Source organism: Alligator mississippiensis, chromosome 7, assembly GCF_030867095.1.
Source record: "Alligator mississippiensis isolate rAllMis1 chromosome 7, rAllMis1, whole genome shotgun sequence".
NCBI classification, from domain to species: domain Eukaryota; kingdom Metazoa; phylum Chordata; order Crocodylia; family Alligatoridae; genus Alligator; species Alligator mississippiensis.
The window spans coordinates 87,930,190-88,481,868 of record NC_081830.1 but is presented as its reverse complement, the minus strand read 5'-3'; the positions used below and the strand labels follow the sequence as shown (position 1 = coordinate 88,481,868).

Below are 551,679 nucleotides of genomic sequence, written 5' to 3'. Positions count from 1 at the left end.
GCTTGATTAGATGAACTCTTGGTCTTCTGAGAGCAACACGCTCCCTGCAATGGTATTCTCATGCTGCAAAACCACCAGGCCTACCCTTTAGCGTGTTGCACAACTAATGTGAACATTACACTGTGACTAGTCTGTGACTAACGGGGACATGACTAACCTTCATGCGGGTTGTGCACACAAAAGAGGCTGCTGGGCTCCCCTGACGCTGGGTCTCCACCCTGCTTCTCTCCCTGTATCTCCCCATGTGTTGCTTCAGGGTCTGCCCCATGTTCTCCCTCGAGGTGTTGGAAGCCAAGTTCCCTTCTGTTCCCACTGCTTGTGCACGTTTCATGGCCAGTGGCTAGGTCTGAGACCCTTGCACCAGGTGCAAAACCTGGACATACACAGTAGACTGCAGGAAGGTTATTACCTGACAGGCCTAGGGGCAAAAATCCTGACCTCACATTTTCAACCCATTTCCCCTTGTCATTATTTCCCAACAAATTAATTGGTTCAGACTTTGTCCTTCCAGTTGTCTGGGATTTCCCCCCCGCTCCTCCCCTCCCCGCTCCCCCCCATTTGCTTTGCAAAGGTGATTTCTTATCATTAATAAGTAACTAAGAAAAAAGAGGCGGTTAGCTTTGTGCATCTGACGTCAGGCAGCTGGCAGGACAGGGGCACCTCATGGACCAACTCATTCAAAGAGGTTTGAGCTTTCATAGGCAACAGCCTGTTTCATCAAATGCTACAAACGGACTTGCAGAATCCAGGGCTACTGAACAGAAAGGAGTAAAGCCATTTAAATACAAAGGATAGATAATGGGGGAGGAAAGGAGGGAGCCCTGCTGAGAGAGGCAAAGGAGGGTTGCAGGAATCAAAGAGGACGAACAAGGCAGTGAACTCCGCGAGGCACACAGCACCTATCAGAGGAACCGAGATGGCAAAGGGATTGTGATCCAAATTGCTGGCTGCATCTCAGTTGGATGCAAACAGATACCTGTTTGCAGTTGACCCCGGGCCACCCTGGTACCAGAGCAAGCACCATCCTCCTCTTCCTCTTCCTCTGATTAGGCCTGTCACAAGCAGGTGGAAGGATGGACCTGACGTGCAGGCAGCTGACAGCCGTTCCTCCTTGCCAAAAATTATTTTTTCACATACGACGTTTAATTTGTGTCAGTCAACCAGTTGGAAAGAGCGTCGGCATCGCATGAAAAGAAAGGGAATTGCTCACTGCAGAAATGCATTGGCTTCAATTCTCTGACCCAGCTAAAAAGTGCTTGGTGTGAATCAGAAATGACACTTGTATGGGACAAGTGGCCCTAAGCCCTACCCACCCTGGGAGGAGAGAGGTGCTATCGAGATGCTGATATTAATTTGACCTGCGTTAGATGTCGGGTGCTCCGCAAAGGCTATTACAGTTCATGGGAATCAGCTACACACCACCCCATTTCCCTGTGGCCTCTGGTCTAACAGCCACAGAGCAGGTAGCTCTACCCTGCCAACTGCAATAAACCATTCAGCTAACTGTATGCTACCTGAATAGCTCAGCAGGATCCTGACATACTGAGCATCTGAGTCCAGAACCATCCTAAAACATTTGTCCCGGCCTCCTTGTAGCTTCTTCCATCTGAATGCCTCTCCTGTCGCTATCTTCCAAGCAACCGTAATGCCCAGAGCTTCTTACCTGTAGACTGCAACGAGCATTGCCAAGGTGGGCAAGGGTTATTCTCCCTCTTTAACTGATGGGGAAATGTAGCAGGGGCTCAGCTTCTGTTCCCAGATCCCAGCCTATCTACATTCAGAGCTGCTGTCCCTATAGCAGCGTCAGCATAACCGGGCCAGCCACACCGCAGTGCAGACGCAGCATATACCGACAAAGGGGGGTTTCTGCTGGATTACCTGTGCCCCCTCCATGAGTGACATGGGCTAAGCCCTCTTCTATCAGCACAGCTGAGTCCACACTGGATCTCTACATCTTTGTAATCCCACTTCCAGGAAGTGCTGACTACCAGCAGCTCCCTTGGCTTCAGTGGGATGGATGGGTACTTAGTGCTTCTGAAAATCAGACCCATGATCTTACCATGCCTCTTATCCCCTCATCTTTAACTCTGCCAAGCAAGTGTCAAGATCTTAATGAAAAAAAGGAGGAGAGCAACAGAATAAAGACACTGGACTTTGGAAGAGCCCACTTGAAGAAACTCAGGGAAGTCCTGGGCAGAATCACTTGGGAGGCAAAGGTGGGCAAAGGAGTCCAGGAGAGCTGTATTTTGAGACCTGATTAAGGGCACAGAAGTAAGTTATCCCAATGTGACTGAAAGAATAGGAAGTGTAGTAGGAGACTAGCCTGGTTAAACAGTAAACCCTTCAATGAGTTAAAACTCAAAAAAGGAATCCTACAAAACGTGGAAAAACTTTGCCATACTACCATGGAAGAGCACCATGCAGGCATGCTGGGAGAATATCGGGAAGGCCAAGGCACAACTAAAGTTGCAACTAGGAAGGGATGTTAAGAGGCAATTGAAAAAAACAGCATTTCACAAGTATGTCAGGAGTAAGAGGAAGGCAAAACAAAGTATAGTTCCCTGCCTGAATGCAGAAGGTGACCGAGTAATGGAGGATGTGAAGAAGGTGGGTTGTATTTTAAAGACACCTTACTGAGGACACAGGAGCAAACCATCCTGACGTGCGGGAAGACTAGCAAGTAGGGTAGAAGACCAGCTTGGCTTAGCAAGGAACTCTTCAGGGAACTAAAACACAAAAGTGAGCTTATAAGAAATAGAAACTTGGAGAGATGACAAGGAAGGCTTATAAGAGCATTGCTCAGGCATGCAGAGATGAAACCAGGAAGGGCAAAGTAAATTGGAGAGGCAGCTAGCAAGGGGTGTAAGGGTAACAAGAAGGGTTTCTACAAGTATGTCGGTAACAAGAGGAGGATCAGGGAATGTGTGCATCCCTTCCTGAAAAGGGAGGCAGGGGCAGGGGGGCAACCTTGTGACAGAGGAGGCAGAAAAGGCTGAAGTGCTCAAGGCCTTTTTTTACCTCGGTCTTCACCGACAAGGTCAGCTCCCAGACTACTGCACCAGGCAGCACAGTCTGGGGAGGAGGTGAGCAGCCCTCAGTAGTGAAAGAACAGGTCAGGGTCTGTTTAGAAAAGCTGGACGCATACAAGTCGATGGGGCCAGATGGGATGCACCCGGGGGTGCTGAGGGAGTTGGCTGATGACACTGCAGAGCCATTGGCCATCATCTTTGAAAACTCATGGTGATCAGGACAGATCCCAGATGGTTGGAAAAGGGCAACCATAGTGCCCATCTGCAAGAAGGGGAAGGAGGAGGATCCAGGGAACTACAGACCAGTCGGACAAACCTCAGTCCCTGGAAAAATCACGGAGCAGATCCTCAAGGAATCCATTTCTAAACACCTGGAAGAAAAGAAGCGATCAGGAACAGTCAGCATGGATTCACCAGGGGCAAGTCATGCCTGACCAACCTGACTACCGTTCAAAGTGTCATAGTTTCAGTTGGCAGGGTCGGAAGGGACCTGAGCAGATCATCAAGTCCGACCCCCTGCCATGGCAGGAAAAAGTACTGAGGTCAAACAACCCCAGCAAGGTGTTCATCCAGCCTCCTCTTAAAGACCCCCAGGGTAGGAGCCAGCACCACTTTGCTTGGAAGTTGGTTCCAGATCACAGCCGCCCTGACTGAAGTAGCATTATGAGGAGGCGACTGGCTCTGTGGATGAGGGGAGACCAGGGGATGTGATGGACTTTGACATTAGCAAGGCTTTTGATACGGTCTCCCACAGCGATCTCGCAGATGAGCTAAGTACAGGCTGCATGAACAGACTGCAAGGTGGATAGAAAACTGGCTGGAGCATCAGCCTCAGGGAGTAGCAGTCAACGGCTCAACGTCTAGTTGGCATCTGGTATCAAGCGGAGTGCTCCAGGGATCAGTCCTGGGGCCAGTTTTGTTCAGTGTCTTCATCGGTCACCTGGAAGATGGGATGGATGCACCCTCAGCAAGTCTGCAGATGACTCCAAGCTGGGGCAGTAGTAGACATGCTGGAGGGTTGGGCTAGGATTCAGAGTGACCTGGACAAATGGGAGGATTGGGCCAAAAGGAATCTCCGGAGGTTCAACAAGGACAAGTGCAAAGTCCTGCAGCGATCTCCTGCACCGGTGCAGGCTGGGGGCGATGGGCTGGGCAGCAGCTCTGCGAAAAATAACCTGGGGGGGCAGGGAGCAAGAAGCCGAACAGGAGCCAGCAGTGTGCCCTTGGTGCCAAGAAGGCGAACGGTATCCTGGGCTGCATTGGTAGGAGCAAGAGTGTTGCCGGCAGATTGAGGGACGTGATTCTTCCCCTCTATTCAGCACTGGGGAGGACACATCTGGAGTCCTGTGTCCAGCTGTGGGCCCTCATTACAGGAAAGATATGGACAAGTTGGAGAGAGTCCAGCGGAGGGCAGTGGAAATGTTCATGGGGCTGGGGGCAGGGCTGGTGAGGAGAGGCTGAGGGAACTGGGTTTATTCAGTCTGCAGAAGAGGAGACTGAGGCGGGATTTGATAGTAGGGCTGTGCAAAATGGGCCCTATTCGATTCGGATTTGGATTTAGCCTGAATCAGGGACAGTGATTCGATCCATTGATTTGGATCACTTTCTCCAATTCGATTCAGCCAAATCCGAATCTGAAGATTTGATGCTGAGTCGGCAAATCAGTGATTTGGACACGTCTTTTTTCTACATGCCTTGAGGTAGCAGACACGGCTTGTGATCGCTGTGGTGCTGGGGCGCATGGAGCATCCCACAGCAGCACGGGGGGCTCTTCAGCATGCTCGGTGGCAAATGCAGCAGTGAACTGGAAGTACTTGCGTGTCTGCCCAGGAGCATGCTGTTGGGACCCCCGGTGCCCCCTCCAGATTGGTGATTGGCCGCAGGGGGACCCCGAGTGCCCCCCCAGACCCAGGAGGCACCAGTCACTGAGCTGGGGGATGCATGGGGGGCCCCCCTGTGCACTCCTCAGTGGACCCAGAAGTGCTTCTGGTCTACTGCTGCATCTGCTGCCGAGCACGCTGGGGACCGCCCCGCGCTCCTGTGGGACGCTCCATCCGCCTCAGCATCGCCGCGTTCACGAGCCACCTCTCACCTACAGCTATGAAGAAAAAACATTTAAAGCTGCATCTATATCCAAATCACCGAATCTGCCCGAATCTCTCTGAATCGACTTCGAGGGTTCTGATTTGATTTGGAGAGATTAAAGGGTCCTTTGATTCGATTTGGATTTGGAAATTCAGCCATTGAACCGAACCGAAGCTTCACACAGCCCTGTTTGATCGCAGCCTCCAACTCCCTGCCGGGGGGCTGCAAAGAGGACAGAGCTGGGCTGGTCTCAGTGGGGGCAGGTGACAGGACAAGGAGCAATGGGCTCAAGCTGCAGCAAGGGAAGTTGAGGTTAGAGATTAGGAAAAACTCTCTCCCTAGGAGAGTGGTGAAGCACTGGAACAGGCTACCCAGAGAGGTGGTGCAGTCTCCAGCCCTGGAGGTGTTGAAGACCTGGGTAGACAAAGCCTTGGCTGGGATGATGGAGTTGGGGTGGTGCTGCTTTGAGCAGGGGTTGAAGGAGATGTCTGCTGAGGCCCCTTCAGCCATCATTTTCTGTGATTCTATAAGTCTAATTAGCTGCTCATTCACAGGAGCTGGAGGGAGATAACAGGCTATTTAAACAACCCCTACTGGAAGCCCAGAGGGAAGGTAGGAGGGAGGAGGGTATTCAGGGGTCCTGCCCAGGCCAGATGCCATCTCTCCCCGTGATCCCAGAGCTGTGGGAGCCACTGCCCTTCTCTTCTGGTCCCTGCCAACCTTGCTCTTTCCTGACGAATAACCAGAATGATTTAAAGCAGGGATGATGTATTGATTTATAGATATTTACTTTGAATATTTTGATATGTGATTTTATCAAGCTTTTAACTGCATGCTGTCATTACTAAATTGTCTGCTCCCCACACCGCTTATTTTGTGCAATCCTGAAAGTTTAAAATGATAAAAATCGAAACAAATGCTTAAAACTAAACATTGATATTTACCGTCAAAATTATTTAAAAAAAATGAAATTTGAATTCTGCCAAATCTACTTCTGAGGAAAGGCTGAAACAACAGTTATTTAGTCTGGATAAGACTGAGAGAGGGATTTGATGACAGTCTTCAAATCCTTGAAGGTTGGTTAATAAAGAGGGTGGAGATAAGCTATTCTAGGAGACAGGATATGCAGCAATGGCTGAAAATTGCTGCAAAATTAGGCTGGCTTTTAGGAAGAACTTCCTCATTATGATTAAGCATTGGAACAGGCTACCCAGAAGAGATGTGAAATGTCCATGCTCAGACATTTTTAAGAGAAGTTTAGACTGATGGTTCTCAAGCCGGGTGCTGTAGCACCCAGGGTGCCCTGATGTCCTTTTTAATAGGGCTGAGGGGTGCTGCACAATATTAACCCTGTTGGGTGTGCAAACCCAGTGGTTTCAAATAGGAATATTGAAATATTTTGGCCTGCTTTGGTCTTCCTGGTTTCTTTGCAACAGAAGAATTGCTCTAGTATTTTATGTAATGAAACACCTGAGTGAAAGCTAAGGGCTGGCATTTTCTGAGCGATACCTCAAGTTTAGACACTTGGCTGGGATGGCCAAGTCAGGGATGATGCTGCCTTGGGCAGGCTGTTGGGTAGACGTCTAGATGACCGGCTGAGGTCACTTCCAGCCTACGATTCTATGGTTTTGGAGACAAGAGTCGCTTGCATACAGACCAATGGACAAAAGCCCTGTACTTATACAGCTCTTTTTCATTTAAAAGACTGGGACAGTGGCATTTACCCCAGAGCCCAGGGTCAGCACACGTGCCTAGGTTCCCATAACAGCCCCCTTGCCTCTCCATTTAGGGTCAGCCTTGTGCTCAGACTTCTGCATCCAGGTTGTACTCACCCTGTATGATTATGGAGCACGTTTCATGCTATTTTTTCCTTTTTTTTTTTTTTAAGGAAGAACAGACAGCAGATTTCTGACCATCAGTAGCTGTCATCACGTGCCCATCTTGCCTCCGGAAAGCAGATCGGGTGCATGCCCCTTAGACCAGGGAGCTTTGCTGGGCCAGTCCGTTCTAACGGGCACGCTCCCATCTCCCACAATGCATGTGCCGAGGAAGACACGCGTGTCTCTGATTGCAGCAGGTACTCTACCAATATTTTACTCAGTATCTGGTCTATCTCAATATTTTACGCTTCAACGCCTTTTGGGGAGTGAGGCATCTCAAAGGAACAAAAGGATATTAGGCACAGATCTCATTTGTGGTCAGCAAAGTCGCTCAATAATAATGGTCGTTTTAAAGCTTCCCCTTTTTGGGGTGGGTTAGTGGGGGCAGGTGAGACCTAGGTAGAACTCACTTCACACTTAAGCTCATTTTATTTCATTTAGGATTTTTAATGGAAAATATTTAGCATTTTTGGCCAGCGTTAATGGCTGCATGTTTCCAGCCGACAAAGGACACCAGTGGCATCTGGAGAGTTGTGTCTAAAATACCTGCAGATCCCCATCTCATCATATTAGGATTTTGACACTCTGATCCTGTTTTAGGTTGTCATAACAGGTAGGCTGAGATGTTTTTATGTGCACAGCTGGCTCTCAAATGCATTAGCTGACTCACAGGACACAGACTTTGTTCTGTAACATTAAAAAAATCTTGATAAAAGATGCCATCACCTACCCCAATATTGCTCTATGAAGAAATACAGCAATAAAAAACCCCAGTGGAAACCAATTGTCCTTAATAAAAATAAACCAATCATAGTATCAAACATAACCTCTGCGGTCCGTCATCTCTGGCGAGAGCTTTATAATGCAGTTTAAACCACATTTTAAATGGTTGTTAAAATAGAAAATTGCATCCAGATACCTAAATCTCTTTAATCTTCTTTAGTGCAAGTTCACTGATAAATAGTAATTGCATTTTGCTGCATTGGCTACGTTCAGATCTGTGATACCGGATTCAGCAGCAGAGAGTTTAGATGGCTCAGGGGGTTAGCAAAGATGTATGGACCTCCCCCCGCACCTGCCCGGTGTCGCCGTTTCAAATCCAGTTTAGCCTGGCTGTGACACTGGGGAGCCCGAGTCTCACGGTGAAAGGAGAGGGTCCAAAGCTGATGTGCAAGAGGACCATTTGGACAGGGCGTTGAGTGTGGCGCGGATATCAGGACCCCACTCAGCCCACGACCAGGCCAGGAAGCACCTTTCAACCCAAACTGCTCCTAAAGGCAACCTGGTTTGATTGCAAAACCCTGCGTGGATGCTCTTATATCAGTTTAAACATGATTTGTATCACTTTGCTCAGTGCAAATGACAATGTGTCGTGAAGTTGGAGTGCCTCCATGGAGAAGATAGCACTGGGTAAACACAACCTGCTGTCAAGCCTGCTTTAATTAAACCAATTTAACTGATATGCCTGGGCAAAGCCCAGTGCCCTCTTATCTTCTCTTGCTTTCATTTAGATAAGTTATCTCTCACCCTTCCCCACCTGCAAGAGAAAGCAAACTGTTACTTTTCCATGGGTGAGACCTATGATACTCCTACTTTGCAATGTCTCCAGGTCGCTCCCCTAAACTACTGACGTAGGAAAAAGTGCCACCGAATTTAAGGCTTGCTGCTTTCAAGGGCTACGTGCCCTGAGTTCTCACTGGGTCTGGCCTCAGGGAGGGTTTTAATGAGACGCACTAAACAGAGAATGCGATGCGTTGGCGTTCATAAATGCATAATTAGAGCTGCTCAGATTATACAGTGGTACCATCAGGCCCACCTTTGCTCTGTTGGATAAAGCTGTATTGTTAGGCAAAGAAGGAAGTAAAGAAAAATAACCGTTGTCAAAGAATAAAATGTTGCTGCTTTACACAACAAACCTGCAGAGGGAAAATAATCCAGGATGGAGTATTAGGAGACAACATTTATTGTCTCTATGAGCCATTGAGAGACAAGTTGCTCAATTTACAAAGGGGGGGGAGGAAGAAGAGGTGGTTTATCTAACGGTGAGCTTTTCAAGACCACGCTGGAATTTCAGTCAAGCTGCTTTTTTTCGGACTTGCCATCAATAATCATTTTGGTAGGGACTTAGCAATTATTCCAAATATACATATGCCACAACAGAAGTTAGCTCCCTCCAATAGCTGCCATGGCTCGTACAGAGCTAATGGGAGTGAAGACGAGATGATTATATTTGTCATTAAAGCAAGCAGATGGACTCCAAATATGCAAAGATAGACCCGACTGTTGGGCACACTCACTTCTGTAACTGCAAGTGTCCTTTAAAAGAAAAGCAGTGTATTTTTCCTCCATCAAAATGTTCATGAGGCCAGACTGTACTCCAGCGTATGCAACACAGGGTACAGGGCTCGATTCTACCCTTGTACTATTTTTACTCTGGCATAATGCCAGGGCATGCAGAAGAGTCACTCCTGCTTTATGCTGATGTAACTGAGAAGGTTCATGCCCTTTCTGGAAGGCAAAGGTGAGGTTAGCACTGGAGCGGTGTCAGAGTTTCAGCAAGCCTGGGTTTGCCAGCCAGTTTTGTGACCCCTTCGCTCTGAATCTCACATTCAGCAAGGGAAGTCGAGGTTGGATATTAGGAGAAACTTTCTCACGAGGAGGGTGGTGAAGCACTGAACAGGTCACCCAGAGAGGTGGTGCAGTCTCCATCCTTGGGGGTCTTGAAGCCCCGGGTAGACCAAGCCTTGGCTGGGATGATGTAGTTGGGGCTGGTCCTGCTTGGAGCAGGGGGTGGGACTAGATGTGACCTCCTGAGGTCCCTGCCAGCCCTTGGTTTCTATGATTCACCTGTGTGAACATGGGTGAGTTCTTCTGAAGTTGCTTCAAGCTGCTCTGTTGCGCCTGTCCACAGCTCTGCTTCTGTCCAAGCATCTGTCCCCTCACTTCCCTGGGCCCTAATCTGCACAACTCCTTGCGACTCTCTGCCATTTCCACCCCTCCCCAGACTTCAAAAAGTACCTTTTGGCCCTTGGCCCCATTCCTTCCCCTCCGAGGAATCCTCCATACACCTTCCTAGGTCTTTGCACGGAGGGTCTCTTCTCTTGTCTGCAGCTTCTTGGACAAGGCTGCTAGATCAGGGCCTGTGGCTCCAGCTGTTGCAGGCGCTTCCTGCAGTCACTTCTCAAATTGCCCAGGCTCCTGACAACTTTTTAAGAAAAAAAAAAGGACATTTGGCTAATTCTGAGTTAATCACTACCCGGGAACAGAACTGTAGCAGCCATTCAAAGTCCTTGCTGTCAAGCCCACTGACACTTCAGGTCTGCAGGAAAGCCACCGGAGAGGCAACTGGGATGAGCTGAAGGAAGCAACTCCATGGAAGAGTATAGGCAGGGAGTGGAGGAGGGAAGAGGGCTGGAGAGTTTGCCGCTTTACACAGTCTGGCCACGACTGCAGACCAGGCTCATCTTAGGGGCTGGGGAAGTGGGAAATTTGTGCAATGCATTGATGTTTGGACTTTGTTCCACAAGCCCTAGAGCGAGTCCGTGCAGAATGAACTGAAACGGGCACAACTTGCCTCATCCCCCAATTCAGAGTTGAATGAAAGGCCATGGGGATGTTTGCATTGTGCTGAAGTATGTTTGCCCAAGATTGTCAGAGGGAGCGCTGAGATATGCAGGGATACAAGGTGTGTGCCTCAAAACTTGGGGAATGTACATTCTGGGGAACAATATTTCAATGGCTTCAGGAGGCATAGTGATATGCCCATGTCTGGAAAATGTTTTATTTCATGGGTAGCATTATTCACATCAAGTGGCTTTTGAGTCTGCAACTGTAGTTTGCTTAAAACAAATTAATTCCTCCACTCAATGGAATTTGAGGTGGAAGCGAAAGCAATTTATTCAGGACAACTGCACAGATTAAATGACAGATTCAAATGGGACTGATGGAAGCTAATAATGAAGACTTCTCCCAATACTTTTTGCAAATATAACCCCCAAAGGTACAAGGGTAAACCTCCAAATGGATAAAAGTGCAAAACTTGTGATCCAAGCCCAGATTTCACAAATAGGAAAGATGGCTCTACTCACTCAATAAGCCGTTCAACCACCTCTAGAGGATAGTCTCCAGTAAGTGAAAACTTAATGGCTTAATTCACAGAGATAATGAGCACCTGTAACTCAGCGATGTTCATTGAGCAGAGGATGATCAAACATCTTTGGGGGGAAAAAAGCAACGACACATCCATCCAACCCAGGTACACAGCCCAGGACCAATGCTCTACATTATCCAGAGCCAGGCACCTTGCAATGATTTGAGAGAATCAGCACCTTCTTTGGTTCGAAGTGAAGTTGTGCTGGTTCCTGCTAATCAAAATGCAAACTCTCCACAGGCGGGGGTGGGAGGAAAGCATGCAATCAGACGAGATGATCTGATTAATGTAACTAAACATGACTTTAAAATGCCATTGGCACTGTTGTTTGACACTCCTTTGAACACTGCTTTAGAGCTCTCTCCCTCCACACGCTATTGTCGGGGAGACGTGCACGCAGGACAGCAGCCCAGAGAAGCTGAATTAGTCCGTGGGGAGCTGGCAGTCATCCCTAGAGGGAGCAGCTATTAAAAGAGAAGATTTCATATTGGTGAGGGACAGGGTGAACAGTAGGGAGCAGAGGCATTACTGGACTTCAGTCATACACATCCAACCCCTGGGGCATGCAGTATTTAGGGGTAGGGATGCAAATAGGCAGAGCTAATGCAGGTGAGAGCAGTAATGTATTAGCACAAGGCTCTCTCAGAGAAGTCCGTGACGATGGAAGATAAGGATAGGTGGCTAGTGGGCTGGTTAGTGGCATGCTTCAAAATGGCAATGTTTCTCTTTCTACTGAATTTCCATCTGCTCTCCCCAGTGAGGCATTTCTACTGATATCCACTGCCACCCTGCTTACAGGCCCACAATAAATATTTGCACTAGACTCGCAGGGTTTGCAGGGACCTCAGGGGCCATCTAGCTGAACCCCCAGGTCAGAGGCAGGATCCATGGGTCCTTAGCCATCCCACATTAGACTCTATGTGATAAAGTCCTATTGAGAAGAATGACTTTTTTAGACAATATTTTATATATAAAAATAATTCATTCATTATTCCCAAAGGCTAATGCAGAATGGCCTAAGAGCTATATTTTCTAAGAATGGTGACAGCTGACCTTTCTTTCTGTGCACACAGGGAAATTCACTGACACCACTGTGGTTTCCAAAGCAGACTAATAATATAGTGATATAGTCCATTTTGTTTCAGAAGAGAGTGGCCACATGTGGAGTTATCTGGCACAGATATAGCAGAATAATCATATGGCTAGAGCAAAGTTAACCAGTAACTCCTTGAACTCAAGAGAAAGCACTATATACGTCCACATTCAGATCCATATCTTCCCAACCCAACTGAAAGCAGGCGTGCTTCAGAAACGTATGGAGAAGTACCTGTACCGCATGCTGGCATTTAACACAGTCTGACCCTGGCAGAGAGAATGAGAAGTAGAAGAGAAGAGATCATCTTTCCTTTGACAGTTAAAACCAGGAAAGACATAAGAGACTCACCTGGAAGACACAAAGTACATCAGTCCTGGGAACAGTACTGCTAACTCCAAGGATGGGAAAAAATATTAAAGGCTCAAAAAAAAAAAAAAAAAAAAGACACTTAGCTTAACACTCATTAAATTTCTTCACCTTGGTTTCAGGTTTCTAAGCCAGTAGGTAACAGTTACATCTGTCTTTAAGCTTTTCTCCACAACCACAAAGGGTAGAGAGTTTTGGGTTCTTTTTTTACTTTAAAAAAAAAAGCAAATATTATCCAAGATCCTCATATGTTCATCTAAGTAATGGAGCTGGGCTCACACAGCTTAGCAGCTAGATGTGATAAATCATGTGAGTTGAGGGGAGGAGGAGGCTCAAGGAATTACAGCCCAGTCAGCCTGACCTCAAAACCTGGAAAGATCACGGTGCAGATCCTCAAAGAGTCTATCGTGAAGCACCCAGAGGAGAGCAAGGTGATCAGGAAGAGCCAGCACAGATTCACCAAGGGCAAGTCAAGAGCGCAGGAACAAACCATCCCGATGCACAGGAAGACTAGCAACTATGGCAGAAGACCAGCTTGGCTTAGCAGGGAACCCTTCAGTAAACTAAATCACAGTAAGGAAGCTTATAAGAAGTGGAAACTTGGACAAATAACTAGGGAAAAATATAAGAGCATTGCTTGGGCACACAGGGATGAAGTCAGGAAGGCCAAAGTGGAGTTGGGGTTGCGGCTAGCAAGGGATATGAAAGAGAACAAGAAGGGTTTCTACAAGTAAGTTGGTAGCAAGAGGAGGATCAGGGAAAGTGTGGGTTCCTTACTGAATGGGGGAGGCAACCTGGTGAGAGCATGTAGAAAAGGCTGAAGTGCTCAAGGCCTTTCTTGCCTCCATGTTCACCGACAAGGTCAGCTCCCGGACTACTTCACCGGGAAGCACAGTCTGGGGAGGAGGTGAGCAGCCCTCAGTAGTGAAAGAACAGGTCAGGGTCTGTTTAGAAAAGCTGGACGCATACAAGTCGATGGGGCCAGATGGGATGCACCCGGGGGTGCTGAGGGAGTTGGCTGATGAGATTGCAGAGCCATTGGCCATCATCTTTGAAAACTTGTGGTGATCAGGACAGATCCCAGATGGTTGGAAAAGGGCAAACATAGTGCCCATCTGCAAGAAAGGGGAGGAGGAGGATCCAGGGAACTACAGACCAGTCGGACAAACCTCAGTCCCTGGAAAAATCATGGAGCAGATCCTCAAGGAATCCATTTCTAAACACCTGGAGGAGAAGAAGCGATCAGGAACAGTCAGCATGGATTCACCAGGGGCAAGTCATGCCTGACCAACCTGACTGCCTTTATGACGAGGCGACTGGCTCTGTGGACAAGGGGAGACCGGTGGATGTGATGGACTTTGACTTTAGCAAGGCTTTTGATACGGTCTCCCACAGCGATCTCGCAGGCGAGCTAAGGAAGTACGGGATGAATGCATGGACTGTAAGGTGGATATAAAACTGGATGGAGCATCAGGCTCAGGGAGTAGCAGTCAATGGCTTGATGTCTAGTAGGCAGCCGGTATCAAATGGAGCGCTCCAGGGATCAGTCCTGGGGCTGGTTTTGTTCAATGTCTTCATCAATGACCTGGGAGATGGGATGGATGCACCCACAGCAAGTCTGTGGATGACATCAAGCTGGGGGGAGTAGTAGACATGCTGGAGGGTACAGCTAGGATTCAGATAGACCTGGACAAATTGGAGAATTGGGCCAAAAGGAATCTAATGAGCTTCGACAAGGACAAGTGCAAAGTCCTGCACTTAGGAGGGAGCAATGCCATGCACTAGTGCAGCCTGGGGGTGACTGGCTAAGCAGTAGGCCTGAGCGAGCAGGCAGCTATTCGATCCAGCTTCGGATCTGGCTGCTTCGGATGCCAGGGATCCGATCTGGAGCTCTGGACCAGGTTTCCTCCTCGATCTGGCCAAAGTGGCTCCGAAGCTTTGGAGCCGCCTCAGAGATCCAGCCCTAGGGTATAACGGGGAATCAATGAAATATCTATAACTTTGTTGTTTTTTCGTCTGAATCGGATGAAACATGCAGGGATGGTAGCCTCTTCTGAGAGCATGAAGGCTGCCGAGTTTCAAGAAGATCAGTGCAGGGGTTTGGGGGAACTGTACCCCAAATTCCTGATAGCAAAACTCATGTCACGTGCATGTGTTAAACCACAGGGGGGTGAAAACTGCCGGGATGGTGTCCCCTGGTGAGGCCACAAAGTCTGCCAAGTTTCAAGGAGATAAGTGTAGGGGTTTGGGGGAACTGCCCCTCAAGCTGCGGACAAGCAAAACTGGTGCCATGGGTGACCCTGTGTGCGCTAAGGCGCAGCGGGGTGACAGCTGTAGGGATGGTGGCCCCTGCTGCGGCCACGATGCCTGCCAGCTGTGGAGGAGATCGGTGCAGGGGGGTTCTGGGCCCTGCACCTCTGGCTTCTGACAGGCAAAACTCGTGACATGGGTGCTTGTGGGACTGTGTCTGTCTTGGGGCACTGGAGGGGCAGGGACTACTGCAGGTCTGGCTGCTAAGCTACTGTGTTACCAGTTACCAATCAGTCATGATTCGCTCAGGGACCAGCTCATACACAGGACCTAGCTACTACACAACAACTAAACGAGCAAGGATTAACACCTAGAAAACCACAGACTAAGGAGAGGAAATAAACAGTACAGTCAGCTGCCCCAAGACAGACACAGGCAGTCCCACAAGCACCCAAGTCACGAGGTTTTGCCTGTCAGCAGCGAGGGGTGCAGGGTCCCAGACTCCCCCTGCACTGATCTCCTCCACAGCTGGCAGGCTTCATGGCTGCACCCCTGCAGCTTTCACCCCGCTGTGCCTTAACACACACAGGGTCATCTATGTCCTGAGTTTTGCTTGTTCGCAGCTCGAGGTGCAGTTCCCCCCAAACCCCTGCACCGATGTTCTTGAAACATGGCAGGCTTCGTGGCCTCAGTAAGAGCTACCAGCCCTGCAGTTTTCACCCCCTGTGGTGTAACACACAGCCGTGACATGAGTTTGGCTTTCAGGAATGTGGGGTACAGTCCCCCCAAACCTCTGCAGCGATTTTGAAACTCGGCAGGCTTCATGCTCTCAGCAGAGGCTACCACCGCTGCATGTTTCATCCAAGTCAGACAAAAAAACCCAACAAAGTTATAGATATTTCATTGATTCCCCGTTATACTCTATGGCTGGATCTCCCAAGCGTCTCCAAAGCGCTTCAGAAGCTCTGAACCACTTTGGAAAGCCTAATGAAGCCAGCACTTCGATCTGGACATGCTGCTTTGGATGCTGAAGTGTCCAAAGCTTCTCTGGATCCGAAGCATGGTCTGAAGCCTCGCACAGCCCTACTAAGCAGCAGCTCTTCAAAAAAGGACCTGGGGGTGACAGTGGACAGTAAACTGAACAGGAGCCAACAGGGTGCCCTTATTGTGAAGAAAGCCAACAGCATCCTGGGCTGCATTGGTAGGAGCATTGCCAGCCCATCGAGGCAGTGATTCTTCCCCTCTATTCAGCACTGGGGAGGCCACATCTGGAGTCCTTTGTCCAGTTTTGCCCCCCCCCCCCCCCCCCCCACTACAGAAGGGATGTGGGCACATTGAAGAGTGTCAGGCAGAGGGTGACAAAAATGGTTTGGGGGCTGCGGGGCATGACCCGTAAGGAAAGACTGGGGAAACTGGTCTTGTTTAGTGCAGAGAAAAGGAGACTGAGAGGAGACTTAATAGCAGCCTTCACCTCCCTGCAGGAGGGCTGCAAAGAGGATGGAGCTGGACTGGTCTCAGTGGGGGCAGATGACAGAAGGAGCAATGGGCTCAAGCTGCAGCAAGGGAAGTTGAGGTTGGATATTAGGAAAAACTTCCTCACTAGGAGGGTGGTGAAGCACTGGAGCAGGACTGCACCCAGAGAGGTGGTGCAGTCTCCATACTTGGAGGTTTTGAAGACCCAGGTAGACAAAGCCTCGGCTGGGATGATGGAGTTGGGGCTGGTCCTGCTTGGAGCAGGGGGTTGGGCTGGATGTGACTCCTGAGGTCCCCTCAACCCTCATTTTCCGTGATTCTAAGTCATGGCTGACCAACCCGATTGCCTTCTATCACTGGCTGACAGGCTGTGGAAGCAGGCGTGGGGGGGAAGGGAGAAGTGGATGTGGTAAGCCTTGCTAAAGTCAAGGTATTTGAAACCATCTCCCACAGCATCCTCATTCAGAAACTAAGGAAACAGAGACTAGACAAAACTGTTGTAAGGAGGCTACAGAACAGGTTGGATCATCATGCTCAACAAGTAGGCATCAATGGCTCCATGTCTAGCTGGTAGGAGGTATCAGGTGAGGTTCCCCAGGGACGAACATACAGGAAACATTTGTTAAAACTCTTCCCATCTTTAAGCAACAAAACCTAAGGATACCTACACATGTCCTCTGGGGGCATTTTAATTAGAGTGGCTCTTGGGAACCTCTCTAATTAGAAAGCCCACAACATCTCATGCATTCACTTCAAATGGTGGTGGGGGCACTTTACCTAAAGCTCGTCGAGTTGATCAGTCAAGTCTGCTCCGAGGCGTTCCCATCAGAACGCATTAGAGCACGTGTAAAAGTACCTCAAGTGCCCATTTAGGGTGTGTGCCTCATATTGCAGGTGCCAAATAAAGCGCTTGTCATCAGTAATTAAGCTTCAAGCTGAGCAGGTGGTAATGGCCTCACTCCACTCACTGTAATAGGGCTAGCTGAGGATCTGCCCATTGTGGATGGTTAAGTTTTATCCTATGGGTGGACAAGCCAGGAGACCTGTGCTTAGATGCTACGACAGCTGATTTCTGTTCCTGTCTCTGCCACTGACCTGCTCTGTGACCACAGTTATCTCACTTCCTCTTGAAGTTGCCTTCTTACTTTTATCAAGCGCTCCAAGATAAAATGTGTCCAAAGTCCAATTTGCAAAACCAAGAAGTTATGGGGGGTTGAGGTCAGCTTCAACTCAACCTACTAAACATGAGGTGATTTCCCAATGTGAGCCAAACAAAACCTAGAGAAATTAGGAGCGTTGCCCTTTACTGCAGCTCAGCGCAAGACCCGGTATAACAGCTGACCTCTCCAGTATACGTGTCTACCCTCCAGAAGCTTCAGTCCCGATTCAGAGAGAGACTTCATCACATGGCCCCATTGCTCTCAGGGACGCTCCTCGTATCCTTCCACACGGGCACGCCTGAGCATCTTGCTGAATCACTGGCCTACAATTTGGGATTTTTTCCTTAACATTTGGCAAACAGTCTCCCCGCCTCGCTCTCCCATGAATGTTTGCAAGCACTTAAACTGTAGCCCGTTCCAAAGATGGCTTTGTCTCCATAACAGACTGAGTCAAAATGCTCCAAGTCAAGAGCCTGATGATCCAATCTGTTGGCAGGAGCTGACGTAACGCTGCAGTTTCAAGGTCTGTTTCCTCCAAACTCTGCTCCTGACAACGTTGCCTCCACCATGCCCCGAGGCCGAGGGACGCAAGGCTTCCGGGTCATTAAAACACAATCAAAACACATCTAAGTCATTGCCATGGGATATTGTGGAGGCTGGTAGCTTGAGCCAATTCAAAGAAGGGGTTGGACAAATTCCTGGAGGAAAGATGGTATTGAGCATTGTAGGCAAGGGGGCAAGCCTCTGCACCAGACCTTCCTAAATCTCTGAATGCTGCAAGCTGCAGTGGGAGAGCAGCACATGGTGGGAAACTCCTGCCAGACCCGGCTAACCCTGCCCCTCAGCACCCACTCTGTGTCAGGCCATTGGGATAGGTAGACCTACGGTCTGACACTGCAAAAACCAGTTCTTGTATCATTAAAGACCTGTTGAGGCCTTGCAGAGGGCTTGGCAAAGAGAGGATTCTTCCTTTTTGAGATAATGCTTCTTTGACATGTTTTCTGTCTTCCCCTGTCACCTGGTCCTTCTTCCGAGGATGATCTAGTTGGGTAGCTGAATTGTGCCCACGCCCAAGACGTTTTCCAGTTGCAGAGAGGCAAAGTCCTCGTCCCGCTGCATGCAGCCTAAGCAGCAATCAAACACACCTGACCACAGTAAAACTATTTATTGGAAACCCACAACTTTGTCTCTTCAGAGTTTATTTATGTCGCTGGCTAACAAGGACTCCCAATTATTTAGGAAGATTTAACAAGCCGCTACAGTTCAAGGGATTGGCTGCGAAAGGGACGTAGGGGGCAATGGCAGAGTCAGCTGGCCATGTGCACGACGGGCCACAAAGCAACGGAAGTGGGTAACCTCGCACATTGAAAAAAGTAGGACTACCCAGCCAATAAGGGGGAATGATTTTGCAATACGGTGTCATTGTTTAGCACAGTGTTTTTCAACTTGTGGTCTGCGGACCCATGGGGGTCCACGGACTGTGTCTAAAGCTGCAGTGGGCAATTATTTAGGGCCACATAGGGAGTTTCGATGAGTTGTGGAGGGCCGGGGCAGCACTCCCCCACCCCTCTGCTGCAACAACTCACCCAAACTCCCCATGTGGGATGGGGGCCTGCGGGCAGGTGAGGATCAGTGTTCAGGAGCAAGACAGGCAGGCAAGGCATGGGGCTGGGGCATGTGGGATGTGTGGGGCATCCCCACCGGGATGCTGTGCACGCTGGCCCAGGACGGGGCTGGTGGGGCGCGGGCTGGAGCATGGCGTGGACTACCCTGTACAGGGCTCGGCCCCTTGCGGAGCACTGCAGGGCAGCCCCGGGCCGCATCCAGTCAATTGGCAGATGCCACTCATGGACTGGATCCAATCAGTAGGCAGGTCGGATCTAGCCCGCAGGCCATATTTTGCCCACCCCTGGTTTAAGGAGTGTGCAAAAGATGACTATGATCAAAAGTACGTGAATACCCACATGCATCATTCAAAGGGGTCCATACCTCATTACATTTTTTTTTTTTTTTTAGGGATTTGCAAATGAAAAATGGTGAAAACCACTGGTCTAGTACCTACCCTTTAAGAAGAGATTAAAAACTGGAGAGGGGTCAAAGATGAGCCATGAGAAGAGTTAAAAGGATAGGAAAATGTTCTGGGAAAACAAGCAAGCCGCGTGTGATCATATAACTGGGTGGAGTTGCAGATACTCCAAGTTGGGCGGAGGTGCAGATACTCTGGAGGGTAGGCTAGGATGTGGAATGACCTCTGTAAACTGGAGAAATGGTCCACAATCAGCCAGGTGAGATTCAACAAGGACAAGGGCAAAGTCCTGTGCTGGGATGGAATAACTGCTTGCACAAGTACAGGCCGGGGAACAACTGGCGGGTCTGCCGCTCTGCGGAGAAGGACATGGGGGACCTGCGGACAATAAGCTGAATATGAGCCAGCATGAGCACAAAAAAACCCCAAACCAAGAGCATCTTAGGTTGTAGTAACAGGAGTGTCACTTGCAAATCAAAGGACGTGATTCTTCTGCTCTTTTTATCACTGCCGAGGTCTCCTCTGGAGTCCAGTGCATAGTTTGGGGTCTAGTGCAGAGCAACAAAAATTATTAGGGGTCTGGGAGACAAGTTTTATGAGAAAAGGCTGAAAAAACTAGGATTGTTTAGTATGGAGAAGAGAAGACCGAGGGGGGGCATCTGATAACAGTCTTCAAATGCCTGGAGAGCGAATCCAGAGAGGATGGAGCTGGGATTTTGTTTGGCGGTCGGGGACACGGTTAGGAGCAGTGGCCTCAAGCTGCAGCAGGGGAAATGCAGGTTGGAGATGAGGAGGGACTGGATGATGATGAGGGTGGGCGAGCAGCAGAACAGGGCGTCTGGACAAACCATGAAATCTCCATCCTCGTAGGTTTTCAAGAGCAGGTTGGACAGACTGGCCTGATACGGTTTAGTCAGGGACAATCCTGCCTTGAGCAGGAGGCTGGACGAGGCGACCTCACCCGGTCCCTTCCAGCCCTGTTTTCCTAATCAGACTGTATTATGCGCCCAGGCACACAAGGGACCCCAGTTAAGCCCAGTCAATCTTAATACTGGCATTGCCCACGTTCAAATGCTGGCTTTAGAAACTCACCTTCTTGCCCCAGTGTTTTTTCCCTTCTTCCTCCTATTTTTTGCCTCAGTGTAATCCCCTGACTTCCTGCTGAGCCAGTTCTTGTCCCTTTGGTATTTGCACTACGTAATCTTCCCCCTCCTCCCTGTCTGGGCCTAATAGTGGAAAAAAAGCACTGAAAGCAGAGAAGCTGGCTCTCTGCTCTTGGTCCTGACCCCCAAACACAGGCAGTGATTTCAGGGAAAAATCCGGCTTCCCTCTGAGGATGTTCAGGAGCCTCCTTCCATGCTGACCAGTACACTGCAAAGCCCTAGGAAGTCTCTACTGGGCAGAAGCAAACTTTGATTTTGCAAGGGCAGAACGGCCAAATTGGAGCCGCTGTTCACAGAGCTGGCAGAGACCCCCCGTCCAGAAGGCAAGTCTCCGCTCTCAGATGGGGACATGCAAGCATGAAGTAGCCAGCCAACAACATTGTGCTTCTTGCTGTCATTTTCAGAAGAGGCTAAACAGGATTTTTTCCAGAGGAAACTCAGCCAGAGGCAGCCAGTCCACACAGAACTTTTATCCTTAGTTTGGCCAGTTGAAAGAAACGGAGAATAGGGCTTTGGGGTAAGTATTCAGAAAGCTTACTAACAGATCAGGGACCAGCTCAGCCTTCACGAGCCAGAGTCACGAGTCACGCTGGTGTCTGCATTTATAGTTGTCCAACCCAAGACCCTTCGCAAGGTGTCCAAGGGAGAGGAGTGTCTGCCCCGTGAAACACAAGCTCTTTCTGATGCTGTAAGGTGGGCACACAGGCACCAGCGACTGTTGAAAAGATGGGCACACAAAGACCAGCTACTTTTGAAAATGTAAGCCTTTATATTTATGCATAAAACCCCCACTGGTTATCCGTGTCGACTGAGACAGGGGAGCTCTTTCAAGCTTAAAAACTGCTAATATGTTTTTTAAAAACTCTCCTCAATGGCTTAAAGTTCTCCTGTTAATCAGAAGATCTGAACCACCTCCTCCCCCCGAACATTTCTGTATCACCCATCCTTGGAGAGGCGCAGAGATAACTGCAAAGCCTTTATTAAACGTTACTGAGTCATGCTGTTTAGTGACCTAGAAGTTCAGTAGGTAACTAGGAAATTAAAAAAATAAATAAAAGGATTCCTCCCCCAGTAGGATGACTCTTTGAGACGCATGACACTGGCCTTTGAGACTGCATGACATGGAGCCTGAGTCAAAGAAAGCAATTTTTCCTTATCACCGGGAACGAAACACGCACTGTGAGCCGGGAACAGGGCTGATGTGAGCACTTCCTACCACACCTGCCCCAGGCGCTCATTGCTGCAATGGCCCTACCTAAAATATGAGGATGCAAAGGCACAGTGATTTCTAAATAAAACCCTTGCGTGCAACGATCATTTTCTGCCCCACATCATTTCTCGGCATTGTCATAAGCAACAGGTGCATGTGACCAAGCTGCCATTTTGCCATTAGTTGCTGAAAAATCCTCATGTTAGGAACTATGCAATAGGGCAGTCAGGGATGCGTCCTCTGACATCCCTAATCCAGCGACGGTGGAAGCCAGGAAGGGTTTGACCGGGGATGGATCACTCCAGACATGCCCCATTCCCATCCTGCCCCTCTAAAACACCTGCTATTGTCATGCTGGAAACAGCCAAGGCTCTCAGCCCTTCACCAGCAGGAAGGGCCCACATAGCTCCTGCCCCATCTCTATCAACACCCTCGCTGCACGCTCCCATAAACACACTTCACTTCACAGAATCATAGAAAATGAGGGCTGGAAGAGACCTCAGGAGGTCACATCTCATCCGACCCCCTGCTCCAAGCAGGACCGTCCCCAACAAAGATATGCTTTGTGCATACCTGAGCAGTTGCACACATACGGGCTATGCAATGCTGGACGTTGCCTTCTCCAGTCCATGAGGGTTACACTGGTCCCAGTCCAGCTCCACCAGCATCCTCACTGCACCCTGCCATGCTTTGTGCAGGTCTGAGCAGCTGCATGCATGGCCTCACTTGTGCCTGGTGCTCATCCACTGCACCCCAAGATAGCCATGAGCATGCCTTGCCATCAGCTCCCCACCTCCTGTCACTGATAGCGCTGGTCATGTACATCAGGCACCGTCAGCTCCACAGCCTCTGTGAGCAGGCAAAACCCTACCCGCTTGGTGGCATGGAGCTCCCCAGCTCCTTATGTAGCTCAAAGGAGGCCTCCCACCATCAAAGGGCCCTTCCCCTCCTCTGTTACAGCCCTCAGGCCTCTCGTCGTAGCATGAAGTTGGGGAGCCCTGTCAGGGGACCAGATCCTGTCCTGCTTCCCAGGCAGCTGGGACGTAGATGCCATCAGCTCACAGGTTTTGCCCGGCATGGGTGACCCCTTTCTGCAGCAGCTGAACCTATTCATGCCATGGAGACCACCCCCCGGGCAGGCTTTATAGGCAGCCTAATTCAGCTTGCTCTGACCTACTAAGAGGAGCTGGATCCCGAGCTGTCCATACTAGATCACATCTGAGCTTGCCCAGTTGGCCAAGTCTAGTTGTCCATGGATTTTTTTCTTTTTTTAACCTAAATGGAGGCATATCAGGAATCTGAGAACCTTAGCAGAATTTTAGCTGCTGAACAAGGTAGAATAGGATCACATTTAGTATCCTATTTAGATGACTAAAATGTGCATAAATGCCAATTAGAGGGGAAACAGATTTTTGCTCTTTCGTTTACCGTTTTTTCATCTAGTTGTTAAGTTCACGGAAAGCCAGTGCTAATGCTACAGGGGAAAACGCTTGCCTTTTACTCATTAAAATACTGGTTTAAATGATTTGGTTTGGAAATGCATAGACAAAACCATATGGGCAGATCATATGGCCAAATTCAGCATGTCTAAGGTTGGACCCTCCACTCACTGAAACACCCCAAATCACCAGCCCTTTCAGAAGAAGTTGGCTACAGTTATGGCCTTAACACGATGGAGACGAGAGTACACAAAGCATTTGGAAACACGTCTGGATGAAATGTGCTACATAAAAGCTCAGATGATGGACTATCCAAGAGAGCCTCCAAATACCCAACAGGCCTTTAACTCAAAGGAGAGATAAGTTCCTCTCTCAGATTGCTTGTTCCTCCATTCGCAACAGGAGATTGACAGAAACCTCCATGACGATGGACTGTATTGAACAAGGAAATGCAGTCACAGAATAACCGGGGTGTATTTATAGCATTTCAGTTATTATAGTCACTGCTGCATGAGATTACAGCACTGAGATAAAGGTTTTATAGTCCAGATAGTGCCATCAGGACCCTTGTTCCCACCCCTACAGAATAACAGAGTTTTTATGGGTACCGGTTACTGTGTTTTAACAGCTATATAGTATTTTATATATATATATATATGATATATATATAGTGTGTGTGTGTGTGTGTGTACATATGTATGTTTTAGTGGGTGAAAAGCAGAAGGAATGTCTTGCCATTGGGTAGCAGAGCAGGAGGCTGGAGATCCAGGTGTAAGTTGTAAGTCCTGGATCCAGGTTAGGGTCCTTTATCTCTCTCTGCCTTGTCCCCTCTTTTGTAACACGAGGATAATACTCTTTCCTTTCGCTGCCCTCCTCTGTTGAATTTGCAAGCTCTTTAGGGCATCAGCAATCTCTCACCCTGCATTTGTAGCACACTGAGGAACCTGATCACAGCAGGGACCTCAGCAATCCTCCTCGTACACAGAGGTTGCGACTGCTTTGCCCTGATGAAGCTAGCGAGTCTGGATGGTGCAGGCCTGCTAGAACATGTTACACCTCCCGTGATTGTACTGGCTGCAAGATCTCCTGCAAGTGCATTCAAATGCTGTTTCTAATCGTCCCTCACACAGTGTTTGGTACGATACAACAGAGATTGCCTCTCTCTCTGCTCACCAGCCCTGCAGACGTCAGCTAGGGCATTGCTGCTAGATCCCAACATCAGGGACCAGAGCAGTTATCAACAGGGGATCCTGCTTGCACTTGGTTCCTGCACAAGTCCAACCGTGATCTTTGGGGAAGGGTGCGTGGACTACCTTGGGAATCCGATTTCTACCCAAGGGTGGGGATGAGGGTCCCTTTTTGTCACCTCCGCGTGCTTTGTGATTCATATGATGAGAGGCATGGGAGGATTTTGTTAACCAAATAAACACCTTGGTCCCTTTGGCCCACTGCCCATCAATAAACAGAATGGCTATGAGAAGGAAGTGACCTGTCTAAAAATTCATGGGGCCTTTCTCTGATAGCACCATTTCCTCCTCTTCTCTTCAAGGCTGGCCGGAGAAGTTACAAACCCCTCATGCTCTCCAACTGCACAGCTGAATTTCAATCCCAGAAAAGCAGCTCCAGCCCTGAGCAAAGAGCCCAAAAGACAGCTGCAGGAAATCCTCCGTGCTGCAGGGTGGGGTGAAATCCTAATTACAGAGTGAGGTGGGCCCGCAGCGGTATTTTTATTCTAACAACATGCTCCGATTTCACCTCAGCTGGCCTTTTTGTGTAACAGGCTTCTCTTACAGTCCTTCTGCGAATAAAAGACAACTCAGATAAACAGCACCGCTCTGATTCGACCTCCGTTTCGACGGAGCAGTGTCTCGTTTCCAGTTTCGTTTGGTTTGGTTTCGAAAGCACTGTTGCATTTTTTTTCGTGGAAACTGTTTTGCTGTTTTGACGTTTTGCCTGTAGTTTATCTTCCATGGGGAAGCATAAAATGCAGCAGGCAGGAAGAGCGGTGGCTCACCTGCACCCCCGGGAGGGCTGCAGGAGCTGTGCTAGAGTCCTCCTGGGGGTGCGGGCCCCTGATCCGTCTGCTGGATGAGAGACCAGAGCTCGGCACAGCCCGCACCAGCTCCGGGAAGATGGGTATTGCCACTGGCCCCAGGCGGCACCACCTGCCTCCTGTCACCTGGCAGGCAGACTGGGGGCACGCGCCCCCAGGAGGACTCTGGCACAGCCCTTTTGGGGGTGTGGCCAAGCCCCCGATCTGCTTGCCAGCAGACAGGAGGCGGGTGCTGCCAGCTGGGACCAGCGCTGAAGCCAGTAAGCCTGGCTTTGAAACTCGAAACATTTCGAAAGTTTTGACACGTTTCGAGTTCCCTTGTTTCGTTTCGAAGCTGTTTTGAAAGCTTTTGTTTCATTTCGATGTTACTGTTTCAAGCTCAAAATGCATTGAAACAACGTCGAAACAAAACGCCGGGCGAAATTCCGCACAGCCCTATCAGATATCTACTCGCGTATAGCAAGCCTTCCAGCAGCCCCGCAACCAGAGATCTGCACACACATGCACACGGTTTGCTGATACTGAGTCCCCCATTGAGATTGCCCCCCTCATCTGATACGCAACCAAAAGACCGAGCCTTTCATCCTACTGGCGTGTCTCCTTTGAGAGAGATGACGCACGTTAAACAAATCAAGGGAAATGCCCGAGTGCACGCAGCTGAAACAAACCCATTTTCCCCACATAAAAGGGCTGCCCCCCCAGGCATGCAGATCTCAGAAGTCCTGCACTGCAGCAGCTTATTCGACTACCACTGCACACATTTATTCCAGGGAGCGTTTCCCAGCTGTCTGCTAGAATAATTTTCTTCTTCTAAAAGGAAGGGCTGCAATTAGGAAGGTGTCAGCTGTGTAAACCTTCTGTGTGGGATGCAAAGGTTTATGCGAGGAACCTTTGATCATTTCTGATTCTTTGAGGCATTAGAGCATTTAAAGCCATGGGCCCACATCCGCCAAGTTAATAAGTCCCTTTTGTAGTGAAGGAATGGCAAAACCAAGGTCTTTGAACTGCTGCTGCAATGCATGCACGCGATTCCCACCTGTCTCCACCCAGATTGTTAGTGCTGCAGTGCACACCCATGTACATTATGGTCTATGGGTCAGAGAGATGGAGGGAAAAAAAAAAAAAAAAAAAAAAGGTGAAAGGCTTTCCCAACATACCAGCAAGGACTGAACTAGAAAAACTTTCACCCTGGGTTGCCCCAGAGAGTTGAGAGCTAAAGGAGTGTAGTCAAGACTCTTGGGTGCCCTCTGTGAAATGAACTGGTGATCTCAGCCCATTCTTACTAAAGAGATCTTTTAAATATATATTTTAAATAAATAAATATAAATATATATTTTAAATATATTTAAAATATTTTGCTTTTTTTGCTTTTTTTTTTTTTTGTGTTCCAGGTCAAATTAGCCAGGTCATCGCTGAATCCTTTTGATGGAGCAAAACTCAGTCGTGCAAACACCATATGTGACACTGCAGCCGGCAAGTATCCCCCACCCTGGGGTTTCCGATACTTCTGAGTCCATCAGAAGCATCCTACATGCAGGCCCAACCACAAAGGCTTGGGGTTTGGTTGCCTCTGAGTCCGCAGGAGCAAGCTAGGGAGGAGTCCCCTGTTTCCATAAAGTTGCGTGTAGCCAAGATCCTCCTGCTGGAAGCCGGCCGGCGGGAAGCTCATTACAAGACTCGCGTAGGGTGTCCTGCCTGCAGTGCATTTGGACAGGGGTGCACTCTCCACTACACAATGCTATTTAAATGCATTTTCCCTCAGGTGCCAGACCGGTGCAGCGAGACTACACTTGATCTTAGCCCTGGAAGTGATATTTATAGCATGAAAACCACCATGACCCGGACGGATTTAGAAGGGTCAGTAGAGGGGCCCGGGACACCCGAATCACATCTGGTCAGGGTAATCCCCACCTCAGTGGAGTTGAGCAGACGTGGGGGAACCGCGCTTGCTGGACAATTTATCAGAAACATGTCGACCTCCTTCCTGTTGGCCGATTTCCCATGCCCAGGAGCATGCTTATCCCCACCGACCGCCTGCCCCGCAGTGCAGGTCGGCAACTTCTCCTTCAGGTTTTAGTTTTGACTCAAGGTGGCCCCTCCTCGCCGGCTTTGGTGCTCTTATGCCTGTCACCAGAGCCGGTTTTCCTGCACCGCGGAGCTTTACTGCTCGAGGAAACGTGTCAGACTTCAGGACGGCAAGAACAAGAGCTGATATTGAGGGCCTCCACCAGGAGGTGGCAGTGCTCAATTTGGGAAACCTGTGCGGGGCGAGGATGGGCTGGGCGGCAATTGCAGCAGGCAGCACCCACACCTTGAACGCACCCGCTGAGATAGGCAATAAGGAAAAGCTCCCATCTCCCAGAGCCACAGCCCTTCTCCCTGGCCTTCGTGATGCATGCAAGCAAGGCTTCTTCAAAAACATCACTCCCCCTTGCTCCGTCTTCACTTCCTTCCCAGCTCGTCTCTGTTAACACGCTGGGGCAACGATGCTCTTGGTCTTCCAGGTAGGGTGGCCAACTCTCCTAGGTTGGCCGGGAGCCTCCCGGAATCGGCATCCATCTCCCAGGCAATAAAACGATGGCTTGATGTTGTAAACGGGTCGAACAGGACAGTTAAGGACATTGCTTCATGTTGGGAGGAAAACAAAAAAAATCTCCCAGAATAGCTTCAGTCAGAGTTGGCAACCCGACTTCCAGGGTGTATTTTCCCCTGTCCGTTTCCGGTGTAACGTTTGCTTCTTTGTGTTTCTATGCTTGCGAGGTGCTCAAAATGTAGTAGCTACCTTTTCTGCTGGTATCCGGCCTGGTCTTTGACATATTTCCCAGAAAAACTTATCGGCGTGGACACCGCTTGGACTGCTTGACAGAAGTCGTGGTGAGGAGCCTGGGCAATGACCGGGTTGCACCTGTCAGGACTATTCTCCTTTACCTCCACCGCTGAGGCAACTAGGGGCAAAACTTTCTATAGTCCTTCTTATAGGATTACTTCTTAATCCTGTGTACCACTCTGTATAACGATGGAGGTACCGGTATAGAGGGGCACAGAGCAGCAGTAACAACCTTGGCTGAAGCTGGTAAAGATCCCTTTTCAGCCCGGGAGGTGATCCGTCTATGAATATGAAAGTAGTGCCTGTGTGTGGGCATTGCTGGGCACTTATGCCATCGCTGTTTGTGCTGGGGTGTCTGTCCGGAGGCCAGGCAGAGGAATTGCATCTCCTCCCTGCCCTGCATCTAATTTTGCCTGATAAGCAAAGAAACCAAGACGTGCAAAACCAAAGCAGCAATGGAAAGAGAAGTCTGGAGGCTTCCCGAACTGACTGGCAGAGGAGAGCAGACGTCTCGTACTCGATACCAACAGACCCAAGAACTCCTAACTGATGGGCCTGAAGTCCTGACCATACCCCTCGGTCCCAAGGGATCCTCCTGATCTTTTCCACACCATGGGGAAGCAGAGAGATGGGGAAAAAGCCTTCGGGGTGCCTAGTCCCCTGCCTGCCAGTGCAGGATTATTCCCCGTGGTGCATCTTTCAGAGAGATTTAAGAGGCAAAATCGAGTTTCAGATCAGACATTGGTCAACCTAGATTCGTCATTGTTGGAATCAGAGTTTATGGTTCATACTAATAAAAAGAGGCCATTCACAGATTTCAGATTTTGAAACCCATCTACTATCCAGACTCAGGGGTGCTCCAGCCGTGGGTCTGTGCTAGAATTAGCTGGTATTTTGGCAATACATATCTGAAAGAATAAAAAAAAAGAGAGTGAGAAATTGTCCTTTCATTGCAGCCCAGCCAAAAGGGCGTCTGCTCAAAACCAGCAGTCCCAAGGGATACACCCCGGGATAAGAATGATATTCAAGGGCACGGAAGAGAACGAGCCAGGAGCGATTCGACACACCATCGTGCCACAATAGCCACGAGAGAGCGAGAGTATCGGGCTCTGCCATGAAAGCAGCGGCGTGCCAAATCAGCCTCCCGCGCAGGCTGCCAGGAGATGGAAAGGAGGATTACAGGCCCAGTTCCCGAAGCAGGGTCTTGGCAGCTGCCTAGCCTCCTTGGCCCTTAAGTACGAGATGTGGGACTGGGAATAGTTTTGCTCCTAGCTGTTTGCACAGCAGCTCATCCCCGTGTCCTTGAAAGCCTTTCCGGTATCACGGACTCGGGGCCTCGTGCCTGCATGAGCTGGTTCCCATTGATGAGCCTAGCAGGAGGACCTGCTGCTTGCGTGCAACTCCAGAGACCCTGTGAAGCTCCTGCTGGTACCCGCAGTTTGTATTTCTTCTCTGACCAAGGCTAGGCTGCTTGGGCTGCACGGATGAGCACGCTTTTAGGGCTTCTCTTGGGCCTTCTGGTAATTCCTTGTCCCACAAACAGCCTTTCGTACGGTGCTCTGCCACTTTTGCACCAAGAGGCGTCAGACCAAACCGATGCTGAGCATACAAACACTCCTGAGCCAAGGGGTTTCTTTACCATCAGCACCCAAATTCAGGTCCAAGTTTTACAAAGGGTCCTTATTCTTATCAATCAAAATGCTCTTTCCAGCACTACGGAGTTAAATCCCAGACTCCACAGCTGACTTTGACACCTTTATCCAATCCCACACAGCTGGCACCGAGACACTGGCGCCAAGTGCCACGGGTGGATCTGCCTGATCTGTATTTTTTTCCAGTGAAAAATGGTTTTGTGGCCAACAGGAAAATGTTCAGTTGGGGCAAAAATCACTAGTTCTGCATAAAAATCCTAAATAAAAAGCCTCAAAGAGCGACTGAATGACGTGCAGTTTTTGCAGCAGGAAAAAAGCAGGGTTTGTTTTCAATGGGAAAAAAGTGAAAAACATTCACAGGAAGTCTTGAAAAACCCTGAACATTTCTAAAATTTCCGGTGGAGAAGAAAACGTGCCTTTTTGGCCCAGTTTCAGGCCATGGTAAAGAATGGCAGGACAAGCTGCTTTCTTTCCGTTCTGGGCGCAGAGCGGTGCTACCCCGAGCGGATCTGACTCGGGCCACTTCTCTGCAGAGCTTCGGCCTGGGACTTTCCCCATCGCTTCCTGCTGCTGCACACGCCGTATCCTCCCCGCAGACAGGAACTGGCCTTCATCCATAAGCTCCAAAAGTGTCACCTTTGCCTGGAGAGATGGCTCTTACCAGCTCATTGATTGCCTTCCGACCTGGAGAATCATCCCATCCTCCGAGGCACTTACGAATGAGCCAGAGTTAATTGCCATAAGACACAATAATGCGCTGTGTTGTGCATTTCTTAAATTGGAAAAAATAAAGTGTTGCCAGGCATCTTCCTCAGCTCCTCTGACAAACCAGAGAGGAAGCTGCTGTCTCCTGCAACCTGATCGGGCCAAGAATTGTCTCCATTTCGGGTACAAGAACAAGCTGCATCGTGCCCTGAAATGCAGTTCTCCTTTCCAGAGAAGAGCACTGATGCTTGTGCCATTTCCTCGGTACCTAAAAGTAACCCTGGAAGCTAGCCCATCTCCTCGGTGGTCAGTGCACGCTTTTAGGACAGGAGTCTGTGCTGGGCGTAGCTGTTGCAAGCACTGGAGGACGACTCGCTCCGAGCTCTGCTGAGAACGGTTTCAATATTTAATCTGGCAGCAAGCTGAGCTTTGCAGAGTGGTTTTCGTCCTACTCGATGCAGAAAGCAGGCTCCCAATGAATTCTTTGGCGTCAATTGAACTGAACAAAAGGCAATGGACACAGTTTGGCAGGGGAAGGCTTTGGCAGTGTCCTGCCTCCTGCTTTCCAAGCTCCTGGCCACGTTACATGGAGTGGGGCTGGATCACGGCTTGCCAGCCACATCCTCGCCGGTGCGCGCTGCGCAGAGCCACACAATGAGCATGTCAGACGAGCTCAGAAGTGATGCTTTATTCAGACTTAAAATCCAGGACAAATTCAATTCTGACCTAAGCAGGCACAAGCCCCGTAGCATTTGCCAAGCCGGCCGTGATACGACTCCGGGCCCTGTATATTCCTGCCATGAGCTGCGCTAGAAGGGCGTACCCACGTGCCACAGAAAAAAAGCACTCTGTCAACTCAGATTTCATTCAATGCATGTCTCCGGTGTTTGTAGCAGTGAAGAAACACTCTGGAGCACAAGCCAAATGTAAATAGCCCATGCACGATCATCATCCTGTGCCCGCAGACAGCCTGCAAGGCTAGCAGAGCGCTCAGCGCTGTCTCAGGTTGCACCGCAGAGTCAGCACCGCTGGCCCAGGTACTCGTGGGCTTTATTCCACCGCTGCTCATTTTAGCCCAAACATCCAGCCAACTTACTTATCTAGTCCTACCAATCTGCTTTCCGCAGCAATCCAAGCTGCCGACCCTCCCTGGCCCGTCTCTACCATCTCCATTTTCACTCCTGACAACTTGTACAGTGCAGCTCTGAGTTATCAGCAAAAGAAATCGGTAGCTCCTCAACAGCTAAATGTGTGGAGGCAGAATAAAGTGAAACCAGGTGTAATATCACTACAGACAGCACAGAGACCACTCTGCCCATTGCTTATGTTCATCACTCATTTTGCAGAAACCTCTGCCTTTCAACCTACTTCGACTGGCCTGCCGTCATGGAAGGACACAGAAACCAGAGAATGACTTAGCTGGTCTAATAAAAGATATCACATCTACCCAAAGAACCGTGTCTGCCTGTGTCCTTTGTCCAACACATCCAACAACCCTGAAACCAGAGAGCAGCACCCAGCTTCAGGAGCTGTGTCTCAGTTGCTGCAGTGTGTGTGGGTCCCTAGAACGAGAACTGCCCCTGTTTTGGAGGCATGCTCCTCCAAAATCGTTTCCTTTACATAAATGCTGAGCAAGTCTCAAAAGCTGAGCATGGTTCCTATATAGCCTCCCCAGCACTTGAATGCATCTCCACACCTGAAGCAAAGTGTGTGCAAGAAAAACCTCAGAAAGATGAGATTTTGGTCAGAGCTCAGAGAGCAGCCCAGCCGGAGAACAGGGAGCAAGCAGGTCTGTAAGGGACCCTCGTTAACCTGGCAAAAGCTGTTAATGATCCCAGTGGAGCCTGCACACAAGAAGCACCTGTGCTATGGGTAGGACAGAAAGCCACCATGGAGGATATGCTGAAGGTCCCCTTCAGCACGCTGTCAGCTAGCGGGTCACCTCGACCAGGACTGAACTCTACCTTGGAGCCCTCTTCCTCTCAAGGTAACATCGATCAACAGAGTTAGGGTCAGCAAGGAATTGTTCCCAGGGCTTGGACTCATGCAGTGGTTGGTTGGGTTTTCACCTTTATTTGTAGTGTGGGGCACAATCCTTTTCCTAGGATCTTCTGAGCTTATGTCAACCAACTCTTTCCCTGTTCTTGCAGTGCCCTCATCTCCCCGGACTTACCCTGGGGCATGTAACAGGGCGTTCTTGCCATTTTGGGTAGAATTTGAGCATGAAGGAGCAATCTGGGGGATTCACTGGGAATACAATTGCCTGCAAATGCACGTGACTGGGCTCAACGGCCCAGGAGTCCCCTTCCAGCCCCGTGTTTCTATAACAATGCGACCCAACTGGGAGTCTGGGCAGACATATACACAGCAATAAAGTTGTCAGCGGACAGCAGATGTCTTAAGAGACGCCAGTAATAAATGAAGTGGTGGGCTCTGCGCGGGGAACATCTGCAGAGCTGCTTGGCCCAAGACTTGAAGCATGCTGTAAAGGAGGGGAGCTTTGGGGCTATTGCAAGAGGCTGCACTGCCAAGCCCCAAGCGCGAGTTGTGTTTGTAAGTGCATCGCACACAAACCCTGGCAGAACCACACCAATCTCAAGCCGCGTTGCACAAGCCCCAAGTGCTGCTTACCCGGGCACAATCTATGGGACTGCCCATGTGAGCAAACCTCTACACACCTCCAAGTGCCCACATTTCCACAGCAATGGCTGTGGATCGTTAGCTCTGCAGTGGCTTGGGCCATTGCAACGCTGCAATTTTTTTCCCCCTCCTAAGGGCAGAAAAACATGCAAACAATAGTTTGTGGAAATTACTGACATTTCAGAGACAAAAAAAAAAAAAATAAGTCACTGGAGTGTACGCCTGAGATTGTGTACGTTCATGCGTGATCCCTGACATTTGGGATTTCAGCAAGAACATTGTTAAAAAGGACTTTATTATTCAAAATAACTGTTCCCTAAATAAGCTAGGCAGGAGAAGGGGTGGGTGGGAAGGTTTCCTGAATGCAGGGAATTTCAGCCAATAAGTAGCGCGTGATGAAAAGAGTGTGAATGGACCCCAGCCAGGTTTTGATTGTGCCAGTTCAGAGCAGCACAAAGGAATCAGTGACCTGCTGGATTTAAATGGTCAGCTTTAGAGGCTTGATTCTGCCTTTTATGTTAAAACCAGTCAATGCTCCTTTTACGCCATTTTTATAAGCCTCTTGCCTGAATAAGGCTCACAGAGACAGATCAGGAGCCAAGCATCCAGCTTGCATCAGCAGACAACACCACTGACATCAATAGAGCTCTGCCCACTTCTGCCAGCGCTGGATTTGGCCCCCAATCCACAGAGCTGAAAGGCAGGATGCCTATTTGGTTAGGCAGCTTTCAAAGATGTACTCTTGCTTATGCCTAGACATCTCTCCGACTCATCCTGCCGCTATAGCGAGCTGCTGCATTGGGAGACGGAGACCAAGTTGGAAGGCAGAGCAAATGGCCAGCAAAAATAAGTCCCCTGCTGTCTGCATCTCCATCATGCCGTACAGCGCGGAAAGGCACTGGGGTCTGCTCCCTCTTGTCAGACACGGTGTGACCTGGCCAAGTCATACCGGGGAAAAAAAGGAAGGAAAAAAAAAAAATAAAATCAAACTCCTGTATGAAGTGCTCTTATTTTGTTCCCAGGAACAGGCATGGGAAGCCCTTGTACCCCAGCCTTTGCTATCCAGACAGTCATCTCATATAATCCTTGACCAAAACCACTCCTGGGCATAAAACTGATTTGTTTCAAGTCATTCTTGTTAAAAAGGAGGTGCAGGGCTTGGGGAGCTGTTACCTTGACCGCTCCCCACAATATCAGACCAATAAAGTAACATGGTCTAGGCCCATTTACTGCATGCAGGGGGAGTTTTGAATGTGTTTGCCCCTTGGATTAGCTAACATGAAAATTTTTCTGCCTTTCTGGATATGGTCAGCCTAGATGGATCGATTCATGGACTGCTAGGGGCTGGAAGGGACCTCGGAGACTATCGGGTCCAACCCTTAAGTAGAGGGGAATAAGAAACACTACTAGGCTAAGGGACTGAGACAACAAGGATGTCTTTAAAGTGTCAAAATAGGAGGGACAGGCCTCTGCTAGTGGAAGAAGATCACGTCCTGAGACTTGGGCTCAGTTTTCATATTAGAAAATGGAGAGAGTTATATTTCCTGACTTGACAGAGGAAACCAAGTGCATCACGGGCTGGATTCTTCTCCTACCTACACCAGTGTCAGTCCAAAGAAATGCCATTTAAAAAACCAGCGTAATTACTCCACTGGAAAACCCAGAGGGCAATATTGAGAAATGAGAGTTTTGCTATTCTTGGCTCCCAGTTCTGCATTGATTCCTGTAGAATAGCAGGATGACTCTTTCTTTATGACAAGGTCAGCTGTGAGCTCCTGAAAGCTGTTGTAAGGTTTGGCAGGCATTAGCAGTCCTGGCAGATTTAGGATTAAGCCAAAGGATTTAACAAAACCTTCAGTGTCCCAAGATTATTCTAACACTGGACTATATCATTAGAATTCATTTCATACTTTCAGTACCCAAAACTAGCAGGCTATTCGAGCCATCTCTCTTAAGCTCGACTTGTGTTCTAGCTTCCAGCAAAATCCACAAGACAAGCAACGTTGGATCAAAATTAGTTATCAAGTTAAGGGTTGTACCATTGCACACATACACAAGTTAAGATTAAACATGCAAGGACTGTGTGTGCATGTGTGTATTTACAGAAGTAAGAGTCAACTATCAATGAGCCAATTTTTCCCCTCAAGCTTTCCAAAAATAAATCTGAACTGGCTTGGGAACAAAGAAACTCTCAGATTTCAGTCCAAAAGGAATAATTTCTCATGCTTACACATAGAAGAATAAGAGTTATTTTGGAATTTGAAACTAATTTGACTGTTATTGTGTTTGCTATAATAAATGTGTTTGGAGTCAATATAATCATTTACAAGCTTGGCCAGAAGTATGGCTTGCTTTTTTTTTTTTTTTTAAACTATTTTTTTTTTTTCATATTTCATATGTTTATAGACAATGAGGGTGGAAGGGAGCTCAGGAGGTCACATCCAGTCCAACCCCTGCTCCAAGCAGGACCAGCCCCAGCTACATCATCCCAGCCAAGGCTTTGGTTGAGACAAGTCTTAAAAAGCCTCCAAGGATGGAGATCCCACCACCTCTCTGGTTAACCCATTCCAGTGCTTCACCTCCCTGCTCGGGAGAAAGTTTTTCCTAATATCTAACCTCAACGTCCCTTGCTGCAGCTTGAACCCATTGCTCTTTCTGTCATCTGCCCCCACTGAGACCAGCCCAGCTCCATCCTCTTTGCAGCCCCCCTGCAGGGAGGTGAAGGCTGCTATTCGATCCCCCTCGGTCTTCTCTTCTGCAGACTCAATCAGCCCATTTCCCTCAGCCTCCCCTCACCAGTCCTGTCCCCCAGCCCCACAACCATTGTCATTGCTCTCCACTGGACTCTCTCCAATGTGTCCACATCCTTTCTGCAGTGGGGGACCCACAGCTGGACACAGGACTCCAGATGTGGCCTCCCCAGTGCTGAATAGATCTTCTCTTCTCCAGACTAAGCAAGTCCAGCTCCCTCCGCCCTCTTCTGCATCACAAGCAGCATGGTCCAGGGCAAGTGCCCAGGCAGGGCTGGAGTTAGTGACACCTGGCAGCTCTGAGCAGCACCAAGAAGCCACCTCCGGTATATCCGAGTACCGGCTGCCTAGGCTGCGAGGCTTCCCAGTTGATGCCCAGCAGCCCCCTTAGCAGAGTTGCTCACCACAGCATTAGTTATTGTCACAAATAGCAAATCACAGGTTATGGAATATCACTATCTTACAGCACAAATACATTATTTTTGGACGATTTACAGACAGCCCAGCCAACATCACTGCAAATGCATGATAGATGTACTGGTCCAGATCTACACCGAAACGTGATTTACGCTCGTCAGGATAGTGGCAAGAACAGCCTGCAGAGAAGGCTAGAAATATTGTTGAGAGAGTTTCTCCTTCATGCTTCCTTAGGCACAATAATCCCCATCCTGAAGCAAAGTGCGTGTGGTGGTGGGGTTGGGGAGGCACAGATTTTGGTATAGCAGGACCTGGCAAGTGACACTGTGCTTGGTATTTAATGCCTGCAGCACTCAAAGCTTCACCTTGCACCCAGGAGATGCACCGCCTCGTATCACCATCCACTGAATAAACCTCATGGGGCCTGGGGAGGCAGGCGGGCCCTGGAAGGGGATACAGAGGTTTTAAAGCGTGTTGGAGAGGATGCCTGGTGAGTGCTTGGGGGTCTCCCAGAGGCATTTCTTTCAGTGCCGACTGCAAGAGGACTGATGAGTCAGACACAGGCCAAAAACTCAGCTACAGCCATGCTAGAGGAATCAACACCCAGAAGGCCCAACCCTGCACAGCTGTGAACATCCGTCAAGAAGAGGGGCTCTGCTGGAGGCAGGGATAGGGTTGCATTGCCAGCCTGCATGGCTTTGCATAGCACTTCAGGCAAGCCTCCTCCCCACTCCCCCATGCCAAGCCTTCACGATAGTGGGGTCCAGGACCTGGTACACAGGTGGTGGAAACCCCCAGAAAAGGAGTCAGTGGCTTTGTGATGCTGTCGCAGGACACAAGGCGCAGCAAGGGAGCCGAGCTGAGCTGCCCACAAGACTAACAGCGGTAGCTGCCAACACTCCTGAGTGGCATAGGCTGAAAGAGCTGAAGTGTATAAGAAATGAAGCTGTCAGGACCTCAGTCGCCTTGGGGCAGAGCCTGCCACAGCTGGGGCTAATGAGACAGACATCAGCGGGGCAATTTAGACTTGACTGCTGCTGACAGCTCTAGGGAGGCTGGCTGCTCGGAGGGGTCAGCTGCTGAGCACAGGTAGCCAGACATTTAGGGCTGTAGCCCTTCGGCTGCTCAGCATCTGAGCCTGTAGCTGTTGCTCCCAATTTCTCAGCATTGGACTTTTGGCTTATCACTTAGCCCCTGATCCCCAATTTCAGCCCTGGACCCTAGTCCTTGATTCCAGCCAGACCCTGGGGCTGGACCACCTGTGCTCCCACCACTAACAGAGGCACAGAAGGGATGGCAGGCACCAGGATTTTACACTGAGCCCAGACACTTCCGAGCAGCACATCCTTATGATATGGCTCGTCCTCGGCACATGTGAATCCCCAAGCCCTTTTCAGAGCCACTAACACAGCTGCAGGGTTAGTGGGACAGAGCAGCCTTGGGGGAGGTAAAAGAGGTGCGTTTGGGGTAATATTTCAACCCACCTGGGGAGTCAATGCAGTGAAGAGGTCCTTGGAGGCTGTTCCTGTGACAAGAGATGCCAGGGAGGGGGCCACATGGCATGAGAGGGCACCGGGGTGGGTGATCACAAGGAGCCAGAAGACACTTTTGACAGCTGGGGAAAGATAGTTTTGTCAGAAGGAAAAACAAAAACAGCAAGAAGAGCATCCAGTGCTCCCAATGACTTGCTAAGAGGAGCTCAACACAGGGGGACAGCAGGAGCCGAGTCAATAAGTTGCATCGGCTCAGGAGGAGTTGCCCTTTCCCGGGCTGCCCTCTGGCTGGAGCCAGGTAGAGGATTGGTCCCTGCCGTCAGCCGGCTGGGAAAGCGGAGTGAAGACGCTGAGAGCACTTGATGGTTTACCGACAGATTTCCCAGCATGAGCCCTGCTCATTAGTTAATTCTTCATCAGTAAAGATCCACAGACGAGTTAAAAATCCATGTGCATCAAGAGAGAGCCTCCACTCAGCAAGTGCAAGAGCAGCAACATCTGCCATACATGCAGCACAGGCAGACCAGACCAGCTATGCAGGGGCATAGCTTCCCATTGCAACACCCTCCCTTATGTCCTGCAGAGACCCCGCTGTGAGCGAAGGGCATGCAATGAGCTTTCCAGAGCATCCCTGTCAACGGGTGCAAGCATCATGCAGACACTGAGGCCAGTCCCTTCTTCCAGCCACTGACTAGCGCTAGCTGACGCTGCTTAGCAGATGCCAAGCTCCCTTTGCCTTCCAGGGCCTGGAATCCAGACACCTGGACAAGCTGCAACTGAACAAAAAAAGAAGAGGCCTCCTTAAAAAAAAAATGGGGAAAAGGATGGGAGCAAGACATTAAGTCTCCCCAGAAAGGAACCAAAGCAAGTCAAAGCCCCAAGCAAGCCGGCTTCACCCCGAGCAGACCTCCAGCAAAGAAGGAAACCCGGTTGTGGTGCACCCCTCGCAGCCCTGCATCCCACAGGGAACCCAAAGCACTTGGGGCTGAGTGCTGACCCAGGCAGGTGCGCCCCAGCTCTGCACCCCCATTTGCCCCCCAGCCTGGAGCACTCCTGCGGTTACCATCCCCGTCCAGGCTCTCGATCCTGCTCGTCTCTCCAGGGGCCCTCTAAACTAGCTCTATGAAATTGGGCCCCACCGGTCCTAATCATGACCCTCCAGTCTTCCTTGCCTTCAGGGATAAGGATGTGGCTTCCAGCCACCCCATAGCCATGCACAGCAGATGTCACCCAGCCATCCATCCATCCCTACATTTGTTTCAGCCCCTGGGCCCTTGCTCAGATGTTCCCTCCAGCGTACCATTACTCCATTTGGCCCATGCAGCCTGCAGGGTCCAAGACACACACCAGGCTGTCCCAGCCCCATAGGTCCCCAAGCCATGGCAGGCTATTGCATTTGGCCTATAACCACTCAGTTAGGGGCCGCACAGGCTGCTGGGACCCGGACCCAGACCCAGACCCAAGCAAGGCTCTTCCCTGTTAGCTATTCCTCAGGGGTGCCCTTCCCCACTTCTATCAATGGGCTGTCTCTGACCTGGGATTTGCCTCTGGCTGAGGCTTTTACCTCCACCAATATAGGTCTCTTGCCAGCTCCAAACACCTAGAGACTCCTCTCACTGCACAGCTCAAGGACACACTGCATCTCTAGCCCTGGAGGAAGGCTTATATAGCCCCCGACTCCTCCTCCATCCAGTCCCCTGCCCCCCTTGTAATAGGGCCCAGGTGTTCACCATCCAGCCTCAGGCTTATTACCTTGCAGTCGGTGTTTGCTCCTGCAGCTCAGCCTTGTAGCACTAGGTATAGGGACTTCCTATGATCCCCCTTATGGGCTTGATTAAGCTTTCTGCCCTCTCCTGCGGTCATTACCTGAATTAACGGCCTATCTTGCTCTCAGTAATGAGCTAGCCCCCGTTATGCTCCAGGGAAGCCTGTATTTCATTGTAAAGATGTAGCATCCCGTCACAAACCCCAACCTGGTCTCATTCTTTCTTCACAATTTCTAGCTTAGCAGGAACAGGGGGAAAACCCCCTGGCTAGTCAAGCCTTAACTGGTCTTTTCCAGCTTTCCAAAGCAAATCAACCCTGGGAGCCAGGGCTTTTTCCAATTCGGAGAGCTTCTGCATAGTCAAGGTTTGAAGGTGGCTGGACCCAAGGCTCCAGGACCATTACTAGGTTTTCGACTGCTGATACTGAGAAACAGAAAGATGTTTGGGACTTTTATGCAACTAGGACTGCTCGTGGCTTTTGGATGAGTTTTGCTGAAATTGCAGGTCACAGTTAAGCTTCATACTTGGAGGCAAATGTAGGGAGAAGGGGGCAAATCTGCATGCAATAGGATTTGTTAGCAAGTTTGTAGAAGCAAAACCCCTGAGCTTGGCCATTGCTGCTGTCCTGTCCTCCTGTCCTGGGTCTGTGTGCTTGGTGTGGGCCCTTGGTTAGGACTTGCATGTCGAGCCAACTGGCCTTCACCTTCGCAGGGGAGGTTTTTCTTTACCACTCGGATGATGCTCATTTGGTGGGGTCATTGGCGGGGATACGAGCCAGGAAGGCAGCAAGAAAGGGATTCTTGAAACACTGAAGGAACATTTACACATTAATGAGGGGAAATCAACAGCCCTGCTTAAGAGATGGCCATCTCATGTCCACATGTAGATGATGTTTCAGCCCCAGACTCTGCCCTGCTGCTGCTCACTGAGGCTGGATCAAGTTCCCCGTGTCCTGACATTGATTTCCAGGCCAGGAAGCCTGGAAATAATGTGACCACATAGAGAATGAGCATCCCTAATGACCAGGAGGCTGTAGAGAGGGGGAGTTTGATGCATTAGTCTGAAGCCAGGATGAGGGCCAGGTAGATCTGCACCTTATAAGCTAACTTAATCAGAAATATATATATAGCATGAACTATAAGCAGCAGCTGACTTGCAAGCAAAGCTGGTAAATAGGAAGCTGGGAGGGGGGCACTGCCGAGAGAGGTAAGGTGGCAGGAGAGAGAAAAGTGATGTAGGTACCAGTGTTAGCCTGAGGTCAAGTAGAAGGGAGGGTAGATTCGCACCTTAAACTAATCAAAGTTAGCACAAGCTTTCAGGAGCTGAAGCTCACTATTTCAGATGCTGGGAGAGCAGTCAGCCCATTGGAAATGTAAATCTAACCGAGGTCCATGGGGTACGAATCCATAGTCTTGGTCTAGACCACTCTTAACAAAATCCAGTTTGGGAATGATTTCATTTTTAAAGTTAATTTGGAAAGTTTTGTCATCTAAGCTGTTCTGAGGTCCGCGATGGATAGTCCCGGGAGGTTACAGCGCTCTGCCACAGGCTCGTGTGTCTTTCTTTCCACAACCGATGTCACATCGGTGCTTGTTCGCTCTTGCATTCATATATGCCACCATCTGCTTACACAGCTGTCCAACGCGGGCAGCAGAGGGGCACTGCAAGCGCACGACGGCATGTAGGATCTGGGTAGAGGAGCCGCAGGTCACAAGACACAAAAGATGGGTAATGCTGTCCCTTGATAGGGGATATCCAGGGGTTTGAATGTAGGGGCACCCACACTTTGCAGCGCTGAGTGTCTTGTCAATGAATGCAGCACCCCAGCTGCCAAGCTTCGCTTGTGTATCATCTTATGTGGCTCTTAACACCCAGAATTAAACCAGCACAGCCATGTCCCTAGCTGGTCTTCCACCACCCTTGGGAGGGGGTGCAAGTTTCCCACTGACCACAGACATACGAAGGGCAAGCAGCAAACCCTGAGCCAGTGCCCCTCTCACGTCCCTGTATAATCCGTGAGACAGAGAGGTGTAGAGCCAGCCCCAATTGCCAGCCTGCGTCCCCCCGAGTCTAATTCATCCGTGTCCTGCCGCTGGGTACCGCTGAGCCGGAGCATGTCACTTGGACCAAGAGTTTTTAAAAATAGGTGCCTAAATTTAGGCTCTTAAATCCATATTTAGGCCAAAATTAGACTGTCATGGGAGCTGCTGAATGCTCAGCACTTTGGAAATACTGGTGAGTTATTTAGGTACTAAGTATGGATGCAAGTGCCAGTTTTATTTTACTCTCTTTCAGTTTGACTTTGAAAATGGATTAAGCTAAAATGGAAAGAAAAAAAAAAGGCCACTCATTCTGGAAGAAGAGCATGCATACAAGGCATTAATCCAGCTTTCAATTAGTATTACATCTTGTCCCATGTAGACCAGCCTTTAGTGACTTATTGCCCAGGGGAGACAACTCAGATGAGGGGAATTGTCCATTTATGATCCTTTAGCAGGAGGTTTGGAGCCGGCCGCTATGGCGTACAAGGACACTTGTTACGGCTCCTGCACCGCGTCTGTCAAACGCTGGCTCCGGGGCACTTCGGACCACACGCCAGGTATCCTCCTTCCAGCCTGGTCCTTCGACAAGACCACTCTTCTTACCTAATTACTTTGCTGTAGCGCTGCTCATTTCTGGTGTTGTCTTGTGGAAACTCATGCAAAGCAAACTGGAGTCAGGGCGAAGACTCCTGTTCACATCCGTGGGTCTTGGATTGGGCTGCAGGTGTCCTGGATTATCCCAGCGGGATGGCATATCCCTTAAGGCCTCTAGCTCCAAATGGGAAGGTTTGGGCTGAGAGTCAGGCTCCTAGATCCACATTTTGGTACCTAAAGGGAAAGGAGCCAAGCACCCAGAAATCTCTCTAGGAGTCTGGCCTCTTCTCAGAGGCCCACATGTAAGACTACAGAGTCTAATAGTGTGCAACCCTTGCTGAAAATGCGCTTTTTTCCCAGCAACCAAGCCGTTTGGTGAGAGCTGCGTGCCTTTTCTATCTTCATTTTTATGACACATGGAAAAGCTGCGTTTTATTTATGAGCCTGGGAATAAATATGGTCATTAATGCTCATAATCCCGACATTTTCTTCTGCTCTACAGTAAACATGAAACATGTTATTACAGTCTAAAAAATGGCCAAGGGTATATTGGCCTCCTGAGACCCTGGAAGACTTCCCATGTTTTTCATTCTGCGTCTGTGTGCGTGGGTGCGTATAGGCACATGGACGTGCTTTCTTGTCCAAGTCTGCCCTTCCTGCCTGGCTCTGAGGAGATGAGCCTGGTGCTTGCATCTCTGTGAAATGGGGAGAAGACTACCGTCCCATGGAGGCACTTGCGGGGTAAATCACAAGTGCCCTTGGAGGCGCTGAGATCCAGTGGAGATGGGGTTACATAGCCTTGCTGATGCATTTGCTAAAACCAATGCATCTGGGGACGATGCTGGGTGTCACATCAAAATGATGCGATGATCACAATTTCTAGAGGCTTTTCCAACCCCCCTGGGTTTGAATTTTATTTCCTTAAAACTCCCTTTCTGCAATGCCCACAAGAACATGCCAACAATTAGGCTACTGACTGAGGCCGCTGCCCATTTACTGACTCACTGCTTCCTTGTTTCTGCTGCCACTCTGGGACCACGTCTTGTTCCTTGCCTCGCACACGGAGATTGCTCGCACCCCCTTTCCATGCTGTGTCTGTACAGCACTTTGCACCGGTGGGCTGCGGTCCATGCTAGGTGTTGCAGGAGTCGTGTCCGTGGCTAAGGAATCGGCCACTTGACATCACATGCTGACAAGCGCTTTGATGCAGGTCATCTCCAGCAAGAGCCTCCTTTGCAGCATGTCACGCACGCCGCACCTCCCTGCAAGCCAGGGCAATTTGGACCAGCCGGAGACCCCTGGGAGGAAGCTTGTTGTCAGGTCCTGTGAGCATTATGTCACAGCAGCAAAATGCCTTTCCTTCAGCTCAGTGCTGCCACTGCTGAAATGAGCTACCGCAGAGTTCAGCCAGCCTCACCAAAGCATCGAGACTCGAGCTGACAGCCTCCTCCTCCCCTGCCCGTTCCTCTGTGGCTGTCCTGGGTTGATTTGGACACAGCTGACATCCGTCTGGGAGAGATTTCAGCAAGTTCAAGTGCTGGCGGCAGAGAAGGGAAATTGCATGAGACCCAGAACCCTGCTGGCTCCTGTCCAGCTTCTTGTCCCCTGTCCCCCCAGGTCCTTTTCTGCAGAGCTGCTGCCCAGCCCGTCACCCCCAGCCTGCACCAGTGCAAGGGATTGCTCCCTCCTAAGTGCAAGACTTTGTACTTGTCCTTGTTGAACCTCCTGAGATTTGTTTTGACCCAATCCTCCCATTTGTCCAGGTCACTGAATCCTAGCCTTGCCCTCCACCGTATCTATTACTCCCCCCAGCTTGGAGTCATCTGCAGACTTGCTGAGGGTGCATCCAGCCCATCTTCCAGGTCGTTGATGCAGACATTGAACAAAACCGGCCCCAGGACCGATGCCTGGAGCACTCCACTTGATACCGGCTGCCAACTAGACATTGAGCCATTGATTACTACCCTGTGAGCCCAATGATTTAGCCAGTTTTCTATCCACCTTGCAGTCCGTTCATGCAGCCTGTATTTCCTTAGCTCGCCTGCAAGAGCACTATGGGAGACTGTATCAAAAGCCTTGCTCAAGTCAAGTCCATCACATCCCCTGGTCTCCCCCCATCCACAGAGCCAGTTGCCTCGTCATAAAGGCAGTCAGGTTGGTCAGGCATGACTTGCCCCTGGTGAATCCATGCTGACTGTTCCTGATCGCTTCTTCTCCTCGAGGTGTTTAGAAATGGATTCCTTGAGGATCTGCTCCATGATTTTTCCAGGGACTGAGGTTTGTCCGACTGGTCTGTAGTTCCCTGGATCCTCCTCCTTCCCCTTCGTGCAGATGGGCACTATGTTTGTCCTTTTCCAACCATCTGGGATCTGTCCTGATCACCGTGAGTTTTCAAAGATGATGGCCAATGGCTCTGCAGTGTCATCAGCCAACTCCCTCAGCACCCCCGGGTGCATCCCATCTGGCCCCATCCACTTGTATGCTTCCAGCTTTTCTAAACAGACCCTGACCTGTTCTTTCACTACTGAGGGCTGCTCACCTCCTCCCCAAACTGTGCTGCCTGGTGCAGTAGTCTGGGAGCTGACCTTGTCTGTGTAGACTGAGGTACAAAAAGGCATTGAGCATTTCAGTCTTTTCTGTCACAAGGTTGCCTCCCGCATTCAGGAAGGTAAGAGGGGAGTTGTCTGCAGACCCCACTGTCCCCATGATTAGATGTTCCCCAACTCTTCACCTGATTTCACCCTGCTTGGTTTTTCAGGCTGCAATGATCACGGGGTATCTGAGATGGCTTCCCCTTCCCCGTCTGCATACATGATTTGTAGGCAGGTGGCTGGTTGTCTGCCTGATCTATCAGGCTGCATTTCCCCACTATGCTCATCATGCTGGTAAATGAGCAAGTGCATCCGATCTGCTCTGAAAAGTCCCTGCAAGAATTCAGACCCAAGAAACTGCCCCTGCAAAATCTGAGGTTGCTTTTGCCCTAAGGATGCCAATGCCGGTCCAAATGGCCCAGGCCATGGCGCGGTGTCCTAGCCCCTTGACATTGCAAGTAGAGATGTCTGCCTGAACGAAACAGCCTGTGTTGATTTTACCGCCGGGCCCGCTCGGCGGAGGGACTTGAGCTGAAGAAACTGTTGCCTGAGCGGGTTAGCTCACCCCGCACCTGATTCCCTGGAGCACATGCGGTATGGTGACGCTTCTGATTAAAGCTTTCCCGCTGCAACAGGAATATTTTGTTTAAAAAACAGTCAAAACCACATCAAGCCGAACTGGGGAAGGAAGCAAATCACAACAGAGAACTGCACGAAGTCTTCTGGTAGCCTAGAGCCAAGTTACCGCTGTAGGACTGAAAATCTGTGCGTTGGTCTGGCTGTCTACCTAATTACTGCAGCACTTAGGCAGCTACACGGCATCCTCATGCTGCTGGGGGCAAGTGCATGGAGCTAATCAGGACGAGTTGGAGGGGGATCATATGCCTGCGAGGGAAGAGGAGCCTGGAGGGGAGGCATCTGGCTAAGGACCGTGCTGTGCACACAGACCGCTGAGTTCAATGCAGCAAGAAGCCCTTTCTTCTGTCTTGCTCTGGTTACGTGTGCCGGAGGGGTAAGGAAAGCGCTGGCCAGTCTGTTTGATTTTTGCATCAGTAGGAGTCTAAATGCAAATGCAAACCCAAGCCAGCGAGGGACTTTGGGACCGCTGGAAATTTGGAGCCACTTGCCACACGCTTGGCCTGCACAGGAAGGCGTGTGCGCAGCCGGTGTTATTTCTTTTATGAGATTCTCTTCCCAGGATCCTGTTTCTCGCAGTTTCCAAGCCAGCGCCGCTAGCGCACGCACTGAACTGATGTGACATACTACCACCGTCTCTGAGCTTGATCAAATGCACTTAGTAGGATGGTGATAAAACCCAAGGAGGCTAACGATTGATATTTGGCCTGAAATCCTCAGTGACTTTTGCGGAGAATACAGTTGGGTTGGCCTTGCTGAAAGCATGATTTATTACAACATTATCCATAACATTTTGCAATGGATTCCTGTTTTCTTGATTTATTTGTCCACCCACGGCTGACGGCCCAGCGTGTCTTCCTTCTGCACACTTAATGTTTCCATCCTCGTCTGCTCTGACAGCCCGTTATCCACCAGCCCTGAGCACGATAATCACAGCGAGCTCGCAAGCTGGTGGATTCATCTGAGTTTGAGGTTTCTACTGACAGCCAGGGTCTCTCCTTCATGCTACAGGTACGTTAACTCGGGCTGACTGAAGTTCACCCCCGCGGTGCTGCAACACCGTGCAGGAGGTAGCCGCCGGCACCCCGCCGGGCTCCAGGCTCTGCCGGAGTAAAGTTGTAAAACCTCGCTGAAGTCAGTGTAGGTGTTTGTACCGGTTGATGATCTGGACCAGAGTGCCTTGGTCATGCATCTACATACATAAATAAATAACATCCATAACATACACCTACATACATACATATATGAACGTCGATTAGCACCTTGGGAGCTCCTTTATGCTCTTGCCTGCACCGGTCGAGCATGAAAGATTGCCCGTTATGTCGACATACACGGGGAGCAAGTTTGACATCAATCTACAAGCTGTTGTGGTGTAAAAAATACTCTATTAACTTATAGTTAATTGCTACTGATATTGGAGCATCCATTGTGGATCAGGCCCTTGTGTGTAAGGAAAGAAGAACGAGAGACCGGCAGCTCTGTCGCGCAAGGGCTCAGTGCAAGACAAGGAAGATGGAAACGCCGGCCCAGGGGAGCTCAGAGAGACTGTCATGGCTCGACAGGAATTTTCTGATGGCATGGGTTTTCTATCAGCAAATGCCAGCTTGTAGAAAGGGAAACATTGCACAGAAATGTGTCTATTCCAGTGAGATTTAATCTAGAAAGAAAATGAAAATAAGCATTTCAATAAGCTCCAAACATCCCTTTTTTGTCCTTTGGGGAGTGTTACGGTCAGCTTTTCTGTTCTGAAATGACTTCTGATTTTAATTTTTAACATAAATAATCAGAACAGAAAGAATGTTTTATTGGTATTTCATAAAAACAAGAACATTTTAGATTGACACAAAATGGCTTGTTTCACAGGGCATTTTGATTTCTTTATTTTTTTTTAATTTTCAAGTTTGAAACAGGGGAAAAAATGGGAACTGCGGTATTTCCTATGAAAATGGCACTAGGACTTGTTCAAAGCCAGATGGTATTTGTATACGGATTGATGAAAAACACAGCTTAATGTACAAATGTGCTCATGTAATCATTGTTGCATTCAGTTCATTGATGTTACTTCGTTCTTGTCCTAGCCCTTGATTATGAACTCTTCGCATCAGGGACTTGCCGTGTTTGTACAGCGCTGACGCGATGGATAAACGATGGGTAACAAGACTAATAGATTTGGCAGTTGAGCTGCCACGATACCAGGAGCTGAGGCTGCCCTTGGGTTTCTCTCTCGCGGCTTTGGGGAGATTGTTTCCACGTGTTGAATGTGGTGAAAATGCTTCTCCCCGTTACTCCTCCCCACCAAGCCAGCCCTCCCCTTGGGCTCATGTGCATGCCCTGGCTGTGCCCAGCAGGCAATTCTAGCATGGCCCATCGACCCCGGTGGAAGCTGGAAAATCCCTTCTCGGGGCCCTGGAGGTACTGCAGTGGTTGCATTTGCAGAAACAATTGTGCACAGTGTCAGGACAAGGGGAGTCTGTTTGCAAAGAAGGCAGCTTATTGGTCCCGTGATGTCCCTAAGCGGAGCGGCGGAGGGCTGGGCAAGGTGGTGTTAGCAGCCAGGTTTGTGCAGCCCACGTGCTGGCCTCGTGCCTTCCTGCACCGTCTGCAGTCAGCAGCAGTGCCGCTTTGTTTTTCTCAGCCAGCTACAAGGGTTGCAGGTTGCTCAGTTTGTCCAGATGATGCAGCTCCAGAGAACGGACCCCCTCTGTGGAGAAGACACCGGAGGACAGCGGGATGCCCTACAGCGATGCCCTGCACCCCACAGCGTGCCTGCAGCATGAGAGAGCGGTGCATCCCCTCTCACAGCACAAGCCACCTGAAATCAGTGGACAAGGGCACACCAAGGGACCGGACAACCAACATTTCCCCCTCCTGTGTCCCCAGGAAACACTGCCCCGACCCCAGTGAGCAGGGCAAAACAGGCTCATTAGGGCCAAAGGAGACCTCCATAGGTCATATCATCCAACCCCCTGCCTGAAGCAGCATCAGCCCTATGCAAACCATCCCATCCAATCCATCTTCTACCCTCGTAGCACAACTACACAGCCAGCCCGGACACAACACAACACAACACATCGCACCCGAACCTGCCACAGGGAAAGCAGGGGGATCGTAGCAGCCAATGTCCTGCAGATGCAAAGGGGGTTAAAATATGCTTGAGAGATCCCAGGAAGAGGGCTATGCCCCTTGCTACACAGGATAATATTTAGAGGAAAAACTCACAAAGTAGGTTTTACACCCAGGGTAATCCCAGGGAGTCTGGCCCTTGCTCACACGCTCAGGCCCCACTGGGGTCCTCTTTCCACTGAGTCTCATACGAGCCAGGATAGACCAGGAACGGGCATGCTCGTCCTTAGAGACAGACTTGTGGGAGGCAGGGAGCTGGATACAACCAGCTTTGGAGAGAAGGGGAAAGGTGACGACACTCTGACGCCCACCCCGCCATGGGATCGGCTTCGTGTTTTGGCTAAATTTCAACTGAGCAACTTCCTTCTCCCTGCTTAACTCCCCGCGCATTGCAATTCCTTTGTTAAGTGAAATCCTCTCTCCTGCAGCTGCCGTTTCCGCGCCCGCAGAGGCATCTGCGTTTGGTGTCGGGTGAGGCAGGCCCTGCATACCCATAGCCTCACCCCGAGAGGGGTTTTGCTCCTGCCAGCAAGCCCCTGGTCTCCCGTTGCATTTGCTGGCTCATTTTGCAGGGCATTTTGGAGGCAGTGAATGCTGCAGGAACGCGCATCCCTCAGGTCCTGTTTGGAAATGGAGGAATTGTTCCTGTTCAGCAGCTGAATGCAAGAGGAGATGACTTTCATGAGACTGGAGAGGAGGTGAGAATGCGGCTCAGCCCCTTCCAAGGCTGCTCAACCAGGGACTTGCCCTTGGCCGCAGGGGGCTCTGGGTTGGGCCCTTTATGAGCGCGGGGTGCAATGCATGAATACAGTGCGTCATACCAGCCCTCGTGCTATCACAGGTCTGACTTCATAGCAACACCAGGATCAAATAGGGGGCAAAAACCCAAGTAGAAAACACACTTTTTATGGGTGCTTTGTGCAAACTGTCCCCAAGAAGACATTAGGGTAATCTGTTCTGTGTTTTTGCTACGGTGGGACCAGCGGGAATCCCACGCAGCATCCCAAACAAAGTGTGAACCCAACCCTGACGCTGAGTGCGAAGAAGGGAAGTGCTCGCAGATAGCGCAGTCTGCTTTCCAGATAGTATTCTGCAAGTTCAAATAATTGGATGGAAAATACATATTAAGAAAAAATCTATTATACTCAGTGTACTGGAGTGAGACTGTCACCCTTTTAAACTCTCATTAAAATGCAGCTATTCTTGTTTCAATGAATTAATACATTAGCTCAGAAGAGAGGGAGAACATGTGATTTGCTCTGTACTAGAAATGGGATCTTAGGTGAAAACAACCCTGGCAGCTTCACGGTGGCCTTTCCTCAGAGCAAATCCACGTGCCTTGTGGACGACATTCATCCCCCTTCCACGGGGAAGCCAACCAGGCACCAGTGAATCTCGCTTGACTGGTCACTATGGGCTTTCCTTGGGCGCTGGGCTGTAGCTGATGCCTCCTCAAGTTAGGGCGGTTGTGGTTTAGCTAACAAGGGTTGGTCTAAGGACACAGGCAAATGAGGTTCTTTGGGTAAATCAGATATCTTATGGTTTAACTAAGCTGGTTTAGCTAAGCTGGTTTAGCTAAGGCGCTTAAGCAAGGTCTTGTCTGCCATGGGACTTTGGCGGGCACTCCAAGGCAGGCCACTCAGAGGAGGGCTTGACTCTGCCTCAAGGCGGATTAAAATCTCTGCTTTATAGGTGGGAAACTGAGGCACAGAGAGGCTCTTAAATCAAAGTCAGGTGAGTCACAGAGCAGAACTGAGAACCCTTCACACCAGCCCTTGTGCGTGCTACGGCAGCACTATGTCCTGCATCCTCACGGTCCCACTAATGAGGTATGTTAATTTGATAAAACATTAAAAAGGAGTCTTTAAAATTAATGGGAGCAGAAATAGCAGCTCTCCTGGCGTGTGCTATTCTTCCTTGGAGCATTATGTTGGCATCTTGTCATGGCTCTGCCTGGATTTATGGCCTTGTTCGCTTGTACACTGCTACCATTGATGCTTTGTAGTGAAGATTTAGCTTTGCAAGCCATTTCCCCCCCTGAACTTATTGTGACCTACTTACTTTAAGTTACTGTCACTAAGTGGTGGGGATTAAAAATGGCCGGGACAGTGATGTAACCAACTCCAGGCAGGCCTCAATATGCCGTGGCAAAATGGGTCACCAGTAGCAGGTCTAAGTTAGGGCATTTCCGCGGTGCACAACCAGGTGAAACAAATGACTTGGGAATAAAGATGAAGAGGGCACCGTGGACTGGAGGGAAGGATCAGTCCGACATGGAGTCAGCAGGCAGGGTTTTTTCCCCAGGGCTAATGGCTGCAGTAATTCCTGCAGGAAGCTCTGCCTCTGATGAGCACCCCTCTCACCCCCTAATAACCAGGGGGGACACAGGGGGAACTGGCACGTGCAAGAGAGGGTGTCTCACAGGTAACCCCCTCAGATGGGCATGGTTTCCACAGCGCTGTCCATGAGGGCACCCCCACACCCATGCTGCAGGGCAGGAACACATGCAGCAAACGGCACAGAAGGAGACCAGATCAGGACTCCTGGCTTCTATTCCCAGCTCTGCCACTGCCTTCCTTAACCAAGTCACTTCACCTCTCTGCAAAACCGCAGCACCCAGGGTTTGCAGATTCACAGCAGTTGAGGGCTGGAAGCAACCTCATGAGACCATCGGGTCTAGCCCCCCTGCTCTGGACAGGAAAGACTGGTGGGGTCACATAACCCCAGCAAGGCGTGCGTCCAGGCTCCTTTTGAAGATCTCCAGGGTCGGTGCCTGCACCACCCCGCGGGGAGTCGACTCCAGAGTCTGGTCACATGATGCGTGAAGGGTCATGGGTCTTCAGACGACAAGCCACACACAGAGCAAACCCTTTATTATTTGCCTAGTGGTAAGACCTGAGGCATGAGTGCAGTCTGGGTTGCTTTCCCAGGGAGCTGGGGCGGGGCTTGGCGGGGTCTGGCATCAGAACTGGTTTTGGGAGCGGTACCCGGACAGTAGGCCTGTGCAAAGCAGCTAGGATTCGCTTCGGATTTGGATTCGGCCAATTCGGGGGACAGCGATTTGATTGGGTAATTCGAATCACTGTCCTGATTCAATTGGGCTGAATCTCCGAATCAGCCCAGCCAGTGGCTGCCCCGTCCACCCCACCTACCAGCACTTGTTAAACAAAAGCCACAACTCAGCAGGTGCTGCTGGGTAGGGGGTGATCCCCGCTGCCCCCCCGCTTCCCCCCACTTCCCCACGCTGCATGGGGGGCTGTGCATGAACCCCCTGACCCTCCCCTGCTCCTGTAGCCCCCCCATGGCTGCCCTGCCGACCATGGCTCTGGCCCTTTAAAACAAAAAACACAAAAAACCCCCTAACTCACCAGTCCTGCCTGCAGGGGATGATCCCTGCTGCCCCCCGCTGCCCCGCGCCACGTGGGGGGCTCTGCCATGAGCCCCCAGTGCCCCAGGGCTTTTCTCATTAATTTTTTTCTTAAAGGGCTGGTGCTGTCCCAGGAGGGGCACCCATGGTTGGGCTGGGGGAACGGGGCGGGGTCAGGGGGCTCCTGCAAAGCCCCCCACATGGCATGGGGCAGTGGGGGGCAGCAGGGATCGCCCCCTCCTCTGCCCGACGGCACCCAGTGAGCACTGGGGCTTTTCTTCTAAAGGGCCGGGAGCTGGAGGGGGCAGTCAGAGGGGGGCTGGGGGAGCAGGAAGGGAGGAGGGGGGTTGGTAGGGGTCCCCCCATAGTCCCCTCCCCTAGTCCCCCCTCCCACCCCTATTTACCAGCTCCGAGTCTGTCTCCAGCTCCCACCTGCAGCCCCCAGGGACTGCCTGAATCATCGAAGCTCTCCAAATCTTTTCTGAATCGATTCGGAGAGCTTCGAATCAATTCAGACCTTTTAACTGGTCCTCTGATTAGTTTCGGATTCGGAGATTCGGTCACCAAATTGGGCCAAATCTCCTCCGAATCGAATCACCACCCAAAGCTTTGCACAGCCCAACCGGACAGGCCAGGCTCAGAAAGCAAAGGTGGAGACGGGCTCAGAAGCCAGAAGCCAAAGGTGGAACCAGAGGGAAAAGCAGAGAACCAGAGTCAGGGACTGCGAATGGTCAAACCAGAACCGAAGCCCGTTGGAGCCGGGGTCGAGCCCAGAAAACCAGCAAAGAAACACTTGGAAGGTCAGAAGCAAAGACGTCTGCCTAGACCAAGACAATGTGGACTGGGTCTGGTGGGGAGCAGGAGGATTGCATAAAAAAGGGGGAAGGACTGTCCCTTTGACCTCTCCCTAGTGCTCCACGTTGCATTCCCTGCGAGTCCGCGAGGGTCCTTCAGCAATGTGCAGCTCAAGGACAAACCTGTCCTCGGTTCTCCCCGCACGAGCCAAGTGCAACGTCCTGCAAATACCGTCTCTGCAGCCCAGACAAGGGCTTGTCACACCTGCAGCAGCGATGGTCCTCTGAAGGCCTTCACGGTGCATGCCGGGACAGGACACCTTGAGGGTTTCAATTAGCACTCTGCAGGCCCCCAGCTAAGGTTTGCCCCTGAAAGCTCCTCATTCAATTTAATGCTGAGCCTCCATCTGTTAAGGAAACGGCACCCACCGCTGAGAGCACAGCCTCCGCGATGCTCGCAGCCCCCGTCAGCTCAGGCGACGACCGCGGGAGTGACATGCAGCTTTAGCACAGGGCAGACTTCAGGGGTTTGCTCTAAAAATCACAAACGTGGAGCCCAGTCCTGGGGCTCTTGATCTATCCCGAGTCAAGGCAGACTCCAGGCCAGAGGCAGTGATACTAATTATGTTTAAAGTAAGAGGAGAATTTAAACGGCTTTATGTTTTTTAAAGCAAGAGGAGAATTTAAACTGATCATTTGTTATTCTCCTTGTGAAAAGGTCCTGAAGAACTTAATAGGGGAGGCAGTGAAAGGGTTTCCTAGCAGCCACTACAGAATATAACAGAGAATTAAATCCTTTTACTCTGCTACTTTTTTGTACCATCCTTCTGGTGCTTGACAGCAGGACTGAGTTCTCTACTAAATTCTGTTAGAAAGGTGGAAAGGAGAGGCGAGGAGAGGGGAAAGCCCCTGCTGTTAAATGCAGAGGGCTCTTCCAAAGCAGGTTTTGATTGTGTTGAATTCAAACCCTTGGAGAATGTCCAAGCACAACTGGACACCAACTGGAGAAAGCAAAGTAAAGCCAGTTAGGGCAGACCCAGGGTCCGGGCCTCAGGGGTCTGTGTGCAAGATTGCATGAGCAAGGGGTGCGCAGGAGCCCATCCTCAGAGCTCCCCGCAGGCGGCCAGGATGAGCAGCCATGAGTGACTGAGGCCCCAATCCTGCATGTGGGCAGACCCCTTTGTCCATGCCCACCCCACAGCTCTGGGCAGGGTCTAGGCCTCCTCCATCCCAGCACAGCTCAGCCTGGGGTGCAAATGGGGAGTAGGCCCTCCTCCATGCATCTCTCCACGTGGGCACGGGAAAGGGTCAGACTTGCCCTGGGATTTGGAAAGGGGGCTCCGTACGAGCTTCAGTCTGACCTAGGGCCAGCTCTGTGGGGCAGGGACCCTCTCATTGCAGAGCCCCGGACACACAGGGACAAGGCTGCAACACAGAGAGCTAGGAGCAGTGATGGAGTCCAGCCCAGGCAGGGGGTAGGTCGTTCCCTGTAGGAGCTACTCGAGATGTGGCTCTTTTTGATGCCGGCAGTACTTGCACAGGTTGCCATGCTAGCCGTGGCTTGGTAGATCAGCCTCCCCGTGCAAAGTGCATGCAGCTGCACCCCTGGGAGGAAAACGTGGCCCTCGGACGTGCCACGACGGCTATGCATGCAGCACCGTGTGTAAGAGCAGGAGGCTCTCCAAGGAAGCTGCTTAGACCTGGGCAACTCCTGAGTCGAAAATCCCTGTATCTTCCCCTGGGAATCTCTTGAGTCAACACTTTCCCGACCAGTGTGGGATACAGGGAGTACTCTCTGGGCCTCCCAGTCATTTCCCATTATGATGGGCTCCTGATGCCCTAACGACCTAGGGAACAGCACTTCGGGTGAGGAATGGTTTGCAATGTGACTTCCTCAGCTCCAGAAGTGACTGTGACATGCACACGAGCCCCGAGCCCTGCAGCACATCTGTCTCCAGTGGTGTCTGCTCTGCTTTTCCTTTGGAGCCTGGCACCCCGGGGTGCGACGGGTGCAGAGGCGGCGTGGGGCTTGCAGTACATTGCGGGCTCGCTCCCCTTCCCACTCCCTCGGCAGATGAGCGCTGAGCAAGGACTCTGCAGCGATGCTGCAGGGAGGGCCAGACTCTTCGCTCAGGCCCCTCGACGGGGGACCCCCGTCTCTTCTCTTTTCTGCTTATGTTAATTTATTTTGCTTGCTTGTTCAGTCGGACCCCGTAAGGGAAGGACCTTGCTGACTGCAGCTGGATTCTTTATGGCTGACTCATTACTCTGCCACCTGACAGGGAGACATACCACTACCGTGCCCTCACACTCGAATAGGCTGCCAGGTTTCTCTGTTGCTCTAAAACTGCAGCCAGAACTGGCCCCAGAAGCAGAAAGCACCGGGAGAAAGCAGAACAGCGGGACTCCTGGCAGCCTGTCAGCTGCCGTCCCTTGTCCCACCTTCGCCCAGGTAACACCAGTGCAAGCAAAAACTCGAATTGTTTGCATCAGGGGCCAGGGGCTGACTTCCCAAAACCTTCCTCCCGGGTGATGTCTTTATGGCATCTGCAGCTGCAACCACTGGACACATCTGGCCTCTTGCTCTGCGGGCAGCTCGTGCTTTTTCAGAGATAATTAAAGTGGGGAAAGGTTCTGCTGAGCCTATCCCAGCGCTCTGCCTGCGGAGCCAGGGGCTCGAAATGACTGCCGGCCTTAGATGATAAAAGCTTAGATGAATAAAATGCCGCTCGTTTCCACAGGACTCTTACAAGTTCAGGAAATTCACATATCAGCCAGCTGCAGAAATCACTTCACTTGACAACTAAATGCTTCTCCTTCTGGTGGGCAGCACAGCAAAGTGCACAATACTTTAAGATTGGAGTGGGAAAAAAATGCCCTTATGTCACTGAAATGATTGTATACCTTGAACTGCAGCCGGCATAATGCAACTCTACAGACCTCTGGCGCTAAAGACCATGTGCTAATGACCTGATATTCCTCTGCTTTGCACTTTGTGCCTTCATTTACCCCTCTGCAAAGGGAATGCAAGCTGCTGCCAGATAAGAATTTTTTACCCACCGCGGGGTAGCGATTGGCATTCATTTTGCACAGACATCAGCAATTACACCAGGCGGTGGAGAGCCAGGAGTTATGGGAACAGAATCAAAGGGCCCGCAAGGTCCTGGATCTCAGCCAAAATCCTGGATCTCCCCCCTCCCCCCCCACTGTCTAGGATGCCTCCAAATCCAAACTGAAAACCTGAAACCAAATGATTCCTCCCTTTGCTTTTGGGCTGAGCTGAGCTCGGCACAGAGACAACCCCGAACCCCGGGTTGTGCAAGAATCGTAGCAGGAATTGTTGTGTCAGAGGCCACGTGTGCACAGGAAACTGAATAACCCGAAGGGGTTAGGACCTTGGGAGAGGAACATCCAGGGGCAAAAAGGAAACGCATGCACACCCATGCATGCACACTCATTTCACTGTGCACAAAGTAGCACAGCCCAGCATCGAGACAAACACGCACGTACAACAAAGGCCCCTTCTCCGCACTCCCGCGATGCCGGCGGTCTGTGGTCAGCTCCTGACGACTGCTGTTATTATTACACAGAGCGCTGGTGCCTGAGTCAGGGCTGTGTACCTTGCCGTGCTAGCCGCGGCACACGTTACGTTAGGTCCCTCCGGGTTAGCCACCCCGGGAAATCTTACTGAACGAGCACGAGGACTCCAGGACACAACCTTTTTGCAGACTTTCTGCTCCCAGGCACAGCTCGTGAATGTTTTATTTGCAGCCTGCTATACATGCACCAGGTGATTTTGAATACACCTTTTGTGTCTGTCCACCTCAGAAGCCGTCTTTTGCAGATCTGAACCCACCTCCTGGGCTCCCTCTTCACCCCGAGTCGCAGGTATCTGAAGTAGAGCAGGGACTCATTGTGCCATAGGAGACCAAAAGGATCTTGGTGAAGGAAGGCAAGTGAATGCCTTCAAGCACTCCTGTCCCCTGGGTTGCATTTACGCATGTTTGAAAGCCACAGCAGCCAGACAACCCTTGGATTTTTCATGCTAGAGAAGGGGAAACGGATATAAAAATCAATGGCTTTACAAGCAGGCTGTTTCAGATTAGACAGCTCTTAACAGGACGCGTGCCGGGCAGAGGCGTGCTAGGGACACAATAGGGAGGAGGCAGAGCTCTGAGTCTTTGGGCTTGAAAGCTGTGATCGAGGGACCACGTTTCATCTCAGGGCCCACGAACGCCGTCAGAGCTCCCAAAAGGGCAGCACTTCCCTCCACCCCTCTTCCCACGGCTTCATAACCAGGCTGCAGAAAATGTGCCCGGCAAGGAGCACCCCGACAAGACCGCTCAGCCCCAGAGTCCTTTGTTTTTGTCAAACCGCCCCCCTGCATTGATGCACCGACTGCGGTTATGTCTCATTACACGATAATTCAGAGAAGCCGGGTCCCCTATGAACCTGATGTTGGATTTTATATAACAAATGATGCAAGGATTATTATTTTACAAGGCTCTGGAAAAATAGCAGATAAGTCTGAACCAGGGGAAAAGCTGCCAGCATCTGAGAGCAAGAAGTGTAACCTTTACAGATCTGTGCAAAGTGTGCAGAAAGGCCATTGGGGGTCTGCAGCCTTGAGCAAGGCAGGGGACATGAAGTGACAGACTTGCAAACCCGCACGAGCCCTGTGTGTCTGCCGATGGTTACAGGCCCTGGCCTGGGCAGGAAGCTTGTCTCATGCTGGGTGAGAAGGAGGTAGGATACAAGTGGCCTTGGACCTTTGGTCCTGGATTTGCTAGCGAATGACTCCCAGGAGTTAGGAGTGCTAGCAGCATCCTTCAGGTATGCTCGGGTCTCATCGTCATGATTAACATGAATATCGATAAGTGTTGGCCAACCCCACATAGTACAGAAGGCAGGTGCTGGTCTTGCTGGTCACGTCCCCCTCTTGCCCCACTGCAGTTTATTATACGTGAGCCCAAACCCAAACATCGAGCCAAGCCCCATGCATGACTCGCGGGATGGGACCTGGCATGCAATCTCACCTGTGAATGCATCACTGACACTGAGGATCCACGCCAGAGCCCCCTGGCACCAAAGATACTCAAATCCGGATTTAAAGTTCACAGCTGGAGCATCATGCCGGTCAGAAAATGCATAAAAATGTAATCGAGTTACAGAAAATAACTGGAGCGGTAGAAATATTTCCTTCCTTTATCTGCAGAGGGTCAGACTCAGTTCCCAGTCAAGTGCATGGGACTGTTTGCACTAACTTCAGTTTGACTTGCATAATCCTGGATTACCCTCCCAGCAAAGGAGTAGCAGAAGGGATACTGAGGCAGCGAGGGTCGGTGACTTAGCCAGGGTCATGCAGTGAGTTGGGGCTGGATTTAGACCCAGGAGTCCTGATTCCCAGGACCATGTGACTCCTGACCCCCACGTCTTGGCTGCTCTTTAAAGCTTCTTTTGAAAAAACAGGTCTTTTATGATCCAAAATGACATTTTTTTAGCTTGGGATGTGGGCTAAGCCTCTGTCATTGCTGCACACAATACCTAAAGCAGCGTGCTTTAAGCTTGGCCACCGAGCATGCAAAATCTTTGCTTCAAGTGATTTTAATGAGCACATCTGCACTAACATGGGGTGGCTCCATGCTAAGTGCTGCTGCCACGATGCGAGAGGCCATAACTCTTCACAGGGGAAGCCATCTTTTAAGAGCTAGAGGAGCCGTCATGGTCTGTTGAGAAGACACCACACTCATTTTTAAACCTGTCTAAATATCGTGGCATGTGCTGGGCTCAAATGTCTCCGTGATGATCCTGTGCGTGAGCAAAATGCAGCCATAGCAATTACCCAGATTGGTATTTGCAGAGGCTAATTGAAAAAGATGCTCCTGCGATGAGAGCGGCAGGTGGGGAGGAGGGTACGTGGAGTGTCCCTCGCTGTGCCGCAGGCACGGGCACGTCCCTGAAGGCCTTTGCTGTGGGCTGCAGCATTGCCTTGGATGGCTGTGTGCCTCTGTAAAATGGGGGCGAGGGGCACCCCCCTGCTGCAGAAGGCTGTGGGGGTCTCAGGTAAGATGCTCATCAGTGTGGTTCTTGCAGGGCAGCTATCGCATCCCATGATATACCCAACCCCTGAGCACTGAAAGGTATATTCAAGTGAAGCCAAGGCCATTTCTCTGTCTCTAGCCACCCTGGCCTGCTGTCTCAGGAGCTCTCTTCACACAGGGATTGAGCTGGAAGCACTGGGAGGCACTGGTGGAAACAGTGGGCTTTGCCATTGGCTCTGAAAGCGTCAAGGCTCACGGCCTCTCTGGTCGCTGCCTGGTGTGGGAGCCAGTCCAGGGACCATGTCTGGGTCTTACACCTACGAGCATCATCCGCTGGACTGCTGCGTCCGCACACGATAGCTCTGCACCAGGTCAGGCAATGCAGGGGAGCAGGGAGGTGGAGTCGGTGTAGAGACCGGGAGAGGATCTTGAGTTAGACTCCGGCCTCAGCACCCGGTCAGGGGAGACAACACAGCACTGGGGTGGTGCAGAGCCACCCGAGGAGAGGCACTGGGGGCCAACGGGTAGTCAATAGATCTGGGGGGAGGGCTTATTCCCAGCTCTGCCACCAACCTACTCAGTGACCTTGGTGGACTCACTTTGCCTCTCTGACTCCTACTGCTTTGACACAGCATGCTCTTCGGGGCAGAGGCTCCCCTGCTCTGGTGGTTGTACAGCACCCAGCACAAAGGGCCTCCGATCTCAATTGCTAGACGCTCTTCTACAGCACGGATTGCAACGAGCCATCATTGAATTAGGAACCGGCCGAGGCATTGCAAACCAGCCCTTTCCTTTCCTGGGTACAGGCCGGCTCCCTGCCGTGCCTGGAAGCCACAAATACCTTAATGAGCCAAGGATAGGAAAGGAAGCAATTAGGGCTAGGACCTGGGAGACCGGGTTTCAGGGCTCTGACCTGCCACAGACTTCCCATGTGACCTCGGGCAAATCACTTAGCCGCTCCGTGCCTCAGTCCCCATCTGTGAGTTCCCCGTCTCCTCTGGGATAAACAGGGCAACGCGGTGGGTCCTGCGGTGAGTGGTGCCGGGGCCATGTTCTTTCTTTATGGGGACTGTGGTGATGCTGGGAAGCTGCAAGCACAGGTGAGGTCCCTTTGCGCTAGGTGCTGTACACACATGCCGGTGACAGACAAATGAACTGATCCGAGAGAGTTGAAAGGGAGCAGGGACTTACTAAGCAGCAGTAAATACTTGTGTGCATGGCCTTAAGCAGGGATAAAGGTGGTACCTTGCTCCTCTGTCTGCAGTGGCCTCCAGGTGCTGTTTGGGGTCCCGGGGTCAGATGCAATGGGGCTGAAAGCTGCCTCAGAGGTGGATGGCAGGAGACCCCTGTGTTAGGATGAGCTTGTGGCATTTTTGGGGCACTCTTCTCTTCCCATCAGTGCTGCCTGTGGCAGTCCTCATGCCGGGCCCAGGACCCATCGGCGACAGCACTAATAGCATCTAAAGGGCATGCGTACACGACGCGGGTGTTGATGTAGCCCGCCCGACAATTTTAATGCGGCTTTTTTTTTTGGTGCGGTGCATTTTTGTTTGCATGACATGAGTAGTGTTAGTATAAGGCGCTAAATGGACTTTAAAGCAGCGGGAACTCCCGGGTCGTGCAAACACAAATGCAGTTGCGTCGATGTAAATGGGAAATTTTGTTTCATCTACACACGCCCCAACAAGGTGCAGACAGCTTCTAGCGGGGGATCCCCTGCCGGTATTTGGCATTTCCCTCCATGCCACATCCCACACCCTGGTGCCCTCCTGGCGCCATCGGGCGCAGCGCTGATGAGAACGGCAAGAGTCGCCGTAAAAATAAAGCAACATCTGATTTGGGGACCCTTGGGTGGCCCTCTTGCCAGGTGCTGGGTGTGACTCCAGCCCAGAGGAGGGTCTTGACTGTGAAACGACCTGGTCTTTGCTGCAGAAGTCACTGGTGGGGCCATGCCTCCCTTGCCGGCAGCCCGGAGCAGGGAAGCTCGTGTCGATAGCAGCTCTTCACCACCACGGAGCAGCCCCCCAGGCGGGCGTACGGCACGCTGCGGCACAGGCCCAGCTCCCTCGTGGTGGAGCCTGCAGGGCTAGTCCGGAGGCCACGTGTCTGTGGGCAGCCTGGGAGCAAGACCTGCAGTACCATCAGCCCTCACTGGTCACTTCAGCGTCTGGATCTTCCTTCTGGACCTCGCTCCCTTCATTGCTCGTGAGAGGGAAATCTGGTCCCTGGATCATCTAGTCTGGCATGCTGTGTGTCCCCGGCTGCTTCCTGTATGGAATGGCCCTGTGCCTCAGTTTCCCCACCTGCAAAATGGCAGTATTGATCACCCATCTGCTGTAATTGCTCACCTGCTCACGTGTGAAAAGCCCTGGGAGCACTCTCCGAGCGCCAGGGCCTGCTTGGATGGTGTCGAGCCTCTGCTGTTCATTGTGGCGCTCGCTGCTGGCCCCAAAAGACAGGTTTGACTTTGTGGAAAATGCTGAGGTTTTGTTGCGTTCGGAGGAGAGAGCAAGCGAGGCCAGCTACCGAGTCCTTGGCTGGGGCTCTCGGCACCCATAGGGTCGAGGCCCTGATCCCAAGCAGACGCGTGCACTCGGTGGTCCGGTGGGTGTTTGGCCCGATACCCCTGCCCGCACCTGAGTAACCTTCTCCACGGAAGTTGCTATGAAGAGCTCCCATCTCCACGAGTCAGCCTTTTTGGAGGAAGAAACCGTCGTTCGAGAAATCCCTGGCCAGCTCCTCTTGTGGTCTCGTTCTCATCTGTTTGCTCAGATAATCCCCGCTGCTTGGGCTTCTGTAAGGGCTCAATTAGCAGTGTACGTATTTACAGATCCTGTGTTGCACTGATGTGATACGATAGACTTGCAAATGCACACCGTTTCTAATGTGTACGGGACTGTCACGGCTCAAACCCAGGCTTGTGGGGGGGATCTTAGGGCCACTTGAGAGTTTACAGTGAACACACAGATGGGACTCGGAGAAACTTGCTGTGAAAGCACAGCCCTCGGCGCCGTGGCCGACGCGAGTGCCACCGCCGCGGAGAACTGCACCTTGCAGAGGTTTTTGTCCTGAAGGAGCCGCTCGGGCCCAGGTGGGTGCTATGGATGGGCTCGGGGCTGAATAGTTCAATGCCAAATGGACCCGTGTCAGAGTCCGCATGCTGCCGGACACGCCGTGTTGAGAGAGGAGCCAGGGAGTGCCACAAGTGCCGTTGTTTGGAAAAGTGGAGTACAACTGAGGATTAAATAGTCCCTCGCTCAGTTTTTGCAAGTACTGCGTGTGGCGGGCCAGTAGGGGGCGCTCCTGTGGGGAGCCGCCCACCTCCCTGTGCCGCCCACCTTCCCGGCTCCGAGTGCCTCCCTGGGGTGCCTCCCGTCCGGCCGACCCCTTCCCTGGAGCATCCCCGCTAGCCTGGGGTCCCGCTGCCACCATCCACGGCTCTGGACTCACTTCTAGCTCTGCGCACCTTGGAGAACGCAGCCCTGATCGTCCAATGGGTCCTAGACCCAATACAAGCACTTGGCCACTTCCCCAAGTCAGGGGCTGATTAGGAAAGTCTCCCTTAGTCCACAGACCTAAGGGGCCTCCTCGGCATAATTTAGACCCACCCCTCAATAAGTCTCCCACACCGGTCACAAAGGAGAACTTTATTGGTGACAGGGGTAGGGCGGAAACAGGGTAAAAGGTAGAGCAGTGTCAGAGGAATATCAAAGGAATCCCATAGAGCAAACCAGGGTGGCTGAGGTAGCCGTTTAAACACGCTTCTGAGTTACTGAAACTAAATGTCTAATCGGATCTTTAGTAGCTTACTCACTCTCATCGTCCAGAGGTGGTTGTTGTATCCTCTGGAGGCAGGGCACTCTTGGAGCACGCGGTGATGAGGAGAGAGCCAGGCTCAGATTCACCTGCATGACCGCATGGCTAATGACTGCCTTCTTCCTGGACCGAGCCCTTAAATAACCTCTCTGACCCCAGCAGCCCGGTCCAATCGAAGCTGCCAATACCGGCCACAAGCCGACCAATCTCCCCAGCATCCCTGGCTACCTGGGCCCGCGCAGGGCCGGGCCTTTCCCCCCTGCCCAGGTGACTAGAGCATCCGCCTCCCAGGCACCAGGCTTTTGTCATGTAGACCAGGTGGGAGATCCCTGCCCTGAGGGATTCAACACCGGCCTCTCGGCTGGCACAGACAGGTCTCTGGAGAGGGGCACCCATGGGGGCATTTCTGCCACACTGCATACTACCAGAAAGGAGGATGTTCAGAAGGCAGCTTTATTTCTTGTGACAGCAGTCCATATATTGAATAATGATCGGTCAGCTCAGGCCGAGGAGGCTGACGACCAAACTGTGCTGTGGAAACGCGAGGAGTGCTGTGCACCACGTAAAAATGAAACATCCAGATGACAGGCTTTACAGAGGGCACAAAAAGGAAGGTGGAAATACAGACGAGTCTGCGACCGAGCTGAGGTGGAAGAGTCTGTCTTGACGTTTTTGTGGCCGAGTCCCAGACACGCGGGGCCTGGAAGACCCAGAGTTGGCTCCGGACAAAGCAGTTCAAATTTGCAGAGCAGCAGGTGTCATCCGGCCCAACCTGAAGCGTGCAGAGCTGCAGATATGAGAGAAAACCAAAGGTCTCCAAGAAGAGAGACGGTGCAGAAAGGCTGCGGAGTCAGACTCCGATCTGTATTCCACGTTGTTCACTTCCAAAATGAGACCCAGGGAGTGTGAACGACCATTTTCTGACATTTTGTCCTGCAGAAAACTGAAAACTTGCATGCCTGCATACCTAGAAACTTGGCCGAGGTACTAGGGACTTGCAAATGTGTCAAAAGCTGGACAAGAAGGAGCAAAAACCTGTTTATGGTGTCCGAGGATCTGCTACTACTTCATGAAAATGAGTCTTGTCCTGATGCGAGGTTCGATGGGGCCTAACACTGACACCATGGTCACAAACAGCAGTGGCATCAGAAGCAGCAGGCCTGCAGTTGCATGAGTCGCAGCATGCATCCATCTGGGGTGACGCAGGACCAGGGCTGGAAGGGATCTAGAAGAGAGACCGTCTCAACTTCCAGAGGGAGGAAGGTAAGGGCCACCGAGTTGGCCATTTTGCTCAAGGAGGTCTTAAGCAAAAACCTCAGCAGGCTGAGATGGCCGAGCCTCTGGACAGGGGACGAACGGCAGTAATGGATGTACCACTGCATGGCAAGAGCACCGTGCCGGCGTCTCCATGGATGTCCCTGCGACAGCACCGGGGCTACAGACGCTCACTGAATGCTGTGCGTGAGTAGGCTGTCCACACGTATTGGAGACTCCGCACTATGGAAATACTAATTGCCGCTAGCATTATGTTTGGCTGGCAAAGGGAAAAAAATGTAGGGAACAGACCCCCGGCCCTTCCAGCCCAGTGTCCTGGCTCCGTGGCACAGAGTGGCTACGCAAGGGAAGAGTATATCTGCAGGGCCGATCCAGACCGGTGCACCCCTGCCCTTCTTCCCTCTCCGGCCTTCGGAAGCTGCAGGGGTAAGTGTAAGAAGCTCTTCCACGCGCCAGGTGTAACGTGTTGCTCGCGTTACTGTGCTGAGCAGTGAGACCCCGGGCAATACTGGCACTGCTGCACACTTGTGCGAGGATTTCAGTGGCGCACAAGCTATGTGCAAGAGACAACTCTTCCAGCCAGCCCAGAGCCAGGCTGGGCATGCCTCCCTGCCTCGTGCAAACTCATGGGTGTGCATGCAGCACCCTGCGAAGGCCATCTCATTGCATGTAGGTGTGTCTTTCTGAAGTGACCCAGACACACGGTAGACACATCTTGTAATGAGGCCAACCTCTTTCACGCTCCTTGACTCTGAGGTTGCAATGGGGCTTGTGACAGAGCGAGGAATTATTTCTTGTATCCAGCAGGAAGTGCATAGATGCACGTTCTTCCATACATTTGGGAGACATCATTTATTAGGTGATACAAATGGAAGCATGGGAGTATTTCGTGGTGAGACTAGATAGCTGGGCAGGGTCTGGGAAGTCTCTGCAAAAATGAAGAGGCTGTTCGCAGGAAGATGGAAATGAACTGCTGCCTGCGTCTAGAGGGGATGGGACAGGATGTGATGGGTGGAAATGGTAGAGAGGTCAGTTTAGGGTGGCTGCTAGGAAGAAACCCTGAGAGTGTGTCATCGCTGGAACAGGAACCGAGAGAGGTTCTGGGATCTCCATCAGGGCCACTTTCTGTGGTCTGGAAAGGACCTCTAGTCATCCAGACCAACCGCCTCCTCAAGGCAGGATCCCTATTTTTCTATAATTTGTCATTCAGAAGCAGCAGCCCTGAAGTAGCATGTGCCGGTCACTGCAAAGGGGCACTTTCCAGAACAGGGATGACAGCTATAGAAACAACGAGGACCTGTAAACTAGCAAAGGTTCAAAGCCAAAACACCAAACATGGGTGTTTGAATATTTGGGGACTTTAATTCCTAAACCTAAGCCCACCTCTGACTTTATTTTTAAGTCTGGTTGCAGATGAAGCTGCAGAGTAAAGAGCCTGTTTCTTAGGCCAAGAACAGCTGGTCTGATTTTAAACTGATTCCTAACCTGAATATAACCTCATCTCCCACTCCTCCCACCCACCTCGAGTTTATATTAGGAAAATTAACTCATGCCCCCGTTACTTTCCTGTACTCCCTTCACAGACCTCCAGCTGGTTGTGCCCAGGCTCCACCTGACCTTTACTTTTGGTCATTATTCCAGGAATATAATTCATGCAAGTGTTGTACATCAGCACTACGGTATTTAAAATAAAATATACAGCAATAGGAATGGTCCAGCAACAGGACTGGAAGGGCTCATGGCAGGCTAAACCATCCCTGTCCAACCTGTCATTAGGAACCACTAGTGCTGGAGACTGTCAGCAGCCTGGGCTGTGTCTCTGGGGAATGCCCAGAGGGGAGAAGGACCATCCTGCACCCAGGTACACCCTGCAGCCTTGCACACGGGGCAGGTGATCTTGCACACCGCTGCAAACCTGAGTGAGCGGGGAGCCATGCCAGGCCGGAGGGTGGCTGGGCAGCACGGTTGGAGGAGGTGTGGGGACTGGGCTCTGCATCGCCCTGCTGTCTGTCTGGCCTTGGGCAGGTTTTGAGCGTCTGCGGCTCTTCCTGCCTTGGGTTTTCTCTGTTACGGTGGCAATAGCAGCAGGGCAGCACCTATGGCTGAGCAGTGCTGGGGTGCTGGTTGTAGCCATGCTGGTCCAAGGACATAGGCAGACAAGCTTCTTGAGGTAAATGTGGTATTTTTAATCAGACCAACTAAATAGTTGGAAAACACTGTTCTTTTCAGGGGTTTAGGTTGTAGCCATGTTGGTCTAAGGATATAGGCAGACAAGGTTCCTTATCTTATTAAAAGATATCAAATTCACCCAAGGAACCTTGTCTGCCTGTTCTTTTCAAGCTTTTGGGCACAAACACCCTTCTTCAAGCATAGGGAGAGTCTGCATCCTGAAGAAGGATGTTTGTACCCCAAAGTTTGCAATGAAAAACACCTTTCTCCAAGCTGCAGACTCTCCCCCCGCCTGAGAAAGGGTGTTTACACCCCAAAGCTTGCAAAGGGCAACTTATCAGACCAACTAAATAGCTGCAAAAATTGCTTTTGCAAGCTTTGGGGGGCAAACACCCCTTTCCAGGCAGAGGGGGAGTCTGCATCCTGGAGAAATGTTTGTACCTCAAAGCTTGCAAAGAACAAACACCCTGCTCCGGGCTGTAGATTCATAGATGTAGGGTCTAACACGTGGAGCTGGATGTCGACTCCCCCTCTGCCTGGAAAGCGGTGTTTGCACCCCAAAGCAAAGAACAGTCTATCAGACCAACTAGATAGCTGCAGAAATTGCTCTTTGCAAGCTTTGGGGTGCAAACATCCCTTTCCAGGCAGAGGGAGAGTCTGCATCCTGGAGAAGTGTTTGTACCCCAACGCTTGCAAAGAACAAACACCCTGCTCCAGGCTGTAGACTCCCCTTCTGCCTGGAAAGCGGTGTTTGCACCCCAAAGCTTGCAAAGAACAGTTCAGCAGACCAAAAATTGCTCCTTGCAAGCTTTCGGGCGTCTCGAGGCGGAGGCAGCCCGGCGCAGGGTGCCTGCTCTTTGCCGGCTTCGGGGGGCCAGCACCCTGCGCCGGGCTGCCCTGGCTGGAGCAGGCTGCGCGCACCCGAGGCATGAGGCTTTCCCAGGCTTGCAGCTGGTGTGAGGCATTGCAAGGGCTGAGCCGTGCCCGGGCGGGGAAGGGCAGGGCAGGGCAGGGCGGCTGAGCCCACCTGCGGGAGGCGGCGCTGCGAGCCCGGGCGCCGGCTCCGGAGCAGCCGCTTGTTGATCCGCGCATTGTCGGGAGCGGGGGCGGCTCGGGCTCGGGGGCGCTGCTTTGCTTCGGGTTTTTCTTTTTTTTTTGCATGAAGATGGCGGCTCCCATCGCCGGCAAGGCGGGGGCCGCGGGCCCGGGCAGCAAGCCGCCCTTCCCGGAGCTGGATTTCAGGTCGGGCGCCAGGATGGAGGAGCTGAACAAACTCATCCAGGAATTCAGCAAGCACGACCAGCGCGAGTACGACGACCAGCGGGCCCTGGAGATCCACACGGCCAAGGACTTCATCTTCTCCATGCTGGGTGAGGGCAGGGGGCACCCGCCGAGCCCTGCAGCCGCCTTCTTCCAGTCAGACATTTTGCACGGCAAGGGGGGAGCCTGCACCCTCCCCTGCATGCATGCACCCTGCCCTCCCTCCCTCCCTCCCCTGCATGCATGCATGCATGCACCCTCCCTCCCCTGCACGCCCTGCTCCGGGCACCGTTCCCCTGCCCTCCCCCCGCTGCACGCTCGCACCCTGCCCGGACACCGCCCCGGGCGCGGGGATGCAGAGTCCATGTTTGGACAGGACGTGACTCACTACTTCGGGCTGCAGAGCAAGGGCCCGGAGTGAAAAGTTGCAGGGGGTGTCTGGAGAGCTTGGCTCTTCGTGCAAAAGCCCCCCCTGAAGTTGCTGGCGGTTACGCCAAGGCTTGGGGGCTTGGCGAGAGTTGCACGGCGCGGGGTTGAGGTTCGCAGAGGGATCTTTCTGGCCTGTGCAGGAGGGGACTTGCTTTCCTTGCCTTGAAGACAATGGGAATAATGGCAGAAACTCAGTATTGCAGCTCGCTTCCTATCCCTGCACGCTGGCGGGGTGGGATCCGGGGGCTTTGGCTGTGTGTAGTGCTTGAGCAAATGAGCAGAGCTCGGCGGCGAGCGTGCAAGGTGTGGGGGGCATGTTTCTCATGGACCGGTATTGTCCAAATAGCATCCGAATCCACGTCCATCTCTTCCCGTTGCGGGTTTGTATGTAAAATGCTGCCTGAGATCCGCCGCTAACAAAAGCGATGTTCTCATCTCTGCCACTTCTGGCAGGTGTTGCTTGTGTTCGTCTCTGTTCAAACATTTGCAATGGGGCCTAATTTCCACATCCTTACATTGCAAGGATTTTTGCCATTGGTTGCATGGGAATTTTTTTGCCAGAGGAAAGGCTTCAGATCTGATGTGCGGAGGGGATTTGGAGTTGTGTGGTTCTCTGTATAATTCAGGTAGATGTAAACCCTCCTCCCCTAGATCCAGCTGAGCACTGGAGAGGTGCTCCTAAGCTATAGACAGGCCTTGTGATGGGATCCCACAGGACTGGCACAAAGCTGCTCCCCTCCCCTGGATGGGGGAGAGGGGACTTGGACACCTTGACAGAGGTGGTGACTCGACAGAAGAAGGAGCAATGGGTGCAGGTTGCAGCAAGGGAGGTTGAGGTTGGGTATGAGGAAAAACTCTCGCCAGGAGGGTGGTGAAGCACTGAACAGGTCACCCAGAGAGGTGGTGCAGTCTCCATCCTTGGAGGTGTTTAAGCCCCAGGTAGACAAAGCCTTGGCTGGGATGATGTAGTTGGGGCTGGTCCTGCTTGGACTCGATGTGGCCTCCTGAGCTCCCTTCAACCCTCATTTTGTGGTGTGGCTGTTGCTTCTGATCTCATGACCCTGGCATCTAATCTGCAAATAAACCTGCAGCCATTGAGGAATGTGCAAACCTTGGTGCTTGATGAACTCCTTCCCTGGGCTCCGGAGCGGACCCTCTCCCCAGGGTTAAAGTCCTGGCTCCTGTGCACTAGCTTTCGCCGTGCGCTGCAGAATCCCTGCCTGCTTGTCAAGGGCTCTGCGTGTCTGAGAGCCAGGCCCTGCTTGCTGCCCTGGCCCCTCTTCTCCTCTGGGATGCTAGCTGCAAATGGTAACTGCTCTGCCTGGCACCGAGATGTCTCATCTCTGTGCTTGTGTTTTGGTAGGGACAAGAGATGTCTAATCCATGGGCCTGGTCATTCCTCAGCACTGCCATCCTGTGTGTTGGAGAGCCCCTACTGGCTAACTTTCCTTGTCGAGCTGCACCTGAGGATTATTTGACATTTAGATGCATGGCAGGAAAGGGGGGCGGCCTGGGTAATTGCACTCATTAAGAGAGGGGCAGGAGGGGAGTGGTGGAAAGTCATCTTGCACGCGAGGCTGGATGCGGGAGACCAGGACTTGACTTACCTCTGCTACAGGTTAGCCTTAGGCAGGTCACCTGTTCTCTCTCTGCAATTAGGGTAGGGATAAAAATACTTCCCAGCCTCTCCGTGGTGGCATAAGGATAAGCTCTCTTTGAGGTACTCGGACACACAACAGACTGCATTTAAAACCCAGCTCCAGGGCAGTATTGGGAGCGTGCTTCTCCGGTGCCCCTTTGCTCGGCTCGGCTCGGCTCGGCTCTCTCATGCTAAACCCTCTGCATAATCTCCTCTGATAAATACTCCCTCCCTTGGGTTTGCAGCCTTAAGAACACTGTTTGTAATGCACAGATGTGCTGTGAAATTTTAAAACAGAGGCTGGGCTCTTAGGAATAAGAGCACTGAATATTGAATAGGCCCCCTGAAATCCCCAGTGTGGCTGCCGCCGCGAAACAGCTCCTGGTTTCTTTATTATGTTCCTGACTCTTGGGTTTTACTTCGTGTTGTCTTTGTAACCCGGGCATGTCGGCGAGACTTGGGTGTATCTGTGAAGTGCCAGATTTGTTCCAGAGAGTAGTGATCTTGCCTCGCGCTGCTCGGAGACAGGGCTGGGTGTTCACTGAAGCATCAAGGTGAAGCCATTTTCAAACATCTCTCCTGTCAAGTTGTTTTGCTCGTTGCTTAAATGCACGCGGTGTGTGCCGGGCGAGAGGCAGGTGCCGGGGCCAAGCATTCAGAACCGGGGCAGAGGGGCTGCGAAGCAGGCGCGTGCCTTGCAGCTCCTGTCCAGAGCAAGTGCGCGTGGAGACTCCCCCACTGACCGTCCTTCCAGTTCAGTCCCCAAGTCTGGGCCGGAGAGAGGGCTCGTGGGCATCGGCAGAAGGGTTGCACGGCTTTGTACCCTGGGTCCCAGTGACTGGCAGAGAGACAAAGGCCTTGTCTAGGTGCAGACTTGTTTGCCAGCGTATCTGAACCCCTCCTCCCTGTGGACTGTGCTAGCACCAGAGTCCTGCTGCTGCCTTCACAGCTCGCTGGGAAGAATAAACCGTGCTGGGAAGAGCGCTCTTCAGCCGGTCTAACAGCCTTTGGCATAGTGTTGGGTGTGTGTGGTTTCTCCCTGATGGAGGTTCAGGCCGTCCTCAACTTAGTGTTTCGAGTTGCAACATTTGCACTTACAACATCTATACGTTGACACCCTGCTTCAACGTCCTGATGTCCCCTTCGACTTGACGACGCTTGATCCGACGCCACGCCACGCCAGTGAACAAGTTCACTGTGTCCCCCGTCTCCCTGGAGAACATCTGCCCTGACTTCCTCGGGCACTTTCTTTAAGAAAGCAGACAAAAACCTGCATCCAAGACTCCCGAGAAGGCTCCAGCCAGGAGCCCTTCAAAAAGTCCAGCAAAGTCACCTCAAAGAAGTCCTTCCACATCAATAAGATTGCTGTTTACCATATGAATACATTCATGTAGCTATATGACTCGTCTATAATTGACTGAGTACAAAATTTGGGGTGCAGATCAGGTTCAGCAGCCAATCCCCCAGTGATAACATTGTTTCCTATGGGGAAATCCGTTCCGAGTTACAATGTTTCAGGTTTTCAGGATGCAGTTGTGTCCTAAGTCTGGGGGCTGCCTGCAGCTGTACTTGTGGCTTCAGATTAAGGGTGGAGGGTATCTGAAGTCCCAGATGATGGAGGGCGCTTGCCTGTAGCATCTGGGGGCATCCGAACCTGAAGACATGTGGGCTTGGACCTGCAAGGACAATGCCTGCTAATGGGTTTGGGAGCACCTGAAGTCCCAGGGCGATGGGTCTGGGATGGAGCATGCTGGCCAGTTGTGGTGCCATATGTGGTATTTGCAATGACTGAGTTTCTGCTCAGTTGATATGATTTGGAGCTGATTTGGGTAATTTTGATGTGGAATATGAAATGTGTTTAAAAAACCGATGGAAGTAGCTGTACCTAAGGAACTTCTTGGCGGAGATTCGAACGCAGGCAGTTTGTTGTCACTCTCCGCTCTGACAGCGGTTTGCAGCACGGTGCTGTGTGGAGGAGGGGGACAGCTCGAGAGAGACCTTTCCACTCCTCGAGGTGAGGACTTTTCTTTGAGAGGCCTGTCCTCGGGGAGCCTGCTGCACTTGGAGGTCTGTGTTTAAATCATGCTCCTGCTGATATGCCCTGTGCTGTTGCATGCATAATGCACAGCTGTTGGGAACAACCTCCTCACAAGACCGATCCCTGCCTTCTGCTGAGTCTCTCCTTGCAAGCTGCCAGCTTCCGCGTTGAGGCTCTACCTTCATGGTGTGTGCGGGGGTGGAGAAAGACGGTCGTCTCCGTATGAAATCCTAGCAGGGAGCATGGCGTAGGAAGCTCTTATTTTGGAGGTAGCTGGCTGAGGACAAGCCAGTCCCTCCTTCCTGGAGTATCCCATGCAGGTAACATCTGCAGTCCCTCCTTTCGGCTACCTTGGTGGGGGGTGAGTTTTTGGAGCAGTGAAGATGACCCGAGACGCCTCCTTCTAGCTGCCCCCAGGACGGTGAAGCTGCGCCGGTTCATTTGCTAGGCTGACGTAAAGCATTTAGTTGAATACTGGAGAACGTGCCCTCGGGTCTCTAGACAGGCTGTCGAGGACTTGCCCAACACCAGTTGTTTAAAATCTGTGGAAGCACTTGGCAAGTTTTCACCCAACTCCTTGATGTGCTTAATTATGCAATTATCTTTTTAAGGGCAGTTTTATAATTATGCATCTGCAGGAGGCTGGTAACCAGGAGACATGAAGTGTGTGTGTTCCCCTCTCTTTCCACATGACTTTGCTTTCATACTAGGTGTTCATGCAGTACAAGCAGGAGATGCTGCCAAAAAGACCCTGAATCCTTCTAGCTTGGAAACCAGTTCTTCAGCTTTCTCCTAGGCAGATGATGAGCTTATAGTGGCTCAAAATAAAAGTGGATGGCTGTTCTTTATTTCAGATTCAGAGCAATACCATGTTCCCGAGAAAAGTGGGCAGGCTTTCCTTTGTTTCTTCTTGTGTGCAAAAATGGATCTTTTGGGGAAAGAACTGGTGCGATTGTGAAGATTAATGGGCTGTTCAGGAGGCTGCATTATGTGGCCGGCCCCTCCTGGCTCTGCCGTTCCTCTTGTTAATCACCCTGGAGGAAACTCTCCATTTCAGGCTGGCTTTGGGGAGGTGTCTTGTTTTAATGCAGGTGTGCAGAGTCTCCCGAGGCCTGTGCAAGACCTGCCTGTGCGCAGGGTTTCCCGTCGGGGACCAGTGCTATAGACTTGGCCCATTCAGCCTGCATGGGGCAATGGCCCTATAGGAGCGTGCACCTGTCGTACAGTAGAAAGCAGGGTAGATTTGCACCTTATAGAGTAACTAAAGTAGATATCTAAATCTCGGTTGGACAAGCTTTAGTGTGCAAGTGCTGATGCTATCTATCTATATCTACTTTAGTGAGCCTATAAGGTGCAAATCTTACCTAGTTTGGGTAGGGGAAGCAATGTAGCTGCAATATTGTGGGGCTCACAGCCTGGGCTAACTAGTCCTTCTGAGAAGCTGGCTGCATTAGTGTGATGTGTGTCCCAGGCTAACAGGCTGCTCATCTTCCTGGACCTGCTTGTTTTGGTGCTGGACCTGGCATCGCTGTACACCGTGCTTCTAGCTCTGCTCACGTGTCCCTAGCATCTGTGCTGCTCCTGCATTTCATCTCACAAATATGGTCTCTCCTAACCATGCGTCCTGACAGCAAAAACTTGTCCAGGTGTTTTCCCTCCTGTCCCAGTTACTGCAACACCTTGTTCACTGGACTGGCAAACACGCTCTTTCCCTGCTCATCCAGAACTGTACGTAGCAAGGCTGGGTCCCTAGCACAGGGGTAGGCAGTCTTTCCTGGCTGCAAGCCGGCGTGACCCACACTGGGTCAGTGATGGGTTTTGGGGCAGGGTTGGACTCGAGGCCTCCCTCTTTAAGTTCAAGGCTTCCCTTGGCAAATGCCAGCTCCGAGCTTTCACCCTGTTCATGAAGGGATTGTTGAGCAATTCTGTTGCTGCGGTCTTTGCAGGTCGGAATATTTTTGGCACGGTGGATTCCTATTTGAAGTCTCTGAGTCTGTCTTCTGAATCATGTGTAGGTGTTTGCACATCTAACAGTGCTAATATTGTGCAGCATCCTGCTGAGCTCTTAAAAGGGTTTGCTGGGACTCCAGGGTGTTTTCAAATGACTGATTTAGGGTTTGCACTGGGCATACGTGTGCTCTCTTGGAGAGAGATGGGCGGTGGAGTGGGGTTTGCTCCCATGCATGGAGGAGTGGGAAGCAAACTGCAAGGGAGCTCTGGTAGGAGTCTTATTTAAGGGACCGTTTGGGGTTCAGGTTGGTTCACTGAGGGAAGGGGAGTCGCCTCACTTGTTGCTTGATTTGGGAGATCAGAAATGACTTTTGGGTGTCTACCAAACTGCTGGTCCTGGTCTTACTTTGGGCACCGGGAATGTGATACGACCTAGACACAAGTTCAAGCATCTCTCTGACCCTGTCTGAGTGACTGTGGATTGATGTTCCCTCATCTTGTCTATTTAATTAATTGCTTGAGATTTCTTCCCTGCCCCTCCAGTAAACTCTAACATTTCCCCGCATGCATCTAAAGATTTCAGCCACTCGTGGTATAGCTGAGGTGGCCTTGATGCACAAGTCATAAAGGTGGCATTTGGCTTCTGTTTGCTAATGCAATAGGAGGAGTGCTCGCGAGGTGTCCAAAATCCTTTTTCAGCCGTGGCTGATGCTCCAGCTGACAGGTGCTGCTATGGCTCGCGTGTGCAGTAATGAAGGGAGCGCTAGCCTCCCGCCTGCCACCTCTGCCCCGCTCTTGCATTGCCTTTTAGTGCAGACGACTGTGCGGTATTTGGCCCAACATGCCCTTGCCCTCCTGCCCAACCTTGGTTTTTGGCTCTTGCTGTGCAGGCACCGGGGTCCCTGAACCAGCCATCCTCCTGTCACACCTGTTTCGGTGGCTTTCCTGTTGCAAAGAGACTTTCTTCCCTCTCTCTAATTTACTGTGTTAAGAGCTCAAAAGTCAAACGTACCCCAGATGCTAAGTAAATTACAGTGGTCTTATTAATGCTCTATCTTTCATCTGTCAGCCGGTAGGATTTGGTCTAATTTTAGAGCGTGTAATTAGAACGTGGCTAATGCATTTTGTCACAAGCATGTTGGTGTCGAAAGTACAAATTGTTTGCTGCTGAATGGGGGTGACTAATAGCACTTAAGGTGAGCAACACATGGGGCTGGGATTGGGACTCCCTTTTCCATCCCACCTGTTTCCAGGTGTCTCCCAAAAGGAGCATGGCCGGTGGGGCTTCAGGGTGTCGAGCAACACGGACGGATGTGCACCGTGGCCACGCTTCCTTCAGGTTTGATAGCTGGGAAGGTCTTGGCTTTTGGCTGAGGCTCCTCAGACCTAGCTCTGCAGTTCCTAGCTCTCTTCTGGTTTGTGTGACCCTGGGGAAAGGTGCTCAAGTCTCCTGGGTTTCATTGGGATGCACTTCTGGATGCTTTACTCCATGCTCCTGCTCCGGTTTTCTCTACATAAGAGTTGTCATTGCTTTACCTGTGTTGCCTGCTCAGTTTGAAAGGCCCTTGTAGCAGGAGCTGCTCTTATGTCCATTAATAAAACCAGGGGGTTGGAGGGGGTCACTAAATGCAACACCCAAAGGAACTGAGGATTGAGCTCTGACCTTACCCTTGGGCTGCAGCCCCATATTAACCTGCCTCAGAGGGTTGGTGACTTTGGATGGGATCTCAGGAGTTTTGTGTCCTTAAAATACCGAGCTGGCCCAGCACTGCCTTGCATGTAGCGGCTAGCAGTGTCCGACGTGGCAAAACATTTTGATGCGTGGAGGTAATGTTAGGAATATTTCAGTGGTCCACGGAGATCTGGCTTGGCTTTCCAGGAGCAGGAGGCAGCTGCAGCTGTCTTCTAGTAAGATGGCTCAGTTGGGTTTATGGGGGACAGCAGATACCTTCCTGACCACCAGACTACTTTTTTTTAGGAGGGCCCTAAGCGCCGGAGGAAGGGACCATCACAGCCCATGCAGAGGACGTGACTGCCTTTGAGATCAAATGCAGTTTAGCCTGTGCACGAGATTACAAACTGACCTAGTTATTACACGCCAGCAAATAATCTTGCGTTTCATATGGTAGGCATCCCAAAGCTTCTTACAAACTACAGTTAAATGCAGTCGCCGCTTCATCCAGTGCTGGCGTGGCGTTTGGGAGCTTTTCGGCAGCGCTCTGCCGTTTGGGACAGGAAGAGACGAGAACGTACGGTCTGCGGTTGAAACCACAGATACCTTTGTGGGTAGCCACAAGGACACGGGGAACAATCTATGTCTGCGGTATGACAAAAGCGCAGGCTCCGGTTTGAGATGAAAAGAAGTTGTTAGATGCAGAGCTTTCAAACTCTTTCCTTTTGCCGACCGGGCCTCCCTCCCACGGCCGCAGCGGGGTCTGTAAATGTGAGGTTTCCCCAGAAGTGCCGAGGATGTGCAGAATATTGTTATTTCTGGAAAAAGCTACTGAAAGGTGCCTATCCCTGCACTCCTGTCTCGTGGCCAGAGCGGCTAACCTGTGTGCTTTCTGTTGTGAAATCCCTCCTCTCCACTTCTCCACTCATAGCGCTGCGCCCGTTCGAGCTCTGAGCCTGCCTCCAGGGAAGGATGTTTTTAGTTGGGGGTCAAACTTCAGCGCTCTGCCCAAAGTCCCCGAGGGCAAGCAAGGAAAGATTCATTACTTAACCTTCAAAACAGGGGTTGCTTATCATGAAGAGGAACAATTGTCATGAGCTGATCTGCTTCCCTCCTGCAACCACCTTGTCGTGCTCGGTGGTTTGGGGTGGCCCGGGCGTGCAGTGGACCCTTCTCCAAAATCCTGCACTAACACCTGTTAGTGCACTCTCGAGCCAGTGCACAAAGCTGCTTATAGAGAGATGTCATGACTCTTGGGTGGGTTTCTATGGAGTTAGCTGTAACGTGGTGGTGCAGCAGCAGGAGGGCCGCGCGTGCTGCGGGTTCGTGATGTAATGATTTAATCCTTTGTGACACATCACTGCTGAGTGTCAAAGCTGATCATGCTCATCTCCCTCCCTGGCTCAGTGTGACGGGAACCTGTACGACAGACAGGGTGTTTTGCAGGAGCTTGTAGGCGCTGTGAGACTGCTGCCCATAAACTTTTAATTTTTTTCACACCACCGCTTCATGAATGTGCCCCTGCATCCCATCTGGGCACGCTGAAGGATTTGGAGCAGACCGTGGATGAGAGCTGAGAAGCTGGGCTTACATTGGGGATGCACCTTAATCTCTGGCCTAAGGGCACTTCTGCAATTGCCATTGTTCAGACCTCTCCAGTTCTGCAATTCAGAGGGGCCTGCAACCACCTTTCTTCCCCTCCCGCAATGCTGCTTCCTTTGTGTAGGTCTGGTTGAGACTGTACGCTAGGATGATTGTAGACTTACTTTTTATTTTAGAGCTCCTGCAAAAGCTGAGCAGAGGTTTGCTGTAGGGGCTGTATAGGTAACTGGTGTTTGGTGATAATTGCTGCTATTCAGGACCCCCTTTTTTAATAACTTCTTGATTGCCATGCACAAAGCTCCGTTTGCATTTATGTGGGAAGAGGTAAAGACTGGTATTACAACAGCTCTTTGAAGTCCCCTTTCACCACTAAGCAGTAGTCTGCTACCTCCAGGCTTTCTTTGCCAGCTGCATATAACGCACCGAGTGAAAGGCCAGGTAGGTGTCCTTCAATTTTGCGGGCCAAATCCGAAGATGGTGGGAGTTGCACATCTGATAGACAAAAGGGCAGTCATGCTAAATGACTGCCAGGCTGAAAAGAGCAATAAAAGTGAACGCTAGATATGTCTTTGTACGGGCCGCAGCAATTCTCAACTAAAGGGCTGCTTTTTTTTCCTGCAGAGAGCTCAAACTTAAAGGTATAGGATGCTGAAAGTGAAAAGAATAGGATTTCCCATCATATATCTGCTTGAAAGAGAAGGATTTACTCTGTATGCTCTTAAGGAAACGTGGTTTAAACCTGAAGTTGCATCCCTCGCTCTTCAGGTTCCCTAGTAATCGCTAGATGTGTCCACAGCGTGCGGGGCTGCAAGAAGGGATGGTTCCTGCAAGGTTGCATTGAAACCCTCTCGCATGACGATCTTCGGGATGTTTGAATGCACTCTCCTGTGGCGTCCGCGCCCGACCCCGGCAGCACTCAAAACCTGAAATATCAATAACAAATGGGGAGTCAGGCCAAAAGGTTGAGTAGGTTGGAAATAACCCAGCGGTGCTTTCAGCTCGGCTTCCGACTTCAGGCCGGTGAAACACGAAAACCCTGAAAGCCGTAAGCGCGTTTTTCGAGAACAGTTGTCCTAAACACGGTTGTTTCAGGCTGAGATTGTGCCTTGCAGAGGAGGCTGCTGCGGTCTGAGCTTTGCACAATGAATTAGTGTCTGAGAGACCTCACCAGTGCTCGCACGTCCCCGTGACTTGAAAACAAGCAGCTCTTGCTTGGCATTTGGAGAAGTTTCTCTCTTTCTCTCCCACCCATGAAAATCTGCTGTTCCAGCCCTGCCTCTGCTCCCGTCTGAAGTCCAGCATCAGCGCTGCTGCTAAGACGGGGCGAGCCCTTGCGAAGGGGAGGACATACCTCGAAAGGCTGGAGTGGATGGATGGGGAGAGATGCCAACCTCCCCCGAGACGTCCTTACCCCATTGCCGGGGCGTGGTTGTGTCGAGGAACCAGTACTTCCCAGTTGGGCTATGAAGCCCGCGAGCTCTCGGGCACTGGGAGCTCCAGCCCAGTTGGCCATCCTGGCACGAGCGTCCCAGCGGGAGGGGGCTCCGTCTGAAGGGGAAAAAAATGCAGCTTGTCACTAGTCTTCCTCTTGTTCTTAATCTGCTTTGGTAAATGGCACCATTTCCGCCTTCCGTTAATAATAAATAACGATCCTTAGCATTTATAGAGCTCTTCACCATTTCCAAAGCATTCGCAATCCATTAGCTAATTTATCTAAGATGTAAATGCACCCTGAGCGAGGATGCTCTTCCTGCTCCCCAAGGGAACCTGCTCTTCCAGCTGGGTCGGGGTTTTGCTTTCTCCCTAACGGGAGCAGCGGGCACAAACCTGCTCCACGTGATGACAACGGTGCCTTCCCCCCGACGTCTCCCAGCCGGAGAACGTAGCCCCGTGTTGCTGATGGGTGAAGCAAGGCTCAAACTAAATTCTCTGCCCGAATCTCCGCTGTCACTGGCACCATTTAAGAACAGGATGCAGGATGGAGATGGGCTTTTCTCTGTGGCGGTAGGGGACAGGAATAGGAGCAATGGCCTCAAGATGCAGCAGGGGAAATTTAGGTTGGAGCTTTTCTGACAGTGGGCAAGCATTGGGATAGGCACCTAGGGAAGATGTGGACCCTCCCTCCTTGGAAACTTTCAGAAGTAAGGTAGGAAGAAGTAGGACGTTGGGGACTAGTAGTAGGACTAGACACGACTCCTGGGGTGCCGTCCAGCCCTGCTTCCCTCCGAATCCTCACTCGAGCCCCCGGTGAGAAGTGCTAGGATGCCTGGTCGAGCAACGCAGGGCCGAGGACGTCCTGGGCGAAGCAGTGGCCTGCCTGCCGTCCTCTATTTATACTCCTCCTATATTTCATCTCGGTAGAAATGTGCACCTCCGGCCAGGTTTTTATAAGCTCACCAAGGAACAATGTTTTCACTGGGCTTCAAGGCTTTCTGAATTTATTGGTTTTCATCAGCTCAGCCAGGAAAAGGCAGACAGGGGAGTAGAAAGGCTTTTGCTCTACTGCTGAGTCTGTCCATATGCAATTAGAGATGTATTTAAGACCAAACCTAGAATTTGTATTTTTGTGGTTGCAATCCCTGTTTCGTAGGCTCTCGCCTCCATTAAAATCCATGGGGAGTCTCACAGCTGTCTTTGCTTGGAGCAGGATTAAGCCCACATGATAATCCTGGAGGCCTGTCGTCAGATAAGAGATGCAGATGCGGTTCTGCGGAGTCGGGAGTCTTCGAGGTCTTGGCTCTGGCTATCTGCTGCCTGCTGTCTCCAGCATGCAACGATGCTTGAACTATTAATGTAAAGTGTGTGCGAGAGACCGGGGTGGTGGTGGGGGAGGAGATGCTCATTGATCTTTAGGTTAATTCTCCCCTGACAGCGACGTTCCTTCGGAGATGGGCTGATGCGGATGGGGAGCGATTAACTCTGCTTCCTTGAAAGGATCGTCTCTCGTCAGCAGCTGTCTCCGGAGAGCGATAGCACGCGAGCTGCTTTCCTTTGGACTGGGCTCCTTGTCGGTGCCGTGTACCGACGTGTATTCTTGCAATCCCCCGCTCAGCCCCGAGCTCCTTTCAGTTCACCGAGATCCTTGCAAACCTCTCCCGAAAACACAGCACCACATTTTTGCCAGAAATGGTCCTAGGGACACGTGGAAGGAAAGAAGTAATGGCCTAGTTTTGCATTTCGTATCGTTTGCTCTGCTCGGGGTCATGCATCCATCCTTGACGCGTCGCCGGTGTTTCTCTTGCAGAGGAAGTGAAGTGACCTTGCACCATGCCGAGAGGGGATGGCACGTCTCCTCCAGCCCCGGGATCACTTTGAAGTGGGCCTGTGCCCAAACCCAGGAGGCAAGGGGAGGAGAGAGGGGGCTTTCCCATCCCGATGTCCGGACTTGGGGTGCCAGTCTGTGGATGAGATTAGCACCTGGCGAGCACAAGCCTGCGAGTGCACTCGGGATGGTGCCCCATAGGACCATTAAGGTGGCAGAGAAATAGGTGGTTTTTCTCCCCCCTCATAGCTTCCACACGTGGTGCAGAGGCGAAGACAGCAAAAATTGTTCCCATTAAATATGGGATCAGAGTGGCTCAAAAGGATTGAGCGACTTGAATTGCATGGCTAGGATTTAATTTGCTGTTGTTTTGTAAAATCTTTGTTTTCTCATTCTTTTTGGTTTTTTAAAATAACTCGGATTCTTCCCCAAACGCTGCTTTGTGGGCTGGGTGTGTTCAAGGAAAGCTTCACGGTTTCTAGCGCTTGGTTGTATGTGAATTGAAGAGCTGAGTAGCGGCCTGACTTTTGCAGAATATCAAGACTTGGTGTGGTGTGTGTCGGGGCCAGCTCCTGAACGTTTCCAGGCAATTTTGGGTAGATCTTGCCAGGCTGGATGCGTGCAACAAAACTGCCAGTTGTGGTGCTTTTCTTGCTCGGATAACACTTGTGTACACCCCTCTTCTCCCCCGAAACGGTGGAGGTCTCACGCTCCAAACCTAGAGACTAGTTTTAAATTGGGATTTTATAAATAGAGGTCTCTATGCATGCATGTGTGAGAGTGATAGCTGGATCAAGATTTCCAGCTTTTTCTCTGCCATCACAAAGGCTAGAAATGTATGTGGTGGGTTTTTTAATTTAATTTTAATAAATGTTTCCTCCCCTTTAATGAAAGTCGATAGTTCTCGTGGGTTGCTTGTGTTCCTAGGAGCTGGGGGGTGGTGGAAGATGTGCACACAATGCAGCAGCACGAAGGGACTGAACAAGCAGTGCCTTTGATACTGGTTTGAAATGCAGCCTTGTTGATCCATCTGCGCTCACTCCTCCCTCCTTGGCAGGGTTGGGCCGGTCTTGGAGCGAGCTGCTTGCTCCGTCTCCGAGTCTGGGCCCGCTGGCGCTGCCACAAAGCCTGGAGGCCGGCGCCTGCATGCATCTGCGTGCGTCGACATGCGAAGCCTGGCCTCTGCGTCCCCAAACACGAGCAGATAGCGCTTTCCCCCGCCTTGGCCCTCTCGTGTCAGGGGACCTGCTTTCCCCGGAGGGGTGGGTCTCACCTCTTTGGACCCACAGCTTCCTTTAGAAAATGCCAGCTCTTAGTTTTCGCTCTGTTTTTTGCCTTCAGAAAAAGACAACAACAGAGCAATTCTTTGCTTGCAGAGTACTCGCTCTGCCTGCAACAGGCAGAAAGTTGTAATCCTCTGGACTCCTGTTTGAAATCCCTGGGTTGACCTTGGGGACCGGATCTGCCCACCCATGCCAATGGTGCATGGCCCCCTGGAAAGGATCTCGCTGCACCCTGGTTGAGCACCGCTGCCCTGGGGGGGCCGGTTTGGGCCCTAAGGAACCGGTGCCGCAGCTCCCTTCGCACCTCTCCCGTCCCTGGCATTTCATTAGCTCGAGGAAGCTGTTCAGGTCTGTCTCTGAGGGCCACCCCACATCCCCTCTCCCCATGCCTAACGGGGCAGGCTTCTGGTTGCTGCAGCCCAGCACGTACTGGGGGTTTCCGAGTCATTGCAGAACGAGCCACGTCCTGTGAAGAGGGAAAGCATCTGGGACTCGGCCTCTCCTCGTGGGTCCGTCCTTGTTCCCACCCGGAGCAGCACCGCGGCATGCGGGGGGATTCAGCTGCATTGTGTGTGTGCGGGGGAGATAATCCCCCCGCGTGTGCACGGCACGGCATGGCACGGCTCGTCTGCGCGGCGGTATCCGAGGAATGCAGCCGCAGGCAGGGCGGAGTGGCTGCCTCTCTCCTGATGGAGAGATTAAAAGGCTTCAATGGGGCTGGGCTTGCCACGATAAAGCCCCATTGTAATTGTTTACAGCGTTATTTAATTAACGATTTATTTGGCTGTGCAAGTTCCAGTAAAACAGCAGGAGCCAACATCAAAGCAGGGGAGGCCGGCTTCCCTCGGCCCCGCGCTCTTGTGCCTCCCCTCGCCTGCTCTTCGAGGCATGCAAACTTTCGGGCCTGGGCTTTCTTAAAGACACTTTTTGCCCCAGGTTGGTCGCTGCCGTGGTGGGGAGGGGGTTTTGCTGATTGAAGGCGGTGGTTTTCACCCTTTCTTCATTTGGAGATTGAGTGGAGGTGCGGGTCGGGTATTCACGTGCTTTGGGTTTGATCCTAGCCACCTTGGGCACGGTCTGCAGACCCCCGGGGTCCGTGGGCCACAGGTTGCAAACCACTCTGTAAGGAGCCGGGAGGAGAAGAGAGCAGCAAGTGCCGGTGCCCGCCTCTCCGTTGCCTGCCCCTGTTCCCTTCCTGCGCCGCGCTCCAGTGCTTCTTGCTCTCCCGCCTCTCCCCAGGAGCGGCTCAAGCCTGTTGATGTGGGCAAAATGTGTGTTGACTTTGCAGGGAGGCAGAGCGGGAAGTGCGGTGCTGATGGCTCCAGGCCTCCTGTGCTGGTGTGTCCACGCACCCCTCCTGAAGGGCTCTCCCCAGCTGGGCACCGTGCCCTGCAAATCCAGGGGGTGCAGAGGGGTACGCTGGATTTGGAGCTGTCCGATTTGGACAGATATAGCTAGGGCCTGTCCATTGCTGGCCCCTTTCCCTTGACACTTTCTCTGTGTTCCTCTGAAACGTGCTGACACAGTGGTGCACCAAAAAAAAAAGTGTATCTCAGCACAATGCTCAGGACACGTGAGCGGCATGCTAGTAGATCTGGGAATCCAGAGCCAGGTGGCCGGCGCATGGTTCATGTAAATGCAGACACTCAACACCCCCTCCCCTTCCTTTGCAGACACGGTGTCAGGCTATTAAAAAGCTGTCTAAAGGGCAGAGGCTGCAGCCTCTGTGTCTTGGGATGGAAATGCATGGTTGCATTTAGGATCGTGTCTGTCCTCTGCCTTGTTCTGGGAGCAGGGTGATGCCCCCCCAGCCATGCTCTCTGAGTGCTGTAGACCCTCCTGCAGCTCTGTCCCCCTCCTTCTCCACCCTGAGCTTTGCGGGGGGATGACGGCTGCAAACCCATTTCTTCCCAGGTGACGAGCCACCCCTTGGCCAGGTGCTGGAGTGCAGCGAGCACTGAGAAGCCAGTGTGCCTCCTGCATGGCATGCTGAAACTTTATTCCCAGCCTTTCCATAGTAAAACCACATCTGTCCAGCGGATGTAGCTACAAGATGCCCCTCTTGGTCTCCTAGTGCAGGATAGACTTTTAATGTCGAGCTCGAGATGATTGCACTCTCATTTGAAGGCTTCCTAGAGTTTAGCGTCTGCAGCAGAGCCTCCAGACCAGCGCACGCGTGTCCTCACCCTGGGTCCCATTTGAGGCTGTAACGAGAGAGTGCATTGGTGGTTTTGGGTGCAGTGCTGTGCTGGGGCGGGAAGGAAGTTTTCTGGACCTAATCCCCACCATTATGTCACCTCTGGGTTTGGGCAGGCAAGAGCCCAGCTTTATGCTGGAGTATCTTGCAAGCGCCTCGTTCCGCTTTGCTGCCTGTCTGCTTGAGATCCCGGTGTCTCGTGCATGGGTGTCCAGAACCGGTGGCTATTATTGTACCAGTGTAAATGCCATCCTTTTGTCCAGACCCGGAGTCGCCTTTGTAACCTTGCACCAAATGAGTCACTCATCCTCTCCAGCCTTATGCTACTTCCAGAAAGCTGTTTTATTTTTGTATATGGCTAATAAATATTTAAACATTCGGTATTGGCTCTTTCTGTGTCTCTGACTGCTGCTGTTAAGATCCTAAATTGAGCTTTGTGCTTGGCAGAGCTTCCCCAGCCTAAAAAGTCCTGAGACGCAATGTCTAGGCATAGAGGAGACTCATTAAGGTGCTGTCTTGAGGAGGGCTATAATAGCTCTCCTTGTTGAACTGGGAACTTTTCTGAGGCTGTTGCCTAGTGGCCCCTCTCCATGCAGCAGTGGTGAGCGTGCGTCTGGCACGTCTGTAATTGCTGCCATCGCAGGAGCTCGGTGTCCTGCAGGCATTCACAGATCCAGCCTTGGTGAGCAGGTATCCAGGTATCACAAAACATATTTTGTATGCAAAGATCTGGTGTGTCTAATAAAAGAGAGCACCTCTTCCACCAGCCTTGATGAGCAGGAAGCCTTGGCCTCCCCTGTCTGCAAAGTGGTGCAAGTGGTAGCGATGTTTTGCAAAATGCTGTGCCTTTGGAAGTCACGGTGAGAAGACCCCGCAGACCCCTGATTTCTTCCTGCTCCAAACATCGACCCGTCCTTCCATTTCTGCCAGACTGGGAGAGGGGGGAATGGCTCTTTTCCTCAAGGGCTCCTTTCTCCCTGACCACCCTTTCCTAGCTCAGCCATTCCTGGTTCTTTGTGCAGTTTAATTGAAGGGGCAAGAGGGACGTACTTTGACCTTGCATAATTGCAGGTAAATGCTTGCTTGCAAAATGGCTCTGGCTTCTGAATGAGCCCTGTAGCGTGTGACTCCCGTGTTGCAACTAATTGCACCCTGAGCGTGCAGCCCTCCAGGTGAAAATGCTAATGCCTGGCCTGTGCCCATCATGCAAATAATCCCCCGTGCCTTTGCCCATCTGCTGACTCCTGGGGTAATGGATAGCCTTGCGTGGGGAAGTGTTTGTCCCAGGGTGGAGAGGGGTAGCCCTAGGGTGCCTTCTGCCTGATTTGGGCTAACTCGTTCAGAAATGCATGAGCTTTCATAGGCAACGGCTTTATTTCCTCAGATGCTATGAGTGGACTTGCAGAGAGCAGGTCTGCTAGAGAGAAAGGAATAAAGTCATATAATACAAGGGGTAGAGAAAGGGGGAGGATTTTTTATCCCACTGTCTCTGTGGGTTAACTGCTTGGTTTCTCCTCTCTTGATCTCTTCAACCTACCTTCCTCTCTTGGTTTTCCCTATCCGTTGTATTTTAAATAATGACCCTATTCTTCCTCCCTCAGTTTTCTGCAAATCCATCGGTTTGCACTTGATAGTAGAGGCTGTTGCCTGTAAAAGCTTATGCCTTTGAATGAGTTGGTTTATAAGGTGCCATCTTTCCGGGTCACCACCCGGGCTCCTCCGGGAGAGTTTGGGAGCGGCGTGCGCGGGTGGAAGGGAAGTTGACTGAGCGAGCGTCTCGGTTTTGATGTGCAGCGTGCTCACGGTAGAGCCCGAGCTGGCTCTGCCCCTGTCAAGATATCCTAGAGAAAGTCATCAACTCCGGTCTCGTTTGACCACATTGGCTTTAATTTACAGAGGACCTGACATGATTCCTATAGACACCGACTGGTTGGAGTCCTGTTTAATAGATATATGAATGGGATTTCTCCATTCATTGCCTTCAGTATGTGTTGAAGCCATCCCTTTTTTTATTTTACTTTATTTTTTCCCCTTGGGTTTAGGCCAGGGAAGAGTAGGTGGCAAGCGGAGCGAGAGCCTGTGGCCAGACAGAGTGACTGAGCTGTGGGATTTGAGTCCGCCCGGCAGACGCATGCTTGGCATCCTTCTGGAGGGAAGCGCGGGTATTTTGTTTGCAAAGCCAAGTGTCCCAAGATGACTCTGCCCGTCCCTCAAATGACGTCCTGCTCGGCTGCGGGAACCTGTAACCTGCGTGCAATCCTGTGGACTCTGGAGGGATTTTGCATGCGGCCCAATAGAAGAAGGAAAATAGGGGAAAATAAATTGCAATCTAAAACTTTCTGCTGTCTGAGCCCAGTGCACCGTCAGTAAATAAGTATATTAGAAGTCAGTGGCTTATCCAGATATGCTGAACTTCTCCTGGAAAAGCATAGGCTTTCCTCCAAAGGGATCAGCTGCTGATATCGGATACCATTGAGGGAAAACCGAGATCCAGCAGAAACCTTGGAAATGGGCCCTGCCAGGAAGAGCAGAAGGCTAGCATCTCCTGGCTTTTGCAGCTGGCTGGGGCAGCAACTTGCTTTGGCACAATTGTTAAACTCTGCCTCAAATTTTAGCACTGTCCCAGGTTTAGGATGGCAAGGCGTGGAGTAATAAATGGCTCTGTAGCATTCCCTGTGTTGATGTGATCCCGTCAGCACCTCAGCGGGGCACACCGAATAATGAATTGTGGTTACAGGGGCTCCAGCCTCAGCTGGGACCTCCCTTTGCGCTAGATGCACAGAAACTCTTGGTCAGAGACGGTGCTTGTTCATCCCTGGGCGACTTGCAGCAGGTCCTGGTGGCGATGAAGCTGAGGGTCCTGCTAGCGCCATGTCCTGGTCTTCCAGAGCCGCCCCTCAGCTGCATCCGCAGCAGCAGCGAGCTGCATAATGGTGCAGGACAGGCGCTTGGGATCAACTCTCGAATGGAGAGGAGTGTGGGGAGGCTTCTCGGTTTGACCTGAACACGGTGGGCGTTCTTGCCATTTGCTTTGCTGCGGAGGGGCTGGCAGGGGGGCAGCGTGACGCTAGAGCCACGGGACATCCCTTCCAGCGGGGTAGGTTTCTTAGTGGGAAACATTTATTGGGGTCTCGCATAAGCAAAGGCTGCCTTGCATTGCTTATTTTTGCAATGGCTGAGCAGTGATGGTTGACAGAATTGCCCATCTGGCCATCCCCCTCGTTCAGCAGCCCGGGTGAAGGTAGACCCCACGGCAGGCCTGGGTATGTGCTGCCTGTACTGCTCCCCTCCGTTAAACCGGAGCTGACCTAGCTGAAGGTCAGCTGTTTCATAACCTAATATTACCATTTTTTACCTCCCTCCCAGGGCTTATTATCGTCCTCCGACCTGCAGCTCTGCACCATCTGGTGCACGCACACAAGGGAGGCAGATTAGCGGGAAGCAAAGCAGCTTTGTTCGCTTCCATCACTGGAGGGGATGGAGGAATCTGCGGTGTCTCACAAGACTGATGGGGAGGGCGATGGGGGTGTGGTGAGAGCGAGGGCAAAGAGCCTGGCTGCTGCCTGGTGCCAGGGAGCCTGAAGCAGCGATTCCTAGGAGCCTTGCTGCAGCCGCTCGGTGCCACACGCTGTTCTTGTGACCAGGCTTGTTGCAGCCGGTTGCTCTGATTTCCAAACCCATGGACTCGGTGGGCTGGATCTGACCCGGAGCCAGTGCATTGATGTGGTCAGCGTGCCCTTGCTGCCCCAGCGCAGTTCTGCATTGCGGGCTCGATCCACAGACAGGTTGTCCCACGGGCTGCATGACCCACCTCACCTTAATCTGGCTCATGGACCATGTATCTGCCACCCCTGTCCTAACCTATGTATTGCTGAAAAGCAGGGCTCTCCAGAAGGGTTGCAGTCTGTTTTGGTCACAAGACGCCGGCTGTCCTTGGGCCAAGTTGCCCACATTGGCGCGGGGTAAATGCATTCTGCTCCACCAGTGATGGTTGCATCGCACCTAAGGAAACTTGCCTCCGGCACTTGCATTTGTGCTGCTTGTCCTGGGAGAAGGGAAGTCTCTTGCAAAACCACCAGCTCTGTCCCTGTTGGACATCCACGATCAATCCTGGGCTCTGGTTCCAAAATGGAGATGTTGTATATCCAGACCACGGCTCGCAGAAGGAGAAATAAGTTTCCTTCCCGTAAGAAAGGTGTGCTTTTTGGGAGCCTACCTACCAGGCTTCTGGGCCTAAGTCAAAAGGTACGTCCTCGTAGCCAGATACAGGGTGACAAATGCTGTGTAGGAATCTTCTCCTAAAAAGTGAAAGGTGTGTGGCCATGAATACAAATGATGTTTTTGCCCTTTGGAGCAGAGCTATTATTGCACGTGCTGTAAAACTCCAAGGTGCACGTGCGAGGGAGAAACACGCCTCCACCTGCCTGCCCCGAGCCTCGGTGTCCGCCCATGGTTATGGGCCAGCGCTCGCATGGAGCCGAGGGGCGCGGGCACACAACCCAGCTGCACCGAGCAAAACGAGGCTGGGGTTTCTCCCCCCGTCACCGACTCTTGTGCCTGCGTGCATGCTCTTACAAAGCCAACGTGGGGTAACTTTACCCCTCGCTGAAGGCGTGAGAGAGGATTGAGCTATGCCAAGTGAGTCTTCCTTCGCTGCTGTCTCGGCGTGTGTACGTGGGCAGTGGGTGCAGAGCAGCAGACTTGGACTTCCCCGTCCTATTTACCTTGCTGTAACTCCACCCTGGCTCCGTGCTTGGGGTGTCACCCTGCTCTCCATCTCACGACACCGCCTTTACATCAAACAGCCACTATCTTGACATCAGTCCCCAGCTCCTGGACAGAAGTCCTCGCATGCAAATCCCTACTTTCCTCTTAAAAAGGAAAGTGAGTTTCTAGCCCACTTCTCCTGTCTGTGCAGAGAGCTTTGGGAATGGGACCTGGAAGCGCCCTAAGGACTTTGGGGGCAGAGGAAGGGCTCGACTGGGGGCTGTGGTTGGGGAAGGGCTTGGGCCGGGGGTGGCTGCACTGGAAGAGTTGGTGCACCGCAAGGTGGTCCGTGAATGGCAAAACGTAGTGTGTAGAGAGGGGCCTTTTGCAACATGCATTCGCACCCTGCCCTGCGCGTGGGATACGAGAAATGATAGGTTATCCTCTCTTCCTTCCGAGCAATCTGTGATTTCTAGCCTGGGTTTACACCGAGTAGCTTTTGCCGTCGGCTGAAGTACCTCTTTTCAATCTGAACGTTCACGCTTAATTACAGCCCCCTAAGACGAGGCAGCATGGAAAGCGAAGCTTGTAAATGCATATCTAGGGCATGCGCTTGGATTTAATTACTTGAGCTTGATTGCGTTGCTTAGATTTTTCTATAAAACCCAGCGCGTTGGGTAGGAGTAGCCGCACACGACGCAGGAGACGGAGCAAGTCTGCGTAGCCGCGGTGCTTTCCATGTAATAACGGAGTCGAAGGAAACCTGAGCTATCAATTCGGATCTGGCAGGTCAGGAAACGTGCCTGGGAATCCTCATTCGTACGAGACCGGCATTTACCTCCCACCATTGCATTTGCATTGACGCAGAGCCTTGTGCTGTAATCTTTAGCTGCACCCCCAGACCACCCCCAAAACTGTGTGTTTAGCCTTGGCTGCCGTGTCTCTCCCCTGTGCTAAGGCTTCTTTGTGTTGGAGGCCACGGAGATGCTGCACGCGCCCTGCTCACCTTCACAAGATAGTAGGAATCACCTTTTAATTAGGTGTCCTGTTACTTATGAAAGGCCGTGAACTAAATGAGTCTGTCATTTACTGAACTCTCTCGCCTTCTGTAGCGTTCGGGGTACTGAACCATGCAAACACGGGTTTTTAAAGGGTGGCCTTTTCCCTTTGCTGCGTGACTTGTGATTTAGAGAGCCCAGATTTCCGGTTAAACCCGATGGTGTCAGGCAAAGCAGTGTTTTGCCTCGCCCCACCCCGGGAAAACAGAAATCCTTTCTTAGAGACACTCAATGGGGTGGATACAGCATGCTCTCCACCCCCTATAATTTAGTGTGCATCACTCTTTTGTGCACACTTGTGCTTTGGGAGTGCAGGAGGTGAGTGGCACTCCTGCACGGCAAGGGAACGACAAGCCAGAGGATCAATGGAGCTGCTAAGACGGTGTGCCTTCGCTCCCCCTCCTCCGGGCCCTGGAGAAGTTAGTAGAAGTTAGCATGGCCACCAGGAGATGGGCCGTGGCCCCTTCAGCGCGCTGGCAAAGCTGTCACTGCTGGTCATAGGAAGGGGAAGAGCAACCTTGGTGGCATCCCAAGCCACCTGGAGATGATAAAAGCCACCCAGATGATCTTCTCCCATGCAAAAGGGTAGTTGATCCCAGGGCCTGGTCCTGTGCTGCTCAGTGCCCGGGGGAGTTTCTAACCCCAGCGATGTTCTGAGCTGGGATTTCATAGCAGGGAAAGGTGCTCGCTTGGATTGCATGGTTTTAAATACCATTTAATATTCATCCCATCTGTCTTGTGTTGTCAGTCATTTGAGCAGGTGGTGAGTGGTGTACCGCGCCTCTGCAGCAGCTAAGCTCTCGCCTGGCCCCTTGCTACGTCGGCTAGATGACGTGAGCCAGGTGGGCAGCTGTGCCGCACCACAGCGCACCTGGGCACGGCTCGGAGCCCTGGCCTGAGCTGTGCTTCCCAGTCTGGCCGATCCACATTGTACCTATGACACGAGAAAGATCACTTTTTGTTTTTGCAGTTTCTCCGTAGGTCTAATAAAAGGTATCATTTCTGAACCCAGGGTTTGGATGTTTGCTCACCTGTTATACGAGCACTTCTGCCCAGCTCTAGGAGCTGCATCGCTGTCAAAAGCCACGCAACACTCCTAATAAGATGCATCCCGTCCCAAGTCCCACCTGCAGTTTTCTCCGTGGACATACAGATGCCTGGAGTCTGTGGTGGAGGAATAATGCTGGTGTTGAGGGAGCCGGTGCCTCCGTGTTGGACATGCAGTTTGCTCGTCTGCGTGGCCCCTTGGACGGCAGGGCGGCGAGACGCTGGAACAGGGTCAGCGGCAGGAAGTGCTGCCCAGCGTGATACAAGGTTGATGTGTGTGCAAATGACAGTCTGATCCTCCGAGCTGACTGCTTATATCTCGCCCGCCGGAGACCCTCTCCCTGCATCCAGCGCCAAAAGGGCGAGAGCCGGTCTCCCCCAGGGACTTCCCCTCTTCCTCCCAGGCGGTAAAGTCGCTTCTTCCTTCGCTGTTGTCTTGGTGGCAAATTAGCCTTACTTCAAACTTCCCCACGTCCATTCTGGGTATTTTTTAGCTTTACTGTCTACAGTAGATCCTGGGTCTGCCTTTCTCAACTAGGTTGAAGCATCCCAAACCTTTTCTGTGCGGTGAAGCTTGCTGTCTGCGATCGACTCGAGGAAAGGAGCTGGCTCAGGCAATGCGCCTCTTGGGCTTCCCGAGCTGAAATTTCTGAGCAAAATGCATGTGTGGCTGCAAGTTTGTGCAGTGTTTTTACTTCATCAGTGGCGTGTTTCTGTCTCCACAACCTTGCATTGCAGTGACTGCCAGCTCACGGCCCGTCTCTCCTTCCTTGTGTGATTGCATTGCATGGCTGAAGGTCGTCTTGTGGCATTGCAGCCTCCCTTGATTGTCTTTGAGGTCAGGCAGAAACACTTCCCCCTTTTTGGGTTTTGCTCTCGGGTTATTCTGTTCGTCTGCGTCCGGGCAGAAGGGAGGGCAGGATGGCACCTTTCAGAGCGGCTTGGAGGCATGAACTTTTGTAGGCCGTCGCCTCCCTTGTCCGGTGCTATTCGGAGATTGGGGACCCGCTGCGGTGTTCAGTTCTCAGGATGCCGTTCTGGCTTGAAACCGCTCTTCGGGGGGTCATCCCCCAGTTTCTCCAAGCGGCTCGCTCGTGTCTCTCCTTTCTCCCGCTGTTCAGAAGATCTCTGCCACACGTGAAGCAGGCAGGATTTAATTTGTGGCCAGTGCCTCCTTGCCCATTCCTGAAGAAACAGCAGAGCATTAACGCTCCCGGTTTCTTCCCAAGGCTTGCTTTGCCTCTGCGGAGGTGGCAGTGCAGTTGCACCCTCAAAATGGGATACCCCGCGCCTTTGCCCGGGCTCCAGGCTGTCCCTCGGGCTGGGAGAGGGGTATGTATAGATGGCCCAGCTGTGGCTGGGGAAGATGACACTGGCTACGATGGATTGGGGAAAACCAGAGGGGTGTGATGGCAGCCATCGGGGTGAGCAGGGAGCCCTGAGCGTGCAGCTCGTCTGCACGGGGGATCGGGATGTCTTGTCCAAAAAACCAGTGCACGAGGGAAGGGCTCTCAGTGATGTGATGCGAATCTCTGAAGGAAGATGCGTTCAGGGGAGCTGGTCATGCTAAATATCGAACCCCCAGCTGATCTCCGGTCTCGTAGGATTGGGAAACCTCCTGGGTTTGCAGGAGGTCGGTGGCACATGGCTCGGCCCTGGCGTCCCCCTGCAAGCTCGCTTCTCGCTCGTCCGGACGATTAAACCCATCGTTCCTCTTTACCGCCCAGAGGAAAAGTACCCGCCCGTCAGCTGTTCCTCTTTGCAGCCCACACACACATTCCCACCGCTCGTGTTTCGGGGCTTGCCCTTTTCCTTTCGGGAAGTTCTCCAGTTGTTTGTTGCCTCTAGCAACTGCAGAGGTGGCTTTTGCACGGTACGGGAAACGGCGGCATGTGTTTCCCTTTTTGCAGCCTGAGCTCCAAATGCCGCTGTCTGTGCGGTGCCGCGGGCCGAGCTGCTACCGATTCTGCCTTCTCCTGCAAAACTGCTGGGGGAGGGATGGTTTCCAGCTCAAGCGTGTGGAACAGATGTGGCTTATATCGCCAGATGATTCAGCTAAAACTGGTGCCAAAACCCACTCTGGAAATCTCAGCTGGCTGCCAGGGCGAGCAGACGAGTAACTCGATTAACGGCCCTGGCCTGTGCTGTGCTGTGCTGCTAGCTCGGGTCTGCCTCCCGCCTGCCCTCTGCCGCGTCCTTGCTGCGCTTGTCCCTAGCAAGGGGGTTTGGGGGGCAAACGGCGTGCTAGCTCCGGGTGGGTCCTTGGCAATTCGTCGCTCTGACCTGCTCGGTGGGCTCTTGCGCTGTCTTCGCTTCATAATGATAATAGCGTCATTCCCGATGGCATTGAGTATCTCTGGACTGGGATGGGGGCCTCCACAGGGATCTGGTCTGCTCCTCCGTGCAAATGCAGGGCACGTCGTGCTTGAGCCACCCCAGACGGGTGCCTCTCCACCCTCTGCATTGACGGCCTCTCATGCGGGATAGTCCAGGCTTGTTTCGCTGTCTTGTGGCTCTGACCATTAAGTTGTTCCTGTGATCGGATCTGAATCTAAATCTGCTTTGCTGCAGTTGAACCCCCGGCATCATGCCCTGCCCTGTGTGATTGGGGAGAGCAGCTGCCCTTCCTCTTCACAGCAGGCTTTCAAAGGCTGGAGAGCTGCTCTCTTCCACCTCCCAGTCGCCTCTTCTGCAGGCTCAACATCTCCAGTAATGCCGTGCTGCCGGGGAGGTCTCTGGGCCCTCGGTAGCTCGCGCTAAACCCTCAGCAGCAACAGAACAACTGGGCCAATGCATCTCAGCTGTAAAATATTGCCGCGTCCAACTTGAGGATGCTTTGCACTACAGCACACCTGGGACTGGTGCTTGCTGAGCATCTGCTTAGCAAACACTCTTTGAACCACCGGCGTGGGAGTGATATGTAAAAGTACATTCGTATAAGCCACGTTGACATGGTACACTTGACGTGCCGGGCAGCGGCACCTACAAGCGCCCGGTGCTGGTCTCCCTAAGCCGGAGGTGGCAAGGCATGTCCGTGATGCTGCTGGTCAGTGCAGCCGCCCGGCCCCGAATGCTGTGCAGAGGCGGGGGCTCGGCCGCGGCTCAAGAGGCCGTCTATATGGAGCACGCCGCGTGTTGCCTGGCACGACGGCTTTACGTGTGGACACCTGGCTGCTTACCTCTTCCTTTTCCCAACCCCAGAGCGCTCATCTAGCCATAAGCTTGGAAAGTGCCTGCATCTCGGGGATGAATCGGGGTCTCTCCTCCTGCTGCATTTCCTTCCAGCTTCTGTGCACACGGAGGAAACCCTGTTTTCACAGGCAAAAATTTCATGAGCTCTTTTTTTTCCCTGCTGAATTTGGTAGTCTGCCTGAGAGCAGCTGGAAAAGGCCGTGCTTGCTCCGGGTGCTGCGCCTCTGCAGCCCTTCTGAAAGTCCAGTATCCTAGGTGCAGGTTGGGTTGCCTTTTTTTTAGGACTTTTCCTAATCCGCTCTGGAGCTCAGGGCACAAACAGTCACCTGGTGACTCGCGACGCGGCTTTCTGAACTTTGAGCATTTTAATGTCCTGCAGGTTAAACTTTTACACTTGGGTACAGCCCAAGGGCATGTGTGGCTGCCATTCACACCTGAGGCAGTCACGCCCAATGAACAGCAGCCAGCTGTTTTGTAGCCCGTGTAGAGATAAATATTTAAGCTGGAATTTGGCAGCTGAATGAGAGCGGCTTTGCAGTGCAAAGGGCGCCGGGGCTGGGTTTGGCTCGCCACGTTTTGCATTTTTTTTTTTTGCGTGGCAAAAAAAGCAGCGTTTTGCATAGGGCACGAGATGGGGGAATGACCCCTGCATCAGCTGGTGTGTCCCCTCGGTCCGTCCCCAGGGCTTTGAGTGTCTAGGGGAAACCCTGGGAGCTGCAGGCTGTGGCTGAAGTCTGGGCTGTGTTTCCCTGGGTACAGGCCGGCATAGGAAGGGGGGATTGTGGTCAGCTGTGTCGGGAGCAAGGGTGCCGCAGGTCTCCAGGACAGAGCAGGGTTTCTAAGGGGCACCTGTGGCCAATGGGAAAGGCGTTGCTGCTTCCCGCGGGAAGGGCGTCTCCTACTATGAGCAGAGGAAGCAATCACCGTGGCAGGAGGCCAGAGCTCGGCACGGCGGAGAGGATGGCAGCAGTGCCCAGCTTCCTCTGGGAGTGTCAGCTCTGCTTTCCTTGGAGAGGGAGTAGTCTCTGCCCCTCGCCCCAGCTTCCAGCGACTGCACGGAGCGAGGCCCGAGGTGTGAAGCCGAGCCACTAACCTAGTCTCGCAGGCACGCGGCCCTGCTGTCTGTGCCCTGTCTCTTCCATCTGCCAGCTGCTCCATCTTGCTCTGCAAACTCCCCAGACCACGTGGCTTTCTTCCAAAGAATACAAGGCAGGAGAGCGTGATGCGCTGGGAGGGAGACGGCAGCGTGCCATCTCCTGTGTCAGCAACGGGTGAGCTCCCTGGTTGCTCTTGCTGGGCCTTGTGCTCTTACCCCAGAAGTGCAGGCTGCAAAGCAGACCCGTGCTGCAACCTCCAGTGCCTTGCTTCTCTGCCCCCCGTCTCCTTCCTCTGTAAAATGGGAAGATCCCTGGGGCTGTGCGCTCCTGGTAATGCCTGCGAGTGGCTGGAATTGGTCATGGGTCCTATACGGTTGTAAAGGCTGCTACCCCACCCTATCCCTTGAAATCCTCGGGGAGCTCCTAGCAGTGCTCCTGTGGCCTCTTTTACATAAGGACACAAGAATTGCCATGGACCGGGCCAGCCCGTAGGTCCATCTCGCCCAGGGGCAGAGAGCGGAGGCTGAAAGGGAGAGTGCGTTGGGTCCCACCAGGTGTTTCCCCCTGTTTTCTCACCTGCAGCCTCCAGCATTTAAGGGCTAGGATGTTCTCATTTCCGAGGCTGTATTCCTCACTCCTGTGCTCAGTAGCTACTGGTGCCCTTTTTCCTTCAAAAGGGGCAAAATGCTGCACAGCAGGGCCAAGGCAGCAGCCCACCCCATTAGCACCCCGATCTGTGGCTCTGTGAATGCCAAGTTTAAGTAAAAAGGAAGCAAAACTCATGGCAGAGGGGATGTCTTTTATTAGACCAACTAGATATTTGCAAAAAAAAAAAGTATTTGCAATCTCCTGTGCCTGGTGAAGGGTGCCTATGCCCGAAAGCTTGCAAAGCTTGTAAAAGTTCCCCTAGGTAGAAATGAAAGCCTCTTTTCCAGGCTGCTTTTTTTTAGCCATGCAGCGTAAGGGCAGGAGTCGGTGTTGGGCAAAGAGGCTCTCTACCTATCTAGATGTTTAAATGCATAGAAATCACTTGTGGTATCAGTGATTGTGCTGTGAGGGCAGACGTGGTCGTCGTCTCTCCAAGAGGGCTTCCACCCCGGCTGTTGCACTGTGAGCGACACAGGAGGCTAATAAGTGAGCAAAACTCTCCTCGTCTCCAGCACATCACCCCCGCGCTTTGCCCCCACCCAAGAAAAGAGGCACAATGAAGACATCTGTTCCTTTGAACCCACTAACAGACTTAGGGAGCAGTAAAGCTCGGGGAGGGGAGGCGAGAGGAGCCTGTCACTGCTGTTCGAGTGGCTGTTAATCACCGATTGTCGAGTGCCAAGGCGGCGAGCGTTTATCACCGTGACCCTCTTCGGGGAGATTGACAGAGGCTGGCACGGACATCAGCAAGATTTCGATCCAGGGCATGCAGACTCCCTCCTTTGTGCCCTTGCAAAGGGAGGGTCTGGGCAGAGCAAGCCCACCCAGCCTTGGGGCCAGAGCCAACCTGCTGCCGTCTGTCCGCAGGGGGCTCCTCGGCATGCTGGAAAATGGCTGCGTGCATGTTGAGCTGGACTTGGCAGCAATGAAATGATGCTTGCCCCATGGTGGGAGGCCTGGTTTGCCGCGACTGCCTTGTTTCCTGTCTTTGCAGGAGCTTGGTGCTGCATCTGCTGCAGCGCCGTGGCGCCTGGCCTCCTTCCCTCCCTCCTTCCCCGCTTTTCCCCTGAGCCCCTACATAATCTCATTCTGCTGCTTAGTCGCAGCAGGGGCTCTTCTAATGGGTTTAAGTGCCCCCGCTCCTTCCCCAGCACTTTGGGGGATGTCGTGCTTTATGTTCGGGCAGGACGACTGATGTAAGTCAGAGATCCTGTTGCACACGTACGCGGCTTAAAAGCCCCATTGTTGTGTGGGCAGGTGTGTGCTTGGATATTAGGTTTCCAGCTGGAGGATCCTGCAAACCTCTGTTTGAATGGCTGGGGTTTTGCAAAAGGCTGGGATGATGCGCGGGGCTCCTAGCTCGTGGAGAGAGATTGCTGTGGGAAGCGGGACATCTCCCAAGACATTTCTACAAAGATTTCTAGGAAAACCTTTTGGCTCTGATGATGTCGTAGAGAGGACCTGGCAGCTGAGCTTTAATTACCAATTCAGAAACTCTGCTATCCATCTTTGTTCTTAGTCTCCCACCCTGGGGTAGCTAGATGGGGGGTGGTATCAAATAGGAGTTAAATCTTAAGTACTGGGGATAGTTCAGTCTTAAGCACTGGGATATTTGTGTTGAGTGGGAATACGCTCCACCTTACCCAGGGCAGTGGGGCTGCGGGGAGAACAAGCAGGGCCTTGTGCGACTATTCGGACTAGGAGCTGAGGAGCGATGGTGTTGGATAGGAAGAGCCTGTGGGCAATGCAAGCGGCACAAAGGGGTCTCTGTATCTGGTCACTGCAGAGCTGGGACGTGGCGGGCGCGTGAAGACCAGGAGACAACAGGGGCATCGAGCCACGCAGTCGGGACTTGTGAAAACAAGCGACTTAGGCACTTCGCTCCGACTGGGAAGAGGCTGGGGCTTGCAGCATCTCGACTCCCACCCAGAAGCAGTGAGGGGAAGCGGTTTAAATGCCTTCCCCCCTGTGAGGCATTATGATGCAGAGCAAGGTGAATGAAGCTGCCTAGACCTGGGAGAGGGTGTTGGCTGTGGAAGGTGCTTGTGACCCCCGGCGTGATGCTGAGGTGCAGGGCTGCCCAACTTGGATGAGGCTGGAGGATGAATGCCCTGCAGGTCTTACCTGGGGGGGCACACACCCAGGTTGCACACTGTGGATACTACCCACACCCCTATGCTATGCACACGCACAGGCCTCACCCCCTGTTGCATTGCACATGTGTGCCCCCCCATTGCACTGCACACCAACATGCGTGCCCCCTTGGCATGCCACGTACCCTCACAGGTCCAGGCTCACCTTCAGCTCTTCCTCCCTGCCCTCCCATGCGGTGTTGCACTGCCCTATCCCCCCGGTTCAGTGGCAGGAAGATGTCGGGGAAGCAGAAGGTGGAGGACATCTGTGTCGGAAAGAGAAGGGATGATGGGCAGGAGGAGAGGCCTTGCAGGGAGAAAGGTGACTCCTCTGAGCTCTCTCGGGCGAGGGAAGAGTTAAGCAGGATAAGGATGATGCAGAGCTGCCGTGTGATAGCCGTGATGGGAACAGAGCTGCCCTGCAATTTATAAGCCCTGTCAGTTGACCTGCTTCCTGGGATGCGAGCTGTGGGAAGAGATTTTTTTCGTTTTCTTTTCTTTTTTTGAAGTTTAATAGGAGACAAAGGAGAAGGCAGCAAAAAGCAAACAATGACTTGGGATTTCACGTGTGGGTGTGGGTGTGCGTGTGCATGCTCACACGTGGCTATTGCAGGAGAACTGTTGGCTGGAGGGGGAGGGGGTGCTCAGCTAAGCCCAAACCCTCCCAAACTAGTTATCCAAACTGGTTTGGATAATTGGGGCCTAGGACCAGGAACTGAGCAGAACAAAGGGACTCTCTTGCTCTGTGGAGCATAGCAGAGTAGGTAAATGAGCCTGCGATTGACTCCTGTTGGGGTGGGGGGGGGCTGAAGAAATTAAGCCTGCATTTGGGTGGCTATCTGGGGTCCTGCATTGGGGTGCCAACTGTCCACAGAGAAGAGCAGTTCTGCCCTGCTCTATCCTCTAAGGCACCAGGTGAGAGGGAGGGGCTGGGGCAGCTGGGACAGAGCTGCGGGGCGGGGAGGAAGGAGAGGCGGTTGGTAGGGTCTGTAGACAGGAGGAGTGTGATTGGTTTGGGGTAGCCTGCGGGGAAGTCAGCCTGATGACCAGGGATATGGTCAGGACTCACAGAGTGTGGGGATAAGTAGGGGACAGTTTGGTGTAAAACAGTTGCTGCGGGCAAGTAAGGCTTTATTCTGGGGGGGGGATTCAAGCCAGATTTAGAAAGTTGGTGTTAAACCCTTAATTTTAACCCAACTTTTGGCAGAAGGGCTATATGTACATTATGTAAAATGTATGTCAATTAAAAAAAAAATTGGTTCTCAGTAAAAAAAAAAAAAAAATAACAAAAAAAATCAGGTTGTCAGTAAAAAAAAAAAAATAATAATCTTGGGCTGGCAACCCTGTTGTGCATGTACAAACTCTTGGCAGTTGGACTGGTTTATGTCTGTTTTTAATGAACTAGCACTCAGGGCAAGGTGGTCTGGTCTCTATTTATCACTGGACTCCTTAAGGATAGGCTCGATAGGTCAGAGCTCAGTCCGACCCGTGGGGAAGGATGTGGCCTTCAATTAGCACCCCGAGCAAAGAGTGACCAAACCGCAGACATCTCCCCTCGGGGAGGGGCAGAGACTCGGTGCCGCTGGTCACGTTGCTACGACGAGGCTGCATCGACCTCCCCTGGAAACCCTGTTGGGGGAGATGCCCGTGTTTTACGTGTAGTTGAGGTGAGGCATTGCTGGAAATGGAGCTGGGGCATGACAAGTTTTGGGGAGCAAATGCTGTAGAGAGTCCATTTGTCTGGGCGGCACCGCGGGCACGTGTCCGAGGCGAGCTCAACCAGGTGGTTTTGCTGCTGGCAGCGACATGCATCGTCTTTTCCAAGCCAGCTACTTCATCAGCAACCTGAAGAGCAGCAAATGTTGCTACGTTGCCTAGCTACTGCAAGGTAAAAGCTACCTGTGTCTCGTCAAACCCCGGTGGGAATACTGAGAGATGACTAACACGAGACACTTGACTTAAAAATGAGCCTTTTTGGGGCTTTTTGTTGTTGTTGTTGTTGTTGTTGTTGTTTTTAAGCAGCGAAGGCATCTTCAGCGTCTCCCCGAGTGCTGTTGACTGGCAGCTACGTTATCCCCGAGGGGTGCAGGAATACCGGCAGGGGCTTGTTTGTAGGTTGCTCTTGGATCTTGTGGGTTAACAAGAACTCCAGGAATATAATCTATTTAAAGAGCATTCATCTTTCTATTAAAACCTCCAGGGACTTTGGATGGTTTTTCTTTCTGTTGTCTCCTAGGACTGCTGGGTGGCCAGGATTGCAGGAGAGCGCTAAGATTTGTATGCAGCGTGGCGAGTACAAATTCAGCTGTGCACCAAGGAATTAAAGGATACTAAAAATGAAAGAAAACTCTGCAAATAATTACCGTGCTGCCCTCTTCTTTATGGGGGTAGCCGCCTTGGGCCCAGTATGTCCTGGCTGGAAAAATTGCTTCTAATAACCTGTTGCAGTGTCAGCTGAGTGAAAGCAGTCTTTTCTTGAGCACTGCTTCCCCTTCATCCTGCTTTTCATGCTGACTGTTGGTGGAGAGCCCGGCATTACCAGGAGGGGAGGATCACGGTGCCGCCTGGCCCTTCCTTATCAAAGCAGAGCGCTGCCATTGTGCTCGTTAACACTCAGCACCCTCGAAGGTGTGAGTGTGTGCTGTTCACACCCCGATGTGATGGGGAGAGAGCCTGTCGGTGCCCTTTGCAGATTGTCTGGGGATGGCTTGCTTTCCCTCCTTCCACTCCCTTTGAGTCCTGGTCATCCTCCACCCGTTTGCAGAACTGCCACGAATGGAGGCTGCCACCCTTGGGAGGCTTTGGTGGCACTTCTTGGGGGTAAAGGTTGCCCAAGTGAGCTTGGGGAAACCAGGCCCTGGCATCTCTCTGCAAACCCACAAATTCTCTAATTTGTTCTTTAGGATGGTTTTCAATGCCCTGTTGTGCCTGTAACCGGGCCTGGCAGTGGCCCGTGAGCTGTGGCCAGAGGAGGGAGGGTGCATTTGCTGGCCCTGTCTTATCTCTGGTTCCCTGACAGCTAGGTTGCAATGACATGGATTCGAAAGTCCGGCTTTCACCAGGGCTCAGGCAGGTTTAGGATGGGTGCTGTGTCCCGAAGCACCCAGAGCTGGCTGCTTTTGGAGACGGAGTCACCGGCTCGATGCACCGCTGGTCCTGGCCTGGCGTGGCAGCTCCTACAGCATGTTGGGTGCCGCAGTCGCTCATCTTCCACGAAGAAATTGCTCTTCCCGTCTGTCCTGGGAACAGGTTTCTCTGCCAAAATCCTCACATCAGTTTTAACTTGGCAACACACAAAGCAGACGGACCGAGTTGCCCGCTCGGTGGGCTCTGATGAGCCGGCAGTGCACGCGCGTGGTACGTCTCCAGGCGCGTTCCTCTCCCCCAGCGTGCAGTGGGTGTCTCTGGATCGCTCTTGCTAATATTATTTATGGAAGCCTTCTGCTCAGAGCTGTCACTGCTTGGTGGAGATGCATTTTTCCCCCCTTTCGACTGCCTGGACTTGGATCTAAATATAATCCTGCTTTTTATTCTGAGCTAGGGTGGGAAGGCCACATGCATTATGGGGATCTTGCTCTCTAGCATTAGAAATGGCTTAAAATAACGAGCTCTCAGCCCGGGGGGTGTGCTGTGTGGGAGCAGGAGCCCCTCTCCTGCCGATCGGCTTGCTTTGCTTTCCTCGGGTTGCCGCTGTTAGTTGCTCTGGATGCCAAACTTTTCTCAGATGTGCTGCCTGCCCAATAGCTTTCAGCTCTTGTCACGGATCGCCCGGGCTGAGACCTCTGCAGGGGGATGCCCTGAAATTGGTGCCCTGTCCATGAGTTTGGGAGCTTAGAGGCTCCCTTGTCTGGGCGTTGAGGGAGCTATTCGTAGCTAGGCAGGGGAGGGAGGGAGGAAAACAGACGCTGGCATTGTGAGTGAGAAGCAGGTTTAAAAATAAATGCCATCGCAGCTCATTTGTGCGGCTGGATCAGCTATTTTGAGTTTTCGCACCTGTAAGCATTGCCGGCGTGCTGCTGCGATACCTTCTCTTCCCTCCTTCGCTTGATAAACCCCTCTCTCGGTCTCTTCAGTCCCAGGATACCTTTGCACCTTAAACAGATGGAGCCTTTCAGCAGCCCTCGGGAAGAGGGAGATGGTGCTACCCATGCCATCAGGTGTGGCAGAGCTGCCGCGCTCCCCGTAGTCTGGCACCAGGAGCCCTGCGTGCCGTGCCAGCTGCTTGCTTAGCGTTGGCCGGGAAGGAAAGGCAAGCGCACTGGATGCCAGGCCTGCATCGCCTCGGCCAGAGAGAGAAAGTCGTTGCACAACGGGCTGGGAAATGAGCTGCGTAAAAGGCTTGCGGCAAAACCCGCTCCTTTGCAAAGCTTGCTTGGCGCTGCGTTGTGCCTGTTGCCCTTTTGCTAAGGAGGGATCAATTCGGAGAGTGTGTAACAGCCTTTCCTCACACTGGTGTGAAAATCCTGGTTCGATGCTATAATCCACCAGTTTCTTTGCTCTGATGCTTCAGGTCCATTTGGGACTGGCTCCTTCCTGGGACAGATGGCGGTTCCTCTGCCCATCTCGGCCGAGACTTCAGCCGTGGAGACCTTCCCTGCGGCAGAAGCTAGTCTGCCGGGAGTGGGTTTAAACCTGCAGAAATGTTTGGCCCGGACGGCTTGGCAGCTGTTCGATGGCAATGCCCCTGGCTACTGCAGTCGCGCTCTGGATCTCGCCCAGCGCCTGAGCTCGGTGGTTTCCATAGTCCCGTGTTGCACGGACTCTCAGTCCTAGCAAGCAGTTCTGGCAGACGTGGCGAGCCCTAAGGGAAACAGATCCCTGTTGTCTCTGCTTTTACATGATTTGGGGTTTTTTCCCCCACTGCACACACAGCCCGTCCCCCAGGTGCTCCTTATAGGTGAGGCTTGCTCGCCTTTCCAGCACGAGGTGAGAAAGGGGTGCATTTCCTTAGGGTCCTGCATGTCAGAGCTGAGGTGTTCGGCCTCCGAGACGCGCGGGAGGAAGCGGAAGATGCAGTTTGCAGGTGTTGCACGTTACTACCTGGTTCTGCAGATCAGTCTTTCCTGAAGAGTAAAGATCACAACCGTTTTGTGTGTGTGTTTGTTCTCTTTCAAATTCATCATGTTCACCGTTGCTGCTCTGCTCTCGGAAACCCCGCGCATCGACAGCCTTGATGTACGTGGTGGCAGAAGTGGTGTTGGTGTAAGCGTGCTTCAGCTGGTCTGTGCTGTACAACAGTCCTCCCTACAGCACGGCAGACCCATTGCTGATCCCAGTCTAAAATATATACGATGGCGCCTGCGCATCTGGGTGGATGGGACATTAAGACTACCTGGGACTAGCACACGTGGTACACACACGTATTGCATTTATCACAGCATTAACCAGGTGGCTGTGCTGTATGTTGGTGCTTTGGCATCGCCTTGCATCACTCCTTTTTCAGGGCCTGATCCAGCTCCCATAGCAGTCGACAGACAGAATCCTATTGACTTCAATGAGATTTGGGTCAGTGCCTCTAATCCTATAGAGGAATGCGGCTGTATTCTTGTCTGGATGCTAGCAGGGCTGCATGCTGGAGACTATAATGACTGCTGCGATATTAGCCTGAGTATTTCCCATTCAGGTGTGAAATCATCTTGATGTTTGGAACCGCTTGAGTATTTTTCTAAACCGTTGCTTATCTCTGCGTGGGAGCCTTGTGCTGTAATAGCCTTGGGGTGGCTGAATATCTCATGCCTCGCAACCATCGGCTCCCCTCTAATCCACTGGGCTCCTAGGGTCTTTTTGAAAACAAGGATAAGAAAAGGGGAGGAGGACGTGAAAGAGACTTTAAAAAGAATTTGTAATGAACCCTCGCAGAAAAGAATTGAGCATTATGGGTCTGTTAGTGTGACTTTGGGGATGAAGTGACTGATGTCTTACTTTGAAGCTGTTCTGTCTGCCTCTCTCCTCTTTTTTTAATCTTTCTAGTGTCTCCTGGAAGCTATGAAAAGGTTATCGTGATTCATAGATCTGGAGGTGATTGGTGATGCATTCACAGCATCGTTGCATGTTTTGTCCTAGGATGAGAACTTTTTAAAAGGGCTTCACACGTCAGGGGTTGAATTGCATGTATCCCGCATCTGCTTTCCTTCGCTAGCCTTGCGTTACAGATACCTCCTGAGATCGGGCTTTCTTTGTGCACGCAAGCTTGGCTCTTTGGGAGAACTAAGTGGAGGCCGGCCTCTTTCGCCGCTGCGGCTGTCAGTGGGTTCGCTTCCTGATTTGGCCGCGGTGGTTACCAGCACTAACGGAGTCGGGCTTCCTGATAAAGAAAAGGCTTCCAGTAAAGAAACCGCACAAGAAACTCCCTCTGGGGATTTCTTCCGTTGCCCTTTTAGCAAAGCTTGCTCACTTCTAACTAAATCCAGATTTTTCCAGGAACCGGCACTCGCCTGCACCGCGGTACAGCATCGCCGGAAGAGTCGTTTGGTTTGCATCGTGCAATGGAGACGTTCAGTTTTTAAGTGACTGATGGGTGCAGCCTGAAGTGGGCTTTCCTGCCAGAGAGAAATTCCTTCTAATATTGTGTGGCTTTCTTTTTTTTCTTTAATGTAGTTCAGTCAGCAACTGTTTCTCATTTCCATTTGCACGGCAGAGAGCAAGCCCAATGCCGCCACACAGGCAGCAAAGTAAATGATGTAGCAGTGCACCACTTCCCAATGCATGGAGCAGCTGAGGACGCTGGCTGGAAAGTTGGTGCATCGGAGCTTAGCTAGACCCAGGCTGTTGCTTCACTTGCTGAGTGGAGAGCTTGGCAGCTTTGCAGCAACCATCACCCCACAAGCACCGCTCATCTCTGGCCTGTCTTGCACCAAGCCCCGCCGACTCCCAGCCCTGCTTGGGTTCCTTTCGGTCTGCGACGTGTCTCCCGAAGCGGGATGCTATGGGCATCCAGGAGCAGAGAAGCACGAAACCTCATTGCACCTTCTTTGTTCCTCCTACGTGATGCTGCTCCTTCCTGAGCGGTGCCGGAGACCTCCCCTTCCCTGAAGAGTTTGCTCTGCCAGTGGATGTCAGGAGGTTTTTAGGTCTCCCTCGGAGGCATTGGGTGCTGGCTGCAGCAAACCCGGGGGATGTAGCAATGCTCCTGCAGGGACTTAAAGCTGGACGGTCCTGGCTAGAGGGTCTTGCTCCTCTGCTCAGGGTCACACCGATGCCATAGTGGGGGTCAGGAAGGAATTGGTCAGGTTGGTACGGACTGGGGGGTTTGCCGTCCTCTGTAGTGGTGAGGTGTGATCTTCTCCCTGGGATCTCTTGAGCATATATGAAGAGACTTCAGCTGCTCTGTGCATGCATTGAACAACCTCTTACAGAAGCAAGATGTTGGCTGCCGTGGTCCCCCTGTTTCACTTGTGGCAGGCTGGGGTGTGACGTCTTGTCTTGTGTTGCATCAAGGCTGACGGTAGTTTTACCAAGAGTTTGCATTATGGATTGCATAGGACAGCATGGACAGGGCTGATCCTGCCTCAGGCAGGGGCTTGGACTAGATGACCTCTGGGGGTCCCTTCCAGCCCCACTTCCCTGGGACTTTATGCATGCGGACACAGCCGCTTGCAGCAGAGCGACTGCGACAGCTTGGCAAAGGCTGCAGTGGCGCGCTCCATCCCTGCCAGGGCCAGATGTCTGCCTCTGGCTATCGGGGTGATGCCAGCTCTGGGGAGAAGGAGAGGGATGCTGGTGAGTGACGGTGATGGGCCAGGCTCTGGTACCTTCTGGTGCAAAGCCTGGAGGAGCTGCAGCCCCTGAATTACCCGACTTCTGCAGCCCTGGCAGTGCTCACCGGTCGGGACAGAGGTGGTGCTTTCTCTCTCTGGCAAGAAAGCATCCAAGCCCTCCATGCGGGCAGAGCGGCATCTCCTGCCACCCTTGTCCAGGGCACGTCAGCAGAGCACACGCACCGATTTCCAGAAGCCTTGCCAGCACCGTGCGGTCACCGGGGCTTCTCCCACCCCACAAGGTACCGGGGTGCAAGTGTCATCCCCCCGGCTCTCTTCAAGCTGGAAAACATCTGGGTTTCCATGCTGGTAGGCCCCTGTGAAACACCAGCACGTGTGCCCTGGAAGGATGCACATTTCATTTACCGGACTTCATATAAAACCCAGACTGCTAGGACGCGGGTTCGAATGCAACCCGGGCCGAGTGTGGCTGAAAGCACTCGCTCTCCAGGGCTGCGGCGGGGTTGGCTTGTGCACAACGAGCCCTTCATTGGCGACGTCAGGCGGCGGGGCTGTAACCCCAGATGCCGGTGGAGGTCCCGGCGGGGAGGCCGGGACTGGAGACGCCGGGCGGGAGAGGAGATGGAGGGGTCTTTTGTAATGCCCTTTAATTCTTCCCCCACCTCCACCTCCTTTGGCTTGAGGCCATGCTGTTTTGGGATTTCCCCCTGGCAGACAACCTTGGCAGACGGCTGCAGGCCCAGCTCCAGCTTGTTCTGCTTTATTCCATGTGTGCTTGGGCAGCCAGGCCTGGCTCTGGGTTTCCAGCATCCCTGGCCCCGAGCCCACTCCTAATAACGTCTGTGGGGAGCTGGCTGTCCCTTGTGGGTGGAGGAGGGGGGAGGCAGCAAGATAAAAGCTTGTTAATGCTACTCCTGGCAGAGAGGTTGCCCATTGAGTCAAGAGGGAGGTTTTTGTTGCGGAAGCTCAAGGCCGCAAGTGGAAGGGTCTTAAATCTGCAATTAGCCGAGCCGAGCTGAAAACCCTCGATGCAACTGTTCTTCGTTAGGAATGGCAAGTCTGTCCCGTCGCCAGCGGGGGTTGGCATGGCCCGGCCCGAGTTTCGTTCGGGGGTGCCGACGGCCAGAACAGTCTCCGCGCTTCTCCCAGCAACCTTTTTCCCCCTCTTTTGAAGGGTTTGCATGAGATCTGGTGGAGCTGGAAAGGGGCAGGCCCCAGAGGTCTGCCCTGGCGTTCCCTCCTCGGATTCAGGCTGGGGCTGGGGCCTTTGGGAAAAGGGATGTCTGTCCATCTTCCTCCCTGCTCTGTGGGTTTATTAAAACAGGGGCTTGGGGCTGTTTTAATAGCACAAGGTTGAATAACCCTTCCAGGGTTTTGATGAAACGTGTACCCTAAGAAGCACTTGGAGGCCATTTCTGAAGCTCGTTCTGCAGCACCGGGGTCTCATTTCCCCCCAGCACAGTGCACATTTTTTCCCCTCTGGCTTTGGGGGAGTTACGCAGGCCTGCCGAGGTAGGATCAATCCCTTGGGGGCAAAATCCTGCTCTCCTTTACCCAGTGCAAATTGGGAGCTGGCTTGCGTGAAGTCAGCAGGGTCCCCATATTTGCTTTGGTGCGGTAGGCGGCAGGACCTGGCTCCGGCCGCGGTGAGCTCTGCCCCTGGTCGGTTGTGCCACGTGGGAGACCTAAGGGCCCATTGCTGGGAGAAGAGCAAAAAGCTGCTTGGGCCAAGTCTCTCCCAGGGACCCCCTGTTAAGGAGAAACGGCCGCTGTGGGCGCGCCTGGAAGGGTTGGAGCCCGTGACCCTCTTGGCACCCGAGGCTTCTTGCTACTCCTCTAAAATCCTTAGGAAAAGTGAGTGCTCAGCCCCTCTGAAAGACATGGCTGCTATTCTTGAGAATACACGTGGATTTTAGCTGGTTAATATTGGCTGCTTGGTCTGCAAACTTCACCCTCCAGTCCCAGCTAAGAGGGTAGAAACTTACTGAACCACTTTTTCATGCAATTAAGTGATGGATGTTTTTCCCCCCTGGATTTCTGGCCAGAAACGGCAAATGTATTAGCAAACGCTCACCGATGAGGCTACAGGTGCAAGTCTCAGAACAGGCGGTGTTATATCGAGCTAGAAGTTAAACTCAGGTCTCCTAAACACAGGCTGCTGACTGCCACCAGACCTGCCCCTTTTAAGTGGCCCTGTCTTTGGCTTAACACCTCCTTCGTTTTTGTCTTCCCTGCCATTGATTCATTTAACTGTTCGCAGCATGTGGGATGTGGCTGATATGAAAGCAGCAGCATCAAATAAAGTTGTGCGGCTGTAATTGCCTGTGGATTGTAAAATGGCTCCTATCCTGCTGCGTATACACGTCTCCAACCTGCCAGAATTGCTAGCAAGATATAATTTTGTTCCCTCCCCCCCCCCCTTTTTTTTTTTTTGCACTGAGAAATGTCTCCTGCCTTTGAAATTTCTCTTGAGAGATGGGAGATTAGCTCTGTGCTGTCAGGGGCTGTCATTTTGGGGAGCTGGAAATAGATCAGCTGACTCCAGCTAGTTTTGCTAAATACCTTGCTTTCTCCAGCCTGCTTTGCTCCTACCTGCGCAGGGAGGAGGGTTGCGAACCTGCTGCATGGCCGGCTCCTCTGCTTACCTGTGCTTGCTCTTTCTTCCAGGCACCTGTTGGGCTTCAAACCCTCCGCGCGTGGGTGAACCCCGGCTGCTGTTGCTGCTCGCCGTCTGTGACGGCAGGGAGATGGGGATGGAGAGAGCTCCTGGAAGGATGTGAGGCAAGGGGCATGGTGCGTGGAGCAGATAAGGTGGAGGCAGAGGAAGGGAGCATAGAAAGTGAAGCCCTGAAGGAACTTGCTTTGCACGTTTTGGTAAAGCTCGGGGCGGGGGGCTTTTCTCCTTCTGCTGTGCCTGGCACCCACAAGTCTTCCACCAAACCTAGGGGACGGCAGATCAGTCCCAGCATTGCATGGTCCCGTTGCCAGGTTAAACCTAATCTGTGCCTCGGCGTGTGCCAGACTGTCCGTGGACCCCAGCGAAGGCAGAGTCCTTCTCCCCCAGCATCCAGAAGCTGCTGTGGGGGGGATCGGGAGGAAGAAGAGGAGAGCCCTTTGCTGTGGGGAGCGAGAGACGGCTTGGGGAGCCTCCGCTCTGTGGGAGCGCTTGTGTGCCAGCTCCTTTTTGCATAAGCTGCCTTTGGACTTGGCTCCGTGCTTTCACCTCCCTATTGGCCTAAAAGCCCTATGGGGTGCTGACATGGGGATAATGAGGGCCACTGGCTTGAGTGCTCAGAGGATGCAAAGAGGCTGCCTGGATGTAAGGCAGGCTGCAAGAGCCTTGGAGCATAGTGGAAAGCTGCACCCGAGACCCCGGGGCAGAGCGGAGTCCCGCTCTCAATATGTGTCTGGAGGAAAAGTCAGGCCAGCATGTTTTCTGATGTGATGGGGATCCTCGGGGGCCTTGCAGGACAGAAGAGCCCAGCAGCAGGGAAGGCAGCTCCGCATCCTGGGTGTCACCTGCCCTCCAGCGGCCACATCTGGAATCGTGGGCATTGCTCGTGGCACGAGGATTGTGGCAAGTCTGTTCCCCGAGCAGCATCCTCTTAACTCAGCTCCGTGCCTGGCAGGGGTGGCCTTGCTGCAAGCCTGCCCCACGCCTGGTGACATCCGGGTGTCGTGCAAGCTCGCTGCTTCTGGCACACACCGATGTCTAGAGACTCCCTGAGCATCCGTCCTCAGCTCCCGTTCCCATCACAGAGGCTGCCTGGTCTCTGCCGGCCCTTTCTAGCCCTGACGGTCTCTGGTGGCTCAGTCTAATTTGCCTCCTGCCGAAGCTCAACCAAAGTTGCTTGGTGGCTCAGAGGAGTGACAGCTTGGCCTGGGCGTATCAGCAGGCTGGAGAGCCCGTCCCAGGGCTCAGAAAGCCTTGCAGCACTCAGGAGCAGCAGGATGATGGGGTCGATCTTGGAGGTCCCCGGCTTGAGAGTGCACTGGGCGTGGGAGCAGCTGGGTAGCCAGGTCCTCAGCATTGGCCCGTGGTTCGGGGTCTGTCTGCAGGGTAAAGCAAGGGCATGTGCAAGTTTGCCTCTGCCTGTTTAATTTTGAGGCAGCAGTAGTGGCATCAGCACCAGCTCAAGGTTGCTCTAGGTACCAGGTTACATACTGCTGCCCTTCCGCTTGACTGCGGATGTGCTCAGTCTGCTCGTCCCGGAGGCGTTTTGCCTCCCCGGCCCTGAGCAGTTTGCTGCATCCAGGCGGCTGGCAGAGCAAAGGCTCGGCGGCTATTTGATGTGCATCCACCAGCCACCCCAGCTGGTCCAGATGGCTGGTGTTAGATACCCCGGGGTTGCAGGTACCTGTGGAGGAGCCTTGCCGTAACCTGCCGGTCCGGGCCGTGCTGCCCTCCGGGGAGTTCCTTCCCCTTGAATTTCTGTGAAGTCAGACAGCAAGATGGCAGTGTAATTCCTCTGGTTAAAAAAGCTGTTTGGGCTCCCCAAAGCCTTGGTAAGATGGATTACCTGTTGAATTGTTTTTCATCTGGGATGTCCCAGGTAGCAGAAAGCTTTGTAGGCTGGATTAAAACCTTTACTTTCTGGTTTAGGAAACCATCAGTGATTCTGTCTTTTCTCTTTTTCTTTCTCTTTTTCTTTTTCTTTCTCTTTTTCTTTTTCTTTCTCTTTTTCTTTTTCTTTCTCTTTTTCTTTCTCTTTCTGTTTCTCTTTTTCTTTTTCTTTCTCTTTCTTTTTCTTTCTGTTTCTCTTTTTCTTTCTCTTTCTTTTTCTTTGTTTCTCTTTCTTTTTCTTTCTCTTTCTTTTTCTTTGTTTCTCTTTCTTTTTCTTTCTCTTTCTGTTTCTCTTTCTTTGTTTCTTTTTCTTTTTCTTTTTCTTTCTGTTTCTCTTTCTTTTTCTTTCTCTTTCTTTTTCTTTCTGTTTCTCTTTGACTTTGTCTTTCTGTTTTTCTTTCTGTTTTTCTTTCTCTTTCTCTTTTTCTCTTTCTCTTTTTCCTTTTTTCTTTCCTTTCTTTGCTCTTGAACTGCAAAATCTCCATTCATAGCATAGGGGCAACAGTCTCCAAAATCCTTGCCCTTCTCCTGGCATTTGTCATCTAATCCCGTGCTACCTGTAACACCTCGCAGGGAATCAACAGAGACGTGTTGGGCTCCTTGTTTCGTGTCATGCTGGAAGCAGCCAGTTTGCTTTGGCTGCGTTTCGTTCTGCCCAGAAGGTGCCGATGAACAAGTGAAGTGGTTGCATAGTATTAATGCCAGTTTCTCAGGGTGATTTATCACTGCTTCAGGGATATTTCAGGGTTAGTGTAAAACACTTCAAGATTTCAGCGAAAGCAGATGAATTTGTTTGCCTGTTTCTCAGGTTTTGTGCAGGCCTGGGGTGAGCGGGTGGGGGTGTGTGCGCACGTGCGTATGCGCATGTGTGCTTACAGGCCCTTCTCAGTAAAGCAGTAAAAGTCCTTCAGACTTGGTTTTCCCCTGCAGCTTCCCCTGTAAAGGTGCTGTCCTCTTTCTCGGCGGACCTCTAGGAATGTATTGCTAACGTGGGTTAACGGTGCTGCTCCGGCAGAAGCTTGTTCCGGTTCCTGGATGGGATTAGCGAGGGGCGTTGTCCGTGCCCGCTGGGCATGTATTATGCTATGAAGCGTGCAGTAAAATGGCAAACATGGAAGGGGTGCACAAGGGGTCTAGTAGCGGTGGCAGAAACCTCTCTTTGTGTTACAAATGCCACTTCTTAAACTCCGAGGCTTAGCTGGGATGCGTAAATGGCCGTGCTGTCCCACTCGTACACGCACATGCACACGCCGGGCTCCCTCCGTTGTAGGGACACGGGCTAACCCCATAGGAGAAGGAAGCCCCTTATCTATTCTGGGAGGGTGCAGGGGACCTGGCCTGACCTTCCCTCCTTGGGTGTCCCTTTTCCATGAGGTCGAACTGACTGAAGGCCCCTCATACCTGTCTGAGGTGTGTGGTCTCAGGCTCTTCAAGGACCCGCCGTTTTTAGGTTTCCGGCACGTTGGCCCTTGCTGCGGCAGTGTGAAAGCCCCCCAGGCCCTTTTCCATAACAACCCTGCTCTGGTCCCTTCCCCCTGCCAATCCCACGCACCTGCGGCGTGCTGCCGCCCAAGCTAAGTGAGACCAGGTTTTTTGGGTAAATCTGATATCTTTTATTAAACCAACTCAAACGGTTGGACAAGTGGTAAGCTAAGCGATGCATTTGTGCCATCTGCCGATAGAAGAGGTAATTGCACAGGCAGGAGCTTGCTGCCTCCCTGTGTTTTCAGGACTTCTGGCAGTGCAACCAAAAGCAGAACAAAGCCCTTGTCCGGGGTAGGAGGAAGTGGAAAAAGACCCTGACTCTTTCCCATCCTGACAGCTTGGATTGTAAAGTGGCTGTAGGAGCAGGGATCGGATTTGTGCCGGCCGGTGTTCACAGCACGTGGCACCGCGCGGCGAGGCCAGCACCAAAGCAGAGCAGCGGAGAGGTGGAAGAGCAGAGGGCTGTCGCCAGCTGAAGCCTGGGATCCCCACTCTCTGCGTGCTGTGCCTCGAAGGCCAGCATGCCCAGGGCATCTCCTTGCAAAAGCGGGGACCGTCCCAGACCTTTCAGACCCCCGTGCTGACCCCTGCACCGGTCATCTAGCCTCTCTTCCCCTCTCCCCACCTTATTTCTTTGATCCTGAGTGTCTGGGAGCAGGCAGCTGCTACTAGCCTGTGGCTCAAAGACCCAAGCGTTGTTCAGCCCCCTTGGCTTTGGTGTGTCCCTGTGGGTCTTTTCTCCCATCGGTGGCACTTCCCTGCTGCACGGGTCTGCTGGGAGGGGAGGGCTGCCGGCGGTCCCAGGTGACTAGAAAAGACAGCAGAAAGCAACGTAGGAAACCTCAGAAGAGATGAATAAACCCCACTTTGCATCTGACTTTGGCTGCTGGCAGGGCCAGGGAGTGATGCTGAGCTCGTGGCTTGCTCCTGCAGCGCGAGCGAGCTCCGGGCACACGGGGCCGCCCGTTGCAGACTCTTCTGGGTGGTGGCACGGGGAGCAAGGGGGTACGTGCTGGGTTCGACATGCAGCAGAGACGTGCGCTGATGGGATCTCGCTCCCCGAGTATGGAGGAGGCTGCAGGAGACGAACCGTGTGAGCAGGGAGTAAAAAAGGGATTTCCATGAGCAGACCCCAAATGGTAGGTTCTTTGAGCCTCCAAATTCGTGATGAGAGCTGCTCCTGCAGCCCCAAACCCTACTCGCTTGCACTGTGGAGCGTGCTCGCGGCCGCCCCGTGGCACCCAGCCAAACGGGTTTAACCGCAGGATCATCGAGCAGGCGCAGCCCGTTGTTTGCCAAAGCTGTAATGCAGCTGAGGAGCGGATCAAGTCCTCCAGCCCGTGCACCGAGCTCGAGCGATTTCAAGGGATTATCAAGTCCTGGGGGATGGAGCTAGTTGCAGCCACCCGGGTCTCCCTCGGCTTTGTGGGGGTGGAGGCAGAGGTTTGTTCTGGTCCAAAGCTTTATTGAGCACTTGCTTGCAGCCGCTGGGACGTGCTCCCCATTCGGAACGGGAATGTCCCGGCACTGGGTGTGCAAGCCCGTGCTGCTAGGGAAGAGCTGTGTAGTTGTGGCCTGGCTGCAGCTTGTCTCCATGCTCCAGGCAGCAAGCCGGGGAGAGACGTGTGATGCACCACGGGCCACTGCTGTGCACCGCGGGGTGCTTGGAGGGTGGGTCTAACATCCGTCTTAAAGGGCGCTGAAGTGGAGCGTGCTGACAGGTTGTAGTTGGGAGACGCTGCCTTACTGCAGAGGTCGGGGACTGGGAGATGGTCCCTTGGTTAGGAAGGTGCTAACCAGGCAGAGGCGGACAAAATATCTGCAGACGTAGCACGAACAGCACTTGTTCTTCTCATTCTTGTAAACCTGCATTTATTGAACCCGGTGATCACAACTGGGGAGACCGAGATATCCCAGGTGGGAATTTCCCCCACTGGGGCTTTGCTTCCGGGACAGTGAGAATCTCCTGCAACGATGCGATGGTTGAATCGCTCAGGATTAGGAATGAGCAGGTGCTCTGCAAACCCTCAGGCTTAATGCCTGGGAAGGGCCCTGCCCTATTCCCATGGGCAGTGGCACATCCAGGCCCCCCTCGAGAAAATCTCTGGGCTATTTGGGAGAGTGAGGAGAGGGGAAGAGAAATCCGTGGTGGGCTTCACGGCTGCAAGGCAAGGCAAGCCCCTTTCTCCTGTGCCTGCGGGCTGCATCCTCCTTGATTTGCCTTGCAATGCAGACCTCTTCCATCGTCTTTCTGCCTGGCAGTGCCTTGCTCTGCTGGCGCCTGGGCCCTTCGTGCATGTGCAGGAACAAACCCAGGTGCCTTTCAGAGGCAGAGGCCCCACCTGCAAGAATGGACAAGCTCATATACTTGGAGTTTAAAAAGGCCTTTGATATGGTCTCCCATGATGCTCTTATAAAAAATAAAAAATGGGGGTTGTGGGCTGGCAGAGTCCACCGTCGGGTGGGTTGGGAGCTGGCTAAGGAGTTAAACCCAGAGAGGGTTGATGGACGGGTCTGCATCGTCTTGATGGGAAGTGGCCGGTGGTGTCCCGCAGGGTTCGGTTCTGGGCCCCGTGCTCTTCAACATCTTTATGAAAGATTTAGGTGAGGATGTGGCAAGCACGCTGGCCAAGTTTGCGGACAGTACTAAGTTATGGGGAAAAGTCACGCTAGGGGATAGGACGCAGATCCAAGAGGACCCAGACAAGCTGGAAAGGTGGGCGGAGAGGGACCGGGTGCAGTTCGATACGGATAAATGCAGAGTGCTTCATCTGGGGAGAAGTAAGCGGCAGCATGAATATCGGTTAGGAGGAGATGTCCGGCCAGCACGATGTTTGAAAGGGACCTCGGGGTTATGGCTGATCACAGGATGAACGTGAGCATCCGTGGATACATAGACACCTGCTTCCTGAGCTGTGCACCCAAAATGTACCCCTGCGGGCCTATTTGGAGGGCCCCCACGCCCATCCTAATAGGCATCGAAGAGACGTGTCAGCTGCCCGTTACACCGCCGGCTGGAGGAGGCGGTCGTCTGGGATTTGATTTAACGCTGCAAAGAAAAGGCTTCCCCCAACATTTGCTAGCTGAGGTGAAGGATCGACCAAATCTCACGGGCTGCTTGGTTGTATTTGACGACTTTGGTTCTGTGTTGCGGGGGTGGATAATGCTGGGACCGGGGTTGGCAGGCCTCGCGGCTCTTTCCATGCATTTTTTCCCTTTCCTGCTGGCTCGTGCTCCGTGCGTCGTGTTGCACGTCTTCCAGAAGGTGGCAATGCGCCAGCGCAGCAAGGGATTTGAAAAGCAGGTTCCCAAAATAGCGACCCAAAGTCTGTTGGATCTCCCTTCCAAAAGGCAGGTTTATTTAATGCAGACAAGGGTCCTTGGGTGAATCTGGTATCTTTTATTAGACCGACTAAAACAGCTGGAAAAATTCTTGTTTGCAAGCTTTTGGGTACAAACCCCCTTCTTCAGGCAGAGGAAGTGTCTGCAGTTGTTTTGTGCTCTCTGGATGGGATAGAAACCCGATGCTAGCGTGCAAGAACGCCGGTCGGTGAAAATGCGAATGTGTGGCAGTGAGGGTGGGAGACAGTGGGCGAGAACGGGTTCATTTAATGCATATTTTTTGAATAAAGCTAAAACAGCTTTTTCTGGGGGGTGGGCATAGGGTTCAGAACTGGTGTCTTGGTTGTAAGAAGTCATAGACTCATGGAAAATTCAGGTGGGAAGGGACCTCGGGAGGTCTCAACTAGTCCAACCCCCTGCTCCAAGCTGGACCAGCCCCAACTCCATCATCCCAGCCAGGAAGTTGCATTCAAGGAGGTGTTTTCTAGCGACCTCGCTGGGACCAGCCGTGCTCTATGGTGTTTTTTGGCCAAGGAAGGGGGGAATTTGAGGTGTTTTATTTTGCTGCCAGGCAAACCCGGGTGTCTGAGGAGTGCATCTCCTGCACTGTTCAATCAAAGATCACTCTTGACCTGGACCATGCGGGTCGCTGACCCAGAATTGGCGCTGGTGCTGTCCTGCCTGGGCATTTCCATCGCTGCAATAACATTGCTTTAGAAGAGTCTCCATTATTTCCTGGGTCAATAACTTCTGAGGCTAAAGCGGCAGGAAAGCAAGTGCAAGGCCAGATGTCCCGTGCTGGGCTGTTGGATTTACCTTCTCCCTCAACCTCCCTGTGTTCAGCTTTGGTTTCTGTTCTCCGATCTCGGGTCCTTCTTCCCTACACCGGCATGCATCCCCCCCCAAAGAAAGTGCAACTCCAGTTTGATCCGCGGGTCCATTTCTTTGCTAGGTTTCCAGGGCCAGATTCAGACCTGGGCTCTGCTGATGTAACGCTGGAGTAACTCCAGTGTCTGAGCGGTGATCTCCGCTTCCCAGAATCGGACCTGGGCTAGGAGTCCCTTGCCCCCCCACCTTTTGTCACTAACACGCTCGCGCAGAGTGGCTGCAGCCGCCAAAACTTCTGCGGGGGCACGTGGGACTGGAGGAAACTGGGACACCTTTTAAGATCGTCATTTTTTATTTTTTCAGCATAAGGCACTGTTACAGACCCGGCTGCTTTTTTCAAAGCCAGTCTTTTGTAGCCTCACCACAGCTTAAAGAGCAATGGATGGGGCTCCTGAATGCGGTCCTGCACTTGCCTCTCGGGTTCGACCGTGGCGTGGCCCCCTCTCTCTGCCAGGTCCCCCCTCCCTCACCCCCATTGCTTGGAGCGCTCCTGTTACCGCTGCTTGCAACGTGCGTAGCAGCTACGGGCTCTTCTAAGCCCCCCGCTTGCCCGCTGCAAGGAAACGGGTGTTGCTCGCAGAGGGCTGCAGTCAGCAAGGGAAGTGAAGGCTTGGCTGCTGCCTTTCCTCGTGCAGCGCCTTGCATTATCCCAGGTACCACAGCCCACCCCGAAAGAAGTGCATGGACTTCAGCACTACCGTAAAAGCAGGCGACCGTGACCACGACTGTTTTCCTTTGAAAAATGTTTCCTCCTGGAGCACCGGCAGGTTGGTTACAGGATCCGCTGTTTTCCTAGAGGTTTCTCAAGGAACAGCCAAGCACCTGCTCTCCCTGTGACAGAAGATTTCAGCACCTAACCACGTTTCCTGGCCTGTCTCCCAGCAGCTGAGACCTGACCAAGATGCCGGCGGCTGTGCAAACGGTGCCCAAACTCATGCTGCCCAAGGTGCAGGTAGCAGTTTCCCTCTGAGCGCTTTGCAGCAGAGCAGCCGGAGGGGTCATGCTTTGCAGCAGGAAGACGTGTAAAGGCTTGCTGTTAAAGCTGGGGGAGTGAAAGGCCTGCCCGAAAATTTGGGAGGATTGGGAGAAGGACCCAAGAGTCCTGACTCCATCCCATGCTCCAAATGCTAGCCACGACCCAGATTCGGGGGGCAGTGGATGGAAGAAATCTTTGCAAATGCTCCTGGGGCCTCCCGTTGCCCCAGGGCATCTCCAGTCGCGGGCTGGAGCTGTGCAGCGAGCGGCAGGGCTGCGTCGGAGCCGCAGGAGGGCTGAAAGGCAGGTGCCGGGTGTGTGCCACGGCTGTCTTTAGCCACCGAGGTGATGTGGCCGGGTGCACGGTCTGCAGTCGGATTTGATGGGGAAGCCACGAGGCAAGCAGGGGAAGTGCTGTGATGGGGAGCAATGGCTGGGGACAGCGGCCAGCAGGCCACGTGCTCTGGCTTCCTGCTCCCTTGTGTCTGACTTTTCCTGGGAAGGGTCGGAGGAAAGAAATCCCCTTCCTTCCCGAGCAGCCCCATCAGTGCCCCTGCCCCTCTGGACCTGGACTGTCTTGGGGTCGGGCCTGTCTTCAGCTGCCTTTTGCCTCGCATCCCGGCAAGGCACGAGATGCACGTAGGGTTGGAGTGGGGAGCACGGGACCCCAGGGGTTGCGGGCATCACCTGGGTTGGGCAGGGCCTGGCTTTGCTGCCTCCTTTGCAGACCCCGTGCTTCCGCCCCAGGCAGCAGGTTTGCAGCATGTTCTGCATCGTTCGGGACCCGGCACTTGCGGGTTGCTCTGGAGGTTGCAGGATTTAGCCCAGCATGGCCAGGCTGGGCTTGTTACAACAGCCAGTCTCCCCTTTCCCAGGTCAGGGTTTGCTTTCCTCGGTGCTGTGTAGCGGAGGCAGCCCCAAGCTGGGGGAATGCACGTGTCTGGAAAGACGGTGGTGCTTCCTGCAAGCCGAAGAGAGAACGGTAAAGTCCTGTTTGCTGGCACGCGCAGGATGGCGGCACGAGGACATTTCCGGAGGTACAGGAACGGATCGAGGTCATCTCGGCATTGCTTTTGTTTAATGGACAGGGTATCTTCTGTGCCTCGTGCATCCCAGGCCCAGCTGAGGATGTAGGATGCAGTCCGTTTGGCCAAAGAGGTGCTTCTTTGTGCTGTTAAAGGGACCAGACTTTGGATGGGGGAAAATTGGGTCTGCAGTTAAGCTGAGGGATATTTTTTTGTGGTCTTTTTCAAGCAGAAACCATTTTTTCTCTGTAGAGCGAGTGTGTATGCACACGTGTGCCACACACCCACAGCAACCCCATTGAACTGGCTGTTCAGACTAGGCACCGTAGTCCCAGGTACTTCCACTTGCTGCAGTGAAAGGCTGGCATGCAAAAGCATTAGTGCTCAGAGACTTGGAAGAGAAAAGGATAATTCAGCCCGTGTCAGTGTTGAGCAGCTTGGGGTAGGTAGAAACGTGTCACCTTCACAGAGGCAAGGATTTCTTAAGGTGATATCTTTTATTGGACCCCCGGCGTAGTTGGCATATGGGGTTGGACAAGCTTTGAAATGCAAGACTTCCTTCCTCAGGTTCGACCAAGGTCTGACTTGAGGAAGAAAGTCTTGCATTTGAAAGTTTGTCCCCGGTTTTGTGCACAGGTTTGTGTATCGGGGAGTTGTGAAACCCATTGCCGGCGTAGCACACTCCACATCCTGTTTGCTTCGGACGTGCCTTTGTCCGTTTTCCCACACGGGACAGATTTGCAAATTGGGGGTGGGTGCGAATGCTTAGCAAAGACCGACGGCCAGGCTGGATGTTGTATGGGGCCGGCTCGGCTGTTTCCTCCCAGCAAAAGGATGCCATCGCGGACTGCTCTAGATTGAACCTGGCCGGGCCACGCTGCTCCTGACTTCGAATAAGGACTCTCTCCCTGGCTCCAGGCTCGAACCGCAGATAATTTTGGCCAGCACACGCTCGTGATCAGGTCCCTGAATAGCTGGTCCTCTCCCAGAAGGAAGGGACAAGTGCCTGATGGCTTTGGCTGTCAGGCAGAGATCTTGACAGCCTGCTGGGCCACCTCTCCAAGCTCGCGTCTGCATATTAATGTGCTCCGTCTGCGATCTGCTGATAGATCCAGATTTCTAAGAAGCAAAGACCTGCTGGTAGTTTATTATCCTTTCCTCTTTCAAGTCCTGAGCTCTTGCAGCCTGGCTTAGCGGCGGGGAGCTTTTATCTCCAGAGAAATTGCACGTTGCCCAGAGAGCGCTTTCTCCGGGCCGGCCGTGTTCCCCGCTGCGAGGCTGTCCTTGATGAATGTTTCCAGCTGCAGTGGGTTAGAGGGAAGCGGGTCAGCGCTCTGGTTTGGCTGTGCCAGCCAAAATCCTGCTCCATAGAGCCGGGCTGCGAAATACCGCCTCGCTGTTAGTAACAGCCCGCACGTGGTTGATCCCAAACCTGCATCTAACCGGGGTGGAGCGTGGCTTCGAGGGTGGAGGGAGGCGATGCTGCCAGGTGCAGCAGGGTCTTTCCAAAATGCTTGCTGGCTTTTTTGGCTTCTGTGTCCAGTCCACTCATCTGCTGCCTTCCTAGGCTGTAAGAGAAGACGGGTGTGTAGTTGCTCATACTAGGTGTGTTGTGTGCAGGGGGCATTTGCGCCTGGTATTTTCTAAATGATCTCTTGCTCCCCCCTTCCTGTCCCCGACGCTGTGCGTTTCCTCCGGGCTTTCTGTACGGAGATGAATCCCACTTGCATTTACACAGACCTCCTCATTTCACCCCTGCTAGGCCACGTCCACGGAGCTCAAACTTAATTAACCGTCGACACCAGAAACGTCAAAGTGTTGCCCCTCGGCATGCAGGAGTAACCGTGCAGGAGCCTTGATTTAAACCCATTTAAACAGTGCGCTGTTTGGGATGCAAGATGGGAGGTTTATCTCGCCCGGGTCAGAGCTGTAACAACTCTGCAGGTTTTATGATCACTGCAGGAAAAAATCCTGGGTTTCTTTTGGTTTTTTTTTTAATTTGATATGCATTTTAGAACTTGACAATAGTTTTGTTTTATTTGTGTGTGTGATGGGGGTGTCCTATAGCATGAAAAAGGGTGCTGAAAACTCCTGCACCGGGCTTAAGGACCCTTCAGGAGATGTGCTCTGCATCAGTGGGGCCAACCTTTTTGGCAGGTGGCACAAATTAAGCCCCATGCCCACCCTGAGAGCCACTCTGTCCCCTTCTGCCTGCCCCACCTGTGCTCCCTTCCTGATTTGTTGCTCTGCAGTCTGCTCCCTGCCCCGTGGTCCCTGCCTGATTTGCTGCTCTGCTTTCTGCTCCCTACTAAAAAGCAAAGTAGGGTCTGGGTGTATTGGTAGCAAAGAATCAGGACTCGTGGTAGAGGTTGTGGCAGGGGTGATATCTGTTATTAAATCAACTAGATTTTTGCAAAAAAAAATTGCTTTAATTGCAAGCTTTCAAGCACAAGCACCCTTCTTCAGGCATGCAAGAAAAGATTGTAAAAGTTCTCCTGGGTAGAAATGAAAGTTGATATTCCTGGGAGAGTTGAAGGTAAAATCTCTTGAAGTTCATTTGAGATGCAGATTAGGCTCAGAGAAAAGTTGGAATAGTCTGTTTGCCTCCAAGTTGTTTGGTAGCAAGGGGCACTCTGCGAGGTTTTGAATTGGGCGCATTTTTGGAGTTTCATTTACATGCAAACTAAAATATGTGTGCGTCCACCGCCGGGTTGGTGCATGCAGTAGATGCGACAAACCCCATCGGCTCGTGGGAGAATGGAGAGGAGTGTGTTAATAATATCTTCTTTTTTCATTTCTAATGGGTCGGGCGTATGTGGGTACCGGCGTGATGGATGCCAGGATATCTAGATAGCTGCAACACTGGTTTTGAGGATGGCTTAAGAGGGCTGCATTTATATAACTGGGTGGTGTGCCCACGCCTTTGTTTCCATATTGCTAAGTATATTGCTTGGACCTGACCTGCTGTACTCAAATGCCGCACCCCCAGGTTGAGGTCCATGGGAACAGGGGCTGGCTTTGCACTTGACAAGGAGGCGTCGTGTCTAACATCTCCGTCAAGTGCGGTGATGGGTTCCTGTGCTCGTTTTACGCCCTCTTTGATGCATGCAGTCTTTTAATGCGCATTAAGTGCGATCTCCCCAAATCCCTCCTGCTTTCTGCAATGACTTCTCCTTTCTCTTGCAGGCATGGTGCAGAAACTGGACCAAAAGCTCCCAGTAGCCAATGAGTACCTGTTGCTTTCGGGCGGCGTCCGGGAGGGCGTGGTGGATCTCGACCTCGACGAGTTAAACGTGTACGCTCGTGGCACGGACTACGACATGGACTTCACCCTCCTGGTGCCCGCTCTGAAGCTGCACGACCGAAACCAGCCGGTCACGCTGGACATGCGGCACTCGGCGTTGTGCCACTCGTGGCTCAGCCTTCGGCTCTTTGACGAGGGCACTATAAGCAAGTGGAAAGACTGCTGCACGATCGTGGACCATATCAATGGGGCGACCAATTACTTCTTCTCTCCGACGAAGGTGGCGGACTGGTTCTACGACTCCATCAGCATCGTCCTGTCCGAGATCCAGAAGAAGCCGCAGCGCGGGATGCCGAAGGTAGAGAAGGTGGAGAAGAACGGGACGATCATCTCCATCATCTTGGGAGTGGGCAGCAGCCGGATGCTGTATGACATTGTCCCCGTGGTGTCTTTCAAAGGCTGGCCGGCCGTGGCCCAGAGCTGGCTGATGGAGAACCACTTCTGGGACGGCAAGATTACGGAGGAGGAAGTCATCAGTGGGTTTTACCTTGTGCCTGCATGTTCCTACAAGGGGAAGAAGGACAACGAGTGGAGGCTGTCGTTCGCCAGGAGCGAAGTGCAGCTGAAAAAGTGCATCTCCAGCAGCCTCATGCAAGCCTACCAGGCCTGCAAGGCGATCATCATCAAACTCCTCTCCCGGCCCAAAGCCATCAGTCCGTATCACCTGCGGAGCATGATGCTCTGGGCCTGTGACAGGCTACCTGCCAATTACTTGGCCCAAGAGGATTATGCTGCCCATTTCTTGCTGGGGCTCATCGACGACCTGCAGCATTGCTTGGTCAATAAGATGTGCCCCAATTACTTCATCCCTCAGTGCAACATGCTGGAGCACCTCTCCGAGGAGACGGTGATGCTGCACGCGCGGAAGCTGTCCTCGGTCCGCTCGGATCCCACCGAACACCTCCGAACTGCCATCGAGCACGTCAAGGCGGCCAACCGGCTCACGCTCGAGCTCCAGAGGCGAGGCAGCACCACCAGCATCCCCTCCCCGCAGTCGGACGGCGGGGACTCCAACCAGCCCGACGACCGGTTAGCCAAAAAACTGCAACAGCTAGTGACTGAAAACCCAGGGAAATCCATCTCTGTCTTCATCAACCCAGACGACGTCACGAGGCCTCATTTCAGAATCGACGACAAATTTTTCTGAGCTTTCGCTGGCATTTTCTTTCTTTCTTTTTTTTTTTTTTAAAGACTTTACAATGTGTAGGGATTCTTCCTTTTTTTTTGGTTGGTTGGTTGGTTTTTTGGTGACTGTCTGGCGTTTTTTACATATCCAGCGTAGATTGGATCTGTTGAGAACAGTACAAATAAGTTATAACTCCTGGTTCTGCAGGACGGTGCAGATTTTGAAACAGTATATTACTATTTCATATGCTGCTTTGGTTCTTGCCCCCCCACCCCCTTCCCAGCCCCCTTTGTTCGTGTGTAGTTTCTAATGGAGAATGTGAGCCATAAACGCACATGCCCATGTCTTTTTCTTCCCCCGTCCCACCCCACCGGCTTCCATAATTATGCACAATTATTTTGGGTGGGCAGAGGGGAAATCCCCTTCCTCCACGTAGAAAATCCAGTTGCTCTTTCCAGGAGCTTCCATCACTAAAGAAATGGGGAGAGACCCCAGGTAGGGAAGTGCTACTTGGTATTTTTAGCTGGCCAAACCCACGGGCCTCCGTACTGTGTCTCAGCTCTTCGCTCTCGCGCCGAGGGAGCAAACGAACGTTAACACTGACGATGCAACAAACTTTTTTGGGGGGGTGGGGAGGGGGGAAGGAGGGAATCCATCTTTTCTTGAATGTAATTGTTCATAATCAGACCTTGTACAGTACAGAAGGTTGTTTCTGCTGCTTTTCCATGCGGAATAAGGTTATGGGATGTTAGTTTTAGTGTGTGTAATTATTCAAAGCCTTATTTAAATTCTATTAAAGAACATACCATTATCAATGTTAATTGCACTAATGAAATCTTTGCCATTACCTCACTCCCACTGTTTGTGTTTCTTTCATGAATTCGCATCTGGTATTAGGGCTCGATGTTGGCAGCAGCTGGGCGCCCCCCTCCTTGTCTGCAGGGACCCCTGGGTCCTTGGGCACTCACAGACGTCTCCTGCTTTCATTAATTAGCCCTGTCCTGTCTAAGGACACCAGCCTTTTGCCTTGGTGATGGTCTTGACACATGATGTGTCCCCTCTCACTTGGCTTGCTTGTCACGAGAAAGCAAAATCACTGAACTGGTTTCACAGCCAGTGCCCCGTCTAGTCCTGGAGGGAAGCGCCGGCCCTCCTCTCTCAGGTTTGTTGCCCGACAGTAACCCACGCCTGCTTTAGCTGCACCGGTGTCAGTGGAGACCCTCCTGACTTGGGCAGGGGTCTGCCGGGTCGCACGCAGCCCTGCCTGGTGCAAAGGCAACCTGCAGAGGCAAGACGGTGGTGCAAATGTCCCACGGCTGCAATGCTCTGTCCCTGTGATCGTGCGGGTTACGATGCATGCCCATGACGGCCCGTCTTCGCAAAAAATGCCCTCGTGCCATGGAAGGTGACCCAGGCTTTCCTTCAAAAACCCCAGTTCGTGCTCGCTGGTCCGATCAGAGCAGCTTCTCCAGGGTGAACGTGGTGCTTCATTGCAGGATTCATCGTCAGCTGGTGGAGGGAAGGGGGCCTTGAAAATATTTGACAAAAATGAGATTTTTTTATTTTTTTTTTTTACAAATAACATTGGTGAAAACACGTCCCTCTTTCTGAGCAGCTCTCCTGGTAGAAAGAAGCTTCTTCGTGTAAGGATAGCACTGCCTTGTCAGACTGTTGGTAAGATTTTATTTCTTAAAAGGGTTTTGCTTCTGAAATACCCGTGTTGGAGAAAAGGGACCCCGGGGTCCCCTGGACCTGCAGAGAGTCAGTGCTAAAATGTGCATTTATGGTCGACCAGAGAGGTCTAAAAAGGGCTGTTGGTCAATCCTGAAGCGGCTGCAATTGCAGTTGCACGGAGACCTAGGGGCAAGATCAACCCTCCTTACGGTCGTTGCACTACATTAGTCTCGGTTCAAACACACGGCAATGGCAGGCATGAGAGGGTGCAGCCAGGCAGGGATCTTCTGCAAGGAGCCTCTGGGAAGAAGGAGGGACGTAGAAGTGTCTGCTCCGCAGCTTGGGGCAGGGTCTCCTTGGCACCCCGGAGACCGAATTTCACGTCCCGACTTTAGCCGAGCCGTGCAGGACCTGGAACGCCAGTCCCCCGTCCCCAGCAAACGCCTGTCCAGGCTGTCGCAGGGGCTGCTGGAGGATTTGCACAAGGTTACCCAGTGCTTGCAGGTGCATCCTTGCCTCTGTCCTCTCCTTGCCCTCCACTCGCACACCTGCTTCAAGCACATGGGGCCAGGTTTTCAAGGGCATCTGGATGCTTGTCCAAAGCACCCGCGTAAGTGAGCTGGAGACGCCGTGTTTTGTGATGCGGACGCCGGCTTGCTAGGATTTAAACAGAGACCAGCAACTTCAACAGCCTGCTAAACAGCTGGTGGAGGGTGAGCATCACTTGCAGTTTGCCCTTGGCTTTCCCTGGCCTGCTCTCATGGATGAAAACTTCACCCTTGGAGCATTGCACATGGAAATAACGGCAGGCTACCTGGCTTTGTTCCCTCCACGGGCATTTGCCAGACTGCCTAGCACTTTATGATAGCTAGAGGCCTTTAATCTCTGGGGTAAATGGCCTGGTACATTTGGGGCTGGAGTTAAAAGCGACTTGTTATAAGCCTCGAAAGCATACAGATTCTCCGGGCTCACCCCCTCCTCTCTGCAGCACGCAAGCGGTGCTTAACCCCACGTGCACTCAGCTACATTCAGTGAAATCATCTGTATAACTGGTGTTGTCTGAGCTGTCCCGGCGCTCCAGCTCGCCACACAGCATCCTTTGACGAATGCAGGTGGGGGCACTAAGCCATGGCCTTCGTCCTGGTGAAATCCCACTGAAGCCAGCAGAGGCACGAGCTTTGCCGAGTCTGGGCTGCCTCGAGCAGGCCAACAGCAAGCTTATGCTTGTAATTTCTGCATTAGCATCTGGTGACCTGACCCGAGTGAAGCGAAGCAGCCGGGCTCCACTAAGACGGCAAGTGCGGGAACATTGCAGGGAGAAGGGGCATGCAAGAGTCGTTGGCCAGAGGCTTTTTAAGACTTGCATATTCAGTAGTCGGAATAAATTTAGGGGGGAAAGCATTGCACGAGTCCCTCTTGGTATGCTCACCACTGACTATGTTTTGTCAAGGTGCTTGGTGTTGTGCTTAGGGGACATGTGTTGAAAAGGTCGCCGGGTAGCGGAGCGCACTAGATGTTCAGCTCTTCTTGACGTCATCCCGTGATTAGAAATATTCAGCATGCAGATAACTTGCTTTCAGCCTCCTCCGAGCACGTGGATGTCTTTCTCTTGCCAACCTTGGCTGGGGGTGACCTGATGGACTCGGCTGTGTGATAATGTTACCGTCTCTAACAGCTTCTGCTGGAGCCCTCTGGAAATGGAAATGAGTGTTTGGGGCACGGCTAAACAAGCAAAACTATATATCAGTCTTGAGCAGGCGGCTTGGCCCAGGGCCTTGCTTACACCTTTTGTATTTGGGAAAATTGAGATTTATATATAGCAGGGGAGAACAGCATGTCACCTGAAACCCAGTTTATTGCCTTTTGAATGCATTTAGCAGGAGTGATAAAATACCTTTCCTCCTCACCTATCTCCTCTCCCTCTCCATTTGTCATCTATTATTTTAGGAATGCATTGTGAGGAACTTCTGTATTTCCCGTTCCCATCGTCTGTGGCTCAGCGTTGCACAGCTGCCTCAAACCACTGCAGCTGGGTTGGGGCTCTTTTCGGCTCTTCTCTCTGGCTGACCCGCCTGGTGCGGGAACGCATCCTCAGTCATGCTCGACACCATCCTGGCTGACCGCTGTGGGCCTGGCTGCTGAGGGGTTGCAGCCGCTGTCTGCTGCAGCAGGGCCACATCAGGGCTCTTGCTTCCCATGCCTGGAGGTTTAATTGTTGAAGGACCCATCTGCCTCCCGGGGCTGCTGAGTGCTTGATCCCCTGGTGTGTGCAGAGAGGGCAAGGAGGGCACTGGCCCAATGGCAATAAAAGGGGCTGAGCTGGTGATGCTGCCCCTTCCCTTGCTGCACGTGGGTCTAGGTTTGTGCCTGGGGCAGAGGAGAGGGCAAAGACCATCTCCTGCATGCTCCTAGGTGCTTGGCTCTGCTTGCGGATATTGCAGGGTAGACCTGGGCGCTGGGGCGTGGAGGGGGATTGTGCTGGGGACAGGTGCTCACAGCGTGGCTGGAGTTGGATGTCATATGGCCACGGAGCTGATGGAGAGGTCATTTGAAAGGCGAGGGAGGGGACAGCCTGTGCGCCATGAGGCCGTGCAGAGCCCCCGGTCCCCTCCAGCAGCATCCCTAGTCCAGGGGCAGCGTGTCCTTGAGGGACATCCCACAAAACCACAGCTCCATGGTGCCAAGGAGCTGCAGGTGGCTCTCCATAGTCCTCCAAAAGAGTCCTTCTGGCTCTCCAGGTTTTCTGGATCCAGGCAGCCACGAGGCATGGGCTGAGCCCCAGGCTGGAGGAGTTGGGAGACCCCAAACTGAGCAAGGCAGCTGGAGCCCCCTCTACGGACCCCGTTGTTTTCAGGGTGTCCCAAAGCAGCTGCAGTCAAGGACTCGCTGACTTTCCCATAGCAAAGGCAGTGCCAGGGGCGAAGCTTGCACGTTGGCAGAGTTTGGTTTGCCCAGGTTGCCCTCGCTATTATTCATATCAGCCCGGCCCACTAAGCTCAACCGAGGGCACTTTGGTTATTCTCAGAAAAACAGAAGAAAACCATAGCAGCCAGCCTACAAATGATGGCAGTGAGTGCATTTCTTACCGCTTTCCATGCAGACCACGTAGCACTTCGATGCAAGGAGCACAAATCACGGTGCAGGACTTGGGATTCCCTACTTAAAGCTTGCATGTGAATGGAAAAGCCCTCTGGTTATTCTCCCTTGAGATTGCTAGAGCATCACTGCAGTAGCCCCCTTCCCAGGTAAAAGCCCAGCAACCTTCAGGAGCCCATCTACCAGCTTTCTGTTGTGGGGTGGGAGGCTGGAGATGCCTCCTCTGGGACGTGCACCAGCTCGGATCAGCCTAAGCTCCCAAAGACGCCGGCTCAGCCCTTCATCAGGAATTGCACCTGCGGCAGATGTCGTGGTTGGCAAGTTGTCCACGAGCTGCTCCGGTTTTCCTGGCACTTGCTCGATGGTGCCTACAGATCCCTGTCTGCCAGGGGCTGGTCACGAGCAGTTTCTTTTGAGAGTCCACTGCAAAAAGTGCCGGTCCAGTTGGGCTCTGAAGCAGCGTGGAATTGCCCTTCGCTCCCTCCTGACCGATGGTGACATTCGCTGGGTGGAGGCAGTTGTTGTCCCCCGGCATAACCCCGGTGTGCCTCTCGTCTTCTGGATTCACCATCCTAGATGCTGCTGAATTATGCATGAAGTGATGGGGAACGTGGGATTTGCTTAGTGAAACATCCAGTCTTGGTTACTTGGTGGGAGATAGTCTGAACAAGCGACGCACACGTTACATTTCAAAGCCTAACTCTTTTTCCCTGTTGAGCTACTATTCGATGGCTTGAAGTTGCAGCAAAGTAGGTTTAGGTTGGGTATCAGAAAAACCGTCTCCACGGTTAAAGCAGGGAGGTGGTGGGATAGACGTCAGGACGGGGCAGACTCCCCATCACTGGAGAGGGTCAAGAAGAGGTTGCGCAGCCACTGGTCAGATTGGTATGGACTGGGGGGGTGGGGGGGTGTTGCTTCCCTCTGTAGTGCGGGACGTGGCCTCTATCAGGGATCTCTTGAGCGCATATTAACAACTTGGACGTTGGCTGCCTTGGTTCCCATGCTTTGCTTGTGGGAGGATCAGGTGTGAGGTCTTGTGTTGTGTCAGGGGTTGACGGTAGTTTTGCAAAGAGGTTGGATGACGGATTTGTATAGGATGGTTTGGATAGGGAGGAATCTGCCCCAGGCAGGGAGTTGGACCAGATGTGACCTCTGAAGGTCCCACTTTTCTACAACCGTGCTATTATTTCTATGCGCTACGTGGACTCGCATTACCTTGCTGCAGGCGCTGGGTGATAACTGATAGGCAGAGTGACGTCTCTGCATCCGCTCCGAGCTCAAGGCTTCCTCCTTTCCCCGCTTCCCCTTGAGGGTGAGATCGAAGCGTTGCAAGATCAAAAACCTCATCGAGGCATCTCTCCTCTTTGAAAGGCACTTTTAGAAACCCAATTCCCAGAGATCAAGTTCCTGCAGCCCTTTTTCGGCACACGGCTCAGAAAGATGTGAGCTGCGGCTATCGATAGCCGTGCATTTGCCTGAGAGTATCGCACGTCCTGGCAAAGATAGCACTCTGCTTTGCTCTCTCCAGGAGGCCTTCCTTCTCTTCCCAAAGGGCACAAAACCCTTTTAAATGCGGGGCTGGGGTGCTGTGTTGGGCTCCAGCAGAGACCTTGTGCATCTCTCAGGCCACCTGTGAATGAAGGAGGCTTCAGCAAAGGACCAGGCGAGTGCTCTGCTTTCATTTCCCACCCAGGCTGGCCTATCCTCTCCGCGTGCACCACCAGAGCTTAGCCAGCTTTCACACTCCCCAGCATGCTTTTTCCCCCTTCACAGCATCGCGCAGAGATTTTAGCCTCAGTGTCTTTCCCTGGCCAAAAGCATTGCAAAAAACATCCCTGAGCAACCTTGGGGGAAGGTTTCTAAACCAGCCCGAACAGCAGCCCGAGGTCCCAGGTGGCTGAGTTTGTGGGTATCGTCCAACGTGGGTCTGAGCCTGTGCCCAGAGCCCCTCGAGTCTAGTGCCAGGTCTGCTTCTCCCCACGGACACATCCAGCCCTGGGACGCTCGTGGGTTTTGCATCAGATGGGAACTCACTGAAGGAAACGTTTGACGCCCGTCTCCGATGTCACCAGGCCTGGTAATGCCACTCGATCCAGATTAAATGCTGCCACTGATTATCTCGCTGATAATCCCCATGTGCTAATTTAATCCGGATGGCGATTGCAAGGCGGGGGGCAGAGAGAAACGGCGGAGGCCTGCTCCCAAGAGCATCTGTACAGTGCTGGCAATGTCCTGGGGGATTTCATGAATCCACGTGCCACGTCACAGCACTGCCGTTGCCACAAGGACCACGGCTGGAAAATCCTGGCATTGTTTTCTAAAGGAAATCTCAGGTCTGGGGTGCTCTGAATGGAGGGGGTTGCTTTCATTGCAAGGCTGTGCATGTGAAGGGAGGCCCATGGGCTGCACATCGACCAAAGGGCGCATTCAAACAGCTGAATAAATGATCGCAGTTGGCGGTAGCTTTGCTAAGAGGTTAGACATATAAGATGGTTTGAATGGGGCTGATCCTGCCTCAGGCAGGGATTGGGCTGGATGTGACCTCTGGAGGTCTCTTCCAGCCCCTCTTCTCTGTGAATCTATGATTAAGCGAATGATCCACGGTCCAGCCTCGTTTCTGGCACTTGTTCACAGCATGATCTGGGCCCCAGTCACCTAGAGCACCTATACTGTGATAGCACGCATCGGAGCAGGCTCAATTAATCGAGTCTGCTGCGGCGTGTTAATTAACATGCTCCAAACAGCCTCTGCATCACGTCCGTTCGGTGTCTCCGTGCTTCAATATGGTGTGGGGGTGCTTGAATTAAAGCTAATCGAACACGTGTTAGTTTAAGCACCCCTGCTGTCATTTTGAAGCATGAGATGCTGAATACACATGACCTGGCAGGTGCTTTAATTAAAGCCCCCCTTCCCCTCCACCCAGGAGCACATATATAGATGCCCATAGACTTGAGTTTTCCAAAGTGGCTGCTGTCACAGGGCCATACGTCCCTGGTTTTCCAAGGTGCAACAGACCTGCTGACCGTGGGGGGTCGGTGAGTGCTCGCTGCCCCCGGGAGTCGGACCCCTGGCGTGCAAAACACGGCGCCCTGCAGTCTTGGCTCCTCTGAACATGCTGACTTTGTTGGCTCTCTCTTTCTGCTTCCCTCTTCTCTCTGGAAGACGAGGACCAGCAAAACTTCTGTCTCCCGAGGGCCCAGTGAGAATAGATGCCTATCTGCAAAGCGCTTTGTGATTATTCTTGCAAACTTTAATGAGACCCATGTTTTACTAAACTTTATAGACCGTATCCTCAGTTGCAAGCCTCAGGTTTCCTCTTCATTTGACACTTGGTTTGAACTACTCTCCGTGTCTCCTTGAACCTTTGGACCTTCCTTCTCCGATCCCATTTCCAACCTGTCTATCACCGCAGGATTGACCAGCGTTGTAGCCAGGGTGTTGTTGGGGGTGTAGAGAAGCAAGGTGTATTTGATACTCTTATATAACTGATCCAGTAAGCAATTGGGAGAGAGATTAGACAAGGGTTGTGGTGTAAACTGCCCTTCCTCCGGTCTTGGAAAGAAGCAGAGCCAACCCCAGAATAAGCTGCGTGCCAGGTAGAGCTGCGACTTTTGTTGAACCTCATTAAGAGGGGACGCGGGCAGCACGCCCGGAGAACAAAGACGCTATCAGAAGTAGTGACAGACCAAGAAAAGGACGGTTGTTTTAGGTAAAACCAATTACGTGAAAGAATACGAGGCATCCAAAGAGGCGAGGGCCATTATTACCTGCAGAATACAGAGGGGCTAGCAGATGGAGCCGGTAAGATATAACGAGCAATAAAACTGGCCTGGGTCAAGTCCCTGGTGTCTGCTGTCCGGGAGAGTTGAGCATTTCCCTTCCTCGGCGTGTCAGCCGAAGGCGTTGTGTGGGTTTCCTTGGAGGACACGGGCCGGGAGGCAGCGACGGAGGGGCTGCTCTGTGACGAGCGCTCGCCCGGTACAGAACGGAGTGTGTTTCGGAGCGGGGCCGTTTCCGCAGCGTAAGCGGTGGAGGTGCGCTGGGTGCGCGTCATGCAGCTCACTCGGGCCCCTGCTAATTGCTTCCCACAAATCCTCGTCGCGGGGGGTCTGCTGCTGTGTTATCGATCTGGGGGGGACGTGTTTTTTGCTGTTTAAACTCTAGGAAAAAACCTGATTCATAATTGCAGCCTTCCCACTCCCATTGGCTGTCTCCTGCCCTAGCATTTCCACCTAAACTTGCTTTGGACGTAATCCTGTTCAGACTAACGGGGGGCTGGCAAGCGGGGCTCACCTGCGCTGGTTCGGGAGGATGCCTAGGAGCACCTTTGTCTTTTCCAAGGCAGCGATAACCCCTGCCACGGGTGTGACTGCTTTCAGAGGATGAATGGCAAGTCCTGGCTTTCTGGAGCTCCCCTGCATCCCCCAGCCCTGGCCGGCCACACAAACGGCCTGTGTTGTCTTGCTCCCAGGGCTCGGTGCTTTCTTACCGCTCAGCAGAGTTTTCAGGAACGAGCTAGAAATGTTTCCAGCAAATGCTCTTATTGCAGTGCTGTCTGCCAAGCGGAGCTGCCTCCTCGCTCGTGCTGGCAAGGCCCGGGGCGGTTTCACTTGTGTGCGGAGAGCAGATGCTTTTTTCCAAGTCGCTCTATTTCTCCAACTTCACGGAGCGCCGGGCCCACAATCCCAGCCGCCGCTTGCCTTCCACGTCTTCCTGCTTCCCTCTCCGTGCACGGGGTCCTGCTCCTTTCTGCAAGAGTTTAGTGTGTTTATTCCATTTCTGTGCCACCCTTCCTCAGGGCAGCTTATAAGAAAGAAAGAAAGAAAGAAAATAACTCAAAAACCAGGAAGGAGAAAAAAATTAAAGTCCCTCATTCCTCCTCCCCTGCCTTTCACCCAGGGGTGTCCCCCCTGCCCCGAGCATCCATGGGCAGATCTAGGATTATGAAAAGGGGTGAGCACCTGGGGAGATGCATCATTACGTATAACATGACACATTGTTTTTCTCCAAATAAGAAGAAACTAGAAACATTGCTAACAGGGAGAGGCATGGGGCTGTAGGCTTCAGTCTCAGATTGAAGCAAAAACACATAGCGCATCATTGGCACGAGGTGAAAACAATCTGCAGGGCTGCAAAAGAGGAGCCTCGTGGCCAGGAGCAGCCAACACACAGCAGCAGGGCAGAACAAAGACCATTAAAAAAGGAGAGAGGGTTGCTAACACCTATGGAAAGCAGAGTTTAGCAGGAATTGGGTAGATGACCAAGTGCCAGGAAGTTGGGGAACTCCCTTGGCACTGCCTGAGTAGAAATGCTACTGCTGCAGCCAGGCCTGTTTGGACCATCCCGCCTGCCTCGTTGGAGACTTCCTGGACAGCCCCTTTGATACAGTGCCAGGGCACTGCTGAGGACCAAAGGGCTGCATCTTGTCTGATAACAAGCTTTATTTGTCCATTAAGCTCTGTTCTAGTCAATATTTTCATTGATGTCTCCGAATCAGAGTACACTTATGATGTTTATGGATGGCACCAAGCTGAGTGGTTGCCAGCATTTTGGACGACACGCATTCAAATGATGCTGACAAGTGGGAGAGAGGGTCTGAAACACGCGGGAGGAGATTTGAATAAAGCAAAGCAAGGCCCGAGTGCTACATTTTAGGGAGGAGAAATCAAGTGCAAACGTACAGCGCTGCAGGACACCGGGGAAGGCAACAATTCAGTGTGAAAGGATCTGGGTGTTACAAGGAATTGTAAATTAAACACGAGCCAGTGATGTGATGCTGTTCCCCGAAAATGCCTGTCTCGTCTGGGGGGCATTGCAGGAGGGTCGCATGCAAGAAGCAGCAGGTTGCTATTTCATTTTGCTTAGCACAGCTGAGGTCTCGATGCCATGCTGTGCCCTGTTTGTAAGGAAGATGTAGCCAAGCTAGGGAGAGTCTAGAGAAGAGGAACAATAATGAGCAGAGGTTTGGAAAACCTGGCCTTTGAGGGCTGGTCAAAAGACCGGGGCTTGTTTTTGCAAGAGAAGAGAAGACCGTGCGTGGGGGGGAGATGTGATAACTGTTCTCCTACAAGCAAATGGCAAGGAGATCAATTATTCTCTCTGGCGACTGCGGGAAGGGCATGAAGCAATCGACTTAGTTTGCAGGAAAGATTGGATTACAGAAAAACTTGGTTAGGTCTGTTCCCATGTCTCACCACCCTACGGAGGGAGGCAGAGGCATCCTCTTTCTTGGAGGTGTTCTTAAAACAGGGCAGGCGTCCCTGGGGGGGTCTAGGTATGCTCGACCCTGCCTCAATGCAGCAGGCAGGGGTGGCAGAGCGGCGAAAGCATCTCTCCCTGGGCGCGTGAGTCGGCTCAAGTCAGCGGTTGCCTCCAGCTGTCCCAGCTGTAAATACGTCGTTGAGGGTGTGGAGCCGAACATGGTACCGTGCATCAGTACAGTGGGCTACAGAGCCCAGGAGAGCTGAGCCCTGCCAGCCCCATCAGCCCTTAGGCTCAGACGGACTTTCCTGAGGTCCTTTGCTGCGCTGGTGTTTTGTCCCTTCTTGTCACTGCAGTCCATAGCAGGATGAACTCATTTGCTTTTCAGTTCACTGGCAATACAGCCCTTGTCCTAGCTCTGAGTTTGCCAAACTTGTGAGCCCTTCCCAGTGCAAGGGAGATGCACCCTAATGCAGCCGAGAGCCACGGGACGCACAGCTTGCAAGACGTGCGTGTTCCCCAGGGCAGCGACCTGGGCGCAGAGGCGCCGCTCCAGCAGTCACCTGCTGTTTTTAATGCCTTCTTGGGATAAATCATCAGGAAGAATTGAAGAAACCAGAAAATCACGCAGCAGAGACAAAGTGTGCTCACTCTCTATAACAACATTTTTTTTGCAAAAATCTTGTTGGTTTAATAAAAGATATCATCTCTACTATGAGTCCTGATTGCCACTCTCTTTAATGACTTTTTCTCTCTTCCAGGGGCTGCATTTAAATCATCCAGGGGCTGCGTGAGCCACGGTTCGGGGGAGCCTGTCTTATTGCTTGGAAAGGAAGCAGGCCCCAGGCTTTGGCACGCTGTGACTCGGTAAGTGCTGCAAAGATGCTCTTCTCTGCCTTTATCAGAGACATGAAGGGCTGGAAAGGACCTCGAAAGCTTGAGTCCAACCCTCCTGCTCTGGGCAGGAATAATGTGTCTGTCCAGTCTCCTCTTGAAGACTTCCAGGGTTGGGGACCGCACTGTCTATTCCCTGTTGTGGTAAAGAAGTTCTTCCTTACATCCAACCTGAAACCATGCTCCGACAGTTTATGGCTGTTGCTCCTCGTCCTCCCCTTTGTCATGCCGTGCCAGTCCTTTGCACCCAGGTGAGACCGTGCGTCTCCCCCTTCCTTGCATCTCGCATGGCCAGGAGAGCGGGGCGGCCAAAGCGCCTTGTGGGTGGACGGTGGGTAAAGGGAAACCTGAGCGTGGGTGGCCTGGGAGATGCGGACACCCCGTTGGGCGGTTGCTGTGAAGCAAGCCTCCCCGTTTGCTGCTACTCCATGCATGCCAGCTCCTGGGCATGCAGGCGCCTTCGCTTGGCCCAGAGCACAGGCCAAGCGCTGCCTGTCTTAGGCACGTCCAGCACACGCGTGCAAGGCAGTGCAAAGGCCTCGGTGCCCCTCTGCAGGGCTTTGGGGAGCAGCGAGGGTGCTAGGTGCTGTCTGGAGCCCAGCAGAGGGGCTGGAGCGACCCCCGTGAGGGTAGACATCTTGCAAGGCCTCTCCGCTCTGCGATGTCCTGATGCATTTTGTTCGCGTGGAGCTTGCCAGATAATTTATGCCTGTTGACAATAAAATCAATAGCGCTAAAAGGGTTTATTCATGTATCGAATATGGTAACAAATCGGGCCTGTCTGGGGGCTTCCCGCTTATTGCTGTGCTGCTCGCAGTAGCTGCTTGGTGGCAAGGCTCAAAGCCAGGTTGTCCTGCTCTGAAAGGACGAGCTCCCGACCCTCTGAACTAAAGGAGAGTCTCCATTAGCATTTTGCAGTACGGGGTCTATGGCAGTCTGTTGTCCCGACTCCATCTGAGACAGTCATACCCGCCAGCTCTCACCACATCCCTGCACCCTTCTTCCCACATTAAATCAGTCCTGATCAAAGGACAAGACGATATCATTGCTGAAGCAGGATTGAAAACGCTGCTTGGTGCATTTTGGATGCAGTGTCAGGCCCAGCTGGTGCTGGCTTCGGTGTTTGCGACGCCGCTGCAGGAAGAAACCGAGTCAGGGAAGGGAAATAACTCGGTTGCTCTGCAACCGCAGCTCCTGCCAGATCCCAGTCGTGATTCAGCCCATCTGTAATTCCTCACAGCCTCTCTGGTTTAAGTGCAAAGACGCATCTTGGGGTCCTTTTCTCCAAAGGAAGAGTTGCCTTCTGGTGCAATAAAGCCTACTGCAGCAGAGAGGGCTAGCATGTGTCTGTGTGCGAGTGTCCATGTGCATATGTGTGTGTGTGAGAAAGAGGTATCAGTTGTAGCCGTGTTGGTCTAAGGACATAGGCAGACAAGGTTCACTGGGTAAATCTGATGTCTTTTATTAGACGGACTCAAATAGTCAGAAAAAAGTCTTCTTTGCAAGCCTTCAGGCACAAACACCCTTCATGAGCCTGAAGAAGCATCTGCACAAGCCTCTTTACTATTCAGTCCATCCAGGAAGAGCACAGACTAACTGCAGATGCTTCCTCAGCCTGGCGAAGGGTGTTTGTGCCTGAACGCTTGCAAAGAAGAATTGTTTTCTGACTATCTGAGCCGGTCTAATAAAAGATATCAGATTGACCCAAAGAACTGTCTGAGAGAGAAGGAAAGGGAGAGAGCAGCCAATTTCTTCCTCTGTTGTGTGCTCTTCTGCAGCAAGCGGAGAAGATCAGGCCCTCTGAGCACCGTGTTGCATTAAGAAGCTGTTTGCAATTGTTAACCGCCTGCCTGAAAGTCAAGGCAGAGCATTTCTAGGTGGTTGAAAGAAACTGGACCTGGAGTTAGAGGGACCGGACTCCTTTGCAAATGGCATGGCCAGCAGGCATTGCACTGCACGGCTGCTGAAGGCTTTGAGTCATCTGCCTGTGAGTCAGAGTTCTTCCTGCTTTCTTGCAGGGAGGGAAGATGAGCCCTGGCAATAAGGGGGCAGGGCAAAGTCCAGGCCCAGCAGAAGCACAGGAATTGTGTGGGAGCGGAGAAATGACAGCACATGGAAATGGTTGGGGGCTGGGGGACAGGACTGATGTGGAGAGGCTGAGGGAAATGGGCCGATTCAGTCTGCAGAAGAGAAGACCGAGGGGGATTGAATAGCAGCCGTCACCTCCCTGCAGGGGGGCTGCAAAGAGGATGGAGCTGGGCTGGTCTCAGTGGGGGCAGATGACAGAAGGAGCAATGGGCTCATGTTGCAGCAAGGGAAGTTGAGGTTGGATATTAGGAAAAACTCCCCCTAGGAGGGTGGTGAAGCACTGGAGCAGGTTACCCAGGGAGGTGGTGCAGTCGCCATCCTTGAAGGTGTTTAAGACCTTCGCTGGGATGATGTAGTTGGGGCTGGTCCTGCTTGGAGCAGGGGTTGGACTAGATGTGACCTCCTGAGGTCCCGTCCAACCCTCTTGTCTGTGAATCTATGAGGCTATATGTGGGTGGATGTCCACATGCTGAAGCAACCTTTGCCACTGGCTTGTGTCTTGGTCGTGGGAGAAAACAAGGTAAGCGGTGTTTGGAAGAGGATTGGGTGCAGTTGCACCTGATTAGCATTGACTGCACACCCCTTCCCCATTGCTGCTCTTGGTCGGTACCTCCTATTCTGGCAAACCACGGGTTGCAAACACTTCTGTGGCCCCTGTTGCATGCCAGCGAGAGGAGTGAAGGCAATGACCCCGCTGATAGTCACCAAGTGGGTTCTCGACACCGCCTTGCCATCCCTTTGCGAACGGGGCTGTGAAGAGACTGCAGGGAGAGGACTGCTGCAGAACGAACAGGATTTAAATAACCTGCAGCTGGCAGTACCACCTGTTCCCATCTAATCCCAGGCCAAACAAATATTTCTTCCTGGAATCCCCCCAGTAGGTCTATTTGTTCCTGCATTTATATTTAGCCGGCATGAAACAGGGGCCACAGAAATGTTTGCAATATGCAGCTTGCTAGGCAGGAGGTATGGATCACTGGCAGCAATGGGGAGTTGGTGCTGATGCTCATCTTGTCCTAAACAGGCTTCTTCTGCTTTAGAAAATATTTTCTTCTACCTGTAAGACCCTTGGAGTGAGCACAGGGAGGGAGGGCTGCACACCAGACAGTGAAGACATGGCTCACCGGTGGTGAAGCATGGTGCTCCCCCAGACAGGCACCGAAATGTGGCCCCCAGCACATCTATAGAGTTATTTACCTGCCCAAATTTCAGGCACAGGGGCATAAAGCTGAGGTCTGGTGAGAAGTTTACTGAGGAACCCCACAGTGAAGATGATTAACCGTTTGCTTTGCAAGGCCCAGGCTTGTAGGAGAGGAGGAGGTACCTGGTGAGTGGTCTAGGAAAGAGGGGATGGGGGTCCAAACCCCAGCCTGGCCTCTGAATCACTGGAGCCTTCACCTCTGTGCCTCATTCGAGAGGTGCAGACACAGGGCTCATCTCCCTCCATCAAAGGCTTGAGAGGATGGATGTGTGCAAAGCACTTGGAGGTCATCAGCAGGCAGGTGTGAGGGCAGTGGCTGTTGCAAAGTGCCCATTGCTTCCGGAACAGCTTTGCCCGGCTCTGGCCAGGACAGTGAATGATGACTGCTCAGCTGCAAGGTTGCTCAGTACCTTCGTAAATGCCGAGGCAGCCGGACCTAAAAGGGCGCCTGCGTGATGAGCTGGCAGTGGGCTGTAGTGGGAACACAGCGGACATCAAGCAAGCACTGCAAGAGGTGCCGGGACAGCGCCCCTTGATTGCCCCGGGGCTCGTTGGCTCAGGACAGCTCCAGGACAACAGGCGTCGAATTCAGTGTTTATACCCAATGGGCCGATGTAGGACTTGACCAGAGGTGGGGTGGCACATTGTTATATATAACACAACACACATTTTTTCTCCAGTTAAAGAAAAACTCGAAGCTTCACTAATATCCCAGGGGACTAGTGCTATGTCGTTCAGTTTAAGATGAAAACAAAAAGAAATATGACTGTTGGAACATGCACGAATTCCCTGTGTTCAAAAACTAGGCAAAAACAGTCAAAAGATATTACATCGTTAATCTTATAGTCATTGTCGTTAAATGTATGTCTGTTATCGAGATGCACAAGACAAACATCTAGCTTTCTTGAGCACCTTGACATTGTCTCCAATACTCTACTCTCAGTCATCCCTACACCTGAGCTAAGGTCTTTATCTAGAGCTAAAACCAGTCTGCAGTGCTGTGAAATAGAAGAGAGGCATTACCAGGAAAGGATCCCAACATGCATTGGGATAGTTTGAATAGTGGAGCATCAAGAGCATTAGAAAGAAGAGAGGGTTGCTAACACGTGCAGAGTGGAGAGAGATTAGCAGGAATCAGGAGATGATAATGACTTTCTCGGCACTGCCTGACTACAAATGCCGCTGTCCCTCCCAGGCAGCTGGTTTTAAGGTTCGGGTGGAGCAGGAATCCAAGGGGTGCAACTGCAACTCCCCCCACTCCAGCTGTGACTTGTCTCAGGCTAATCTCCTTCCCTGGCCAGCTTTCACGCTGACCTGAAGCCAGCCCAAAATGAAACCGAGCTCCCGTTGTTCTCCAAATGCTCTGCAGCCCTCTGCCTCCCGTTCCTCAGCCACGCTGACAGCACCACCTTCCCCCGGACAGGCCTCGAACCAGGTAAGTAGGAAGAGCCACCGTGCAACCAGTCTCTGCATGACATGGCTGTGTCTGCTCAGCACCTGGAGCACTTTGTGCGCTGCTCCTTTTCATCTTCCCGTGGCGTTTGTCCTCGGGGACACCTCAGCAGGTGCATTGGAAGTGCTACAGGAAACAAATGTCGGATGCAGAAACAAATGCTCCCAGCCGTACAGCAGCTGTCGTGCGGAGGCTGGAAGGATGCTGTGGAGCCGTCCTCTTCTGTTTTTGTCCGAAGCCAGGGGACTGCAAGGACGAAGGGCAGCTTTCTAAGGATGCAGCATGCACAAGAAGTGCTCTGTGGAAGAGCACGTAGCGATGGCTCTCCCCTTTCTGGATAATGGGGCCTGAGAGCGCCGCGCTGAGGTCCAGTGGGGACATCTGGCTGCTCTAGGCAGATCCTAGACCAACTTCCAGCAAATACTTATTTATTTCTTAATGTATTTATTAGATTTGCATCCTGCCCTGTCTAGAAGGTTCAGAGCAAGAACCCCAAAGTGCAGAGCACTCCCGTTCCTGATCCCAAAATTAACTCGACTTGCTCCCTTCCGGCACATTCATCTTATCCCTGGAGCCTGAGCATAATCCGCTTGCCGGTCTGTGCGAGCGCCTCTTATGAATCGATAGAGAGGGCGTCTCTCTGCGTCTGAATATTGAGCACCAAAACGCTGATCCTTGGAAAGCCCGGCTTGTGTCATGGGTAGTCGGGTCCAAGGAACTCGGCTTCCTCAATCCTGCTGAGTTGCATCGGCGTTTCTGTCCCTGGCTGAACTGCAAGAACAGCACCAAATGGCCCTGACATCAGCAAAGCATCCCCCAGGGTCAGCGTTGGTGCATCTGTGCCCTCCCTCCGCTTGGCCGGTCAAGCTTTCCCTACCCCGCACAGATCCCCGCCTGCCGTATCGCCTCTTTCCTTGCTGAGGAGGCTCCTGGGAGGCATTTAAAACTGCTGTAAGAAGTGCTGTGAGCTGGCCAGCCTAGGACTGTAGGCCCCTGTGCTGAGTTGTGCTATGCACATCGGGCCGGATCCTGCTCCCCCCGTCAGGTGCCAGAGGGTGATCCGATTCTGCCTTGCTCGAGTCGCAGAGAAAGGGTTAATGATCCTGCTTTGTTCACACAGCCTCAGCTTAGCCTTTTGGCTCTTGCAAACAGTAGCCAGCCCAGCTGGGGAACAGGACAGCCCCATGCCCCCCATGACACACACAGGTGGGTGTGCTCCATGTGTGGGCTTGGCTGCACGAAGGCGCAGCGTTGAAATGCACGGCCATGCAAAGGAGGGGCAGACTGGGGGTCATTAACCAGGTCCCTCCCTATCTGGAGTAGCCATGACCTTTAGCTCGTTGTGAGGTTTGGCCCAGCTGGTGCAGATCCAGTCCCAGGGCCCGGCTGGAGGTAATCGGGCAACCAGGCTGACTCGGGTAGAGGCCCTGCCCGTGGTGGCTTATATGCACTCAGACCAGCTGGGCAGAGAGCTGTGGGAGCTGGGCAGTAGACCACCTTGCTGTGCCTCTGGCTTGCTTGAAACCCCTAAACCTGACTCCATGCACTGAACATCTAGCGTGGACCCTCCTGCTTGCTCCTGGTCCGGCCTTGGACCTCTTCCGCTGGCTCACTTCCTTGCCCTGCCCATGCCCTTGTCCATTGGCTATTCTAGACTAGGAATGACACCCGATTTTGATCTTGGTTTCCCCTCCTGCAAACTACCGACCTAACGTGATGCACTCGGACCAGCTGCCTATCACCCGGTCACTGCTTGTGATAGCTTGTGCCACCTGATAGCTCTGGCTAGTATGTGACAGTACGTCTAAGTGGTGCTCTTCGTGGCTGGCAGGCGAGACCCCACGTCTGCGCTCTCAGCACGCGAGCTCCCTTCTCTAGACGGGGTCTGCCAGGTCAGAAGGCAGGTCTGCAGCCGGGGTGGGAGCAGTTTGCTTTGGCTGCTCGGGGTGTCGCAGACACGGCAGACCATGACTGCAGCAGCGACGAGCTAACAGCTGGTATTATGGGAAGCGGAAGTAGATGAATAGGAGACAGTAATAGGCTTTTGAGACCATTTTGTCTCTCCTTCATGAGAGCTCTGTCGTACAGCCTTTGAATGGGCAGCTGGTTTGCTACTGCCACAGGTAACGTGCATCATCAGCCAGCTGACTTTCCTCAGGGCCTGTCTCCTGTGGTGCCCTCTTTAATAGCAAGTTGAATCAACTTTGGTGGGTTTTTTTTAAGCAAAGCAAAAGGGATGAATCAGCTGTCTAATATCCAGCTTCCATCTCTCTTGTCCAGCAGCCCCTGGCTTCTGTTTGTCCAGGTCGAGCTAACTTTGACCACCTCCGAAGAGTCAACCCAGCTCCGTCCTTCTCGTACGTCCTCGCTCTCATTACGCTCTGAGTTCAATCCTGTCCCCAACAAATACAGCCCGTTGCAATCGCAGCAAAACAGTCAGCGTGAAGCTCCTTACCAGACCTTGTTCAGCTACAAAAAGCACCATGCCTCCCATGGGAACCAGGAGCTAATCCTGCGGGATGCTAAGAGCTCCTCTCCAGGAGCCAAGAGCCTTTGGCAAGGGGCTGGGTAGTTGTGAGTGCTGAGCCCCGCACGGGAGACTTGCAGAGCTGTGCAGGATTGTACCCTCTGGGTGAGATCCAACTGCCATTAAAGTCGATAGAACAACTCTCATTGATTTTAATGGGATTTGGATTCAATGCTAAGTGATTACCTAATGCATTTCCTGGTTTTTATTTTTCCAGTCTAGCGAGCATTAGCAATGGCAAGGCAGAGGGTGGACTTCCCACCTGCCTTCTGGGAAACCTCCTGCTAAGGGACCCCATTTATTCTGCTTCAGGGTGGGATTGGGCCTTCCAAAGATGCAGTCTCATGACTCGCTTGTGAGCTTTTCAGTGAATTCAGTACCTTTCACCTTGGTGAAACCCTTCTCAATTTCATGCCCAAACCCTTGTGCAAGCAGGTGATCTGTATAGAAAATGAAGGTTGAAGGGACCTCAGGGGGTCGCATCTAGTCCAAAGCAGGACCAGCCCCAACTACATCATTCCAGCCAAGGCTTTAATAATGACACCAGCCCAAATCCAAGCAGGTCCCATGCCAGCCCTCTTCACCCATATTGAAACATTCCCCCCTTGAAGAGTCAACCCAGCTCCATCCTTCTCATACTTCCCCCTCTCATTATGCTCTGGCTTCAATCCTGACCCTCCCCAGTTGTATTCTTCCCCTTTATGAATATTATCAAATTGATCTTGATGCTTCATGGATAACTGGGTTTTAATAACATTTATGTGCACTTGTTCAAAGGTGTTTGGTGGCTCCTCATAGACATCTCCTCCGGGAACTGCTCTGCTTCGAATGACTGCTTGGACGAGGTGAGTGAGTGGCATTAGCTAGCCACTTGGTATCTGTTTTGACTGCTTGCTTCTTGCTCACGCTTATCTTACTCTCCATCCATTGTTCCCTACTGCCTTAGTGAGAGGGCATGCCTCAAGCATTGCTCTCAGCTGCTGCTTTGGAGGACTGGAGGCCCTTCCCAGCAGTGGTCGCCATTCGCAGTGACACGTGCAGTGTACGTTTTGCATTTCTCCAGCTTTACGAGGCCCGCTCAGTTGGTTGACTGCTGCCGTGAAACCCTCCTGAATTTCATTCCCAAACACTTGTGCAAGCGGAGAATCCTAGGAATTACTGTATAGGAAATGAGGGCTGGAAAGGACCTCAGGAGGTCTCTACTGCTCATCCCCATAAAGAGATGAACTGGCCGTCCTGGGTGCGCTGACTGTGCTCCCAGTGGGAGCTCCCACTTCTGACGCCAGCAGGAGTAGAGTGAGGCTAGCAGCGAATACCTGAGACTCCAGAAACCCAACATCCATCATCCCTGTCAGCCTGAGGGAGCCCAGCTTTGCAGAGATGGCTGCATGCGATCAACTTCTCATCAGGACAAGCTGTCTTTGGGACCAGCCAACTCTTCCAGTTAAGATCTGGGTTTTCCCAGATTCTAGGGGTGGCTCAGCTCAGCCAGTGCACACAAGCCCATGAGCACTGGGTAGAGGTCAGCTGTGCTCTGGATCTACTGTTACGGCAGTAGATTTAACTTCAGTCCTGCGGTGCTGACGCGAGGGCTCCCTTTATACCTCGGTACTGACACGACGCACTGTTACACACTGCATCCTCACCTGTCTGCTCCGGTCCCAGCTCTTGGGGGCACAGCGAGTTGCAGACACTCTTGTGTTGCACCCTGATTCCCACACCTGGTTTCAAGTCTTTCCAACCACAGTGCAGGGAGATGGGTTTCCATCCTGGAGGTAGTGTCTGGGTACAGGGAAGCAGGTGTGAACTTTTGTAGAGGGACCGAGATCTGTTCTTGGTTTGCCCATAAATGTGGGACTGAAGGTGTTTGCAGTCTCTGCTGTTACACTGGGCTAAGGACCCAGCAGCTCGAGAGACAGAGAGATGCTTGTGTGCTGTGGCATAATCCTATCCAGACAGGGACTGTTGCCAGCAACGGGTTGTTTTCTTTGCTGGCAAAACTTATTGGCATGGACAGGACGTGATAGCCACCTTGCATCCCTCTGCGCCTTGCTCAAGGACTTGTCCCACCCAGCCCTCGGCAATGTGACCTATTGCCCAATGTGACATATGTGACCCAATGTGGCTATTACATGACCGAGGGGCCCCTTCCTCACGCTTGGCTTTGCTTGTCTCATGCTCACCTACATGCAGACTTGCATTATTTTTCTACCCTTTTACCCTAGCCTGGACCTTAGCCCTTTGCTAGTGAGCAAGCCAGTTGGCACCTGTGCCCGATTCCACCCTGCTTTCCAAGATCTGAATCTAGTCCCCACTTTTATGATCTGCTACCTGCCAGCTGCACCTCCGTAGCCTGATAACTCCCTGAGCCGGCCTGTTTCTCTGGCAGTCACGGTCTGGATCCTCTTCAGCATTGCCAAGGACTACTTGCAATAAGGCCCTGAGGTCTGGACCACCCTCATGATAACAAGTGTAAGCTCCCTACCTCCAGAGCACATTTGGTCCATCTAGAAACCTTCCAGGAGCACCACGTGCTCTGTGACACGGGCATCTGTGCCAAGTGAAACCACTGTCTCTATTCCTAATTGAACCAACATGTTGCCAACTTAACAGATGGGCAGGAATATAGAGGCTGCATAAAGCACCGGAGCTGTTTGTCGCGGGCAGCAGCTTCCACCAGCCGTATCAAAATGTCTGAGTGTCTTCAGCATGCACGCTCAGCTGGAGGGGATTTGCCACCTGCAGCTCCATCTTCCACGTGGATTTGAGTCGCTGGCTTCTCTGCGGCACGGCGTGGTTGCAGCACTGGTGAGCGAGGGAGCCCCTGTCTTCCCTCGTCCTGGTGAGCAGTGCCCATCAGCGGTTACCCTCGGAGAAGCCAGCATGGGCATGCCCCATCTGCTGCATGACCTTAGCCAAGCTGCTCCCCTCTGTGTGCTTCACTTTCCCCTCCTGCCCTACCCCCTGGTTATGTATTTAGGGTAAATGAGTGGACAAATTAAAATGAAGGAACAACAGGTGAGTACGTGCCATGTGGAGGGACTCTCCATCAGCCTTAGTATATGTGAGAGCTGTCCTGGATGAATGAAACAGGGATAAGATCCCCAATTCAGGTTGCACTTACCCCAGGGTACTTGTGGGCACACAGGCAGTTACCACGCACCCGCTTTTTTGCAGTAAATCCCCACTCCTCGTTTGCTCACTGTCATTTGTCTGTACCCATAGACCATAAAACTTTCTGGGTATGTCCCATGCTTGTGGGCTTTGCTGGTTGCTGCTCGGGGCTGGGAGGGAATCCTGCCCCCTTTTTCTACCATGTGCACCATTTAAAGCCTTTCTCGGAGGCGCTGGGTGCTGCTTACAGTCAAGGCTGGGGATGGGGATGGGGCTGTGCCAATGCTCCTGATGGGATTTAAAGCCGGAGGGTCCTGGCTAGAGGGTCATGCCCCTGCTCAGGATCATACTGATGTCACATTTGGGGTCAGGAAGGCATTTCCACCCCCCCGGGTCAGATTGGTATGGGCTGGGGGCAGTTTACCTTCTTCTGTAGCAGGGGCACAGCCTCTACCTGGGATCTCTCGAGTGTACATTAACAACTTTTTGCAGCAGCAGGACTTTGGCTTACCTGGTGTACCTGTGGCAGGGTGAGGTGTGAGGTCTTGTGTTGTATCAGGGGTGATGGTAGTTTTACTAAGAGGTTAGATGATAGATTTGTCTGGGGTAGCTTGGACAGGGCTGATCCTGCCTCAACTAGCTGTTGCCTCTGGAGGCCCCTTCCAGCCCCATTTCTCTAGGATATCTATGATTTTGGGTATCTGGAGAGCAAGTAACACAATAGGGGTCTCTTTGTAGCTCAGGGACACTACTACAATCTAAATAAATGCTGGGTGAGACGGGTGTCTCTCAGTCCAATTTGCATTTCCTTGCAACGCAATACCACCACCATGACAGGCACCAGGGCGGCCAAGGGCTGGCAAGCCTGTCTCCCATCTCTCACCAAATCCAGGGCTTGGGATATGTAAGTGAGGCTTCATGGCAACGCTTGATCCACCCAGACCCTTGTTTCCTGGGTGGGCCAAGAGGTCTCCCTGTCCAGTGCTGTCAGCCTGGCCCTGCTCACGCGGTCCCAAAAGCCAAGGGGGTGTGTGGGGTGGGTTGGGGAGGCCTATGGCAACTTCCCCAGCAGGGCTGGCTTTGCACGGTGATGGGGGAAGCAGCAGGGCAGATGCTCCATTTCCCTCTCAGCTCTGGGAAGTCATCTGCAGAATTGGCTGGGAAGTAATCCAGTGGGACAGGAGCTCTGCTGAATCTGGGGGAATGCCGCAGTGCCCCATCTTGGGCGGGTTTGGACCACTTTGTGCAGTACGGAGCAACAATTAATGAATGTATCTGCCTTTTTCATTTAGCCTCTTGCTCACTCGGAAAGCCGTGTAAGATATGCATCTGACTTTCACAAGGGGGCTGGAGGAGGAAAGGAGCGACGTGAACAAAACCCAGCCTATTCCAGCACAATATTCGAATGCAAGATGCTCGGCCTCAAACAGCAGAGAACAGCGCCAGGCAGGAACGGCATCACATTATTTTACTCTGATAAGTAGTTTGAAAGGTGACCTGTGAATGGGAAAGCCAGCAGGCTGTGCTCCTCTTCGGCAGTGCAAAGGCGGTCTTTGGGGGTGCATTCTGCAGGGGGGAGTTTTTTGCACGTGTCTTTTACATAACTGATGTAGGTGCTGTCAGTCCGGGGTTGCGAGACGGCCGGGTGATTGACTGAAGACCCCAGAGTAGGAGCATGACATTAGAGATGCCCAGGAAAGGAAACGGGATTAACTGAGACCGAGGAATGAGCGTTGTGTTTTTTATTGACTTCTTGGAGCTCTCTGTTCCCCACAGCTATTTAACTCAGAAGCCATGCTCAGTAATTAAAAATTCAAGTTTCCCTCCCCTTCGATTAAGGGCTGAGAAAACTCCCAGTCCACATGTCTAGTACCTCCAAGGAGGCATTTAGCAGTCCAGAGATAGCAAGGCATAACATGCTTCATATTTATAAGGCAAAAATCCTTTTAGACCATCTTTATACATCTTCCAGAAGCCAGATGAGACATAAGCCCCTAGTTTCCCTATTCAGGTCATCTGACAATAAGCTCTTATAAAACCAAGCAGTGCAGCTGCCTGCTGCAATGGAGCATGCCCACCGCAGCGCATACCCCCACGTCAGCAACTCAGGAGTGGAAACCAAAGTGATCCGAGTGGGTTTTGGGGAGGGTAGGGGACGGCTGGGGAGAATGGGGACATAGGGGCCCTGATGGGAATCTCTGCTATAGTCAGTGCCTCCGGACCTCGTGCTCTGGCTTCTGGCCCTGCTTGGCTCTGTCTCTACAAGCTGGCTTTTGGGACCTCCACTCAGCTTTGATTGCTTGGTCCCATACTCCAGAATCCTGCCTTGGCCTTGGACTCTGCCTCAGCAACTTGGACATGAGTCTCTGCCCCCGTCTGTGTGCTTAGGGCCCGCCAGCTCCTGTCTAGCCCTCCCCTGGTGTCTTACCCACTAGGGAAGACTGCCTACAACTCAGTCCACGCAGCAAGTAGAGCACTGAATGTGCTATGCCAGTCACTTGGATGTGTATGAATGAATTAAAGACTGATAAAAATCTTTATAATATATATGTATGAATATACTTACAAAGTGCCCAGATCCTACTAGGTGTGCATACATTACACCCCAAACCCTGCTGTTACATCCATTGGTCGTGAAGCTTTGCTTGTAGTGAGTATAACTGTCCATTTAGAATAAGTCAAGGGCAAAAGACTGGTGCTCTTGACATCGAATGCATCATCTAAAGACAAAAAAAAAAAGCCTCTTTGGGGTTTTTTAGATGCTGCCTTTGCAGTGCTGCTCTTGTCATCTCTGGATTCTTGCGAATAGTTCGGGATTTCCCATCACCTTCTCCTAGCTCTCAAGGTCCTGCTCCTACACTGACTAATAGATGAGCTTAGCTGTCTGCAGCGAGTTCTCACGTCAAAATGAGCAGATGAGTCATTGGATGTAAATGCTGAGCGCACATGCCGGGCTCTGACCTCCGGACCTCTGGTGTTCACCACAATGATAGGGTGGGAAAGGGCTGAGATTTGTCTCTTAGAAAGAAGAGGGAAAAGAAAATCCAAGGTCAAGATTTGGGTGAAGCATTGTGATGCCTCACTTAAATGCTCAGCCACGTACGTGAATTCACCACCCCAAGCTGGGCGCACAGGCTCTGCTTATGGGAGCGCCTGACTCTACAGCCCAGTGGTCAAGACACTTGTCCGGGGGGAGGAGGAGGGTGTGCTTGAGGAGTAATACTTTGCAAGTGAGGGGTCTTAGATGGCAGCCAGGTAAATCCCCCTTGGGGGTCCAACCCCAAATGCTGATGCATGCAACTATAAAATATTTAGCACTCCATGTCAGTGCCTTTGAAAACACACTGGGAAGCAGGGGGAAGAATATTAAATATGAATTATTAATGAGGCAGAACAGAGAACATTAACGTGCGCCTGGAGATGGAAGTTGCCATCCCATTGTGAACGGTCACATTTTGCAAATGAGCAAGAAGGCAAGCAAGCACGTCTGTACCTCAGAGGTGGTAAACGCGCTGTTCTGGCCTGTGCGTACAAGCCGCTGCCAAAGGGCACGGAGAGGAAGGAGTTATCTCAGCTCCATGAGGATCTGCCTCCACCGTGTTATGCCCCTGCACAGAGCTCCACTGAAATAGCGGAGCTCCACAGGGATGAGGTGTTTAGGGGCAAGGCCTAGATGCAATGAGTTCATTGAAGCCTGGCCTCCAGAAACCACTTCACTTCAAGCTAACAGGCCTTCATTATGTGCTTAGGTGCTTTCCTAAACTGAGCTTTTATTTTGGAAGTGGAGGTTCATGTTTGCTTGTCAGAAGTAATAATATTATGACACCATAACCTATCACTCTCATTTTCTCAGCACATGCATGATACCATTGTCATAGCATCACAAAGCTAAGCATGGGTATTAAAAGGATGTAGGCGAGTGTCACGGCAACTAGCAAAGATGATAAATAACCACTGCTAAAATTAAATATTTTTAAATCTGAAGGATGGAATAGCTTAAATAGATTTCGTAGACATTTGGACTGGAAGGGCCCCGGAGGATCATCGAGTCCAGCCCCCTGCCCCAAGGGCAGGAAGTCAGCAGGGATCATAGGATGCAAGATAAGCATCCAAATGTGTCTTGGAGGTGTTCAAAGTGGGTGCTTGAACTGCCTCTGGCGGCAGTCTATTGCAAACCACGGGGGCTCGGACAGTAAAGAAGTTTTTCCTTATGTCCAGCCCGAATTGGTCACGGTGGAGTTTGTGACCATTCAATCTTGTCATCCCTTGGGGCGCTCTGGTGAACAGATGTTCCCCCGGATCCTGGTGAACACCCTGATAAACTTATAGGTGGCCACCAGATCACCCCTGAGCCTGCGCTTTTCTAGGCTAAAGAGTCCTATGAAAAGCACAGGCTCAGGGGTGGTCTGGTGGCCACCTATAAGTTTATCGAATTAAATCCAAGTGTTTAAAAAAAATGAGGTGCTTTCAGGGCCATTCATATTGATTTTAAATATATCTTGGAACTCTAGGAATGATCCAGGGGCCTGGGGAAAAACGCTGTAGTTGTGCCAGTATTTGGACGTTAACTGGAATTACTTGGAGAACCATGGACCAGTTGAGCCAGATGTTGGTCGTGGGTAAAGCCATGGAGATATTGAAGTGGGATACAAGGAAGAAACCTGCACTGATATTTTCTGGGGAGATGGCCAGTTTGGTGGATAAAGGTAGGTGTCTTGACACAACCCATTTTTACTCAATCCACCCAACCTTCTAATTAAAAATGTCAGGACTATACAAAACCGAACCCAGACCTTACTCCATGGAGTCAACATTGGCGCAGCAAATGGGCTTCAAAAAGGAATTGAAAAGGGGATTGTGGTCAGTGAGGGTGTTTGTGGTGCAAAGCGGTGGGAGATTGTCATGTCTTGATGCAACAGAAGTCCAGATAAAGTCAACAGATGACATCAAAATGATCGGCTGGTCCCTACTGACAAGAGTGGGGCTATGCCAACAGCGTCACTTCAACAGAACGTGAAGTTTAATAGTCAAATGCAAGGTCAGACACCAAGGAAAAGGAACATAGGTTGCAGGTGGGGAATGCAGGACCGTATCCTCGAAAGCAGTGAATTTGGGAGGGGTTGGGGTGGAGGTAGCTAAAGATGGGCTCCCAGTGCAGTGGTGATGTGGCTGAGAGAGTGAATGTGCCCCTTACCCTACAAGCAGGGGATGAAGAGTCAAAATGCAGAGGAAGCTTTATTTCTGCACTGACCCTGACAGCTTGGGGCAGGGACATTTAGGACAGTGATGTTCTTTTCCATCTCCCAGATGTTGGTAGTAGACATACTACTACCTGGCAGGAATGAGACCATGACCCTCACCTCTGTCTGGAGAAGCCTTCTGGTAGTAGAAGCCTCTTCATTTAATCAAGCAGACAAAAGTGGAAGGTGACGTGAGGGTTGGAAGCTAAAACCAGTCAAATTCCAACTAGAAATAAAGAGGCCCTTATTAACCATGACACTAACTAATCCTGGAGCAACTTCCCCGGGAACTGGGTAGATTCTTTGTCATCCACCACCTTTAAATCAAGATTGGATGTCTCTTTCTAAACAGGCAGGATCAACCAAGTAGGAATGGCTGGGTGGCTCTAAATCAATAGGTAGGAATGGCCGGGTGGCCACCAGTGGCCGGTGCTTGGCTTAGATGACAAGGGTCTCTTCTGACCTGAACATCTATGAAAGTTTTGGTCCAGAAACCTATGTAAATCCACATGCAATATGCCACGTGTGTATGGATAATGTGCAAAGCAGCCAGCGCCACTGGGTGTGCCCAGGTTTTGCATATTCATGTGCTTCGGCCCACGCAAGGCCCTGTGCAGCTGAGGGTTTTTGCAAGCAACTACTGCACACATCTTGGCGAGGCTCTCCATGTGGCATGGTTGTGATCAGAGTTTGAATTGCGCTTTGACTCTGTGGGGGGGGTGGGGTCTGCAAAAACAATTAGGCTGCCCATCATGAGGCCCTAATAAAAGCTGAGACCTCCTCAGGTTATGATTTTCAAATCTTACAGAGGGACTCTTGTCTCTTATTGGGGGTGGGGGGGGACTCAGCCACCCCTGAGCTCCCCTCGAATTCGAACCCTGGTTGCAGTTCAGGTCTGAGAATCCAGTGGCGTGGGCACGCGTGGCAGGGCATGCACTCTGCTGCAGGATGGGTCCAGAGGAGGTAAAATGAGGATCCCAGAAGAGGAGGGCATGTTTGCGCCCTCCCTCCAAGACCCCAGAGGCAAGGGCATGCCTGGCAGGGCATGCACTCTGCCCCAGGGCAGACCCAGAGGGGTGGAAAGGAGGTTCCCCAAAGCTGAGGGCATGCTCAGAGCCCTCCCTCCAAGACCCCAGAGGCAAGGGCATGCCTGGCAGGGCATGCACTCTGCCCCAGGGCAGACCCAGAAGGGTGGCAATGAGAATCCCCAAAGCTGAGGGCATGCGCAGAGCCCTCCTTCCCAGACCCCAGAGGCATGGGCATGCCTGGCAGGGCATGCACTCTGCCCCGAGGCAGACGCAGAAGGGGTGGCAATGACGATCCCTATAGCTGATGGCATACTTGGAGCCCTCCCTCTAAGACTCCGGAGGCAAGGGCGTGCATGGCAGGGCATGCCCTCTGCCGTAGGATGGGTCCAGAGGAGGTAAAATGAGGATCCCAGAAGGTGAGGGCATGTTTGCACCCTCCCTCCAAGACCCCAGGGGCAGGGCATGCATGGCAGGGCATGCACTCTGCCCCGGGGCAGACCCAGAGGGGTGGAAAGGAGGTTCCCCAAAGCTGCGGGCATGCTCACAGCCCTCCCTCCAAGACCCCAGAGGCATGGGCATGCTTGGAGGCATGGGCATGGCATGCCCTGTGCCCCAGGGCGGGCGGGGCGCGGGGCGGCCCTGGCTGCACGCCCGCAGCTCCGGTCCGCGCGGGCGGGCGGGGCGCGGGGAATCCAGCCCGGGGCTTGCGCGGAGCTGAGCACCCTGGCAGGGAGCGCTGGTTTGGGGCCGCGCATGCGCCGCGCGCACCCGCCGGTCCAGCGGCAGAGCAGCCGGGCGGGCTGATGTGACACCTGCAGCACCGCGGACAGCGCCGGCCCCCCCCGCGCTCCGCCCAGGTGAGCGGCCCCGCTCCCGGCCCCGCTCTCGGTCCCGGCCCGGCATCCAGCCTGGCATTGCGCAGCGCGGCACTGCGCGGCCCCTCTCACCCTGCTCTGGTGCTCCTTGCAGCTCCCGCTCCGCAGCTCCCGCCGCACGCAGCGCCAGGAGGTCCGGGCGGCCGGTCCGTCGGGGAGAGCCGGCCCAGGCTTGCACCTTCTCCGCCTGCAGCTCTCGCCGGGGCGGCCATGGAGAGCAAAGGTGCGGGGCGCGCGGGCGGGCAGCGGGCGGCTCCGGGCTCTGCTGCAGGCGCGGGGGATGCAGCAGCTCCGGGCGGGGCTGCCGGGGGGAGCCTGCGGCCTCGTTGCACCGCAGAGGGAGCGCGGCGGGGCCGGGGGAGGCCGCGGGGCAGGGCAGGGAGGCAGCCGGCGTGACACAGGGCTGCTGCGTGTGTGTGCGCGCCGCTCCGGGCGTGCGGGGGTGCAGGCGGCCCTGTCTACATGCCTACCTGCATAGACACGGACAGACAGGCGTCCCTGCGTGCAGGCATCCGGACGTGCATGGATGCAAACATATGTGCATGTATAGATACAGGCTTACACGCATCCGGACGTGCCTCCAGACATACGTACATGCATGGATACAAGCATACATGCAAAGATATGCACATACATGCATCCGTACATGCATCTGTACAGACGTACATGCATAGATACATATATGCACACATCCGTAGTGCATCTGTGCATACATACATGCTTAGAGATGTGTACATGCAGCCATACATGCATAGATGCAAACATACATGCATAGATACATGCATACACACATCCGCACATGCGACCATACATGCATAGATACAAACATACATGCATAGGCACATACATACGCACATCTGTACATGCATCTGTACATACATACATGCGAAGATACAAGCATACATACGCACATAGATACATACATACATAGTTATAGACAAACATCTGTGTATGCATGCATACGTCCCTATGTACATGCATCTGTACATACATACATGCATAGGTACAGACAGACAAACATAGATTTGTGCATACACACATCCATACATGCATCCGTACATACATGCATGCCTAGATACACACCAACATACATCTGTACATGCATGCATATGGCATGTATCCATCCATGCATAGATACAAGCATGCATACATCGCTATGTACATACATACACCCATAAGACATCAATACATACATGCCTACATGCATAAGTACGTCCATCTATCCAGCATACCTACTTCCATCCACCCATCCATATGTGCATGCATACACACATACACGCACCCATGCGAATGCACCAGATACCATGTAGATGTATTCACCTGGTACATGAACTCTAAATCTCTGAATATGAATGACCAATGAAATATTGATGGCAAGTGCCTCCATCTAATGAAGAAGCCAGCTTCCATTCCAGTTTAACCCCATCCATCAGCCTTCCTCTTTAATTGCTATACATCAAGGCGAGGGAGCATGTTTATTCTAGGGAAGTGATGCAGACTTGTCTAATGCAATACTACCTGCATTACCTAGAACAGAGAGAGCTATATTTAAACCCCAATTTTATTTTTATGACTAGCTTGTCAGTCACGGCTGTAGTTCCTCTTGTGTGGGAATACCTGATTATATGCTGATTAAGGCAGGCAGCTACTTCAGTCATATGGAGGCAGCATGTTTTATGAAGTGCTGTTGCGTACGGGCAGGGAACAGTAGAATTACCTGGGCTTGAGAGCAGGTAAGTGTATTATTGAAAGAAAAAAATGCAGAGACTTGAGCAGAAAAGAGCAGGAAAGTGACCTCAGGACCTGACCTGCTCCATTATTTTTCAGGATTGATTGACATGTGACACCTATGCCTGTGCTGTCAGTACCTACATTCAATGCCAGAGAGAGTCTGTGTCTTTTAAAAATGGCATATTATGTGCACAGTCATGCACTAGAAAAGCAGACTGGGGGTAAAGTTCTGGTGGGACTAGCGCGAGTGGGGGCGAGAAGGTATCAGTTGCAGAAACAGGCCCTCTTAGGCAATCCCTCGCAGTCAAGGATAATTGTCTTCCATGACTGTCTTATCTGTGGGTCTGAAGATGGCTGACGATAGTACCGACTGCAGAAACAGGCCCACCTTCCTGGTGATGATAGCAGCACCTGACACGGGGTTATTCTAGTGCCACCAGGCCCATTATAACACCGTCATCCCTCGGGCTTGGAGCAGAGAGCCAGCTGAGCAGGGGATGCTTGCTGGCCACGGCTACTTGTGCTTGTCATTTGCAAGACATGCTTTATTGCGGTCAAAGTTCCCAGGGTTGCCGGCTCCCGGAGCAGCGCTGCCTGGGGCAGGGAGCCAGAGCCGGCCAAGGGACCCCATGTTCTCTCTGCAGAAACATGTCAGCAGTTTCTTCGTACTAGAATCCATCACGCCAGGGAAAGAGAGGTTCTCTGGGCTGAATTTTTCCCTGTAGGAAGTAGTGTTCCCTGTAGGAAATAGCAGGGATAGTATTCAGGGGCAACCCAACAGCACCAGCCTGGTAGTGCTGGATGGGGCCCGAGCAGAGATGACCTTAAAGGAGGAAAAAGAAACTTTGATGATGCAGTGAAGGAATTCAAAGGACAGTGAGACCTGGGCAGTCATGGGCCCTGATCCTGCTCTCCCAAGAGGCACAGACAGAGCTCTCCCTAAGGCTCACAAGGCTGACACCGAGGACAGCCTTATTGGGTATGTGTCCGTGATGGGGCACAACTCAAACTTGCTCCTCGGGGTGAATGTGCAGACCACCCAAACCCTCGGGTCTCGCATGTCCTAGTGACGAATCCGCAGTGCACATTCAGCTGCATTGCTCCTAATAGGCGGCATGTTGACACTTGTTTTCTGTAACCAAGCAAGCCTCTGCATCGAATGACCTGTGTGGTCTGATCACAGAATCGCTGCTCGGGAAGCGGCTCTGAAGTCATCTTTTGCCTCTAACTGTCCCTATCTCCACTGGAGGTGGGTGCAAGGAGCCTGTGCAGAAAATCCCCGTAGATTTGCTCTGTAGACCCGAGAGAGAGCAGGAGCTTAAATAACTGAAGTCCTCTATTCATAATAGGCATGGATTAGAGTGGGGTGTGTAGGACAATGGGCTGCCTAGTCCCCAAATCTAGTGACAAGGTGGAAGCGCAGCACAGTCTCAGGATATGGCCTGTGCTTAAAGCTGAAAGGAGCAGATGGTTTTCCATTTCTGTAGGTGACTCAGATCTGTCTGTACCTGAATCTGTTCAGAGCAGCCACTGCCGGGAGTCGGATGCCCCCCGCAGTGGCGGGATACCGATCCTGGGGCAGAGGTCCCCGAGTCCAGCTGTGGTTACATGGGGTGTACTCAGAGGAAGTGAGAGCGGCTGCCCACAGGGATGCTAAAGTAGCAGGGGTAGGCACGGGGGTCCTGTCTGCCTAGCGCTCTCCGTGTCAGCGGGGTAGGGCAGGGACGGGGAGCAGGGCACGGTGCCATTCTGGAGCTGCTTCTCCAGCAATGCCTCTGCACATGTGCCTGGCCTCTGCCTGAGCCTGGAAGTGCCAGCTCCCCCTAAATCTAGTTGTTTGCCTACTTTGCCTATATGAGCTCTGTTTTGCATGTCTTCCAGCTCCGAACCTTTTCACAGCGGTGCAAAAGTTGGAGTGACAGAATATGTGTCTCACAACACACCTTAGCAATGGGATGGGGTCGGGGTGGCGAGCAGGGAAAGGATGATTTTGCAACACTCCAGCAGAGCAGGTGAGGATCGTCCTGTCTTTGCTGCCTGATCCTTGTTCTCTCAATCTCGCCACTACAGCAGTTCCTGTGGGCTGCAGCAGTAAGTGACACCGCTCCGGGCCTCTCCGTAGCAGGGCTTTGCCAAAGCTAACAACAGTTAATGTGGAGGTTAAAGACTCCTTGGTGGCTGGCCAGGTTCTTCCGTCACAGCCAGGAAAGGCAGCCCGCAAGGAGAAGAGAGTTGCATGGTCCCCCCTCCGCCGGACGGTCTGGAGAGAGGCAGGCTGGGCTGGAGTGAGGGCTGTGTGGACATCAGGGACAGGCAGGTTGCTGTTTGCCCTTGACTGAGGGACAGTGGCTCCGTCTTGTTTCTCCAGGGTTGTGTGAGATAGGAAGAAAAATCCTTCCATATAGTAGAGGAGGTGGGGTAAGTTCTCATTCAGTCTGCCATGGCTTGTTAATAATACATAGGGGCTGCACCCCAAATGTGGTTGGGAAGAGCCAGGGCTGGTGTGAAAGGGCAGCCAGGCCCCACCAAAAGGCACCTAGGTGTCCCGGGACACCCCAATATGGCCCTGTCACCATGCCTCTGTGCTCCATGGCCCCGTCCCACCAAGATGTGGGGACAACGGTATGTCCCCATAACCCACAGAGACTGGGACAGCAGCAGGGGATCCCTCTGCTTGGATGAGGAGGGTGGCTGGGCCTCCTGCCCCAAACAGAGTCCTTTGGCTGGGCTGGGGATAGCTGGGACCCCCAGGGTATTGGGCCTCATGAGGGAGGTATAGGAGAGGACACCCTCCAAAGCATCTGTCTCAAGCTATACCCAATATGTTCTGTGTGCACCACACTGGAGTGACACGCTGAGGTTTCCTTTGCACCCGCAGGGCTAGAAGCCCACTTTTGGGGGAGACTCCCTTCCCCTGCGCACGTGGAGACTGGTGCTTTGTGATCACACAGCTTCTTTACCTTAAACTGGCTCCAAAGGCAGCTCTGCGGTGCTCTGCCACCGCAAAGCTGCTCAGAAACTGGCCTCAGAAGCGTCCCTCCAATGCAGGAGGATCTGTGGAGCTGCTGGAGTCCTCTGCAGTGACTGTGGCCAGCATGAGGGGCCTGCCATGGATGCAGGGCTGCATGGAGCCATTTCTTGGCTGCTGCAATAGGGAACTGTTCCCAGGGTCCAGGAGCTGAATGATGGCTTGAAGCCATCTTTGCCCCTTCCCTTCACGTGAGTTGTTCTGAACTCTCCTTGGCCAGGCCCGAGGACCTTGGCCCATCTTGCTTTCTGTACATGAGCAGACGCTTTGCAGACAAACACAGGCTGTGAGACATACCCCAAAGAGCTTGCAGCCTAAAATGAGATGAGGTGCCACAACAGGAGGGAGGTAGAGAAGCTGCACATTGAGGTGGGGGGGGAAGAGTGCTGGGGGTTATGGCGATGTGATTTAAACACATGGCTCTTTGGATTGCTGTGCCTCCTTCTCGGCTGCAATGTCTCATGCACGAGATGTGAGCAAGCCCAGCCGGGCTTCTAGGTCCAGCTGGGAGATGCCTGTGTGCATAGGCCATCAGGCGCTGAGTTGTCCTAATGCATTGTATGTGCATTACAGAACCATTTATTTAGGCACCTTAATGTCCTCGACTTAGAAACCTTTCATGCTCAAGACTGTAAAAATCACAGAGGATTCAGCTGCTCTAAAATGAATCTGGTTTCCCCATTGCAATGGGAGTCAGGTTGGTGGGGTTGTGTGTGGAGGGGTTGGGGGAGGCTGTTGGGGTGAAACAATTAGGCTCTTTGGCTTATGAAGAGAGGCTGAGGGAACTGGACTGACTTAGTTTAGAGAAGAGAATACCGAGGGGGATTGAATGGCAGCCTTCACCTCCCTGCAGGGGGGCTGCAAAGAGGATGGAGCTGGACTGGTCTCAGTGGTGCAGATGACAGAAGGAGCAATGGGCTCAAGCTGCAGCAAAGGAGGTTGAGGTTGGATATTAGGATATTTCTCACTAGGAGGGTAGTAAAGGCCTAGAATAGGCTACCCAGAGAGGTGATGGGCTCTCCATCCTTGGAGGTCTGTAAGACCCAGCTAGACAAAGCCTTGTCTGGGATGATGTAATTGGGGCTGGTCCTGCTTGGAGCAGGGGGGTGGACCAGATGTGACCTCCTGAGGTCCTTTCCAACCCCAGTTTTCTATGATTTTATGTGACACACATGACTGTGCAGCCAGGTGTCTGCCGGCTCTCAAGGGGAGGCCTGCTCTGGCAGACAGGAGCTCCGGGCTCTCTTTTCTTCCATACTACGCATTTGCTGGGTGGTGTGGAGATACACGGCTCAGGCCAACACTTCTAAAATTGGCTGCCTCCAGTTTGGCACTTAAAGCTGTGTTTTGGTATATAAGGAAATGGCCTGGATTGTCCAAGAGACTGAGTGCCTAGAGACAAGAGCCTGGCACTTGTATGAAACAAGCACTTTGTTTATGGGCCTAACTTCAGACCCTGTGTTGGAAGAGCGGGGACCTCGGCTTGTCTCTGACCTCTCTGAAAAACAGGGTGAAGACACTTCCCCTCCTTCACTAGGGCTGCAGCATTACAGTCATTCACCCGTGTTAAGGCTCTGAGGGTCTCAGCTGGGGACGCACCGCGGAGCTGCAAAGCACCGTCACTCCAATTACAGCTCCACATGCTCTTTTCTTGCCCTTATCATTAATGCATTAGAAAGACCTGGTCAAATAGCTGCAAGAAAGTGATAGCAAAAACAAGAACCCGAACCAGCGCACGGTGCCTGGGAGGACTTCACGGTGCGTACAAGGGTGCAGGCTGCTTTGCAGGGGCAGTCAGCTATCTAGGCAGCAGGCCTCAGAGGCACACTGCATTGGGTAGTGCTGATCACTGAATTTGTAATGCCTTTGTCCCTGGGTGCCTCTGATTTATTTATTTTTTAACAATCTGCTTGTAGCTATTAAAATGCAGGGGATACCTGCCGAGCAGAGAGCAACTAGAGCATCCGGTGCTGCTTGCCCCAAGAAGCAAGTGGAGGAGAGGGATGGGTTATTGCAGAAAGCAGTTATGTATATATCTATCTCTATATATATACCAGAGGCTGTGGTATAAGGTAGGAGCCAAGGCCAGAAACCAGAGCTGACCATGTGCTTGGTGCTCATCACGCCAGACCCACCATCTATACAACTCTCATAGCAAAAGGGAAGGGCAAACCCTCATTATAACATCACATTCTCTCCATCTTTAAAAAGGGGCAACAGGGCCCTATTAAAATAATGGGGAAACACAGCTAAATTCCCCAAACTACGCCACACGGGTCGGAAACAAAGGGTTACATTTGGACTCTGCAAAGATGCTGGGGTATTTTAAACCATAAATCTTATATATGACATTATTATTTGTATTATCTCTGCCTAGGAGTCATGAATGTCTTAAGTAACACAATTACGTGCAACTTTAATGTGTAATTGATTCAATTAAGGGTCTAGAAATTTAAAAATGAGATACTCGAAGCTGATCTCTGTGAAAAGGGTGGGGGCTGGAGCAAGATCCCTTGCTTTCTTTTCGTCTGTCTGTCCCTCTCTGCTTCGCCATCCTGTTGTTACACAAAAAATACATTTTTTAATGTGTCATGCAGAGATGTGTGTGAATGCTAGTTACTTAGTGAGAAATGCAGAAACTGTATTTCAGACTGTGCCTTATGGCCTAGCAGTGAGATAACATGATTATTTTTCACAGGCAAAGCTTGGTTTTCATTAGCATGGTAAAAGACATTTCAACAATGAAAAGTATTCCTGATGGACATGATAATTAATGCTTTCACTGATCCGAGAATAAAGATTTTAATGCAGACTGTTATATGCTAGACTGAAATGATGGAAACAGGCATTTACTCTTTTCCTCTCCGCAATAAATGTATTCCTGCTTTGTTTTCGACAGCTCCACTGCCTCAGTTTTTCTAAGCCCTTTCTTTGTATTGCCCTCAGCAGAGTGCACTTATCATACTCATCTGTTGAGCTTTCTCTCCCAGGTCTCTGATCTGGATGAACTTGCTGGTTTGCTATTTATGCAGGTACATATTGAACGCTACAGCTTTTTCTTTGGATCGAATTAAAGTCTCTGTTATACCGTGTCATGATGTTAGCGGAGGGATCCTGCAGTTTCAGGTCATGGCTGTTTGCTGAATGGAGGTGGGAGTCTCGGGAGCAGCCTGCGCTGCCGTGCATGGAGCTGCGCTGGTTCGGGTGCCTGTGGGCATGAGCATTGCAATCAGGGCTCATGGTAGAGGTGTTATCTTTTATTAGACCAACAAGATTTTTGCAAAAAAAAAAAATCTTTAATTGCAAGCTTTTTGGGCACATGTGCGCATGAGTGCGTGTTAGAAAAAGAGGGGGATTTTGCCTTGTGTTTAGTATCTCATCACGGCAATGCTCTTGTGTGTTCCTGTCTAACACTGTCATTCTTCATGTGAAAATTAGTATTTTTGCTCTCTCTCATTCCACTCCTCATCCAAACTTTGATTGAGACGCCTTCTAGTATCCACCAGCCTCTGAGAGCTGACGTGCGTTTAGTCGGATGTTACTTCTCATCGGAGTTGCGAACAGTCAAATAAGTGTTGAATGTGTCATGAGCATAACAGGGATGAGGGAAAGTCTTTCTGCCTCCCAGCCAACAGCAATGTATTATTAATGCAAAAACGCGTGAATTTAGCATGGCCTCTGGAAGAGGTTGGCCAGAGCGAACGTCCCGGGAAAAAGCGGAGCAGTGTTGACCGTTGTTAGTCAGGAGCTCCCTGCCCAGTGGGATATAGCATTTTGTGGCTGAATTTCAAATTCTGTTGACCCCCTGGTTAATCTCTAGGTTGGAGATGATCCAGGCAACCCGCGTACTTGGAAAGGTTTGAAATCTGAACTCTAGCCTGATTTTTGGTAAGTGCCCTTGTTTACACAATCAGCTATGCTAAATCCCTTCCTAGGTATGAATATTCACCAGGCCTGGGGGCTTATGGAGATTAAAATACAGAATTGTATAGCTGGATCTCAGTCGTGGTCTCTACTGAGCGGGGGAAAGGGAAGGCTCTGGTCTCGCAGTTTCTTGGGTTCAATACTTGCATAAACTTCCATCAGCCCAATGTCTTCATCGTTTAGTCATATAGGATCTTGAAACTGTGTTTCAGGAGACAGCTGTCCCTTTTCATGGGAAGAAGACTCTTTTATTGAGTGTATAATATAACTAATCTGCAATTAGGAGTATTTTTCAGCAATACCTTTTAAAGAATAAATGCCAGGCATGGGCCAGAAGTCTTCTACAGGAACAAATGACTCCATTATGAAACTGTCCATTAAAAGAGTAATCTAATTTTTGAGATCTCTCTCTCTCAAAAATAAGATCAGTGTTTATAAATATAAATATACACACATGCGCTTGCACATGCACACACACACACACTTTTTCAGAAGGCTAAAATATGAAGGGTGATTAATACACCTTCATTCTTCTTTTAAGAGCCCTTGCCCAGATTCCTGGGTTGCAAATCAGCCCTATCAATGCTGGCCTTAAAAAAATCCTGAAAATATTTACTTTACAGAAAGTGAATATAATGTAAAAAAGCGAATGACGCCAACCTGCTGCAAGCCAGGAGGGAATGGCAACAATACCAGCAAGTGAGGTGGAGGGAGGCACAATCCAGCAACTTTAAAAGAAAGTTGTAGGTTTAAAAGAAGATTGTTTATTCATCTATAAAGAGAGGTTTACGTTTCTGAATGTGGTGGAAATGAACTTGTGCAGCACAGAATCACAGAAAATTTGGGTGTGAAGGGACCTCAGGAGGTCACATCTAGTCCAGCCCCTGCTCCAAGCAGGACCAGCCCCAACTCCATCATCCCAGCCAAGGCTTTGTCTACCTGGGTCTTCAAAACCTCCAAGGATGGAGAGTCCACCACCTCTCTGGGTAACCTCTTCCAGTGCTTCTCCACCCTCCTAATGAGATAGTTTTCCCTAATTTCTAACCTCACCGTGCTTGCTGCAACTTGAGCCCATTGCTCCTTGTCCTGCCATCTGCCCCCACTGAGACCAGCCCAGCTCCATCCTCTTTGCAGCCCCCCTCCAGGGAGCTCCATAGCTGAGTTGCTGGTAGACTAGTACTTGGTTCCCCACCAAGAGCTGCTTTCTGTAACCCTCTTGGCCCATTCAGAGTGAGAAGGATGAAGGGAATTTTTGCCAGACATTTCCAAGTTATTAAAATTCATCATTGCCTTATTACTCCCTGCTATTGCTATTTGGAGCTTCAACAAGACCCATTAGCGACGGCTCATTCAGTGGCCATGGGAAAATCACTCTTTATTCGTTTTTAAACTTTTATTTTATTCTCATCAGTGTCATGCAATGGGGAGAGTGCACCTTGTCCGTGGTGCTGCTCGAAATGACGGAGATCATTTAGCATTTCTAGGTTAACTTCCCTTTCACTTCCTGGAGTAACCCCATTAAAGTCCAGGTGGTTCCCATGGATTTATCTGGCTACTATGAAAACATATTGTGGGTTTTAGACCCAGTCTCCTATTCTGTCTATCTTAGGATCCTCTGTTGTACCCACCTGTGAGGTAGCTACGCGCTGACATCCAGGATGATGTGGTGGTGGGTGTATGACACATGGTTAGGGGCACAGATTGGCAAAGACCACACTGAAAAAAAAGAAGAAATTTTATGTTTTAATGAAAATTCAAAGCATGACTCTTTTTCTTCCTCTGCTTGTGAGATGCCTTGGCTATGGCTGTACCACAGCGCAGACAGCTCAGCATTGCTGAAGTGAGAGATAAGCCCTGCTCAGCTGCTCTTCCTCTGAGTGGGATGCCCTAATGCCCTGAGGGGTGACCCTGACACTGTCCTCCAGGCTTGGGTTTCTGGTATGCTCAAGAGCACAAGCTTGGCATGTACCAAGCATGCCCAATTGCCTCGTGTCCTGGGTTGATGCAAGTGGGGATGGGTGGGAGAGGCTTATTTTTTGCTGGCAAAACTGGTTTCTCTGCTACTGTGGTGCAGACGTGTCCTTGGTCATCACATGTGGCCACCAGGACCTGAACGCAGGATGGAAAGTTGGATGCCGTGGCAGCACGGAGGCATCCTGGCCTCCCCCCGTCCCATAAGCCGGGTCAAACAACTTGCGAACGAAGCGGTTGCAGGTCAATCGCTGCAGTCTCTCGCGCTGTTGGTTTTTTGTTGATTAAGGTAGCGCCAGGCTTTTCGAACTGCCTGCCAATTTTATTTTATGCGTCTCCCCTCTCCATAGCAGGAGTTTCAGGCTTTCCTTCCCCTAATGATATTTTTAGCGTACCTTTCAAAAATGTGCAACATCCAAAAATAGCTGGTTTATACAGGAGCTGGTGTTGAGTTTTTCTACCTCCTTTGAATTAAAAAAGGTCTCTGGAAATAGCTGAGAATCAAACCAGGCACACTGGAGAGGCACGCATAGACTATTAGAGTGGGGGCAATATAAGCAGTAAGAACTGGGTTAAAATGTTGACCGTAGGGTTGCAGGGAGGGGAATATGGACCTTGATGAAGCTTTCTGCCCTCTGTTAACAGTTGTGTAAGCCCTGCCTTGACATCAGGGGTGGCAAGAAGGATATCAAGAGCATCCTTTTTCCCATGCCGTCTGGTAGGATCCCACCTTTCTGAACAGAACAGGGAACGGGGTATTTATGCCCCGTGGGTCAATGGAGCATTGTGTAAGCAGGGGACTTCCACGGCAAACAGTGGTCCATGGGGACAGGAATTCAGAGTGGCATCATATAGGCATTTTGACCGAGAGAGTCTGATAAATAAATATCACTTCTTTTAGTTTTGGGGTTTTTTTAACTCCAAGATTTTTAAGACCGACGGATCTGCTTCTCATCTCTCTCCATGTGAATCGGAAGCAGCGCTGCTGGAGTGAGTCATGTCGGGGCACCTCCAGTGCATGTGAACTCCTGGGTAGGGCCCTGGCATTCACCATTCCCCTACGGACATCCTGATTGCCTGATAATTATTAACTAAATTACATCACCCCCGTGTCCTTTGATTTTGCTTTACCAGGAAAGGGGAGGGAAGTTGCATTGGCTTCATCTACCAGTGTGTCTGCCAGCCCTACCCATCTCTAGCCCTTTCCCACAAAACCCTGGGTTGGTAGGACTTCCCAGTGGGAAAATGCAAGGTCTACACTGGAAAGCCTTGACAGCATTTAAATACTTGATCCTTTGGTTCTCCCACTGAACTGAAACATCCAGAAAAATGATTTTCACAAGTTGGCTCAAAACAAACGTCATTAAAAAATGTCCAGAGAATTGAAAACTTACATTTTTGGTAGCTTGACCATTCCAGCCTGTGTCCTTTGCCCCCAACTGACATGTTGTACTTCATTTTTAGCTCTATCTATCTATCTATCTATCTATCTATCTATCTATCTATCTATCTATCTATCTATCTATCTATCTATCTAAAGTAACACTGAAGTAAATGTCTAAATGGGGCATCTTTTCACATCAGAAATACTAAACGGTTGATTGAATAAACTGAGTGAAGTGTTTTGACTTCTTGACAACAATTCATCAAACTTGAGAGAAAACTTCAAGGTGACGCTGCCCATCAGAATTAGCATTTTTTACTTTAAAAAAATGTCTAAAAATTGTTGCTGAGGTCTAACCAGCATCGCCTGGTGCCAGGTTGGCATTGCAGGTAATGCAACGTGGAGCTATTGGCCCTTGGAGATGTAATGTGGTCGAGGCAGTTAGCGTTAGGAGTTGATGTGAAGAGCTGCACCGGAGGAACCATTTGCAAAAGCCAACAAGAAGCTCTTTTACCAGTGTCTGCAGGCCGAGGACTATTCTGCCTACCCAGGGTACCATATCCTGGCACCTTACCCACAACTGGCCTGCATTTATCCAAAAATCGCAGTGCCCAAAAGTCACTATCATCCATTGGCTGCTCAGGTTTAGCCTCAGGTTTAAAAGGTGATGGGTCTTGGTAGGACTTGTAGCAGAAGGGTGTCCACCTGGCAAAAATTGCCCTTGTGAGGTCATTATCACCATCCTTGCTGGTGACTGCTGCAGAAAGGTGCCCTTGGAGGGCATGGAGACCACCATCCTCGCTCCTTGGTGTAGTCCCTCGTGACAGGAGTTGGGGTGCTTAGTGTGTGATGCTTAGGGTGATTTGGATGCTTGGAGCACACTTACCAGGACCATGATGTCCCTGGATTGGCAAGAAGGTCTGGCTCTTCTTGAGCGATACAGTGGACTTCCTCTGGCTCCTTAGGAGATGAGTCTGTGGGTTGTCAGCTTCTCAACCTCTCCCCCGGGAGTGGAGGAGGAAAGCTGAGCGTGGTCCCTTGCACAGCAGTGTAGGACCACGTGCACATTAGTGCAAACCACCTCTTTTCAGCCCCTTGTGCCTAATCTCTTCCATACAATTGGAAAAGGGCTAGCATTACAAAAATCCCTGATTAATAGGAGCTAATGCGATAACATCGGTCTCTGCCCCATTACTGGGGAGAATCACAGCTGGCTGCAGTAATCCCTAATGCTATGTGGGCCTTATGTTCAGATGAGCCCAGGGACGGCTCTGTGGTCTCCAGGCCACGCTAGCAGAAAATCAGCTGGTCTAATGAATACCACTGCCAGATGTGCTCGAGCGTAAGTGCGTGCTCTCTTTCTGAGCCATAACTGGATCGGGACAATCTCTGCCGCTTAAAACAGAGCTTTCCTGTACCAGGCCTTGCTTTTGTTTTAGGAAGGCATGGGCACTTTTGCAGTCGTATCTCCTCTGCTTCCGACATCTGAACACACATGCACAGTCCTGCCCCGGGAAGGTTTGAAGCCTTGCTCCCAGAACTGGACTTCATGCTTGTGAAACGCAGGGCGCTGGCTGCCTGAAAACACATCTGCTGCTGCCATCTCTTGTGATATTGTAATGCCAACCACACAGCAAGAAGCAGCCAGGCCCAGAGGAGGGAGTGAGGAGCTCCCAGGGGTAAATCCCACCTGGTGAAATGGGCTTGCTTAGCTGAGTCACTTGAAGCCCCCTGCCAGGGTGAGGAGGGGGAGTCGGCTGCTAGTTCGAAGGGGTTTTGTGGGTGCAAATGGTGCCGCCTGCCTGGGAGAGCTCTTTGCCTGCAGCGGAGCTGTGTCAGTTCACGCCGGCGGAGACATGCTCTGCTGCTGTTCTTCAGCTGCCCGGGATGCTAAAGATTTGCTCAGGAGTCCCTCCTCGGGGCCGGGGGGCACAGAGGCGACCGGCTGCGCCGTTCAGGAATAGATCGTACACTGGGGAGGTAAAGGAGTTATGCTGCTTTGGTGTGGGCCCTCCTCATCCTCGCAGGGGCTTTTCCTTTGCGCTCCCATTAGGAGGGATGTGAACATTTGATTCCACACAGATTCTCACTGCCTTTTTGGTTGTGAATTGGGGGATTTCGTGGACTTTCAGCCCAGACTGGCCGCCCCAGCTTAGGTCAATTCAGCTGGAGACGACTCCTAAGATATGCAAAGCATTTCTAGCAGAGCAGTTTATCTTGCTTTGAAAACAGCATATATTGATGTGTGTGTGCACATTCTCGTGCATGTGCATGTGTGCGTGCATGCATGTGTATTTGTCCTACACACTGGTTGCTGCTCCCGATCGATTCTGCAGTCCTGGCACTGGCTGCCGGTGCAAGAAGAGATGAGGAACGGGGGCAAGTGAATTGGTGCATTCGTGATGGTGGACTTGGTGAGGGGGGTGATCCTGCCATGTCCTAGGCTGGTGCTGGAGGCAGAAACGTGTCTGCCCTGAGAGCTGCAGTGGGCACTTGGACCTTCTCAGATCTGATCTTTTAGCGGTCTCCTGGTGCTCTTAAAAGCTACGAGTCTTCTTACTCCTCATCTTTCTTTACTTCCAGGCTGCTGATCATCCTGCACCCCACTCATTTCCAAGAGCGCGTGTCAGGACTTTTCTCATCCTGGTTCTGCCCTGCCTAGCTCTGTGATGTGGGACAGAAATATCACTCCATGCAGGACGACCTTGAGAGCTCCTTCCCCCAGTATCTGCCAAAACACTGCCTCCCCCTCGCTGCTTCGGACTCTGCTATCCTTTGCCTCCTTTGGTGCTAGATCCTGGGAGCCGTCTCAGTCTCCACGTGTCAAACGTGAAGGCACCAGAGCCCGTGGCAGCAGGCAAACAAGAGGGTTGTCTCAGGCTTGTTGTGGGATCCTAAATGATGCCAGATCATCAGGGATCGCCTGGTGCTTGGGTAGTAGCATGCTCTCAAGGGCAGGGTCTTAGTCTGGGAGTCAGGACACCTGGGCTCTTTTCCTGGCTCCCCTGGAAGACCTGCTCCGTAGCACGGCCAAGTCAGTGCACTGGTCTCTGCCCCTCCTACCCTTCGTCTCTTCGGACCGTAAGCTCCGTGGAGCGAAGGCTATCCGTTACTGCATGTTATTATATAATCCAGTGGGGCACTGATCTTGGTTGGGTCCTGGAGGCATTGCTATTAATTTATTAATAAATAACTAATATGAGTTCTCTGAGTACACTGGAGAGGATCCTTTTGCTGTGTAGACTCAGATCACCTTCTTAATGGAGGACCCAGACCCTAAAGAAAGGTTTTCATTCCAGGAAGAAACTTTCAGCAGACTTAAGAGATCTCTGTTCAGGAGGCAATGAGTTCTTCCTTTGGCCTCTTTGCTAATCCCATGGCATTGCAATGAAAGCAGCACCATTTTTCTCTTGTTTCATCAATCCCAGCGCTAGCTATATAGTGTTGCACTCATTCTTCTGGCCAAAGATCGTGAATCAGTAACTGCCCTGTAATGACTTAACTGGAGAAACCAACAGCTGGAGAAACTAGCCTTGAACAGCGAACGAAGCTGTGTGTGTACTTGAGGCAGTGTTAACCCACATCATTGTCCAATCGACACGTGAACATGAACATTGGATTCATCATATTGTTTTAAATGACAGATTTGCTTGCTCTTCCTTAAGTAAATAAAAAAATAAATCAATCAACAATAAATAATAAGTAAGTAATAATAAGAAATAATAATCAATAAATCAAGAAGAAATCCAAACTTTCCCAAGTAGAAAAATAAATTCAGGTTTAGCTATATTTTCTGTTGGTTGGTAAGCCACTTAAAGGATAAAACATTTTCTGCACTATGCATGTCTGTTTACAGGGCTATAAAAATGGTTATTAATAATTTTATAACACATAAAGGGGCAGATTACTTAAACGATATAGGACAAAGAAATAAGTTTTATAATCTTGTTTCATACAGCCTTCAAGAATTGGTCTCAAACAATTGGGCCATCTCAAAGCTTGGCTTCAATATTTGGTAAATTTTCTCTCCTCGGGGTAAATCTTGTTGCTCACACGATGAGAGGCCTTATTGCAACCCGCGCGTTTGCAGCAATGGACAAAGCAATTGAGAGAGATCGTTACAAAGACCCTTGCTCAGTGTCTAATTGTTCTCATTCCTTCCTGCACGAATCCTTGCTCCAGGAGAGCACTGGGCTCTAGGTGTGTGGGGATGTGTGTGTGGGGGTGTGTGTGCAACACCAACTGATGACTCTTAATACTCTTGTGGAAGAACAGCGATTTGGGGGAAATGCCAACTGCCTTTAGCATTTTTTTCAAAAATAAATCCTCATGAACCTGGCTGGGTAGTTATCCTCAATCATCGCATTGGTGCTATTTTTATCAGTGCTGTGGGCCAAGAGATGGGGTTTTATTCAAATGAATGTCCACACCTGGCAGGAAAGGGACTGACTGCCTGGGTCCTTGAGCCTCATGTCTTAGACTTATACAGTCACAGACAATGAGGGCTGGAAGGACCTCAGGAGGTCACATCTAGTGCAACCCCCTGCTCCAAGCAGGACCAGCCCCAACTCCATCATCCCAGCCAAGGCTTTGTCTACCTGGATCTTCAAAACCTCCAAGGATGGAGACTGCACCACCTCTCTGGGTAACCTGCTCCAGTGCTTCACCACCCTGCTAGGGAGAAAGTTTTCCCTAATATCCAACCTCAACTTCCCTTGCTGCAGCTTGAGCCCATTGCTCCTTGTCTCGTCATCTGCCCCCACTGAGACCAGCCCAGCTCCATCCTCTTTGCAGCCCCCCTGCAGGGAGGTGAAGGCTGCTATTCAATCCCCCTCAGTCTTCTCTTCTGCAGCCTCAATCAGCCCATTTCCCTCAGCCTCTCCTCACCAGTCCTGTCCCCCAGACCCCAACCATTTTCATTGCCCTCCGCTGGACTCTCTCCTGCATGTCTACATCTTTTCTGTAGTGGGGGCTCACAGCTGGACACAGGACTCCAGATGTGGCCTCCCCCATGCTGAATAGAGGGGAAGGATCACTGCCCTCGATCTGCTGGCAGTACTCCTACTGACACTCCTTGTCTTCACTTTCTCCTGGACAAAACCCTGTCACAACAGCAGCCTTTCACTTCTTCCTAGTCTGAATTACTTTACAAGGTGACGAAGGGTTGGCTAGACAACCACTTCCATCTCTGCCTTGAGCTGCGCAGCTTGTGAGCTTGGGGCTGTGACCGATGGATCCTGCCCCATCTTGCAGAACTGCCGTGAACCCGTGTGGAAAGATAGCCACGTCCACACCAGTCACTGGGACCTGTGCAGTGGAGGTGGTGTCCTGTTTGTGGGCAAAAGGCCACAACCAGTGGTTGTGGGCACTGCAGCATCTGGGGGAGGCCAAGGCAGATTAGGGAGCTGCTGGACCTGGGGGCAAGTGGCTGCAGCAGAAGTGAGGAGCAAAGACAACGAGCCGCTCTTCGCTCGCGGCTTCTTCCACTTCTTCCTTTGCCATTATCTCTGTGCCCTGCTGTGACGCACGCAGCTGCCAGGAGTTTTGATGTCGCTGACAGTGGGAACAGCGTGGTCTTAAATCAGCCACTCGTAAGCTCCTGTGTACGTCCGTGGCCTGCGGGGAGGGATAGGTGCACATCGCTCGTCAGAGCTGTTTCTGTCCATGCATTTCATATTGGCAGCAGGACCAACTTCACCTGCACAGAGCAGACCCAGGCCCACGGGAGACAGAGGGCTCGAGCTGTTTGGGACAGGGGAACAGTTTCTGCAAACAATGCAGTATTGAACATTTTGGTTGCTCTCTTCCCCTTCCCTCCTTGCCTTTTCCTTCCTCCTTCTTCACGTGGAAGCAAGAAGGTGGGCAGAAGAAAGGAGCCTGGTTCCCCTTTGCATTTTGTAGGCCTGATCCCTAATCATGACGATAATCAATTAGTAACACTAAGAGAGAGCAAAGCACTGCGCAGAGGAGGCTGGCGCCATTCACCCTGTTTTCTAGATCGGGAAACTGAGGCACAGAATGGGAGTTGCCCAAGAGCACTCCGCAGGTCAGTGCCAGGGTTGGAAATAAATAATGTTTCCCATGATGTACTCTGAGTTGGGGAGTCCCATGATGCACCACACAGAGCTGGTTTTGCAATGCATTGTGGGAAGTGTAGTCCTCTAGGGCATTGCTATGATGTTCTGTGATGCTCAAAACACAGTCTGGTGCTTTCGTGCCGAATGGACTATTTCGGATGTGTCCAGCAGACCAGCATTTTCCAGTTTGGATTGAAATGAGCCAAAACAATTTCCTGCTGGGAAAGCACACTCTTTTTTGTTGTTGTTGCCAAAATCAGCAGGTTTTTTTTCTCCTCCCTCCCGGGAGATTTCCATAGTGTGGAAAATGCATCTTCTGTTGGCCGATGAGTCTAGCAGGAAATGTCTGACCTGCCCGAGCTGTGATGAAGGGGAACGAGGTGGCTCCTTACTGAAGCAACTCCAACTCAGGACCTATTCCTCAGCAAGTGATGGCACCCCCTGAGGAGCCTAAAGTTGGCTTGATCTCTTTTTTTTAGACATGCTCAGCCCTTCCTGCTCCAGCTTGTTTAATGGGAACTGCAGTTATGAAGCAGTTTAACGTTAAGTGTACACATATTTTAGTACTTAAGAATGGGATAGGTGCCTAAGTTCAAGACCTAAGCTCGTGGTCTCAGTCCAGGTCTGTAGCAGAGCGAGGAGTAGAAATGAACCTCCCAGTTGTGGGCTTTGCCCATGAAGCAGGGATCTAGCTGGAAAAAATATATATACCATCTGTCTATTTAAATACCTACCATGGTTGTGGCTCACATCCCTATGGCATTCATGCACCCAGCCTCATGGCATCCCAGCAAAGCTATCAACCTGCCTTTTAATGGCCAGCGTCTACCAAAGTGAAATAGTACTGCCATGGCGAGCAAAGAGCTCTACGCACGTGCAGTTATTTCCTTTATCTTAAACAGCAATGATGATTTTTTTTTTCCTGGCATCAATGAATAATTCCCTGCTAATGGACACATGACCGATTATTACTTTATTTAAACATAACCTTTGCACTTGCAACTGCAGAAGGCTCTGTCCCCCCGGTCTCGTGAAAACAGTGTAACCGGGCACTAAACCAGGGACTTCAAATTGTGGCACCCCTGTGGCTTATTGCTTATATATCAGAAGTCATCATTTGTGTGCATGGGCTTTTTTAAATGAGATCTTGCTGGTGGACTTGCGGTATCAAAGGACTGACAGAAAATGATAGCATGCAGGAAATGATCTTGCAGGAGGAGAAACAAGTGTCAGCTGTAGTTCAGGGAATCGTTCTCTGCACTGCTTTTTGTTGTTGTCTTTCTCATCGATTCCTTACGGAGCAGAGCAATTTCATAGCGCTGCTGCAATGCTCACACCTTCTGTGGTTCGAGCGTGTAAAAGGCCCAACGCTGGTTTTGTTTTTTGCTTTCAATTTAGAAGTGTTTGCTCTCGGTGGAACGGTATCTGATAAGCATTTGATTACTCGCATGAATGACTGATATTTATCAAAAATCTAGCTGTCTCATTGGCGTCTAATCTAAGCCCCGGTAGCTGCTAACAGCAACAAGCCAACAGGAATGCCTTGAGCAACATTTGGGAAAATGGAGATACACAAGATTTTATAGCATGCAATCTGCACTGGGGAGAATCATTTGGTATAAGCTTGTCCTGCCGGCTGGTTAGCTGAAAACACCACCATTAGTTCACAGGCTACCCAGGTGCAAACCCAGACAAGGGCTAAGCTCCACCTGGAAACTAGTGCAGATAAGGGGCCATCCCCGTAAGGTGCTCTTGGCATGAGCAGCACTCATTGGACACTATGCACTGATTTCTAGGAGGTTTTATGGTGTTACCTCCTCTGAAATGAATTTCAGGACTCTCATCTCCAAGTGTGGGACAGGCCCCTTTCTCACCAAGTGCAGATGAAGACCAGCACACTTGGCTTTGCCATGAACTGAGCAGCCCAGATGAAAGAGGAGGTAATACCCAAGGCCCCAGGGTTTCCTCCAGTAACATGCCAGTGGGGAAAGCATCTGGAAAGATCAAGAAGAGACCAAACAGCCAACAGGGGAACCAACTGGTTGACTAGTTCAGTACGTGCCTTTCTGGGCAGACGCACCGAATGAGCAATCCATGGCATTGCAGCTGGATTTCTATTTCCTATTCCTGAATGACCATCAGGACTAAGACACAAACCAGTCTGAGAGAACTGATGGTGAGGGTTGGGGAGATGGGTCCAACAGAGCCAGCAGACTCCTTCTCAGGTGTGCTGTGGGAGAGATACCCAGGGAGGCAGAGCCAGGAGGAGGAAGAAGTCAAGCATCTGCTGGGGAATCCAGGTGAAGTGGGTAACCAGGATGCATAGCGGGGTCTGGGGCAGGTCAGATCAGCTGACGAGGGAATGGTTTTATGGAGGTTTCCTGCCCAGACTCAAGTGACCTGATGGCACAGGCAGGACGGGCAGAGCTAGGGGAGGAAGACATTGCTACAGGATGAGGGGAGAGCTGTACTCCTGTGTGTCTTTATCTTAGTCATGCCAAGCCCCATTCGGCTTGCCCTGTTCAGCTCGCTGCTCTGGGATCCCGCTCTGCTCCTGGGGCACCCTGCAGACATCCATTCCCCTCGTTGCTGTCGGGATCTGCACTGGCCGTGCCAAACCTGTCCTCCTGCAGTGGGTGCAGCGGCTTTATAGCTCGGCCAGGTGGCATGGCCCTGTCCTCCGTTGCAGCCAACAGGGTGCTGCAAAAGTGATGGCTAGTCTAAGAGAAAGCAGGGCCCTTGAGAGGAGAGGCTGAGGGAACTGGGCTTATTTAGTCTGGATAAAAGAAGTCTGAAGGGAGATTGAATAGCAGCCTTCATCTCCCTGCAGGGGGGCTGCAAAGAGGATGGAGCTGGGCTGGTCTCAGTGGGGGCAGATGATAGAAGGAGCAACGGGCTCAAGCTGCAGCAAGGGAAGTTGAGGCTGGATATTAGGAAAAACTTTCTCACTAGGAGGGTGGTGAAGCACTGGAATGGGTTACATAGAGAGGTCATGGGGTCTCCATCCTTGAAGGTTTTGAAGACCCGGGTAGACAAAGCCTTGGCTGGGAGGATGTAGTTGGGGCTGGTCCTGCTTGGAGCAGGGGTTGGACTAGATGTGACCTCCTGAGCTCCCTTCCACCCTCGTTTTCTATGGTTCTGTGAGGAAGCAGCCGTAAAACACTTGGGTTTAAACAAGTGGGAAATGTCAAGACCGGGGGGGTGACGCATAGAGCTGGCTGAGTTTATCATAGCAGGGCTCACAGTTAAGAAGGATGAGAGGATCCAATCAAAGGCACATGGAGCAAAGTGTCTAGCAGAGCCCCCCAAATAGGTCTTTTCCTGGTGCTGTGCTGACTCGGGAGTTGGCCACCAGTTCTCCAGGGTGTGTTCAGCCGGCAGCATTTCCACAAGGACTGCTTGGCCTCTCCAAAAATGCCTGGTGGAAGGGGCCAGAGCCCAGCTTGTGCCGCCCAGGAACCCAGCAGGTGCTCAGGTGACATTCGGGGGTCAGGGGAGATAGAAATACTCACACACCTGGTGGCTTTGCATCACTGTCAGGCTGGCTCCTTAGAGACTTAACCCTTTGTATCATCAGGCCTGCAGCATGGCTCCCCCCAGCTAGCATAGGCGGCTGCTAGTAAGGACGAGGCTGCCCTCCAGTCCCTAACACACTGCAACGCCGGCGCAACACGGGGCTCTCAGGGATGGCTGCTGTATAACGGGACCAACCCCTACGGCTCCCAATGCCATCCCTCACCCTGGCACAGCGGAGAAGCTTGCTCTAAAGTCTGCAGCTCAGGCCCATCTCTATGTCTGTGCCACGTGGGACCTCATCCCTGCAGTGGCTGCCTGGCGCCAGGTTGTTGGCAACCGTCCCCTTTCCTTCCCCCAGGTACCTCTTGCATGTTCTTAGACAATTGGCAAGATGGGCTCTGATCATTATCAACAGCAGCTGCCACGGACCAGGAGCAATCGCTGCACCACTCCGCTTGCAAGCCTTGGGGACTGGCGCTGCCTCCACTACTCTGCTGCGACCGTGTTGGAGAGTCCCAGGGACCAGGGGATTGCAGCACTTCAGACGCACCAGTTCACAGCGGGCCGGAGCAGAGGGGGAAGGGGCTTAGGTGTATTTTTTTTTTTTCAGTAGCAGAAAGCAAAAAATCATACTTTTAATTGATTTGCTAATTGCAGATCAGGGTCAGCTTCTGCCTCTGGGACGGGAATTGGCTGAGCTCAGCCTAATCGCTTATCGGACATGCATCCATGGCATTAACCCCCCCCCAGCAGAATCAGCTGCCCGTAGCTGTGGGCTCAGCAAGTCGGCTGAGGCTTTGGAGAGCAAATTAACCCTGTTCCAGGCTGGGGAAGAGGTGTGATGCTCTCCCGGCTGCGGGGTACCGGCTCTTTGGAGCAGCGGAGGATTGCGGTCCTCAGGGACTGCCACTTGCCAGCACTGAATCTGCACTCTGGGTTGCTTTCCCAGAAGAGTTTGCTTGCCACGACTGGGCTTTGCTATATGGACAGACACGACTTGGTGATCTCAGGACTGTCACAGCCGCAGCCGTGGAGTGAAGGGTTAGGAAAGGATTTGGGCTCTCTGACCCACTACCATGCCACGTATCCGTTCCCTGCCCAAGTCTGGTAACAGAGCAGTTGAAAGGACGGCACTGCTTTAAAAACACCCCACGGTCCTAGGCACGTGGGAGAGCATGGGCTCCTTTTCGTAAAGGTGCCCTGCCTTTTTAGTTCATCACTTGCTAAATCTGAAGGGAACTCTGCTGTTGTTTTGCTTTCCCTGTCGTGTCGGCCTCAGACGCGGCATCAGTGTTTTGTAGCTCTCAGGGAGATGAAAGATCCCAGGGCGGTTCTGCTGTGGCTTAGGGAAGTCTAGAGAGGATGCCTCAACCCTGTTAGAGCTGAGTCCCTAGACCCGAGGCAGCTGGGCTGTGTCACCCATGGCTGGGCTTATATTGGGAGGGCAGGCTCTTGGGCAAGAGCGGGATGGAGGAAGCAAAGGGACACTAAGCAAGGAAGGCTTACAGGGTAGGACGTGCCGTCTTTTTGCCTGCTTTTTGGTGCGTGTGAGTCTCAGCACTTGGCTCCTGATGCTTCTTGGTGATCTGGCTAATGCCAATAGTCCTGGCATCTGATGAAGTGAGCTTTAGCTCATCAAAGCTTGTGCTATCTATCTATCTATCTATCTATCTATCTATCTATCTATCTATCTATCTATCTATCTATCTATCTATCTATCTATCTATCTATCTATCTATCTTTGCTTCCTTTGAGCCTCATACCTGCCAAAAGATACTCCTCATAAATGTGGTATAGAATTAAAGCAAAGGGAAAAGGATGTGAGGAGTAAATGTATAGAAATAAAGATGCATGAATCATCTATCTATCTATCTATCTATCTATCTATCTATCTATCTATCTATCTATCTATCTATCTATCTATCTATCTATCTATGTCAGTCTGGGTCCTTCCATCCATCCATCCATCCATCCATCCATCCATCCATCCATCCATCCAGCTTTGGTAATCTGTACGGTACAAATCTCCCCTGCTGTCTATCTAACCCCAATAAGCAAAGCCACCCTCAGATGGGGATTTTGATGGTTGGTTTCAGATCTCTTTGGCTTGTGATGGGGAAAGCCTCAAGGTCGAAACCCAGCAGGCCTGAAGGGTTCTTGAGGCAAGAGGGAGGAGGTGGGGCTGCCTCACCTTGGCAGCTGTGTGCAGCTGCATGGGTCTCCTTTGCAGGAGCACTGCAGCTGATGAAATGGCATCACGGAGCTAAGCGTGCAGCCCCAGTGCTGCCCCAGAGTGTGTAAAAATGAGATCTCCAGGCTGTTTTCTGTGCTAGCAGCATTGCGGGGGGACGATACTGTGTCAGCTCTCTGCATCTGCAAGGCCTAGCAACGAGCGAATCATTCTAGGATCTGGGGCTTTAAGGAAATCTCCAGCTATCACCGGGTATCAGGGGAGTGTGTGCACTGCTGTTTGTCATAGGACTGCTGTGGTGGTTGCACCCATGCCTGTGGGCATGCCTGGGAGAACTGCACCCTTCATAAAAGGGAGGTGCGTGGTGCAGTGGCTAGTGCACTATTTGAAGTCAGGACGCCTAGGTCCTTCTTATGTTTGCTGCTGATTACGGTGTGTGCCTGGCCCTCACCACATCGGCTCTGTCTGTCTGCAAAGTGGGGGATGTTTAAGCAGGGATGCCACAAGACTTCGTTAAGGGGTGCAAACTATGGCAGGCTGGTGCTGCATTGCTCTGGCCAGTGCCGTCACACGCTGTGTGACGGCACTGTCGTATCCCCACTTGAAAACACGCGCCAAGGTGCCGTGGCTGTCTTCATGCCGCGAGCAAACCAGTTTTAAAAGATCGATAACACTGGACTCCCCCGGGAGCTCACGCAGGGTTTTCCTGCTTGTTTGCTGAGCGCGAGGAGAAGGCAGAGGCGGTCATTAAAATGAAAGTCCGTGAAAGCCAGGGTCGTGGTTAACACGTGAGCAATAGTAACACTGTGGAGATGCCTCACCCGTGGCTCAGTGTAGCTGCCATATGAGCACAGGAGTCCGCTAGTCTGTCCAATAGGCCCAAGGGGTTTGTGAGCCTGGCGTGCACAAATCTGTTCCTGTCTTCCTCCCTTCCAGCCTGATGGAGCAGTTTTACATGCTGCTAACTGCTTTGGGCCAAATCTAGTGGCCTTGACTCCAAACTATTTTGGGTAAGAAGGGGAATTCTGACTAATGTAGGGCAAGGCTTGAACCTGTAACAACACCATGCATTGATGCAGCATCTTTCACCTGCCAAGGGCTCTGGAGTGCTTTGCGAGTGACGGGCCGGACCCCCGCTGCGTAAATGGTAAGTGAGACCCCCAGGATTTGGTTCTGTGTGCATGCAGATACAATGGCAAGTGCTGTAGGTGACTACAAGGCCAGTTTTTCTATCTCTATTTTTCAGAAAATTTCCCATTCCTCATTGGGATGAAACAAAAATGTTTCCAAGTTGTTTTCTGCAAAAAAAATAACTCGGCGAAGGGGAATGTTCAAAGTCTTGCTCTGCCCGACTGTGGTCATGGACTTGATCCTGGTCCTCTCCTATCCCAGGCGAATGGCTGAACCACTGGAGTAGTTGTTCATTGGGATGATGGTTTCAGCCTCTTCTTGGCTTTGCCTAGAAACTCTGTCCTGGGATGAGACAAGTTTACTTACAACAGCGTCGTTAAAACTGTCCCTTCCTGAACAAACTGTCCGCTTGAATGAATCTCCGTATCCTAACAAAAAAGGTTGCAGCAAAGCAATTCCTGCCCGGCTCCGATGCTAACTCAGAGACCCAGCATAGGAAACACTCAGCAGCCACATTCGTGGCAGACTTTCAAATTTCTCCAAAGCTAGTGGCTCCCTTTGTGACAATTATGCTTGGTTGTTAAAAGTATTTCACATCCAATGTGCCCTCAGGGTCCTGAGTGCTTCGGATGGTCTGGATCATGTTGTTTAAAGAGCTCGATGGCACTTGGACGGCAGGAATTCCCGTTTGCTTTTTAGGATGGGTATGCTGGTTATTTCAGATGGCAGTGGGTTGTGGTACATGGCGGGTGTTGTGTTCAATGTAGTGCACATGGGTCGTGGTACATGGACGGTGTTGTGTTCAGTGTCTTGCACGTGGGTCGTGGTACATGGAGGGTGTTGTGTTCAATGTATTGCACGTGGGTCGTAGTACATGGAGGGTGTTGTGTTCAATGTATTGCACATGGGTCGTGGTACATGGAGGGTGTTGTGTTCAATGTATTGCACATGGGTCATGGTACATGGAGGGTGTTGTATTCAATGTATTGCACATGGGTCGTGGTACATGGAGGGTGTTGTGTTCAATGTATTGCACATGGGTCATGGTACATGGCGGGTGTTGTGTTCAATGTAGTTCACATGGGTTGTGGTACATGGAGGGTGTTGTATTCAATGTAGTGCACACGGGTCGTGGTACATGGAAAGTGTTATGTTCAATGTAGTGCACATGGGTCGTGGTACATGGAGGGTGTTGTGTTCAATGTAGTGCACATGGGTCATGGTACATGGACGGTGTTGTGTTCAGTGTCTTGCACATGGGTCGTGGTACATGGTGGGTGTTGTATTCAATGTAGTTCACATGGGTCATGGTACATGGAGGGTGTTGTATTCAATGTATTGCACATGGGTCGTGGTACATGGAGGGTGTTGTGTTCAATGTATTGCACATGGGTCGTGGTACATGGAGGGTGTTGTGTTCAGTGTCTTGCACGTGGGTCGTGGTACATGGAGGGTGTTGTGTTCAATGTATTGCACGTATGTGTCCTTACCACTGCAAATGGGTTGGGGACCTATGGTGTGTCTGCACTACCCTGCACTCGATATTGTGTAGAGAGACCAGAACTAGCTTGTCTATCACGAGCAGTCCAAAAGCTAGTGTACCTTGCTTTCTTGTTTATAACTGGCTCAAGGTATCTCAGCACCATGTTGCAGTGTAGACATACCCAGAATTGCTAATAGCAAACAGCAATGCTTCACAACCATTTAGGTTGCAAAGCGGAGATTATAGCCTCCACTAAGGGTGGATGGAGGGGAGATAAAATTCCCCAAAGTGGGGCTGTCCATAATCCCAGGAGGAAAAAACAAACCTTATATCAGTGCAGTCTTTCTTGGTTGTTTTCCACGACCCCCAGGGCAGAGCAGGCCTACGTATAACTTGACTCACCCAAGTAGGTCCATGTGCTGGAGTATCTGTAGGCTGGGCCCTGACTATTGATCGGAGGTAGCAGAACTTCCAGAATTGGAACTTTATTCCCCAAATCAGTGGGGGGAGTGGGGGAGGGAAGGGACTTTGTCATGAACTGAGCATGTGATTTTTTTTCCAGCTGAGTTCATCCCAGGTCTAAGTGCAGTGATTTCCCTGGAGTTGCACTAAGATGCCAGTGGCCCATTTTGTCTTCACCAGCAATAGACTCTGGTTTGGTATGCTGGCTTGCAGTTTTCCCATGACCTGTTTCTGGTCTGGCTAAGCCAGACTGGTCTCGGGGGAGTAGCTATTTCTGGGCTGACGTGCCCGTGACTGTAGTGCAATGGGCTATTTATATGGAGTTGGAAGCCGAAATGAGCATGAATCCAAAGGTGACAAATCCTCCCGTAGCGGTGGAGGATCACGTTTTGTGACAAGTGCATTTGCAGCAAAGGTACCTTGCAGTGTGAATATCTGTGCATGAACCCCTGAGGAGTGCAAACTCGGCCTGGAGCAGAGGAGTCACGCTCAGCAAACTGGGGAATTGCAAGGGTAGAAGGAAAGTGGAAATGGGAGGGGAGCTGGAGATGTGGGAAGACACCTGGGTCCTTATCTTGGCTTTTTGTCACTGACTGGCTGTGTGACCATAGGTGAGTCCCTTCTGTGCTCCTGTTCTCCATCCTGGCCTGTGCAGGCTGCCAGCTCAGTGGGGCGGGCGCATCCCTTGCTGTCATGTGTAGCACAACAGGGTCTGGATCTCACTTGGTTCTCCCCTTACTGTAGCACTCGTAATAAGTCAGTCTTAGTGATGGCCAACAAAGGAGCTGGAAGGTGAGAGTATGGGGAAAATGTTCTGTCTTTACAAAGGACAGTAACTTGGGTTTTGCAAAGCCAAGACCATCTGTGAGATCAAGAGGCAGCTGGCAGATCTGCGCATACAGGGTGGCAATGCAAAGAGGTGCAAGAGCAGATGGAAGGGCCCTAGGAGCGGGTGCAGACAGGCAAAGTGGCCACCTCCTGTTTTCAAGTTTCCAGTGCTGCTTCTCCAGGGCAAAGCCCACATCCCATCCCTCTTAGCCGAGGTGCATTGCTGGAGCGCAATCATGAGCAGGCTCGCTGCGTCTAACACGCGGCTCTGAGCAGAGCCATGCGCAATGCTTCATGCCCAGAGTAACGCAGCGAGACGGGGAGAGGCCAAAGCTTAGGAACAAAGTGCCTAACTTCCCGCAGGGTTTGGTCCTTGCTCTCATGCTCCCAAAGGGTGCAGTAATCCTTCCAAAGGCCGTGGTGGGCGGTGTGTTCCCTCTCAGTTCCTAATTCGTTTCATGCCAAACCCACGTGCAAGAATCCCCCATGCTACGGGCTCCTATTTATCTGCACAGAGTCACTGGAGTATTCTGTGTGTCCACGTGAGCCGGGGTGATAATTTGCAAAGTCACAACCCAAACAAGTGACAACGAATGCACGGAGCAAGCTGCACGTCCCAGCGTGAGAGCTTTGAAAGCTATGCAGTAGTAAGGAGAGGTGTCTGAAACCTCAGCATTGTAAAAGGAAGCACACGTTCAAGTTTGAGGTTGGCTGCTCTGCTGGAGGATACTGGCTGCTGTTGTGTGTCGAGTCATTGGTGCTAGAAAATAATGGGAAGAATAGGGGGAAAAAATGCAGTGCTAGAGTCCAAAGTCACATCTCCAGGTAGATATTTGTCTGTGGGGGACCCTCCTGTGCATTAGGAGATTGGTGGGGATCCCTCTACTTTTCCTTGTAGCTAGATATCGTCATTGTTGCCACCCTCCTCGGGTGGTATCGATGCGTTGATGTCTCAGGGATTGTGGGAGCAGCCAAAAGTCGCAGCTAGGAGATCCCAACACCAATCTAGTCTTAAAGACTGACCACAGGCTCAGTTCAGTAACCAGGACTCAGCCAATTTTATTGTCTGATGTTTAAGGCAGGGGTTCACCAACTGTGGGAGGTGTGCGAGACATCTCTGGGGGGTACATGGGAGAAATTGTGTAATGGTGGATTTAATTTACATGATACTAATAATTTTCATTTAAAGGGTTCAACTATAACATGTATGCTGCTAGAGGTAGGCAGGCAGCTGGTAAATCTGGAAGGGGTAGGCAATAAGAAAAAGTTTGGAAACCTCTGGTCTAAGGCATGGCCCTAACACACTTGTGATGTGATAGACAAAGTGTTAACATGTGCACGCTCATGACACGGCTCCCTAGTTCTTCCATATCCTCTCTTAGGTGTGGGGACCAGAACGGGGCACCGTATTCAAGGTGTGGATGCACCACGGATTTATAAACGGGTGTACTAATGAGCTCGTCATAGTGCCGGTTATGTCTGAGTTATCTGACACAACACCACATAGGATCCCCTAGGCCAATACAAAGTTCCTGTAATTTCCAATTCTCCTGTTTTACAACGGTCAAACCAAATGCCGTATGGCACCACCCCTGTATCTGGACTATCTTAAGCTGTCCTGCACCAGACCCTGAGCTGTGTGATCCCGATCCAGCCTTATCACCCTGGTACTGGGCTATTCTACACCTTGTACATCCATAACCCCCTCCCATCTCCCAGCAGGAGTGTGCATCTGGCCCACGTGCCAAGGTGCTTCTGTAAGGAGTTCATGCATCAGTTCATGCATCGTGCATCAGGTCATGCATCATGCTTCAGGAGTTCATGCAGGTTTGCTGCTCAGGCCTACACAGGCCAATGCTCTAGCAAAGCCTCTGTGTGAGCAGCATCTATATTGATCCAACGAGACCTACAGATATATGGCTTCTCTTTTGGAATTGCATCTTATGAGACTGAAGTCCTGCCCAGGCAGTGATGTTTCCTATCTTGAATCGTGGCTGGTTTTGAGCAATCCTGCCAGGAATTGGCACAGCAGTCAGGAGAGCCTGATTTTGGTCCAACGTGGGTTTTGGTCCAAATGCAAGGTTCACAAGCACAACAGGCTGAACTAAGTTTGAACCTTGTACTATTGTCACCCAAGGTGCCCTTTCAAGGGACTTGCAGTTGCGATGCCTCAGTTTTGGGGGCTCACCGGGAGATGCTTTACTTTGATTTTCAGAAGTCATCAGCACTGTCTTTCTTAAAACAGGGCCGCTCTCCTGGGGTTTATCTGAGTTCATTTCTCGTGTTCTTCCAAGGCATTCTGCTCTCGTCCCAGCAGAAACCAGTCAGGTGTGTCAAATGGAAACCGCATCCCTGGATCTGGGATTTGTCCCACTTCAGCCCTGAATCGTACTCACCCCAGCTCCAAAAAATCCAGAAGAAAGAACTCAGTTAAACCTTTCTCAGGGGCCTCTTGCCTCTGTCAAAGTCCCTGGTTGGGCACTGGTGCATCTTTAACATCCATCCATGGCTGGCATCTCTCTGACAGCCCTCTCGTTCCCTGCCCTCCTCTCTCAGGAGTCCACTCGCTCTGGTCTGTCTTGGAGATGAAATGCCCGTGGGATCTTTTGAGCATATTTTAACAAACTTTGCAGCAGCAGGATGTTGGCTGCCGTGGCCCCCCTGCTTTACCGGTGGCAGGTTCAGAGGAAGCGTCCGCTTTGTGTCAGGGCTGGCTGTGTAGGTTTGCTAAGAGGCTGGACAATGGTTGTCCCTAGGATGGTTTGCATAGGGCTGATCCTGCCTCCGATGTGACCTCCAGCGGCCCCTTCCAGCCCTGCTTCTCTATGTATCTACAATTTTCCTGCCTGAGACATGTCCTGGAGTAAGTACAAAGGAGGCGAGGATATAAACTTAAATGAACTCGGGGAGTTTCCAGTACTGAATACAGTTGCTGGGTCAGTGGGTATTGGCATACCCTGTTGTGCATGCATGGCGGCTTCCAGCAGCCACATTGCACAGCCCACAGTGAATCCAGGGGCTCTGTATGCCCCACAGATGCATCTCCCCCAGGCCAGCGACCCCTCCGCTGCTCGTGGAAGTCAGCATTTTGGATCAGTACTGGGGTGGACAGGCCCTGGGCAGGGAGTGCTTTGAGGAGCTCCCATTGAAATCAGTGGGAGATGGATTGGGCCCCAAATGTGATGCCCGAGGCATAAACAAACATCCCAAACCTGCTGCTGTCAGCAAGAGCCGTTCATTCACTTCAGCACTGACTGGGGCCTGGAGGTCTCCTCCTAGGACACAGGGACGACAGTCAGCCAGGGTTCCTGCTTCGTGGCCTCTGCACAGAGGCAAGTCGTGTCCTCAGTGCCTAAGCGATGATGACCTTGCCTCCTGGGAGCCTGCAGGCTGGGACACTGCTGGGCCAGCGGCAGAACGTCCTGCCAGACCAAACATAGGTCTCTGTAGGTGCGTCTACACGAGATGCTTTAAGGTACATTAGCCTAAATTTAAGGCACATTAGTATATGCATGCACCCTTAAAGTGCTTTAAAAATGGCAATTTTAGGCAAATGCAGGTATCAAATTTAGTTGTGAATAGTTAAAGTGCATTAATGCACATGTAGATGTCTTAAAGCACATTAATACTGTGTTCATGGACTGACTTGGGACTAACTTTAATTAGTCCCTGCATGTGTAGATGGCTGCTAAACCCACTTAATGTGCATTAAACTAATGCGCATTAAATTTAGATATGCTTAAATACACATGTAGACATGCCCTGTGAGTCTCAGCTAGGGTAGAGGCTTGGGGTGAAGGAGGATGGTGCATGTGTGAGTTTGTGCGTGTGTGTGTGTGTGTGTGTGTGTGTGTGTGTGTGCGCACTTGCATTTGTGGCTTTTGTAGGACAGACCTGAGATGAACTCATGGGCCCTTGAGATGCAGGCAGGCTCTTGGGGAGCTACAGCTTTGCTCTGCTAGCAAGGATGTGGCTCAGAGTGCTTTGCTGCATTGGTGTCCCTGGCCCCTGGGTCTCTGCCCCTGGGCTGCTGGTATGGCTGGGGGACCTGTGCCCGAGATAGGTGGGGAAAGGCCGTGTTGCACCGACAAGGGGACGCGCAATTCTGGAGTTGGCAGCTTATTCCGAGGTAAAGAGAAAATAAAGCTGGGGGGAAGGGGAAGCGAGGAGTGGTGCTAAACAGTTTGACCTTCAGAAGTGACGAGCTGCTGGAGGGACTGGCACAGCATCAGCCTCCCATGGCGGGGAGAGATCACCTGAGGAGACGGCTTGTATTTCATTCAGCAAATTTCCATGAGGATCTGGGGCAGCAGAGATCCCCGCCCCCATCAGCGATGCCATGCAGGGGTGATGGGAGCAGGGCTGGGCTGTGCGGCTTGCAGCAAAGACCTTCCTCTGGGGACGGCTGCTCTGAAAGACCCTGCCCCCACACTGTGTAGGGCTAGCACCCCTATCCCCTTCCTGGGCTTTGGCTTCCTGTATGGCTAAGCTGACAACAAGGCAGCCTCTTCCAGCTCCTTGCTCATGGCTTTCCTTGCAGCAGACTCTTTCTGCCCAGATCACAGTCCATTGATTTTGAGCAGTTAATTCCCCTGCCTCTTGCATCCCGGCTGTGCCTGGCCCAGGGGGTCATCAGGAACTTATCCACAGCTTCCTGCAGAATTGTACCTCGTGCTAAGACAGTGAGGCAACACTGTTGTCATGATCATTAGGTTCAATACATACAGCATGCAATGAAGGCAAAGAACTGTATTTGTGGAGCAGTAGGCAACCTCTGCAGACTCTTTGTCTCCCTCTAACTAACTACCCTAACGGAGGAATCATTTCCCAGCTTCTGCAGTCATCTAAGTAAGGGAGCATTTCTAAAGGATAACTTCCATCACTACAGCTGTTCCTGCCCCCTTTCAGGCTCTGTCAGCATCCCGAGCTAAGTGAGGCAGTGCTGACTGACACTCGTGTGCGTGACGGGAGAGTGGGTCCCTGCATGAAGAAGGCGGCAAGTGATGTGCTGCACCTTACACAGTACAAACGACTTGAGGTGTCCGGGGGAGGACCTAAAACACTTCACCAGCTTCAGCCAGCTCACTGGATTCCCACAAAATAATCATGGACTCTTCACCTCTGCAAAATGAATCCCACGTTTCTGTTGTGACTTGGAGGGGAGTCACGCTGGCAGGAAGAAGCAGCATGCAGGAGCCCAGGAGCTCATCGGAGTATGATCGAGAGGAAGCCCAGCTATTGCTAGGGTGCCCCGGGTGCCCTAGAAGTGGCCAGAAGGACAAATGTGATTCACAAAGGTTTAAAAGAGATATATCGAGCAAAGGTAGAGAGGTGACCTAGCCTGTCTATTTGGCACTGTTTTGACCGCTACCAAAATACCCGGCCTGCTTCTGGGAGCTCTTTAACCTAGCAGACAAAAGGACAAGGAGATCCAGCAGCTGGAACTTGGAGCTAGACAAATTCAGGCGTGAAATCAGGTGTTTGTAACAGAGTATTTGACCCCTGGAACAATAGACTCTCCATTGATAAAGATCTCTTCAAGGGGATTATTTTTTCCCCTTCCAAAATATAGGCTCTGGTTTAAATAGGGATGAATTCAGGGAAATGCTCTGTCTTGCCTTGTGCAGGAGGTCAGACAAAATGATCACAATGGCCTCTTCTAGCCTTATAAGCTATGAATTTACTGCTGTGAAACCCAGACCCTAGTAGCTCTTTTCCACCAAGGGAAATAAATACCAGGTGGCAGCCTCGGTGATGTGTGCGCTATCTAATCTATCTCACTATATTTTTCACTGTAGCCGATAAGCAGCTGCCCATGAATAACTCCTACACTTTTTGGTTTGAAGCTGTACCTCACCAAAGCTTCTCGGATGATGCCTTTAGGATCCCAGCTGGTCAGAAAAGGAGAATACTCTACCTGAACCAACGTGGAATGAAATGAGAACCATCTTTTAAACTTTCACAAACATTTCTTCATTTCCAGTGGAAAAAAATACTGAATACAAATCTTTTGCTTTCCTTGTAATTCTTGCAGTGGTGGAAATCACTCTCTCAGGCTTTTACCTCTTTTTCCTCTTGTCACTGGGTTTGGGAAGAAGTGGTGCAGAAAGAGAAACAGAATATGCAAGAGGGGGAGTTTTCCTCCCTCCAAAAGGAAACCAAAAGGGGGAAAAAATTGAAAAAATGCTAAATGGTTTTGAAATTTTAACTTTCTCATGAAGACTCCTGTTTCCACAAGTGCTCTTTGCTGAACATCGTTTGAGCATCTCAAAGCATCAGCCACACCGAATGGGAAAGCAGAGGCCCCCAGAGCTCGAGCTGGTCGTTTCCCTTATGCTGTAGTACAAATAATAACTGGCACGAGCTGCATTTTGCAAGGGTTTGGCTTTTCTGCAGTTCAGATGGAAGATGCACATGCACCTCCGTAATTGGGCTTTGTGTGAGATTTTGGGATAGGCGCTCTACCTCCCAACCCATTAGCATAGATGCCCACGAGGTAAGGGAGAGCGGGCCCATTTCTACTAGAGAAAAATGCTTTAGGCTGAAGCTTTCGGTCCTCTAGGTCAGGCACAGACACCCGCCCCTACTTGCCTGCAAGCTGCGGAGAGTCCCCGCGGTGCTATCCCAGGCCTAACACACCTCTACGCTTGTGGCACCTGCTTCCTAGGTCGACACAAGACCTGAGCTGGGGACTTTCTCAGGCGGAGTCACAGCGAGTGAAGGCAGAAGGAGCCACCGCAAGCATCGGGTGGGACCTCCCACGTCGCACAGGCCACAGGACTTGCCGGAGCCAGAGTGGAAGACCCTCCAACCTCCCATGGAGGGAGAACCCACTGCTGTCCCCGGTGAGTGGTCCCAGGGGTTAATTACCCACGTGGTTCAATGCTTGCGCTTCATCTCCCACCTGAATTTCAGCTTTCAGTGGCTGGATCTTGTTCTTACTCTGCTTGCCAGACAGAAGGGCACCCTGTCATCATATTTGGTGCTGAGGCTTGTCTTTCAACCCAGTAATCGTTCTGCAGGCTCTTCTCTGGACCCTCTCCAATGTAGCAATATCCCTCTTGAGCTGCGGACACATCCCAGTAATGGTTGCACCGATGCCAAATAAAAGCTCTCTGCTTTAGTAGAGATTCTCCCTGGTTTGCCTCCAAGGATTGCATAACCCCCCTTGGCCCCGTGTCCCCTTGGGAGCTCCTGTTCAGCTGGCTAGTCTCTGCAACTTCCTAAGTCCTTTGCAAACTTGTTCAGGATTTTCTTCCAGGTGCCTGAAAAAAATGTTAAATAGCACAAGGCCAAGAGCGGATCTCTCTAGAAATACACCTGCTCCATAATGACTCCCTCTTTAAAATCTGTGGGTAAATTTTAATCAATTTAATGTATGACACACGGGGGGAGGTTGGTATAATTCTAGCTCCTCAATCAACGTGTAATGTAGAGCCAAGGTAAAGGTTGTGGAGAAGATTATTCCATTAACACTGTTACCTTACCAACCAAAGATATAATCAAAGCAAAACATAAAAAATCAAATTAGATCAGATCTATTCCTCCAGAGCCCACATTGACTGAAAATAGATTGCCTTCCTTTATTTCTATAGTATTAGAGCCCCTTCTCAGCCATTCTGTCATTTTTCAGGGCTCAAGGTCAAACTGACGGTCCAGTAATTACCCAGCTCATCCCATGTACCTGCCTTTAGCATTTGGCGCAACATTAATTATTTTCCAGTCGTCTCCAGCTTCCCCAGTAATTGAAGGCTCATTTAAGACAGATGTTGATGAAGACATCTCCTAGGCCAGATCTTTTAAAACTCTTCAGTGCAAGCCATACAGACCTGCTGATTTAAGCACATCTATCTTCTGTTTAACATCCCTGTTTGTTGCTATTGGAATGGAAAGTCTATCATCATATATTATGTGTACATCGTCTTGTTTTTCCTCAAGGACAGAAGTATTTATTGAACACTGCTGCATCTTCTGCATTGCGATGGATAACTCTGCCATGTCCATCCAATAGGGCTAAGTACAGACAGTCAAAAATCCCGAGGCTGAATCGATTCAATCTTCCCAGGTTAGTTTAAACTGCATAGATTGAACCAATAAGCAAGTGAACAGTCATTCATTCTTGATTCCAGAAATGCAGCCACATCTTCAGTGGCTCAGGCCAAGCGCCGGGGGGCGCTAGAGCATGCCTCCCTGCTCGGCTGGGGCAGACAACTTGAGCCAAGGCTAGCCTGCCCACCCTTTGGGGGGGAGGGTGTTGCAGGGGAGGTGCAAAGCATCCTGGGATGCTGGGGGACTGAGTTAAATGTGAAGGGGCTGTAGGACAGAAGTTCAAGAAGCTGATGTTAGCTCAATCAGTTAAGTCAGATAGTACATCCATCCAGGTTTATCTTAAACCAGTTTGGGCTGTTTTGCAAGCAGTTTATATGCACTGAATTTCTGTTGTGTTACAGATTTACCGGTTTATGGGTAATTTCTGTCCCTAGCCTAAAAGGCCACAGACATTGCTATAGGTCCCCCCACCCCAGATGTCTTTGAACTCTGTTGTACCTAACTTTGCCAGCTCCTGGTTTCTCTTGATGACCTTCCTTTATATGTTTCCTACAATTCTTATCTTTTCTACTTTTGGTTTCCCTTTCTCCATCTGTTTAAGCTTATTTTTAAAAAAAGTACGTCTCTGTGGTGTTCTTTTTATATTTTTACTTTTGTTTCTCCTCCAAGCCAATGTGGCTCTTAAACCAGTGCAGTCATTTCTCTTGATTGTGGAACTGCAGCATTTTACGCAGCACTAAAATGTTCTAAAATCGAAAACATTTTCTCCATTATCGTTCACATTTTTCTGGTGTAAATCCCTTCCCCAAGCAGGTTGAGCTCATCCTCCTTTTCAGCTTTGTGAAACTAGCCCTTTTAAAGCAGCAAGTATATTCATTATGGACTGGGGTTTATGCTGGTGATGTGCAAATAGAATAAAACCTCATTAGTCCTGCTCAAGGACTTGCTAATTTTTAGTCCCTGGCAGCTCTGTGATTCTAAGGGGAACAAACTGGAATGGAGTGGGTGCGTCTACATGTGCATTAATGTGCTTTAGTTTATGCACATTAAATCTAGTTCCTCCATTGTGAGGTGCTAGGGAAACGCACATCAGCCTGGCTTAATGTGCATTAACTAAAAAGCATGATAGATGTGCGAGCGAGGCTGCTCTGATGTGCTGTAAATCCAGTGTGTCAGAGCAGACTCGATTAATTGTGGAAATTAATGCAGTCCAGCAGCTTCCAGCGTCACATGTATCAGCATCCCCTCACTGAAAGAGGGTGGCAGGGCACTTGAAACTAAAGCTTGTTCGATGAGCTTTAGTTCAAAACTCCCTACCACTATTTTTCAGCACAGGGACACTGATGCACGTGACGCTTGGGCATTTTTAATTAGTGTGGCTCGCTAATTAAAGCACCCCCAACCCCTCGACTCCTAGAGCACATTTATAAATGCCTGCAGTTTTAAAGTAATGCTTAATGCGCATTAGCCTATTTAATGTGCATTAACTAAATAGCACTTTTTTCAGTGACACTTTAATGCACATTAAAGTAGGCTAATGCGCATTAAGGCATAGGTATAGATATGCAGTGACAATATGTTTCTGTAATCCCAGGTTAGATTAAACTCACTTTCACAAATCCATTAGATTTCTTTTCTGGCCTACTCCCCTTCCCACCTGCCCCCAGGGCAGAGTTAAGATAATTTATATGCAATAACGACACATCTCGGTATCTTTTCATAGATATATGCATGATCAAATCTGAATTTCCTGGATGTATAATTTGGGGGATGGCAGCTGCAACCTGTCTGTCATGTGTTTTACCCTGCGTTGCTGATATGCGCCTCCTCAATGTTTCCTTCATTTGAAGGAAAGTGGGAATCTGGGCTGGTGTATGAAATAGGACCCTTGTCACCTCTGCCTAGAAGGTGCAGCCAGAAATCTGAATACTTGAAAGCAAGCACAGGTGCAGCTGTGGCCAAGCACATCCTGTCCCTGCATGATATCCCTTGGAAACTCAGCCTTGAATTCCCAGTGGTGGAGAGCACCCACTTTAGACGGAGGCCTATCCTACTAGCAAAGGCACCGCCAGTGCTTTCTTTTTCCTAGCTTCCCTCCCTGCCTCGGTCTTGCCGGCTAGTGAATTTGCTTTATCTGTGCATGCCTTTTAACTCGTAGGAATATTGAAGGCAACTGAGTTAACTGGTCCATCTGCAAGCCTGGGACTAATTAGCCCAAAGGCACTTCTGATTATTGTTTAATTAAAGCAGTGTAGCAATGTCGTTTCTGCGCGCACTGCTATGCAAGGGAAGACGCTTCTCTCCTCCTTCCTTCTGCTAAACAACCAGAGAGCTGTGAGCTTTAAGCTCTGTGCAGCAAACCCAGGACTTCTCAAGATGCCTCATTTATCAGCGCGGATGGTACACCCGCTGCATGACGATGTCTTCTGATTGCTTCTCAGAGAGAGACACGAGCTGCTTGGGAGAACATGCCCCGTGCCTGCAAACATGCCAATCTGCTGCTCCAAGACGCCTCCTCCAGAGCCAGGTGTGACTCTGCTGTGGGGGCAGACGTTATTCTCAGCATCCTGAAAAGGATTTATGATGAAGCAGTCCAATAATAACTAGACTAAATATGTTTCTAAAAGCCTGAATTTCGCCAGGTTCAGGCACGCACGGATGCCAGATACTCTGGAGAGCTCTGCAGGAACTTACCCGAGTCAAGAGTCATCCCTTTGCAGCAGCCCCCATGCACCTTAAAGGCTCCTAAATGAGGCGTTGCAGAAATGCCATTGTCGCTGGTCTGTGTTGGAGAGAGAACAAGGATCATTTGTGGCTGCCAGGGTGAGAGCTGCCTCGCAGAGCCATGCCATGCAGTTTATGCAGTTTGCAATTGGGCATTGCCTATACAGGCTGCACAAAGGAAATGCAGCCACCCTGATATGTGGGTAATGCTACGTACATCCTGATTTTACTTGGGCATAGGGGTGGAGGTAGAAGAGACCTCTCCAGCCTTTTAGCTCGGGAGTGTTGCACTCAGGGTGCTTGCCCAGGATGCAGGAGGCCCCTGTTTTAGACCCTCTGACCCAGGGGGCAGTTGAACCTGTAACCCCTTCTTTTCTAGTGTAGTGCATTAGCCCCCAGGCCACAGGTCAGGCAGGACCCAGTCCCCTTTTCACCCATCCTCTTGAAGCTGATTCTTTGAGGTGGGACGCCGACAAGCCAGAGAGTGTGTGACTCAGGGAGACAGAAGCTGTCCTGGAAGGGAAGGGGTGTCCTGGTTTCTAACCTGCGGGCCAAACACTTTTGCAGTGCTCTTTATCCAGTGCTGGTTAGTGCTGACCCGAGCACTGTGCCGGGACACTGGAGATGCAGGTTTTGGGAGGGGGAGGGGGTCTCCAGCAGGCATGCACACAGGGCCGTCTGGTTGCATCCCAGGACAAAACAGGCACACAAAGGGGGTGTACCACACACGTACCACTAAGATGCATGAAAAAAACTTGCATTTGGCCCTTCATTTCTCTGCTGCGCCTCTGAATCATTGATGGTGCTGATGGGTTTTGATCTGGGATTCTGTTTCAAGTCTCTTGCAGAGTCTGGCTCAAAGAAAAAAATCACATCTGGATCCAAACCTTCACCTGCCCACCACCTAAAGCAGCGTTAAGGTCCAGGGGACTAGCTGTAACCCATCTCTAGCAAGCAGCTGCTGCTGCCCCAGGGGTGGGATGCGCTGAGACCGTGCTCTGTGCATACCGTCAGTGAAGGGCTCTGGGGTCCTTCAGAATAAAAAGCCCTAGAGGAAGCTGAACATACCATCTTTGCCTTACACTTTTCCTGCTGAAGTTTTTATGCTTCTCACATAGTCATTGGAAGTTTTCACCTCGCTATGTGTGGTTTTTCACTTTTAAGTACACCACTGGGGATTTTTTCCCCGCTCTGCAACTTGAAGTTATACTCCTCAGTTTATTTTAAATGCAACAGTTAAAATCTGGTATGTATTCTGATCATGCGCACAGCCGGAGTACCTGCACTGTGAAGAACAATATCCGAACAGCAGCTTTCTGTGGAAAAGTGGCTGGAAATTTCCAGTTTTATTTCTTGTTGTTTCCCACAAAGGTGAACGATTGGATACAAAATTGGTTGGTTTGTCATACTCAGTGGGCATGTCTACATGTGCACCGTTACTGCGCAGTATGGGCACACTTCTACATAGATTCACAGATGCTAGGGTCGGAAGGGACCTCAATAGATCATCGAGTCCGACCCCCTGCATACGCAGGAAAGAGTGCTGGGTCTAGATGACCCCAGCTAGATACTCATCTAACCTCCTCTTGAAGACCCCCAGGGTAGGGGAGAGCACCACCTCCCTTGGGAGCCCGTTCCAGACCTTGGTCACTCGAACTGTGAAGAAGTTCTTCCTAATGTCCAGTCTAAATCTGCTCTCTGCTAGCTTGTGGCCATTGTTTCTTGTAACCCCCGGGGGCGCCTTGGTGAGTAAAGCCTCACCAATTCCCTTCTGTGCCCCCGTGATGAACTTAAAGGCAGCCACAAGGTCGCCTCTCAACCTTCTCTTGCGGAGGCTGAAAAGGTCCAGTTTCTCTAGTCTCTCCTCGTAGGGCTTGGTCTGCAGGCCCTTAACCATACGAGTGGCCCTTCTCTGGACCCTCTCCAGGTTATCCTCATCCTTCTTGAAGTGTGGTACCCAGAATTGCACGCAGTACTCCAACTGCGGTGTGACCAGTGCCCGATAGAGGGGAAGTATCACCTCCCTGGACCTATTCGTCATGCATCTGCTGATGCACGATAAAGTGCCATTGGCTTTTCTGATGGCTTCGTCACACTGCCGACTCATGTTCATCTTGGAGTCCACTAGGACTCCGAGATCCCTTTCCACCTCTGTGCCACCCAGCAGGTCATTCCCTAGGCTGTAGGTGTGCTGGACATTTTTCCTCCCTAGGTGCAGCACTTTGCATTTCTCCTTGTTGAACTGCATCCTGTTGTTTTCTGCCCACTTGTCCAACCTGTCCAGGTCTGCCTGCAGCTGTTCCCTGCCCTCTGGCGTGTCCACTTCATGTACTGCACAGTAACTATGGTGACTTATGCTGATTTGGGTGTAAATTTGCTACCTGCATGATGCAGACAGCAAGTTTATGCCCGAGTAGTTACTGTGCAGTAATGTACATATAGATGCCTTACTGCGCAGTAACCTTGTTTGTGTGGACAGACTCAGGACTAAGTTTAGTCCCAAGTCAGTACACACAGAGCGTTACTGCGGTGTAACGCTTGCACATGTAGATGCTGGTGTAAAAGCTGCTTACTGCGCAGTAATTTACTGTGCAGTAAATGCATGTGTAGACACACCCAGTGAGTGGTCATCAATGGCTCAATGTCTAGTTGAGAGGAGGTATCAAGTGGGGTCCACTGGTGGTCTGTTCTGGATCTGCTTAATATCTTCATTAATGATTTGGATGATGGGATTAAAAGTATGTTTAGCAAATTTGCAGATGGCACCAAATTGAGTGGAATTGCAGATAATCCAGACCATGGGCTAGGATCTGGAATGACCTGGAGAAATTGGAGAAATGGTTAATTGGTGCAATGGTCAACAAAGTCCTGCACTTGGTATGGAATAGCTGCATGCACAAATACGGACTGGGGAACGACTGGCTGGGCTTCAGCACGGCAGAGGAAGTCCTGGAGGTTACAGGGGACCCTAATCTGAATATAAACTCACAGCATGCTCTGGTTACCAAAAAAAGCCAACAGCTTCTTGTGTTGCATTAACAGGAGTGTCATTGCAAATAGAGGGAGGTGATTCTTTCACTCTATTCAGCAGGCGAGGTCTCACCTGGAGTCCCGTGTCCAGTTTTGTGCCCCCACTACAAGTAGGTTGTGGACAGGTAGGAGAGTCCAGCCTGGAGTGACAACAGGGATTTGGGGCCTGGGAGGCAAGACTGATGAGGGAGGGCTGAAAGAACGAGGGCTATTTATTCTGGTGAAGAGAAGATGGCGGGGGGATTTGATAACAGTTTTCAAATACCTGAAGAACAACTGCAGAGAGGATGAAGATGGGCATTTTCCCTGTGGCTGCGGGGGACAGGGCTAGGACTAATGGACTCAAATGGCAGCAGGGGAGATTTAGGCTGGAGTTGAGGAGGAACTTTCTGACTCTTGAGGGTGGTCAAGCACTGGGACAGGCTGCCTAGAGAAGCTGTCCTTGGAAGCTTTGACAGACACCAGGATGGTTTAATCAAGGATGATCCTACTTTGAGCAGGGGTTGGACTAGGTGTGACCTTGTGAGGTCCCTTCCAGCCTGACTCTCTGTAATCCTATGTGGGCACTTACTCTCAGAAAATGCTCCTGCCCCTTTTAAGGGGGTGCATTGTGCATTGCCGAGTTATACAAGCACCAAGTGTAATAGCATATGCAACGTAATGAGGCTGCCCTTAAGGCAGAGGGCTCCATTACCAGATGGGCACCCTTTCCACTCGGGTCCATTGTGTTCCTGCCCATGGCACTGAGCATCGGTGATGAGAGGTGCTCACAGACACCGTTTTTTGCAAGCTACACATGCTGCAGAACGGAGATTAATGTGCACAAAGGGTCCTGGGAAGGCCCAAGTCTTTCCTTTTATTAAAGCGAAAAATGATGTTGCCTGCCTCATCCCTGATTATAATTCTGTTGCCATGGAGCTAAATGCGAGGCCAGGTTCACCCTTAGTGATTTATTGGTAAATATTTTGTAGTAGCATAAATCAGCTCCTTAAGGGACTAGAAGAGGTTTTATCGCCAACTGCTAAGGAGATGAGAACAGGCTTGGGTACGCTACGGCGGAAGTGTGCTCCAGCCATTGGAGCTGGATCAAGAAACCAAGGGAGTTTGGCAAAACCTTCTTAAAAGTATTGGCAAAAATACCCCGTTTTTGGGGGGAGACTTTCTGGGAGGGGAAAGGGAGGGGAGGGGAGGCTGCCTTCTGCTTTCCTTCCCCCTTGTCAGAAAAAAAGGAAGGGAAAACAGAAGATGGAGCAAGTGAAGCTCAGAATTTGATTTTTATGTTTAATTTAAAAATGGAAGCTTTGCAGGAAAGAGAGGAAGAAAATGCCTCCCTGTGTCAGAAAAAAGATGTTTCCTATTGGAAAGGATTTCACATGGAAGCGAAGCCTCTGGCCAAGCCCTGGCTTCAGTAGGAGCCTGGAAAGGGCTGAGCCCAAGGATCTGGTACTAATCGGCCACGTCTGCACAAGACGCTTACTGCGCAGTAACTTGTTACTACTGCACAGTAGCACGCATGGCACGGACCGTGACACGACGCTACTGCACAGTAGTAACGAACCCCTGCACAGTCCTCATTTAGTACTCGGGTATGCAAGTACTATGCAAAGACTGTTTCTCTTTCCCTCCTCTTTCCCACCCTTCAGGCTTGTAGGGAGCCGGGTCTCGTTGGGAGGTGCTCTGCTTGCAGCCTCACCCACGACAGTGGGAGCTCTGGGGCTGTTACTTCCCCTTGACAGACTGGCCTGGAAATGGTGCCGTGGTGTGTTATAGACACAAAGTGAAGTGAGCCAGGGTCTCCCACAACTTAGCCGTGCCCTTCTGTCCACACAGACAGGCCGTAGTGAGGGAAGAGCCTCCACGGGGCTGGTTTTTTGATCCTGTCAATTGCTGTCCTGCTGAAAGACGCGCGAGTGGAATTTGTGCCTAAAACAATTACCTTAATTATTTCTCACTAAGCTGCATTTTGCTTTGCTGATGGCAGTTGGGGGCCGGTGGGACCTAGCAAAAAATACATAGATTATGTGTCTAACAGCATTCGCTCCCACGAGGACAGCCTGAAAAACATTCATAGAATGGAAGAAACAAGATGCTTTTTTTTCCCCAGCTAACCCCGCCTTTATCTAGTTCGTCTCCCCTTTCCATGTCGGAAAATTACAGATTATTTTAATCATTGGAACCGTTTGCCCAGGGCTGGGGCGAGCAACCCATCTCCTGCAGACAAATCCTTTGCGTTTTCTCTCTTCCCGGTCTGACAGCAGCTGCATCCGTTCCAGTGGTGCTACAGTCAAGTGCACCAGCTATTTGGTTGCAGAATATATTGAATATTTGTAGGAGCTCAGAGCTGCTAGTCTCCCCATCAGAGGCAGCCTGCTGCTGAAGGAAAGTCCCTGGCTCAGGTGGCAGACTTCCAGGGGGCTGCAGGCCGTTCTGTGACGTCCGTGTAGTGCAAGCACACCTGAGCTAGCCTTAAATGTTTTAGCTCTGGTCCAGGTAGCCGTCTGGCCATGCTAGCCCAGAGCGGGGCATGGGGCAGGTGCCTGAGATCTTACCCAGCTCCACAGGCAGGGTTTGCTGCATGCCCCAATTTCCATGCTGCCATGGGTGGTTTTCTGCTGGACGTTATTTTAAAGCTGATTCAGGCACGTCCATGCCACCCAGCAGTCGCAGATTCATAGAGAAGTTAATAAATACCAGTGGACCCAGCAGTTGAATGTAGTGGCAGAAGCTCTCCAAACTCATTTAAGTTTATATCCGTCTCTCCCTTTTGCTCACTTCCAGTCCTGCAGGACGTGCCTTAGGCAGGAAAATCAAGTGGGGCTGGAAGGGACCCCCGGCGGTAACATCTAGTCCAGGATCAGTCCTGTCCAAACCGTCCCGGGGGGGATCCCCAAACCATCCCCCCAGCATCCCACCAACCTGCTAGAGGCAGGATCAGCCCTGTCCAAACCATCCCGGGGGGGATCCCCAAACCATCCTCCCAGCATCCACCCAGCCTGCTAGAGGCAGGATCGGCCCTATCCAAACCATCCCAGGGGGGATCCCCAAACCATCCGCCCAGCATCCACCCAGCCTGCTAGAGGCAGGATCAGCCCTGTCCAAACCATCCCAGGGGGGATCCCCGAACCATTCCCCCAGCATCCAACCAACCTGCTAGAGGCAGGATCAGCCCTGTCCAAACCATCCCAGGGGGGATCCCCGAACCATTCCCCCAGCATCCAACCAACCTGCTAGAGGCAGGATCAGCCCTGTCCAAACCATCCCAGGGGGGATCCCCAAACCATCCCCCCAGCATCCAACCAACCTGCTAGAGGCAGGATCAGCCCTGTCCAAACCATCCCAGGGGGGATCCCCGAACCATCCCCCCAGCATGCACCCAACCTGCTAGAGGCAGGATCAGCCCTGTCCAAACCATCCCGGGGGGGAATCCCCAAACCATCCTCCCAGCATCCACCCAGCCTGCTAGAGGCAGGATCGGCCCTATCCAAACCATCCCGGGGGGGGGATCCCCAAACCATCCCCCCAGCATCCAACCAACCTGCTAGAGGCAGGACCAGCCCTGCCCAAACCATCCCAGAGGGGGATCCCCAAACCATCCCCCCAGCATCCAACCAACCTGCTAGAGGCAGGATCAACCCTGTCCAAACCATCCCAGGGGGGATCCCCAAACCATCCCCCCAGCATCCAACCAACCTGCTAGAGGCAGGACCAGCCCTGCCCAAACCATCCCAGACAAATCCATTTTCTAATTTCTTAGCAAAACTATATAGTCAACCCTGAGAAAGCACCAGACGTAATACCCGGCCTTGCTGCAGGTCGAGCGGGGGGAGCACAGTGGCCCATGTCCCGCAGCTGCAAGGGTTGGTAATACATGCTCAAGAGATCCATGGTGATGACTGGGTTTTATCCTTAGGGTTATCCCAGCAGCGTCCGGGTCCTGCCCACCACGGTCCATTCCTCTCGTTGGTTTAGGTCTTCATTCTTCAAGCATGCATAGATGTGCTGAACTCACGAACATGGTCCAGAAACCGGTTTGTTTTGCTGAAGAGGATGGGCTGGACCTGGCAGGGCTTTTGCCTGACTTGACGCTCGTGTTTCGGAAGTGCTCGCGTGCTGCAGAGGACGAGACTCCACGAGGAATCCTAGAGAGACAGACGTGCCCTCGGTCTGTACCGTCCTTAGGAGAATCACCTGAATTTGGCTCTGCATTTGGGAGGGTCTGAATTTAGAGCGTGGAGCATCTCTGAATCATCCCATCCATCTAATTGCTGCTAGGATTTCCTGAAAACCAGGGTTTCCATTCAGGCTGAAGCCAAGTGCCCTTGGGAAAGGACTGAGTATCTTGGGTGGAGTCCTCTCCTTTTATCTCCTACCCATGAGCACGCCACCTGTCCCAGGGCCACTCTCCACCCTGGAGGCTGGTTTCGGGGAAGTGCATCAGTTGTCCTTTGGTTTTGCACGCACACGCAGGGCTGAGGGCACAACTGACAGCAGGGACTCCCCTGCCCACTGGATTACACGCATGGCCAGGAAGTTGAACCTCTAACTGTTGTACGCTTGGGTACCTTTGCACACTTGTCTGGGTGTGCAAAAAAAGGGTCTTCTCAAAATCCGGTGCTTAAGATATGGGCAGCCCCTGTCGCCTAGGGGAGCTCATTAGTAAATCGGGACAGACTGAAAGTCCTTTTTAATAATCTTCCATGCTTTCTGCAGCTGTGACTCCTGGCTAGTGGGCTAGAAAGTGGATCCCAAGGGGTGTTTCCTTTAGTCATCCTATGGGTTTCCCTGCTCCCATCACCACCATCTCTTGAGGGCATTGCTTGACCCTCGTTTCCTTGCCTGTTGAGTGGATTTGCAACCCCAGTGGTTATTGTCTCTGGGATTTGCAGCCTCAGTGGTTATTGTAAGGAAGGACCACTGGCAGCCTCCTTTGAGGTCTGTTTCCTGGGAAGCACTGCTGAAAGGGACTGGGGAGACCTGCTGCAACTCCGACTGTAGCTCTTTCGTATTGCATGCACATCTAATGCAATTACCACTACACCGCTGATGACTAATTACGGTGTATACACAATGCTGGCTAATGAGGTGTTATGATGAAATAAGCTTTCCCTGGGAATATCTCATTTCCCAAACCAAAGGCCTCTTGCCCCAAATAGGCAAACTAAAATGGCATCATTATTGCAAGCATCACCGAGGAATGTCATCTCCTCTGATTTCCTAATGGATGGTGGATAAGATAAGCTGTCTCGGACTGAAGTATGAAGGGTGGAGTTGCTGAGTCTGAGCAGGGGGAGCTCTGGTTTGAAACGACTCTAGTGCAATCGTCCCTGCTCTGCTGCATTACCGTGCAAGAGGCACATGCAGGCTTCAATCCTGCAAACAACCCGAAATGCACCGCGACCCTTTCTTTGCTACCTCCACCCCTGTAGCAACTCCCCCTCTTTGCCCTGTGCCGCCACTCTGATGGGCAAGGGTTCATGGCTGCTCCTTGCAGAAAAGCATCTTCCTGCTTAGCAATCGCGGTATCATGGCTCAAATCCTTGTTAGTGGCGCTGATGCCAGTCTCTAGAGCAGACGCCAGCGGCATGGCATTGGAATGACGCAAATGGTGCCTTTGAAAGCAATGATATAACATGTCTTGTGCTGTCATACATGTATAATTATAGCTAGGTTTGTTGCTAAAAAGCCTGGGGATTCAAGACACGGGGCATGAGGGACCGTCACTGTTTAGGCTGGCTGGCGTGCACCCGCATGTGGCTGCAGCCAGGACTAGACACAGGACCCAGAGGATCTGTGTGAGGCAGCCCGGGGCTGACAGGCTCCCTGGCTGAGCCTTGCTGGGCTGCACTTGGGTGGTAGCCGCTCTTCTTCCAGCTCCATCAGTCTTGCAAACCTGACTAGTTTCTTTGCCCTTTGGTGCCAGACACCTGGATGCTGCATGGGAGTTTTGCGGGCAAGTATGGGGCACACGGTCATCATCAGCAGGGGAGGGAGGCAGAGACCCTGAACACCTGGCACACACTTGGGAAGAGGAGCGAAGCCAGACCAGAAAGGGTGGATTCCTCCCCTTCTGCCGCAGCAGCCAAGAGCAGGCATAGCCGAGCCTCGGACAAGCGTACCGCCCCTTGCGCTGGAAGCATCCATGCCCTCGTGCCGGGCTACGTCCCGGGTGGGTGCCCGGACCCCCTGGCTCAGTGGTAGGCCTGCCTCTGCCCTCCCGCCATCCCTGCCAGCGTGTGGTCTGCAAGCTGCTCTGGGCTTTGCATTCCTGGCTCTGTGCATGGGTATTAGGAGACCCTTGTTGTGCAGACCCATGTTCCCGCATGCCGTGAAAACCCTGCAGAGGACTCCTGCCCTTGTCTCCAGGGCTGTGGAGTGGTGTGGCCCCAGGATGCCAGGCCTGCCTTGTGCTACAGGTCCTTCCCAGGCATCATGAGGAGGAGAGGGCAGGTTTGGAGCCGCTGTGGCTCCCTGGGTGCTGGAGGCTGCTTTAGCCCAAACAGCATTGAGCCGGGACGGGTTCCCCCAGCACCTATCGGTCTCCATCCAGCCATACCGGTCAGCCTGGTGCATTCTGGATTAAATATTTGTGCAGACAGTGGGAGGTGCCTGGGCAAGCTCCGTGCAGTGGTGTTTGAGCCTGAGGGCATATCTCAGGCTGGGCATCCCTCCTGCAGCGAAGCAGGGGCATGGTAGAGTCTGCTCCTGGCCCAGCCCCTGGTGCAGGTAGCAGGTGCCACAAGGAGAGCCTGGGAGGTCTGCTCGACATATATTTATTACACTCTGGGCCTATTTAATACCTCCTCCCACCCCTCCACGCCCCCCGCTGCATTCGGGGACAGGGCATGGATTGAAATTCAGTCCTGCCTGGCTGATCACCGTGTCTGTCCCACGCGCTCGTTCTCGGCGAGGCCAGAGCATGCAGCCTGCAACGCGGGGCCGGGCTGGGTACGTAGACAGCCACTCACTCCTTCGCAGGGTCCAGGAGTCTCTCACCTAAATGCTGAGAGCTAAGAAAAAAGATGCTAATGAGATGAGCCTGGCAGCCTCATTTACCCTTATAAAATTGTTCCAAGCAGATAATTCATTCTCCTGGAAAACACTATAATAGTAATGCAATACACCGAGCAAGGGCCGATCCTCTAATAAGTCTGAGCAGCAGATTGCAGTGTCTATTTACACCGTGTTAGCCCGCCTGTAATTTCTACGAGCGTGTCTGAGGGCGCTTACTGAGAAACTCTTGCTCTTAGCTGCAGGGACTGAACTGATTAATACAGCAAGAAAACCCAATAGTCTGGGAAACAGAAGGGGTGAATCATTGTGGTTTGGATCCGCAGCAATGCAACTTCCTGTGAGTAGGCTCTAACAAGGGGCATTTTCCTCTCGGCACTAAGTGCAGCTGCTTTAGCAATGCTTAGAAACCCAGGGTCCAGCTCTGTCACTGTTATTCCCATCCCGAGCCCTTGCGTTGTTCCTGGGAGGTGCGAAGGGAAACGCTTCTGAGCCCGGGGAGACGAGCTGGGTGCAGCTACGAAGGGAGGCTCCGAACGACCTCCGCCCCAATGCAGCGTAGGGATGAGAGGGGGGTTTCAGGAGCCGGGCGGCCAGCTGATTGGGACCACATAAGCTAAGGGGGGTGATGTGAAGAAGAGGGGCATGGGCACCCAAGGAGCTGACCCAGTCCCTAGGCCAGGAGCATTCACTACAAGCCTCTCCAAGCGGGCACTCAGTGCAAGCTTTAGCAGCTGAAACAGTCTCTCTCCAGCACTGCGTGTCTCATGTCCTTGTGCAAGATACCTCTCCCAGCCACCCAAACTCCCCCGTGCCTCCAATGGCCTCCTGTGCCGGTGCAGTGCTGCCCATCCGTGACCTGCATCCTACCCTCCTGCTGCGGTGTCGTCGGACAGGCCTCTGGCCCGGGGCGTGTTGTGGATACCGCTGTGGTACTAGCCCCTTCTGCTGGAGATCTCCAAGCAGGAGACACACGGCCCCCCTGAGCTTTGCTAGTCTGTTTTATATTTTGAATCTGATGTCTTTGGGGAAAAACCCTGTGTGCCTGGGGGCATCTGACTGCTCATTTTTAACAGCGGGGTTGCAGATACCCCTGCAGAGGGAAGGGCCGCGGCAAGGAAATCTGAGTCTGCAAGGAGTTGCAGATGCATGGATCTTGGCCAGCTGCCCTGCCACGCACATTTGGTGCATCTCGCGGCCTCGTGTTTTACACCCCGTGCACGGCCCAGGCACTCCAGGCCGAGTCAGCGCTGGTGCATTATAACACCGCAATGCTCGTGTCGTGGAGTGAAACCGGAGTCGATGGGGAGCGTGTGGACACGTGCGAGGGCTGCTGGGAGGCTCCTTTCCTCACTGGAAACCTCAGCCTTCGTGTCCGCTTGGGTTGCTTGAATTCTGTACGCAGCGGGCTTCTGTAACCAACTTCCCGCATGTCAAGAGGAGGAAGCCCAAGGCTTGGCTGGATCACGGGTGACAGTATAAGACATACTGCTTATGAGCAAAAACCACGCGCTCGCCCACCGAGGAGCTGAGGCAGGGAAAACGCCGAGTGCTTCCTCAGCGGCCTGCCACTCCTCATGATGAAAGATGATGGAAATGAGCTTCAGCACCTTCCCTGCACCGGAGCGGCCACCTTGCCAGCTTGCATGCAATGCATCCTCCCAACAGGCCCTGATCCTGCTTGAAGCAGCCCAGGATCCCCTGGGCTATTGCTGCACTTCAGCCCATGAGGTGGAGGCTGGTGCTGTTAGCAGTGAAGGGCGAGAGGCTGAGCACCGTGGGCCAGTGCAAGGAGGGCAGCGCGCGTGCAAGGCGGGAGGGGGACGTGCATCCACAGATGGGTTTTGAATATCTTGTGGGAGTGTTTCCATGGAGATCAGGATTCCTGCTCCTCTCCCCTCTCCGTCTGGAGGCTCCCTGCCCTGCTGTTGGCTTTCCCCTTGCATTGCTCCGTTCACCGCCTCACGGGAGGCAGAGGGGCAGAGGCACCCAGCAGCTCCTGCGTGCCATCCCCATGACAGTGCTGAGCCTCCCCTTGCTCAGCTCCCCATGCACGATGAGAGGCAGACGCTTGCCCATGAATTTTAATGAAGCCTGGATTGTTTTCCATCCTCCAGCCTGAATTTCTCCCTTTCACTGGTGCTCCCGAGCCCAGCTGGGTCGTTCATGCTGCATCCCACCACAGCAGAGTGTTAGACGAGCCGAGCTTGCAGGTTTTCTTCGCTGCACATCTGGCCTTTTATTAAACTGCTGCTCACGCTCCGTAATTAGCTGCGCTGACGCTGCTAGTGAGCTCGCCGTGGCGGAGTGGCACGTCTACCTCGGGAGATTACGGCAAGCACAGCAAGGCGATGACTCAGCCGTGCACACACCAGCTCGCGCGGCGCCTGCCAATGCTCCTTCTCCCGGCTGCACGTCCCGAGACTCCAGCGCAGTTGTGATGCTAGAAGCATTTTCATTAATAAAGGGATTTAACTTTAACCCACGGTTGGCTGGATTCTGCACCTTCGCATTGAGTTCCTGCTGTGATTTCAGGGAGCGGGATGGGATTTGGGGGTTGCATCCACTGAATTGGTCCCTTCTGCTATACATGACAGCCCTCTGGGAGCTTTGTCATCAACCTGCTTCGTGGCCTTGGACTGGGCATGCACGACCAGGTCCTGCAGGTTTATTGCCGCAAGCAAGCTTCATGGGTTTGGTCTTTACATAGTGAGTGAGTCAGATGGAGACAGCAATCCCTCGCTGCATGGTGCCTCAGTTTCCCTGTCTGTTATCTTATGAAATAGCTCGCCGGCCGGGGGAGCTGTGAGACAGCGATGCAGCACCTCTCTTGGAAAGGTTTGTGCAAGCACCCAGCCACTTTCCCAAGGGTGCTCTGGTTTGGAAGAGCTGGTTGTAGGAGCCGTGGTCGTGGCAAGGGGCTGCGGGCACAGGGGAGGTCGTGGGTGGATCAAGCAAGAAGCAGACGGGGTGAGAGAGTCGGGGCACTGGATTAGAGCTGCTCAAACATTTTTCAAAGGGCACGGGTACTGAGCCACAGCCAAGCCAGGGCCCATCATGGGAGCATCAGGGTAAAGGGACCAAATCGTCCCTTGCTCCAAGCAGGTTTGTACTTGTGCCCAACCTCACCCTTCACCTCTGGAGCGTGGACTTTGTGGGATCTGAGTTTTCTCTCTCCAGGTTCATGGTTTACACCTGGCTCCAGCCCGAGCTCAGACCCATGCACCTCTGCACTACTCAAAGCAGTACAGGGCCCCACTATCACTGGATGCAATGTTTCACTTGAAAGACATTTTGGGGGAAAAACTGGTTTTCTCGTCACAGCGGGAATTTCCCCAGGGAAGCGTTTCCTTTCCACAAAAATATTCTGATTGAAAAAAAAAAGAAAGGAAGGGAAGAAAAAAAAACAACGAAGCCCATCCCTCCTGCCCCCCATGGCAGACTGGAAATATTGACAAAACCCGATTAAAAAAAAATGGTTTTGATGAAAAGCCTCCAAAAATGATGTTTATGAACACATCATCATCAAAAGGCAAGGGGCTCTTTCTTTTCTTTGTAGGACCAAAGCCTTTTCCCTAAGCAGGGCTAATTTACACATTAGGACACAAGACCCAAGAACTAATTGGAGAGTGACTAACGAGCATAGTCTGTCTGCTGAACACCTGCGAAGGGACAAGTTCATCTCCCTTCATGAAACACTGGCCTTGGGGCACGCTGCCCTGAAACAGCTGAAGAAAAATGGAGCGCACCTAATACACCTGGGGACCGCACCGCCCTTCCCCTGAGACCAGCTGCAAGGCAACGCCAGCTTGGCCCTCAGGTGCTTTGAAGGACTCATGAAAGTCAACCCGGGGCTCCACGCTAGGGCCGTGCTAGTCAGGAAGGGGAAGGGAAATGGCCGTGTGTGTTGGGCACACCTGAGATAACTGGCCCAGGATTTCTAGGTGCTTAGCTCATATCCCACCTCCCAAACCCTTTATCTCCTTGTCACACTATACATGAAGGTGAAATGCTCCAAGACTTTTATATTGGGACACGGTCTTTGCAAAAAAGACTGCATTTGACCAAAGCAGCTACTTCCCACGTGTGACACAATGACACTTGGAACAAACCCCCCTCTGTGTGTCTTTAGCAGGGACAGCAGGTGACGTGTGGCCATCAGTGCAGCATTGCCAGTACGTGCATGGAGAAAGGATGGCCATCTGTCCGGTTTTGGCCACGGCTTTGTGGCTGAGGTGAGCCGCTACATTAGGCAAGATGTTGGCATCCAAGTGCTCACCAATTTGGGGTTTTTTTGGGAGGGGGGGGTTGGTGCCCAACTGAATCCCTCAACCATGAGAGGCCTTAAATGCTAAGCACCCTTGGGGCAGCTGCAGTCCCGGGGGGTTTCAGAGCTCACAGCTCTGCAGTAAGATGCAAGCTGTCTGGAGCTGATGACTGAAAACCTGCACTAATATTTGCTGGTGGGTAAAAATACTAGTCCAGTGGAAACCAGCTCAGAGGCTAATGCTCTAATTAGTGCTGGAGAAGTGGGGGCTTGGGGCCAGGGGCCTTCGCTGTCTGTGCCAGCATATCCCTGATGATGATGATGGGGGGAGATCAGTTATATCAGCTCCCTCTGACCCTGTCTGAGCAGTGCTGTGAATCTCTTGGATGGGAGGAGAGGCCATGTCTGCAGTGAGGTCCAGATGTGCATTTGCACCACACTGGGGCAAGAGACAGCTGTGGAAGCAGAACAAATGCCACGTTTTTTTGCCAGGTTCCTTTGCTTGTCCAGTCTTTCGGCACAACTAAAGCCTTTGCAAAGGGGTGGTGGCTTTCTGCTGGAAAAGCACAAGCAGCGTGCCCTCTGGGCTGCTGTTCTCAGTTGCTTGTTCCCATGTGCATAGGCAAACCTCCTCTGCACCAGGCAGCACTCATTGATCAGCTTACACTAGCAAAGCCTGTGAGCTAAGGCAGTGGAAGCAGGGGGAAAGAGCGGCTATCCTGCGGCCCAGGACTCCCCCACCGAGTCGCTCTCTAGTTCAGCCTGTTCAGAACAGGAGCCTTGTAGGGCCAGGGGACAGGACTGCAGTGGGGCAGGGGCAGCCTCCCCTCCCCAGGAAGGGTTAATGCAGGTTGGTGATCCCAATCAGCCTGACCTGCTGCACCTGGGCCAGGCCAGGCCTGGCTGGAGGCAGTGCAGCTCAGCTGGGGAGAGGCCCGGTCCTTTCTATGTCTGCGAGCTGCCTTCTGGGGGATGTTGTTCGGACTTGGGTGCTGGGCGTCCAGCTGAAGCGGTGCAGGTGGAGTCCGGCAGACAGGTAGGGGGGCTGAGCCCAGCAAGGCCCGAGGCTCCTGTGCTTCATCTGATGTTGGATGTGGACTGTGGGGCTCCCCTGCCCTGTAAGGTGTTGAGCTCTGGGATGGCCTTGGCCATGCACGGAGCTGCAGTCTGCTGGGAAGCTGAGGCAGGGATGTGGGCAAGGAGGAGATGGTGCCTTTTCCCTGTATCAAACCCCTCCCTGGAGCTGAGCTGAAACACTGCATCCCGTGGCAGCACAAAGTGCACCTCTTCCACCCCCCTTGTAACAACAGGTCTCTGGTGCTGTGCAGCAGCCTGGTCCCCAGATCGTCCCGCGTCGGATGCATGTAGGCTCATGGCACTGCTTTGCCTCATCCGTCTGCAAGGGCAGCTCTGGACGGACCGTGCTTGGGGACCACGGGATGTCCTGTGGCAGAGGGGGCTGGGCAAGCTGGGGTCTCATGCACACAGTGATGCCAGCATGGCAAGGAGCTCCCAGAAGCCCGGCTGTGCAGCCAACCTAGTGAGCCCTGCTGAGCTGGGCGTTAACGATGCTGCGGGCAGGTATGAGCGAGTGAGTTTGGTGCAGAGCCCTTCGAAGTCTGTAGCGGAGAAGGGCCGCGGCGGATACTTCAGCTGGTGACCGAGCTGCTTGTCTCCATTGAACTGTAGGGATAGATGTTTGCAGACGGGAACTGGAAGGATGTTGGGGAAATGCATACACTTCCGGGCAGAAGGGGCTGCTGGATTCAGTAGTGAGCTTTCTTTACGCTCCTAAACTATATGCCGGAGGCTATAGTGCTACAAGCAAGCAAGGTGAAGAGTGGGTGCAGACAACGAGGGTTGGGCCTCCAGGAAGACGGGGGGTGCTGCTGTGCTTGCTGATACAGGGAAGGCCAGAGCTTTTTTCTTCTTTCCCCCTCCTAAGTCGCTCATTGTGTCTCTTCTGTGCCTCAGTTTCCCCACTGATGAAAAAGGGATGGCAATTCCTTCACATCCTCTTGCCTGGATGCATGCTGTAACTACTGGTGTTAAACTCTGTGTTGGCTTCACCAGGGATTTGTCAGTCAAAGTTTTTCCAGAAACCTCCCCTCTCCTCAGTTCTGGTAATAGGTGAAGCCCACCCCAGCTCCTACCAGTGTTCAGTCGCACCTGGAGAGGAGTGTCATTGCGTTTGCTAGGACAGCAGGACTTTGCAAGCTTGCAGATGAACTGAAACCTCCCTTGGGATTCCCTTGCAGGCAGGGAGACAAAAAATCCTTCAAACCGCATATTAAACTCCCTATTTTTAACTCGAAGTCAGGCTTGGAGAGGATTGCAAGACAACCTGATTTTTCCCTAAGGATTTGGGTAGAAATACCAGCCTGTCAGTTCAGTGCACTGCTTGGGATAATTAATTACAGCTGTGGACAATTAATCATTCTGAAGAATTTTTGTTACTTGCAAGGGGCAGGGACAAACAGGAGATCGATGCATCCGGCTGACCGGGTGTGCGGCCATTCGGACTTGGCGATACATCAACCAGAATCGTCCCTCCCTGCCGTGAGGCCAGGTGATAACTCGGTGTAGCTCCTGTGTTCTTCAGACCCCATCGAATCACAGGATCATAGAAAATTCAGGTTGGACGAGACCTCAGGAGGTCACATCTAGCCCAACCCCTGCTCCAAGCAGGACCAGCCCCAGCTACATCATCCCAGCAGAGCTTTGTCCACCTGGATCTTCAAAAACACCAAGGATGGAGACTGCACCACCTCCCTGGGTAACCTGTTCCAGTGCTTCACCACCCTCCTAGGGAGAAAGTTTCTCCTAATACCCAATCTCAACTTCCCTTGCTGCAGCTTGAGCCCATTGCTCCTTGTCCTGTCATCTGCCCCCACTGAGACCAGCCCAGCTCCATCCTCTTTGCAGCCCCCCTGCAGGGAGGTGAAGGCTGCTATTCAATCCCCCTCGGTCTTCTCTTCTGCAGACTGAATCAACCCAGTTCCCTCAGCCTCTTCTCATACATCATGTCCCCCAGCCTCACAACCATTTTCATTGCACTCTGCTGGACTCTCTCCAATGTGTCCACATCCTTTCTGTAGTGGGGGCCCACAGCTGGACACAGGACTCCAGATGTGGCCTCCCCAGTGCTGAATAGAGGGGAAGAATCACTGCCCTGGATCTACTGGCAACGCTCCTACCAATGCAGCCCAGGATGCCGGTTGCCTTCTTGGCACAAGGGCACGCTGCTGGCTCCTGTCCAGCTTCTTGTCCCCTGTCCCCCCAGGTCCTTTTCTGCAGAGCTGCTGCCCAGCCAGTCGCCCCCAGCCTGCCCCGGTGCAGGGGATCGCTCCGTCCTAAATGCAAGACTTTCTGCTTCTCCTTGTTGAACCGCATGAGACTGGAGTGGATTGTCATTGGGGTGGAACAGGGGTGAGTCAGGACTCTGAGTCTGACTGTGGCTTTCGGCAGTGCTTGGTGCCTGGTGGTGTCCAGACAGGGGTGGCTGAAAAGAGACTGGTTGCACAAGGGGGATGTTTGGTGCTTTCAGCAATTGGATTCCTTTGCAGGGGGAGTCTCCAGCTGGGCAGCCAACAAACAATATCTTCTACAGCTTCACCCTGGCTTCCACGCCTGGCTTTGCTCTTGACTGTGCAATAAAGAAGTGGCCTGTATAATTCGGTGTTTTCTAGGGGAGGTGGCTGTATTTGTATTAGGCCTGTGCAAAGCACTAGTATTTGTTTCGGATTCAGATTCGGCCAATTTGGGGGACAGTGATTCGATTTGGTGATTTGAATCACTGTCCCGCATCAATTCGGCCGAATCTGATTTGGAGATTCGGGTGCTGCCCCAGCTCCAGGCACTTGGGGGGAGCCCTGACTTGGCGGGTGCTGCCAGGTAGGGGGGTGATCCCTACTGCCCCCCACTGCCCCACGCCACGTTGGGGGCTCTTCCACAAGCTCCTTGAGGCCTCAGCAGGAGCAGAGAGTCCTGGGGGTTTTTTCGATTTTGTTTGTTTGTTTGTTTTGTTTTGTTTTGTTTTTTCTTAAAGGGCCAGAGCCATGGTGGGTGGGGCAGCAGTGGGGGAGCTGGGCGACCGGGTGCAGGATGGGGCCTAGTAAGGGTCCCCCCATGGTCCCCTTCCCCACCCCTACTTACCAGCTCCGAGTCCAGCTCCAGCTCCCTGCTGCAGCTACCAGGGACTGCCCGAATCATTGAAGCTCGCCAAACCTTTTCTGAAGATTTGGAGAGCTTTGAATCGATTTGGACCTTTTTATTGGTCCCCTGATTTGATTTGGATTTGGCGATTCGGCCACCGAATCAGGTCAAGTCTCCGAATTGAATCGCCTCCCAAAGCTTCACACAGTGCTAATTTGTACCCCTTTCACACGTGCAGTAATTAAGTGATCTGCTGTGGCTTCCCTTGCTGGGTTTCCTGCAGGGATCTGTCTGGGCTCCTCTTGACTTGGGGCCTGTTCTCTTTGCGGCCCCCCTCCCCACCTCTGCTTTGAGAAAGGGCCGAGCGGACCATTGGAGATGCGACCGCCCATCTCGTCGGGTCATGCCGAGCTCTCCATCAGGTGACAAGACCGTGTTGGAGAGAAATGTCAGGAGGGCGTTGCAGGCAACCTTGGCCTGCCACTAATTATGCATCTGTTCCTCCTCCTGCTCCCTGCAAGGCACCTTTGCCAACTTGATTAATTCAGACAAATCCCTTGATCCTGAGAGAGGGCAGAGCAGATCCTGAGTCACGCGAATGACATCTGGAGTGTTGTACGCAGGGGTCAGGCGGGAGAGAAGATGGCAAATGCTGAAATACTCCGTGGCTGCAGGACTCGCTGCACCTCACTATGGTGGGGGCTGGCATCCCCATGGGCGCTGCAGAGGGAAGTGAAGGGATGTGCCCAAGGGCATGACACAGCTCGGTGGCAAAGCTGGGAATACAGCTGGACTTAGTGATGGGGCTGGCTTCTGCACATTGATAAATGCCCCTGTGGGGTCTGTTCATGGCTTGACTCTGCTCTTGCTGAGGTCTGTGGTACCTTCCCACTGCACTCACGAAGCCCTAAAGTGAGACCTAGCAAAGTGCTCACTCGGGGCCTGCTGAACACTAATGGCTGAGTGCAAGGGGCTGGACATCAGGCAAGCTCACCTGTTTCAACCCCCTGCTACAGCTGTCCCCAGAGCTGAACTAACCTGAGAGGCTGGTGGGTGCAGATCTGGGCAGGTGTCACATTGATGGGCTGTGCGGAGGAGCCTGGGTGCTGGAGCAACACAACACATGAGCTCCTGGCTTTGCAAGTACGGCTCTTGCATACCTGGTGGTGAAGGTGGGAGTGATGCAGGCGGTTGCCTGAAGCTCTAGAAATCGCTCGCACCTGCAGAGCCCCGTGACTCTCCGCATGCTTCTGCAAGCAGGCATATCTTTCCCTGTTTAATTATCCCACAGCCTCCCTAATACCCATTAAAGACTCCAGAAGACTCCACAAAGCTTCCAGAGTTTTTCAAATTCTGTTTTATGGGGCACCGTCAACTCCTCCAGCTGCTCCAACCATTGGGTTTTACCACTGCTTTTAATGAAACCCTTTCCCTCATCGGGAGAGCCGTGCAGGCTGGTTGCCATTAAATCCAATCAATGCTAATAAGGGGGAAAGAAGTGGGGACAGGCATTGAGGACTATCTCTCTTAACTCCATTGCTATGGTCTGAGGTTAGCCAGATGTAACATGGAGGGCTGGATTCTTCTCACAGTGGTGGGGAAAATCCCAGTGCCCCCCATTGGCTGGGACAGTGCTGATCAAGATTTATCCGGGTGAAAATTTTTTACAGTGGAATTTTCCCATTCTCTCCACATCTGCATTGACCTACTTGTTCTTCGAGTCTTGAGAGCTGAAATATATCCACAGGAGGATGGGAACAAAGCACTAACATGGCCCGTTGTTGTAGCGACTCCAAATCCATGGCATCAATGAACTGTTTGTCATCCTTTAGGTAAAAAAATCTGGGAGGTCTGCCTGCTGCTTCTCCCTTGGAAAGCATCTCCCGTTGCCCAAAAACCTCCAGCAGCAGCTTGGGTGCACTTCAGTCCAGGAGCAGCACTGGTTATGGAGGCAGTGCTCTTCCTTACGGCCCCAGAGATGCTAGGGCAGAGGTGAGACATGTTGGCAGGGGGCATGGCAGTTGCTGATCTGGCACATCTCTGCTATAGGAGAACAGACAAGCTCCTGCACTGCTTGTGCCCTTGCAGGCTAGATCTTTTTGCATCAGGGGCTGCTGAGTTAAATGCCACTTTCCTTTCAAAGAGACAGGAAGCCTTAAGAGGGATGAGCCTGAAGGCCGGCACAGCGGTAGCTCATAATCTAGTGTTCGAGTAGGAGACCTGTGCCAGTGAGAGCCCTTATCTTGGGAGGAGCTGTGCACTTTGGTCTAGGTGCTAATTGCTCCTGAGTTCCACTGGCTCTTCTGGACTAAGCACAGATAGCCAAAAAGCCCGAGGATGAATCGATTCACTCTGCAGGTGAGTCTAAACTGCAGAGATTAAACTGAGAAACAACTGGACAGACATTCACTTTTGATTCAGAAAATGCAGTCGCTTGCCTGCAGTGGCTCAGCCCAGAAGCTGGGGGGGTGCTAGAGCACGTAGCCAGCATGGGCTGTGAATTCACTTCCTCTTTCTGCTGCCCCCGAGGTCTCTGGGATTTGCAGTCCAGTATCACAACAGCAGGACTCTGCAGGGTTGCTCACCATTTCCTCTTCCTGCTTCAAGGTATCTCTGGGATTTGTAGTCCACAGCTGCAGCCAGCACCAAGCTTTTAGCAGGGCAGGGCATCTCCGTACTTGGAGGCAAGAGAAATTTAACCCCCCTCGCTGGCCCCAGGCCTGAGCCGAGGTTTGCCTGGGGGAGGAGTGACGGTCCCTGCCTTCTCCCCCTGCCCCCTTCTTTGCTGGAGCAGATGGCACAGCCCAGGGCTGCAAAGCATTCTGGGATGTTGGGGGACAGTGATTTAACTTGACCCAGGAAGGGATCTGGGACAGACATTTTCATAAACTGGTTTGACCCAAATCAGTTAAATCTGGTAGTACATTCAACCAGGTTTATCTTAAACCAGTTTCAGCCACTGTGAAACTGGTTTATGTGCATTGAACTTCTGTTTCTGATTACTTAAACTGGTTTATGTGTAACTTGTGCCCCAAGCCCTGGAGGTCTGGGTGTCGCGTGCTTTGCAGTGGGCAAGAGGAGTAAGTCGGCAGCGCTCTTGCAGCCCTGTGCTGCAGCATCTCTTGAGCTGTTTCCCCTGGGAGGTCTCTTCAGGTGGTTCAGGCTGGTCCTAAGTCAGTTGTTTTTGCAGCATAGTGACGGCCTCATGCTCTGCAGTGTGAGTTTGTCATACAGGTCACACTCTTGGGCCTGGAATTAACCTCGAGGGTCATTGGGCCAGCACAGATGCAGATCACACTGTTCATACCCCATCCTGGTTCTTCTTTAAAAGCCTCCCGGGACAAAGATTCCTCCGCTTCCCTGAGACCTTGCTCCACAGTCCTGTTAGGAAGCTCTTCTTGGGATCTGATCTAAATCTGCTTTATGGAGGTTTTCAGCCAGCGCGACGCTCAGTCATCTTAGCAACCAGCTGCCTGCATTAGCCGATGCACCCACGGTTTTCCAGACCCAGCCAACTGTAGTGAAATGTGTTAGCAAAGATGATAACAAGAAGCTGCTAAGCATGTGAGGCTTGGGAGTAAAGGATTGCCTTACTTGAAATCTGCTAGGAGAAAGGAGGCAAAAGAGCAGGAGAAAGCAGTGGGCTTTCCACGCTGGGCAGCAGGAAGTGCCTCAGGGCTCCATGCAATTTGCTGCTGCTCAGGGTATTTTGTTAACGACCCAGAAAAGGGAATGAGCAGTCGGGTGCCAGAAACTGCAGGTGTTGCAATGTGGGCAAATCAAGGCTTTAGTAAATTTTAGTACGCGACGGCCAGCAAGATTTCATGCTGCAGGGAGGCGCATGCTGGAGTGATTGAATTAGATCCCCAAATAAGTCCCAGCTCTCCCTGTGCATAACACCTTACATCTTGAGTGGTCTCAATGGGGCTCCTTGGATATTGCTCCCCAGGAGAACAGCAGGAATCAGCCTTGCATCAGCTCTCTGCTCTGGAGCAAAACCCACCCCTGACTCGGTGACGACTTTGCTCCGTGCGCAGCAGTGGTCCACTGGAAAACCCAGGGGAGGTTTTGGGGAAGCAGCTAGCATTGGAAATCTGTTATAGCCATAACCCATGCAAGCGCACACAATGGCAGTATGGTGTTCGTGTCTGGCTGTGCTGTCTCCGCAGAGGGGAACGGGGCAGGAAGGGGCTCGAAGGGTGGTAGGCAAGCGAACAGAGACCTGCAGGGTCCTGGCTAGAGGGTCTTTCTCCTTGGCTCAGGGTCAGGTTGACACCACATTTGGGGTCAGGAAGGGATTTCATGCCATGGTCAGATGGATAGGGACTGGAGGGGAGGTTGCCTTCTCTGTAATTGGGGGCACAGTCTCTGCCTGGGATCTCTTGAGCAAATATTAACAACCTGTGCAGCAGCAGGACGTTGGCCGTTGCAGTTTCCCCTGTATTACTTGTGTTATAACTTTTGCTGCGTTAGTGTTGATGGCAGTTTTACTAAGAGGTTAGCTGATGGATTCGTCTTGGGTGGTTTGCACAGGGCTGATACTGCCTCGGGCAGGGGTTGCACTAGATGCAACCTCTGAAGGTCCCTTCCAGCCCCGCTGCTCTACAAGTCTATGAAATGCTCCTGGGTGAGACAAGACGGGGGGGAAAAGCCAGATTTTCCTTTTTTAAGAGATGCAAACTCTTTGACTTTGGGGCATAACCCAGCCACCAACTGATCAATGACTGGGGAAAACTCCCTCTCTAGGCAGGTTAGTGTCTAGTAAAGGACTTCACGTTGTCTGAAGCAGCTTGAGCTGGCAAGGTTGGAGGCAAGGGCCGAGGCTCCTTGGACACTGATTTGTGTTCAGTATATCTGTTCCTAATGCAAGTTTTCTCTGTCACAAGGAATTGTTAACAGAGAAAGTGATGTCTCTTTAAATGAGTGTATCAGACATAACGCGACTTCCATGCAAATATGCATATAAATCACCATGCCTATGGATTTCCAGTTAATAAGTAAATGAAGCTTTTAAAGCTAGGCAGGATTTATTAACAAATGTCAGATGCAGAAGTGAAATACAAGCGTAGTCTTGAGTGTGCCGCTGACTCTTAAATAAGTTAAAAGTAATGCCGGGTCAGGCACAGTTCTCGGGCGTTATCGTACCAGACGTGATGGGGGAGCCAAGAGCTGGTTGTTCTCCTGTGTTAAGAAACAGTCGTCTAAAATGAAGAGAAGCAGAGGCCCAAAATATCAACTATTAAGTTGCTAACCATTGGCTCCAGGTGATGCGCACGCTGATCATGTTGCCTGTGTATGACTTCCCCCTTTATTTCTCCTGGGAGATCTCTGGCTGTACATTGCTAAAGGTATAAGAGGGATTTCAATTTTTCAGCCCTAACTTGCATGTATTTTGTGGTTCAAACCACCCCACACTGCCCTTAATGAGTTCATTCACTCCTTAACCTCTTACAATCCAATCCTGCTTCTCTTGAAATGATAGGGATATGCTGAAGCTCCCCAGGGAGCTCTGCTGCAAGCAGCATGTTGTGCTGTGCCGGTACTCAACATTTATATATATATATGGAAGTAGCTGAGGTCCTGCAAAGTGGAACTGTGTCTTTAATAGCTTAGAAAAAAGTAAGGTTAAATCTTTTTTTGCCCCATGTGTTAGACTTAAGTTCCAAATCTTGTGAACATTTCTGCATCTGTCTTGATTTAGGCACAGAACAGACCACTTGTAAGGTGAGGGCTGGATCCTCTGGATGCTTTTCTATGCAGCTGGGGCCCAATGGTGCTTCTCAGTCAGCAGGGCTGATGCCTTGACTTCCAAGCTAAGTAATGGGTGGAGGGTTACTGCAATTTAGTCTTTACTTCCCCTGTTCCAGGCTGAGCTATGCTGTTTGGTGGGGAGAGGGGGGAGAGGGCCTGCAGGCGGGTTCATTGCACTTCTGAGCCCACCTGCCTGGAACAGGATGTTGCAGAGATGGGTCCTGTTTGTCCCGTGCTCGTGGTCGTGTAGTGCTGGCAAACCATGAAACGTGTACAGACACATTGCATACGGCTCGTTCGCGAGTCTGACATTGTTCTCCTGGCGATCTTCTCTGAAGTTGGAGGGTTTTGCATTGATCCCTTAATGAGTCCAGTCTAATAGCATCCATCTCATTCTCTCTCAGATGAGCACTCTGACCTAGGTGGGCATTTTGCATGAGTGAGGATTGATGGATTTAACCCCAGTAGGAGAATAGTTTTGGGAAACTTGAGGCAAAGCCATTCAAAGCAAACAAAATATCCTCTTGAATTTCCCCCGAAATCTTAGGGCCCTTAAAATCGAGGTGTTCTGACAGCAAGGAGATGATGTGAAGATAACCAGCCTTGCATCTCTGACCAACTGAGGGTCAGAAAGGATGTGGGGTGCAGATGGGGTGGGTGGGAAAGGTTTTGATCTCTATCCAGTGTAATACTTTGCAGGTGCTATAATGCAGGGCTGGCTGGGACCTCCTGGTCTCTGGGTCCGGCCCCTTGCTGCTGCCAGCGACGGCATTAACGGCATCGTATGGTTGCGCTGGTAATCTGAGCCAGCTGCGGTTTAACGGAGGCAGGCGTTGGTGCCTATTCTGAAGTCTTACCACTCTGATTAGAAACCTTCCTTGCAACTTCCAGCCCACCTTCATTTTTGGCCTGTTTATGCCCATTTGTCCTTGTGCCAGCTCTGTCCTCCCGCATACGCCGCATTTCTCCCTCCCTTTTTCTCTCTCATCCTATATCCAGAAGACAAACGGGCCCTTTCCTAGCCCTTGTTCTGTTGGGCTGTACCCACCGAGTTCTTCTAGTTTTCTCTTGTCAGACCCAGTCTCGATTCCCCTGATGGCTGTGGTAGGGCAGGCGAAGCATTTTTCCTTAAATATAGAAGAATTTTATCTTGACAAGCTTTAAGATCAACAGCGTTTTTGGCACGAGGCTGCAGTCTGCACATTCAGCATTTGGACTTAAATAGATTTTCATTTTTCACACACTTTTTTTTAAAGCAATATACGCGCTAAGCAGGTGCGGCTCAGCAGGGCAGTTCGGAGGCTGCTTTGTGCTGCTGTCGATGATGGATGAAGTTCGGCCTTCACCCCCACTGGCAGCCTCTCCACTATAATATAGGTTGTACGTCATGATCTGGATTAAGGGCCTTTTTTCGGTCATTTCATTCAGCCTTTCAGCCAATAGCTTTTTTTAAAAAACTCGTGTTTAGTTCAGATTTGGCACGGGGAAGGGATGCCTGCATTCAGATCCCCTGAAGGTTTGTGGAAATGTTAACCCAGACCTGACTCTAGTAAATAATCAAAACTATAGATCCTGGGAGCTGTATAGTGTCTCAGTCCCATGGCTCCTCTTCTCCATTTGTGTGTCTCTGATACACAAAACCCAGAGGAAAGCAGCAGCTGATACTTACTGGTCAACACTTCAGAGGGAAAGTTTCCTCCTAACCCCCATCGCCAGTGGTTGGCTTATGCCTTGATTCATGAGTGTTTATATCCATAATAAAGCCTGTCACTTAGTACCAGTAGTTGTACAAGGTCTTTATACAGATCTCTAATTCTTCCTTGATTGCCCACCTGAACTCTTGTCCAAAATAATGCATGGTGGCTATGAGTTGCAAAGGTGAATACGCATCAACTGTGTAAAGAAGAGCAGGAGTTAATTTTTTGGGGGGGAAATGTTTGGATCTAATTCCACATTCAGAATTGCACTAAGTGGCTCACTTAGCTTCTTGCTAAATTCTTATGAATTATTAAAGCAAGCAACAAGTTTAATATGCCTTGGGGTTTTGTAATGAAAGTTGCTTGTTTTCGCCTCCCCCCCCGCCCCAAGAATAGACGAGGGTAGAAATAGCTTAAAATGTTCAATATTTTGGTCAGCTTTAATGTTCTGTAGTTCAGCTCTGCTGTTGAATTTTAATTGAAACTCCAGTTATTGATTGAGTGAAATATTGTAGGTGAGGTGGTGGTTTAAGCAATTTCTAACACTAATCAGAGTCTGTTTGGATGTGAATGAAGCCAAGACGCAGGTGTTTTTGAGGTGACTGACTTCCAAAGTCAGCGTAAGCATGCTGCTAATTAAAGTTTGTGCAGTGCTTTGGAAATGACACTTAACATTCTTGTAGCAATTTACACTGTTATTACAGTCTTAAAAAGTAATCACCTAATTTATGAAACGGTGAGCCCGGTGGCCAGAATTTCAAGTGGGACGGTCACCAGATTGCAGGTCCTGGAGGCTGGCATGTAAGGGGTTTTCTAGGAGGAACCAGCAGTGGCAGGTACTTACCAATGACCCAGAAGAAAACCCAGTACCATCACTGATGCCCCAGAGGTTAGGAGAGCAGGATCTAGTGGAGAGGACAGGTCCCTGATGCAGAGCCACCCAGAATAATTTGGATAGCTGAGCCTTTCAATGCATGTCAAGTCACTGGTACATAGAAAATGAGGGTCAGAAGGGACCTCAGGAGGTCACCTAGCCCAACCCCCTACTCAAAGCAGGACCAGCCCCAACTACATCATCCCAGCCAGGGATTTGTCAAACTGGGTCTTAAAAACCTTACATGCTTTGTGCTTGGGCATGATTGGGGTTCAGTCTTGGGAAGTGGCAGCTCTGGGAAAGACTTGGGAGCTACAATGGAAAGACAGCTGCCCCTCATTTCCCAGTAAGATACTGGGGCTGAAAGAGCTGCTGTCATCCATGGAACTGGTACAGAGGACTCTTGAGGAAGAGGAGAGAAGTCCTTTTTCCTCTGTACTTGCATGGGTGTTACCTCTTCTGCATTAATGCAACCTGTTCTTATGCCCACAATAGAGAAAGGGGGTCAAAGAGCTGGAGAGTATTAATCGGAGAAGAAGCTGGAGAATGACTGAAGGATGGGAAAACATGCCTAAAGTGAGAGAGGAGAGAAGAGAAGGTGCTGAGTTGGTCGGTCTAAGTGCCTGTATGGAGAAGGAAAGGTTGATAATGCAATGCCAGTGGCTTCAAGCTGCAGCAAGGGAAATTTGGGATGGAGATTAGGAGGAACTTTCTGACTAGAAGTGTAGTCAAATTGCCTAGAGAAGGCGTGGAGTCTGCATCCGTGGCAGTTTTCAACAGCAGGTTGGACCAATACTTGGCGGGGACGGTTTAGTCGTAGATGATCCTGCCTTGAGTGAAGGGCTGCATGAGATGACCTTGTGAGGTCCCTTCCAACCCTATTTTGCTATGATCCTATATAAGGGCACAAATATAACCAGATCCAGGGATTGAAGCTAGATAAAACCAAACTAGAGATAAGGTGCAAGGTTTTAACAGTGAAAGTCATTAAGCATTGGAGCAGCTAGCTGTGGCAGTCTCCATCCCTGGGAATATTTCAATTGAGTTTAGATGTTATTTTCCATAAAAGATCTGCTCTAAACCTAATGGGAATGAATTTGAAGATTAACATGGGCCTATGACTTGTGTGAGGCAGGAGGGCACATCAGGTCACGATGGTCAGAAACTTTGTCCTTCCATTTAATGCATCACTTCAGACCGGTCTAATTCAGAGGGCCTATGTCCAGATACTGTCAGAGCAATCCTGGCTCCAGGGTGTCGGACCTCTGTGGTCACCTCCAGGGTGCTCTGTGGACCTCTAGGACATCTGGGTTAGAAAAGGGCTTTCTGTGCACGCCCCTGCTTCATTCAGAGATGGAGGAGAGCAAGCTGCAGGAGCGCTTGTCACCTGCCTCCGCTCCCGTGCATCTCCCTGCACTTGAGGATGCTTCCAAAATCGAGGCTCGTGCTTGACATGAAGTCCAGCATCTCTCGCAGCTGGTGTCGCCGAGCAGAGGCCGGCGGAGCAATAACCTTCCTCTCTTTTCCCTCTTGCTGGGGAGGCTGAAGTGCTACTATGTGTTTACACCTTTTGTGCTGACTTCCTCCTTTCTGAGCCCAGGGACAATAAATCAGCGCTCAGCCTGCTGACTCGCTAGAACTCGCCTCGAGTAAATTACCCCACGAAGACTTTCCATGCACTTTACTTGCACGGGGAACCTGATTAATAACCCTCAGCTGCGAAGTATCTGGGTCCGGGACGTTTTCCTGGGCCGCGGAGCAGTTTTAGGGAGCAGCACGGTTTGGGTAGATGCTTTTCTGCCGCCTGATGAGGAGCCTCCTGGATGCACCCGTACTGACAGCAAAGTGCGGCACATACGTGCCAAATGGAGTATAAAAAGTGTCTTCTCTAGCATGATGGTCATAGCCTCGTGTGACACGAAGCTGAGGAGGCTGCGTTTGCACTTGGTGTTGCACAAAGAAAGCCCCTGCTCCAAGCAATTTGGGCTCTAAATACCCCATCCAAAGGGAAACCCTGCTCGGTGTCCTCAGGTCAGGACCTCCAGAGTTCGAGTGACTTTGCCAAGGTCGGTCCTGGTGTCTGCAGCAGAGCCGGGACAAACCCAGCCCGATGCAGCGCAGGGCCATGGTGCTGTCTTGCCTCCCCCTGTTTCCCAGCCCACAAAAAGGCACTGGGTAACTCCTCCTTGCCCTTACAAAGCTTTCAGTGCCCCAGGAAGGTTCCCGGGGCTTTTACCTCTAATTGATCGGTGATGGCCAACTCACAAGTGACCTGGGCAGGCAGCGTATTCGGCATGCGAGCCAGCACAGCTGGGGAGAAGACAGGAGTCGGGGACTGGTGCTGGATCCAGGCTTTGGCCCCATGGGAGCTGCAGTTGCTGCTGAATTCAGTGTCTCTGTGTCCCCGCGGGGATAGGATTTGGTGGCTCTGGGCAATGGTAGTAGCTGACTCTTGGAGTGACGCTATATCATCCTTTGGACTTGCCAGAAAGCTTGGCCGCTGCTGGTCTAGAGCGACAGCCCCTCCGCTGCATGGTTGAAACCCATCCTGAATCCTTGCTCTCGCCCGTCTGGCTGAGCACAAGCCTAGGTTGTAATTGCTCGTGCAAAGCACAGCCAAAATGAATGGCAAGGGAGTGAGCTGGTGGGGCTCTGCCCCAGCCCCTCTCTGAGCCAGGCTGTGTGAGATGGGCCTTGCTCAGCTGGCTGCCGTGCAGGCGTATGTTAGGGGTGAGTTTTAGCAAATTCCTCTCCCCTTTCTCCTTCGCTGCACTGGCTACGCGCAGACCCTGCCGGCTGCAAGCAGCTGCTGTAACCCCTCCCAAACAGGCAACTTTGAGTGATGTTTGCAAGGACGCAAACCAAATCTTCAGCTGGTGTAAACTAGCAGGGCCCCATTGACTCTGCTGGGGTTCACTGCTTTACTCCAGCCCATAGATCAGTCATTTTGGTTTTGGCATCCCCTTGTGCTTATATTGAGGGCAGTCATCGTGTGTGTGTGGAGGTATGGGGGGGGGGGTCCCCTCCCCTCTCTGAGCACCAAGAGCTCAGAGCACCGTGCACGGCCATCCCGGGACGACCGAGACAATCCGGTGAACGGGGAGAGCCGGCGAGAGCTGTAAAGCCGGAGCCCAGATGTTGCTCTGCCCTTGTCTGCGCGCGGCGGAGATCTCGTTTACACCGTGGGTGATAAACATTTGTAGTCGGGCTGTTTCCCGAGCACGGTGGAACCGAGCGCGTTCACTGCTGCTTTTCCATCAGCAGCTGAAGTCCCTGCAAACGGCGCTGACACGCGGTGCATTAAAGCATCTGTGGTTTGGGCAGGTCTGCCTGTTTGCTCTGTGTGCACGGGAACCTGGTTTATAGGAGCAGGCCTGGGCAAGGGGCTTGAGAGGCGATGAAGGCACATGAGTTATTCGGCGGGATTCCCAGCTTCGCTGGCAGGGCCTGAGTGACTCCTGGGCATCTGTCTCTGCAAGACAGTCCCTGTCCCTAAGAGATCACAGTCTAAACAGGCAGTGGGTGGGAAGGGAGGCAGGACGGTGACTTGCCCAGCTGGATGCTTGGCACTAATGGGGCTTCTAGGCCTTGGTGTCCCTAAGCATCATCCTCTGCAGCCCTGATCAGCAGCTCCCAAAGTGCAGAGACCTCTAGATGCCTTAGACCTCTCCATGTTGGCCAGTCTCTTCTTCATGTGCATGCCTCTCTCTGTTGCTTTGCACTTTTGTTTGCATGCTCAAAATCCATGCAGATCCCCAGTTCCTTAGACGGAGGAGACCAGGCCAGGGGCTCCTGAGGCTGAGACGGGGCGGAGAGGAGGGTCCCACCTGCCTGTTGCTCAGTAGCCTTATGATCTCCCCAGAAAGTGGGAGATCCAGGGTTTAGGCTCTGGTCAACAAGAGGGGCTTTGAACCAGCATCTTGTGTTCCCTCTGGACAGCCCTGATGATCACCACACGATGGGCTTGGCAGCAGGCAGAAGTCCAGGGGCTGGGAAGAAAGGACTGACCGTAGCCTAGCGAGGGAAGGAGGGAGCTCCCGAGCCTAAAGTTGCTTATGCATTTTGCACTGAGTGACCGTCGGCTAAATGCACGAGCAGCACTGGGAGCTGGGCAAGCCCTGGGTCTCCTGGTTGAACCCTTCCAGCAGCTGCTCCTTGGATGGTAATCTCTGAAGGCTTTCCATGAGGATGGGTCTCTGGGCACGTCTGTCTAGGGCATGCCTGAGCACTCAACAGGACACGGGCTGTGATCAGAAAGTCCCCTCGCCCGGCCAGTTACCAGCAACTCAATCCGCCCGACCCCTGTCCCTTGGGTCCCTTCCCCTCTTTGGTGCCTTTTGGATATCCCGAGCCCTCGTCAAACACAGCAGATTCCAGATGGCTCTGACATACGGTCGACGTCTTGGCATGGTTTGTCACTAAATGCTGGTCTCTTTGCAAAGCCATGGCCTTGGGGCCCCCTCGTTGCATCTCCACGTCCCAGGGAGACACCAGCTGCTTTAATCATCATTTTTCTGCTTTGTCAGAGTCGTAGCAGGCGAGTCTCACCTCGGCATCCCTGGCTGGCAGAGCTGGCGTGTGCCTGAGCCACCAAACGCTTGCCGGTCCCTGTCTTTTCTTCTGCCTGTTCCCCTCCTGCTTCCCATCCTTGCAAGTCCTGCTATTCCCTCCTCCTGTCCAGCCTGCAACCAGCTCCCAGTGCTGTGCTGGCAAACTTCGGCCTTGATTTCCTCCTCCTGCTCCTCCATCTCGCTGTGTGGCTGTCAGCTCGGTTTGCCTCTATAGACTTTTATTTTTGGACATTGCATGAGGGGAAAGAAGCATAAATACCGATAGAATAATGAACCCATTCGACCCGGGCTCTGGACTTCACCGGGCTCTCAGCTGGGGAGCAGTAATTAGTTGCAGCAGTTATTTCTCTGCCTTGCTTTTTCACAGGGAAAAAAAGAGCCCCGCTTTCAGCTGATGTCTTAGCTCCTCCATCCTTTGCCCTAGCTCCCTTGAGCTTTGTAAGATGGTGAAATGATGCAAACCCTCTGGGTTTGCATTTCCTCACAAGCTCTGGGCTGGGTGTTTATTACCAGGTGGAAAAGTGGGTGAAGCCAGGAAAACCCCTTCTAGACAGTCTCCTTACCGGGACGGGTGAGCCGTGCATCCTTCCTGCTGTGTTCGTGCCCCAGGGAGCTGTACCTGGAGTTTGCTGCCCTTCCTGAAAGAGCAGGTTTGCTCCTGCTGGGCCCAGCGCTGCCCCATTGCTAGTCCCTGAGCATCTCTGCTGCTGGGGGCAATGGGGCCTTGATGCTTCTGGTACCTCTAATATTGCAGGCATAATTGTGTGTGTGTGCATGTGCCTTCCCCCAAATCCCAGTTCAAAGGAGGTTAGGCAGAGATCTCACTAGTGAGCGCCCTGTTTCTGGGATATGGCTCGGTGCAGGTGGCAGCTGCTGGGCGTGCGGTGTTCAACCATGAATGTTTTGCAGGACCAGACATCTCGCAAGACGTGTTTGCCTGTTGCTGAGTCTTTTAACCCCGGGCTGTAAACTTCAGAGTGTCTAATCACGCCGCGCAGCCTCTGGCTACCAGGCTTTTATCTGAACAGAGCCTCCGAGTCCTTCCCATCATGAGCCTGGACCGCGGCAGGGCAGTGCGGTATCTGAATTCGCCGGGCGCTGGGAGAGTGCGACTCCAAACGCTGCAATCTACTGATAGAAGACCCAGCCTTGTGTACTCATCCGTGTAATCTGCAGCTCAGTTAATTTAGCTTGCGGCAGCCACTAGGAAGACAACTGCTTGTGTAGGGAGTCGGACGAAGACCGGAGGCTGGGGGCTTGCAGAGCGTTTGCAAGCATTTTTTAACTTGCAAAGTTCCTCCGTGGACTTGGAGGAGGGGGCTGGGTGTGCACGGAGGACATGCCAGTCTATTGAGCAAAAGTCTGGGGTAGTACCAATGGTCTTCCAAAGCCCACTGCATTAGTGTGGTTAATGCACAGCAGCCAGTTTCATCCAAGGGCTAGCATCACCCCAGTAACCTCTGACAGCCCAGCCCCAGTGCCCAACTGGACTGAATGGGAGCCGCCTTCGGTGGGAGTCGGGAGTGAGACTGAAGTGCCCACCCACAGAGCACGGTGCTTAAGCTCCCACCGTCCGTGGGCAAAGCAAACCCACCTTCATTTTGATCCCAGCAAACCCACTGGATGACTCTTCCCTCTCCCTTGCCCCCTGAACATGCACTACTTCTTGCATCCGGGCATGTTGCTCTCCTGACGTAATGGCTCATTGGATCACCTTCACCTGATGGAAATGAGGGAGGGGAAGGGGCTATTGCAGGCACAAGCAGATGTGTCCCAGTTGTAAAGGACTAGATCTGATTTGATTTGTCTCTTTTAGAGCATATAAGGTGAGGCCTTTAATTAGAATTAGTTCCCTACTAAGAATGAACTGGCTAGAGAAGTGTCCGGACTGAAACCCAGCTCCAACTACCCCTGAAATCTGGGGCTCTGAAACCCAAATGTTGCACTTTAATGCTTAATTAATTAATCAATCCCCAAGATCTAGGAGCCCCCAGACAGCCCCACCCTGAGAAACTGGGGCAGGATCTGGATTTATGGCACAGAGCATGACATCTTGCTATTGCACCGGTCCAGAGAGGACGGCGGTTAGCATCTGCATTCCCTGTTGCGTCCCGTGCTTGTTGTCTCGGTGCCTCTCTGCTCAGCTTGCTAGCAAGGGGTTAAGTCAGTGCTGACTTAAGTCACTGCACTAGTGGCTCCAGTGGATGTTTCTGTGCCAGGGACTGACTCGAGGCCACTGAATTCATAGAGACCACCAAATAGCTCTTGGGAGTGACTGGCAGTTGTTACCATCCATCTCCTTGCTCCCTCTCTCCTGCGGTAGCTGAAAGTGCATGCAAAACCCACGCTGTGATGCAATGTACAACACGTTCCTGTTGCAAAACACATCCCCCCCTTGTAAATAATTTACAGGCATCGATTCTTGCAAGTGGTTAGGGCATGAGAGATCCTGTTCTTATTATACGTGAATACGCTTCAGCTGGAAGTTGGAAGGTTTCTACCCATCAGGGCAGCCGGTGCTGGAGCAGTGTTGCAGCGGGCGTAGCTGCGGCGAAAGAGCTGAGCAGGTTTAAAAAGGAGCTTTCTACATCTGTAAATGGGATTTTATGGTGCTATTGCCTGTGACACCAGAGGTCTGGATTCAGTGAGCCGGAGGTCTCCCGCGGGGTTTTGTGCTAAGTCAGTTCCCTGCGGGCCCGTTTCACGGTACTTCCCACTATTGGCTCCCTCTCTTTCCCTGCCCAGGGGACTCTTGGATCCGCATCACGTACGCTTGAAATACTCCGTCACTTCCCCAGTCTTCTCCTCCAGCTCGGTGCCTCCTGTCTGCTCGGCATCTTATCTGCCGCTGAAAAGTTAGTCAAGTGCCTACCTTACAAGCCCACGGCGGTGACTTCCCATCGATTCACTGATGCTGTCGGCATCACCAGGTTGGTACTTCTCTCTCAGGCTTGGATGGGCTCCAGTTCTCTAAAAGTGTTACCTTGGAGGATGATTATTGCCATGGTGAATACTGTTTTGAGAGGGTCTTGGACAGCCGCAGAGGAAGAGGCAGAAGCAACCCCTTCCTGTGCCCATAACCGCCCTCCCACTGCTGTGTCTAGCTCTAAAACGGGGTCTGCATCACTGTTTCTTTAAAACCTCGGTGTGCAGAAATCTGCGCTGTTGTGTTTCCCAATGAATGGATTGGCTACGAGCCTGCTGGAAAAGGGGGCAGGGGGCAGGAGGGTCTGGGAAGCACTGGGACGTAACTGGGTGGAAAGGCAATCTGTTCCAGCAAGCTATAAGGACAACCTGGAAGACCTCTTTTTTACTCCGTGATCTCCCTGCTTCCAGCATCTCCCGAACGCGCCGAGCCCTACCAGTAGATTAACGCTTACCGAGGGACTTTGCTGCGGGAGCCGGAATAGCTGCATGCTAAAAAAATTGATAGATTAGCAAATCGAATGCTGCATTTTCTTCCTGAGGCTGTTCCCAATCTTTGTTAAACATACACAAGCCTCTTAGCCCCAAAAAGAAGAATAACGAAGCAGGTGGTTGCAGCTACTGCGTCATTAGGAGGGCACTTCTTTCTCTTCCCCCTTTATGCAACTGAGAAATAATCTGCTTGTTACTCAGGGAGGGGGGAGATGGGAAGTAGGGCTCTTCATGGAGAAAGAGCACGGAGGGTCCGTCACTAGCGGAGGTGGAAAGGTCATTTCCGAGATGAGGTGGCCGTGTGGTTCCTGAAAGCCGAGGGCTTGGTTGGTTTGTTTATATTTATATTTATGTATGTATGTATTGCCTCCTTTTGTAAGGAGCAGCACAGCCATGTGCCGAATGTGCAGACGCAGTGATTTAGTATTGATTATTGCTTCAGCTATCTGAAGGCGATGTCATCACCAGCGTGATGAGCTTGAAGGCCGCCTGGTCTCATAGTAAATGGACGTGCGTCAACAATGTGGGGCATGGCATGAACTTGTCCACGGGGCATTTGTTGTCATTGAGAAGGCCCCGTTGGGTAGGGTTGAGGCACGGGGACCCTGCCCACTTTAAAAACGGTCGAGAAGCGCCCAGTAACAGCATGGGCAGTTAAATCCTGGGCGATTGACTATAGGGTTAGAGATGATTGGGGATTGATTGGTGCTCGTGCTGACCGTTCTTCATGATTTAGTGACTTGGCAGAAAAGCATTTTTGGGTGAAGTATCAAGTCAGGTTGCAAACTCTTATTTTACCTGAAAAAAGAAATCGGAAACATTTTCCCACCTCCCCACTGGCACATTTGAGGCTCTCTGTAAAAAACTGAAAGTCAAAGGTAACTAGGTTTTTTGTTTTTGTTTTTTGGGTTTTTTGTTTTTTTTTTGATGACTGACCCCCCAAAAAAGAGAGCTGCGTTGGTGGTCGGTTTTGTTTGTTCTAAAGCAACAATTCCCCATGGTCAAAATAAGATTAAAAAACGTTTTTTTTTGTAAAGAAAGTGTTTTTGCTAACGCTTATTTTTTTCTGACCAACTTTATTACCCAATTCGGGGGAGCATGACCAGCTGATTTCTCCTGCTTTGGGTTGCATCATCCTGCTGACTCTTCTCTTTTAAGAAGCGGCAGATTGTCCTGCCCATTTCACAGTCTGACATGCATTAAAAAAACCCAAAACCCAAAGCAGACAAATTCAGAGATGCTTAGTACAGACATTTCAGGCCCAAGTGCTAGAGCAGCAGTTGTCAGAGGAGGGAGCGATCCCAAAGAAACCCAGGGACGTCCAGCAGCATCGCTTGGGAACAATGATCCTTTCAAACCAATGGGCACAAATTGGCTGTGCATGAATTCGGAGCGTGCCCGCACGTCTGTCCTTGGCCTAGCAAGGAGGTGCAGGCAGACGAGGTGGCCCCTCAGTCTGGGATTGCAAAGGCGACCTTCTTGGTGCTCTCAGCTCACCTACACCGGCTGCATTGCTGCTTTCCCCTACACTTCATGACTTCTCGTGTGCCGTTCGGGTCCTGGTGCCTTGCAGATATGCTATCAGCACCTTGATTTCATGCCTGGTCTGTAGGGTGGATGAATCCAAACTGCAATACTGGGTGCCGTAGCATCCCGAGTCTCCATGCCAGGCCCATCTCCAGCTGGCGCAGCATCCTGTAGCTCCACACTGGGTACCTTGTTGACTAACAGCTTTGGGCAAGGGTCCCATGTATTGAACAGAGGCTGCAGGAACCTGGCTTTCCAGTCAGTTATTATCCAGGCCGCTCCTACTTTGCTTTTGAGCTCTGACAACCTCAGCAGCATGGTTGCAAATAGTACTGGTAAATGGGAATATTCTTGGTTTATGCATCACTCCTGTTTCTCTTGCCGTCCCATGGAAGAGGACAGTCCTAGACCATCCTCATCCATAACTCCTCTGTTTTGTGTCATCAGCCATTCAGCTTTAATGCATCTCATAACTGCACTGGGTCTACATGAAAAGGGTTTGAGTTTGGATTTGATGCACACAAACTCTCCAAAGCCTGGAAGTGCATCCAAACCACATGCACTCAGCCTGCAAAACTGTCTTGGTGGGGGGATGGATGGAAACTTGAGGCTTTTGGGGCAAATTGCTGCTTCCAGCTGGCTGGAAATGACTTAGCAAGAGCCTTTCCAGAACGGTTCTGCTGTTTGTTTCCAATCCACCATAGAAATGCAGAGAGATGAGTTAAAAATGAAATGAAATGAGGAGGGAACCGAGCAGCTGGAGCTTCCCAAAGTAGCCGCTGTTTGTCTTCAGGTGGAGTTCGGGGAAAGGCTGAGGACGGAAAGGGGAACGCTCTATTTTTACCCACTTCCAAACAGCTTTGTCTGGCACGACGTGCATTGCACACAGATTGACCAGGGACGTGGGCAGTCATGGTGTCAAGTCTCTAAGTGCTTTGTTTGGAGCTGTTCAGCTGAACCATGCTTGCAGATAAGCTGTAATTAAAAGTTCAGCTCTGTGCATTTTGTTTCAGGCCCATTTTTTTTGCAAGCTCATCTTTATGCAGGGCTATCCAACCTCTGCGTGGCCAGGGGTTGCATCCCCTATGAGCACCCTTCTCCCAGTGCTGTGTTGGCAGGAGACTCCCCAGGCCCACATGGGCCACGACAACCCCAGGGGCAGGGGCAGGAAGCAGAAGCTGGAGGAGGGAGTGGGATGTTGATTGACCCTGAGAGGAGTGGGATGGGTGTTAACTCCTTGCAGGCTGTATGCAGCCAGCTGGACAGCCCTGTGTTATTATTGACCATCATTGCCTTGCTGTCTAGCAGCCAGCTTGGGGCCCAGACCCCAGTGTACCAGGCATTGTACAAACTCAGGGCAAAGAAGGCCTGTGTCCCAAGGAGTTTACCATGCAGAGTAAAGCCCAGAGGCCACAGAAGGAGGGAGGCAGGTGAGGTGGGGGAGCTGAAGGAAACGCATGGTCTCCATGTCCCACCAGCCCAACCGTTGTCAACTCTTGGAGGCATCATGATGAAGGGGGGATTTAAAGGAGAACAATGAGGCATCTTAGCAGGCGTCTCATAGAGACCACATCTGCTTTGTGCGGGGTAGCCGTGGGGAGGAAAGTTCTTGCTGGAAAATGTAAATGTGGAAGTTGGTATCTGGGAAGATTAAGGCAGATGCTGTGGTTTCTGTAGCAAATGGGGGGGGAAAAGGTGGGGAAAGTCCTTGGAAGTAAAGCCGAGCAGCTCCTGTTTGCTGCACCCTGGGTGCATCCACACGTGCAGGCATGTGCACTTGCAGCCACTCAAATAGGAGCAGCACAAATTTGAGCCGGGGAGTTTTGCCTCAGTGCACATGCCCAGACATTCAATTTGGTGTGGGACAAGTTGTGCCACTTGGGGCAAAATAATCCTGCCCGGCTCCTCCCAGATCTGCAGCCAAGTCCATGCACCTCAGTGAGACTAGGTAACTAGTTATGTATCATCTGGCAAACTACGTAAGCACGCGCTTGATTTTAAGCATGGGAGCTGCTCCACTGAGAGAGTACTTGCATCTGATTAAGTAACTTGTTAAATCAGGGTGTCTAATGAACATAGTTTCCTTTGTGTGAGGGGTTTCTTAATGCCGTGGCTGTGGGGGATTACCTGCTGGAAATCCACCCATGTACTAGCAGCATCGATGGTAAGTGAAGTATAGTGCTGGTGACAGGTGTCAGGCAGGTGACCAAAGCTCTCTGTCCACAGGACAGGTCTGATGGAGGCAAGAGCAGCATGGGCTTTCTTCCACCTTCCCCACTCCACCCATTGCTTAGCCCTTTCCTTTGCTTTTTCATGCCTGGGTATTTAGCAGAATTTGCAGATTTGTTGGTATCTGACAGTGCCGTGCCACAGGCTCCTGTCAGAGTTCATTTCCCAGAGGCCAACTAGAGAAAGCATGGGTGCATCTACACATGTGCTTCAATATGCATTAGCCTATTTGAACGTGCATTAAAGCATCACAAAAAAAAAAAAAGTGCTCTTTCACAAATGCACATAAAACTAGGCTAATGTGCATTTTTCTCCTAGTGCACAATGGAGGTGTACTAGATTTAATGCAAATTGCTTAAGGCACATGTGAAGATGCACCCTGCACCCTTTGCTGGGTAAGCACAGGCCTTCAGCTTCCAGAGCTGACCTCCATGCACCCTCTTTTCCTAGCTCAGGATCAAACTCGGTCGTATCTGAAATATTTGCATGAAAGAGGAGGGGGGAAAGAGCCCCTCTGTGTGTCCCTGGAAGCATCCTGTCCCGTTGGGGAAGAATTGGGGATGGGTTCTTGAAGGGTGGTTGCGGCGGCGTTGCAGACACTAATCTGTAGCTACAGGCTAAAATATGGAGCATTAAACTTCCCAAGGAGCTGGAGGTGGTGGGAGGTTCAGCTGAGGGATCAGAGATGTCTTGCTATGAGAAAAGCATTGCTCAGAGTATAGAGATCTCACCGGTGATGGCACGCTGGGCTCAAGAGCTGGCTTGTCGACCCAGCATCTGGGAGAGGGCCTGGGAGGGATGAGTGGATGAAGGAGAGCAGGTGTCTGTAATACTTGCACTAGAGCTGTAGGAAAATGGGAAATACTGGTTTCCTTGGGTGCTTTTGTAAAATATACCCTTGTTTTGATCAAAACATCTCGCATAACTTTTCACTTTTTGATGAAAAGTTGCTGTTTCGGTGGAGGGGAACCCCCTTCGGCTGTTTGCTCCTTTCCTTCTCCATCAGTGGATAAAGGGGAGATCTTAACATTTTAGAAGTGCTTATTTCTCACCTGTAAGTTTTGTTGCTGGCACCTTTTGGGGAGGACTGAATGAAGATGATCCCAAAGGAACGGCTTGAGTTTTAGGTTTGGCTCAGGCTGGCCACGACCTTTCCATTTGATAATAGGCAAATTTATTCATACAGTGATAACAGGAAAGAAGTGCTACAAACCATCGAGCAATTCTAGATATCCACCAAATCCTAGGGCTGTCATCAGAGTCAAAGTACAACTGTACAAAGTCAAAGTACAGGCATATATCTATACCTGTGAGTCAATCCCCCAAAATCAAACCTTTTAAATACCATTTCCAAGCCAACAATATTCAACCTCAACTTTCCTTGTTGCAACTTGGGGAGCGGGGAAGGGCTGCGTGCACGTGCTTTAGCACTGAATGGCTGCAGGACTGGGCAGAAAGGGGTGAAGGGCAGATGAAGGGGGCACCAAGGGGAGCCAGGGGATGTTGAGGATCGGATATTGCAGCACAGACTGGAAGTCCCTATCCTAACCCCAACACCCTGGGGGGGGGGTTTGCATTGCTTTCAGAACCTGATACCATGGCATGACCCCTCCTGGCAATCCACTCTCTGCTCCCATGAGAGGCAGGAGACTGGGCTAGATGGAGCTGGGGTCTGGCACAAGCTGGCAATCCATATACTGGACTCGTGCATGTGTGGGGTGCTAACAAAGCCCACAGTGTGTGTGTGTGTGTGTGTGTGTGTGTGTGTGCAATTCACCTCTGCTCGTGTCCTGAAATGATGACTCTTGTCTCTTCAGTTTTGAATCTTGGGGCCTCATAGGGCAAGCTGCAGCCCCTTTTATTGTTATTTACTCATATTTATCTTTATTTTATTTCAATAAAATGGCAACCCTCTCCATATCGATTTTTGCTGTTTTTTCCTGCCTTTGCCAATCCTTTATTTGCTGGCTATTGATCAGCTGTGTTGCCCCCCCACCCCCGTGAACTCAAAGGAGCAAAGAAGTAAAAGGCCCCAATGTTTCATTTTCATCTCTGAGCCATTGTGAGTCCAGTTTTCCTCCTTGATGGGCCGTCCGTCCCTCCACCCACACTAGCTCTGAGCACCTTGAAAGAGCTGCTAAACTAAAGCCCTGTTTTGAGGGGTGAGTGGAAGCTGGTGGGCTAGCCAAGTGACTTTCCCTCCAGGTGTATAGCTGAGGGAGAAGGGGTGCAAATCCTCTTCTGAGCCTGACTGGCTTAAGTGATGTGGGCAAGGCCCCACAGGGAGTCGGTGATGGAGCATCTGGGAGCAGAATCCAGGGCCTCTGTCTGGACTCCCCATCCCAGGCCCTGTCTGTTGTCTGCAAACAAGGAATCGCAGCAGCAGACATGTCAGACCAGGGAAGGGCATGACTTTTGTCATCTGAATGACTTTTCCCAGGGAGGTGAGGTCCTGCTCAGCAGTCTTGATTCTGGCTGGACGTGGTGTTACGCGCATGACCGTGTGCGTAAAGGTTGGGCAGCAAAGCTGGAGCCTTTTCAAGTCCTTCCTTGATCAGCCAGAAAGGTCACTAAGCAGCAACCCAGGAGTTTCCTGGGAGGAGGAAGCGAGGCCTTGGCACGGAGTAGAGCATAGTCATGGACAGCAGGCACGATGGCCCGGGGCTGCGAACGTGTCGTGGAGCTTTCCTCTCTGGATTACCAGCACGAGTGGGACTGCGGGGAGGGAACTGAATCTGACCATTTGGGTCCTTTTCCCAGCAGTGTCGGCATCACCTCTGCACCTGGCACCTGCTGCTGCAGCCTGGTTGTCTGTGCATCCGCTCGCAGCGTCTGGAGTGAACTTCAGCTCACGGAGGCTTGTGTGTGTGTGTGAATGTGTGTGTGTGTGTGTGTGTGTATTCACACATGTGCACACACGTGTGTGTGTGTGTGAATATGTATGTGTGTGTGTGTATGTATGTATATATATAAAGTGTGTGTGTGTGTATAATGTGTGTATAGATATATGTATATAAATTCACACACACATGTACCTGTATATATATTTGTGTGAATATACTTACACACACACATCTGTATATCTATACATATTCATGCACACGTATATTCACAAGCACCTGTATGTGTGTGTGTGTGAATATGTGTGTGTATTCACACATGTGCACACACATATGTTTGTGTGTGTGTGAATATGTATGTATGTGTGTGTATGTATGTATGTATGTATATATATAAAGTGTGTGTGTGTGTGTATAATGTGTGTATAGATATATGTATATAAATTCACACACACATGTACCTGTATATATATTTGTGTGAATATACTTACACACACACATCTGTATATCTATACATATTCATGCACACGTATATTCACAAGCACCTGTATGTGTGTGTGTGTGTGTATTCACACGCATTCAGGCATGCGTGTGCATATATTTATATGCAAACGTACGTGCATATATCTCTATTCGCATGCGCACACACACACATGTATATTCACACGCACATGCACGCTTTGGTTAGTCTACAAGGTGTACATCTACCCTGCCTTTTACTGACTTTAAACTAAGATGGCTTGTAACTACATCCCTCTGCCTGTAACTCCCCAAAGATGTGAGGATTTACCCCATGGCGAGAGAAGGAGAAACACCGATCTGGTGGACTGCAGGTGGGGTGAAACCTGGCCCTAGCACTGAGTGTTGAATGATGACTAAGAGGACTTCGGTGCATTGAGCATGGAGCAGATCTAGCTTGTGATGGCTGTGCTCACAAGTCCAAGGCACTTGCTTTAGGTCTGCTGGAGCATCCCATGTGTCTTAGCCAGGCTTCCCTGGCCTTGTCAGTCTGCAGAGCTGTGCGTCGATCCTGCCATGAGACCTTTGCAAGCAGAGCCCAGGACGCTAATGGGTGTGGGGTGGGCCTGGGGATGCCCCTGTGAGCATCTGGACCTGGACTGAGCCCCCGTGGCTGAGGCAGGCTGCTGGATGAGTGTGGGCTGCTGCTGCAACCCCTCTGTGGCCAAAAACAGGCCATCAGCTTCAGGGGCTTCCCCCAATGCTTAAGGCAGGCTCGCAATGCACCAGAATACACTGATTAATCGGCAGCCCCAAGAGAGGGGCACAATCTGCCTTTGCGTCCAGGCTGCTTGTTACGTTTGCTTTGGGGAGCTGCGTGCATGGTCACCCTTAGGGAGTTACAGCCTACGGGGCAGGCTGTACTTCCCACCAAAGCAAGGTGTGCATGTGACGGGAGTGCTGCTGGTGGTCTTGGTCCCCCTTTCCAGGGGGAGCAATACGGCCTGATCCTCATAGCATAGACTTGTCATGCAGACAGGGAACCCACACCACCCTCAGCTTTTAAAATTAGGTGCCAGCACCTGGTTTGTCGGGAGGCTTTGCTCTGTGGGCCTGGCTAATTGTCTCTCCATCTGTCTCGGAGGATGGGGCCCAACACAGAGCCCTGCTCTGGGGGACCGGGCAGACAAACCGGGTTTTGTGTGCCTGGCCTGTGTCCCAGGTGAGAGGCACATGGGATGGATGACTTCCCATTTCTGTTGAGGTCAAAGCGCTAAAACCAGTTCTCAAAGTGCACTGGACTGGATGCAGCGTAGCACTGGCAGCTGGTTCATCATTTTAATAGCAGCACCAGGATCTCTGCAGGTGAACAAGCAAGATTCGCCTGTGTTTTATTAATGGCTTTTAAATGAACTGTTAGACACGGAAGAGCCGCAGGTATAGAGGCTAGCATGAGTTCTCATACTTGCCTAAGGAAAGGGGATTTTCCACGTTGCAAATGCAGCGGTGTAAACCGTTGGTAGCGACTAGCGTGCAATTGCTGTCAGGTAGCAAAGACATGGGGTTTCATTATTTGCAGGGTATTTCTGGTTCCTGCAGCCTGGTTTGCTGTTTGAAATCCAGGCTCTTTGGGTTGGTGACACGGGTTTATCCATGTTTCCCCTGTCAGCACGTTATACTCGTGTTTCCCGGTCGGGGGAAACACATCTTTTGGATTTCTGGTGCAAGCGGTCACGGCCGGACTGTCCCTGCCTCACCCTAGAGAGCGTGTCTTTAAAACATGGTGTTGCTGCCATAAAACTCTTTACAAGCACAAAAGAGAGATGGACTTGAGTGTAGAGAACTGGTTTAAACACGTGCATGAAAGTGTTTGGGGCATTGTTTTTGCAATCTGTGCCCATCTCTGTCTTTGGGTTAATAGATTAATTCCCTTCGGCCCTTTGTTGGAAATTGCCGTTGCAGCTTCGGCTGCCTCTGCCAGGAAACCCTGTGGGGACTTTGGGGAGACGGTCCTTGCATAATTCAGATGGAGAGCAGCTTGTGACCTCTGCTCTGGCTGACCTTGGCCTGCCGGGAGAGCGGAGTGACCATCCTGGTGTCCTGCTGGTCCTGGTAGCCAGCCAGGCTTCAGCTGTCACACCGCTCCCGTACACGGTCACCACCCCAAAAGGCTGATCTGGGAGTCGGTGACTGCTGGGCACCAAGAAGCACTGGGCATGTCTTCTGCCCCTGCCCCAGCATAAGTGGTGGTGCCCAAGCTGCTGTGATGGTTCAAAAGGATGAGGAGCTTGGGAGGGGGGAACAACAGAGATGGGGGAATCCCTGGATGATCCTTGGCCCTCAGCTGAATGGTGTCAGCATCACAGAGGTTGATGCCTCAATTATATGAGCAGAAAGCCTGGGGGAGTGACACGTGTGTGTGTGTGTGTGTATATGTATATGAATATGTATATATTTGCATTCACACATGCACACGCGCACTTTGGTTAGTCTACAAGGTGTAAATCTACCCACCTTCTACTGACTTGAAGGGTTAAATACAACATTTTGGGGGGTTTTTTTTTGTCTATGCAAGCCTGAAAATCAGCAGGAACTGGAGCCTCAGGGCTGCCACATATATTTTAGGATGGGGCGTGTTGGCAATGCTGGCTTGAGTTTCATGTGAGAAAGGCCGGTCCTCCAGATCCTCACCTAGACACGCATTGCATTTAAACAGGGCTGGCTTTTGCTCCGCTTCACCCTCCTATGACAGTGTTATCAGGCACCGCACCCCAAAGGGGAGCGAAGAGGTGGCCTTGTGCATAAGGGTGATGCTGCCAAAAGCAATGGGTCTTGGTTCTTATGGGCTGTTCTCTGAGCACCAAAGATGTCCCGTAAAATCTTCCTTGCAAGGAAGGAAGGGAATAAAATAAAAACGCTCTCGCAAAGGATGGGCCTGAGAGGTCGCTGGGTATAAAGCCCCCTTGGTCTTTGGCGGAAGAGCCAAGCTGTCATCCTGACGCATGGAAAGAAGAATTCGGCTTTCCCAGGACCTGGAAGGACGTGCGAGATGCGCAGACGGAGGCGGCCGAGAGCTCTCTGCAAATGCTTTGCTACCCTCTGGTGGCTTTGCAAGGATTTGTGCGGCATAATTAACGAGCGCTGAAATTGCTTGCCTTTCTTTTTTCCTCATTAACATGTGCAGAGCAGCTCTGGCTCTGGAGCACGCTGCTGTTTGCTGACCAGCAGCCCCCCCGCGACGTTGTTTCTCTCCGGGGGGATTGATTTGGTTTTGATGTTGAACGACCACTGCAAAGGTGGCTTGGCCGGACGGAAAAACAGAGCCGTATTGATATCACCTCCGTCTCCTGCACATTGCAAGTATTTAGGAAAGACGCTGGCTTGGCAACCGTGAAGAACGACATCCCCTACTTCGCTGAGGGGTGGCAACTATTTTTGGCAGGCAGGCCCCCAATTTTATACACATCCTCCCCAGATGCCATTCTGATCTCCTTCCCCTACCTGCTCTACTGCTCTGCTTTCTGCTCCCTACCCTATTTGCTGCTGTACTGCCTGCCCCTTCCCCGGTTTGCCGTGCAGAGGCTGCCTGCCCCGCTTGGGGCACCCGTGCTGCAGGATGGTCACCCCTGCTGTGCTTGACCCTTGAGGACCTGAGGTTGGTCCCAGTGGAGTCGATAACTGAGCCCCAATGGGTCCAGTTCAGCCTGGTGTGGGACAATGTTAGACTTTCCACCCTTCTGCCGTGCTTCAGTTCTGGCTTGGAGAGATCCCCCCGGGTAAGAGCCTGGTTGAGCCCCTGCTGTCCAGTCAAGACTCCTGTAGTGATCCTACAAGCTATGCAATGCAGCAGGAGATGCTCTTAGGTCTCAGAGCAAAGGTTTTAAAAGCAGGCAGGTGTTAACACGGAGCCCTCCCATGCTTAAAGGCACAGGTGTCAAGCTTGAGAGGAAACTCAAATGATCATCTAGCCCCACGTCCTGCACGTTACTTCCTTGGATTCATTCCTCCCCAAATTGCAGCTTATCGCCTAGGTCAGTAGTTTTCAACATTTCTTATTTGTGGGCCCCTAAAAAAATGTTGAATGGAGATGCGGACCCTTTTGGAAACTTCGAATGGAGGTGCAGCCCCCTTTTGAATTGTATGTGTGGGTATTCACATACTTTTGAGTGATCATCATCATCTTTTGTGGACCCCTTAGACATAGCTTGTGGACCCCCAGACCATAGGTTGAAAACCATGGGTGTAGAGAAAACATACAGGCTTGGCCAGGGGCAGAGCACCTTGGGAAGTCATTGCAATGGTTTGTTGTCCTCGTTCTGTTAAAAGCCCTTTATTTCAAGGCTGAGTTTGCCCGGGCTGAACCTCCAAACGCCAGCTTCAGTTAGAGAGGGGTCTGCTGCACCGAGTCCTTTGTTATCGACCGTCTGTTCCTGTCGAAGGTACTTGGAGACTGTGCTAGAGCCACCCCTCCACTTGCCCTGTGGTAAGCAGTAAGGCCGCACGAGGGAGAGGGCCGGTCTGGAGATCATGCACAGAGAAACGGAGGGTGATGCCAGCCTGGGTTCGGGCACCATTGTTTCCTATTGCATGTTCTTATTTCCGCATATTTTGAAATGTAAGTGTGCTGAAGGGTGGTGCTGGAGCCGCCAATGCACTCAGATGTGAGCTCTGGTTCCTGAGGGCCTCACCAAGCCTGCTAGTTTGGATTTGATCAGAGGAGGCTTGAGATGCAATTGCCTCCCCTCTGTCTTTGCCTCAAACACTGGCTTTTACAGCTAATTGCCTAGCCTTCTGCACCCAGCCAGGTGATTTTTTTGAAATCAAGTGTATGGGGGCTTTCCTGGTTACACAGCATGATCTTATAGTTCAGTCTTAACATGGTTGCATTTCCTAGGAAGGTTTTAATACTCTCCTACCCTCACTTCACAGGCTGGCAGGGGTCTAGGGCAGAGAGAGGCAAGGTTCATTGGGTACATGTGATATCTTTTATTAGTCCAACTAAATAGTTGGAAAAAAGTTCTCTGCAAACTTTCGGGAACAAACACCCTTCTTCAGGCATGGGGAGAAAGGTGTTTGTGCCCAAAAGTTTGCAAAGAACTTTTTTCCAACTATTTAGTTGGACTAATAAAATATATCACACCTACCCAAAGAACCTCACCTGCCAATGTCCCTAGATAGACCAACACGGCTACAACCAACAACCCTGGAGCAGAGGCAAGCACTAGTATTGGTGAAAGTCTTCACGAGCACTAAGAGAGCTCAATAGGATGAAGGGGATTGTCGACAATTGAAATCTCCTCTTTGGTGGAAGAGCAAAGATCTGCTCTGTTCTCGAACCATGCAACTGTGTTTGGGATCTGGATTCTGCTCCTGTCCCTGCCACTGGTGGGGTGCGTGGGGAAAGCCAACAAAGTCACGAGCAAATACATCTTTCCTTGTTCCTTCAGCAGGCTACGATAGCTCTGTAGGTCAACCGAGGACAATGGCACCCATCCCTCGGTCAAGGAGAAAGGTGCGCGCCGGCAGGGAGGAGGGAGCGGCTTGCTAATATTAGCGCCTGGCTGAGGCAGGAGAGCGGTATGGCCATGCAAGTCTGCTCTGGTGCCTTATCAGGAGGCCAGATGCAGTGGACAGTCTTTAGCCACGAGGCTGGAGTCGTGGTCCCTGCACATGGTGCACAAGCCAGGTCCTGTGATGCCTTCTCCTATGCCGCCTTTGTGGGAGCTGATTGGGGAACAAAAACTAGGTTTTGATGGTACTTTACTGCATCTCATCTTCCCTCTGGGAGAGGCGAGCAGTGCTTTGCCTTCATTCTCCAGGCTCAGTTATCTCAGGGGATGTTTTTGCTGGAGTCTGGTAAGATGTGATCTGACACCACTCATTGCAACACAGACCCTATACTGCTGGAAGTGAAAGGAGATCCTCCAGCAGCTGGAGTGGCAGGGCCTTGTGACTTTGGGCGAGCGGGGTTGTATCCAAGGTTGATGTGCTGCAAGAAGCCCTGATAATGCAGTGTACTGACAAGAGTGAACTTCAGGGGAGACTGGATATTCTTTAACACAGGCGTGTGAGGGGCCATTCCTCACCTCTCTAAAAAAAATTGCCTTATTTATAGCCCCCCCCAGGTTAGATGCAATGTAGGACAAAGGAAAAATAGTTAGTTGAAGCATCAGACATGAATAAAAATGAGCAACAGCAGAAGCTCCCAATGAAAACAGACACAAAAAATGTATGTGTTTGGAGGCATGGGGGCAGGAGAATAAAAGGGGCAGATATTTAAGAACCAGCACCTTCCAGTCTGGAAGTGGCACGGGCGGTTGGAGGAGAGCTGTCCCGTCTGGCAGCCTTGCCAGTGAGCTTCAGGTCCTGTACAGCGAGGAAAAAAGAATTACCCTTGAAACTTCAATTCTTGCTTTTCCAGGGCAGTGCATCTCCGCATCTACTCGCGCCGCGGATGACCTGCCCAAATGGGACTTTGGGAATGTAACCTACATCTTTCGACGGCACTGAATGGGTGAACGTGTCTCCGCTTAATGAAAGCGGCAGCCCGAGCTCTTTATTTTTGAATGTATGAAACTAGGTTAAAAGCAGCTGGCAATGGGAGCCCTTCGACGAGGGGCTTGCTTCAACAGCTTTGTAGCGTTCAGGTATCAGACGCTCCCTGCCCCTCTTACAACTCCGCGGGTAGCACCTAGCTAACAAACCCACCCCATTTCCAGTGCAAGGTAGGACAGGGGCTTTTTTCCACTGGATCTCTTTTTTTTTTTTCCTCCCTAGGATTGAAAATATACATAATGCAATACATTTTTAATTGCACTGCAAATACATTTTTAAAAGGCGCTGGAGCGGATCTCTGTATTGATGCCAGGGGAGGACAGAATGGGATGGTACATGCCTTAGAAGAGATTAATACTAATCCAGGCAGACTCTGTGAGGTTACTACACAGGGGATTAATCTTGCCTGTGGTTTTACACACAGATAGTACCATTTATAACCCAGAATCAGGCAGCAGGCTGGACTTTGGTAACTTGTCCTGCAGATGATGCATGGAGAGATCGTTTCCAAGGCCTGATCAATGCTCCAAAGCTTTGCAGCCAGAGCTGCACCCAAAAGCCTCTTGGGTCCTGAGTGCCCACTTGCTAGATGTCTCCTGCCGGTCAGTGTGTTTTCCGGCATGCATGTCTGCATGTGCGCAGACTCACGTTAGTAATCAGTCACTTGGGGTTTTTCTCTTTTTACCCTTTTCTTAGTATCATACAGCACTGCCGCTCTGAGCTGGATTCAGAGAGGCTTTTTTGCTTCCCATGAAGTTGGGTGGAGTTGCAGAAACTCTGGAGGTTAGGTTTAGGATTCAAAATGGCCTGGGTGAACTGGAGAAATGGTCTGCAATCAAGCAGATGAAATATAGCAAAGACATCTGCAAAGTTTTGCGTGCACAAATCGCTGTACGCACAAATACAGACTGGGGAATGACTGCCCAGGCTGCAGAGAGGGACCAGTGGGGTTAAAATAGACTGTGAGCTGACTATAAGCCAACAGCATTGTAAAAAAAGACCAAAAGTCTACTGGGTTGTATTGAAAGGAGCACTGGTTACAAATCACTGATGCATCTACACATGCATTAATGCTCTTTAATTAATGCACATTAAATCTAGTACCTCCATTGTGAGGTGCTAGGAAAATGCATATTAACCTGTTTTAATGCATGTTAACTAAAGCAAATGCTTTTAAGTGATGCTTAATGCACATTAGCCTGTTTTAATGTGCATTAAGTAAAAAGCATGGGTTTTTATGTGTGGGTTTAATGCACATTAAAGTGCACGTATAGATGCGCCCCAAGAGAATGGATTTATTTCCTTTCTAATAGGCATTGGTGAGACCTCAGCTGGACTACTGTGTCTAGTTTTAGGCTCCACATTTTGAGAAGGATGTGAACAGTTTCTCTCTCTCTCTGTCTACTGGCCTCTTTCCAAAAACGATTAGGGCCTCAAAAGCATGACTTTGAGGAAAGGCTGAAAGAGCTAGTGTTATTTAGTCTGGACAAGAGATGACTAAGAGGGGATTTGATCCACCTTCAAAAACCTGAAGGATAATTTATAGAGGATAGAGACGGGGTTTTCTCTGTGATGGGACAAGGAAGGGACTTCTCTCTATAGGGAATGGGCCTCTACTTCTCCAATCCTACGGCCCTAGTGCAGCTCTGCAAAGGGCACAGTCAGCATCTCCCCTGCTCACCGCATCGAAGTCCTGCCCCCAGTCAGCAGCCCCTCAGGAAAAGAGGGAAATGCCTGAAATCACCAAATCCTGCTCATTTTCTCCCTCTCCTCAAGCGACTCCAAGCCCTGGGCTGCATTCAGCCTCATGCTAAAGCACATCCTGCTTTCCACGTCTCCTCCTCATGGCCCAGAGATGGGGGTGGCTGGCAAGGTGATGCCGCGGTCATGTTTGCTAACTGCAAGGCGTTGGGGACAAGCCAGGCCCTTCCATGGAAGCAGGCTGGTGTTCCCACCCCGTCTTGAATGGGCTTTCAAACATGAGGCTGTTGAAGAAAGCTTGTGCCCAGGGTGGTTTCAAGGCAGTGCTGGCATCCGGCAGCTCCTTTGCAGGATCAAGTGCCACTCGGTAGCTGCCCATTTTAGCCATGAGAAAGCAGGAGTTTGCCAGACTGGCCGGGTCTGTCCCTCCTGCACTCTGGCTGTGCTCATGCCTCTGATGTTGCAGTCATTAACAATTAGTGGCAAGTCTCTCTTCAAAGTGATCTATTGGGCTTTTAACTCCGTGACTCCCCTTCAAGTCACTGGAGATGCTCCGCTGCGACCCTGTTCAATTATCTCAAGGGCTGCAGCGTCTGGATTATGCTCCAAGGCATGTAATAAAACCGAGACGGAGGAAACCTTCCCTCTGCCTGACCTTTTAGTGCGAGACTGCAGCACATCTTTCATGGAGGAGCTGATACTGGGCCAGCTCCTCACTGGTATAAATCAGCAGGGCTCCAGTGAAGTTAATGGAGTGCCACCCATTGACATCAGCTCAGCATCGGGCCCATGGAGCGGGCCACAAAACCCCGTATGGCCCAGCTTCTTCCTAGGCTGGATCCTAGTAGCACGGTGGAGTCTAGTTTTTCAAAAAGAATAAATATCTACCAAATCACCAAGCGTTACTCCAGATGTGCTGAGCATGGCATGGCATGGTTTTATCAGTAAAAGTAATCTGGGGACTCTTTTTTACCATCTTTGACTTTCCCTGAGCCTGATGAAGGGCGAATGAGCCCAAAAGCTTGCAGAAAAAATAATATTTTGCAATGTCTCAGTTGGTCTAATAAAAGGTATCATCTCTGAACCAAGAGCTCTAGATTTTTGCACTCCCTCCCATGAGAAAAGTACGGCTTTCAGGAGTGGGCTGGCCAGTGAGTGCTTGTGCACCTCACAGCTCACCTCTTCCTTTATTGGTGCTGTCCGATCAACCTGGCATCTGCTGGAGAAACACCTCTGGGGCCATGAGACTATGGATCTTCATACAGTCTCTGACCTGCCCACCGAGATGTAAGTGTGCAGGTGGCCTTGGAAAGGTTCAGACCTGAGCTGCATGGGTTGGGTCCGTAGAGAGATGGATATTAGGGCTGTGTGAAATGGAAGGTTTCGTTTCGACCAGCGTTTCAACAGAACAGTGTTTCATTTCGATTTTACTGTTTTGAACCTCAAAACAGGTTGAAACAGTGTCAAAACAAAACTGGTGGTGAAATTTTGCACAGCCCTAATGGATATGAGCTGGGCTTGATGCATGGTGAATAATGGTCACTCCTGTGCAACCCCTCACCCGGTGATGCTCTTATTTCATTGCCCTGTAGACCAGTAATAATGAATGCACGTGTTTACAGCTGTGTGCTGTTATGAATGGGTATGTGAGCACTGGAAGGAGCTGGGACGGTTGAGTTGTCCCCTCACCAGCCCCTGTGACTAAATGCCATTTTCCCTGGACTCACCCAGAAATAAAACCATCGGAGGCTATTTCTTGCAGTTCCAAGCAGCCAGCAGCTTGCATGCTTTAGGGATGTCGCCTGACCGGATCCAGGACATGCCGTGCAGAGTACCGGAAGCATGGCTCTCTGCTAGGGCTAATTAGTGTTGATCACAGTACATTATCCCTGGGCAGATTGCAGTGCTAATATGACCATGCTGCTTGCTGTTCCTAAGCTGCCTCACCCAAAGCCATAGGCAACTGGTAGGGGGGGCACGTGCCCCCCCAAAGGGGCCGGTGCCCCTCTGATGGCCAGCACTGATGCTGTTGGTAGGGCATCGCTATCGGCGGCTTCTGCGATGCCCCCCAGATCCAGGAGGCACCAGTCACTCGTGCTCAAAACTAATGCAGGTCTTTGCATGGTCCTGCCTTTTGCCTTGTAGACAGACCCCTGGTGATAGGGACACGGTTTCAGTCAGACCTGGATTTGTTGCAGTGTTACATAACAGAAGAGAGATGCTAAAAGACTGCAGGCATATCAATAAAGAGCCGGAAACCAAATTGCCTTGAGAATATTTATTCTAGATGCAGAACACATGGGTGAAAGGGGGGTGAGGGGAAGAGATTGCTAACAGCGGTAAAACTACAGAGAGACATTAAAGGAGCATGAAATGTAGGCGTATGAAAAGGGAGGAGGACTGGAAGTTGGAAAATGAAAAACAAATAAAGATATTTCAGCTCAAGGCAGTGTAAACACTAGTGCTGCGACACGGCAGGTGGACAGAGCCGGGCGCCGGCCAGTCTCTTATTGATCTGATCCAACACAAACATCCCCAAGAGCAATGGTAAGTGCACCCTGGCATTAAACACCCCTTAGTGGGAATGTTTCTAGGGAAGGAGGCACAAAGTTTCCTGGAATCGCATAAATTGCATCTGGAGAAACCTGCCTCGCTACGGGAACAGGGGGAGGAGGAGGAGAGCAGGAGAATCCCATCCTGGTGCTATTGAAATGGGAGATGAGGGTTGGAAGGGACCTCAGGGGAGGTATCATCTCGTCTCCCCCAGCAGTGCTGAGGCAAGATGTTACCCTGTGGCTTGTTCTCCAGTCGTTTTGTTTTTGTTGCTTGTGCCACTTGGAGACCACCCTGCACGCTCCGGCAGAGCTCCGCTAACGCTGTTCTCCATTGATTTGGTGCTTTTTGCTTGATTTACTCCCATTACCGGGCTCTTTCACTGTGAAGGAGGTTTGTATCAGCCCTGTTTTTCCAACAGGCAGGTTCCTGTTGCACTCGGGGGCCGGGAGTCCTGGGTGCACTTTCTGCGCTCTCGAGGAAACATCATCCTGACTTCTGACCGGCGTGCAAAAACCAGCATGCACCAGAAGCTGTAGCTTCAGACCTGAGCGGGCCCTGGAACGGATCCAGGGGCAATGGGATAAGGACTGCTGGACACTGGGGCAGTGGCCTTCAGGTTCACAGTTACAAAAACCCCAGCACTGAAGGGCTGCATGCGTGTGCTGCTGCCGACCCCCCCGGGAAGGGCCTTTTTTTCTTCCTGCCAACTTGGTCTAGCATGATTTCAGCAGATCTGTCTTCTTCTGCACAAGCAGATGGATGTGCTCATGCATGGTTCTGATGTGAGCTGGGGGTACCCGCATATGCCTAGCGGGTGAAGTGTCCGCTATTCTTGGCATTGCCGTGGACAGCATCTGCCTCCCTGGACCAGGCTGTTTGGGAGCCCTTGATGAAGAGTAAAGCAGAGAGCTGGGTTGCAATGGTTAAATTCATGACCAGTAGCCAGAGAAAGGCAGGCCCTGGGGAAAGCAGAGCAGTGCTTGCAGCATTGCAGCGAGCGGGAGAACACAAGCTCACGTTTCTAGCGGTGGGATTGAAAGAAAAGCATCCGAGCCACGTGCGATCCAAGTGATAGGACAATGAGTGGTCAGGGAAAAGGCCCTGGGGCCAGAAAAGCTCTGAAGGGTGAAAATAAATCAATTTTACACCAAAGAAGTGAAGCCGGTGCTACTATCTGTGGTGTGTGGAGACAATGACGCTGCTCCTAAGCAGGGAGCTTGCTGCCTGCTGGCTCTTGGAGGCAAGGACTTTTTATGATCTCTATTATTGGACCACCTGTATAGTTGGGAGGGCTGTTGAACAAGCTTTTGGGCACTCAGCGCCCTTCCTTGGGTCTCGGCGAGGCAGGCATGGGCTGAACTGAAGAGCAAAGGCTCCATATAAATGCAAACCGTCTGCTGGGCTGGATGGAGGACGGCTGTGACCCGGAGGGAAGAGGTGTTACGAGGAGTGATGACAAGAGATGTGCAGGAGAACAGCCCATCTGGTTTGGGGCAGACAGGGACCATTCAAGGAGGGATGGGGTAGTTATTACCTGTGAAGGGCAGGCACCGCAGCGGCAGTATTTGTTAGGTTGTGAAACCACTGTCCAGATTTTTTTTTTTTACTATCTAGCACAGTTATCAATTTGTATTTCCAGCCCCATTTTCTGGAGCTGTTTCCCTTTGAGCACAAGGGTTGTGAGGTCAGAGAAGCAGCAGTTTTTTTTCTGCGAGAAGTCTGCTTCTGCTGGTATTCGTGCATCTAACCTTTTTAATTTTCGTTCTGGAAGTTCAAGCTGTTGCTTCCCCGGGGTGGTCTGGGAATGAGGAGGCCAAGGGCAGGCCTCCAAGCAGGATGACTCTGCGTCTAAAGATAATGATGGGCTGTAATTGCCGGTGCTTCCTGCCAGCTGTAACTGCTGGTCACTGAATGCCTCGTCCATAACTCACGGCATACGCTGCCTGACTGAGAACGGGGTGGGATTGCAACCCGACTAATGCCGTGCAATCACAACCCGGGTGCGTATTGGTGCAGGCCTTATACAGGGAAGGGAACGTGCTGCATGTGCAGGGCAGGGGCAGTCCTGTGCTTGGAAAGGTTCACACCTGAGCTGCATGGGTTGGGTCCATAGGGAGATGGAGATGAGCTGGGCTCAATGCATGGCTAATAATAGTCACTTCTGCACAACCTCTGACCCGGTGATCCTTTTATTTCATTGCCCTATAGACCAGTAATGATGGATGTGCACGTGTTTACAGCAATGTGCTGTTATGAATGGGTGTGTGAGCACTGGAAGGAGCTGGGACGGTTGAGTTGTCCCCTCACCAGCTGTTGTGACTACCAGCAGTTTTTGCTGGGCTTGGAAAGGTTCAGACCCATGCTGCATGCCCAGGGCAGGGGCCTGACAGTCCTGTGCTTGTGTTTGCAATGCTCCAAAGCACCGTGCAGGCATCTGAGTCGAGCCCCACAGAGGCAGGTGGTTGCTGTAAGCGGGGCATGGGAGGTCTCGGGGAGGGTTTGTTCAACACGGCTGTGCCTGTTCTGCAAAAGGTATCGCTGACTCTTGCAAAATCTGGGGGCTTTCCTCGAAGCCTCAGCTCCTGGGGTGAGGTGATTATGGAAGAATCTCGCTCTGTTGAATAAAAGCCATTGTGCAGACCCTACCCCACCTGCTAAGCACGCAAGCGTGTTTCTAGCCCACCGTGCTCGATTGCCTGGAAAGCTGCTAATAGAAGAGGTATGTGGGGAGAGTCCTCCTCTTGGCTGCTTTGCATGATGCAGTGGTCGGGCCGAGGTGAGGGCACGTTAGACAAGCAGACGCGTTAATGATTCTCCGAGTCTGGACTAGGATCATGCTTGGGTGTCTCCTACAATCTGGCCCTAAGTCTCTGACTAAGGATTGCAGAGAAAAACCCTTGCAGATGTGAATCGCAGACGGCACAAGCAAGGAGAACTCAAATGTGCTATTTCTTCTAAGTCTCATTATTTTGGGGACACGTCGCGTGCTGACTGGCTGCACTTATGCAAGACGAGCCCTTGGCCCGACAAAGAGGAACAGCCAGATGTTTCCTTCCTGGCCTTGGCAAAACCAGTTCTGGATGGAAAGCGGCTCTGCTGGGGAGATCCTGGCTGGTGTGGGTAGAGAAATCTTGCTGTGGGAAACCAGATCCGCGAGCTGGTGCCTGACAGTGTGTGTACATAGCCGGGCTGTGCTGCACTGCGTGCACCGGCTTGGGATGCAGAAGTAGCACGGCCGAACCCAGATCCATCATATCCAGGGGGTGCACAGCCCTTTCCGTTTGCATCAGGTTGCTGAATTAAGGACAGGCTGTGATGTGACTTCACCGGGTGCTGCTTCCCCACTCAGCTGGAGGTTATCTGCCACTGAGAAGTGGCTCCCTTTGAAATTAAAGTCCCAGCAAACAGCTGGAGGGGTCCCCGGCAGCCGTGTCTCATCCCTGGATCTTGCTCAGACCCTTGCCTTTGCCAGTGGGCTGTGCAGTGTATCCAGGCTCTACGGTATTGCCATCGTAGCATCCACGCCATCCCTGGACGAGCATATGCTGCTTCTCGGCACAACTGCACCGTGGTCATACAGCAATGCTGCTGGTCGTGTGCCCACCCACAAGTGGTACTGCTTTGTGCTGGGGATGCCCCCAGATCTATGGGGCAGCCCTAGGGCTTGTCATTGCTGCAGCTTCTGTGTGCATAGTGCTGGCCTGGCCTCACCGGGGACATGTGTGTGCTGCTAACGGGGTGTCTCTGGGGACGTGGCTGTCACTGAGTCATATTGGCCAGGCCCCTTGCGTCAACCCCTGGGGCTGTTGCTGGCATAGCTGCATCGATTAGGGGGGTGGCTCTTTCCTGCACAACTAGCAGACAAATCTCTGCTGCCAATGCTTTGTAGCATAGGCATAGCCTCTTTCTAGTCGGCTGGAAGTGAGCCATCAGTTGTGACACCCAGGCTGGAAAATTAAATGCCAGGGTGCAATAAAGCAGAATGCACCTGCTGAACAGGAGCTCGGAGATCCTGAAAGCACATGTGCACCATGTGCACGAGCACCTGAGCTCGGGAGCAGGTACCAGCTTGGCAGGAGCTGCACCATGCCTGAGTAGCTGCATTAGACTCAGGTGGTTCCCCTGGGCTGTCACAGCTACTCTGCTAGCAGGGCCCAGCCTAGCTATGGTGAATGTGAGTGTATCTACACTTTGCTGCAAGAGAAACCCACCCTAGGAGTCGGTTCAGCAAGGCAGCTTTTCTCAAACTTTGCTCTCTGCTCTTATAGTAATAACAACGGCAGAGTGTCGTGGTCTTGGCTACTAGCTGTGCCTAGAGATAGGGGGGCAGGAGGACTTTCCAGCGGGCTCTGCACTCAGGTGTAACGCCAGATGTTCAAGGCAGTTCAGCAGATGACAACATGCTGAGCTGCTCTGCCTGGGAGTGCTGACCTGGGATGAACGAATCTGGCTCCGCATGGGCTGCACCAGCGATCCCGAATCCTCCAGGAGGATGCAGGCAGGACAATGCGCAGTAGGAAACTTCATACTGCAACAGCAGGTGTGATGCTCCCAAATGCATTCAGCTTTAGATCTGAAGCCAGCTCTGCTTCCTCTTCTGGGAGAAAGTCATTCAGCTTGATGCAGCCTTAAATGTGAGGACAGAGGCTCCCACAGGGTGCAGAAGGACCTGACATATATGTGGCCTTGCAGGCAGAACATGGGTAGGGTGGGGGCAGAGTGCTGGGAATAGAGAAAGGCCCCAGCAAATGCATGCACACACACAGAGAGCAGAGCTTGGATGGGGGGACCAGCAAAGACCCATGGAGCAGGTGGGAATTGAGTTGTTTGAGCTTTCCGGCAAGAGCAGGCCGTGTAGGCAAATGTGTCGCGGGCATTACTCCTGTGTGCCGATGGGAGGTTGCTGTTGTGGCTTGCTGGGAAAAGCCCACTTCAAAACCTCACGGGAAGTGGATTTGAACATGAGTTTTTACAACGTCCATTGTGCAAACAATTGTCCAAATCAAACTCCACCTTCCCAAGTGACCACACCAGGCATGATGGTAGGTGAAGGTGAAACAATCGAGCGCCTATTTCTAATGGACAGTCCTGCCATTTAGGTCAGGACCGGTCAGAAAGTAAGAGTGGCGTCTTGTGAAAAAATGCTGAGGTCCTAAAAATGTGAAACCTCTTCAGTGGCGGAGATGGAGACACGAGCACATAAGAGCTGCTGTGTAGGGGTGAAACCCTCAGTCCCACGTGCCCGGTCTCGTGTCATACGGGGCAGAGAGCACGGCTGAAAGGGAGCGTGACCCGGGTCTGACCAGGGGTTTTTCCACGAGTCCCACACTTGAATGACACATGGTGTGAAGAAAATCTCCACTTCCTTTTGTTAGTTGTAAACTTACTACCTACTAGTTTCATGTTATGACCCCTCGCTCTTGTATTCTTCTTCTTGTCTCTCCATTTAGTGTTGTGTAAACCCTTTTCATGGCCTCCCTCAAACATCTCCTTCCTCAACAGAACAGGCCCGGGCTTTTTAGTCTCTCCTCACCTGCAAGCCCCAACATATCACTAGACGGACTCTACAGTCCTCCACTGGAGCAGTTTCACTTGGTCCAAACAATCAAACAGTCACTGGCCGAAAGAGAGGGGATTTTTTGAGGAGGATGGAGGGTTAGGGTTAGGGAGCGCCAGGGATTGATATAATGGCACAATGATGTTCTCTCTTTTGTTCTCAATTATGTTCTTAATGATGCCCAGCATTTTACTGGCTTTTTGGTCCCTGCTGCACACCGAGCTAGTGTTTTTGGAGAGCTATCTACAAAGACTCTGAGGTCTCTTTCCTGAGTCTTAATAACTGGTTCAGAGCCCAGCCCTGGGTACATATGGGTGATGTTATTTTTCCCCAGGTGCTTTACCTTGCACTTGGTGACAGTAAAGTTCATCTGCCATTTTTTTTGCTCATTCACTCAGCCTGGTGAGATCCTTTTGAATTGCCATGGTTTGACAAACACCGAATCGTAGGAAGCGAGGCCACATCTAGTCCAAACTCTGCTCCAAACAGGCCCAGCCCCAACTGTATCATCCCAGCCAAGGCTTTGTCTACCCAGGCCTTAAACACCTCAAAGGATGGAGATTGCACCACTTCTCTGAGTAACCTGCTCCAGTGCTTCACCGCCCTCCTCGTGAGAGAGTTTTTCCTAATATCCAACCTCAACTTCCCTTGCTGCAGCTTGAGCCCATTGCTCCTTCTGTCGTCTGCCCCCACTGAGACCAGCCCAGCTCCATCCTCTTTGCAGCCCCCCTGCAGGGAGGTGAAGGCTGCTGTCGAATCCCCCTCGGTCTTCTCTTCTGCAGATTCAATTAGCCCATTTCCCTCAGCCTCGCCCCACCAGTCCTGTCCCCCAGCCCCACAACCATTTTCGTTGCCCTCCACTGGACTCTCTCCAATGTGTCCACATCCTTTCTGCAGTGGGGGCCACAGCTGGACACAGGACTCCAGATGTGGCCTCCCCAGCGCTGAATACAGGGGAGAATCACTGCCCTTGATCTGCTGGCACTGCTCTTCCCAACACGTGGTTGGAGAACTCCTGACCTGCTCTGCTGGCCTTTCTCCCCTTCTCTGCCTCGTACTCCTCATTCAGAGCCAGCAGCAGTGGTGCTGTTCGTGCATGGGGTAGTTTCTGGTGGGCTTCAACACCTGCACCAGGTATCACCATGCACACAGCTGTTGGAATAGCCACACACTGGGCGTACTGTGCCAACCCAGCTCGTCTTTCTATGGGCTGCGCCTGCACGATGTCTGGGGGACATTGGCAACCTGCAGGCAGGTTGTTGAGGATCAAGAAAAAAAGCAAGTATTGCTAAGGACCTGGGATATTATTGGACATGAACTCTAGGAAGTAGCAGGAGCATCATTTCTTGCTGTTCCCTGGACCAGCATTTCAGGACTGGTGTTGGATAGACGAAGAGGAAGGACCAGGGTGAGGTCGATGAGAGCTGGGATTGTGCCACGGGGAGCACCAGGCTCAGTGGTGAGCTGCATCACATCTCTCCACCTAAGTTGTTATTTAATACTTCCCCTACATTTGTGTGCTGCAGGCTCCCATCCCGTATGAGCTGATACGGTAGCCCTCGTTGATGCTGTTCAGTGGGAATGTGTTTTACCCCCATCTCCACCATGGAAAATGCTGATTCAAGAAAACTGAAACATTTTTATATGGAAGTGTATTAATGTTTTGCCAGGATGTTGAAAAAAATTGGGAAATTATCAATAATTTTCCATCAGGTCAAAATGGTTTGTTTCAGCTTGCTTTAACATCAAACTTAGCAAGTAAAAAAAAAAAGGGGGATTCTAGCAAGGCAAAGCACTGTCTCTCACCCCACCTCACCCCATTCTCATTGAAAAATTAGGCATCTGTGGTGTTGACACCTACACAGTCAGATGGGTCACCAGTTGGCTGGAGGGCCTCACCCCGAGAGTGGTGGTGGACAGGTCTTGTTTGACCAGGAGGGCTGTGGGCAGTGGGGTCCCCCAGGGCTCGGTCCTCGGCCCTGCACTGTTCAACATCTTCATCAGCGACTTGGACGAGGGGGTGAAAAGCACCTTATTCAGATTCGCAGATGACACTAAGATGTGGGGGGATGTGGGCGCGCTAGAAGGGAGGAATAGGCTGCAATCAGACCTAGACAGGTTACGGGGTGGGCTGATGAGAATAGGATGGGTTCAACACTGACAAGTGCAAGGTGCTGCACCTGGGGAGGAAGAGCCAGCAGCAGACCTACAGGCTGGGGAGCTCCCTTCTCGTCAGTGCAGAGGCAGAAAAGGATCTTGGAGTCATTATTGATGCCACAATGAACATGGGCCGGCAGTGTGGGGACGCGGTCAGGAAGGCCAACCGCACCTTGTCCTGCATCCACAGGTGCGTCTCGAGCAGGTCCAAGGAGGTGATCCTCCCCCTCTATGCGACACTGGTCAGGCCGCAGGTGGAGTACTGCGTCCAGGTCTGGGCGCCGCACTTCAGGAGGGATGTGGCCAGCATGGAGAGGGTCCAGAGGAGGCCACCCGCATGGTCAGGGGCAGCAGGGCAGGCCCTAGAGGAGAGGCTACGGGACCTGAACCTGTTCAGCCTCCACAAGAGAAGGCTGAGAGGGGATCTGGTGGCTGTCTATAAACTGGTCAAGGAAGACCAGCAGGCATTGGGGGAGTCCCTGTTCCCCCGAGCACTACTGGGGGTAACAAGGAATACCGGTCACAAGCTGGCAGAGGGTAGATTCAGACTAGACATCAGGAGGCGCTGCTTCACAGTCAGGGCGGCTAGGACCTGGAACCAACTTCCAAGGGAAGTGGTGCTGGCTCCTACCCTGGGGGTCTTCAAAAGGAGGCTAGATAGACACCTACCCACGGTCGTTTGACCCCAGCATCCTTTCCTGCTCATGGCAGGGGGTCGGACTAGATGATCTGCTCAGGTCGCTTCCAACCCTACCTACTATGAAAGCAACCGGTTTCATCATGGTCAAAATGAAATGTGAAAAAGTGAGATTTTACCCTTTTGGCCTGATCAGGAGATAAGTCAAGCCCAGCAATCTCAACATTTCTGTGGGAAGGATGTTGTGAAGCTCTTTTTGACAAGGTCTTGTGATGTTTCTGGTATGTGCTGCTGCTATTATCAAAATTGCTATTAGTAGTAGTTGTTGTTAGTAGTAGTTGGTGCTACTCGTATTAGTAGTTGTTGTAATAATACTATTTAATTTCCTTTTTAAAATAAGGAACTTTTAGAGAACAAACGTTTCTCTGAACTTGATACAGATGAAAAAATGGAGACTCCTGAAGGGCCACGGGGCCCAGGTCTGGGATAACTATCAGCCCTGACCTTTCAGGGATTTGCTATCTGGGCCATTGGTCCTCTCAAGCCACCAAGTTCCTCTAGCACCCAGTTTTACACCCCGTCTCACTCTTCTGCTTTTGGCGCCCCTTGAGCTAAACCTACGGGGCCAAGTGACAAGCAGTCCTTGGGCAGCTGCCACATCAGGGAAGCTGGGCAGCACAATTAGGCTTGCAAACCTTTTGGAGGGGCAAGCCTGCCCGTGCACTGCTCTGTAAGGTGCATGTACCCTCTCTGCTCTGCAGACCTCCTGGCTCATTAGCACAGAAGCTGGACTGAGCCTACAAATCCTGGGGCTGCAGAGACTTTTCACTGTGGTTTGCATGGGGTGTGAACTTCAGTAGAAATGGACCCTCAAAGCATAGCCCCAGCAGGCAGGGATTCATGCATGCGAGCTTGCACAGATGGGCCCTGGCTGCGCGTGTTTGTGATCTCAGTGCAGAAGTGGAGGCACGTCCCATCTCCGCTGCAGGCAGACCCCTGCAAAAATGCAGGCTGCTGCCATGACGGTGATTGGGATCTCTGGGGGATCCCTGTGCTGGGTGGGATTATCTGACGGTAAGGGAGATCTGAAACAGGATCAGGGAACACCACCAGGGAACTGCCATCATGAAGCCTTCCTCTCCCTCCATTAAACAGATGGTTTGTGCCAGCTCTTAAATAAGGAAACTGAGGCACCAACAGGTTGTGTTTGGCTCAGGTGTATGAGGCAAGTCAGGGCTGACCTTGGGAGACCCCCTAGCCCTTGCTCTAGCAAATAAACCATGCATCCTCACTGCAGCCTTGCAGAAAGAAAGGGACTGGTTCACACTGGCGCCGTGTTTGCCAGGAGAAGGGGTCACGATAGAGGCTGTGGGATGGGCACCAAGCCACCCAAACGAGCGGGCTCGAGAGCTGCACTGGGCGGCAGTGCTGAGCCAACTGGGCGCGTGCTCCAGAAACGTCTCCACAGAGCTGCAAGCTGTTTCCCTGCAAACGTCTCCGAGCAGAGAGCGTCCCGGCCTCTGATGGATTCGCGACCTCAATTAGCAGGGTCACGCTGCACGGGAACATTCCAGCATCTCCGGCCTTTGCAACAGGGACTTCATTATGTCCCTCCGATGCACGCCTCTTTCTGCATCTGCCCCCCTCGGGGCAGCGGCTGCCTGACAACCGGCTCCTGGCAGTGCCTTAGTAGAGGCGTGTCGTCCTCCCGGGGGATCCCCGGAGCCTGGTCTGCCATGGCAACTGCAGGCAGAGCTGCCACCGAGCTCAGGAGGTGCTTGCAAAAGGCACCTGTGTCACTGCTGATCCACCTCGGGCTCTAGAGGACGGAGGGGTACAACATTGCACCATTTGGGGGACCGGCCGAAAAGTCCCATGCAGTGCTCACATAGAGAAGCAGGGCTGGAGGCGAGCTCCGGAGATCGCATCTAGTCCACCCCCCTTCCTGAGGCAGGATCAGCCCTGTGCAAACCAGTCCAGACACATCCATCATCTAAACTCTACTGTCAACCCTGACACAGCGCAGGTATCCCACCCGAGCCTGCCACAGGTAAAGCCAGGGGACCACGGCAGTCAATGTGCCGCCACGGACCCACGGCGCTGTGAGGAGTGCTACGTGCTTCCCCTTCTTTTATGGCATAAAGTGGCTGCAAACATCCCCCAAGGGACACGGAGAGAATTCCCCCAGGAATGGGTGATACTGGGCTGCTTTGGGTGGACTTTTCTCTACCTTTAAACACCCGGTGAAGGTTTGGTCCATCACACATGCCTTGTTCCTAAGGAGGCTGCTATAGTTTAGAGCAGCCCTTGAGGCTACTGACGTTATGCCGGGGGTTGCATTGATCCTGGGAAGGCACAAAGCAAGGAAAGACCCTTTAGTGCTTGGAGCATCCTGGGTTGTGCCTTTAAGAAGTGCATCCCGCAGGAGGGTGGAATAGACTCAAGCTCTCCTCCATGCAGCATCCTCTCTGGCACAGGCATGCAGCTGGAAGGTTTTGCCCGCCCTGCCCTAGAGCATAGGGGCCTGGATGAATATGGGAGCAGGGCCGCTGGTGCCACGGTGAGCAATGCGAGCCAGCCAGCCAGGCACGCGTGGCAGGGGGACTAAGTGCAAGCATGCCTGATTGCAATGCCTGCTAGTGCCTTGGCAGCTCCTGCCACCCTCCCTTTGGCGCGGGGATCTCCACAATGCCTAGCAAATAACACCGCCCATTTAACAGAAGGGAAAACAGAGTCCTGAGGCTAGATGGCTCGCACAGCGACACGTGCCGCGAGTCAAGTGCCGCTGCTGGGAAAGGAGCATGGACACCTCATTTGTCTCCTCAATTTTATCCCAGCTAAGTTGGCTTCTCCTCTCTAGCATTTTTTAAACCCTGTTCTGGGCCTGGCCTTGGTGGCTGAGAAAATGAGCAGGTCCCTCCGTGCTGCCACGAAGCATCAGAGGCTATTTTTAAGCCCTGTTGATAAAGCGAGAATCAAGAAGCGGGACTAAATCGTCCAAGGACAGGATCTACCGCCGTGAAACCGTAACGCCCGTGCCGGTTTCCGAGTGACCTTGTTTTAGTCTGGTGCAGCTCCCTCCACCTGAACTTGCCTTGTGACTTCCAGCACATGGGATTACAGTAATACCGCCTTCGAGAAGAGCGTGAGCTACCTCCTACCAGCCTTTCATCCATTCATCCAAGACATTTGATGCACAAAGCCTTCTGTACACAGCGTATTATGCTCCTCCTTCATGTCTGGAAGTGCAGCGAATAAATACTCATTACCACAAGCATTTTATGTGTCTGAGGATAAACCTATTAAATGATGAAGAGCATGGGACATCCTTTTATTTCTAACTCTGCTTTGAGCTGAGGAGAGACTGAGATTTTTCTAAGCCAGTCTGTTAATCAAGCCATGGAAGTGTCTTCAATTAGGTTCCGGGTCACATCATGGACTTGTCATTTGACTATAGGAAAGCAATTAAGGAATGGGTTCTGCTCACCATGTGCAATATCAGGCTTTTTTCTTTCCATGCTGTCGCTGTCTTCCACTTCGGAGTATGTGCCGCGTGTGCGTGGCGGTGTTACTTTCGAATCAGTGTCCTGTTGGCTTCTGAAAAAGTTTATCGGTCCAGTAGTGTAATGGCCATGACTAATCTTGTGCTATAAGACACTGGCTTGGGAGACCTGTATTCGGTTTCCTTCTCTGCTGCAGATTGTGACCTTGGTTACATCACTCGATCACCTTTGCCTTTGTTTCCTGTCTGTAAAATGGGCCAGATCTGCTTGGATGCCTGGCACGAATGAAGTGGCGAAGACTGGGGGAGCTGTAAGTGTTTAGCATCTTTGGTGTCCCCAGGCCTTTGCTGGTGTCCATATGTGGTCAGGAAGGAATTGACCCCACTATCAGATTGTCGTGGACCACGGGGGTTTTGCTTTCCTGTGCAGTGGGAAACCTTAGTTAGACCTGCTGTGTCCAATTAAGAAGGGGTGTCTTGGTGTTTTGGTCATTGCAGTTTCATGGATAGTTTATTCAAACATTTGTCTAGGGTGATTTAGACCGGGGTGACCCTGCTCCGAGCAGGGCTTGGCTCCCTGAGGTCCCTTCCAGCCCTACTTTGTCTGTGATCCTTGATGATCTCTGGAAATGCCCCCAGTACCCCTCCCTGATGTAAATCCCCCCCCCCCCCCTTGGGGTGAAGCTATAGAGGGTGAATCACAAATATATTGGGGAACAAACTCTATGCCACAAGGCGAGAAACTGTGATAAATACTGGGTGATGGTAGATTAGGCCCTACCTTTGCTACAGGAAGGGAGATCACTTGTTCTGACTGCTCTCCTTGCGTTCCCATTAGACTTTTTCCTCTTTGATTCATTTTTGCTTTCACAACTGATAAACTCCTGTGAATAATACTCCTTGAAGTCCTTCCTTGCCTGGACATTGCTTTCTTTTCCTTATCAGAGCCCAGCCATTTCCATGCTTAATAGAAAGCGAGTCTCTGAGCATCACAAGCCCGCGTGTGTTTTGGTCTCTGCTCCACACTTCAGAAGGGCAATGGGTCTTTAAAAAGGGGGAGACACACCTGACATCAGGTTCTCTTCTTGGTGAACCCCCCTTATCTGTCCTCTGTGTTTCGGTGAATGCAACCTCTGGCTTCAACTCGAGGATGCTTTTCCCCTTCGGTCAGGGCGTTGCGTGAGCAAGCGGCACACGGCTGCATTTTGACAGTGGCTCCAGTGACGTGATTTATTGTGGGAGAGATGTAAACCCATGCACAAACGCACAGGATTTATGCACCCTTTACGTCCCCCTGCAACAGCGTCTCGTCTGGGCGCTGGCCCTCTGTGGAGGGGGCACTTCGTCTTGTTTTGGATGAGAACGAGCAATCTCTCCATCAATATTCCCTTGATGCCTGCGACATGTTGTCTCAAAACTAAGTCCTGTGAGCTTTCCAAAAACTCCCTGTTTTGATTGGGTTTTTGCCCAGCTGGGTTGGGGTTGTTGATGATGACTTTATGGCTGCATTCAAAAGGGGCTGAGCATTTCCCAGACCCACAGCAAAATGTGCTACCCCTCCTCAGGAATTGTCCTTTATCACTTGCTTTTTTCCTGCATTCATTAAGAGCAATCCTATATCTGACTACAGAGAAAGGAGGCATGTGCCCATCAGATATTCTATGGGCATCGTTTAAAATTGCCAAATATAATATTTTGCCTCTTTTTTTACACTGAACTCATTAAAATGTAAACTGGGAACTAAATCCCTCGAAGCCAGTGGAGTTGCACAGATGCAGAACTGGTGTGAGATCAAATTCCCACTCTCTAGTTTTGATTTCAGTCTGATGAGGCAGAATCGGATGAGTATTTTGGAACCGTGTCTCTCAAATATTGCATCTGAATGTCCTGAGGAGGCATGACTGAAATAAACACACAAAATACACGTGTGATTCCTCACTGTTCATCCAGCTTGACTCACAAATGCAGCAGGATCACAATTTACTTCTGAATTCAAATGATAGTTTCCTGATGTCTGCCCTCTCTTGAAACAAAACATATCTTTTGCTTTCCCAGTTAAGAAATTTCAAAAGAAAAAAGCTGTTGACTTTTATATTTTACCTTTTCGCCATTTATTGCAGTTATTATTATTCTATTTTTTATTAGTAGTAGTCATTTAACTTGGCATTCCCATTTGAAGTAACTCCTTCTGTTGTACACCTTGATTGCCATGCCCTTGCAGACAGCCGTGATTCCAGGATTTTGGCTATTTGCTGTCAAAGAAACAAGGGGGAGAGGGGGCTGTTTGTTTGGTTTTGCATTTTATGGGGCCGCCCTTGCTAGATTGTCCCTGAGTATCTGGGCCTCCTCTGTTGCTGCATTTAAGTCTTTCCCAGTCTCCCTTTTGCAGGTTCTTGTGTATAGATAATTTCCAGATTCACATAGAAGTGTTTAAACATCCTCACATCAATATTGGGAACAGGGTCCTCTGGCACCTACGAGACTGCCCTTCTGCTCTAATTGATCATGGGAGCATTCAACAGGGATTCGCCTCCATTACAACGGAGTAGGCTGCTGGCGGAGGGCGGTGAGGGAAGGAAGGGGAACACCTCGACTCTGTAGTTCACTTGTTTCAGCTGCTTAGGTGTGTCTACACATGCATTAATGCACTTTAGTTAGTGCACATTAAATATAGTATTTCTGTTCTGAAGTACTAGGAAAATGCACATTAGCCTGATTTAATACGCATTAATTAAAAAGCACAGTTTTAAAGTGATGCTTAATGTTCATTAGCCTATTTTAATGCATGTTAACTAAAAAGCATGTTTTTAGCGATGCTTTAATGAGCATTAAGATAGGCTAATGCACATTAAAGCACAAGTGTAGACGTGCCTCCTGAGCCCAGAGATTCATTATGCCAGATGTGCTGCCACTGCTCTCGGCAAAAGGTGGCTGCTGTTTAGGTTTGGCAGCCAGGAGTCCTAGCCAGACACAGGGGCTCCGTTGTGCCGGGAGCTGTACATTCATGTGGGAAACACAAGCCCTGCCACAGAAGAGTTAAGACAAGGTGTAACAGAGGGATATAATTTGGGGAAGAGAGGGGAAAGGTAACAAAAACAGGTGTGTTTTCATGCAATACATAGTGGTTTGGGATTATCCTCTTCCCAGCTGTGGTCAGCTGGCAGTGTCTGTCAGGGGTCAGAGACCAGCATTCACAGGGGGATATAAAGGCAGCTGAGACAGTGGCCCTGGGCACCGGGTTGCTGGTTGGAATAGGCCTGATCAAGGAGAAGGAGCAATTCTGCTCCGTCCCTTTGCTGCTCATTCTGGGACCATCGAGGTGTGGAGCGCCCTGGGTGAGCGACACGCCAATCTGATGTGAAAAAGAGCGATCCTCCTGCAGTTTGTCTTCAGCATGGGGCACCACTGATGGTGGTGGGTGCACAAGTTTCCTTGCTAAGAGCTAATCGTTGCGGGCAGTGCTAATTGGCATGGCCAGGTGGGTGAGGCATGACAAAGCGAGGTTAAATTGAATGAAAGAACAAGCCAGTGCTGCCTTTTCTGCAATGTATTAACAACTTGCTTGTAAAACTGAGCCAGTGTTGGACTGAGGTTTAAAAGTGTAGATAAGATATTAGCTTGTCACCAATACAATGGGCAGGATTCACTTTAGCAACACCCCTATGGAGCAGGGGTCTGCTGCTGTCCCCGCTTCATAGGTGGGGTGAGCGAGGAATGAAGAGACCAAGACCCAGATCCACCAAGCCATTTAAGCACCAGATTCCCCATGGATTTCAGCAGGGAGTTGGGTGTCTAACTGGTTTGTGGATCTGGCTCCCAATGACTCGCCCAACATCCAACAACGTGCAGCAAGTCAGGCAGAGCAGGGGTCTGCTCAGGATGGCACGATGGTTATGGCACCACCCATCCTCCTCCCCACTGCCAGGCTACACGTGAGACCTGGTGCCCGTGCATTGCACCGGTGACGTGGGTATCTTAGGGTGAAATTCACCCCTGAGCACAAAGCCTAGGCCCCATTGCATCTCCTAAAAGCTCTCTGTAAGTACTGCCATGCGTGGCTGTCTCTTCTGGCAAGGGTAGTGGAGCTAGAGGAAAGTGGACATGGTGATAGTGGCTGGTTTGAAGGACAAAAATTAGCCTGACCCCCGGCAGAGCTCACAGCAATCCCAGCTCACACCCAGGGCCTCTGCCATGCTCGGACAGTGGTGTAGACGGCACCGGGGGGCTGCATGTGGGTGCTGCAGGCTCCTCTTGCAGTGCTGTCCTTAGGGTTGTTGGGGCCCTGGGCAAAAGAGTCATTTGGTTGCCCCTTAGAGGTTTAATTTTGATGACCTGTAAACAAGTTGGACACGTGTTGCAACATTTTGGGGCTCCAGGAAGTCACCCAGTTGGCCTTCCCCAAAGGCCGCCACTGGCCCCTGCTCCATTCAAGCCTGTCTGCAGTGGGGGTGTCCATCGTCCGCCCTCCCTGGCCCGGGTTTCCAGGCCAGTCTCAAGGTGCCACGCGCCTTCGGGGACTTCTGCAACTCAAAGGCGAGTGTCTCAGCAGGGCATCATCGTTTCATAGGCACCCGGGGGCTGGAAGGGGCCTTACAGATCATTGGGTCACATGGGCACGAAAGACTTGACACCCCCATGAAAGTGGGTGTCCAGACTTTGTGAAGATAGAGATGCTTTTTGGAGAAATCATCCGTGCCCAGGTGGGAAACCCAACCCCCAAAGTGCAGGTGGAGGAAGCGGGTGGCTGCAGGCCCCGAGCTGCTGGAGCATCCCCTGCTCTGGCGGCCGGAGCGGGGCAGGGAGGCGGCTGCACCCCGCAGCCCGGGCGGAGCCGCTTCCTCTGGCTGCTGCCGGCAGGGGGGGCGGGCTGGGACCCGGCGGCGGCGGCTTTGCAGGGCTTGACGTCCTTCCCGGAGCCCGGCCCCCTGGCAGGCGACTCCGGCTCCGGCTCCGGCTCCGGCTCGGTGCAAAGTCCCGCGAAGTGGCGGAGCCGCCGGGCTCCGTGCCCCCGGCCCGGCCCGGAGCAGCTTCCCCCGACGCCGCCGCGGCCCCGGCCGGAGGGCGCCCCCGGGAGCTCCATGAAGATACTGGGGCACCTCCTGCACAAAGGCTCGCATATGCTGCAGTGTCTCTGTGGAAGGCGCCTGAGATCCAGCAAGAGCACAGGTGGGCGCCGCCGCCGCTTCCCCGCCCTGCCCGGGGGTCCCGGGGTGCCCGGGGTGCCGGGGTGCCGGCCCGGGGCGAGCGCAGCTCCGCCGCTGTCCGCGGTGCTGACCCGGGCCGCTGTCCGCGGTGCTGAACGCGGCTCCGTGCGCGGGGAAGGGGCTCCAGCCTCCCCGCCGCGCTGGAAACTTTCCTCTCGTCCTCTCCGAGCCCGTCTTCCCTCTCTCCCTCTCCCTCTCTCCAGCTTCTATTTTAAGAGCCGCTTTTCTGGGGCCTCCCTTCTTTCTCTTAACTCTTTGCTTGAGATTGTGCCCGCCGCTTCCTCCCAGGGCGGAGGGGACAGAGCCCGCTGCTCTCCTTTGCGCTAGGGTTGTGGTGTTTTTTTTAATACGGTGCATTTAAAATGCAAGAGCTCAGCTCCGACGTGCATGCCTGTAACGCTCTCCTATTGAAAGGATGCTCTGATGTTTTCTTGTGGGAGGGGAAGGGTGCTTTCTAGTGCTGGGAGCAAGGACCTGGAAGTTCTCCTTCAAGTTAAACATGTGCCTGAGGGCCTCCCTGAACAGGGGGAGGCAGCCACAACTCTCCACCGGTTCCTTTCCGACTCCGGCATGGGCTTTTCATGTGGTTGCCAGGAGGTCACTTGGCTTCCCTGAACAGGGGTGGCCAGCCTCAGCTCTCCTCCAGTTTCTTTCCAACTCCGGCATGGGCTTTTCATGTCGCTTAAGCTCAGTGTCACAGGTTTCCGCCTGCAAGTTGTGTGCTGCTGGCTGTATTTCACGGGGGTGTGAGACTCAGCCTCTCTCAAACTTTGTAGACATGCAAAGCATTCCTCTGTAAGTGCTAGGGTTTATCCTTGATTCGATTCTCAAAGGTTTGCCCTGACCTCCCCCTGCTCCTTCATCTAGCTCGGTTCTCTTCTGCCATATGAATGTGGACCTAATGCATTGGTAGGGAGCTCTTTGCCCTAATATCTAGGTGCTCACCTTGGACAAGGGACATTTCTCCTTTGGATCCAGGAGGTATCTGCCACTTGTTGGCCTAGTAACAGTGACTTGTTTTCTCAATTGAGTGCTCAGCCCCTGTGGACAGAAGTTATTCACACCTCCCACGTAAAATGCCCAGTTTCCACTGAAACAAGCCCGTGCTTGAGGCATGCTTTGCTGAGGACAGTTTTGAGCTCCTTGTTCGAGCTCTTTCTGGTATCGGACCCACTTGTACATGGTGTGGTCACTTCTGAGTCACCGACAGCACATGGCTGGGACCGGTGCAGGTATCAGGGCAGGGCTGGGCTTTCCCTTCTGGTCCGGAGAAAACTCTCGGAAGTGTTGCAGTCTCCACTGAAGGGATGAAATGCAGCTGGATTGACAAGCATTACATGTCTGGCTAGTCTCATCTGCCTGGTAAATGGTAGTCCCTTCACAGGATCTGCTGACGCAAACCCACTGCCTACCAAAGCTGATGCTGTATCTCTCTGATTTCGTTAGCCTTTTGGTAAATGAAGACAAAGCCTCCTTCCTCTTCAGCGCTGCTCCGGGCCGTTCAGACAGGCAGGGGCAGCCAAGGCTATAACAACCCATTGGTCTAAGAAGGGGGCAAGTGCTGCCTGGTCCTGCTGTGCCGTACCAGGGTTAGAACCGGTGACTGATGACAGCAAGCACTGCTCTTCCCAGCAAATCCTGTTTTCTTTCTGATTGCACCCACACCTCGGATGTGCTCTGTGGACACAGGGTGCTCCACTCCCTTCCCCCTCCTGCCCTGTTAATGTTCTGCATTGTCTACGTGACACGATCTTGGGCCTCCGGGTACCGAGTGCAGGGAATGATCAACTGCAGAAACCCCCTGCATGCCCGCTCCTCCAAACCTGGACACACTATCACCATGCAGCTGAGCAGTGCTCAAGGCTTTGCCTGCATTTTGTTGTTGTAAGGCGCTTCCGTCTCCACGTCCTGTCTCAATCAGTTCCCCATTGCTGTAGAAGGGGGGCTTTCTTCCTGCATTATTTGGAAATGAGTAGCCAAAGTGAGCATCGAGAGGGAGTCAGCCGTGTTGGTCTAAAGTCAGGCAGCAAAGAGTGGATGTGAACCTTATAGACTAAATCATAGACTAGAGAAGTGGGGCTGGAAGGAACCTTAGAGGTTATCTACTCCAACCCCCTGCCTATCCAAAGCATCCCATTGTCCAACCTCTTAGCAAAACTACACAGCCAACCCTGACACAACACAACACAACACAACACATAACACCCAATCCTGCCTCTTGTTGAACCCCTCTCGTGATGCAGAGTCCACCCCTTCCCTGGGCATCTGTTCCCCTGTCTTCCTGTTCTAACAGTGAAGAAGCATTTCCTGACATCCAATCCAAATTACTTTGCTAAAACTCCAGGGCATTGGTCTGTGCCTTCCTTTCTGCAGCAAGAAAGAGAAGGTGCTTTGCCTCTTCTTCATGGCAGCCCATTCAAGTATTGGAAGACTACTATCATGTCCCCTCTTAAGTGCCTTTTCTGCAGGTTGAATATGCCCAGCTCCTTCAGCCTATCTCCTCATATGACTTGCTTTCCAAGCCTTTTATCATTTTGTCCTGCCTCTGTACCCTCTCTAATTTCTCCACACCCTTTTTAAAATGCAGAGCCCAGAACTGCACACAGTATCCAGATGAGGCCTAACCAGTGCTGAGTAGAGAGGCACTACCACCTCCCATGTCTTGCACCTGGTGCAGCCCAAAACCGCATTTGCCTTTAGTGCAGCTGCTTCACACTGCAGACTCATGTTGAGTTTGTGGTCTACCAAGACTCCCAGCTCCTTCTGCACAGTGCCAGTCAGGTATCATTCATTTTATATTTGTGTTTTTGATTATTCCTCCCAAAGTGCAAAACCTTGCATTTGTCAGCACTGAAATCCATCCTGTTAGCTTCAGCCCAGCTTTGCAATCTGTCAAGATCTTTCTGAATTGCACTCCCATCCTCCAGTGTGTTCACAGTCCTTCCCAGTTTTGTGTTGTCTGAAAACTTGCTCAAGAAGCTTTTTATGCCAGCATCCAAATCATTAATAAACACATTGAATAGCACCGGGCTCAGGACAGACCCCTTTGGGACTCGTTTGAAACTTCCTGCCGTTCTGATGTGGACCCATTAATAATTACCCTTTGCTTGTGGCTGCTGAGCCAGCTGCTTATATACCTTATAGTAGCTGTGTCCATCCCACATTTCTACAATTTGTTCATGAAAAGGGTTATGTAGGACCTTGTTGAAAGCCCTGCTGAAATCCCACTATAGCCATAGCATTCCCTTCATCCACCAGAGTAGTTACTTTGTCAAAGAAGGAGATCAAGGAGATATATATAGAGAGAGTTCAATGAATTTGAGTTCACTTCATCGGGTGCTGTGAAAGGACAGCATAGGGCAGCGAATAAAGGAGGGTGAGAGATTTGAATTCAAAAGGTGGGAAAGGAGGAGGATGACAGCGCTGGGAGAAGCAATAAGCAAAGAACCTCTAGGAACAAAGGAGTCTCAAAAACTAACCCAGGTAATGAGATAAGAAGCAGTAGTCCCTGTTGAAACCAAACTGAACACCAGTCTGTGGATGATTTCTTGTTTGCAATTACCCGTTCCAACCGGTTTTAAAAAATGTGCTGCCTGAGAACAACAACCCCGAAGTCAGCAACGCAGCGTCCACGGAGGTTGAGCTGTTCTGACCCAGCTGATGTCAGATGGGTGTTTGTTCATTATGAAGTGTACAGATCGCCCCGTCTGTCTGATGCAGACAGCCCGTGAGTGCTGTAAGCAGGCGATAGTGGCAATGACGGTGGTAGTTGCAGGTGATGAAGCTTAGATGTTGCATTCCTTGTTCGGTTTGGTGATGATATGGGGGGCACAACAGGCATTTGGGTCCATTGCAAGGCCTGGTGCCTCAGGGGGACTGGGAGCTAGTTCATCTGTTGCTTGAGGGACATGGCTTGAGATGGGGGGCACAAGAGCTAGAGCGTGCCCCCTCCCAGAGCTTTCTCCACTGACTTGCAATCCTCCCCGAACCCCTTTCTCCCAATTTCTCCTTGTCTAAACAGGCTCCCACAGCACCCAGGAGAGTGCCAGCCCCTTCAGCCACCCAGGGGGGTTCAGCTCCTGTCCTGCAGATGCAGTGACGTCGTGTCAGGCACCAAGTGATGAAGCAGTGACAAACGGGGAAGCAGGGGCTGCAGTGATAGCAGCGTGGGGCAATAGGGAGGGATTTCAAAGGCACCCAAGTGTCTCCTGCACAAGCGACTTTTATTAGTAATGTGACTTTTATTTTGTGTCATTCGGGCACGTCTGCCAATCCTGTTCTTAGGCCCCAGTTTCAACACAGGCTTAAGTCCCATTGTGTTCAGTCCCTGCCCGGGTAACTTATCCCCACGCCTCCAGGAAACCAACTGTGTTTACCTTAAGCAGATGAGTCAATGAGACTGAAGCATCTACTTAAAGTCAAGCAGGAGGGTTTGATTGAAACGTGGCCTCCGGCTGTAGCTGCCGGTGATGGAAAGTGATGCTACACAACCCCTCAGCACAACTCCCCTTTGCTGCCATGTCTGCAAGAGGCAGAGCTATGGTGGGGCTGCTGCTGAGCTGAGCCCACGGCCCTTCGTGCTGACCCATATTGTTTCACCACCTTATCCTGCCCGGCTGGATCGAAACACTGGCTCCTGACCTGAAGTGTAAGCTTTCTGAAACAGAGGGGTTTCCTTGGCCTGTGTTTCACTGCAGTGGCCTTTGGCTTGTGATGGGGGCTGCTAGGGACAGCAGTCGTGCAAATAATACATGCACACACTTACATAACATCACTCTGCACCTATAAATATACACGGTATGCGCACACAATTTTGGCACACGCCCATATAGGTGTGTGTCCACACACATGCACACACACAATAAATAAATACATACATAATAGTCTGGAATGGGTCATTCCTTCTCACCCACTCCGAGGAGATTTTAGCAGGCAGCGTTCAGCAGGCAGCTCTGTGCTAAAATGACACAACCATTTTTCTAAGAGCCCCAATTGGTAACCTTGACTTAGCAGGTCAAGAGAGGACACAAGCTGATTATTTTGCTCATGGATACATGATTCCTCTCTCTGAATCATCTAGTAATTTAAAGGGAAGACCCCAGGGTGGGTTTTTTTTTCCCCTCTTAATATATAATTTTTTGCTTTCTTTTCCTAGAAGGCAGCTAGAAATCCTGACACTGTCACTTGTCTTTAATGCCTTTCCTCCCTTTGGAAAAATGTTTTGCTCTTGACTGCCACACCAACGTTGTGAAATAAATGGCTAGCCTGCTGCCAGGATCAATCTGAATGCTAAATAATAATGTTAGCAACATACTGCTCCAGGAAGTCGGGAGTTGCAGAGTTGGGATCCGTGTTCATGCTAGCAAGCTTGGAGCTCCTTGGAGCAAACACCCTAGCTCCACAGTGCTAGGCTAAGGGGCTAGTTCTGTCCGTGGGCTCCAGGGCAGCTGAGACCACAAATACTTTTCACCTCCGCTAGCATGCATTTTGTTGGACAGAAGTGCTGTTTGATCTTCATCCCCCTGACCTGACTCTATGCTGACAGTGCGGATCACACCAAGCTGGCGGGTGTAGTAGATACACTGGAGGGCAGGGCTAGGATTCAGAGTGATCTCAACAAATGGGAGGACTGGGCCAAAAGAAATCTCATGAGGTTCAACAAGGACAAGTGCAAAGTCTTGCACTGAGGAGGGAGCGATCCCCTGCACCGGGGCAGGCTGGGGCGGACAGGCTGGGCAGCAGCTCTGCAGAAAAGGACCTGGAGGGGACAGGGTTGTGAAGCCAGACAGGAGCCAGCAGTGTGTCCTTGATGCCAAGAAGGCTACCAGCATCCTGGGCTGCATGGGTAGGAGCGTTGCCAGCAGATCAAGGGCAATGATTCCTCCTCTCTATTCAGCACTGGGGAGGCCACATCTGGAGTCCTGTGTCCAGCTGTGGGCCCCCGCTACAGAAAGGATGCAAACAAGTTGGAGAGAGCCTAGTGGAGGGTAACAAAAAATGGTTCAAGGGCTCAGGGACAGGACTGGTGAGGAGAGGCTGACGGAACTGGGCTGATTTAGTCTGGAGAAGAGAAGACCGAGGGGGATTGAATAGCAGCCTTCACCTCCCTGAAAAGAGGATTCAAAAGAGGATGGAGCTGGACTGTTCTCAATGGGGGCAGATGGCAGAAGGAGCAATGGGCTCAAATTGAAGGAAGGGAAGCTGAGGTTGGATGTTAGGAAAAACTTTCTCATGAGAAGGGTGGTGAAGCACTGCAACAGGTTATCCAGAGAGGTGGTGGGATCTCCATCCATGGAGTTTTTGAAGACCTGGGTAGACAAAGTCGTGGCTGGGATGATGTAGTTGGGGCTGGTCCTGCTTGGAGCAGGGGTTGGACTTGATGTCACCTCCTGTGGTCCCTCCCACCCTCATTCCCTACGATTCTGTAGCACAGGGCCAAATTAAGGCCACATCAGACACAGTAAGATTTATATTCCCCTAAATGGCATAAGTTGAAGCTCTGCTATTTGGAGCACAGGTGGAAAGGGTGTGGGCCTGGTCAACCGACAGGTGGTTAGACCATGACACCAGCACTAACCTGGCCTGGTTTTCCTGCCTTGCTGCTTGGCCCGCTTCTCTCCACAGGACACCTCTGTCACCTGAGCCAGCCCAGTGTACACATGCAAGTCCACGGAGTTGCACATACACAGTCACACTTGTCTGTCCGAAAGCAGGGTTTGCTTGCACAAGCCCTTGCTGCTCAGTCCTTGGTGTGACAATCTGTGCTTGTGCAAATTTGAGAGGTGCTTTGGAAAAGAGTGCCCAGTGCTATGGAAGACGTCAGAGCATATCATGCATGCCTCAGTGTGTGTAAGCTAGGGCAGCTGTAAGTAGGGGTGCAGTCGCCAAACTGCTTCTTGAGGCATTTCTAACTCTGCAAGCATGGGGGGTGGAGTGGAGGTCCAGTGTGTTGTCTCTAGGCCTGCTTCTGGGTCAGTGACTCCCAGTTACCCTAGAGCTGTGAATGCAGCTATACCTCCTTTCCTCTCCTTTGCTAAGGGGCTGCCTTCTTGTCTTGTATGTATTGAACCCTAAGGGCTTGCTACACAGGGAGACTGATGGCACTACTTGCTGCAGAGCTACTCCATGCCTAGATGCTTGTATTGCAGCATCAACATGCTTCCATCATTTTAGAAGTGCATTAAGCTGAACTCGAAAAAGGAACTTTTGCTTTGGGATACAAGCATCTGGATGAGGAGTTACTCTGGAATAGCTATCACCGGTTCAATTCATACCTTTTCATACTGGAGTCACTTCTCCACGTGAACAAGCACCAGAAATACAGCCTGCAAACTCTAACGTACGCCTGGATGTCGTTGTGGAAGACCCACTTTAGCTGAGCTGGAAATCAGACTTGATGCAGAGATCCTTTGCTGAAATTGTCTGGCCCACATTTTTTGCAGCAGATTGTACCAGATGATCCTAATGATTCCTTCTGGCCCTCAGATCTGCTAATCAATGTGTGCAACACATGACTAACAACATGGTGCTGGTAATATTGGGATGTTTCTGGCTGGTTCTCACCAGGGTGTTAGACCAGTGATTTCCAACCTGTGGTCCATAGATCCCTGGGGGTCCACAGACTATGTTTAAGGGGTCCATGGAAGATGACTATGATCAATCAAAAGTATGTAAATACCCACATTTACAACCCAAAGGGCTCCACACCTCCATTCAAAATTTGCAAAGGGGTCCTCAAATGAGAAAAGTTTGAAAACCACGTTGTTAGAGTGTTCTTTGGAAAAAAATAGCAATGCCTGGCTCTCATGTAGCACTTCCTGTCTGTAGACTTATCTCATGGTTTTTACCGAGGAAATAGGTCTCATGATTCCCAAGTGAAGCCAAGGAGAGAGGGAGGGACCACACGGACTTGTTCTGGGGTATAAAGGACACGGCTGCTTGGCAGATGTTGACCAGGAAGTCCCATCTGCAACTGCCCCGAAAATGTTTTCTCCCTTGTGACAATCTTTCATAAGCAAGGCAGGTTTAGGTTAGATACTATGAAAAACTTTCTCACTAGCAGGGTAGTAAAGCACCAGAACAGGTCACCCAGAGAGGTGGTGCAGTCTCCATCCATGGAGGTTTTGAAGACCCAGGGAGACCAAGCCTTGGCTGGGATGATGGAGTTGGGGCTGGTCCTGCTTGGAGCAGGGGTTGGACTAGATGTGACCCCTTGAGAGCCTTTCCAACCCTCATTGTCTGTGATTGTAAGATCTGTGCAGAATATAACAGGTTTGGCTTTCCCTGTTTCAAACTAAAAAAAAAATCACAGATTCATCAGTGTATATTAACAGATCAATAGCTTTAAATAGGTTTGGCAGGAGACCAGTTTTTTTTACATCAGCGCTCTGCAAAGATGTGTTGCCTGTGAGAGGAGTCGAGCACTGGAGCAGGCTGCCTAGAGAAAGTGTGCGATCTCCATCCTTAGAAGTTTTCACGAGCGGGTTGGACAGGTACGTGGCTGGCTGGTTGAGTCCTGCCTGGAGCAGAGGACTGGACTAGATGCCCGTATGAGGCTTCTTCCAGTCCTAGTTCCCTGTGATCTTATGGTTTTTCTGGCATCCCATCCTGATCATGCATTTAAGCCTGACCTTAATCCCTGTTAAAGTGCAGCATATTGCTTATATAAAAATAAAAAGCAAGACATCTTGGTCTTGGAGAACATTGAATCACTATGTCCAAATAATCTGCCTCTAGTTCATTTTGCTGTCTGACCCCTTCCCACCCAAAGCCTTCAAAGTCAAACTTTTCTTTTACGCTGGTCAAGTAGCGCTTTGATTCGAGACATATAAGCAACACAAGCGAGGTGGTAAAGCCGTCGAGATTAGTTCAGCGGGTCCCAGGAAGATGAGACCACTCATCCACAATAGTACCGCGCTTTCCATTGTATGAATAGATGCTCTCTGAAAAGACCTTTAAATAGAGTCTTCCCCTCAGAGGAAAGGAGATGTGTAACGTGTAATAATAAAAATAGCGTCTCTTCCCATCGCCCGAAACGGCGTGGAAGGAGGTAATCGTGTTTTGTGTGGTAAAGCACTTTTCTAAATGGCATGTTTATGCCTTTCTAGTATTGTGGCTGCGATTGGCTGCCGGGCCTATTTGCATGTGTTAAATTGCAGTCCTGGAGATCTGTGAAAACAACCCAGCAAAGCCAAGCTCAGCTGGGAGCGTGGAAGCTGCTGCTAATTTTGCAGTGAGCCACCCACAGGCCCAGCGTGAGTCATTATCATTGTTTTGTTTTCCAGAATGCAGCAGCAAAGGTTTCCAGGATCGAAGCCATGGATTAGCTCTGTGCCTGTGTTTATTTTTATTTCTTTTTCACAGCTTGGCCATTTTGAATAAAAGCAAAGAATGAGGCAAAATCCCTGATTTTTTTTTTTTTTAAAGGGTAAAAATCAATAAATTGTTCATTGCTTTGGGCCCACTTGAATGGACAGTAATCAACCTTTCTTCCTGCTGTAATCCTGTCTCTTGTGCATCAATCAGTAGTAAAAGTGCTCAGTGCTGTTTATGTTGCTTTTCATCGCCGGGCGCTGTGTGGGCACTGGCTAGGCAGTCCCCCAGGGTACTACGAAATATTATTACCCTTTTAAAGACAGAGAGATGAAGTGACATGATCAAGGTCCTTCATCAACTCTGTGTGAGAACCGGGAGTAGTGTCATAGGGCGCTTGTACACGTCACGAGTCATCCACATACATGTTATGAAACGTTATGCAAAATTGCCATTTGCATAATGGCGTAACCATGTACATGTGCTCGGTTTTTTTGTGGCAGATTTTGATTGATCATGGCAACGTAGACCACCTCCAATATGTTTTATTTTGACTGTGGCCAACTGTCCTAGGAAGCTTCCACCTTCTGTGTCTGGGAGTGTCTCAGCTATCAGCTGCACCTTGGATTGGGTCCCAGGCTTTCCCGGGACCAAGGTCTCAGTTCAAACTGAGGTTCCTCATCAACAGGTCTTGCTCCTGCTTCCCCATATATTGAGTCTTCTTCTGCAAAGATGAGCTAGGGAAACATCTTTGAAAGATGATGGCTGTGCTACCATCTTGCTTGTCCTTCGATGAGCAGCAGCGTCTACTTTCCCCAGGCACGGCAAGCCTTCTGCAAGGTGGCACAACCACCTGCAAAGGAGGGAGGTTGCAAAGCTAGGTTTCCAACCCAGGGCCAACCCACGAGGCAAGGCTGACTCCACAGTTCAGTATGCTTACGTCCCACTTGCACAGCTCCTTGCCTGCTGAGTTTATCTGAGCGCATTAAGTGGCATGTGTGTGTGTGCACACGTGCATGTGTGTGTGCATGTGCACGAGAAGTTATGAGAACTTTTGAGGCGGAGCCCACCTGTAGCAAATAGCCAAAGGTGCCCCTTGTTCACCTTACAACTCTCCTTTGCGGGGACACTGAGACCACCGCCTGTTCCGGCAACCAGCATCGCCTCGTGGCTCCCTCGTGCTCCCCGTCAGTCTGTCTGTATCCATCTGTCGTCTCTGGCTGATACTCTAGATTACAAGCCGCTCTCGGCAGGGAACAGTTTTTGTTTGGTGTCTGCACACAACGGGTCCCTGCACTGTTTCTGTCACCGTGCCTGGGAGTTGTGTGAGCGGGTCGTGCATGCACTTCTCAGACCGGGTTAGACAAATGCTTGTCTGGGATTGTTAGATCCTGCCTGGAGCAGGGGGCTGCACAGACGCGATGTTCAGAGGACCCTGCCAGGCCTGCTGTCCTACGATGCTCTGGGCCACCATTGGACTCTAGTCATGGAAATAAAAAGCAACAACCACCGCCGTGTCAGCTCGGTCACACCTGTCATGCATTGCACGGCCTGTTCTATGCCCAGGTACTTCACTTGCTTGTTTCTTGAGGCTAAAAATAGCTTAGAGATCTACATTTAATTGCTTTACTTCGGCTCCCAGTGAAGCTAAGGGACCTAGCAGGTACTATTCAAGGAGGATCCCACGGTGTTTGCCTTTCTGGGTAGCTTTTGCAAATATTTGGTCCATTGTTTAGGCCAACGCAGGCAAATACTTGCCTTGGGCTACAATAAGCTGCAAGTGGCTGCTATGAATAACGGTGACTGTCACGCTGGCGTTTACCTGGCATGTACGGCACACGCTGTTCCTGGAATTTCCCTCTTTGAAACCTACTCAGAAACTCGGCTTGCTTCTCTCTGCGCCTTCGTGCTTTGCATGCTTTGGGTTTGTGATGAAGGGTATTATTTTAATTGAGAAGCAGGTGCCCCATGTACCCTGGGGTCCAGGCCCCTTTCTCCCTGCAGTCCACAGACCCGGCACTGAATAAACTCCCCTCTGTCTTCCTTGAATCTGAGGCAGGTTTCTCACTGAGCTGTGACAGAGGTTACTATGAGTTTGCAGTGCCTACAGGATGTGTGAATGGCTGGGTTGACATGAATTTCCTCGGCCTCTTTTTGTTCTTTCCTTGAGATTGGAGAGGGTGAATTAAGGGACTATAATGACCTCCCGCAGCGCAGCGAGCAAATAAGGAGGACGGTGAAGTGGGAGCCTGCTGATGTGTGGGAAGCCAGATGCTGTGCTTTTGTGAATGAATATTATGCCTGTCTGGGGTAGCTGGCAATGGGTGGTTCTTGCTCGCACCAATGGTTTGTGAGTCCAGCTTCCCACGAACACGCAGTTCATAGCCGTGCGGCGGGATACGCCGTCTGCCGTGACAAGCAATCCCTTCCGTGGAGGTTCAACCAGACGTCGACGTCTGCCAGGGAGAAGGTGTGAATAGGAAACTTGGAGCCTGCTCTCCAGTCTCGTGTGTGTATCCGAGGACAATGTACGGGCCTTGATGTGGTCTCGGCTATAAGCTCCTGAGCTGAACAGGTGTGCGGAAGGGGAAATTCCTGACTGCTGCCCACACAGGGTCAGTACTTTCCATCTTCCTTGTTCTGCCTTCAGAAATGTGATTTAGTCATTCACCTCTCGTCTGTAGAGCAGAGCCTAGCACCTCCATAGCACCTTCCATGTGCAGGCCCCAAAAACAGCGGGGCTATTTCCATCATGTCTGCAGAAAACTGGAAGCACAGAGGAATTCAAAACTCGCGGAAGAGGCGATATCTTGTATTAGACCGAGTAGATACTTGCACACAAATAATTGTACTTGTCTGCAAGTTTGGGACACGCTCCCCCTTCATCGGGCATAGGAGAGAGCAGAGACTGTAGAAGTTCTCCTAGGTAGAAATGAAAATGGAAGCACAAGGAGCACTTTACTGAGGTTTCATACTGGATCAGCAGCAGAGTACAAACACAGCCCATGTCTTTCCACCCCCGCTCCCAGGTCTCTATACCGGCTAGATCCTGATGCCAGGTGCGGGGTGCCTGGTATGCCGGGTGCACCGTGGTGCATCCTGATGCCGGGTGCTGGGAGGTTAACATCGAAGCTAGCGTAGGGCCCAGCACCACTGCAAGGACCAAAGCAGAAGAGTCAGTGGAGAAAGGATGCTGGTAGCACTAAGTGCTGGCTCTGCAGCTTTCCCTGAGCCTCAGTGGACAGAAGCAAGCAAGTCGGTGGGCATTGAAAGAGATCGCAGCAAGGTAGAAAGCTTGAGGGTGAAGCATTGTCCTGGGCCCTGAGACCTGGTCCTGGGGTTTGAGATTGGGCTCGTTCCAGCTTGGCGCAGTGTCATATATCTGAGGCTGTTAAGACACTGGGAGAACTTGAATGATTTCCTCCCCTAACGACCCCAAGTTTTTGGTTGTAGCCATGTTGGTCTAAGGACACAGGCAGGCAAGGCTCTTTGGGTAGATGTGATATCTTTTATTAGGCCAACTGAGTAGTTGGGGAAAAAAACTTGCAAAGAACTTTTTCCAACTACTCGGTTAGTCTAATAAAAGGTATCACATCTTCCCAAAGAGCCTTGCCTGCCTAACAAACCTGAAGCATTTTCTAACACCTTCCTACAAACTGGCTAAGACGCCGGGGGGGGGAGAATGGGCTGGGAATTTGGACGAGAGGGGCTGGAAGAGAGAGTCTGATGAAGCAGGCCCTCTGTTCGAGCCCACAGATGTGTTTGCAAACAGACTGAGGGGGGGTGATAAATCCTTCTCCCTGGGCACGCCGGCTCTGCTTCTCCGCTGCCCTTCCCCCAGCTCATTCGAGCCGCTCTTCCAGGTCTCAGCCAGCAGCCGTCCCGCCAGCCCCTCTGGCTGCAGCGGGGAGCACGGCACATGGATGTGGAGCGGTGAAAGGCAAGGATCTCTGCATTATTTATGGAGGATGTTGCCTGGGAAGGGGCCACTGGGACCGAGCACTAAAGAGGGAAGATGCAGACTTCGCTATCGACTGAGCATGTGTTCATCCGCTAGCAGAAAACTCCCGTTTTCTCTTTTATAACCTGAATTTCTGGGGCCAGCTGAGCTGAGCAGAGATGTCCCTCTCCTTTGTTTGGCTTCGTGCTGTCTCTGAGAACTCGTGGGCGTCTGGCTGTAGACCCAGCTCTCCGCCGTGCATTGGTGGATGAGCCCCGGGGTGCTGCGTGGCGGACGCTGGCATGTACCATATGGTTTAAGTTAATTGCTCAAGAGGCAGTACAGGATCTTGGCACGGGGCAGAGAAATGATCTGAAGCCTCCTCCTTTGGCTTCCCTCTAGTTTAAATGAGCCTGATTACAGTGCAAGGAAGGGAAGTCATCTAGTGATTATGTCTGGGGTTGGCAGTTAGCCCTCCTAGGTTTTATGACTGACTCATTGGGTGTTTTTGGCCAGGTCAATACTGAGATCTCCCCATCTCTGTTCTCCTGTGTAAAGACCCCCCCGGTCTCTTGAGGAGGTGCTGTGATGCTGCTGGACCTGGAAGTCCTGGGCATCCTATAGAAGAACACTTTCCCCTGGCAGAGAGGGAGAAAGTCCCCATTGAAACACCCTGGTTGCCAGGCACGAACTGCAAGAGGGCCATGAAATCATCACAATGCAACATAGAGGGCCATTGCAGTGAAAAAGTATCCCCCACAAGTGCCTCCACACCATCCTGCTTCCAGAACAAGAAGCTTAAGCAACTTCCAAGGGCTGCTGGGGACCTGTGCTGCTCATCGGGCCCACCTGGTGAGAGCAGGCAGGTGCCTGTATCCAGTAGCTCACCAGGAGCGAGGTGTCCGGCACTGTGTCCAGACCCCTGATGAGAGGTCAGTCAATGTGAGACCAGAGCCAGCCTCAAATTTCCCCTTTTGAGTCTGTAGCAAAATCCCTTCCCTGCTCTACCCTCCTTTGGGTGCGATTGGCAAATGCGGTGAATTCACAGGCTGTCTTCTTGTCCATCCCATGCTTTCTGCCCCTGTGGCACCTTCTGTGACCTGGTCCCAAGCTGCTTCAGATAGCCTGATGCTCCCCTTCACCCTCAGGCCTGCTGCAGGTCTGGGAAGGGGAGCCCACAGACCCGAACGGGGAGACAGGAGGATGGGTCTTTATTCCTTGAAAGCTTTCAGGATTCACAAAGTGAGAGCATAGCTCACTCATTGCTCCATTAGCATCCAGTCTAAGGAGGTCCAGCATGATGGGCTCATCCTAGCCACAGGTATGCCGTGCCATTTGCAGTGTTCAGTCAGTCAGTCCCAAGGCTGCACCGACTGTTGGGGCACCATGGAAATAGCAATAACTTTCCTGCATGGAAAGTTCGCCCTGGTCTTTGCAATCCTTGTACAATCAAAAAGTTTTAATCCTGTCCAGTCTTTGATGTTGGTGGTCCAGATTGCCCTAGGTCTTCCTCTTCTTCTTCGCCCTCCAACATTTTGCAGTGTTGGCTACAAGCAAACATAGGATCATAGGAAAGTTGGGTTGGAAGGGACTTTATGAAGTCCCATCCAGTCCAGCCCCCTGCTCAAGGCAGGATCATCTCTAGCTAAACCATCCCAGCCAAGTGTCTGTCCAATCTGCTCTTGAAAATTTCTAGGAATGGAGGGAACAACTTCTCTAAGCAGCCTCTTTTAACGCTTGACCATCCTTATAGTCATAAAATCCCACCTAATCTCCAGCCTTAGTTTCTTCTGCTGTAGCGTGAGTTCATTACTCCTCATCCTGTCCCTACAGCCACAGAGAATAGTCTATCTCCATCCTCCCTCTAATCACTCTTCAGGTATTTGAAGACTGTTATCAAATCCCTCCTCAGTCTTCTGGAGCTGGACTGGTCTCAGTGGGGGCAGACGACAGGACAAGGAGCAATGGGCTCAAGTTGCAGCAAGGGAAGTTGAAGTGGGATATTAGGAAAAAGTTTTTCATGAGGAGGGTGGTGAAGCACTGGGACAGGTTACCCAGAAAGATGGTGAACTTTCCATCCTTGGAGGTTTTAAGACCTAACTAAACCAAGCCTTGGCTGGGATGATGCAGTTGGGGCTGGTCCTGCTTGGAGCAGGGGGTGGACTGGATGTGGCCTCCCAACCTCATTCTCTGTGATTCTCTTCTCTGGGCTAAATAGCCATAGTTGGTCTAATAAACATAGTTTGTCTAATAAAAGATATCCCATCTACCCAAAGACCCTTGCCTGCCTGTGTCCTTAGACCAACACGGCTACAGCCAACCCCCCACAGCTCATTCCTTCCAGTTCTTCCCATTTTTCAGTCCTTTCTAGTTCGCTCAGTCTTCCAGCATGGTATTTTACTGGTATTTCCAAGCAAAGTCCAGCATCATCTACTCTGTGCACCATCCCAACTGGGAAGGGATTGGCTTAATTTGTCTACCCCTCTGCCCTAGTAAGAGCACTGTTTAATGCTCATCTGAATTCACTAAGTTCTGCACAGAAAGGCTTGGGTCAGTGTCCAAGCAGCGTGTCGGCAAGAGCGTAGTGACTGCTTTAGTCAGGGTGACAGCACTGAGAGGTCATGACTACAGATGGGATGAATTTTGCAGGGGGCCATGACGCTGGCAGAAATGCACAGATCTCCGGTTTGGAGGTTTGTCCGGTTTCTTTTCAGTTCTTTCACAATGGGGCTGAATTTGAGGGTTGCAGTTTCAGTGTCAGGTGGGAGACTCTGTGCCGGCTTCACCAGCATTGCTTCCCAAAACACCCCGCACTAGGTCACGCTGCAGCTTCTGGTGCAGGAGGCAGCACTCACAGGAGCAGGCACGGGCACAGGCAGTCTCTGCCTGGCGCTCCTTGGCACAGTCTGGGGGTGTCACAGACGTGTCCTGGGAGAGCTGCACCCCTTGTCTGAGCCTGAGCAAGCCACCCCATCCCTCTGTGCTTCCTCCACCCTGTTCCCAGCAGATATGGCAGTGCCCCTTAGCAAGGCTAACAGGAGACCGGGAGGAGATGTGTGCACTTCAGAGCTCTTTATTTCTTACCCTGAGTCTAGGCATAGAAGTTGATGGAATTGGTTAAGAATGGTAGTTAGTACGATTTAGACAGGGGAGTATTTAAAAACAAGGCTTGACAGCTTTGATTCATGCTTAAAGAGATGTTTTAGGATCCAGATCATATGGCAGGAGTGTCTGGAGAAGAGCCAGCGCATTGCAAACCTCCACTGGCGAAGTGATGAATTTCCTAAAGGGTCCATTCAGAGTTCAGCTCCACAGACAGACCAGGCGGCTGCCTCCAGAAGGGAAACAGACCCCTGGGTTAAGAGCTTCCTGTTAGAAAGCCCTGGGGGATTCGTAAGTGCCGACTCACATCTCCGACGCAGCCCTGGCGAGGCGCTGGGGGATGGAAGGAAAGATGCTTTAGTTCCTCGGTAAGAGCTTTCGTTCAGGGAACGATTCTAACAGTGCAAGAACAGTGCGGTTTATAGGACACCGTGCCTGCAAATTTGTCATTCCTGTGTGAGGATAAAGACACTGATGCAAGCAAACATGAGCAGGGATGTTTGCAGGGACTTTAGACTTTTCAAATTTCAGAGGAAATGGGTTTTTTGGGGGGTGTGGGAGCAGGTGGGAGGCATGGGGGTGTTGTTCAACGCTCCTCTTGCATCACATCCAGCATTCTTCCAGTGCATAGGTGAAACGGCCCCTAGTCTCTATAAGGGTGCGTCTACATGTTCATTAATGCGCATTAAATCTTGTACTTCCATGGTGAGGTGTCTATTTTAATGCACATTAGCAAAAGAGCACTTTTGGGGGTCATATTACACGTACCTGTTTGTTCCGTGATGTGCCGGAGATCTGCCACTTTGGAGCAGACTCAGTTAATCAAGTCTGCTCCACACACGAGATGATGCGAACTGTGTTGCACCGCGTAGAGTTGTATAAGTGACGAAATGCGTGTCAGCGCGCAGAAAGTGGGGCAATGTGCTTTTGAAGTAAACCGCCTTTTCTGTGTTTTAGTTCAAAAAGTGCGCTGCCGCTATTTTATCAGCGCCGACACGCACTTCACTGCTTAGACAACTGCAAGCCATGCGGATATGGGGGCTTTTCAGAGCACCTGGCATTGCAGCACTTGCATGTGTAAAAAATAAAAATGCCTTTGATGATGCTTTAATGCACATTAAAATAGGCTACTGTGCATAGCACGTGTAGACATGCCCTTTAATACTGCATTAAATGGTAAGCAGATTCTTGATAGATTTGCTAAATCAGGATTTATTCAAAGCCAAGGGAATTGCCGTAAGTAAGTTATCTGAATGGAGAGAATGCCATTAATACCTTTAAACAGAGGTTTGCATTTCCATATCAGGTCTTAGTAACGCAAGTAAGGATGTCAAATTATATGGGATCACATGCATAGCCTGATAACTGTCCTTCTGAAGTTATTTAAAACATACCATTGTACCTTTCCGTGGCTATCATGCTGGGTTTATGAAGGTGAAGGAAGCAAAGTGGTGTGGCTTATGTCTGTAGAAGAGTGAAGCTTTCTTTTCGAACTTCTCAGGGAAGTGGCTAGGGAAGGGTGGGAGGATGGGGAAGAGCTGCTCTTCTTTCATGTCCAATATGTTCTACAGTCTTGGTTTTTTTTGGTTTCTGATGACTAAACTGTTCTGTATTTGAAATTAAAAACTGTTGATTGGAACCCATTGCAAGAGCAACACAAACGGGGCTTGATTTTGAAAAATGGATTCATAATTGTTTGCCTAATTTGTGTGTGCAATTACCATGATTGCTGCCGAACGTGGCCATCTGAGAACACAGTTTTGGAAATCTCTCTCGTCTGCTTTATCTTTGTCATTTTGGAGCCTTCTACCCCCGTCGCAGCCAAATGTTGTGAATGCTGTTTTAATGTGGTATTTAAGTCTTTTGATCCCGTAGCCCCAGATTTTCAGGGTGATTTATTCTTCCCTTGCATTTTCCTTGTACCCTGAGCCGGTGCTGTCCGAACATGGCGCTTTTTTTCTGAGCTGCTATTAAAAGAGCCTAGTATTCTCGGTAGGCTTTTGCATGGATCTCATCACCATAGGGCCTGAACTCCTCCTGGGTGTGCATTGCACGCTGTGACTCGCATGTGTCACGTGCTCTTCATACTCTTCTCATCCTCTCCCTAGAGGGAGAATTGTGTGTGTAGAGGAGTGTTTTGTCTCAGGGAGGCTTGGGATTTTCTTTCATTCAAATACACACAGGTATTTCAATAGATAGGTACGGTATGAGCACGTACGCAGAATGATTTCACCTTCTGTGTAGTAGATGGCTTGTAGAATATATTGGTGAAGCTACAGCAAGGCCTGTTTGGTCTGGGTCTGATTTAGAGGTTGTTCTGCTACAGTCTGGAAACAAATGGCACCGTTTGCAGGAGATTCGTGCTGCTAGTGACATTTGCTCTGGCATGGGCCACATCAGCATCTGCTCCGGAAAGCAGGCAGCTCCTGGTTTGGGGCACGGCTTGGCCCACGATGACAGAGCTGGGGAAGCTGTCCTCAGGAGACGGGCGTTAATGACAGGATGGAGGACTTGCTAGCCGATTCCTTAGTGCATGTATTTCTTCTGTAAGAGCCAGTTGAGTGCGTGGGGTGTTGAGAAGTGTCTCCCAGGGGGCTGGGTTAGAGCCAGAGCAGAAAGACACAAGCAAAGGTTTCTCTTTAGCCAGACTGACACCGCGTGTCCTTCTGTCCTTCTACCCCGTGCAGCCCAGACAAGGAGGAACGATGTCTAGGGATGAAAGCGCAGCAAACGCTCCCCAGTCTTGCCACTCCTGGGCTGTCTGCTGGAGAGGAATATACCCATTTCACCTGAGCCAGCGGGTACCCTGCGTCCATCTGTTCCTATAACATCGTACCACTGCCAAGCAGCCCCCTAGGTCAGCCAGACCCACGTGATCCTATTCAGTCTCCTGCATTCATGCACTTTCCTGGCCCATAGAGACAGGAGCACCGGGGGTAGTACTGTCCACACCATATGGGCTTCACTTCGCTTCCCCACCGAGGCTGGAAGCTGCTGGTTTACCAGAGCTTGGTATCCGCCACACGCGCCCGGCGCTGCTCCTGCCCCGGCCAACCCTATCATTAGAGAGGAAAAATAAACCCGGTCTCGCTTGGCACCTGATGAAGCAGTGACTCAGCCGCAGTCAATGGCAAGCTGTCTCGCATTCAGGATCCTTGCCGGCGCGCTGTTTGCATCCTAAGTGGCATCTCATCTGCCTGGGGCGCAGTCGCGGTGGTGGCATCTCCAGAGGCTGCGGTGAACGGTTCGCTCGGCCGTGTCGTTAGCCGACATCATGTCCTCTTGTCTGCATAGCTACCCTCGCAAGCTTGTGACCTGGCCGGGGTTGTGTGCTGGGACTGTAAGGGATGGCACAGAGCCGTCTCTGGCAGACGGTGCAAATCTCCTGCCCCTGATGTTGGCCAGCAAGTGCTCTTGTGCCCTTGCAGTGCCTTGAAGTTGCAGCAAAATTGCTTTTCAATAAAAATCAGGGAAAAAAAACCCGTCTCCACTGTCAGAGCAGGGAGGCAGTGGAGTAGATGTCAGGGACTCTCCATCACTGGAGGGGTTCAAGAAGAGGTTGGACAGCCACTGGTTGGGGTAGATGTAGGTGTAGTGATGCTTGTGTTTGACTATGGGTTTTGCTGGGCTCCTAGGCTTTGCTGGTTGCCCCCTCCATCCCTTTCTGCTCCATGTCAGGGGGGTTTAAGCCTCCCTTAGAGGCACTGGGTGTTGGCTGCAGCCCAGGCTGGGGATGTGGCAATGCTCCTGGTCCTGGCTAGAGGGTCTTGCTCAGGATCAGACCGACATCAGATTTGGGGTCAGGAAGGATTATGGTCAGATGGGGGGGGTTGCCTTCCTCTGCATAGTGGGGTTTTACCTGGGATCTCTTGAGCATATACTGACAACCTTTTATAGAAGCAGGACGTTGGCTGCCGTAGTTCCCCTGCTTTTCCTGTGTTCACGTGTGATGCCTTGGTAAAACTATCATCAAACCTGAGACAACACAAGAGTTCAGATAATGGATTTGTTTGGGCTGGTTTGCACAGGGGGCTACAGGTGAGCTCTGGAGGCCCCGTCCAGCCCCACTTCTCTAGGACTCTTTGATCCTATGATCTGCATAGGGGGCCGGGCAGCCCTGCCTGCACCGTGCTTGCTGTGTGCCTTGGCAGAGATGCTCCTGAGCCTTCCCCATCCCCTGGGAATGAGCAGGGGCCATGCCCCATAGCTGCTCTCAAGCACACTGCATCCAAAGGTCTTGAGCACAAGAGCACCTCTCCAAAGCAGCATCACCACCACGCTCCTGGTGGGAGCAGGGTGGGCAGGACCTGCTGGCAGGCATCCCTGTGGGAGGAGGTTGGGGACATGCTACAGACACCCCCAGCAAGGCCCAGATTGCCCCCACACCCATCTCTGGGTCACACGGTGATGCCAAGCCCCTTGCTTTAATTGATAGGCATCATTTCCACAGTGACAGGGGGCAGCTGTGAGGGCATCAGGGGGGTTACCTGGAAGGAAGGGTTTGCTGTGGTCCATCCAGTGCTGTCTGGATCCTACACCCGGTGCTGGCCTGCTTCATGCTCCAAAGATGCCAATGGAAGCAGCAGAGAGGGAAGAAGGTTTCTTTTTGGGACACATGCTTCAACACAAGTCCATGGGCTCGGTATTGAGTGATGTGGGCACCTATGATTCATGGAAGATCCCAACACAAGTCCCTGGGCTCAGTGTTGAGTGATGTGGGCACCTATGATTCATGGAAGATCCCAACACAAGTCCCTGGGCTCAGTGTTGAGTGATGTGGGCACCTATGATTCATGGAAGATCCCAACACAAGTCCCTGGGCTCAGTGTTGAGTGATGTGGGCACCTATGATTCATGGAAGACCCCAACACAAGTCCCTGGGCTCGATGCTGGGAGATGTGGACACCTATGATTCATGGAAGACCCCAACACAAGTCCCTGGGCTTGGTGCTGGGGGATGTGGACACCTATGATTCGTGGAAGACCCCAACACAAGTCCCTGGGCTCGATGTTGAGTGATGTGGGCACCTATGATTCGTGGAAGACCCCAACACAAGTCCCTGGGCTCGATGTTGAGTGATGTGGGCACCTATGATTCATGGAAGACTCCAACACAAGTCTCTGGGCTTGGTGCTGGGGGATGTGGACACCTATGATTCGTGGAAGACCCCAACACAAGTCCCTGGGCTTGGTGTTGAGTGATGTGGACACCTATGATTCATGGAAGACCCCAACACAAGTCCCTGGGCTCGATGCTGGGGGATGTGGGCACCTATGATTCGTGGAAGACCCCAACACAAGTCCCTGGGCTTGGTGTTGAGTGATGTGGGCACCTATGATTCATGGAAGACCCCAACACAAGTCCCTGGGCTCGATGCTGGGGGATGTGGGCACCTGCGATGCACAGACGGTCAGGATGGAGGGTACCCTGGCCCCAGCCTTGCCTCCTGCAGTGTCACACAGGAAAGCTGGGCTGCCCCAGAGGCATCATCAGGGTCACGTAGCAAGTTCCAGGTGCAGAGAAGGACCACAAAGCTCAGTAGGAGCAAAGGGGACCTGCCTTGCAAGGGGAGACTACAGAAGGCACGGCGTGCTTGGACCGGAGGGGAGGGGATCTGAGCGCTGGCTGTGAGTACGCTGGGAGCAGACGCCAGCGGTAGAGGAAGACAGGACTCTTCAAGATAAAGGGACAGCATTGGCACAAGACCAGTGGGTATAACTGGCCATGAATGACCTGAGAGGAGAGCTTTGAGGGCCAGGAACAGCCTCCCTGCCTGGGAGCAGCACACCTGGCTGGTTTTCAGATGCAGCTCGAGGGATGTGTGAACAGGATGATGGGACGGAGCCCCTTGCTCTCCCAGCGCTAGTGCAAACTGCCGGCGTACGTGACGGGGCGAGGGTAATGGATGCACCAGGGCAGGCAGGAGTCTGGGCTCGGGAGCATCTGTCACCCAAATCCACAGAGCAAGTTGCAAGGCCGGGGAGGCTGGGGCTGGTGGTAACCTCGTTAGGGAGACAGGGCAGAGCGGCCGGGCAGCCCAGGCAATCGGGCACCCGTGTTCCCTCTTCTCCCTGCAGTCTGATGGGGAAGCGTGTCCAGGCCCTGACCCCAGAAGGGAAGGACAGCAGGGATTTAGCAGCTACTGGTGTGCTCCATGCTGGTGGCTGGCCCAGCATGGGTTTTGCTCTTTAATTAATGTTCTTAATCGTGTGATGGGGTCTAATGCAGCTAGAGGAGCCGTCCTGGTGCAGCACAAGAGCACTCAGCCATGGGAACGAGAACAGGGCCAGGAAGTTTCCTTCTGGGACAAGGCAAAAGGCAATGCTTGCACATTAATGTCCCTTCATCCTTCCTGATGCTTGAGTCTCAGAGGGTCCCTCTGAACCCTGTCCTTTGTTATTAAAAGATGGGGAAACTGAGGCATAGGCAGGATAAAGGACCCACACAAGGGTGCACACCAGGTCCACGGTGAGCCAAGAACTTGGGTCTCTTGGCTCCCCTGGTGCAACACCTTAACCCTCCAACCCCGCGCTGCCTGGTCAGGACAGCGCCGAGACAAAAATGATCTCTGACATGGGGAAGATGACCGGTCACTGATGCGGCAGAGCCAGCGAGCCCCCTTCCAGGGACCAGACCTGCTGCCTGCATGCACACAAAGCATTGAGCCTATCCTTGCAAGGAGAGGATCCCCCAAGGCACTGGAGGAGGGCCCGCATGGAGAAGTGCTGGGATGCTTTTTTGGCCTTGCTGTTGCTGAGACAACAGGTCCTATAGAAACAGCACGTGGCTACAGAAAGTGTGAGCAGACGGCCCGCGATGGCTGCAGTAGCCTCTGCCAGAGCCCAGACTGCTGCCTCTTCAGTGCTGCTGGTACCCGGGCTAGTGGGCAGCCGCCATACCCGAGGCTTCGGTGTCGACACCCCCGTGCCCCCAGCATTGAGTGGGCCTTGGACAATTGGCACAGTGGCCCTGGGATTTCCCGGCCGTTGCACTGTTGTTAAAGGGGCTCCTCCACTTCCTCTCCCCTTCCTGCTATGGGGCATCTTTGAGCGAGAGACTGGTTTCAGCTGAGCGCCCAGTGCACTGAGCTTCACCTGCTCCAGGACGCTGGATGTAGCTGAAGCCATCTGAAAGGAAAGGAGGCAGCCAGGATGGCTGGAAACAGGGGCCCACAATGGAGAGGTTTCTTTTCCAAAAGCACGCGGGGGGTCCAACTGCACCTTGGCCCTCAAAACTCATGGAAAGTGCGTGTCCAGATCCCCTGGGCCAGTGGCACTCAACCTCCTGGCCTCCTGGGCTGGAGGGGTGGTTTAGGATGGTCTGTGGGCCACATCCTGGGGGTTGGGTCAGTCCATGGACTGCATCCAGCATGAGGTCAGTGCACCAGGTTGGTCCATGAGTGCAGTCTGGTGCTCAGGCCTGGCCCTGTGGACTGGATCTGGCCATGGAGCAACCCCATGCATCAGCCCAACCCTGCATGCCAAATGGGATGATCCATGGGCCAGATCCTGGGGACAGGGTCAGTCTGTGGTCTGGATCCAGCATGAGGTCAGTGCACCAGGTTGGTCCATGAGTGCAGTCTGGTGCTCAGGCCTGGCCCCGTGGACTGGATCTGGCTGCGGAGCAACCCCATGCACCAGCCCAAACCTGCACACTGGATTCAGCCATGAATCAGCGGCTGAATCCAGCACACCAGATTCAGCAGCTCCATGCACTACCTGGCACAAGCACCCATGTCATCAAGCCCTCACGGTGGCAGGAGATGGGTGGCAGAGTTAATTGCCGTGGCTCTGGCTGTGGCCTTGGGAGCTGAGGCAATTAATGCTGCCACCGCTCCCCTGGCTCCTCATTTCCGACCCTGAGGGCCGGATGATGCAGTCCCGCAGGCCGCATTCAGCCCAGGGGCTGCAGGCTGAGCACCGCTGTCACAGTCCTCCGACGTCAGCACCTGTGCCTGCGCTCTCCAGAGGGCCGAGCACCGGGGAGCCCCACGACAGCCGCTCGGCCCTCGGCAAGCTGGACACTCAAAAGTGACATGCTTCAGCACAGCACTGCCGACAGCCACTGATCTGCCCAGCAGCTTGGCCTATAAATGCTTTGATTTGGGGGTTTGGGGCTCATGCTACATGCTAATGCAAAACAAAAGCGGGTATGAACAAACGTATCTCCGGCAGTCTTCGTGTCACGGCCTGAAATACCCGTCCACGGGTCTTTTACCGTGTGTTTGCATGTTTATCTGAATGGATCTCTTCTCAAACCTGGCGCTCTTTTTGGTGGTGTATTTACATAGCCTGGGTGGCTCACCTAAAACAAATGCCATCTGGTGCGACCAAGGCAAATGCTTTTCTCTGCAAACAGAGATTATCTGCTGCAGAAGTTGGGGAGAGCTAGGAAATGAGATATCTGGGTGCTCTTTGTACAAAGCTCTTTTTGGGAGCACGGCAGCACTGTTGTGTCCCAGGACCTTTCCGTATTCGAGCCAAAGTCAGAGTCCGGCTCGAACAACTAGTGAAGTTACCACCAGCTTGCTGGCAAAGCCTAGGAGCTGAAGTGTGGCTCTGTCCCTGTTGGGTCTGGCCTGAGTGGGAGGACTTAGTGCTGTAAATATTATTGCAAAGATGACCCATGCTCGTGGCCCCTGGGGTTGAGCTTCCAGGAGACGGTCGCTGTCACCTTGCAGAGCTGGCGTTGGGGCACTGGTCTGTCCTCGCCCCCTCTCCCCACCCGAAACCGCCTCTGTTCTTTCACCTCCGTGACTATCCGAGCACGCATCGCCCTGCAAATCACTGCTGTGCATAAGAGGCTTAAAAACTCCCAGGCAGCGGTCTCTGCCGTGCTCTCCCTGGAAGCCACTGCCAGGCTCCTGGTGACACTAATGAGGATGTCCCTGGCATTTATGATGCAGCCGTCAGAGGCTGATGGAGGCAGGAGGAAGCTGATTTCTGCAGGAGCCAGGAAAGGTGCGGGCTTCTCAGCACCGAGAGCATACGCTAGATGAGTCTGCTGCGCTGCCGCGATGCCCAGCTTTGCTTTAAATGGGGATTTGTTGTGCCGGGCACCTCTGCTCCAAAGGGAGCCGAGAGTGCTGGTGGGTTTGACATGCAGCATGTCCGGGCCTGCAAGCCGCAGCCAGCTGCCAGCGTCATTAAGGCAATTGTGCCCGGGGCCTTTTCTTAGCTCTCTTGGTTTTTGCAAGAAGCCATCGCATCCTCCTGATGCCTCCCTGTGGCTGCTGGGCTGCATTGCTGCCGAGGCCCGGCTCCACGCAGCTGCAGATCCGGGCCCAGCCGCCGACGGGTGAGGACAGGCTACCGGGCATCCTGGCCGAGCTCTGATTTCCATCCCACCGCCGTAAATCTGGAGTCAGTCAGATGCAGGGAGTGACTCCCAGCTCATGCCTGTATCCCTGGAAAGAGATTCCTGCTTCCTCTCCTCTCCTCTCGGCATGGACCAGCCCTGTGCAAACCATCACAGATGCAGCCACTGTCCAACCTCGTAGCAAAACTACCGTCAGCCCTAATACAGCACCAGGCATCATACTCGACCCTGCCACAGGGAAAGCAAGAAGTTTGTCAAGAGATTGCAGGCAGAAAGCTGTGACCCTACTACAGAGGAAGGCAAAACCCCTCCAGTCCTGACCAGGGAGTAAAATCTCTTCCTGACCCCACATATGATGTTGGTTTGACCCTGAGCAAAGGGGCAAGACCCTCTAGCCAGGAACCTCCAGCAGGAGCAGGGGATGCAAAGTGCCAGCCCCTTGCCGGCCACGTTGGCAGCTTAAACCCTTTGTATGGAACCGGCCCAGGACCTGCCACGAGCCGTGGGCAGCCCAGGTCTCCTTCAGCCCAAGGAGGAGGCTGCTTTGAAACACCCGTGGAGGCTCTGAGACTGCCGTGCTGGGCCTGGCAATGCCCGTCCGGCCTCCCCTGATGGCTGTGTCTCTGCCGGGCCCCGTGCCCGTGTCCCGGGAGCATCCTTTCCATAGAAAGGGAAGCTGGCATGGTTCTGAGCTGAATGCTCCTGATCGTGTTCGAGGGAAGCGAATGGCATTTCTGAGCAGATCTTCCTGCCTGGTAGGAGGTGAGAGCCCCTTTGAAACACCAGCTCTGCTGCCCGCTGTGCCCGGGGGAAGCCATGCAGGAGGAGGTACGGGCTCATCCCAGCCCCGTGCTCCCCAGCACAGCAGGCTGCCTGCCATGGCTGCCTTTTCATTCATTAAAGATGATCCTGGATGATGGCAATTAATTATTCACTGAGAGCTCTTGTATTTTCAGAAATGACAAGAAGGTGCTTGTGGGACTCTGGGAAACGTAGCTGTCCGTGTCATGGCAGCGAGACAGGTCCTGACAGCACAACGTGCCTCTTTCTCCGAGCTGCCCCAGAGCTGGGGGCGCTGGACCCTTTCCAAAACCCAATGCCTGCTTCCAAAAGGACAGAGACAGGCTTCTGGCATGGGCTTGGAAGCCACAGGCATATAAAGCCTAGCAAAACCTGCCCAGCAAAGTGTAATCATGGGACAGGTAGATGTGTGCATGTGAGCTTAGGGTGTGCACATGGATTTTACTGGCTTTCCTTGGATTTTACTCTGCAGGAAATTCACTCCAGGGTAAGAAGACACATGGCCAGCTCTTGGCAGCCGGCCGTAGGTGCTGTGAGGGCACCTGGACACTAGATGAGAGGAGCACTGGTTTGCATTGAGTAAAAGTTACCCAGGGATGAAGCTGACTCTAGGAGCAGAGCACTGCAGGGTTTCTGGCTGAACGAGGATACTACAGGTTGCAAGCGGGGGTCGTTACCCTGGATTCGAGTGATTTACTCAGCAGCAGGGCTGGGCACTGTGTGTTGCTCCCCTCTTCGTGTGTAGTAAAATCAATGTGCTGTGCAATCAGTATGTCATGTGCTCTCATGTGCTCCCCTTGGGCCCAGCTAGCCCTGGCGATGATAACAGTGAGGCCACAGCAGCGTGGCCTTCAGCATGGGCTGCCAACCAGGTGTTGCATGCAGGGCTCCTGGCAAGCTGTTTGTCCTGTTTGCTGACCTGTGCTAGAGCCCTTTGCAAACCCAGCTAGCGTTGCAGATGCACCCATGTTTTGCCATGTAGATGTACCCTGGGGACCCCAGGGGCATCCTCTGGGAGAGGACTAGCAACTAGGGGATGCATCCAGGGCTCCCAGGGGGCTGGTGCTAACAGACCTCTCCCTGGGGCTAGCTCCTGCCCTTTGGGAGGTGATGGGGAGAAGAGGGGAGGTTGTTTAAGGTTAAAGCAATGCTGCAGTCCAAGCAGAGACAGCAGCCCCTGCAGACATACCCATGACAGCTTCCAGCTAGTTACCTCGGGTGCTGGTAGCGGTGTAGCCACGATGGCAGGGAGCCTCATGCTGTGCTGCCAAACCTGCCTGCAAAGCTGGGCGAGTGCCCTGATGGGTAGCATTAACTCAGATACCCCTCCATGAGCAGTTATTGGGGACAGCGGCTCCTGTTCGCAGAGCTTTGGTCTTTACTGTCATGACTGATGGAGGGACCGGGAAGCTCCACAGGTGGGGAGAGAAGCAGGGAGTCCTTTTGCTAATGCTCTCTTGCTAAACGAACTGATCGGTGGCAGCCACTTCGACGACCCGTTCAGACTGACGCGGCAGAGAGCTCTCTATCATCCGCTCTCTCCAGTGGAAATGCAGCTATTAATTTTGCTTCGGCCACTAACGATCCATCCAAACCTGGTTTTGAGAGAGCGGGGAAGGGGAGAAGTGCCTTGGTGATCTTAGCTGTAGCATTCCCTATCCGGCTTCATCTTAACTGTAGCATTAGCACGCCACTGACCCAGAAACCAGCAGGTTAAATGCTGCTTTTGCTCGAACAAGAGTAAATCCCTGTGGGGAAGCTGAGAGCTGAGCCTCACTTCTCTCTGCACTGGTGGTTTGGAAAGGTGCAGTGGCATTAATTGCACTGGGTCTCATTTGCCTTCTCTTTGACCAGTGCAAGTCCATTGACTTGGCATTGGGTGCAGCTGCAGCCACGGCTGGGGGTCGTGACTGGGCTGTCCCAGTGCTCCTGCTGGGACTTAAAGCCAGAGTTTCCTGACTAGAGGGTCTTGTCCTTCTGCTCATGGACAGACCGATCACCCTGTTTGGGGTCAAGGAGGAATTTCCCCCCCGGTCAGATTAGTATGGGCCATGTTGAACTAGCAAGGAGCTCTGTCGGCTTGTTTGAAGAGACACTCCAGCATCCTTTGCAAGTAATTAGGCTTTTCTATTAGTGTCTTGTGCAGGGTTGTGATACTGGGACATCCGAAGTCTTTCCCCCTTTCCTCTTACACCTGGCAGCCTTTTTCTAAAGCAAAATCTGAATGAAGAACCACACAGCGGAGAGAGAGCATTGGTCCATGGTGGGCTGGTAGCATTTTATTACTGCTCTAATCGATGGCAATGCAAAGCATGTCCCAGGGTAGGAAATGGATAGTAGCACAAACAGGTGAGAGTGGAAATGGAGGGAGGAAAGTATGACCAGATGATCTTGGGGAGAAGGCCCTGGTACATTGGAAATAGCAAGGTCTTCCACTGCATTGGTGCTGTGAGAGGTAATCCCAGTGAGAACAGACCTAGCAGTGACCTGGTCTGATAGACTGGATCTGTGCTGGACTGAGGTGCTGATGTCTTTGGATGTGTCCAAGGGTCAGGGACCAAACCCAGAAGCAGCCACTACCACGGCTGCTATGGGCAGGGGCCTTCTGCAGTGCCCACACCCCTGTGCAAGGAGCTGACCTGTGGGCGAGTCACTGGGGTTCAGAGGCAAGTTGCTGGGTGTGCTTTTCTAATCCTTCCCCCACTTTCTGGGTTTTTTCTGAGCTTTCTGGGTGTGCATCTTTCTGAAAAGCAAAGGTTTCACTGGAAAGGGGTTTTGCAGTGTCGGTCAGGTGCTGCATCCCCAGGTCTTGCTGCAGGGGTGTGGGCTGGGCAGCTAAGTCACCCGACCTGCCTTTCCCAACCAGTCCCCCCAACACAAACCAGTGCAGAGTGCAGGATGTGGGCTCTGTGTGTGAGGCACGAACTGCCATAATGTCATGATTTATAGCCCCAGTTTGAAAGGCAAGGCTCTAGATCACAAACCCAATGGAGATTTCTACTTCCTGCCCTTGGACACTCACAAGTAAATGAAGGCATACAAATAGACATTCAATCTATGTGAAAACCAGGGGCAAATTCCTTGTCTAATTTGCACTCCTGTAGGTGGTTTCATGCAGGTGTGTGAAGAGCAAGGCTGGCTTGGTGGCAGTCTTTTTTGGACGAGCCGTGCAGTTGGGAGAGATGTTAGACAAGCTTCTGGGCACCAAATGCCCCTTCCATGGGCCACGTGTGGCATGATCGACACGGTGACCTGTTGGGATGAGCTTTGTCCTAGTCCAGCCTTGTGCAATCTGGAGCAACCTTAGCGGAGCGACTCTGCATTTCCACGGCGGTAACGGAGAGGGCATCTGCACCCCCCGGCTCCACTTCCCAAGCCGCTGCATTCAGCTCACGCGCCGCAGCGCCTGGTAATCCAGGGTGGATTGTTAATTCGTGGGGTTGCACTGCAGACCTGGTTAAGACGGTGAAGCCTGACCACATGCCCATCACGATGCCCTTCCACTGGGCCAGATCCTGCTGGGTCTGGATCAGGTAGCAGCACCGCCGACGGCCAAACTCCCTTGTCTGCGCTAGGGGTGGGATCAAAGCAGGTTTCCAAGCACTTGTCTGGTGACTCCTGTGACATGTTACTTCTCGGGGGTCTATTGCTTACCGATGGGATTGTGTTGCGAGGTCACGTCGCACTTCTGTTGTTGCTTTTGTCACGGCTCATCGGTTGGAGTCTGTCGCGGTGCCTGTAATGCTGGCCGGGCTGGCTTTGGCCCAGCGCACCGAGGACCTCGGCACGTGTGCGTAGCTAACGGGGCAGGGTGCTGTGCTGCTGGGAGGTGGTGGGGTGCATTATGAGATCGGCCTGTGTGCTGGTCTCCCCTTCCGGCGTTACGCCAGCCGCGCTGTTTGGAGAAGCGGGGGGCATTTTATTTGAGAGCGGCAGGGGCCAACCTTTTAGCCAGGCGTGCCACAAATCAAGCCCCATGCCCTCCCTGAGTGCCGCTCCGATCCCCTTCTCCTGCCTGACCTGCTGCTCAGCTTTCAGCTCCCTGCTCTGTGCTCCCTGCACAATCCTATGCTTTGCTTTCTGCTCCCTGCCTGATCCACCACTCTGCTTTCTGCTCCTTGCCCTGTGCTCCCTGCTCCCTCCCCGGTCTGCTGTGTGCCACACAGAGGCTGCTTGTGGCAGCTGTGCTGTGCTGCAGGTTGGACATCTTTGTCCTAGCAGATACAGTCCACCCTGGACACAGAAGTCTGCTGAATCCTCTGTGCAAGCGCGTGCAGCCTTGCACGGGCATCTCTGGAGACTGGGCGGGGGTAGCTTTCTCACTACCCTGTTGTGGTTACTTGTCCAGAGCTCTTTGCTTGCAACTAGTGAACATGCAGGGGTGGCCGGTCATGCGTGCAAAGCCAACCTCAACCTTCGTGGCTCATGGTTACTCACACCCCGGGCACAGAGAGCTGCTGGGGTGCCCAAAGCAGGTCTGGCAGGGCCTGGCCTCTCCCGTGGATTCCTTCGGGGCTGGCTGTGGTCTCAGGGACATGGACAAGAGTCCTTGTAGCTCTGGCCAAGACTCAGACTGGTCAGAAAGAAACATTTTTCCTAGAAACTGATTTACGGGGGGGGGGGGGGGGGTTTAGTGGAAAATTAAAAGAAAAGGAGGCCAAACCTAAGCATCTGCTGCATTCTGGGGGCACCCAGTGCAATGGAGACAGAAGGAAAGTCCCACGAGTTCCCAAAGAAAAGTTGCTGCTTCACTTTCTTTTTTTTCCCATAAAAATTTCCCCCTAATTGCTCCAAACCAAACCATTTTCATGCGGTTTTACAAGTCTGGTCACATATGCAGCATGACTTTCATGAGACCCCCCCCAGCAGCAAGACCTGCTGTCTGCCGGCAGCACGGTGCCCTCCGGGAATAGTGCTGGTGCATTGCTGTCAGTGAGGTGAGTGTACTCGCCAGCTCTACAGACTTTGCACCCATTTTCCAGTCCTGTGAGTCTCTGCTGCGACCGGCTGCCCTGTCTGGACACAGCCCGGGCCGGCTTGGTGTTGGGATTTCTCCTCGGGGCGTCTGGAGCACGTGCGGGCTGGCGTGCATCTCACAAGGATGGTGCTGTGTTGCAGGGAGCTGATTACACCGTGGCTGGTGTGTGCAGGGCACCGACATACCGATGCATGACATAGACATGCTAGTGCAAGATCCCACCTGCCCTGTGCATGTGACTTTGCAGGGCAGACAGGCTAGTGTGGGGGTCATCATCCACCCCAGTGCTTGCCCTGTTTCCCATGCAGTGAGGAAGGGCCCTTCTTCTCCCTCTACCTGCACGTGTCCTTGCTACGACTCTGCTAGCAGGCAGGGCCAGACTCGTGCCCCCACGTGACTGTGCACCCTACCTCGACACCCTGCCATGAGGCAAAGCCTGGGCCTCTAGGGTAGCTGGCAAGCAAGGAAGTTCCTTAATTGTCCTGCAAGCTAAAGATGCTCCCATGGGCTGGAGCCATGGGCCCTGGGGAAGGTACTGTGGTGGCAGAGGTGCAGCACATGCTTGGAAAGGCCTGTTTGCTTTGGGATGGGCTGGGGAGGGATCCAGTGCAGCCTGACCAGCTCATAGTCCTGCAAACCCTTGCAGGAAGCAAACTCCAGCGGCTTCAAGATCTCACCTGCCCCATGCATGTGAACAGGGACTCAATGGAGGCCACCCTGCAGGGCCGGCCGCTCCCCGTGTGCGGGGGCTGCGGGACCGAGAGGCATTTCTCAGCAGTAACGAGGCGGTGGTGATTAACGAGGTCATCCCTAGCCCGCTGGCCGCACTCCAGGGCCGCCGGCCTCCCAATCCCTGCCTGTGCATTGCAAAGCTGTGCCGGGCTCCCCGGCGCTGCTGCACGCTGTGAAACGGTTCGGTGGCTCTGCCCTGCTGCTGGCTGCATTTCCAGTGGTGGAGAAGGTGACCTTGGTGTGTACGTAGGCTGCGAAGCCCTGAGGATCAGTGGCTGCAAGCTCGAGCCGGAGGCCTTTGCATTGGGTAGTACTGCAGGACTTTTTCACTCGGACTCGTGTGTGGGAATAGAGCCCGGGCGGCTGGTGTTACTGCGGTGAGAGGGCAGAGGTCGGAGGGGCGTGAGAGTGACAGCTCGGTTTTGGGTCTAAAACATCAGGGGAGGGGGAAAACGAAATGTTTTATTCAGCCCGAAGCAAAGCGTTTCATCCCAGCTGAGGAAACCCCAGAGACGTGGGGCTGGATGGGAGCTGCAGAAGTCACATGTAGTCTAACCCCTGCCTGAGGCATCATCAGCCCTGTGCAAACCACCTAAACACATCCATTGTCTGACCTCTTAGCAAAACTACCATCCGCCCTGACACAACTCGGGGCATCACACCTGAACCGGTCCCAGGTAAAGCAGAAGACACACGGCAGCCAACGTCCTGCTGCTGTAAATAGGTTTAAATATATGCTCAAGTGGGTCTGGGCAGGGGCTACAGAGGAAGGCAAACCCCGCAGTCCATGCCAGTCTGAGCAGAGGGGAAAAGTCCTTCCTGACCCCAAATGTGGCATCGGTTTAGAGGGGCAAAGCCCTCTATTTTATGACATAGAAGCAAAGAAAGCAGCCTGCTCTTCCTATTCAAATGAAAAAAAATGTCTTTAAATAATATCCAGACACATTTCTAATCTCTGATTTAGGGGCCGGGGGGCAGATTTGGATGACAAAGTTCTGCAAAATAGTGGCGCGAAGATACGAAGTGCTTCCGTGAGCCCGGAGCTGTGGATTTTGGTGGAAAAAAAAGAACAGCGTCACCCCCAAATGCTGCCCGGCTGTCACTCATGTGATGGGATGCCGGCATTTCTGCCCCCACTGTCGCAAGAAGATTTAAGAGGAGATACTTCCCCGCCTGCTGCTTCGGGAGGGCAAGAGTTTCCCCTGGTCCCTTGGGATCCTGCGCGGGGCACCAGACAGCATTGCTAATGCTCACCTCTGGTTGCCCACACCGCAGCGAGAATACAGCCCTGTCTGGGGGCTGCCAGGATTGCTCGGAGACCCCTGGGGTTGTTTGGAGACCCGTGGGATTTGGTAGCAGACTGATCTCTCCCTGTCTCCGAGCACAGCGCACCGAAGCCCAGCACTGCGCTGCCTTGGCAGGCTGGAGCAAGCCAGGGGCAAGGCACGGTTTGCTCCCCGGGATGCCTGGGCAGATGGCATGAGCAGAGTCTGGGGGCTGAGCGGTGTTGGGAAGGGGCAGCAGCTTGCAGGGAAGCCCAGGCCCTGGGGCAGCGTGGGGCACGGATGCCTCTAGCTGCACCACTGTCTGTGGCAGACAAGATTACATGCATTTTAGGGCAGACAAGATTACATGCAACTTTTCAGGGCAGACAGACCAGCATGGGGGCCATCTTGTACCCCAGTGCTTGCCCCTGTTTCCCTCCACCCTTATTCCCAGCACACAGGCAAGAGACCAGGAGCATGGCATGCGTTCCCTGTAGCAGGCTGCAGGTCCTATCCTGCAATCTGCTGAGAATCCTTCCCATGCATGCAGCCTCCCGAAGCATCGTGTCCAGCACAGCAGGGCCCCGTGGACAGGGCTGGGCCTCAGGAAGGCTCCAGTGCAGGGGACAGAGGACTGCTGCATGGAGCAGGCTTCACATCAGAGCCGGGGAGGGGGTGAGGGCTGTGTTACAGGTCCACCATGAGCTGTCTGCACTCTCCATCAGGCCGGACATCCCAAACCAGAACCAGCTGGAGGGTGTAACCCAGCATATGCTGACTCTGAGGGCAGGTAGGTCTGTTTGCATTCAGTCTGCATCAGACCCTTCCTCAGAAGCGCTGGGTGCTAGATGCAGCCCGGGCTGGGGATAGGGATGGGGCTGTGCCAGTGCTCCTGCTGGGCCTTGAGCCTGGCTAGAGGGTCTTGCCCCACTGCTCGGGGTCAGACCGATGCCGTATCTGGGGTCAGGAAGGGATTTGGTCCCTGGTCAGATAGGTACTGACTGGGAGGGGGTTGCCTTCCTCTGTATCAGGGGCATGGCCTCTGCTTGGGCTCTCTTGAGTGAATATTATCAATCTTTTATAGAAGTGGATGTTGGCTCGCGTGGTCCCCCTGCTTTCCCTGTGGCACATCCAAGTGTGAGGGTCCTGTGTCGTGTCAGGGCTGACAGCAGTTTGACAAAGAGGTCAGATGATGGATTTGCTTGGGATGGTTTGCACAGGGCTGATCCTGCCTAAGGCAGGGGTTGGACTAGATGTGACCTCTGGAGCTCCCTGCCAGCCCAACTTGTCTAGGATCCTATGGGGTTTTTTCCTCTATAAAACCCTTCACACAGCTCAGACTTCACTCTCCCAGGACTACACGTTCAAACTGGCACCGAGCACACCTCGCAGCAAAGCCCACGGCCTACAAATGCAGCAAGACTGCAGCATGAAGCCATGGGCAATGCTGGTGCATCCCTCTCAGGACAGCAGCCGTGTCCTCTCTGCGGTCTGGTGGGCTGCAGTCCTGCCTCACCTGTGGCAGAGCGGTCCCCCAAGCAACCGGGCCACCCATGAGGTAAAGAAGCAGACACAGGAGGCCTGGCAGCAAAACTCCCTCCCCAGAGACTGCTCCAACACCCATGTCTCAGGGACCTGAAGAGAGACCCGCGTCCCTGGAGAAGGGGTGGGCACGAGGACAGTGTCGTGGTGGGGTCGGAGCTGCAGCATGCAGCCCAGACGAGATGCACCAGTCTGCACGCACGGTGTCACACACAAGTGCAAGATGATTCACGCCAGCTGGGTCCATACCCCGAGCTGCTCAGGCACGGGCGCACTGGCAGCACCGGGGCCTGACTCCTCTTCCCTTGTAGCCCAGGCAGCAGGTTAGTTATCAGCATGGTGGGAAGCCGAGGAGCTGAAGCAAGACCCACGCTTCCAGCTCATGCTTTCAGGCGAGACCTGGTGCATTGTGCTGCACGCTGCCCTGAGAAGGGACATAAGCAGAGCCAAGCCTCCGCCATGGCTCCACGCCTCAACGCCCCAGAGCCAGAGCAGGCCGTCCATCTGTGTCACAGCAGCCCAGGAGCTATATAGAGGGGTGGGTTTTGAGCCTCTATGTAGCAGCGAAGCCCCTGAGTGGTTAGTTGTGCTGCTAATTCAGCTTCTGATTTTATCCTTTGGGGGAACCGGGCAGGTGCCGGCCAAAGGACTTGGGAGCTGGGCACGGTGCCTACGACACGGCTCTCGGTCTGTGCGGGGTTGCTTGGAGGGGCACTGGGGGACCCGGGCCCTCACCAGGGCTCCTGGTCCCAGGCCCGCATGCATGGATGCCGTGCGCCTCGCTGCCCGCTGGGTGGCAGCGTTGCACCTCGCTGCGAGAGCATAGGCAGCGCTGCCAGGACCACGGGTCTGATTAGCCACTGTCCCCATCGGCATCAACAGCGACTTTGCTCCAGGAGGGGAAGCCCTTCGTCCCAGCGCTCGCTGCCTGCTCCCAAGCCAAGGTGTGATGCACGCAGGAGGATGCGGCTTCCCCGTAGGGCCGGCTGCCAGGGAGGGTCTGACCCTCCCCTGGGATTTATAGTCACAGGATTGTGGAAAATGAGGGTGGAGGTCACATCGAGACCAGCCCCCTGCTCCAAGCAGGACCGGCCCCAACTACATCATCCCAGACAAGGCTTTGTCTACCTGGGTCTTCAACACCTCCAAGGATGGAGATGTCACCACCGCTCCAGTGCTCCACCACACTCCTGCTAAGTTTTTCCTCATATCCAACCTCAACTTTCCAAGCTGCAATGTGAGCCCATTGCTCCTTCTGCCATCTGCCCCCACTGAGACCAGCCCAGCTCCATCCTCTTTGCAGCCCCCCTGCAGGGAGGTGAAGGCTGCTATTCAATCCCCCTCGGTCTTCTCTTCTGCAGACTCAATCAGCCAGTTCCCTCAGCCTCTCCTCACCAGTCGTGTGCCACAGCCCCACAGCCATTTCCATTGCCCTCCACTGGACTCTCTCCAATGTGTCCACATCCTTTCTGCAGTGGGGGGCACAGCTGGATGCAGGACTCCAGATGTGGCCTCCCCAGTGCTGAACAGAGGGGACAATCACTGCCCTCCATCTGCGGGCAATGCTTCTACAAATGCAGCCCAGGATGCTGGTTGCCTTCCTGGCACCAAGGGCACACATTTAGCTCAGCTGCATCCCATTTCCTGGAGTGGAAGAGATCGGCTTCCCTCGGGCACCCCTATCTCATGCCCCAGGCTGCCTGGGCGCTGTCTTCCCCACCCACCTGCTAGTGCCTGGTTCACATGAAAGGTAACAGCCTACTGCTGCGACTGGCTCCTAAAGGCACACCTGCTGGAGGGCAGGGGGCTTGGGGTCTGGTGCTGAGGTTGCCAGGTCTCCCCTTCTGCCCCCAATGAGACCTTACAGCTCAGATCCTCTCCCGGGCAGGGAAGGGGCCTGAACCCCAACCACCAGCGGTGTCTAGGGCTGCAGCTCTGTTGTCACCCTGCTGAACAGCCTGGCCCAAAAGGCCTTCCCAGATAGATCCTTCTTGAGACCAGTCCCCCCCTCCCAGCTATCTCCGCCATCTTCAGCTGTTCCTTCAGACCTGGGAGCACGGCTCGGGGGGGCTTTGGCAATGTGTTGCAGGCAGCCATGCTGTGCCCGGGGCCCTTGATGTGCAGACCGGGGACCCCCCAGAGCCATCCGCATATCCCACCCCTCTGTGGAGTCCGTCCCAGGAGGAACAAGGAGGCAGGACGTGTGCTCGTGCAAGCGCAGGACCTCTTGGTAATGCAGGAGCCTTTGGGAAGTGCCAGCAGACCCTAGCAGCAGGGAGACCCCGGTTCCCCGGGAGAGGGATGTGTTTTAGAGAGGACATGGGTACGGGTTGAACCTGCTCCTCATGGCTTTCTCTGCCTGCACCTGTGGGTCTGAGGGTCTCCGGCAGATAACCAGACCTGGGTAGCGCGGTGCGGACCCTCACCTCTCAGTTGGAGCCTGGTACACCGCAGCTCAGCAGTGCCTGGAGATTTCCTTGCATGCGGCAATGCAGAATAGCCCATGCCAGGCCTGCCTGCGCCTGAACTAACTCGGACACAGCGGGATTGGAGACCCCATGTCCCTCTACCAGGGGAGGAGGACCACATTTGCCAAACAGCTGCTGCTTAGACAGTTTTAAAAGGTTAAACTGGCTGCTAATGGGTCAGTTTGGGCAGAAGGGAACATTTCAATCGACCTGCTTTTTTGTTCACTGAAAAAACACCCTGAGCGGTTCTTGTGGTGTACTAGCTCCCTTCCCAGGGAGTTTGGTGCTTCCTTAGTGCCTTCCCATGCCCCCTGTTTCAGTTACAGGTGGGTAAACTGAGGCACTGGGAAGACCACAGTGTTCAAAGCTGACCGAAGACTGATTTTTTAGCGCAGCCACGTGCTTTGAAGTGCCTGTGAAGTCAATGGGAGCCGCAGGTGGGGACATCAGATGCCAAGTCCCATGAGCTGAGTGGCCACAGTGAGAAAAGGCTGACCCAAGTGACAAGGCCAAAGTCACTCCAGCCACCTGCAAGAGAGCTTGGGATGGAGCTGGTGAGCTTCCAGATTGGTGGCTCCGTGCAAGCTGATGCTCCCTTAAGTGAGTTTGTGAATTGCACCCGGTAAAGTTGCACCTGGGCATGAAGTCTGGTAACTTGGGATGCTTCGGCAAGCGAGACGAAGAAGCAGAGAGTCGGTGTAAAGGAAGTGCAGGGGCATGGGGGAGACCAGCCGGGTGGCCTGCCCCTTTGCAGACCTGTTCCTGCTAAGTGCTGTCCGCGCAGACCATGCCCGGGTGATAGCAGGATCTGTAGGAGTGGCTGCAAACGGTGGTACGAATCTCAGCGTGTGATTGAGTCGCCCTCTGTCCTTAACTGACCCACAGCTACCAAAACCCACCTGGGTTTCATGCATTCCTCCTTGTACACCACTAAAGGAGGATGCAAAACTGGTGATTTCTTCTTAGGGGCGTTTAATTCCCTACTTAAGGGACTCAAGGAGATGCAACAACTGTGCTATAGGATAGAGCAGTTCCTCTGAAAGTAACAGGGACATTGCTTTAAAAATCAGTCACATGCAAAGTAAATGCCTTCAGGTTAGTACAGGGAGCCAGGGGGGCTGGTGCTGTCTGTTATTGGGTCAGCTGCAGCGTGGGGAGAGCTGTCAGGCAAGTGTCCAGCCACGAAGTGCCCGGCCTCGGGTCTGGGAATGGAGCAGCTGCAGCCTTAGCTAAATGCCAGGTAGAGCAATGGCTTGTTTGGCGATGTAAATGTAATGGCACTGAAAGAGAGGAGCACAGAGGTCCCTGGTTTACAGATTACTTGTAACACCTGAGGTTATTAAGAGGGGACTTTAAAAACACCATGCAGTTATGGGAACCCAGGAATGGGAGAGGCCTCCTGGCTTCTTGCAGGGAGGTTTCACTTCCTTCCCCCACTGCTCCCATCAGATGGTCTGAAGCCCGCTTCCCATCTCCAGCCTCCGCAGTTGCCTGGCCAGCCTGTGCCCATATATTCTGGTGCCAATGGTGGTGCTTGGCATCGCTGCCCTTTTCCTGCCATCATTTATGCCCTGTTTCTATTTGTGCCAGTCTGGGCAATGAAAACGTTTGTGTCACAAGCTGCAGGGACGGGGTCTGAGCCCAACCGGGAATAATAATTTGCCTAAAATTAAAGTTCTCACGTGAATCAGGTGCAATGGGAAGGTGATTCCCCTTTGGCTGTGATCGTGCATGCACGCTGTCTGTGTGAGACTGGATGTCTGGCACAAACTGCCAGTCAAATGGTCAAGCCCAGGATGCGGTGGGCAGGCCTGGATCCATCCTCCTTATCCCCAGGGCTGTGAAGGGAAAGGGAATGGAGTGGATTTTGCTGTCGATCGTATTAGAGTGCAAATAGTGATGCTGGGATGATGTCTGGCCGATTCGAGAATGGCACACCCTTGCAAACGGCTGCTTGGTGCAGGAGATGCCCTTAGCACTGTGCCATGTTGATCCCATCCTCCAGGCATCCTTGGTGAAGGCTCGGCGCGATGGTGAGAGGGCCTCTCGTGGTCTGGGTTGAGACTGAAAGTCGGTGCATAGTTGTAGGACAACCCGAGGTGAGCTCCCGGGACAGCTGGGTCTGCTGGTGACTGTGCTGGAAGATATGCCTCTCCCGACAGATGCTCTTGGTTCTGCTACCGACTTCCTGAGCAGCCCTGGGCAAATCACTGCACCTCCCCATGCTCCTATTTTTAAAGGGGGTGACAGGATAGAGGACTTGAGGCTCAGTGGTCAGCCAGAAGGTGCAATTGCACTCCCTGTGGGCTTCTCTGACAGCTCTATGTTCTCCTCTGATGCCCATAGCCTTGTCCACTTCTGTACCAGGGTATCTTGCATGCAGGCATCCTGCTGTACAGGGAAGGCTCCCAGGGCTGCCAGATGCACCAGCCAGAAGCAGCTGCTGGGCTGGGATGACAGAGAGCCTGCTTAGGCTTGCTAGAAAGCAGACATCCCTCGAGGGATGCTCCATGGGAGCCGGAGACAGAGGCAGCCCTGCAGGGGAGAGGAAGAGGAGCTCCAGGGCCAGCGGCCTGGACCTGCTGGAGCCACTAACAGCAGGCATAGAGCAGCCACCTCGGGGCTGGGACCTCTGGGCCCATGCACGAAGCCCGGGTGACTCGCCTGTTCCCTGGGGCCCTCGGGAGATGCCTACAAAATGTTCACCCCTCCTTAGTGTCCTGTCTTCCTCTGAAGGACACTTTTGCAGGGGTCTGAGGGTGCGGGGACTTGCTGGGGAAATGCTTCTCTCCATCCCGGCCCTGCAGCTCGCCCCCGACGCAACGCCTCGCTCTCCTTTGCTACGGAAAACGTCTCCTCAGAAACCTCCCGATTAATTACTCAAGTGCTCACTTAAGTGGCTTTTCATTTCAATTCCCTCCGGACCCCGGGGATCGTAATCACCAAACACAGCACGTTTGCCGAAGGCGTCGCTGCCGGTGGAAATGAACCCCCTGCCCCATCTCGGTTGCTTGGAAGGAGCCGAGCAAAGAGCTGTGCAACGCGGGAGCGTGCGAGAAGGCTGCGCTTTGGATGGACCAAGGCAGAGGCATGCAATCCTAACGAAGGATGGACGCTCTGGGGGTGAGTTCCCGGCACTCAACAGGGCTCTTGCACCTCTCGTTGGAGGGTGGCAGACCTCGCCGTTACCCCCAGAGGTGGGCAGGGATGTCAGCTGCAGTGACCGGCTGGGCCAGAGATCCCCCGGGAGGGTGCTGAGGCTGTGCCAGGATGCATCTCTTGCAGGAGAGAAGGGGTGGATGTCTGGGGAACCTCTGTTCATGGGAGAAGAGGGCTGTGCAGCCCAATGCAAGGGTCGTCGTTTTGGGAAGGTGGTGGGGAGCATCCTGGGGGCAGGGTCCTGGCTCTTCGGGCATGGACGAGGCACTGGAGGCAGCATGCTTCATTTATTGGTCCTGCTTGATGGCTGCCCCTGAGCTCTGGGGACCAGCACGATACCAAACTCCCAGCGCGGGTCTGCCCTCCATGCAGCACTGTCCGGGCACTGTGGAAACAGGGCTGGAGATACTCACTGACTCCTTCCCCTCAGCAAGAGCGTGGGCAGATGCCAGGAAGCCCCTGGCTTTTTCTCCAGGGGCAGCGCTGCCAAGTGCATGCTGAGGAGGGGAAGGGGGAAGCAGAGAGTGGAGCAGAAGGAGGACAAGTGGCACAAGCACTGCTTCTCCTGGGCACGTTCCCAAAGAGCCGGAGAGCAGCTGCCCTCGCCGAGCCCTGCAGGAGGGAGGATGAGGCTGGCGTGAACATCCAGGAGAGACGGGGACCCCGATGCATGAACCACAAGAGCAACTGTGTTGTCGAGGGGGGAAGAAATGCTGATCAGCTGATTGGAGGATACATGGGGAGAGCCCAAAATGTATCATGCCTCGTGTGAGCTACAGGTAGTCTGGTGGGAAGGCCGCTGGCTTGATGTGCAAACTTGGAGTGATGGAGGACCCCCTCGCTGCAGCGTGCCCCTCCAAAGTGTAAGCGCCCTCGCTGCCAGAGATTTGCACTTGTCTTGTGTCCATGCCACTTGCTGCTCGCTGCCTCTGTCTCGAGCAGAGCCCTCTGCTCTCAGCGCTGCTTCCAGCATCGGTCTGTGATGCCCATGGGGGATGCACCCAGCTCCCACCCTGAGCCCTGGTCCCGAGCACCCCCTTTCCGGCACCCCCGAATCGGAGACCTCCAGGGCCACGGAGATGGAGTCACCTTTTCTTCTCAGTGCACTGAACAACTCCAGAGACGTGAGCTTGAGCCTCGTTCAGAGGGGAATGGCAGACCACAAGTCATGTTGGCAGCTTTCCTGAATCCTTCCCACATTTCAGCCTCCTCTGCAGAGCGTGGACAATACCCCAGGAACGGTCTGGCTAAAGCTGTGTGCAGACATAGCCTCATCCATCTCCTGCTCTTGGGAACGCCGCTTGTACATCCAGAGATTACATTTGCTTTCCCAGCTGCAGCATTGCACTCCTACTGCCCTGACCATCAGCCCTGACCCCTGAGTCGCTGCTTCCTAGAGTCCCATCCCTGCGCAGGGTGTGTGGCCCACCTGCTTCACCCCTCCAGCTTTCAGCTGCATTAAAGCAAAGCCTTCTTTTATGCACTTTGCTTATCAAGCTGTCCCCGTCAATTATTACACTTGCCCAGTGCCCTTTTTGACTCACTGAGCTGTTTGCACTGGTGCTGTTTGCAAACTTGATGCACAGTGACTTTACAGTGTCCTCCAAGTGATTGATAAATCCTCGAATCCTAGAAAAGTGGGGATGAAAGGGACCTCTGGAAGTCGTCCAGTCCAATGCCCTGCCCGAGGCAGGATCTTCTTCATCCAAACCATGCCAAGCAAATCCTTGTCTAACCTATTACTAAAACAACACGCGCAACCCAATGCAGATGTGGAGCTATGGTATCTAGACAGCAGAGAGAGACGAGGCACAACCGGAGGCAGAACTGCTTTCATCTGGGGCGGGGGGCAGAGTCAGTTTCTCCTGAGGAAGGGAAGTTGTGGCAGTGTGAAGGAAGCAGGGGTGGCTTTGCAGACCTACCCATGCCGGCGCCCTTCTCCAGGGCTTCCAGGTTCAGTCCCAAGCCAGCAAGGTGCAGAAACCCCTGCACAAGGAGACGGCAGCTGTGCTAGAGTCAGTAAAGCTCGGCGTGCAGCAGGCCTCGTCTGCGTGTGGGAGCAGGAAGCAGGTTGTTGGAATGAGATGCAATCTGTATGCATTTAACTTCAGCACGAGCCCGTGGGCGGCACTGCCATCCCAGCGCTCCTGTTCGGTAGAGCTCAGCAGCAGCCGCTAAACCAGGTCCTCTTGGGCTGGCTGCACGTCCCCGAATTAAAAGTGATGGAGTGACAGGTCCTCCCCTCCCCTTCCCCAGGGTGCTGCCTGGGGTCAGTAGGGAGCTACCTCTGTCTGAGATACGCGAGGAGCTTGGGGCTGACTGTAGTGCAGGACTGCAGAGGTGCTACGGTTGTGACACGGGTTTGATGCCCTCCTCACACCAGCTCTGGTGAAGATGTGGGTTAGCGCTTTGCTTTTCCCAGCATCTGGCAGGCCAGCCTCTTCCTCAGCAGCTCCTTCCCCCGTTGTTGTATTGGGGGTGGGCTGGGAGCAAAGGGGCAGCAGAAGGGACCTGCTCGTGTCTCTGAGGCCTCTTGGTCCAGGCGCCCAGAGGCAATCTCATTTCCTGGGAGCAGATGTGATGTGGCCGTTCCACATCTGCCCGGGGGTCTTTGGGCTGGGCATGTGCAAGCCCCCAGTGCTGGACAGCAGGGCTTGAAACCACAGGATAGACTCGGAGACCTCCAGGGCTGGTCAGGCCGAACCCCTATTTCCAAGCCACTCATCCAGCTTCGTCTTGGAGATCTCTAGTGAGGGAGATGCCAGCTCCTCTCTGGGCAGCTGATTCCCTTGTCCAGTTATTCTGGCAGTCAGGAAAGTTTTCCTGAGGTTCACAGCTGTTTAAACATGTGCCCTGTCCTTGCCAGCACAGTTGTCCTCTTTTGATAGCAGCCTTGCAAGTATTAGGTGGGTCTTTCCAGGGCTGTAGGGCTGAGGCCTGTCCTGCATGGCATGGTTTGGAAAGGGATGATCCTGCCTCTGGCAGGGGTTGATGATGTCTGGAGGTCCCCTCCAGCCTGTGCTGTGTGTTATGGCAGCTGGGAGATGCATCTGCAAGCAACCCATGGTCACAGGGAGGGGGTTTCACTATGTGTTTGTCCAGAGAGATCTCTTCTTCCTTGCAGAAACCTCAGTCCTGGTAACCTCACCCAGGGTTAGTAGCTTAGCTCCACTGAAACCCATGAGACAACTTGCATAGGCGGCAAGACCCGGGCACTGGGAGCCTATCTCCCAGGCTGGCTCAAGCCCTGCTGAGCTGCATATCAGGCTGTTATTGAAAATGCTGGGGGTGTGCATCAAACACTGCAGCTGCAGAGGTTTGTACCAAGAGCTCCCATTTCCTCCCTGCAGCATCCTCCGAGGTTACCCCTTTTACTGATACGGAAACTGAGCCACAGGTGGGCTGAAGTGTCTCTCCAGCACTTGCCCACCTGGATTGCTGGAGCTGGAAGCAGGATGTGTGCCTCCAGCCTTGAAGACCCAGTGAAAGAAGGAATTAAAAAAGCAGCCATTTGGGCAGATCATTCCTTCTTCGCTGTTTTCCAAGCATGCTTTCCTGCCACGCTTACCACTAAATGACTAGGGCAGCACAAGGGGTGCATTTGAGCATCCTGAGAGTGGCACTGCCGGGCTGCGAGGTGTGGCTTTTTCATCTGCCTCCGGTGTGGAAGGAGAGTCACTGATGGGAAATGAGCTGCTGTTGTCAAGCAGAAACCTCTTTTCTTGGAGGAACCTATGGCTCCCAGCATCCCCTTCCTCGCCTTGTGCTTGCTTGGCCTGTGTGTTGCCATGTTGTCCCCCTGCGGCGCTTTGGGCTGCAACCTGCCCAACCGTTTCCACCCCGTTTGCTCAAGACATGGGTAGATTCACTTCTGCAATGAACCCTCCCTAGGCTAGAGTTGTTTTTAAAGATCCTGGGTAGGGTAATGAATACTCCGGCGATGAGTTGCAAATTTTGTTTTAATTGAATCTTCGAAGCCAAAGTGGGGGGGTGGAAGGGCCCATTAAATAAATTATGTTAATGGGACAATCGGATGATTCAGTCTCTTCTCCCATTATTAAAAAAGGCCTTGTCAGCTCTGAGCTCAGCTGCAAGGGAAAGGGCCAGAACCTGAGCCAGGTTACTTGCTTTCGTGCTGCGCGAGGGCCACTTCTCTCTCTCCGAACAGTAGATTTCTAAGTGGCCATGAGACTTCTTGCTAAACCTCCAAGCACCGACAGAAAACCATGCACTATAAACAAGATTAACCAGCAAACGAAATAGCCAAGATGCTGTAGCCGCCCCCCCGGCCCTTTTTTTTTTAGGTTACCACAGCATGTTTAAAAAAAAAATTTTTAAATCCGCCCACGCAAAGAGGATGGGAATTGCCAAAGCAGCATGCATTTTAATTATGCTAGACATGCAACCGGGGGCTGCCTTACCAAGTTAATAAAACATGGGTACGCGCTCGATTCTGCTTCATAAGCAGACCTGACAGTGCACATCCTTTGGATGCAGTTCACACGCGGTGGAAATTAGATGCTCTTCTTGAAAGGTGGTTAAACATGTCTTGTAAAGCCGATGCTGGAAGAGATTTGTTGCTACTCTGATATAAAACGGTGAGAGAGACTGTTCATAATTATCTGATGGAGATGGAAGTCTGTTTTGTCCTCCCCCCACCCAACAACGACTGAAAAATGATCACAGAGGGCGGCGTTTAATGTTGACGATCTCCTTTTAATTGTTGTGCAGTCATGTTTAGGAAACATGCATCTGTAGCTGTCCCGAGACAGTGCCGCGCGTGTGTGTGAAATTTGGAAAACCACAATATGTCTAATGATCGAATCTGCAGAACGTAGTCCGTGGTTTATGAAGCTTCAGTGCAGAAAACAAAGGGGTTCTTTTGTTAGCAGCCGCACAGGAAATATTGCACTTCACCAAGGGAAGATGGCAGTAACCTTGGCTGTCCTAGATAGATTGCTCTGTTTGGGAAGGTGAGGGAATGCACATCTGGGTCTCTTCTCCACTCTCATGCTAGAAGCAGTACAATTCAGGCAGGGCTGAATCTTTCACTTCAGGAGTGAGGGTGGGAGCATCTCTTTATCCTGTAAATAAATCTCATCTGTTTCTGTGGGCTTTGAAACGCTGCTGTTGGCTGTCCCCTGCAGAGTCCGCTCCTTGCAGAGCCCCCTGGACCTCCGAGCTGCATTACCAATATCAGCAAGGTTCTTTGGGTAAGATGGGCTATCTTGTATTAGACCAACTAAACTGGTTTAATAAAAGATAGCACATCTGCCCAAAGAGCCTTGCTTGCCTATGTTCTTAGGCCAATGTGGCTACAACCAGCAACCCTGCAATATCAGCAAGGGCTTATTTCTTTCCCCAGGGCAGTGGGCATCCAGCTGCTGCTTGCTCACGGTTGCCAGACTGGCCCTTTGCAAGTACCTCTGCATAAGTCACCCTCCTGGGACAGAGAAGGCTTTGAACTACCCCTCCAGCATGGTCTAGAACAATGCACCTGAAGCAAGGCTAGAGTCAGGGAAAGCAGCTGGTAACAACGAGGTTGGAGGCGTTCGTTCTCCATCCACCAAAAGGCTGAGAGGATGGTTCTTTCATGCCAGGGCTAGGATGTGCAGCAACCTGTCCTGCCTGCTGGAAACCTGTCACCTGCCCATGCGACCTACACCCCTGACACATGCAGATCCTTTGCACAACCTCCTTGCCTAGGGACACCTCTTGTGCTGAGAACCAGGCAGCCTCAGAGCCTGGCACTGAGAGGAGGGGAGCATGCACAGCTCTTGCCGACTTCGCTGGGAGTGCAGGAGAGACCCAGGCCTTCTGGCAGCCTCGGCCCCAGCATGAGTAACACCCCGTTCCCAGGAGCTGGCAGGTGCTGATATGACACCTCCGGTTACCAGCTTGAAGTTATCAGGCTGCAAAAGCAGGTAGATGTTGGCAAAAGGGTGCTGGCAAATGGTGGTGGCATTCCCTTCCAAAACAACCCAGGTTTCCAGTAAGTCTGTTAGCCAGGGGGCTTGTCCCTGGAGGAGGATTGTGCATAGGTACTGAGCTGCCGCGTGCAGGTTATAAGCACCCAAGCAAGCATGCACCAGTACAGGTGCAAACAGAAACCCAGGGGCTAAACCAGCACTGCCGTGTGCTAGCAGAGGTTTGCAGACTGCAGGCCTGGGGCATCTGTGTGCAGACATGAGAAATCTTCACGGGCAAACACCCACGGGTGTTTGCGGAGGCAGCTTTGCGTGTGCGTTCGCAGTTCAGATGGTGACGCTGTGACTGCAAAGCGCTCCTTGGGTCCTCGCCTATGCCTCAATGCTATTGGATGTCAGGTGAAATAATCCAGCAGAGACCATTCATACAGGGAAGCGTTTTGTTTAAGAAACCTGGTATTGATTGCAAGAGGGAAGTCTGATTTAAAACCAAAAAAAATTGGCTGTCGTTAAAAACCAAACAGCAGCCAAAGGTTCCTGCCTCCCAAATGGCATGGCCGGTCCTCCCACTCCTGCTCTACACAGTCCTTGTTTTACCCCCGCGTGGCGTGGGCGGTCTCCGACGGGGGCAAGGATTTACAGTGGAGAAATAATGCCAGATCTGAGCTGTGCTTTTCCTTGCCGAGTGCTCATCTTGCCCATAGCAGGTGGGGTCGATGGGTTTCTCACCTACGACATGGTAGCCTGGGTGCTCAGCGAAGGCGGCGTCTTGGGGGGGAACAGGGCACAGCTCCTTTTACCAGGCAGCAGCGGGAACTATTTGGTGGAAATCGGCAGTTCCCAGATGGTGCTGCCAGCTTGTTTAAAAATGCTCCCTGCTACTAGGATGTGTATCAGGAGGTGGAAAGCATCTCTTCAGTGCATGCTTAACTCTTTGGGGGCTGCACTGGGCTGCAGGTGGGAAGGCCTGGCAATGGTCTTTCTCGGTGGCCGTAGGGGACAGGGCCAGGAGCAACGGCCTCCAGCTGCAGCAGAGGAAATTTAGGTTGGAGGTGAGGGAGTCCCTGGCCCTGAGGGTGGGCAGGCACTGGAGCAGGCTGTGGGACCTTCATCCTTGGAAGGTTTCAAGAGCAGGTTGGACAGACATGTGGATGGGGCGGTTTAGTCAGGGATGATCTGCCTCAAGCATGGGGCTGGACTCGGTGTGACCTTGTAGGGTCCCTTCCAGCCCAATTTTCCTGTGATCCTATAAAACCTGCCCATGTCACCTCCACCCTCCTGCTCCCGGCTGTGAACTGCGAAGGCTGCTTCTCCCCTGACTCAGTTTACCTTCCCTGAGAGCACCTCTGTGCAGACCCAGGTCCAGCCACATCCTGCTGCCAGCCCTGCACCGTGCCTCCCCCAGTCCCCGGCCACTTTCCCTTACCTGTGCACACACAACAGGCTTCTCAGTTGTCACCCGAAGGGAGAATCTGGATAACCCCGCCTGTTATCCCTATGGCAACGACAGCAATTGCTCACCTGGAAGCAGTCGGGTATTTCTGGATCTGAAGTTTCTTTCCGTGTGAATTAGTAGCCGGAGGGAAGAGGGAGAGAGAGTACTAATTTACAGATTACAGTGCTTTGCAGAGGGGCCCGGCAGGAGGAACGGGGGATTATCCAGGGAGGGCCTGTGCTTGTCTCCTAACACCTCCCTGATCTCCTCACACCTCCTGGCACCCTTCAAGAGAGCCAGCGGCACCCCAGCGTACCCTGGCACCCTGTCTGAGAGTCACCGATCCAGGCACGGATGCTGGCATCTTCACCTGTGCTGCAACAGCGACGGGGCCTGCAGCTCCCGCTGACCTATGGCCATTCAGCCTGTCTGCCCCATCTGGCCCCGTGTCTAGGTCACTGACTCTCAACCAGGGTGCCAGGGCCTTGAGATCCTTTCGAGGGTGCCATGCAGCATCAGCACGGCTAGGTGTGCACGTGTGATTCACCGGATAAACCCAGAGGGGCACAAACATGCTGCCCTGCTCTGGGCATGCTGCAAAAATCGCTCTCTTGCATGTCTATAGTCAAAAAAACCAAGCGACAGCAAAGAGCTGGCGTTTCCCCAAGAGTGTTTCGGGTCAAAGAGGTTGAGCACCTCTGGTCTACGGGGTTAGGGGGTAATGACCTCTTCTCCCGACTGTCCCAGCAACCCAGGTGCTGGGTCTTGGCCACATGCAAAGCCTTGCCGGACTCGGGTGGTTGTGTGGTCATCCTAGCAGGGTGGGGTGGAAACCAAGAGGAGCTCCATGCCCTTTGAGAGAGCGGTTGAACCCAGCAGCCGGTGTGAAGCACAGGTAGATAGATGCTGGGCAGGTACAAGGCAGCTCTCCTCCTGCTGCAGCTGCAGGGAGCCAGGTCCCTAGGGAGCAACCCCTCTTCTCCGTGCCCCACACAGGGCAGGGCTGCCCCAGCCCCGCTGCCCCGGGCAGGCACTGCGAGGCCCCGATCCCGGGGCTGGCGCCGCAGCCGGCTCTGCCTGCGGGAGCCCTCGCTCATCCGCACCGCAGGCACGTAGGATTGCGTAGAGCGGAGCCGGGCTGCAGCCCCCGGCGCCCCGCGGCCATGGGGCCCCGAGCCCGGGCCGGGGCCGCGGAGGGGCGGGAGGAGGCGGCGCCGGCCGGCCCAGAGCCCCCCCGCCGCGGGGCCAGGCGCTGCCGGCCGCGCTCCGCCGCCGCCTCCCTCCGCTTCTCCATTTCCTCCCCCCTGGATTTTTTTTCCCTATCCATGCATTGAGCTCCAGCGGCGGCGGCACCTGCCCAAGGGCTCCGGAGCCGGGTGCATCCTCCACCGGGCCGGGGGGGCTCCCCCCGGGGCAGGGGCATCCTCACCGGGGTAGGTGCATCCTTCCCGGGGCAGGGGCAACCTCTCCCGAGGCAGGTGCATCCTTCCTGGTGCAGGGGCAGCACCCCCTGGGGTAGGTGCATCCTCGCCGGGGCAGGTGCATCCTTCCTGGTGCGGAGGTAGCCCCCCCCCGGGGTAGGTGCATCCTCGCTGGGGTAGGTGCATCCTTCCCGGGGTAGGTGCATCCTTCCTGGTGCAGGGGCAGCCCCCCCTGGGGTAGGTGCATCCTCGCCGGGGTAGGTGCATCCTTCCCGGGGCAGGTGCATCCTTCCTGGTGCAGGGGCAGCCCCCCCTGGGGTAGGTGCATCCTCGCTGGGGTAGGTGCATCTTTCCTGGTGCAGGGGCAGCCCCCCCTGGGGTAGGTGCATCCTCGCCGGGGTAGGTGCATCCTTCCCGGGGTAGGTGCATCCTTCCTGGTGCGGAGGTAGCCCCCCCTGGGGTAGGTGCATCCTCGCCGGGGCAGGGGCAACCTCTCCGGGCGCAGGTGCATCCTTCCTGGTGCAGGAGCAGCCCCCCCCGGGGCAGGTGCATCCTTCCCGGGGCAGGGGCAACCTCTGCCGGGGCAGGTGCATCCTTCCCGGGGCAGGGGCCTCCCTCCCGCGGGGACTCCAGAGCGGGGCGGCCGGGGATGGTGGTTTCTCTCTTCCTCCTGAGTCATTCCGGAGCCGGCTCCCGCAGGCAGCCAGAAGCCGCCGCCGCCGCCGCCCGTCCCGGCGCGCGGGCGCTGCACGGACCCGGCGCTCTGCAGCGGGGCGCGGCTGCGGGCCGCCGGGCCGGGCCGGGCCGGGCCGGGCCCATGGGTGGCCGCGGCGGCCGGGCGGGGAGCATGCGGAGCCCGGGCAGCCTCCCGCGGAGCGCCTGAGCCCCGGGAAGCCGGCTCGGGGCCGGGCCAGGGCGCGGATGAGAGGCCATGGCCGCGGCTATCGCCAGCTCGCTGATCCGGCAGAAGCGGCAGGCGAGGGAGTCCAACAGCGAGCGGGTGTCCGCCTCCAAGCGCCGCACCAGCCCCAGCAAGGACGGGCGCTCCCTGTGCGAGAGGCATGTGCTGGGCGTCTTCAGCAAGGTGCGCTTCTGCAGCGGCAGGAAGCGGCCCGTCCGCAGGAGACCAGGTCAGTGCCCCCTGCGCCCCCACCCCGGCCCTGGCCCCCTCTAGGGGCAGGGGTAGGTGCATCCTCCCCCGTGCAGGGGCAACCCCTCCCGGGGTAGGTGCATCCTCCCCCGTGCAGGGCAACCTGTGCTGGGGCAGGTGCGTCTACCCTGGCAACCCCTCCCGGGTTGCATCCTCCTTGGTGCAGGGGCAACCCCTCTCGGGGCAGGTGTATCTACTCTGGGAACCCCTTCTGGAGTAGATGCATCCTCCCCGGTGCAGGGGCAATTCCTGGGGTAGGGGCATTCAACCGCTCCTGGGGCAGGTGCTTCCACCCCGGTAACCGCTCACGGGGTAGGGGCATCCTCCTTGGTGTGGAAGCTACCCCACCTCGGGCAGGTGTACCTCTCCCGGGGTAGGTGCATCCTTCTTGGTGCAGGGACAACTCCTCCAGGGGTAGGAGCATCTGTCCCTCTGCTGAGCATCCTCTCCCAGGGTAGGGGCATGTGCCTTTCTGCTGGGGTAACCTCTCCCAGGGTAAGTGCATCCACCCCAGTGCAGGAGCAACTCCTCCCGGGGCAGGTGTATCTACTGCAGTAACCACTTCCAGGGTAGGTCCGTCCTCCCCGGTGCAGGGGCAACACCCCTCAGGGTAGGTGCATCCTAGTCGGTGCAGGGGCAGCCCTCCCTAGTCTGGTTCTGGAGCCTCCGTTCTGCCCCTTGTGATGAGAGCTGTCCGGTGCCCCAGGTGGGCAAGACTTGAGCCTCCCAACCTGAAGCTGGCCCTGCGGTGACCGGGCGCTTGTGCCTGGCCGCCACCTCCCCATGGAGAGCTGAGACGGGCAGCAGAGGTGCTCTGCACCCCAGTGCGCCAGTTGTGACGGTCTCGATGCCACCCTCACTCCAGGACGGGGTGAAGATGTGGGTTAGGGAGCTGGCTGGGGTGAAGATGTGGGTTAACTCTTGACTTTTCCCCGGTGCCCTGGAGCTACCAGGGTTTGTCATATTGCTCTGCCTCAACCTTTAGTCTATAGCTGCTGTGCCGCTGTCAAAAAAAGGTGGTGAGATTGGGACCAGAGGCCCGTGAGGGTTTTAGGGAACCTCAGCAATTGAATCCATTTGTTATCCCTGTGGCATCTTGTATTTTCCCACCTTACTCTTGAGACTTCCCGGCTCTGATTTCTTCTGTAGTGACAAGGAAATCGATAAAGAAGGGGAGGGATTGGGTAAAATCGAGGCCACTGGATAACTAGGTCCCCCCAGAGTTGCAGTGGGGATTTCATTTGCTTGGAAACCTCGCGGGTGGCAACTGCACAAACACAGCCCATCCTGCTCAGCTCCCAGCGGCTCCTCTCCTTGGTGGGGCCTCAGTTTCCTCGCGCCTGCTCTCAGTTCTTTTGTGGCCTGGAAGCAAACGTGACCCCCTTGAAAAGTCCCCAGGCATGCTTTCTGCAGCAGAGCTCCCCAGCTTTGGTACAGGGCTCTGCTCCCTCTACTCTCACTGACGGTTATGGGACTCAGGAGCTTGCTGGATGGGGCCCTGAAAGCTTTCTTTATGGCTGTGCAATTCTCCCTCTTTCCCTCTCCCTCCGGAGACTGCTGTGAACCACCAGGCTCTTGCAAAAAGAATAAAAAAGCAATGGTTTTTAGTGGAAGAACTTGTCTAGTGCTGCGAAGCATAGCTAGGCACTTTGCTCCCACCTCTTAGACACACCTACCTGCATTGTGTTTGGAGAGAGTGAGTTTTCAGTAGTTCACCCGATCAGCTGTTAGTCTTCTTGTCTGTTTAATGCCCCACACAACCGGAGATCTTCCCTGTTGACTCTCCTTTTTCTTTTTCCCTTCCTCCCCCAGCTAAAGGCAGAGTGAATTCTGCAGTGAGGTATGAGAGCTAGCTGAGAGATTCAGACCGGAGTTGTTATTGGCCTGATGTGTACACGGAGGAATTCAATCTGTCCTCAGATCAGGACTGGGAAGAAACGGGGAGAAGCCTGCTGAGGGAGAAAGCCATTCCCTGGTATTGTTGTCCAGAAAGAAACAAATAATTAATCTGTTGAGTGGCTGTCAGCTGCCATGATTCACATACCATGGGGCTGATGCTATCTTTAGCTGGCAAAATGCTTCGGTGCTGGCCGTGCACAGATAGGGCCTTGCAAACTGAGCTCTTTTGCTGACTTTGGGGAAAATAAAGTTGCTCAGAGAGAGGTGAGGAGAGTGTGGCCTGAACTATTTGTAGAGCCATGAAAGGCAGCGGTGGGAGAGCAACCGCTGGTGCAGGCACATCCCCTTCTCCCCCGTGATGGGACTGCAAGTGGTGGGGGTGGTTGTTCTCCACAATTGTTTGTGGTTGTGCCAAGAAACCCCAGGGCCCCGTTGTGCAAAGCGTGGCTCTGATCTGAATGATTTTGCCCTGTCTCTTTTGTATCCCAAAAACGGCTGCCGTGGGTAAAAATGTAGCCCAACGTCTGGGTCCAACAGTTGCAGGATGTGGATGCTCTGGAGGAAGAGGCTAAGCAGCAGTGCACATGTTGGGGCTGGTGCTGCTTGGAGCAGGGGGTTGGATTAGATGGGATCTCCTGAGGTCCCTTCACCCTTCATGGTCTCTGATTTTATGTCCCTGTCGCTCCTGCTTAGAGCCTGAGGTCTCCTCCCAACTCGTGTCTGATAGCCCCTGGTGTGCTGGTCATCCTTCGGGCTATAAGATCCTGCACTGAGCCTGGTTTCGGGGGAAGAGCCCTTGCTCCTGGCATGGTTTGACCAGTGCAGCCATGCGAGTGGGAGTTAGATACGCTACCGTTGTGCCGGGGACGGGGGTGGGTCTCCTTTGTTAATGCATTGCTTGCTTTTGGCAGGTGATGGGATGTGAGTTGGAAACCTTGCCCTGTTTCCTGCACTTCACATGGTCACATCCAAACTGACACCTCACCTCCAGAAGTGCATCCTTCACCTGAGAGGCCAGGGAGCAGGCAGGCAGGAAGCCTAGGGCTTTCCCTAGCCTCTCAAGATGGTCCCTTCTGATACAGGCTGAGGCCCCGTAGAGCAGAGCATGGCGAAGCTTACCCATCTGCATGCTGCTCGGTCCGGGAGTAGATGATGCTGAAACAAATTATTCACTGCAGAGTTTCTCTTGTGCATAGGCAAAGATATGCAAATGAATTAACATAAACTGGTTTGAAGGGAAGCATAGATTGTGCAGTGACCCACAAACCCCACAATTGCATTTAGTCATGGGTAGGTGGGCCCTGCAGCTCACAAGGTGCTAAAGGGGCCCGCAAAAATGTTCATTTGCACGGAGGGCTAAACATCCCTTGCACCGAGCAGGGAATCACAACTACTTTCTCAGCCGTGACCTTGTTTTGCTGCTGTAGGGAGCAGCCATCTAGGACTGAGTGTGTTAACAGTGCTTTTTATTAGTGCAGCTTTCAGGATGAGAGGGAGATTGTTCTCCCCATTTCACAGACAGGGAAACTGAGGCACAGAGCATATAAGAGAGACAGTCAAGGCTATAGAGAGCCTGGCTTTCCTGCACGTCGTTCCAGTGCAATGTTTGCAGGGTCAGGCTGTTACTAGTAAAGTGCTAATATAGCAATAGTGACTTCAAGAAGGGTTTCGATATGATCTTCAAAGTGTAGAAAAAGCAACGCTGGTGGCTCCTGTGTATTGGTTTTGGTGTGAGCAATAACTCCAAATATTTTTTCCTTCCTTTAAGTTCAAAGAAGGGAAATGGTTTTAACACATCACTAGCTATAAATAAATGACAGTAAAAATATCCCTGTGTGTGCGCGCGTGTGTGTGTGTGTAAATAAGGCCAGATTTTGCACTGCTTTGAACTGTGGGTTGTAATTCACAGCCCACGCAAAGCAGGCGTGTAATGCTCCATTGACGTGAGTGGGGAATTTGGTCTAGTAGCACCGGACGCTCCCTTTGCCTCGGATGCAAATGGTAATACAAGGCCCCGGGCCTGTAGAATAGCATTCGGCATAGTCAAAATAGTCCCAAAGGAGAGAAACGAAGGGAGTGTGCACGCTTTCCATGGCTGACCACAGAAAAACGAGCATTTCTTTCACCGGCCTTTCCAGTGGGCAAGACAAACTGTCCAGTGCTTTTATTACTTATCACGTGTAGGTTGAAGACATGCCGTACAGGAGCACAGGGTGTGATGCTTTGCATTATACACTGCTAAATATTTGGAGACACGAGCTGAATCCTAGTGCCTGGAGTGAATACAGCCCATTTGTATGAGCCCCTCGCCACATGCTGTCAGGTTCGTTAAGCGCTCTCTTTTCGTGCTCCATCTTTTTGCAGCTCCTTACGCTCTCTTACTCTGGGGTTTCAGTTCACAGACAGCACAGCTGCAAACAGTCCAAACCAGGTGCATGTGTATTTGTATCTACGATAGCACATTTTTATATAGATTCATATAAAAACATGCATATAACATTATAAACTTAAATACTATACACAATACTATCTTTTATGTACCTAGAATAGGTCTATAATAGTATGCATGTATAAATCCTACATGTGTGTGCAGAGTACATGCAAGGAAGAGTGATCTGTATAATCTTACCGCTGAGCTGTTGTATGGGAGGGTTTTGTAGCATAGGTGCAGGAGAGAGGCCCTTTTTATGACAAGCTGAAGGGCTGAATATACAGGAGTGTCTCTAGCAGCCTTTTCTAGATATCTGCTACATTGACAAATGCTTAGACAAGTTAATCCTGTGCCCTTTGCACGTAGAGCACCTGGTCACTCACATCCCGTCCTTGCCTTTTCCCTACTTCAAGCCCGCGCAGAGTCGTGATCTAACTCCCTGGACCCCGTGGCCATGATCCCACCCGCTGTCTCCATGTTCGTGGTCCATCTCAGAGCAGTGGTGGTGGGTGGCTGTGGGTATTTTAGAGTTTGCTTTGTCTTTGTGGGTATTTTAGGGTTTGCTATGTCTTTGTGTAGGCTCCTCCTGGCTCTTGTGCAGTGGAATAAGTGAGCTCGAGTGTGTTTGGAGCAGGAAAAACCCAAGCCCCCTTGGAAGTCCATGTAAATTTTGTCTGAGTTGAAGCTGTCACATGCATCCATGATGTCTCAAGATGGCCATTGACTTCAATGGGATTAGGATTGGGCTTTATCCATATTCCTGCTAATCTCTCTGAGGTCTCATTTCCATAGATGCTAGTCAAGAGCTTGCAACACCGAGCGCTTTGCTCGCTCTGTCCTTGTTGATTGCTTTCATCTCAAAGAGAGAAAACGAATTCTGCTCTTGCGGTTGAATGCATCTTTTGCCATCGCTGAACAAGCGAACATTTTCTCCGTAACTGCTTTCAAGACCCGAGTTGACAGAGCCTTGACTGGGATGATGTAGTTGGGGCTGGTCCTGCTTGGAGCAGGGATGTGGACTAGATGTGACCTCCCAAAGTCCCTTCCCACCCTCGTTTTCTATGAGTCTGTGATTCTCAGGTTTCTTCCCATGCGCCTTGTTGACAGGGAGGAAAACATGCTGCTAAAAAAGCCAACTGCATATTTTCCCTTTAAGATGCTCTTTATTTTGAAAACTAAAGGATTGGAAATATTATAATATATCTGTGCATAGGTATCTATGTACTTATAGAAGTGGCAATAGCAGGGGTTTTTTTTTCCTGGGAAGGGAAGACATCTAGTTCATCAAGAGATGTATTTGAAGCATTTGGTCATATACATAATGGGTTACAAACCTGGGCTCGGTCCTGGAGTCCTTCCTTTGTTTTCAGTGCAGGAATTGCCCACTGAAGTTGATGGCAGTTGTCATCCCGGAGTAAGATCCTCAGGTTTTGGGAAGGCTGTAAGCCCGTGCATGCAGCATGCATTGAGCTACATAGGAGCTTAAGAGAGAGACGATGCCTCTCCTTTTCCTCTTTCTGTTCATAGCCAATTTGGGAAATAAATCTGAGTGCTGCATGATTCAGCCCCTTCAAAGGCTTTGTCTCTCTTCAAAACACTTGGTTGAGCTTTCCCAGCCACTGCATGGGGTGGTTTAATCGAATCGGTCGTGTTCTCTCAATTTTTGTGGAATAAAACATCTTGGAATAGCTATAACTCTCTGTCTAACCTATGGAAGTCAGTTGCCATAGTATCTAGGTGCTGGCAGCATCGCCTGGGTGTGTAGGTGTCTGCATACCTCCCAGGATACTGCCGAGGGTAGCCCATCCACACTCGCTCTGCTTCATATCAGATGCTGCAGAGAGGCTGCAAGGCCGGGATGAGTGCCTTGAAATGCTGAGCTTCTTCCTCACAAACCTACCCCTCACCTCCACATCTCTCTCATCTCCTCCATGGTGCTCACTGTCTCGCTGAAGCTGTTGGGAGAGCACCAGGCTCTGCATCTCCCCTCCCACCGTGCCCATCTCCTCGCGCTGGAAGTCTTCCAGGCTTGGCTAGTGTCAGCCACCGGCTCTGTGCTCTGGAGAGGATGGGTAGCAAGTACCCAGCGTGGGTCCAAGCCCACTGCGATTGCTCCAACTGGTGCAAAACGCAACAGCTGATCTGCTGAGCAGCAATGGTTACTGCAAATGCATCACCCCAGCTGGCTGCTCTGCACAAGCCTCGGACGTACATGCTCGATGCCCAGAGCTCTCCAGGGATCCTGGGAAGTGTCCTCGCCATCCAGGACCTCCCCGGACAGCTCTGTTCATGGGGCATTGGAGCTGCCAGCCAGCTGGAGGAGATGCCCGAGGAGAGCTGTGCACATGCTTGGAGGTTTAGGGCTCAGGACCTGAGATGAAAAATCAGGGTACACCACCTTCGCAGTCCTTCTTTAGTTTCAAGTTGAAACAAGTCCATTCATTTGGTCTTTTCAACCCAACATAAGCCCCAAATCAATCCATTTCGGACTGACCCACTTGTTTCTACTGGCCCCAAACAAACAGCTCCTTTTGCTTTTCATTATTATAGGGTTTTTTTCCTTGTTTACTACTGGTACGTTTGAAATGAAGATGTTTTGTTTCATTTTTTTTTAGATTTTTTTTTTCTTTCTGTTTTTCTTGCTGAAGCCATTTGCTGAATTCAGCAGGAGTCTGTGGGTAGTTTCAGTCGACTCACAACTACTGTTTGGTGACTACACCGTTTCAGAAATATCATCCAGTGCTGCTCAGGTGGTGAGGAAGACCACAGTGACTGGGTCTAGACTCCTAGGTTTTTACTTCTGCCAGAGCCAAGTAACAACCACATGCAAAAACCAGTTCTTAGAGACTTAATTTTCCCCACAGACACCCATGTATCCCTAAACAACATTCCTAGACACCAAAAACAAGACTGTTGTTATTTCCTGGAAGCTAGGAAAAAAGAGCAGAAGATTTACAGTCATTTTTTTTTTTTTATGTGGGCAGGTGATGAGGTTATCAAGTATTTATATGAACTCCCAGCGATTCAGCTGAGGCTTTACAAAGCATGGAGTAAAGAAAGGTGAGGTGACAGCAGGACTGGCTCTCTGGATCGTGTCTCTGGGTGGAGAGATGGACAGGGAGGAGGATGGAAGAAATGGGTTTGCAGGACTTTGGTGCTCAGCATTTCTCTGGTGGGGTCAAGGGGAGCCTGGTTGGAGCTGGAGTGGTGGGAAAGAGGTAGCTTTCTCAGGCCAGGGCAGGATGACCAGTAAGAGATGACCACAGCTCAGCAGGGCCTTAGGGAGCCTGGTCATATGTCTGGGAGTAGCTTTGATGTCCTGTTGGAGAAGCTTCCAGCCCTAAACTGTGAATCTGCATGGGACTTTAAGGTGTTATGGGCACTGGCATGCTCAGGGGTGGGAGATGCTGATGGCTTTACAGGCTGCCGATCCATAGAAAATTCGGGTTGGAAGGGACATCGGGAGTTCGTCTAGTCCAACCCCCTGCTCAAAGCTTAATCCAGTGTCCCTGCTTCCCTGCCTTGCTCCTAAAACCCCGTGCCAGATGTGCTTCTCAGCAGCTGTAAAGGGCAAAGGGGTGGGAAGAAGGGGAAATGGAAAGGGGCCTTGAGGTGAGAGCAAAGGGAAGCACACAGCATCCACGGAGCGAGCGCAGAGGTGGCTTAAATCAGGGCAAGTTTATCATAGTGCTTAGCAACAGATCATCAGGTCCGACCCCCAAAGTGGCATTTGACACCCTGCATTGGCCCAGCTGGGAATCCGCGGAGAATTTGGCCTCTGTTTGCAGGCAGTTTGCAGCTCAGACTGGGGCTGCACATCTGCGGGGCTGCGGGGTCCCGGGGCGGGACAGCAATCATGGAAATTGCAAGTCAGCCAGCACCTTCCTGCTGGTCTCTTTAAACGGCCCGGTATGGTGCTGTCCTCCCGTCCATGCTAATCGGGCTCTCAGCCCCCGTGCTGCAGTGTAATCATCTCTGTGTCAGCGTGCGGCAGGACGTGGATGAGGCCAGCTCAGCAGCATTGTTGCTGCACGCTTGTCCTTCCAAGATGCGTCGGCTACAGGTGATGGAGACGGGGCATGCAGGCTGCCGGCCGGAGCCCGGACTTGGCTGGAGTGGTCGTGTAAGCGGTGACCATGTGCTGCTGTGGTCAGATGGGTGCTGGGCGACCTTGTAAAGCGTGCTGTGCATCTCTCCGAGGCCATGTCTGGTCTCCTTTTTTAGGCCCAAGTGGTTAGATGTTGCGGTAGCAAACGTGTTATAAATGCTGTTGCTTCAGGGTGGTCTGCACCTTCTTAGACTTCATTGAATTGGAGACGTGTAGCGTGAGCTTTCAGAAGCAGCGGCCGTGAAGGGACTGCCGGGAGCAGAGCTGCTAAGCAGAAACACAATATACAGGGTGGGTGACTGCTTGCGAAAGCTGATGCTGTGATTTCATCCGTCAAGGTGCAGATCATCCCTGCCTTCTTGCAGGCTTCAGGCTTACCCCGCTAACCCCCTCTCATCCTCGGGCTCCCAACAGCGCTGGCTTGGGGGGAGACTGAGCCACGTCCACGTTCGCTGCAGCGGGGCAGCTGTGTTCCCACCTGCTCCCCAGGGCTGCCGGGCGGTCGTCAGCGCTCAGCAACACGGCCTCTGTTTGCAACGGCCGGACGAGGGAGCTGCCCATGACCCGTTGCATTATCTTGGTAAAGCCTTGAAAGCTGCCGACAGCCCAGTCCAATGCCATTAGCACCATGCTGCAGTGGTGGGCTGGTGCTGGCCGCGGGGAGTGCTCATGCCAGGGACGCAGGCCTTCGGGTCACCTGTTCACGGCCCGGGCCCATCTGCTCCCACGTGGCTCTGTCCTGCGAGGGGGAGGCCAGGGAGAACGGAGAGGCGCTTTGCAGTTTTGCCCACTCTGATCCCAAGCCCTGGAAAGCTGCTTTTACATATGTCAGTGCACGTATTTCTTCCTGAGAGCTGTCGGTCTGTCTGCCAGGTCTCGGTGGCACATGCCTTTCCCTGCACCTGCTTTCCTTGCAGCCAGAGCGCAAGAAAGCAGCGGGCTGATAAGGAAAGCCCACTGCCACGGCCTGGCTGGATGTGCCATGTCCACGCTTAGCTCCTCGCCCTGTGCTGCAGAAGCCTGGATGGCACTTCCCTGCCTCCGAGGTCCTTGAACTAACATGACAATGTTGTGGAAGGGCCCTACGGGTCAGAGCCGCTTGCATCTGTTCATGGGATGCTCACACCCGGGGCGTTACATGGGTGCTAGCCTTGGATGGCTGCATGTAAGATTGACACAGGGGTTCGCTGCTCTTGGAGATCTTACTGGGTTGGTGAGCATGTGCTGCAAGAAAGGCTGCAGGAGGAGCTCCTGCAGCCTGTCCTGAGGGTTAAAATAGCTCTTTCACCCGGTTCCCAATCAGCGGTGGTCAGCAAAGGGCCTGTGGCATCCGGTGGTGGTCAGTAAAGGGCCTGTGGCATCCGGTGGTGGTCAGCAAAGGGCCTGTGGCATCCGGTGGTGGTCAGTAAAGGGCCTGTGACAGCTGGTGATGGTCAGTAAAGGGCCTGTGACAGCTGGTGATGGTCAGTAAAGGGCCTGTGGCATCCGGTGGTGGTCAGTAAAGGGCCTGTGGCATCTGGTGGTGGTCGGCAAAGGGCCTGTGGCATCCGGTGGTGGTCAGTAAAGGGCCTGTGGCATCCGGTGGTGGTCAGTAAAGGGCCTGTGGCATCTGGTGGTGGTCGGCAAAGGGCCTGTGGCATCCGGTGGTGGTCAGTAAAGGGCCTGTGGCATCCGGTGGTGGTCAGCAAAGGGCCTGTGGCATCCGGTGGTGGTCAGTAAAGGGCCTGTGGCATCCGGTGGTGGTCAGCAAAGGGCCTGTGGCATCCGGTGGTGGTCAGTAAAGGGCCTGTGACAGCTGGTGATGGTCAGTAAAGGGCCTGTGGCATCCGGTGGTGGTCAGCAAAGGGCCTGTGGCATCCTTTGCACAGGCCTGGCAATAATTATCGTAGTGCTGCCTGCATTTTAGGGGCCAAGTCATTCTCTGCTTGCTGTTTTGGGAAGCCCAAAACATCTCTGTTGGGCACGGCATGCCCCGCTGGACCTGGGTGCTGTTATCCAGCAGGTGCCTGGGTCCCTTCCAGGCCCCCGTGGCTCTCAGCACAGCTGCGGTGCTTCACCCAAAAGGACGGTGCTTCTCTGTGGCTGATGAACGATACCGAAAGATGCACGATAAGCACATGCTCACCGTTCCCGGGCCCCGATGGAAAGCCGGCGCTTCCAGGGGCAAAGAGTGGCCATGGTTATTAGAAGGGGGGGGGGGGGGGGTGGAGAACAATAAACCACGAGGCAGCCTCCTGGCAGAGGGAGACTTAAAATATTTAAGCACCTTGGCTAGCAATGAGGGAGGAAAAGAGCCAGGTCCCAGAGTTAATAGAAGCTGCTCACGTAATTTATATTTATCTAGAGCAGCGTGCATTCGACGTCCTCCCTGTCGCCTGGTGCACAGATCACTGCTTGGCTTCGCAGGTCCCTTCTCTAGTACCGGGGCTGCCATGAAAGTGCATTTCCATCAGGTCCCGAAGCAGAGCCGCCTGCCAGAGGTCAAGCGGTACGGGAAGATGGGGAGGGAAACCTGGCTACAAAGAGCCTGGCCATTTTTTTCTTCCCCCAGAAACCTGAAAAGGTGAAAAATTAGCAGAGGCGACAGAAGCGCTCGTCTTCGAGGGGACGACTGGGCTGAGCGGAGCCCTCCGACTCGTGACAGCTCCGTCCTGTCCAGCTCTGTGCAAGGCCGTTGAAATCCTGTCTTGCAATTTGGGGTGACTTTGTTTCCCTGTTGAGCCACATAGCAAGGACACCGGTCCGCTAGGTCCCTGCCACGCAGAGAGGTTTGCACGGGTCCCCATCCTTTTATCGGCACAGGACCTGTTGCGGGATCAGGGCCGCGGTATATCACGTTTTAATTGCTGATCTTCAGACACTCTCCTGTTGCCTGTTAACTGATGCCTTATCCTTGCCGGGCGGAGAGGAGGGGAAGGGCTAGCAGACCATTGCACTATAATTACTGGGGCCCTGAGAGCTTTTTTTTTAATTGGGATGTTGTTCTTCTGCTTTGCTGATGAATCTGCAGTCATAGCTGCCAGAAGTGTGACTTTGCTTTGGTTTTCCTCAATTTCCTTCCATCCTAAATCCACCTTCTGCATTTCCACTGTCTTACGAAGGCAGCAATCTAGGCATGTCCAGTCTTTCCAAATACTGCTCTTCTTGCTTTTAAATTAACTTGCTAAACACAATGATTGATTTTATTAGTGTTGTTACGCGGTGCAAATGGGTCTGCATTATAGGAAGACTGCCAAAATATGGTACAAGCACTTCTTTGATCCCAGGCTGTATAGAATTAGCCTCTCTGTAGCCCAGGTACCAAAGGGCACCCACCTTTGTTGAGAGGCTCACGTTTTGCGGGGGTCCGGATTGTTTTTTAGGTCTGTCGGTCCTGCTTGGAATAGCCATCCTAGTAAGCGAGCTGGATCCTCGCAGGTCTAGATGTGGGGCAGCGTTATGGAAGGTGGGGGTCAAAGTCCCATGTGTCTGCCTCTGCCCCCAGTTTGCCTTGTTGGGGGGATGGACCTCTGGGAAGTCGGGACCTAGCCGGGCATCGGGGTGGTTCAACAGGGAACAAGAATCCACCCGAAATGATGTCTTGGATAGACCTGGGCAGCATGTGGCTTTCTCTCCATGCAAACATCTTCAGCATATTGAACATTTATTCCTCCACTCACCAATGCAGGAATAAAAGTTAAAATCTCAACATTTTTCAGGAACTAAAATGACAAAATATTTTGGTTTGGGTCAGTTGAAAAAAACATAGTCACTCCTGCTTTGACCTGTATTTATTGATTTGTTTTTACTGGACTTTCTTAAATGTTTAAATACCTGCTGTTTGAGGATGGGAACCCCCTTCTTTTTTGGTTTAACCGCGTTGGCGTGCAGTTTGCTGACAGGTGCTAAGTTTCATTTTCAAGTTTCTTTTTTGTTGGGGGAAAAAACCCCAAACCCTTCCAAGCTACTCTGAAAGGTTTGGATTGAGATGAATGGGCTTTGTCTGATAGGAAAGTGTTTGGTTGAAAAAAAATCTCTCCTGGCTCTGACCAGGGCTTATCGGTGCCTCCGAGTCTCCACTTGTGAAACGGGGTAATGCTCTTTGCCCGTCTTTTTAGAAGTGCCCCCAGGGCTTCACATGATAAATGTTGCAGGCATCCTTCAGAACAAAACTCTTACAGGTGCAGGACCTGAGTCTGGCCCAGTGTTTCCATGCACCGCACTAGGTTTGTGGGCACAAGTGGCAAGCAGTGACCAGGAGACTTGACAGATGCTCCTGGCGCCCGGTGCCCCATTTATCACGAGCCTCAGGAATGATTGAAGGCCTCCCACACTCTCAGATGGCTCCGCTTAGCTCTCCTGCATCGTGTTTCCCCCCTGCTTCCTCTTTTAATGCTTCAGTGTGTCTGGGAGCACGCGGCCCCGTGGAAGGAGGCAGTCGCCGGTCCAGCGGAGCTAGCTGGGCTTGGTTTGCAGGCTTTCCCCATTGCGCCCGCAGTATTTCAGACAGATGGATGGATGAGGGAAGGGGAAGGGGAGAGATTTAGTGTCTGGGAGCAGCACAAATCACAGTTCAGGGCCAGAGCTCCCGTTCTGCTCACTTTGGGGTTATTTGTGGTGGCGGTGTCTCCTTTAAAGGTGGTGTTAGAGCTGGCATGAGCATCTCCCCTAAAGCTTGGGCTTCAGGGAGGTGAAGTCACTAATGGACTCGCTGGTGGAAACCCCACACTTGATACTTCAGGACAAAGTGGGATTTAGGGTTTTCTCCCTCCCTCCCTTGCAGAGATGCATGAGACCGGTCCCCCCGGTCAGCTCTGGGTGGCTGGTCAGCGGCTGGAGAGGTAGGGAGAAGGAGAAACGGAGCCCTAACACCATGCACTAGCCAGCAAGAGAAGCAAGAGCAAAAAACATCACTGTCAGAGCAAGAGGGGGCCTGAGAGCAAGGCTGGGGCTGTCTTGAATCATGGGGTGCCTGTACATGCCACGGGGTTTAATCCAAATGCAATAGCTCCCATGGCTGCTCTATGCACTGCCAGGGATGCTCGAGGGACTCCCCGACAGCAAGGGCAAGAGGTCCGCTCCAGGCAGGGAGCCCCCGGGTTTCGTCGCATCCCACCGCTCTCATTAGCCGCTTGCTAATGCTGAGCCAGGTCCTGCTGTGATTTCATGTCATGCATAATGGCAGTGCCAGGCGCCACCCTGTTGTTAGGGATTTGCGGTGCGAGATGGTAAATACAGGTGTACGGCCAGGGCCTTCTCCACCAGAGTCATTTTCCTTTTAGAATAAATTGGCAGGTGTTGCAGTAATCACCGCAAGATGAAGCCGGCTGGGCCTGCATCTCTGCCTTGCAGAGTTCAGCCGCCTGATGCCTCCCGCCGCGCTTCTCCGGTGGCCTTGTGCTAGCAGCACTCGGTCGCTCTGTTTGTACCCACGGGCTGGTCTAGGGTTTTGAAAAAGCGGGTGCAGATGCTGAGCTGCATCATCACATGGGAAGCAAGACAGATTTTACTCTAGCTAAAAATAAACTAGAAGCTTTATTAATGCGCTAGGGGCTGTATGGAAGCAAAAACAAATAGGACTGCATTGCAATGAGTTAAAAACAGTCTGCAGGGCTGTGAAATAGGAGCTTCATGACCATGAGCAGCCCGCAGCAGGTCACAACAGCGGTGAGCTTGATTGGTGGAACATCAGGACCATTAAAAAGGAGAGTGAAGAGTTTAGCAGGAATTGGCTAGATGACAATGAGCCAGGAAGTCAAGTGACTCCCTCATTGCTACCTGCCTGGCAATGCTGCTGTCACTGCTGGGCAGTTGGTTTGAAACTTTGGGTGGAGCAGGAATCAAAGAGAGGTGCAAGTGCACCCCCCCGGATCCACCCTGGCTTGTACCTATCGCTCTGTCCCACATGCAGACCATGTGCAGGTGTGGACATGGATGCCCCCCCAGCCTGCGTTCAGGTATCTGCTTGCCATGTCCTCCCCACACCCTTGCACTATGGGTGCTGGGTACCTATATGAGCATGAGGACCCGCTAAAGGCACCAGTCTCATCAGGCGTTGCAGTGCAAGTGGCCGGAGGGTGCACCCCTGCAAGGTGGTGGGTGGGTGCAGGAGGTCTGCGCTGCAAACCTGTGCCCATCTCATTGCTCCTTCCCCATGCTGGCCCATTCCAGAGCACTTTGGCTACTGGAACATGCTGGGACTTTATCCACCTGCCTTCCCTACCAGTGAGGGGTAGGAGCCCCCTTTTCCTCCAGACAAACCCATGGGGTCAGCAATCCTCTGCAGTCCCGTCAGTCCTCTGCTAGGGTCTGGGGGATCTTCCCCTTCACCCACTTCATTGCAAGCAGGGAGCACATGGCAGCATCCCCCATCCGAGCAGGTGGGAGGATGGGTTTCACATCCCATCCTCCCACCTGCGGAGGCACAGGTGTGGGGTTCAGCATCAGCCCTCAGCCCTACTTGCTGCTCATCAGGACTAGGTGTTCCCAGCAGTGCAAATACCACTGCTTTGCTTGGGGTGACCAGTAGCGCAGCCCAGTAGGTCGGGGGGCTGGGACCAAATCACCCCTTGCTCCTTCGGAGGTGCACATTTGGGCAGGTGAAGCGCACCGGAGAACCTCGCAGTTCCCGGGCAAAGCGAGAGCCCTTGTCCTGCCTCTGCATTTCCTCCTCTGTCTCTGTGCCTGTCACCGTATGAATCTGCATGGAGCCACGCTGATGGATTTTCCTGCTGAGCTAATATAACCCTTCGTTAATGCTGTTGTTTTAAACCGGCACTTCCCTCGCCCTTCCCTGTCTGCGTGCGTTTAGCTGCTACGTCGCTAAGCCAGCATTGTGGGCGCCTCATTTTTTTAGAAATTGCGGTTTCTGCCGTGGCCCTCGAACGTGGAGTTAATTTAAGTAAATTAGGAGCCGTTTACGCTCCGGCTCGAAGGGTGGTTTCAGCACGTTGCGGAGCCCAGAGCCGGCTGGGTGACTCATAAATCAACTCCCCGTCATGACAGTTGCAGCCTAAACAGAAGAAAATAGGAATAATGAAATGTGGACGCTCCGGACTCAAACATGTAATTGCCATAAGTTAATGTTGAGCAAACATTTTGGCTGCGCGGGGCACACCAGGCGTGGCGGCATTTGCGGGCCCAGCCTCAGCACTCGGAGGGCGGTCGGGGCTGTGCTCTCCCCTCGGCTTGGCCATGTTCCTTGCAGGCTGCAGGAAAGATTATTTCATGTTCGGCGCATGGCAGCACAGTATTTCAAGTTCGGCGCCTCGGGTCCAACCGGGCAGTGGCTCTGAGTGAGTTGTCTGGGAGAAGGGGAAGAGCAAAGAGATGAGGGGAAAAGTGAAGTTTCCTATGAGAGCCCTGCACAGTGTGCATCTCCTCGCTCACCTGGGCGTGAGATGGCTGCCTGCCCTCGTGTAGAAGCTCATGATGGTCGTGCATGGAGAAGCAAAGACAGAGAGGCTTCCCAGGTTGGGACACAACCCATACAAAGCCCCTCGTGCCAGCCAGGGACTGCTTTACCCACCCTTGGATCGCCGATAGCTTGGGGGCAGGAGTTAGCCAAGGTAGCAGGCTGACCCATAGGCGTGGTTTAGGTGTAGGCATCTCCTGTGCATTGTCACGGCCCCTTGGATTCAATGGTTCAAGTCCCAGGAAAGGTCCTTATCCTTTCCAGATGGAAATGCAGAGGTACCTGGAGGGGTTCAGATACATACAGGGCCCCTAAGTAATCCAGAGCCTTGCTCCCCTTGCTCCCAGGTCAGGGTGTTAACCCGTGTCAAATGCAAATCTCCGAATTTGGGGCTCTTGGCAGGCTGTTCCCTGGGACAGATTCGCACCCGGAGCTCCATGTTAACACCTGGTGTTGCAGAAAACACCCATCAAGGTGCATTTTGTGCTTGGGAGGACTGGGATGAGCAGTGATGGGCAGTGAAGTGATGTTCCTCATGCCAGGATTTATTCTACTGCACGTGGGCACATTTGCACCTGAGCTGCAATTTTGGGGACAACTGTAGGTTGGGATTCGCCGTCAGCTTATGGGTTTTGCTATAGGGTGATGTGGCTGAAAACGCTCCTTTCCAATGGATGTTGCTGTCTTTGCACTGCTGTCGTGTGCAGCCCCTCACTCCTAACTGAGTAAAGGAGCTCAATGAAGGATCCAGTGGCATTGTTCAGAAAAGGGGTTTCTTCCCTGGGAGGAATTTGCTTTCTCTCCCCTGCTGTGCTGTGTGCCGGTACATGGTCTCCTTTCCCCAGGTGGCTGCCTCCCGGTTGGGATATGTGTACGCGAGCCCATTCCCCTGGCTTCCTTGGGACTCTGCCCTTTACAAGCAGGGTGAGATGCTAGCAAGTGCCTCTGGGTCCATCATGTTGTTGGCAAAGCCTGTTGGGATGAAAGGCATGACACGGATGCAGTCCCCAATAACAGGATCCCTGGCAGCTCCTGATGCATGGGCTGGCTCGTGGCCTGAGGGCAGGGCGGTGAGCTGGATAATGTGAGCAAGGCCTGGGAGTGGCAGAGGGGATATAGGCCGGAGTATGGCTGGGGGAGCTGGAGACACCAGGCAGGGGCAGCACCTACCTGGGCGTGGAGGCAGGAGCAATGGACAGCGCACACAGCAGGGGCAGTGGCTGGCCCCAGAGGGCGCTGCCGGTGTCAGTGGGGTCTGGTGAATTGGGTGTGGGGTTGGTCTTCAGGCTCCGTTGTTAGCTCTGCCACTGACTTGCTGTGGGGGTCTTGGTCAAGTCACTTGACGTATCTGCAATCCTGTTTTCCATTCCCACCCTTTGTCTCTTGCTTCGAAACAGTGAGCTGGCTGGAGCGGGAGCTGCCTCTCGCCGCGGGTGTGTGCAGCACCCAGCGCAGCAGAGCCCCAATCTGGGCGGGTGGCACTGAAACACAAACTGCACATAGTGCTAACAGTGCCTCTGTCAGCTGGATCGGGCCTCATGCATTAGGTCTACCCTCTGAAATGCCTCTGTCATCCAGGATTATTGCTTTGCTATTGCCCCTTGCAGTCTCCAGGCTCCCAGTCCCTCGACAGCCCGGCCCTCCCACCTCGCAGTGGTGCATCGGCCCAGCTGTGCTGCGATCCGGGCCTCTTTGTGGCCTTCTTCCTTGCCACCCTCTGATTTGACTCCGGTTCTGCATTTCTCAACCCCGAATCAATACAGGGAAATGAGGGAAGAGAAATGTCTGTAAATACCTTCCCTTTGAAGCACTGGGATGTTTGTTGTGGAGTGTGTTGTGTCCGTATCCGTCGCATTTCAGGGTTACAGAGAAAACGGGTCCAAAAGCAAATAGGGGGAAATAAAAGCTTTCCATAAGAGGATGGGTCGTTGCTTCAAAGCAAGGGTGCTCTCACTTTAAGAAGAGGGAGCACTGCAAACCCTCTCCAGGGTATAAAATAGGAGGGTTAAGCCAGCCAAATCAGTCTGTGTTTGAGCCCTGCCGGAGGGACTGTCTGCAGTCAGGGAGTGCTTCTGGTATGGTTTGCACTTGGCTTTTTTCCCCCCTCTTCCTTCAGCATTTATTTCTTTTACTGATCTGAGCCTGGGGTTGTCTGCTTGAAGGAGCTGGACACACACAGGAGTGTTAACGTTGACGGCCAATAGCGCCCTTTTTATTATGCCATTGTCAGCGGAGCAAGGGTTACTCGCTGGCAGGGATGCTTTGGAGCCTTGCTTTGTGCCCTGCTCGTTTCAGTGCCTTGTCTGGCGTGTCAGTGGCCTCTTCCTCTGATTTATCTTGGCGGTCCCCCCACTGCCACCACCTTAGCTGATCAGAAGGTCTGTTGTCTTGTGATGGATTTTCCACAAGCTAATCGAGTCTGTCCTGGAAAAGGAAGGGGCATGTGCCCTGGAGAAGGCTGCAAGACAATTACCTTCTCAATCTCTGGGGCTGACACCAAAATATATGGGCAAATCCAGGCTGGCAGAACGAGGGAGTCTCTTAAAAAGCAAGCGTGGCATTTTGCCTCTGGGGCAGCAGAGGAAATGTGGTCTCTGGTTGCTACTCATTGCATGCACTTGGTGTTTGGTGAGCTTTGCAGAGCAGGAGGAGGGTTTTAGGCTGCTGTCCCTGCCCTTACAGCTGTCTCAGCAGCTGGGTGGAGTTAGCAGTGCTCGGGGGAGCCTGGCTGCCTTGCGTCCTGGGAGCAGCGTCCCCCACATCAGGCGTTGGGGGAAGCCTGCGCTGACCTGAGCAGCACCAGGTCTGTGGTCAGACACCAGCTGTCCATCCCCGGGGTCCCAGTCTCTCACCGGGGGGGGTGACTAATTGCAAGCTGATTGCAAAAGGCGGGAGGGGGGTGCACGGGTCAGGCCCTGCCTTGTTCCATGCGGCCGATACAGCTCCGGCGTGCAACGATGGGGCTTCATCCAGACAGCTCTCGAGCAGTGACCGGGACATGTGAGAGATGCTCATGGAGCTGTCCTGAGAAAATAGGAGGCTGTTGCTTGTGTGCAGATCTGCATGCTCAGAGGTTGGATATTCAGTTCCTGGAAACATCCAGCTGTCTGGGTACTTTCTTCCTTGTCCAGGCTATGCTACCTCCTGCTAGGTCAGGGTCCGGGGTGCCTCCTCCTCCCTCCATGAAACCCAAAACCTGCAGCCTGCAACGCAAAGTGACAGGTACAACATCCTTGTCAGGCTGTATTAGGGCCCGGAGAAACCTGGCAATTATTTCTGGATGTAGCTTAGGGATTTTTGCCAGTTTGTCTCCCTCTGAGCTTGGCTTGGGATGTGGGACAGACCCCGCACGTTAGCGCAGCCTCACCTGATGGGAATCCAGCAAAGAGCTGCACGGTCCCGGCCGTTCGTCGGCTCGGATGTTTTCCAGGCTTGCTGTGGGTTGTCGAAACGGCTCATCCTTGTTGAACCAGAGCAGATCCGGTGTCTGTCAGATGTGTAAGAAGACGGGGGAAAGCAGGGGAGCTTATCTCCGGCTCGATTGCAGCGGGCTCCGATCCCGACAAGACAATGGTGTCTGCATTTGCATTGCTGAGATCTGGAGTGTGCGGTGGCCTGGGGGTGTCACCCCAATAAGGGCTCCAAACACGGTGCCCGGCAGGCTTCATTACTGAATAGTTTCTTCACTGAAGCGTGTTTTGCTCTCTACCCACTTCTGCTAAGGACCCAATTCCTGCTTCTTCCCCTCCACGTGCTGTGTGGCTGTACAGCGGCCATGTACAGACATTCAAAACCCCGAGGTGGAATCCGCCAAACTCTCTCTAAGCTGCAAAGACTAGATTGGGAACGACAAAATGCACGGTCTCCCTCAGTTGGGGGTGCAGGGATGCTTGCATTGGCCGAGGCCGGCAGGATGGGGGTGCTCCCATGCACTTCCCAGCATGCCGGGCACTGCTGAAGACAGCCAGTCGGCTGGCCACATCTGATTGGCTGCTGAGCACGTGCCCCCTGGGGAGCAGAGGCTTTGCTGCCTCGGCTCTGACACCCCAGGTGGGGCAGACAAGCATGGGATGAGGCTAGCTCGTCCGCCCTGCAACGTGGGGTTAGTGGAGAAGCCGCAAAGGCATCTGGGATGTTGGAGGACTGCAACCTCACTTGAGTTGGAAGGGGACCTGGCACAAATGTCTGATAGACCGGTCTGCTCTAAACCGATTAAATCTGATGCTGCGTCCAGCCAGGTCTGTCTGACACCAGGCTCCAGCAGTCTTCAACCGGTCCGTGCACACTGACCGTCTGTTGCAGGTTTAGATCGGTTTCCGGTCACCTATACCGGTTGATGTGTAATGTCTGTATGTAGCCAGTGTGGTCTGGAGAAGGAAGGAAGGAGGAGGGTGGGTGGCACCGACCTCCTATCCAACCCCCTGGGCTTGACTTGCTGTCCCCAGCTGAGGGGGAGCCAGGTCAGCTTTCTTCTGGAAGAATTTGATTGTACTCTCCTGGGGGGAACATGTTAATTCGGGTGGGATGGCAGTGCTTACTGTGGCTCCAGCCCCATGGCTCTCAGCCCTTGTAGACGCAAGGGGCATTTATACACGTGCTCCGGGAGAGGGGCGTGCTTTAATTAGGGTGATTTCAAGAGCCGCTGTAATTAGTGCACGTGGAGCATCATGTGCACCAGTGTGCTCGCACTGAAAAAAGGCAGCAAGGGCGCTTTAATTAAAGCTCGTTGAGCCCTTGCTGCCATTTTTCAGTGCAGGGATGCTGATACACGTGACGCTGGAGTCTGCTGGAGCGCAGAAAGGACCATGCTCCTGCAGACCCAATTAATCTGTGAGTAATTACAATGCGTCGGGGCGGCCTCGCTGCAGGTGTATAGGCATCCACGATGCTGGCCGTGCTGTTAGGAGTTGAGCGTTCCCAGTCATATCCGGCTCTCCCAGCATGGGGTGGTCCAGTGAGCAGTTTGCCAGGACGCCTGTCCATGCTCCTACTCCTAGCGACCTCGTGAGAGTAGAGAGAGCGCAGGCTTGTGTTCCTACTAACAAAACCTTGGCTAGGCTTATTGCCTACAGCTGGGCTGCCCATGTCCATCTTCTGAGCAGCCAGGGGCTAAGTGTCCTGCAAGCCATGCTGCAATGCATCCTGCTGCATCAAGCATGCCCACTGCACCCCTTGTTCACCTGGCCTATCCCCCCCACTTCACCAGGACCCCCAGCCCCTGCTCCATGTGCCCAGGTGGGCCACACCACACTGCGCTGCCTCACCCCCCAGGGAAGGGGCAGGCACTAGGCAGTGAGAGCTGGAGTACTGTGGGGAAGTGGGGACCCCCGGGGATGCACCTTAACCCCTGTTACTAGAGGAAAAAGGGGTCGAGCACATGCTTGGAGGAAAGGGGTATCGGTCGCTATTGAGTGTGGGAGCGAGGGGCACGGCCTCTGCATCAGATCTTCCTGGACCTCAAATGCTGGAGGCTGCAAGGGAGAGAGAAACAGGGGGAAAACCCTGCTCAGACCCAGTCACTCTCCCTTCCAGCCTCTGCTGTGTGCCCCGGGAGACTGGGCCAGGTGGGTCTATGGTCTCACTCGATCCCTGGCAGCTCTTCCATCCTTATGAAGGAAACGCACTGAAAGAGCACGACTCCCTCTCCCCTTCCCCAACTGCACCCCCATTTTTGTCTTAAGCAGCTAGGCCTGGCAGATACCTGAAATGAGGTTGGATCATGAAAAGCATGCCTTTCTTTTTGAAGCGTAGAAGTGTTTTGTTTTTAGTTCTCCCTAAATTTGCAAGGTGCTGACACAGTGGAAACCTGCCACGCCGGGTAGCCACGGTCCCGCGATGTTCTCTGTGCAGCGTGCGGGCCGTGTGCTTGGGGAGCGCTGCCTTTTTGCAAGACGTGTACGGCCTGGTGCCAAACGGTTGGAGACGGGGACTCCTAGAGAGGACCCGCTAATGCACGATGTGGCCAGAGCCCTGCCGTTGTGATGGCTTATTAAACAATCTGACTCGAGGCATCGAAGCCACCAAACGGAGCACACTTGGGTGTACGCTGCACTGGATATTTTCCTGTCCATTGAGCCAACAATAATGAGCTTTTATTTATTTCCTGTTGGTTTGCGGTCAGAGAAATCTCTGAACTGTCAGTGCCATTTGCTCCGAGCTACAGTGAGTTTATGCACCTATGAGTGCTACTTTATAGGAGCAGCGTCTGCCACCCATAGCAGAGCTGCTTAATAAATAGCATCTCTTTTTCCAGTCCATCTGCACTGGGCCCGATCATTTCCAGATGGGCTCCGTGTAATACCCTGAATCTCTGAGCAATTTAAAATCATCCTGCTTACAGAAGTATTTCCATCTTCCCTTTCCCCCAGGCCTAGAAAGGGCATTTCTCCTTACTTCTGCATGGGTCTGAGATCATGGATGAGTGAGAGTCAGCTATGGTGTGAAGTCCTTCATCTCCAAAGCCATCGGGGCTAGTGATGGGAAAGGGAGAATATCCCCCCTGCTGATAGAAGCCAGGGCCATATATTGCACTGGGAAGTGAGTTCAATCGGCCTTTTGAGACGGTGGCACATCTAGGTACACACCTGTGCTTTGCTTGTTTGCAGCTGCTCTTAGTTTTCTTCCCTCCCTGAGTCTCGCCCGGTTGGACTCGTGCAGTCTGATCCAGCAGGATCGTTTAGCTTTCTGCTGGCTGAGATCGATGCTCACGGGTGTGAAACTGGAGTCAGGCAGTGATGAATCACAGAATCATAATTATAGAAAATGAGGGTTGAAGGGACCTCAGGAGGTCGCATCCAGTCCAAGCAGGACCAGCCCCAGCTACATCATCCCAGCCAAGGCTTTGTCTAGTTGGGCCTTAAACACCTCCAAGGATGGAGACTGACTCCACTACCTCTCTGGGTTACTTGTTCCAGTGCTTCACCTCCCTCCTAGTGAGAATCCGACCCCTGGCAACCGAGACCACGTCAGACCCGCAAGAGTTCGCTGTGCAGCAGTGGTCCCCTTGCACCCTTAGTGCCACGGTCCCTGCACGGGACCTGGCTCCTGCTCATCAGCGCTGCCCCGTGGCACTGCCACTGAGCTGGCCACAGCGTTGCATCCACCTGGAAGCATTTCTTGTGGGTCAGGAAGCCGCTTGCACCGAGCAACATGTCACTAGCAGGAGCGCACAAGGAAAAGCCCTACTAGTGTAAATGTCTCTATTAAATGAGCAGGATTTCCAGAATACATCGTGGGCAGTCTAAAGAGCTTGTTGTCCTTGCAATGAAGCAAATGTATAAAGCAAAGGCTTGATAGCAGTTTGCTTGGGCCCAGAAAGTTGCAATAAGGCAGCGGTCCCAAGCAAACTGCTATCAAACCTTTGCTTTATGCTGCACCAACACTATTGTCTGTCTACCAGCTCTCCGCTGCAAACGCCCCGTACGCCTGGTTTACAATCCACTTTGGAAGGAGTCCCAGGGAAGTATCCGATCTCCTAACCACCAGTTATTGACTCGGGGGTTTATGTTGGCCGAGCAGCTTGTCGTTTCTGACTTACCGCATCTTGTGAACATCACATAATAATTATCCCCTTGGTTTTTGCAGAACCCCAGCTGAAAGGAATCGTGACAAGGTTATTCAGCCAGCAGGAGTTCTTCCTGCAGATGCACCCAGATGGTACGATTGATGGGACCAAGGACGAAAACAGCGACTACAGTAAGAAAAATTAGCCCCTTTTTTTTGGTAACCCGCCTATAAATCAAATGCATCACCTAGTGGGTCTTGCTTGTTAGGCTTCATCTACGAAAGATCAAATGAGGAAGTGGCCAGCTGTTTTCCACGCAGTTTATTTTCAGTGATGCTTTCCCTTTAAATCTCTCCTGTATCACTTTTGCACGTTCCCTGCTTCTTTTTCCCCCCCCTAATGCTACAGCTCCTGTTCGGGGTGGGGAGGAGAATACAGCCCTTGCTTTGAATTCTTTCTGGGATAGAAGTGAGATCTTCATGCATGTGACAGGCATGTGGGGGATTGTTTCCATCCCTATGTAGGAGGAAAATTATCTTTAGCAAAAATAACTGGAAAGGTCGCTAGGCCCCCAGACCTTGAGATTGGCAGCATGCACAAAGCAAAGCTGCATCCAGTCTTGGATGCTGTCTGTTTGTGCCAGTCGCAGGGGCAGCGAAGGAGCAATCTGGCTCCCAAATGCCATCAGCAAGCGGCCGATTCATGTCATCCAGAGGAGCGTATACAGATAGGATGAGCAGAGCAAGATGCCTGTTTAATTCAGCAAGCTCCCTGCTGGCTGTCGGGGCGCTCCAGTGCACCGGCTTCTTGCTCTTGCAAGAAATGCCACCTAACTTTTATTTTCTTTCCCCTGAGAAGCGCCAGGTGCCCTGAGCTCCTGCCGAGACTGTCACGGAGGAGATGTAAATCTTCTCTAAGCAACGTCTCAGCCCCATGGGCTCCAGGTGCAACCCAGGAGTCCTGCAGGTTAAACAACAGGCCATTATTTTTGCTCCTGCTAACGGCAGCTGCCAGGAGAGGATGGAGCCCATCACGTCAGCTCGCCCATTATCGGCCTGAAACCCTCAGCACGACTAAGAAAGGGGTGTCCTCCGAGGGGACGGGCAGCTGCAGGATAGTCATGAACAGAGGCCAGGCGTGGTGGCAGGACCAGTAAAACTAACATCCAGTCCCTCTCATGAGAAGGGATAAGAAAATGCAATGAGCCTCAGTCGGGCAGATTCCCAGGGGACCCCACGGAAAGCTTCCTTTTCTGCAAGGCATGCAGGATTTGGGGTGCTGGCTTGGACAGCTGAGACAGCCCACCCAGAGGACAAGGGGGCTGTCAGACCGATGCATGCCTGGAGCACAGGCGTGCTGCGTGGCACCGTCCGCAGGCCGTGCGGCGACGGGAGCGCCGCGTCCCAGACAAGTGCGGCAATTACTCCGTTCTTATCAGCAGAGGCGAGGGCACAGCTGGAGGCCTGCACATGGGTTATGGCTCCATTAAAAACGACGCAAACAAATGGAGGAGCTTGTGCACGACAGGCGTGCAAATAGGAGGAGGTTTGCAAAGCCGCCCTTATTGAAGCAGTATGAGAGGCTGTTGTTATTAGACTCAGCCGCTCCACACCTTAAGGGGAAAGCCCCATGTATTCTCCATTACAACTAGACTTTTTAGCTTGTGGTAGACCATAGGCTTTCAATTCGTATCTGAGTAGGAGGAGAAAAAAGCACTGGGGTCCTTAGTTTTGCTGCAGAGTACGACCCTCTGTTCTTCTGAGCCTGGTCCTGTACCCCTCATTCAGTCGAATCCCAACTCAATGGGTGTGCTCAAGCCAGTAAAGACTGCCGGATCGGGTCCTGCACCTTATAAGAAAGCTGGAGGCAATGGGACACTTTCAGGCTGCAGAGAAGCATCCCCAGAGGAGGCCTGCGTGTCGTCTCAGCAGCTGCGGGAAAGGACGGGGATTAATTATTCTTACCTCTCGGTGAAGATGAATGGGCAAGAAAATGATGGGTTCGAATTGAAGTAGAGATTAATGTGGGGGAAAAGCATAGAAAAATGAAAGGCAAGACGCATCTTACAAGGGATCAAGCTGGCAAGGGGGGGCTGTCGGACAGGAATAGTGGAAGCATCAACCTCAACGTGCAGGTGTCTGCAGCGCTCGAGAGCTGACAGCCGGCGATGACTTGCACGGAGTTGGTCCCTTGCAGAAAGAGACTCAGCTCGGAAATGATCGCTGGTTTGGGATGCCCAGTTTGAGACATCCAGGACCAGATCTCAAAAGGGCCGGGCACCTGCAAGCTCCCTTGGGAGACAGCGGGAAATGTGAGTGTCCAGGACTCGTGAACCGACAGCCCTTGGGAAGTCGTGGCTATTCCTTAAACTCTGGGTCGTCGGGCACTGGTCTGGCGTGGGCTGAAACCTGTTTCTCAACCCACTTCAAGTGATCTCCAAATGTTCCTGTCTCAAATTTTCATGAACCAAAAATTGTGCGTGTATGTGCACGTGCATGTTGAAATGATTTGGATCCACATGACTGGCATTTTGTGTCAATCTGAACCCTTTTCTGTTTTGTGTGGGGCTTTCTTTTACTAGAATTACTGTAAGTTTAGTTTTTGCAATGCAAAGGCCTTTGGACAAGAATGAGACTCTTTCCCTTTTAAGATGCTCAGACTCAAACCTTTCAACAATTTGAAAACATTTTCCAATTTTTTTCTTTTTCAGTCAAAAAAAAAAAAGGGGGGGGGGGAGGGTGGTCAAACTGGATTTCTCCCCGCACGTTGTTCTGGGCTTCCAGAATCAGCATTTTCTGCTGGAAATCATTTCACTGGGAAATTCCCAGCCAGCTCCTTTGGGATTTGGGGCAGGGTGAAATCCAGCCCGTCGGGGGACGAGCAAACATCTGTGTCCTCTGGCAAACTGCAGCTAGCTCACGACCGGGGTGATGCAGCGGGTTAACTAGATGGACGCTCCAAAGCCTTTTTGACTCTCCTGCCGTTTCGACACCGAGTCTAATTTAAATAAATAAACAAATTTAAATATATAACAGGACACCGTGTCCCATACATCACAGCTTTTCATGCTATTAGTGGTGCACTGATTATTCCAATGAACGTTAAGAAAGGAAGCTTAATTTTCATGGAATATATTATGTTGGTTTACTCTGGAAAGAGAAACATTTTCAGATGAGACGAGACCCAGGTCCCTTAGCTGGGCCTGATGTAATTAACACTTTTTTTTTTAAATGGAAATCCAGTCATTTAAGTAAAAGGAACAGCTAATATTTAAGCAATTTGAAAACGTATTTTCTATCTGGTGCTCACAGTGTGTGTGTTTTTGGGAAGCTCCTGAATTTTTCTTCTTAAAACCAGCATGAAGCCAAGACCTAATGACGACTGACCAGGCATGCAGCCAGCAGCTTGCAAAGCAGTGCTGGGTATGGCCTGTTGCCTTTGCCGTGCAGTTAGAAGTGACATGGTTGGGATACAAACCAACAGAGATTCTGGTCCCATTTACACCGGGGTGAATATTTGGGCCTGGCTCATGACAGTGGATTCATTTCTTTCCTTACTGACATGCCAGCGTAAGCCCTCTGGGAAGCTCTCTGCTTTGCTGCTATCCCGTATTCCCAGGGACACGTTTCTCAGCTGGTGTAAGATGCTGTCACCACTCTGGGTTGGCCACGCCAATTAATACCAGGATAAGATCCTCTTGATGGCTGGGGACAGCTGAGCAAAGAAACAGCATTTGATAGCACAGGATTTGGTGGGACAAGGCACGGCAGGAGCTGGAGCTGGAGTGGGGCCAGCTCACCCTGGGAGGAAGAGGCCGTTCCCCAGCAGGCATTTGCCCAGTGCAACAAGTGGTGCTAAATCCCCGTTCAGGCAGGGTTTATTTTTGAATGAGGTGAGATGTCTTTTGAGGGGGTTTGTTCATCTTTGCTTTTTAAGAAAAGATTGTACCCCAGCTTCGAGACGCCGTGGCCGGAGGGTTGTGGATTCCCTCTGCCGTGGTCGTCCCTGGTTCGTTCCCTTCTTCCGCGGACCGCCGTGGACTCCTAATACCTGCTGCTTTGCTTTAAGGGGGATGGATGTCGTCTGACCTGATGCAGCAGACTGGGGGTGTGTTGTGGGGCAGGGTCTGCTGCGGTATAGGGGATCCCCTTGCACAGGTGTGTGTTTGGCTCTGTGCTTGTGGTCAAATAGCTTTGGGGTCAAGAAGGAGGTTTTCTGCCAGGGTAGGCGGTCAGGGACCTGGTGGGGATGGGGATCAGGCTCTGCGGGGAGCCTCAGACCACTCTGCAGCCTCAGGCGCGGTGGCCTAATTAATTGCCTGGGGTCTTGGCTTTGGTGGCATGTTGGTCTGTGCCTGGGGCATGCAGCGGTTTAGTCCCCTGAAGGCTGACGTGCTGTGGTCTGGCTAAAGCCAAGGGGGCTTGGATGGGGCAGAGGGTGACATGTTTAATGACGATGCTCTGCAGGCCATCAGTCAGACGAGAGGGCCCCATGGTCCCGCCTGAGCTTATCCTCTGGGACTGGGCTGGGCAGCAGATAGTGGGCTGGGCTGGCTTCACGGATTTCATAGACATTGGGGCTGGAAAGGACCTTGAAGATCATCAAGTCCAGGAGGTCAGCATCGCTATTGCATGCATCCGAGTAGCTGCTCCATCAGCTTCCCCGGACCTGCCCCAAGGGAAGACCCAGGGCCAGCGCTTGCAATGGGGAAACTCTCACCCAAATGCCGTCTGTTGGCCCGAGGTGAGATCTGTGATTTCAGGTCCTTGTTCTGGGCTGATCCGGAAACTTAGAAATGCCCTTGTTTCGTCTGGCATCGGATGCTGAGCTGAGAAGCAACTTGTGATTTTTGTGCGGTTTTATTTGGATGTTTTATTATCTATTTTAATCTTTAATCAGTGAAGAGAAGATGTGTTTTGATTCAGGTTGCCTGCAACACTTTGGACCCCATGCAAAACGTTGAATTTGCTTTGGGCTTTTCTTTAAAATCCAGGGTGCGTGAATTTGTGGGCTCTTATTTCATTTGGAAACAAGTTGCTGTTTCCAAACAAAGTAGAAAAACAAGTCTTTGGTTTAAAATGTCAAAATAAGGCTGTCTGAACGATTTATTTGGATGTTTTAATTTATTGGTTTGTTTTTTGGCTGGATTCCACGAATGCGAGAGGGGGAGCTTGTCTGGGGGCAGGCAGAAGGCAGGGTAGATATGCCTGTATAGACCTATAACCTCTATAGGTTAACTAAATTTACCTAGATCTGAGATATTGATATAGATATAAAAAGTATAGATCTCTATATAGCTATAGGTATAAGTATCTATACCTATATATCTACATATAGGGGGGGTATATATACTTATCTGTATATATCAGATATCTGAGATTATCTATCTATCTATCTATCTATCTATCTACAGATCCATAGATATAGATAGATACATAGATCTGATGAAGTGAACCCGGGTTCATGAAAGTTTGTGCTATCTATCTATCTATCTATCTATCTATCTATCTATCTATCTATCTATCTATCCCTAGCTCTATAAATACATATGGATCTGTATAGTTCTCTCTCTCTCTCTGAGACAGACAGACAGATAGAGACAGCACATGCTTTCATGAGCCCGGGTTCACGTCATCAGCTGCCATCATTGTTGGTTTGTTCGTGTTCGGCCTGAATATACATATTTTGACCAAAAAGAGTTATGTTCCCCTGCAGCTTTTTTCTACCCTGCAGTTAAACAGCTCTGCCACTGTCCTTTCCACGTGCCTGCCTACCTGTTATGAAGTCTGTGGGCTCACGATACCTTTTGGGCATCTTGCTTAGCAAACGTGCAGCAATGAGGCCTAAAGTGAAATAAGATATGATTTTTCCCAATGTGGGCGCGTGGCAGTGCAGGCGAGGGGGGATTGCCCAAGGAAGCGGCACTCTCCTTGATCCTGGGTGGTCTCTGCCATGCTGCCTGATGGGGACTTTGAATGGTCTGTGACAAGTTTTCTGTGTAAGACAAATTAACTGTAGAGAATGAATGATGATGCCCATTTGGTTTCATTATCTGCGGTAATATGCTCCATTTTTCAGTAGAAAAAAACCGGGGGGTGGGGAATTGCTTATAAATAGACTTGTTAATTACCCAAGGCTTTGGACCGTCCCCGGAGTGAGAGAGCTATGGAAATGCAAACCGGCCCAGACGAGGAGCGCTGGCCCTGGGGGAGCTCGCGACGCCTCGTGAGGCAGGGACACCACCAGCGTGTAATTACATTGGGCAAATGGTCCCAAATCCGCAAAGCGTCGCTTTGGGTCCCGACCCAACGCACAGGCTGGTCTTCCCGCACTGAAAACAACCCCCAAAGTCATCCCAAAGTCTGGCTCCAATGAGGTTTTGGAGCATGTATGGATGGTTGCTTGAATTGTGGCTCTACATTGGTAGCGGGGTGCTCAGACCTGCTCAGACCAATTTCTTTGCTGACTTATATTGGCGTCGTTAGTTTGAAGGCGAGTAGAAGGCAGGCAAAGCGAGAATGCACTCGCCATGGACCCACCCTTCCTGTAACGTCCCCCGAACGGCCCGGCTTCCCTTCCTGCTCAGCTGCACCTCTGCATCGTCTCAATTTTAATTTCTTAAACTCTCCTCCAAAGGAGTCAAAACAAGCTCCTCTCCTCTTCCCCCTCCCTGCCGCTTGCTCGCAGGCCTCTCATGGCATGCTCTTTTGGGGCCCCTGCCCCTCGAGGCACTTGTTTTTCTCCTGGTTCAATCGGATTCACATGCCGTCCCTGGCACGGGCCCACGTAAACAGCCGCTGAGGGAGCTCCAGTGCAACGGAGGTCTGCAGGACGTTGGTTGTGTCAAAGCAGGGTTCGTGCAGCCCACAACACAGATGCCAAATCGTTGGTGCTCCTGACAGCTGCCAAAGGAGACCATGCACTGGAAGATGGACAGGAGAGGATTTGGTGCTCACCTACCACTACTCGTGTAAAGACCCTGCTGGGCTGCACTCGCACAAAGGTCACTTATTAGTCCTAGTACAAGATACGTAGCTTCTGCACGGTGTGATTTGTGCCATGCTGGGGGATAATCTGCCCTGGAGCACCTTCCAGCAGGCACCTTCCAGATCAGTGCAATGCTACCGGCCCTCGGTGCTTCTCCCTGTTGCCCAGTTTGCTAACCTGGGTCAGAGCTGGGGGGTTTGGGCTTTAACCCCATCAAAGGGATGAGAGGAAGGTGTGATGCATGCTTCTTTGCTCATCGAGGCTCATGAGGAAAATTCAGTCCTGCGGGAAAGAGGAGTTTCCAAAGTCGGAGGTCTTTTCTGACCCGGGGAGATGCAGCGGAAACCCTGGGCTTTGTGCAGCTGGGATGCATGGAAGAAACTAGTGTAGATCTCTCTCAATTGCTGCGGGGTCATGGAAAGAGGGCTAGGGCCTTGGATGGTGATTCAGGAGACATGGGAGGCCGCTAACCTACCGTGGGACCTTCAGCAAGTTGCTTCTCCACTCTGTGTCTCTTTTTCTCTTCTCTTTTTGTCCTATCCAGACTTTTTTTTAATGCAGGGACTGTCTAAGCCGGTGGCCTTGACTGCAGCAGACTCAGGTCCTGCTGGGTTATCTGGCTGCTGCCGGCACCTAAATAATGATAGTGCAGGCGGTGGCGTGGTGATGCATCGCCTTTGGCCACCAAGACCCTAACTGCCTTCCTTTTCTGTCCGCTTATGCTGCTCCTATAGCAAAACTGCCCGGGTCTGGGGGCCTGTGGGAGAGGTCACATCTGAGCTATAGATGCCCGCTGGGGAGGGAGTGACTGCAGTATTTTAATTGATAGGATTGCAGCAAAATTGAGTGTTGGAAGGTCCTGCCCTCCCCTGGGTTGCCCAGCACCACTTCCAAGTGACATAGAGGAGATGCTGGAGCCCAATATGGGTCATCCGGGGGTCTCTGCTTTTGATAGCGGTGGTCTGGGGGTTTCCAAAGTGGCAAATGTCCAGGTGAAACGGAGAATGCATGTGGGTACGGTCCTGCAGTTTCTTGCGGCCTTAGCTGGCGTGCGTTCAAGGCAGTAGAAAGTCCTTGGGCAGGTCTGAAATTCAGATTCTCCTCTGTGGGTCAGCCAGGGGGTGGGGGAAGGTGTGGGGCAAGGAGACAGCATGGGTCGGGGGTGCAGACCACATGGGAAGATGATCCCGATAACCATCGCTTGCTCCTGTTTTTGCCCCCGCAGCCCTTTTCAATCTAATCCCTGTGGGCCTTCGTGTGGTGGCGATCCAGGGAGTGAAGGCGGGTCTCTACGTGGCCATGAATGCCGAGGGATACCTCTACAGCTCAGTAAGTACACGGCGCAGCCCGGCTCTCGGAGCGCGTGGGGATTTCTGACCTAGTTTGTGAAAGCGTTGCAAACACGGTGTGCGAGCTGCTTGGGTGGGGACTGCCCGAGCATCGGTGAACTGCTGTAGCAAGGTCGTTAAAGCCTCCCCGGGGAGTTTCCAGGCAATTGCATTTGGCCCGGACAGAAATGTGTGCTAGCTTCTTGTCCACACCCAGGCTGCTTGCCCCCTCGGGGCAGGTGCTTAATCCAGGTGACAAAGTCTGCAGGCGTCTTCAGGTTTTGCAGCAGTGCTGCTGCATGATCCCCTCTCCCCTGGTTTGCACCCAGAAAGGCCCCCACGTGTCTCTCGGCGATCACTTTGGATCCATCCCGTGTAGCCAAGACGGGGCTCTCGAGGTGCTCGTGTCATCTCTCTGTAACGCACTATAAAAGATAAGTGACTCTTTCTTTTACTGACTGATTCCCCGCTAACTTCCCGAGGTGGCGTTAAAGGGCATGAGGTTATTCATACGATTCTCATTGGAGCCAAGTAATTGATTCGCAGTGAATAATTGATGCGGTGATTTATTAAAGATGGCAGCTCTTTGCGGGAAAGGTTTTATGCTTCAAACACTTTTGCCCTTGTGCTACATAGTACAAAAGCAATTGTGGCTCATACGTTTCCAGTGTCTGCACTTATCCTTGGGCGGGCATTGGAGTTTGGCTCGTCCACGCCGAAGCTCTCTAATTCTGCTGTCACCATGCGTCTGCAGCGTTTCTCTTCCCCTGGTTTAAAAATGCACCTGGCTTTTGTTTGGGTCCCATGCAGTTGTCCTTTCCCCACGTGGCACTGTTTCTGTTACCTTTCGAATATGCCCCTCATCATGACTGCTGAAAACTTTTACAGAGGATGGCTCCAGCTTCCTCGGTAACAAAGAGGGTTGCATGGGGTACTGTCTGGATGGATTGAAAGGCAGCTAGGGTCTTTTGTTCCCTGCTTCGGCACCCTTGAATACCTTGAATTCTCATAAATGCAGGCGCTCGAGCCCTGGGGGCAGTCCAGAGTGATTTGCAAGGTGGGAGCCGTGGGGAAGGCGGCTCTCGTGCCAGCGCTCGGGAGCGTTCGTTGTCATTGTGTGACTTTGCCTTCTGGGATGCCAGGGCCAGGATAAAGTTGTCGTAGTGGTTGCAGGTTGGGGACATGCCCTGTGAGGTCAGTGCCCTTCCAGACACAGGGTCAGCCCTTGTCTTCCTAGACAAAGCAGCCTGGGATGGAAAGGACCTGTTTGTTCCCGGGCGCTATTCCCGGACCGGTTCAGCAGTGCTTCCTATAGCACGGCTTGAAGTACTCTGCCCTGGCCAGTTTGAAACCACCCCAGACTGAGTTCGCTGCCTCTTCCCTTAGCAGGCGAGGCTGCCGTGTGATATAGCTCACGGGCAGAAGAACACACGCTCTTGTGTTAGTGCAAGTGGGTCTTGGGCACATGTTTGGGAGCAATCATAGACAAGTCAGGCTGGAAGGGACCTCTTGAGGCCACGTCTAGTTCGGTTGCCTGCTCAAGGCAGGGTCATCCCTGACTCAACCACCCAGCCAAGGGTCTGTCCAACCTGCTCTTGAAAACCCCCAAGGATGGAGATATCGCAGCTTCTCTAGGTGCCTGTGCCAATGTTTGACCCCCCTCAGAGCCAGAAACGTCCTCCTAGTCTCCAGCCTAAATTTCCCCTGCTGCAGCTTGAGGCTGCTGCTCCCACTCCTGCAGCCCCAGAGAAAAGTCTGTCTCCATCCTCTCTATAATGGCCCTTCAGGTACTTATCATTATCAAATCTCCCCTTGCTCCTCTTCTCCAGGCGAAATAACCCTAGTTCTTCCAGCCTTTCTTCATAAGATTTGCCTCCCTGATCATCTTTTTTTGCCTTGTTGTGGACTCTTTGTAAATGGTCAATGAAATGTCCCCAAACTGGACGCAGGACTCCAGGTGAGGCCTCACCAGTGCTGAATAGAGAGGAAGAATCACTGCCCTTGATTTGCAAGTGGCACTTCTATAATACAAGCTGTTGGCTTTTTTTTTTTCCTGACAAGAGTACACTGGATGCGTCTACACAAGATGCTTACTGCACATTAGCCTAATAACACTGTGCAGTAGTGCATTGCAGCAAAAACCATGCTAATAGCCTCCTGTGCAGTGGTATTACGCTACTGTGCAGTAAGTGTCACTAGATAACCGTGCACCCATGCTATTGTGCAGTAACTCTAGGTACCGTGCATTTAGTTAGTACTCTAGTAAGGAAGTACTAACCTAAACGCACAGTATCTAAGGCGCATTAATGAATGTGTAGACGCGCCTACTGCTGACTGCCATTCAGTTTGTGTTCCAGGTCCTTCTCTGCCGTTGTGTAGCCTGGCTAGTCATTCCTCATCGTCTTTGCACATCTATTTGTGCAAAGATGGCTGGAAAGAGAGAGAGATGAGCCCCGATCCTGGAGGTGACAGACCCTTCCTTTTCTTTCCCAGCAGGAACTTCTCAATGCAACTCTAATCTTCATCATTTTACCGCCTCCTTTCACATAAAAGCAGTCGGTTGCTATTGGTCCTAGCCGTGATATTGAGCTCCTTTGTAAAACAGTTAAAAATCTCTGGGTGAGAAGTGCAATATTTAGCTCCTAGGTTGCTTTATCTGACCAGCGGTAGCAAGGGGCAGCCCTGGGGAGGGCAGCTTTTGCAAAGGAAGGAGGGGAAATGTGAGAGGATTGAGGTGGTCGCTGGGAGGCAAGTGGGGGGTCTTGAAAACCAGGAGGAAACTTCTTGTTTCGGTCCAACACCTTGTTTTCTGTGGGACTGGTTGCATCCTCAGCGGTTGTGACGGGGTAGACCCCTGCCGGGAGAATGGCCTAGTATCTCCAGTTCAGAGCGTTAATCAGTGGGTGGTGATTTCCTCATTAGTGCACTAATATGGCCGGGGATTAATGGAACGGCTGCACTGCTCATTGTTACAGGCCACGGTTTGGTGGCTCCCAGTCTGAAACGAGTGGGAATTAAACCATTTGTTTCATGAATGAAATGCCGGTGGGAAATGCAGACATCCTCTCATGGTGCATCTCCAGTAGGGTTGGAGTTTCTCCCTCCTCCCCACCAGCCCCAGACTCAGTGTGGTTTGTATTGGGCCCATGGTTGGAGGAAAGCGGGTGTCTGAAGCATCACGGGTAAAGCGCTGGTTCTCAGCTGGGCGCTGCAGCACCCTGCCGTCCCATGAGATCCTCTGCAGGGTGCAGCGGAGAGTCGTGCGCTGCTACGGGTGCAAACCTCCACACGAGTCACGAGAGAAACCCTGAGATTTCAAACAGGAATCCAGCGTCAAACCCGTTGTGGTCTCTCGGAGGTCTTCCACAGACAGAATTGATCTAGGGTTTTTCTGCACTCAAAAAAAAGGAAGAGTGGGAGCTCAGAGCCGGCCTTTTCGGAGAGGTGTCTTGAGTCGAACAAGGGAGACCGTGAGATTAGAAAGGTTGAGAACTGCTGGATGCACCCTGCAGACGGAGACGGAGACGATGACTGAAACACCTGTGGCATCGGGGAGAAGGGATGCGGGTGGGCTTGACGCTGGCTGGTTGCTCGGTGTCTGCAGCCAATTTCTGTTGGGCGCATCAGGCAGGCGCCCCTCTCGGAGCCAGCGCTTGGCACCCGTGTGCTGGTCTGGAAATAGCTGGAAGTAGTCAATTTGGTGGGACGAGGAGAGGAAAGGCCTGCTGGGACTAACAGGGCTCTGCCCTACCCCCTGCATGGGCTGATTGGGGCTTGTGGTCTATTCTTCTTGCTGTACAAGATCATAAGCTACAGCTCCTCTCTGCCTGGGGTGCAGTTCCTTGCACACCTGGTTTCTCAATGAGATGATCAGGGGCTTGGAAGAAGGGGTCAGTACTTCCTAGGGACACTGTCCATTCACTCAGATTCATGCAGCCAATGAAGGGTCTAAGAGCAAGGACCATTGCTCTTAGACTCAACCAAGATGTGTCCTAGCACCTCCATTCCCAGCAGCTTCCAGATAAAACCCAGCTAGGCAGAGAGACGCGGCCTCCTCTTCGTGCTCCCCCAGCAGCCCCAGTTCCTGGGGTCTGGACGTGAGCACAGCTCACTTGTGTCTCGGGGCGTTTCAGCCACTGACACCAGCAAGGCATGGTGGAGAGACGTGGCTCAGACCCTCTGGCTGGTACCAGGCAGGTCTCTGGTGTTATCCTGTGCCAGCTTCTCTGGTGTAAGGTCCAAGGTCTGCAATAGCTCCCAGCCCTGAGGCTGGAAGGTTTTGATCTCTTTAAGCTCTTGTATACAGATGTGTTCCCCAGTGATGTTTTCAGACTCTTCAAAGAGGATTCCCCATCTATATCCCACTCCCTGCTAGTGAGTTAGAATCATATAATCCTAGAAAACGAGGGTCGACAGGACCTCGGGAGGTCACATCTCGTCAACCCCCTGCTCCAAGCAGGACCACCCCAACTCCATCATCCCAGCCAACGCTTTGTCTACCCGGGTCTTCAAAACCTCCAAGGATGGAGACTGCACCACCTCTCTGGGGAGCCTCTTGCAGCGCTTCACCACCCTCCTCATGAGAGTTTTTCCTAATATCCAATCTCAACTTCCCTTGCTGCAGCTTGAGCCCATTGCTCCTTCTGTCATCTGCCCCCACTGAGACCAGCCCAGCTCCGTCCTCTTTGCAGCCCCCCTGCAGGGAGGTGAAGGCTGCTATTCAATCCCCCTCGGTCTTCTCTTCTCCAGCTAAATCAGCCCATTTCCCTCAGCCTCAGGGGTAGGAAAGAGTCGCATGCACTTTGCACATTGCAGGGGGAGAGCGCAGCCACTCGAAGCTCAGCAACTCTTGGCCTCCTGTACGCTTGGACTCTGGAGACCTGATATTTTGAGAGGCTGATTGCTATTGCTGAAGCCCGTTGGAGACGTGGGTGTTTAGGTGCCAGTGGTCATGGCTGCTTTTTGGATTGAAGGATGCAAGCTGTAGGCCTCTTAACGCATTTGCTAGCTCTCCGGCAGGCTGCCCCGTGAGCGTTCCCGTAACGTGCAGCAGCTGCAAACTGACCGAGGATGCAGAAAGCTTTTCTCGGTATCTATTTCAGGCAAAGACCTCACTCGCACATGGATTCCCCTTGCCGTGCTGACTGTACGCACCTCCTTGCCAGCACGTATTGTGCGCCTACACACTGCATTACTGTAGCAGCAATGAGCCCCTTGTCCTGGCCCAGTCCCCACACTGCGCCAGGTGCTGTATAAACACAGGACAAGCTCCTGTCTGGAGCCGCTGCCACAGTATTTCTATTCCCAGCTCTGACACTGGCTCCCTCTTTGACCTTGAAAGTTATTCCAACGGGTCAACCCAAGCTGTAGGTTACATCGGCCTCAAAAGGTGTGTCGAGGGTCAAATCGCTTCTTCCTGCAAAGTGCCTTGAACTTGAACGGTTGTTTCTTAGCGGGGCAAAGCAACTTCCGGCTTGCTGGCTCTGTATAATTCAGCTGGGACATGTCTGCCCCCAACTACATAGCACTTCTCTCTTAAAATGCGCTGCTATCTCGGAGCCCTTGCTGTTTAATTCTGAATTCTAATTATTTTTGAAACGGCAAATCATAATGCATTATTTATTGGGAAGATGTAGACAACCCTAACAAAGATAGCGAGGAAAAAATTGGGTCACTGACAAGGGCACTGTCTGAGTTTACAATATCGAATTTTTAGTTGGAAATGCAGAAATTACAGTTTGAATCACTCCGGAGATTGTAGCTAATAAAGGAATGATTATGCACAATAGTGGGGGGAAAAACACCCTAAACATTTAAAAAAAACCCCAAAGTCACGTTAAATCTCTGTCTTTCATTTTCTTTCTTTCTCTGCCTTTTTTCCGCTCTATCGTTTTGCATAGCAAACACGTCTCGCAGGATAATAAACAAGCATCTGGGATGTATCTGTTTATTATCAGCGGGTTTTTATCTCCCTGCACTGCCACAACTGTCCCGATACCAGGCTTCTAGGTTTACAGCATTAACCGCACTATTTCAAGGTCATCACCTGGAATCAATCAGTGCTCCCTTCTCGCCCCTAATTGGGTGGAGTATATTTTAACTCCACGTACTTAACTCCAGCATGACCTCTAGTGATTATCTTTGACTTCGTTCCTGAAGAAGTGCAGGGCTGTTAAACCTAGAGCCTCGCCGTGAACGCGCGGCCCCTGCAAGTACCAGCAACCGGCAAGTTCAGCTGTAGTTGTTATCGCAGAGATGCTTGGGGGTGCGAGCTTCTGTCAGGGAAGGGCGTCTGATTTCGGATGCAGGGCCCAGCTCCTCGTTTGCCTGCTGCTTAGCTTGAGAGCAGTTCCTTTCCATGGATGCCCACCTTGGCTGTGCCCATTTCACAGATGATCTGCTGAGGCTCCAGCGTTCAAATCTTTTTTCTGTTCAGGGACCCGCAGGGATCCCGTGAGAGGCAGGAGACACCCATTCAGTTTGCATGGGGCAGGAGTGAACATGGACCCATGAGTGACCCGCTCTAAATGAAAACCAGGTGTGACCTCGCAAGCGAGGAGCTTTTGGCTAAAGAGCGAGGGCATCGTAGCACTGCTTTTTGCAGGTCAGGAGAGAGTTTGCACCTCACTTCAGGGGCCTGTGCTGAGTCAATGGACTTGGAAGTGTTTTGGGGATGGGCTGAAGTGAGTGTGGTGCATTCAGAGGCTCGGAGGAGGTAAGATGCCCCTTGGTGTGCGTCTGCAGGGGCTGGCATATCAAGTGGAAGGTGAGCAGGCCACGAGGCTGTTCCCAAAGCGGACAGGACCAGCAGGCTGTCACCTTGCCTTCCTAACTGGCCGTCCGTTCTCATTTAATAAAAGCATGAGATGAGGAGCTAGTATAGACGACAAGATCCACCGCCGTCTGCCAGTGCAGAAGAGCTCCTGCTGAGGTCAAGCAGGGTGGGGGTGGGGGGAGGAGGGTGCTTTATCTCATAACTGTGTTAATCTTGGCTGAGCAGAGTACTTAAATGCATGTGTGTGTGTGTGCGTGCGCGTGCGTGCACATATGTGCGCGAGTGTGTGTGTGTGCATGTGTCCCCATTTAGAGCTCATGAGAGGTGCTAGGATGGAGCTGTGTTCTGCTGGAGGATGTGGTTTCCCACCATTGGAAACCCCACGAAATCCACTGGATTATGCTGGAATTTCATACTGGAACCAGACCGGGATGGAAATTCCAACAACGTAGCAAAACCCTATTTCAGCATTTTCAGAATGAGAAGTTTTGATCCCCATCCCCATTTGAAACCATTAAAAAAAAAAAAATTAGAAAGAGTTGGTATTTGATTCTGCATTAGAATAGAAAGAAAAGAAATGGAAAGAAAAGGTTTTTTTGTTTGTTTGTTTGTTTGTTTGTTTTTTTTTAATAATCCATTTTGATCCCAAGTGGAAACTTTGGGGATTTTCCTTCCTGGAGGATTTCAAACGAGGTTGCTTTTGCTCTTATTGGGGGTGAAGTCAGATTCAGAAATCACAGTGATCTTTGCAAAAGAGAAGGGCTGTTGGCCGCACAAGGTGAATCCCGTGGCTTCCACGAGAGCTGTGGGATTTACCGGGTTGTGAAGTCAATCTCCTGAGTCAGCAAAGTCCTCAAGCGTGGCACTAGGCACTAAGCGGTCGTGCCATTTCGTAATGGTTTCCGCGTTTACCCAGAGATGTTTTTCCCTGAAATGATATGCAATTAATTAAATACTGTAGAAGAATTGAAGAGGTTGAGGCAGTTACATGGCAACTATCAGCACTATACAGTATGAGAACAGGATATTACGGTTTCTTTTATTTCCTATCTGGAGAGCAATTGGGAGTATGATTTTATCCTAAAGAAATGCAGAGCCGAGCGCTATAAAATGGAGATGACCTTCTCGCAAGCTAAAGCAACCGGTCAACATAAGAGTCCACGTTGTAACGCTGGCCCTGGTTTGTAGTTGCTTGTGGTCCTTCCCCAGAAAGAAGGACTTTGCCTCCCAGACACAGGAAAGCCTGCACTGCTATCGCCCGGGGTAGGTGACAACGAACAAGGCTGAGTCCCGGGAAAAGCCCCGTTCAGGAGTGCAGCCTCTGAAGTGAACCTCAGTAAGTCTGACTTTGATCTGATGGCTTCCTGATAGGGTGGATAAAAATCAACAATTTTTAAAAATAAAAAACCCATATTTAAAAAAAAAATTAAATTGGATTTTTTAAAATTTAATCATATTTTTAGATTAAAAAAAACGATAGAAAGATAGTTTTAATTTAAGTTATGTTAATACTCAAAGATATCATCATGGAATAGGGATTATAACTTCTAATTATATACTATTTGATACAATGTAACCTTTTTAGAAAAGTTTTATAAATAGGTCACAACAGGCCATGGACTATAGTAGGGGCCCAATCTTACGGGGTTCCCAGAGGCTCCTCTGTAGATTAGTAAAGATTAAAGAAAACCACTCAACTCACTGGGACTCAGCGCTCAGTATAGAAGATCCCATTAAGCATCTCTGTGGGCATGTCTACACATGCATTTATGCCAGTTTAAATTTACTCCTCAGTAAATTACTGCACAGTAAGTGGGAATAGGCCAGCGTTTACATGTGCAGGTATTCAGGCACATTAACACTGTGTGTGGACTGACCTGGGATTAAAGTTATTCCCAAATCAGCTCACACACACACACACAATGTTACTGTGCAGCAAACTGTCTACATGTGTTTTACTGCACAGTAACTAATCAGGCATAAATTTGATCCTTGCAGGATGCAGGGATCAAATTCACATTCAGGTGTGCATAACTCGTCATATTTACTGCACAGTACAGGCGTGCACATGTAGACGCATGCCCATACTGCGCAGTAATTTCAGTTACTGCGCAGTATGTGCACACATGTAGATGCACACTGTGATGCTTAGTTTCAATTCTCAAACTGGATTTGTGTCTCCAGAGATGACATCCTTGTTAGCAGCATATGGAGATTCATAGATATTACAGATCATCGGGCCCAGCCCCCAACACGTGGGCAGGAAAGACCGCAGCGAGCTCAAGAGATGGGCGATGCTTTTCGTCTCTGCTGCATGTGGAAGAACAGACCTCGTTACTGCCCATCAGCCCCGTTGTCTCTCTGCAGGTTTGTTTGCAAAGAGTCAAGCCCCTACTTGTCTCTAAAAGAGTACTTTCACGAAGTTAAATGAACAGAGGATATCAAGCAACAAGAACGCACTTTTTGTGGAAAACAATGATTAAATTGAGGCTTCCTGACCCGTGATTTAAATCGATCCGATTTAAATCAAATCCACCCTGCTTCCCAAAGCACTCCGTCTCCTCCACCCACACAACAGCGTTGCTAAAAGTCCTATCACGGGTTGTGGCAGTGCAAGCCCTCTACCCCTGCTAGCAATTTAGTACAGGCGATCTGAGCGGCAACCCTTTGTGATCGCCCAGACTATGTGGCTGTTGAGGCTGACAGCGTGGCAGGGAGCAGTAAGGAGGTCTGTGTGTGCACGTGACATGGACACAGGCTGGCCAGGAATGCAACCCATCCAAATCATTTCAGGCAAGACGCTGGTTGTCTGTCAAGCGGTGACATTTTGAATCGCTACCGCGGATGAACTTGAGGGCTGGAAGTCTTCTCTGACCTTCCCTGTTCAACCCTCCAGGTCTGGTGGCTTGATCCATTGGCTTCTGTGGATGTCTCCATTTCACGTGCATGACAATGTCCTGCCGCTCGTCTCTCTCCAGCTTCCCCTTCACATGCAGTGCGCTTCCCACCAGTGCTTTCGCCCTCCCAGAAGGAAATGTTGTGCTAGTCCAGGTCTGTCCTCACCCAGCATGTCACACCTGTACACGGGGGGATTCCTGCACCAACTAGAGGGCTTGGCCTTGACCATTTCCAGCAGCATGCATACATGTGCTGTTCCACCTTTGCCATTTGTCCAATTGCTCTGTAACTCATGGGCACAAGTAAACTTGATTATTATCTTTCCTAGTGGTGAAAGGAGGATAAAGATCACCCATCTCGGGTACAATCATATCTGTTTTGTTGGAAGGTTTTAAATAGAGAAAGCGTTTGACTGAGGTTAACATGTGGGTCGGATCTGCTTTCTGCTCACCCTGAATTTGGAGATGGCAAGAAGGCAATAAATGGTAAGCACGGCTTTGCCAAGGGCAAGAGACTGATGGCTGGCAGGAGAGTAGATATGGCGATCGTTGGCACACTGAAAGGATGCACAGGACAGAGGACTGCTTTGTGGTGGCCCGTGTAGAGATGGTGACGAGCAGTGGGACAGAGCTGAGTGACTGGGGATCTTTTTTAAGGGGGAGAGCTCTGGACGTGGGAGAAGGTGCAGATGTTGGCCAGGCCATTGGTGCCATCATGTTGGCAGCAGGCTGGACCAGCTCTGCACGTCTGTGAAAGGACGTTGTGCTTGGCCCCTCTCCTGAGTAAGCATTTTTCTCCTTCCCAAGGAAAGGACTAATCTATTACCTCCTTGGCGCTGGGCTCCTGGGCCTCCAACCTGGAGCTATGCATCACCAGAAAGCCAAATCCTAACACCTTTGCTTACAGTGCATGGAGCCCGCAAACAGCCCCAGTGAACTCGGGGGAGCAAAGTCCAGCTCAGCGTGAGTCCTGGCACCAGAGTCGGTCGTGGGAGGTTAGATGTGCTTATACAGGTCCTCGTTTGGCTGTGCACTTAAGTACGTGCCTAGGTGCTTCGCTGCTGCTGCATCCCTGCATCTCTGCAATATGAGTGCTAGCATTTAGGCCACAGATCACTTGACATTTAAATTGCATTGACGTCTCGCTAAAATTTTTCAGGAGCCTTGAATTTTGGGGGGTTATTCTCAGCTGCAAGGAAAGCTCAGAGCTCTCTGGAGACAAAGGGCTCTGTGCCCCAGCAAAGCGGCGATCGTCTCTGCTTCCACTGCTGCAATTAGCCGTGACTGAACTGCTGCTCGGTGACAGCGCGTTCGGTGCTGCAGAGTGCGTGGGACAGGCGGTGCGCTTGTTCCCAGGGGCTTGCAATCTGTGCGGCCCCAGAGCTGTCCGGGAGGGAGGGAGGGAGGGGCAGAGGGATCTCTCGCCAGCAGCAATGCCCAGAGGCACGCTGGTGACAGCCCGGGCAAGGAGGCTGTGTCTGCAGAGGCGAGCAGGTCCCTTACACACCTCTCTTGCTGTTTCCACCAGGATTTGGGTCGGTGCAGGGGTCCTTCCCAATCCATGCGTGCTTGCCAAGCGTGATGCAGAGGGATAAACGAGATCAGATCATTAGAGGGGATATCAAGGTGCAAATCCCCTTCCTAGAGCATCCTATCCTATCCTATGCCCAAGACTTACAACTGCATACGAATGGCAGTGCACAGTAGTGAAGTAGACAGGTCACTGGGGCTCCTGGCATGATGCAGTGATTTGAGTGTTATGGTCGATCTAGAGGTGGGCCAGGCCCTTCTGTGCTAGGTGCTGTACAAACACAGCATGCAGAGATAGTCTGTATCAAGGGGCTCCCAGTCTGCATATAAAAGAAGGGAAGCCAGCTTGTTTTAGATGAATTTGGGGACACAGACTGTGAGGCAGGACAGGTGAGCAGCTGCTGGGCTTGCTGAGTGACTCACTGACATGTCCAGTGTTGTGCCCAGCCTCTGGCTGAATGATTTCATGGGTTTCCCTTGGCCTGAAAAGGAAATCCTGCTCTATTGAAGATGCTGGCAGAACTCCCATTGATTTTAGTGAGGCCAAGATTCCCCCCTATGAATCAATGAAGTTCTTCAGTGGGGGAAAAACTGAAGCCTAGTCACTCTTTCCTAAAAAACTGGGTTTGGGTTGATGCTTCTGCGCGTGCCAACAGACAGGTCATCCCTTCTCCTGACAGATAACGAAGCCTGTGCATCTCCTTGAATGGCTCAGCAAAAGTGATACAGAATTCAAGCTTCATTTTATAAATATATGGTCCTTGTGGAAGTAACGAGCCTTCGAGCGTGGATTGCAGCAGAGTTTAGGTTTGCTGGGCATATATATAATTGGAGAAGATGCCACTCCTAGCACTTGAGTGGGAATCAGTGTCAGCTCCACAGCTTGATGCGTTTTGAACAGGTAAAGCACTGACTGTCAGTGCTGAATTGATGGCCATCCACAGTGTAACCCAGGTTAAATTAGTTCTGATTATAATATGCTGTCAAAAATGTGGCTTTTGATTGATTTATTTTTTTCAGGCAAAGGACTCTGTGAAAGGACACAAAGGATTCAAAGTTAAGGGGGCATGGGGGAGAGAGAATAGGAGCTTTTGGAGGTTCTTGAAGGCAGAAACGTGGATGGCTTTGGGGGCTACGAGTGGGGAAATAGTTTAATAGCTTTGCTAGATGCTCGGGCCAGAAGAGAGGCTTGCAGACATGGTTTGCAACCCCTGGTCTAGTCAGAACTGTTGAGGCCCAAAAGTGGCTTTTTCCAGTGCTTCCTCCATGCATCTCACAAAGCTGGTGACTCCACAGCTGTTTCTCTTCATGAGCAGAGAAGCATTGCAAAGGCAAGGGAGCTTTCTGCCTTCTTTTGAGGCATTGAGGCCACTCCAGCACAGGATGCTGGTTTCAGGGACATGCAGAAGCTTGTGTCAATGCATTAACTCCTGAATGTTGCAAAGTAGACACACCTTGATCCTTACCACCATGCCTTCTCCAGACTAACACGGGCACTAAAAGCTTTTGGAGATATGAACGCTCTCTTGACACGGATGAGGTGTGACAGGAGGAAGGCAAACCTCACTGTCTCCTCACCGCTCTCCTCCCGAGGAGTTGGGAGGGTTGGCTCCTGCTGTTGGAATTTCCTTGGCCAGCTGCTCCGGGGGCGGCGCGCATGATGTATTATTGATAGCAGCGCGTGGGCGTTGTGTGCACACATGCATTACAGTGCTCATCGTGGATGGGAGTACTGCAGAGTAATTACCGCAGCTGGTGCAAAGACGGCCTGCTTTCATGCTCGCCATATAATAACCGTCCATCTCCCATCCTGCTTGGATTTAGCACTGTCCCATCAAATCTTTGTAAGCGTTGAAGGCTGAGGAGAGGGAGTTGACTCTGGGGATTTGGAATGAGGCTAAGTACGGTACCAATTCCTCTTGGCAAAGATGGTACATAACACATACCATTGAGCACAGGAGTGAGGGGTGTTGGTACTGGATTTATGACCCAGATACCTTACTCTGCATGGACCCAGACCCTCAGACTGACCACGACTTCTTCCATTTGAGAATAGGCAAATTTTATCAATTCACAATGATAGCAGTAAAGAGTAATGCAGGCCAGGAAAACAAAATAACCTCTCCCCCTACTTTTATAACTACCAGTCCTAGGGCTGTGTGGCAGGGCACTGTGTGTGCCTGCCACTTTAAGGGCCTGGAGCTGGCAGCCACCAGGTGCCTGACGAGGGCAGCCATTTTGGAGACAAGGGCTGCCTATATAAACAGGGCAGTTTGGCTGCTGGAGGCCAGGCAGCAACATTGTCTGGCCGGAGGGCTGCTGAGAACAACCCGGAGGTAAGGGGGAGCTGCAAGGGGATGGTAAGGAGGTTCCTGGTCCTGGGCATGACCTGAAACTGCACCCTGCCGGGAGTGGGTGGCCTGGTGGGGCTCTCAGTGGCGTGGGAGCCCCCAGGAAATGCCAGGCCAGTTACCACCCTGGTGAAAGATGGGTTGGGGTGCCTTAACCCCTTGCCCCCACCACCAGGTGGGTAACCCTGTTTGTTTGAGAGGCCCAGAGGGTGGACCCTGAGAGAGTGAGGGGCTAGAGACCCAGCCCGAATGAGAGAGTACCCTTGACTGGCCCAAGCTGGGGCCAGGACCAGGAGGGTCAAAAGGGCCAGGGGCCCACCGCGAGGGACGTCTGAGAGCCGGGGGCCTGGGGTCCTGACTGGCCTGGAGGTGGGCCAGGGCTAGGAGCTGAAGGTCCCGGGGGACACCACACCCGAGAGGGGAAAATGGCTTCAGGGGACTAGGTAGCCCGGATGAAGGTGGAGAGGCCGCCTGATTGGAGGGATCATAGAGGGGTCCTGTATGGATGATTCTGGGGCCCAGCGTGGGGGCCGGTGAGGATATGAACACTAAGATGCCATCTGCGAGGCTTGGGCTGTGGTATTGGGGAGGATAGGAGCCGCAGAGAGCGTCCCCTGGCATTGGGGCACTAAAATGGGCAGCCTCCCACTTAATTGACATCAATCAGTGAATCAATTAACACCAAGGCGTGGCAGGCGAGAAAGCGGGCAGTTGGCCTAAGAACAGGCCAACAGGTGGGCAGGCCACAGAGATCGGCCCCGAGGGAGCCCCCTGTCACACGCTATCACAGAGGAAAGGCATGCCTGGCTAGTACGTGATCTTCACCCGGTGGTTCTTTCTTGAATGTCTGCAATCTTGGAGGTCAATGGGGTGGGTGAGATGGGGCGGTGGTACACCCTCTGTTCATGGTGGCCTTGGGTTCCCCCCTTGGGGACCCTTTGCTGCTCTGAAGTCCCTTTGTTTGTATTCTTTTCCTCCTCTGATGACTTTTTACTTCTGGGCATCATTGATTGTTTTCCCTGTGGTCATCATACTGTCCACATTTTATCCGGTCAGCATATTCCTTTGTTCCAACAAACCCATCATATGCATGCATTTTAATTGCTCTTAATATGAGCATGCCTCAGCCTCCTAATTTGGTCCATCCACCAAAACCAGAAATCCCACGGGCTCTGCAACTGGTCACTGATCCAACACCAATGCTGCAGGGTCTGTCATCTCTGTTGTGGGTTTTTAGGAAACAGTGTGGTCCATGTTTTTAAGTGTATGCCCACTTGTCCATTGGCTTCAGACACAGTGTCTGCCTTGAAGGCTGAGACCACAAAACTTTGTCACAAACAGGCTTTTAGAAATAAATTAACCCTTGCCATTCCCCTGGACCATTGTTCTGATTATCTACAGGCCAATTCCTAAAAGCAAATCTTTAAATACCATTTTGCACGGCCTGTGAGTCAGACTTTCCTAGACCTGAAATGCTGGAGGCTGTAAGTGAGAGAAGAACAGGGGAAAACCCTGGTCAGACCCAATTCGCTCTCCCTTCCAGCTTCTGCTCTCTGCCCCTGTGTGACACAAGAGCCTGGGCAAGGTGGGCCTGGTCTGACCCAGTCCATGACAGCTCTTCTGTTCTTATGAGCCACCGAACATGGGGAAAGAGCAGAGGGAAGGACAAGGAGCATGTGGGACATGGTCCTTCTGTTCTCCTCCACATTGCAGTAGCCATGAAGGGCTGGTCAGGCCACCAGTGAGCACTTCAAAGCTGGCAGGGAGGGGTAGAAGGAGCTTGTCTCCCATTTCACAGAGCAGTGCAGTGTCTGGCTGCCCCAAAGCCAGGATGTGGGCTTGTCCCCACCCTAGTGCTCCCACCTCTGGGGCATATCTTCCTGATGCGCCCACATGTGTAGCTGATTGGGCAAGTGCAACAAAAGGAGGGTCCCTCCTGGTGGCATCAGGCAACAAATATTTCAAGGCTTCATGGGACAGAGGGAATGAATGCTTGGACTCCCCTCTGTTTCCAGCCTGGGGAGGATGCTGATGGTCCTCCTGGTTCCCCCTGGCCTCACATCCCTGTCATCTGAGACCTTTGCCCTTGTGTGGCAGGGGGGTCGTTCCTATCAGTGAATGGGACATATTGAACTCACCAGGCCCTGATTCGGGCTGTCTGGTGTTGCCCCTCCTTCTGCCCCCCTGTCCTGCTTGGCGTGGGCTGTGTCCAGCCTGTGCGAGCCCAGCTTTGTGAGACCGTCCATACCTTGTGTACTGGGGGGAAGGGTCTCCTTACTACTGTGATGGTCCTGAATGTAGCACCATGAGTGTAGGGGCTGGCCAGGTAGCAAAAACAGGGTCCCCAGCCCAGCTGGAGGAGGGAGCCAGGGACAGAGAAGCCAAGGGGCTAGAAAACCAGGACCCAGCCCTTGGCAAGAGGCCGCAGGGCTGAGGGTACCCATTGGGGGGGCAAGCAGCTCCCAGCATCCCTGGCTTAAGGGACCAGGGCTGGAGTCCTACTAGGACAAGCTGCTCCCAGGTGCCACAGCAGGGAGTTTCTTTGGCATCACAGGCCCGAAGGTGACATCCAGCACCAAGCCACCCTCATGCTCCAGGGCTGAAAGTGGCAGAGTTAAGAGCAGAGAGACACCATTAACTGCGTTAGTCTGAAGTCGAACAGGAGACAGGGTGGGTTTGTGCCTTGTAGATTAACCCAGCGGTTCCCAATCTGTATTGGGGTACCACCAGTGGTACTCAAACTGTCAGTGGTACACATTAACAGAATGATTTATAATGATTTTATATGACAAAAATTTTCTGGTGGTACTTAAGGTTGAACTGAAAAATTTGCTGGTGGTACTTAAGGTTGTATCATTTTAAATTGGTGGTATGCAATCTGTCAGAGTTTGGGAACCGCTGGACTAACCCAGGGAGATCTGTGGGTGATTTTGCAAGCTGCAGCTCACTTCATCACATGCTGTGAAAGGACAGGCAGAAAGCAGAGAGTAAGGAGAGAGGGATTAGATGGTAAAATCCAAGGTGCAATCCCACCGGTGTCTGATGCACCTGCACAGAGCTCCTCTGCCATCTCCACTGGGCAGACCGGGCGATCCCTGAGTGGCGATGTGAATGGACATTGCTGCACAAAGACATGCAAGCCCACGGCGGGACACTGACCCTCCGCGACACGCGGCCGCTGACTGCAGGTGGCTGTTCTCAGGCAGCAAACCTTTAAAAACCAGAACAAGATCTCATCCCCAGACTGAACTGTGTTAAGTGTGGTTTAAACTGGGGCTGTGGATTCTCACCCCATTACCTGGGTTAGCTTTGGTGGCCCCATAGCTCCTATGGGTTTGCTGCTTGCTTGCTCCTTTCTTCCAGCATGGCCCCCCATTCCCGTGTCTCTGTCCCCAACCCCTGCCACGTCCTTCATGTTTTACTTTCTCTCTCCTTACACTCTGCTTTCTGCCCTTTCCCAGCATCTGATGAAGTGAGATTCAGCTCATGAAAGCTTATGCTCTCTTTGTGTCTCTCTATATCTACTTTGGTTAGTCTGTAAGGTGCAGATCTCGCTTGCCCTCCTGTGCTCAGGACCAAGGGAATAGTGAACATTTTGACGCCGTGAAAGAAAACCTCCTCCTTGGGCTCTCTGGCTGGGCAGGAGGGAAATAGCATGGTTCCCATGCGCTTTTGTTGACAAAACCCAGATTTCTCTTCCTGTGGTTTTTTGGGGGTGCATGCTGCCCTGTGCTGGGTGGGAGGATGGGGCAGGGAGAAGGGGCAACAGGATGCTGTTTGCTGGCTCAGGGATGGAGCCAAGCAGGGGTTGCTGGCAGAAGCCAGCATTTGAACTCATGGGCTGTGATGTATCCCGTGCTCCCAGCTCTTGGTGCAACCAGGGCGGGCTCGGTCATTTTTTCTCCCCGGTCTGAGCTTGTTGGTATAGTAAGACACAGCAGTGCTCTCCATCTGCGGGCGTCCAAAGAGACATGAATGAAATGCCTTCATTGTGGGCTGGATGATCTTCCTCATCCCCCTCGTACGCACAAAGGGGCACAGCACGGCAAAGTGACTTGACTGAGGTCACGTGCCCAGCCTGTGGCAGAGGTCGTGGGCACACCAGGGTGTCAGCCTCAGCATAACATCCCTGAGTTCATGTCGTGCCTTGTGTCTGGACAGATCGATATGTGCTGGGTAGGCAGGGGTCATGTCCCCCTCTCCTCCCCGCATCCTCCTTCCCTCACGACTCCCCAGCACTTGTCTCAAGGGAGCTTCTTTCAATGTGATGGGAGCAAGCCAAAGCTCTGCAGAAGAGCTTTGCTCTCCCGGCCATCTTCTCCTGCATTTTAATCCTCTGTGTCAAGTGCACTGGCTCGCAGCCACCCAAATTCTTTCTTTCTGCCACCCAAGGAGCTGTTTCAGCCCTTGGCTTCACAAGAGGGCAGAGGGAGATTTGACACCGTCTCCTGAGAGATCAGGTTCGTGGCACGTTTCACGAACAGGCCTCATTGTGGGCTGTGCAGAGCCGTGGCCGGGGCTCTTGGGACACGTGGAAGTGGAGGTTTTGGGAGTGCTCGGCACTGAGATTGTTCTCTGATTGACACTGGTTGTGCAGGGCTTAACACACGGATATCAGGGCCAGAGGATCCATTTTTTTTCCTTCTTTATGGACAATTCAGGGATGCTTTTTAAACTCCACGTTGGAACGACCCTGCAAAAGCTGTGCTGTCCCTGGGAAAGCCTCTTCCTTTGCTAAGGCAGGGGAAAGGCATGGCTGCTCACACTCCTCCATCCGTACAGCAGTGATTCTCAAGCAGGTGCCACGAGATCTTTTGAAGGGAGATCAATATCAGCGCCTTTAGGTGTGAAAATACCAATATCACATATTCATTCATAAAATATGATGTCGTACATTATATATTATATCATCTATTAATATCATAATATCAATTTGGGGGTGAAAATACCAATATCAGCACCCTTAGGGGTGAAAAAAAGTCTACACTTGACTTATGAGAGAAAGCCAGGGATTTCAGATAGGGATCCAGCATGTCAACACCACTCTGCTCTGGGCTTTTTGAGGCCTTTGCAACAGAAGAACAGCTAGAGTGTTTTTCTGTATCCAGTAAAAAGTGAAAGCACAGAGCTGGCATTTTCTAAGCGGGGGCTGGTGTCTAAAGGGTTTGAGAATCGCTGACAACAGTGCCAGGTCCATGCAGCTTCCCATGCAGAGCTGTCTTTAGGTGCACAAGTCCTGGGCTGAATCTAGGGCCAAAACATGCAATTATTGACTAAACTGGGTGTGAGTTCAGTGCAGAGCTCAGATGGAGGTGCAAGCCTTGTTATAAAGTGCCAGCTCACGGGGAAAGGGGCGAGGGGGGGGTGGGAGAGGAGCAAAGCAGGTTTGCAGATGCTAGATCTGGGAATGAGTGACTGGCTCTTTTCAGGCAGGTTCTGGTTGCATTTGTGGCGGGATGGATCGGGACTGGCTGTGATCAGAGATCAGTCGGGTTATGCTGGCACACTTGACCCATGGTTTGCACCTGTGAAGCATTAGATATAAGGCCACAAACTACTGTATCTGGGTGTCAGAAACTGAACCCCTGGGGTTCGTGCAATGCTCCATACTTTAGCGATATAGAGCAGTCCTAAAGAGACCGGGCCTTTTTTGGCAATCCCAAACCATCGTGCCTTGCAGCATGTTTTTCAGGCCCTGCGATGCCATCGCAAAGCTTAACATTAAACTCTTCTTGCTTTTGCATCTGTAGACCTCTGTGCGCTTTCCTTAAGGGTGGTGAGAGTTGTTATCCCTTTTCACAAAGAGGGAAACTGAGGCAGAAGGGAGGGAAGTGACTTAGTATCACACATCCCTTCAGGGACAGCACTGGGAATAGGGCTTCATGTTTCTGGAGATTTAATCATAAGCTCCCTTCTGGGGACCACACTGGCCATGTTTCCATCTCGTTTCACTCTCCCCTTTCCCGTCCGGAGATCGTGGCAACAGGCCTTTGAGGGTGAATCAGACCCGCGTCATCTTCTATAACAAGCTCTGTTTGGGGAGATGTTTTCTTAATGCAGCTTAATTACCAAATTTGCAGTCAGCACCTCCAGGAGTTACTTGCATAAAAATCCCCCCCCCCCCCTTTTTTTTTTTCCTTAAAATTTATCTTTAAAATTGGATTGGTGGAACTCCCCCCCCCCCCCCCCCCATACTCTGTTTGCTTATCTCACAAAGATGGTTCTTCGTGTTTAAAAACAGATAACAATGATGTATACTTCTCAAAAAGGCTTTAGTGGTCCAGTTCAGCTCTTCATTATGCTTCTGAATAGTATGGCGTTCCCGTGGTGCAATGAAGAAATGAACCCTGATATCTTACTTTTAGTCCAAAGCTGGGCACAGAGACAAAACCTGCCAGGAAGAGGGAGCAGGGGTCTTTCTAGATCAGGCAGGTGTCGGGGAAGGGGAGGGGGTCCCACTGTCGCTGCTGCTGCTGGTCTTGGAGGAAGCAGAGGTCTCCGGGCGTGTAAGCCGGGCACCCTGTCCCAAGCCCCGCATTTGCTTGAAGAGCATGGCTGGGATGTGCAAAGCTGCTTAATGAAAACAAATGCAGTGTCCAAACCACTTGGGCTGCTTGGCAGACTGGGCAAGGGGCATCATTGCTTCAGGCTCCCAGATAGCGTCCTGCGGCGGGTCCAGTCCATCCTGTCTGCATGGAGCAGCTGCTGTTTGGTGAGCAGGGTGCAGCTGACGGCTCTCTCCAGGGATTTTCTAATTCAACCCCCTCCCATCCTTCTCCACGGAGCTCGTTACAGCAGCGAGCGTGTCCCCCCGGTCAGCTTTGCCTCGGTGAGGTAGGCTCATCTCGGGTGATGCCAAGAGACATGGGGTGGGTGGGTGCTAGGTCGTATAAGGAGACAGACTCTGCCTTTCCTCATGTTGGTGTTAATCCAGAGCGACTTCACTTGCTTCCACATACCGTACCCTCTTGCATACAGAATTCAAGTGCTGGAAATCAGGGTGCACATTAAAACTCAAGAAATATGGTAAGAGCAGTTGCTTCCACGTAAGCAGGAGAGAGCAAAAGCGAAGCTGGCAGTGCTGCACGCAGGGCTCTCCCGCTGCTGGCGGTGCACACTTTCTCCCCCGCTCCCCGCCCGGGGCATCGGCTCTCAAGGAAAGATTTTTTTTGGTTGCTTCATTCTGTCTTTCAAAACCAGGGTGCGTATTTTATTCAGGGGCATATTGCATGCAAGCAAATGCAGTAAGTGCTCCAAATTTGCGTGCGTGGGAATACAGGGAACGTCTTCTCCTGACCGAGGGCTGGTGGCTCTTGAGATCCAGCTGGGCTGACTGGACAGCGTAGGGCACACGGCTGGTGTCTGCCATGGGGAATTAGAGATTATCTGGCACCTGATGGCAGGAACAAGCTAACCTGTGAGGAAAAGGAGGACTCCTCTTGCTGGGGGAAGAAGAAAGCATCTGAGCCCCTGGCCTTTCGAACTCGGGCCTAAGGAGACCTGCATTCAGTTCTCTGCTCTGCCACTGACTGCCTGTAGGATGCAGGTCAAGTCACTGAACCTCTCCTGGCCTCAGCTCCTCCCTTGCACCGTGGAGGTAACAGCTCTCCCACCTCACAGGTGGTTGTGAGAGGTATATCTTCAAGGCAGTGAGATGTCCCAGGGTCACGGTGATGGGGGTAAGGTGAGGACCTGAGATACACTGGAAGGGCAACCTTTCCCAGCTATAGAGCTGGGTCTCGCACCCGCCCTGGATTCCTTTGGAAATCCAAACTGTTTTTTCCATCGAGGGAAAGCTGTGAGTTGTGCAGAGGAGAAATGACTTGTCTGAGACAGGGCAACATGAACAGAAAAGCCTCTTGGATCCCAGATTTTAACTGAGTGGAAATTATGGAATTATATATTTGTCCTCAGCAGTAAGACACAGAGGTCCTGCAAACTTGTCTCTCTTCCCCCAGGTCCCATCGGCCCTATTCTGACATGTGCACCCTGGGAGAGCAAGGATTCATTGCTTCCCTCTTTTATTTCTTGCAAGTTTTACGGGGCCCTTTGCTTTATGACACCAGTCATCAATCAGCTGTCTCTGTAATAAGGTATAATCTGCCTTCAGTAAGCATCGCTTTTTAATTATAAAATACGTGACCGTTATGCATTAATAATCCCTTGGCTTTTTGTAGGCCATGCATTAGTATTATTATTGCCCCCCCTCCTCTCTTAGATCTTCAGTCATCAAAACATCCAAAACCTTAGCAAAAGCTGCGAAGCGTATTGTAAGTTATAGGCACTGCAGTGCCTCTTCCCGTCCCCTCTATCTTTCCCTTAGGGCTACTGCTGCTGAAAATCACTTGGAGGGAAATGCCTCCTTGGGCCTTCCTACACCCCTGAGAAGAGCTTGAGGAAGGAGCCTTTCTCTCCAGCCTGACCATTTTTGGTGCAGGGGTAGACAGCTGTGCCGTGCTGTGCTGGGACTGATCCAGCCAGGGACACGAGCGTGTGTATAAGTCAATGGCCTTGCCTACACGAGATGTCTTATTGCTCAGTAGACTAATCTACTGTGTAGTGCAGCATCACTGTCTACACGTGCAGGCACTTACTGTGCAGCAAATTAGACTACTGCACAGTAAGTGTACTGTGCAGTAGTTTAATTTGCTGCGCAGTAAGTGCCTGCATGTGTAGACAGTGCAGTACAGCAAAATAGCAGTAATCGCATGTGTGGACGCACCCAATGGAGAGACTCATCTGCTTGCAGGAATTCATGGGCTTAAGTACCTGGCTAAACTGCAGCCTTAGTTTCCAGAAGGAAACTGGGAAATGTTTTGTTTTATCAAACCTGGGTCTAGACTCATATTTAGTGCCCCATAAACCTTGGTAGTGTCTGCCTGTCTGTCTTTATAACCCATCCATCTCTATCAAAAACACCCCCTTTCCACCTTTTTGTAGCCCAATTCTCTGTTGCATCTTCCTAAGCATCCAGCAACTATGCCTGAGAGCCTGGAAAATATCTGCATCTCAAAATGTAATGTGCCCAGGAATTTGACCACCCACCCCGGTAGAAACTTTTCTTGATGACACCTGCAAGGCAATGGGTGCTAATATAGGATTAGACCCACAATGATTGTGTCGTCTGCTGACAGCAGCTCTTTTCCCATTTTCCAATCAAATCCTACAGGAGCAATTGGTAAAATGAATGCTCCTGTTGCCCCAAATTTCACAAAAGCACACGGCAGATATTGAACACTTTTCCTTTAAAAATGAAAGGGGGAGAAGGGAATGCTTCTGTGGGCTAAATGGCCATGTGTGGCTGATAGTCAAAGCCAGATCCACTTTTGCCACGACACCGAGGAATTTGCATACCTGACCTAGGTGGGGGCATAGATAAGACACCCGCTTGCAAGTGGAAAGGGTGCCTTGCACTGCTGTGATGTTGCCGGGAAAATGAAATCGTTGCAGACGTGCTAAACTTACATGTTCAAAAAAAGGGAGGGTCGATGTGATTCTCTTCCAACTGTCAGCCTCCTCCCTACAAAGACGGCCACCGGACACCTAAAGTATGCGTCGAAAATAAAACGGGGCACAAGAAAAAATATTGTAACCAGCAGATAGTTTATCCGTCAATCCAGATATAATCTATGCTGATTGTTTCCTCTCCTCCTGTTGTTTCCGGCTATGAAAGCATCTAAAATGATGCCTGTCTTGATCAGGCTGTTGTAGAAACACCCATCAACAAACCTCCCATGATTTTTTTTTTTTTTAAAAGCCTTCCTGACATCTAAAAGCCGGTGAATAGTTCTTCAGTGTGCAACTGTGAAGTCAGCAGAAAATAGCTGTCCAGACTTGAAAGGAGAATTGATTTAACCTGGCCTTTAGATTACGGTGAATAAATGAAAAGCAGAAACCTGTTTCTAGATATTTTTACCCTTTAGCAACTCAATAACCCTTCTCTATTCAGCCATCATTGACTGCGAATAAATGCTCCCGAAGAAGCTCCACCGTTGCCCTCCCCCTGATTGTGCAGACTGGTCGCAAAGTGCTTTGGGGAAATTGTCCTTGTCTAGGCAAGAAATACTTAAGAGGGAGATTTTTCCAGGGTACAAATGAGAATTGGATACTCAGCCCTCTCTGTCTTTCAGTGGTCCCCTAAATAAATCTTCCCCATTGACAAGAGTCAGTATGGATATGCAGTCTTCTGTCTGTCTGAGGTATTGCTAGCATCTTTGTCACAATAGTCTTGGAGTACCTGCAGGTCTCGAGTGCTGCCAAGAAAACAAATGAGAGAAATAATGTGATTAGGCTAACCAGTACTGCTCTGTATAAACTCCAAGTTTGCGAGGTCAGGCAGGTCCCTTCGTCGAGCTTGCTTGGCTTGACGTTATGCAGAGCAGTGGTTTTATAAAGGAGCTGTTTTGGCCAGGACGGTACGATGTACATTAATCCTGTGATGCTGACTGGCAGCATATATTCTTGATGGTGTTTTGGGAGGTTCCTGGAAAGTGTTTGATGGGATCTGGCAGAATGAAATAAACTGGGAAGTCAATAGTTTCATACCTGGATGAAAGGGGGGCAAGGCTTTAGACTCGAGGAAAGCACCTGGAGTTGTACATGCGCCTGCTAGGATATATGGGAGGACCTGGGACTGAAAAACTGGGGTGTACATGGTGTGGCACATCATTACATATGACACAATGCATATTTTTCTGCAGTTAAAGAGAAACTAGAAGCTTTGCTAATATGCTAGGGGGCTATATTATTCAGTTTAAGATCAAAGCAAAGGCAAACACAAATATTGGAATGCACACTAATTTGCTAGATTGCATATAAAGTTTAGACAACATGACCCACTAGGCAAAAAATAGTCAAAAGATACTGTGTTGGTAGTCCTGTTGTTTTTACAGTTAAATGTGTATCTCTCTTTCAGATTCATAAAATAAAATCTAGCTTTCTTGAGCATTTTGACAGTGCCTCCAATACTTGGCTGGCAGTCATGTCTATGCTGAGTTAAGGCTTTTAGGTAGAGCGAAAATCAATCTGCAGCACTGTGACATGGAAGGGAGACACTGCCAGAATTGCAGGAAAAAAAGGATAGTTTGACTAGTGGAATATCAAGTCCATTTAAAAGGAGAGAGGGCTGTTAAAATCTGTGGTGTGGGTAGAGATTAGCAGGAATCGGGGAGATGATAACGAACCATGACATTAGTTGACACTTATTCATAGTCGGTAGGGTCAGAAGGGACCTGAGCAGATCATCAAGTCCGACCCCCTACCATGGGCTGGAAAGAGCACTGGGGTCAGACGACCCCAGCCAGGTGCATGTCCATCCTCCTCTTGACAACCCCCACCTCCCTTGGACCCACCACCTCCCTTGGAGCCCATTCCAGATTTTGGCCACCCGTACCGTAAAGAAGTTTTTCCTGATGTCCAAACTAAATCTGCTCTCTGTCAGTATGTGGCCATCGTTCCTATCATCTGCAAACTTGCACAGGGTGCTCTTCACTCCCTCATCCAAGTCGCTGATGAAGACATTAAAGAGTATCGGTCCAAGGACCGAGCCCTGCGGGACCCCACTGCCCATATCCTTCCGGGTCGATACCACCCCGTCCACCACCCCTCTCTGGGTGCGACCCCTGAGCCAGTTTACCACCCACCTGACTGTGTCATCATCTGCATCGCAGGCTGTCAGTTTATTTATGAGAATAGGATCAGATACCATATTGAAAGCCACCTTAAAATCCAAGTAAATGGCATCTACCTCGACTCCTGCATCTAAGCATTTTGTGACCTGGCCATTAAAAGAAACAAGGTTTGTCAGGCAGGATCTACCTGTACTGAATCCGTGCTGGTTGCCATTCAGCATTAATTTTCTTGCTGGACTCCCACAAATCCTGCTTTCCTGCATTTCCCTGTTCAGCCAAGAGGGTTTCTTGGCCCCTTTGCCCCCTTTCCTGCTCAATGGGGTTGTTGCCTTCTGTGCCCATAGGATTGCTCCCTTTAGGAACGACCACCCTTCCTGAACCCCTATCTCACCAATGCTTTAACGCCTCGCTAACTAACCTCCTGAGCGCACTGAAGTCAGCCTTTCTGAAGTCTGGCACTTCTGCCCTACTGGTTATCTTTCCCACCCTTCTCCGGATAGTGAATTCAGTCAGGTGATGGTCGCTGTCCCCTGGGTTACCTTGTACCTGCAGATCCCCTGCACCCCCATTAGCCAGATCCACAAAAGAACTGGACACGTACTTGGAGGAAAGGAGCATCATTTGCACAGGAGTGAGGGGCACAGCCTCTGAATAGGAACCTCCTAGACCTCAAATGCTGGAGAGAGAAACAGTAGGGGAAAAAGACCCTGCACAGACCCGGTTCATTCTCCCTTTCAGCCTCTGCTCTCTGCCCCTTCATGACACAAGAGACTGGGCAAGATGGACCTAGGTCTGACCCAGTCGGGGGCAATTCCACCCTCAAGCAGCCTGCCCTGTATGGTTCAGTTCAGCACCTAATTCCTCCTGATCCCCGAGTGAGCTCTCATTTCTTTTCTCCTCCTTTTCACCGAAGTAGCTTAAAAGAAGCACCAGCTCACAAAATATTTCTTTGTGCCGGGCCCGATCTACCTCCTCTTGGAGTCGGTGCTATGTCAGCGGCATTGACTTCAGCAGGCTGTCACCGCACCTTTATAGAGTTGTAGCTCTGGAGAGTTATTAGCAGTTTTAGCTACACAAAACAGCAAAGGAGACTCAGCATTAATGGATCAGCTTAAGAGCCAGTGCATTTTGTTCCCGTACAGTTGCACACACATTTCCCCTCGCCTGCCGTGTCTTGGAGCCTGCGGAGGCTCCGCGCAGCACCTCGGTGCCATTCAACGTGGTTCAGCCTGCCGAACCGGTGGGATTAGACCACTCGAAGACTGGCGCAGCTGAAAGATAGGTTGAACTTCACAACTGAGCTGTGGCTTTTCAAGATTTGTTGTGGGTTTAAGAGGTCCTTAGCGGGCTCAAGTTGCTTACCGAGTCATTAAAAGGAACCTCGGGGCACTGTCGCCGGATTAGCTGAGCCTCAGAAATACTAATAGATTTATCTTCAGGACACCCCCTGGACAACGAGGCAGCTCATTATCCCTGTGTTGCAGCCTGGGAACTGAGGCAAGAGAGAGACTGTGACTTTCCCAAGGTCATGCAGAAGTCTAGACAGAGCTGGGAGTTGAGCAGAACTGAACCCAGATTCGTTAACCTTGGCCTCCTCGTGCTCATTGTGCTTCAGGATCAGATTAGCTTTTATGCTCTTTCTGAGTCCAGGAGAGTCCCGGGATGCGACTGTGGACCTGAAAACCTTTGCTAATGCTCTTGAGAGAGCGGGCTTTTTCAGAGAGGTGGAAAAAAACAAAAAAGAAACTGCAGCTCCTTTCCTCCTTGGCCTTCCTGTCTTTGATGAGCAGCGCCCGAGAAAAGCAATAAAACCCCCTTGCTCCAGCCTTCAGTGTTTGCATGTTATCGGGGACGACTCGTGACTGCTTTTTTTATTTTCGTCCCCATCCCCCACCCCTCCTTATTATATCGATTCATGCCAAAAATCGTGACACATGGCATCAAATAAACACGATTCTGCCCCCCGCCTTTTCCCGAGTAAACCCCGCTGAAGTCAGAGGAGGGTGTAACTGAGAACAGGAGCAAATGCAGGGTGTTTCTGTGTTGGGTTGTGCACTGCCTCTTCATGTATCCAAATAGTGGAACAAGTCATACGTTGTCTTCCACCCTCCACAAGGTGAGTAATACGCCTTTGGCGCAGAGCATCATGAGGAGCAAGTGCCAGGCAGAGCTGACATTTAGTAGCTCTTCAAGCCTTGCACAGAGAGGACTCGGAAATACAGCCGGGGTACGCAGGAGGCAGAAAACATTTAAAAAGCAGCATCAAGAAGCAAGAACGGATCATCTGAATTCTCTCTTGGATTCACCTGCCTTGGAGCTGAATCCGTTACCCAGGCTGTCGACAGAGATTTGCTTTCATAGGCCTGGGAGTGGAATAAATGATAGGATCAGAGAAAATAAGGCTAGAAGCGTCCTCAAAGAGTCAGCCAAGTCCACTCCTCTGCCCCAAGGGCAGGATGAATAGACCTAAGCCAGTGGTTTTCAACCCACGGTCTGCAAACCCCTGGGGCCTAAGGGGTCTGCGAAAGAGGACTGTGATCAACCAAAAGTATGTGAATACCCACACTTACAATTCAAAGGGATCCACGCCTCCCTTCAGTTTTTTTTTATTGGTCCACAAATGAAGAAAGGTTGAAAACCACTGACCAAAGCCATTCCTGCATGGCAGATATTGGACCAAAGCTGCTTTCTGCAAGGGCCTTAAACTTGAGTCATCGAGAAAGTTGTATAAATTGTTTAAAAAGATCATTTAAGTAACAGGTGTGGATTCGTCTGTTTGCTGATTGTCTCCTATTCATCTGCTATTTGAAATCATTTACTGAATTATCATTAGCTAGGAATAATTCTTAGTCTGTAATTTCTCACAAGCGGTTTTCCACATGGAGCGTTTTTGTGACATTCAGGCTGATTTTGGCTGGATGTGAAAGCCGCACGGTATGTTTTTGTTCTCTGAATGGGTCAGACATCCAGGGAAATCTTGTAAAGTTTGTCCAGCTTGGACAGTGTGAGAGGGGCAATGTTCAGTCCCAGCGAGCCTTATAACAGAGGTCCTGAATTTCTGCCAGATCTTTTTTCAACCATGAGTCTGGTTTTTTGGATCCAGGAAGTCTTGAGGTCTCACTTTGAGACCCGTCATCCATGGCAGCAGACCCAGAAGTCAGGCTATCCGTTCTTGTGTGCTGTGGGACTGGTGACTGGTGGCAAAGTGGTGTTTGGTTAAATTAGGTGGTGGCAGATGTCTGACTGTGAAAGGGGTGATGGACTCTTCGATTATATGTGACTGTAACAAGTGGGCCATCCCAGGGCCGGTCCAGATGTTGGCCCGCCCACTTGTCTAGGGCAGTCCGCCCACCTGCCTTGCCTTTGATGTAACTTAAGTTGTCCCCAAGCAGGGGGCTGCCCATTTAATTGCCCTGATGCCAAGGGCGACTACACGGCTCCGAACCTTCCCTTATACCATGTCCCATGCCTCACAGATGGCATCCATATCCACAGACCCTTAACTAGGCTGCACTCAGCCTCACCCAGCCCAAACTTGGCCTTAGGCATCCTCAGACCTACCTGGGCCCCCATGCCCCATCACTGGGGCTTCTTCCCATGCCCCTTGGGTCTCAGGCCTCACTCAGTGAGCCTGGGCCATGTCTCAGGCCTGCCTCAATTGGCCTGGACCCTGCCCCAGGCCCCACTCAGTGGGCCTTGGCCCTGTGCTTTTCTGTCGGGGTGTGCTCCCCTAGCCTTTCCCCTCCACATGGTCACCCACAAGGCAGCGGGGGCTGAGGTTTTCTGGTATCCCATACTTACTCTCCATTGGGGAGGCACAGGTGTGGCATTTCCTGGGGACCACCCCACCACAGGCATCCTCCCCAGCAGGGTGTAGTTTTAGGTCATCCCCCAGGACCAGGACCCTCCTCCCTCCCCATAGCTCCTACCCTGAGCTCCACGCTGTTCTGGGAGCAGCAGATCTCCAGCTGGGTGATGTTGCTCCTTTGGCCCTGTGTAGCAGCTGCCGGCTCTGTTCTTGGAGCCTAATCTTATACCCAGGCTCCCAGCCTCTCCACCAGTCAGGTGGCCTCCTGCCTAACATGTGACCACTTGATCGGGCCTGCTCCCACCTGCAGGCTGCTTGCTGCCTGCCCAGATCCCTTAAAGTGGCAGGCACAACCTGGGCTCTGCCTCAGTGATCAAGTCCCTTCCTTGATCAGAGATCCCAGTAGGTCACAGGCCTTCCCAGAAAAGGACCGGTTTCTTGACCGTATGGCCCCAACCAGGAGCTCAGAGGCTGCCTAGGAATAGCAAGCTGTGATCTCAGAGACCACCAAACCCATTTCAGGAGAGGAGAGCAATAGATGGGGGCAATGGGCACTGGATTGCTCAGATTAGTGACTGGTTCTCATGAGCTCCCTGGACTGAAATGAGACCCAAATCACGGTGTCTGAAAGTCATTGCCAGCTCTTGCCTCCTGATTGGCGACCCTTGTGAAGCATGTTGCCAGTTCCAGGTGGGCAGGTGTCTGCGCCTTGGCTAGAAGCGCTGCACTGTGGTGTGTGTGTCGGCACTCTCGACAGTCACCGAGCACTAGGAATAAGTGTGGAGAGGAGCCAGGCTCTCTCTCCTGACCACCGGTCCCCTCAGGCCATTCTTGTTCTCTGGCCACGCAAGACCTTCCACCATCCATCCAATCCTTTCCATCTGTACTGCTTTTAATTGGGGCTTTCCCTTCTTTTCCAACAGTTCAGGAAAGGCAACTTGAACAATGCACACTTGCTGTTTTTTACGTGATTATTTTTTCTCTCTCTATGGGAGTTTCCTTTTTTTGCGCTCCTTTTTCCTTCTTCCTTCAATGAGGATCTTCCCTGCATGTCACGCCAAGGTGTTTCTATATATAAACAGTACTGAGTTCTCTCTCTCTTGTTATTTGTGGCTGAGGTTTCCATGATACTTCCCATCCTTACATTTACTCAGGCCAGAGACAAGGAGAATGGAGTAAAACCATGGGATGTATTCAAACGGTATTAACATTAAAACATTAATATGCTACTAAGGTGGGAATCAGGAAGACAACAGCGAAATTGGAGTGACCCGCTCAGATAAGCATGCATGTAAATAATCTGGTGGAAAAGTTTCTGAACCATCTTCAAATGCCACTAATGCCTCCTGGGAAGATCAGAAATCAGAGGCAGTGGATTATAATCTGCCTTCAGCATCTCAGAGGCATACAGCCCGCTTTCTGCATTCTGCGCCATTAATGCATTTGGTATTCTAGCATCAGCCTAGAGGTGATAAAAAGAGGGAGGCAAAACAGTTTTAACAGAGAGCTCAGATGGAGAGCTGAATGTATTAACACTCAGAAACTCCTGGTTGTTTTGGAGGAAATAATCTGGCTCCCATAAGGATCAGTTTTTGCTAAGGCATGCCTCCTGCCCCATGCCCCCTACCCCTTCCCCTGTTTTTCTACATACAAATGTGGGGTTTTTTCCTTTCATTTTATAACCTTCCAGCGGGGAAGACAAACTGGGTAGGATCAAAGAGGTTTAACTGAGTTGGAGAAAGGGCTGAGATGGTCAGAGGGAGGGGAAAGCTGGTGGTTTAGGAATCGGTAATGTAATATAGAGCTTTTCTTTTGTAGCGGTCAGATACTGCTCTGCCCAAACCCCATGCAGTCCGGTGGAGCTGTTCACCCGTGAAGAATCCCTAATCCATTGGTTCAAATCCAGGCCAGATTGGCTTCTCGTACATGGGCTTTTACATCATCATAACTCTTGCTGGTTTGAGCAGCCTGGCTCAGGGTTAGATGAGCCCATAAGACAGAGCTACCTTGAAGTCTTTTCCAGTCTGGACTGAGACTTGTTGACTGGAAGTGGTGTGTGGGGAAACCTGGTGTGGGGGGAAATACAGCTCTTCATTCTTTGGTACTACTAGTCCATCTTCTTTCATCTACACTGAAACATCTGCAGTTCGTGCTTTAGGGACTTGTGCATGGCCTCACTCTCACTGGCTCTTGTGCCCCGAGCCAGATGTTTCAGAAACACCGAGGATCCTGCAATCTGTTAAAAAAAAATAAAGAAAAATGTTGCCACTTTATTCTTGCTCTGTTTCAAAATGAGATAGAAATGGGATCTGCCTTAAAAGGGGGCTGATTTGCAGCTCATACTCAAATTGAACTCAGCTGAGTTGGGTTTGGAGTCTTCAGCAGTAATTAACAGGTCATCAGAAAAAACATCAGTGAGTTTTTATTCAAAGCCAGTCCCTCTCCTCCTGGGTGGGGAAAGAGAGCTGGCCTTTGGGTTCTGCTAATGCCGTCTCTCTGGCTGCTGGCAGATGTTCACGTAGGGCCACGATGGGATCTGATGTGTGATCCCAACAATGCTGCATGTGCGTGGCAGGATAAGATCCAGATCACAACTTACTTGCCAGTGCAGGAGGAGGCTGAGATCATGGTTGTGAGTTGGGGCCAGGGACTGAGCTAGGGTCTGGATTTGGCCCCAGCCCCAGCTGACCATCAGCTGATTGTCAAAACCCCACCTGGGTGGCACATGCAGTCTTATAGGTCCTGGAGTGTGAGGACCAGGGATTGGGGAGAGGCTCTTTTATCTCAGGGTCCCTTAGCACCAAGGGTGTCAGAAAGCCACAAGGGTAGCCCAGCTCCACAAATGGTTTTTAAAGGTCATACAATCGCAGAAAATGAGGACTGGACGAGACCTCAGGAGGTCACATCTGCTCCAAGCAGGACCAGCCCCACCTACATCATCCCAGCCAGGTCTGGGGTTCAGTGAGCGTAAGACTGGAGAAACACTCCTTGAGATTGGGCTCCAGGAGCCAGTTGGGGGTCCAAGGTTTTTTTTGCTTCCGGCCAGAGTGGGTAGGGGATGGCTGTGTCCTGGACCCTGGGGCTGCCTCATGCTGGATACTGAAACTCAGCTGTGCGTTGTGATCTGCCACGGGCCAGCCCCTAATGGCCGTAGATTAAATTTAAGGAGTGATATAAACAAGCCACAAAGTTGTTACACATGATATGTGGAATAACTTTGTGGCTTGTTTATTGTATTATCTTGCCTTAAATTGACTTACGTGTGGCCGGGTTGCTATGAACTGTGCATCATGTCTTCAATTAAACGTGTGTCAGGGGCCTGTTTCCTTGCATTCAGCACTCTGAGCACATTCGAGGCACAGATATGGCCTGGGAAATGGGGATCTTCATTGCTCTTGGTTCCTACGCTGTAGTTTCTGCAGTAGCTGAAGTTCATCCTACAGTGCTGTTCACAGGTGTTGTGAGTATGGTGTTTCTTTAACCGTGAATATATCCGTAGGTTTATAGGAAAGTAGGCAGAAGGGATCTTACAAGGTCGTGCCTAGTCCAGCCCCCTGCTCAAGGCAGGAGCGTCCCTGACTAAACCAGCCCAGCTCAGTGTCTGTCCAACCTGCTCTTGGAAACAGCTTCTAGGGATGAGGATTCCCTGACTTTTCTAGGCAGCCTGTTCCCATGCTTGACCACCCTCAAGTTCCTCCTGATCTCCAGTATCTCTCAATCTCGAAATTTCTCTAAATATCCTCTGCTGCAGCTTGAAGCCATTGTTCTTAGTCTTGTCCCCTACAGCCACAGAGAAAAGCCCATCTCCATCCTCTCTATAATCAGGTATTAGAAGACTGTTATCAAATCCCTCCCCCCCTCAGTTTTTTCTCCAGACTAAATTACTCTAGTTCTGTCAGTCTTTAATAGTCCAGCGGATTATTTAAAAAAAAACAACAAAAAAAAACTGCAGCAAAAATGATATATTGTGCATATATATATCAAAATGCTGAATGTCTGCTCCGGCTGGTAGTGGGGTTTGACTGTTGGGACCGGTTAAAGCTGAGCCAAGCACTTAGCACCTGGAAGGGGAAGGAGGATGGCATGCAATGAGGACCACTTGGTGCACATCAGCTTACTCTCCCAGAGCCCCTGAGACAGGAGTGAGATAGTATCATCCTCATTTTACAGGCAGAGAGGTTTCTAGCCACCACACTTCATTGCTCTGCCCAATAACAGCCCCGTCGAAACATTAGCCTGGCTGTTGCAAGCCTTTCTCTCAAGAAGCATAATGCTGATGTGACATTAGGAGCAAAACCTTTCAGTGCAATTTTACAAGCAGAAAGCAGGTGAAATGCTTGCATCCCAGCCGGAGGATGCAGGAGGGGGTCATGCCAGCTTCGAGGGTGCTTCTCACACCACAGTACCCCAAGGTGTTCGGCTGCCGCAGCTGTGCCGTGCTGAGTCTCTGGAGATCCTGGGAGTCAGGGGTCATAGTATCATAGTGCTTAGGGCTGGAAGCAGATCGTCAGGTCTGACCCCCTGCCCTGGGCAGGAATGGGTGCTGGCATCATATCACTCCAGCCAAATATCTGTCCAGCCTCCTCTTGAAGACTCCCGGGTCGGAGCAGAAAGGGACCCATCGTGCATTAAACCCTCTTCAGCATTGCTGGAGACCCCTCTCCTACAGTGCGGATGCCAGGCAGCAATTAAGGTCAATGGTAGCCCAATTCCAGGAGCCTCCATAGATCACCTGTGTGGATCTGGGGAGAGTCGCCAACCCGCAATCTGTCCCTTGCTGAGCTCGCCCCCTCCACCAAGGATATCCCTATGTGTCATGCCGTGCCCACAGACCTCGGTGGTTCGGGGTGCTCCCTCTTCTGCTGTTTTAGCTCTGGCTTTGGGTATCTTGAGCAACTTGTCATACTAGGCAGGTGGAGCAGCCCTCCTTCCCCGGGGAAGACACGCTGGGGAGCAGGGGAGAAGTGAGGCTCGGTGGGCAGGACTCCTCCAGACACGTCTCACCCGGCTGCTCCAAGCCACGTTCCTATAGCACAGAAGGTGGCTGCGCTGAGTTCAGCACTGACATTATACAGCAGAAGGTCTTATTAAAAGTGCATCTGAAGCCCAATAAATCCCATTTTATGAGGCAGAGGTGGGAGGGAATTCGGAGAAGGGCAACACAAAGGATCGCAGGGCTGCGCAGTTTGGCCGAGGGGGGGAAGACCCAGAAAACAGACGAATTCTCGCTTGGGCAAAGCAGCCGATGAAATAAAAGGCTCCGTGCAATGCGTGCTCTGCAGCAAACGTCCCAGGGGATTCGGAGAAAGTGCCTGCGACCCCCAGCTTGCAGGGCAGACTAGTGTGGGAGTCTGGGGAATGGGAGCCTTCACAGCCACTGACGTGGTATCACCAGTGTCTCCTTACCCTTTGACCCATCCTCTGGCCCCTCTCCCAGCTGGATTTCCTCCTTACAGGGATATCCACTCAGTTTTACCTTGTGCTTTGCCTCCCCATCCTCCTTTTTTCTCCATCTCACGGAGGAGAAAATCCCTGTCATTTTAAAGAGGATAGCAAGCAGCCCAGGAGCCTCTTTTTTAAGAAGCATGAGTTAATTAATCACCCCGCTTGCAAACTAGCTCTTAGTGAAGGTGTCTAGCGAGGATGCCCTGCAGCCAGCACCGGACGGGCGACTGCTTCCAATCAGGCTGCAACATCTTTCCCCGCGAAGGCAGTCGCAGCATGAAGGAGAGCCTGCAGCAATCTGCCTTGCAACAAGGGCAGCGGCAGCATTTCCATCCCAGCATTGTTAGATGTCTTGGCAGCCTTTGATTCAGTGGATCACAATATCCTTTTAACCCGCCTTGAACATTTGCTGGGTTTTCCTGGCAATGCACTCTCCTGGTTAGCCCCGCACGTAGCCCGGTGTTGCTAGATTATAGATTTGTTCAGATGGTTTTGTTTTTTTTTCTTTAAACAGATCTCATACCAGTTAATGGGGGAAACCCTCTGGCTTGTATCATTGGGCTCGTGCTCTCCTGTAGGCTTTCGGCTCTGCTGATGCTCTGTTGTGGACGATGTCTGTGAGAAGCCATGGCCAGTAGCAGTCGTAGCAGTGTCCACCGTACCGCTGCACCCATGTCGATTGGCCTTGATTTGGGGGGCTTGGGATTCTAGTTTTGTATGTGAGGGATAAGGAAAACCTAGAGCTGTGTTTCCTTTCTCCTTGGTCCTTCTCCTGTGTGCAGTTTAAATATGCTTCTCATTGCTTTGTGTGCATCCTGGATGGACAAGTCAATCACAGCATGACTGTGAGCCATCTATGAAATCCAGCCATGGACAGGGCAAGACGGATGGAGTATTTCCAGTAGAGACAGGGCAATATTAATGCCACGTGCACCTGATCTAGCCATCAGGGGAGCAAGGTTTTGGAACAGCCACACAAGAGAAATATGGGGCAAGAAAGCTAACTAGTTTTAAGATAATCAGGACTCATGGTAGTGGTGGTATCTTTTATTAGAGTAGACTAACAAGATTTTTGCAAAAAAAAATAAATTTTTTTGCAAGCTTTCAGGCACAAACACCCTTCCTCAGGCATTGCAGAAAAGATTGTAAAAGCTCTCCTGGGTAGAAATGCAAGTTCACATTTCATAGGATTTCACGGAGGAGTCAATAGATGGAAAACTCCTCTGGGCAGTCAGTTCATAGCTGGCTGGAGCCTCTCGCCTCCTGCGAGGATCTGTGCTGATGCAAATTGCCTTGAAACAACGGCAGGAGCAGGATCCCAGGTTTCAGGTGGTCACAGTTGCTTCCTGCTTGGGAAAATATGAAGATTTCATTAAAAAAATCAGCTAAAATTCAATACCTTCCACATGTCAGGTATTCAGGTTGTAGCCATATTGGTCTAAAGGAAAAGGCATCTAGTTTTAAGATGGAGCATGAGCGGTTTGTTAAAGGCATTAAAGGACATAATTCAGAAGGTTTCTGTTGGTGAGATACATTTCTTTCTCTAGAAAGAGCCATTTTTTAATGTAGCAGTTACAAAAAAAAAAAAAAATCTGATCAAAATTGGATGTTTTATTAAACTGGAAGCAATTTATAAAGGACTGAAAGGAGCTATTTATAAATGGTATGAAGGCACAGTCAGTGTTGCCTTAGAAAATTGGTCTCAGGGCTCATATAATCATTTGGGAGCATGCTATACATATGTAAAAGGGAGGGAATTATAAGTCCCAGGCACCGTGGTACAAGGGCAGCCCACCACGGCCATGGAGAGCATCCCCATCCGTGTTGGCATCTAGCCACTAGCTGTTCTGCTCCCCAGCTTGTTTTTGTCCCTGGAAAGATGGGAAGATGTGGAGGCAAAGATGTCCTTTCCCATTGATTGCCCTAAATGGGCTAGGGACTCCCCCCTGGAAGGAAGATGCAGTGTGTACTATACAAACAGCCAGTGATGTGTAAGAAGAGAGGGACCAACTCTCTAGGTTGATTTTTCAGGCCCAGTAGCTCTAACACCTAAGTCCTAATCCCTCATCCAGTGAACATTTCACTATTTATGCAGCAGGAGAAATGGGGAGCCCCCACTACTTTCTCTGATACACTCCATTGCGGTCCCCTCCAGCGTGGTGGGTTTTTGCTTTCCTGTTTGCATCTTCATAGGGCTGTGCAAGGCTTTGGACCCTGCTTCAGATCCTTTGAGCCTGGGAGTGTGGCATCCCATGAAGCTCTGCAGGACCTGGCCTGAGGAGGCCATGTTTGGAGCACTGTTGCAGTAGAAATAATAATCACATACACAAAAAAGATCTACATTAGAAGGATCTTGCAAGGTCCCTTCCAGCCCTCATGTCTATAAGGAAATGACTCAGCTTGCGGGGTCAAAGCCTCCAAGAATGAACCCTGCACAGGCAGCCTTGAGTGACACGAGCTCACATTATTCTTTCCACCCAAGCCCTGCCTCATTCAGCACCTTGAAAGGATGCTGATGACTGAATGCAAAGCCGTTCAGCAGTTCATTTTCACCTTGTTGGTCGCTGTGTGGCCTCAGACCCTTTTTGCTATGCATGATTCAAACCCTGCTCTCCAGACAGGACTTTCATTTCTTTGTGGGTTTTCCTGCACGCTTCACAAGCATTCGTGAGCACTTATCTTTCTCCCAGTCTCTTTGTTCCAGTTCAGACCAGCTTGCAATTCCAACTCTTGTCCTCTCTGCATTCAAATGGGGCAGCTCCTCTAGGCAGCCTGGGCTCAGCTGAGGGTCACTGAAAGCACAAGGGAGAAAAGCTCCTTGTTCTGGGTTAGAATCACAGACAGTGAGGGTGGAAGGGATCCCGCTCAGGAGGTCGCATCTAGTCCAACCCCCTGCTCCAAGCAGGACCAGCCCCAACTACATCACGCCAGACAAGATTGTCTACCCGGGGCTTAAACACCTTCAAGGATGGAGACTGCACCACCTCTCTGGGTAACCTGTTCCAGTGCTTCACCACCCTCCTTGTGAGAGAGTTTTTCCTAATATCCAACCTCAACTTCCCTTGCTGCAGCTTGAGCCCATTGCTCCTTCTGTCATCTGCCCCCACTGAGACCAGCCCAGCTCCGTCCTCTTTGCAGCCCCCCTGCAGGGAGGTGAAGGCTGCTATCAGGTGCTTGAATCCAAGTTCAGGTGCTTGAATCCAGACTCAGCATGTCCTGCAGCACGCTGGCGTTGTAAAGTCAGGGCCAGTTCTGTTTGGACCATCCCCAGTGTGGACAGAGTCACCAGAGCACTTAGCAACGACACAGTGGAGTCTTAATATAGAGTTTTTGTGTGAACTGAGATTTTTCAGAAGCTCATAACTTTGCCCCAGTGCCAGCAGATTTTCATGGGGACAGGAAAAGTTACATCCCAGATCATGACCGATCTAGGATTTTGAAAAAGGGAGCAGATGGTGCGGTGCATTATCACATATAGCACAACACACATTTTTCTCCAGTTAAAAAGAAACCAGAAGCTTCACTAATAAGTAGGGGCCTAGAGCTATATCATTCAATTTGAGACTGAAGCCAAAACCCCCCCAAAACAGCCTATTAGAATATGCATTAATTTTCTATATCATATATTCTCTATAAAAACACAACCAACTTGGCACAAATAATCCAGAGATGTTGTTTCACTAGTCCTAAGGTCATAATAGTTAAATGTATGTCTTTTTTCCAGATTCACAAAACAAAATCAAGCCTTCGGGAGCTTCTGGGCAGTACCTCCAATGCTTTATAGAAAGTGATTCCCACACCTAAGCTAAGCTTCACCTGAGTTAATATTTCCACACCTGAGTTAGTGTTTTTAGCTAGAGTTAAAAGCAGTCATCGGGGCTGTGAAATGGGAGCTATGTGACTAGGAGCAATGAACAGGCAGCAGCATTGCACAAGTACGGATAGCTGGAGCAGTAGAAACATTAAAGTTCATTTAAAAGTAAAGAGGGCCATTAATACCTGTGGAATGAAGAGTTTAGAAGAAATTAAGCAAATTCTAATGAGCTTTTAAGTCAGCTGACTCCCTGTCTGCTGCCTGAGTAGAAGTGCTGCTATCACTGCTAGGTCACTGGCTTTAAACTTTGGATGGAGCAGGGATCAAAGGATCTGCCCCTGTCTGTGACCCAAAGTCCACTCCCCCCACAGCACATTTCAGAGTCTGTCTTGAGCATGACGGTGCCCCAGAGCTTTTCCAAGAAAAAGCCACCACTATTTTTAAATATATATTTTAAATAGAATTCCTATTAGCCTCACTCTTGGAAAGCACTGAACAATTTTGGCTGAAAATTTCCAGATAAATGCAGGTAGAGGCAGAAGGTTGTCATGGTAAATATTAGACAGGAAAAGTTATAAGCAAATGAAGCCAGGATCTTACAGTGCTAGATACCTACCTGGTTGCTTTAATTATAACCCCAGCAGCAACTGTATGCATCATAACACCGTTCTGAGCTAGCACCTTAGAAGGTAACATGAACATCATGAAATGGCTGGCAGCTGAGAGAAAGCCATTAGAGAGTAGTAATGCTTCTGGTCTAGCACTGAATTGGCTTCTCTCTTTACGACGGGGAGAGCACTAGAGTGAAGAGCAGCCTGTAATCCCTGAAGTGCAGGCACAGGAAACTCCTTGCCAGCAGTTCCAAGCAATGTCCTTGCCGCTTGCTCCTTGAAAACCTGTCTGCTCCTGTGCCCAGCATTAGCACCTTGTGGCTCTCATTTGGAGTGGACGCTGAGGCAGTGCCAAATTGATCGATTGTGGGCCAGTTTTCTGGGGCGTTTGTATATGTAGCAATTTTTGCTCGGTGTTGCACGCTAATGGTGTGACTGCTTGCACGAGCGGGTTGTCCGGCTGCTTTAAAAGTCATTCTAGTGCATTAAAGTAAACTCCTGGGCTGTAGCTTAGTTTGGCTCACCACAAATTAAAGCATCGCATCCATGGATTCGTTATATACAAACGCAAAGCCACTCAAAGACGTGTAATGAGCCTCTTTGTCCACCAGATGGTGCAGCGACTTTTTGGTAGTTCACCCCTTTGTCCACCAGATGTTGCTTCAAATCTCAGCTGCCCTGTTTTGATAAATGGGTGTAATGCGTTTCCCTGAACACCAGGTGTAGGATGGCAGATGCAAATGCAGCAGTCCTCCCAGCCCAACATGCATCAGTGTTCATTCTCCTGTATTGATACCCATGGAGGAACACCCCACCACTCATGCGCTAGCCATGCCCTGGCCAGGGTGACAATGGTGCAATTACCCTGGGGTTTCGGGAGTGAGGCGGTAGGGGATTACTGGTGTATTACTGGTTTACATATGCCCCCTGCTGTAATTCAGTAGGGAAGACAGCCGCGGGGTAGATTGGTATGGAATTTACAAGGAATTGCTCACCGGGCTTAGTTCGTTTGAAAGCCTAGTATGTGCAAACACTGATGCGATGCTCTAAAATAAACAATTTTAAATTTTATAAACCTATTTAATTTAATGATGATTAAACCCCATGATGTGTACAAGCACCCTTAAAGTGCCATCACAGACAACAAAACCCAACCCAGGAAGTTCAGAATAATGCCATTCCACCAGCCAGCCATTCAGTTTGAGGCCTATTTGGTGGCATTTCAAACTCCTTATCTGCCCCAGCACCAGCTGCATGGTCTATCCATCTCCAGGAGGTTTCTTCTTGCTCTGTCTAACTTTTAGCTAGTCTTCAAGTTGCATATGTACCTGCTTATTCTGCCTGACGTCAGGCTACCATAGCTAGCCACCTCTCACAGCCGTGTCTTCTACGCAAGTATAATCGTCAGGTGAATACTGCAACCTGCTTCTCATTTCACTCTGCTTTCCCTGAACAGGTTGATAGAAGAATGGGAGAGGTATTGTTTAGTAGTGTTGGATGAGCTGAGTTCACAGCTTCAAGTCACGCTTGCCTTCCACTTCTCAGTTTCTTGATGTTTTCTTTTCATTGTCTTGCCCGTGTCTTGTGGAGAACCTTGATCTAACTAGAGCTCAGCTGCAAGGTACCAAGTAGGGTAGAATTGAATGCATAGCGCCAGCTGTTGTAAATGGGTGCAGTGCAGTTGAAGTCAATGAGCCATGACTGATTGTCCTGTCTGAGGATCTGGCCCCAGGCAATGATGTGGATTCATTGCTTTGGCAAGTGCAGTTTATGGTCACAAATTGAAACAAGGGCCTTTTGGGCTTCAGGAAAGGCCTGGGTATATGGACTTGTCAGCACTGCACGCCAAGGTGGATATTAGAGTGCTGTAGGGACTCGGGCAGCCTCCAACTATTAGAAATCAGAATGAAACTTGAGAGTGAGGGAGGACAGGACAGATTATTCCACATGTTGCCAGTCCCTTGAACAGTGGTAACTTGCATGGATGGGCTTTAACAGCATTCACGTGCCAGAAGCACCTGGCTGAGCCATTTGGTTCGTGATATGCCTAGGGAGAACCAGAGCCCCTAATTACCAGACTGTGAAATGGGCAGAGCCACTGACTGCGTCTGGGCTACAGTCACAGACAAGCGGAGCGGTCTCTGGTGACAGATGGGGTCAGGGAGCTGTCACGAGCTTCCTGCTCAGGTTGTGTCCGGCTTTGACACCGCAGAAGCGCTGGCTGGATTTGGAGTGAAGAGCAGGCCCCTAATTTACACCAGGCTGTAGTTTCAATCCTGTTCTCTTCTTTCCACTGGGCTCAGGAACCTATTTATTTGTAAAAATAGCAGATAGGGGGTGAAAAATAAAATGCAGTGGATTTCTGGACAGGCGAGGTTCTTTGGGTAGATGTGATATCTTATTAGACTAAGTCAATAGTTGAAAAAAATTGTTCTTCGGAAGCTTTCGGGCACAAACACCCTTCTTCAGGATGCTTTGTGCAGTTCTTCTCCCCCGAGGAAAGCTGTCTAGGACAGGACTTTACAGGGTTTGAGAGCAGGGACCCAGACATAGTGGCATATTAGATGGGAGAAACAAGTCCGCTGCAATTTCTCCCGTACACTTCCTCCTCTGCAGCCTGCTCGGTGAAACGTGATTCCACCCTCATTTCCCTTAGCCAGAGTTATGGAGGCCTTTGCTTTCATTAGCGGGGAGATTTCTCTGTAGGCTCCGATTTCTGTTACCCCAATTGCTGCTGGCAATTTATTTTGTATCCTGCAGTCCAAGAATGCAGCATTTGCCAGGTTGAATTTCCTATCTAAAGCTGTTTCCTATTTGATATGAATATCCTGGGTCATGCAATATGAAGGCAGAGCATATCAGACATTCAGACAGTGTGAAGTTTAGCCATGCATTTTTATCAGCGGTGCAAGGTGCACAACTAGAGTATCATGCATCAGTGATACGGTCCCTTGTGCGATAGAGACCGTGCGGTCCACTTCTCCCAGCCCTGCGCCTTGTGTCATTGTTTAATGTGACTGACGGGGTGACAGTTTAAGCCGACTTTGAACACATGTTGCTACGTGCTGTTGTTCTGTTGCCTACAAGAGGTGGCTGTATTTCAGCAGAAGATAGAAAGGTATACGTATAATTTGGAAGGCACTTTGGAATGAAAGAAACGGTAGGAACGAACCACGTTATCGTTAGCTGTGTATGCAGGATTGCAAGCTGTTAAGAACTGGAGTTCATTTGGATCCCATGTGTGCTGGTGCCCGTTAGAAAGTTTGCTTTGAGTGACTGCAAAATAAATAGAGAGCGAACATACGGGAAGGCATGGGTGTCGTATGCAGTTGGTCCAGATCTTTCATCTGGAATAATTTCCAGTTGGCAAAGTGGGATTCATAGAACTAGACATTTTCTGTAGGGAAATGTCAATGTTAACAAGATGTTACAGTTTTCCAATTGGACGAATCGAAGCAAAAAAATGCTGTTTGGAATCGACATCTCCAAACTCTCCAATCCAGTTAAGACATCCCGTTCGACACTGCTGAGTCCATAACTTTTCCTTCCTTGTGAACATTTCATTTTGTGAAAAGAGTTGATGTTTTTCATTGTAATTTTAGCATATCCCACAAAAAGGGCATTTCCATTGTTTCCAACATTTCTCTTACTACGGGCAATGGCTGACGAGCCTAGAAGGGAGAAGCTATGTTACCGTCGTGGGTGACACCAGTGCTTGTTCTTTCTAGATCACATCTTTCTGCTTCTCGGAGCTGACCAGACGATGATAAAACAGGGGTGTTCGGCATGGCTGCTTCATTGGAGTGAGTGGTAGCACTGCCGAGGTCACAGGATGAAGTCCAGGTCCCAGCCGGAGTTTTGCTCTTGGCTGTTTTGGGGGAAGACCCCCTGCCCCCAAGCAGTCTGAAGCTCCTGTGCAAGCAGAGGCAAAATGAGTGGCATGAAGCAATGCAACAAGCAGAAGACTGCCTTCAAACACCCACGTCTGCCACCTACAAAGTGGGTCGAGGATGCCTGCTTTTCCTGGAGAGTCGTATTGATCTTGGGGTCTGCCCAGTTCTGCAGCTATGGAAGTCCCTGGCAAAATTCCCATTGATTTACATGGGAGCAGAGTCAGAGTTGTGCTATGTGGATCAGGAAGCAGGATGTTACAGAAAGGTCATATCCATCTAATCCAACCCCTGCCTGAGATAGGATCAGCCCTGTCCACACCAGGCTATACAACCATCCTCTAAATGCTACATAAGACTGTCCTCAAACCTGACAAAACATACACCCAAACCTGCCAAAGGTAAAGCAGGGGAACCACGGCAGCCAATGCTCTGCTTATATAAAATGTTGTCAATATATGCTCAAGAGGTAGAAAACCGTGCCCCACGCTACAGAGGAAGGCAAAGCCCCTCACAGTTCATACCAATCTGACCCCAATTCCTTCCTGACCCCAAATATGTTGCTGGTCTGGGCAGGACCCTCTAGCCAGGAACCTCTGGCTTTGCTCCCAGCAGGAGCACTGGCACAGCCCCGTGGAAATCCCCAGCCTGGGCTATAGCCGACTCCCAGTGCCTCTGGGAAGATTTGAAAACATCTTGATACGTGGAGCAGAAAAAGAGGGGAGGGACTGGGAAAGGGCCTGGAGCAACCAGTAAAGCCTGGTAAAGAATAGGTATAGCTATGCCTAGATCATCCCAACCAGTGACTGTCCAACCTTTCTTTGGCTGGGATGATGTGGTTGGGGCTGGTCCTGCTTGGAGCAGGGGGTTGGAAAAGATGTGACTTCCTGAGCTCCCTTCATCCCTCATTTCTATGGGGTGATGTACTTGAGGCTGGTCCTGCTTTGAGTAGGGGGTTGGAAAAGATGTGACCTCTTGAGGTCCCTTCTCATTTTCTATGAGCCTATGATTCTTGAACACCTCCAGTGATGGAGAGTCCACACCTACCCAGACATCTATTCCACTGCCTCGTGCTTCAAACAGTGAAGATGCTTTTCTGGATGTCGAATCTAAACGTACGTGGCTGCAACTTCAAGCCATTGATCCACATTCTCCTCTCTGCATCAAGAGAGAAAAGGTGTTTTCCCTTTTTCTTTGTGGCAGCCCTTCGGGTATTTGCACACTGCTGTCATGTCACCTCTTAAGCTGCTTTTCCGCAAGCTGGACATGCCCAGCACCTTCAGCCTCTCCTTGGAGGACTTGTCTTCCAAGCCCTTGATCACTTTTGTTACCTGCCTCTCAACCCTCCCTAACTTCTCCACATCCTTTTTAAATGTTGAGCCCAGAACTGCACACACTATCCCGATGAGGTGAGACCAGTGCCAAGTGGAAAGGCACGGTCACCTCCCGTGTCTACTGATGCACCCCAAAACTTCATTCGCCCTTTTGAGCAGGTGCATCACAATGAGTCTGTGGTCTACCAAGACTCCCAAGTCCTCCTCTGTAGTGCGGCCATCCAGCCTGGTGTCCCCCCGTGTTGTATTTGTGTTTTTGATTATTCCTTACGAGGTGAAGCACCTTCGGTTTGTAAGCACTGATCTTCATCCTGTTAGCTCCAGCCCAGCTTTCCAATCTGTTGAGGTCCTGCTGAATTGCACTCACATCCTCCAACATGAATCATAGGATCTTAGAAAATGAGGGTGGAAGGGAACTCAGGAGGTCACATCTAGTCCAACCCCTGCTCCAAGCAGGACCTGCCCCAGCTACATCATCCCAGCCAAGGCTTGGTCTACCTGAGTCTTCAACACTTCCAAGGATGGAGACTCCACCACCTTTCTGGGGAGCCTGTACCAGTGTTTCACCACCCTCCTCATGAGAAAGTTTTTCCTAATATCCAACCTCAACTTCCCTTGCTGCAGCTTGAGCCCATTGCTCCTTCTGTCATCTGCCCCCACTGAGACCAGCCCAGCTCCATCCTCTTTGCAGCCCCCCTGCAGGGAGGTGAAGGCTGCTATTCAATCCCCCTCGGTCTTCTCTTCTTTTCTCCAGTTTAAATTAGCCCAGTTCCCTCCTCCTTTCCTCACAGGTCATGTCCCCCAGCCCCCAAACCATTTTTGTTGCCCTCCACTGGACTCTCTCTAACTTGTCCACATCCTTTCTGCAGTGGGCACAGCTGGACACAGGACTCCAGATGTGGCCTCCCCAGTGCTGAATAGAGGGGAAGAATCACTGCCCTCCATCTGCCAGCGATGCTCCTGCTAATGCAGCCCAGTAATGTGTTTGCAATCCTTCCTAGTTTTGTGCCGTCCTCAGACTTGCTCGAGAAGCATTATATGCCAGTATCCAAATCATTGCTATAGATGTTAAAGAGCACCAGGCCCAGGACAGACCCCTGCGGGACTCCGCTCAACTCCTCCTGCCATTCTGCCATGGGCTCATTAAGGATTACCCTTTGCTTATGGCTATTGAGCCATTTATCTGTAGTTGATATTAAATAGGTAGTAACGGAATGGGTCTGATTCAGGCTCTATTTCGGGATGACTCAGGGCTTTGGGGTAGTTCTCTCAACTGATTCACACAGCCATGGGTAAACGGGGGGAAATCCAGAGGAGATCCTCCCAGTTCCCTTCCTCTTTGCTTTTCTCCTACCTCAAAGGCTCCACATATTTGCACAAGACAATAAGAGCCTATATCAGTGAACGGGGGATTTTTAATGGCTGCATTTACATATAAAGAATTAGCCTAAAATCAATATTAGGCTGTCAGCAAGGAGAATTGGCTGGTTGCTTTTACTGGGTTTTCATGTCAAGCAAATTAATGTGAGTTTAAGCAGCACCACTCAGAATACCCTTCGGGATTACTTTCCTCTCCCTTCCTTAGTAGCTTATCCTCATTTGTTCCACGGCTGCTTTCTGAAATGAAAGTTGTGTTCCTCCAAGTAGAAAGGCAACTTTTATTGCAGTTAACTTTGTACCTGTGGGCCGCTCGTACACGTGATGGGGGTTTAGTCACTTAAATTGAAATGGTGGGTTTTTAATTGCAACGATTTAAAACCCACCGTTTCAATTTAAGAGCTTCTGCCACCACTATGGTGAGGGGCCCAATCCTTCCCCCACCGCCGTGGAGCCTATCTGCCTCTCCTGCAGCTGGGGGGTGAGATGCCGGCAAGCCGAGCGGCCCCTGAGCTCTGGTGGGCTCTGGTCCTTGCCCCCGGGGCCACCTGGGTGGGCTGCCACCATGGAGGGAAGGTCCAGGGCCCCCCGCAGTTCAGGACCCACTGGCAACTCATCTAACTACAGGAGATGTGAGCAGGCTCTATGAAAAAAATTAAAAAGGATCAGGCCCCTCACTGCTTCTTCCTTCATCTCTCCCACGGCAGGGGGGGCGAGCTGTCAAAGGCTGCACCGTTACAAACTAAACTAGATGCAGACGTGGTTTAGTTTGCAACGTAGCAAGCTCATTTAAATCATAAAAAAACCCCACACCTGTAAAGTGTGATGTCATTAAACCACAAAAACAGCCAATTTTCGTCATGTGTACAAGCGCCTGTGGAGCTGGGAGCATCGGTGGGGGGATTAGGAGGGTTTCAGAGAGGGGAAGAATACACGGACGGCTTTGAGCAAGGCTCAGAAGTTGAAGGTTGGGTTGATTAGCTGGACAGGATCTTCTTCCTGCTGATGTGACCATGGCAGAGATCTAGGGGGGCTTGCTCTGAACTGCAGGAGCTCTGCTGAAGTTGGAATTGAGCCGTCACGCAGAGCGATGGGCAGGGCACCGTGGGAGGAGACACCAGCGGGTGGAAGCTATAGGCCATGTGAAGGAGCTATACCAGGGGATGATTAGGTCCACACTCATCAGGAAGAAACATCTGGATTTACTGAAGGGATGAGGCTGGGGTTGGAGCTGAACAAATAACTGGCACCCTTATGGTCCCAGCCATGCTGCACTCAGCAAGCGCTACTAATGGCCTCATGGCAGGTCCTGGGAATGCACCCAGTGGTGCAGCTCTGCTCCCTCCCCAGCAGAGACAGAGCTACAGTCTGGATCTCAATTGGCAAAGGTCTTTGGAGGAGAGATGGACTTTCTGATTCTGCTCCCATTCAGAGCAGTTTTACCCCAGTGTCAGTGGCTAACTTTGGCCGGAGGTACTCCTAATTCATACCTATCCATAGGAGGCCTTGTGTTTCCTTGTGCTCTCTGCATGCCCCGTGAGCATCATGGAATCAGGACCAGTGGCTGCAATATCCCTGTGCATTGGACAGGCTTTTTACTGGGGCTGCTGGAGTCCTCCTGTTGTGTGATAATGACTCGGCCTTTGGGATGCCCAACTTAGCTTGGTCACCTCCAGTGCCGGGGGACGCGATTCCCCACGGCAAATTCCTTGCACATCATTCGGAGCTGCCTGGGGCATGTCTGCTAATGAGAACCCCAGCCGTCCATTAAAACCTCTTTTATTTTTAACAAGTGAAATAAAAAGTAAGAACCCTTGTACCATAGGGGCCGTGGAGACCTGGCAGGGGAGTGATTTGGTGTAAAACATTGAAAAGGGAGGGCGGGTGGGGAGCGAATGACCTGCAGCGAGCTGCAAACACAGAGCTGCTTGGGAGACCCGTGAAGGGTTTGACGTTCAGTCCAAGTGCTGGGTTTGAGCCGTGGACTCCAGCATCGGGATCTCACTGATTCCAGCAGCTTGGGGGTTTGGGCTATGGGAAGTGGGTCAGTCTTTTAATAGGGAACCCCAGTGCAGATGGGGAGCCCTCAGGGAGCCTTTCTCAATGAAGAAGGCCTCCATTTGAGTCATATAATCATAGAAGATGAGGGTTGAAGGGATCTCAGGAGTCACATCTAGTTCAACCCCCTGCTCCAAGCAGGACCAGCCCCAACTACATCCTCCCAGCCAAGGCTTTCTCTACCTGGGTCTTCAAAACCTCCAAGGATGGAGATTGCACCACCTCTCTGGGTAACCTGTCCCAGTGCTTCTCCACCCTCCTAGGGAGAAAGTTTTTCCTAATATCCAACTTAAAGCTTCCTTGCATCCAGAAAAGCTTTGGATGACCCGGTTGTGGAGCTCACACTGCACACTTCCTCTGGGATGCACTGCCACGACGATCACCACACTTGGAGTAAAGTGGCTCTTGGTGGGGACTGTCTTCTGAGCACCACCCACAAAATAAGCTGTGCCCTCCCTTGCTCCAAATCGTCCGGAAAGTTTGCGCCTCTCTGAGCTGTTTCTCACCCACGTTTTCTGAAATTCAGGCCAGCATCACTGCCTCCATGTGTGCTTGCTCTGTGTTTGCCAGGTTTTCCTTGCACCTGGAAAGAGCTGGAATATTATATAGGAAATAGATGTGGTTACGTTGGGTATAGAGCTGCCAGTGCGCTCTATCGCTGTCTTCAGGCCTCGTCTGAACCCAGGTTGGGGAGGTGGCGTGACTTTCCAGCACTCGGCTGGCCTGGAAGGATAAGGATTCATGTGGGAATTTTGGATTTGGGCCGTGACTGTCAGCTGCCCCAAATCCAGGAGCCCTTGGGTGCACAATTTGAGCCCGGTTCATTAGAAAGCTGGAGAATTCAAGTGCGTTTCACATCCAGATTTGTGAAATTCGGTGAAATTTTAAATCCAAGTGGCGGATTCCAGTCCATCGTGCCTCGCAAGAACGTGTCCTTGTCTCGATACCTTGTGGGTTTGTTTTAAATGATCCAAGTTTAAAAGATATGGGGGTGGAGGGGGATGACAAACCCTTATCTCTGGAATCTTAAACCCAAATTTCACTTTCATGCCAAGGCAAATAGTTTCTTATCCTGCATGAGGATTTCTTGCGGTGCATCAATAAAAAAGCTGAGCAAAACAAAACAACGTCTCTCAGCAGGTGTGCTGAAGTCGGATTCATCACTGACACTGGTTTTCCCTGTGCCAAGGCATGGATGGTGCAGAATTTGATCTTCAGAGGAGCTAGAGATAAAGCAGAGCTGGAAGGTGACTATCTCTTCCCACCTCACCCTCACGTACGGGCGATGCAGAACTTGTTAGTGCCTCTGTGATGTACTCGCCACTGGACTAGCTTGTTAGGGTCTCCTCTTTTTAATCTTTCTCCTCCTGTCCCCACTTTGCACCAAATCCCTATTCATCCAGTGGGAAATTCTCAAATCCTTTTAATTTGTCTCAAGTTGGGATGAATAGTTAAAATATTGGCATTGTTCATGGAATGGAAACATCTGCAAAAATTGAGGTCTGACCCGGTGAAACCATTACCTGGCCCCTACCTCCCGTGTCACACGATGGCTGCGGGCATCCTTTGGAGTGACACAGTGTCTCGGGTGTTTTAATATCCACCTGACATGCAAGGAAAAGCCACCTTAGATTTCCTATCAAGAAGATTGATGTGTTTTTTGAGGAAAGCTTCAGTTTTGCAGAAACTACTTTTTTGCATCCATCCAAAAAAAGGAAAAGACCAGGATATTCCTTCTGGGTTCATCTCTTTTCCCAGGTGATAGGAACAAAACATTGGATGGTCCTACCTCTGCCCTCCCAAGAACATTTGTCGTACCTCCAGCAAATGAAGCCATAAGACTGGCTCTTCCATTCGTACAAATCCTGCCTCGGCCATCACTACTTGCATGGGATGAATGGGATCACTACTTGCATGGGATGGTCCCTTAATATCATGAGCAATTCTGCTGATTCCCATGGCACTACTCAGTGAATGTGGTTTCACTCAAGATGAGTCTGGCTTTCACCTGGCCCTGTAGTAAACCGCACACCAAGCTAATCCCCAGAGTTGCCCAACCGTTCACTTAAAATCTGTTTTATCTGGGACAAAACGTTGTTAGGAGTCGAGTTCATTAAAACGCCTACCATTCGGATGACTAATGATGCTTTATATATGCCTATAGCAGCCTTTGCCAGAGGAATTGATTCAGGCTCGGGACATCCTGTGTGGTCTGGTCCAAATTGTCCCTACATATGTGAAGCTAGCGGGTGCTTCCCCGGGCCAGAGAGCAGGTGATTTGGGGACAGAAACTGGGACTTCTGAGTCTCATTCGTCCACTCGATTGATGCCCTGCTGTTCCCTCCCGTGCACAGGCAGGTCAGCAAAGGGAGCGCCGGAGCATAAGTGAATCTTAAATGTTGTGCACTGGCATGGCCTCTCAGTCGGGAGCTTCTCCCTGCAGCTCCTTCCCCAGCTAAAAAGCCACGGGGCACAGGAACAAAGACTGTCCCCTACCAAGGGAGTCTGAGAAAAGAGGTTACAGCTAGACAGCACCTGCTGCATGCAATGGGAAGTGGGGAAAAAAGAGCCAGGAGCCCTTATGTTGTTCCTGGTTGCCCTGGGTAAATCCGGATTGGACCCTAGTGAAGTAAAGGCATGTCTCCATGGGGAAGCTCGGCTCACAGGCAGTTGGGTTGTGACTTCCCAGTTCACCCGCCGTGCTGTGATAGTTGGGAAACTGCCCCAGGCCTGGAGGGCCCCAGAGCAGCTCATGGCCGGGGGGCTCTCCAGCACTCCTTCACCTCCTTGGGAGGCAGGCATTTTAACCCCCCGGCCCCTGTTTGTGTGGGGTATGGGGCGGTTTGGCTACTTATTGGGAGCATCTACATGTGCACATTTACTGCGCAGTAACCGAAATTGCGGTGCAGTCCGGGCACATGTCTGCACGTGCACACCCGTACTGCGCAGTAACTATGGTGACTTATGCTGACTTGGGTGTAAATTTGATACCTGCGTCATGCCCTCTTAGTTACTGCACAGTAATACATGTGTAGATGTCTTACTGTGCAGTAACTCTGTGTGTGTGGACTGACTTGGATCTAACTTTAGTCCCAAGCCAGTCCACATATAGTGTTAACGTGCCTGAATGCCTGCACGTGTAGATGCCAGCCTATTCCCGCTTCATTCACAGTAATTTACTGCACAGTAATTTTAAGCCAGAGTAAATGCATGTGTAGACACGCCCACTGTGGTATGGGGAAGGCTGAGGAGAAGTGACAGGGTTCAGCACCTGGTATCTGAGCGCCTCGTTTTAGGGATGCGTGTTATCTGGGAGAGGGGCGTCTTGCACGGCAGGTTGTTAAAGCCTCTGCTAATTAATTTGATAATTGGAAAGTTGCTCACCTTGCATGTTAAATGTCCTTGAATGAATGACAGGGGTGGAGCCTTGCTCAGGAGGAGGAAGGTTGTGTCGAGAGCGTCAGGGAAGTGGACAGGAGACCTCCTTGGTGGGAGAGATCAGGAGTTCAGGTTATTGTGCAGCCTAAATTTGGATCTCTGTATCCATCGACTGATCACTGCGGGTCATGGACCAGGAGGAGACAGATGCACAACACAAGCCGCTCATGTCCCTGCCTCAGTCGATGGCTCGTCTTCCAGGCCAGGCATGCCTCTGCTGGGGAGAGCAGAGCTCGGCGGGTGTTTAAACTGGAGTGAGTGCCAGGAGCTATTTGTGGATCAGTCTTGTCCGGTGCAAGGCTTGCCCCGTCCCTGCCAGACGATCTGTCCCCACCATGCAGAGATGTTGAACAGGCAAAGGAAAAAATCCCAGTAAGCGTTTGCAGGGCTTATCAAGGGGGGCACGTGGTAGGTTTGTGCTTCGTGTCTGAGCTGGAGAGCTGTTGGGGTGAGCAGTGCGTCCCGCTGCCCTTCCTCTCTGCACCGCGTCCGGGACTGCAACTCGTATCTAATTTCTGGCTGATACATGTCCTCTGAAGCTTTGACACGGGGACAAAGCCAGTGTGGGTCCTGAAAGGGAGTGGTGGCAAGTGGGGACCTGGCCTGGTGGCTCCAAGTGCTCCGTCTGAAGCCACCCCAGCAAGGAGGGCCAAGAATTGTGTAACGTAAAGCAGCGCTTGCCCGTTGTCCTGGGCCCGTTGGTGTCATCTCGAGGGGGGTGCCGACTCCTCCATCTCTGCTCGCCCCATGCAGTGCAGGGTGCTCGGGCCCAGGGGCAGACAGGGAGCAAATGCATCCTTGTGGTGGTGGAGAGCTGTGATGCAGAGAAGTGGGGGATCCTTCCTGCCCGTCGGGGCAAATAAACCAGCAGTTGTTAGTTAGTTGGAGGTGGGGGGTTCATTGGTTCAGCTGCATGCTGGACCCCTGCAAGCCTCAGGGAGCCTTGTCCTCATCCTCCTCAGAGCCCATTGCTCTCATACCAAACCCCAAGACCCAAGCTTACGCCTGTGGCCCCCTTCCCCCCAAACACCTTCCACCCCAAGAAGCTTCTCCCTCCTGAGGCTATGGGCACGTCACAGGAAAATCCCAGTTGCCTTGAAAACCAGAAAGGCACAACTGCACGGTGTAAAATACCCCACCCAGGGACAATCTCTCCGTTTTCCCCAGGACGGCCGGCTGCTTATCTCCAGGCTTTGCCTCCGGGCTCCCCATCCCCAGGCAGCTCCATCGGTGTCTCTGCAGCCTGGCGTGCCCTTCCCGCCCCGGCGCGTAGCAGGACAGCGCCGCCTCCTCCAGACGTGGGAAGCTGCAGGATCCCATGCCCGTGGAGCAGGGTCCCGTGTGCCCCCCACACAAGACCACAACAGCTCCATCCTGGGCTGAGTCATGGAGGGGACCGGCTTTACCCTTTGATAGGAGCAAATCCAAACGGTTTTGCTGACACTTGCACCCTCTAAGGGTTTGGCCCTGTGCTTTTTTGCTGTAAACTGAAGTCCTCCATGCCTACCGCAGCCCTCAAGTCACGTCCTCAGCCTGCTGGACCGGCTCCCCAGTAACGAGCCCTCGTTAGCCGTCCCCCCTGAGGGCAGCCGAGCACCTGTTTAACCGGCAAAGCTCATCCCCTCTCCCCCACCCGCCGGCCTGCCGCCCCTCGGCCAGACCCGTGGAGAAGAGCATGGGCCAGCTCATTCCACCTCGAAATTTAATCAAGTGGCACTTAATGAAGCAGATCAAGGGAGCGTCACAGCCGCCCCCCTCGTCCCCCACAGCTGCTGCGGCCTGTGGGTTTGTTGTCAAGGTTGTTTAACAACCTTGACAAATGTTCTTAATACGTGACAGGCTGCCTTGGCAGGGCTTCTGCCAACATCAAAGGCTCCGTCCTCTCTTAATCCAGCTGTGTTTCTCCCTCTCCAGAGGGATGGGAGCAACGTCAGGCAAAACGCCTGTAGCAGGGCCATGCGTGTTGAGAGGGGAGAGTCCCGTCCAAGGCAAACCCAAAGCTGACATTGGATGGAGGCGTTTGGTCACCTCCACAGGGCATCGAGTTGGTCCCGCCTGTGCTGTTTCCCTCCTCTTCGTCGTCCCATGATTCATTTACGATGGCCTTTATGGGCCATATTATCTTGCTTCCCATTACTGAAGGAATCTATTGCCTTTTTATGCATCGGTTCAATCTCTGTTACCCAATAAACTGCTCTGTGATGGGAAAAGAAGGTGCGGGGCCATGTGTTGGCTTCCACTGACCACCGCCAGCAATAGCGTGACTCATTAAGCCATCTTCTGCTGTGGAAGAGGGGTGATTTATTCCCTTTCTCCCACCATAGGGTGCTCCTGAAGTCCCTGGGAATGGACTTCTGTGCAAGATGGGCTGTTGGATTGGGCTGGCCTAGTCTGACTCCTCCAGTGGACAATAAAGAAAAAGCAGAGACTCAGGGGCCAGATCCTGCTCTGTCTTGGAATAAAACCAGCACCAGTGCAAACGAGACTGCAGAGTTATCGATGGCTCATGCGCTCTTCGACATGATCTGAGTTGAGGGAGGCTCAGTATCGAGCTGGGGGCTGTCGTGTTGCTTTCCAGGTGATGTTTCACGATGCCAGTAAAGACTTCCTCAGTATTTCTCACCCCCCCTTGACTTGTCGGCCCATCCCCTGATTGTGCAGCATGCGTTTTGCAGGCTTGGGGTGACGTGACATAGTCCAGGCAGTGCTGAGCAGCTTGTCAGGGTTAATAGGAAGGCAATCAAAGGGGCACGGTGCATTTGTTCCTTCTGCCCTACCCTGCCCTGCCCTGACAGTGCATCGCCCGGCACCACCTCTGCCTGTGATCAGAGGTGAGGGTAATTTGCCCTCACTGCTTTGCTGAGGGGTGAAGACCATGCTCAGGCTCTGCTCTGTGAGTTTCCAACCCTGAAAACCTCAGTGTCAAGCTTTTCTCCCCAAACTCACCAGAAGCACCCCCTTCCCTGAAACATGTCCCTACCTGCACGAGTACGCGCTCACCAGGCAGCCAGGCACATATAAGGACGCTGGCTGTAGTTGATCTGACTGTTCACTGGACTTGTAGCTGGTGTAACCAGTGGTTCACTTGACACCGGGTGTGCGGACATGTTTATGGGTACACATGCATGCATGAAGAGTATACCTAACTGGTGTACTCCCCCTTCGCACACCCGCTCTAAGCACTGCACCAGTGCAGCAGCGAGGACTCCTGCTACCGAGAATTAAATTGCCTGATAAGACTATGCTACACTGAAATGTTTCCCAGCATCCCTTGCAGCACTGGCATGCATAATTAAAGCTAAACTACTCCTGTCGCATAAATGAGCGGCACGCTTCTCATCAGCTGCTTCCCTGGCTTTTTCATAGTGCATTTCAGCCCTCGCTCTCTGCTTTGCAAAACTCAGTGGGACTCCCTGGCATTCACACGGTGTGCACAGTCAGAAGAGCTGGTCACATCCAGAAAATAATGAGGAATAGGGGAATAAGGGAATGATCAGATGGAAGCAGACCCAGAGTCCATTTAGTTTAGGATCTGCACCTTCAGCATCTACCAGCTCGTTAGGATGGTAACAACACCCCCCCCCTCCACAGAAGCCTCCCCTTTTTCCCCTGCCTCCTCCCCTGTCACTGAAGGCCCCTGTGACGTGGCAGAGCGCTGTGCAGTGGGAAAGACACCCAGGGAAGATGTGGACTGTCCATCACTGGAGGTGTTCAAAGAAGAGGGTGGACAGCCACTGGCCAAAAATGATCTAGGAGGTGTAGCAATGCCTCTGCTCTGCTATAGGGCATTGCTGGTTGCTCCCTCCCCACCTTCCTGCTACATGTGTCCAGGAGTTTTCAAGCCTCCCTTAGAGGCATTGGGTGATGGCTTCGGCCCAGGCTGGGATGTGCCGATCCTCCTGCTGGGTCTTAAACCTGGAGGTTCCCGGCCAAAGGGTCTTGCCCCTTCACTCGGGATCAGACCAACACCATAGTTGGGGTCAGGAAGAAATTGGAGCATATATTAACTATCTTTTGTAGGACGTTGGCCCCCATGGTCCCCCTACTTTATCTGAGGCAGGTTCAAGTGTGGTGTCAGGGTTGACGGTAGTCTTCGTAGAGCTTAGATGATGGATTGTCTAGGCTGGTTTGGACTGGGCTGATCAGGTTGGGCTGGATGTGACTTCTGGAGGTCCTTTCCAGCCTCACGTCTCGGTTTCTATGAATGCACAGTTTAGCCACCCCACCCCTGCAGTAAACACTCATGAGATAAGCCCCCAGGATGAAACAATTCAGAAAAAGATTACCAATAAGGCGTGTCAGCAGTGGCCTCCTTGTTGCTGCAGGTTCAGCATCGCACTTTCTGTTTCGAAGCTTTTCTCTGCAGCCGTGATGGGCTAGACATCCCAAAGGGAGCTGAGGGGCTCCAGCCGCAGGGCCTTTGGAGGAGAAAAGCAAGTGCTACAGGACTTGCAGCAGCATTTCAAGAGTTGGTAACACGGAGCAGGACCTGGGGGGACTAGGAAGGGGTGGTCCCCCCAAGCTCTCACCCACAGTCCTTCTGCTCCCCCTATGCTGTCATCAACTGAAGGGAAGGGTCACTGGAGTGACATAGGGAGAGGATCGCAGAGAGGACTCATGGGTAGTAGTAACAGGTAGCATAGTAGTAAATGGGCAGTAGTAAAGGGTACTATGGTAGTAAATGGAGGGTGGTAGAGCACTGGAATAGGTGGTGGCATCTCCCTCCTTGGAGGTTTTGAAGACCTGGGCGGACCAAGCCGTGGCTGAGATGATGTGGTTGGGGCTGGTCCTGCTTGGAGCAGGGGGTGGGACTAGATGTGACTCCTGAGGTCCCTTCCAGCCCTCATTGTCTATGTTTTTATGATACCAGGACGAGGGAGACGGGACAGGTCCAGCATTCCTCCTCGCAACCAATATACCTCAAAAGAACTTTTCTTTATTTCAAAAATCAATAAAAGCCAATTAGGGAAGGTTAGGAAAGATCCCAGAAAGATTATCCCAGAAGATACTAATCCTTTTGCATGCCAGATGCCAGTTCATTAACACAACCTGAGCTAGTGCCTCGGGTCAGCCCCACGCCTTTCTCACCCTCTCACCTTGGCCGTCGCTGCATCCGGTAAAGCTTCCTCGCCTGCCTTTTGGCAGAGATCATTTCAGTCCTGTCACTTCTGACGCAGCTTTCAAACCCCAGACAGGAGAGCGGGGATGAAAACATTTAGATGGAGACGAGATAATAAAAGAAGACAGTAAAAACACACAGAGGCTGTAAGCAGGGGAAGTATTTATTGAGAAGTCAGCATCCGCAGCAAAGAAAGCTGCAAGGCAGAGAAAGATTTAGCCACACAAGGACCCAACACTTTGTATACACTTTTTTTTATTATTCACGTAGCTCTGTATTTCCAGACTTGGGTGCTCAGGGTGGGTACCTGGATCCGTATTTCTATGTATAAATGTGAAGTTTGGGAGCTAAATGGCTCTGGTCATCTATTGTGTCATCTGTCTATCAGGCCATCTCTCAGGTCCACCATAGTGCGTGCACGGAGGTTGTGGGGGCATGACCTGAGCAGAATAATGACATTCGAGGATGAAAATAGAGTCCTGTCCTCCCCTCCCTGTTTTTTTGGGGGTTTTTTTAAGGGTTCAGTGAAATCCCTAGAGGCAGAGGTGGGAGTAAAGGGAAGTTTCCAAGCAACATCTGTGCTGCAGGGTGAAGGGCTGGGTGTCCTGTACCGTCTTAGACAAGTCAGCGAAACCAGAGCGAGGAAGACGAGCCAACTCCGCTGTTAAATGCTCAGTGCATACGTACGGCACCATCATGGGGGTTTTACGGTTCGCATGTCATAAGGTGCCATCTGCCCCATAAGGACTTAATGGTGTCGTTAGGCTGGCTACCGTGGCCACGCAAGATGTCCTGAAGTGCTATAAAGCCTGTTACCAGAGCTTGGCAAAATGTGGACTTTCCAGCTGGCTGCTAATTCCCAGAATTCAACATTTGTTTCCCTCCCAAAATAGGGCAAATGGTTGGACTTTGAACATGTTTCATGGAAAGGAAATTCTCCAAAAAATAATCACAGACTATGTGGGCTGGAAGGGAGCTCAGGAGGTCACATCTAGTGCAACCCCTGCTCCTGGCAGGACCACCCCAACTACATTATCCCAGCCAGAGCTTTGTCTTAAACACCTCCAAACATGGAGACTGCACCACCTCCCTGGGTAACCTGCTCCAGTGCTTCACCACCCTTCTCGGGAGAAAATAACGGTTTGGAAATATTGCAATTTTGATGAAACGTAAGCATTTCAATATCCCCCTAAATCATTATGTCTTGTCTTGGTGTGCTGTAAGGCATGGTGAGCTGTCATTCAGGAACCATTTCCCTCTCTGAAGCCCATTTCTGGGCCAGACTCCAACTCCCAGGAGGCACCGCACAGCTTGGCCAGAGGTAAATATGCATTGCATTATGGGAAGACATACAAAAAACTAGAACTCTTGGTTCCAAAATGATGCCTTTTATTAGACCAACTGGTCTAATAAAAAAGTTGGTCTAATAAAAAGTATCATTTTGGAACCAAGAGTTCCAGTTTTTTTGTATGTCTTCTTGTCTCAGAGCAACACAGCTACCACGTACATCCTGACACTTGCATTACGGGAGACGCTCTTCCTGGAGCCCAGCCCAGGGCAGGGTGTGGGAGGACCGAGCCTGGAGCTGATGCCCCCATGGCCTGCCTTGCAATCAGACAATATTGGAATTGCAAACTGGAGTTTAATATTGCACCGATTCCACAGGAAACGTGTCAGTTGAACAAAATAAGAGACCTGAATTCCCTTCAAAAGGCATCCACAACAAATGATTTTATTTTTATTTTTCTGCTGGGAAATAGCAAAAAAAAAATATCTATCTATCTATCTATCTATCTATCTATCTATCTGGATAGATATATCTAGATATATATATCTAGATATATCTATCCATATATATATATATATATATATATATATATCTCCCTATGTAAAATTCTGATTTTCTGAGCAAACTGCTTTTTCTGGCATCATGGAAAATCCCCGAGTAGCTTTACCTCCAAATGCAGCAGAAAGACTCTTATTTCATCCCGTTGCCTGTTCAGATTTCCTCCCCCCCGCTGTTCCCATCCCCTTATTTGAATGCCATCGCGTCGCCCCACCGCAGTCCTGCTATGAATGATATTGATAATTGCAGAGAGAAAACGACCCATTAGGGTTGGTCCGTTAGGGAGGGTCTGTAGATCAGGTGCCCGAGTCTGCATTTAGCAAAAGTAAGTACCGATTTATTCCGCTTTTTAGCAGCCCATTTGAAATGCATCTTCAGGGGGCTTTATTTTCAGAGGGCTGGTGCTCCACTTGTGTAAAAGCAAACGTGATTTCAGGCATTTAAAGTGACTGAAAACAAAAACCACTTGTCGAGCCCCAGGACTGAAGTTCGGTGGGGAAGGAAGGCTGTATTTTCCCACATGCGACGGCCCCTTGCATAAGATACGTCCCTTGTTTTCGAAAGGCAGAATGAAGAAAAGAAGTTTATTCCTTGGAAACACTGGTGAGGAGCTGGAAGTCACTGAGGAGCAGCTTCTGCAGCCTGGGGCTGCTGGGGAACAAGAGAAGGTGTCTGCAGCCAGGGGCGAGGCAGCTCGACTTGCTCGCTGTGCTGTCCCTATGCAGCACAGGCAGCTTTACTTTCCCTGTCTCTGCTGTTACCATCTTGCCTTGATTTGAATGCACACCTCCATTTCCAGCCCCTGAATTAGGGGTGTGGGGTGCATGGTTTGTGTTTATGTGAGGAAATACAGCATGCAATCTGCACACTGCTTCTGCTTGCAAAGGACCGTCACAGTAGACTCAAGCGATGGGTGCTTTTAAATTGCAGGAAAATAGATTTAGATTACATCTAGGAAGAACTTGCCCAGGGACGTGGGGGGATCTCCTTCACTGAAGGTTTCCAAGTGGAGGCTGGATAAGCATCGAACGGGGATGGTTTAGGAGCAGCATTTCTGCATCCACACGGCTTTGGATGTTTCCGTCTACTTTTATGAGTCTGTTTTCCAGAAAGCCTTTCTGTGCCCCTGCGCTATTAGGCTTGGAGACGTTTCAAATCATCAGCAGAAATAACACTAAACTGAGTTTTTCCTTCTGCATCCAGTTGCCTTCACTCAGCGTTTAATTTCTACAGTCAGTAGATAAGACAGGGCACATCTCGCTTCCCACCGCTGAACAAGCAGCAATGCAGCAGTCATTAATGGCTTCCAGGTCACATCTGTGTATTCTTCAGCTAAGGAAGTGCCGTGATTGATTCAGGCTGCCCGCCGCGGGTTTAGCAGATAAAGAGAGAGATGGTGGATTGTCCATCCCTCGAGGTGCTTCGGTTGAGATTGGATGTCTCCCTGAAAATATCTGCAAAATCCCCTGACTTGCACTACAGGATGCCAATAGCCCTGGGTGGTCTCAAGCATCTCTGAAAATCACGCCAGGACTCAACCAGATGTTGACCAGCTCCCTTTGGCAGCTTGCTAGCTCCAACCAGCGTTAAATAAATGGAGTGATAGTATAGCAAATCGCATCGAGCCAATCTAATTCCCTCTTTTGACAGGCTAACCGGCCTAGTGGAAAAGGGGGAAATAGTAGATGTGCTATATCTTGGCTTCAGCAAGGCTTTTGACACATTTCCACGTGATTTTCTGATAAGCAAGCCTTGGAAATATGGGCTGGATGAAATCACTAGAAGGCTGTGGCTGCGCACAGCGGGTTGAAACGCTGCATTCAGTGATTTGCAGCTAAACCAGGAGGATATTCTAAGACGGGCCCCAAAAGGGTCTATCCTGGGCCAGTCCGGTTCAGTATTTTCATTGACAGATTGGAGGATGCAATAAAACACGCACATATACAGTGTGTGGGTGGCTCTAAGCTGAGGTGGTTGCAAATACTTTTGAGGTAGGTCGGAATCAGAATTCAAATTGATCTTGATAAATTGGAGAAATGGTCGGGAATCAACGGGGTGAAATTCAGCAGAGACAAACGCAAAGTGCTGCATTTAGGAAGGAGAAATCACATGCACACATATGAGCTGGGGAATAACTGTCTAGGCAGGCGTCCAGACGAAAAGGGTGGAGGGATCACAGTGGATCACAAACTGAATATGAGTCAGCAATGAGATGCTGTTGCAAAAAAGAAAAGAAATGAGAGAGGCAGGGGTGGGCAGCAAAGCTCATTCTGGGATGCTTTAATAATAGTGTCATGTGTAAGACATAGGAGATGATTATTGCATGCTCCTTATTGCAGGCAAGATCATGGCTGGAATATTAGGTTTGGGCAATAGGTTTTAAGAAAGTTGTAGACAAATTGGTGAGAGTGCAGAGGAGAGCAGCAAGACCGAGGGAAGTCTTCAAGAGCAGGAGCTATGAAGAGCACTGGAAGGAGCTGGGTTTATTCTTTCTGGGAAAGAAAAGACAGAGAGGGGCATGATAATGGTTTTCAAACAGTAAGTATTGTGAGGAAGTGAGCAGTAACCAGTGATCCTTCATGCCTGCACCCCATAGCACTGGATGTAAGCTGTTTAATTTGCAACAAGGGGGCTTTCAGTTAACAGTGAGGGAACATTTTCTAACACTAGCAAGGCTGCGGCATCACCATCCTGGAGGGTTATTAAGAACAGGTGAGGCACACACCTGTCAGGGATGATCTAGGGATATGTGATCCTGTCTCGGAGCCAGGGGATGGTCCCTTGAGGTCCCTCAGCCAAACATATCCTAGTGCCTATTACATCCCGTTGTTCAGATGCTATTCGGAGGAGGGAGAGTACTTTTTTGCAAAAGTTATTTAAGGGACATATTCTCTCCTTATCTCTAGCCAGGTGACTATTATCATCCATTTGTATGCCTCATGTACCAATTTTTCAGCCTTTTTAGACTCCAACCCTCACCTTAGCACATGCCAGCTTTGGTTTCATGCACTTTTTAATGACAAAAATACAGCGGAGCTGTTCTTCTGTTGCAGGGTGCTCATGGAGATCCCAACAGGTCCCAAAACATCGGTGACTCTCTAGATTCCTATTTGAAAACTCTGGGTTTATCCTGTGAATCGTGTATAGGTGTTTGCACACTGGACGGTGTTAATACGAAGCAGCTCCCTGTGGCACCCTTAAAAGGCTCTCGTGGTTGAGAATCGCTGGCCTAGTGGAAATGTGTCTGCTTATGCATCCCTTGGCTGTAGTGATAGGACCTGGGGACTTGCTGACCTGCTGGCAGGAGTGGGAAAAAGAAATCCTGTTGTGGGCAGGAAAAACTTCATCTTGCAGGAATTTATAGAGGAAAAAAAACCCCTTAATTTCATTTTTTTGTTCTATTAGCATGAGCAGGACTCTTATAGCTGGGCTCAGAATCTGTCCCCAGTGCAAAAGTAAGTGGGATTTTGGTTGCTGTGAGCAGGGCAGTGACCACGGATGGGAGCAAGAAAGACTTGCATTGTATATTATTGCAAAGGGCTTTGCCTTCTATGTGTTATCACCCTCTTAAATACCCCTCTTAATTACAACAGCCTCATTCCCCTACTATCTTACAGTACGTATGTGGTGGTAGGTATAATAACCCAATCCCCAACTGATTCTCCGTTTCTTTCTTAGAGAAATAGATTTCTCCTTGGAAGACATCAGTCATTGGAAGAGCAGGGTCCTCACCTCGGGGCCCAGCAGTCTGTCCCTAAGGAGGAAGCTTTCTTGGTTTTCAGACAGGCACAGGAGTTGCAGAGTAGTCAGTGGGTGCGTCTACACGAGACGCTTACTGCGCATTAGCCTAATAACACGTGCATTCATGCGTCACCCCACAAACTGTGCTAATAGCCCACTGCGCAGTGTAACTAGGCTAATGCGCAGTAAGCGTCACTTCATAACCGTGCACCGGTGCTACTGCGCAGTAAGTCTAGGTACTGTGCATTTAGTGAGTCCTTTATTAAGGAAGTACTAAACTAAATGCACAGTATCTGAGGCGCATTAATGGACGTGTAGATGCACCCATTGAGAAGGGAAGGAAAGCTTCACGTGCTCAGCACCTCTGCAAGTATCACTACTTTTTTGTAATCCCCCAGTTGCTGGGAACAGGCCAACTATTGTTTTGTGGTCGTGCCTTGGTTTTAAGGTTAGACCTCAGCTTGGCAAAGCGATCCACACAACTCAGGCCCAGATTCATGTCCTGTAATGATGAGTCCATGTGTATATATATATAACTCGTGCTAGGAGGGGGCTAGTCTTTGACCTGCTAGTAACCAGAGCGCGTGGAGAGGTTTATGAGTCTGAGTCTGCTCCTGCCTCCATAGTAAAAGCAGATTTGCAAAGGGATGTAGACACCTCAGGAGGGAGACGGGAACCTTGTAGGATTTACAAAATGTTCCAGTTAGCTGCTTAGCTCCCATTAGCTTTCCATGGGAGTTAGGTGCCTTACCTTGGTAGGAGCTTTTGTACATCCCATCAATCACCTATCTGCATCTTTCACAGCCTAGCGACTTTTGCATAGTTTTGTTCCAGATGCTACTACGGAACAGCCCAGCGAGGGAAGGGAAAATATTATGTAAAAAATCATGAATATTCATGCAGGTGCTAAGAAGTAACATTTCCACTCCATCATTAGCATTTTGCTTTTTGTCAGCAAACCTGAATTGATTTTTGGCTCAGCTCTCCCCTTTGAGGCAAATCCACGGTAATAAAGTTGTACTTTTGCAGCTTACTAAATGTGCGAGTGCATTCAGAGGGGCGGGGGCTGTTTCAAGACAGTCGTGAGACCTCACCGAACAAGTGTCATTTGGCAGGAAGACTTTTCGAATCGCCACCGGGCTTTATCTTCACAGTACCCAGAAACATCAGGCCTCTGATGTGTTAATCAGCGTACGTATGTGGAATAGAGTTGTGAAAATTTCTATCGTCTCTCTGCACCACGAGAGATCATGGGTGGGGAGAACAAAGGAAGCTGGGGCAAGGCAAACCGTGAGACGGCACTGATTATTGCAGTGAGAAACGGGCCAGCACACCAGCTCGTGGCACGTTGTGAGTGTGATGGTCCTGGCATCCTACTCGGGATCGGGATGTCATTGCTTTGGGTGCTGTTCAGACATACCATGGGTGCATCCAATGCACCAAGTATTGTGACACCATCAGACTAACTGTCTATTAATGGCTGTTGAACACAAAGGTCGGAGATGTTTCCTCCGGCCAGATGCATTGAATAGGGGATAGACCACTCTAGAGATGTCCAGTTCAATGGTCTCCTTCTGTAGCGTTCACCCCTGCTGCTGTTGGAGACACGATACTGGGCTAGATGGCCCGTAGGTCTGACCCAGTCTTACGTTAACTCTACGTAGGCAGCCCCCAGTACGGTCCCTGTGTTTGGCCAAGGGAGTGTGTGCATTTGTGCAGTAGATGGGAACACGCAGCGACCTCCGACGATGCAAGGAGGAGAAGGCTGTTCCTCCATGCACGAGCTCCCTCTTGCCCAGCCTCTGGAGAAAAGAGAGCCCCATGTGCTTCGGAGAGGGTGCAGAGGTTTGGGCTCTGCTGGGTGAATGCAGGAAGCCTGGACAAAGCCAGATCTCCTAAAAGAGGACGAATGTGAGCTCTCTTCCAGAGTCAGTTGACCCAACCATGCAGGGGTGGGACCCTGGACACACCTTGTCTCTACCTGTGTGCATCATCTCATCGATTCATGGAAAATGAGGGTGGGAAGGGACCTCCGGAGGTCACATCTAGCCCCAAACCCCTGCTCCAAGTAGGACCTGCCCCAACTACATCATCTCAGCCAAGCTGGGCCTTAAAAATCCTTCAAGGATGGAGATCCCAGCACCTCTTTGGGTACCTGTTTCAATGTTTCACCACCCTCTCTCACCCCTGCAGACCTGGGTGATACGGTGCACTCATGCTGGGTGAAGGAAGGGCAGAACAGGGCACGATCCATCCTTGTGGCCTCCATCCATGCAAGGGGACAGCCAAGAGGCAGCCTGAAGCTGTCGTCTAGGAGCGATCGCTTTTGAGAGCCTCGCTCTGCCCTGATTTCCAGCTTATTTGTCTCCGTTTCACTGCAAACACCATTATTGGGAAGAGACCTTGGATGAATAAGCATCCCGTAGTACCTCTCACGTCCTTTCCCTGCTCAGCAGTCGCAGGCCCTTTCCGCTCTGATTAGAGCCTGAGTGTTATACTTTGTGTTTTCAGAAACTCCCAATTTAGATTAATCAAGTGCACAGACTCACTGGGGCTGGCAGGGGACACTCAGAGAATCAGCCGGGAACCGGGGCCGCTATCTCGAGCTTTCATCTCATTTCACTCTTATTGCTTTTGCTCAGTGACTCTTGATTTGAAAAATATTGGCTAAGCCGAAACAGGCTTGTCACCTGTCCAAATAGCCAATCTCCGATATTCTGACTGTCTCAAGGATTTGCACTAGGCGTGACTGAAAGATTTATCAATAATATATCAAAATACAGAGGAGGATGCTATCGGACAGTTGTCAAGGTCAGGGAAGACTGAGGAAGTTTTGCACGTTGTGGGTGGATGTTCCTCTCCGATGGCACCGGCGTGTGACTTGAATGCCTCCCGTGTCTACTTAAACCTCACAGAGGGCACGTCTATGTGTGCATTAATGCACCGTAGGCACTGTGCAGAATTAGTCTATTGTGCATGTAGCATCCTGTGTCGATGCACCCAGGGGCTAGCGGGGAGATCCCACCGTGGCCACAGTCTGTATTGCCCCAGCAAACCTTTCTAAATAGGACAGTGCCTGCTGGCAACCCCGCACTGAGGCTGGAGGTGGATGTTTGAGGTTATTGGGTCTTCGGTCGTGTTAACAGACAACACATCTTGTCGTCCAGACCTGCTGAGCTGGACATGGAGAACGTCGGGGTGTTTTCAGCCACGGCACCTTCATTTAGGGGCCAGTTACTGTCAGAGACAGGCCTTTTGGTTGTATGACGATGGGGAGCCTAATGGGAAGCCTTCCTCAATGGCTGGAGGGAGGCCACTAAATGTAAATTGGGTTTGCAGGGCAGATCGTGAGAACAGGAGTGCAGGTTACAGGTCACAAATTAGGGAGGCAATGGAGGATGCAAAGCAAGAGGACTTAGGCCAGTGCCCGATGCTCCTTGCATGCATCAGGAGAGCAGTGGAGGCTGCCCAGTGAAACTCTGCCTGGAGATGTGCATGGGCAAGGGCAAGGAAGACAGCCCCATAGTCACCCAAGTTCATAGATTCATAGATTCATAGACTGTAGAGTCGGAAGGGACCACAGTGGATCATTGTGTCCGACCCCCTGACGCTGGCAGGAAAGAGGACCGAGGTCAGCTGACCCCAGCCAGTGCCTCCTTCCTGGTCTGGTCAATGGGCAGCTTGGCCAGGGCCAGAGGGAGGTTGGCCAGAGGGTCCCAGCTGTAGGGAAAAGTGCCAGAGCTACAATAAGAGGCTCTTGAAAAGCAAGAAGAGAGATGGGATCCAGGCCGAGGAGGTTGACTCAGTCTGGTGTCTTGTCGGTTGTCTGGGAGTCACCAGGCCCCATTGTCCTCTTCCTTATGGCTGTGCAGAAGAGGAGGGACCCTGGCATCAGAGCTCCTGCAATAAAACCAATGGGCTGTGGGGTTGATACGGCACCAGGCTGGGCTGTTGCAGGCCGTGGCATGTCTGTTTGCATAGGGATGCCACTTGTGCAGTGAGCCTGTGTCCCAGTAAGTCCTGCTTCTGCACTGGTGCAAGCACCTCCTTCCCACTGGGAGCTAGTCCCTGGGGGCATGGGGCCAGCATGGCACTGCCCTGTGCCTCCAGGATGCATCCCAGGAGCCGCAGGCTTGGAGATGAAGTCTTCCTACATCCACCTGACCGGTCCAGACACTGAAGCTTCGTTCACCCGACAGGCATGGGAATTTTGTCCATATTTTAATCCACATTGAATACACAGCAAGTTCCTGAGCTTCTTCTGCAAGCTGGGCCCTTTCTCAGCTCACCCCCAGCAAACGCCCTGCTCTCTCTATGTAGAGGCTACTCGCTGTCTGTTCCTCGTACTCAGGAAGTTCCTCTCCCATCTGGGATGAATCCGATATCTTTTTCCCTATTCTGGATGAGGCAGACTTTGCCTTTGCTATTGCAGTGCGTCCTGAGTTCAGGCCCGTGCGGGTCCCACTGGGCCTGGACAAGGGAGAATTTGTGTAATTCGCTGCCTAACACCTTCCTCCACACAGGGATGTGCCTGGGACCCAAGAGGATGTCTTGGGGAGCCGGCCCCTTCGGAGTCAAACCAAGGGGGGTTGCATTTTGGTCGCAGTCCTCACCCCGTTTCAGGTTGGGCTATTCCCAGGGGCTTGCTGCATGAGAGCGAGGAGTGATTTCTCATTACGGGAGAAGCTTTCCCTACTCCTAGTTGTGTGCTGAGGCTGCGGATGAGCACGTGCTTTTCCATGCACAGAGGTTGTCTTTGCTATAAGGATGCTGCAAAGCGGGGTGCTGAGCTTACCTTGCTGATGGCTGTCAAGCAGTTGGCAAGGGAGTCCTGCTCCCCAGGTCTTTCCCTGAGCACCAGCAGCGCAGCGGTAGTGCGGGCATTTGCCCAATGCCAGGGTGATTCCTAATTATTCAGCTTCCAGTCTTAATTTCAGAGCACAGACCACGGGGCACCAGAGCCAGTGGCTTTCCAGTAAGGACAGGCTGTGGGCATTGGTCTGGGCTGCCAAAAAGCTCTCCTTTAGCAGCCAGGGCTATAAAATCACCAGGCTGGGCTTCCTGGCAGACCCCAGCAGTTACTTTATCCGCTGTTGGAGGACGGGAGAGCATGTCAGCAAGCCAGCATAGACCGAGAAGGTCCATCTGCACGTTTGTGGCTGCGGTCTGCCCTTCAGCACGGGGAGATTTCCAGCTGAGCGGCAAAGGAGACCAAAGGTTGAAGGTGACCTTGACCTTGCTCTTCACTCCCTCTATTGTGACTGCGGACTTGATGCACTGGAGAACACGTCTCCTTTTCCTCTCGACCCTGATGCCTTTATCTCATATTAAATTCTGCATCTGTCCATCCCACAAAGGGGGAGAAAGAAGAAGGTTATTTTTTTTCTGGTCAGTTAAAGTAGCGATCAATGATGTTTCATTCTGAAGGGTTTTTATAGCTGCGTGCCATGATCTCCGTCTAACATGCTCATGGGGGCAGCTGGATTTCCCTGCAGAAAGGGATTGCCAGCTGTTTGCCCAGGGCGGAGGGAGGGAGACGGTGGCCATGGCACTGCCTGTGCCATCAGACCATCGGATGAAAGGTAACAGAATCAGAAAGTTAATAATAATAACGTAATATGGGCGTAGATTGAGCAGCGCAGGACACACTGACGTCCGGCACCTTGCACGCGAGTAAACAGCATGAAGCTGTGCTGAGACTCCCCTTGCTTGCCAGCAGCCCAAAGAGGGCCATTGCCTGGTCTGATTAGCCCCAGATTTCCATCCTTCCCGCCCTGTTCCCCAAAATGCATGGGTCTTTTCCTTGCAAAATACAGCTGGTGCACTTATGCACGAATGCACCTGCATCTTCTCTCCACCCTTTGTGCCCTCCGCTGTCAGTTAGTTGGGATTTACATTCTTGGGGAAGCAGAGACGATTTCCTTTCCCCTCACGCAATGCTCTTAACAGGGGTCTATTCCTTCTTTGCCCTAGTTCATGGCCTTCTCTTACAGCGCTGCTTTGCTTTTACACATTTTAACAAAAATAACATCTATTATAGCAAAATAACATTGCATACATTTGATTACATCAATCACTACTACCAGCACCTTACGATGAAGTTATAATACGGAGTGTTTGTATTATTTGATGTGTGGTTCTTCCCTATCCATGCATTTCGCTTGATTGTTTCTAGTTCAGTTTATTGACGGATGGCTTCCTTTACTTTGCTGACCAAGCTAGTCGTCACACCTGCGAAGGCTCATGCTACGGTTACTCAGACACGGGCTTTTCGGGGGCTTCCTGCAGCTTTGGCCTGGGCCTCTTGAAAATGAGCATGCCTGACAACGACATTTAACATTGCCTTACACGTGGGAGGTGTTTAGCAACAGGCTGCGACATTGCAGAGCTGCGGAGGGCACAAAATAAGAAGGAACCAATATACTGATTCATAGAAAATTCAGGTTGGGAGGGAGCTCAGGAGGTCACATCTAGTCCAACCCCCTGCTCCAAGCAGGACCAGCCCCAACTGCATCAACCCAGCCAAGGCTTTGTCTTAAAAACCTCCAAGGATGGAGACTCCACCACCTCCCTGGGTAACCTGTCCCAGTGCTTTACTACTCTCCTAGTGAGAAATGTTTCATGTTATCTAACCTCAACGTCCCGTGTTATCTTATTGTTGTCTTTTGCTTGCATGTTCTGGTAGCCCCCACAGCCAAGTCAGCCCAGGGTCCCGTTGGATTAAATAAGCCGAATGCAAGGAGATGCATTGCAATGTGAAAGGCCTGGAGGCATCTTGCCCACATACCCCCCTGCCTTCAGCTCTTCCTTCTCCACTGTCTTCTCCGGTGCAAAATGACCGATGTGTCTCCCCAGAGAAGGGGCCGTGTCTCACGCCAGCCCCATGTATGGGTCAGGCTGCGAGCTGCCGCCAGCTCTGACTTGGCTTTTGCTGATGAGGAGGCTCGTGTATTGAAATGCGGCAGCAAGGATGACAGAGTTTCTTTGCCTACAGGGACAGCAGCCTACTGCTCGGAGCACGTGGCATTCAGAGACTTGACACATTGAATAAGTTGGAGGCATATCAGGCTGGAGGCTGAACATTGCAGGCTCTCCAGGACATGCTACCACACAGGCCACATACATAAAAAGCAATTTATCCTTGCAAAGGGAGATGGTGCTGCTGCTGCTGCTGCAGATAGGGAAATAACATCTGTGTTTTCTGTGCTTGTCATCATTGCTGAACAGCCTCATCCCATCTCCCAGAGCAGAGGATGCAGCTGCTGGAGCTGGGAAGAGGGGAAGAAGCCATGCTAGCATCGTGCAGCTGTGCTCACTGAGCAATGGGGCAATATTTGCTCACGGTGAAAGGTGCACAGGTGTCCTAGATGCTGGATCATTCTGCATCTGTGCATAATTAACCTAATCTCCTGCCGTTGTAGGGCCGAGGCTTTGCCAGTGGCCTTGTCTCACCTGTGTTTTACCTCTGGCTCAGGGGATGTGTTTCTGGTGGATCCTGGGGATAAACAGATGCTTACAAAGGCAGGAGACTGGCCTTGGTAGGGTGGGAGGCCTCTGTTCCTATACTGTGGTGTGGTTATTAGGGGTAAATGCTCATAGATGAAGGATGTTCTGTGATTAAAGCGGCGGCCTGGGATGGAGACCCATCGCTGGCTCTGCCACCGACTTCCCATGTGACCTTGTGCAAGTCACCTAACCTCTGGACACCTACCTTCCCCCTCTTTGAAATGGGGATGGCAACACTTTGGTCCCCCACGCGAACTGGGAACGCTCCCACCCTATGGCACCAGGTGCCCTAGTGTTACGCAAAGAGACAGATCGCCGGCAGCACTTAAGAGCCAGACCTGCTCCCATTTGAAACCAGTGAGAGACGCTGGCACCAGGGGAGTGAGATTCAGCCCTGTATGATGCAGCCAAGCAGGGCGCTGGGCAAACATGTTCATTTGGCAATTCATTTTCTCTCCTACTTATGGCACCACCATTTTTTAAACATACATCAGCGCTGGCTTGCAAGGGCAGGCTCTGCAGTTGTCAGCGATGAGGCCAGGGAGCTGGGATTATTAAGGCCCATTGAGGAAGCTCCATGGGATATGGTTTTCCTGCAGCACCGCTGCACCCAGATCCTTCCCCCTCTCCCCAGAGAGCTCCTGTTTGCTGCTGGGAGCTCCCCAGCCCTGAGACACATGGAGTGCAAACACCTTGCCCCTGATACCTCCCAAAGCAGCCCCATCTCCCCAAGTGACCTCCTGACCATCCCAGCACAGGTCCATTGATGCCGCATGCCTCCTCCTGATCTTTCAAAGCTGCCATGTTTCCAATAACCGCATTGAAACACCTGATGCTTCTTGCAAAAGTACATGCCCAGCATTGCTCGAAGGGTATTGATGGGTGCATCATTCCTGGCAACTGAGATGTGGCTGGTGCGGCCTTTTGCAGTGATTATTGATGCCTTCAAGAGCTTGGCCCAAGTGACCAAGAGCATGGACACAGCTCATTAGTCAGCTGCGTAGCTGTCTAATTACATCCTGCCAGAATGTCATGTGTGGAAAGAGGTAATTATGTGGTGCGAGGTCTGCAGCAGGGTGGCGGGAGGAGCTGAGAGCGATTCCTGCAGAGCAGTTTGGCTGGCCTCCTTCGCTGCTCAGGTTGTTCTTCCTGGTCAGTCTCATTACTCTGGCCTCAGGGAGAGGAGGAGGAGCACTGATGTTTGCAGGGGAAAGGAAGGGCTTCTTCCCTTGTAATGGAAGGGCATCCTTAACTCATATAGCCCTTGTGACCTCATTCACCTGGTCCAATGGAGGTCAGCACCTGTTGGCTGTCAGCCAACCGATTTGAAATACATCACTAGTTGCCAGGCAGACTCTAGCGCACCAGGAAGGAAGCCCCTCACCCAGGTGTGTGATGCCAGTCAGGTAGGCAGAGGGAGCAGGTTTCCCCCCTCCCTCAGGAATGTATCCAGCTCAGGTCACCCAAAGAGAGAGGGTAAAGGTGTGTGTCCCTTGCTGGGCCCATCTTTATCAAATGGTCACAGAGCAGAGTTTTTAGGGAGAGACAAAGGTGGCTTTCTGCCACACCATATACATGGCATGTGTATACATACACCATATATATGTATATACATGCATTTATGTTATGCGTATATATGTGTGTATACACCGAATCTTGCCTAGTTCAGAAAATACCTAGTGCAAAAGTAGCAGCTATAAACTTTGCAATATCAGTTCCACTAAACCGGTACTGTGATCATATGTGTGTATATTTTAAATGCAAATAGTCTCCCCGTGTAGTTAAAAGGTAGCAGTGTTCATGTCAGGTTTATTCAGAGCCAGAATTGACAAGGTAGAAAAGCATTCATTTGACATAGCTAAGCCCCAGCTCTACAGCCCCTTCTACTTATTAAGTGGAGACATCACTGAGAGGGGAGAATACAAAGCTAATTGCACTGTATAATGAAAAGAAGTGCTCTGTAAATTCAAGGGGCTCTAGATCTGTTTTCTACCTTGAGTTATGTTCGACGACAGGGGACATACCCCTGCTTTCCAGGGTGGCAAAAGAGGAAACATGCATCTCCTGGGCCTTCAGGCTCTTTAAAAACTGAGTCCGTGGTGACCTCTCAATGCACTACGCTATACCTATGCGCTGCAACAGCCTGTGCGTTGGACCGTGCCAGTGGCTTTGGTTTCACTAGTGGCTTCCTGATGCCCAGTGTGACTAAATCACCCTTGAATGAACATTAGTGCATATCCTGCCGATTTTAAATATCGGTTCCTATCATATTAAAACTTACAGGCAGCTCAGCCCTCAGAGCATTTTCTTTCTGCAGAGATACCGTATCCATGCAAATGTTATCTGTGAGCTCTGAAGAGCTAAGGAATTGCTTTTGAAAATGGGTAGCGCTGAGATTATCATGAATCTTTATCAAGTTTATTGTAATGTAAAAAGAAAACCCAAGATTTTTCAGCACCGATGTTGTGTTTAGAAATCAGCCTTCTCAAGGCATCTTTGCCAGTTGAAGTCTTTTATTTTTTTTTAATTAACTTAAAAAATCTAAATCTCACTACTCTTCTTATTTTTATCTTGTGCCCAGCATACCTCATATTTCTTTCCCAGCCTCTTCCGGAGCAGAACAGCTTTATTATGTTTGGGGAGATTCCTTCCAGCACATTGGTTTGCTTTATGGATTTTGGAGCGTGTTGTCAATATAATTGTTTTAATTAAGTCAGTAGAGTTTCACGGGTATAAAACAGGTAAATCCAAGGGAGCATCGTACTCAATGGCTTTATCATGGTTTCAAATGCATTCTTAATATCCAACATGCTGAGCGTAGGCTCGTAGCGACGGTATCTGTCTGACTGCTTGATAGTATACAGAGGTGAGGGGCAGATGTGTTCCTCTTTCTGGGCACATCTGTGCTATTTATTGGAGGTTTCCCATACACACATACATGGATTTTGGGATACTTGTAAGGCTAAATTTTGGGATTTGGGGATACTTGTAAGGCTGTTCCAATCATCTCACTTGATAATGCACATAAAATAATGCAGCACCCTTGCTAATTCCTGCTTCAAATCCATAAAATCCGATTTGGCTAGCGGCTTCTTCCCTTGTAATGGAAGGGAAAACATCAGTTTTAATTAAAAACTCAGAAATTTAGCCTGCCTGGCTCAGACCTTATTTCTGAGCCTGGTCCTTCTCTCTGCTGCATTGAGCAAGCGTGGATCAGAATTTAGCACCACAACCCCTAGTGATCAAGAGGTATTCAAAGGCGACCTCCGCTCTGAGACATTATACTTAATTAGGATGGACGGTTGTGTCCAGAAGCAAACAACGCCTGTCCTTGCTGGTATCTGTGTCTCGTGGACTGATGCAGGGAAAGGGATCGACCCCCAGCTCGTTTTTCCGCAGCGTATCAGATTGCAAACAAGCAGGCTTGATAACTAGCTGTTGAGTGGTGTTAGATGAGGCCACTTCTTGCAGGTGCTGTCGGCACAAGTCACGATGGTGAATGCCTGGGGCTGCTTGTTTCCAAATTCAGCGGGAAGGCGGCGCTCTTCAGACGGCAGGTGATCGGAGCGTGTTGCCTCGCGTGCCTGTTCATAGGAGTCAACCTCCTTTTAACTGTTGTGTAAAGCAAGGGGAACTCCAGTGTAAACGCTTCCTGATGCAAGACATGGGCCTTGAGGACATACAAGCAGTCCTGAGGCCTGACTAATATATCTAGAATACAGAAAATAAGAATTCGGCAGCGTTGAAGCCAGCAGGCTCGAGACATAGCACGTGCAAAGGACCGTAGCCGTGCATTGTCTTAGGGTCATACAATTGATTGGCTCCAACACCTATATTTTAAGACGCTCACTATTTCAGATACAGCCCGTATCACCCTTTCATGACTACCAGTTCCAGTTTGCAAACCAGCCCACCTAGCTCTGCATGAAGTAACCTCAAGCACACCCAGGATCTGATTGTACTGCCAGGATCTACCATATGGCATGTGCTGTGGTAGGTGGATCCAAATGCGGGGGAATCACTGCTTGGCTTCATAGTCTTTTGTGTGATGTGTTTTGGGTCATATAATTTGAAGACACCTCCTCACAGCTTGCTGAGTGTTAGCAAAGGCAGTCAAAAGTTACCCTGCTTCACTGTGCACCGTGCCAAATAGAGCCAGTGCATTATATTGCAATACCTCCAGAGTTACTGTATTGTCTTAGATTAGAAATTGCAGTCATTAGTTGGCCGTGAGCAGGTTTAGATGACAAAACAAATGGGAATTTTCCAGCAAGGTGTGCAGTCGAGTGAAAAATCCCTCAAGTGCTACTACTGCAGAATCCTTTATGATGCACCCAGTAGCCTCCATCTGTCTGATTCCTGGGAAGCGGAGCCCTAGCTGGCATGGGTCACTTGGCTTCATGCACTAGAGCTGTCTAATATGCACTGCAGAAAGAGGAAGGTTTATGCAAAAGGCCAGGGTGCTACCGCACGCTGTCCACAGGCTGGAAGTGTAAAGTTGCAGGGAAAACCCAAGGCAGTTTCATGGACCTGGAGGCTCTGTTTGAGGTCAGAAGGATTCTGGCTTGAGCTGCAGCTTCATCTTTGGGGGTTGGGTGGGTTTTTACCAGCTCTTGCAAGCCAAGCAGGGTTGGGCCTGGTTGGCATTGGATAGGAGACCTGCACAGAAGAATTAGCTGTCAGCTAAGGGGTGGTTGGGTTGCTGTAGCAGCCCAAGTGGAAAAGGCATCTCCTATTGCAGGAAAACACCCTCTCCTTGCCGAACAGGCCTATAATTTTGTGGGGGAGGTGGGAGGATCGCACTAGTGATCACACTAAGCTTTTCCCTTCCTGCAGCAAACGGTGCAAAGGGTTGGGCACAGTACGAAACTCAGAGAAGTTCAGTTGAAACTGTCCCAGATCATCTTGCCCCATAGGCAAGGGACCTATACCTGGTCTGGAGCAGAACCAGATTAACACAGCTACCTATGTCAGTCTGCAGTCAAGTAGAAGGCAGGATATCTATCTATCTATCTATCTATCTATCTATCTATCTATCTATCTATCTATCGACAGACAGACAGACAGACAGACAGACAGACAGACAGACAGACACAGATATATAAAATATCTACTTCAATTACTTTATAAGGTGCGAATCTACCCTGCTTTCTGCAGTACCAGCTCTCCAGGATGCCAGCCTGGAGCCTGTCCCACAACACCACCTTCACTTGGCACTTTTCTCTTTGGCCCAAGTGCAAAGCCAAGCTGTGTTTTAGGTCAGAAAACACTACCAGCCTTTCTTCACCCCCTGCCTTCAAAGGGTGCAGCGTTGGTGCAGAGAAGTACATCAAAGCAAAAGGGGGAAAAACCCCCCAAATCAAAACAATGCATCCCCAGTTGTCAGCCTTTGTAATATTTCTTTTTGGGTCTAAGACCTTGTCCCTCCAACCCAAGCCTACCCTGGCCTTGCCTGTCACCTTTGACCGAAAAGCCGGTGGTTAATTGGTCAGCGGTGGCCAGCGTGCCAGTAAGTTGTCACAACATTAATACTCTAGTACCGTGCATTTCAGGATGAAAGTCTGAGCAGCAGAGAAATTGGATTTCCAGCCCTGGCCATGACAGCTCTGAAATTGGTTTAAGGCAAAAGGAGATCTTTGTGGCGTTAGGGAAGATAGGGCCCGTGTCAGTGGCAGTGTCTTTCCACTAAACCCTACTGCTGGATTCAGGAGTCGAAGCAGAGGGGCTGTCTCGGGACATCAGAGGCTGACGGGTGCAATAGGACCCATGAGCCCCTTTGCCGGCACTGCTATCTTCTCTCCGTGCGACGCGTTGCTTCAAAAGTGAAACTCCACCGAAAACTCCCCCCCCGATGGCTCTGCTTGACCGTCTCTTCAGCGGTGGGGACAAAAAGGCATATGCTGCTTCTCGCCAGGCAGGGATGTTGCCTCTTGCAGTATTTCTGGGGCTGTTGTAATTTTAGGGGGGAGAGGTGCCGCGGCCGGTGAGCTCTGCTTGTGCAAGGGGCAGGGGCTGAAATCTCTTCTAGGGGCAGGAAAGCATCAGCCCCAAGTGAAAGGCACGAACCGGGTGAGGTTGAGGGGGGCCGAAGGCTGCGGTGATGCTAGCAGAGCCTGGGCCCAGTGGGGTGCTCCCACCGAGTCCACTGGGAGGGTTCAAGATCTTTTGGGGGGGCATAGCATGTGGGGGACCTTATTCTGAGTCCGTCTCATACAGCCCGCTTTCTGTTGCCAATGTGCAGTCACTGTTAATAGTAAAGGAGAAAACAGCGCTGGCTGAGACAGGAACCAAGCTGACTTCCAAGCTCTGCCACAGCCTCCTTGTGCGACCTTTGGCAAGTCACTTAATGGTGCTGTGCCCCTGAGTACAAACTAGGGAAATAACCCTTCTGCTCTCCTACCTTGCAGTCCTCTCATTGCTTCAGATGTTATGTTTTCCAGGGCAGGGACAGTCTCGTCGGGTGAGTATAGACAGGGCTCTGTGTGCCAGCCGGCCGGCCGGGATCTGGATTAGAGTCCCCAGGTGCCACCATCATTGAAATAATATGTAAATGCCAGTTCAGAAAGTCTGTGACCGATGCTGAGGATGATCATAGCCTATATTGCAGCAGTGCAGTGTCCGCCGTAGACACCAAATAGACGTATGCAGGGAGAGATGGAGCCCGAAGAGGTTAAATAATCTGGATTTCACTGTGTGGGTCCCCACATTATCATCCTTTCCGGGGTATTATTTTTGGTTGGGGCAAGATAAAAAGGAAAATATCATTTCTCCTGATCTAGGCACCCAAGTTTTTCCTCTCGTACAACTCATCACTGTGTTGTCTGCTCCCTTCATGTCTCCTGACGGATGGGTTTGAGGGGAGATGCGTTTCAGCTTAGTCCTTCGGTGCTGGTGCAGGTTACAGCTTCGCTCCCCTTTCCAGACACTTGATCAGATATCCAGGATGCAGAGGAGACAATCAATGAGCACGGGTCCTCAGATAAGGAGCTGGAAAATAGAAACAGGCTTGGGATCTGCCTGATGCTGACGGTAGCATGAAGGGGGGGCCTGGCGTTGCACTGCTGAAATATCCGTTCCCAGAGAGGCTGCCTTTGATAGACACATTTCGTTTAGAGGGGATTTGGTAACGAGCACAACCCCAGAGCTCAGCTTCTCCAAGCCTTCGGACCCAAAGCTGGCTCTGAGCCTTTCACAAGTAGGAGGGAAAGCAAAGGACTAAGTGTTTCATGTGCCACCTCTCTGCGTCCACGTGGGTCTGTGGATTGCCTTCAGGCATAAAGCTACTCGATGGTTAATCTTCAGCTCCCACCTGCCTGGGCCTGTTCCCATACAGCCGTCTTCAGCTTTCGGAGTAGTCCTGAGTTGAACCCTGCAGCCATCGTGCCAGCTTTTTGTTTCAATGAGGGCTCCATTAGGGTCAAGACTGTGACCCCCCCAGTCCAGGGCTGATCAAACCCATTTGAGGGTCTTTCACGTCCCTGAAGCACTTAAAGAAATGCATGTCCCCTCAGCAGGAGTAGCATTGGCCAGGTTAAAAGTTAGGAGTAAAATGCATCGGTGAGATGCTCTGGAATCAAGGGGTTAGACCTCGACTACTCTCCGGGGAGGTCTGTGCTGCAGTTGGGATAGGGGGCTCGCGTACCTGGAGCAATGGGGCTGTGCAAACACACATCCCGGGGACTCTGGTTGCTAAGCCAGGCTGAATTCTGCGCTGCCTTCCAGCCCCTGGGGCTTGTTTGCCCCAGCTGCGACCATCCCTGTGACGGCTGTTGCAGATAAACCTCGTCTCCGTATGACTCCTTCAGCACCAGTGTAGTCGGTGAAGCCCACGGGGTTACTCGTATGACATAATTCTTAGTGGGACTCTCCTAGTTCTCTTCTGTGGGGTTATTCATGTGACTAGAGACCTCTCCTGTGAGCCAGCATAGGCAGGATCAAGCTCGAAATGATAAGGTTTTGCAATGGTCCTGAACCTTGATCCTATTTAGATGAGTCGAGATGGCAAAAGGAGATGTTACACACTGCACTGAGACCATACTAAGAACACTTCAAACGCACGCATCCACACATTACAGCTCGTCAAATCATACTAAGCACCCTCTGAGCGCCTCAAAGTTACACCACTTCAGGTGAGGGGCAACTGGGTCTTGCTACCTGATTCAGTCTGCTCCACGAGGATAAAACAATCATTTGCGGTCTTCCAGCATCCCAGGATGCACTGCTCCCAGCGCCCTCCCCTCCCAAGTGTCCTGGCTCCTAGCCCCGCCCCTGCTCACCAGCCCTCTAGTGGCAAGTCAGAGCGGTGCAGGCAAGACACGGTATTAACCCTTAACACGCAGCTGCTCAGCACGTTTTAACTTCACCAACACTTAACATCCCACACATTTAGTGTGGTCTAGGCATAATGTGTATCTTCACCCTTCAGGCACACACCCCGGGGTAAAAAATACCAGTTTTGTCTGCCAGTGTAGTTCCCACTGAGATCAGGAGCAGACAGACATGCTGCTCTCCCAGGGCAGCTCCCACAAAAAGTGGTTTTTATAGCACCCTGCAACTTAGATGGTGGGAGACCAGGCTTGTCTTCTTTCAGCAAATGGCCGCAGACAGACGAAACATAAATCAGTTTAACTTATACCGGTAGCGTGCTACTCCTTATTCTTTCAGGGGTAATTCCCCACTTGGCAAACTCACCCTGGTTTAGGGATTTGCACTCTCTGTTTGCCTATTCTTGGCATCAGGGAAAATGTAGCATCTTTCCATGCCATTAGGTACCAAAATACCTTTGAAGACCTCTGCCCATGTCGGTATTTATCTACTCAGCACCAGACACGTTGCTAATAATCCATGTCGGTGTTATCTGCTTGCCGTTGTTGGTATCCAGGCGTTCCGGTTTCAGCCACATCTGCTCATAGTGAAGTCCGTGGGACTCCTGACGTGGTCAAAATATTTTGGGTCTCTTCTCAAAACCCATCCTTCTTGGGCAGAGGAGTGCTTGCATAGACCCAGCCCGTCTGCTCCAGTCACTTCTAGAGCTCCCTCCAGAAAATGAGCAAGACACAGCTCCTGGTCCGTGCAGAAGAAGACTTGTTCACTCGGTGCTATTTAAAATGAATACAGTTTAAATGCTCTAGTAAATTCTGAATATTTAATTGGCATGTATACAGTTGCTGGACAGCCAGGTTCTCAGGGGGTGGAAATCACGCCTAGACCCCAAGCCACAGCACAGCTTGGAGGACTTACACCAAAGGGCAAGCTGTGCATCGTGGGTAAATAGAGGCCTAAAAGTGCCACAAACCAAGTCAAACCATGATGCAGGAAAGACATTATTTAGCAGTTTCAAGTCCCATAATTAATCTCCCTTCATATACAATGTCACTAATTACTTGCAGAATGGGCTCATTCTCTTCCTACCGCTACTTCCAGGGACTCGTTATACTCAGCCAGACTTTTCTCCTATGGATGAGGAGAGAACTTGGAAAAGGATAGATGTCTTCTTCCAAGCTGGTGCTTTTAAACTTCTTGGGGAAGGGAAGAGTTGGCCTTGACATCAAGAGGTTCAATCCTGAGCAAGCAGCTAGGTTTGGATCCAGGGGCCAGTGAAGTCAAGGGAAAGGTGGTGGCTTTGCCTTGGGGAACTTGCTGTACTTCCCATTCTCCCCGCCCGGCCGGCCCCGCTCATTCACAGCACGCCGTTGTCCTTTCTCAATGAGCTGCGTCCCAGCCGAGCGGCACTGGAAGTGTTTGCAAGACAGGCAGCCATTCCAAGAAATAGCAGCTAATCCCTCGGAGACCGCAAGTCTCCCAGACAGACTCCTGCTCGGTTTCCCTGGAGCGCGTGCGTCTATCGGAGGAGTGCAGGGCCCTCCGTCGGCCTCATCTCATCTCCCACTCGCATCTGGCTGGTCATTTCGGCGGGCGTTTTTCAAAGGGGCTGGAATAACATAAGCACGACTTGCATTTCCGGCAGGGTGGAGCCGGGTGGAGACCTCATGTGCATACACGTGATGTTGGGGCATTGAATGGGGCAGAGCAGGGCACCTGATACCTTCCTCTAAAGTCCAACTTTCCCAGACCCGAGGAAGGACATTTCATAGCCAGGAACCTGTCTAATATCTCTCCCAGTGTTAGAGTTAGTCCAAAAAAGGGGTTGCCAAACAAGCCCAGCTTCTCCCATGTTCCCTGGACTATCACGGACGCAACACCACTGCAACCCTAGTCCAGAATAGTAACCGTCAGTCGTATTGAGCTGTATTTTCTGGATAACTGAGTATTTTTAAGAGTGCAAAACTGTGTATTTGTCCAGTGGGACAACATGCACTGTATTAGCATTCAATTTTGTCCAGGTTCACGGCAACATGTGAGCACAAGCAAAATCCAGATTCATTTTTACAAAGCAAATCAAATTGATTGTTCCTATTGGGACCATGACACAAAACTTTGCCCTCCGGGGACATAGATTGAAATCCAACCCTCGTAGGAAAGTCACTGGCAAAGTTAATTAAAAAAAAAAAAGCCACTTTTTTTAATAGGAAAGGCTTCAGATGTATTTATTTTTGTAATTCTCACAATGTTTTTTTTCCACAATGGAAGAAAATGTATGTAAAAATAATCAAAGCTTTCGGTAAAATTTAAGAATATGTTCAGTGGTTGTTTTCAGATAGAAAAAATCCCAACCCCATGATTTTTTAATGTTTTCTGTGTCCATTTTTTTGTTAGAAAGCCAAACGATTCTTGACCAAAATTCAAAAGCACGTATCGTGTCAAAAAGACTTTTTTTCCATAAAAAATGACAGAGTGCTTTTCTTTTTCTTCTCCAGCTTTTCTCCTTTCCTTTTTTCTTTCTCCAAGCCAGTCACTCCAGACATGTTCTTGGGAGGGGGTCAGGGGACTTCCTGCAGGGACCAAATTCACAGATTTTAAAAAAGCCCTTTGTGGGAAGGGGCCAAAAGCTGACGTCCCTTACTCATCTGTGCATTGAATTTCATCGTGTTATTTTCAGCTGGACAGAGTGGACATTAGTCTCTGGCCAGTATTGCATGCCTAATTCGCAGAGGTCATGATAACAGGGGCAGGGGCAGTCGAGATCCATGGAGACAAACCTACCTGTTACTCCAAGAGGACAGAGGTCAGGATAGAGCCGCTACAGGAACAGGGCCCTGGGAATACAGCACTAAAGCTGCTGTCTCCTACCTGCTGCATAGAAGGCATGTCTACACATGCATTTATGCCAGCTTAAAGTTACTGTGCAATAAGCAGGAATAGGCCAGCATCTACACATGCAGGCATTAAAGTGCAGTAATGCTGCATGTGGACTGACTTGGGACTAACTTTAGTGTTACTCCATAGTAATGCATCTACATGTGCATTACTGCACAGTAATTAATCAGGTGTAAATCTGATACCTGCATGATGCAGGTATCAAATTTACACCCAAGTCAGCATAAAGTGCCATATTTACTGCACAGTACAGGTGCACACGTGTAGATGTGCACCTGTACTACGCAGTAATTTCGGTTCCTGTGCAGTAAATGCGTCCATGTAGACACACCCAGAGAGAAGGCTCTGATCTCTGGAGTTGCCCATGTCCCCATTGCTGAGTTCTCCTTAAAACCAGCTACAAATCTCAGATTTTCCATCTCTGGCTAATAGCCCGCTGCACTTCTGAGAACCATCTTAAATTACAAGATCTTTCCATCAGCGCACAGCGTTGGCTGTAAGAACTATCTTATTAGTGTGAAACCATTTAAGTACGCCTTCAGTTATTCCTTTTCTTTGCCACTCTTCTTAGGCTGAGATAAGTGAAACAACAGTTCCTTACTTGATTTAATGTAATTAATTTTGACAGTAAAGCTGGTAGATGATCTGCTGTTATTATCCTAATATCCTTCTCCTACTTTGTAGCACTCAAGAGTATTAGTGAAGTTAGCAGCCGTAAGTAACACACGTCATGGACTGTCCCCAGATTTAAGATGAAATAACCAGCCTCTGTCAACTTGGGTAGACGAGCGGAGTAGACAGCTTCAATCCCCTCTTATCAGCGTCCACAAAGACATCAACAAATGGCACATCCTGCAACTTAGTACACTAATCTAGATGTGCTTTGCAAACGTTCAAGGGTGGCCACCAACAAGAAGAAACCAAAGAACAAGTAAATGTCCGAACACTTACAGATTGACCAAAATGAATCCCATGGGACAGGCCAGGCACCCACAGACAGCCCCTAGGAAAGTGGCTTGAGTCCCATGTGTAAATCCCTGATATAATGACATGTAACGATGCTTTCTAATGTGGCTGGCCACTCTGCCCTGCCTTCTTCTGGAGAAGACATCCAGTGGGTAGAACAGAGTCTAGCCTTGTATTTCCATGAAAGAAGTCTTTGATACTGGAGGAGTTGCTCCAGATTTCCATTGCTGTTCAAAACCTGGCCCCAAATGCAATAAATGGAAAGGGAAGCATAGAGAACAGAGCCTGTTCCCATCCGCTCTGCCCTTTACGTCAGGTCTGCTCGTTCTGCTTCCCAAGGCACACGCAAATGGTTCTTGCACGGGCAGAGGCAGCACCGCAGCAGGAAGAGGAGCTGCAGGAAGAGGTCTGATTTGCATTATTCACATCAGCAAAGGGGTCGGCTAAACGCTGGGTGCAAAACCCGTGTTGCTGGTGGCAAGGTGTGAAGCGCTAAAGTCACAGCCGAGCCTTCAAACCCCATGCTTCGTGGGCAGGGGCTGGTGGTGGGAGAGGAACGACTCAACATAAAGGGGACCCATTTCTTAAGAAAGCAGTGGGGGAGAAGAAGTGTGGACCCCAGGATGCGATTGCAGCAGGGTCACGCTACAGCCTACCACCTTGCTGTCAACATGACATATTTGTTTTTAGGGGGAAACCCTTTATTTTATCGGTGTGCAACTGGGACGAGTCACTCTGCTCAGTACATCATAGGCTCTTTGAGGCAGGGACGGTCTCTGGTGTGGTTTGCAATTGTATAATGTCTGGCATAATGCCCTGCAGCTGGCATTGCAATATTATTATTATTATCACTATTATTGTTGTTATTACTGTTATGATTGTTATTATCATTATCATTATGATTACTGTTATCATTTGTTTGTAACAGTGAGCAAGAACTAATAACTAATATAACTGCAATGATTAAGTATCATTAATAGCAGTTATGAATAGTGATTATTAAATTATTAACTTGATTATTTTTAATGATTAATCAAAATATTAATAATAGGCAAATCTGACTGTGTTCCTGTCATGCCTTTTTCACATCTTGGCCAGGCCTGACTCCAGCATCCTCTGTGCAGGGAGATGGTCTACACTTCACAGAGTATTTTCATTGATTTCCCTTTCCTCCCCCCATATTCAGCCTTTCTCAGGTTTTGTGCCTTGACCTCCTCATCATACCCCATTTTTAATAATAATAATAATAATGACAACGATGATGATGATGATGATTCATAGATGTGAGGGGCTGGAAGGGACCTCATGAGATGCTTGGGTCCAGCCCCCCTGCACTTGGGCAGGAAAGATCGCTGGGGATGATGATGGTAATAATAATAATAATGACAGTGATGATAATAATAATACCTAACTGCAAAGTAGCTGTCTGATTTCTGGCATTACCAAAAGTGCTAATATGTCTCTCTGCCCCATACGAGTTGTGTATTCGAAGCCAAGACAAAGCCTGTGGAGGGCCCACCCCAGAGCTGAATACACAGAATGGCTTTGGGGTGATATTTGGGAGCACAAGTCCCTGGCACATTACTTCCTACTGTTTCCCCAAGTGCTGTGAGAAGCCTCCCAGATCCCATCTAGCCTGTCACCCCCTAAAGTATTCATCTGTAAAGACAAGCACGAGGTCCCGTCATCACACACGGCAGAGGGACCCGGTGGGTCAGAAGCATTTTTAATCCGCGCGCTGCTAACGACGGATGCAGACTTGGTTACGTGCCGCGAGGTGGTGCACATTCTGCGGCTCTTTCTCTCCTGTGGCTTCAAGCCTGACTGCCTGTGCAGGTCTGTTGCACATCAGATATATTGTCATGCTAGCAACACTTTATATAACACAAAAAAGAAGCCCTCGGGAATGCACCCTGCAGCTGGGTCTATGGCTGAAGGTGCAAAATGCTGCCTTTAAAAAGAGGTCTGCAACAAGGATGTTGTATGACCCTGACGACTTCACTTTGAAGTTGGCAGTGGCTTTCCCAGGGAAATGGAGCTCAGAATTGCAGCCCCAATGATATGATATGAATGCAATGCTGCAGTATGTACCGGAGAGCTCCTCTGCGGTCATTAGCAGCAGGATTTACTGGACAAGAGTGTCCATCCGATTGGATAGGGTCTGGGAAGCTGAGCATCGTCCTTCTGTTTCCGGTGTCGTTGCTCAGCTCCTCGAATGATGCCCCATCTAGAACAAACCCCCTGCCCGGGTCACTAGAGCTCTTGGCAGCTGGAAGTGCAGATAGAGGCATTTGCCAATGAAAAGCTATTCAAGAAATAACAATTCAGGGGAACTAAACCTTTACCTAGGAGGTACCAGTTGTAACAAAATGTTCGCTGAGCAGTTTTCTTGAGTCTAGGAGAGGCTTTCTGGTTAAAAAGAGAGATGGCTAGGGAGAAGGTAGCAGATGAGGGCAATGCACTTTGCACCATCTTGGCTTGGAAGGCTTCTCCTCTCTGTCCCAGGCAACTGTTTGGACAGCAAATCTGACCGTGTTCCTGTTACGCCCTTTCCACTGCTTGGCCAGGCCTGAGTCCAGCAGCCCCTGTCCAGGGAGACTGTTGATTTCCCCCCCTTCCTTACTCAGCCTCTCTCATGCTTTGTGCCTTCACCCCCTCCTGCCCCATTTTTGATTAAGAAAATACAAACGTGCTCCTGAAAGCCACCTCTCAGCATCCGTCCACCTCCTCTTTCCAGAGCTGCCTTGTGCCAGGAGGCGCGTTCGGCAGCTGTTTCCAGGTGTCCGTCTCAGGTGCCGGCAGCTGCACGTTTGCAGTCGTGTCATGGGGATCGGCACCCCGCTGCCTGGACGGCAGAGCCAAAACCCTGCCTCCGCCGTCTCTCAAGCGTGCTGTAGATGCTACACGAACCTGCAGCCGGCTCCCAGACATCCAGACACCCCATTCCTGCACGCACACTGGCTCCTTGCACAGCCAGGGGGTTCCTAACCCACCTGGGCTTATGGACTGTGTTGTGTCCACACCCCCAAAGCATTGCACACGCTTTTCCCAAACACTTCTATCACAGGCTGCTTTGCAAACAACAGCCCTCCGGTATCAACAGACCAGGGGGACTTCTGCTTTATTGGACCGTTTTCTACATCTGCACTTTATTGCTGGGGTCTGAGACAGCTGCCATTTATAGTGCTCTATTGCTAAGCTGACTGTAATTGGGGAACATTGATTAGCTCTCAGTGATGCCTGGCTTAAGTGATTAGTGATTAATTCCTTCCATTGCTTTTTGGTTTTTCCCTTTTCCCTTCTCTCTCTCCCTCTGCAGGATATTTTCACGCCGGAATGCAAATTCAAGGAATCCGTCTTTGAAAACTACTACGTTATATATTCTTCCACGCTGTACCGGCAGCAGGAATCTGGACGTGCATGGTTCCTAGGGCTCAATAAAGAAGGTCAAATTATGAAGGGGAACCGGGTGAAAAAAACCAAACCCTCATCGCATTTTGTACCAAAACCCATTGAAGGTATGGGATATCCTCACGCCTTTTCTTCGCACGCAGGTGGGAGGTCCCAGGGTAGGAGGGATGGGGGGACACTGGAGCTGATGTGGATTCATAGAGGGTGGAGAGGGGGCAGAGGGTAGAGATCAGACCACGAGGCAGGAGTGATGGTTTGTTTGTTAAATGCTCTGTTTTTTGGTAGCGAGAGCCTTCATTTCCCTTTCCTGTAAGCTGACAGCATATCTGCAAAGGTGACTGTGCTTGTGGTTGTGAAAGGATGAACTCCCATCCCTAACTGGAGGAAGGGCGTGAGCAAGATAGAGGAGTTTCCATGGGCTTTTGCATCTCGGTCCAAGGTTCAGATAGAGCCTGTGTCAGAGGGGGCTGAAAGGTGGTGTTGTCTGCTGGTGTCTTGGGCCCGACACCCAGTCTGGGTGATGGGTCTCAGTCCCGTGCCCACCATGAGAGCCCGATGGCGATGCTGAACTACCCTCTGCAAGGAGCAGCCAGGCAGCCTAGAGTCGAAACACGTTGCTGGGAGAAGGGCTTTGTCCTTATGCAGCTGTCCCGTGGACACATGGAAAACTGCTTGCAGGGGTATTCATCCCCGTGCCTTTTACAGACCGGAAGCAACCCACCCCAGTGCTGTGCGGAAAGAGAGAGGGAAGTCAGAGAAGGGAGAGGTGTCAGCTGGTTAAACCAGTGCCACAGGAGCAAACCCCAAGCTCCGGTAGGGTGACTGCCTACAACGGCGGGGTGTCATTAGGGAGATTACTTTCACTAATGAGGATGGCAAAACAGAGCATGGGCTTTGAGCATCCAGCACCTGGGGGCTCAGAGCAACAGGTGCAAGGGCGTCTTTGTGTTGCTCCCAGAAAGCTTGTCCTTTGCAAGAAGGAGACAGCTGGCCTCTCCTAGAAAGGACCCGGCGCCTGTACCCAGATGAGACCTCCAGGTCCCTTCATGCAGGGGACTGAGGGAGACAAGTGACTTCTAGGCCATGCATAAGCACCTCTGTAGACCTCGCCCCACAGCTCTGCCCACGAGGTGACGAGTTGCAGAGCAGGAGGTAGGACCGAGGCCAGAGGCTGCTGCAATGCGTGGAGTGAGCTGCCACGTGGAGCCCCCAGGCCTAAGTGAGATGCTCAGGTTCATAGAAATCATAAAAAGCAAGGGCTGGAAGGGAGCTCAGGAGGTCACACCTTGTCCAGCCCCCTGCTCCAAGCAGGACCAGCCCCAACTCCATCATCCCAGCCAAGGCTTTGTTTACCCGGGTCTTAAGCACCTCCAAGGATGGAGATGCCACCACCTCTCTGGGTAACCCGTTCCACTGCTTCACCACCCTCCTCATGAGAATTATTTTTTCTTAATATCCAACCTAATCTTCCCTTGCTGCAACTTGAGCCCATTGCTCCTTGTCCTGTCATCTGCCCCCCCTGAGAGCATTGCAGGTTCCCAATGCAATGCATGGGAGGCGTCACTCGACTACGTGTGGGCTCCTGCATTTGAGTGGTCCAGCACTCAGATCTGCCCAGCTAGCCTGTAGGGGATGCTGAGGTAGAGGGCACGTCCGAACCATTCATTGGGTAGGGAGCGGATCTCCCCCATCCAACATGACACCCAAGCCACTAGAAGCATGCTATTCTCTACGAGAAAGGCAGAAGCACCAGTCTCTCCAGCTTTCTGACTCCAGCCTGATCACAAGGAGCTGCTAAATCCCCCCCTTCCCACCCAACACAGCTTCACATTTGCATTTCATGGGAGACCCTGTGCTAGGGGAGAAGACAGGGCGCGTGGCCCTTTAGTGTAGGCATACCGGTGCTTGGCGGGAGTCTTCCCCGAGCCCGCCTCCTCAGCTGGTTGAGCTGCTTATCTCCTCTGGCCCCTTTCTTTTCTACCTCCTCCCCTTCTGTTCTCACCCCATGTCCCAGCTGGGATGGGACTGGCTGAGGGGTGGAGTGCTTTTCAGCAGGGCCCGGCCTGTGTGTTCCCTCATTAGGGGTCCCTTTAAGTGTGGGATGCTCCACGTGTGGCCCAAGAGGTGCCTTCTGGAGGGGTTTGGATAGGATGCTGCCTCCTAGGCATGGAGGCAGAGGCAGCTGACCTGTGGCAGCCCCCTCATTACTGCAGAGCCTGCCGCCGCTTTCGTTCCCAAACCCCCACCGTTGCAGCCCGTTCTCCTGGTTGCAGCCGCCCCCGCGCAGTTCAGTCATCGCTGTCATGTAACTCCAAAGCGAGCGAGCTCTTTGAAACTTGGCAGCCAAATTAAGTTCTCCCCCCACCTCTTCCCTCCTCCAAGCTGCTTCCCAGCCAGCCTCGGTGAGCGCTGCCGCATCCCATCCTTGGCTGCCTCCCAAGCAAAGGCACGTGGCAGCTTCCCCGAGCACTCTGCTGTCTGGGGCTACAGAGGACCCGGCTCCCGAGCAAATGACATGAGTTGTAGGTAGCAGAGGGCTGCATGTGGAGGAGGAGGAGGAGGAGGAAGAGGGAGCTCAGGTCCATGTGACTTGCCTCTGCTGCATTCATCAAAGCCTGGGAGGGAAAGATGGTAAAGCAGAGAAGGCATTACCTTTTCTTAGTAACTGCTCTCTTTTCCTCAGCCCAAATGCAGCCCTAAGGAGCCCAAGCCACTCCTTGAGTGTCAAGACCTCCATGTCTTCATGCAGATGCAGCCACGCTGTGTGAACATCATAGATGGGCAAAAAACCAAAATACATTGCTGGAACTTTATATCCTGCTGGAAGATGTGGGTTGCCCGCCAGGGGCTGGAGGAGGATGGTTATAGGACAGCTTTCCACCCATACGGCTTCCTAAGCGCTCATCTATTACTCTGCTCTTCTTTCATATCTCTCCCTGTGTTCCCACACATCCCCCAGCACAATGGCATCCCCAGGACCTTTGGCCAGGGCTGTAATGAAAACAATCAGTTATACTAGCACCATCAGATAGGAAGAAGGCATGATCGGTGCCTAGAGGAGCTTACTTCTTCAATAGAAACAAAGCACGTGCAAAGGGAAGGAGGGAGCGTGGAGTACAGAAGTAGCAGGACTGAGCAGTTATGCCTGGCACAGGCCTTGTGAAGGACTTTTGTTCAGGTCGTGTGTGACTACAATGTGGCCGTGTCTACACAAGACGCTTCACTGCACAGTAAACTAACCTATGGCACAGTAAAGCATCACCGTTTACATGTGCAGGTGCTTACTGCGCAGTAAATTAATCCACTGCACAGTCAATTTGCTACCTGCATGTGCAGGTAGTAAATTTACTGCACAGTCAATTTACTGCACATTAAAGCCAAATAGCATGAATTGCACGTGCAGCTGCACCCTGTGTGTGCATGCACACAGGTTGTTATACGACCAAAATGAATGCACACGCAGTGAGATGTGGGGCCGGACGGACAAAATCGATGCTCAAAGCAGGGGGCGTGCTGAGCTGGAATTTGGCCCACCGGAGAAGAGAGGCTTCACAAGCTATATAGAGGCCTCATTTCCTCCGCCACTTCAAGGGCAGTGCCCTCGGGGGGAACACAGCAGCCGTGAGTAGTGCACAGTGAAGCTACCCAGCGGCTCAGTTTAAACAGGACCAAAGAAAGGTCCTGAAAGCAGACAGCCCAGCTCTTTTTTAGCTCACCGCCACGGAAAACGTGTTTCTTCCCTTCAAGTGGTAAAGCTGTCGCTTCTGGATCAGGAGGTCTTAAGTTCAAGTACCAACAATGCAGCAACTCCAAAAGGCAAAATGTCTCCACTTAGGATGGGGGTGGGTTTCAGATGCATAAAAACCCGGCAATTTGATATTGCTGCAGAGTTCTTTGACGTCTCATAAAATGCAGTTACTTTTGGATCCTTCTGCATGCAAGGAAGTAGAGGGGAGCTGCTGTTCTTTTGGGGCTTAGCTCTTCGGGGTTTGCTCTTCGCAAACACTATTGCATGCACTGAAATCCCAAAAACCGTACTACGTAATAGCAGGGGAAGTTCAGCACCTTGTCTCTCTGGGCCCTGGCCAAGCACAGGAGAACGGTCTGAGTGGCAGTCGTAACTCATGCACTACAAGGTGCCAGCTCTGATGAGTACAGAAACCCACACACTTCTACCATTTCCCTTCGTATTTTTATTTCTCTTCATCATGGCTCAAGCCAAACAAAGCTTGACACGACTACTCTACTGTGCAGTAAAGCATCACCGTTTACACGTGCAGGCGCTTACTAGGTGCATCTACATGAGACACCTAATGCGTAGTAGCCTAATAACACTGCTCAGTAGCATCCCAGGCAACAACCATGCTAATACGCTGCTGTGCAGTAGTAGGAGGCTACTGCTCAGTAAGCGTCACTAAAAAACCTGTGCCAGCGCTACTGCACAGTAACTCTAGTTACTGCACGTTTAGTTAGTACTGCATTAAGCAGGTACTAAAATAGGCAGCAACTTCTGCACATCAATGAACATGTAGACGTGCCTACTGTGCAGTAAATAAGTCTACTGCGCTGTAAACATACTGTTCAGTGGAGCCAAATAGTATTAATTGCACGTGTAAATGCACCCACTGTTGAGCAAACCTTTCCCTTAGCTTTAGCTGCACCTCACCATGTTCCTAGTCTAGACAGGGCCCCAGAGGGAAGGATTTGGCATGCAGTCTCTCCCAGGCTTGCTTGGCTATTTTTCCCCCAAAGTCCTGATCCTCTTGCTAGATCCCAAACGGAGAAGGCAGATCCCTGTAAGCATGTGCTGCCCAGCTTCTTAGTGATAACCGTTCAATCTCCTGCCTGACCCTATTGCCATTACTGTACACTTGGCAGCTTCCCCTGCTCTTAGCTACCGAAGAGACAGCTTCTGGGGATGTACCGGCTGGCATTTCCTACTGGTCCTTACTGATTTTATAATTATCCCAGACAGAAAAAAGTTGGGGGGCCTGACTCCCTGCCCCTATCACTTGCGTTGAGACAATGAAGTCTCTTCAGTGGAGCCTTAAATGAAAGGGACTCTTGCTTCTCACTGCTGGTTTGCAGACTGATGGCTTTCTTCCCATGAGAGGATCCCAGCTCACGCTGCATTTGTAGTTGCCAGGTTCAAGGCCCCGTTAAAGGAAAGGTGCAGGAGTTCCTGGCAGGGGGGATGCCATCAAAGTTGGCTTCCTGGTGGGGAAGGATAGTTGTAAAATGGGGCAGCCCCACAGCGGATGGCTAGGTAGCTCCAAAGGACAGCGGGGAGGAGGAAGGCCATGCCTGTTTCTCTCTATACACCAGACCACAGCCCCCTCTCATAAGCAGTGGTGGCTTATGAGCTAGACACCAAGGCTCCCAAGGGCCTCTTTGTCCTCTTTGCTGCCTCCAACCCTTGCAGAAAAGCCCCGGGACTGCAAGTCGGGGGCCAGGGAAATGAAAACCTTTTGTTTCCACGTGTTAAGAAATGAAAACCGATCTAGTGGATTCCCAAAGCCCAATGTCTCTGGTGAATGAAGGGACTTCTCCAGGCACAGTTCTGCACCGGGGTGTGAAGTGTAGAGCAGGCAACCCCCCTCGTCCCCCTTCCAGGCACGTTTTGTGTCGGAGGTTTTGTGTGTTTGCCCATCAGTGTGTGCCCCCATCTCTGCCCTGCAGTCCAGGTGTGTTCATTTTATGGAGTGCAAAGCACCCCCGTTTCTCACTGACGGTAGGGAAAGAGCCCTCGAAACATTGCACACATCCTTCTCCAACCCACGTTGCATGCACAGAAATGGTGATGTGTAGATTTGGCTGTCGTATGTGGTGGCAGGGGGACAGCATAGAAATAGGGTTTCTTGCTGAATCGTAGGAAATTCAGGTTGAAGAGACCTCAGGAGATCACATCTAGTCCAACCCCTTGTTCCAAGCAGGACCAGCTCCAACTGCATCATCCTAACACCTCCAAGGATGGAAATCCATCTTTCATGCACTGCGGTAGCTCTGACATTATTCTTCCTCTCGGAGAGCTGGTATTCCCTTCCCTCCCCTCCCTCTTATCATAATCCTAGAAATGAGAAGGTCCTGCACCATCTTGCATTAGAGCATGTTTAATTCCTCGCAGTGTTTCCCCACGGTGTGTCTGCTGTCTGGCTTCTGACCACTAGCCACCGTGCCCAAAAAGGATGGAGATGCACTCACAACAGCTCCAGGATGCTCCTGGGGTCCTGGGGTGTACTCACAACAGCTCCAGGGTGCTCCTGGGGTCCTGGGGATGCCCCTGCCTGCTGTGAAGTACTACCCAAGGGGCAGAGGGGCAAGAAGGAGGCAACTGCTGAGCCCCCAACCCTCTCCCCTCCAGCATGAGCCCATGAGACCCAAGCTATGGAGAACCAAACCCCGGGGCAGCTGTGGTCCCCCACCAGACCTGTCGTGCATGCCCCATGCTGCGCATCAAGGGAGCCGGAGGCTTTGCAAGCCTGTGAGGGTAGTGTCTGCTCAAAGCTGCTCCTGTTGTTGCTGGCTTCCAAAACACTGTTTTGGGCAGCTCACAGCATGCCAGCAAAGCAAGGTTGCATGCTGTGCAGGGGTTGCATCGCCTCCCTGAGTCCAGGGCTGGGAGAAACGGGAGTGGCAGCATCTGGTATGGTTGTCTGTAGTGTGTCCCCCGCAGTCTGGCACATCGTTGACTGCCCCCTCCAAATCCACCCCATCCCACCTCCAGAGCTGGTTCTCTGCGCGCCACTGGACAGGGAGAAAACTCATCACCAGAGAGACATGCCTCCCCCACCACACACCCGTCTCCTCTTCATGGGGCTGGCACTTGGACAGGAGAGGGGTTTGACCCCCGTGGCTGGCCTCTACATTTGTGGGCATCGCTGTTCAGTGGGTGCATTAGGATGTGCATGTTGATTCGAGTCTAGGACACAGGTTCTGAGTGAATCCTTGGCTCACTGATACTAAAGACCGTGTGTGTGGGTAGGTAGGTGCTCAGTTGTATGGCCCCATAAGTCTGGATCAGTGGAAAGCTGGCTCCTGAGCATGGGAACAGCCCATGCTCAGACCTGGGGGAGAGCCCGGACCCCCTGCCCTGTGATAGCCAAGCTCCTGCAGTCAGGGCTGAGCAATGCTGCAATGCAATGCCGTCTAGAAAGCCAACCTGCAAGTGCCCAAGCTAGCACCAGGGGTGTTGGTTGTAGCCGTGTTGGTCTAAGGACACAGGAAGACATGGTCTATCTTTTATCAGGCCAACTGTAGTTGGAAAAATTCTTCTTTGCAAACTTTTGGGTACAAACCCCCTTCTTCAGGCAGCAGGCACCTGTGTTTTTTAATCTCAGCTATTTTCCTGATGGGGGTCATCATCCCCCACCCCAGCTGTACACAGCTCAGCTGCCGGTAGATCCCTGATACGCATGTTTTCCTAGGCAGGTGTGTTGGATATCCCTGTCTGAGAACCAGCTGATGTGTAAAACGCGGTCCCCATCTCCACCGGCAGTGTTTTGGCTCGGTGGCGAGGTTTCCAGCTAGGGCTGTGTCATCCGCCAAACACACACGGCTGCCGGGCGTAGGGCTGAATCACGCCGCTCACAACGAGCTGTCAGCCGCTGTGACGATGGTATTAGAAAGAGTTTGGTTCAGCGTTGACCAACCTGGTGGGAATCCCCCACGACGGCTCGCTGGCCCGTCGCTGGTCTTGGTGCGTGTCGCAAGTTATTGAACTGGACGCCGGGGTCAGCGACCGTGGCCTGTATTGGACAGCAGGTCGGGCTTGGTCCCTTCTAGCTCTGCCAGTCTACAAATGTGAGCGCTTCCCGTCTAGATGCATGCCGCTTGCTTACGCCAACTCACTGAATCTGCATAACGCAGCTGCGTGGGAACAGGCCGCGTTGCTCTGTGTATAAATATTGTGGAGGCTGGGATTGCGAGCATGGGATAACTCTTCCAAGTCCAAACGCCCCGCGCCGCTCTACCCTCCTCTGTGATCTGCTCCCTCGTGTTTTGCACTGCTTCTGCGAAAGGCACAGTACGTCTGCTTTGCTCCTCTCTGCTTTTGTTCAGTGTCCCTGCCTGGCTCGTTTGCTACTTCAGTGCATGGACTTCTTAATTAGTTTGAGCTGTGTGTCCTGTCTAATTGTGTGCTGCTTGATTGGTATTCGTGATGTGGATTTGCAAGGCCAAGGACTGGGTCTGGATGCTCACCGTGGTGGAGAACCAACCCATGGGGGTCAGTAGGATTTTCAGGACACGTCCCATTGACCTCCCTGCTGCAGTGAAGTTTCTCGGTGAATTGTGGGCGAGCACGTGCATCCTTCTGGGCACGCAGGCAGAATTGTGGGAAGGCAAAGGAGGACTGTCAAGACTTGCAGGACTCGCTGCTGCCAGGACTAGAGGGAATCTGGGGCTTCCCTTTGTTCCTGTGGTTTGTTTGCCAAGCAGACGAGGTGCAGTGTAGTGCCCAGGCTGGGAGCTTAGGATGCTTGGATTTTATTCAGCATCAATTCAAGATAAGCAGGTCATTCATTCTCTTTCCTTTTGTATTTCCCGTTGAGAACAGCCTTACCCGCGGTACTTTACTATTCAGTACAGGCCTCGCTGGGGTGTCGTGAGGCTCAGTTAGAGTGTGCAATTAAAGTGCTTTGAGAGGCTTGGATGGCAGGCTTGCTATATGGGCAAATTAATGTTTTTCATTGCTGAGATATTCTGTGCAATATCGCCTATATTGCTCCGCACTTGACTGCACTTTATTGCCGCCCTACATTATTCTGCATTACTATAAATGTTGTTGTAGATGAGAGTGAAATGCTGAGCAATTGCAACATTTTCGATCTGGCTCTAATTGCTGAGATTTATTTGGAAATCAGGGCAAGGCTACCAGCATCCAGGGGAGATGCACTTTGCCGTAGGTGGTTCCCCCCCTCTCCCCCTCCCCCAATTTATTCACATCATTTAGACTGGAATTGTTTAATTTTTGCTCCGACGTGCTCTCGTTGAGGAACCAGAACCAAACTATGATGGGCTTGATTCTCCCCGCTCAGCCGTGCTGTAATAGCCCAGCAAACCATGTTGTATTAGGCCCCTCTGAGGGACCACTGCCAGGATTGTAAGGGTCAGCTTTGCTACCTGGCCCCATCCCTAGTTCTCATTTCCAGCACATTTGCCCGTGAGAAGGGTCAGGATTTGGATGGATGGTCCAGAAGGCCCTATTTGAAATGGGAGCCCCGAAGTTTCTCCTGATGGGGTCAAGCAGAGACCCTCATGCAACAGCCGCGGTTGCAGGCAGATGGCCTGAGCTAGCCCTGGCTAAGGCTCGAGTGGATGGGAAGCTGCATGCAAACAGGTGCATTGGGAGGGACAGGCAGGGGAAACACCTCCTTGCTCTCTCCAGCTGCATGTCCAGCAGTGAGAAAGCAGAGCGGGCTCCATCCTGTGTCACATCACGCCTGAATGGCCCTGCAGCGCTGGGACCTTCCTCGCCATTCAGGGTTTGACTCCCAGCACACATGCATGCACGTGCCGCTGCGTGTGCTCGGTAGCACTGTGCTCTGGCTGGGTGGGTGCATGCATAACGCTGGGCAAGGACCCCAATGCGGGCAGAGCAGCAGCCTTTTCACTGTGCAGCCAGTAGCCTCGCATTTAGGACCAGGGAGCTGGACACTAGGGATGACTTAGCTGGGAGAGACCAGGTCAGCCCTTACTCCCTTTAGAGGAGTGAAGGCTTCAAAGGCTGCAGCTGCCAGCTCAGGCAGAAAGGACCGTGAGTAATGGGACAAACCGGGATTTTCTGTGCAAGTGATGTGCATGTACGTAGGGAGGGAGATGGGGGCAGGGGGAAGGCTGGGAAACCCAATCCTTCATACAAATGATGGACAAAGAGCCCAGTCTCTCTAGCAGCACGTGAGCTAACTGTTGCCCTTTCCATCCACAGTGTGCATGTACAGGGAGCCATCGCTGCATGAAATCGGAGAGAAACAAGGACGCTCAAGGAAAAGTTCAGGGACACCAACTATGAACGGAGGCAAAGTCGTGAACCAAGACTCGACATAGCTGCAAAACACCCCCCTCGCCCCCACTTCCCGTCGTCCCCCTCCCGCCCACCTGCCCACCCCACCCGGTGAAACCACACGAGACCACCACAAACTGAGCAAGGCAGGACCTACCAGTAGCGGCTAGGATTCTGAACTCAAAATCTTTTGTTGAGTAGGATGAGGAAAACGACCCCCAAATCTTGCCTGTCGCAACGTTTTAGAAAAACAAAACACACCAAAAAACCCCCAAAACAAAACAAAAAACCCCCCAAAAAAGTGAAGAGAAAAAAAAATGATTTAAATCAGGACTCCATTAACATTTGCAAAAGCAAACTCTTTGCTCTGTGATCAAAAAGGGGAAAAAAAAACTCATCTCTGCATAATAATACTACTATGACAACTAATAAAGTAATAAACACTAACGACAACAGTACTACTGCTACTAATAAAGATGTTACCTTTAAAAATAAAACAGAGCTTTTGGAAAATTGAACTTGGCGAGCAATGTGCTGGGAGCCGGCGAGACGAAAGGGTGCGCTCTCTGTGCTTTCGTGTTGTTCTTCCACTTCCCGCTCGCATCCGGGGAGGCTTGTCGGGCAGGAAAGGCAGGGATGGCATGGATGCTGAATTAAATAAATGACCTAGGGTGCTGGCCCTTGCAGACTGGGAACCAGCTGCATTTGGCTTCTCCATCCGCGCTAGAACAGCATCCTTGGGTGATGGTGGCATGACTGGCGCATGCCTGAGCTGGGTCTACATCTTGTGTCCTTTCCTTCCCTTTTATTTTTCCATGGTTAGCTGCCAGGGGAGTTTCATAAATAGGCTTTTGCACCTTGCAAGGTGAATTGGTTAATTCATTAGGGGCTTAGGATGCTGGGACATGAGGTTTTACTAATGTGCAACGAGAGGGGAATAAAGCTACCGAAACACCTGCAGTCAGGCAGGAAGGATGGAGAGTTCATTGCACGAGGGCCTGGTGTGTGCACGGGAGAGGAGCAAGGCTGCTGGGGGCAGCGAGAGGAGGAGGAGGAGTGTGCAGGGTGCGTGTGCGAGACTAGATGGCTTTCTTTACCACTTCACTTGCAGCTCGGCCACTTTCCAGCCCCGCTGTGTTTTTCATGCGCACGTATTCATGTACCAAGTGGCGATGCCCTCTTACCCTAGCTGAGCCTGGTTTAGGATGAGAGTCCCGGAGAAATATCCCCGTACCCCGTCTCCCTGTGCACAGGCAGGCAGCAAGGTGGGCAATGTGTGGTCTCCACACGGCTCCTCTCTGGGTTTGCTGCGGGAGAGCCCTTTCCCTGGAGGAAACAAAGCCCCAGCTCTGTAGGACCCATGAGGGCAGGGGAGCAGCGTTTGCATCTCCTCCACAGCAGCTCAGCTCTTCCCTCGGCTCTGCACAGGAATCCCGCGCTGGGGGCTCCAGTCCTGCAAGCACCGCTCCCCATCGCTGCCCACTGACACCCCGTCTCAATCCATGCCCATCACCAGGGCATCTGGCCTCTTCCCAGAGTTGGGCCTAGCGGCATTAGCAGCACCTCTGGCGCTGCAGTAGGAATATATCTAGCGTCCCGGGAAGCCATGGCTTTGGTTTGCTTCTTCAGCTTCTCAGGCTCCATCCAGCTGCTTCTGCTGCCTGCCACGGCCAAGGCGGGCCCAGCACTCAAGGACGAGGAGAGTAGGAAATTCATGGCGGCGAGGGTCTGGGCAGAGGCAGACGTGGCGTTAAGGCTACACACGGGAAAAGTCCTCTAAGTCATGAAACCCATCGTTGCAAAGCTTTCTGGTGCCTGAAATCCAATAGAGACCAGTACAATAACTGCTGCATCCCTGGCCCTGGTGCAGCTGGGCTGTGATCGCAGGCGGAGCTGACTGCACTTCGCTTCGGGTGTTAAGCAAGCTGGCAGAAGAACACCAACCGGTGTGAAAACAGAATGAAACGCACGCACATATACACACATGCATATGCGTGCACACATGCATGCATGCATGAGGTTGGTTCCTGGACTCCACAAGTAAGAAAGCACACGCTAAAACAAATGCCAGAGGCTACGGAGGACGCTGCGTTTCCACGGGAAGAGACGTGCTGGAGCCTGTTCACACCCTGTTTGGGAAAGCTGAAGCCTGGCAATAAAGCCCCACTTTTCCGGTGTCGCTGCTGCCTGGGATGCTGTTGTCTTCCCTGCCTGCCCCTGCACGGGCTGAGGTAGCGCCTGGAGAGCGAGCCGTGGCTAGCCAAGCATCCCTGCAGCTTTGAGCTGCTTCAGTTCGACGCTTCCTAAGTTACTCTTCCAAGAGGTGATCAGGGCTGGATTGCCGAGGCAATGATGGTTTCTTTTCGAGGCTGAGGCTGGGAAAGACTTTCGGGTGAGCTTGCGGGCTGGAGCCACGGGAGTCCTAGTTGCTGCAAGGCTCAGCCGACGTGGCAGGCATGGAGCTGCGATGTGGGCTGCTAACCAGCCACGGGCCCGTGCAGTGCCTGGGCTTCTCAGCAATGCACAGCCCGAGACAAGGGTCCATGCAAGCCAGTGTGACGTTGGGTAAAAGTCCAGGCACCTTGCCCACAACATATGTGAGGAAGAGAAAGATGTGGGGGGAGATCCCCTTTGTTGTAGCTCAGTGCTTAACATAGGTACCTGGCCTATAGAAAACACCTGGGGAGGGGAGAAGGGCTTAGGACCCAGGTCTTCCTCCCCTGTCTTCTTCCTCCTCTCATGGCTGAGCACCCCTGTGTGCTGCGGTGGGGGAGCGGGGTGCCCTCCTAGTTGAAGCTGTCCTGTCTCCTATAAGCCTCTGTTGCAAGCCCTGGAGGCCGGGTCTCCTGGGTCAGCGGCCCGTCGTCCACTGGGCTTGCCTGGTCTCTCGCTTTCTGGCTGGATGAACTATTGATCACTTGAAAGTTGGCCTCTTTCTTCTCAGGCCAGTGTTTTAACTCCTGGCCTCCTGTGAGTCACGTCGGCAGCTCCGCCGCCCGCCCCTAAAAGCCTGGTTGACCTGCTTCAGGCGCCAGCACTGGGAGTAGGTGCAGGGTGCTGCACTTCTGCATTGCCTCTCTCAGGTGTTTCCACCTGTGGCATCTTTAGTCTAGAGCTGGGTGCCTCCGTCCCCTTCTGCATTGACCCCTGAGGCACCTGCCCCAGGTCGCAGCAGGCGGAGCTGCAGACACCCATTTCTCCTGTGCTAGGGCCACACGTCCCTCCACCGCACGCTGGTGTTAAGCACAGGCTTAGCACACGAGACATGCAGAGGCCTCTCATGGAAACCCTTGTGTGATGGGGCCACAAAACTCAAATGTGGGACCACTTGTTGGGGGGAAGGTTAATGCCATCACTGGAAACACAGAGGTCCACCCAGCCTCCAAGACAACTTCACCCATCGGATCCACTGCGCACATGGTTGTCAGCTCGGTGGTGTGTCCTTTTCTCCCTGGGAGAGTTGCATGGGCAGGTTGCAAAGGCAGTTTGCACTCCTGTGCAAATACATATGGTAGTGTAACTGGGACCCCATTTCCCCCAGCATGACGAGGGTGGCCCCAGGAGACAGCGTGGGCACAGAGCTAGGAGCAGCCGTCCTACAGCCATGCAGCTCCGACACCTTGCCAGCCTGCTCCCAGCCCCATTGCAGCTTCAGCAGGGTTGTGGGGGCACGAGGGGTGTTGTTTCACAATCTGCCGCCCAACCAGACACAGAAGGGGACATGGGCATGAATCCCATCTCCTCCTGCTTTTCATTGATGTTTTCTAGTGTCAAGGTCGGGATGATGGATTCAGCCTTCCAGCGCTGGTACAACTTCTGCCCCCATCCATCATCTCCCATAACTTCTCTAAGGAATTGCACTGTTGATTTTAAAAGCACGGGAGTCGGGACCATTTGTTTCGCTTAGAAGTGAAAAGAGGAGGTCAGCTCCTGCTCTCGGACACGCCGAAGTTGCTGATGATCTGGACCTAATGCCTAGCGGCAGAAGTTGGCCGGAGGGGTTTACTGTTAAAAGAAAGCTGTTCTCTCCCGGGACAGAGAACTAAAACACCACGACTCAGGAGCAGGATGAATAATTCACATGACTAAAAGCAGAGGAAGCTGCCATGCTCGTCGAGCGATCGGAGGCAAGACCCCAGCTGCCGGCGTGTCCGCGTGCACCCCCCGGTGAAAGCTCAGCACCAAGTTCTCATCGCCGTTGCTTGGTTTTAGTTGCCCCTTCGCAGTCTCACGTCGATGCCAATGCTAGCGCTCGCTAGCTTGGAAACATCGAGGGCAAAGACCCCGTTGTGGTTTATGGCAGTTTGGAGCTTTGCACGTTTAATGAAGACAATGCAAGAAAATAGGCTGTTTCCCAGCATGGTTTCAACGGAAAAGCCCTCACGGGCATAAGTTGATCGTAGTCAGCCTCAGAGAGCACCGAGGATACGTTTGGTGCTCAGGGCTAGAGCCACCAAGGAGCTCCCCAGGTGCCCGTGGCTGAAATTCAGTCCTCCAAGATCCCCCACAGCTGCAGTCTCATGCTTGGGAAGCCGACGTGCCCTTGTTTCTGCCAGGGATGATGGTGACTCCCCCGGGAGTCGGCGCATGGTCTGAGAGCATCTGCCAGGCCAGGCCTAGCACGAGACGTGCTATCGTGTTGCTGCGCCCCATACGGAGCTGGATGTCGGTGCCTGTCTGGCAGCAGGAGACTTGAACTCAGACCTTCCCCGGTGAGCGTGCTGGACGCCCGGCCATGCAGCACTCAGTGGTGGGGCTTGCTCTTTCTGAAGCTGGTTTGATGCTCAAATTCAAACCCTGCTTCCAGCTTCTTGCGGGCAGGCTGAGACAGCCGATCCCACCCCATGCTACTTTTTGTGCAGCCCAAGCTCAGGCCCTTAACCCTGCCTGAGCCTGGTAGTGGGTGCCTGGGCAGGGCCCCCCGGCGCGGAGAGCCCCCGATTCTCGTGATCTGTCTCAGCTATGATGCACCTGAGACACTAAGGCAGGTTTTGGGTGTCTGTGTTGCCTCCAGCAACCTCCGGAAGTGCACGTACGTGGCCAAATGCTTTACCCAGTTGCAGCTTCACCCACTTGTGGGGGAGTTGGTCCCTCCTGTCCATGCATCGAAGCGATCCAGTGGTGGGAGGAAAGGCATCCTCACTTGAACAACCATCAGGCTCTTTGAATTGCCTTGGCAGCCCAGCTGTGCACAGCTCTTGGCTCTGTCCAACCCCCAGCCAGGAGGCAACACTGTCAAATCTCTCCCTTGCAGTGACCCCTCAGGCCGGGCACCCAGCGTGGGGTGCAGCAGATGGGCGATGCCTTTGTTTCGGATCACCCTGCGAGCCATCGTCTCCAGCCCCTTGCACTGATGCAATTCCTCTGTCCAAGGGCCATTGCTAACAATGCTGGACCCTGTGTTATATCTTATATGTGCCACAACTGGCATTTAAGAGGCATCGAAGGGTATGGCTGGGTGCAGGGCTGGCTTCAAGGGAAGCAATGCTCACAGCCATCCCTGCCCCAGAGCAATGGAGGTAGTAAGAGCATGTTCAACCCACAGCAAAGGACGTGTCGAGTCAAACCCTGTGAAGTGGAGGGAGGCCTCGAATGCAAGTCTGTGATGAGCTGGGCATGTGCTGTAACCTCCAGGGGATTTGTGCAGGATAAAGAGCTGCTGCTGCCTTTTATTGCCCGCGGAGACATGAGCTGTCCTGCTCACACGGTCAGTGGGGGGTGGGAAGTGGAGCGGACAGAAGTGTCTCAGCACAAGGGACATCTTCCCCACTGCAGCAAATGTGGAGCCATGCCCCTCTATAGCTGCAGGTGTCTAAGTGCTACCCATGCAAACAAGTGGGAGCGCCGGGTGCCTTGTGTTAGCAGAGCAAGACATCCTCCATCCTATCGCTGCCTCTCCTAATGCTCTGCTAGCTGGACGGCTGGCCCAACACAAGCGCTGCTTCTTCTTCTTCTTCTTAATAATAATAATAATAATAATAAGTAAAATTTACCTTTGCTTTTATGCTCCTGCATCAAGCCAGGAAAAGGGGTGGCCACTGAGTCAGCCCCATAAGGCCCATTAAGCAGTTAACGACTTCCCAGTTAGCCTAATACACAGGGCACCATCCTATACATAACAGACCCCTGGCTTAGCCATTGCCCGGAGCCTGCAGAGAAAGGGAACTTATTTTATGCATCATAGTCTTTTCCTTAATGCCAAGGAGAGAAAAATGAAATATGCAAATCGGTGTCTAGAGAGCCAGGCTTGTTCCTCACAGTCTCCTGGAAAGGAAACACGAGCTGGAACGGCTGATGTATGGTGACAAATTAGCAGCCCATATATATATATATTTTATATAAATAAGACTTCCTGGTGTGGGATCCCTGCCATAGCCTTGCTGTGCTCAGGCTCTCCCTCCTGGCGCTGTCTCCAGGACGGTGGTTGAAAGCAGCTTCAGAGGGGGGACATGAGACACGGCTAATGTTGTACATGCCAGGGCCGAGTAAATCTCGTCTGTTAACGAGCGTGCTGAAGGCATCACATGGACCCTCCTCTCCCCATCTCCAAATTGAGTTAAGGTTCAATTATGCCCAAGGCTTGTTGCAACCACAAAGTAGACAAACACATGTGTATCCTGCAGTACACCTTGCCCTGCTTCGACTCCAAGAGCAGCTGCTGTCTTGCACGGCGTCCTTTTCTCCACCGCAACACCTGTGCAAGTGAAGGAAGCAAGGAACAGGCCTTGCTGCCACCAAAGCCCCACTCAGACTCAACATCACTGATGAGTTTCTCCTGCAGCTAGGGGCCCATCCAGACATGCAGGTAAAGGTGCGGGACAGGAGATGTGCTTGTGGAATTGCACATCAGATCCTATCTCACTTTACTGGCCGTGCAGGGGAGCCGGGGATCACAATCCTGGACTCCCCCTGTCCCAGCAAGTCGCAGGGTCCTGTAGCTGGGAGCCCCCTCAGCTGACTGGGATCCCAGCCTTGGGGGCACTCCTGGCCACACATACAATAAATGGGGTCATAGGAACCAGCCACAAAGTCATTACACATTTTTTGTGGAACATTTTTATAGCCTAGTCCTTGTCTTTGAATCACAGCATCAAGAAAAGGGAGCTCAGGAGGTCACATCTAGCCCAGCCCCCTGCTCCAAGCAGGACCAGCCCCAACTACACCATCCCAGACCTCCAAGGCTGCACCACCTCTCTGGGTAACCTGCTCCAGTGCTCCACCACCCTCCTGGTGAGAGGTTTTCCTAACATCCAACCTAAACCTCCCTTGCTGCAACGTGAGCCCATTGCTCCTTCTGTCATCTGCCCCCACTGAGACCAGCTCAGCTCCATCCTCTTTGCAGCCCCCCTGCAGGGAGGTGAAGGCTGCTATTCAATCCCCCTCGGTCTTCTCTTCTGCAGACTAAATCAGCCCAGTTCCCTCAGCCTCGCCTCACCAGTCCTGTCCCCCAGCCCCACAACCATTTTCATTGCCCTCCACTGGACTCTCTGCAATGTGTCCACATCCTTTCTGCAGTGGGGGCCCACAGCTGGACACAGGACTGCAGATGTGGCCTCCCCGGTGCTGAATAGAGGGGAGGAATCACGTCCCTCCATCTGCTGGCAACGCTCCTACCAATGCAGCCCAGGATGCCGGTCGCCTTCTTGGCACCGAGGGCACACTGCTGGCTCCTGTCCATCTTATTGTCCCCTGTCCCCCCAGGTCCTTTTCTGCAGAGCTGCTGCCCAGCCCGTCACCCCCAGCCTGCACCGGTGCAGGGGATCGCTCCTTCCTCAGTGCAGGACTTTGCACTTGTCGTTGTTGACCTATTTGAATTAAAAAGGCCGTGGGCCCAGCACACTAAAAAGCAGAGGCCGCCACTGGTTGAACCTCATGAGATTCCTTGTGGCCCAGTCCTCCAATTTTTTCGGGTCACTCTGCATCCAGCATATCTACTACTCCCCCCAGCTTGGTGTCATCCACAAATTTGCTTAGGGGGCACTCATCCCATCTTCTATCATTTTATGATACCTTTAATCACACTTGATGTAACGTGTCACAGGGGTCTAGGAGTCTGTCCAGGGGCCATGTCACCAGCCAGAGCTCTTTTGAAACGAGTGTGCTGAGAACGCAGATCCAGGGGATCCACTCAGGGGAAGCAGGGACTGATCCTGGGGGGCTCCAACCTCCAATGGCCTTCTGGAAAGCACAGGAGGCTTCGGCATAGTGGTTAGGATCACTGTTGGCATCTGGGGCCTAGACTTTATATCCGCTGCATTGCACTCTGCTGCATAACTAGGGTTAATTCGGTCTTTAAGAAACACCCGTGATGCTTGCTAAGCACTAAGAAAATGGAGCTGCTCCTTCAAAGAAAAGCTCCAGATAAAGAAATTATAAGTCTATGGGTACTGCATCTAAGAAGAGACAGAGGATTACCGTCTTAAGACTCTATTAAGAATGGGTTATATATTGTTCCATTTTCCATGCTCATTACCATCATTGCCACAATAATAGATACACGCTGTGCTTTTTTTTCTATTCTAGTACAATTTTCCCCCTGGGAACTTAATATCTCAGTTTAAATACTGAACGGAGTTGGTGAAAGGATGCGGGATGCTTCTGCGGTGTTAACCTTGCGTGTTAATCTGCAATTTAGCAAACCCCTTTCTCATCGTTTGGTAAATTGGTTAACAAAGGGGCAGGGAAGGAGAAACCAACGGTTAGCCAATGAGATTTGAGGACACTGCAAAGGTCAAAATACTGCAGATATCTTTCCGAAAGCAGGGTACCTGATGCATTTCTCTAACGTCTTTTAATCAGCTCTTTCCTGTCCATGGTACGTCCACATCTTGAATACGGTGCCCCGTTCGTGTTCCCAAATTTAAAAAGTGACTGAGAAGACTTAGAGACGGTGCGGAGAAGGACACCAAGGATCATCGGGGTGTGGAGGGGCTTCCATAAGAGAGGAGACTGAATAGACCAGGTCTATTCAGTTTAGAAAAGAGATGCTTGAGGCGGGCATGGGAAGGGTTTACTGAAGGGTGAAGAGAAAGTCAATTGGGATTTACTATGGACTATCTTTCACACTCCAAGAATGAGGGGTCACAATATGCAATGAGCAGGCATTAAAGTTTAAAACTAAAACATGGAGTTCTTTAATACTCAGTGTGTCATTAAAGGTAGAGCTCATTGCCACTAGATGAGGTGGAAGCTGAGAGCTTAACCAGATTCACCAAGGGATCGGGCACATGTTTGGAGGAAAGGGGCATCGGTCGCTATTGAGCAGGGGAGCGAGGGGCACGGCCTCTGCATCACACCTGTCTGGGCCTCAAATGCTGGAAGCTGCAAGGCCACAGGACTCCAGCTGTGGCCTCTCCAGTGCTGAACAGAGGGAAGAATCACGTCCCTCGATCTGCCGGCAACGCTCCTACCAATGCAGCCCAGGATGCCGTTCGCCTTCTTGGCACCAAGGGCACACTGCTGGCTCCTGTCCAGCTTCTTGTCCCCTGTCCCCCCACGTCCTTTCTGCAGAGCTGCTGCCCAGCCCGTCACCCCCAGCCTGCACCGGTGCAGGGGATTGCTCCTCCTCAGTGCAGGACTTTGCACTTGTCCTTGCTGATCCTCATGGGATTTCTTTTGGCCCAGTCCTCCAACTTGTCCAGGTCTCTCTGAATCCTAGCCCTACCCTCCAGTGTATCTACTACTTCCCCAGCTTGGTGTCATCTGCAAACTTGCTAAGCGTGCATCCATCCCATCTTCCAGATTATTAGTGAAGAAAACCGGCCCCAGGACTGGCCCCTGGGGCACTCCACTTGATACCAGCTGCCAACTAGACATCAAGCCATTGATTTACCATGTTAAACAATTTATCACACAACAAGGAGGTGATCCAGGACGGGTAACACAAGATCAGAACTGCATCTCTGCCCTAAAACCAAATAGATTTAGAGTTCCAAAAATGTATGGTAATTGTTTCTATTATTTCTTCCTTTTTGTGTCTTTCCCCATATCTTGAGTTTGGACACAGGCAGAAGGGATGGGGGAAAACAGATCTCCAGTTTCTAGTCTGGAAGCAGGAGGAACTGCAAATCTGCCAAGTGAACCGATTCCTGTGCAGTTCCCAGCCCTCATAAGCCATGAATCACGGGATTACCAGTAATATCCACTCGTGGGTTAGAAATGGGCGTAAAGATAGAAATCAAAGCGTGAGTATAAATGGGCAGTTTTCAGGATGGAAAGAAGTAAAGATCGAGGTCCTCCAGGACTGTCTGTTGGGACCAGTGCAGCTTAACATATTCATAAGCGAGCTAAAAAGTGGGTGTGTAGGGAGGGGGGCAAGTTTGCAGATGACACAAAATTATTCAAACTGGTAATGGCCAAGGCAGACGTGAGGAACTACAGAAGGATCTGGCACCGTTGGGCGAATGGGCAATTAAATGGCCAATGCAATTCAAGGTAGTAAGTGTAAAGTGGTGCACATGGGCACAAATAACCCAAGCTATACCTACATGATGATGGGCTCTATTGTTAGCTGTTACCACACAGGAAAGAGATCTGGGGGTCACTGGGAACAGGTCACTAAACCATCAGCTCAGGGCTTAGCAAGCCACCAAAAAGACAAGCACAATGTTTGAATTAGAACAGAAAGTATCACGATCCCCCTTTGTAAATCCATGGTGCATCCACCCCTTGAATATGGCACCCGGTTCTGGTCCCTGCACCTCAAAACAGGTATAGAAGAACTGGAGAAGGTCCAGAGAAGGACAACACGGATCATCAGTGGTGTGGAGGGGCTCCCATGCGCAGAGAGACTCAAGAGGCCAGGCTTTTTCCATTTAGAAAAGAGATGCTTGAGGGAGGACAAAATGCTAAAGGGTGAAAAGAAAGTCACTAGGGATTTATTACTGACTGGGTGCATCTACACAAGACGCTTTACAGTGCATTAGCCTAAATTTAAAGTGCCTTAGGGTGCACATCTACATATGCACACCCTTAATGCAATTTAAAAATTGGGATTTGGGGCTAATCGTGCCTAAATTTGATACCTGCAAATGCAAGTACTACATTTAGGCATGACTAGTTATAGCGCTAGCACATTAACGCACATGTAGATGCATTAAAGCGCATTAGCTTTAGTCCCAAGTCAGTCCACACACCGTGTTAATGCGCTTTAATGCCTGCACATGTAGAGGCCTGCCTAAACCCGCTTAATGTGCATTAAGTTAATGCTCATTAAATTTGGGCGTGCTTAAATGCACGTGTAGACACACCCACTGTCTCACAATACAAGAATGAGGGGGGTGACAATATAAAACTGGCAGGCAGGAAGTTTAAAGCTAACAACAGGAACTTCTTTTTCACACCACGTGTCCTTACAGCGTGGGACTCGTTGCCAGTAGACGTGGTGGAAACTGAGAGTTCAGCCCGATTCACAAAGGGATCAGACACATCCTTGGAGGAAAGGAGCATCAGTAGCTATTGGGCATGGGAGTGATGGGCATGGCATCCGAATCAGACCTTCCTAGACCTTAAATGCTGGAGATGGCAAGTGAAGGAAACCCAATGGAAAGACCCTGTTCATTCTCCCTTCCAGCCTCTTCTCTCTGCTCCGTGTGACTTTGGGCAAGTTGGACCTAGGGTCTGACGCCATCAGTTCTTGTGCTCTTCTGGTCTCGTGGGAGACCTGTGGAGGTCTGTCACAGCTCCAGATAAGCCTCTGAGCACTTGGAAGACCATCCAAGACCTGCCTCCGGCCATTCCCTAATCCATTCATCTCTTTTTGCCTTTCTCTTTAATTGGAAACCAGCTTTTTTGTGCCCTGCATGTACATCCCAATCTCTTAATCCTCAGACACCAACCTTTGTATGCTGCAGCATTTTAGTCGCTCTGAAGCATCTACCGCGTCTCCTCTCAACCAGTGGTATTAAAAAAAGGAGGAGAGAAGGGCTAAAAATAACCTGTACTTGATCATTAACTAAAGATGAGACAAAGCCCAGCTCTGAACATGTCCAAACCCTGAAATGCTCACAACCCATGTACAAATCAAGGCCTGACTGTTGCAGCTCAGGGCCATCTATTATGAATGCAATAAAACCATTCTCCTGTTCAGAAATCAGTTCCTCTAAAAGGAGCTTCTGCCGATGCTCCAGCCAGCCGCAGATTGCGAGATGGATGGAAGAGATGCACAAATGAGATTCAAAGCTCCAGGTTATTTTAAATGTAAAGTGGAGCTCATTGAAGAAGTTGTGTAATCCTTACAAAGCTCAGGTGCGGGGAGCCCAGCACCTTCCCTTTGCGTACTTGCCCTTTCAGGAGAAAGGCGAGTCTTTCAGGATAATCTGAAGGTATTGAATTGTGCATTCAGGTTTTTGGCAGAAGGACAGAGACTATCGCCGCCCTGTGCAAGCCGCTGCACTCATACTTCTGCTTGGAGCAGGGGTTGGACTAGATGTGACCTCCTGAGGTCCCTTCAACCCTCATTTTCTATGATTTCTATGACTCTCCAGGAGCTCGGTGGGTGCTTTACACCCTTTAACAAACCAAGGGCCAAAACCTTTTCCCAGGGCAGCTCTACTAAAGCCGCAGTCGCCTTAAAGGAAATAAGGACATTCTCCCTCCCGTGTCTTGCAGATGCTACTGCATGCACTGATGATTTAAAGCAGCAAGTGTGGAGAAGTCTATATCCTAGCACTCATAGCACAGGGGTTGGAAAGAAACTGGAGATAAAAAGCCTAAAAAAGGGTGTAGCACAGACTGTAGGGACAAGTCAATCCAGACCTCAGAGTTGCTGCCTGGGAATGTGTTATGGAAAATCTAAGAAAACAAGGGTTGGACGGGACCTCAGGAGGTCACATCTCGTCCACCCCCCTGTTCAAGGTAGGACCAGCCTCAACTACATCATCCCAGTCAAGGATTTGTCTAGCCAGACCTTAAAAACCTCCAAGGATGGAGACTGCACCACCTCTGTGGGTAACCTGGTCCAGTGCTTCACCACCCTCCTAGGGAGAGAGTTTTTCCTAATATCCAACCTTAACGTCCCTTGCTGCAACTGGAGCCCATTGCTCCTTGTCCTGTATCTGCCCCCACTGAGACCAGCCCAGCTTCTTCCCAGCCAAAGCTTTGTCCAGCCAAGTTTTAAAAACCTCCAAGGATGGAGACTGTGCCACCTCTCTGGGTCACCTGGTCCAGTGCTTTATTACCCTCTTTATAAGAAAGTTCTTCTTAATATCCAGCCTCGACTTCCCTTGCTGCTACTTGAAATCCCCTCCCTCCACCTGGAACAGGGCCTCCTTCTCTCTCAAGTGCCCCTTGGAGCTATTGAACACCGTGGCTTCCATTTCCCCGCACAGAGGAAGTTTGTCCTTTCCCCACAGCCCTGGGAAACCCTCTCATTGTGTGGCTGGTACCACTTGGCTGTGAGCACAATGAAGGAGCATTGCCAGGGAGAGGGCTTCTGCAAGACAAGTGCTATAGCCAGCAATTCGGCGACTGCTTCCCAGGCTGGTCCAGAAGGTCATCTTCTTTCACATAAACCCAGCATTGCCCAGCTCAACTACCCAAGCTGCAGATGCATCCCTATGATGGACCCACATCCACACAATCAGCCGCCTGGCTCTCAGGGAGCCAGGTGCTGCAAAAGCAATTCCTTCCCAGGAGTTGCCTGTACAGGGTCATCATCTTTCCATTCATCCCTTGCCTTCATGACTGCTGCACCTCTGCGGGCTACAGACTCCAGCAGAAAAGGTAGTTCTCTGGCTGCCAGCCTCAGGGTGGCAGGATGCACAGATGCTGGCTATAAAAGTAATAACACTGGGAAATTTTCATCTTGTGATATTTTAATACCCTGAGCTCCGGATTATTTGGGTTTTTGCAAGCTTCAAGTACTCTCCTTCTGGACGATGGACGGCCTCGTTGCTCCGGGGGAGACCATAAACAGTCAGGTGCTGAAAACAAAAGATTTCTGACTTCTCGACTGTGCATCACGTGTTTGTGAGTCTGGAAGAAAGCAGCAGGGTGTGCAGTTGCGGGGGGATTTCTCTGTCCCATGCAACCACTTCTAGCAGCTCGCAGGGGGGGTGTAAAAAGGACGTACTATGTTTTCATCCTTAAAATCTGCTTGTACATCAACCCCCTCTGACCTCCTGCACCATGACACAGTTGGGCTCTATGTCATGCCAGAGTCACCCTGCTCTGCTGGGGTTTCTTCTCTGAGGAGCATGCATGCTACAAGGCTGAGAGCAGCTGGGGCAGGGACAGGGAGGCAGAGAAACAGACTATAGAGGGCACATCTACATATTCAATTAGTGCACTTTAGGTAATGTGCATTAAATCTACTACCTCCAATATGTACAGTACTAGAAAAAATGTGCATTAGCTAAAGAGCACTTTTTCTGATGCACATTAAAATAGCCGAATTTTCATTGAAGTGTGTGTGTAGATGCATCCTATCGTTCTTTTACACTCTCCATTGCCTGTTCAAATAGGGATCCAATCCAAACTTGCCTGGCATTAGTGGAAAAGCTCCCATCAATCAGATCCTAACAGCAGATGGTTGGGCTCTGCTTTTCTTTAGAGAGTCAGTCACAGCAAGCATGTCTACACGTGCATTTATGCCAGCTTGAATTTACTGCACAGTAAGCAGGAATAGGCTGGCATCTACATGTGCAGGTGTTAAAGCACATTAATACTGTGCGTGGACTAAAGTTAGTCCCAACTCAGTCCACACACACAGTGTTACTGCACAGTAAGGCGTCTGCACATGCGTTACTGCGCAGTAACTAAGTAAGCATAAATTTGATACCTGCATGATGCAGGTATCAAATTTATACTCAAGTCAGCGTAAATCACTATATTTACTGTGCAGTATGGGTGTGCACATGTAGACGCGTGCCTGTACTGCTCAGTAATTTCAGTTAGTGTGCAGTAAATGTGCACCCAGTGAGTCCCTGGCCAAAATGGGGCATGAATGGAGAGCGTCATCTTGGACCATGCACTGCTCCAAGCAGGCTCTGAAGCCACACGCAGCATTTATTTGCTCCAGTCCATGGTTAATTCTACCAGCTTCCTGCTTTAAGATCCAAGGACACCTGATGGGTAGGACCAGATTTCCTCAGGGCAAACGGCCCGTTAATATGCAGCAGGACCTGTGCTTACATCCCACTGTCTCCTGCAAGCTTGCTGCCTTCCCTCATGCGGCTGCAGCTTATTGTCTTTCATTTCATCCCCGCTTCTCTGGGGATTAACCACAGTCGAGTGGCATTCCAGTCCTGCCGCACCTTTTCTGGTCTCCTTCAGTGGTTTAATTTCCCACCAGCAATTTGATGCATTGAATGTTTATCAGAGTCGTTGCTGATAAGCAGGAAGGTACAATAAGTCCTGGGATGACTTCCACAAAGTCATCCCCAGATGTGCAAGTGGTAAAGGAGGCCCCGACAATAGAGCGGACTGGGAGGGAACCAGGAACGCAGGCCAAACCTGAGCAATTCCACTCAAAAGCTGCAGAGAAAAGCACAGGCTGGTTTGACTTTGCAAAGCTTTGAGTCAGGGGAGTTATTTCGTGGTCTGATCTAGAATCACAGTGTAGCCCTCGTGTTGGGCACCAGTTGGCAACTTCACATTTTGGGGTACCTCATAAATCGTAGCAGTGGCTTGATTCCCCATCCAGAAATCTGGGAACACTAAATTTTAGGGGGCATCCTGTATAAGCAAAATAACTCCTCCTTGCAAGCGGTGCAAGCACAAGCACCCAAATTTATTACAGAGAATAAAACAAAACAAAATAAAACATGAAATATAATTTAAAAACACTATTAACTACATAGCAAAGTTTATAGGTGGCACCCTCTTGAGGGGAGGGCTTCACCCATACCCAGGCAGTCTCCATCCAAGGATGGAGAGTCTACCACCTCTTTGGGTGACCTCTTCCAGTGCTTCACCACCCTCCTAGCCAGAAAGTTTTTCCTAATATCTAACCTCAACTTTCCTTGCTGCAGCTTGAGCCCATTGCTCCTTGTCCTGTCATCTGCCCCCACTGAGACCAGCCCAGCTCCGTCTTCTTTGCAGCCCCCCTGCAGGGAGGTGAAGCTGCTATTCAATCCCCCTCGGTCTCCTCTTCTCCAGACTCTATCAGCCCATTTCCTCAGCCTCTCCTCACCAGTCCTGTCCCCCAGCCCCACAATGATTTTCGTTGCCCTCCGCTGGACTCTCTCCAATGTGTCCACATCCTTTCTGTAGCGGGGGCCACAGCTGGACACAGGACTCCAGATGTGGCCTCCCCAGTGCTGAACAGAAGGGGGAAAAGGCACTAGTCCACACTAAAGGTCTACTGGTGCTTATGGCTTATAACACCTGGAGCTATTATGCAAGAACCCAACAGGGAAATGCAGGTAAAAAGTGTTTGGGTTTTAAAATGCCCTTGACTCGGCATTCGCAAAGCCCTAACCCCCCCTTCATGAACACAATCATCCCCTTTACACGCATTGGAAACACCACTTCCTCCTGGCTTGTGTTTTTGTGTGTGCGCCGGCTAATTTCTTATAGCTCAGCACTTCCCTACACATTAGCTATTCACTTTGCAAAGCACCAGAACAAGAGCCGCTTGAAAGATGCCTGCATTATTTATAAGGCAAAGATTTTTTTTAGGGTGATAACTTTTATTGGCCCAAGTGCATATTTGGGATAGAGTCAGACAAGCTTTTGAATGCAACATATTTTTCTTCACGTCTGGATCCTATCATTTTTCATTACCACCGCTTCCTTTGGATCCCTGGCTCAGGTTAGACCAATGTTACAGGGAGTGCTTCCTAACGCGGTGGTTTAATCATCCCTAATTCTGATACTGTATAAACACACAGTGCTAATAAATTAAATGCAGTTTCTCCCAGAACTGCAGCAAAGTCATTACTGGGTTTTATTTTTTTGCTTTACAGCTTGCAATGTCTCACTTTCCCAATCCAAAGTCTCCTGCTGGTTTGCTGCTTTTCACACACGCACTGCTAAATTTTGGAGTTTAAACACTTCCAGAGCTTGATGCAGTGTGGGTTTGGGAGAGAGGCAGGGAGAGGCTGGGGCTGTGAATACAGCTACTGCAGCAGCAGCATTATGGTGGCTTAAGACGGCACATCATACAGTGAGAGCACAGCAGTTGGGCCCTTAAATTACACCAATAAACAGAAAAAGAGATCAGTGGAATGGGGAGGAGATGCAACTTTTGCAGTATAGCATCATGCACCATATAGCAGCCAGGATCTAAGTCGACCCTAGTGCTTTATCATGGGCCTCTGAGCGTTTCTGAATTTCAGGGCTGGATTTAGAATCACATCTCTGCATCCGGTCCCAGTTTGGTGTCTACCTATCCGGAATCATAAATACTAACAAGAACATAATAATGCTGGTCTCTCAAGTGGTTTGCCCAAGAAAGCAGAAATTTAACAAGGTCAGTTCATCATGGAAGACTCCTGTTCAGCTTGGGATCCACTACAGCCCCCTGCTCCTTTTCTGAATAGCAGGAGTCCACAGTGCAATATTGCTGAGGAAAATAAAAATCCTAACAGGATAGCTGTACTAACAGCAGTGCCCCATGCAAATTGTAGACACGAGTCTTCTTTTCTCTTCAGTGCTGGTGTGGCCTCACTTGGACAACCGAGACCTGTTTTGGGCACTGTCTTTCAAGAAAGAGGCGGATGGATTGGAAAGACTCCATAGAGAGCAATGAAAAATGAGCAACCTGTAAAACATGATGTATAAGGACACGCTGGAAGCACGGGGGTTATTTAGTTTGGAGACGAGAAAACTGGTGGGGGCAGATAGGAGGAGATGATGAGGCTAGAAACCCTCAACTACAGAAAAGGGTTACTGTGAAATGGTTGGTGAGCAGCTGTTATCTGTGTCCACAGGCGACAGGACAGGGTGGGTGGGTGAGTAGATAGATAGATAGATAGATAGATAGATAGATAGATAGATAGTGTGTGTATATACTTGTGTGTGCATGTGTAAGTGTTTCTACTTTAGTTAGACTATAAGGTGCAAATCTCCCTTGCCTTCTCTTTGACTTCAGGCTAACTACGTCTCCAATGCTGAACTAGTGAACTGGTTCTTCCTAACAGCCAGGCTCTGATTTTCCTTGTCTTGTCCATGGATGGATAGATAGATGGGTGGGTAGATAAGCAGATGGCTAGATGGGTGGGTAGATGGATGGATGGGTGGGAAAATCAGAGCCTGGTTGTTAGGAAGAACTGGTTCACTAGCCAAGCATTGGAACTGGGAGACGTAGTTAGCCCCGTTGGCCTGAAGTCAAATAGAAGGCAGGGGAGCTTTGCACCTTATAGACTAACTAAAGTAGATACACTTACACATACACACACAAATACACACACACACACACACACATATCTATCTGCTCGCCCACCCACCCACTCACCCACCCATACATCTACCCACCCACCTAGCCATCTACTCATCTACCCATCCATCTATCTACCCACCCATGTATCTATCCATCTATCCATCCATCCATCTGCCCATCTACCCATCCATCTATCTATCTATCTTGTACTATTGTATACTATATCTAGGATAGCTAGATAGCTAGATAGATAAACCACAACAGAGCCAATCTTCCAACAGCCAAGCTATATTGTGGGGGAACTGAGTGGAATCAGGTACTGCCGAGCTCTCGGTCTCAGTCATATCCTGAGGCAGCGAGTCCCACTGGTTAACCACACAGCAAATAAAATAATGATGCCCCTTCTCAGAGTGCTAAACTACTTACATATTAAGAAAGTGAAATTACTTGGGACTTTTATGGCAGCAGTACACTTTTTCTGGCTCAATAGACTGAGACGTGAGTTTGACACCCCCTCCTACCTTGAGCCTACCTGGCACAGTGGTTTGTCCCAGTGTCTACTGCCTGTACAGAGAAGTGGGTCCTGCCACTGACTTGTTGGGTGACCTTGACTGTATCACTCCCCCTTTCTGTGGCTCTGCTTCCCAGCTTTAAAATGGACACAGTGATACTTGATCTGTGATACTACACATGCACATGAGCCCAATTTAAAGCACATTAAGAGTGCGTGTCTGTGTGTGCATGCCCTTAATGCACCATTAAAATGGTGATTTAAGGTTATTCAAACCTAAATTTGATACCTGCATAAAGCAGGTATCAAATTTATGTGTAAATAGCTAAATCGCATTAGCGAATGTATAGATGCGCTAATGCGCATTAATGTGGCGTGTATCCATTGACTTGGGATAACTTCAGTCCCAAATCAATCCACACACTTGCATTAATGCGTATTAGTGCATGCACATGTAGATGTGCCCCTAAACCACCTTAACGCACTTCAGGCAAATGTGCGTTAAGTTTAGGTGCACGTGAAAGCATGTGCAGACACGTCCCATGAGAAGCAGAGAGGGCCTAGCATAGATCCTCCCATTTTGCTAATCCAGCCATTCTCAACCTTTTTAGACTCAAGACCACCCTCAGAAAATGCCAGCTCTTACGTTTTGGCTACAGAAAAATCTTAGAGCAATTCTTCTGGTGCAAAGAACCCAGAAAGGTCGCAGCGAGGCAGAATGCTTTTGCACCATGGATTTCTATTCCCAAGCTCTGGGTTTATCTTGTGCAAGTTGTTTGCACTCCTAACCGTGTTAACACCCCATGGCACCCTTGAAAGGCGCTCAAGGCACCCTGGGGTGCCACAGCAGCTTGGCTGAGACTCACTGCTCTAATCCCTTCCTATTCCCTGCAGAATTTAAGAAGTGGGGAATAAATTGGGACATGAATCCACCCTCCGTCTGGTTTCACTGGGGTGGAGGATTGGCAGAGACAAAGCCGGTCCACCCTGCAAGGCCACCCATTGTTCTGGGCTCCCAGAGGAAATCACAAGTTTGTCATTTTTGAAACAAAATGCTTTGCTGGCAAGAAACCTCCCATAAAGCAGGCGATGGGAGCCGTCACATCTGTCTGACTGGAACGCCATCTGTCTCCCAAGTTATTTGGAAAGTAAAAAAATCCCATCCAGTTTTCTTGATATATATCAGTGCAATGTTTAGCTGTGGCACTTGGAGACAGACTGAACACATTTCAATTAGACAGTAGCATCGTAAAGCATCGCCCTGGTAAATAAAACCCCCTGGAGGTTAAACTTTGTGAAGCTTAAGTGGTTTGTTAAGTAAAGTTTACCGAGTCTCGTTAGGGCCCTGGTAAGGAACCGCTGCACGTGGGCGGCATCCCAAACAGACTCCCTGGCATCGGGCTCCGCCTGACCTTTCTGTCTCCAGCTCCCCGGCCTCTCTCTGCAAGCACCGTGACCTGGACATGTGCAGGGCACACAAGAGACGGTGCACGCAGAGCAGGAATCAAAGCCCATCTCTGAAGTGATGGAGACACCGACTGTGCTGGTAACTGGGTCACTCACCCACAGGAAGGGAGTCCGTTCAGTGCTGTCCCCAAGTATCCCCTGCAGCGATTACATACTGGAGCGGGCTGTCTCTGCGAGCTTGTCTGGGTGGAGTGGACAGGGCCCTCCCTGCCTTGTCTGTCCTATTATTCCCAAACAGCGGTGCCCCAAGGCCCATCCAGGGGACAGAGATGAGTCTACATGATGCATCACACATCAGCCCTGGTTTCTAAGATCCCAAGCCACAAGCACAGTCCCATTAGGCAGAGCTTAGTTTCCATACAGAAGTGAGGAGCGAAGTCCTCACTTTCCTGGGTCCAGTCTGCAATGGGAAGGAACCGGGGCATCCTTTGCCCTCTTCCAAGCTCAGCCTGGCCTCTCTGGTGGAAGCTGAAAGGGGAAGCTACGCACATCGAACGCAGCTTTCCACAGCCTCAGAAGGACGGGCTTTTGCATGCACACAGAATACCGGGTGGTGGTTTTCAGGAGAGCAGGGAACAGACGTCCTCTCCCTGTTCTGTGAGAGGCGGTTTCTCCTTGCCATGGCTGCAGCTGCAGTCGATGGGCTGCCTCGCGTGGGCAGGATTTGGAGCACAGCTTGCCCGCGGTGCTTCGCCATCCTCAGCTGGAAGCCAGTAGAGACGGGCAGGCTTCTGCATTGCTTTCCCAGGGGGGTCCTGGAAGGCCTGACTCAGTCCCAGCGAATTAGCCTCCCCACTACTTTTAGCAGGGCAAAAACATTGTCCCCTGTTTTACAGACAGCAAAACTGCAGCTCAAAGTGAAAGGACCTCGCTCGCCTTTCCCAGGGGCACTGCTTCCAGACAGAAGCATTTGCTGCCGAGACCCCGGCCTACCCGCACCCCGGGGACCGCTAAGCAGAGCTCCCTCTTCCTGCGTGAACTATCCCACAGCCTCATAATAGGCACTTTTTCCCCCGTTTCATCATCATTTTCCACCCACACAAGCTGAGAGATTATCTCAATTATTCCAGCTGTCGTGCTACTGCACATGGAACGTAATCAAAGCTAACGAAGCACGCTTCGCTAGCTCCATTGTAATCTGGCACCGCGAGCCAAAGATCCTAAATGAACGACGTTTCGGCTAATTCCACATTCAAAAGAAGCTGGGGAGGGGAAAAAAAAAAAGAAAAGAAATCAAGCTGTGGATTTCACACAGCTGGGGTTTGTATTATTAGCAAAACTCCAGTGAACTATTGATATAACGGGGAGGGGAAGTGAGGGTGACTGTAAATCAGACTAAATATTCAATTGAAAGCCTGACATCCCCAGGGAGCTTGTGGCTTATGAATATGGAGGGGCGTGAGATCATTTCCAGACAAGACACAATACCTGTTTCCTGCCCTGGCATTCATTCATCCCAGTGCCGGCACAACGATGAGGTTCCCATTAAAACACCATTTCACTCTTCACGCAATGAAATCATCGGGGCAGCCAGTAGACGAAGCCTGAGAGGTCCAGTACATCAAAACCGATCCAGCTCATTTCCCTAAGCAAACGATTTGTGGCACATCTGCACCCTTGCAGGGAGTGTGGATAAGTAAGGAACTATTGCTCATGGAGGCCAGAGAGATTATTTTCTGATTGTGGGTTGATGATCGCAAGGTTGAGATAGGGTTCCTGCTATAGAAGGCAATGCAAAGAACTGCCCCCAAGGCTTTACAAACTCAGTCGAGTTGCCTGGGACAGCAAGAAGAGAAAGAAAACCATTGTCCAGAGTCATCAGCACAGCCCTAGACCCCTGGCAAAGGGACTTCCTTGCCCTGTGCCCACGCACCATCTGGCCAATACCTTGTTAACGAGATCTATGGTTAATCAGGCCTTATTAATATAAGTATATACTGCACCCACTGGTCCACCAAGGGGGTCCAGAGCCTTCCCTGACAGCCCAGTGGGCAGCAGGTGCCAGCGCTCTTATATTTTCAATTGCCAAATCACATGATAAGAAGCAAATGCTGCATAAAATGTGCTCTGACGGTGACGCTTGCGTGGGCTTTACCTCCAAATGAAAGACATGTCTTTTGCTGGGAGAGGTCTACATAACCATGGATGAGGAGTAGGGGTAGGGCCCTACTTGCATTGGCATCGGTGGCACAAGGGCTGTTGCCCTCAGCGGTGTAGCCAGGTGGAGATCACACAGCACCCATCATAGGACTGTGCAATCATGGAAACACAGGGCTGGAAGGGACCTCAAGACACAGCTTGGTACAGGGTGACGGGTGAAGTGACTTCAAGGCTATGACTGACCCAAAGCACTGACGTGCCGGTCTTAACTCCATAGATTCAGAGGGTGGCAGAAGCTTCTCAGCTTCGGGAGAGTCAGGAGATGCACGTGTAAGTAACAGGTCTACGGCAGAAGACCGTGGGTTCTCCTTATCACGTGCCCCGGCCCAGGCACATCTACGGAGGCACAACTGTGGGGGAGGCCTCGGTCTTCAGGTGAAGTTACACATGACACTGAGACCATACTAATGGCGCTTGTCTGCATGTTAAAGCTCATTAACTTGCAAGTGTCTGCACGTTGAAGCTCATTAATGTGTGTTATATACCCTCGGATTGTCTCAAAATTACCCCACTTTGGGTGAGGGCGATCTCTGGGCCGCGCTGCTTAGCTCGTGTTAGGGTAACTTCAGTCTGCTCCAGGGAGATAAAACAAGCAATCTGCAGTCCTCTAACATCCCAGGATGCACTGCTCCCGGCCCCCGCCCCATCAAGCAGACAGAGCCCAGATATCCTGACTCCTAGCCATGTCACTGCTTGCCAGATATGCTGGCAAGAAACAGTATTAAATCTTAACGTGAGACTACACACAGCACGTTCTAACTTTAACACTGCTTAACATGCCACAGATTTAGCGTGGTCTAAATACAACACGTAGCTTCACCCTTCTCTCCATGAACTCCAGCTCCTCTCACCTGAAAGGAGAATCTCCATCTGCCAACACAGCGCAGGATCCCTGACACAGTCAAACCAGGCTGTTTCTGTCCTTAGAGGACAGTGGGAAACACAGGCAGAGCCACCAAGTCTTGGTGATGTTTCTCTGCTTTGTAGCACACACGTGTGGCTCATGTGTGCAAATGTGCACACACCCCTGCCTATCCCTACAGAAAACTATTAGACAAGCAGAAATAAATGCCTCTCTCTTAGCTGCATTGTCCAGCACCCTAGGTTTATCTTAAGCTAGGTGGGCAGTGTTTCTAGGAGCAGCTTGATCCTTTCGAAGCCTACCCTGCAATTTGTAATTACTGGCTGACGGCACATTGATTGCTGTGTGGGTTGAATCTCTCTCCTGGCGATTCGGGCAGGTTGGGGCCTGTAGTGCTAGAAGCACATAATCAGCATCACTCGGGAAACACCGAACAACAGTCAAACCTCTGGAGCAAGTTGTTTTTCCTCTGGTCGGTTAACGGGCCTATCCAGCTGTATGCGGGGGCTGCATCAGGCCCCCTTCCCTGAAGGCAGGCAGGAGAGCCTGCAGTGAGGGATGTGCGGGGTGCTGTCACCTCTCTCCTAAAGGGCTGATCCCTGGGACATAGGGCAGCATGGATAGAGGCAAGCACAGGGGTCCTGCCTGGGGTTGCCTCACTTTCCCCCCTACCGGTCTCCACTCCAGGACCTGCCCCATTTCCAATTCCGGCTCTGGGCATCGCACAGACATTTTTCACACGTTGCAGGATCTTTGCCAATTCACCAAATGGCCCTGACGGCTCGTTCCACATTACAGCTATATTTTATCTCTGCAGCCGAGGAAGGGTAAAATGCACAGCGGACAGGATGAATGTGCAGAGCTGCTCTGCCCAAGAGGGCTAACGCAGGCCCCCGGCTCAATGTGGGATCAAGCCTTTCCCACGAACTCAAGTAAACTGCTGGGGATCATGAGCCTGCTAAGGAAAGGGAAAGGGAGGGTGTGCATGGGCCCCAAGGGTAGCAAAGGGTCGAGGGATTATCCTCAGCCCTGCCAGGCCTGGCCTGGGCCTTGGAATTAGCCCCAAGCTGCAGCCTGGTTGGTGGTGCAGGGCTGCCCAGTGGGGAAGGGGGCAGACACTGGGGTCCAGGGGGGTGCCACGGTGCACTTCCACCCTCCTTTAATTCCTCCTCCACTCAAGCTTAAAACTGGGAGGTGCAGTGGCATTTCTATTCAGGCAGCAGTGAGGGCACAAACGGACTTCACAGCTTATTACTCTCCCTTTGATTCCTGCTAATCTCTCTCCACTCTGCACATGTTAACGAACCCCCCTCCTTTGATGTCCCACGATTCAACCTATCGTTTCTTCTGCAATTCTGCGGTCTGTTAGCTATGCCTGCTAATGTCCCTCTCCTATTTCACAGCCCTGCACACTGTTTTTCGCTTTAGCTAAAAGCCTGAATTCAGGTGTGGTCATATTAACTCAGGAGTAGACATGACGGACAGTGATGTATTGGAGGCATTGTCAAAACGTTCAAGGTGGCTGGATCTTGTTTTGTGACTCTGAATAAGAAATGTACATTTAACTTTAATTCAGTCTAATAAAAAATATTGGATTTACCCAAAGAACCTGGTCTGCCTACATCCTTAGACCAACACAGCTACAACCCGCACCCTGAAACATTTAACTGTATTGACTCCAGGTCAATACAGCAACATTATATTTTTGACCATTTTTGCCAGTTTTTAATGTTTTTCTAACTTAATATATAATTTAGCAAATTAGTGTATGTTCCAATAGTTATATTGCTTTTTTTTTTTGCTTTGATCTTAAAGTGACCTCCCCCCCTGCATAATAGTAATGCTTCTAGTTTGTCTTTAGCTGGAGAAAAATCTGTGTTGTGTCATGTGTGATCAACGATGTACCAGTTTTAATGCACTCCACCCCCTCCCTTTTCACAATCCCAGATCCGTCCATGCTGGGCTGGCACGGAGGCAGTGGCTGCAAGCCCCACACCCTACGACAACATGGCAAGGGACCCCTCATAGAAGAGAAGGCTTTGATTGGAAATCAAGTGGTGCCCAGAGGATCAAAGCACCAAACCATGCATGCACTGGGGGAGTGGGCACCAACACCAGCCCAGTTCATCCAGGGATCCATGCATTCATCACAAGGTGAGATGCTACGTCTTGCTATGTCTGCCCTCTGCAAGTCCCAAATGAAACAGTGCTCCTGCCGAGAGCACCTCGGGGACCCCCTCCTGCAGCACGCCGTGACCTGCTTCCTCTCAGGACCTGCAACAGGGAGCTCAGAAGCAAATTTGCTGTTGATTTCCTTTCTTTTTTTAGGCAGAAAATGGCTTAGGGAAAACACGCACTTGGAGGAAAAAGGCTCAAGGCAGGCAGAGAAATGACTCTGCCTCTCTCAGCAAAAATGGCACTGAAAGAAGCAGAATCCATTGAGACTTTTCCAAAGAATAAAAGCAATTTCCTAAGCAGCTGCCCTGCTCCATCAGTGAGCGCGGGGATCTCCAAGGACTGGTGTTATGGCTGCACGCGTGGCCAGGGCTCTCATCTTGAGGACTGGTTTCCTTATGTGTCTGCACCAGGCTGGGTTTGGTGACTTAGGGAGCCCTGGGCAGCTGCACGTGGCCGGAAGGGATGGCAGCGCCCTGCACCAAAGCAGGATGCTGCTCCTAAATCCTCCCTGCGCAGTGCTTCTCTGGCTTGCTCTTGCAAACCTCAGTGCCTTCCCCACCAGACCATCTTTCTAATGCCCCTTAGCTGGAATTGCTCCATCCTCTCCTGTCCAGGCTTGATACCACTCCATTTGTCTACCCAAGGCAGAAAGACCATAGTAGCCATTAATACCAACCCCCTGGCAGGAGCAGATGCTGGCATCACCTCTGTGCTCCCAGGAAAGGCTAGATGCAGGGGGTACACAGGAGCCCATGTCTGCAAACTGAAGCTGTTGTTCGTGGCAGAGAGGGTGCTACAAACCTGTGTCGTGCTGCAGCTGGTTGCACAGGTCTCGTCACACTCACCTTCACAGGCCTTAAAATCCTCATTCTTCCTCCTACAATGAATGCACGAGTGTGAGGCTGAGAAACCCTGCTGCAGGCTGTCTCATGCACAGTGCTTGATGCCATAATAAAAGGACTAGGTTTAGATGGCAACAAGTTAGGTCTTTATTTGGAGTGCTGTGTGCTGCTTGCAACCGTGAGCAGCAGTGAGTGCAAACAGGTTACTGGGCTGCACTGGTAGGAGTGTTGCCGGGAGGTCAAGGACCTGGGGGGGAAAGTGGACAAGAAGCTGGACAGGAGCCAGCAGTGTGCCCTTGGTGCCAAGAAGGCGACCGGCATCCTGGGCTGCATTGGTAGGAACATTGCCCGCAGATCGAGGGCAGCGATTCTTCCCCTCTATTCGGCACTGGGGAGGCCACATCTGGAGTCCTGTGTCCAGCTGTAGAGTCCTGTGTTCACTATAGAAAGGATGTGGACATGGAAAGAGTCCAGCAGAGGTCAATGAAAATGGTTGGTGGGCTTGACTAGCAAGGAGAGGCTGAAGGAACTGGGCTGATTTAGTCTGGAGAAAAGGAGACCGAGGGGGATTGAATAGCAGCCTTCACCTCCCTGCAGGGGGGCTGCAAAGAGGATGGAGCTGGGCTGGTCTCAGTGGGGGCAGATGACAGAAGGAGAAATGGGCTCAAGCTGCAGCAAGGGAAGTTGAGGCTGGATACTACACAGTCAGATGGGTCACTAACTGGCTGGAGCGCCGCACCCCAAGAGTGGTGGTGGAGGGGTCATTTTCAACCAGGAGGGCTGTGGGCAGTGGGGTCCCCCAGGGCTCGGTTCTTGGACCTGCACTGTTCAACATCTTCATCAGCGACTTGGACGAGGGGGTGAAAAGCACCTTGTTCAAATTCGCGGATGACACTAAGATGTGGGCACGCTAGAAGGGAGGAATAGGCTGCAATCGGACCTAGACAGGTTACAGGGGTGGGCAGATAAGAACAGGATGGGTTTCAATACTGACAAGTGCAAGGTGCTGCACCTGGGGGGGAAGAACCAGCAGCAGACCTACAGGTGGGGAACTCCCTTCTCGTCAGCGCAGAGGCAGAAAAGGATCTTGGAGTCATTATTGATGCCAAGTTGAACATGGGCCGACAGTATGGGGACACGGTCAGGAAGGCCGACCGCACCTTGTCCTGCATCCACAGATGCATCTCGAGCAGGTCCAAGGAGGTGATCCTCCCCCTCTACGCGGCACTGGTCAGGGCTGCGGTTGGAGTACTGTGTCCAGGTCTGGGCGCCGCACTTCAGGAGGGATGTGGACAGCATGGAGAGGGGCAGAGGAGGCCACCCGCATGATCGGGGGCAGCAGGGCAGGCCCTGCGAGGAGAGGCGACGGGACCTGAACCTGTTCAGCCTCCACAAGAGAAGGCTGAGAGGGGATCTGGTGGCCGTCTATTTACCAGGGGAGACCAGCAGGTACTGGGAGAGTCCCTGTTCCCCCGAGCACTCCTGGGGGTAACAAGGAATAACGGCCACAAGTTGATGGAGAGTATGTTCAGACTACACGTCAGGAGGCGATACTTCACAGTCAGGGCAGCTAGGATCTGGAACCAACTTCCAAGGGAAGTGGTGCTGGCTCCTACCCTGGGGGTCTTCAAAAGGCGGCTAGATAGACACCTACCTGGGGTTGTTTGACACCAACATCCTTTCCTGCCATGGTAGGGGGTCGGACTTGATGATCTGCTCAGGTCCCTTCAGACCAGACCTACTATGAAACTATTAGGAGGGTGGTGAAGCACTGGAGCAGGTCACCCAGAGACGTGGGGGAGTCTCCATTCTTGGAGGTGTTGAAGACCCAGGCAGACAAAGCCTTGGCTGGGATGATGTGGTTGGGGCTGGTCCTGCTTGGAGCAAGGGGTTGGAGTAGATGTGACCTCCTGAGGTCCCTTTCACCCTCATTTTCTGAGTCTGATTCTCCAGCACATGGAGCTTCTTGGCTTCACTCTCCAAGTCTTGGCCTTACAACTTTTGTCCCAGCCTGCAAGTTGCTACACAGATGGAATCAAAACCGGGTTATTGCATCTGATCATAGAGGCTAAAGAGCCCAGAGCTCAGCTAGTCCTTGGATGGGAGCCAAAATGCTGTGCTTGAAAAATCAGTCAATATTAGATCCCAGGATGGGAAGGACTGACTTGACCCCGGTGTTGCTGTTGAGCTGAGAGACGGAGAACAATAAAATGCTATTGCAAAAGCTTGTGTGTGTATGTGCATGTGTGTGTGCATGTATGTGCATGTGCAAGTGTGTATGTATGTGCGCGCTGGCTTCTGTTGGCATAATACCATCTCTGTGCCTGCCCTTATCCTTCAACTGATCTGGACACCCCTGCAAAACAGCTTTCATAGTATCATAGACAATGAAGTTTGGGAGGGAGCTCAGGAGGTCACAGCCAGTCCAACCCCTGCTCCAAGCAGGACCAGCCCCAACTCCATCCAAGGCTTTGTCTGTCTCCCCAGGTCTTAAACACCTCCAAGGACAGAGAGTCCACAAGAGTTTTTCAGGATCAGGACCTCTGCTTGCAGGGTCTTTGGGCCTGGGATTGCTCCACCCAGGTGGTCGGTGACCCTCCTGGCAGGCTTTGGGGGGCCACCCCATGAACACAGATGCTGTAAGAGGGGGAGTGGGTACAACAGAGAGCAAAGGAGAGGAAGGGAGGAGAAGAGAGGAGAGGCAGGACAAGGCAGCAGACGTGCATGGAGGGGGGAAAGGGGTCAGGCAAAGACGAAAGCTGCAGGTGACTCTCATGGGAGGCCAGGAGTTAAGAGAAGCAAATTAAACACCCATTTGAACACAGCATAAAAATAGCACATGGTGGTGGGGGGGGAGGAAACAACTGCGAAGGAACAAAACCTGCCTCCTCGGGAGGTGCTATCACACCCTCACATCTGCTCTGCACACTTCGGGGGAGCCAGAAAGAGAAATTAACTCCAGGGCTGGGACGGTGGGTGGGTGGGTGGGGGTGAGACTTACCAGCCGTGACGGCTGCTGTTCATCCAGCCCTCGCTCAACCTTGCTCCTGCATCATGGTTTTAGCAGAGGTTTTGAAGACCCGGAGACAAAGCCTTGGCTGGGATGATGTATTTGGGGTGGTCCTGCTTGGAGCAGGGGGTTGCACTAGATGTGACCTCCTGAGCTCCCGTCTACCCTAACTTTCTATCAGTATGATTTGCAGCTGGGTAGCTCCACTGAGGACAGCTTATATGAGCCCATTTTTTGATTTGCTTAGTGGGGCCCTCTATTAAAGCTCCCGGGGTTTATGGCATCCCCGGTGTGATTCTCCAAACCCGACTGAGTTACACCGCAGAGGTGAGGCTGCTGCTCAGGGAAGCTGGTGGGCATACTCTTGCCCAAGAGAGTGAAGCTAAGCCTCTTTGCAGCTCTTCATAACTCACCCAGCTACTGATAAGCTACTCCGGAAAGCATGATGCAAACACAACGCTTGCCAAGGAGCATACTGGTCTTTGTTTCCTTGCTGGCAAAATGACACAGCTGTAGAGTCCGGATTCAGCGGGGACTGGCATTACTGGCAGACCGAATAACAAGGCACCGTGGTCTGCTGAACACCTTCCAGGCGCTCATCCCCATTGCCAGGGAGGGAGGTGGAGGGAGACGGTGCCAGCAGGCTGGAGGGAGGCCAACAACCCAGGAGCAGACAGACACTTCTCTACCTAGAGCTGGCAAGGCCACAGCAATGGCCATCAGGTGTATCTGCTGAGCCCCCACTTCATCCCCTGGGGAAAGGCTTTGGAGACGGATGCCCTCAAGAATGAGTAGCACGCTTGGGAAAGGGCTTGGTACTCCTTATGGAGCAGCAAAGCAAATCTGGGTGCTTCAAGGACAGAGGGTGCTCCCAAGCAAGGATGCATTTCCAACTCTCTGAAACACAGGGCAACCCCACCTGAGGCTCTAATGTTGGATGTTGTAGTGTGCAGAGATACCCGGTGGGGATAGTCCCATCTGATGGCCCCCAAACCTGAATGCAATAGTGTAACACAAGAGCCAAGGAGAAAGTGTGTGCGTCCGAGGACTAAGTTGGTGAAGAGGAGGGGTATGGAGCTGAAAGGGTTTGGATGGACCCTTGCTGTTGTTCTTGTTCATAAGAAGCTCCCATGATCTGCTAGGAGTTTGTCTTTGCCATGTGTCAATATTCAAGGGAAAGTCCTCAAAAACCTGCCAGGCTTTGCTTGGTTTGCATCACAGGCCCTGAATCCTGCTGGACCTCTTTCAACCAAGCACAGGGGACAAGCCAAAGCTCTTCCTTCTCCTAGGTTTAGGTTCCCATTTCCTATGCTTTTTCCAGACAAGCCCACAGAGCTGACTTTGGAGCTTGTCACGTGTTCATTTGCAAATCATTGGCACGTGGTAAAGTTTTGGAGATAACCCTCCCCTGGAAGGGAATAGCTTTGCAGTGCAATGAAGGGGCTTAACACATGCCAAGCTGCTTGACCCTGCATTGGCTGGTGTTTTAACTACATTTAGTTTTACAGCTGAACGCGAGACGTGAGGTTTGTCATTAAAATGGAACAAGTTTCACGTGTGCGCTGTGCATCGGGACCCCTCCTACATCGGGTGACACAAACCCTGCAGCTTGCGAATGTCATGAGACTCATGCTTCACTGGACCAAAGGCCAAAGCTGGAGCCAAAAAGGGGGACATGGCAGCAAAAAAAGAGCATCACAGAACGGGTGAAAAGGGAAGTTGGAGGGACCGAGTCATAAAAGATGCCTGATGTGGCATAAGCAACAGATCCTTCCGGTGACATCGCCTGATCTAGTGAAGTGTAAGCAATTTGGGGCAGGGAGTGGGACATGCTCGAGACCTGTATAATGCCTGATCTCAGCTGGAGCCACAACACAACCCATCAGTGATCATTAATCAGGCCAATTGAGTCTCTGAGACCCGACACCTCACACGCTGCGGGTGCGTGAAGTAGTACAGGGGTGCAATTTATGTGCAAAGCAGCCCTAAGAGGGAAGGTAAGCAGCTCGTGTCCTATCTTGACCCTTGATGCACCTTCCTGTCCACGTGCAGGTTAGACTCTGCAGGGCAGGGTGCTCTGTGCAGGAACTGAGGGTACAGGGTGAGCGCTCGTCTCCCAGTGCCAGAGCCAGCCTAGGCAAGGCGCATGGGCAAGCGTGCTCTTAGCCTTGGCAAGCACATCTGGGCAGTTGTTTGGGTGGAATTTCTTTTCCCCGCAGCAGGGCAATATTTCCGAGTCTGCAGGATAACTTGCCATGCAGTCTCCAAAGGAAGGGTGCCCAGTCCTGGGTCAGGGCAGACGACAAGACTAGGCTAGAGACATGGCCTTCTTCAGCCCATCAGGTCTCATGCAGCTGCAGAGCATCCCCTCATCTCACACCTCTGGTCTCCTTCACCAGCACGTCTTCTCCTCCTCTCCCTCCCGGCCTCTTGCAACTGGAGCGTGTTGGGGCACGTTTTCTGGGGAGTTTCTCAATAGTCCCCATCGACTCTGTCGGCCCTCCAGCTGTCCTGCTAATGCTTGGGTCCTGAGCACCCAAGCAACACAAATGCGTGCAACCTGCAAAGCAGTGCTCCTACCAGCATAACCCGTGGCTGACATGGGGTGCTAAGGCTGTGCAGGGCGCTGAGCAGGCACAGACAGGTCCAGGTGTGCTTGCATATGGGATTTGAGAAAGCTGGGCATTCTCTGCTACAGATTCCCCGAGTGCCCTCAGGCAAGTCACTTAGCTGCACTGTGCCTCAGCACCGGTAAAATTGGGACCCTGGCACTGCTCTCCTGGTCATGGTCAGACAGCAGCATTAAAGATCATTGCATTTAAAGCCTGCCATGCTCACCCCCAGGCCCCAAAGATGGGTCACAGCAAATTGCTACACAAATCTGAATTCAGACAGTCATTATCTAAGTAAGCGCTCTCTTGTGCCAGTAAGGGGACACGCTTTAGAGATCCCCTGGATCTTTCCATATACAGATATACATGCCTGTCTCCTCCTTTCAACCAAAAGCTGCAGTCTGGGCTTCCTGCAGCTCCACCGTGAAGCCACATCTGTGCTACAGGGATGGGGACTGAGCTGAGGGACCGTGTGAGCAGACAGTGCAGTCATTAAAAAAAAAGCAAACAAAGGAAATGAATTGTGATTATTACCATATGCAAATACACGCCACTGAGGCTAATCTTATGCGAGTCAAACCTCACTGCACCAGCTATTTGCTTTCCTATGGAAGTGGCTGCTCTGCAAGCCGCGGGCACCGTGCGCTCTCATGGGCGTGACGGAGAGCAAGCGAACAAGCGGGATAGCGTCCAAAAGGCGCTGAAGGCTCACGTGCCCCCGCTGTACGGACAGGCCCTTTCCCATCTCCTCCAAGAACACTTCACTGCCATCTCACCTTCCCTCTCCCGCGGCGGGCGGTGCCGCTACTTGGCCCCGTAATGACTTATTTACAGATGCAGCAAACAGTTGAGGAAGGTCGGGCTGACCTTCTGGCACGCACACTGTCTGGCTAGGAAGCCTACCGGGGACGGCATGTGTCTGGCTAACATGGGCTCCCTGGATGGGGAGCCTGCTCCTCACTTGAGTTAATATTCACTCTCCCTCTGTCCTGAGCTTTCAAACATCCAAGGAACAATTAACCTGCCACAAATGCTTGTTTCATCATATTACATTTTAGGTGTTGACAGGAAAAAATACATTTCTTTCTCGCTTTTTTTTATTTTCTTTTACTTGGCTTTGAATCAAAAAGACTTACCTCCACAGTGAGACACTCTCCAAAACAAATCCTCATGCTCTAGCTCTTCCAAGCAAACCCTCCCGCCCCTGGCTTCTACCGGGCAATGAATTGCACTCCCCAAGGCTCACGTGTGTTGGTGGGGGGAGGCTTACGATGTATTGACACCTATCGATCGACCCAGATGTCCTTGTGGACTTGTAAAGAAATTATTAAGAGAGAGGGATTAAATCAGCCTGCAGAGCTAGGCTCACTGTCTCAATTACTTCAGTTGATCAAGGCAGTTCTGCAGCTATAAATCAAAGCCTATATTGCAGTACAACACTACATTATTAAACAGGTGCTGTTCTGCAAATGTGAATACATTAGAGGGCGGGCGATGGTGATTTCATTTACAACCATGCAGTGTTTTGTGCTCAGTTCACATAGCTATGGTGCCTCCTTTGAAGTGGCTTGTGGAACGGGGGAGCGTGCATGTGCAAAATACACGTCAACCCCCTCCTTACACACCCCGCCACAGAGCCACATGGGGATACACAACATGATGGAGTCGCTGTGACCCCATCTTGGAGCCTGATTCCTTTTTCCCCTTAAGCAGAAGTCCCACCTCTGTATGAAAATCATGGCATTATTTTCAGCTCACCATCTCCAAGTAAAGTTTTGACTTTCCGAGGAGTTTCAAGAAAACCAGCTCATTAGTTCCTCCATGCTAATCAATTAAAATGCCACCCATCAAAATGGCATAGTCCGAGCCTTGCAATTTTGCAGGCCGTTCCAACCACAAAACAGAGGACTAAATGAACATCAAGGAAGATAATGGGTGCCCTGAAGTTGGTTATTTTGTTAATTAACAGAAAAGACGGAAATATTCATGTGCCTTCCTCCTTATCAGATCCTTCTGCATCACGCCTGTCCGGAAGCCAAGTAACCATTTCTAGTACCGGGGCATGTCTACACATGCAATGATGTGTTTTAGTTAATGCGCATTAAATCTAGTACTTCCCATTGTGACATACTAGGAAAATACACATTAGCCTATTTTAATGAGCATTAAGTAAAAAGTTTTTATGTGATGTTTTAATGCTTATTAAAATAGCCTAATGCACACTAAAGCGCATGTGTAGATGCACCCTAAATAGGAACTGACATTTCAGAGGCAGGAGTTTCATGGAAGTGCTCAGCTAGGTGGTGACTTCGGTGATGACCAGGTTATTCAGCAGCTTTATTGAAGATCTGTACCTGTGTGAAACACTTCCACGGGCTCAGGAGATCTCCACTGTCCTCAGTGAAGGTCGCTGAGTGCAGGTTTGAGCTCAGGGTCCTTTTGGAGTGCTTGGCTTGCTAAGTGATTTAATGCACCTTAACTAAAGCACATCAATGCATGTGTAGACATGCGCTGGGACTAGGAATCGTTACTTGTGTTCAGGGCAGATTTAGGCCTCTGTTCATTGAACATAGACAGACATCCCAAACAGGAGGGGAGGCAGTGACAGAGCTCTGTGCACTTCAGCGGGGCTCTGTGATCAACGGCGAGGGAGGACCTCACCCACACTAAGTGTACAGGAGCGGTATTTGCCAGCCATACCTAAGATCAATACTTCAGCAACTGCATTGATCCCTTGGACTAGATACATGAAAAACACCTCGACTGCTGAAAACACCAGCAGCTGAGCTAACAACTCATCTTTTCCACCATGCTTGATTTTTTTTAAGGCCACCGGGGAATTGCACTGCTGCTATATGCACGCGATCTGTGCACATGCAGCGTGTGCAGACCGACCGTGTGCTACGCCCTCGTTATAACCGTGTTGATACATGTTGCACGCAGGCAAACCCCACCCCTAGGCATGCATTTGAAAACGGGACCCACCGGCAACCTGTGCGTCCTAGATAATTCAAGGGCGAGGTACCTAACCCAACAGAGCATCTTTGCTGATAACAAAGCAATAATCCCCCTTCTGTGAGAAAATGACAAGTTTTAAATTGCCTTGTGTTCCCAGGCTTCAAACTTGGCAGCAAATCAGTTCCTGCAAATGTTTCACTCCCAAAGAGTCTGGCTGTCCGCTATTACTGGCTAATTCATTGCCGAGCATGTGGGTAGCAGCATTTGGGCAGAGGAGATGAGATACCAACTGCTGGGGAGGGAAAGCCAGAATGGCATGCAGAGATCAACTGCTTCCCAGGCACTGGGGACCTGCGAATCGTCTGACACACAAGTTTGTTTTAAAAGTGAAGGGAACAACAGAGCTACCGGAGAGGGGCAACGAGCAGAGAGGAAAAGGCCGGTGCAGCAAAAGCAATGCCTCGTTAAGCACCTCGTAGCCTGCCCGAGCCCTGCACCGAATGGGACAGAGGATCTTCCTGAAGGATGAAATACTGCTGCAGCCAGAGCTGAAATAGGGGGAATAAAGGGCAGCAAGAAAGGGAGCTTCATCTCAACTCTTCCTGCTCAGCCACAGCAAATCCCGGGCTCCGTGCCTCGGTTTTCCTCCCTGTGAAACAAGAATGTCATTTCCTCGCCAGCTTTTGTCAGGCAGATGCAGGCTCCTAGGCAGAAGTCGTAGCAGATGCACATCATCCCTGCTACCGCCTGGTCCGGAGGAGGACGCAGGCTTTGTGTAGCTGCGGTCACTCCAGTCGCTCATCCATTTGCTTGTTTTATACACTGCCCCTCCCAAGAGAGGCTCGGGGCCGCTTACGGCAAGAGACGGGAATAACTTAAACAGCAGGAGGACAAGAGAACAAAACAACTGAGAAGGGAACTAGGAGATCAGCATAAAAACAGAGACCTCCTCCCTGCAAAGTGTTATCCCAGCCTAGCTTTGCATGCTAAATATCTGCCCGAATAGGGAGGTTGTACAGCACTTCTTACGGTGGAGGCTCTGGCAGGTCTCAGGAGGGCGGTGTCACGGGAAGCTAAATTCCCTGTTGTCAGTGGAAATGGCACAACACAATCAGCAAGCCATCCCCGACCCCCACCCGGTGTGCCTAACCCTACCGAGGGAAGCCTGCAGCGTGGCATCCTACCGCTCCTGGGGTCTCGGCATGAGGACCTGAGCACAGCCTGGGATGATGAAGTCAGGGAGCGATGGGAATTGCGGCCTATTAACAAAGCTGGTTGGTCTCTCCTTCCCCTTAAAACTCTTCTCTCCTGTGTCCAGATCAGAAATCATGTGAAAGTCAGGGGCCAGACTCTTGTGCCATCCCGTTGTCTTCAGGTCACAGCTTGCTGGGGGTCTTCTAGTGGCCACAGGGTTAGAAATGCATGGGGCTGGACAACACAAACCCATCATTTGCCAACACTGAGCCATGTCTGTGCACCTACTTACTCACTCAGGGCCAGATTCGCGGTCCTTCTCTCACGCTGACTAGGCTTTTCCTTTCAGTGGGGTCCTCTGCACAAGCATCTGAATCTAGTCCTACAAGAGACATCTGCTCTCCTCTAGCTAAGCAGTGCAAGGAGCGTTCACTACGGAAAGTCTCACTAGCCCCTGTTGTGGAGGCTGCCTGGGACTTCACTGTTGCTTAGACCATGCACTGGTCCATGGCACAGGGCGAGTTTCAGTGGCCGTGTCTACACGGGACACTTTACTGTGCAGTAAACTAATCTTCTGCACAGTAAAGCATCACCGTCTACATGTGCAGGTGCTTACTGCACAGCAAATTACTCTACTGCATGGTAAATTTACTATCTGCATATGCCAGTAGTACATTTACTGCGCAGTAAAGCCAAATAGCATTAATTGCACGTGTAGACACACCCAGTTAGTAGCAGTGGTTGAGGTAGCAGAATGTGCAAAGGGTGCTGTTCTCAAGTAGACGAGCGTGTTAAATGTGTTAAGTTTCTTAGTTAAGATCTTGTGTGAAGAAGAATTTGTTCTTTTGAGTGCAAATTTGGGGGGAGACCCATTCTTGGCATAAATGCCCACGTTGGCACGACTGGGTAGAACAGCTGGGGCAAGAGCAGCTCATTGCCGGCTCTTTGTCAGTGCTGAAGAATTGCAAACTTCATGCCTATGCGCAGGAAGAGGAAGTAAATTCATCACATGCTTCACCTCCTGGAAATAATTCAATCCAGCCAGGACTCTTCAGTTTGGAAAGGAGAAGGCAGAGGGGGCATCTGATAGAGGGCTATAAAACCATGCGGGGTGTGGTGCTGTTCATCGAGTCCCAGACTAGGGCCTCTGATTAAATTATTAAGAGACAGATTTAAAACTAACAAAAGAAAGGATTTTCTATGCACCACGTAGTTCACTTGTGGAAGTTGCTGCCACCGGAGGTGGTAGAGGCAGAGACGAGCCAGGTTCAACGAGGGACTAGATGAATTCATGCACGATAGCTCTATTCATGGCTATTGAACAGAATGGTTGGAGAGGTTTCCTTTGGCATCTCCAACCCAGTAACTGATGGATGCATTGAACAGGGGATGGATCACTCCAAAGTGATCTCCCTCGATAGCATCCACTCCTGCCACTGTTGGAGCCAGGATGCCAGATGCCAGACTAAATAGACCGCTGCTCTGACCCGGTGTGGCATGTCTTGAATGCTTCTGTTCTTAGCTGTACGCATAGAAAGAAAACCTTACTTTAGCTGAGGGACTGAGTTACCCCCCAGGGCTGCCTGGGATCCAAAGGCACTCAGCTCATGGCAGAGTAGACCTGGATTCGTTGCAACCTGGATCTCCTTCTCTCAGCAGCTGGCTGCCATACTGGGGTATGGTGTCATTTCTTGGCTGCATGGCCAAGGGCTAGCTCTGGACCCAAGTCATTTGGAAGCAGGCATGGTACATGCCACTATATGCCACTTCTGATACCGATAATCCCTGGGTACTTCTTGCAAAAGCAAGGGGGGCTGCTGCTTGCTGAAATTTCCATCGCCACACTGAGCCCTGGATGGCTCTTTTCTTCTTCCTTGAATGTGGCCAAAGAGCACAGATTCGGTTATTTCTGCTGCCTTTGTGGAAGGAAGATATTAGGCACTCACCACCCAGGGAGACTGGGTGCTAAACCCTCACACACCTTCAGGAGACGGATGCAAAAGCCAGTCTATTCTGGAGGAGATGGGGAAAAGGACACTGCACTGCATGCTGGCTTTGAGCTAGAAGGATGTCCAGAAAAAAGACCTGGTGTTTGATTTACAAACCTAGAAAACTTCCCTCTGGTCAGTTATTTCTTCCAAAAGAGAGGTCAGGTGAGGGCCCTAAGTCAAGATGCAAGACCAGGCTGCTGCAGCCGCAGAGCATGCCGGCAAGGTATTGCATGCAGCATGCGCTGTGCAGCGTTTACACAGCTGCTGCTAGCAGGAGGAAGAGTTCAGGGTGTCCTTCTGCAAAGCCCATTTCATATTTATAAGGCTTTATGAACTTGCAAACTCTTTCAGGCATTCAGATCGGTGCCTAATCTCAAGCACTGCTCCTCAAGTGCCTTCTCTCTCCATAAAAATGTGCTATTAACTTTCCAAATCCAACTGCATGACTTGTTAAATTCAGGGGCGGTTTTAAAGCAAGCGTCTAAATGTTAAAGACGGGTCCACTGGAATGAAAAGCAGATCATGTTCCAGGGCAGGAGAAAGGGCAAGTGCAACTGTGTAGCACGGGCACACCTGCGAGGTGGAGCATGGGACCACCCCAAGGACACGTCCTGCCCTCCTTATTCACCCCTACGACTGAAAAGCAAGGAAAGACCAAGGCTGGGGTTGGTGACTGGGCTGTGCCAGTGCTCCTGCTGGGATTTAAACCCAGAGGATCCTGGCTAGAGGGTCTTGCCCCTCTGCTCAGGGTCTGACAGATGCTGCATTTGGGGTCAGGAAGGAATTGTACCCCATGGTCAGATTGGTACAACTGGGGATGCAGATTATGAATGTGCCTGGATGGTTTGGGTAGGGCTGATCCTGCCTCCGGCAGGGATCGGACTAGATGTGACCCCTCAAGGTGCCTCCCAGCCCCGCTTCTCTACTTCTGCGATCCTATAAAACTCCTCTTCAAGCCCTGCTGTGTTCTGCTGCGCTGCCCTTGGTGGAAATATTACAGTGGAATTGATTTTTAATTTTATATCTAAGCAAATAAGTATGAAGCGCTGGATCTCAGCCAGCTGTCTCTACGGTTGCCCCCAAGTGCTGTAGCCAGAAGTCGCAAGCATACAGCCCAGGGCTTGCTCTTCCAGCTTCAATTTAAGCAATTCATAGCTTCCTGGGACAGAAGGGGCCATTATGAGCTGCTCATCCCATGGGCCAGAGGACTCCGTCTGTGATCCCTGCCCAAGTCCCGGCACTTTTGGTTGAACTTGAGCTTGTCATTTGAAAGACATACAAGTCTTGACTTCATCACAGCCCACAGGAGCCTGCTCCAACGTCAGCACCCCTCAAATCTGCACCCCATGTTCAGTGTGGATGTCTCTGGTTTCCCCTTCTCACCACAGGGCACGGTCCTCCAGAGGTCGGAGGACCTGCTCACAGCTGTCTCTTCTGGCCCCGAGATCCATCCTGTGCAGTGTTCATCCTCTCCACAAGCAAAGCACCAGTGCTCAGGACCCATGAGAGCCATCAGTCTGCACATCTACCCAGTCTGACTCTCAAGGCAGCCCAGTTGTCCCGGACGGGGGACGGCAGAGGATGCTGAAGCCAAGAGGCACGGCTAGCGTGCATCCTGAGACAAAGCCGAGAGGCACGGCTAGCGTGCATCCTGGCTCTCGTGGACATGGGGTTAATAATGCAAGGCGCTGGAGCTGATCCTAATGAACGGAGGAGTGCTAATCACATCAGAGTCAAGCAAATAAGCTGGACTCCAGCCATTCAGGCCATTATACATGGGCAGAAAGCTGGCCAGCTCAAGCATTTCTTCTGGGTACCCCCGCTCCTTGTTGCCTGTCACCGGACACATCATCATGATGGATAAAGGTTTATGCTGCAAAACTGCAGCTCCTGACAAAGGCCTCCCCCAGCAAAGTGCTTTCCCTGGATGCATTCAGTGTTTCAGGGCCCAATGGGGAATGCCTTGCATTTGAAAGCTGGTCTAACACTATCCCAACTCTGCAGTTGGTCCAATAAAAGATTGCCCTAGGAAAGAAAGCCTTGCCTCTCTTTTAAAAACAAGGGGATATTTGCACCTCCCAATGCAGGGAAAGGCGGGGAGGTAACAAGGAGGGAAGCTCAACTTTAGAGACTAGTTTAAGAGAGGCGCATGCACCCTGCAAACCCTAGGGTGGCCTGGTTTGGAAGACCCACAAGCTGCCTTCAACCCCTCTGGTAGCCTGCTACAAAGGGGCTAATGGCATCTTGCAAATGACTTTCCCTCGGGAAGGACATGAATACATTAGGGTCCCTTGGAAGCCCCTCGGTCCCCCTCTCCTGGAAGCAATCAGAGTCCTCTCCCCCCCTGCTTTCTCCCCAGCTGACCGTGACCTGTCAGTACCGGGTATTTTGAAGGCTCGAGACCAAACCTTGCCTGCGTTTCACATCAGCAGGTGCCGTTTTCCCCCGTAGGAGCCGCAGGCTCTGACAAATGCGGAACGAGCATTAGAAGAAGAATGATGTGGCAGCTGTGATTAATCCGGGCGCTTTCCTTGAATAACGGTAATTGCAGCTCTGCACGGCGAGGCACGTAAGATTCAATTTAATCAGCAAATGCGCTCCTGCCGAAATGACCGCCAAGCCGCCCGCGCACTTATCCAGGACCGTTGCTGTAATTTGATTGAGATGGGAGTTTTCACCCTGGAAAATGCTTCTTTCACCTTTGCTGCCACTTCAGTTCCTCTTCACGCCTAAAGCAGACGGGAAGCGGTGCTCGCGGAAGCGTGCTTGCCTGCCCCCAGACTCGTCTCTCGCATGGCACAAAACACGGTGCCTGCAGCAGGGAGCTTCTCGCGGCACAGGATGTAGGGAGGAAAACTACAGCATGGCCCCGAGACCTTGCAATGGGGCCGCGGACAGGGAGAGATCTCTTCACTGCCCGAGCCCCGGGCCTCCCGGGAGCCAAAGGAGAAGCTCCATTAGCTGGGAGCTTTGGTCGGCCTTTATCCCCTGCCAGCAAAGGTGGATGAAACCTAGCTGGCTAGTCAAAAGCACGGGCCAGTTCCCGCAATGACAGATGTGAACTAGAATAAGAAAATAAATGAACCCAACTGGCAACCAGCAACTTGGCCAATATCTTCCGATTGGATTATTTAGATTGGGCCGAACGGCCCTGGCAGGCATCTGCTGGGATTGAGGCTCCTGTGCAAGTTATTTCGGAGAGAGGATTTCTTATCTCCGCCCTGCACCCTCCTAGCACGTAGCTTATTGAGGGTTTTCTTTTCACCCGATTTCCCGGTCTTTCCTCGGACAAGCCTTTGTTTTTACAGCTTATCTAAGAAACTTAACACAGCTACTCAAGCACAACGGCCTACGGCACATTTGGCTAGCTCAACCACCACCACCAAGCGAAGACGAGCCGAAGTCTGGGTGGTTTCTTTCTCAGCCTTCGTATCTGCCGTTTCTTCCCAGGTCTTTATGCTGTGTCTAGTTGGATCTCAGCGCTGGGTTAGCAGGGCGGGCTCGTTGTTTCCTTCCTAGTTATATCTGCAAAGGTTCAGCATTTATGGCAGGAGCTAGCTGAAGCCCTCCTCCTCTCCACAACAAGAAAAGGCCAAGGCTGGCAACAACCACCGAAACAGCAAAGCCTCGAGCCATGATCTTGCAAAAGGCTTCCAGTCGGTAAACTCTTGTAGCCGCCCAGCTTCTTGCCTGCGTATCAGATGGGACGTCACGGGTGAATGAAGCGGAAAAGGGAGGGCATGACTGGGATTGACTTCCTCCAACTGGGAGAAGGAAGACAAAATAATCACATAAGGAGGCGTGAAAAACAACACGCCCACATTCCCCATTTTGTACAGACATAACGTATATTATATCTGACATAAATATTAGGTACGTATTCCAGGTATGCTTTCCATTGCATGCCTTTTCCGCCCTGTACAAATGCAATACAAGCAATATATCACAACACCAAACAGCAAGAGCTGTGCAGAATTAAGGATGCTGCAGCCAAACCCTTTATATTTTACTCACTCTGTTGCTAAGTAAAAGCCCTATTGATTTTGATGAGCCTTGTGCTTGAGTACGGGGGCTGCAGAAGTGGCCCGTGGTGCTTTTATTCACTAGCAGCATTCCAGCTGACCACTGAAAGCACTGATATTTCCTTAGGTAATGTGGTATCTTTTATTAGACCAACTAAATAGTTGGGAAAAAGCTTTCAGGTACCTTTCTTCAGGCACAAGGAGATCTTGCTTGGAGAGCTCAAAACAGCAGAGACTCCCTCTGCCTGAAGAAGGGGGCTTGTGCCTGAAAGCTTGCAGAAAACCTTTTACCAGCTACTCAGTTGGCCAAATACAAGTTATCACATCTACCCAAAGGAGCTTGCCTGCCTATGCCCTTAGACCAACACGGCTACAATAAAAACCCTAATAAAAGATATCCCATCTACCCAAAGACACTTGCCTGCCTGTGTCCTTCGATCAACATGGCTACAACCAACAGCCCTAATAAAAGATATCCCATCTACTCAAAGATGCTTGCCTGCTTGTGTCCTTCGACCAACGTGGCTACAACCAACAACCCTAATAAAAAGATATCCCATCTGCTCAAAGATGCTGGCCTACCTATGCCCTTATAGTCCAGGGGTAGGCAATTATTTCAAGCGGAGGATCGCTTACTGAGTTTTGGCAAGCCATCGAGGGCTGCATGGCAGGCAGCCAGGGGCAGATAAATATTAATTTTCTAAATTTTTTAGGGCCCCCACGGGCCGGATAGAATGGCTTGGCGGGCCAAATCTGGCTCCCAGGCTGCATTTTGCCCACCCCTGCCTTAGACCAACCCAGCTACAACCAGCTACAACCAACTACCCTGATATTTCTTTCCTTTTATGCCTTTGTACACTCTACTTTTAATATATCAGTGCATTAGCCACCTGGCAAGCATTGCCATTGAAAGAGTCTGGGCCAAGTCAGCTCTGGTGTAACAGGTTGGAAGCCTCTGGATTTCCACCAGGGATGACTATGGCTCTGTGTGTTTAATATGATGAAGTTCTCCTTTTACAGGCAATTCCCAGTCATAAATATTAAACACCCATCCAAGTAACCAACTGCACAGTGCAGATGTGATGCAGAATTTAAATAAGCTTCTGACACTTATAGTGATAAAGCACCAGGATCTAGAGGAAAGCTCATCTCACAAAAAAGGGCCCTCTAACTGTTTCTTCAGGGGTCTCTTTCTACCAGATAGTTACCAGTGCTCATCCCCTTGCCTTTTTCTGGGGCAGGGGAGGGTGTTTTAGGGGGTGATATGCCTTGTCACCGTGGGACAGGGGTGTTTGTGTAGTTGGAAGAGCAGGTGGGACAAAGCCATGGGATGGTTTGGATAGGGTATATCCTGCCTTGAGTGGGGGCTTGGACTACATGACCTCCAGAGGGTCTTGAAAGCCTGACTCTTCTGTGATTCCCAGTGCTTTCTGCTCTACATCATACACTGAACTTGGCCCCGTCTGGTCCAGCAGCTATTTCTGTCAAGCCTCCCACACCGTCTCACTCAGGGCTGTACTGCTCATCATGAAGTCAATGGGGAACATCATTCCCCATCCTCCCAGGGCTCGGTGAGGTGGTGGACCAGCTCTGATTGTTGACTGATCAAACATCCCACTGCTCCCTGCTGCTTGCAACTGCTCATCGGTGTGTCCTAGGCCCTATACTGGGGCCCGCTAGTGAAAACGCCCCTTTAGCAAGAGTGGTGGGAGCCTCGGCAGGGCTGTGACCCAATTGGAGGCATAAAGCTCTGCGTGGTAGGTGGCAAAGAGCCAATGTTGATGTGCAAAGGGCTGCAGGGGGGTGTTTTTCCAGCACTTCCCATTGTAAGGTCGCAAAGGACACGGAGCCTTAATAGGTGTAAATGAAGCAAGCACAACGCCACCATTTAATGGAGCACAACATGTCTACACACAGGACATCTTGGACAGAGGAAGGGACACAAAGTGGGCCTCTGGACTTCCCATCCTGCAGGACATGGAGTTTGGTGGCTGCGTTATCACAGCTGGATGGTGACCAGCACAAAGCAATGGGCTGTTGATACAGTTTGTAAATTCAGAAGTGCTCTGGCTTTCATGTGGTTCCTATAACAGTGTGGTTTGGGTCTTCACAGGCTCCAGACATCCCCAAGTCCAACTTCTGGAAAGGGATCAAGACTTTCTCTGCAGAAGGAGAGCATCTGCAGTGCCCCCGGATAAGATCCTCATGACAAGGGAGATCCAGACACGGGCTTCAGGGCATCAGAGGCTCATGAGCTGGGATCAGAAAGACATTCCTCCTTTCTCTTCGCTCCCTGGATGACCCTTAAAGTAGGCTCATCCTGATGGTGGGTAACAAGGAGTGAAACAGCACAGGAGGAGGGGATCATCACCTCCACCTTTCCCCTAGAGTGAGCTACCTTCTTGGCACAGCTCCCTGCAGCACTTCCCCCCCCCCCCCCATCCCTGTTTTTGCTGTGTCCAAAATGTGGCAAAACATCACAACCACACACCAGGCTGCTCAGTCTATGTTGCAGCCCAAAGACAAGCAGGAAGTCCTAGAAACCTCCAGAGAAAACTTATTCTTCTATCATTTTCAGTCATGCTTCACAAATAGCAAGGGGCTAATTTTCCACTGTGCTTCTAGAGCAACGTGATTCCCAGGAGCGTGTTTCAAGCTAAAGGTGAGCTCCCACAGGTGTGTCTACATTGTAAGGCTTGCACTGGTTTTCACGTCAGTTGGGACTTAAATTGACTTGGTTGAACTAGTCCTGCACCCTGCTTGCTTGTAAGGGTGAAGCTACATGTTACACTTGGCCCGCACTAACTCTGTGGCACGCTCAGTGGTGTTAAAGGTACAACGTGCTGTGAGCACTCACTCGTTAGGGGTTAATATCATTTCCTGCCTGCACTGCTCTGACTTGCCACTAGAGGGCTGCTGAGCAGGGGTGGGGCTAGGACACCTAGGCTGGATCCCAGCAGTGCATCCTGGGATGCTGGAGGACTACAAATTGCTTGTTTTATTTCTGTGGAGCAGACTAAAGTTACCCTAACAGGAGGTAGGTAGCACAGCCCAGAGTTAACCCTCTCCTGAAGTGATGTAAATTGGAGGTGCTCAGAAGGAGCCTTGTATGGGTTAACAAGCTTTAACCTGAAGACATGCATTTTAAGAGCCATTAGTATGGCCCCAGTGTAACATGTCACTTCGCCCTAAGGATCCATGCAACATTTCCCAGTATTTTAGTAAAGTCAGGGTAATAGTCCACCTTGAGTTTACTGGCACAGCTACCTCCCACAGACTAGCCAAGCTGTGAACCTCTGCAGGGCCAGCTAGCTTAACAGCAACCGCCCTTTGCTGTTCCTTCTTGGCCAGTGTTTGATGGGAGATTAACACCACTTTGTGCTTGTATCAGAAAATCTCAACGTGCCCAATGAATATGAGCGAATTAAGCTTCACAGTGCCTTCCCGTGGCACGTAGTGTCATCTTCATCTTATAGATGAGGAAACTGGGACACAGAGTGGTCAGCGTTGGGATTTGTAGAGACCCCAAACCTCTGCTGTCCCATTGGCTCCAAGGATGGTTGCAGGTGATGGCTCCAAGGACCAGTTTTTCCCCTCGAGCACTGGAGTTGTTTGGCTTGGTGCGGTTTGCATGAGTGTGAATGGCAGCACCCCGGCTATGGCTGGGGTGACATGGTTGCTATTGTCTCAGCACTGGCCATTACAGGGATGTGCTCACCTGTGCACAGAGTTATTTTGAGTCAATTTGTCACCCTTGGTCTCCGCCTTCAGTATACAGAAAAGCTGGCTTTGGAGCAACTGAACCATATCCTGGTGTTGTCCCCTGAGCCACCTCTGCCATTCCCTTCGGACTCCATCCCCAATCATGCGTAGGTTCATTTACTTCTACCAACCTCTTTTGGTTCATCATATAAAGGCTGATGCCCAGTGGCAAGCAGATCTCCTGGTGCACAGTGGACCCAACTTCTTCTTGATCTTCCCATTCAAGAGGCATTTCCACCTTCACAAAGTGAGCTGAATGCTGCTACCGACCCAGAAGGGAAAGGTCTGGCATCTACTCAGAACTAGTGTGAACATTTCCAAGAGACAACCTACACCCCTGTAACATCTCCAAGAGACATTGGACTCCAACATTTTCAGTTCCAGTGAAGTAAATGCTGGCATTCTTCCTCCACCCCTCCATAACACCTCCCACCTCCGGTGCCGGGGTAGGCACTGCTCCTTTTCCCAGTTTGCATGCACCGGTTCAGCATTACAGACAACCCAAGTGCTCACCCCTGGATGGAGAACCAGACTGACCGAAGCAGGGAAAGAGGGGTGACAACAGGGACATCTACATGCACAGAGATGTTGCTCAAATCACTGCAAGGCCAAGGAATGAATCACTCTGAATGGAGACTCACAAGTGCGGAGGCTGGATGGTGCTTCCAAAAATTGACATACCAGAAAAGCTACTTAAAATGGAGCCTTTTACCGTCAACTTTTTCACTGTATTCCCAGGCTGCGAAGGGAAAGCACTTTCCCAAGCACTCAATGGCCCCAGCCCTGCAGTCAGGGCCAGACAAGGAATTACCACGTGTTGGATGACCAGTGTCACACCAATGCAGGGTAAGATCCACTTTGATTTGACTTCAGACTAAAAACTTAACTATGTCTCTCTGCTCAAAATTGCAACCGACTCCCATGCAATGGATGCCGAGAAAGTAGACCCATTGTAGCATTTTTTATTCTTTATCATTGCTCAACGTAGCGATGAAGAGCTGTTGTGCACAGGATATAAAAATCCAAACTATACGGGAAGAAAAATCCAGCTATCATCCCTGAAGCGTGGGTGAGACTTATCATTTGAATCAAACATGGAAGGAGAATATTCCCCCCTCTCCCCAGAGCATTTATTGAAATTCACAGAACTGCCTTCCTGTTTTATTGAAAATCACCTTATAAAGTAAGACAAAGAGGTAAAAAGTGTAATAAAAGACATCATTCCCGATAAGGGGATTACACTGTTATTCATGAGCTAAGGAGCAAGCAGAGAGCTGGCAAGTTGAGATGGTTTATAGCACGGATGCTCATTATCAGGGGGCCAAGAAGTGTTTGGGACTAATTGCAATGAAAAAAAAATAACTAATTTTTGCACTGACCTCCCAGAGGTGAGGTGCTGGAAATCTTGCTCTTCAGAGAGTTTAAATATTAAAGGTGGCCTGTATCCTAAGGAAACACTGCTTTCCAAGGCCCTTCAGGGGCTGGCTAATCTGCTAGCATAAGTGTTGTGAAAAGCATCTGAGTGTCATTATTCCCCTCTACTGGGGAGGCCACATCTGGAGTCCTGTGTCCAGTTGTGGGCCCCCCACTACAGAAGGACGTGAACAAGTTGGAGAGAGTCCAGCGGAGGGCAATGAAAACGGTTTGGGAGCTGAGGGACAGGACTGGTGAGGAAATGAGGAGGGAACTGGACTGATTTAGCTTGAGAAGAAAAGACTGAGGGGGATTGAATAGCAGCTTTCAACTCCCTGCAGGGGGGCTGCAAAGAGGATGGAGCTGGACTGGTCTCAGTGGGGGCAGATGACGAGACAAGGAGCAATGGGCTCAAGTTGCAGCAAGGGAAGTTGAGTTTGGATATTAGGAAAAACTTTTTCACAAGAAGGGTGGTGAAGCACTGGAGCAGGCTACCCAGAAAGGTGGGGGAGTCTCCATCCTTGGAGGTTTTGAAGGCCCAGGTAGACAAAGCCTTGGCTGGGATGATGTAGTTGGGGCTGGTCCTGCTTGGAGCAGGGGATTGGACTAGATGTGACCTCCTGAGGTCCCTTTAACCCTCATTTTCTATGACTCTATGATTCATGTGATGTGTCCTCCACCTGAACTCAAGGCAGAGGTGTGCATGACATTACATTGATCCATCCACTTAATGCTTCCACGTGCTATGGAACAAGGCTGTGATGTAAAGGCGTGGCAGGACATACATAAGGAGTGAGACAGGCCACTTGTATTAACACCAGTAGCTGGGCGTGGAGTTCCTTGGATGTGAAGAGACTCCAGAAGCCAGTTTTGGACAAGAACAGGATCCCTAGAGCCTGACCCAGACCCCAATTTGCACAGGTTCAGGAGGCTTTAGAAGATGAAATCTGGAGTTACATCATCCGTCAATATAACCCTATCCAAATGGGAATTTCTTCAGAGAAATCCAATGGCTTGTATTGAGTTCAGTGATCGGACCAATACTATTCAATATCTTCTTCAGCAATTTGGACGAGGGCATGGAGAGCACCCTCTCCAGGTTCGCCGATGATACCAAGTTATGGGGCAAAGTTAGTACACCAGAGGGCAGGGAGCAGATTCAGGCCGACCTGGACAGGTTGGATCAATGGGCAGAGAGAAATAGGATGCAATTTAATAAAGATAAATGTAAGGTACTCCACCTGGGAAGGAGGAACCCCCAGCACACCTGTAGGTTGGGGAGTGTCCTACTCAGCAGCTCGGAGGCAGAGAGGGATCTTGGAGTCATAATTGATTCCAAGATGAACATGAGCCGGCAGTGTAACGAGGCCATCAACAAGGCCAGTCGTGTATTAGCAGGTGCATGACTAATAGATCAAAGGAGGTGATGCTCCCCCTCTATGCAGCACTGGTCAGGCCACAGCTGGAGTACTGTGTCCAGCTCTGGGCGCCACATTTCAAGAGGGATGTGGGGAATCTGGAGAGGGTCCAGAGGAGGCCATTCGCATGATTAGTAGCCTTCGTGATAGACCCTACGGGGGGAGGTTGAGAGAGCTGAATCTCTTCAGCTGTCACAAGAGACGGCTGAGGGGAGATCTGGTGGCCGCCTATAAATTTATTAGGGGAGGTCAATGGGGAATAGGGGAAGTGCTGTTTACTAAGGTGCCCCAGGGAGTGACTAGGAATAACGGGTGGAAACTAGTTGAGAGGGAATTTAGGTTAGATATTAGGAAGGAATTTTTCACAGTAAGGGTGGCCAGGATCTGGAATGGGCTTCCAAGAGAGGTGGTGCTATCACCTAGCTTGGAGGTCTTCAAGAGGAGGCTAGATAGTCACCTGGCTGGGGTCATCTGACCTCGGTCCTCTTTCCTGCCAGGGGCAGGGGGTCGGACACGATGATCCATTGAGGTCCCTTCCGACTCGACAACCTATGAATCTATGAGTCACAATGGACTTTTCTGGCTGAACCGTCCAAGACTTCATGCTTAACTTTGACCTTGAATTTAGGTAATGAAATTAGAGTCATCCTGTCTGTACACCCAGGAAGAGCTCTACTTGCAATTAGCCCTTGAGTGCCAGGGAGTTAGTCATATAATACAAACCCGGAGAACATGAATTGCTATAGTCAAATTCAGGAGTCATTGGGATCTCTCCATCTCCAATTCATTGCAGCCCAAACTAGACCTATTTGCACACGTTTAGGCTCTATCTTGTGCTGGGGCCTCGTTCACTGGCTGGCATCTGATACAGGCAGGAAAGTCACTACCCTGTGAGGTGGTTTGGTGGTTTTTGCAGACAGAGCTGTGCATCATCCAACAGTTACTGGGCAGCTATCAACACCGACATTGGATCTAATTCACTGTCATCTGTCCAAGCAGAAATGCCAATGACTGAACTGGCTAGAGATTGAAATACCCTCTCTCTCAACTTTCTAAAGGCAAAGGCATCAGGTCAAGATTGAGTTATGTTGTTGGACCACTGCAACCGAAATTGGACCTTCCCCTGTTACAGCTGCTCAATGAATGGATGTCGGACATCATTTTCCAAGACTGACAGTCTGGAAGCTGGTTTCTGTAACCGAGTTTGTCTGGTGCTTCTGCAAATGAAGCCTGGCTTTTATTCCATTATAGCCATGTCGTTATAAAATCCATCAAGACCACATGGTATAGTCTCAACTCCACGTCCAGGGCCTCCCTTGCTCTAACATGAATTGGCATTTCTCAGCTGGACCCACATGTCTTGAATTTAGACTATGCCCATAAGGTTCAATCCATGCTTTTAAATAAAACACCTATGATACAAGGTTTCACAGGCAGCACTGAGGCACGCCACCTAACACATAGCAAGGGTGGGCTAAAGTGGTTTTTGCTGAACAGGCAGCTACATCTCTGCCTCTGGTGGCATGTAGCACTGGCTGGGCTAATTAGGCTAAACAGGTCTTAATTGGAAGCCAGGTCAACCATTGGGGAATGTGAGAACCAAACAACGCATTGCACTAAGCACCTCTGTTCAGGGAAGACGGGTGGGGAAGTGCAAAGTGTTGAAGATTGATGAACATAGGACACGTGCACCAGGGCTTAACACAAAGGTCCTTGACTGAATGGCAACAGACTCAGTAATCCTGTCCAATATACTGCTTAGGCCACTTGAGCACTTGAAGAGCTCCTGGCTCTAGGCAAGACCGTGGTACTGTATACTGTTATCACTTGTTTGATTAAGCAAATTGAACCTAGAGGTAGCAGATACACCAGAGAAAACAAGTCAAAGGTAAGGAAGGCACAAATGTTCTCAACTAGGAGTTCATGGGAAAGCAGGGCTGGAAGGGACCTCACAAGGTCAAGTAGTCAAGCCCGTCAAGCCAAGCCATCCCAACCAATTGTCTTACCTGGGCTTGAAAATTTCCAAGGATGAAGATTCAACAACCTCTTCAGATAGCCTATTTCAATGCTTGCCCACCCTCAAAGTCACAGGATCGTAGGCAAACCAGACTGGAAGAGACCTCCTGAGGTCACATCTACTCCAACCCCCGCTTGAGGCAGGATCATCCCTATTCAAACCATCCCGTACAGCTCCACTGCCTAACCGATTAGCCAGCACAGTCAGTCCTGACACAACCATTCACACTCAGTTTGCAAAACAAATTGCATCAGAGCAGAGAACGGACATTTCTGTGTGAGCTCGTGGGCCATAATTTTCTATTCATAGAATTGGTAGCATCGTCCCGTCACGGTGTCACCTGGACACTTCCAGAAACCGTACAAGAGGTCGCAGGAATTGAGCTCTGGCACTTGGAAGTAAAACACAACTCATTCAAAAAATCATTGTGGGAACTCTTACAGGTATAAAGGACTGAAGAGATGGCGTAGCAATCTCTGTAAGTGAATAGGTAGCAAAGTCTCTCTGCTCCTGCCCCAGTCTAAACACTTAAGGTGGAGCAAGGATCATGGTGTCCCTTTATACATATGCTTCTTCTGTGGTCCATAGCAGTGTTGGTAGAGAGATTTATAATGACAGGTGGAGAAAGGACCATATATATGTATGGGCATGGGAGTCTGCAAAACGTAGCCAGCATCACAAAAGTTGGACAGCTGGAATGGGAGCCTTTACGAAGTAGGAGTTGTCTGCTGGAGATTACACGGACTATGAGCATATTTCACAAGAACTGACCCTCCATTGGACTATATCGGCTAGAGATGGGCCAGCTATCCAGGGTTTAAGAAAGAAGATCCTGGGTCTGACTCAGATGCTGGGGTTCAGAAACATCTCTAGTGTTTCATAGTATCGTAGAAAATGAGGGTGGAAGGGACCTCAGGCTGTTGCATCCAGTCCAACCCCTGCGCCAAGCAGGACCAGCCCCAACTACATCATCCCAGCCAGCCAGGGCTTTGTCTACCCGGGTCTTCAACACCTCCAAGGATGGAGATTCCCCAACCTCTCTGGGTAACCTGTTCCAGTGTTTTACTACCTTTATGGTGAGAGAGTTTTTCCTAATATCCAATCTCAACTTCCCTTGCTGCAGCTTGAGCCCATTGCTCCTTGTCCTGTCATCTGCCCCCACTGTGACCAGCCCAGCTCCATCCTCTTTGCAGCCCCCCTGCAGGGAGGTGAAGCTGCTATTCAATCCCCCTCCGTCTTCTCTTCTGCAGACTCCATCAGCCCAGTTCCCTCAGCCCCTCCTCACCAGTCCTGTCCCCCAGCCCCCAACCATTTTCATTGCCCTTCACTGGACTCTCTTCAACGTGTCCACATCCTTTCTGTAGTGGGGGCCACAGCTGGACACAGGACTCAGGATGTGGCCTCCCCAGTGCTGAATAGAGGGGAAGAATCACTGCCCTTGATCTGCTGGCAACACCCCTACCAATACAGCCCAGGATGCCGTTCACCTTCTTGGCACAAGGGCACACTGCTGGCTCCTATTCGGCTTCTTGTCCCCTGTCCCCCCAGGTCCTTTTCTGCAGAGCTGCTGCCCAGCCCGTCACCCCCAGCCTGCCCCGGTGCAGGGGATTGCTGTGTCTTAAATGCAGGAGTTACTGAACCTCATAAGATTTCTTTTGGTCCAATCCTCCCATTTGTCAAGGTCACTCTAAATCCTAGCCCTACCCTCCAGTGTATCCACTACTCCCTCCAGCTTGGTGTCATCTGCAAACTTGAAAGTTTGCTGGAAAGAAAGTACTCACCTTTCTCCCAGCTCTGACCCCTGTGGCTGGTCTTCCCATCTTTCAGTTCAAATGATCTCGGAGTTGAGAACTCCCTTCTCTCGTACCAGCACGCATCTTGTAACAGGGGGAGTTACAAAAACTCACTGCCGCGCTCCAGAGGATAATGCCGGCTTCTCAGCAAACCTCCTCCAAACCTCAGCTAACCGCGAAGCTGGAGCTGCAACCCTCTTATTAATTCTGCAGCGGAGAGCAGGATGTGATTATGCCATCTTTATTTGATTATATTAGCTTGCTCTTCAGTACCACGAAGCTTAACCAACTTACACAAATAGATGGAGATAAGCTCGAATTAATGGCTTTGGGAATGTTTTGGAGATCTCTTGTAACTGGCAACAGAAATCCTTAATTCATTTAATTAGCCATGCGAAGGATATTATATGACTTGTAAAACCCACCCCAGCTGACTGATAAGGAGTCATTATTGAACATGGTTTCTATTTACAGAACAGGATGCAGGGTAAACTCAGAATCAGGTAATGGCTTCAAGAGGACACAGGGCGAGAGAGAGGGTTTGCAGCTCCTGAGTTTTTTGCAGTACAGAAATGACCTGATCTGATGTTAAGTGTCGTCTTTATGTCACTCAGGGGCTTCATTACAGCCCACTCCAGAGCTGAGAGTGTAAGCTTTGCTCTGCACTGAGCCAGCACCATCCTCAGTCAACCCTTCTGTAAAATGGGCACCTGGTCATTCCAGCCACAGTATCAAAGACTGGGGATCAAGATGCCAGCTTCATCCCTGGCTGCAGAAGCTGGCATGCCATAAGCATGCCAACATGCTGATCTAGGTGGGCCTCTGACCTTTATCTCACCTTGAATTAACTCTTCATGGTATGAATGGTTGGGGGGATAAAAGTGATAGTCTTAACAATTAAAATGACAATACTGTGCTGGATGTGCTAGACTCAAAAGAAACTAACTCTTCAGCACAGTCATAGCGGGATTACCCTGGGTTTTTGCCCTGTTTGAAAAGGAGTTTAATACCTCTCCTAATTTAAAGGAGGAAGAAAATCTCCAGGGTTCAGTACAGACCTGGAGGCCTGCAGGCATACAGCCAAATGCAAATTCAGCACTTTAAATGAACGAACACCGACCTTTAGAAACAAGCGGCTGCAGAAGACAACGAGAAGGATGCAGGGAGGAATGCATTTTGTGCCTCAGTTTCCCCTGGCTGCAAACTCGACGTGTTAATACTGTGCCCCTCGCTTGGATGACAGCAGGCCGAGTACCTCCTGAAAGACAAATCCATGTCTTGGAGCTGAAGTCACTATTTCTGGTAGCTTATGTTATATAGACCAGTCCCTGAACAGAGATGGTAAGAGACAGCAAGCACGCAAGCAACCCGCTCTTTCAGAAATCGTAAGCAAACCCCAGTGCCTCCTTCCAAAGGAGTAACTCCAATCCAAGAATTGACTCTGACTAGAGAGGTCAATAGGTAGCAAAACCCTCAGGTTTTCTTTCTTCTTTTTTTTTAAACTTAGAAATACTTTCCCTTCTCTTCTTCAACCATTTCTGACTTTCTCTTTGCCCTCTCTCTTCCCTATAAGTAATTGTGATAAATCATAATTTTCATCTGGGGGTCATTGTGGGCAGTTCACTAAAGACACCAGCTCAGAGCTCAGCAGCCATCAGAAAGGCTAACAAAATGTTTGGGATGATTAAGAAGGGAATTGTGAATTAAATAGAAAGCATCATCATGCTCCTTTATAAATCCATGGTGCATCCACACCTTGAATACGGTGCCCAGTTTTGGTCCCAACACCTCAAAAAGGATATAGAAGAACTAAAGATGGCCCAGAGGAGGGCAATGAGGATCATCAAGGGTGTGGAGGGGCTTATGAGAGGAGATTAAAGAGGCCAGGTCTATTCGATTTAGAAAGGAGATGCTTGAGGGGGACATGAGAAGGGTTTACAAAATACTAAATAGTGAAGAGAAAGTCAATAGGGATTTATTATTGACCCTCTCTCAATACAAGAAGGAGGGGACACAATATAAAATGAGCAGGCAGCGGGTTTCAAATCAACAAAAGGCAATTCTTTTTTTGCTCGGCGTGTCATTACAGTGTGGGACTCATTGCCACCAGATGTGGTCCAAGCGGACGGTTCGGCCAGATGCACCAAGGGATCGGACACGTGCTTGGAGGAAAGGGGCATCGGTTGCTATTGAGCAGGAGAGCAGGAGGCACGGCCGCTCCGTCACAACATCCTGGACCTTATATGCTGGAGGCTGCAAAGGAGAGCAGGAACAGGGGAAAACCCTGCTCAGACCCAGTTCAATCTCCCTTTCAGCCTCCGCTCTCTGCCACCGTGCGATACAGGAGGCAAGATGGACCTATATGGTCTGCCCCAATCCGTGGCAATCCAGATGTTCTTCAAATCACCTGGAAAAGTGTTATCTGCTGATTTGCCCCTGAATAGTGCTTACACCCATCCCAGGGAGAGGAATTAATGCTGGTAGGACCTTCAAAAGAGTGGTGTTTTACAAATGCGAGGTATTGTGATTTGAGCATTTTAAATTTGGGTTACTAGAAGACATGATCATTTGTACGTGAGTTAGAAATCAGTCTCACATCCTGCTTTTAGCATCAAGGTATGGAAATCTAAGCAACCAGTCAGAGGGGTGAGCTATGCTAAAATGAGATTAGGCTTGCGAAAGATTATGCTACACATCTCTGATTGACTTGGTCTAGAAGGTGCAAACCTCCCCTGCCTTCTGCTTGACTTCAGAATAACGCCGCTAACTACCTCGCAGGCCTCTTCAATGACATTTTTAATTGAGCGGCGGGTACGATGTTCTCCAGAGCATCCTCTATCAGCTTCATGTTTTCAGCAATGCCAAGCCTAGGATAAAAACTATAATTAATTTCTCCTTCTAAAACCTTTAAATTATAATTAAAGACAACACACATAATAAGAAAGTTTTCTCTTGATATTACATGCAATGTCGGAGTTAATTATTGTAATTTTAACTTAGGGATTTTTTTTTTTTTATCACTTAAAAATGTTAATCTCCCCCTGTTACGCAGAGATTTTGGAGAAAGCAGAAAACCTCGCCTATCATCTTTCCGATATATGTTTCTGCACAACACCTGGAAGCTGCATGTGCCGGTCTTTGGTCACCGAAATTTAAATGGGAAGGAACAACATTGGGTCATTGTCTCAAAAGGTCGATACCCGATGAGATAACCTCCACGTCCTCGTAATGAAACAGGGGTGAGACGATATGATATTGTAAGTTGCTTTTTGCACACTTTGCCTCCTGTATTGCACAACGGCAGCTAGATATCATTTCTCTCTCCCTTCCCACTCTCAATTGGGTATGCTACATCCCAGATGTGGCTGCTCTATAGACACAAGGGAGGTGATCGGTATTGAAATCACTGCCATCGATGGTAAAGCCCCTCCTGGATTTCTGTGAGCACAGGATTGGGTCCCAATACTTTAGTCCTGAAAATAAATCCATGAGTAACTTCACACACGGGGGTAATTCTTGCTTTCTGTGTCCATCTTTGTGGCCCTGTTCAGGTGAGTGACACTAAAAAGACATGGAAGAGTTTGCAAATCTGGGCCCCCATTTTTTAGGGTTCTGCTGTATAAAATGCCTTTCTGGGCAAGAGCCACTACATCAATGCAACAACACTGCATGATTTTTTTTTATGGCTTAGTTTGCATGTGTAGTATAATATTTTGTTTTGTAGAATCGTATTACATTTTTTTTTAATATTTCACACTGGCCCCAGCTGCTTGCCAGGATTTGTGTTAATGTAACTGCTGTTTCAGGGATGTATTTGGTAGCCGTGTTGATCCGAGACAAAAAGGAATACAAAAATCTCCTATGTATGGGGACTTTTTACCATCTTTTATTTTCCCTGAGCCTGATGAAGGGCATGTGAGCTCAAAAGCTTGCAGAAAAAGAGGTATATTTTTTTTGTGCAATTGCTCAGTTGGTCTAATAAAAGTTGTCATCTCTGAACCAGGATTTCTAGATTTTCACAATATTCCTGTTGTTGCAGCTCAGTCAGGTTTTTGCTGCCGTAGGCTGGTAACTTTGGAGTTTGTGGCCAGAGGTGGGGAATGCAGTAGGAAGCCTTGAGCAGGTTGCTACACGGAGATAATTTTCTGCTGGCTTCATCTGAAAGTAATAGAAATCCTAGAGATGTGGGGTTGGAAGGGACCTCCAGAGGTCACATCCAGCCCAACCCCTGCCTGAGGCAGGATCAGCCCCGTCCAAACCAGCCCAGACACATCCAGCGTATAATCTATTAGCAAAACTATACAGTCAACCTGGACACAACCACCAGACATAACACCCTAAGATGCCACCGGGAAATCAAGGGGACCACAGCAGCCTATGTGCTGCTTCTACAAAGGTTGTTAAAAAACAAATCAAGAGATCCCAGGTAGAGACCACAACCCTGCTACACAAGGAGGCAACCCTCTCCCCCCGCCACCAGTCTGCACCAATCTAACCTCCACACTCCAGCCTCATTTGGCTGTGCAGCCCTGCAAGGGGTCTGCAAGGAAACCCAGTGCAGGAAAATCCAGTGCAGGTGTTGCAAGTGCAGGCATTGCCATCACGGTCATTGCTAGGACCATGCATCAGCCTTGGCATTGCGATCCTTTTAGCTTCTCCAGGGATCTGGCTCTGGCACCTACTGTAGGACTTGAGAGGAATTCAAGCATCTTAAGGCCCAAAGTGCCAGCCTTTGCCCTCTCGTGCCCGCAGCTAGCCCCGTAGGCCCCCAGTGCTCACCAACGAGGATCCCCAGGCATCAAGAGTTTTCCTTCTGATTACACCCAGGACTGACTCTGGTTTGTCAGGGCTCAGTGATTGGGTTCGGCTGCTTCTAGCACTGTGTGCACTTCTGGGCTCCACATTTTAAGAAGGACGTGGAGAAGAGTCCAACAGATGGCAATGCCAATGGTTTGGGGCTGGGGCACGTGACTGGTGAAGTCAGACTGGGGAACTGGGTTTAGTCTGGAAAAGAAAAGATTGAGGTGGGATTTGATTGCAGCTTTCACCTCCCTGCAGGGGGGCTGCAAAGAGGATGGAGCTGGACTGGTCTCAGTGGGGGCAGATGGCAGGACAAGGAGCAATGGGCTCAAGTTGCAGCAAGGGAAGTTGAGGTTGGATATTAGGAAAAACTCTCTCACCATGAGGGTAGTAAAACACTGGAACAGGTTACCCAGAGAGGTGATGCAGTCTCCATCCTTGGAGGTTTTGAAGACCTGGGTAGACAAAGCCATGGCTGGGATGATGTAGTCGGGGCTGGTCCTGCTTGGAGCAGGGGTTGGACTTGATGTGACCTCCAGAGGTCTTGTCCAAAACTATTTTTCTATGATCAACAAGATCTACTTTTTCCATCCTTGGGCCTTGAGCCCATCAAACTCAAAAGCATCGTTATAACCCATGGGACACTAGGTGGTCCCAGTCTACAACTCCATGGTTTTCAGGCAGGATGACTTTTTCATTTCAAACGCAGGTACTGTCATCTAATTCACCCCATTTCCTCAAAAATGTGCATCACATATTGAGGACACAGGGCAAAGATGAAGGCGAACACCCCATAGGTATCCAATAGCTAGTAAAAACCAGACATGCACTTCTCTGGGAACAGCCTAAAAAACGTTTTCAACCCTAAAACAAAGCTCATTGGCTATTGTAGGGTGTTGCCAGCACTTTATAATTGTGTGAACTCAAGTAGGAACCGTGCAAAGATGTAGCACACTACTACTTCTCTAATATTGGCTTCTCTAAGATTTTGGGGTGAGCATTTGCTTAGTGGATATATTATCTGTTGGTGCTGGTTGTCCACAGACCCACTCTCTACATCTGTGCATTTGACATCCTGACCTCTGCTTTCCAAACGTTCAGGGATGCTAAAATTGGTGGCTCAAACCCATCTCTGTGATAACATCTCCAATGACCCATCTCTGTCTTAACAGTGCATTTAATCAGGCCAAAATGGTAGGAGACTGGCCTGTCTTCCAGGATAATGGAGGATCCTGTGACAATCAACTACCTTAGGAAATAAAAGGAAAACATAATGGGCACTTTCAGAGAGAAAGCAGAAAAAGATGCAGATAATAGGTACAAAATGGCCACTTCCGAGCTGCAGCTGCCTGGCTCTGCCTAATACAAATGGACAGCTCTAAAAAGGCAGGAATGGAAAAAAAATCCTATCAAGGGCAGACATGGCATAGATGAAGGCGAAAAGTCACTAAGACGGTGCCTGGCGTTGCTGTATTTCATGTCCAGTGCCAGAGCGCAGAAGCAGAGCTGAGCTGCAAAAGTTCCCCAAATTTTGAACGTTCGAGTCTGATCTGAACTTCGGAGAGGGCTGGCGGGAGTGCGATTCCAGGAACGGGCTCCAGTTTAGGCTCGCTACCCTATTTTCTTGTATACAACACACCCCTTTTTTCCCTAAAAATCAGCTTCTTGAATTTGGGATGTGCATTATAAGCAAAAAAATATGGTAACAGCCATTTCTTCCATTTACACTTCTGCTGGAGGATAGATCAGCAAAGATAATGTTGCACGTGCTCGACGTGGAGTAGCCCAATGAGCAGCTCCATAGCTGCTGCTGTTTGGATGCTTACTGCTGCTTACCTACATTTTCAAGGAAAGAGCTTTCTTTCTTCACTCGTCCCTTCACAAACAAGATGCAGCTCTTATTTGGGGGGGTGTTGTATGCAGGAAAATACAGCATTTCCCCCACAAGTGTCCCTTTCTGTCCATCCCTCCCCTTGACTTAAGCACTTGGGCCAGCAACAGTGTTTAATGGCGTGAGTGAGACAAGTGGACATCATTGACAAAGTCTAGACCTCCACTACCGTGCTCCAAGTGAGAGCAGTGTGCCATACCCACCTCTCCAGCTCCATCGGGTCATGCCAGTTGGCTTTTCCTGGCCAGACTAAGGATCGTTAGCAAGCAGCCAGCAAGCCCAGTCAGCAAAGAAATATTCTGACTTCACCATTTCAGAAATAATGTGCGATGCAGAGCCCCTGAGCTGAGTGATTTATCAAGGTAACGGCAAAGGGAGGACATAATGTGGCCAGAAGCTGATGTATTACTGTCCTGAAAGATTCATGTGGTTCAATTGATGGCTGGCATTGCTGGCCCTATCCGTACAGAGACTTCCTGGGCCATCCAAAATGCCATGTTAAAAACACTAGTATTTATCTCTTACACCATGTTTAATAGCCTCGAATGCCATTTGCAAGAATTAACCAGTTGTTCCCTCCAGCACCGTGGGCAAGCAGCTGGTGCAAGTCAGCTCCCCAAGGGAGGAGGCATCGCAGAGTGCCCAGGTACTCTCTGGGCATCACTTTCTTTATCGACACCTGTAAGCCTGAGCTGGGATGAGATGATGAAATGGCATTCAGGGAGATCCCGTCTGCTAGGAATTTCTTGCCCAAATCCATGTCTTGGAAATGCTCCAACTTTGAGGTCTAAGTGGAGACCAAAGCCAACTCATGCAGCTACTTAAAGGGTCGATGCAAGGTGTAACACCACTCCGCTGCATCCGTGCTGGTGCTGATAATCTGGCTTGCACATTACAAAAGAAAACATTAAAAAAAAAAGAAATGGTGCAAAGCCACCCATTACAGACCACTGGTTGACACCTGCCTGCATTGTACCCTACAATGTTGTCTTCAAGTCATTCTTCAAATCTCTCCTCTCACTCCCTAGTCACTATTGCCTTTAAATTAAGCATTAAGTCCATAAACTGAGTTGAACTAGCATGAGTAGCATGAGCTAAAGGGCCAGGCTCTCAAGCTGAGACCTGGAAGAGATTCATATACTTTGTGGAGACCCATGCACACTGCGGAGCAGGTTACATGTGCTCCTCACCTAAAGACTTCTGCATCTCATTGCTTGTCCACCTTGCTGAGCTTCATGCTGCCCCTACACCTGCTCTGCTCTGCTCTGCTGATCTTCTCACTCTTGTCCACCTGGGTGTTTCTGTCATGTCGCTTCCAGGCCTTTTCTACCCAGCCCCCTTTGCATGACATGACCCCAATAAGGTCATCGTCAAGGCTCTCACACGGAAGCCCCACATCTACCACACTGCTTTCACTGGATATGTACTATGAATATACTGATATAAGTATGCCATTTCCCATTCTCTCAATGCTAATGGCATAAGACCCAAGGCCTCCCTCAAAAAAATGCTAGTTCTGAGCTTTCACTCATTTTTTGACTAACTTTTGAAGAAAAAAAAAAACAGAGCGACTCTGTTGCAAAGAACTCAGAAAACCCACAACAAGTTGGGATGGTTTGGGTGCTCTGGATTCCTGTTTGCAACCTCTGGGCTTATCTTGTGAACCATGTGGAGGTGTTTGCACACCTAACAGTGCTAATACCGTGCGGCATCCTGCCGTGCCCTTAAAACGAGCCCCTTGGTCAAAGGTTGGTCCTGCATAAGGGCAAGATTTTAAAAAGCATTGAAAAGAAACACACCCTCAGTTCCCATATGACTTTATCCACATTTCATTTTGGCCTTCAGAAACACCAGCCCAGCTAATTCAGAGCTGCCGCCCATAGTTTGGATCATTTTCGGAAGCCAAGCACCCTTCTCTGCTTGCAGCGTTAATCATGACCTGTCTCAACCCTGACTCCTAAAAAACATATCCGGCAGATGTCTGTATTTGCACAGGACAAAACCCACAGCAGTCATCTCAGAATCCCTTTGATCTTATTTATTGAAGTTATCTTCGTGAAATTAGCTCCTTTTAAAATTCAGCTATTAGAAGCTGCAAATAATGAGGCCATTAAAATAACTTAGCACAGGCTGTGATCAATTAAAATGAATTGGAAGGAATAAGGACTTTAGGAACAAGTTGCTTCATCAGGGAATTCAACAGTCATCTGCGTCTCCCTTGGCTTAAATATATACAGCATGTATATTCATAATGCCTCCACGTGAAGTTATATACAGCTGAATGCCACAGTTATTAAATCAACCAAAACACAGTGCATTCATCTTTTAAAGCAGAAAGGTTATTTTAAAAACAGGCAGCACACGCATCAACTGGTCTGTATTGGCCTCGTCTGGTCCTTCTTTGCTGCTGTAGGAGTGACTTTTTCCCATTCTAGATTAAAACACATCCCTTTCTACTCTCGACTGACTTCTTCCAGCTCGCTTGTGGACTCCGGAGCTCCCATCATTATTGCCCCGACTCAGCAACCATTGAAGCATCTGCTTAGGTTCCTCTTCACTTTGCAAAGCACGTGCTTCAGACTGCCAATGCTTTTCATCGCCCAGCTCCCCCAAGTTTCAGGACAGCTAACTCGATTGTCATTTCCTCTGAAGAATCACAACCTGGGCTCTTTTACTGACTAGGGATGGGGTGCTCGATGGGCATGCGCGAGCTCACCATACCCCGCTCGCTTCCAAAGCCGGGTTGCTCATTGGAATGAAATATCAAAAGGTGGGGGAATCATCACAGGGTTTCCTGCAAGGACCGAAAGTCGGAGGGTAACTTATCTAAGACATAGCTCGTGGAGAAGCGGAGGCCATGCAGATGGAGCCCAGGGGAAATAAAAGACACACCATTCACACTGTAAGCCCATGTAGTGTGCTGCCCTGTCTCATACCACGGCAGAGAAATGCAGCAGCACCAGAGGAAGAGATGGGGAATTGGGTGCGGGATCTCCCTTGTGATCAACCTAGAGACAGGAGCGATCTTGCTAGTTTTGTGAGAAGGAGATCTCCGGTGCAGCCGTGGGGGACTGGGATTATCCGTTTCTGTACGGCTTCGCTGGTCTAGGACTCGGCACCCCTTCTTGCAGCAGAGAGGAGGGCTCTCTGATGCCGCAGCATCACTCGTCTGGTCCTCCCAAGACCCCGCGGACGTCCTGCAAGAAGGCGAGAAGCAAAGACTTGATATTTCCTAAGAGCCAGGCAGCAAATGGTTTTATAAATCCATTAGCAAAGAAACCAGTGCAGGATGGGGTCAAAGCACTGGGCTGGGGCTCAGGAGAATGGGGCTCCCTTCTCCCTCTGCCACCGCCTTCCCGCGTTACAGCGGGCAAGTCACCTTGTCTCCTTGGCGTTTCTGTCCCCTGAGTATACAGGGGTTGCAACAGGGCTTCCCCACCTATACAGGCGGCAGGGGACAGAAATCAGGGGCAAAGCCTTCAGTGCAGATGAAACACCGACAGCCAGGGTGTTGCATTCATTTCTTTCCTCGCTCTTCAGCGTCCAGGAGGAGGAAGGGAGCAAAGCCTCTGGCTGGGTGACAGCAGCATCCCGCATTCGTGATGAGGAACCTACTTTGGTCTGTTTTGGTGCCAGCCTCATCCTTTGCGCCTGCAAAGGGGAATGACGGGGTTTTGGCTGGGTTTCCTCCGCTGCCAGGAGTTATTTCGATGGCTTCATGCAGCGCTTTTTGAAGAGCACTCGAATCCCACTGCTGCAGCACCACGCCATCCCCATGCCCTCCATCACCAATGTCACCTATAGCACGTATCCTGGTCATAGACGTACACTCTCTTGCCCTCTTCCCATCCTCCCTGCAGCGGGACATGAGACTGAGGGCTTGCTCTGTGTCGGGCCAGGTCAGCGCCTCCCAGCCACGCTCGGGTTATCCTTCTCTGCTCCCGGTCCCGCTGCCCCCGATCAGCCCCTGCAAGTGGCCACGATGTAGCTTCCCGGAAGAATAAAACACTCCAAGATTATTTAATCTTAAATATAATAAAGCACTCCAAGATTATTTTAGTGGGTGTGTTGGCACCAGTGATGGATGCAAACCCGCGGAGCACGAAGGGGCTGGATTGCAGGGCCGTTGTTCAGAGAAAGGCTTACTCACGGCCCTGGAGTGATTCCTTTATAGGCAGACACGGTTCTTTGGGTAAATGTGATATCTTTGATTAAACCAACTCAACCCCTGAATTATAGACTTCATGTAGCTTCATCCTTTTGTGTGACTCTAACCACCAGGCCACGCTGCATGGGCTGGATTCGGACCCTCGGGGCACCGAAATAAGTCACTGCGTTCAGAACGGAGCCGCTCCCGGCTTAGACAGGGAAGAGATATCACAATCAGCTGTCTTGCAAAGGATAAGCTAGAAGACAGAGAGATGAAGGCCACGGATATCTTATCGTGGTGGGAAAATGGGTACCAGGTAGAAGCGAGCAGAGATAGGTGCTTGAGGAAGCCAAGAGAAGAAAAGGCAATCTTTCTTGCTTTAAAGGAAGAGAATTTGTGTGCGGCGTACACAAGCCAAAAGCTGTCCGGCCTTGCTGACACTCTCCCCATCTATCCCCGTCTCAGGTTGAATTCAAAGTTGACTTTGGTCGGGGATATGAAATGTTGGCCTGATGCATCTCCCTACATACAAAAGTCACCGGCAGGGCCCGGCGTCATGAAATGCAGCATCTTATTAATAAAGGTTTGTGCAAGCAGCAGGTCTCCAAGGCAGGGAGTTATTAATGCATCTGCGCCTGCTAGTTAAGCAAGGTAATTAATATATCTCCAAATATTAGCAACGCACAGGTGACCCTGACGGCTGTCAACAATGCAATCTGGGTCATTTCTAGCACGTGATTTGAACGTATTCTAGAAAAACAAGTTTCTCATTACAAAAGCTAATTAAGTTTCGGGAAAAAGACTGCTTTTGTTTTACTACTACAATAAACTTAATTACAATAACCAACACCCAGTGGACAAATACTTTTCTGGAGAAAACTCCCTCTGTTCTTGGAGCATCAGATCCTTTTTTTTTTTTTTTTAAATACTCATTCTGTTGTGTTCCCAAAAAAAGGAACAGCTCATTGCATGCAAGAACACTATTTCCTGTGTTATATTTAGAGATTGCCTTGGCATTGCCAGCAAGACGCGTATGCAACTGGGGAGAGCAACCTGCGTGGTGCTCAGACACGCGTGGGTGAGAGGGTCCAGACTGGCTGTTGGGAGCATCTTTGGTACCGAACCAAAATATGCCTTCGTAAAACTCCCTTGCATTTAATAGAGTTATATCAGACAGCGGTTTGGCCAATTTGCCTTTTAGTAATCTCAGGAGCTGGGAATGATTAACATCTTGGCCGAGCTCTGACACGGGCTCCCATTAGGACCTTGATTAAGCTGCACGGCTTTTTTTGTCCCGTTTACCAATCAGCTGCTTCTCCGCATTCTTGCATGAATGATTGAGATAATCTATGCCAAGGGCTTTGAAGCAGAAAAGTACGACGGGCCGAGCGGCTTTACGTGCTCATTTGTGATTGGAAGCGTGTGAGCATTGAAGTTTGCCAGCTGCATCCAAGCCCGGTGGAATAAACACAGGGACAAGCACCAGCGATGAACCTCAGCACAAACCAGGCTCCGTAGGAGCAAGAGTGCGGGCCTTCCTGGATGGAGGACAGGAGACCGAAGATGAGAACCAGTGATTATGGATTTTCATGCAAGGGAGATACACGGGGGATTAGCAAGTATATTTGCACGTGCATGCACACACACACTTTAGGCTAAGGAGCAGCCAGCTGCAAGCAGATTCAGTGAGTTCAAGTTGAGCCCCCCGACCAACCCCATGAGGATGTTTTCAGCGGCTGTGAATCAGTCCCAACTTACTGACGGGTCTAGAGGTCTCAGCCCATGGAGCAGCATGACCGGGGTCTGGAGCTGCCCCACTGCAGGGTCGTTCACACCAGGGCAGTTTGCCCCCGTTTGCTGAAATCCCAGAGAAGATAAGGCTCCTGGCTGTGCAGTCAGCCAGCAAACCTTCCCCCGTTAGTGGGATATGCTGCTGCCTTCAGCAACAAAGAGCTGGCCTCTCCCTACAGTCCCCCCCTTTAGCCTTTTCCCTAGTTTCCTCTCTTCCGTCATAGAAATAATAGAAAAGGAGGTTAGGAAGGGAGCTCAGAAGGTTGCATCTAGTGCAACCCCCTGCTCCAAGCAGGACCAGCCCCAACTCCATCTTCCCAGCCAGGGCTTTGTCAACCCAGGTCTTCAAAACCTCCAAGGATGGAGATGCCACCACCTCTCTGGGTGACCTGTTCCACTGCTTTACTACCCTCCTGGTGAAAGAGTTTCTCCACATATCAAACCTCAACTTCCCTTGCTGCAACTTGAGCCCATTGCTCCTTGTCCTGCCATCTGCCCCCACTTAGTAACATGCTCCAGTGTTTTATTACCCTCCTTTTGTGAAAGTTTTTCCTAATTTCTAACTTCAACTTCCTTTGCTGCATCTTGAGCCCATTGCTCCTTGTCCTGTCAAGAAGTGAAGAGAGGACTGGGTGCTCTCTTGCCTTGGACCACAGGTCCTCAGTCCCATGCACGTCATTAAACATGCCCACTTCGGTGAAATGGCTGGGGATTGCTGCACCCGTGTCGACACAGCATGTCCCTGCACACACAGCCCCCATCCTGGGCAGAGCCAGATGCTTTCCTGCCACAAACCCTCCACTTTTCACCCCTCTGAGAGACTGTGTCCTGCATCAGCCATGCCCCGAGCCACGGGAGAATCACCACGCTGGATGCGGGTCGCTGCAGTCCGATGTGCAAAGGACGAGATGCTCCTTTCCACCGCAGGAAGCACTTTTCATTTGCGCTGAACTGTTTTATCCAGCCCTTGTTCCCAGGAGGCTGAAGATTAAGCGGCAGAGTTTGAGCAGGCAGCTAAAAGTGCTGAGCTCTGGAAAGGGAGCCGTGCGAGGAGCCTGTCTTCCCCTGCAGCGCTACTCCAAGCCTTTGAAGTCGGTTTCCTTTGCTCAGCCATCAAACTCTGGGGCTGCGCACGGTTCCTGCAGTGCAGATCCGCATCCCAAAAGCAACGACTTGAAAAGCTGCTTGTTCGGAGCTCTTGCACGTGCAAACCAGAGCGTGCCTGCGTGAGCTGCATCGTGTTGTCACCCAGGCCTGAGTCAAGGCAGCCTGAAGGAGCTCCCCATCCGATCCTAGGGGAAGCAGGTAGTGCATCCCCAGGGCTGTGAGCCCTTGCTACTGCTGCAGCTTTCTGAGTGCATGGACCATGGGGATGGGACCTGTTCATGGGAAAGGGCCAAACAGGGCATCTATCCACTAACAGGAATGCTAGGAGAGGGGGAAATTAGAGGGGCAAGATTGTGCTGGGCACTTCTCCGTCTGGAAGCGTGCCCGCTTGGGTCCGTACTGGTGCACTGCAATCACAGCAGTGGCAGAAGCAGCTGCAAACACACCGCCAGGACCTGGGAAAAGCAGATTCAAGCCCTGACCCTCTTTGTGGCCTTTGGACAAGTCAGAAGCATCTGGGTGGCTTTGGAGCCAGGGGGTTTGCTGCCTGCAAAGAAGCTGATAAGGCCAAACTGAGAGATTCCCAAACTCTGGATGACTAAGGAAGTTTGAAGTTGTTCTTCCCTCTGTCCCTGCAGACTTTCCCCACCTCACAATGATGGGATCTGAAGCTCCCAGTTTTCCCGGCTAGCTGGAGCAGAAGAGGTTTCGCTAGGGCAGCGTACCACAGAAATTGGAGGAGAACCCCATGCTCCAGGTAAAAATGAATGTGTGAGCCAAAGATTTGCTCATTGGAGAGTACAATAAGAGGGCGAAATCAGGAGAGGGCATGAATGCTCTACACCCAGTGAGCCAACCCTGCATCTTGGGGCAATGAATTGAGAATTGAAAGCAAACATGCAGATTGCCGGAGAAGACTGGCACAACCAGGATTTAATCCTAGCAAACCCATGCAGTTTGCCCAGCAGTCCAAGTCACCCAAACCTGACAAAAGCAGATGGAGGATAGACAGCGCCCTAACCCTGTGCACACGGTAGTGAGCCAGCAACCTGCCTGTATTACTGTGTGGATCAGAAGTATGCATGAATGATTAAAGCAAGGAGCCAGTCTCCATATGCATAGTGAATGGGGAACAAATCTGCAATTTGAGAAGTCAAAGGACTTAGGGTCCCCAGGCCTGTCATTGCATAGCAGGAAGCATCACACCTCAATGGTCCTTGAATGCTTCCAGGGACATGGGCACAGTCCTCCTACAGAAGTGCAGACACAACGGGAGGCTGGTTTCTCTCTGATGCGTGCTGACAAAAAATGGAAGATCCACATCCACCCCGATATGCAGACTTCCCCGTTAGTTTATAGGCATAAATGTGTTACGTCTTTATCTGCGGGAGGCTAACACGAGCTGAAATTCCCATTAGCTACTTATAGCCATTGCCAAAAGGAAGCTGGCCAACAAATCCTTGCTCCCCAGATGACAGGAGTTATTTTTTATCAGTTATGAAAGTCTGATTCACAAATCAAATACAGACCGAGGAGAGGTTTGGGGTTGCAGATACAGTCTTTACATCCTGTTGTTTTCTCACAGGCCAGACCTGGGCTATAATCATGGTAATTTGATTTTAAAAGTCCTGTGCCATCTCAGAGGAAATGTGGATTGTGATTGCCAGACCCCCAGATCAAGATGAGGCCGGCAGAAAATAATTAAAGCTAGTAGCACAGGGTAGCCAGGACAGCATATTCTCAGCCCTTATTAAGTATTTAAGGGGAACCTAGGTGGAATTTGATATATATACACATACATATACAGATATTCATACATATACACATATATACATATACACATATACACACACACACACATACATATATACACACACATATATATGCATACATACATATATACACACACACACACACATATACAGATATACATACATATACATACTTATATATACACACATATACACACACATCTATATATATACACACACACACATAAATATATACACACACATATATATGCATACATACATATATACACATATACACATACATATACAGATATACATACATATACATACTTATATATACACATATATATACATATATGGATCAGACTGATAATTCCTAAGATGATACAGAAAATATGTTTAAAAGGATATAAAGAGGTCCTTTCACTGGATTTGTTCTAAGTATTAGACTTTCTGCATTACATCCATGTAGCTTGTTATGAGTACATCTGACTAATGAGGAAGACAGGGGAACTATAGGCACTTGCTGGTTCGAAGCGGTTCGTATTTTCTGCAGAGGCTGGAGTTCATACACAGCGCAGACAGAAGTTACAGAAGATGCTTTGGTTTGAAATGTCTTCATTTGACTTCTCAGGAAATGAAGGATCAGATTTTCACCTGAGCGGCCATTTTTTAAAGCTGTCTGCAGCCATGCACTTGTGTTTGGTCATGACTATAGACTGCTTTCCATGGCCAGATTGGGCAAAAATTGTCACTTCTGTCTCTGCTCCTCATTGCAGCTTGGACCCCGAATAAAACAGACCTGTCAGACACCTTGGCCCTGGGGGATTCCTGAACACAACAGACAACGAGCATCTGTTCAAAGCAATGAGATGAGTGCTGAATGGGTGCAGGCTGGAAGAAGCACGTAGCTAATTCAGATCGCAGTGCAAGCATTAGGCTGTCCCGAGATAAGCCCAGCCACACATCTACTCTGTACCAGCTCTGAGTGATGCCTTTGTGATAAGCAGCAAATGGATTAAGTCCCCCTAGCATGGGAGAGCATGGGTTTGCCATAATGTCAAGCTCATGAATTGTTGGCAGAGTCTGACGGCTGGTGGGGAAAAGGCTGGGCTAGGGAACCCATGGGACATCCCGCTTTGAAAAGCGACCACCTTCACCACAACCAACCTGAACTCCAAGGCCTCCGTGTTTGGGGCTTGCACAGAGGATGCTTGCCATGGATATGGGAGTATCTGAAGCCCTGGGCTGACGAGTCTTGGAGGCAGGATACTTGGCAGCGGTAGCACCACACAGACTCGAACGATTGAGCTCTGCTCAGTCAGTAGTTTTTGGAAGCGATTTAACTAGTTTGGCCAGAGACATAAAATTAAAAAAAGAAAAGGGGTGGGTGTGCTTCTGGACTAGGGACTGATGGACCCAAAGATGGGGGCCTTGTGCAGAGCTGAGAAGTCGGTCTCATCAAGAGTAGGCCTGATGTCAGGCACTTAGGAGCGCGCCACGCCGCACTGTAAAGATGCATCGAACACAGAAAGACAGGGTTCTTTGGGTAAATCTGATATCTTTTATTAGAGCAACTCAAATAGTTGGAAAAATTCTTCCTTGCAAGCTTTTGGGTAGAAACACAGAAATGCACTGGAGAAGGAAGCCACTAAATCTCTTCCCCAAAAAATGTGCATGAGGCTTCCTGGAGTCTTTCGAAGTAGCGCAGCATTTTTATCAGAGCCGGGCAAAACTCAGACGCCCTGTTCTGGGGGAAGTGCTGACCTTTTGGTTCCAAAAAAAAGGTTTTCCTCCACCTTTGAATACGAAGCAGAACCTTTGGAAGCTCCTATGGAAAGGAAATTCTCTCTGTTTTTTTTCCACCTCTTCTTCTGGAGGATCGAAAAAAAAAATCCTTTTTCTAGTGAAAACAGCAAGTGGGCCTCCCTTTGCCTGTCACATGCAACGTGGGCACTTCTGTATGCAAGGGATCAGCTGCGGGCATGCCACACCTGGATTTGGGCACATTCACGGCTGCCGTCGGGGTCTATGAAGCCATGTGGACACACTAATCCCTACCTAGTGCTAACACAGCAGCTGGTATCTGCAATAATGTCTGAATCTAATCTTTTACCTGCAGGGCTGAAGGACCAAGCAGGAAGTTAACCCTGTCCTCTCCGGCTGCTGCAGATGCTGTCTTCAGGATGACAAGAAAGGGTTCTTTTATGCAGGGAAAGTGAGTAAAAGAGCACACAATGCACTTAAAAGCTGAAGAACTAAACAAGTGAATGGAGGGGATTGAAACACATATAAATTAAATTATTTATAACTTAATACGAAAAGTCACTTGGCATCACGTGAAATGGTCTGTAAAAGCCTCTCCCTCTCCGTCGTCTAGATTGCAGGGCCAGTCACTAGCACAATTATTAATGCCCCAAGGATGGCAGGTGCTGTCTGAGTGAAAAGAAATGCATCCTCAGCCTTTGGAAATGGTATTTGGGGGCTGCCGCTTCTCCATGAAGTTCAGGTTATTCTAGTCAACCCATAATTATGAGCTAAAGTGCAATGCAGGGGGTCAAGTAGGGGAAGTGGGCATCAACACGTCTGCGTGTCGGCACCAGCTCTGTGGTTGACCACCCGGTAACTTGGGCAAGTAACACTAAGCTAATGACAGGCTCCATGGTGCTACTTCGTGGTCATTCCCCAATTTGTAGAAGTAGGACCGGTGCCCACATGGTAAATGCATGGCCTGAAGTTCACCACCTCCTTCATCGTCCTTGGTTTCAAGACAGATAACCAGACTCACGGGAGCCCTTGGGAACTGCAGCAAAGCCTGTGCAGAACTTTCCTTGGCTGCTGCAGTGTTGTCGGTAATTGTAGTTAGGATTTCCAGCACTTAACACAACCCAAGTGGGGACCATTCATTAGCGGGGTAAATGGGCCCAAACCCACTGGGCGTTTTACCTGCTTCCATTAGCCCAGGGAGAGACATCCAAAGACATTAGTTGGGTTGCTAATGTCAGCTGCTGCCGCAGCCTTACATGGCATACGAGGAACCTGGGTGCAATTTATTCCCCAAGTATCAGGGAGCCGAGGGCACTAGACAGGAAACGTAATCTAGCCTTGCTCAGATACGGTGCCGATAGATGCCAACGTCTAATTTACCAATGCTGGAGGCAGACAGAAAGCACCTCGTGCCACTCAGAAGCACCCCTTGTAGACATGAGGTAGTCATTGTCTGAGAGCACTGATCCTTTGTCAATCCCCCTGTTATTATGTCTCTGCTTGGCTTCCCCATAATATTTATTTTTGATAAATGCCTCTGCATTTATGTAGCAGCAGGAGACCATTATCCTGTGACAATAGTCTATTTTCATTGACATTATCTCTAAATTATTCTAATATTATGCGGCTCAGATGGGTTACACTTACACAAGCTTAGATGGTGTGCTTAGGAGAATGGCACAAGCTACCAAAGTACTTTGTTTTGTATCAGCTAAAGAAATATAATTATATACATTTAAAGTATAGTTTGGGTGACTGGCTGGCCCTCAACTCCTCCTACAAGGACCTAGAAGTCATGGCATGGCTCACTGAGAAAATAATTTCCTCCTAAATTTCTAGTAAGCTCTAGGATTTAATTTAATAACCTTCATAGATCATGAAGCAATGGGCTCAAGTTGCAGCAAGGGAAGTTGAGGTTGGATACTAGGAAAAATTTCTCACCAGGAGGGTGCTGAAGCATTGGGGCAGGTTACCCAGAGAGGTGGTGCAGTCTCCATCCTTGGAGGTTGTTAAGACCTGGCTCAACAAAGCCTTGGCTGGGATGATGTAGTTGAGGCCAGTCCTGTTTGGAGCAGGGGTTGGACTAGATATGACCTCATAAGGTCCCTTCCAATACTAACTTTCTATGATTTAATAATCAATTGGGCATTTTTAAAATACCTGTTCCTCAACGAGGCATGCCAGAGATGTACCATTGCAACAGGAAAGCGTGTATGAGGAGCAAGGTTTTTGGTTATAGCCATGTTGGTCGAAGGATATAGGCAGGCAAGGTTTTTTGGGTAGATGTTAGGGCTGTGCAAAACAGCACTGTTTTGTTTCAACTTCCATTTCACTGTTTTGATGGGATAGTGTTTTGTTTCAAGTTTCATTTAATTTTGAAAGCACTATTCGATTTTGTTTTGTCGAAACGGTTTCACTGTTTCGACGCTGTTTCAACGTTTTGCCCATAGGGTATAATAGGGAAGCACAAAACTGCCTATAACCTTGTCATTTCATGTGTGATTTGGATGAAACCTGCAGGGATGGTAGCCCCATCTCAGGCCACAAAATCTGCCAAGTTTCAAGGAGATAGATGCAGGGGTGTCTTGGAAACTGCATCTCAACGTTTTGAAAGCAAAACTCATGTTACATGTGTGTTAAGGCACAGGGGAGTGAAAACTGCAGGGATGGTAGCCCCTGTGGAGGTCATGAATCCTGCCAAGTTTCAAGGTTATATGTATAGGGGTTTCTGGGAAATTGCAGCTCAAGCTGCTGACAAGCAAAACTTGTGACACGTGTGACTCTGTGTGTATTTAGCCACAGTTGTTTTTCTGTCCCTCCCCCAGAGCACCGGGATTGGAAGAGACCTCAGGGAAGGATGACAGTCACTGGCCAGCTACACAGTCAATATGAGAGCAATCCTTCCCCCCCTTAGTTTCCGTTTCCCTGCAGGCAAGGCCAGCTTTGAAACGCGAAACATTTCAAAACTTTCGAAACGTTTCAACTGCCCTCGTTTCGTTTCGAGCCTGTTTTGAAGCCCTTTGTTTCAGTGTGATTTCATTGTTTCGAGCTCGAAACAAGTCAAAACAGCATTGAAACAAAACACCTGGTGACATTTTGCACAGCCCTAGTAGATGCAGTATCTTTTATTAGACCAACTGAGTAGGTGGAACAAAGTTCTTTGCAAGCTTTCAGACGCAATCCCCCTTCTTCAGGCATAAGGAGACTCTGCTGTTGTTCTGAGATCTCCCAAGGAATGAGGAGCAAGCACATCCTAATGGGGTCAATATAGGATGAAAGCGGTAAAGAGGCCGAAACACAGAAAAGTGGGGCTGGAAAGGGCCTCCGTAGCTCCAGTCCAACCCCCTGCCTGAGGCAGGATCAACCCCGTCCAAACCATCCCAGACAAACCTACGATCAAAACTCTTCGTAAAACTACCATCAACCCAGACACAAGACATCGCACCCGAACCTACTGGTAAAGCAGGGGGATCGCGACAGCCAAAGTCCTACTTCTATTCCCCTTAAGTGCATGGATCAATATAAGCTCAAGACATCCCAGGTAGAGGGCCAAACCCCTGCTGCAGAGGAAGGCAACCCCTCCTCAAGTCCATACCAATCTAATTATGGGGTAAAATTCCTTCCTGGCCCCAACTATGGCATCAGCATGACCCTGAGAAGAGGGGCAAGATCCAGTGATGGGGAGACACAACTTCCCTGGGTAATCTCTTCTACTACCTCAGTATTTTAACAGTGAAGACATTTTTCCTGATATCCAAGCCAAATCTGCTTTGCTGCAACTTCAAGTCATTGCTCCGTGCCCTCCTCTCTGCAGCAAGGGAGAAAAGGCGCTTTCCCTCTCCTTCATGGCAGCCCTTCAGGTATTTGCAGACTGCTGTCATGTCCCCTCCTAAGTGCCTTTTCCACAAGCTGAACATGCCCAGCTCCTTCATCCTCTCCTCATATCTTGTGCCAACTCTCTCCACAGTTTTCTTTCTTTCCCTCCATTTTAATGGGGTTGTTTTCTACTCCATGGCTCACTGATTTAAAAAAATATATATTCACACATAATTATATCATCCTTCTTCCTGTTCTCCTTTCAGCAAGGTTTTGTTCCCCATCACTGAAAAGATCTAAATCATGGACATGGGTCATCATTCGGCTACACAAACATGAGAACCACAGACAACTTCGTGTGATTTGAGACTCTTACTTTCAGAGCAATTTATGAGTCTCCCTTCACTTTGCTGCTGCCTCTATTGGTGGCTTCTGCACCATAAAAGATTATTTCTTTAAAGAGTGATTTTTTTTCTTTCAAAGCAGAGGCAACGTGGTTGTTTATCACATGTATGGCCCATTGCCTAAATAATTCATAACAAATCATTTAAAAGGACAAAATGTACTCCTCCCCCCCCCCCCAAGTTGCAAATTGACTGTGTACAGACTGCCATCTTCCCACACTTGCAGTTTGCAATTATTTGTTGACTTATTTTGTGGTAGCTGGCTACCAAGCAGCTTGTGTGTGTCTGGGAGCAAAGCAGGGGAGATTTGCCCTTCAAAACCTGAAATTTCTGCAGATTTCACTGAAAACGGAGGTTGCACGAGACGGAGTCTCTCCCTCAGCTGGAGGGAAGCCATTCTTTGCATCCAGCTTCTCGTTTGGAAACTTGTAATTAGGAGTCTGAAAGTATCTCTGCAAACGTTGTCTCAAAGTAATTGTCCCAGTGAGCTGATGTGGGAATATACATAATATAACACAGTTTTCTTTATGCTACATGCATGCTTTTAGTGACCCTGGGGCCTCGTCGTGCCCCAAAGAGCTTATAGTCTAACTAGACAAAGGGATGGGAGGAGAAGTAGAGCGACCAAGTGTCTTTCCAGTATCACCCAGGAGGTCACTGGCAGAACTGGAACTAGATGCCAGGTCTCCTGACTCCGGGGCCAGTGCACTGTCTGGTAGCTTCTAGACCACAAGTTTGGACTGTGTAGAGATTCAGAAACTTTCATCCATGAAGCCCAGATGCCTGCTCGTCCCTGTACATCCTTTGGGTGGTTGCTCCTGCCACTTTCAGATATTTGTTCCCTAAAAGAGACCGATTGGGAGCTGCTTCTTGCATATTCCCTAATGAAGGGACCTGTTATGTCTCTGGTTTCTGACACAAGTTCAGCCAACCAGCCTGGCAACACCGTGATCAGGTATTTTGGTTATGGTCATGGTATGGGCCACATTGCTTTTTTCTGCTACAGACATCTCTGAAGGTCACAAAAAGAAGCAAGGTCAAAGCTAGCATGGCTAAAGGGGCACACCGGTTTCTGCCATCAAAAGCACCCAAGGCAAGAGTCACATCTGACTCCCTGGCCCGAGCTACCGGGTACCCTAGAGCAGGGTTGACCTGGCCTGAATTTGGAACAAGGCTTGAATTCATCCCTGAATCCATGGCTAGATACCTGAAGCTGCCACGGCACTGAGATGATGTCTTGGAAGGACTGGGACCATAGTAAAGTGACGTGCAACAGCTGCAGCAAGAGGAATCAAGCCAACGCACCGCAATTTATATCTGTTTGCCGTTTTCCTTCCTGCCGGTTTACAACAAATGCAACAGCCTCCACTTCCTCCTCAAGCCACGCTGCACTGGCTAATTTAGACATCAAAGCAGAAGAGGGCACTGAGGAGAGGTATTCCTTTAAACACCAAAGCGAATAAGAAAGATTTCCTGAGCTCGACGAGAGAGGGATATCACTGAACTCACAAACAAGTAGCAAACTTCAGGTCTGCCTGGCTTACGGCTGCTTCTAACTGAGATTTAAAGAAGGGGATTTTTTTTTATTCAACTGGAAAGTCTAGGAGACACTCACTCACTGATCCAAGACAGAATGAGATGGCAACGATAACCTGGCAGTGTATTGGCTAGGGAAGACTGGTGACATGAGAAACTGCAACGGCTGCAATTTGTCTTTTATTTTTGCATAAGAGCAGGGAATGCATTACGGCGTCCCTTCGCTGCATGGGGTATTTACCAGTCGTAAGCCGGGCTCTTCTGAAGAGATTATGCCCCAACACACAGAGGAAGGGTGGGTGAGACAGAGAGGAATAAGGAGCGTCAGCCCCCAAAAAAGGGGGAAAAGTGACAAACGCAGATCTTCTGTTCCAAAGTGATGCATTTCTGCTGCAGCTCTGAGCAAGTGGCTGCAGCATCATTGATCAGCGCCTGGGCTGACAATGTTTTATGCAACAGAAGTGGCTGGCAATGAATATCAGCTAACGGGCTCCAGCTCATAAACCACTCGTTTATCTGGGCATGTCAACAAAGGCGGTATGCAAATATGCAAGAAAAGCCCTGTCAGAGGATGCAGCGCAGGACGGGAAAAAAGAGAATAGTTTGAACTTGTGCAAGAATGAAACCGTCAAGGGAACTTTTCCTCACTCCCCAGTAAATGGATGCTATGTGCAATGCATTAATGACAACAACTACATCCTACTGCGGGAAACATTAAAGGCACTTGGAAAGTATTTTTAAACTATGAAATGTAGTTAAATCATCAGCTTGGATGGAAGATCATCTTTTTAGATCTATTTAGTCAAAAGAAAAATCTCTGCAGAATAGGCCAGGAACAGGCTGTTAAATAGGTGTCCCAGCCGGACTCAAAGTTGGGCAATTTCATATTCACAGATTATGATCCAATTCGTATGCAAATGAGATTCCAGGTAAGACACTCGGTTGCATGATCCATGTCCAATGAAACAACGAGATGTGGTGATTCAATGCCTGGAGTCGGAGCAAGAGAAGTTTAAATGGAAATAACGAGTGAATGGGTAATAGGATAATTAACCCCTGGAACTGATTATCAAGAGGAGAGTCCTGCATCTGCAGCCCCTGGCATCTTTAAATGAAGGAGGTGTTGAAGACCCGGGTAGACCAAGCCTTGGCTGGGATGCTGTAGTTGGGGCTGGTCCTGCTTGGAGCAGGGGTTGGACTAGATGTGACCTCCTGCGGTCCCTTCCACCCTCGTTTTCTATGTTTCTATGATTCTTTGTAATAGGGGAGTGTGGACCCCAACCGCAGTTATGGACTGCAGGAAGAGACCTCTGGATGAAGTCCTCTGGCCTGGATTATGTAGGACATCAGCTTAGTTGATCATAATAACCCACTCTAGCCCCAGTACCCAATAGGCAGATTCCCAGACGATATAAGTCAATGTAGTATGGGCACCACATTGCACACCATCCGTATGCCATGGGGAACACAATGACCATAAGCTCTGCCTTGCCTTGGTCTCCTGTGTGTCTGACCAGGCATACAACCATCTCCCACCATCTCCAGGAGGGGTGAGAAGTGATGGTGGCAACCTGCAGAATACGTTGTTGACCCGGTGATGATCACCCTCGGTTATCACTATAGGGGTCAGGTAGAGAAAGCCAAATTAGTGCCGATGTGTGCTTTTCCACCGTCTTCAGGGGAACGCCGCTCACACAGCTGGGGTATCCCAGAAGCATGTGAAGTCTAAGCCTGTATTGATTGAAAGCAAGAAACCCAGAGCATGGAGAGGACTGGGGTTACCCCCTCAGTGCTCTTGGGCTAGACACGTGCACCTGTGTGTAACAGATGTGGAATGAAGCCGCTCCGATGCATAGTCCCATGCCCAGATGTGAAGTCTGCAGCAGCCGGTGAAGGAGAGGAAAGGGAACACTGTTGGGACGTCATCAGCGGGATACCTCCGGGCATTAGAGCAAAACACACAACGGGCCTGCTGAGAAGGGGACAGTGGCAGCATTCATCGCAAGCCCTGCTCCAGATCTGATGTTGCTCCATCTTGACCCACACATATATATATATATTGAGAGAGAGAGAGAGAAGAAACACCCTTCCGCAAAACATAAATGGAAACCCAGGATGTTTCTAACGCTCAGCAAAGTTTCACTTATGCACCAGTTTAATGAAGTCCTTATAAATGTTTCACATCCAGGGGCCATCCTGCCCCGCTGAAAAGCAGATACAATATTTATTTCCTTATGTAAGATTGCCTCCTCTGGGAACCAAGCCCAAAAATAACAATCCTCCGCTATTGAGGAGATGGCTTGAGACCAAACCATCCTGATGAAGTATTTCTCACAGCCTCATTTGCAGCTGCATATCAGCCAAACACCCTGGCCACACACAAAAACACCAGCAGGAATCACACAAGCCATTCTGGCATGTGGGAGGCAGGTTTGGCAGAAAATAAACACAGAGAGAGATGCCTTTTGTGCTGCTGTCTTGTGGGCTTTTGAGCGAAGAGCGACGCTCGCGGGGTAATTTCAAGCCATGTAACATACTCCTGAATAGCTATTGATAATGTAGACAAGTCAGATTAAATGAGCTGGCTAATATTAGCAACAAAGGCATTCATGTCTTTGTTTATTAGCATCCCAGCATCTGGACTGAAACGCTGAGCCATGCCGGAGCCTGGAGGAGCGCGCACCCGCGTCCTCGTTGCATACCGATACTCCGGTGCGATTCTGATGGGAGGTAAATGAAAACATGGCTTTCCCCCATGGCAGGGATTTGAAGCAAGCTATTTTCCCTAACCCCCTTCCCTCCTCCTTTTATTCATCGTTTCCAAACAGTGGGGGAGGGACCATGGGAAAAAAAAAAATTAGGTTTGGGGTTTTTTTAATTCTTTTTAAACTTTGGCTTTTGATGTTTCAACCCAAAACGGAAAGTTTCTGATAAAAATAAGAGCATTTCCTTACGGGGAAATGAAACATTTCATAACATCCTTTTTTATTAAAAAAACCATGAAAATCATTAAATGGTTTTGATGAAAAGGATTTGACGGGCTGCCCATTCCTGTGCTGCCCCCATCCCCATGGTGCCTAGGGGACCGGGTGACGAAGAGTCCCCTCCGGCCAGGGGCTGATCCCCTTCTCAGAGCCACTGAGGACCCTCAGCAAGAGCTCTCATGAGCCAGCAGGCCCAGCTCATCTGCTGGGTATGCAAGAGAGAGGAGCAGTCAAGAAAGGAGCAGGTGTGGGCTAGGATGTCCCAAGCAGCATCTAGCCTGGTTCAGTGCCGGTAAGAGAAGAGAAGCACTGACATTGACTGCTCAGACCCTAGCTCCATCATGCCCAAGCTCCTGCATCACAGGGGCAGAGAGCGGCCACTGGAAGGGAGACTGACCTGGGTCTAACCAGACACGGCTCTTTGGGTAAATCCGATATCTTTTATTAGACGAACTAAAATAGTTGGAAAAATACTTCTTTGCAAGCTATTTTTCCAACTATTTTAGTTGGTCTAATACAAGATATTGGATTTACCCAAACGACCTTGTCTGTCTATGTCCTTAGGCCAATACGGCTACAACCAACACCTCTGGGTCTAGTCAGGGTTTTTCCCCTTGTTCTTCTTTCACTTGCAGCCTTCAGCGTTTCAGGTCCAGGGTGCTCTGATTCAGAGGCTGTGCCCATCACTCCCCTGCTCAATAGTGGTTGATGCCCCTTTCCTCCAAGCACGTCTCCAGTCCCTTGGTGAATCTGGCAAAGCTCTCAGCTTCCACGGCATCTAGTGGCAAGGAGTCCTACACTGTAATGATATGCTGGGTCAAAAAACCCCCCTGCCTTTTCTTAATTTTAAGCTTCCTGCCTGCTCATTTCGTGCACACGCACATGGTGATGCCATTACACTAGCCAAACGGCGATTTTCGTTGCATGTACATGGGCAAATCGTCATGTGTACAAGTGCCCACAATATTGTGACAGCTCATTCTTGTAGGGTGATAGATAGTCAATAATAAATTCCTACTGACTTTCTCTTTGCCATTTAGTATTTTGTAAACCCTTGGCATATCCCTTGCAGGGGCAAAAAGTCCCTGCCTTCCAATGAGTCTCTTGTTTGCATGCAGTCCAGCTCCGCAAGACATCAGCTCACTCCCACTTCCTCTCCCTGCAAAACTCCCACGCTTGTTTAGCAGCCGAGCACCAGATAACATCGGTGGTGCCATCCGTAAGGAAGATGGATGCTACATCCTCCGCCAGCTCTGGATCTGTGCTGATACAGAAGGAGATGGCATCACTGCAACACGCAGATAGCACACGTTCTGAGCTGGAGATATTAAACAAGGGATCTTTGAACATTTGGTGCCAACGTGTGTTGGGGGGAGGGAAGAGGGGAAGGGAGAACGGAGAAGTTTGAATCTGCACTTCTGAAACTACCGTTTCAAACCATTCTCCAACTTCCACTTTGGTTTCGAGCTCCCAGGCCGGGCTCACTTGCAGAATCCCAGTGCAATATGCCAAGCAGAATAAGTTTGAAGTTTCCAACTCCAGCCAATTTTTTAATTATAGGAGTCCAACATTTCAGATGAGAACATATGGGAAGAGTGGAGGTTAGAACTCAGCTTTAAGCAGCAAAGACTATAAATGAAAACCGCCTTTCTTCTTGGCAGTTGCTTATTCTGTTAATTTGAAAAAAAATCCCAAACTCATATACTTTCCAGAACTAACCTTCCTATTTCCTTTCTATCCCTTGCATTGGCTCTGCAGCAGGAACTCTATTAAAACAGTCTGCCTGGAAAAGATTTGGACTCCTTACCTTTCCTTGTCGGTGTTTATCCCTGCTGCAAGGCAGCTCCGCTCCGGGCCCAGCAGAAGTGCCCTTTAATCCAGCACAGGTTTTACCAGCTCTCCAAATCAGCCCTTCACGGACATGCTGAGCATGGCTTCTTAGCCTCTAAAATGTGCATGCACCCTCCTGGTGTCAACTTAAGCTCATCTGCGGGGATGAGAAGAAACAATTTAAAGGAAATGTGAGCTGAACCCAGCTCTCACCAGCTATGCAGACAGGACTCTTTGATATTCAAGTTTGCTTCTGATTTAAAAGACATTGCCCAGCAATTGGGAGGGTGTCAAATCTGGGTGGATAAGAGTATCATGCTATTATTTCTTTAAATGGTAACAATAAAACAGCAGGAGCCTCTTTTATGCTTCCAGCTGGAAGTATCAAAGCTGGATGGCTCATGCTTAAGTACAATCACAGCTAGGAAGTACTTGGGATTTCTATACTACCTGTGCACTGTGCTATCTCGTTCACAGAAAGCAAAAAGTTGATCTTGAAAACATGAGTCACCCACAAGGAAATCTGAGGCGGAACAACACTTGGGATACAGAAATAACAGGGTGTGACCTACACGTCCAATAACCCAACAACCACTGCTTGGCTATCAGAGATAAGACTCCTGATATAAAATCCTTGCTCCAGAAGGCGTAGGAGACTCTTCCAGTTGCATAGTGGACAATGTACTTTTGCAAATATTCTGAACATGGGAATAAACGGGTTTGGCTAAATTACCCAATATGGACTGTTATGTGGGATTTGGGGCATTTCCAAGAGAAAAAAAAAATTGCTGGTAATCTTAAATATTGAAAGCACCGCCTAAGTTGACAAATGATCAAAAGCATGCTTGCTCCTGCACCAATGCTCTTATTTCTGCAGTGGCTTCCTGCCCAAGTCCCAAGATCAGATCAGTTCTCAAGCCCTTGGTTCTCCCCTCTAGCATAGATGCAAAGCAGTCTCAGTAGGAAGGTGATTTTGGCAGGGGCAATCCATTAAATAGCATATTGCACTGGGCCAGAGGTTCGGAGTTGATGCATGATGTGCAGTGTGTGCTGCACTCAACTCTGCCTAAAATGTTGGTGGTGAGTTAGCAACAGGAGCTCTGAGCCAAGAGGAGCGTTGTTTGAAAGGACAACGTTGGGTCCAACTTATAGGCCCATGATGAACTTTCATAGTTTCATAGTTGGTCGGGTCAGAAGGGACCTGAGCAGATCATCAAGTCTGACCCCCTGCCATGGGCAGGAAAGAGCATTGGGGTTAGAAGGCCCCAGCAAGGTGTTCATCCAGCTTCCTCTTAAATACCCCCAGGGTAGGAGCCAGCACCACTTCCCTTGGAAGTTGGTTCCAGGTCCTAGCCGCCCTGACTGTGAAGTAGCACCTCCTGATGCCTAGTCTGAATCTGCTCTCCGTCAACTTAAGCCATTATTCCTTGTCACTCCTGGTAGTGCTCGGGGGAACAGGGACTCCCCCAGTGCCTGCTGGTCTCCCTTGGCCAGTTTACAGACGACCACCAGATCCCCTCTCAGCCTTCTCTTGTGGAGGCTGAACAGGTTCAGGTCCCGTTGCCTCTCCTCGTAGGGCCTGCCCTGCTGCCCCTGACCATGTGGGTGGCCTCCTCTGGCCCCTCTCCATGCTGGCCACATCCCTCCTGAAGTGCGGCGCCCAGACCTGGACGCAGTACTCCACCTGCGGCCTGACCGGTGCCGCATAGAGGGGGAGCATCACCTCCTTGGACCTGCTCGAGATGCATCTGTGGATGCACGACAAGGTGCGGTCGGCCTTCCTGACTGCGTCCCCACACTGTCGGCCTATGTTCATTTTGGCATCAATAATGACTCCAAGATCCTTTTCTGCCTCTGCACTGACGAGAAGGGAGTTCCCCAGCCTGTAGGTCTGCTACTGGCTCTTCCTCCCCAGTGCAGCACCTTGCACTTGTCAGTGTTGAAACCCATCCTGTTCTCATCCACCCACCCCTGGAACCTGTCCAGGTCCGATTGCAGCCTATTCCTCCCTTCTAGCGTGCCCACTTCCCCCCACATCTTAGTGTCATCTGCAAATTTGAATAGGGTGCTTTTCACCCTCTCGTCCAAGTCGCTGATGAAGATGTTGAACAGCGCGGGTCCAAGGACCGAGCCCTGGGGGACCCCACTGCCCACAGCCCTCCCGGTCGAATAAGACCCATCCACCACCACTCTCAGGGTGCGGCCCTCCAGCCAGTTAGCGACCCATCTCACTGTGTAGGTGTCGATGCCACAGTCCCCTAGTTTTTTAATGAGGATGGGGTGAGAGACAGTGTTGACGGCCTTCCTAAAGTCCAGAAAGATTACATCCACTGCTACACCTGCATCTAAGGATGTTGTGACCTGGTCAGGGAAGGCCACCAGGTTGGTCCAACAGGACCTGCCCCTAATGAACCCGTGTTGGTTGCCCCATAGGGTATATTGTATTGCTTCTTCCAGGTTGTTTTTTTTTTTCACATGTCCCCCATGGGACACGTCTTTCACAGCCCGCTCTTCACGTATTGTCCGTACAAAATTAGACCTGGGGTTGTGTTTGGTGAACAGTCAACTCAAAGCTTTTTAGGCCAGGCTCCTCCTACAGGACTTCTTTGCCCACCCCTTAGATCCAAAGACAAGCCCAACAGGTCACCTGGCTGTAGTGGAGAACGATGCTTGAGCTCATCTTCAACCTCCATGTAAATTCTTCCAAGCAAATATCTAGATGTGACCTCCTGAGGTCCCTTCCAAGCCTCATTTTCTACGATTCCCTGATATAATCCCTATTCCCTGCAAGCCATTTGCACATCTAATGAGAGGGTGGGATGTTCCAGACAACATCCATCCAGGCTTCTACCTCGTCTCAGCTTCATTTAGCGCTAGGAAATGATACAGGATTCCCCCTCTGTGGAGGATCTGTTTTTCCAGCAGGGAGAGTTGTGCATGCACCTTTTTAAAGCATCCCGAAGATGTCTTTGGTAATTGCTTCTTAAATTACATTTCTGCACATTCCTCCTTGAATACAGCCCCCAGAAATCAGTATTCCTGTCACCTGCCCCCACCTCTACATGGCAACGTCTCAGTTCAGTTGTTCTTTTGATCCACGCTCCTATTACACCGGCTATATCTGCATAATATCTTGGGGGGGGAGGGGTGGAGATGATGAAATATGATTTTATTTTTAATGAGAGCACAGCATATGCTGTCACTCCCCCCAGCGCTTTCTAAGTGGTGATAATGTTCTCAACTTCTGGTTTAAGTACAGTATTTTTCCACCAAGGGCTCCCTGGGTAACAGCGCTCCCACCTCATTATCTTTTGGCGGCCGTGCAGACAAACGAGGCACAAGGAAGCCAGGATGATGCTGGTGACCAGGGGAGAAGAGGCAGTGCCCAGCCAGGGATGGAAAGAGACATGAGAAGCAGACAGCTCGGTGGAAGCCTTCGTCCCAGGATGAGGAGTGGTTATGGTCGAGACCACTAGCGCAGCACATGCATCCCCCCGCCCCTTGGTGCCTGGACATGAAAGCACATTCTCAATCGTCCATGTTTCAGGGGTAATGGTTACAGTTGGTCTAATCAAAGAGATTGCATTTACCCAACGAACCTTGTCTCAAGCTCTGGCACATAACTGGCCAAAATTGGGGTGGCTCATATCAGAGGGCAGGAATGTAGTTAGGGAAGTTGGTGTGCAAACGGCTTGCTGGAAACAGGGATGACCTTGGACAACAGAGAATCATAGGCAATGAAGGTTGAAGGGACCTTCACATCTAGTGCACAAGTACATCATCCCAGCCAAGGCTTTGTCTAGCCGGGTCTTCAAAACATCCAAGGATGGAGACTGCACCACCTCTCTGGGTGACCTCTCCCAGTGTTTCACCACCCTGCTAGTGAAAGAGTGTTTCCTAACATCCAACCTCAACTTCCCTTGCTGCAGCTTGAGCCCATTGCTCCTTGTCCGGTCATCTGCCCCCACCTAGAGCATGCTGCTCTCTGCCACCCCCTGAGATAGCGGAGATGATAGGGCAGGATGCGATGGCCGTGACATGACTGTAAAACAGGAGGAACAAACAAGGTGCCAACTTCCTCGGGGATCCTGACACTTCAAGGCCAGCACAGACAGCATCTCTCCGGGGTGAGCCCGAAGGATCTTCTCCTGTGCTCAGCTCTGCGCTTCAATTTCAAAGACATCTGCTCGCCTGCCAGCGCGCTCCTCGTGTCGGGAACCGCTGTACATCCAGATGGCAGCGGCTGCTCCCCAGTGAGTCATGCCCGCTGTGCTCTCACACATGCGCTCTTCTTGTTTTGCTGGAGCTCGCAATAAAATGTCAGGTTTGGCTGGAGCAGGATGAATCATTTGCTGATGGATGAGTCAAGTGATTTAGTGACAAATTTGGTGGAACCTGGCAAAAAAGAAAAAAAAAGAAAAGAAAGAGAAGTCGGCGACTTACAGCTGCAATGGCTTTAAACCCGATCAAAGGAGCAAAGGAGTGCTGAGCTGCTATAGATAAGGTGTGATTTCCAAAAGCACTCCAGCATCCGGCCAAACGGGCTCCCCTTGAAGTCAGCAGGAGTCCTTATCATGGACTCCAGTAGGAGCAGAGTTTGGCCAGCACTCCTGACTTTTCAAAATCCCACCCATGAAAATATAAAAACCAAGCAAGCAGAATATTAGGTGCCAGGGATAAAGACTTTTCTCCGTCCTCTTAAGCAATAATCATAAGGTTCGAAAGCTCCCCCATCTCTTTTGCATTTCAGAGATGGGTCTGTAAATGGTGGACGATAAATTCAATTGGATCTACTTAGTGATGCTGGTCATGCCCCTCCTTAGATGGGCAGCTGGCTCTACTGGTTTGATGCATTTCAGAAAACAGTTGAAGTATAAAAGCGAAGACAGATAGTCTGGAAAGTGTCCAAAGGCGTCAAAATGCCATGCTTGTTATTAAAACCAAAGGAGAGTCTGTAGGGCACAGGCTGAGAAAGGACAATGTTTTTTGGAAAGCACTCAGTTACCTTGGTCTTCTCTGCCTGTTGCCTGCAGCTTTGTCAAGGCTGCTGCTAATAAAATAAATTACCGGCAAACAACCTGGACATGGTTTTAAGCCAGCCGGGCCGTGAAACAGCTGCCACGGAGAAGACGCCCATGTGCAAGGGGAAGAGGCAGTGATCTGCTCTCCAGCTACACAGATTTCCCTGGGGAAATGTAGAAGTGACATTCAAATGACAACCTCCCCCACCCCACCCCACCTACCAATCACACTGGGCGTGTCTACACATGCAGTTAAGTGCAGATATATTTAATGCACATTAAGCTAATGCACCTTAAGTGATTTTTGGCAGGTGTCTACACGTGCAGGGACTTGGCACTAAAATTAGTGCCAAGTCCATGCTGCCCTGCCATGTGTCGCTAGTGGCTGGGCAGACGCAGCACTAAAGTTAGTGCCAGGTCGTAGCTACATGTGTGTTAATGTGCTTTAACTAATCATACCCAAATTTGATACCTGCATTTTCAGGAATCAAATTTAGGTATGATTAGCCTAATTTTGTTGTTTTTATGCTCATTCAGGCTGCACACATGTAGGCGCACAGCCTTAATGTGCACTAAATTAGGCTAATGCACATTAAAGTGTCTTGTGCAGATGAGATCATTGATACGCATCTTTCTCTGGTCCCTCCTGTGTCATCTGCAAGAAGCAACTGAAACTATGCACTGGGAGATGAACAAAGTGGTTTCCTCCTACTCAGAAGAAGCAGGTTTTGATGCACGAGGGAATGGCTTCGTCATGCCTTCTCCTGTTGCAGCGCCAGCAACTGCAAAGTGTTCATGAGTCTGCCTCCAAGCAGCTCCTGGGCAGGCCTCACAAACAGAGACCCTTTAAGGTCTCCCCCATGCATTACTGCTGGCTGTTTGCTTTCTGATTTTTCAGCCTTTACAGTTCCCACTTTCTGGGTAGGAAAGGGCAAGGGGGGCTTGAGGAACCTGGGAAATCTCCCCCCTGAGCTTGCCTTGGTGCAGCATCGTGGGCTGAGAGATGCAGCTGCTTTTTAATCTATTGGCAGCTTCAAGCTGGTCCCAACCCTAATGAAGTTAGCATCGCCAAGCCCATTTGCACCCAAAGGAGGGTCCAGTGGCCTGGGTCTGCGGGTGGAGAGAAGGAAACGAGCATCTGCCCTCTGGCAAGTGCTTGGCTTGGGGGGCTCCGGATGACTCTGCTGGTGCTAGCAGACCTGCAAAAGGAAGAGAGCTGCAGGGCAGAGGGAGGTTTCCCCTTCCCCTGGCTACTAATCCCCTTGCAGATCTGGCTCCCTGAGCAGATGTGAGGGTGGATTGCAGAGGAAGGCTGCACCTGTCACAAGCCAAACTGAGCTGGAAAGCAAGGGTGGGAAGGTAACAGCCCACCCCGCTGCAGGCGAGTGTCCCCTCGGTTGGGCAGCGGGTCCTGGGGGAGCGGGGCTGGGTCACTGAAAGCAAACCCTCTATCTCCCAGTTGGGATAAGGGGAGCTTACCGTGTCAGACGGGCCAGGGAATCAAGAGCGACACAGGGATCTCTTCAAGACAATCACTTTATTGGAAAGCTAAGCAGAAATTTCACTAGTGTTTAGACTAGCCAGTGGAAATGCAAAAACATAGTCATATCTGGGAAGCAGAGTGTAGGCCAGATCACCCCAGGATCCCTGAGCTCTCCTTACATGTTCAGTTCCCCCAACAACTCTTGTGCATAATATTACACAATGATTATCAATATGCATTTATCTCCAGTTTGATTGGAGATAATATTTCCATTTCTTTGTTTCATAGGAACTTTGGGAACTGGACTGAACCATTTCTCTTGTGGATGGAAGTTGTCAAATTAGTTGGGATTTATGTCCCTGTGAAAGTCATGCTTCTGGAAGGAAGGAGTCCTTATCTCCTTTCTTCCTTGATGGAGTGTCAAGTGCCGCCAGCTTGTTTCCTTGGCACCTTATTTATGATTTTCACTGACAAGACTGCTTGGGTTTCACTACATAATCAAGAAACCCAAACACAGATACTTCTATAAACTTTATCTAATACACTTGGTTACATCAGTTATTCCTCCCATCATGTCTGAACTGTGTTATAGCATTTCTGGGCTGTCTAATTGAAGGACCTGGGGACTATTTAATCTGATCTGGTTCAGCCGGACATGTGAATTGCTTCCTTTCCTTTGCTGCCCAACTAGCTGTCTGCAAAGCATCATTCAGAAACAGGCTGTTGGGGCCTTCTGCTGTAGCCACGCTCCCCCAGGCATTTCTATTATTTAAGTACACATTTATGGCAATAACATACAGTTCCGATCCAATATCGTGGAGGATGCATACAAGACGGAGGCATTTGGGCCAATACCTCTACCGTGTTTCTCTACACTCACCAGCTTCCCCCTGTATCACCACTGGTGAATTTAAACTAGCACTTTCATTTCACAGGCCTGGCAAATGGTGCACACCTCCTGCTGTTTCCTTGCACACTGGGCACACTTGCATACACTTAGTTCCCCAGGCACCAAGTCTTACAACTCATATGGGGGCTTCTCATTTCCCACGCACCTGCCCACAGACACCTGAAGGCTTAATGCTCCCCCTGCTTCCACGAGGGGCCCAAAACGGACCTGTCCCTGATAGCCACGTATGACTGGATGCTGCACAGGAGAGAAGAAATGCTTTCAATTGATTGAGATACTGATCCCCTTGCCAAAGAGGCCTGTTGTGGAGGTGCAGCTCCATCAGATCCAGCTGGGAAGACCTGTGTCCTGGAAGAGAACAGTCCTCTCACTGGATGGCCCAGCACGGTCTGGAGAGGCTGGAGGCCTGCTCCTCTCAGAGGTTTTATGGCACAAGATGGAACAAGGTCTAAAAAAAATCTAGTTGCGGTCCATGCTTTTGCTTTCCCAAAGGAGCTGGGCTTTGATCTGACCGGGATGGCACTGCATTAAATGCCCCAACCCATGATTTGCATTGGTAGGAGCGTTGCCAGCAGATCGAGGGCAGCAATTCTTCCCCTCTGTTCAGCACTGGGGAGGCCACATCTGGAGTCCTGTGTCCAGCTGTGGGCTCCCACTACAGCAAAGGATGTGGACAAATTAGAGGACTGGCAACAAAAATGGGTGTGGGGCTGGGGGACAGGACTGGTGAGGAGTGGTGGAGGGAACTGGGCTGATTTGGTCTGCAGAAAAGAAGACCGAGGGGCATTGAATAGCAGCCTTCACCTCCCTGCAGGGAGCTGCAAAGAGCTGGACTGGTCTCAGTGGGGGCAGATGACAGGAGGAGCAATGGGCTCAAGGTGCAGCAAGGGAAGTTGAGGTTGAATATTAGGAAAAACTCTCTCACGAGGGACTTTCATATTAAAAACCATGGACTGACCCAGACAATGGCTGTTAAAATGTACCAGCACCCTCTGCTAACCTCTGCAGTCATGTCCTTCCTCCCATTAGCACCCTCCTCTTTTACAGTGTTAGCATCATCTACTTCATCTGAGCTTTCCTGGGTCTGTAACTGTTTCAGATAACTTTGCTTTGCAACTGTCCTGTCCTCTTCCCTGTTTAAGTGACTGCTTTCACTTACAGAATAGGGTTCACCCCAAGTCACGTCTTTGCCTGGTGGGTAATTGAGGCTGTATTTGTTTCTATCCCAGCCCAGAAGCTTAACAAACATCTCTCCCAATGATATAGTTTGCCCAATAAAAGATAGGATGAAAGAAACCTTGCTTTTCCCTGTGGGAACGGATCCTGCTCTATACCGAGGTGGTAAGAATACGACTGCCGCCCTCCCAGATGAAGCCGCAGGCTTGCACAAGGCACTGTCCATGCTGCGCTCATCTCGTATATTGGGAGAGAAGGAGCTCTCTCTGCGAGGCATCTAGGTCGGGAAGATGCTCCTTATAGCCTCTTAAATGAAGGCAACTGGGGACCCACCTCTGCTGGAGAATGGTCTGTGGATCCACCATGTCTGTGCAGTGCGGGCAGGGGCCAGGCCCCCACCTGTTAAATTAGGCCCTACTATCCATTACATATATCATGCAACTAACTGGCTATTCAAGCAATCCATTTAGACCAGCTACACATGCAAAGTTATCATCACACGGCAAAAAGCTACAAAAAACCCCCACAAAAAACCCAGCCAACCAGCTATAAAATTAGTGCTTGACAGCTCTACAGTTGGTTTCCACCCAGCTTTAATTTGAAGGTGTAGCAGGGCCCTTAGTCTCCCCATTTCCTTTCAACAGCAGCTGATGCCAAGCACTGAAGAAGCAGCTGCACATCCCTACCCCAGAGGGAAAGGAGCAGCAGCTCTCAGCTTGGTTTCCTGCCTGCCGGGGAGAGCGCTCGGTGTGATGGCACAAGGTGACATTGAAGAGACAGGTAGTAGGGGAAGAGCCTTCTACTTCTGGAGTAAAAAAACACCTGCAAAGCCATAACTGGTGCAGATGCTTCCCTCACCCCCGAGTGCGACAGAGTTACATGCTGGGAAGAGGGGAAGAGCCATGAAAAAAATCCAACTCTCTTCCCTTCCCGGGGGGCGGTTCTGGCCAAGATGAATGCCCCCATTACTAGGCATGTCTACATTTCATTAATGCACTTTGGATACTGTGGATTTAGTTTACTACCTCTTTAATAAAGTACTAACTAAAGGGGCAATACTTTGAGTTCCTGTGCATTAGCACTGGCACACTTAATTAGTGACCCTTACTCTGCATTAGCCTAGTAACACTGCACAGGAGACTAGTAGCACGGTTTGTGCTGTGACGTGCTGCTGCGCAGTGTTATTAGGCCAACGCAGAGTAAGCATCTCATGTAGACGTGCCCACTGCGTGCCTTGGGCTCCCTACAGTCTGCACCATCACAGCACTACTACCCCCCTTTTACAGATAGAGAGAAACAGAAGAGGCAAAGTGAGGTGCCCAGGGACACAAGTGGAGTTGGTGGCAGGATAGAAAATAGAGCCCCTTTTCCTGCAGTTTAGCTCACCACTAGGCAATCACAGAATCATAGAAAATGAGGGCTGGAAGGGCCCTCAGGAGGTCACACCTAGTCCACCCCCTGCTCCAAGCAGGACCAGCCCCAACTGCATCATCCCAGACAAGGCTTTGTCCACCTGGGTCTTCAAAACCTCCAAGGATGGAGATTGCACCACCTCTCTGGGTAACCTGTTCCAGTGCTTCACCACCCTCCCAGTGAAAAAGTTTTTTCCTAATATCCAACCTCAACTTCCCTTGCTGCAACTTGAGCCCATTGCTCCTTCTGTCATCTGCACCACTGAGACCAGCCCAGCTCCATCCTCTTTGCAGCCCCGCTGCAGGGCATTGAAAACTGCTGTTCAGACCCCCCTCAGTCTTCTTTTCTGTGAACTAAATCCTTCCTTTAACAGAGAAATAACAGTGAGGGAAGAAATCTCAACTCAAAACTTCTCCCTTGGTTGCCTGTTCCTGGAACTGCTCTGCTCGACTGCTCAGCCCACACCCACTGCCTTCGCTGAGCTGCAAAGCCCTGCCAAACACAGCCTCTGTTGCAGCATTGCTAGCCCAGGACAGATGTATTATATTCCACACCACAGTCTGAATGTCCCAGACAGTAAGCAAAACCCAATTTCTGGATACAGTGGGATTTGCCACACCTGGGCCTGGCTTTGGACTATGATCTCAGGTCAATCTGCTGTGGATAAGGGTGGGGAGTGCAAGAATCTGCTGGAAGACAGGAAGCTCAATCCTTTTTTTGGTTACAGACTCATGCAAAAACGGTAGCCAAAGCTCCCTCCTCTGCCTTGCAACGCTATGAAAAGCAGGGTGCCTTTTTCCAACAGACAATTGGAAGAAGAGCAAGTCCACACTAGGTTACGTGACAATTTGTTAGGGTCTTGAAACCCACAGGAAATGGTGCAAGGATGATGGATGAAGGTGCGAAACCGAGTTGTCACTCCACAGCTGAGGCATTAATCAACTGTCAGGACTGCTGAAGACTCTGGCAGAGGGAACCTTGGCAAATGGGTGCAGCCCAGCCTGGCTCAAAACCCCTGTCCTGACATCTCCCGGAGCCCGAATGCACCCTGGGGATTAGCGGAGCTGTGCATGAGAAGCTGCAAAACAGCCCTTGGAGTGTCCCGAATGCAAACTCTCGCTCGTTCCTGCATCTCAGACACATTTATTCATGAAACCCACTCTGCCAGGAGTCCATCACTAGCTGCAGCCACCCCAGTCTGGCTAGCTTTGCATCAGAGCTTGCAAACGAAGCAGGCCTGAGATTTGCTTTGCCCCTTAATGAAGTGGCCCCCTTTTTAGGATCGACATCTGCAATGGCCCTCTACACATCCAAACCTCCCCACCGCTTATCAGACTCAAGCCTGCATGTGCCTGTGTGTGCGCGTGTTTGCCTGTGGGTGTGCATATGTATGTGTGTGCACGTGTTTGCCTGTGGGTGTGCATATGTGTGTGTGTGCACATGTTTGCTGCACAGCTAGGTTGCTATGCAATGCCAGTGATTTCAGAGCACGCGTGGTCATGGCATCGTCATGGGCTCACTTTGCTTCACTCATTAGACTCCGTGGTTGTGAGGATCAGCGCTTCTCCACCCAATGGATGCTGTGGTAGGGCCTGCTGCTTTTGGTGCTTTGCAAAGCTGGGGGGGTATTGAGGAATTATCTGCTGATGGGATAAGGCGGTGGGGGAACAGATTGATAAGGCTAGTTCCCCAAGCTGTGAGTCCCTGGAATTTATCCCTGCTTGGTGAGGTCCCCACTCACTCTGCTGAGCCATGCACCCTTGTCAGGGCAGATTGCTCCTGGGAAAGCAGCTGGGTCTACAGAAGTTGCCTTAAAACTCCCTAAAGCTCCAAGCACCCAAGTTGCAGCAAGAGAAGTTGAGGCTAGAAATTAAGAAAAACTCTCTCACTAGGACAGGAGTAAAACATTGCAACAGGTTACCCAGAGAGGTGGTGCAGTCTCCATCCTTGGAGGTGTTTAAGACCTGCCTACACAAAGCCTTGGCTGGGATGAGGTAGTTGAAGCTGGTCCTGCTTTGAGCAGGGGGATGGACGAGATGAGCTCCTGTGGACCCTTCCAGCCCTCATGGTCTATGATTTTATGGTCCTGGCAATTTTCATCCTTGGAGCGGAAGCAAGGAAAGGCCTACCCAATGCAAGCAGCTCTAGGAGGCAAATGGGGAATCTTCCTCGGAGGTAGGGCAGCTGTAGGTTAGCATCCATTGCAAGGCAAGAAGTCAAAAAGTTTCAAGTTTTTCAAAATGATTTCTTTTTCTTGGCCAAAAGTGTTCGCAAACTTTCATCCCATTTCACAGGCAGTTCTGGCCCCTCTGAAACTCATTAGTCAAAAAAAGATCATTAGTGGAAAAAAGGAGCATTACTTGGCTCTAGTACAGAGGGACAACTGCAGCAAACCAGCCCAGAGCATCCTTCCTGCTTGGGGCAGGGGAGATGCTCTGCCTTCCCTGCCCTGGCAGTGCATCCCCTTCTCTATTACAGGCCAGCCTGGAAAACAGAGGTCCAAAGACAGCCATTGAGGACCAATGTGTGCATTGCAGCAGATGAGATGTCTGGGGGTAGGCACTAAGTAACTGAGGATTTGGAAGTGGAAGTGGGAGGCAGGGAACAGTCCTTTCCAAAGATAATTTAAGGGGAAAATTACCAAGAAGTCGTTTGCTCACTTGGCCTGCATAAAGAGGTTCAAATCAGAGCATCTCACCCAAGAGAAATCAGTAGAGGCTTGTGGCGTGACTCGGTTGTGGGTTCAGCGCAACAGAAGCGGCACGGGTTTCTCTCTCGCTGCAGATTTTGTTCGAAGCATTTGATGTGCACCGGTAATTTAACTCCTGCACTTATTGGTCCCGCTTCTTTTGAAGTTCATGAGAATTTAGTTGAGGGTTTCAGCAGGAAAATGGGAGTAGGACTGCATATCACTCGGAGGGCAGAGACTACCCAGCGAGGTTGTGGGTAACATCCTCGGAGGTGTTGAAGACCCAGGTAGACAAAGCCTCGGGTGGGGTGATGTAGTTGGGGGTGGTCCTGCTTGGAGCAGGGGTTGGATTTGATGTGACCCCCTGGGGTCCCTTCCACCCTCATTGTCTATGAGTCTGTGCTTCAGTCACAAGACATGGATAGGTGTGTGCACGCATAGCTAGAGAAGCTAACGGAAAGCTGGGAGTCAGACGGCTCGCCTTCAACACTGACTCTTCTCCGAGCTGGCAGATGAAGCCTAACACCGTTCCACCCAGGTCAAGAGAGATTTCAAGCATTGAATCACCAGAGCTGACAGGTTTAACTCACAACCATCTGCTGAGCATAGTCCAGGCAGAACAGTGTCCAAAGAGAAAGAGGTTGCGAGTAGCTGCTGCTTGCTCTTTGGCTGTCTCCATTGCTGCAAAAACCCTCTCTGGATCTCGGACCTGCATCTGAGAAGGGGAAACCCTGTTGTTCTTGTCATTTGAGGGCTCACTTGCACCTTGATAAGAAAAAGGCTCCAGATGCCAGCAGCATTGGCTGGAAGGACAGGAGACCCTCATGTGCATTGGAAAGCGTGCATCTTATTTATGGGCTCGTTGTCATACCATGATACCATAATACGGATACCATGCATCATACCACATAATACCATGTACCACATAATACCATCATACCACATATACTATACCATCATACCACATAATACCATGTATCATACCATCATACCACATAATACCATCATACCACATATACTGTACCATCATACCACATAATACCACATAATACCATGTACCACATAATACCATCATACCACATATACTATACCATCATACCATAAACTCTTAAGTACCCCAGAAACATGGGTGGTGGAAAGTGCCTTGCTGGAGGGTTTAGCTGCTCCCATCAGCTGCTGACAACAGCATTTTGGTTTCAGGAGTGAACAATCAAAAATAAATACATTTTTTAAAGTTAAATGTGCAGCCTCCCCTTAGCTCACTTGGTGCAAACCTGTTGGGGCAGATGGGAGGCCGGGTCTGAAGACTGCCTCCGAGGCTGCCGTGATGTGTGGCAGGTACAACACCCCCGTGGCATAAACGTTGTGGGCTACACACATCACACACTTCCCAGCGTGGAGACAAAAGGTTGTGTCTGTAGGATTTCCACCCTCCATTCTCCTTGCAGGGACCCCATGCAGAACACATATCCTGATCCCCTCCACCTGCCCCTATCATGGGGCAGAAACTCCCTGGTTTCCCTGCGGCCTCCATGGAGGGGGTAGGGTTTAGCTCTCAAGGCCCAGCCACTACACAAGAGCTGCATGAACCAGCATGTGCATGCATAATCCCAGTTTCTAAGAATAATCTGAGTTGTGGGGTCCACTTCCCTGCTGTGCCGCCGTCTGAGCTCACAAGCTAGACAGAATCAAATCTTGCTGTGATGCATGGGGTGGGGGACAACCCTTGCCGATGCTTTTAGTAGGTGAGTGACAATGGGCTTGGCTCTCAGTGTAGTATTAATGCCCCCCATAGAGCAAGGGGGGCAATGCCACTAGCTGTATTTTCCAAGAAGTGGGTATAAGAGAGAGAGAGAACCTAGCTCCCTGCATTTTAATAAATATTCCCATGCAATTATTAACACAATTAAAGCTATCTTGCTACCCCAACTTGCTAAGCACTTTCCAGACTGCAGGTGTTTGGGTTATAAACTCATGAAATCACCACCATAAATTCTAATGGACACAGAATTTGTCTGTACTTTCCCACCTGACCTCTCTCTCTGTAGGGGTATATAAGATTAACTCTGTCTCTAGATTCATATTATAATAGACAAGATAAAATAGGAATAGATTCAATTAGACACACACAGACCTTCATAAAGTAGTGGGGGGGGGGGTCTCTTTTTTTCCTATATTTCACATGATGAAAGGTGCTATAGAAATTCAGGATAATCATCATGTCACAGTTTTTTAAACAAGACTTTAGTACTGTGTTCTTGACAGTTAGATTAGAAAATTTGCTTGAAGAAAAGGGTAATTTGGAGAAAATGTCAGAAATAACTTGGCAATCTGGTTTCTAAATAAACCCCTAGTCTTGCAAAAACCTTCCATGCTTAAATTAATGTGAGCTTTCCCATTGCATGTTGAGTCTTGAAGAGTGTAAAGGAGTGGAGATTTCTGAACGTCAAAGGAAACTTTGGGCACAATTTCCCTTTGGACCCCTAAAGCCACAGGGGAAAGACGGAGGAAAAGCTCAGCAAGGTCCCCCCGGTGATCCTGTCTCCCCTCTCATTCCTCTGCGGGGAGGTTTTCCTTTTCAAAGCATCAAGCCACCGGGCCTACTCTTGTTTTTAGAGATTGGCAGGATACAGAGGACGGGGGCTGCACTTCTCTGCTACGGGTGCCCTTCACTGTGGTACCCAACCTCCTGACAAACAGCAGTAAGTCGAGTCTCATAACGCCTCTGAAAGACAGAGAGGCATCGTGCTCCCTGTTTTACAGATGGGAACACTGAAATGCAACAACTAAGGTTAGTGGCATACGAAAGGTCACATCACACTGCCAATCTTTGGTGGAATTTGGACCGATCTCACGACTCCCATAATCCATGACCCTTCCTTCCTATTCTTCCACGGCCCCATTCATTGCATTCCTTGTTGGCCTCTTGATGCTCAGTGTGCTGCTCTCTGTGGCACCTTGGCATCAAATCCTTAAAATCACCCTGGAGGCACTAAGCTCTGTTCTCAAAAAGGTCGAATGAATTCATCTCCTTGCTCCAACGTAGGTTTGCACCAGGCAAGAAAGAGAAAGGAAGTGTCTGTCTAAAGGTATTATGACAGCACGTGGAAGACTAATGGGGCCATTTATTATGTGTAATTATATTCATAATCTTATGGTGATTAGAACACAGCTGTAAATTATGATACGTTAAAATCAGATGCACTGGAATGACTTGGAAATCCTTCCAATACCTTATGGGAAGTGAATTTGTTGGGAGTAACAATGGTGTCACCTTGACGGGGGGGGCGGGTTTGTCTTGCCTCTTTGCTGGGACAGGGGAAACCACCTTGCAGTGCCTAGAAGGACTGCTTGGACTTTGCCCCTGGCAGTCAGGAGTGCTCTCTGCTTTGGAGTGAGATGCATGAAACAAGAGACTCTAATACGTGGTGAATGCATAATGCCTTCCATCCTGGGAGTGCACAACCCTTTGCAATCGCAATGCCTATCCCTGCAACCCTGAAGGATGCAAAGGACCCCTTTGTAGCTGCAGGGATTCCTGGTGCAATTCGCTGTTTGTGAGAGAGAGGCCTGCAGGATCAGGTCCAGTAATGAATCAAGACTCAATGCTCCCCACAGCGGGAGATATTCCCACCCCAGTCTACAGATGAGAAGACCAGAGTCAAGGAAGGCTGCACAGTGGGGCTGCACGGGGTAAAACCCAGACCTTTGCACTTGTGAGTATTTCTTTTCAAGTGCTGCACAGTAAGACCAACAAGACAGGACACAACAAGCATCCCTGCAGTTTTAACTTGACTTTTTTCATGGTTTGCTTTTCCACTGCCATGCTTCTCTGATTCCTCTCCATAGACTGCCACCTTGATGAGGGGGAGAGGCTTGTGTGTACCGATGACCCTAAGAGCAACACCGTCGGGAGTCTTGTACTTCTGGTAGGGTCACCCGTGGCGGTACGGTCAACGGTGAGGTGTCAGACGAAGAGCAGTCCAACACAACACACAGACCTCAGTGTGGAGCAGGGGGATGCAGAAGACATGAAGGCAAATGAAGGCTGCAATGGAGGACTAACTCCAGTCATCTTGGATCTCCTTGCCACCAGACACAGGCTTCTCCTCTGCCAAGATCCATGCGGGTGTTGATGCACAACGGTCTCCTCATGTAAAACAAGTAACGAAGAGGTTTCTCCAATTGGTGTGATGTCGACTACAATAACCAGTACCACTACCCATAACTTCTACAAAGTCCTGCAGCGATGGACAAGTGGCGACGGGGACAGATGAAGTGCTCACCAGGAGTCCCTAGTCACAGATCCAGATGCAGGAGGCGGTCACGTGATGGTCACTTCACCCTTGGTATGGGACAGGAGGGCGATCGGCAGCTGCGATTGCGACTGAGCGGTCCTTTTTAGGACCCCCTCTACTCACCCCACATGGGGAGGAGGCTAGAAAAAGGTGCTCCAAACACAGGCTGTCCCACTTTACCTTCCCCACCTGGATAGCTGCCTCTTGGGGCATCTCTCTAATTGCAGCCGAAACACAAAAATGTCCTTTGCATCCTGGAACGTATGATACTAGACGACCCAAACCATGACAGACCTGAATTAGCCTTCTTAGCCATCTTATTAGATGGCTTCTCAGTCTTCTTAGCCATCAGTGGACTCCTCTACAAACCCTTTACTTGACCCATGGGAGTGAACATCCCGGACCATGTAGGATCGCCGATGCTGCTCCTCTGACTAGGACTTGAAGAAGACAATCCCAAACTGCTACCTATAGACGCAGACACAACGTAGGAGTAAACTCCAGCTGGGCATAGGCCTGGAGGTCCTTTTGAACCCTTTAGTTCCCAGGTTCATTGGCCCACGGAGCCCAGCTAATGTCATTACAAAAGTCTTGGGCCTTCTGAAGTCTTGGCCAAGCAGTCTCAAGGCAGTTAGCGAGGATAGGTGGAGTGGTGTGGGCAGGAAAGTGATCCCAGGGGAAGTGCTAAATTGTTTCACACACCCAGGGCAGCCGGGGGCTAATCTTGCTCTGATAGCACACGTTTGGTGTGCAAGAGCAAATGCAAGCATAAATGCATAAAAGAGCATAAATGCAAAAGCAAAGAGGTAACGATGATACACAATGACCCTGGCTCATGGGAGCTCCCAAGGGACAGCAAAGCAAACCAGAGAACTAGCAGCCAGCCCCGGTCCATGTCAGCTCCAGACATGCTAATTAATGCTTCACATGTGCTGCCAGCTATCACCAGCAAGGCTTCAGAATAGCCCAAACCAGGAAGCCTAGGGAGGGGCAAACTGCCCACAACAAAACCAATGCATAGGATACAGATCCAGCCAAATTGCCCTTCCTCTCTCATGCACGGTGATATACCAGAGCCCTGTAATCCATCCATAGCCTCATCAGTGCACAATGCCTCGGAAAAGCCTATTTTTCCTTCCTCCCAGGTTTGTGTAGAGTCACACAGGCAGCCCAAGGACGTGGAGGAACGGCCATCACCCTCCACCTGCGGGAGCAAATCTGTGACCCCAGCAGCTGTGGCTGGCTCCTGGAGCTGGAAACAACGGTGCATGCCTATGTTTTTATTCCGATTATTTCTCCTACACCATGGTTTGGGGCGATGGAGCAACACCCCAGTCGTACCAGTAGCAAAAAGGAGAAAAAGAGAGACGAGTCACAGATCAAACTAAGCATGTATTTCTCTGTCCCCTCACCTCTCCCTGCAGGAAACTGGTGAAATTCTGGATTTGGGTCTGGGCTTTGAGTCTCAGACTGCCCTATCATCTGGGATCGACATCTGGGTGAAGTCATCTGCATCTGCCATCTGGGTGAAGTTTTAGGCTGGCTTAGTCCATAGTGATCCCATTCATTCCCCAGGAACAGGAAGACCGTGCCCGTTTTCTTTGACGTTTTGCTCAGGACACATCCTAGTCTCCTTGCCAAGGAGACCTCCACCCCGTCTGCATGCTGGGGTCTTGACCCCATGGTCAGATTGGTAGGAACGGCTGTGGATTTTGCCTTCCTCCGCAGCAGGAGCATTGCCGTCTTCCTGGGCCCTCTCGGGTGTATTTTATCCACCTTTGCAGCAGCAGGACATTGGCTGCAGTGATTCCCTCTGCTTTCCTTGGGGCAGGTTTGGGTGCAAAGCCTGGTGGTTGTGTCAAGGTTGACTGCACAGTTTTGCTAAGAGCTTGGACAAGGGGGTGGTTTGCGCTGGTCCTGCCTCAGGACTAGATATGACTTCTGGAGCTCCCTTGCAGCCCCACATCTCTAGGAGCCCGAGTCCTGTCCAGACTGTGGAATAATGCAAGGAATAACCTAGTAATGCTTGGCCTCTCTAATTCCTTTTTTAATTGCATCCCATTGCTCCCACCCTAGTTCTTCTATCTGGCCATTTTAACAGGAGAAATTATTCCTCTCCCTCCTTGGTGTTTGCACCAAGCAAGCATGCATTCACTCCACCCGCCCTGTCTGGAGGCTTTCACCCTTGCTCAGAAGCCGCTTTCTCTAACACGTGAAGTTGTGCTAGTATTGAACCCCCTGCAGTGTGTCTCCGTCTTCCTGGCTTCATGCAACTCCATGGAGAGACCCAGATGCAACCAGGCTGCCAAAGGGCCGGGCGGTCGACAGAGTTCCCACTTCCTAAGGGGGCATCCCCATGGGAGGACGGGGGACGTGAAGAGAGAAACAGCTCCGTGGTTGGGAGGGAACGGCTTTCTGAAGTCTCCAGCAGCTGCATTTACATCGGTTTGCCCCTCAATAAATCCATCTCTTCATTGCTCAGCCCTGGAGCACTCAAGCGCTCTCACCTCATTAAAAATATATCAACGCATCATAAATACAGGAGCTACCTCTGCGGGCAGCCAAGCAAGCATTCAACTTCCCCTCGTCAGCCAAAAAAGAAGCCTCTCGCCCATGCGAGATGCCGTGTTAGGCACGTCTGGATTTAGCGGCACGCCAAAGTTTCTTCTGTGCTTAAAATGAGTCCAGGTGGCTATCACCATGTTTCCCTTGCTGGGGAAAATAGATAAGCAGAGCTTAGCCAGTCAGGAAAAAATCTGTGATACCCAGGACATCATTTCAGAGAGATAAAAAACAGCCTATCTGGCTGAAGCTTTTATCTGTGAAGACATCTGCGAGGCAGGGATTACTTTGAAACGGGAGAATTTCATTCCACAAGATAAGGCACAATATCTTGCAAGTCACCGAGCAGCTCCGAGAAGTTGGCGGGTACTTTCAGCCCCCGGGGTTTCAGGCCATCCGGATCAGGCGCGCGCGATTTCCAAAGGATGTTGTCTCATGAGCCAATGAAGAGCAGCACAACAATTGCCCAAAACTCATAATGGGAAGTCTCGTGGCATGCTCGTTGTCTACCAGAACTGAAAAGCGGGGAAAGGGGAGCAACAATAAAGTCTTTCTTCTTCACTGGCCAGTAAAACAAGACAAACGCAGGAGCCAATCTCCGAAAGCAGCACAAAGCGATCTCTGTAAGAAGTGGCTCCGGTACGCTTCCTACGGGCATTGAGCTATTAACAGGTACAGGCCACCTTCATTGATGAATTAAAGCATTCGCCCCAGGACGATCCTTAATGTATATTTTGCACTGGTTTGCCCCAGGGACTGAGAAGCCCAAGCGGTGTTTCATTTTTAAGATGAGAACAGAGTTAGGGGACTTCAGGCTGCTGTTTGGAGAGGGAAGTCACACCGTCAAAATACCATTTCAGTCCTCCCATAAACCTTGAAATAGTTCACGCTCTGATAGTTTGCACAAGGACCAGCTTCGCTCCGTGCCCAACACCGAACATCCGAACTAGATCATCTAGATGTTGTCTTTTAAAATCTCTCTTGCAGGCGTAACACATGGCTGCTTCAACATGCTGGACCAGCACTTCTCTGCTCCCCCCCAGCTGCTGACAACAGCATTTTGGTTTCAGCGATGAACAATCAAAAATAAAGACATTTTTTAAAAAGTTAAATGTAGCTAGAGTAAGCCTGAAGCTCCTTTTTTTTTTGTCCAACTGCTTCAGATGACAGAGCAAGGAGCAATGGGCTCAAGTTGCAGCAAGGGACGTTTTAAGTTGGATATTGGGAAAAACTCTCGTGAGGAGGGTAGTACAAAACTGGACTAGGCTTCCCAAAGAGGTGTGGGAGTCTCCATCCTTGGAGGTGTTTAAGACCCAGGTAGACAAAACTTTGCCTGGGATGATGCAGTTGGGGCTGGTCCTGCTTGGAGCAAGGGTTGGACCAGATGTGACCTCCTGAAGTCCCTTTAGCCCTCATTATCTGTGATCCTATGGTTCAGCAAGGCCCAACCGTTTCAGTGTCACGCACTGGTTTTGAGGATGGTTCAGTGAGAAAGTTTCCAAAATCCAAGGTGGACTTTTGGGTTATCATAAGAGACCCTTTGGATCTGAAAACACATTTTTGACACAGTTCCCATCCACAAAAGCATTCCTGAGGTTTTGTTTCCTTACCATGGACAGCAAGGACAAGATTTCAAAACCTCCAAAGTTGGCATGACACCGAGCTGTCTTTCTGCAGCCAGCTGTATTTCTGGCCCTTCTACCAACAAAGAAAACCATCTTAATGATGTTGTGCCATCTGCCCAAGTTCACAGACAGACAGGAACGACTCCCAGTCAGCCCAGAAAGTTGCTAATTCTGAGCCTAACGATGCCAATTTAATGACATCATTGTTTCAGCAGCGCCGATTCCAGCAGAAACATCTGGCTGCTCTGGGAAACGTAGGTAGAGTCGGATGACAGATAGGAAAGGGGTCTTATGAAAGAACAGAAATAATAAATACTTGGTGCGTATGTGCATTGTTCCTTTGATCTGGGGATCTCCCAACTCACACGACCTTTCTCTGTGGAGATATGGGAGTAAGATTATCCCCACTGTGGACGTGGGAAAATCAAGCTTAGCTAGTCTCAGAAAGAGGTTAGGTTACAAGTACTTATTTAGTCTGGAGAAGAGAAGACGGAGGGGGAATGAATAGCAGTCTTCACCTCCCTGCAGGGGGGCTGCAAAGAGGATGGAGCTGGGCTGGTCTCAGTGGGGGCAGACGACAGGACAAGGAGCAATGGGCTCATGTTGCAGCAAAGGTTAGAAATTAGGTTAAACTTTCTTAATAGGAGGGTGGTGAAGCACTGGACCAGGTTACCCAGACAGGTGGTGGAGTCTCTAGCCTTGCAGGTGTTGAAGACCCAGGTAGACCAAGCCTTGGCTGGGATGATGTAGTTGTGGATGCACGTTCCTCCAGGAGTTGAGATATTTTGAAGAGTAAAACCCTGAGTTGGCCCCCTTCTTCCTTCCCCTCCCCAAGGTTAAGACAGAGAGAGCTGATTTACCCTCCACTTGCTTGGCTCATGACACAAGCTACCTCTGAAGAGAAAGTACTGTGGACAAGAAGCCGATCAGAAGCAACAGACTGATGGCCTTCATCATCTACACCCATTATTTTCATTAGGGGATATAACTGCGCAGTCACTGACCCATCTGAGATAAAGCCAAGAGGAAGGGGCTAATAGCTGCGGGCAAGATGCTTGGTATTCTGGTTTTTATGCTTTCCTCCATTTTTATGAGCAATGCAGAGGTTGTTCCCGAGTTCCCCAATCCTCCACATTTCTTGTTTGTCATGCATATTTTATTGAGTCAGCAGAGCAAAAGATCACAGAGAGAAAAAAAAAAAGTGAGACTGTTTAAATGCTCTGTATTGCGGAGAAGAATAAAAATCCCACTCCTGTTTTTATCAGGCATCTTGGGCTGCCTTCTCCCCTCCTGAGAAAAACTGGTTGGACGCTTTATGCTCTAAAGGTCACCGTGCTTCGATGCTGCATATTAAAAGTGCTGCAGGGATTATTAAGCTTACAGAGGGGTTTTGCATATGTGCCAGTTTGTCTTTCGCTTGGGAAAACACCAGGGCAGTCTGCGGGCACGTCTACACACATGCTTTACTGCACAGTAGACTGATGCACTGCACAGTAAAGCATCACTGTCTGCACGTACACTGCAATTAGGGTGCAGTAGATTAATTTGCTCTGGTGTAGGATAGTCCCATTAGACACAGGTGCTTTCTGAAGGTGGAGTAAATTACTCCGCTTAAACACATGTGTAGACGGTGATGTTAGGATTAGTTTACTCCCAGTTTATTAGTTTATTCAGTTGCATTACTTGCATGTACCCGGTCTGTATGAACAATAAATGTCCCCCCGCCTTGATAACGGTAGCAATTGGGATGCTCACTTGGATTGCCTGGCCTTGTCACAAGTCTTGACTCAGTCCCAGCTCCGGGTAGAAGAGTCCGGTTGTGGCGGCTGGTCCAGGGTTTCAGCCAAGAGCCCATGTGCATTGCACCCCGCAGAGAGAGGCACCCTTACCTCCCGCTGACATGACGTGGTCAGAGGAAGGGAATCTGTAGCAGAGTCCTTGCTCCTGAGAAGTGCTTCTCATGACCGTGCAGGGAGATTTCTCCTGTTTCTCGGTTCAGCGGCACTATCCAGCCCTTGCTGCCTTTCCACACGGTTTGCAGGGATACTGGGGAGGACACTTATACAAATGAAGTCCTGCCTGTAGCTGGATTTCCTCCCGGGTTGGGAGGGCTCAGGCGACAGAGACAGTTCTGTGGGTGTTTTTCCCTGCATACCCCATCAACTAAGAGCAGGGAGCTCCTTCCCTGCCATGGAGCTTGCAGACATAACAGCCTTCTCGCGGGCCGGCTGCTAGGGTGAATGCATAGGAGAGCCCTGCACCTCCGAGGGTCCCAATCCTGATCCTCTGCCACCACATGAGATGTCAGGGAGAGCTAATGCTTTCAACTGAATGGGGGTGGGGGGGCTCAATGGGTTTGTCGAAGGTTTTCAAGCTCGTGCCTTAATGCCGTGTTGGAAGAGGAGCCAGCAAGAAGCCAAGCAGCAGCGCTCTGCCCTCGGGAGGAGCTGGGATGGAGAGTGATTGCTTGTCAGCTCTGGGAATTGGCAGGCAGGTCTGTATTGCAGAGGTTACAGGAGATCCCATTTGGATGCAATTTAGCAGCTTGGGTGCTCCGGCTGTGCCTGTGCAGACCCAGGAGTCAGCTCACAATTAATATGCCCATTCGATTAAAAGAAGGGAGCAGCAAGGCGACAGGAGCCGATAGAAGAGGAGCTGAAGAGGGCCCGAGGTCTTCTTTTTCCTTAACGATGCAAGACATGACCATGCAAATTTTCTGATTGCATTGGAGCTGTACTAAGCAAAGCTGGGGGAAGCTGATAGATTTTTCCCTGTATTCGTAATGACTTTTGCAGGAAGGCATTAGGAGTTCAGCGTGTAATAAGTGATGCTATAAAAATGCAGACACCGTCTTTGGCATCAGGATAAACGAAAAAAAGAAAACCCATAAAGTAATGGGAAAGAGTCTAAGCAGTGAAAACTTTTAAATCAATAGCCTAGGGACAGCATTTCTTAGCCCAGCGGATTAATAGGATTTATCTGCTGACCGTTTGCTAACAGGATTCAGGTTGACTTCATTTCTTCACTTTCTCTGTGTGCTGGGAGGAATGAATAGAGGCATTGATGGGGTTGGACCAAACTTCTGGATCCACACTTCAGGAGATACAGAGTCCCACAGCAGGACCTTGGGTTAAAATCATAGGAAAAGAGGGCTGCAGGGGACCTCAGCAGGTCACATCTAGTCCAAAGCAGGACCAGCCCCAACTACATCATCCCACCCAAGGCTTTGTCTACCTGGGTCTTAAATACCAACAAGGATGGAGACTGCACCACCTCTTTGGGTAACCTGTGCCAGTGCTTCACCACCCTCCTGGTGAGAGAGTTTTTCCTAATATCCAACCTCAGCTTCCCTTGCTGCAGCTTGAGCCCATTGCTCCTTCTGTCATCTGCCCCCACTGAGACCAACTGGGTTGTCCCCAACTGATCCATGTTTTATTGCTTCCTTTCTTATCACCAGTTGCCAAAATTATTGTTTTTGTTTCACCAGGGGCCCTTTCGAGAGTCCCCTGGTGCTAGGAATTATTATTAAAAAATAAATGAAAAGCACAAGCAAGACACAGTCCCGGAGGCAAAAGGCTGGCAAGCAATGAGGGAAGGGTGACAAGGCTGTGCTGCCTGGGTCTGGACATGGCTGTCTGCCTGCAGGGTGAAGCTCCTGTCTCAGGCAGTAACAGGAAGAGAGCAATGTGATAGGAGGTCCTTGGGGAGGGAGGGAAACAGCTGGTGCCAGCAGCGCCAGATGTTCTGCTGTTCAGCTGAGCTTGTGACAATGCAATGCTTCCCGGCATGCTGGCTCTGCTAACCGGCCAGCAAGGAGACCTCAAGGTCACGTAGCAGCACAGAGGACTTTTGCATGTCTTATTGCATTTAAAAATATAGACACACACTGTTAGGAACAAAAAAACCCCACGCAACAGGATCATCTCCCCCCACACCCACCCATTCCTTCTCACTAAGGGGCTGGTTTTCCTGCCAGGGACCTTGAAAAGGAAAACTAAATTGGGCAGTGACTTCTAGGCTTGGTGTGGGCACTGTGGTGGGAGAATCAAGGAGATGGATGCAGGAGGCTGGCTTTGGTACCGATTCAGCAAGGATGCTGGCACATGGGAGAGAAGGAGGATAAACCTAGTTATACCCAATTTCTGTGCATCGTTTACTGGTTGCAGAACTCCAGCAGAGACTTAATGAAGGCTAAGGAAATCTTGAGAGGCTATTTTTTTAGGGTTTTTTTCTTTTTTTGGTGACAGCTGGAGGGTAGGGTCTAGTTTAGCCCTGCTGCAACGTGTGGCTCAGGCGCTGCCAGTTCTGGCTCCAGATGTGTCGCTAGCACAGGGGTCGGAGCCTGCTTTCCCTGTCGCTTGTCCCCTTGCCCTTCTGCAGAGCATTTGGGCAGCTCATCAATGATGTTCCTGAGCTGGGGTGATTCGATTTTTGCACACACATGTGACTCGACCTTTCGACCGTGCAGGATCCACCATTTACCCTTGATTCTCTGTGCAGGTCCTAGCAAAAGCACCTACAGGAGAGTTTGAGGGTGGATCTCATGAGACAACAACCCTGGCTTTGCCTTCTGAAGAAGGCAGCCTCAAATGCCAGGTTTTCAACATAAAAAAATATGGCCAACATCCACTTCTGTCTATAATTCGGTCCAGTTTCAGCCTGTTCCAGACTCTCGGCATGCAAGCGGAGATTTCCCAGAAGGGTCTAATGTAGCTGGCATCCCGCACGGGGCAGCGGTAAATCAGGAATGTCTCTGTGTGGTCAGAGCTGCTGGCAGGGCTATCCGGAGGAAAGGGAGCAGGGAGGAAGGGGGGAGAAAGAGAAAGCAATGGGACTAGACTCTGTATGCAGCCAGTCTTCAGGGCTGGGGGCAACAGGACAAATTGCTGCTTTATTGAAAGGACGAGGAAGCAGACACACGGTTAGCACAGCTACGCAGGATCAGCACACGGCCCGTCTAGTCTGCGTCTGGGATAGGCTAGTAGCCAGGGTATCGGGACATGGGGCCTCAATGCCCCTGGGGGGCTGTGGATAGGGGATGGGGAGCCCTGCCCCAAAAGCAAGAGAGGATAGACGTGGCTCAAGGGAAGGAGGAACCAGCTCTGTTTCCTCATCCCAAACAACCAAAATAACAACCCAAGGGGGGAGTCTGGTCCTGCACCTGCTCAACTTGTGCTTTACTTGTCCTGAATGAAGCACGAGAGCATGCAATGCAACTGGGTGTTTTCATGATTCGTTTCGACATCATCTGTTCCCATTTTTGGAGCCCTCCTAGCTCTGCTCCATATGCTTCCAGCTGGAAGTAGACGCCGATGCACAAGATGTCTCGAGATACGGACGTCCTGGGCCGTGAGGGTGGGATGGACTCAGAGTTATTTTGCTGAATGTCGTATTCTCTGTGCTGGTCCCATCTCATAACCAATGTCCTTTTACTCAATGAGTCCTCCACCAAGCACGTGGAAGAACGGATGGTGGAGTCCTAGATAAAGAAATGGAGAAAAATCCCACACTCCCCAGGTCTTGCTTGCACACCAAAATAAGCCATGCACACATACACCCACAATCTCTTCTTCTCTGCACCCCTTTTTTCCTCCATTTCCGGCTCCCATTTAATGTTCAAAGTCCTCTTTCTAATGCATAGGTCCTTCCGAGCATTTTTTTTCCCCATAGGCATGTTGATATAGGACCTACAAAATACATGGTGCACTAAAAGAAACCAGCAAGCTGCAAATTGTATCTTCCTGGAAATCATTTTAATAGCTGCCCGGACATAGCTGCTCTGCCGCTGTCCCACAGGCTAATTTGGAAGTGAATTACTGTCTAAGCGTGGCAGATTTTTTTGTTCTCTGAGGGTCGACTCCAGTTCTAGGCTAAGTAATTACTCTGGGTAAGTAGTTTCCTCTCTGATGAAGGAGAGTTGGTTATAGTCCAGGGAAGGAGCCTACCCATCTGGGTATCACTTAATGGAGATTGCAGGCTAATACTAACCGGTCTCAGGGCTGCTCTCGTTTTTACTTGACAGTAATGAGACTGTCGGAATAATTCTCATCTCAGTAGAAATAATGCCTGTCCGTGTGACACGGGCAGTAAGACGGTCTCTCATTTAAACCATTTCATACCAGATCCACATAGGAAAAAGATGAGCACCCCCACTTTCCCCCATCAGCTGGAGAGGTGTCAGTATTTTGGACATCCACAGCAAAAGGGGAGACCGTCTAATGTCATGAGAATGATTTCTATTCTGAATCCCATCTTCTTCACGCCACCTTATACCACTTCACACTGCCCTAACCCATTCATTTCCGAGGGCTACTGATACCAGAGAGCTGCCAGCTCTTCTCAGCTGCCCCATCTCCTCCAGGAATATTTCCAAGCTATGCAAGTGGGATGTTCGGTACTCCACGGGGCATGGCTACGTGGCCATTGCCACAGCACGATACGCAGCTGAGCTCAGTGCAGGCTTGCTGGAGGAGCCGGGCTAATTAACTGGTCTGCTGAGAGCTCGCGGTACCCAGGAGCACTGGTTTAAAGCTCCCGTGAGCACGTGCAGCTCACAACCTCACAGCAAGGGATGTTGTGCGGACACAAGGCGAGTGGCTCAGCACCACCGAGTCCATTGAAAGCTGAGGATATAAGAAGGGTTGAAGATCAACAGCACATGTGCTCACAAACAGCTGAGAATCCTTCCTTACAAAACCCCCTTTGCCCCCATCTACTTCATCAATAGTTTTCTGCGGGTACAGTGGCACGCATGAGCTAGGGGCAAGCTAAGGGAGAGAGCTACTTCCCCCCACCCTCCTGCATTAAACATGCAATGCCTCTTTCTCTGCTCCTTTACCCAGTTGTATAGCTGTGCCATCCTATTCATGTCAGGGCATCTGCATTTAATTGGCACCTGCATGCTTACGGTCAGTCTCAGGTTACAGATGGAAACCTCAGGCTTGGAGAGATTAAGGGACTTGACTGAGGTTATGCAGAAAAAATCAGTGGCAAGGCAAGGATCTGAGCTCAGATGTGCCGAGAGCCAATCCAACATCCTGCAGATTCTGGCCTCACTTCCCCACTCTGGTAGACCAGCATTTCCCTTCCTCCCTCGCTGAGCCTCTGTGCAGACCGGCTCGTCAGGGCCGAGGCCCTGGCCCCGCGCTGCGTATAATGCGGACGGGTGCAGTTTGTGAAGTTCTGCCTCCCTGGCTCCAATGAAAGGCCCATTGTTTATCCGGCGCAGAGTGGATTTATGACGAACGATAACTGGAACCAGGAGCGAACACCCTTGCGGTACACCATGTGCCCCGGCCAAATCAGCCTCGTCAGCTCCAAGCGGGGACGGGGGACCAGCCTTGGCAGCTCTGGCTTGGGAAGGTATTTATTTATGGTCAGGCTCGAGCGTGTGGAATCGCTGATGCAATGTGCTGACAACACATATCGCCGGAGGAGCTGACCTTCCCCGTGTCAGGAACAGGAGGTCTTGCAGGACAAAAAGGCCCTCCAGCGCTGGGTCGGCAGCAAGTGGAATCAATCACTCGAGGACTTAAAAACAAACAGACGCTGCACGCTGCCTGCCGGCCTCTCTAGAGCGGCTCGCCACCGCAGCCGCCAGCCGCCACGGTGTTAGCGTGGTTGAAAGGAGCTGCATGAGTGCAACAGCGGAGACCACCGATATGCACACACACACGAAACACAGACAACAAGGGCTGGGAGGGACCTCAGGGGATCACTTCTAGTGCAAGCCCCTGCTCCAAGCAGGACCAGCCCCAACCACATCATCTCAGACAAAGTTTTGTCTACCCGGGTCTTCAAAACCTCCAAGGATGGAGACTGCACCACCTCTCTGGGTAACCTGCTCCAGTGCTTCACCACCCTCCTCGGGAGAAAGTTTTTTGTAATATCCAACCTCAACTTCCCTTGCTGCAGCCTGAGCCCATTGCTCCTTCTGTCATCTGCACCACTGAGACCAGCCCAGCTCCATCCTCTTTGCAGCCCCCCTGCAGGGAGGTGAAGGCTGCTATTCAATCCCCCTCGGTCTTCCCTTCTCCAGCTAAATCAGCCCATTTCCCTCAGCCTCCCCTCACCAGTCCTGTCCCCCAGCCCCACAATCATTTTCATTGCCCTCCGCTGGACTCTCTCCAATGTGTCCACATCCTTTCTGTAGTGGGCGGCCCACAACTGGAGAGGGACAGTAAAGGATCCAAACAGGTCAGGCATTTAAAGCAGACCAAAAGACATGTGTCAGTTCATAGGAGGTGTCAAGGGCTCAGGGTGAAGGCTGTGCCACAGGCTCCCTGCATGCACTTGGGCAAGTCACTTCACCCCCCATACGCCTATCCTTTTCCGAGCCCTATCCATTTAGCTTGCAGGCTGCCTGTTGCTGTACAATGTGGTCCTGACTGCAGGCCTCACTGCAATGCAAATGATAACATATTTGAGCAGGGAGTCTCTCCTGGGAGCCACAGCAGATGAGCCTTTGGGCACGGTGATGCGTTTTCGATGGCTTGATACAGAGCATACAACATGCCTGGCCGTTCGATTGAAGAACAACCCCCTAGGCACAGATCGTGGTCCACAGCGCTGGGCTGCATCTTGCAGCGAGTTCCAGCTGAATCCCCTCCCTGTTTCAGGACTGCAGATGTGATCTGGCATCTATCAATCGTCTGAGCCTTATCAACAATGCATCCTGTCTCGTCCTTTCCTGCTCTCCCTGTGTCCAGCACAGGCCTTTTGCCATTGGCTTCCTTCCTCTTCTGCTCAGTGGGCACGTTTACATGTGCATTTACTGCACAGTAAATTACTGCACCATAATTTACTGTGCAGTAAATGGAATAGGCTGGTGTCTACACATGCAGGCATTCAAGTGCAGTAATGCTGTGTGTGGACTGACATGTGACTAAAGTTAGTCCAAAGTCAGTCTCCCCACACAGTATTACTGCACAAGAAGGCATCTACATGTGCATTACTGCGCAGTAACTAATTGGGCATCAATTTGATACCTGCATGATGCTGGTATCAAATTTACACCTAGGTTGGCATAAATCAATATAGTTACTGAGCAATATGGGCATGCACATGTGGATGCATGCCCATACTGTGCAATAATTTTTGGTTACTGTGCATTAGCCTAAATTACTGTGCAGTAAATGTGCGTGCGTAAATGCACCCAGTCTTCACTATCCAGCTTGGCCCTTTTGCCATAGCACAGAACTGCTCATGCACAGAGCAGAAAACCATGCAACTGGGACAGCACCTCTAACCCCTGTGGCCACACGCACCATGTAATGGTATTAAGTCCAGAAGAACATTCATAGCAGCCCCTTACACGTCACGAGCCCAGAACAACCTATTAAAACGCATTACCTCCAGTGCTAGAAGCCTCAAGAATGATAGCGGTGTCATACGAAGTGAGCAGAAGAGACCCAGGAGCAAATCCTTCTCTGCAAAACACCTTCTCTGCTTTGGGTATCACCTTGGTCTTGATTCATAAGAACAGCTGGGTTCTCCTTCTCACTGCTGCCTAAGCTTGTCAAGTCCCTCCACCTGGCTGCGGTTCAACCAGCTGTCAGGCGGGTATTAATGATCCTCCCAGCGCTGACCTGACGCTGTCGTGAAGCCGAACTCGAGGCTGTTTGAAAAACACCGAGATGCTGAGATGCAACATGCTTTACTCGCCAGATGACTCCGATTTTTTACACCGAGATGGGTTTTCATCACGGTGCTGGTCATAGATGTGTTTGCCTTTCTTAGCATCTGAACTGTGGAAATTTATTCCCTTGAAAAAATGGGGTTGCAAGCCGCATCCCCAGTTGGAGAAGATTTGCACATCTGCATCCCAGAAGCTGTGGTGTTTTAAGTGTTAATTTCTAAAGCAAGAGACACATTATAGATTCAGGGTTTTAAACTTCTCTCATCCATAACTTAACAGTAAAACCTTTTTATTTGCTCTTCCCACAGAGGCCTTGAAATTCTCTAAGTAAAATATGATTTAGACAGGAAAGCCTGAGAGCTTCTTAATGTTAGTAGCTGACATATAAATAGGAAACTATTTAATATACGCTGGTACCATGAAGACATAGTAATAGGGGACCCAGGCTGCTTGCTCACTTCTGCCATCTTTTTTTTTTTTTTATATATATATTATTATTAAAAATATAATTTAAAGGAACCGATTGCTTCAGGCTTGCAAAGATTTACATGGCTCACTTGAAATGCTTTTGTTTAACAAAAGAAAAACCATGCGTTTGAAAGCTCAAATTCAATCATTTCCAACCCAAGAGTCCCCTGCAGGACATTAAGAAGCTATTGGCAGATAGCTTTCTTGAGATAAATCTTGTGCTCTCTGCTGCAGAGAGTTGCATTTGTTTTCATACCAGGAGTAATGGCATTTTGGAGGGACATATTGATTCCAGACAGATTTTAGAGAGTAATGACTGCCTAAATATACCAGCCATGGCAGAGCACAGGGAGAGCAGCACCCTTAAGGTGAAGGAAGGAGGTGGGAAAGAGGAAGAGTGAGGCCTTGGACAGGAGGCAATGTTCATAGTGATGCAGAAGAGTGGGGCTCTGCTATCCCTAGATGCTCGGGAGGTCTTGTCACATTGACCCAGCACCCTCATCGGATGGGGAAGAAGCCTGGAGAGGTCATAGCAGAGATTGCAAGGCAGGGACTGGCCTAAAGCCTGGCCAAAAACAAAGGAGCATTGCACATTCCCCAGTTGCCCGCCTGACGGGCCTGACCTGCACCTCTCACTCGGGCATGGGAGGGTGGATGGTGTCTTTGACCCTCTTTGAAACAGCTTCCCGGCAGCCAGAAGCCCTGCCATTTCCCTTTGAGGTACCTGGAGGTTTGAAACCGCCTCCTCAACTCTCAGATTTTGACACCAGGAATTGTTAAATGAAGAAAATGAGCAATAGGAGAAAGATGGTGTTTCTGGAGGCCGTGCACAAGGCAGCCCCCAATGGGATTCCCCAATGGACAGAGGCAGCAATTGAATAAGTTTCCAGCCTGAAACACTGCACTGAACCCCCGTTATCAATTGCTTTTGGGTCTTCATCGTGCTGCCGTGTGAACCCCCCCCAGAGTTTAATGATGCAGGCCACATCCATCCTCAGTCTTCATGTAGAAAGTTGCAAGGACATGGCCAAGAAATCATTGGGTGAATCAGGTGCCGCTGCATCTCCTAACACGTCTCGAGCCATCACTTATGGGGCCCTACTCGTGAAATTTGGTCCCATGCTGCAGACTTATAGACAAGCAGAGCTGGTAGGACCCATAGGAGGTCACGGCTGGTCCAACCCCATGTTCAAGCCAGGTTCAGCCCTATCGCAGCCAAGTATTTGTCCAATTTATTAGTAAAACTGCATGGACAATCCTCCAACACAACTACCAGGCATGATGGTAGGTGGCACGGGGCATGAGGACACTCAATGTCCTGTGGTTTGGTGGGCAGCTCAGCCCATGAAGCATGCAGTTGTTTCTCTTGCCCTGTCTGCTATCACTGGGAAAGCTCTTGTGGTCCACGAGAGCGGTTTTTAATCTCATTAAGTTCTTGGCCTCATCGATGTCATTTGGAGACAATGATTTGCACAACTCCCTGACCCATGTATGAAGGATGACTCTCTCTCTCACCCTCACAATAGACTTCAGCCAGATTCACCAAGGGACTGGACATGTGCTTGGAGGAAAGGGCATCAATCGCTATTGAGCAGAGAGTGAAGGGCACGGCCTCTGACTCGCAACATCCTCGACCTTAAACAAGAAAAGAACAGGGGGGAAAACCCTGATCAGACCCAGTTCACTCTCTGCCCTGTGCGATGGGAGACTGGGCGAGATGGACCTGGTCTGACCCAGCCCGTGGTAGCTCTTACGATACCTTTTTCCTTTCAGGGTCAATTCATGCAGTGCTTGAATTGCCTTTTCACATTTTACTGCCAAAGTCTGCTTTCCTCATGGCAATCCTTCAGCTGGACAGCTGTTTGGAAGCATGCCAGTGTAACCAGTAATCTCAAGTCGATCATTTAAACTGCGCTGGTTTGTGCCTCCCCCCCCGCTTCCTTTTCTCCTTCAGGACGTGCAACTCTTCGCAGTCTTTCTTCTGTTTCACGAGGAACTTCAGCAGCCCACCCCCGCTGTCTTTGCTATTTCCTTCCATTTTATTTTCAGTTAATCCTTTTGAAATCCTTCCCCCCCCATCCCCTTTCTAGGGTTTCATGCTGTCCCAAGCACTGCTAGTTTCTTCAGATGGTTAGGGGCTGGGAACTACTGCGAAAAATTGTGCTAAGCTCTGTAGTCCAGTGGTTTTCACCCTTTTTTTTCCACTTGTGGACCCCTGAAAAATTTCCAATGGAGGTGCAGACCCCTTTGAATTGTAAGTGTAGGTATTCACCTATTTTTTGGTTGATCATAGTCATCTTTGACGGACCCCTTAGACAGACTGCAGGTCCCCAAGGGTCTGCAGACCACAGGTTGAAAACTATTGCTGTAGTCCACGAGTGAGATGGCAAACAAGATCTGATCTATCATCTCGGCCAGCTGCACTCTTGCAATAATGGAGACAAAAGCTGCCCACTCAATCCATTTCCAGCGCTAACTGGATGTGGCCTGAGGGCCTGCAGCAGGTTGCCAGCGCGGCCACGCGTCGGTCAAAGCCGGGATGCTCCTGCTCTGACATATCATTCCTATCTGAGAGCGATTTGGGCGCAGTGGTTGAGATGGGAAGGGCATTTGGGAATCTCGCCCTGCTTCCTACAGCCCAAGCTGCTGTAGAGCTATGTTGACCCATCTGGAGGAAATCAGATCAGCTGCTCCCCTGATGCACCACTGTCCATCCTTCCACTTACACCTCACAGGGCGGGTTCACATGGAAGCATCAACAAGCTTTACAGACGGAGGGTCACTAGCACAGCTGGGGCACATCAGGTCAAATGATTTGCTCACAGGAACCCAGGAAAGAGCAAAAGCTGAGACCAAAAAATGGATGTCTTGGCCCTGGGACCCATGTTCTGCAGTACTATGCTGGTTGTGGTGGTGAGACAGACTGCTGCCAGTTCAGTATTTGCAGCAGGGAGGAACATTTCATTACAGCATCATGTAGGGGCGCCACTTTAATCAGGTTTCTTTGCTCTGGGTGCTGTACATCTGTATAGTGGAAGATGGACTCTGCTCAGAAAGACTTATGACATGTCTATATGTGATGCTTTAATGCACATTAGCCTAAGTTAATGTGCATTAAGGGCATGCATCTACACATGCATGTAGGGCAGCATCAACACACGCATGCCCTTAATGCACATTAAAAATGTTGAATTTAGGTGAAAATACTTGAAGTGCATTAACACATGTGTAGATGCTTTGAAGTGCATTAGCGCTGTGTATATGGACTAACTTGGGACTAACTTTAGTCAGTCCACACACAGCATTAATGTGCTTTAACACCTACATGTGTAGATGCCTTCCTAAACCCACTTAATGTGCACGAAACTAATGCACATTAAATTTAGGCACTAAATACACGTGCAGACATGCCCTTAGAGATGTAATGTAAGAGATGATGCAGAAGTATGAGAAACAAGGGGTTGGGTAGATGAAGAGGGGCAGAATGAAAGCAATACTAGATGTTCTTCTGTGGGCTAGCTCCTCATTGAATATGCAAAGAGTTCATGTATGTGCCTGCATGTCAAGGAGACAAACCCTGGGAGCAGCAATAGCAATGGTGTCAGCTCACTCCCTGCCTTGCCACAATGAGAACAAGAAGTGCTACGGGAAAGAGATGTTCGTGTGAGGCTCTGACCACGCAGCTGATCTGGAGGCAGGAACTGCAAAGGTTTTGCACCTCTCGAGGACAAGTCCCAACTCAGTAGGGCAGCAAAAGCATTACGAGGTTTT

The 551,679-nt window shown here is 51.1% G+C and overlaps 2 protein-coding genes and 1 long non-coding RNA gene across 9 annotated transcripts; 2 read left to right on the top strand and 1 right to left on the bottom strand.

Moving 5' to 3' along the window:
• Positions 1-32,812: 32,812 nt before the first annotated feature.
• On the bottom strand, positions 32,813-39,502 carry LOC106738231 (uncharacterized). Of its 2 annotated transcripts, none has more exons than XR_002093977.2 (3): positions 39,399-39,502; positions 37,856-37,986; positions 32,813-34,138 (listed from the first exon to the last, which is right to left on the bottom strand). It is a non-coding gene; the product is annotated as an uncharacterized LOC106738231 (long non-coding RNA). The 2 variants fall into 2 exon arrangements; XR_009463558.1 differs by lacking the exon at positions 32,813-34,138 and adding an exon at positions 36,059-36,814.
• Positions 39,503-66,652: 27,150 nt separating this feature from the next.
• MB21D2 (Mab-21 domain containing 2) lies at positions 66,653-122,570 on the top strand. Its single transcript, XM_014607101.3, has 2 exons — positions 66,653-67,448; positions 120,475-122,570. Exons 1-2 carry the CDS (start codon positions 67,238-67,240, stop codon positions 121,737-121,739), a joined length of 1,476 nt encoding a protein of 491 aa, XP_014462587.1. The 5' UTR covers positions 66,653-67,237; the 3' UTR covers positions 121,740-122,570.
• A 28,673-nt stretch (positions 122,571-151,243) lies between these two features.
• On the top strand, positions 151,244-436,785 carry FGF12 (fibroblast growth factor 12). Of its 6 annotated transcripts, none has more exons than XM_019499059.2 (5): positions 151,244-151,332; positions 333,269-333,379; positions 341,401-341,504; positions 426,176-426,374; positions 436,193-436,785. In XM_019499059.2, the coding sequence occupies exons 1-5, from the start codon at positions 151,320-151,322 to the stop codon at positions 436,309-436,311; spliced, it is 546 nt and encodes a 181-aa protein (XP_019354604.2). In that variant the 5' UTR covers positions 151,244-151,319; the 3' UTR covers positions 436,312-436,785. The 6 variants fall into 6 exon arrangements, with proteins under 6 accessions (XP_019354604.2, XP_019354609.1, XP_019354605.1 ...); XM_019499064.2 differs by lacking the exon at positions 151,244-151,332 and adding an exon at positions 242,152-242,236; XM_019499060.2 differs by lacking the exon at positions 151,244-151,332 and adding an exon at positions 259,084-259,264.
• The last annotated feature ends 114,894 nt before the right edge of the window (positions 436,786-551,679 follow it).

Coding starts and splice junctions, on each gene's coding strand:
- MB21D2 (XM_014607101.3), top strand. CDS start 67,238: ATGAAGATGGCGGCTCCCATCGCCGGCAAGGCGGGGGCCGCGGGCCCG. Junction 67,449..120,474: donor CTTCATCTTCTCCATGCTGG/GTGAGGGCAGGG, acceptor TTTCTCTTGCAG/GCATGGTGCAGAAACTGGAC.
- FGF12 (XM_014607102.3), top strand. CDS start 309,635: ATGGCCGCGGCTATCGCCAGCTCGCTGATCCGGCAGAAGCGGCAGGCG. Junction 333,380..341,400: donor GGACGAAAACAGCGACTACA/GTAAGAAAAATT, acceptor TTGCCCCCGCAG/CCCTTTTCAATCTAATCCCT. Junction 341,505..426,175: donor AGGGATACCTCTACAGCTCA/GTAAGTACACGG, acceptor CTCCCTCTGCAG/GATATTTTCACGCCGGAATG.